This window comes from Stegostoma tigrinum, chromosome 31, assembly GCF_030684315.1.
Source record: "Stegostoma tigrinum isolate sSteTig4 chromosome 31, sSteTig4.hap1, whole genome shotgun sequence".
Classification (NCBI taxonomy): domain Eukaryota; kingdom Metazoa; phylum Chordata; class Chondrichthyes; order Orectolobiformes; family Stegostomatidae; genus Stegostoma; species Stegostoma tigrinum.
Window position 1 is genome coordinate 40,265,029 of NC_081384.1, and position 459,869 is coordinate 40,724,897.

General features: G+C 43.3%; 2 protein-coding genes across 8 annotated transcripts; one reads left to right on the forward strand and one right to left on the reverse strand.

Annotated features, from left to right (window-relative positions):
- Nucleotides 1-110,026: 110,026 nt before the first annotated feature.
- On the forward strand, nt 110,027-175,898 carry maptb (microtubule-associated protein tau b). 5 transcript variants are annotated; one of them, XM_048560455.2, is made up of 15 exons: nt 110,027-110,045; nt 110,304-110,385; nt 118,023-118,267; nt 122,054-122,122; nt 134,781-134,819; nt 148,198-148,947; nt 154,199-154,266; nt 154,436-154,615; nt 156,358-156,496; nt 159,683-159,712; nt 160,509-160,783; nt 163,370-163,462; nt 164,593-164,674; nt 165,701-165,813; nt 169,097-175,898. In XM_048560455.2, the coding sequence occupies exons 3-15, from the start codon at nt 118,120-118,122 to the stop codon at nt 169,310-169,312; spliced, it is 2,202 nt and encodes a 733-aa protein (XP_048416412.1). In that variant the 5' UTR covers nt 110,027-110,045; nt 110,304-110,385; nt 118,023-118,119; the 3' UTR covers nt 169,313-175,898. The 5 variants fall into 5 exon arrangements, with proteins under 5 accessions (XP_048416412.1, XP_048416414.1, XP_048416411.1 ...); XM_048560457.2 differs by lacking the exon at nt 110,027-110,045 and adding an exon at nt 168,416-168,560 and having other exon boundaries at nt 110,259-110,385; nt 169,097-169,214; XM_048560454.2 differs by lacking the exon at nt 110,027-110,045 and having other exon boundaries at nt 110,259-110,385.
- A 30,798-nt stretch (nt 175,899-206,696) lies between these two features.
- On the reverse strand, nt 206,697-459,194 carry LOC125466244 (KAT8 regulatory NSL complex subunit 1-like). 3 transcript variants are annotated; one of them, XM_059638630.1, is made up of 15 exons: nt 458,760-459,194; nt 377,235-378,627; nt 301,433-301,574; nt 282,452-282,625; nt 276,440-276,552; nt 263,447-263,642; nt 252,513-252,678; nt 239,956-240,138; nt 239,588-239,737; nt 229,867-230,018; nt 226,635-226,756; nt 226,028-226,094; nt 225,814-225,932; nt 214,605-214,857; nt 206,697-211,578 (listed from the first exon to the last, which is right to left on the reverse strand). In XM_059638630.1, exons 2-15 carry the CDS (start codon nt 378,548-378,550, stop codon nt 211,357-211,359), a joined length of 3,375 nt encoding a protein of 1,124 aa, XP_059494613.1. In that variant the 5' UTR covers nt 378,551-378,627; nt 458,760-459,194; the 3' UTR covers nt 206,697-211,356. The 3 variants fall into 3 exon arrangements, with proteins under 3 accessions (XP_059494613.1, XP_059494611.1, XP_059494610.1); XM_059638628.1 differs by having other exon boundaries at nt 458,731-459,194; XM_059638627.1 differs by lacking the exon at nt 458,760-459,194 and adding an exon at nt 408,343-408,719.
- Between the last annotated feature and the right edge of the window lie 675 nt (nt 459,195-459,869).

Below are 459,869 nucleotides of genomic sequence, written 5' to 3' on the forward strand. Positions count from 1 at the left end.
TCCCTGAACTGCTGCTGCAGCACCTCGTCACTCAACCTACTAATGGCGTTAGTACCAATATGTACCACAACCTTTGGCTGTTCACCCTGTCCCTTCAGAATGCTTTCTTCCCGTTCAGACACATCCTGGACCCTGGCACCAGGGAGACAACATACCATCCTAGCGTCTTTTTTACATCCATAGAAGCACCTATCTGTACCCCTAACTATAGAGTCCTTAATAACTACTGTTCTAGTGCTCTTTGTCCTTCCCTTCTTAAGAACAGAGTCAGCCGTGGTGCCACCAGTCTGGCTGCTGCTGCTGTTACCACCGATGGGTCAACCCCCCCGCCCCCCACCCCCAGCAGTATCCAAAATGATATACTTGTTACACCTACAGGTGATTCCTGCCCCTTCTAGCCATCACCTATCTATCTGCCTGCACCTTGGGTGTCACCACATATCCAAAACTATTGTCTGTGATGCGTTCCATCATCCTCATGCTCCTGAGTGAATCCAGTTGCGGCTCCAACCTATCCATGCGGTCTGTGAGGATCTGCAATCGGGTCCACTTCCTGCAGATGTAGTCGCCCAAGACACTGGAAGCATTGCGGATCTCCCACATTTCACAAGTGTAGCACCTAACCCTACAGACTGTCATTTGTAACCCTAATTAAGCTGTTTGTGAAAATTTATTAAACACTTACCCTCACTTATTGCTATGAATTCCTGAGGTAGGTCTTCCCCCATTTACCTTCCCACTCTCTCTGGACCTTTCCCTTTCCTTTGCTTCTGGTCCTTTTGGTTAGAGGACAGAGACTGGGAAACACTGAGGAAGTGTTCAGGGTTCATCTTGCTTGTTTCATAAAATCAAAACCTCTGCTACCTATGATATTACTTGCACAAAAGGCTGATGTCCATTGGCTTCCAAATTTTAACATTCTCATCTTTGTTTACAAACCCTCCATGGCTTCAACCTCTAGATCTCTGGAATCACCTGTAACCTAAATCCCTCCAAAATATCTGTATCCCTCCAATCTCCTGGCACCCTGATTTCAATTGCTCTAATTTTGATGTGTGTACCTTGTGCTGACTAGCCCCATTGTTCTGGAAGCCCCACCATAAACCTCTGGGGTCATGTTAGTGCTTTAACAATGTAGTATGCTAATAAGTGAAGGATCAGGATGAGACAACGTGACCAGCAGCCATGATGAGTCTAAGCTGCAGACTACTGGACCTAGGACATGCACAAATTGTGCTCTCTTATTAGTTTGTGTGTTGAGGAAACCTGTTTAAATAGTCATAGAGTGATAAAGTCATACAGCGTGAAAGCAGACTCTTCAGTCCAACTCATCCACGCCAACCAGACATCCCAATCCGACCTAGTCCGTTTGCCAAAATTTGGTCCATACACCTCTAAATTTTTCCTATTCATATATACCCATCCAGATGTTTTTAGACATTGTAATTGTACCCACCTCCACCTCCCTCTGGCACCTCATTCCATACACACACCACCCTCTGAGTAAAAAAGTTACCCCTCAGGTCCTTTTCAAATATTTACTCTCTCACCTTAAACGTATGCCCTCTAGTTTTGGACTACCCACCTGAGGGAAAAGACCTTGGCTATTCACTCTATCCATGCCCTTCATGATTTTACAAACCTTCTTAAGATCATCCCTCAGCCTCCAACGTTCCAGGGAAAAAAGACCCAGGCTATTCAGCCTCCTCTTATAGCTCAAACCCTCCAATCCCGAAAACATCTTTGTAAATCTTTTCTGCACATTCTCAAGTTTGACAACATCTTTCCTTTGGAAATGTGACCGGAAATGTACACGGTATTCTGACAGTGGCCTCATCAATGTCGTATACTGTTGTAACATTATGTCCCACCTCCTATACTCAATGCTCTGATCAATGAAGGCAAGCATGCCAAATACCTTCTTCACCACCCTGTCTACCTGTGACTCCACTTTTAAGGGACTATGCACCTGCACTCCTAAGCATCTTTATTCAGCAACACTCCCCAAGTTCCTACCATTTACTGTACAATATCTGCCCTGGTTTGCCCTACCAGAATACAACACCTCACATTTATCTAAATTAAAATCCATCTGCCCCTCCTTGGCCCATTAGCCTATCTACTGAAGGTCCTGTTGTACCCTGAGGTAACCTTCTTCACTGAACATTTTCACCTCCTATTTTAGTGTCATCTGCAAACGTACTAACTATGCACTCTATGTTCACATCCAAATCATTTATCTAAATGATGAAAAGCAGTGAACCCAGCACCGATTCTTGTGGCACTGTTCACAGGCCTCCAATCAAAAAAGCAACCCTCTACCTCCATCTCTGCCTCCTAACTTCAAGGCAATTTTGAATTCAAATTGGCTAGCTCCCCCTGTTTGGAGTTTGTAAGTACATTAATCCTCATGGTAATACAGAACTTGACAGAAAGTATGAATATATACACTGTGTTTGTATCAACAAAAATGGTGAAAGCCATTTGCTTGACCAAACAGTGTCAGCCTGCCTAGTTTGAAATCTAATCAAACTCTGGCAATTAACTGTCAATCATCATTACTTCCAGCAATCTCCACGTCAACACGACCAACAGAGTCCATTTGCCAACCAATCAGCAGTGTCTTACCATACAGAATAAGTAATTTTTTAAAATTTAATGGTATTCTTGTATATTGTCTTGATGAATGAAAGACTAAAAAGACCTTCAAAAAATGTGCCTTTATTCAGCAATCATAAAATAAGTATGTAAAATGTGAGGCTGGATGAACACAGCAGGCCAAGCAGCATCTCAGGAGCACAAAAGCTGACGTTTCGGGCCTAGACCCTTCATCAGAGAGGGGGATGGGGAGAGGGAACTGGAATAAATAGGGAGAGAGGGGGAGGCGGACCGAAGATGGAGAGTAAAGAAGATAGGTGGAGAGAGTATAGGTGGGGAGGTAGGGAGGGGATAGGTCAGTCCAGGGAAGACGGACAGGTCAAGGAGGTGGGATGAGGTTAGTAGGTAGCTGGGGGTGCGGCTTGGGGTGGGAGGAAGGGATGGGTGAGAGGAAGAGCCGGTTAGGGAGGCAGAGACAGGTTGGACTGATTTTGGGATGCAGTGAGTGGGGGGGGAAGAGCTGGGCTGGTTGTGTGGTGCAGTGGGGGGAGGGGACGAACTAGGCTGGTTTAGGGATGCAGTAGGGGAAGGGGAGATTTTGAAACTGGTGAAGTCCACATTGATACCATATGGCTGCAGGGTTCCCAGGCGGAATATGAGTTGCTGTTCCTGCAACCTTCGGGTGGCATCATTGTGGCAGTGCAGGAGGCCCATGATGGACATGTCATCTAGAGAATGGGAGGGGGAGTGGAAATGGTTTGCAACTGGGAGGTGCAGTTGTTTGTTGCGAACTGAGCGGAGGTGTTCTGCAAAGCGGACCCCAAGCGGAGGCTTGGGGACCGCTTTGCCCAAGCGGAGGCTTGGGGACCACTTTGCAGAACACCTCCGCTCAGTTCGCAACAAACAACTGCACCTCCCAGTTGCAAACCATTTCCACTCCCCCTCCCATTCTCTAGATGACATGTCCATCATGGGCCTCCTGCACTGCCACAATGATGCCACCCGAAGGTTGCAGGAACAGCAACTCATATTCCGCCTGGGAACCCTGCAGCCATATGGTATCAATGTGGACTTCACCAGTTTCAAAATCTCCCCTTCCCCTACTGCATCCCTAAACCAGCCTAGTTCGTCCCCTCCCCCCACTGCACCACACAACCAGCCCAGCTCTTCCCCCCCACCCACTGCATCCCAAAATCAGTCCAACCTGTCTCTGCCTCCCTAACCGGCTCTTCCTCTCACCCATCCCTTCCTCCCACCCCAAGCCGCACCCCCAGCTACCTACTAACCTCATCCCACCTCCTTGACCTGTCCGTCTTCCCTGGACTGACCTATCCCCTCCCTACCTCCCCACCTATACTCTCTCCACCTATCTTCTTTACTCTCCATCTTCGGTCCGCCTCCCCCTCTCTCCCTATTTATTCCAGTTCCCTCTCCCCAACTCCCTCTCTGATGAAGGGTCTAGGCCCGAAACGTCAGCCTTTGTGCTCCTGAGATGCTGCTTGGCCTGCTGTGTTCATCCAGCCTCACATTTTATTATCTTGGAATTCTCCAGCATCTGCAGTTCCCGTTATCTCTGATAAAATAAGTATGTGTTATTTTCCAATCCAATGTGAGAGTGGGAATTCTCCGTTAAAGAACTCAACAGGTGGATACAAAATTTTTGTGCCTCAGTTTCATTTGAGAATCACTCCTACAAAGCGCCTTGGAATATTTTATAATACTAAAGATGCTGCGCAAATGCAGCTAGTTGTTGAGTAGGCTTTTAAGTTAAGGTATGTAACAAATACTGCATCTTAAACTTGAGTTCCTATGGATGCCTGAGATCTGAAATCACTGGTTATGATTTTCTCTTCCCTAACAATGGCTGGGACTCTCAGAGGCAGGGATTTGGATGGAGCTGAATTTGATAGGCACATCCAGGAGGGTTTCTTGATGTAGGTGGTCTGATTAGTAGGTTTGTAGATGTCTAAAAAAATTGGTGGAGTTGTGGATAGTGAGGAAGGCTATCAAAGGATACAGCAGGATCTAGAGCAGCTAGAAAGCTGGGCAGAGAAATCGTAGATGAAGTTTAATCCAGAAAGTGTGAGGTCATGCACTTTGGGAGCACAAATGCAAGAGGAAAGGTAAATAACAGGAGCTTAGGAGCATTTTTATATAGAGGGATCTTAGGATGCAAATCCATAACTTCCTGAAAGTGGCTAAGGTTGTAAAGAAGGCAATGGGCATGCTTTCCTTCATCAGTCAGAGTATAAAAGTTGACAAGTCACGTCACGGCTGTTTTATACTTTGCTGAGGCAACATTGGAGTATTGCATACAGTTCTTGGTGCTAAGCTGTAGGAAAGATATGGAGGCTTTGGTGAGGGTGCAGAAGAAATTTACTAGGATGTTGCCTGATTGGAGTGTATTAGCTAGAAGGAGAGGTTAGACAAACTTGGACTGTTTTCAGCAGAGGGTCGGAGGCTGAAGAGTGACCTGATTGAAATAAAATTATGAGACACATAGGGTGGAAAGTCGGAATCTTTTTTCTGGGGTGAAAATGTCAAATACTAAGGGGCATAATTTTAGGGTGATGGTGGAAAGTTTGAAGAAGATGTGTGAGAAAATCTTTTTTACAAAGATAGTGGATTTATGCCAGGAATGTGCTGCCAGGTGAAGTGGTAGAAGCAGATAACAATGCTTTAAAGATATTTAGACAACACACGAGCAGACAGGGAATTAAGGGATATGAACCATCTGCAAGCTGACAGGACTAGTTTAGAATGGCAACATGGTTGGCACAGTCATGATGGGCTGAGGGCCAGTTCCTGTGCCGCACTACTCGATGTTTTGTCTTATTCTTAAAAATAAGTCCACAATAACTTGCGCGAATCTTCCATCCTGTCTTGACCTGCACTAAAAATCCCAGAGTCAGTGTTTGCCACAGGCAACAGTCTTGCCCGATTTCATTCTTTCATTTAAGTGGGAGAGAGAAGACACATGACACCACAGTTCAAAGCTGGAGAGCCTTATTTATTCATGGGAAGGAAGTTTTGCCAGCCCAGTTCACATTTCTTCACGATTCCCTAAGAGAAAATGATGGTGAGCTGCCTTCTTGAATCGCTGCTGTCCATGTGATGTTGGTACATCCACAGCACTGTTAGGGAGGGAGTCCCAGCTGTGTTGTTGACAATCAGGATTCAGGGAATATTGGGCTTTGGAATTATGCAGATCGTGGAGTTGTCACCCAATACTCGCCCCTGACATTCCTCCTATCAACCTTGACAAAACAGTGAGAGCAGGAGGCTTCACTTTACTTCACTTTCAAACCATGCTAGTTCAGCACTTTACATGACAGTTTCCAAGAGCTAATTTTAAATCCGGCTACATTAACAGGAATAAACTGCCAAATTAGGGGCATCTTCAAGCTTCCAACTGATGCTCACTGGGCACCAGGCTTTGATACCCACCGGGCCCCAATAATAGCTGTGTCATGTGAGTCCCAAGTATTCAAGAGCAGGTCTCTTGGCACTCATTCACTGCAGATCTCTTTAATTGCTCACATTATCTGTCTCCACAAGCAGTTCCTAAAATAGGTAATGAACGTCCAGGCTGCTCAGAAGCCTTGTTACAACTGTAAGGAGAACAGGGTGGAGTGACTGAGCCTAGCAAATTCTGGCCTCTCACTGGGTCAATGTCACTTCTCCAAGAAAGCGTTGTTAAGGGGGACACAAGTATTTTTTAATAATTTTTTTCCTGTGCTGTTGCTGTTGCAGACAGGGCCAGCATTTATTGCCCATCCTTAACTGACCTTGAGAAGAAGGTGGTGGTAAGCCATCTTCTTGAACTGCTGCAGTCCATTGCTACAGGTGAAAATGTCAGTGATGGTGAAAGTTTCAGCAGAGCAAAAGTGCTCGGGAAGCTAATGGGGCTGAAGACCTATCATTTCCCTTGACCTGACATTGAAAGAAGATACAGATATAGTGGATGCATTGATAGTAATCTTACAAGATTTCTTTGATTCTGGGAAAGTCCTGAAAGATTGAAAAATTGCCAATGTAGAAAGGGGAGGAGACAAAAAGCAAGGTAACTATAGGCAAGTTAGCTTAACATCTGTTATTAGAAAATGTTAGAATCTATTGTAAAGGATGTAATAGCAGAGCATTTAGAAAAGCATAATATGCTAAAGCAGAGTCGACATGGCTTCATGAAGGGGAAACCATGCCTGATAAATTGAATAGGATCCTTTGAGGAAGTAACAGGTATGATAGATAAATGGGAAGAAGTGCATGTGATATATTTGGACTTTCTGAAGGCATTTGATAAGGTACAACATGTTAGGCTATTTAATAGGATAAGAACTCAAGTTGTTGGAAGCAGTTTATTAGCATAGATAGAGGATTGGATAACTAATAGAAAACAAAGACTTTAGATAATGGGGAGTAATTTCATAATGGCAATCTGTAACTAGTGGAATACCACAGAGATCAATACTGGGGCCATATTTATTTACCATATATTAATGACTTGGACAAGGAAAGTGAATGTACTATAACCAAGTTTATGGATGACAAGAAGATAGGTAGGTAAGCAAGTGATAAGGGTGCCTCAGAGAGTCTGCAGAGGAATATCGACAGATTAAGCTGTTGGAATAAAATGAGCAGATGGGATATAATGTGGGAAAATGTGAACTTATGTACTTTGGTTTGAAGAATAGAGGAGCTGAATATTATTTAAGTGGAGGAAGACTGCAGAAAGGTACAGTACAAATGGATTTAGACATCCTTATGCATAAATCACAAAAAGCGGGCATCCAAGCTCAGTAGGAAAGAAGGAAAACAAATGGAATATTGTCCTTTATGTCAAGGTGATTGGACTATATAAATAGGGAAGCCTTTCCAAAACAAACAAAGCTCTAATCAGACTACAGCTGGAATACTGTGAACAATCTTGGGTCCCTTATTCAAGGAAAGATTGGAGGCAGTCCAGAGAAGTTTCACTAAGTTGATCACAGGTATGTAGGGACTGTCTAATGAGGAGAGATTGAGGATTTTTGGCCTGGTCATTGGAGTTGAGTAAAATGAGAGGTGACCTTATTGAACGATCCAAAATTCTTTGGTCACTTGCCAGGATCAATGTGGAAAGGTCGCTTCCCCTTGTGGGAGACCATATGACCATGATTTAATTAAATGGAAAGGTACAATCCATTTGGATTTGGGAGTCCTTAAGACTTAATGGGCTGAATAGCCTTCTTCTGTTCTAACGTCTCATGGCCTGATGGTGAATGATGGTAATGCTGTTACTGTGAAATGCAGAAAGGTAGATTCTCTCTTGTTGAAGATGGTTATTATCTGGCACTTTTGTGGTGTGTTACTTGCTACTTCTCAGTCCAACCCTAGATATTGTCCAGTAGTCACTGCATATGGACAGAGACTGCTGTACTTGAGGAATTGTGAATGATGGCAAGACATACTGTGAAACCGTCAGTGAACATTATCACATTTGTCTGTGTGATTACAAACTCTCAGGCAGATACCAGTAACATATCTGTACTGGAAGAACTTGACTAGAGGAGCAGCAAGTTCTGGAGCACAGGTATTCAGTAGTATGACCAGAATATTGACAGAGTACATAGCCTTCACAATTTCCAGTGCCTACAGTCAATTGGGGGTGGCAGGGTGGCTCAGTGGTTTGTACTGCAGCCTCACAGCGCCAGGGGCCTGGGTTCGATTCCAGCCTCGGGCTGCTGTCTGTGTGGAGTTTGCACATTCTCCCCGTGTCTGCGTGGGTTTCCTCCAGGCGCTCCGGTTTCCTCCCACAGTCCAAAGATGTGCAGGCTAGGTGGATCGGCCATGCTAAATTGCCCATAGTGTTCAGGGGCGTGTGGGTAATAGGTGAATGGGTCTGGGTGGAATGCTTCAAGGGGCGGTGTGGATTTGTTGGGCCGAAGGGCCTGTTTCCACACTGTAAGGAATCTAATCTAATCTAATCTAAAAAAAATTCTTGATATCATGTGGATTGAATTGAATTAGCTGAAGAGTCATACAGCATGGAAACAGACCCTTCAGCCCAACAAGCCCACACTGACCGTGTTCCCAACTATACTAGTCCTACCTATCTGCATTTGACCCATATTACTCCAAACCTTTCCTATTCATGAATTTATCCAATTGTCTTTTAAACATTGTAACTATACCTGCATCCACCAATTAGTCTGGCACTTTACTCCTGACACTGACCACACTCTGTGTGAAAAAATTGCCCCTCGTATCCTTTTTAAATGTTTGTCCTCTCATCTTAAAAATACGCCCCTGAGTTTTGAACTCCCTAGCCAGAGGGAAAAGACCCCTGTCACTCACCTCATCTATGCTACTCACACTGTAAGGTCACACCTCAAATTCCTGCTCTTCAGGCTATTTTTACATCTCAGACGCTCCATTTCTGGCAACATCATGGCAAATCTTTTCTGACCCTCTCCAATTTAATAATATCTTTCCTATAAAAGGAATGCCAGAACCACACACTGTACCCCAGAAGAGGCCTCACTAATATCTTGTACAACCTCATTATGACATCTCAAATCCTTTTCTGAAACGGCTGAGCAATGAAGGCAAGCATGCTAAAACCTTCTTAACCACCCTGTCTACCTGTGATGCAAATTTCAAAGTATTATGTACCTAGGTTTCTCTGTTCTACAATGCTACCCTGAATGCTAACATTAATTGTATAAGTCCTGCCCTTGCTTGTATTACAAAAATACAATTTCTTACATTTATCCAAATTAAACTCCATCTGCCACTTTTCAGCCCATTGGCCCAATTGGTTAAAATCTCTTTGTAATTTTAGATAACCTTCTTCACTGGTATTATCATCTGCAATCTTACTAACCATGCCCCCCATATTTTCATCCAAATCATTTAAATAAATGACAAACAAAAGTATCCTGATCCCTGTGGCGCACCACTAGTGACAGACATCAAGAGGCAAAGATAGATCATTTATTCAGCACTTCCCCACCCATCAATGATGACAGAGATCTCTATGGAACCTCCTCCTCCAGTGAGCTATTTGATTGTCCACAACTATTTACAATTGGATGTGGCAGGATTGCAGAACTTAGAACTGATCTACTGGTTGTGGAATCATTTATCATTGTCGATCGCTATCTGCTTATGCTGTTTGGTATGCAAGTAGTCCTATTTTGTAGCTTCACCAGACTGGCATCTCATTTTTAGCTTTGCCTGCTGTAGCTCCTAGCATGCCCTCCTGCACTGTTCATTGAACCAGGGTTGATTCCTTGACGTTATGCTAATGGAAGAGTAGAGGATATAGCAGGTCACAACCTGCACTGCAGAAACTCATCAAGATTCTTAATTTCTAATCTTTGCCTTTAAGGAGCCATTGTCTGCTGCCTGATAATTTATTCTGAAGCTAACAAATGAAAAAGGAAATTAGATGGCAATTATGTAAAAATACATCTATTTTCAGGATGCAGTCTTACAAATATTTGTGTTCTCCCTAAGTAACCACACCATCCCAGGAGGTACTCTTTGAGCTATCACATTAATCAATATAATAATTGAAATGAATTAGCTTTATTGTCACATGTTCTCAAATGAGTATAGTGAAAAGTTCATACTTTGCCACTTACAGTACCGTCTTAGGTACAAAGTCTTCTAGATTCGGCTTCTTTGGTTGTCAGATCTTTAGACCACTTCGTCTCCAATGCAGGTACCAACTGGGCCATCAAGTGTGAGGCCTTCCCTTTGTTGTATGTAGCATAGGGCTGGCCCATCTCCCAAAACTACACTTTTCAGTCACCCAAGCCATTTTCTGTTTCATTGGGAAGCCTAAGATAGACCCTGCGTCTGCAAGGATGCCGTCTACAAAAAACTGGATAAGGGGGTGGAAGAACGTACCTGGCATCGACCACATCCTGATGGCCACCTTTGTTTGCGGCTGCATCAAGTTGTGTGTAGATCCTTGGCGCACAAACACCAAGTGGTGAGTTTCTACCTGTCCCCAGTATTGCAAAGCATGAGACTGGTTTTGCCGCTGCAAAATATCACTTGTCCTTCATTGAGAAATTTGCAAAAAAAAAATCTTTGACCACAAGTCCATCAGGAAATGGTCAGCACATGGCATCCTGGAGACCAAGAGGGTAAAGAAATGGATGGATCCTGTCACGTGGTTCCCTGAACAGGTTGTGAAATAGTCATGTGGCACAATGCATCATCACCAGAACTTTCTAACAAGCACTAAGACAATGCTTGGCTGGTGGTGAGAAGGACACTACCTGTGAGATCCTTTACTGTACACCCAATTGACCTGTGCCATCGCATGCTGCTGTTGAAGTAGCTGCAGGAGGTGTTGTCAAACATCTCCTGTTGGAAAGTATCTTTACAAAGGAAGTCTGGAGGAAAATGCAATGGTTTTTGTCCAGGTCATCCCAAGCAGCTCTGCGATGCAGGACTCTGTGCTGTACAGTCTGTTCCGTGGGACACACACCGAGACAAACATCAACTATACTTGGGGGCACCATCAACTTAGTGAAGGATGCTCTTTAGGCTGCTCGAACTTTGTTGGTCTTCCACAGCAAGGAGTTGACCCTGACTGGGTGTGCAGACTGGCACATTCTGAAGTCGGGGATTACATACTGAGGGACACACTAAAGCAGTGGCTGGTGTAATATGATAGAATTTTCCATTACATTTGAAAATTATGCGGTTGGATATGAAACGCAGTGTTCAATATAAACAATGAAAGTATGGGGTCCAGCTGAATGTTTTGGGTTGAACAAATTCATTAAATATTGATGGACGACAGGCAATGCCCAGTATTTAAAGAATTAACAAGTGGTTTGCAATTAACATACACTCCCTTAAGGCACAAAACTGATAGGAGAAGTGAGTTAACTGTGGCTGACAAAGTTAAAAATTGTATTAAATCAAAGGAGGAGGCTTGTGGAGTTGTCAAACATAGTAAGTTTTCGAAATCAGAGCATTTTTGAACTCAGCAAAAGGGGCCAAGAAACCTGTTAATAAGATATGAATCAGAACTAGAAGAAACAAAAAAAAACTTATTATAGTTTTGCTAAAAGTGAAAACTGGCGAAATCTGGGTCGACAACATGCAGAGACTGGAGAATCTATAATGAGAAGTAAAGAAATGACGGAGAGATAAAATCTCAGCTGAATCTTATGGTTTTTTCGGGTAAAGAGTGAGTTGCATCAAGTTTTTTGAGGCTATCTCATGCAAGGCCCAGTGGGGAAAGACCACTATGTGATGTTTTCCTGCTGAAGGTAAATAGGCCTTTGGATAGTTATAGGAGCCTCCCTCTGCCACAAATATGTGCAAATATTCATATTCTAAGTGTAAGAGACATCTTTGGTTTTTTTTGGATAGAGTCAAAGTGCAATGTTTGTTCATTTGATATGCAACTGGGCAGAACTGAACTGATTTTTGTGTCAATGTACATAAACAAAGAGATTTTCTGAAATTAAAAATTAACATCTCAGAAAGTTAGGATTTTATTTGTACGTATATAAAAAACACATACATCGATAGGTACATAGATGAGAAGAGTTTAGAGGGATATGGACCAAAAGTGGGCAATTGGAACTAGCTGAGGGGGCACCATGATCAGCATGGACCAGTTTGGGCCGAAGGGCCTGTTTCCATGCTGTATTACTCTATGACTCTATGAGAGGTCTTTGTTTTTTTGGATAGACTTAAAGTCCAATGTTTTGTTTATTTACTTGAGATGCAACTGTACAGAACCAAACTGCTTTTGTGACAATGTATATATACAAGGAGATTTTTTATGAATAAAGTATATATTTGAAATAAAAGAAAAATCTTAGAAAATAGCGAAATAAAATTCCCAGCATTGCAGAAATAAAAGTTCACAACAGCTGTTTTCCAACCCAGACCACACAGGCACCTAGTCTCCAGTTCACACCAGGCCTTGGCTCTAGACCATGCCAGGCCTCACCTTAAGGATTATGGGACTGGGAGATCTCTCTGGTATCGTCTCCAGACTGGGAGGCCGCCATGCTGGGCCAAGACACCACCACACCAGGCCAAGACACTGTCATGCTGGGCCGAGAGACTGCCACACCACTCCAGGAGGCTGCTACACCATGCCAGGTGGACCTTTGCTGTGCCTGTGTTGAGGTAAACAAATGACAAATCAACTTCTGGCAGATAATCATAATGAAGAAATAAAAGCATCAAATGATGAAATTAAAATAACATTCCTGGTGCTGATGATGTACTCCACTGGTGTCTCCCACCAGTCATGGAACTCATCAAACTTAATAACAGACTCCACTTGGCCTTTCTCCAGAGGCACCCAGCTGCAGAGATGCTCACAAGAGTGAGGTAGGCAGTTGACTCAAACAAGACCCTAACCACACAATTCCCGGCCTTGTTAACAAATATCATAACCAGACCAGGAACAAGCTAATTAAAAATCTCTTCAATATTTCCTTCTGAGTATTAGAATTAAGCAAATAAACAAATTCACTATTTAACCAGTCATTATGCATTAATTCACTGCCCATCTCTGTGTATACTCATTTCTGTTCAATCAAATTTAAAAATAAAATAAGACTGACAAACCCCAGTTTGCAGGACTGGGACTAGAATTGCTGCGAGGGAATTGCTGGGACTGAGAGGCAGGGTTTAACCTCACTTGTAAGGGAATGGGAACGAGCCTGAGAGGGGATCATAATAAGAAAGAAACAAAGCAGGTAATGAGAAATACAAAGGAATAAATGAAAGTGAAAGATAGTAGAACAAATTGCCAATATCAAAAAAGTCAACATGTTGGAAATAACAAGGTGTAGAGCTGGATGAACACAGTAGGCCAAGCAGCATCAGAGGAGCAGGAAGGCTGGCATTTCAGGCCTAGACACTTCTTCAGAAACGGAGGAGGGGAAGGGGTTTTGAAATAAGTAGAGAGAGGGGGGAGGTGGATAGAAGATGAATAGAGAAGATAGGTGGAGAGGTGACAGACAGGTCAAAGAGGTGGGGATAGAACCAGTAAAGGTGAGTGTAGGTGGAGAGTTGGGGTACACTCACCTAGGCCCAAAACGTCAGCCTTCCTGCTCTTCTAATGCTGCTTGGCCTGCTGTGTTCATCCAGCTCGACAACATGTTGGAAAGGTAGAATTAAAGGATTTCTATTTAAATGCAGCAATATTCACAACAAGATGGGTGAGTTAGTGATATAAATAGAAGTTGCCATTACAGAGTCTTAGCTACAATATTATCAAGGATAGGAACTGAATATTCAACGTTTAGGAAGGATAGACAAAAAGGAATGGGGGTGAGATGGCTCTGATAATAAGTGAGGGATTTGCGCATCAGTGAAAGAAGAACTCAGACCAGAAGAATAAGGTGAAGAATCAGTTTGCATGAAAAAGGAAAACGCAATGAGCTGTTCATAAACAATCAAACAACATTGGTGATGCAGGCCATGGTATAAATTAGAAAACTGGAATGCATGTAACAGGTGTAATGAAGTAATCGTGGGTGATTTCAATCTGTATATTGTTGGGGTAAATCTAACAAGCAATCATGCTAATTCCTGGAATGTGTATAAGATGGAATGTTAAAGCATTACATTGAGGAGCCAACAAGAAAACAGGCAATTTTAGATCTAGTTTTATACAATGAGAAAGCTAATTAGTAATTTTGTTATAAAAGAACCCTAAGGGAATAGTGACCATAATATGATAGAATTTTCCATTAAGTTTGAAAATTTTGTGGTTGGATATTAAACGGTGTTCAATATAAACTATAAAAGTATTGGGGCCAGTGAGCTGCTGTGGGTTGGACAAATTCATTAGAATGTGTGATGGCGACAGGCAATGCCCAGTATTTAAAAAATTAACAAATGGTTTGCAATAAGCATTCATTCCTTTAGGCACAAAACTGATAGGAGAAGTGAGTTAACTGTAGGTGACAAAGGAAGTTAAAGATTGTATTAAATCGAAGGAGGAGGCTTATAAAGTTGTCAAATGTAGTAAGTTTTAGAAATAAGGGCATTTTAGAACTCAGCAAAGGGGACCAAGAAATCTGTAAATAAGGTTTTGAAGTAGATTTGTAGGTTGGGTTGTGGCTGTTGAGGTTGTTGATGTTGGTTGGCTCGCTGAGCAGGTTTCTTGTTTCTCAGGCGTTTCGTTACCGTGCTGGGTAACATCCTCAGTGCAGCCTCCGATGAAGCATCGGGAAAACACACCGACACTTCATCAGAGGCTGCACTGAGGATGTTACCTACACGAACAGCATCAGAAAGATACTACACGCCCCGACACACTCATCACACTACCCTACATCAGAAATACATCAGAACTCACCACAAGACTCTTATGACCACTGGGCATCACAGAGGCACACAAGCCCATGTCAACCCTCTGACAATTGCTCGCCCGAACCAAGGACCCACTCTTCGCCAAGGACAAGACCAATGTCATCTACAAGATCCCCTGCAGAGAATGCAAGAAACACTACAAACAGGAAGGAAACTAACAAGAGTACATGAACGCCAACAGGCTACAAAGAGACATGACCAATACTCACTCATCTCGATCCACATGGACAAGAAGAACCACCACTTCGACAGGGACAACACCAAGATCCTGGGACAGGCTAGACAGAGACAGATATGAGAATTCCTGGCAGCATAGCACTCCACGAAGCATGCTATTAATAAATACATTGAACACAATCCCATATGCATTCCTCTACGAAGGAAAACCAGAAGTGAGGCAAATCATCTCAGCGGACCACAGAGTTTAAAAACCAGGTGGGAAAACACGCCGATGCTTCATTGGAGGCTGCACTGAGGATGTTACCCAGCATGGTAACGAAACGTCTGCAAAACAAGAAACCAGCTCAGCGAGCCAAACGACCTCAACAACTTCAAAATCTGTAAATAGAATATGAACCAAAACTAGAAGAAACAAAAGAAAAGCTTATTATAGTTTTGCCAAAAGGAAAAATTAGCGAAGAGAAAGCTGGCTCGACAACATGTAGAGACAGGAGAATCTATAATGAGAAGTAGGGAAATGACAGACATAAAATCTCAGCTGAATATTATGATTTGTTCAGGTGAAGAGTGAGTTGCATCGAGTTTTTTTGGAGGCTATCTCACGCAAGGCCCAGTGAGATTTCTCAAGGCATCTTATGAAATGTGTCTCATTAACTACCAAACTGATTCTTACCATGTTCCTTATGTTTGATTGTAACCCCATCTTACCACATACTGTTCTTAAAACAGCTCACCATTCAATACATCTCTGACCAGTATTCCTACTAACCCTGAATGTTCTCTGTGCTACCAACTGCCTGGGATACCTCACAATCTCTCCCTATCAGCACCGGCACTAACAGTCATATATCCACTTTCACCTCACTCAATCCTTCCTTCTCTTTCAGTCCATGTGTAGACAGCCCATACCAGGGCAGAGAGAGCCATATGGATGGGTGTGACCAACATTAGGCTCCTCAGCTCCAATAAGGACAAAGTCTCATGGGGGCCCTCAAACATCCATCTGTCATCAACTATGTAAGGGCCATCTTCAATCCATTACAACCCTCACAGTAATTCCACGGGTGTGTGATGGGGAGGGTGAGGATCATAGGGTGAAGAAAGAGAGTGAATGTGTGGGTGAGGGTTGAGGTGAAGTTCAGGGTCATGCTGATGCCCACAGGTTGCTGATGATCTCACCTCATGTGTTCAGAGATAGCAATCAATAGATGATCCAGGGTACAGCCCTGAGATACCCTGGGCTGATCATCCTTAGTGGGGAGGGGGCAGTGTGAATACCGGGCTTGACTTTGGATGTCCTCCAGCTCTTCGAACTCTGGAAATCCATTGGGAAAAGTTACAAATAGAATTGCTCAGGAAAATGGGGGGAGCTCAGGAGAGTTCGGGATGGATGATGGGTTTGGAAGTGTTAATTCTGGTTTGCCTGAGGACACTCCCTGGCCTAGGATTTTGATTGCACAGTGAAGCCTGCAGCGCACTTTGTACCCTGTGAATGTGTCACATGCTCTATCAGGTTGGCCACTCTCTACTTACCCAGCATACCATAGGAAACAGCTGCAGGGCTCACACACTGCCTGACTGAAAGGCTAATTTCAGGCCCAGTTCCCAAGCTGCTTCAGGTTGATTCAATTTCTGGAGCCTCTGAGGGCTCAGCACGGGCTGAATATCAGCAGCAGCCAGTTAGAAAAGACATTCCAGGAATGCCCAAGGTCAGAGGCAAGCAGTACAGTGCTATTTAAGTTAATGAACCATTTACTTAAGATCTCCAGCAAGACTTGGTGACCATTTATAGACCTGACAAGTTGTTGTTGGGGAGGCAGGGGAAGTTATTATACAAATATAATCGCCTTACACTCAGGAGGAGAGAGGCTTTACATTTGAATGTGACTTGGTCCCTCTAACTGGCTGCACTTACTGTAAAAGGTCTTTCACTGTTGCCAGGTATACTGCTCCTAGCCTCATTCACTTAATGTAATGTAGTGCAATGCTCAAGACCAGCCCTTGCCAAAGTGGGGGTTGAATATTGCTGCAGACATAAAAACCAAAAGAACTGTGGATACTGTAAATCAAGAACAAAAACAGAAGTTGCTGGAAAAAATCAGCAGCTCTGGCGGCAGCTGTGAAGAAAAAATTTAGAGTAAACGTTTCAGGTCTGGTGACCCCTCCTCAGAAGTCAGCAGACATGTCTGCTGAGACATTAATCTCTCACAGTCCAAAGACTGAGTAACATTGTCTACAGCTCTAAATCTAAAACCCTGGCCTGAACTATAGCAGCAGACCTCCCTGTTGCCACATTGGATCTGAACCTCTTTCTCACTGCATTGAGACTGTGGACCTCCCTGTCACCATTTGAGGACAGACCTCCCTACCGCAGATTCGACCGTGAGGACACCCTTCCCAAACGATATACATTCTGGGCCTATACAAAAGTGAATTATTATTAATTTAATCAAAATTTACAAAATACTTTTTCAACTGGATTTGATCTTGATATTTGTCTTTGGAGGCTATAGCACAGTCACATGGAGGGTGTTTGGGGAATGGACTCTCACTGAGCTACAGTCCCACACACACTGACCCTCACTGGGCTACAGCCCCACACACACTGACTCTCACTGGGGTACAGTCCCACACACACTGACTGACTGGGATACAGGGTCTCACACTAACTCTCACTGGGATACAGTCCCACACACACTGACTCTCACTGGGGTGTGATCCCATACACACTGACTCTCACTGGAGTACTGGGTCCCACACTGATTCTCACTCGGGTCCAGGGTCCCACACCGACTCTCATTGGGGTACAGTCCCACACACACTGACTCTCACTGGGGTGTGATCCCATACACACTGACTCTCACTGGAGTACTGGGTCCCACACTGATTCTCACTGGGGTACAGGGTCCCACACTGACTCTCATTGGGGTACAGTCCCACACACACTGACTCTCACTGGGGTGTGATCCCATACACACTGACTCTCACTGGAGTATTGGGTCCCACACTGATTCTCACTGGGGTACAGGGTCCCACACTGACTCTCTTTGGGGTACAGTCCCACACACACTGACTCTCACTGGGGTGTGATCCCATACACACTCGCACTGGAGTACTGGGTCCCACACTGATTCTCACTGGGGTACAGGGTCCCACACTGACTCTCACTGGGGTACAGTCCCACACACACTGACTCACCGGGATACAGGGTCCCACACTGACTCTCACTAGGGTAACATATCTCAGTCTTTGTGGCTCAATCCTGCTTGTGATGCAGTGATTTTGCTTTATGATCTGATGCCCCATTTATAATAAGCAACAGCAGGTGGCATGGATACTCACTGTTGAGTTCTGATTTGGAAGAAAGAGATTAGGAGCTGGGATATTGAGTGTAAAGAGTGAAGAGTACAAAGCTCTGCCCATATTTGCTGATTGCTCTAAGGTGGGTTTCATGGTGAACAGTGGAGATTGAAGATACTCTTAAATATACAGCTGACATCTCATAATGTCAATAGGAACAGATTTTCCTCTGAAAGCGATACTGAGTGAAGAGAGGTGGGTAGAATTTGAAGATCTCTTCAAATGATGACTGAAGATGACTGTCAGAGAATGCAGTAGAATATAGATAGATTGGAGAGTTGGGCAGAGAAATGGCAGATGGAGTTCAATCCAGGCAAATGTGAGGTGATGCATTTTGGAAGATTTGCTTCACAAGCGAACTATATGGTAAATGGAAAAGCCCTGGGGAAAATTGATGCACAGAGAGATCTGGGTGTTCAGGTCCATTGTACCCTGAAGGTGACAACACAGGTCGATCGAGTGGTCAAAAAAGCATGCGGCATGCTTTCATTTATTGGACGGTGTATTGAGTACAGAGTTGGCAGGTCATGTTACAGTTTTATAGGACTTTGGTTCGACCACATTTTGAATACTGCATACAGTTCTGGTCACCACATTACCAAAAGGATGTGGATACTTTGGAGAGGGTACAGAGAGGGTTCACCAGGATGTTGTCTGGTATGGAGGGCTATGAAGAGAGATTGAATAGATTAGGGTTATTTACATTAGAAAGACGGAGGTTGTGGGGGGGAACCTGATTGAGGTCTACAAAATCATGAGCGGTAATAGACAGGGTGGATAGCAAGAAGCTTTTTTCCCAGAGTGGGGGACTCAATTACTAGGGGGTCACGATTTCAAGGTGAGAGGGAAAAAGTCAAAGGGAGATATGCATGGAAAATTCTTTACGCAGAAGGTGGTGGGTGCCTGGAACACGTTGCCAGGGGAGAAGTGGGCACGATAGCATCATTTAAGATGTATTAAGACAGATACATGAATGGGCAGGGAGCAGATCCTTGGAAAATAGGTTTAGATAGAGGATCTGGATCAGTGCAGGCTTGGAGGGCCGAAGGGCCTGTTTCTGTGCTGTAATTTTCTTTGATCTTTGTTCTTCGTTCTTGGAAATTGCCAGTCACTCTGGGGTTTTGTATACTGTGGTGCCACCTGCTGACATTGCAAAGAACTGATGGGTTCAATCTATTCTTCAACCTAACCCATGCTTCCAGCTTCGTGTTAAATTTACTTCCTGATTCCTGTTTTGACCTCTAAATATTCTGGTGAAACAGAACATGGGATTCAGGAGCAGCATTTTCCAGAACATTACACATTTTAGCATTTCATGGTTTCCAGAATCAACATTGATTTCAACAATTTCAGACCATAATCTACAACCCAGTATTGTGTTTCCTTAATGTTTTATTTTAGGGAGGGCAGCTACTGTGGAGGATTCTATTTTTCCAATCACATTCCCCATCTTTTGTTACTTTTCATGTCCATTTAGCATCCTTCAGGACCTAAAGATTCCTTTAACCCTTTCTGCCTCCCACTGTGTCACAAACACTAGCTCTTTCCTCCCATTTCTCCTCTCTCAATTCCCCAGAATTCTTATCGCGACTCAAAAAAACTTCCCAGTTCTGGAGAAAGGTCAATGAGTTGTTAATTCTGTTTCTTTATCTACCAAGAGGTACATCTAGAACTTTAAAATAATTGTAGCATTTTGCATTTTTATTTTTAAATAATCTTACCTCAGGTCCGCAAGTGTCGTGCCTCCTTGAGGCATCATTGGGAGATACTCAGGCAGTGGATGAGGAGGGAAATACAGGCTCTGAATGCAATTAGCTCAGGAACACCAGATTAAAAAAAACAATGAAACTGAAAAAGAATGAATTCCAGACAGAGTGAGAGCCACATGGAAAGATTTGTGTTGATGTGGAATTTTTCATATTCTTTAAGATGTTTCAAATCACTTCACATCTAATGAAGTATTTTTGAAGGTCTGTCACTGTTATAATGTAGGCAATACAACAAACAACTGGAACACAGCGATGTGCTGACAATCAGATAATGTATATTCCTGATGCTGCTTGAGGAATAAATATTGGTCAGACAGGTTTACCCACTATCGCTCATTGTTTAAATCTTATACATTTTCACATAGTCCCTACTTTGATTTTTATTTTAGAAGAATGTGTATTAAATATGTATTGATTTTTTAAATGTATGTTATATTCTAGACTTTGAGTTGAAACTAAGTCTGAGCGTGGTTTGATTATGTCATGTAGTCAGTTATGAAATCAGTGTTAATGTCATTAACTGTAGATTTGTTTTATTCCCAAGAACTTTTCATGCCTGACCTTCTGTCTGATCTATTGCATTTTTGCCTCAAGATTTGCTGCTCCAGAAAATAAAGTTCTCTAATATTTAACAGGGAACAGTTCTCACTGTATTCAATGATCCTAGAATTTCCAGCTAGAACAATGGGAGTGGTACACTTGGGAGTGGGTATGGAGTCAGGAGATGGAGTTTGATTGTTGGACAGTAGACTTTGATGACAAGTGGGAAACACCATCTAAGTGAAGGTGTAAACAGCCTGACTTCTGCAGAATCTGTGAATCATGGGTCCATTATAGGCAAAGACAGGGGAGTTTATAAAAGGAACTGGTGGAGAAGAAGCTAAGTAAGTAAGTGTCTGTGTTCACTGAGAAAGACATGAGATATCTCTGTGGAATAATTAAGATCCTAAGGTCTTTTGGCAGTATGAGACAAAAAGGAATTAATTCTAATAGAAAAATAGCATTGGAGTAATTAATGGAATTGTAAGTTAACAGATCCCTGTCACTCAATGACCTTTATCTTACAGTACTGAAATAGTTGGCTACAGAGATTGTGGATGCACTAAGAACGTAAAAAATAGGAGCAGGGCTAGGCCCTTATGCCTACCCTGCCATTTAACAAGATCATTGTTAATCTGCCCCAGGCCTTAAGTCTTCTTTCCTCATGGCCTTCAATACTCTGATATTTCAAAAATCAATCTCCTTCCTCTTCAAATACTTTCAGCTAACTAACTTTGCAAGTTTTTGGGGGAGGGAATTCCAGACATTCACCACCCTGTGGGAGAAGCAGTTGCTTTGTATCTCAGCTTTAAATGAGCGTCCCCTTATTCTGTAACTTTGTCTCCTGTGTTTAAAATTCCTCCACTAGTGGAAACATCTTCTCAACATCATCTTTCAAGGTTTATTCATCCTGTAATGCTGCCCAGAGATTAAAGGGTTGCTGACATAACCCCATTGTTTAAGAAGGGAGTGGGAGAAAAAACAAGGAAATATAGACCTGTTAGTTTAATGTCATTAGTACGGAAAATGCTAAAATTTATTATAAAGGAAGTAATTAGTGGAAATTCAGAAAACAGTTATCTGATTGGGCAGAGGAAACATAGACTTATAACTGGAAGTCATGCTTGAGAAACCTGAGAGAGATTTTTGATGATGTTATGAACAGAGTTGTTAAGGGGAAACTGGTGAATGTGGTGTATTTGGATTTTTACACAGAAGTTAGGAAATAAAATTGGGGAGAGTGAGATTAAGGGTAATGCACTGGCATAAATTGAGAATAACCAGCAAAAAGCAGAGAGTTGATATAAAAGTGTCATTCTCAGGTTGGAAACTAGTGCCAGAGGGAGATGGTGCTTGGCCATGTTCTTCTCTAACTATATCAATAATTTGGATGTGGGGTCCAGTTGTAAAATTTCTAAGTTTACTGCCGACACAAATCTAGGTGGGAAGGTGAGTGGAGGAGGTTGCAAAGAGGGTTCAATGAGACAAAAATAGAAATTGCAGGCAAAACTCAGCAGGTCTGGTAACATCTGTGGAGAGAACTCAAAGTTACCAGATCAGATCGAGTGACGTTTCATCAGAGCCGAATGAGTGGGCAAGAGCCTGGAAGATAGAATGTAAGGTGAATAAATGCGAGGTTGTCTCATTCCTTATCCACTTTGGGAAGAGGAATGGCAGTGAGAGATTGAAAAATGTTGATGTCCAAAACGACCTGGATGTCTTATTCATAAGTCACTGAAAGCTAACATGCAGTTGCAACAAGCATTTCAGAAGGCAAGCATGATACTAGCCTTCATCACAAGGGGATTTGAGTACAGGAGCAAAGAAGTTTGCTGCAATCATGTTAAATGCTGATAAGACTGTACCTGAGGTATTATGTGCAGTTCTGGTTCCCTTGCCTAAGAAGGGATAGACTTGCAATAGAGGGAGTGTAGCAGAGGTTTTCCAGCCTGATTCCAGGCAAATTGCAACTGTTCCAGGAGAAGAGATTGAGGAGACTAGACTGGTAATCTTCTAAGTTTAGAAGAATGAGAGATCATCTCATATAGCATATGCTAAATTCTTAAACGGATAGGCAGAAAGAAAGGCAAGGCATTTGAGGAGGAATTTCTTCAATAGGAATATAATGAAATTTGGAATTCTCTACTTCAAAGAGTTATGGAAGCTTGGTCATTGAACAAGTTCCAGACGGGGACTTTATTTATTTATTTATTCATGGGATGTAGGCATCACTGGCTAGACCAGCATCTATTGTCCATCCCTAGTTGCCCAGGGAGCAGTTGAGAGTCAACTACATTGTTGTGGGTCCTGATTCACATGTAAGCCAGACCAGGGAAGGATGGCAGTTTCCTTCTCTAAAGGACATCAAGGAATAGAGGAATACTGCAGGAAAATTATGTTGACGTAAATCATTTGAAGGCTTTTGACACGGTCCCTTATGATAGGCTCATCCAGAAGAATAAGATACATTAAATCGACAGTGTCTTGCCATGTGGATTCGGAATTGGCTTGCTCATAAATACCAGAAGGTAGTGGTGTAAGGTTGTATTTCTGGCTGGAGGTTCGTGACTAGTGGTGTTCCACAGGGATCCGTACTGGGACCTCTGCTGTTTGCAATATATATAAATAATTTGGATGAAAAGTAGATGGGTGGTTTAGCAAGTTTACAGATGATACAAAGATTGATGGAGTTTTCGATAATGTTGTCAAAGGATACAACAGGATATAGATCAGTTGTAGATGTAGGCAGAGAAACGGCAGATGGAATTTAATCTGGTTATGTGTGAGGTACTGCACTTTGGGAGATCAAATATTGAGGAAAAATATATAGACAACGGCAGGACCCTGAACAGCATTGAGCTTGGGGTTTAAGTCTATAGCGACCTGAAAGCAGCCACACAAATAGATACGGTGGTAAAGAAAGTGTGTTACATGCTTTATTAACTAGGGAATTGAGGACAAGAGTCTGAATGTGATGTTACAGCTTTATTAGACTTTGGTCAGGCGATGCTTCGAGTATTACGTTCAATTCTGGTTGCCACTTTACAGAAAGAATTTGACAGCTTTGGAGATGGTGCAGAAGAGGTTTTTTCTTTCTTTTCATTTGTGGGATGTGGGCCTTGTTGGCTGGCCAGCATTTATTGCCCATCTCTAGCTGCCCTTGAGAAGGTGGTTGTGAGCTACCATCTTGAACTGCTGCAGTTCACCTGCTGTGGGTTGACTCACAATACCCTTAGGGAGGGGATTCCAGGATTTTGACCCAGTGACAGTGAAGAATCTGCAATATATTTCCAAATCAGGATGGTGAGTGGGGAATTTGAAGGTGATGGTGTTCCCAAATATCTGTTGCCCTTGTCTTTCTGTATGGAAGTGGTTGTGGGTTTGGGAGGTGCTGCCTGAGGATCTTTGGTGAATTTCTGCAGAGCATCTTATAGATGGTACACTCTACTTCTACTGAGCATTGGTGGTGGGGGAGTGGATGCTTGTGGACGTAGTGCCAATCAAGTGGGCTGCTTTGTCCTGGACGGTGTCAGAGCTTCTTGAGTGTTATTGGGGCTGCATTCATCCAGGCAAGTGGGGAGTATTCCATCACACTCCTGACTTGTGCCTTGTAGATGGTGATCAGGCTTTGAGGAGTCAGGAGGTGAGTTACTCACAGCAGTATTTCCAGCTTCCGGCCTGCTCTTGTTGCCACTGGTCAATGATAACCCTCCAGGATGTTGATAGTGGGGGATTCAGTGATCGTAACACAATTGAATGTCAACGGATGGTGGTCAGATTGTCTCTTATTGGTGATTGTCATAGTCTGGCATTTGTGTGGCAAGAATGTCACTTGCCACTAGTCAGCCCAAGCCTGGATATTGTCCAGATCTTGTTGCATGTGAACATGGGCCGCTTCAGTGTCTGTGGAGTCACAAATGGTGCTGGACATTGTGCAATCATTGGCGAACATCCCCACTTCTGACCTTATGATAGAAGGAAGATCATTGATGTAGCAGCTGAAGATAGGTGGACATAGGACACTACCCTGAGGAACTCCTGCAGAGATGTCCTGGAGCTGAGATGGTTGACCTCCCAGGACCACGGCCATCTTCCTATGTGTCAGGTATGACTCCAACCACCGGAGAGTTTTCCCCCTGATACTCATTGATTCCAGTTTTGCTGGGGCTCCTTGATGCCACACTCAGACAAATGGATCCTTGATGTCAAGGGCTGTGACTCTCACCTCATGTCTGGAAGTCAGCTCTTTTGTCCATGTTTGAGCCAAGGCTGGAATGAGATCAGGAGGTGAGTGGCCCTGGCGGAACGTAAGCTGGGCGTCACTGACCAGGTTATTGCTGAGCAGGTGCTGCTTAATAGCACTGTTAATAACACCTTCCATCACTTTACTGGTGATTGAGAGTAGACTGATGGGGCAGTAATTGGCCAGGTTGGATTTGTTCTGAATTTTATGTACAAGGTCTACTTGGGCAATTTTCCACATTGCTGGGTAGATACCAGTGTTGTAACTGTACTGGGACAGCTTGGCTAAGGGAGCAGCACATTCTGGAACATAAGTCTTCAGTACTATTGCAGGAATGTTGTCAGAGCCTGTCGGGTTTGCAGTATCCAGTGTTTCCGAACGTTTTTTGATACCATGTGATTTGAACTGAATTGCTGAAGACTTGCATCTGAAATGTTGGGGACCACTGCAGGAGGCCAAGATGAATCATCCACTCAGCACTTCTGGCTGAAGATTTTGCAAATTCTTCAGCCTTATCCTTTGCACTGACATGCTGGGTTCTTCCATCATTGAGAATGGGGATATTTGGGGAGCCTCCTCCTCCAGTGAGTTGTTCAATAATCCACCACCATTCACGACTGGAGGTGGCAGGACTTCAGAGCTTGGATCTCTGCTGCTTGGCATGCAATTAGTCCTGTTTGGTGGCTTCACAAGGTTGTCACCTCATCTTCAGGTATGCCTGCTGCTGATCCTGGCACACGCTTTCCATTGAGCCCGGGTTGATCCTTTGCTTAATGATATTTGTTGAATGGGGATATGCCAGGCCACGAGGTTACAGATTGTGCTGGAGTACAATTCTGCTGCTGTTGATGGCCCACAGCACTTCATGGATGCCAGTCTCGAGTTGCTAGATCTTTGCGAAGTCTCCCCATTTATCACGCTGATAGTGCCACACAACACGATGGAGGTTGTTCTCAATGTGAAGGCAGGACTTCATCTCCACAAGGACTGTGTGATGGTCACTCTTACCGATACTGTCATGGACAGATGCACCTGCAGCTGGCAGATTGGTATTGGTGACGGCAAGTACATTTACCAGGATGCTGCCTGGTAAGAGGTTAGAGGGTGTGAGTTATAAGGAAACACAAGAAAAACTTGGCTTTCTCTGGAGCGGCAGATACTGAGTTGAGACATGATAGAAGTCTATAAAATTATGAGATGCATAGGTAGGACTGAAAGTCAGAATCTTTTGCCCAGAATTGAAATGTCTAATACTGGGGGCATGCATTTATGTTGAGAGGATTTAAGTTCAAAGGAGTTGTGAGCAGCAATTTTTTTACAGAAAGTGGTAAGAATCTGGGACACGCTGTCAGTAGTGGTGGTGGAGGCAGATACAAAGCATTTATTTAACTCCTATGCCATTTCCTGGTTCCCATTATTATTCCAAGCCTTGTTCTTTAATGGGCCTATGCTCACTTCTCTTCCTTATACATATTTAAAGAAGCTCTCACTGTCCACCTTGATATTACTTACAAGTTTTCCCTCAAAGTTTATCTCCTTCCACTTTATTAATTTTTAGTCATCTTTAGCTAGTTTTGAAGCATTCCTAATACTCTGGCTTACAATGAATTTCGGATGCAAAATGCATGGATTGAATATTATATGCATTGCCTATCAATTTGATGCTGGCCTGAACTTCCCTGGTTAGCCAAGGTTAGCTTATTGCTGTCCCAGTATCCTTCTTCTTTACAGGGATATGTCTTTGATATGAGCTATGAACTATTTTCTTAAATGTCTGCCATTGTTCTTTACTTGTCTTTGCTTTCCCAGTCTGCACCAGCCAGGTGTGCCCTTATTCCCTTTTAATTACCCTTATATATGTTTAACATAGATGTTTCTGACCCAAGTTCCTGTCTCTCAAACTGAATGTTAAATTCTGTCATGTTAGGGTCATTGTTTCATGGAATCATAGAGTTATAGAGCTGTACAGCATTGCAACATACCCTTCGGCCCAACTCATCCATGCTGACCAGATATCCTAAATTAATCTATTTCCATATGCCAGCATTTGGCCCATATCCTTCTCAATCCTTCCTATTCATATATCCATCCAGATGCCTTTTAAATGCTGTAATTGTACCAGCCTCCACCATTTCCTCTGCAGTTCATTCCATATGAGCACCACCCTCTGCATGAAAAAGCCAAACCTGAGGTCCCTTTTAAATCTTTCCCCTCTGACCTTAAATCTATTCCTTCTAGTTTTGGACTCCCCTACCCTGGGGAAAAGGCATTGACTATTCATCCAATCTCCGTCCCTCATGATTTTATAAACCTCTATAAGATCAGCCCTCAGCCTTTGATACTCCAGAGAAAATATCCCCAGCCTATTCCTCAGGGATCTTTTACACTGACATTATTTTTTTTTTTTTTAGATTCCCTACAGTGTGGAAACAGGCCCTTCAGCCCAACAAGTCCACACCGCCCCTTGAAGCATCCCACCCAGACCCATTCCCCTACAAGCCACACACCCCTCTTTATTAAAGCTTCTTCATTATACATCCTTAGATGCAAAATAGCCTGATCCCTGGTTGAATGAACAAAGTATCTTAGCGAACTCTCCCAAATATACTCCATGAATTCTTCCTGGTGGCTTCCTTTGCCAAACTGACTATCCCAATCTACATGGAGTTTAAAGTCCCCCCTAAATAATGTACAACCTTTGTTACATAACCTCATTATCTCCTGATTTATTCCTTGACCCACTATGTAGCTACTGTAAGAGGGCTTATAGATTACACCTTTCCCTCACCCATGGCAATTCAACATCGAATGACTCAGGATAATTTCTTAGAATCCCTACAATGTGGAAGCAGGCTATTCGGACCATCAAATCCACACTGACCCTCTATAGAGTGCCCAGCCCCCTACCCTATCTCTGCAACCCCACATTTCCCCATGGCCAATCCACCTCGCCTGCACAATTTTGGATTGAGGAAACCAGAGCCCCAGAAGAAACCGATGCAGCCATGGGGAGAATGTGCAAACTCTGCACAGACAGTCACCTGAGGTTGAAATTGAACCCAGGTCCATGGCACTGTGAGGCAGCAGTGCTAACCACTGAGCCATCGTGCCACTCTGCTATTTCCTTACTGTTGTTTTTATTCTGTCTTGTACCATCAACTTTACCCATCACCATTCCTATCTGTTCTCTTGAAAAGTCACAACTCCCTGTTAATTTAGTTCCCAGCTCTGACCACCTTGTAACTTTTATCTGTAATGGCTACGAGATCAGACACATCAATCTGTATTTGTTCCGGTAATTCATTTATTTTGTTCTGAATACTACTGTATTAAAGTATAGAGCCATTAATTTTGCCTTTATTTCCATTTTATCACTATTTGACACTATTTACTGCTGTTATTCGGTTTATTCACACTGTTGTTTCCTGTCCCATGGGTAGACGGACAGCCGCTATTCTCTGCATGAGTCCTGATCGTTGTGTTGCTTGGCCAATGAGATGGCTCAGGAAATTAGGAGGTATTATTGATAGCGAGGAAGGTTATCAAAAATTACAGAGGGATCGTGATCAGATGGGGAAGTGGGCTGAGGATTGGCAAATGCATTTCAATACAGATAAGTGTGAGGTATTGCATTTTGGTAAGTCAAACCAGGGTTGGACTTATACAGTAAATGATAAGGTCCTGAGGACTATTCTGGAACAGCGGGATCTAGCAGTACAGGTACATAGTTCATTGAAAGCGGTGTCATGATGGTGAAGAAGGCATTTAGCATGCTGGTCTTCATCGGTCAAGGCATTAAGTGTAGGAGTTGGGATATTATGTTATCTCAGGCCTCAGCTTGTGCAAGTCATTGGTGAGGCATCACCCTGTTATAGGAAAGGCATAGTTAAAACTGGAAAGTGTGCCAAGAGGATTTACAGGACGTTGCCAGGACTAGTAGGCCTGAGTTGTTGGGAGAGGTTGGCCAGGATAGGACTTTCTTCCTTGGAACATGGAAGAATGAGGGGTGATCTTATTGAGGTGTCTAAAATCATGTGTGGCACAGATAGGATTAATGCCTGTAGTCTTTTTTCCCAGGGATAGGGAATTGAAAACTAGTGGGCTTAGGTTTAAGGTGAGAGGGGTTAGATTTACGAAGGACCTGAAGGGCAAATTCTTCATGCAACGAGTGGGTGCACATCTTGAATGGGTTGCCAGAGAAAGTAGTTGAGGCAGGTACAATAGCACCATTTAAAAAACATTTGGATAGATCCTTGAATGGGAGGGTTTAGAGGGATATGGACCAAATGCAGGCAATTGGAACGAGCTGAGTGGGAACAATGGTCTGCATGGACCAGTTTGGGCCGGAGGACGTGTTTCCATGCTGTATTACTCTATGACTATATGACTCTGTGACTCAACTCTATAAATCTGCTTAACCTCTGTGGGGGGACTCAAATGGGGATGGTCAGGATTCAGTTGCCATTGTGCTCCTGAATACTAATGACATAGGCCAGTACTCAGTAGGAGATTTTACTGAGACTGTATGACAGCTAGGTAAAGCAGAACTTCTAAAGGCAGTAATCTCTGAATTACTAGCCATAACCAAATATTTACTGTGTTAGAGAAGACATGGCATCAGAGCAGAGCTATGGTACTGGGAATTAGAGTGTGGCTGGAAGGAGACAGTGTATAAACAGCAGTGAACAAGTGAAAACCTTTTCCCTGAGCACAGCAATATTTGTAGCAAAATTGATGAACGGATAAGACAAACTGTAAAATATGAGTCTGATTTGATGAACATCACACTGGTATTTCTCAATCTGCAGGCTAAGAGGCCAGAGGGAGGGGGACATCCAAATAAAGGGAAAATACTGCAGACAGGTAAAAGTATTCACTGTGTGGTGGGTAAGATACTTGTTCAAAGGTGAAGGTGAGGGCTGTGGGGTTGATGGGGATGCAGAGGCAATGGATAAAGAACTCAAAAATCATTGGGATGGGTGTAAGGTGCAATATTTTCTCGAAAGCACACTCTTGTACATGGTATTTGCCACCTTCCCAGTACACAAGTGTTGTTCTACACAGCTAGCTGCCACCAATTCTTTTTTGTCTTAGTTTTGGCTTGGGTCTATCTGATAACAAGTAGTAGAGGATACACCTCCATAAAGTACAGAAGAGGCCCTATGCACTGATAACCATGAGGTTTTATGAAAGACAGGAGCAGATCCATCTACTCCCTCCAAAAGTGAGACTAGAACACCTTGTCTCTGTTCACAAGCTCTGTGTGACATCAGTAGAATGTGTAGAGCTGTAATAATTAACCCCTTCAGAACAATTCTCTTTTACAATATAAGAGGATGAAGCTGAGGCCTGAGATTACTTAGAGTCTGAGAGGCGGGCTCAGAGCGAATACCTGGTGAGAAGTGAGATTAGGTCAAAGGGTTGTGGTCATTGTGATGGAAGTTGAATGATTCAGTGGAGCGTGCAGTCACAAGTGGTTGGAGGCAATCTTTACAATAACAAATTATCAGTACAGGGTTGTACTGTAAGAGTGTCCCTGTGACTACAGGTTAATACAGTGAATCTTTCAGATCCAGATGGCCTGGAGTTGTGTTTTGAATTCCTCATGAAATGTTCCATCAATAAAAATCACATCCAGAATAAATGAGATTCCTGACATACACTGCCACCTAGTGAGAAGTGCACTGTGTGAACATAAACTCGAAACACACAGCCCCTTCCCTGAGAGGTCCTGATCTGACTGTGGTGCTGAGTTATAACTTCACAATCCAGGCTTGTTAGTCAGGGAGAGGTGATCTCCTGCTCCCCTGTCCATGTGTCTGACTGGCTGCTTCTCTCCAGCTAAAAAGCTTTTCTCGAAGTTTTTGAGAGGTTGGCATGGATTGAGTTTTTTTTATCCTTTGCAACAGAAATCTGATTTACAGCAGAGGCATGAAAGGAAACAGGAACTTTAGCCTGTAAATGGGAATTGTGGGTCAAGCCAAACAAATGTGGTCATCAGAATGGAAATGCACAGTTTTCAATCAGCATTTGAAAATGGGGAAAGTTCATTTTCAGTTCCCAGGTTTTGTTTTATGTGACAGACTGGAATAGGTGATGGTATGGTGAGCAGTGCTGGAACTAAGCATATGACATTGCTCTTGGTGCATGTAGAAGGCCTTAGTGTACAATTTCCTTCCTCAAGGCTGGTATCATAGACTAAAAGACTGACTGCTATGTGTGATATGCTGTGCCAGTGGCCCCATTCATAGAATCATAAGGCCAGAAGAAACAGGAACAGGAGCAGTTTGTTTGGCTCATTGAGCTCACCCCGCCATTTGACAGGATCATGGCTGATCCCACATTCCTCACATCCATTTTTCTGCCTTTCCCTGTAACCTTTAACCCCCTACTAATAAAAAACTATTTCAGCCTCAAATATACACAATGACTGTGTCCCCACAGCTTTCTGTGGCAAGGAGTTCCAAAGATTCTCAACCATCTGAGACATGGAATTCCTCAGTGTCAGATTGGTGCCTCTTTATTCTGAGACTATGCCCTCCGGATCTAGATTCTCCCATGAGGGGTAACATCCTCTCAGCAAGCATCCTCTCCCTTTCAAACGCGGTCTAGAATCCTACATGCATCAATGCGATCACTTCTCATTCTCCTGAACTCCAGTCAGTAGTCACAACCTTTTCTTTCTTCATTCATTCACAGGATGAAGGCATCGCTGGCCAGGCAGCATTTATTGCCCACCCCTAATTGCCCAGAGGCAGTTAAGAGTCAACCACATTGCTGTGGGTCTGGAATCACATGTAGGCCAGACCAGGTAAGGACAGCAGTTTCCTTCCCTAAAGGTCATTATTGAACCAGATGGGCTTTTCCAACAATTGACAATGGATTCATGGTCATCATTAGATTCTTAATTCCAGATATTTGTTGAATTCAAATTCCACCATCTGCCGTGACGGGATTTGAGCCCTATCTGGATCTTTGGATTATCAGCCCAGCAAAATACCACAAGGCCATTGTCTCCCCTGAACTGTTTGTATCCATCTCACAAATTGCTTTGCCACCTACTTTGTGTCATCTGCAAATCTGGTTATAGTGCGTCATCGAGTCATAGAGTTACACAGCACAAAAACAGACATTTTGCTCTAACTCTGCCATACCAACTAAATATCATAAATTAATCTAGATCTATTTGCCAGCATTTGGCCCATATTCCTCTAACCCTACCCTATTCATGTACCCATTCCCAGATGGCTTTTAAATGAAATTTTACCCACCTTCACCACCTCTTCTAGCAGCTCATTACATACATCTTCTAACCTCTGTGTAAAAACCCCTTAGATCCCTTTTAAATCTTTTCCTTCTCACCTTAAAATGATGCCCTTTAGTTTTGGACTCCCCTACACTAGGAAAAAGACCTTGGCTATTCATCCTATCCATGCCTCCATCCAATTTAATAAACCGCTATATGGTCACCCCTCAGCTTTCAAAGCTCCAGAAAAAAAGTCCCAGCCTATTCAGCATCTCCCTATAGCTCAAACACTCCAATCCTGGCACCATCCTTGTAAATCTTTCCTGTACCCTTTCAAGTTTAACAATACCTTAACTACAGCAGGGAGACTGGAATTGAACATGGTCTTCTGAAAATGACCTCACTAATGTCCTGTACAGCTGCAACATGACATCCTGACTCCTATAATCAATGCACTGACCACTGCCAAGCACCTCCTTCACCACCCTCTCTACCTGCAACTCCATTTTTATGGAACTATGCATCTGCACCCTCAGTCTCTTTGTTTGGTCAATACTCCCAAGGGCCAAACCGATAACTATATAACTCATGCCCTGATATGCCTTACCAAAGTGCAACACCTCACATTTATCAATATTAAACTCCATCTGCCACTCATCGGCACACTGGCCCATCTAATCGAATTCCTGTTGTATTCGTCTACTTCCTTCCTCTGGAATCAGCAAATTGTTCCAGCACAGAAGGAGGCCATTTGGCCAGTCTTGTTAGTGCCAGCTCTCTCTAACAGCAACTCAGCTATCCTCATTGCCTCTCCACTTCTGAATAAGAATACATGAGTTTTTGCTTCAGGTGCTTATCTACCCATTTTGAAAGACACAATTGAATCTGTCTCCACCACCCTGAATGCATTCCAGATCCCAATCACACATCTCTCCAGATTGTCAAGGTAGTGCCCACAGCTTAACCGCCTTCTGCTGCTTCATCAATTACCTCCCTCCATCATAATTTGATTTGATTTATTACTGTTACGTGTACTGAGGTACAGTGAAAACTGTTATTTTATGTGCTTTATGGGCAGATCATTATATACAAGCGCATCAGGATAAGAGAGGAGAGTGCAGGGATGCAATCTTACAGCTACTGAGAAGGTGCAGAGAGAGAGATCAACATTTACATTAAAGAGATCCATTCAAAAGTCTGATAACAGCCAAGAAGCAACTGTTCTTGAATTAGTGTCCAGGGGTGTGTTGGTTATAGGGCGGTGGGTCTGGGTGGGATACTTCAACGGGCAGTGTGGACTTGTTGGGCCAAAGGGCCTGTTTCCATACTGTAGGGAATCTAATCTAACCTTATATACTTCTGTGCTTTATATCTTTTATACATTCATATTTTTCATACTTTTATATCTTCTGCCTGACGCAAGAGGGTGGAAGATGCTATAACGAGGAGGCAGGGGACTTTGAGTATGTTGGTTGCTTTCCTGATGCAGTGGGAAGTATGGATGGAGTCAGTGGATGGGAAGCTGGTTTGTATGATGGACTGGGCTGTGTTCACAACTCTTTGTGAGGTTTCTTTTGGTCTTGGGAATGGCAGTTCCCATATCACGCCATGATGCATCTGCTTAAGATGTTTTCAATGGTGTATTGATAAAAATGTGCAAGTGTCTTTATGGGCATTCTGAATTTCCTTAGCCTCCTGAGGAAGCAGAGGCATTGCTGTGCTTTCTTGACTGTACAGTCAACATGGGTGGACCAGGACAGATCGTTGGTTATCGACCATCTCCGCCTCAGCACCATTGATGCAGACAGGGATGTGCCCTCCACTCTGCTTCCTGAAGTCAATGACCAGGTGCTTTGTTTCGCTGATATTGTTGGAGAGATTGTTATCTGTATATCATGCTGTGAAGCAGTCTATCTCCTTCCAGCACTCCACCTTGACGTTGCTTGAGATCTGACCTGCAATGGTGGTGTCGTCAGCAAACATATAGACATAGTTGGTGTGGAATTTGGCCATGCAGTCATAAGGAGTATAGTAAGGGGCTGAGTATACAGCCTTGCAGGGCACTGGCACTGAGGATCATCATGGAGACAGTGTTGTCGCCTATCGTTACTGATTGCAGTCTGTTTGGTCAGAAAGTCAAGAATCTAATTACAGAGAGAGGAGCAGAGACCAGGTTACCAGAGTTTGGATAATAAAATGTGAGGCTGGATGAACACAGCAGGCCAAGCAGCATCTCAGGAACACAAAAGCTGACGTTTCGGGCCTAGACCCTCTCTGATGAAGGGTCTAGGCCCGAAACGTCAGCTTTTGTGCTCCTGAGATGCTGCTTGGCCTGCTGTGTTCATCCAGCCTCACATTTTATTATCTTGGATTCTCCAGCATCTGCAGTTCCCATTATCACTGATACCAGAGCTTGGAGATGAGTTTGTTTCAAATAATGGTGTTGAAGGCGGGGCTGTAGCCAGTAGGTAGGAGCCTGATGTAGGTATCCATGTTGTCTAGATTTTCCAGGGATGAGTATTGGGCCAGGGAGATGGTATCTACCATGGACCTGTTGCGCCAGTAGGTGAATTGTAAGAGATCAAGAGGGAGGCTGGAGTTGATGTGAGCCATAACCAACCTCTCCAAGCAGCTTGTAATTATGGAGGTCAAAGGCACCAGGTGGCAGTCGCTGAGGCTCACTGCATGATTTTTCTTTGACATTGGGATGATGGTAATCTTCTTGAAGCAGGTGAGGGCTTCAGCCCGTAGTAAGGAGGGGTTGAAGATGTCTGTGAATAGAGCCACCAGGATGGTCCACGCAGGATCTGAAAGCACGGCCAGGGACTCCATCCCAGCCAATCACTTTCCATGGGTTCACTCTTAAGAAGGTTGGTCTAATGTCTGCATCTGAGGCTGATGGAACAGGTGATATTGTTTCACTGACCTTCTGTTCAAAGTGAGCATAGAGTGCATTGAGCTCATTGGTTAGGGATGTATTGTTGTCTTCGATTCTGTTTGACCTCACTTTTGTAGTCCCTTATATCATGTAAGTCTTGCTATAAATGACAAGTGTTCATGTCATTAGTCTGGGTCTCAAGCTTAGTTTGATAAAGGGTCACATAGGGGCGGCACGGTGGCTCAGTGATTAGCACTGCAGCCTCACAGCACCAGGGACCGGGGTTCAATTCCAGCCTCGGGCGACTGTCTGTGTGGAGTTTGCACATTCTCCCCGTGTTTGTGTGGGTTTCCTTCGGGTGCTCCGGTTTGCTCCCACAGTCCAAAGATGTGCAGGCTAGGTGGATTGGCCGTGCTAAATTGCCCATAGTGTTCAGGGGTATGTGGGTTATAGGGGGACGGGTCTGGATGGGATGCTTCAAGGGGCGATGTGGACTTGTTGGGGCCAAAGGGCCTGTTTCCGCACTGTAGGGAATAGCGAGTTTTGAGAAGTCTGTAGGGAATCTAATCTTAATCTAATTTGGGACTATACGCAGCGATTGTGCAATGCTCGGTATTATTCACACCTCAGGGCTCTGAAGCAATCCTTGCCTACATGCAGCAAGACCTGGGCAACATTCAGGTTGCATTGCTGCGTGGCAAGTGACATCAGAGTCACCATCTTCAACAAGGGAGAATATAACTAATTCGCTTCAACATTCAATGGCACTGCCATCCCTGAATCTCCCTACTATGAACTTCATAGGGGTGACTAAAAGCCAAAACAGAAATTGTTGGAAAAGCTCAACAGCCCTGGCAGCATCTGTGGAGAAAAATCAGAATCAACAGTTCGGGTCGAGTGACCTTCCTGGGGGTTACCAATACTGTATATGGGTCAGAGAAGGCTAACACTAAGGAGTTACATCAGCACCACCCACTCTGATGATTATTAATTGTGGATTGTGGATTGTGGAAAGAACAACTTTGGACACCAAAGAAGTGACAGCTAATGTCTAGTCCCCCTCTCAAGTCTTTCCAACAATGTCTATCATATCATTTTAACTTGCAACTAGTAGCTAATATGCAATAAAATAAATAGAGTATTGCTGAAAAAAGACACATTTTTGTCAAAACGTTTCATTTTCAGTTATCAGAACAATTTGCAAGAACTGCAAAATGAAGGGAAATTAGCATTTTATACCACATGAGAGGAGTAGACTCTGATTGGTAGACAAATTCCCATGGAGTCCACTTGGCAAAAAACCAGCATCCCCCTTCCATACAATACAAATGTTGTTCTCGTTTTTATTGGTATTCCTGCAAATTGTCCCGATGAAGAAAAGATGAGAAGCTTCAATGAAATGTTTTTCAGTAGTCAATAAGTTCTGCGTTAGACATCGCTGTCCATCCTGTTGACTGCATGAAACAATGCTCTCATAACAACATGGATAATCTCTGCCATGAGTCTGGGAAACCCAATTAAATCTTTGGCTGGTTGTCCTTGATCGTTCTTCAACAACTGTTTGTTAATAACTAACATTGCCTTGACTAATGGTTGCATAACTGGTTACTTCTTGACCAGTTTTGCCTGTCATCTCTCTGCACAGGCTTTTTCTAATTACCTGTCTTTTCACCTGTTTGCTGTCAATTGTAACAAGTTAATTCTTTCTGCCATTTTAATAAGACTGAGTCAAGACACACACTTATCTCAAGAGCGAGAAGTCTTAATTTTGATGTTCATATACATTTTTCACTCTCTCACAGCATGCGTGATTTTAAGTTGCCTGTAACAAACCTTAATCTTGAAAACTTTTATCTCTCAGACCATGTAGTTTCACTGTTGCAGACTGTAACCTCTGTCTCTTCATTCATGGCATGCAATCTGATAATATAAGGACATGTACCCCAGTATCAGGCTTAAACTGACCAAGATGCCCATTGAGATAAATTGTATCTTTCCAAAGGAAATTGGTTGGATCTCCAATACCCACTAGGAATACATCAGATATTACTTTTATCTCATTAACATCTTTGTGTGAATTATTTGAGTTCCTGCTGTTTTGTAATCGTGTCATACTTCTGCACATCTTCTGAAGTGACCTATTGATTGGTAATGTTTGCGGTTCTCTTTACCTTAATTGTAAAATGTAAGTCAATAATAAATATAGATTGAGTTTGGGAGAACATATCAAAAAGATCTTGAAAAGGGCATTGACAAGTTGGAGGAGGGTGTGGACAGTTGGCAGATGAAGTTCAGTAGGGAGAGATGTGAGATTATCCATTTTTGTAAAAAGAACATGGAGAGACTGGACAAAATAAAATAAAATACCACTCTGAAAGTGGTATAGAGACATGAATATATATATATATATATATATATATATATATGCACAAGGCATTACAAATAGAAGGACAGCTGGAGAGCAGCTAATAAATCATAAAATATCCTGGGTTTGTCAGTACAGCTTAAGAGCAGGAAGGTAATGCTGAGCTTGTATAAGATTAATTAGACCGCAGCTGGGGTACTGCATCCAGTTCTGGATAAGAACACATTGGAAAAAGTGTGGTAAAGTTTTGAACAAAGAAAAAAGAAAATTACAGCACAGGAACAAGCCTTTTGGCGCTCCAAGCCTGCGCTGATCAAGATCCTCTGTCTAAACCTGTCATCTATTTTCTAAGGGTCTGTATCCCTTTGCTCCCTGCCCATCCATGTACCTGTCCAGAAACATCTTAAAAGGCACTATCGTGTCTGTGTCTACCACCTCCTCTGGCAACGCATTCCAAGCACACACCACCCTCTGCGTAAAGAAGGTTCCACGCATATCTCCTGTAAACTTTCCTCTTCTCACTTTGAACTCATGATCCCTAGTAATTGAGTCCCTCACTCTAGGAAAAAGTTTCTTGCAATCCACCTTGTCTATACCCATCATGATTTTGTAGCCCTCAATCAGGTCACCCCTCAATCTATGTCTTCCTAATGAAAATATTCCTAATCTACTCAACCTTTCTTCATAGCTCGCGCCCTCCATACCAGGCAACATCCTGGTGAACCTCCTCCGCACCCTCTCCAAAGCATCCACATCCTTTTGGTAATGTGGTGACCACAACTGTACGCAGTGCTCTAAATGTGCCCGAACCAAAGTCCTGTACAACTGTAACATGACCTGCCAACTCTTGTACTCAATAACCGGTCCGATGAAGGAAAGCATGCTGTATGCCTTCTTGACCACCCTATTGACCTGCATTGCCACCTTCAGGGAACAATGGGCCTGAACACCCAGATCTCTCTGTACATCAATTTTCCCCAGGACTTTTCCATTTACTGTAGAGTTCACTCTTGAATTAGATCTTCCAAAATGCATCACCTCGCATTTGCCCGGATTGAACTCCATCTGTCATTTATCTGCCCAACTCTCCAATCTATCTATATTCTGCTGTAATCTCTGACAGTCCCCCTCACTATCTGCTGCTCCACCAATCTTCATGTCATCTGCAAACTTGCTGATCAGACCACCTACACCTTCCTCCAAATCATTTACATATATCACAAACAACACTGGTCCCAGCACAGATCCCTGTGGAACACCACTGGTCAAAGGTCTCCAATTTGAGAAACCCCCTTCTACTACTCCCTGTCCCTTGTTGCCCAGCCAGTTTTTTATCCATCTAGCTAGCACACCCTGGACCCCATGCAACTTCACTTTCCCCATCAGCCTCCCATGGAGAGCCTTGTCAAATGCCTTACTGAAATATATGACATCTACAGCCTTTCCCTCATCAATCAACTTTGTCACACCCTCAAAGAATTCTATTAAGTTGATAAGACATGACGTTCCCTGCACAAAACCATGTTGTCTATCACTGATAAGCCCATTTTCTTCCAAATGGGAATAGATCCTATCCCTTAGTATCTTCTCCATACCACTGACATCAGGCTCATTGGTCGATAATTACCTGGATTTTCCCTGCAACCCTTCTTAAACAAGGGGACAACATTAGCAATTCTCCAGTCCTCCGGGACCTCACCAGTGTTTAAGGATGCTGCAAAGATATCTGTTGAGGCCTCGGCTATTTCCTCTCTCGCTTCCCTCAATAACCTGGTATAGATTCCATCCACACCTGGGGATCTGTCCACCTTAATGCCTTTTAGGATACCCAACAATTCCTCCCTCCTTATGCTGACTTGACCTAGAGTAATCAAACATCTATCTCTAACCTCAACATCCTTCATGTCCTTCTCCTTGGTGAATACCGATGCAAAGTATTATTTCCAAAGTAGTCCCCTGTTGTAATTTCAACCACCTGGTCGGGCTCATTCCCCAACACCAGGTCCACTATGGCCCCTTCACAAGTTGGACTACATACATACTGCTCTAGAAAACCCTCCTGGATGCTCCTTACGAATTCTGCTCCATCTTGACCCCTAACACTAAGTGAATCCCAGCCAATGTTGGGAAAATTAAAATCTCCCATCACCACCACCCTGTTGCTCCTACATCTTTCCATAATCTGTTTACATATTTGTACCTCTATCTCACCCTCACTGTTGGGAGGCCTGTCAGACAGCCCCAACATTGTTACTGCATCCTTCCTATTTCTGAGTTCCTCCTCACTGCTCGAGTCCTCCATAGTGCCCTCCTTCAGTACAGCTGTGATATCGTCTTTGACCAGTAATGCCACTCCTCCAACCCTTTTACCTCCCTCTCTATCCCATCTGAAGCATCGATATCCTGGGACATCTCGTTGCCAATCATGCCTTTCCCTCAATCAAGTCTCAGTAATAGCAATAACATCATACGCCTAGGTACCGATCCAAGCCCTAAGTTCATCTGCCTTATCCACTACACTTCTTGCATTAAAACAAATGCACTCAGACCACCTGTCCCTTTGTGTTCATCATCTGCTCCCTGCCTACTCTTCCCTTTAGTCACGCTGACTTCATTACTTAGTTCCCTATAGGCTTTCATTACTACCTCCTTTCTGTCCAATAACCTGTCCAATATTTGGTTCCCATCTCCCTGCCACATTAGTTTAAACCGTCCCCCCAACAGCATTAGCAAAAGCACCTTCAAGGATATTGGTTCCATTCCGGCCCAGGTGTAGACCATCCAATTTGTAATATTCCCACATTCCCCAGGACTGGTCCCAATATCCCAAAAATCTGAACCCCTCCTTCCTGCACCATCTCTCAAGCCACGCAATCATCCTGGCTATTCTTTCATTTCTGTTTGGATGAATGGTTCCAGGGATGAGAAACTTCAATTCTCAGAATAGTTTGGAGAAGTTGGCACTGTTTTTGTTAGAGAGGAGAAGGCTAAGAGGAGATTTACCAGATGGTTTGGGAATTATCAAGTGTCTGGATAGAGAAAACAGAGGCAAACTATTTCCACTCATCATAAGTTTCAGTGTGAGAGGGCTGGTTTAAATGATTTTTTGAAAAGAAAACGTGAGGTGTCAAGAAACTTTTCCACACAGCAAGTGATTTGAGTATAGAATGTACTGCCTGGAAATGTGTTGGAGGCAGGTTCAGTTGAGGAATTTAGGTAGGCATTAGATGAAACAATGCATTGGGTTAGAGGAGAAAAGGTAGGAGAATGATATTCAATCATAATGATCATTTGAAGAGTCAGTACAGACATGATGGGCCAAACAACCTCTTTCTGTACTGTAGCAATTAGTCGACCCCGTGATTCTGTCTACTCAGGAAGGGCCACTCGACTTGAAATGTTGACTCTGATTTCTCTTCACAGATGCTGCCAGATCTGCTGAGTTTTTCCAGCAATTTCTATTTTTGATTCTGTCTACTAATCCTGATTAAGTGCAAGACTATTCTGGATATAAATGTGCCTTCAGTTGTTTCACCGAGTCTATTAATTTGCTACTATAAGTACAAAAGAATGATAATAAAGGCAATGTTTTTCACTCAGTACATTTCAAAACACTAGATTGTCTGCCTCTGGCTGATTGCACCAAGGTTTCTTGTTGAGTGCTGTTGACTGAAGTTGTATTTCTGTCTTCTATCTGCTCACTGTGTACTCGACTGTTAAGAGTTATGGCTTGCTAACTCTTTGTAGCCACTACCTGTGAAGATAATCAGAGACATCTTAAACTCTAATTGGCTTGGATGCACGTGATCAATCTCAGAATAGTTAGACAAGGTTTGTTAAGTTTATGATTGGTTTCTCAAGGTTGTCTTACTGATATCACTTCCGAGTATCTCCTAACGATTTTTCAGAGATGTCAGACATTTATGGGATCATCCCTTTCATTACAGCTGGTCACTGTTAGTCAATTAGTTTAATGAAGGAATACCAAGATAATCAGGTACCACCAGAGTAATCTTAGAGTGTAAGAAACAAGGTGCAGGAGTAGACCATTCAGCCCCTTAAGCCTGACTCATCATTGGCTAATTTGCCCCAAGCCTACTCTTTCACGCGAACTTACCATAGCCCTTAGCTCCCTGATATGAACAATGAGACCTAGGAGTGCAGGTGCATAGTTCCTTGAAAGTGGAGTCACAGGTAGATTGAGTAGTGAAGAAGGTGTTTGACATGCTTGTCTTCATTGGTCAAAAGATTTGAGTGTAGGAGTCATGTTGCGTCTATACAGGATATTGGTAAGGCCACTTTTCGAATATTGTATATAATTCTGGTTGCCCTTTTGTAGGAAGGATGTTGTTAAATTTAAGAAAGTGCAGAAAATATTGCCGAGACTGGAGGGTTTAAGTCACAGAGAGAGGTTGAATAGGTTGTGGTAGCTGTCTCTGGAATGTTAGAGGCTGAGGGTTACCTTTACAGAGGTTTATAAAATCATATGGGGCACGGATAGGGTCAATAGCCAAGGTCTTTTCCCAAAGGTAGAGGAGTCCAAAATTAGACGGTGTAAGTTTAAGGTGAGAGGGGAAAGATTTAAAAGGGGCCTGTGGGGCAACTTTCTCACATGAGGGTGCTGCATGTATGAAATGAGCTGCCAGAGTAAGTAGATGAAGTAGGCACAATTACAATTTAAAAGACACCCGGATGGGAGCATGAACATGTGCTTAGAGGGATGTGGGCCACATAATGGCAAACGGGACTTGGGTCAGATTGGAATGTCTGGTTGGTGCAGACAAGTTGGACAGGAGGTTCTTTGGGATCAGAGATTATGGGAACTGCAGATGCTGGAGAATCCAAGATAAAAAAGTGTGGGGCTGGATAACACAGCAGGCCAAGCAGCATCTCAGGAGCACAAAAGCTGGCGTTTCAGGCCTAGACCCTTCATCAGAAAGGGGGGATGGGGAGAGGATTCTGAAATAAATATGGACAGAGGGGGAGGCAGACTGAAGATAAATAGAGGAGAAGATAGGTGGAGAGGAGAGTATGGGTGGGGAGGTAGGGAGGGGGATAGGTCAGTCTGGGGAGGACGGAGAGGTCAAGGAGGCGGGATGAGTTTAGTAGGTAGGAAATGGAGGTGCGGCTTGAGGTGGGAAGAGGGGATAAGTGAGAGGAAGAACAGGTTAGGAAGGCGAGGACAAGCTGGGCTGGTTTGGGGTGTAGTGGGGGGAGGGGAGATTTTGAAGCTGGTGAAATCCACATTGATACCATTGGGCTGCAGGGTTCCCAAGTGGAATATGAATTGCTGTTCCTGCAACCTACGGGTGGCATCATTATGGCACTGCAGGAGGCCCAGAATGGACAGGGGAGGGGGAGGGGGAGTTGAAATAGTTCGCGACTGGGAGGTGTGGTTGTTTACTGTGAACCAAGCATAGGTGTTCTGCAAAGGGGTCCCCAAGCCTCCGCTTGGTTTCCCCAATGTAGAGGAAGCCACACCGTGTACAGCGGCTGCAGTATACCACATTGGCAGATGTGCAGGTGAACATCTGCTTGATGTGGAAAGTCATCTTGGGGCCTGGGATGGGGGGTGAGGGAGGAGGTGTGGGGCTAGGTGTAGCACTTCCTGCGGTTGCAGGGGAAAGTGCGGGTGTGGTGGGGTTGGAGGGCAGTGTGGAGTGGACAAGAGAGTTGCAGAGAGAGTGGTCTCTCCGGAAGGCAGACAAGGGTTGGGTGGGAAAAATGTCTTTGATGGTGGGGTCGGATTTTAGATGGCGGAAGGATCGGAGGATGATGCGTTGTATCCGGAGGTTAGTGGGGTGGTATGTGAGGACTGGGGGAGTCTCTTTGGACGGTTATTGCGAGGGTTGGGTGTGAGGGGTGAGGTGCGGGAAATGCGGGAGTCACGGTCGAGGGTGTTCTCAACCACTGCGAAGGGGATGTTGCGGCCCTTGAAGAACGAGGACATCTGGAATGAGCGGGAGTGAAATGCCTCATCCTGGGAGCAGATGCAGAGAAGGAGAAGGAATTGGGAATAGGGGATGGAATTTTTGCAGGAAGGTGGGTGGGAGGAGGTGTATTCCAGGTAGCTGTGAGAGTCGGTGGGCTTGAAATGGACATCAGTTTGTAGGTGGTTGCCTGAGATGGAGACAGAAAGGTCCAGGAAGGTGAGGGATGTGTTGGAGATGGCCCAGGTGAACTTGAGGTTGGGGTGGAAGGTGTTGGTGAAGTGGATGAACTGTTCGAGCTCCTCTTGGGAGCATGAGGTGGCACTGGTACAGTCATCAATGTAACGGAGGAAGAGATGAGGTTTTGGACCTGTGTGGGTGCGGAAGAGGGACTGTTCCACGTAACCTACAAAGAGGCAGGCATAACTTGGGCCCATGCGGGTACCCATGGCCACCCCCTTAGTCTGTAGGAAGTGGGAGGAATCGAAAGAGAAATTGTTGACAGTGAGGAAGAGTTCGGCTAGGCAGATGAGGGTGTCGGTGGAGGGGCCTGGTCTGGCCTGCGGGACAGGAAGAAGCAGAGGGCCTTAAGGCCATCTGCTTGGGGAATGCAGGTATATAGGGACTGGACGTCGATGGTGAAAATGAGGTGTTAGGGACCAGGGAATTGGAAGTTCTGGAAGAGGTGGAGGGTGTGGGTGGTGTCACGGATGTAGGTAGGGAGTTACTGGACCAAGGGGGAGAAAATGGAGTCCATATAGGTGGAGTTGAGTTCGGTGGGGCAGGAACAGGAACAGGCACAGACAATGGGTCGGCCAGGGCAGGCAGGTTTGTGGATTTTGGGAAGGAGATAGAAACGGGCCGTGCGGGGTTGGGGAACTATGAGGTTGGAGGCTGTGGGTGGGGAGTCACCTGAGTTGATGAGGTCATGGATGGTTTGGGAGATGATAGTTTGGTGCTCGGGGGTGGGGTCATGATCAAGGGAGCGGTAGGAGGTGGTGTCGGAAAATTGGCGTCTGGCCTCAGCAATGCAAAGGTCAGTGCGCCATTCTACAACTGTGTCTCCCTTGTCTGCGGGTTTGATGGTGAGGTTGGGGTTGGAGCGGAGGGCTGCACGTTCTGCGGGGGAGAGATTGGAGTGGGTGAGGGGGTGGAGAGGTTGAGGCAGTTGATGTCTCGACGGCAGTTGGAGATGAAGAGGTCGAGGGAGGGTAGGAGGCCCCGGGATGGTGCTCAGGAGGAGGACTTGTGTTGGAGGCGGGGGAAGGGTCAGTAGAGGGAGGGTTAGGCGCACAGTTAAAGAAATAAGCGTGGAGGTGGAGGCGGCGGAAAAACTGCTCAATGTCCAAATGTATTCATTGATGTGTGGGTGGAGGGGGACAAAGGTGAGCCCCTTGCTGAGGACTGACCATTCGTCTTCCGTCAGTGGGAGGTCTGGGGGGATAGTGAAGGTTCTTTTGGGATGTTTGGTCAATGCAGACAATTGTACTAATCTATTTTGCTTTGTATTGTCAGCTTATCTATATGATTATGTGCATTAAGACATACAGCTGATGATCCCTAATTACCTACTATCCATTTACTACTTATGTGCCTATTAAAGATTTTTGGATTGCAGTTAAATTCTTTCAGTCTTTTCTCATACCTTTTCTTTGCCTCACGAATTCCCTTTTCATTTCGCCTCCAAACTCCCTAAACTCAGCCTGGTTTTCATTTGAATAACCTAACATCTGTCAGTCACACTTTTTCTATGCTTTAACTATTTTCTTTCTCTCTCTGTCTCTGTCTCTCTGTCTCTCTTTAATCTTCCTGTGGACTCTGGATTGATTTGTCCTCTCTTTCCTAACCATGGGAACATATATTTACTGTACCCACACTAAAGGCCTTTTCAAGGGAGTCCGTTGTTCCATTACAGGTTTGCTACCAGTCTTCTATTCTGAGTTACCTGAGCTAACTCTTATACCAGCACTGAAATTGGCCCTCTTCCAAGTAGGAACTTTTACTTTACATTGTATATGATTCTTCTTCACAGCAAACCTGAAGCTTATGATCATTTTACTGAAATGGAGTGACATTTGATCCATTTGACACTTCATTCCCAGAATCAGACTCCACCTTCCTAATTGGATTGGAAATATACTGACGTAAAATACCCTCTCCTGGACATAGCTCAGAAACTAGTTCTGCTTTCTGCCCTTTGTTCAGTTACTAACTCAGTCTACATTATGGTCATTGTAGTCCCCTATTATCACTAGAAAACTTTTAGATCTTACTGCAATTCCCTGATTTTTAAAATTTTTTTCTACATCCTTCCAACTAGTTTGTAGTCTATAGGCTATACCCAGTGAGTACCCCATTGCTCCTTTACTACAAAGAGTAGATTTTTGTCATTCATTCCACTAGACCAACCTCTTTCTCCAGCTCTGTTTATTGTTCTGAATCAATACTATCAGCCCTCTTGCTTTTATTGTTTATCAATTTTAAACACCTTGTATCTGGGAATATTTAGTTTAGAATACTGATGTTATTTTAAATATCAGGTTCCTGATATCACTGCACAAACATACCCCACTGAAGCTATCTGCGTTTGCTGCTCACCAACCACATTAACCATACTGCCAATTTTACATATGTAGGCTGTAAAATTTATTTCAACTTTATTCCATTTCAGTCTGACTCCATTTAACAGCTCTCCACACTGACCCCATGAAACACTTTCAGAGCAAGAACGGCACACGGTTAGATACAGAATAAAGTTCCCTCTGCACTGCCCCTATCGCACATTCCCAACACAGGATTAGATACAGATTAAACTGGAAGCTAAATTTTCTCTACATTTAAAACAGAAAGTAAAGTTTGCCTACTCTTTTAATCTGAAAATAAAAACCCTCTCTATTTTTTAAAGTGAAACTAAAATTCTCCCTACTCCTTTAAACTGAAACTAAAGCTATCCCTACTCTTTTAAACTTAAAATGCATTGAAAATAAAGCTCCTTCAACACTGCCTCCAACAAACACTCCTAGGCCAGGCATAGCACATCTAAGCAAAGCTACCTCTACTGTCTTAAACTCTAATTCTGTACCATTTCAAAAGGAAAGTAAAGCTCCTTCTCTCTGATGAAGGGTCTAGGCCTGAAACGTCAGCTTTTGTGCTCCTGAGATGCTGCTTGGCCTGCTGTGTTCATCCAGCCTCACATTTTATTATCCTAAAGCTCCTTCTACTTTTTTTTAAAAAAATGCAAGTAAAGCTTCCATTACTCTTGTAACCTGAAAGACAAAATCCTCCACGCTGTCCTCATCAAACGCTTCTCACGCAAGTACAGCACAGTTAGATAGACTAAAGCTCCCTCTACTGTTTTAAACTGGAAATGAGTCTACCTCAAGTATTTTAAATTGGAAATAAAGTTCCTTTGACACTATCCCATCAAGCACTCCCAGGCCAGATACAGACAGATTTATATACAGATTAAAACTTCCTCTACTCTTTTAAATTGAAAGTAAACACCCCCAACACTGTCCCCATCAAGCACTCCCAGGCCAGATACAGGTTTACATACAGATTAAAACTTCCTCTACTCTTTTAAACTGAATGTAAACACTCTCAACACTGTCCCCATCAAGCACTCCCAGAGCAAGGGCAGAACTGGCTTAGATATAGAGTAAAGGTGCCTCTTTTAAACTGAAAGCAGAGTGTCTTCAACATTGTCCCCAACAAATACTCCCACAACCAAAACAGAAAGAGGTTAGATGAGGGTAAAGTTCCCTCTACTCTTTTAAACTGAAGGTAAATCTGCCTCAACACTGTCCCCATCAAACACTCCCAGGACAGGGGCATCATTGGGTTAGATACAGAGTAAAACTTATTCTAGTCTTTTTTTTAAATGGAATTAATGCTTCCTCTACTCTTTTAAACTAAAAATAAAGCCTATTTCAAACTGTCCAGAACAAATAATTGCAGGAGATCTATGTTGAGAATTGTCAGCCTCTAGTATGTTTATGGCAGATGACAGGATAAGTATACTGCATATTAATGAGGTGAGATCTGCAGTTTATAAAGTCACTTAACAAGCATTAATTCCCCTGAAGAGGCAACTCACTGTCACCTAGTGAAAATCTATTCTTGAGTCCTGGAATTTTGTTTAAAGATGCAGTGGGTCATTCCTGACATCAAGATGGGCCTAAATAAAAGCAAAACACTGTGGAGGGAGATAATGGGAACTGCAGATGCTGGAGAATCCACTACATCATAGGAGCAGGATGGAAATCTGAAATAGAAACAGAGAACGCTGGAGAAACTCAGCAGCTCTGGATTATTCTGTGTAGAGAAAAGTAAAGACAATGTTTTGATTCCAGAATGAAGCTTCTTCAGAACCTTCCTGGATTTCTCATATCGCTACCAGATTCCATTAGTCAAACTGGATAAATTCATAACTGGAATTCAATCTGGATAAATGGGAGGTGATGCACTCTGGCAGGACAAACAAGACAAGGAAATATATGATGTATAGTAGGATAGTGGGAAGAATCAAGGATCAGAGGGACATTGATGTTCATTGTATTCCAGTTACTTAAGGTATGCTGGAAATGTATAAAATGTTGGTTGGGCCACAGCTACAATGCTATGTGTTCAGTGCTAGTATCCACGCTACTGGAGGGAAGTGATTGCACTGAAGAGGGTGCAGAGGAGATTTACCAGGGTGTTACCTGAGTTGGAGAGTTTCAGTTACGAAGAGAAATTGGAAAGAGTGGGGTTGTTTTCCTTAGAGCAGAGGAGACTGAAAGGGGAATGTGATTGAGATGTATAAAATGACGAGGAGCATAAATAAGGTAGATGGGAAGAGACTTTCTCCTTTGATGGAGGGATCAATAACCAGGGGACATAGATTTAAGGTAAGTGTTAGGGGTTTAAGAGGAGATGGGAGCAATTTATTTTCACCAGAGGGCAGTGGGATTCTGGAACTCTGGCAAGTAGAGGCATAAACCCTCATAACATTTGAAAAGTATTTAGATGTGTACTTGTGATGCCAAGGCAATGGCCCAAACAATGGAAAATGGGATTAGAATAGACTGTTTTTGACCGACACATATGACTTCTCGCTTTAGTCCATCTCGTTCAGGCTCCTATAAATTTCCACCCTCTGAGTTGAATTGTGGAATGTGTTGCTCACACAGCTGTAGTGCTGCGTGATATACAGCTGAACAATCTACTCTGCTAGTTCTTTGAAACTTCCTTCACCTTCATAATCTCCTTAAATTTGTATTCCTCTCCTCTCATGATGACTGATAACATTCCATTAATTATCCTAATTACTTGCTGTCCCTGCAAAATGACCTTGTGCCATTCAGCCAGCAAGACATGTTTAGTCTTCCTAACAAAATGGAGAATATCACATTTTCCCACATTATACTTCATTTGCCACAATCTTGCCTATCTACATAACCTTTCTATATCTTACTGCCGCCTCCGAGCATCTTCATTACAGGTTACTTTCTCACTTGCTCAGTCATCATTTGGCAACCTCCTTTTAATCCATCATTTTGGATTACTGATATAAATTGTAAATCCATTTGAGGTCCCCAGCACTGAACTTTGTTACATGCCGCTCGCTGCATCTTGTCAACCTGAAAAAGACCCATTTAAACATGAGAAGTTGTTGGCGGATAGGATCAGGGTAAACCCTAAGGCTTTCTATAGGTATTTAAGGAATAAAAGAATGATGAAAGCAAGATTAGGGCCAATCAAGGATAGTAGTGGTAAGTTGTATGTGGAGTCAGAGGAGATAGGGGAAGTTCTAAATGAATATTTTTCGACAGTATTCACTCTAGAAAACGACAATGTTGTCGAGGGGAATACTGAGATACAGGCTACTAGGCTAGGTGGGATTGAGGTTCACAAGGAAGAGGTATTAGAAATCCTACAGAGTGTGAAGATAGATAAGTCCCCTGGGCCGGATGGGATTTAACCTAGGATCCTCTGAGAAGCCAGGGAGGAGATTGCCGAGCCTTTGGCATTGATCTTTAACTCGTCATTGTCTACAGGAATAGTGCCAGGTGACTGGAGGATAGCAAATGTGGTTCCCCTGTTCAAGAAGGGGAGTAGAGACAATCCTGGTAATTATAGACCAGTGAGCCTTACCTCAGTTGTTGGTAACATGTTGGAAAAGGTTATAAGACATAGGATTTATTATCATCTAGAAAAGAATAAATTGATTAGGGATAGTCAGAACGGTTTTGTGAAGGGAAGATCGTGCCTCACAAACCTTATTGAGTTCTTTGAGAAGGTGACCAAACAGGTAGATGAGAGTAAACCGATTGATGTGGTGTATATGGATTTCAGCAAGGCGTTCGATAAGGTTCCCCACAATAGGCTATTGTACAAAATGCGGAGGAATGGAATTGTGGGAGATATAGCAGTTTGGATAGGAAATTGGCTTGCTGCAAGAAGACAGAGGGTGGTAGTTGATGGGAAATGTTCATCCTGGAGACCAGTTACTAGTGGTGTACCACAAGGGTCAGTGTTGGGTCCACTGCTGTTTGTCATTTTTATAAATGACCTGGATGAGGGCGTAGAAGGATGGGTTAGTAAATTTGCAGACGACACTAAGGTTGGTGGAGTTGTGGATAGTGACGAAGGATGCTATAGGTTGCAGAGAGACATAGATAAGCTGCAGAGCTGGGCAGAGAGGTGGCAAATGGAGTTTAATGTGGACAAGTGTGAGGTGATGCACTTTGGTAGGAGTAACCAGAAGGCAAAGTACTGGGCTAATGGTAAGATTCTTGGTAGTGTAGATGAGCAGAGAGATCTTGGTGTCCATGTACACAGATCCTTGAAAGTTGCCACCCAGGTTGACAGGGCTGTTAAGAAGGCATACAGTGTTTTAGCTTTTAATAATAGAGGGATCGAGTTCTGGAACCAAGAGATTATGGTGAAGCTGTACAAAACTCTGGTGCGGCCGCACTCGGACTATTGTGTACAGTTCTGGTCACCGCATTATAAGAAGGATGTGGAAGCTTTGGAAAGGGTGCAGAGGAGATTTACTAGGATGTTGCCTGGTATGGAGGGAAGGTCTTACGAGGAAAGGCTGAGGGACTTGAGGCTGTTTTTATTAGTGAGAAGAAGGTTGAGAGGTGACTTAATTGAAACATAGAAAATAATCAGAGGGTTAGATAGGGTAGATAGGGAGAGCCTTTTTTCTAGGATGGTGACAGCGAGCACGAGGGGGCATAGCTTTAAATTGAGGGGTGAAAGATATAGGACAGATGTCAGAGGTAGTTTCTTTACTCAGAGAGTAGTAAGGGAATGAAACGCTTTGCCTGCAATGGTAGTAGATTCGCCAACTTTAGGTACATTTAAGTTGTCATTGGATAAGCATATGGACGTACATGGAATAGCGTAGGTTAGATGGGCTTGAGATCCGAATGACAGGTCGGCACAACATCGAGGGCCAAAGGGCCTGTACTGTGCTGTAATGTTCTATCTATCTATCTTCTATCTAAACTAACTGTCTGCGTCCTGTTATCCAGCTAATCTACTCACATGGCAATATGTCACCCCCTACACAATGAACTCCAATTTTCTGCAATAACTGATGTTACACCTTAACAAATGCCTTCTGGAAATCTATATATAGTGCATTCCTTTCTTCCAGGGCATGTATTACCTGCTTAGATTTGTACTCTTTGTCCCTTCTTGTCACAGTCTGGTCATCATTTCCCATAATAATAACTTGCCCTTTAGCTTTGACTCTAGTCTATGACTTGCCACGTCTTCCAAAATGTGATTCCTTGCACACCTCCCCCCCCCCAACTGTTTACCCTAAAATCCTTTCTGCTACCCTTGTTATGTGGTTGGCAGGAACACAGGCCCCAACAGGTTTCAGGTGGGGACTATCCCAGAAGTACAGACCCCACTTTCCCCAGGACTGACTCTTGTACCTGAGAAACCAAAATCCACTTCTCCCACTGAGACTTTGAGCTATGCATTCATCTCTCTCATTGGCTCTGTGCCAATTTACATGTGGCTCCGACAATAATGCAAAGACCTTTGAGGTTCTACATCTAAATGTGTTGCCTAGATTTGTTGCCACTGACTGTGCAGAACCTTCTTCTTCATGCTGCCTATGTCATTGGTCCATATAAAGCTCACACCTGTAATCGGTTTCCGAGTGAAGTCCCTCAAGTTATTGTAGTTCCAGATGGGTTCTCCAAACCATTAAGGTCTTGGAGGAGAAGGGATCAACCAGGTTTTTTTGTTTATTCACCCACCTCCTTCGTCAACCACAACAAGGTTAATTTGAAAAGGATCACTTCCCTAATGAGGTAGTAAGTTTTTTGATTGCAGGTCAAGGGTAGTGGAGTTTGGTCAGTGGGAAAGTTGGAATGGATAGGTCAGAGAGAAGATGGATAGGTTGTGTCAGGTCAAGAAGGTGGAGATGAGAGGGAGAGTTGGTCATGGGATGAGGCTAAGGGTGGAGAGATTTTGAAACTGGTAAAGTCCACTTTGAGACCATTGGGCTGTAGGCTCCCAAGGTGGAATATGAGGTGCTGCTCCTCCAGTTTGTGGGTGGTGTCATTGTGACACTGGAGGAGGCCCAGGATGGACATGTCACCCAGGGAGTGTGAGGGGGAGTTGAAGTGGCTCGCAACTGGAAGATGTTGTCATTTGTTGTGAACAGAGCACAGATGCTCTACGAGGTGGTGTCCAAGTGTCTGCTTGGTAATGCCTTTCTTCCAGATCAAATGAATTCATATTCTAAAAAGAACTAATTTAACTATGTTTTCTTGAGTTAACACAGAAGGGGATATTCATTATAAAATGCAAGAATAAATAATAACACAACACACTCATGGAAATTAAGAATCAGGGGTAAGTACAGAAAAAGATAAAAGTTAAAAGACATGCAGTTAAGACTTTCTGGGTGGCTTGTGAAGAGTAAATAGTGGAACTATCATTACTTATTATTATTATTAACTTAATATTATCAGTGAGACTACCAGGACAAAGCAATTGCCGCCATGTTTCTTCAGTAACAGAAAAAGATCATTTTATTTATTGTAACACCAAACATTAATTGATGCAAGTTAAACTATTCGCCTGCAAACTGTAAATATGCACTCAAACACACACATTCCCGATTAAGACAGATGAAACACAGCTTAACACATATAGACAAGGGGAACAAAATTTCAAAGATCAAAATCCAGACACAAGATGGACAGTAATTTTCGCCTTTTGCAGTCGACATGCTGTTGTCTGCAGGGTGATGGTCACTCAGTCAACTAGACCTAGGTCCTTTATTGTATAAATTCTTTTGTTTGAATGTTCTTGTGTTATCGGTTTTACTCACACGGAAAAAGCAAGATAGATGGTTTCTTTACTCAGGCTCTAGATGTTTCTTCTCCACGGCACTGCTTTTTAATACACTTTTTAATACATTACAGCTCAAGCAATCAGACGGCTGGTGCCAGGCAAAATTTCCCTAACTCAAAAAGATTCTCAGTGCCACTCAGTCTCGAATTCTCCTGCTACACCATTCCAAAAATCAAAGTTGCATTGTGCAATCCAACAACGTGTTGCACCTAATTTTCAAATTGCAGCCTGTTTTTCCAATAAGAGTAGGCCAACCTCCATTTCAATTTATAGTCCCAATTTCTTTTTTTAAAAGTGGTCTCTTACAGAACAAAGACGATTCAACAGATTCTTGATTTGTGTAGGTTAGTTGAAATTTTAAAAAATTCAAACTCAACTCTCAAACTCGATGGAGTTTTGCCGTGTTTCCATTTTGTGTTGTTATCAGGCAGAAAGATCAAGTTTTTTTTATCCGAATTCTTTCTGCCTTGCTGCTTAATTATCTTCTAGCTATTACAGTGAGAAAGTCCTTTTGCCTGCAATGCAGAGGTGATCAAAATGTGGCCCTTTGATTGAACTTCAAAGCATACAAACACTCAAACTCAAGTTAATACACATAGTAGCCCCACTTCATCAGCATACCTTCTCCCACCAGACCAGGATTGTGTTCGATTTTTATCCCTGTTGTTGTATATTCCTGGTAAGTGTGGGAATAGTCAAGTACTTATCCCCCTTGATATCTCATCCTGTTATATCTTACTCTCTCCGTTTGAAATTTCCCTAGCATACTACAGGTGCAACATTCCATGGGCTCCACAATGGACTTCACCAAACAGTCACTGAATTTACATCCACAGGCTCTTTGACTTTCTGAAAAATGCCCCCTTTATTTTTGGAAAAAGCATGTTTTGGAATGAAAAGTTGAAAATATCTATTATACTTCAATATTTGGATCCACCATCATGACTCCGGATCCCTGCCCCTCTCACTGCAGGTTCTCCTCCAGCCCTGAGCGTATGTTTCAAAGCCTGGCATCAGGCAGGCAACACAGATGACTGGAGTCATGCTCTTTGCTGTAAAAAACACTGCCACCTACTTCTACTACTACTCCCTTCTCTTGAACTGTTTCCTGTTCCATGGTCTGTCAGCTTATCCACTCTGCAATGCACATCTCATCCAGACAAGCTGGAAGAACCTCAAACTCGATAGACCATAAGAGTGTAAGAAATAGGAACAGGAGTAGGCCATTCAGCCCCTCGAACCTGCTCCACCATTCAGTTGGATCTTGACTGATCCACCACTCCTTACATCTACTTTCCTGTCCTTGCTTTAAGCCTTGATAATCCTGCTAATCTATCTATCTAAGCATCTACCTATACCTTAAACATACACAAATACTCTGCTTCCACAGTTGGTTGATGCAAGACTCACAACTCTAAGAGAAGAAATTCTCCTCCAATGCAGCTAGAAAAGGAGTGAGAGAGACAGAGTAGTTGCCACGGGGGACTTCAACTTTCCAAATATTGACTGGGAACACTATAGTTCGAGTACTACAGATGGGTCAATTTTTGCCCAGTGTGTGCAGGAGGGCTTCCTGACACAGTACGTAGATAGGCCAACAAGGGGCGAAGCAACATTAGATTTGGTACTGGGTAATGAGCCTCTCCAGGTGTTAGATTTGGAAGTAGGTGAGCACTTTGGTGATAGCAATCACAATTCTGTTATGTTTACTTCAGTGATGGAAAGGGATAGGTGATTATCACTGGGGAAGAGGTATAGCTGGGGGAAAGGCAATTACGATGAGATTAGGAAAGATTTAGGGAGCATAGGATGGGGAAGGACACTGCAGGGGATGGGCACATTAGAAATGTGGAGCCTATTCAAGGAAAAGCTCCTGTGTCCGCTAGATAAGTATGTACCTGTCAGGCAGGGAGGAAAGCGGTAAAGTGTGGGAGCCGTGGTTTATGAAGGAAGTAGAATCTCTGGTCAAGAGGAAGAAGAAGGCTTATGTTAGGATGAGATGTGAAGGCTCAGTTAAGACACTTGAGGGCTATGAGGTAGCCAGGAAAGACCTAAAGAGAGAACTCAGAAGAGCCAGAAGGAGACATGAGAAGTTGTTGGCGGATAGGATCAGGGTAAACCCTAAGGCTTTCTATAGGTATTTAAGGAATAAAAGAATGACGAGAGTAAGATTAGGGCCAATCAAGGATAGTAGTGGGAAGTTGTGTGTGGAGTCAGAAGAGATAGGGGAAGCACTAAATGAATATTTTTCGACAGTATTCACTCTAGAAAACGACAGTGTGGTCAAGGAGAATATTGAGATACAGGCTACTAGGCTAGGTGGGATTGAGGTTCACAAGGAAGAGGTATTAGAAATCCTACAGAGTGTGAAGATAGATAAGTCCCCTGGGCCGGATGAAACTTATCCTAGGATCCTCTGAGAAGCCAGGGAGGAGATTGCCGAGCCTTTGGCATTGATCTTTAACTCATCATTGTCTACAGGAATAGTGCCAGATGACTGGAGGATAGCAAATGTGGTTCCCCTGTTCAAGAAGGGGAGTAGAGACAACCCTGGTAATTATAGACCCGTGAGCCTTACCTCAGTTGTTGGTAACATGTTGGAAAAGGTTATAAGACATAGGATTTATTATCATCTAGAAAAGAATAAATTGATTAGGGATAGTCAGCACGGTTTTATGAAGGGTAGGTTGTGCCTCACAAACCATATTGAGTTCTTTGAGAAGGTGCCAAACAGGTAGATGAGAGTAAACCGGTTGATGTGGCATATATGGATTTCAGCAAGGTGTTCGATAAGGTTCCCCACAATAGGCTATTGTACAAAATGCGGAGGAATGGAATTGTGGGAGATATAGCAGTTTGGATCGGAAATTGGCTTGCTGAAAGAAGACAGAGGGTGGTAGTTGATGGGAAATGTTCATCCTGGAGACCAGTTACTAGTGGTGTACCACAAGGGTCAGTGTTAGGTCCACTGCTGTTTGTCATTTTTATAAATGACCTGGATGAGGGCGTAGAAGGATGGGTTAGTAAATTTGCAGACGACACTAAGGTTGGTGGAGTTGTGGATAGTGACGAAGGATGCTATAGGTTGCAGAGAGACATAGATAAGCTGCAGAGCTGGGCAGAGAGGTGGCAAATGGAGTTTAATGTGGACAAGTGTGAGGTGATGCACTTTGGTAGGAGTAACCAGAAGGCAAAGTACTGGGCTAATGGTAAGATTCTTGGTAGTGTAGATGAGCAGAGAGATCTTGGTGTCCATGTACACAGATCCTTGAAAGTTGCCACCCAGGTTGACAGGGCTGTTAAGAAGGCATACAGTGTTTTAGCTTTTAATAATAGAGGGATCGAGTTCCGGAACCAAGAGGTTATGCTGCAGCTGTACAAAACTCTGGTGCAGCCGCACTTGGAGTATTGTGTACAGTTCTGGTCACCGCATTATAAGAAGGATGTGGAAGCTTTGGAAAGGGTGCAGAGGAGATTTACTAGGATGTTGCCTGGTATGGAGGGAAGGTCTTACGAGGAAAGTCTGAGGGACTTGAGGCTGTTTTTATTAGTGAGAAGAAGGTTGAGAGGTGACTTAATTGAAACATATAAAATAATCAGAGGGTTAGATAGGGTGGATAGGGAGAGCCTTTTTCCTAGGATGGTGACGGAGAGCACGAGGGGGCATAGCTTTAAATTGAGGGGTGAAAGATATAGGACAGATGTCAGGTAGTTTCTTTACTCAGAGAGTAGTAAGGGAATGGAACGCTTTGCCTGCAACGGTAGTAGATTCGCCAACTTTAGGTACATTTAAGTCATTATTGGACAAGCATATAGACGTACACGGAATAGTGTAGGTTAGATGGGCTTGAGATCGGTATGACAGGTCGGCACAACATTGAGGGCCGAAGGGCCTGTACTGTGCTGTAATGTTCCATGTTCTATAAAAGATAGAATAGAATCAATATTTTAAAATCCATTCAATATGATCATAACTGATCAAGTTCAGTATGCCACTCCCACTTTCTCTCCATACCCTTTGATCCCTTTAGCCGCAAAGGTCACGTCCAGCTCCCTTTTGAATATATCTAATGGAAAAGGCATATGGCATGCTTGGTAGGTAATGTTGTAGCTTTACAGAACCTTGGTTAGGTCACATTTGGAATATCGTGTTCAAGTCTGGTCGCCACACTACCTGAAGGATGTGATGGCTTTGAAGAGGGTACAGAAAAGATTTACCAGGATGTTGCCTGGTATGGAGGGTATTACCTATGAAGAGAGGTTGGAGAAATGTGGGTTGTTCTCACTGGAACGATGGAGGTTGAGGGGCGACCTGATAGAGATCTACAAGATTATGAAGGGCACAAACAGATCAGACACTCAGAAGCTTTTTTCTGAGGGTAGAAGTGTCAGTTATCATGGGCCATCGGTTGAAGGTACGAGGGGCAAGGATTAAAAGTTATGTACGATGCAAGTTTTTTGCACAGATGGTGGTGGGTGCCTGGAACTCGCAGCTGGGGGAGGTATGATCGTGACTTTTAAAGGGTGTCTTGACAAATATGTGAATAGAATGGGAATAGAGGGAAATGCTCACCAGCAGGGTAAGGTGTTTTAGTTGTGAAGGGCAGCTGGTCAGTGCAGGCTTGGAGGGCCAAAGGCCCTGTTCCTGAGCTGTAATTTTCTTTGTTCTTTGTTCTTTGTTCAGATTGTTGCAAAGTAAGAAGCTCCTATGCTTCTGCCCCTGGCCTCCTTTCCTGCCGCACTTGTAATCACCCTCTCCTGCCCCTAACCACTGACCAAATCAGATGACCTAACCTAAAAAAAGTGTGAGCCCTTCCTAGTACAAAGAATCCAGTGAACCTAACCCCTCCCTGATGTTTTACAGTGTGTGTAGTTCAGTTACCAATTTATAAACTCTGGGCTGAAGCTGCTCAATCTTCAAACACCTTACACATATGTGTGTGGTCAAACCGGATCTCAATTTCTACAAAACTACGCCCCACATCGTCTCAGAGTCTTCACTATCATTCACACAGTTCATAACATTTTTAAGTTTTATTTTGTCATCTGTAATTTAATTAATTATTCCCTAGTGAACCTAAGTGTGGCTTGAGCCCATAAAAACATAGAAACTAGGTGCAGGAGTAGGCCATTTTGCCCTTACAGTCTGCACCACCATTCAATAGGATCATGACTGATCAAGTTCAGTATTACACTCCCACTTTCTCTCCGTGCCCCTGGATCCCATTAGCCACAAAGGTCACATACAGCTTCCTCTTGGATATATCTAATGAACTGGCCCTGACAGTTTTCTGTGAGACAGACTTCCACGGGTTCACAATTCTCTGAAAAATTTTTTCCTCATCTCAGTCCTGAATGGTTTACCACTTATTCTTAGATTGTGACCCCTAATTCTTCCCCAAATTCAGGAACATTCTTCCCAAATCTAGCCTATCCACTCCCACCAGGATTTTATATGTTTCTATGAGATCCTCCTTTATTACTTCTAAATTCCAATGAGTTCTAGCCCAGTCAATCCAGTCTTTCCTCATATATCAGTCCTTCCATCCTGGGAATCAATCTTCGCTGGACTCCCTCAATAGCAAGAATGTCCTTCCTCAGACTGGGAGACCAAAACTACACAATACACAAGGTGTGACCTCACCAAAGCCATGTATAACTGTAGCAAGACATCCCTAACCTATACTCAAACCCGCTCACTATGAAGGCTGGAATTGCCATTAGCTTTCCTCACCACCTGCTACACCTATACGCCAGCCTTCAGCAACTGTTCCACCATGATACCCAGGTCTTGTTGCACCTCACATTTTCCTAAACTGCCACCATTCAGATAATAATCTGCCTTCCTGTTTTTGCCACCAAAGTGGATAACCTCACATTTGTCCACATTATATTGGATCAGCCAGTCTGTCCAAGTTACTCCACAGCCTCCTAACAGCGTCCTCACAGCACATACTGTCATGCTTAAAACAGCACCTGATCAATTGGTTCTTGTGGCTATTATGTGTAAACCATCAAATCAAAACAATGTATTCTGAAAATAATGCCTCTTCTACACTGTCCCCTCAAACACTCCTAGGACAGAAAGAAAACAGGTTAGATATGGAGTAAAACCTACTCTGCTCTTTTAAAATGACATCGAAGCTCCCGAAACAGTTTAAACTGGAAGCAAAGCTCACCATCTCTTTTAAACTTAGAGTAAAGCTACCACTACACTGTGCCTATCAAACTCTCCCAAGACAGGGACGACAGTGGGCTAGGAACAGAGTAAAGCTATCTCTACTGTTTTAAACTGAAATCAAAGCTCTCTCTTTTAAAGTGAACATAAAACTCCCTTGAATGTGGAAGGCTGGAAATGAGTGTGGAAGGATAGGGGTGGGTGTGGAGGTGTGGAAGGAGAGGGTGGAAGATGGGACTAATGCAGCAGGATTTTGTGATGTACAATGTGCTGCCTGGAGCGAGATGGAAACAGATTAGACCAAATGAAAATATTCCACGAGCAATTGAATCAGTATTTAAAAAGGAAAACATTGCATAGCTCTGGGGTATCAGCTGAAGAATGGTTTTAATTGAATAAACCCTCGCTTCCCTCACTGCTAATTAATTCTGTTAATCTGCAATACCATTAACGTGTCATCTGGATTTCTCTCTTTCCTGTTAGAATGGTTACAGTGTACAGCAACGTGAACCAGTTACACTACACACAATGGCCTCTCTTACAGAGGATAAAACCTCTGAACAACCCTGACAGAGATAGCAGTAATTGCAGATGCTGGAGTCAGAGAACACAGTGTGGAGCTGGAGGAACACGACAGGCCAGGCAGCATCAGAGGAGTGGGAAAGTTTTTGGGTCAGGACCCCTCTTCAGAAATGGGGAGAAGGAAGTGAGCTGGGAAATAAATAGAGAGAGGAGGGGTGGACTAGGCAAGGTAGGTGGGGTGGTGATAGGTGAGTGCAGGTAGGCAGTGGTGGGGATTGGTCGGTGAGGTGGGAGGAGTAGATAGGTGGGAGAGAAGATGGACAGGTTGTGTCAGGTCAAGGAGGCAGGGATGAGAGGGAGGGTTGCTCACGGGATAAGGCCAGAGATAGGGAGATTTTGAAACTGGTAAAGTCCACATTGAGACCATTATGTTGTAGGCCCCCAAGGCAGGAAATGAGATGCTGCTCCTCCAGTTTGCGGTGGTGTCGTTGTGACACTAGAGGAGGCCCAGGATGGACTGTCACTCTGGGAGTGTGAGGAGGAATTGAAATGGCTCGCAACTGGAAGGTGTTGTCGTTTGTTGTGAACAGAGTGCAGGTGCTCTACAAAACAGCCTGTGAGCTTCCGCTTCGCCTCATCAATGTAGAGGAGGCCACATCAGGAGCAGTGGATGCAATAGACCACATTGATGGATGTGCAGGTGAACATCTGTCTGATGTGGAAGGTTTGTTTTGTGCATTGAAAAGGGGTGAGGGGGCGGAGGTGTAGGGGAAGGGGTTGCACTTCCTGTGGTTGCGTGAAAAGATACCAGGCTTGGTGGGTTAGTGGGCAGTGCAGAGTGGACAAGGGAGTCATGGAAAGAGTTGTACCTATGAACGATAGATGGGGTGAGGAGGGAAATCTCTTTTTAGTTGTTGTCAGATTGTAGGTGTTGGAAATGGCGGATAATGATACGTTGGATGCAGAGGTTAGTGGAGTAATATGTGAGGACAAGGGCAATTCAGTCTTTATGTTGGTTAGGAGGAGGTGATGTGAAGGCAGAAATGTGGGAAATGCAAGAGATACAGTTGAGGGCATTTTCGATCACCTGAAATGGGACATTACTGTCCTTGAAATAGGAGGACATCTGGAATGTGCGGGAGTAGAGTGCGCCAGATTGGGAGCATACGCTCTGGAGGCAGAGGAGTTGGGAGCAGGGGATCACATTCTTGCAGGAAGGTGGGTGAGGGGAGGTGTAGTCCAGGTTTTCGACCCTGGCCATCCTGTAGTGCATACACTGTTTGGGGCTGATTGTCAATAACCGTGCTGTTGCCCTTAGTCTATGCCAGCCACCAGCAGATCCTGATCCAGATGCGGAGCTTGATCCTGATTCAGATCTGGATCCGAATCCGTACGTTGTGTGTGGTTTTATTGACTGCTTTGAATCTCAGCAACAATGTTGAATGCATCCTGTTAAAGCCCATTTCCAAGGAGACCAAGATCTGTGAGAGCTTGTTTCCAAGGATACAAATCAGTATGTGAACCCGTTTCCAAGGAGATGAATTTGCAGTATTTTGCTGACTGTTTTAGAATCGTAGAATCCCTACAGTGTGGAAGCAGTCCATTTGGCCAAATGAGTCCACACCAACCCACCGAACAGCATCCTTTCCCCCAGCTTATCCCTGTATCCCTGCAATTCCCGTGGTTAATCCATATCCATAAACACTGTGGGCAATTTAGCATGGCCAAACCACCTAACCTGCACATCTTTGGACTGTGGGAGGAAACCGGAGCACCCGGAGGAAATCCGCACAGACACGGGGAGAATGTGCAAACTCTGCACAGAGGCTCGAATCAAACCTGGGTCCCTGGCACTGTGAGCCATCGAATGTGAGGAAAGCCTTCCTTAAACCTGAGAGCTGCTGCTTCTGGGACATTCTAGCCTCCTTCCATCATAGCTGAAGTGCCAGGCCCAGGAGGATATCACAGGAAATGGTAATCACACCTATATAATGGCTGCTGCTGCCTGATATATGCTGTCTCCTGGCAAAGCTCTGCATGTGGAGCAGAGGTTGAAAAAATTTACCTCCGCTAACTTTAATTTCTTCTGTGCGGACCTCCAAGGAATCTATGGCTTCTAGAACCGGGGGTCAATGGTTGTGAATGGCGTATGGTTCCCTGCCTCCTATATGGCTCTGAGACGTGAGCTGTCTACAGCAAACGCCTCAAGGGGCAGTACCACAATGCTGCTTGTGCAAGATCCTGTAAATTCACTGGGAAGACAGATGCACCAACACCAGCATCTTGCTACCATTGAGGCACTGACCACCCTTCAGCTGTGCTGGGCTGGACACGGCATCCGCATGACCAATGCGAGAATCCCCAAGCCTGTGCTCTGTTCCCCGATACAAAATGTCAGGCGTGCCCCCAGTAGACAAAGGAAGTGCTTCAATGATACTTTCAAGGCCTCACTGACAAAATGCAGCATCCCCATCAACGCCTGGTATCACTGGCCCAAGACAGTCCAAGTAGAATGAGAGCATCCAGGAAGGCATTAATCGCCTCGAGACCTGCCATCGGGAAGAATTGGACACCAGGTGAAAACAACATAAGGAGCATGTTGCCACACCAATGCCCCACCCACACCTTCCCATGACCACCCAGTGTAACAGAGCCTGCAGAAGCCTCATTGGTTTGTACAGCCATCTACAGACTCACTCTGAGAGTGGAAGAGAGTCATCTTCACCTGCAAGGGACTGCCAATGATGATGTGTGCCAATCCTCAAAGAGGTTGAACACATGCAGTCACAAAGAATCCCTACAGCATGGAAGCAGGCCATTTGGCCCATCGAATCCACACCGACCCTCCAAAGAACATCCCTCCCAGACCACCCTCCTACGCCATCCTTGTATTTGCAGTGGCTAATCCAACTAGCCTGCACATCCCTGCACTGTGGAGGAAACCATAGCACCCAGATTAGATTAGATTCCCTACAGTGTGGAAACAGGCCCTTCGGCCCAACAAGTCCACACTTCCCCTTGAAGCATCCCACCCAGACCCATACACCAACAACCCACACACCCCTGAATACTATGGGCAATTTAGCATGGCCGATCCATCTATCCTGCACATCTTTGGACTGTGGGAGGAAACCGGAACACCCAAAGGAAACCCACACGGATATGGGGAGAATGTGCAAACTCCATGCAGACAGTTACCCGAGGATGGAATCAAACCTGTGTCTCTGGCGTTGAGAGGCTGCTGTGCTAACCACTGAGCCACCGTGCCGCCCTATACCCTAAAAGTGCATGCAGACAGAATTGAACCTGGGACCTTGCGCTGTGACGCAACTGTGTAAACCATTGTGTCACCCACGTTTGGAATGAACATTGGATGTCTCCCAGGCTGTTGTGTGAGAGAAGAAAGGAGATTGCCGGGATCCTGTTTAAATCCTTTCTGGCCACAGGAGAGCTGCCAGAGGACTGGGGCGACAGCCAATATCATACCATTAGGAGGATGGTAAGGATAAATGGGGAACTACAGACCAGCAAACTGAACATCAGTGGTTGGGAAACTATTGGAAAATATTATGAGGGATAGAGTTAACCTCCCCTTGGGCAGACAAGGATTGTCAAGTAAAGTCAGGGAAGTATTGTCTGACAGGTTTCATTGAGTCACCTCCTCAAAAAATCCAATGTGTAAATGTGGGTAGCACAGAGAATGTGGTCTAAATGAATTTCAGAAAGGTTGTAAACACAGAGACTGTTCAAGAAGCTAAGAACACATGGGATCCAGAAGAATTTGGAAAAATTGAATCTAAAATTGGTCTTCAAGCAGGAAGCAGAAGATTGCTTGTGTCCCTTGCTGTTTGTAGTGTACGTTAATGATCTAGACGTGAATGTAGGAGAAATGATCAGTACCTTCACAGGTAACACAAATTCGGTCAGATAAATGAAGAGGAAAGCTTTAGATTTCAGGGTGATATAGTTGAGCTGGTCAGACGGACAGAATAGTAGCAAATGGAATTAAACTTTGAAAAATTGAACATATTGTACTTGGGGAAGACTAAAAGAGCCCCTGTGGTATGATGGTAGTGTCCCTACCTCTGAGCCGGAAGGACTTGGTTCAATAGCATGGGGCGGCACGGTGGCTCAGTGGTTAGCACTGCAGCCTCACAGCACCAGGGACCCAGGTTCGATGTCAGCCTCAGGCAACTGTCTGTGTGGAGTTTGCACGTTCTCCCCGTGTCTGCGTGAGTTTCCTCCGGGTGCTCCGGTTTCTTCCCACAGTCCAAAGATGTGCAGGATAGGTGGATCGGCCGTGCTAAATTGCCCGTAGTGTTCAGGGGTGTGTGGGTAATGGGTGGGATGCTTCAAGGGGCAGTGTGGACTTGTTGGGCCAAAGGGCCTGTTTCCACACTGTAGGGAATCTAATCTAAATCTAATCTAATCTAAGTCTCACATGTTCCAAATGTGTGTCATAACATCTCCAAACAAGTTGATTAAAAATACCCATAAAGAGTGACTAGAAATTGTCCTCAGATTTTTGTTTAGGGTGGCTGGATTCCCTGCCTATCATGATGGGTGACCAAGGTTCAATGCCCCCCATTGTAAATGGGAGAAATTGCCATTTATTGAGATGTGGTAGTGTAGTGATAACATAGTAATCTAGAACCCCAGATTAATATTCTGGGATGTGGATTAAAATCACACCATGATTGATAGTAAAATTTAAGCGCAACAAAAAACAGAATGGAAATCAAGAACTAGCTTAATGCTGACCAATAAACACTGTCAGTTGTCATTAAAGCCGATCTGAGTCACTAATGTCCTTGAGGGAAGGAAATCTGCCTCCTTCCCTGGTCTGTCGTACAGGTGTCTTCAGACCCCGCAGTAATGTAGTTGACTGTGCTGAAATTAGGGATGTACCAAATGCTGGCCTGGGTGGTAATGCCCAAATTCCACTTCAGCAGTCAGCCTCCAATCTTCAGGTAAGCATCCTCCAAGGTGGACTCTGAGATATACAATAATGTAGAATCGCTGAGCAGACGCTGATAGCCAAGTTTCATACCCACGATGATGGCCTCAACCGTCATCTAGGGTTCATGTCATGCCACATGTGACCCCACCTTGCTGTTCTGTATCTGTAAAATCTCCGTTTTGACAGCATCACCTTGATAAATTGTTATGATCTCTATACCTTAGTTTGTATAGTTTTGAATTACTTATTACACTCTCTGTCTCTGTCTCTCTCTCTCTCTCTCTCTCTCTCTCTCTCACACACACACACACACACACACACACACACACACACACACAGACCATCTCTCCCTCTCCCGCGCACACATTTATGAGTGAATCATTTCATCCAAGATGTTTGTTTATTTGCAGATACATTCTATTTTGTTCAGAAAACACACAATTTGTAGTCACAGTCAGTCAGTGTGACATCTTATAAATTCCAGCTTTTGGAATAAAACCAGTCTGATTCCAAATCAAACTCTGAGATAGATTCTGAACAAGGTCTCACACCTGCAATTCAGCATCTGACTTGAGATGTCACCTTTTGTATTTTTCCATCACACTACCTGATTGACATGATAGCACAGCACTGACATTGACTTTGCAATCACTTTCAGAAAGACATCAAAGGATCCCCACAGTATGGAAACAGTCTATTCAGCCCAACAAATCCACACAAACCTTCTGAAGAACATCCCACCCACACCCATTCCCTAACCTTATATTTCCCATGGCACACCTAACCTACACATCCCTGGATACTATGGGACAATTTAGCATGGCCAATCACCTAGTCTGCACATCTTTGGACTGAGGGAAGAATCTTGGCAGAAACCCATGCAAACTTGGGGAGAACAGGCAAACTCCACACAACAGTTTCCGGAGTCTGGAATCAAACTTGTGTCTCTGGTACTGTGAGGCAGCAATGCTAACTGGGTCACCCTTTGCACACCATCTAACAGTCTTGGTCACCTGCAGAGACTTAGTATCTGACACTCCATTCACACCAGTTGCGACTTTTGGCCTCTCTGCCCTTGATTTCTCTGCCATTCAACTCTTTGTCTGTGTGCTCTCTCTCTCACTGCACCTGATGAAGGGTCTGCACTCTGAAAGCTTGTGTGATTCCAAATAAACCTGTTGGGCCGAAGCCTGGTGTCATGTGATTTTTGACTTTATCCACCCTAGTCTAACACTGGCACCTCAAAATCATGGGTGCAGCTCCAGCAACACTCAAGAACCTTGACATCATCCAGGATAAATCAGCCCACTTGATTGGCACCATATCTCTCCCACAAATATCTACTTCTTCCACCACTGACACTCAGTAGCAGCAGTGTGTACTATCTGCAAAATGCACTGAAGAAACTCACCAAGACTCCCTTGACAGAACCTTCAACTTTTTACAAAACTGAAAGGATCCTTCAACACTATCCCCAACAAATATTCCCAGGACAGGGACAGCATGGGGTTAGATATGGAGTAAAGCTCCCTCTGCTCTTTTATCATCATAGAGTTATCATAGAATCCACAGTGAGGAAACAGGCCATTTGGCCCATCAAGTCCACACTGACCCTCTGAAAAGCATCTCATCCAGATCCACCCACCTACACTATCCCTGCATTTCCATGGTTAATCCAACTATCCTGCACATACCTGGATATTACGGACACTATAGCATGGCCAATCCACCCAATCTGCATGTCTTTGGACTGTGGGTGGAAACTGGAGTATGAAGAGGAAACTCACGCTATCGCAGGGAGAATGTACAAACTCCACACAGGCAGTTGCCTGAGACTGGAATTGAACCCCAGGCATTGGCGCTGTGAGCCGCTGTGCTGCTCCAATGTTGGATATTTTGGCTTTGAGCTGCACTCCTGGAAGCAATTATTTGACTCAGAAATGGATGTGGGATTCTATTAAGTACCAGTTGATTAGAATGCAGGGCAGGCAGGTTCCTGTGAAAATCAAGGACAGAAATGGCAGGATACAAGAATCTTGGACGATGGCAGGAGAGCTCGCAGAGGTCTCAGAGGATGCCAACATAGTACTATTAGAAGAATGGTTAGGATAAACAGGGAACTGGAGACTCGTGAATCAAACATAAGTGGTCGGGGGACACAGTTGGAAAACATGGTGAGGAATACAATCTCCACTTGGAGAGGCAAGGATTAATGAAGCATAGTTAGGGGAGATCATGTCTGACAGGTTTTATTGGATTTTTCGAGGAGGTGACTCAATGTGTAAATGAGGATAGTACAGTGGATGTAGTCCATCTGGACTTCAGAAAGGCTTTTAACATGGAATGAAGAAGCTAAGAACACATTGGATCCAGAACCATTTGGAAAAAATCGAATCTAAAATTTGGCAGGAAGCAGAGGACTGCTTTCATGAATGGATTGTGATTGTCCTTTGTTGGGAACAGGAAGTCAAGAATAATAATAACGAAACAGCCCTTGCTAAAGTATAGAAACCAAATACAGATTAACAGTCAAATGGAAACATAAAGAACAAAACTGAAACTTATTAAATTAATGCCTGGGGTGATGATGCACTCCAGCACTGATGGCATCTTCCAAAGTGACTATCACTTTATTCTTTATGCTTTATTCGCTCACAGGATGAGGGCATTGCTGGCTAGGCAGCATTTATTGCCCATCCCTAATTGTCCAGAGGACAGTTAAGAGTCAATCACATTGCTGTGGGTCCAGAGTCACATGTAGGTCAGACCAGGTAAGGATGGCAGTTTCCTTCCCTAAAGGGCATTAGTGAACTGGACAGGTTTTTCTGACAATAAACAATGTTTTCACAGTTACAGTGGACCTTTCATTCCAGATACTTTATTGAATTCAAAATCCACAATCTGCCTTGATAGGATTCGAAACCAGGTCCCCAGAATGTTAGATAATAAAATGTGAGGCTGGATGAACACAGCAGGCCCAGCAGCATCTCAGGAGCACAAAAGCTGACGTTTCGGGCCTAGACCCTTCATCTAGGCCAGAAACGTCAGATTTTGTGCTCCTGAGATGCTGCTGGGCCTGCTGTGTTCATCCAGCCTCACATTTTATTATCTTGGATTCTCCAGCATCTGCAGTCGCCATTATCACTGATACAATTACCCCAGAATGTTAGCTGAATTTTTGGATTAATAGTCTAACAATAATACCAGCAGGCCAATACCTCCCCTGGCAATTTGAGCTCCTAAGCCTGATCCATCGTTCAGTTAAATCATAACTCATCTGTACTGTATTTCTATTAACCCATAATAGTTTCACCACTTTGAACACTCACACAAAAATCAAACAAATTCAGTTTTAAAATGTGAAAGGAAGCTAATTGGATTTAACATTGGCTCGATGATAGAGCAGCATGATAGTTGAAGGTTGTTTCTCAGTTTGGAGGCCTGTGATTATTGATGTGCCACAGGGGTTGATGCTGGAACCCTTGTTATTTGTTATTTACATAAAAATGAACTGGATGCGAATATATGAGGCATGATTAGTAAGTTTGTAGATGATACAAAATTAAGAGGTATCATTGATAGTGAAGAAGGTTATCAAAGATTACAAAGGAATCTTGATCAGATGGGGAAGTAGGCTGAGGATTGGGAATTTTTTTTTCTTCATTCATTCATGGGATGAGAGTGTTGCTGGCTATGTATCATTTATTGCCCATCCCTAACTGCCCAGAGGGCGGTTAAGAGTCAACCACATTGCTGTGGGTCTGGAGTCACATGGAGGCCCGATCAGGTATGGATGGCAGTTTCCTTCCCTAAAGGACATTAGTGGACCCGATGGGCTCACCTGACAATTGGCAATGGATTCATGGTCATCTTTAGAGTCCTAATTCCATTTATTTATTCCATCTAGAAGGACAAGGGCAGCAGATACATGGGACCACCACCCCCTGCAAGTTCCCCTCCAAACCGCTCACCATCCTGACTTGGAATATATCAGTCCTCCATCAGTGTTGCTGGGTAAAAATTGTGGAAATCTGTCCTTAATCATAAAAGAAGGCAGCTCACCACCACCTTCAATAGCAACTGGAGGTGAGCAATAAATCCTGGCCAACCAGTGACATCACACAGCATGCAAATGAATTGAAAAAAAATAAACATTCTTGTTTTTTGTCCCACTTCTCTTTGTGCTTGGTCTTGTTTTGTTCTGATTGGATGATTGCAGACCTTCATCTGTGGATTTTTTCAGTTCTTGACTGCAATTGTATGCATTGGAGGTGGCTTGGCCTAGTCTACCCTTAGACTTTTGCTTGCTTTGTCTAGGTCCCCTTCATGTTGTATTAATTGGTTATCCTTAGTCTGCTCTTAGTCGATAATAATCTGCATGTAGGCATGGAATAATAGTTGCAAGTCTTCATTCACACCGTATGGTGATGAGTGTCATGTTCAGAGACCTCTCACAGTCTCAGACTCTTTTGAGTGCTCTGCTGTTGTCCGGAGTACAATGTCATTTACATTGTCATTGTCACTGCCTGATTTCCATCAACCCCTTATTCTATGGGGCTTTTTTAGAAGCCGAAACGTTTCAATGAGACCACCTTTCATTCTAAGAAATGTTCTAGTCTGCTCAATCTCTCATCATTTCCATTATTTCAGAAGTTATTTCTGTAATGTTGGATTTTTTCGACTTTGATCTGCGTTTCTGGAAGCAATTATTCCTGAACAGGCATGTTCCTGTGAAAATGAAGGACGGGAGTGGCAGGGTTCAGGAACCTTGGATGACAGGGGAAATGAACAGCTTAGCCAGACAGTTATTGCTGGCATCTGCAGTCTCCTGCAACTAGGCCTCTAACAGAAAGAACCAAGTGACCATGCATTGTCAGAGATAGTCAAGGTGTCACAGTCTTGAATTTTTTTGATTCCTGTACCATTTAAGGTCATGAATCAATCATGTTTCTCCATCTGCTGCCCACAAGTACATTTTACAGGTGACCAATGCCAGCTTTGAGGGCAGCTAGCTGCACTCACTTTACTACTGAGGAGCTCAGTCAGAATGAGATGGTCCTCAATGTGGAGTTCACATCAATGTAGGGAGCCTTAGAATTCAGTCATCGTCAACCAACTAACAGCATCCAATAAGTCAGCTGATGAGTAACCAAGAGGGATTATCATACAGCTGCCACAAAGCTGTGAGTTCTTCATCTTATTCCAGTTCCATCCACCACAGATCATCACAAGTCCAGCGTAACTCAAGATATGTCTGATGTCTCCTGTATGAAACCTTAGCAAATAGCAACTGATATTTATTGCATCTTATTTATAAAAGGCACAAACTAGCATCAAGAGATATTAGGATCAATAAATGTCCAAAGAGTTGCCTTTAAACAGGGTAAGTCAGAGAGGTTTAGTTATGGAATTCCAGAGGCTTGTTTTTTCCTCTATTCATTTGCAGGAATTGACTGTCACTGCCTGGGCCAGCATTTCTTTCCCATCCCTAGTTGCCTTTGAGAAGCTGAGGGTGATCTGCCTTCTTGAACCATTGCAGTCCACTAGCTGTGGGTTGACCCACAATGCTAATAGGGAGGGAATTCCAGTTGCAATGCAGGCAGCTACCAATGGTGGATTGAATATCACTCAGGACATTCATGGGGCAGATTGTATTAGATGACCGCAGAGAATTGTTTGGGGGTTGTGGGACTGGAGAGAATCACAGAGAGGAGCTAGGCCATGGAGATATTTGAAAACAAGGACTAAAATTTTAAAATCAATACACCTCAGGATTGGGAGCCAGTGTAATTCAGCAAGAAAGTAGGTGAGGGATAATTGAGACTCACCTTGAATTAAGACAGAAGAGTTTTGGATGTCCTAAGACTAATGGACATGGTACAACAGAAATCATGAGCATGAGGGATCATTAAGCAAACTATCAGAATGCTGAGAAGGCAATTGTAGTACCTTAATACATCTTTAGTCTGCCTCAGCAAGGGCTTCCAAATGATAGTGTTCTGCTGAATAAAGCATATCAGAGAAGATTGGTGCTGTGGAGGATTCAAAGAAAGGCTACATCATATCAAGTGATCATTCAGCCATCAGATCTGAACTGGCGCTTTCAAAGGAGAGTTGACCAGCCCCATCTTTGAAGTAGGAGGAAGAGGTGGGATTCGGAAGAGAGTAGGAGTCAAGAAAGCATGTGGCTAAGCGGCATGTGGTCAAGGAATAGCAGCCAACTGATGGAATTTGAGGTTACTTATCAGCAGCACCAACTGCAACATGGAGCTGAATGCATGACCAAAAGGTCTTGCTATAACATAGTATAGGGTTACACCTGGAACATTATGTACAATTTTATGCCCAGGCTTTCATGGAATCAGGCTGATTCCTCTGTAGATAATGGTAGAGTGGCCAACATGGACATGGCAGTCTGGTCCTTGCTGACTCCATTCTGATGCTAAGCATTTCAAATCCCCTGCACAATATTAATGGGGTGGGGCTGGTTTTGACCGGAGATGTGGTTCACAGTATCTTGAGAGAAGTTGAGAACTATGAGGCAGGTTTAGTCCAGAATTAAAGTAGAACAGCCATTCAACATTCCCTTCTAACTTTTTCATACAGCTATCAAGATCGCATAGGTATTCATTGTATCAAAGTATCAGCTAATCTTATGTAAAACAAAACACAGGTATTGAAAACTCCTTAAAGAAAAGGATGTTATTATACAAGATAATAAAGATATGAATACGAGTAAAATAACCACTTCCTTGTGTGCTATTTCAACGTTACCTACGTTATTAAGACCATCTTGGACCTCAGCCAGGAATTCATAATAAGGCCATCTGGTAAAAACCATGCCTAACCATCTTTTCAGATTGCTTCTGTAGGCATGGTTACCAAATGGTCTCATTATGAATCCTTGGCTTAACTCTATGAAAAATTAATGGACTCAGCCTGTGGATAATGTTGGCAACTCTCGAGCAAAGGTCCAGCACAGGACTTTGTATGAATTTCATTGCAATAAGCTATTCTTTCTTTTATTTTTAGTGTCATGAAAGTCATAGAGACCGACAGCCCAGAAAAAGGCCCATTGCATCTCTGGCAGCCAAAACACCTGCCTGGGTTCAATTCGCAGAAAACCTACATTCTGTCCACAAGAAGACCCTGAGCTTCCGGTTGCCTGACATTTCAACACAGCGCCATGTTATCTGGCCAACATCTCTGTCTCCAGCTTGCTACAGTGTTCCAGTGAAGTTCAACGTAAACTGGGAGAACAGCAACGAATTTTCTGCTTGGTAATTCTACAGCCTTCTGGATCCAATATTGAGTTTGACAACTTGGGGGCTTGCACACATTTTCCATGTTTTCCCTCACCCCGCACACCAGGCTTTATTATTACATGGTCTGTTATTACAGTCAACCCATTGTTAGGCAATAACAGCCCCCAATAGCAGCTATTCATTCTCCTATGCTGACTGTTATCCACTCATTTTTTTGTTTACCTATGTTTTCTATCTCTTTGGGCTCCATCTCCACCTACCATTTACTCATTCTCCCCTCTCCCCACCCTTTTTATTACATATAAAACAATCTTTTCCTAGTTACCATCAGTCCTGAAGAAGGGTCTCTGTGCCTGAAGCATTAACTCTACTTTCTCTCCACAGATGCTGCCAGACCTGCAGAGTCTTTCCAGCAATTTCTGATTTTGTTTCTGATTTCCAGCATCCGCAGTTCTTTTGGTTTTTCACCTGATGTTTTTCTAATTCAAAGATCCAACATTCTGCTGATAGCCTCTTCTGCCTTGTCATCACCAAGTGCACATCTAAACACTTTTTAAATGCTGTGAGGTTTACTGCCTCTACGACCCTTACAGGCAGCGAGTTCCCAACTCCCAACGTCCTCTGGGTGGAAAACATTTTCCTCATGTCCTGTCTAAACATTTTGCCTTTCCTTAAATCTATGCCCCCGATCACTCCATCAAGAGGAAGAGTTTCTTCCTGTCTAACTGCATATTTACATACATCTCAATCTTGCCCCCTCTCAATCTCCTCTGCTCTGAGGAAAACACGCCCAGTCTGTCCAATCTCTCTTCGCAACTGAAAGTCTCTAGTCCAGGCAACATCCTGATAAATCTAACATCCTGAAAAACTATGGATGCTGTAAATCAAGAACAAAAATAGAAGTTACTTCCATTCTGAGGAAGGCTCGCCAGACCTGAAACATTAACTCTGATTTACTTCATGGATGCTGCTGAGCTTCCAGCAACTTTTGTTTTTGATCCTGAAAAATCTCTTTTGCATCCTCTCCCATGCAATCACATCCTTCCTATGATGTGGATATCAACACTGAACACAATAACTCTAACTGTGGCCTTACCAATGTTTACCACTGTTCCAGCATCACCACCCTGCTCTTTATTGCCCATGGCTTAGTTTAAAGGCAAGTTAATAAGGCCATATGCCTTATTAACTACTTTATCCACCTACTCTGATACCTTAAGGGAATCAGTGGGCATGTGCGCCAACGCCCCTCTGATCCTTGGTGCTTCCCAGAGTCTTACCATTCATTATGTATTCTATCACATTGTTTGTCCTGCCCAAGTGCATCACCTCACACTTATCCAGATTGAATTCCATTTGCTGCTGATCAGCCCATCTGACCAGCTCATCCTTTGTAATCCAAAGCTAACCTCTTCACCATTTACCAACCCACCAATTTTTGTATAATCTGTGAACATATTGATCAACCTGCCTGCAATCAACTCTGAATCCTTTATATTTACCACAAACAGCAAGGGCTCTAACACCAAACCCTGTGGAACGCGACTAAATGCAGACTTCCAGTTTGAAGAACAGCCCTCAAACATCACCACCTGCCTCTTGCCAGTCTGCCAAATGTAGTTCTAATTGCCATTTTTGCTTATTCACTGGATCCCATGGGCTCTTACCTTTGCTATTGGTTTCCCATGCTGGACCTTATCTCAAGTGGATCCAAGTGGACCAGAACAAAAGTATTTCCCTCCATCTACACATGTGGTTACCTCTTTGAAAAATTCAACCCAGTTGGTTAGACAAAACCATGTTGACTGTTCTTGATTAATTCCTGATTCTCCAAATACAGATTAAGTCTGTTCCTCAGCATTGCTTCCATTAGTTTCCCTACAATCAAAGTTAGACTGTAGCCTCTCCAAAGTCTGCACGTCCTTCTGGTGGTGTGGCATGGATAGTCAGCATGGATTTGTGAGAGGTACATTGTGCCTCACAAATCTCACTGAATTCTTTGAAGAGGTGACCAAACACGTGGATGAAGGTAGAGCAGTGGATGTGATATACATGGATTTAAGTAAGGCATTTCATAAAGTTCCCCATAGTAGGCTCATGCAGAAGGTAAGGAGATGTGGGATGGGGGAAATATGGCAGATTGGATTCAGAATTGGCTGACCCTTAGAAGACAAAGGTTGGTAGTGGATGGAAAATATTCAACATGGTGCTCAGTTACGAGTGGTGTACCTCAAGGATCCATTCTGGGTCCTCTTCTATTTGTGATTTTTGTAAATGCTTTGGATGAAGTAGTAGAAGGATGGATTAGTAAAGATGGGTCATGTTGTGTAAAGTGCGGAGGGCTGTTCTAGGTTACAAAGGGACATTGATAGAATGCAGAGCAGGCCTGAGAAGTGGCAGATGGAGTTTAACCCTGAAAAGTGTGAGGTGATTCATTTTGGAAGGAAAAACTTGTAAGCAGAATACAGGGTTAATGAAAAGATCCTTGACAGTGTGGAGGAGCAGAGGGATCTTGGGGTTCATGACCACAGCTCCCTGAGAGCTGCCACCCAGGTGGATAGAGTTGTTAAGAAGGCATATGGTTTGTTAGCTTTCATTAACAGAGGGATTGAGCTCAAAAGTCGTGAAGTTATGCTGCAGCTTTACAAAATCCTGATTCAGCCACATCTGTATTGTGTCCAGTTCATTACAGGAAAGATGTGGATGAGTTGGAAAGGGTGCAGAGGAGATTTACCATGAAGTTGCGTGGAATGGAGGGAAGGTCTTATGAGGAAAGGTTGAGAGAGTTAGGGCTTTTCTCTTTCGAACGACGAAGGGTGAGAGGTGACTTGGTAATGGTGTACTAAGATAGTTTAGACAGCCAGAGACATTTTCCAAGGGTGGAGGAAGCTTTTACGAGGGGATATAGTTTTAAAGTGAGTGGAGGTAGATATCAGGAAGACATCAGAGGTAGGTTCTTTGCTCAGAGAGTGGTCGGCGCGTGGAATGCATTGCCGGAGAGGGTAGTGGAGATGGCCTCACCAGGGGCATTTAAGTGACTATTTCTTTCAAAAGGTTCCATTTCCTTGAGGAAGCTCCCTTCTAAACTAGATCCAGATTTGTAATTAATTTCATCCCACACCAGCTGAGACAGTCTTAAAGAAAGTCACTTCCACTGATCTCCCAATGTCTCCTTTCGGAAGGGAATTTGGGGTGGTACAGTGGCTCCATGATTAGCACTGCTGTCTCACAGCACCAGGGACCTGGGTTCAATTCCACCCTCGGGCAACTGTCTGTGTGGAGTTTGCACATTTTCCCCATGTCTGCATGGGTTTCCTCCAGGTGCTCCAGTTTCCTCCCACAGTCCAAAGATGTGCAGGGTAGATCGATTGGCCATGCTAAATTGCCCATAGTGTTCACGAATCTTTGGGTTAGGTGGGTAACAGGGGGAATGGGTCTGGGTGGGATACTCGAAGGTTTGGTGTGGACTTGTTGGGCCAAAGGGCCTGTTTCTATCACTGTAGGGATTCGATGATCTATGATCTATGAAAACCCTCAGAATCTGATGTTGTTGACAGAGATTAATAAGTATTTGATGGAATCTTGGGAACTGACTGGATGGCAAAGTGTATAGTTCAGTGTAACACCAACGGCACGATTTGACTGCAAATGAGGGAGACTTGGAGTCTGCCTTCTCTTCCTGCCCATTGAGGGAAGGAAAATGGGGAGGCATCACTGGCAAAAACTACCAAGAAAACAGCTCAAGATGAAAAATTAGCAGACGCTGAACCAGGAGACTGCCTCCAGGCAGGGTGCATGTGAATAAATGAATGGTTTTGAAGGATATAGGGCTATTGCAGGAAGGTAGAATTAAGGTAGTCTGTTGGCCAGGATCTAATTAGAGGCTGGGACAGAGTTGAGGAATGCCAAACCAGTCTCTATTCTTCATGTTCTGAGCCAGGAGCATAAAGAGGGTTTGGTTTCACTGCATGTGAGAGAGTGTGGAAACTGTTTATGTCTGAGAGATTGTGGACAGTGAAGAGGCAAAGAGCAGTGTGTTAGAGACAGGAGACAGTGTGAGTAGACCACATTCTACATGTAGGCAGACCCACTGTATTTACAGCTGGGATTAATCCACCCAGTTGCTAGATATAGCTGTCTGAATGTCTGCCATAAACATGTGATTTCATACCCTAAATAGAGCATGGCAAAATCTATTTGAGTGAACAAATTAATCAGATAAGAATAGTCCATGGTTCATACGACATTTCATTAATTTTCCTTATTATTAGTTATTAAAACCAAATATAAACTTTTAATCATGACACATAACATAGTTGAAACACTACACAATGAGACAAGAGTGGGATGTATAATCATGTTATAGTGAGGGGTTGTGGAGTATACTGGAATGTTATAGTGAGGGGTTGTGGAATATATCAGTGTTACAGTGAAGAGTATGGGATATATCAGCTGTAACAGTGAGGGTTGTGTGGTATATCATGATGATACAATGAGGGGTGTGAGATATATCACAGTGTTACAGTGAGGGCCGTGGATTTACCTGAGTGTTACAGTGGGGGGTGTGGGGTATATCAGAATGATACAATGTGGGTATAGGATATATCACAGTGTTACAGTGAGAGCTATGAGGTATATTCAGGTGTTACAGTGAGGGTTATGGGACACATCAGAGTGTTACAGTGAGAGCTGTGCGATATATTAGAGAGTTACATTGAGGGGGGTGGGGTATATCAGAGTGTTACAATGAGGGCTCTGGGATATATTCAGGTGTTATAGTGAAGGATGTGGTATATTTCAGAATGATACTATGTAGGCATGGATATATCACAGTGTTACAGTAAAAGCTATGGGAGATATTAGAGAGTTACATAGAACATAGAACATAGAACATAGAACAGTACAGCACAGAACAGGCCCTTCAGCCCACAATGTTGTGCCGACCATTGATCCTCATGGATGCACCCTCAAATTTCTGTGACCATATGCATGTCCAGCAGTCTCTTAAATGACCCCAATGACCTTGCTTCCACAACTGCTGCTGGCAACGCATTCCATGCTCTCACAACTCTCTGCGTAAAGAACCTGCCTCTGACATCCCCTCTATACTTTCCACCAACCAGCTTAAAACTATGACCCCTCGTGCTAGCCATTTCTGCCCTGGGAAATAGTCTCTGGCTATCGACCCTATCTATGCCTCTCATTATCTTGTATACCTCAATTAGGTCCCCTCTCCTCCTCCTTTTCTCCAATGAAAAGAGACCGAGCTCAGTCAACCTCTCTTCATAAGATAAGCCCTCCAGTCCAGGCAGCATCCTGGTAAACCTCCTCTGAACCCTCTCCAAAGCATCCACATCTTTCCTATAATAGGGCGCCCAGAACTGGACGCAGTATTCCAAGTGCGGTCTAACCAAAGTTTTATAGAGCTGCAACAAGATCTCACGACTCTTAAACTCAATCCCCCTGTTAATGAAAGCCAAAACACCATATGCTTTCTTAACAACCCTGTCCACTTGGGTGGCCATTTTAAGGGATCTATGTATCTGCACACCAAGATCCCTCTGTTCCTCCACGCTGCCAAGGATCCTATCCTTAATCCTGTACTCAGTTTTCAAATTCGACCTTCCAAAATGCATCACCTCGCATTTATCCAGGTTGAACTCCATCTGCCACCTCTCAGCCCATCTCTGCATCCTGTCAATGTCCCGCTGCAGCCTACAACAGCCCTCTACACTGTCAACGACACCTCCGACCTTTGTGTCGTCTGCAAACTTGCTGACCCATCCTTCAATTCCCTCGTCCAAGTCATTAATAAAAATTACAAACAGTAGAGGCCCAAGGACAGAGCCCTGTGGAACCCCACTCACCACTGACTTCCAGGCAGAATATTTTCCTTCTACTACCACTCGCTGTCTTCTGTTGGCCAGCCAATTCTGTATCCAAGCAGCTAAGTTCCCCTGTATCCCATTCCTCCTGACCTTCTGAATGAGCCTTCCATGGGGAACCTTATCAAATGCCTTACTGAAGTCCATATACACCACATCCACAGCTTGACCCTCATCAACCTTACTAGTCACATCCTCAAAAAACTCGATAAGGTTTGTAAGGCATGACCTACCCCTCACAAAGCCGTGTTGACTGTATTTGATCAAGCCATGCTCTTCCAGATGGTCATAAATCTTATCCCTCAGAATCCTTTCTAACACCTTGCAGACGACAGACATGAGACTTACTGGTCTATAATTGCCGGGGATTTCCCTATTTCCTTTCTTGAAGAGAGGAATTACATTTGCCTCTCTCCAGTCCTCAGGTACGACTCCAGTGGAGAGCGAGGATGCAAAGATCTTCGCAAGTGGCGAAGCAATTGCATTTCTCGCTTCCCAAAGCAGCCGAGGACAAATCTGATCCGGGCCTGGCGACTTGTCAATCTTAATGTTTGACAATGTCAATCTTAATGTTTACAGTGAGGGGTATGGGGTATATCAGAGTGCTACAGTGAAGGCTATGGGATATATTCAGGTGTTACAGTGAGGAATGTGGGATATATAAGTGCATCATAGTGAGAGGTGTGATATATATCAGAGAGTGTTTAGTGAGGACTGTGAGAGATTTATCAAAATGATACAATGTGGGGGTATGGGATATATCAGAATGTTACAGTGAGAGGTATGGGATATATCAGAGTGTTACAGTGAGAGCTGTGGGATATATCAGAGTGTTAATTGTGCCCGAGTGAATCCAAGTCAAGCTTGAGCCCAGGTTATAAAAAGTAATGGTCCTAACACCAAACCCTGGGAATCTACACCATAAAGCTTTCTCCATTCTGAAAGCAACCATTCACCATCGTTGTCTCTTCCGAGTCACTCAACCAATTCTGAATCTGCATTTCCACTGTGCCTTTTATTCCTTGGGCTTCAATTTTGCTGACAAGCAAGCCTGTTATGTGACACTTTGTCAAGGGCTTTCTGGAAGTCTATGTATGCCACATCCACTGCAATACCCTCATCAAACCTGTTATTTGATCAAGAGAATCAACCAAAATACTTACAAATGATTCCTCCATAACAACTACATTCCTGCTTACCTTAGCCCACATTTGTCTAAGTGACAGTTAATTGTATCCTATCATATTGTTTCTCCTAGTTCACCACAGAAGTTAATCCAACTGGTGTGTAATTGCTGGGTTTATCTTAAACTTTTTTTTCTGTACATGGACGTAACGTTTGCAACTTTTGCATTCTTTAGCACCATGTCCTCACCCAGAAGGTGCAGTGATGAGTTGGGTGAATAAGGAAGTTATGATGGTGGTGCTGGGCTGGAGGGGTGTGCTCAGGTGGGAGTAGAATATGGAAAGTTGTTTTTTTTCTACTTTTGTCAACATCTAAGAGAGCAGGAGTTGAAAAATAGCATGAGGGAGGAACTAAAAGCCAGCAGGAGGTTGACTCTGCAAGGCCATTCAATCACTTTCACAGAAAAAGTCACATTACTAGGAAGCAGGTAAGTGGCTGGTTTGTAAATTTTAAATTCGTTTAAAGCTGAGGAAATCTACTAGTAATTGTAAGGTTGCACGAGCACTTAAGTTTACTAATGGCAATAAAGCTTGTTGGAAGTAGTAGAGTTTATTAATTATAAGCTGATTGATAAAAACAAACTAATACAGGCATAAGAAAGACAGCAAGCTGTTGATGTGGTGGAACAGCAGGATGTGGGATTCCTCGCTGCCATTGTGATCCAGAGCCATTACACCTGCAGTAAATGTTTGAGACTGGAGACAGTAGTAAGGCAAACAAGGGCATAAACTAAAGACAGAATGGGAAATTAGAAAAGTGATAGGTAGAGAATTCAAGGGCAAAAATCAAACAGGGCCAGGATGCAAAACAATGCAAAGTTTATTCAGAATGTTAAAAAGACAAGGCTTAAGGCCTTGTGATAATAAAGTGAATGAATTAATTGTGCAAATAGATATAGATAGCTATGCTACTGTTGGGATTAGGGAGATGTGACTGCAGCATATACAGGGATGGGAACAGAATTTACAGGGTTATTCAGCTTATAGGAAAAATAAAGAGGAAAAGAACATGGAAAAGCATTGCTGGTTAAACAGGAAATTAATGCAATAATGAGGTAAGGTATTAGCTCGGATAAAGTGGAACCTGTATGGGTAGAGCTTAGGTATGCCAAAAGGCAGAAAACGATAGTGCGCGCTTTATATAGATGCCCAAACAGAAGTGGCTACATGAGGGATTAAACAGGAAATTACTGATGCTTGTAATGAAGGGTGACTTTAATTGCAAATAGATTGGGAAAATCAAATCAGTAAAATGCTGAAGAGGAAGAGTTTTTGGAGTTTGAATGAGATAATTTTATGAATCAGTACATTAAGGAACCAGCTGGAAGACAGCCCATTCTAGAACAGGTATTTTGTAATGTGTGAGGAATACTCTGCAATCTGGCTGTCAAAAGCCTCTTGGGGAAGAGCGACCATAAAATAATAGAATTCTTCAATAAAATGGAGAGCGATATGATTTTAAGACAAGGGACCTGAATCTAAATAAAGGAAACTACAATGATAGGAGGTGCAAGCTTGCTATGGTAAACTGGGGAGCATTACCTAATGGGATGACAATCAGTGGGCAATGGCAAACATATTCGGAGCGCATGAAAGAACTACAACAATTGTTCATTCTGTTTGATACAAGAATCAAAAAAGGAAATTGACCTGGCCCTGGCTAATAAGGGAAATAAGGATAGTATTCAATCAAGGAAAGGGCGTACAAATTGGCCAAGAAGTGCAGCAGATCTGAGGATTAGGAGCAGTTTACATTTCAGCAAAGAAGAACAAAGGGATTGATTAAGGATGGGGAAATAGACCATGAAAGTAAGTTTGTGAGGTACATAGAAACTGATTAGAAAAGTTTCTAAAAGTATGCAAAGTGAAAATAATTAATGAAGACAAATGTTGCTCCCTTACATTCTGAAACAGGATAAGAACAAAGAATGATGGAACAATGAAACACGTATTTTCATTTTGTCTTCAGAAAAAAGGAATCAAAAAATGTCCCAAAAATGGCAGGAAACAGATAGTCTAGTGAGAGAAGGAAACTGAGGGAAAACAGTATTATGGCGATGAGAATTGACATTGGGGAAATTGATGGGCTTGAAGGCCAATAAATGCCCATGTCCTGATAATCTACATCCCAAAGTGCTTAAGGACATTGCCCGAGGAGTGGTGGGTGTTGGTTATCTTCCAACCTTCAGTAGACTCTGTATCAGTTCCAATGTATTGGAGCGTAGCTAATATACCCACAATTTTTAAAAGGAGGTAGAGAGAAAACGCAATTATAGACCAAGATAATAAAGTGTGAATCTGGATGAACACAGCAGGCCAAACAGTATCTCAGGAGCACAAAAGCTGACGTTTCGGGCCTAGACCCTTCATCAGAGAGGGGGGTGGGGTGAGGGTTCTGGTATAAATAGGGAGAGAGGGGGAGGCGGACCGAAGATGGAGAGAAAAGAAGATAGGTGGAGAGGAGAGTATAGGTGGGGAGTTAGGGAGGGGATAGGTCAGTCCAGGGAAGACGGACAGGTCAAGGAGGTGGGATGAGGTTAGTAGGTAGGAAATGGAGGTGCGGCTTAGGGTGGGAGGAAGGGATGGGTGAGAGGAAGAACAGGTTAGGGAGGCAGAGACAGGCTGGGCTGGTTTTGGGATGCAGTGGGGGGACGGGAAGAGCTGAGCTGGTTGTGTGGTGCAGTGGGGGGAGGGGACGAACTGGGCTGGTTTTGGGATGCGGTGGGGGAAGGGGAGATTTTGAAGCTGGTGAAGTCCACATTGATTCCATTGGGCTGCAGGGTTCCCAAGCGGAATATGAGTTGCTGTTCCTGCAATCTTCGGGTGGCATCATTGTGGCACTTCAGGAGGCCCATGATGGACATGTCATCTAAAGAATGGGAGGGGAAGTGGAAATGGTTTGCGACTGGGAGGTGCAGTTGTTTATCGCGAACCGAGCGGAGGTGTTCTGCAAAGCGGTGTCCTGCAGGGTTCAGTGTTGGGGCCACAGCTGTTCACCTTATATATTAATGATCTGGATGAAGGGACTGGGGGCATTCTGGCAAAGTTTGCCAATGATACAAAGATAGGTGGACAGGCAGGTAGTACTGAGGAGGTGGGGAAGCTGCAGAAAGATTTAGACAGTTCAGGAGAGTGGTCCAGGAAATGGCTGATGAAATTCAATGTGAGTAAATGTGAGGTTTTGCACTTTGGAAAAAAGAATACCAGCATGAACTATTTTCTAAATGGTGAGAAAATTCGCAAATCAGAAGTGCAAAGGGATCTGGGAGTGTTGGTCCGGGATTCTCTAAAGGTTAACTTGCAGGTAGAGTCCGTAATTAAGAAAGCAAATGTAATGTTGTCACTTATCTCAAGAGGGTTGGAATATAAAAGCAGCGATGTGCTTCTGAGGCTTTATAAGGCTCTAGTTAGGCCCCGTTTAGAATACTGTGTCCAATTTTGGGCCCCACACCTCAGGAAGGACATACTAGCCCTGGAGCGTGTCCAGCGTAGATTCACACGGATGATCCCTGGAATGGTAGGTTTAACGTATGATGAACGGCTAAGGATCCTGGGATTGTACTCATTAGAGTTTAGAAGATTGAGGGGAGATCTAATAGAAACTTACAAGATAATGTATGGTTTAGAAGGGGTGGATGCTAGGAAGTTGTTTCCGTTAGGCGGGGAGACTAGGACCCGTGGGCACAGCCTTAAACTTAGAGGGGGTAAATTTAAAACTGAAATGAGATGACATTTCTTCAGCCAGAGAGTGGTGGGCTTGTGGAATTTATTGCCGCAGAGAGCAGTGGAGGCCGGGATGTTGGATGCCTTCAAGGCAGAGATCGACAGATTCTTGATCTCAAAAGGAATCAAGGGCTATGGGGAGAGTGTAGGGAAGTTCTGTTGAAATGCCCATCAGCCATGATTTAAATGGCGGAGTGGACTTGATGGGCCAAATGGCCTTACTTCCACTCCTATGTCTTATGGTCTTATGGACTGACCAACAGGGTACTGCAGGGATGGGTGTTTGGACCCCAACAATTCATAATATGTATTAATGATTTATATAAGGGAAGTAAATGTTAGCTGGGTGGGAGGGTGAGCTGTGAGCAAGATGCAAAGATACTTCAGTTTGATTGGGATAAACTGAGTGAGTGGGCAAGTGCATGATAGATAAAGTATAATGTGGATTAATTTGAGGTTATTCACTTTGGTAGCAAAAGCAGGAAGGCAGGTTATTATCTGAATGGTGATAGATTGGGAAAGGAGGTGCAATGAGATCTGGATGTCTTTGTACACCATGGGCAGTGAAGCTACACATGTTATGTTGGCCTCCAGAGTGAGATGATTAGATGATTAGAGTTCAGGAGTGAGGATGTCTTGCTGCAATTGTATGGGATCCTGGTGAAACCATACCTGGAAAATGATGCACGGTTTTGGTCTACATATCTGAGGAAGAATGTTCTGTCTATGAAAGAGTGCAACAAAGATTTGCAACACTGAGATGGCAGGTTTGGGGTATGACTGATCAGTTAAGATTATATTCACTGGAGTTTAGAATAATGAAACAACATCTCATACAAACCTGTAAAATTCTAACAGAACTATACACATTGAACACAGGAAGGACATTCCTGCTGAAAGGCAAGTCCAGAGCCAGGATTCACATTCTAAGGATATGGGGTGGACATTTTGGGACAGAGAGAATGAGAAATGTCTTCACCCAGAGAGTCGTGAGTCCATGGAATTCTCCACTACAAAAGGCAGTTGAGGCCAAAATATTGAATGTTTTCAACAAGGAAATGTACGTAATCCTTAGGGACAAAGGGATTAAACACTATGGGATGAAAGTGGGAATAGGGAATTGAATTAGATAATCAGGCACGATCGTATTGAATGGTTGAGCAGGTTTCAAGGCCTGCTCTGATTTTCTATGCCTCTATATTTATTCTAAGAGGCATTCACACCCCCTACTATTCGGTCCTCTGATTTGGTCAGCGGTCAGGGAAGGGAGGGTACGACCATGAGTAATACAGCTATTAGAACCCAGAAGACAGAAGTGCAGGAACAATTGCCCAATAGGTTCAGGGATCTCATAGGCCATAACAAAGAAAACGGTAACCACAGGTTTAATGAGCAAACTGATCTGGGATCATGGTGCACAAAGTCATTCAAGTGGGTGATGTACTAAGAATATTGTGGTGGCCAGGGAATGCATAGGGTACAGGTATGGTTCTATGCATCCAAGAGCAAGAATCCAAGTGGCAGTTGCCTGCCCAGTGCGAGGGCCCAGACTACCTGCACAGAGCTGGAGAGGAGATTGTAGTGGGAGTGGATGGATCCATTTGTCGTGCTCCACCAGGATACCAATGACAAAGGTAGAAAGGGTCTCTGCTGAGGGAGTCTGAGCAGCTACTGTTCTGAGGAAGGGTCACTGGACCCAAAATGTTAACTCTGATCTTGTTTTCACTGACACTGCTAGATCAGGTGAGCTTTTCCATCAACTTCTGTTTTTATTCATGAGCCGTTGCTGGCTGGTTCAAGAGATACCTTCTGGCTTAATACTTCAGCCATGAGCATGTAGACATAGATTAAACACTATGGGATGAAAGTGGGAATAGGGAATTGAATTAGATAATCAGCCACGATCGTATTGAATGGTTGAGCAGGTTTCAAGGCCTGCTCTGATTTTCTATGCCTCTATATTTATTCTAAGAGGCATTCACACCCCCTACTAAATAAGATCAGAGAGATAAATACATGACTCAAAGACAGATGTGGGAGAAATGGATTTCAGTCTCTGAGGCACTGACTCCAGAGCTGTTGAAAGAGGGAGCTGGACCATTGGGACAACCTTCATCTGAAACATGCTGGGACCTGTGTCTTGGCAAATCACGTAACTATGACATAGAGAGGACATTAAACTAAATAATAGAGAGAAGAGGTGAAGTGAAGGGAAATATGGTAATTTAAATGGAAACAAATGTGATGGAGCAGGGCAGAAAGTGACAGGAATACACAGAACACACAAATGTGGGAATGCACCAACAGCTAAGACCAGAGATTGTAAAAATTACAAAGAAACTCAGAAATTAAGGCCCTGTATTGGAATGCAGTCAGCATTTGTAACAAAAGGGATGTATTGTTAGCTCAAATAGAGATAATCTAATTGGTATTACAGAAACATGGTTAAAAGGTGACCAATGCTGGCAACTGAATATATTTTGACATATTGGAATGACAAAAAGCTAGAAGTATTGAGGGGTAGCCCTATTAGTTAGAGACAACATTCATTCAGTGGAGAGATTACCTTAGCTTGAAAGATCAAGGTGTGGAATCAGTTTTGATGAAGATAAGAGATAATAAAAGAATAAAATAATAAAAAGGGTAGGCGATGGCCTCGTGGTATTATCGCTAGCTCTGGAATTAGGAATCTACTGATCATCATTGCTGATTGTTAGAAAAAACCATTTGGCTCTCTAATGTCCTTCAGGGAAAGAAATTTGCCACTCTCACCCTGGTCTGGCCTACATGTGACTCCAGACCCACTGCAATGGGATTGACTCACAATTACCCTCTGAAATGGTTTAGCAAGCTACTCAGTCATACCTATCGCAACAAAGTCTGAAAGAAATGAAACTGGACGCATCACCTGACTTCGACCTAGGCACTGAAAAAGACAACAGCAGAACCAGCCCTGTCAACCAAACAAAGCTGGGTGTTAGTGCCAAAATTGGGAGAGCTGTCTCACAGGCTAGTTAGGCAACAGCCTGACATAGTCATACTAACAGAATCATACCTTATAGATAATGTCCCAGACACCACCATCACTATCCCTGGATATGTCCTGTCCCACTGGCAGGACAAACCCAGCAGTGGGGACAACATTGTCGCATACAGTCGGGAGGGTGTTGCTGTAGGAGACCTCAACATTGACTCTGGACCCCATGAAGTCCTGTGATTTCAAGTTAGATATGGGCCAGGAAGCGTCCTGCTGATGAATCAGTATTCCTCAAAGTTGAACACTTAGAAGAAGCACTAAGGAAGGCAAGGGCACAAAATCTACTCTGGGTGGGGGATTTCAATTTCTGCCACCAACAGTGGCTCAGCAGCAGTGCTACTGATCAAGCTGGTCGGGCCTTAAAGGTCATAGCTGCTAGAGTGGGTCTGCAGCAGGTGGTGAGGGAACCAACAAGAGCGAAAAACATACCTGACCTCATCCTTACTAATTTGCCATCTGCAGTTGCATCTGTCCATGACAGTATTGGTAAGAGTGACCATCACACAATCCTTGTGGAGACAAAGTCCTGCCTTCACATTGAGAATAACTTCCATCATGTCATGAGGCATTATCACTGTGCGAAATGGTATAGACTTGGCACAGACCTCGCAACTCAAAACTGGCTGTGGGCCAACAACAGCAGCAAAATTGTACTCCAGCACAATCTGTAGCCTCATGGCCCGGCATATCCCCCACTCAACCATTACCATCAAGCCAGGGGATCAACCCTAGTTCAATGAAGAGTGCAGGAGGGCATGCCAGGAGCAGCACCAGGCATACCTGAAAATGAGGTTTCAACCTGGTGAAGCTATCAAGTAGGATTACTTCCACGCCAACCAGTGAAAGCAGCAAGTGATAGACAGAGCTAAGCAATCCCACAACCAACAGATCAGATCTAAGCTCTGCAGTCCTGCCACATACAGTCGTGAATGGTGGTGGATAATTAGACAACTCACAGGAGGAGGAGGATCCACAAATATCCCCATCCTCAATGATGGAAGAGCCCAGCACATCAGTGCAAAAGATAAGGCTGAAGCATTTGCAGCAATCTTCAGCCAGAAGTACTGAGTGGATAACCCATCTCAGCCTTTTCCAGTGGTCCCCATCGTCACAGTTACCAGTCTTCAGCCAATTTGATTCACTCTACGTGAGAGCAAAAAACGTTTGGAGACCCAGGATACTGCAAAGACTGCGGGCCCTGACAATGTTCCAGAATAGTACTGAAGATTTGTGCTCCAGAACTTGCTCTTCCCGAGCAAAGCTGTTCTAATACGATTACAACACTGGTATCTACCCAGCAATGTAGAAAATTGCCCAGGTATGTCCTGTACATAAAAAGAGGGACAAATCCAACCCAACCAATTACTGCCCAATCAGTCTACTCTCAATTAACAGTAATGTGATGGAAGGTGTCATCAACAGAGCTATCAAACAGCAACTGCTCAGTAATGACCTGCTCAGTGTGCCCAGTTTGGGTTCCACCAGGGCCACTCAGCTCCTGACCTCATTATAGTCTTCATTCAAACATGGACAAACGAGCTGAATTCCAGGGGTGAGGTGAGAGTGATGGCACTTGAAATCAAGGATGAATTCAACCGAGTGTGGCATCAAAGAGCCCTAGCAAAACTGGAATCAATGGGTATCGAGGCAAAATCTCTGTTGGTTGGAGTCAGACCTGAAGGTAGATGGTCAAGCTTGTTGGAGGTCAATCATCTCAGCTCCTCTGCAGGAGTTCCTCAGGGTAGTGTTCTAGGCCCAACCATCTTCAGCTGCTTCATCAATGACCTTCCCTCCATCATAAAGTCGGAAGTGTGGATGTTCACCAATGATTGCATAATGTTCAGCATCATTTTCGACTCCTCAGATACTGAAGCAGTCCGTGTTCACATGCAACAAGTTCTGGACAATATCCAGGCTTGGGCTGATAGGTGGCAAGTGACATTCACGCCACACAAATGCCAGGCTATCACCATCACCAATAAGAGACAATCTAACCAATGTCCCTTGACATCCAATGGTGTTACCATCTCTGAATTCGCCACTATCAACATCCTGGGGGTTACCATTGGCCAGAAACTCAACTGGACTCACCACATTAACACAGTGGCTACAAGAGCAGGCCAGAAGCTAGGAATACTGTGGTGAGTAACTCACCTATTCTTCCTCAAAGCCTTGCCACCATCTACATGGCACAAGTCAGGAGTGGGATGCAATACTCCCAACTGCCTGGATGGGTGCAGCTCCAACAACGTTCAAGAAGCTTTACATCATCCAGGACAAAGCAGCCCACTTGATTTGCACCACATCTACAAACATTCAATCACTCCATCACCGAAGCTCAGTAGCAGTAGTGTGTACTGTCTACAAGATGCTTTGCAGAAATTCACCATAGATCCTCAGACAGCATCTTCCAAACCCACAAACACTTCCATCTTGTAGGACAAGGGCAGCAGATATATGGGAACACTGCCGCCTCCAAGTGCCTTTCCAAGTCACTCACCATCCGCTTACTGTGGGTTGACCCACAATGCTATTAGGGAGGGAATTCCAGGATTTTGACCCAGCGACAATGAAGGAGCAGCGATATATTTCCAAGTCACTCACCATCCTGACTTGGAAATATATCGCTGCTCCTTCACTGTCGCTGGGTCAAAATCCTGGAATTCCCTCCCTAATAGCATTGTGGGTCAACCCACAGTAGGCGGAATGCAGCAGTTCTAGAAGGCATCTCACCGCCACCTTCTCAACGGCAACTCGGGATGGGTAAGAAATGCTGGCCAGCCAGTGACACCCACATACCAGCTAAACTAACATTGCTGTGTCAGCGATGCTGAGGTTAGCAGCAATGACCTAAAAGGAGGTGCATGATTGGCTGAATGTCCTGTGACTTGTAAAACTTCCATGAGAGCTGAAGGATGAGGGAAGCATTGTTGCATTGTTTTCACAGGACCATGATGACGGATTTGAATGAGTGTAATGGAAAGTGGAATGGTTGAAGTGAACTTGAAATGGGAAAAGATTGGAGCACAGCAGGCATTCGCTTTCCATGCTGTCGTGAGTCACTTTGTTGGCATAGTACCTCCACCAAGTTGTTGCCCATGCTTTGACAAAGGCTGTGGTGAACTAGATGATGGGGCAGCTAAAGATTGGGGCGGCACAGTGGCTCAATGGTTAGCACTACTGCCTCATAGCACCAGAGACCTGGGTTCAATTCCACCCTTGGGTGACTGTTTAAGTGAAGTTTGCACATTCTCCTTGAGTCTGTGTGGGTTTCTTCCGGGTGCACTGGTTTCCTCCCACAGCCCAAAGATGTGTAGGTTAGGTGGATTGGCCATGCTAAATTGCCCATGGTGTTCAGGGATGTGTAGATTAGATGGGTAATGAGGGATGGATCTGAGTGGGATGCTCTAAGAGGTGGTGTGGACTTGTTGGGCTGAGGGCCTGTTTCCACACTGCAGGGATTCTAGGATAAAGATCCAGTTTTGCAGCTTGGAGTGATCTCCAGTATAGTCTGGACAGAGCACGCTGTGTCATCCCGTGCTGTGTCTGCACAACTGGAGCACGTAACAAAGCAAAGTTGTGATGAACGCTGAGGAGCCAGGGGAACAGGAGCAGTTGTCTAAAGAGAAGGAGGAGGACACTGAACCGGAGGGAGCTTTCCTTGTGAAAGGTAGAGCTCAGCTACAGGAACTGACTGTACTTAGTTCCAGTGGATAAAATCTCAGTGCAGAAGATGATCGTGGACTTTCAGGATCCAGATATCTGACCCTGGATCCTGGTGTGGATTTTCAGGTTGAGCAGCAACCTTTCTTCATTCCCTTTTGTTCAATTCTGTCATGAGATACTGGTGTAACTGGATGGGCCAGCATTTATTACCTGCTCCTCGTTGCCCTTGGGAAGGTGGTGGTGAGTTGCCTTCTTGAACTGCTATAGTCCATGCACTGTAGATTGACCCAGAATGCCCTTAGGGAAGGAATTCCTGGAATTTGAGCCAGCAGCAGTGAAGGAACAGTGAGACATTTCTAAGTCAGAATGTTGGGTAGCTTGGAGGGGCACTTGTAGCTGGTGGTTCCCATTACTTGCTGCCCTTGTCCTTCTAAATGACAATGGTCATAGATTTAGGAGTTGCTGTCTAAAGATCTTTAGTCAATTTCTCACAGTAGCTCACACACAGTGTTGATACTGATTGTCAGCAATGGAGGGAGTGGATGTTTATGGATGTAATGCTAATTACGTGGGCTGCTTTGTCTTGGATGGCATCAAGATCTTGAGTGTTGTTGCAACTTCAACCATCCAAGCAAGTGGGACATATTCCATTTTACTCCTGACTTGTGCCTTGTAGATGATAGACAGGCTTTGAGGAGTCACGAAGTGAGTTACTCGCTGCAGTATTCCTAGCCTCTGAACTTTTTTTTAGCCACAGTGTTTATAAAGGCAAGTCTGTCAAGTTTCTGGACAACAGTAGCCCCCAAGATGCTGTCACTCAGGGATACAGTGGTGGAAATTTCATTGAATGTCAAGTGGAGGTAATTAGATTCTCTCTTTTTGGATATGGTCATTGCCTGGCATTTGTGTGGTATGAATTGATTGGGGGTCGGCACTAGCAGGTAAAGAGACAGCTGGAAAATAGGGACTCTTCAAAAATATAATAACAAGAGTTCAGAGACAGCATATTTCTGTTAGCGTGAGGGGCAAGGCTGGTCAGTTTAGGGACTGCTGGATTAATAGAGAAATAATGGTTTTGGCCAAGAAAAACAAGGAAGCATATGTCAGGTATCGAGATATATGAGGAATCCCTGGAGGAGTATAAAGGCAGTACAACTAAACTTAATAGGGAAGTCAAGAGGGCAAAAAGGGGTCATGAAATAACTTAGGCAAATAAGGTTAAGGAGAGTCCAAAGGGATTCTGCAAATACAGTAAGATCAGAAGAGTAACACAGGAGAGAGTAGACCCCCTTCAAGATCAGCAAGGCCGCCCTTATGTGGAACCACAGGAGATGGGGGAGATACAAAACAAGTGTTTTGCATCAGTGTTTACTGTGGAGAAGTGTATAGAAGATAGAGAACATAAGGAAATAAATACCAGCATATTGAAAAGTATCGATTTTATAGAGGAGGAGGTGTTGGATATCTTAAAAGACATAAGGATGGATAAATCCCCAGGACCTGATCAGCTGTGCCCTAGAACTCTGTGGGAAGCTCAGGAAGTGATTGTTGGGACCCTTGCTGAGATATTTGTATCATCGATAGCCACAGATGAGCTGCCAGAAGGCTGGAGGTCGGCTAAAATGTTGCCACTATTTAAGAAGGGTGGTAAGGAAAAGCCAGGGAACTATAGACTGGTGAGCCTGACATTGGTGGTGGGCAAGATGTTGCAGAGAATCCTGAGGGACAGGATTTACAGATGGAGTTCAACCTGGATAAATGCGAGGTGATGCATTTTGGAAGGTCGAATTTGAAAGCTGAGTACAGGATTAAGGATAGGATTCTTGGCAGCGTGGAGGAACAGAGGGATCTTGGTGCAGATACATAGATCCCTTAAAATGGCCACCCAAGTGGACAGGGTTGTTAAGAAAGCATATGGTGTTTTGGCTTTCATTAACAGGGGGATTGAGTTTAAGAGTCGTGAGATCTTGTTGCAGCTCTATAAAACTTTGGTTAGACTGCACTTGGAATACTGCGTCCAGTTCTGGGCGCCCTATTATAGGAAAGATGTGGATGCTTTGGAGAGGGTTCAGAGGAGGTTTACCAGGATGCTGCCTGGACTGGAGGGCTTATCTTATGAAGAGAGGTTGACTGAGCTCGGTCTCTTTTCATTGGAGAAAAGGAGGAGGAGAGGGAACCTAATTGAGGTATACAAGATAATGAGAGGCATAGATAGAGTTGATAGCCAGAGACTATTTCCCAGGGCAGAAATGGCTAGCACGAGGGGTCATAGTTTTAAGCTGGTTGGTGGAAAGTATAGAGGGGATGTCAGAGGCAGGTTCTTTACGCAGAGAGTTGTGAGAGCATGGAATGTGTTGCCAGCAGCAGTTGTGGAAGCAAGGTCATTGGGGTCATTTAAGAGACTGCTGGACATGTATATGGTCACAGAAATTTGAGAGTGCATACATGAGGATCAATGGTCAGCACAACATTGTGGGCTGAAGGGCCTGTTCTGTGCTGTACTGTTCTATGTTCTATGTTCTACATGTATTTGAAAAGGCAAAGACTGATTAAAGATAGTCAACATGGCTTTGTGCATGGGAAATTGTGTTTCAAAACTTGATTGAATTTTTTGAAGAAGTAACAGAGAATTGATGACGGCACAGCAGTGGACATGATCTATATGGACTTCAGTAAGGCGTTTGACAAGGTTCTGCATGGTAGACTGATTAGCAAGATTAGATCACGTGGAATACAGGGAGAACTAACCATGTGGATACAGAGCTGGCTTGAAGGTAGAAGATAGAGGGTGGTGGTGGAGGGTTGCTTTTCAGACTGGAGGCCTGTGACCAGTGGTGTGCCATAAGGATCGGGGCTAGGTCTACTGCTTTTCATCATTTATATAAATAATTTAGATGTTAACGTAGAAGGCACAGTTAGTAAGTTTGCAGATGACACCAAAATTGGAGGAGTAGTGGTGAAGAAGGTTACTTCAGAATACAATGGAATCTTGATCAGATGGGATAATAGGCCGAGGATTGGTAGATGGAGTTTAATTTAGATAAATGTGAGTTACTACATTTTTGGAAAGGCATATCAGTGCAGACCTTGGAATGCAGATTCATAGTTCCTTGAAAGTGAAGTTCCATGTCGGCAGGAGAGTGAAGCAAGTGTTTGGTATGTGAACATTTATTGGTTTGTGCATTGAGTGTAGGAGTTGGGAGGTCATATTGCAGCCTTACAGGATATTAGTCTGGCCACTTTTGGAACACGGCGTGCAATTCTGGTCTCCCTGCTATACGAAGGATGTTGTGAAACTTGAAAGGGTTCAGAAAAGATTTACAAATATTTTGGCAGGGTTGAAGGGTTTGAGCTATAGGGAGAGGCTGAATAGCCTGGGGCTGTTTTCCCTGGAGCATCGGAGGCTGAGGGGTGAACTTATAGAGGTTTATAAAATCATGTGGGGCATGGATAGGGTAAATAGACAAGGTCTTTTCGCTGGGGTGGGGGAGTCCAAAACTAGAGGGCATTGGTTTAGGTGAGGGGGAAAGATTTAAAAGGGACCTAAGGGGCAACATTTTCACACAGGGGGTGGTGTTTGTATGGAATGAGCTGACAGAGAAAGTGGTGGAGGCTGGTACAATTACAACATTTAAAAGGCATCTGGGTGGGTATAGGAATATGAAGGGTTTAGAGGGATTTGGGCCAAATGCTGGCACACGGGACTAGATTAATTTAGGATCTGGTCAGCATGTACAAGTTGCCTAAAGTGTCTGTTTCCATGCTGCACTGCGCTATGACCCTGAGAATGTTTCTTGCCATTTGTCAGCCCAAGCCCGGATAACGTCCAGGCCTTACTGCTTTTGAACACGGACCATTTCAGTGTCTTCACAGCCGCAAATGGTGCTGAACTTTATGCAATCATCGGCGAACATCCATATGTCTGACCTTATGATGGAGGGAAGGTCATTGATGAAGCAGCTGAAGATGGTTGTGCCTAAGACGCTACCCTGAGGAACTCCTGCACAGATGTCATTGAAAAGAGATGACTGGCCTCCAACAACCATGACCATCTTCCTATGTGTCAGGTATGACTCCAACTATGAGAGAGTTGGTACCCTCGACCGCCACCCAACCACCAACCCCCTCCCCCGCCCCCCAATACCCATTGATTCCTGTTTTTCTTGGAGTCAATTTGGGCATCGGTGAGCAGGTTACTGCTAAGCAGGTGTTGCTTGATAGCACTATTGATGACACCTTCCATCTTTACTGATGATCGAGAGTAGATTGATGGTGCGGTAATTGGCTGGGTTGGATTGGTCCTGCTTTTTGTGTGCTGGGCAATTTTCCACATGGTCGGGTGGATACCAGTGTTGTAACTGTACTGTTAGAGCTTGGCTAAGTTCTGGAGCACAAGTCTGCAGTACTATTGCTAGAATGTTGTCTGGATGCATATCTTTGCAGTATCCAGTGCCTCCAAGTGTTTCCTGACATTGCCCAGAGTGAATCAAATTGACTGGAGACTACTAAAGGAAACAAGATGGATTATCCACTCAGCACTTCTGGCTGAAGGTTGCTACAAATGCTTCAGCCTTATCTTTTTCACTTCTTTCTGTGTATCACTTTTGCTAGTTCTTAATAAAAATACCTGTTTGGACTTGTCAGATTGCTTGCTTGTGTGTGATGCCCCCTACGGGACAATGATGATGATGTTGTTCAATGGGCTTTGGAGCAATGGTTGCATGGACTCCAGGAGGGTGCTAATTGGGATGCAGCTAAGGACAGGTGAACAGATTGGGTTTGTACATGTGGAGGGGGTGCCAGCAATGTTGCCTACTTGTCATGGCCCACATGGCTTTGTGGGTGCTGTGCCATGATGTTGTTGATGGGGGGTTTTTCCAGGTAGACAATGGCCTTTCATAAATGGTGCAGGAATGCCAGTCTTTCAGTGGACATCCTCGTGGGCAGCGCTATTCTGGAAATAGCAAATGATAATAAAATTGGATATGAGAGGTGTGGATGTGGTTAATGAGGCACATTTGGCATGGTATGACATAATATCTCACCTAGATTTGCAGCAGGAATCCCTCCAGAAATCTCAACACAACTCACACTCAGCCAAAAAACATTAGCTTCAGCCCACAATTTTAATTACTGCCAATTGAAAGAGTAGCCATGCCCTCCAGCTCTACCTTTGAGTAAACCTTCACCAACCTCACCTTATGATAAAAATCAGTCTGCCTCATTTTCTATTTTTCTGATTTATTACACTATTTCTGTACTTGGGAAAGCAAAATGTTTCTGGCTAGAACCTTGTGCCATTCTCTGAGAACATCTTTCCTGTACTGCCCATTCCAATAACATCCAAGAAGGTTGACACTATTTGGAACAAAGCAGACCATTTGATTGGCACCATATCTACAAGCATCCACTCCACTCTACCACTCAGTAGCAGAAGTGTGTATTATCTATAAGACGCACTGCATAAATTCATCAAAGATGCTTAGACAGCACCTTCCTAACTCACAACCACTATCATAGAACGTAGAACATAGATATCATCTCGGACTACAATTACAATTACAGATAAATGGGAACACCACCATCTCCAATTCCCTTCTAAACTGCCCATCATCTCGATTTGGAAGTATATCATCATTCCCCCACTGTCGCTAGGTCAAAATCATTGAATTCCCTCCCTAATGGAATTGTGTGTCAGCTATGCCAAAAAGACTGCAGCAGCTCAAAAAGGCAGCTCACCATCACCTTCTCATGGGCAAGATAGGGATGGGCAATAAATGCTGGCCAGACAATGAGGTGCACATCCCACAAGAAAATAAAGAAAACTCCTTCTGAAACAGTCATTGCCTTGATGACAAAGTTGACAGGCACACAGAATCTGTCACAGTGCCAGATAACAATGTGGCAAAATGGGATATGCTGGTGGTCTGTGCACAGCTGGCATATGACAGAAGTGAAAGGAATGATAATTGGCTCTGTTTCCTGTTTATTTGGATTTGTGAGTGAGGAAGCTTCTTGACCCTTTTTAAGCTTTTATCTGCTGCACATTAAGTCTGAGTTAACAGAATTTGTGAAGAGTTGATAGCATGAATATTAATGGTTGCTGTCACAAAGTTGGAACAACCTTGTTAAATAAATGAGTTCTATTACATTCTAATACAAAGCAATGGATGGATTTTAACTTTGTAATTTGTTTGTTCAAATGTGACATTTAATGTGCTGTGCTCATAAATGTTTGTCATATTTAAATTCTCTATTTTTAAAGAATATATGGAAAGCTGCTGTAAGCCTTCAGCTCCATTACAGCCATCCAGAGAATCCAAACTTAACTAAATGAATCCTGAATAAAAGAAATTTCAATAGCAATAAAGTTGCCAAATTGTTATAATCTGATTCACAAATGGCAGTCAGCAATGGTTTGCCAGCCTCACCCAGAAAAAATTGGAGCCAATTTTCACCTGTTTTTATTTACAGAGATAGACATTAAATAACATGCACCTCTTGACCCAGTAACCCTCCCTTTCAGAACATTCCACTTCAGGTCGCTGAATGGTCAATTAACCGTTAATCTTTCGTAAAATAATTTATTGTTACCATCCTTTATGGTGACATTGGTTACATTTAACACAGTACAAGTGAAACTTGAGACAAACTGAAGGTTCACCAGTAATATTAAAGCACAACATTATCACCATTATGCTCAGGGCAGACGTATGGTCTCTATATAATTATTCCCTGGTTGTACCAGTCAATGCAGCAGGAACAAGTGTAATGCCCTGCCAGCCTTATCTTTGAGATATCTCTGTCTGCAGAATGGTCGTGTAATGAGGATTTGTGCTGTGTTTTCATTCTGCAGATGAAGCCACAAGAATTAAAGTGCGTAAATATTCAATTTCAATTCAGTTTAAGAAAAAAAACAGCAAAAGATTTGAGGCTTTAATATAGAACAGAGATGTCCATATTCAATGTCAGCACATTCCTAGCAGAAATAGGGGAAATTACTTTTGAGGATATACATGTTCTGTCCCTTGAACAGTTAAAAGGGCGGAATGTTTTAAAAGTGGTTATCAATGTTTTTTTAAGGTAGAAACTGGGAACGATGAATTGGGGATCATGGGGGAACAGAGATTAAAATTTGAGCAGTGGAAATTAGAATCTCACAAAAAAGGAATGGCAAAGAGGCAGACAGTAGGGAAAGTGTCAAAAGAATAATAAGGGGAATAGAGGATTTCAGGAAAATGGCAGGAAAAGAGTTTGAATTCAGACTCCTCAAGCTAAAGAGAAGAAACTTTACTGCATCCCGTAAATACAGTATTTGCTCAGAATTAAGGGCAGAGGAAATTTGACTAGCTCATTTGATTCTTTAGTTTGAGGATTCAAAGGTAAAAATGGCCAGATGTAGCTGGAATTTGAAAAGCTCAAATGTATGACCACTGGGCACAATCACATGAATCAGAGGCAATTTACAAAAATTGCCTTGAACTAATTCTCCTCCCACCCCCTTCCCAATAAGAATGCACCTCAAAGAACGGAAAGGGGCTGAGTCCAGGAAGGCAGCGTCATTGGCTGATGATTGTGAGCTGAACCACAAACCTCTCTTCCTAAAGAAATCCTTCCCTTAGCGCCCTACAACCAGTTGGAAAGGGTCGAGTTGGGACAGTGACAGGAAACTGAGCACCCATGATTGAGAGGGAAATATTGGGAGCCATCCTCAGGACAGAAAGGGTGGTGCGGAGATTAAAAGTGTGGCTAAGAAGTTCTGTTTAACATCTGAAAGTCCGGTTAACAGCTGGAAGCTATGGGAAAAACCAGTGGGATTTACCAGATTTTTTTTTTAACTTTAGACCATGTACACCCATGCAATGAAAGTAAGTCAGACAGAGAGCATAACTGACTCAGAGATAGTAAGAACTGCTGATGCTGGAGTCAGAGTTAAGACAGTGTAGAGCTGGAGGAACACAGCAGGCCAGGCAGCACCAAAGGAGCAGGAAAGTTGACTTTGCGTGTCGGGACCCTCCTTTCCTGCTTCTCTGATGCTGCCTGGCCTGCTGTGTTCCTCCAGCACCACACTGTGTTACCTCTAGAGAGCTTAACTGTTCAGGCTATAGTTCTAAGTGTGGCTTAGAATCCCTGTAAAGACACTCCAGAGAGTGCAGATGAGGTTAAACAAATCCCTGAATGTTAACAGGACTTTGTACCTAAAAGAAATATGGCTACATTTCCCCAGCATGAGGTAGAAGCCCACAGTGATACTGAACCAGCCAAACTCTACTGCCTGCCCTTTCCGTTAGGGAGAGCAGTGAGTGCCAAGGTGCTGGTGAAATGGATTGAAGGCTGATAGTTACCCCTGCCCCTTCACCAGTTACATCCTGAGTGTGACTTTAGGTTAGGATCATTGACCATACGAGTTGTTCTCAATCTACCTGAGGTTGGGATTGGCTCGCACCTCAAGAATGACCAGGTGGGATCAAAGCATCCCCAGTGATCTCTGAGAGACCTATTAAGATCAGGGAGACTGGGCAGCTGCAGGAGAAAGTGGTCACGCAGTCCAAAACCCAGGAATGCTCAGCCAGTGAAGGCTGAAGTGACACTTTAGGCAGAAGACCCTCTGGTCTAATTATCCAAAAACATTTGTCAGGAGTCTAGATGGCCCCAATGGAGTAATGTAGAGAATGTCCATGTGGAAGACGAACTAGCTGTCCCATTGCTAAAAACTCAAGCTCAGATTGTTCAGACTGAACTAAGGCAAAAGCAGACACTGAATGTTACAATATTGAAAAAGAGGGTCTGATGAGGAAATGGAGACCCGTCTCACAGCACTTGTAGTAAGGAGCGGATAGTGGTCCACCAGGCAACGGTGCCACCGAGGGACCAGATGGAAATGTTACAGTTGGCTCATCAGATTCCAAAGGCTGGGAATGTTGGTAAAGGCCAAACACACACGCCCATCAGCCAGCATTGTTACTGGTTACAGCCTCACAAGGATGTATTAAGTGTTTTACAGACTGTGTCTCACCAGTAGCATGTGGGAAAATCCCAAACTGCAATAAGACCAATGGTAATTACTCTTGGCTTTTGGAGGGCCATTGGGCAAGATGTTAGTGAACAATGTTGAACTCAAAACAAAGGGTGGGTAGGTGGGGGCTCGCAGTATCTCCTTATCATCAGTGTATTTAGCTGCCTGTTTCTCAGACACTGTTCCCTGAGAATCATATCCACCAAGTCAGTGGTGAGAGGACAGACCCAATTAGTCACCCGGAATGGTCTGACCATTGAGACCTAGTTGAACCAGGGCTCAAATTTCATGTCCAAAATCTTCTAGGAAGTTGTAGGTAACCTGGATGTCACCTAGTGATGTCTGCAGTGTATCTCCAACAGTCACAGGGGCACTAGAGCAGGATCTCAAACACAATGATAAGGGCACACTGCCATGACCACCCCCGTTATTGAGAGAAAGGATTCCATCTTCTTCTGTTCACCACCTAAGATTCACTCAGTTGGCTTCACCAGGTTTACTCCATTTGAATTAGTTTATGGTACCAAGTACAAGGGCCTTTGAAGGAGAGGATTTTCGAAAATAAGCTGCAAGTGTCCATGTTACACCGAGCTGGCAGACAAGCAAAGAAGCTTGGGAAAGTGAATTATCTGACTGAAACCACAGATTGCAGTTAAAAACAACAGTCTTGTCCTGTTACAATGATAAATCAATAACACTGCCAAGGGAACGAGCAGGCAACTGTGGAGAGAAATTAGAAGGAGACATGAATAAGGCCCACATTGAATCCCCTACTACCTAACTAACCATCACAGAAAAGCTAACAAACATAGACACCATACTTACCACCTAGGGTCAGAACAGCAAACAAACTAACAAGGCTGATCACTGCATTCAGGGACTTATGCAGAAACGAGCTCAACTGCAACACCCCAGCTCTAACATGATGTAGCTATAAGAGAGGCCCCTCCCATCAGACAACATCCCTATCAGTTCAGTCCAGAAAAGCTGGCCCAGGGCCACACAGAGATTAACTACAGGCTGCACAACCAATAAATACAGCATAACAGCAAAAATTAGAGCTTCCCATTGTACTTGTGTCCAAGCAGGACAGCACCACAAGGGTCTGCATTGACTACTGAAAAGTAATGCAATGACCAGAGCCAACTCCTACCCGATACCAGGTTGGAAGATTGTGAAAGTAGGGTTGGTAAAGCAGCTTGTGTTAAACCAATATAGATGTGCTCCAGGAATTCAGGCTGACTCCTTTTATTTCCTACGTGATGGGAATCTCTGTCTTTGTAATGATATTAGGGGTGTGCCAGTGTCATAAAGTCACACAGCACTGAAACAGGCCCTTTGGTCCAACAAGTCCATGCCAAACATAGTCTCGAACTAAATTAGTTACACCTGCCGGCTCGTGGCTCATATCATAGAGTCAGAGTTGTACAGCACAGAAGCAGACCCTTTGGTCCAACTCATCCAAGCTGTCCAGATACCCTAAATAAATATAGTCCCATTTTCCAGCATTCGGCCCATATCCCTCTTAACCCTTCCTATTCACATACCTATCCAAATGCTTTTTAAATGTTGTAATTGTACTAGCCTTCACCACTTCCTCTGGCAGCTCATTCCATACACGCACCACCCTCTGCATGAAAATATTGCCCCTCAGGTTCCTTTTAAATCTTTCCCATCTCACCTTAAACCTCTGCCTTTTAGTTTTGGACTCCCCCACCCTGGGGAAAAAACCTTGTCTATTTACCCTATCCGTGTCCCTCAGGATTCCCTCCAATGACAGGCCCACTGCTAATGTCAGGCTTACTAGTCTATAGTTCCCTGGCTTTTTCTTACCACTACCCTAAACAGTGGCACCACACTAGCTGACCTCCAGTCTTCCGGCACCTCACCTGCTGCTATCGATGATACAAGTGTTTCAGTAAGGGGCCCAACAATCACTTCCTAAAGAGTTCTAGGTTACACCTCATCAAGTCTGGGGATTGATCCACCTTTATATGTTTTAGGTTGTCCAGCACCTCCTCCTCTGTAATATGGAGATTTTTCAAGATGTTACTGTTTATTTTCCCACATTGTCTACCTTTCACAACCTTCTCCACAGTAAAAACTGATGCAAATTACTCATTTAGTATCTCCCCCATCTCATGCAGTGCCACACAATAGCCGCCTTGCTGATCTACAAGGGGCCTTATTCTCTGCTGAGTTACTCTTTTGTCCTTAATGTATTTGCAGAATCCCTCCAGATTCTCCTTAACCTTATTTGTCCCCTTTATGCCCTCCTGATTTACTTCTTAAGTATACACCTATTGCCTTTATTCTCTTCTCAGGATTTACTCCATCTTTGGGAAGATATTCTTGACACATATTTCCTTCTTATTATTAACAAAATTTCAATTTCTCTAGTCATCAAGCATTCCCTACACCTACCAGCCTTGCCCTTCAACCTAACAGGAACATCCTGTCTCTTGGCTCTCGTTATCTCATTTTTTTGGCTTCCCATTTTCCAGCCGTCCCTTTACCTACAAATATCCGCCACTAATCAACTTTTGAATGTTCTTGCCTGTTACTGTCAAAATTAGCCCTCCTCCAATTTACAACTCTAACTTTTACAGCCAGTCTATCCTTTTCCATAATTATTTTAAAACTAATAGAATTATGGTCATAGCCCCAAATTGCTCCCCAACTGACATTTCAGTCACCTGCCCTCCCTTATTTCCCAAGAGTAGGTAAAGTTTTGCACCTTCTCTAGTAAATTCATCCATCCAAGCCCTTAACACTATGGCAGTCCAAGTCTACGCTTGGAAAGTCAAAATTCCCTACCATTACCACCCTATTATTTTCACAGATAACGGAGATCTCCTTATGAATTTGTTTCTCAATTTCCTGCTGACTATTGGGGGTCTATAGTACAATCCCAATAAGGTGATCGTCCCTTCTTACTTCTCAGGTCCACTCAAATAATTTCCCTGGACAGCAGTAATTTTGTCCCGAATCAAAAATGCCACTTCCCCTCCTCTATGGGCCCCCCAACTTTCTATCTTTCCCGTAGCATCTATACCCTGGAATAATAAGCTACCAGTCCTAAGTCGTGTGTCTTAATAGCTATGATATCCCAGTACCATGTTTCCAACCATGCCCTGCATTCATCTGCCTTACCTGCTAGGCTTCTTGCATTGAAGTAAATGCAGTTTAATTTATTAGTCCTACCTCCTTCTCTGCTTTGTTCCTGCCTGCCCTGACTGTTTGACTTTTTCCTTTTCCCAACTGTATCAGTCTTAGATTGCTCCCTTTCCTCATTATCTCCCTGGGTCCCACCCACCCTCCCCATTAGTAGTTTAAATTCTCCTGAACAGCTCTAGCAAATCTCCCCATCAGTATATTCGTCCCCTTCCAATTCAGTTGAAATCCATCCTTCTTATACAGGTCACTTCTACCCTAGAAGAGATCCTAATGCTCCAAAAATGTGAAACCATCTCCCCTGCACCTGCTCCTCAGATACACATTCATCTGCTCTATCCTCCTATTCATACCCCTACTAGCTCATGGCACTGGGAGTAGTCCAGATATTACTACCCTTGACAACCTACTTTTTAAATTCCTGCCTGAATTCTTATATTACCTCCTCAGAATCTTTTCCTTTTCTCTTCCTGTGTTGTTAGTTCCAATGTGTACAATGGCCTCCTGCTGGTCCCACTCCCCTTTAAGAAGGAGCTGTACCCTCCCTACCATTGTACTGTCTCCAAGGGGCACACACCATTCTGATGTCTCGCTGTCAGCCACAGAAATGTCTGTCTGTGCCTTTGAGTAGCCAGTCCCTGATCACAATCAACCAAATGGAACCTGGCATACCTCTCATTACATTAGAGCCAATGTTGGTAGCAAAAACCTGGCTGTCCATGCTACATGCCCCTGAAAGTCAATCATCCCCCACATTTTTTCAAAACAGCACCCTTGTTTGAGATGGGGATAGCACTACCTGCCTCCCTCTCCTACCTTTTCTGGGGGTAAACTATCTACCTGATTATATTTTCAGTTTATCTTCCTCCCTGTAACGGTCATCTGCCACACCCCCTAGATCCTGTAAATTCCCCATTATCTGTAACTGCTGCTCCAATCGATCAATGGATTTGCAATCAAACACACTTCCTGTAGAAATAATCATCAGTAACAATGGAAACACTCCCTAATCTCCCACATCCAACAGGAAGAGCACCTCACTTTACTAAAGGCAATCTTTGCACCTTAATGATCCACAGACCCAGAAAATAGCACAGTCTTAGTGCTCCAAAAAACACTGCTCCAGGCTTACTTAGTATCTATGTTTTTACATTTTTAAAGTTTAATCAAGAGTCAGGTCTCAATAAAAACATATAATTATAAAATAAACCACTCTACTCACTATTGTAGATTTACAAAAATAACAGTAAGGTCATGCTTTAAAACTAGCTACTTAACTGCTCCCTTGCTGTGAGCACTCCCACACAGGTTTCTCCAGGTCAGCTGTGACTTTAGCTGTTTGTTTATTTTTCTTAGAACAAATCTGATGTCCTGAGATACTTGAAACCATACAGCAAAGCAGTAACTGTGCAGGTCACTGCTGGGTCAGACAACAGTGTGGGTTTCTTTCTCCACTTGAATCACTTCCTATATGGTCTCCACCTTTGTCTGTCTTCCTCCTTTTTAAAAGTGCCACTGTTTTGATCTTTCTTTTTCCCAAACGGTAATGTAAAATCAGACCCTGAATTGCCCCAGACACCTGCCAAAGGATGATTAACCAGGTTTATCTAATAGCATAATGTACCAAACCTCCCTGTGTACTGTGGTGCCAGGGAAACATACTGAGAGCAACTAGAGGCCGTCTTCCAGAAGATATAGTCAGCTGACCTTGGAGTCAATCTCACAAACAGCAAGTTTGCTAAGACCTAAGGGACCTGCCCAAGATACACATTGGGTCAAAAATCTAGGACTAATGTCCTTGGAGTTTTGAAGGACGGGGTGGGGGAGGGGTATCTAATAGAAGCCTATAAAATTCCAACAAGACTAGACAGGGTAAATGCAGGAAGGGTGCTCCTGATCACGAGAGGGTACAGAACCAGGAGTCACAGTGCGAGGATGAGCCATGTAGGACTGAGATAGCAGAAATTTCTTCACCTAGACAGTAAGGCTGTGGAATTCTCTGCCACAGAAAGTAGTTGAGGCCAAAATATTGAATGTTTTCACGATGGCATTAGATATAGTTTGTAGGAGTAAAGGGATAAAAAGGTTTGAGGATGAAGTGGGAGCGGGGTACCTGAGTTGGATGATCAATCATAAACATATTAATGGTGCAGCAAGCTCAAAGTTCCAAATAGCTTACACCTGCTTCTATTTACTATGTTTCTATGTACTGCCCAGTGCTGCAATCTGAAGCACAGCTCCCATTCCCACCACAAAACCAGAAATCATGAATGTATGGATTCTATCAAAAGATCATTCTAAACTTCAAGACACCACTGACAGTAATACTGCAGAAGAAAAGGCATATAAGCATTGATTGAGAAATGCCAAACAATTTTGAAAAGGCGAAGACCATATTAGATTATATTAGATTAGATTAGATTCCCTACAGTGTGGAAACAGGTCCTTCGGCCCAACAAGTCACACCGCCCCTTGGACCATCCCACCCAGAACCATCCCTCTATAACCTACATACCCCTGAACATTACGGGCAATTTAGCATGGCCAATCCACCTAGCCTGCACATCTTTGGACTGTGGGAGGAAACCAGAGCACCCGGAGGAAACCCACGCAGATACAGGGAGAACGTGCAAACTCCGCACAGGCAGTTACCCGAGGCTGGAATCGAACCTGGGTCCCTGGTGCTGTGAGGCTGCAGTGCTAACCACTGAGCCACCCTTATTAGTAAGGGAGTCTCTGTCTACAGCTCCAAACTTTAACCAAACATTGGAAGTAGTTACAAATGAGTGACATTGGGATAGGGGCTATCCTCCATTTGGGTAAATAAATCCTGAATAGATAGACCAATCGGGTATTTCTCCAAAAAGCTAGAGGAGCATCATACATGGTGCTCTACAGGAGAGAAGGAAACCACTGGTGTATTACTGGCTTTCAAACAGTTGGAGATAAGACTGAAATGGGCACAGAGGAACCAGGATCGATACTTAACTATTACTTTTGTGGATAAATTTAAGATTTGCAGAAGAAAGGGACCGCGGTGCACTGGTTCATAGTTCATTGAAAGTGGAGTCGCAGGTAGATAGGATAGTGAAGAAGGAAATTGGTATGCTTGCCTTTATTGGTCAGTGCATTGAGTATCGGAGTTGGGAGGACATTGGTGAGACCACTATTGCAATATTGCATTCGATCCTGGTCTCCCTGCTACAGGAAGGATTTTGTGAAACTTGTAAGGGTTCAGAACAGATTTACAAGGATGTTGCCAGCATTGGAGGGTTTGAAGGGAGAGGCTGAATAGGCTGGGGCTATTTTCTCTGGAGTGTTGGAAGCTGAGGGGTGACCTTATAGAGGTTTATAAAATCATGGGAAGGCATGGATAGGGTAAATAGACAAGGTCTTTTCCCTGGGGTGGGGGACTCCAAAACAAAGGGGCATATATTTAAGGTGAGAGGGTCAAGATTTAAAAAGGGACCTAACAGGCAACCTTTTCATGCAGAGGGTGGTGTGTGTTCGGAATGAGCTGCCAGAGGAAGTGGTGGAGGCTGGTACAATTACAACTTTAAAAGGCATCTAGATGGGTACATGGATAGGAAGGCATTTGAGGGATATGGGCCAAATGCTGGAAAATGGAACCAGATTAATTTAGAATATCTGGTCGGCATGGACGAGTTAGACTGGAGGGTCTGTTTCTGTGCTGTACATCTGTATGACTCGATATACAATCTCAGGTTATTCTGTTTGTTCTTTAAACAGTGGCACCTAAAAATCATTCACATTGCAGGGAAATTGAACAAATTGCAAACACATTGTCCAGAACCTAAAACATCCAATTAGGGTAATATTGACCAAGGCAAAGTGAATGAATACGTGTGTGGACATGTTGGATGTTCTATGTCACTAATTCTTCTTAATGCTGTTTAACAAAATCAGAATGGATCATCCTGCTGGGGAAGAGTCACAGCAATAGATTGAAGCAGAGATTTTTTTTGTTTTAAAGAGAATTTCTACAGACAAAAGAATGCAGATGTAATTGCAGTGACTGTCAGACAAAGTCCTGTGTGGGACCCATGAAATGTTACACCTATGGGGGAGAGACGGGGAAAGAGAGGGAGATGTAACAGGAAGAGATAACAATAGGCCTATCTCTCCCCTCTCAGCATAAAGCTACCTCTTGCAGCCATCTTATTGTGCTTTGCCCCTCCAGGATTACTACGAAAAAAGTAAAATATAAGTTAAAAACTGACTGGGAACTTGGTCTGTGTGCGCCAGTGGGTGAAGTTGTGGTAGTGAACTCAGACTCATGTGCGAGCATGAGAATGCTAGTCCACTGAGAAGGCCACTGTGAAAGAAACAATCATTAGTCTGCACCGAGAGCTACAGGCCAACCAGCCCGCAAACCAATTACAGGTAGCAGGACTATCTCACTGACTGTTCCCAGCCAATCACCACCAAAGGAAGCAGGACTAAAGAATTTCAACTAATTGCAAAACCAAAAATCCTAGGGTTCAACTAGCAATGTTTGACAATCTACTCTTCATGGAAAACCCTAATGAATCAGATTCATTTCTCTTTTAACTTTAGTCTTTGTTTGGGCTCAGTTCTTATTGTTAACCTATGTTTGAGAATTACATCATTCTTTCTTTTCATGTTTAATAATTAATAAACTTGCTCTCCAGTGAACTGAAAAATAGCCTGGTTAAATCTGTTCCTTTCAAAGCATCAATTCATTTGGTCCAGTAGAAAAGTATCTGCAAGGGAGAAATCCTTTATAAATTGATGCAACCAACCAATGGGGGGGATGAAAAACGAAATTCATCCCTCCTCACTGAGGAACTTCATGATTTTAGCTCTTTATCTAGAACCATAATAATTTGAGGAACCTCACCTTGGGATCTGGTCATAACATCACACAAAGGAACAAAGAACAAAGAAAATTACAGCTCAGGAACAGGGCCTTCGGCCCTCCAAGCCTGCGCCGATCCAGATCCTCTATCTAAACCTGTCGCCTATTTTCCAAGGATCTGTATCCCTCTGCTCCCTGCCCAATCATGTATCTGCCTAGATGCATCTTAAAAGATGCTATCGTGTCCACCTCTACCACCTCCGCTGGCAACGTGTTCCAGGCACCCACTACCCTCTGCGTAAAGAACTTTACACGCATATCTCCCTTAAATGTTTTCCTTCTCACCCTGAAATCATGACCCCTAGTGATTGAGTCCCCCACTCTAGGAAAAAGCTTCTTGCTATCCTGTCCACACTTCTCATGATTTTGTAGACCTCAATCAGGTTCCCCCCACAACCTCTGTCTTTCTAATGTAAATAATCCTAATCTACTCAACCTCTCTTCATAGCTAGCACCCTCCGTACCAGGCAACATCCTGGTGAACCTCCTCTGCACCCTCTCCAAAGCATCCACATCCTTTTGGTAATGTGGTGACCTGAAATGTACGCAGTATTCTAAATGTGGTCGAACCAAAGTTCTATACATCTGTAACATGACCTGCCAGGTGTTGTACTCAATACCCTGTCTGATGATTGAAAGTATGCCATATGTCTTTTGACCGCCTGCATTGCCACCTTCAATGTATAATGGACCTGAACACCCAGATCTCCCTGTGCATCAATTTTCCCAGGGCTTTTCCATTTACCGTACATTTGCTCTTGAATTGGATCTTCCAAAATGCATCACCTCGCATTTGCCTGGATTGACTCCATCTGCCATTTCTCTGCCCAACTCTCCAATCTATCTATATTCTGCAGCATTCTCCGACAGTCCCCTTCACTATCTGCTACTCCACCAATCTTACTGTCATCTGCGAACTTGCTAATTAGACTATCTATACCTTCCTCCAGATCATTTATGTATATCACAAACAAACGTGGTCCCAACACAGATCCCTGTGGAACACCACTGGTCACAGTTCTCCATTTTGAGAAACTCCCTTCCACCACAACACACTGTCTCCTGTTGCCCAGTCAGTTCTCTATCCATCTAGCTAGCACACTCTGGACCCCATGCGACTTCACTTTCTCCTCAGTCTACCATGGGGAAACTTATTAAATACTTTATTGACGTCCATGTATATGACATCTACAGCCCTTCCCTCGTCTACTAACTTTGTCACTTCCCCAAAGAATTCTATTAAGTTGGTAAGACATGATCTTCCCTGCACAAAACCATGTTGTCTATCACTAATAAGCTCATTTTCTTCCAAATGTAAATAGATCCTATTCCTCAGTGTCTTCTCCAGCAACTTCTCCACCACTGATGTCAGGCTCACCAGTCTATAATTAACTGGATTATCCTTACTATCCTTCTTAAATAAAGGGACAACATTAGTAAATCTCCAGTCCTCTGGGACCTCACTCATGCTCAAGGATGCTGCAAAGATAGCTGTTAAGGCCACAACTATTTCCTCCCTCACTTCCCTCAGTAAGCTGGGATAGATCCCATCCAGACCTGGGGACTTGTCCACCCTAATGCCTTTTAGAATACCCAACACTTCCCCCCTCCTTATGCCGATTTGGCTGAGAGTAATCAAACATCTATCCCTAACCTCAACATCCTTCACGTCCCTCTCCTCAGTGAATACCAATGCAAAGTACTCATTAAGAATCTCACTCATTTTCTTTGCCTCCTCACATAACTTCCCTCCTTTGTCCTTGAGTGGGCCAACCCTTTCTCTAGTTACTTTCTTGATGCTTGTGTATGAATAAAAGGCTTTGGGATTTTCCTTAACCCTGTTTGCTCGAGATTTTCATGACCCATTTTAGCCCTCTTAATTCCACGTTTGGTCCTGCTTTCCCAATATTCTTACAAAGCTTCATCTGTTTGCAATCGCCTAGACCTTATGTATGCTTCCTTTTTCCCCTTTGCTAGTCTCACAATTTCACCTGTCATCCATGGTTCCCTGATCTTGCCATCTCTGTCCCTCATTTTCAAGGGACATGTCTGCCCTGCATTCTAATCAACCTCTCTTTAAAAGCCTCCCACAGCTGCTCCCAATCTACATTCCCCAGCTCCTGATGAATTTTGCTACAGTTGGCGTTCCCCCAATTTAGCATCTTCCTTTAGGACCACTCTCAACTTTGTCGGTGAGTCTTCTAAAACTTATGAAATTGTGATCAATATTCCCAAAGTAATCCCCTACTGCAATTTCAACCACCTGGCTGGGCTCATTCCCCAACACCAGGTCCAGTATGGCGCCTTCCCAAGTTGGACTATTTACATACTGCTCTAGAAAACCCTCCTGGATGCTGCTTACAAATTCTGCTCCATCTAAACCCCTCAAACTAAGTGAATCCCAGTCAATGTTGGGAAAGTTAAAATCTCCCATCACCACCACCCTGTTGCTCCTACATCTTTCCATAATCTGTTGACATATTTGTACCTCTATCTCAAGCTCGCTGTTGGGAGGCCTGTTGTACAGTCCCAACATTGTTACTGCACCCTTCCTATTTCTGAATTCTGCCCATATTGCCTCACTGCTCGAGTCCTCCACAGCGCCCTCCTTCAGCACAGCTGTCATGTCTTCTTTGACCAGCAATGCAACTCCTCCACCCCTTTTACCTCCCACTCTATCTCGCCCAAAGCCTCTATATCCTGGGATATTTAGTTGTAAATCTTGTCCTTCCCTCAGCCAAGTCTCAGTGATAGCATACTCCCAGGTACTAATCCAAGCCCTAAGTTCATCTGCCTTACCCACTACACTTCTCACATTAAAACAAATGCTCCTCAGACCACCTGTCCCTTTGTGTCCATCATCTGCTCTCTGCTTACTCTTCCCCTTAGTCACATTGACTTCATTATCTAATTCCTTACAGGTTTTAGTTACTACCTCCTTACTGTCCACCATCCTCCCTATTTGGTTCCCATCACACTTCCACAAAAGGAGATAAGAAAACTATTGCACTCTGAATAAAATTGGAGATTTCAAAACTATGATAGAATTTAGTGGTAAAGGAATTAGGATCTGGAGCAAAGGCAGAGAAATTGAATTACGGTAAAGATTGGTTCAAGATCCTGTTCATATTTCCATCCCTTTGTAATTGAGTTTCTGTTGATGTTTTGAAAGGTTGTGAGAACATGGGTGGTCTAGCTGCCAACAGGCAATTAGGGTAGGGCTGGTGAGGAGTGACAGGCAAACTGCCACAATTTGAAGCCTGCACCCCTATACAACAGCTGGTCTGTTTCTACAAAGTTTTCAGAACCAGTGGCCATACCCAGGAGTGCAGGGGGCACTAGATTGGTCATGCATGGTTTGGGTACCATAAACTGCCACAATATATAATGATCTGTAGGCCCCAAAGGACTCCCACATTGATCTGACAACCTATAGATGGGCACTGCTGGGCACACATGCCCACATTGTATAGTCTTTGGTCACTGGGCACACATCTTGGATTGGTAATATCCTGATGAGGGTGTCCCTGCCGAAAGGAACGCTATTTGAGGTAGGATCAAGCTAGCGTGTTTGACCCTCCACTTGCACTGAACTCAGCATTTCCAACAAACCAGAAGCAGCATCCTGGTGTTGGAGATGGTCCAGGAGCTTCTAGAACCATCCAGCCTGCCTGTTTTCACTGCATGGATCTGTTTATATGTTGTGAGTAGCCTTTTGTAAAAGAAAAAAACTCTTGCTTTTGTTTGGGCGCTTGGCCCTTCGCTTCCCATCTGTTTGCTACATTCATGGGAGCAGCGTATAAGAACCCCGTTAGATCCGAGCCTGCAGTCTAACCAAGGGCAGTTCCTGCTTTTCTCGGTGTAATCGAGCCCAGCCCGTAATAGACACTTATCTAATACTTGGCACAGCTCAGTACTGAACACACCCACTTTCGCTGCTGTCTCTCTCTCTCTCTGACAGACAAGGCCTGCCTGCACTGCCCAAGTGATCCGCTCCCACAGAGAAGCCGCTTCATGTCTCAAACTGAACCGGAGCTTACACAGTGAGTACTGCCATCGCCAGCTTCCCCCAGGCTGTTTGTAGCTGGCATGTAGGATTGGGAAATTCAGTGCCTAGACTGCTGCAACACGCTGCTCTAGCTCAGTCCTCGCAGAGGTGACTCAGACACGCCGAGCGTGTGCCAGCCCAAGATAGAAAAGCTGCTCGATCCTGCAGCTGGACATTGATGCCTGGGGGGTTTTGGAAGCGTCATGGTGTCCTGAGAAACACAGCCTGTTGACACAGAGAGACATGTCTAACAGTCTGTACCCAAAGAATGTCAGCAGCTAACCTCGCCGCTCAGTCATGTGGCCCTGACGGGGCCCCCGACATTGCTCTCAAACGTCAGGCAGACAAGAGCTTCACACAGGGAGCAAACCGGCCAGGTACAGGTAGCAAGCAGAGGGGAAAGTAGGATTCATGGACTCGTATCCCAGTGAGGGTCAGTGTGTGTGGGACTGTACCCCAGTGAGAATCAGGGCATGTGGGGACTATACCCCAGTGAGGGTCAGTGTGTGTGGGACTGTACTTAAGAAGGGTAACTACGATGGTATAAGGCATGAGTTGGCTATGATGGAGTGGGGAATGATATTGAAAGGAATAACGTTGGATCGACAATGGCAAACATACAAAGAGTGAATGGATAAACTACGAAAATTGCTTATTCCTGTCTGACATAAAAATGAAAGAGAACAATGGCCAAACCATGTCTTATGAGGGAAGTTAGATGTGATATTAGATGCAAAAGAGGTACACAAAATGAGCAATAAAAAGAGACCTGAGTATTGGGAACATTTTAGAAATCAGCAACAAAGCAGCAAGGGATTGATTAAGAGAAGACTGGTACAGCATGGGAAGGATGTTCCCGATAGTGCATTAGCCCAGAACCGAGAATCATAGTTTAAGGCTATGGGCTAAATCTTAGGGAACTGAAATGAAGAAAATATTCCTCACCAGAGAGTTGTGAGTCTGTCAAATGCAGTACTACTAAAAAGTGGTTGAGGCCAAAATGTTGTTTATTGAAAAGGAACATAGACATAGCTATTGTGGTTAAATGGATAAAGGGATTTGGGGGATGGGGGTGAAGGCAGGATTAGGGTATTGAGCATGATGATCAGCAATGATCATATTGAGTTGCAGATTAGGCCGGAGTAGTTGAATAACTTAGTCCTGCTACTGCCTTCTGTGTTGCTGTGTTTCTTTCTATGTGAGAATTGCATATGTGTGTGGGACCCTGACCACAGTGAGAATCAGTGTGTGTGTGTGGGACCCTTACCCTAGTGAGAATCAGTGTGTGTGTGTGGGACCCTGACCCAAGTGAGAGTCAGTGTGTGTGGGACATTTACTCTGGTGAGAATCAGTGTGTGTGTGTGTGGAACCTATATCCCAGTGAGAGTCAAGCTTTTGTGCTCCTGAGATGCTGCTTGGCCTGCTGTGTTCATCCAGCTTCACACTTTGTTATCTTGGATTCTGCAGCATCTGCAGTTCTCATTATCTCCCAGTGAGAATCAGTTTGTATGGAATCCTACAGTAAGAAGAGTCAGTTTGTGCAGGGCCTTTGCCTAAATGAGAGTCAGTATAGGAGACCTGTATCGCAGTGAAAGTCAGTATGTAAGGGACCATTGCCGGAGTTAGAGTTACAGAACAGTACAGCACTAGAACAGGCCCTTCAGCCAAACACCTCAATGCCAACATGATGCCTTTTTAAACTAATCCTGTCTGCCTGCATGTGGTCTGTATCTCTATTCCCTGCCTGTTCATGTGTCAGTCTAAATGTTTCTGAAATGTTGCTATTGTCTCTGCTTCTACCAGCTCTCCTGGCAGCACACCCCAGGCACCTACCACCCTCTGTGAAAAACTTGCCTCACACATTTCCTTTAACTTTTTCCCCCGCTTACCTTAAACCTATGCAGCCTAGTATTGATATTTCCACCCTGGGAAAAGGCTCCAATTAACCATTCTATCCATGCCCCCCATAATTTTAAAAACTCTATCATGTCCCCGATAGTGAGAGGTGGCAAATGGAGTTTAATGCGGACAAGTGTGAGGTAATGCACTTTGGTAGGAGTAACCGGAAGGCAAAGTACTGGGCTAATGGTAAGATTCTAAGTAGTGTAGATGAGCAGAGAGATCTCGGTGTCCATGTACACAAATCCTTGAAAGTTGCCACCCAGGGTGACAGGGCTGTTAAGAAGGCATACAGTGTTTTAGCTTTTATTAATAGAGGGATCGAGTTCTGGAACCAAGAGGCTATGGTGAAGCTGTACAAAACTCTGGTGCGTCCGCACTTGGAGTATTGTGTACAGTTCTGGTCACCGCCTTATAAGAAGGATGTGGAAGCTTTGGAAAGGGTGCAGAGGAGATTTACTAGGATGTTGCCTGGTATGGAGGGAAGGTCTTATGTGGAAAGGCTGAGGGACTTGAGGCTGTTTTCATTGGAGAGAAGAAGGTCGAGAGGTGACTTAATTGAAACATATAAAATAATCAGAGGGTTAGATAGGTTGGATAGGGAGAGCCTTTTTCCTAGGATGGTGACAGTGAGCACGAGGGGGCATAGCTTTAAATTGAGGGGTGAAAGATATAGGACAGATGTCAGAGGTAGTTTCTTTACTCAGAGAGTAGTAAGGGAATGGAACGCTTTGCCTGCAACGGTAGTAGATTCGCCAACTTTAGGCACATTTAAGTCGTCATTGGATAAGCATATGGACGTACATGGAATAGTGTAGGTTAGATGGGCTTGAGATTGGTATGACAGGTCGGCACAACATCGAGGGCCGAAGGGCCTGTACTGTGCTGTAATGTTCAATGTTCTATGTTCTATGTCACCCCTCAGCCTCCGATGCTGTAATGAAAACAATCCAAGTTTATCTAAACTCTCCTAATAGCTTAACACTCTCTAATCCAGGCAATGTCCTGGTTCCTAAAATGCTGCTTGGTCTGCTGTGTTCATCCAGCTCCACACTTTGTTATCTCAGATTCTCCAGCATCTGCAGTTCCCGTTTTCTCTGATCACAATGTCCTGGTAAACCTGTTTTACCTTCCTCTTCAACGACCCTATTGCCTTCTTATTATTCTGATGACCAGAACTGCACGCAATACTGAAAATGTGGCCTAACTAAAGTCTTATACATCTGCAACATTACTTGCCAACGTTTATACTCAATGCTACAAACAATGAAAGCAAGCATGCCACTTTATCTATTTGTGTTGCCATTACAAGCCCATACGGGGCAGCACGGTAGCTCAGTGGTTAGCATTGCTGCCACACAGCACCAGGGAGCCGGCTTCAATTATGAAGTTTACACATTCTCCCCGTGTCTGCGTGAGTTTCCGCTGGGTGCTCTGACTTCCTCCCAGAGTCCAAAGATGTGCAGATTAGGTAGATTGGCCATGCTAAATTGCCCGTAATGTCCAGGGATGTGTAGGTTAGGTGGTTTAGCTATGATGGACGTATATAAAATGCTATTAGGGGATTGATAAGGTAGATGTTGAATAGATGCTTCCCCTTGTGACACTGTCTCAAATAAGAGGTCATAGATATAGAGTGAGAGGAGGTCAGTTCAGAACTGAGATGGAGAGAAACAACTTCTCTTGGAGTGTTGTTAATTCATGGGGCTCACTACCAATCAACAGATTCAAGAAAGAACTAGTTTGAGTGGGGGTGAGTTGGTGTGAACTTGTTGGGCTGAATAGCCTGTTTCCGCACCATATGGATTCTGAGATTTTATTCTATGATCCCTTTGTACGTAAACCTAAGAGTTCTGCTATTTATTTCCTCTTGCTTTCCTCTTGCATTGACCCCCCAAAATGAATCACCTCATACTTGACGGAATTAAACTCCATCTGCTGTCCAACTTTCCAACTGATCTATATCCTGTTACATACTTTGATAACCTCCCTCCCTATCCATAACTCTACCTACTTTTATGTCATCTTTTCCAACTTACTAATCAGATCACCTACATTTTCATCCATATAGTTTATATAAATTATAAGCAGAGGTCCCAGGACTGATGCTTGTGGAATACCATGGTCACAGACCTCCAGTCAGAAAATCATCTCTCCACAGCTACCCTGTCTTCTGTGACCAAGGCAATTTTGTATTCAACTTACCAACCCACCGTAAATCCCACATTACTTAATCTTCTGGACCAGCCTACCATGTGGGACTTTGTCGAATGTTTTAATAAAGGCCATTGTAGACAACATGAATTGTCCGACCCTCATCAATCACCTTTGTGACATCCTCAAAAGACTCAGTCAAATTTGTGAGACAAGACCTCCCCACTCAAAGCCATGCTGACTATCCCTAATAAATCCATTTCCAAGAGAGGAATATAGGAATTAGGAGCGGGAGTAGGCAGTTCAGCCCTTCAAGCCTGCTCTGCCACATAACATGATAATAACTGATCTTATCCTGGTCTCAACTCTACACTCATGCCTGCTCCCTTTTGCTTTTTATCCCACATTTCATCCAAACATATCTATTTCTTTCTTGAATCTGTTGATTGGTAGTGAACTCCATGGAGTAACAATACTCCAAGAGAAGTAGTTTCTCCCCATCTCAGTTTTGAACCTACCTCCTCTCACTCTATATCTCTGACCTCTTGTTTGAGACAGTCCCACAAGGGGATGCATCTATTCAACATCTACCTTATCGATCCCCTAATAGCATTTTATTTACGTCCATCATACCCTCCCTCATTCTTCTGAACTCCAGCAAGTACAAGCCCAAACTATTCAACTGTTCCTCATACGACAGCCCTTTCATCCCAAGAATCAACCTTGTGAATCTCCTCTGAACTGACTCCTGTGCCATCACATTCTTTCTAGGTAAGGAGACCAAAATTTGACATAATACTCCAGGTGTGCTATCACCAATGCCTTATATAATTGTAACACTTTTATTACTGTTGTAATCCAGTCCTTTTGCAATAAATGCCAGGGTTCCCTTTGCCTTTCTTATTATATGTCTGCATATCCACTTTCTATGACTCTTGCACAAAGACACCCAGATCCTTCTGCACTGCTGTGCTGTGAATCTGCTTCTCATTTAAATAATAATTTTCCCCTTTGCTTCTCCTGCCAAAATGAACAACCTCGCACTTATCCACGTTAAATTCCATCTGCCAGGATCCGTCCCATTCTCCTATCCTATCAATATTCATCTGCAAACTGTTTATCTCCTCATCACTGCATGCTTTCCCACCTGTTTTACTATCATCTGCCAACTTTGTTATGTTTACACTTAGTCCCTCCTTGCACATCATTTACATGGGTTATAAAATACATGTAAACCCTGCCACTAAGAATGTTCTCCAATAGTTGATCTAATGCTCACTGGCCTGTGATTTCCTGGATTATCCCTGTTGTCTTTCTGAAAGAAAGGAATAACATTGGCTATTCTCTAGTCTTCTGCGACCTTGCCTATTGCTAAAGAGGATAGAAAGATCTCTGTTAAGGCCTGGGCAATGTTGACCCTTCCTTCCCTCAGTATTCTGGGATAGATCCTATCAGGCCTGGGGGACTCACCTGCCTGAAAGTTCTTCAAGACAGCCAACACCACCTCCTTTTCAATATCGACGTGGCCTAGAATATCCACATACCCTCCCTAATCTTCTGCTTGGTGAATACCGATGCGCAGCATTTATGAAGGAGTATCCACTTCCTCTGTCTCTAAATATAAATTTCCTCCTTTGTCCTTAAGTGTGCCTACCTTTTCCCTAGCTACTTTCTTGCTACTATACATGTGTAAAATATCTTAGGATTCTCCTTAATCTACTTGGCCAGGACAGGGGGCACCATGCCTCAGTGGTTGCCTCACAACACTGGGGACCTGGGTTCAATCCCACCCTTAGGCAACAGTCTGTGTGGAGTTTGCATGTTCTCCCTCAGACTGTGTGGATTTTCTGTGGGTGTACAAGTTTCTTCCCACAGTCCAAAGATGTGCAGCTTAGGTAGTTTAGTGTGGCTAAGTTGTCTAGCGATGTGCAGGCTAGATGGATTAGCCATGCGGTTACAGGGAAATGGAGTGGGATGTACTTTGGATGATTGGCATGGACTCAATGGGCCAAATGGCCTGCTCCCACACTGTACAGATTCAATGATTTTGTGACCCTTCTTTCCTGTTTCCTTTATGTTCATCAGAGACCTTGTCTGATTTCAGAGTCCTAAACTGCATATATGCTTCCTTTTTAAAAATCAACAAAACTTCCAATATCTCATGTCATCCAGGGTTCTAAGGTCTTTCCATCCTTAACTTTCATCCTTACCGGAATATACTGATCCTGAACTCTGATCGATTGGCCTTTAAAAGTCGCCCATGTCAAATATGCTTTTACCCTCAAACTGTGTTCATTAATCTGGCCCTGCCAGTTCTTTCTAATAGACGGACATGACTTAACCTCTTGCTTCTCCTTAATCACAACATGGTGTGTGTGGGGCTACCCCAGTCAAAGTCAGTGTATGTGTGGGACCCTATAGCCCAGTGAGAATCAGTGTGTGTGGAACTGAACCCCAGTGAGAGTCAGTATGTATGAGTCAGTCTCAGGATGCATCAGAGTTTGTGCAAAGTATGCCGTTTGTAATTTGGCTGTTCTGAAGTTTCTTCTTTGATTCGTCTGGCCAACCTTACCCAACATGCTGGAAAATGAAGTTTCTCTGGACATCCCAACTTCACCACATATCAACATCTCCATCTGTGTCCCTTTGCTTAGTCTGTTCAGTGCTGTGCTTTGAATATAGTCAGAGTATAGCTCAACTTCTGCGCTCTCCTGTTGAGATCTTCCAACAGAGAGCTGGGAGCTTTGGGCACCTGTTGCTGAGTCACACTTTGATTCTGTACTAGCCCATAGGGCTCAACGTCAGACTGGGTGATCCTCCCCAGGTCTGTTGGTCTCGGTATTGGACCGGGTAGCTCTCTCCTGACCTTAGGGCTTATTATCAGACTGGGCAATTTGGTACTGATCTGTGGGGCTCAGTACTAGACTGGGAGGTCCTCCTCTGATCTATAGGGCTCAGTATCATACTGGGAGGTTCTCTCACAGTCTTAGGAGCGGAATGATCTGCTCAGCAGTAGAAATAATGAAACAGAATAGTGTATGTTTATAAAGCTAAGTCTGGAAGGAAGGTTGAAACCCGACTCAGGGACTTGAACTGTCTGCTGTCTCGCTGCTGAATCAGAACAGTTCTTGGTTTCATGGCTGATCTTGAAAAGGGAATGTTGAGACCAAGAAAGAATGCCCCTATAAAGTAGCACAGAGTGAGTGAGCCCTGGAGATCGTCCATGGATCTATATACTGTCAATATGAAATATTCCTTTAAGACTGAGCCAGAGATGATACGGATTTCTGGCACTTCACAGAAGTCAGTATTTAGATGTTTCTGGAAAGGGCAGAAGGCTTTGTCTCTTTCTACAGCTTTGTGAATATTGCAGGGTTGAAATTTTTTGGCAAGCTGATAATGTGGCAGATGGAGACAGGGTTAGAGAGCTGTGTATAATGGGGAATGTCATGTAATGGAATCCTGTGCTGCAGTGAATTTAAAGGAGATCCGTCTTTAGCAAAGAAATCCTGTGCCGTTCTGCACTAATCATGAACATGGAGGTGTAGCTGATCCCTCTCCCCTCCCCCTCTCTTTCAGGCTGAATCTGTGTGGGAATAGCTGAGCATCAGTACCAGTGCAGTGTAACAAGCCCCTGCACAACTCATCAGGAGAACCCGATCAAGCTGCAGCAGAGATGGAGACGGTGGTTAGCGGAGAGCACAGTCTGTGTGTCGATCAGGATAGGGACAATAAACCAGCACCGGGCCTCCCTGAGGTGAACGAGAATGGAGTCGGGGTAACCGCAGCAACACAGTTTGGTGCAGGAGACCAAATGACTAAAGGTCAGTGAAGAAAAAGGGGCTTTGTTATAAAATGGGTTTTCTTCAAATGGGTGGAAGCAGCAGGGTTAAGCACAAATGGCTCAGGGCGTTGCTGCAGCCAGTGCTGGAATATTCTAGCAAATACTAACATATATGCCAAGGCTGCAGTTTGCTGCAGTTTTTCAGAATGAGCTTTTATGTACAATTACTCGCAGCTTTGAAATGCTTTCGCTGCAGATTAATGCTGCTAAAGCATCCTCAAACACACGGAACCAATTTACACAGAGCTAATGTCTGTAACCCTTGGTGACCCGATCTCTGGTTTGAAAAGCTTCAATTGCATCGGGAGAATCCATTCCAGAAAAAACCTTTTGGGTTTCTTGCTCCTTTGCAAGACATCCCCACAATCGACAATACCGAAGGTGATTCTGCCATGGCTTTGTGCAGCCATTGTGCCCCACCCCAGCTCGTACACTGTGGAGAGAGGAACAGAGAAAAGGTTCTCCATTGCTGTGTGTTACAAACAGTGACAGGCACCTGTCCACCAGTTCAGAATTTAGCTTTTTATCATAAATTAATTATCTCTATTAAAAGGGCGTCCTATGTCATCTCTCAGACATTGTTTGCCTCTTACATCCAGAAGACGACAAGACATCACATCTGAGAGCGTAGAAATAGAGTTGGATTCTGTGTGATTGTGTCATATGTGATAGCACATTAGAAGTATGTTTTACATCTGTCCCCCACTGGAACTAATGATGAGCCCTAAAGGGGCTGTCATCTCGCTAACCTAACTAACAAGATTGTGCACAGAGCACAAGCACTGGCTTAGAACAGATAGGCAAAATGGCTCGGTTCTGTGCTGTAGTTTCTATATTTGATTTATTTACTGTCGCCTTAGAATCCCTACAGTGTGGAAGCAGGCCATTTGGCCCAACAAGGCCACATCAACCCTCTGCAGCGCATACCACCCAGACTCACCCCCTACCCTAATGGCCGCCGTGTCACCTGTACTGATACCCTTGCCACTATAAGTCCTCAATGGACCTCACCAATGCAGGTACCACCAATGCAACTGGCTACCACACTGGCCCAAACTCAACTCCATCACCGCCATGAGTCTGTTTCAGGCCTAACTTGTCGACACAGCCACTGATGATGCTGCTGGGTCTCATACTGGGCCCAAACTCGCCTCTGCCAACACCTCTTTGAATCTTCGCTGGACGCTGACACCATTGGGAACCCAAACAGGCCTCTGCCGCAGCTGTCATCAGTCAGCACTAAAACGGCCTTGACAATGCAGAAATCAGTGAAAACCTAAATGCTGTGGCCGCCCCCACCCCATGCCACCAGGCCCGCTCACTGCGACCGTGCACCCAGGCCTGCTCACTGCGGCCGTGGCCCCACCGCACACAGGCAGGGCACACTCACTGCTGCTAGTGCTGTAGACATGACTGAGCTCTTTACCAAGTGGTAAGTAAATTAAAACAGAAGAGAAAAAAGAAACAAGGAGGGAAAAAAAGGAAAAGCAGACAAAGGGACAAGGCCCATGCTCAGAAGCCCTACTTCACCACCATCTTACCGGATATTACCTGTAACGTATTCACCCATCCGGCCTGTATGCACTTGGTGTTTGACTGCACTATCAACACTGTCTATTTGCCCATTGGAAGCATACAATTGAATGTCATGGAGTTTGCAGTCGCTAATCAAGATGTGCTCATGTATCTTGTCAGTTTATTCATCCATGGGAACTCCCCATTTATCAGGGGTTTACTTAAAATTTCACAGAAGCCCAGGAACATACCATTCAACCCAACAGCTCCATGCTTCACCTGAACCTCCTCCCATCCTTTGTCATCAAACTCCCTTCGCTATTCAGTATCTAATTCGATCGATGTATCATTTTATGCAGTTTCCCCTTATAACTGAGTATGCCTTTTGCTTCACTCTCTTCCTAAGACAGCAAGCTCAATATTCTTGCCATTTGCTGTGTAAAAATATTTCTCCTGAGTTTCTCATTAGATTTATTAGCATCTTATATTTATAGCCCCTGGTTTTGGTTTTTCCCACAAGAGGATAATCGGTTCTACATCTAACCTATCGAACTCTTCAAAACTTTTTAAGTCTCTGGTTACTTAACAGCTCTAGTGACACTCAAGAGTATGTGACATCCTTGTTTTCCCTGTCAAAATGCACCAGCTCACACTCTTTTGTACTGACGTTTATCTGCCAATTGCATGTCCATTCTGGAAGTTTGTCAATCTTGTCTTGGAAGCTTTTGCACTTCTCCTTAGCATAAATTATTGCCTTAAATTTCGTGTTGATTGCAAATTTTGAAATTGTGGTTCCATCTGGCCAGTGAACTCACCTGAAGTTTACTGCAAAATTTCTTCAAGTGTTCTGTTACTTCTTAATTCACTCATGGGATGAGAGTCTCAAAACTGCATTTATTGTCCACCCTTAATTAACGTGGTGCTAGCGAACTGCCTCCATGGATTGCTGCAGTCCTTTTGTTGCAAACATGCCACAGTGCTGTTAGAAAGAGAGTTTCAGAATTTTGATTCAGAGGGAAAAATGGCATAGTTCCAAGCCAGGATGGTGTGTGGCTTGTAGGTGGTGGTTTTTCTCTGTGTCAGTTGCCCTTGTCCTTCATGGAGGCATTAGAAACTGCTATCTAGCAGCTTTAGTTAGTTACTACAATGCATCTTGTAATTTGTCCACACTGCTTACTACTGTGTATTGATTGTGGAGAAAGTGAATGTTTAAGGTGATGTATGGGAAACTTATCAAGTGAGCTGATTTCTCCTGGATGATATCAAGCTTCTCAAATGTGGAATATCCCATCACACTTCTGACTTGTGCCTTTTAGCTGATAGATAAGCTTTGGGAAGTCAGGAGGCAAATTACTCGTGCACGATTCCTAGCCTCTGACCTGTTCTTGTACCGAAACTACTGATTATGGCCAGTCCAGTTCAGTTTTTGCTCAATCATAACCTCCAGCATGATAATAGCAAAACATTCAGCAAAGGTAATGTCATTGAATGTCAAGGACAGATAGTTAAATTCCCTCTTGTGGGATATGGTCTTTGACTGGCACTTGTATGGTAGAAATGTCATGTTGTGCAATTTTCAGTGAACATCCCCAATTTTCACCTTATGAGTGAGGCAAAGTCAGGATTAAGTAACTGAAGGTGGTTGGGTCTAGGCCCCTAACCTGAGGAACTCCTGAAGAGATGTCCTGGAGCTGAAATGATAGACTTACAATAACCACAGCCATGTTCCTTTGTGCTAGGTATGATTCCAACCAGTGGAGAGTTTTCCCACTAATATCTGTTATCATGACTTCTGCTCAGGCTCTTTGATGTTGCACTGATCAAAAGCTTCTTAATACCAAACATTCCTGTGTTTGTGTTGTAGCAATAATTGTTCTGATCTGATTACTCGTTGAGTTAATGTTACAGAACTGAATGAATGTCGCAATGATCATTCTATTGAATTGGGTTAGTGCTATAATTTTACAGTAATTATACTGATCTGGATTAGTGCTCTAGATTTCATTGTACAGCTGGATTAGTGCTTTAGAATTAATTGTACTGATATGGATTAGCGCTCTAGACTCAGTTGTATTCATCTGAATTAGCAATCAAGTTTCCTTCATCTGAAAGACCTATTATGACTTTAAAATCTGAGCCAGACAAGTGACACATTTCTCTGGTATTTTTGATGATATTTAGTTTGTGTGAGCACTTAGAAGGCACTGATGCTTCCAGCATAATGTAACATTGTACACATATCCACTTTCAGATTCTTCCCCTGTCTCAGATGAGCCTGTTTCAGATGCTTCTGATGTAAAGAGTACGCCATCTTCAGAAGGTGAGTGTCTCCCTTTCTCTGCATAACAGCAACAACTACCTCCTAAAATATGGTTTAAAACTACTGCAAAGTCTAGAAAATCATGGGATGAAAACAGAAAATGCTGGAGATTGGGCAGCATCTGTGAAGAGAGAAATAAAGTTAAGGCTTCAGTTGTTGAATTTTATTAGGAACTTCTGATTTCTTTTCCCAAAATCAGCACAGCTACACTTGCAGTACACCCCAAGTTTACATTCATACGATTCAACCTCAGCATTTATATCAGTGCATTAATCACCATGTTCAGTATTGGTTTCATCTGACGCTAAAATATACCAGATTGTTTGAACTATCAAGTCCAATATTGTTTCAATGTTAACAAGATCCGTTCCAATGTGTAACCCATATACCTATGACTTACCACAATTAAGTGGCAGTCTAATCACCTTAAACTCAGCAAAATAATTTGCATATACTAATAAGTAAATTAGCATGTGTAGGGAGGTCTTGTGGTACGAGGGTAGTCTCCCTACTTCCAGGCCTGAACCTCTAAGCTAGAGCCTGATGTCATGACGTGTTGGTCATGGTGCGGTATGCTTATTACATGACCAAGCAGTTTGATTGCCAGCCTGTTGTTAATCTTTCCAATACAGGCAGGCAGACAGGCAATAACAGTAGGAGAGTCTCTTAGTCAGCTGTCCCACAGAAGACCACTGCAACACTTGGCCCATAAATGTGAACCACCCGATGGGAGACCATGGTCCAAACCTCAGAACATGAAGATGGAAGAAAAGACAGATGGAGCCTAAATAGATATTCACTGTACCCCAGAGTCAGTAAGGGAAATGTCTAATAAACTTTGATCCCTTTACATCTCAATGTTCTTCCTCCGATATAAACCAGTGTGTTATTTTATATTTCATTGTACCACAAGATTGCATGGATAGTATTATAAAGTATTACCGTAGGAGTGGACTAGACAGATTGTGCATTCAGAGACAGGCTTACAATGCCATTATGTAAAGGTACACTGTGCGAATAAGGTTGGCAAACTACTAGCAAAAATGTGCATGCGATGTTCATGTGGTGACAATAACAGAAAAATATCCAAAATGATAAGGACTAAATCTTTCATATTCAGGGATACAACATGTTCAGAAAAGAGAGGTAAGGAGAAAGACAATGAGGCAAAAGCACTAATTAGGGCAGACACTAGCATTGGAAAGAGAAAATACCATTGAGAGAGGGCAAAGACAGAAACAAAAACAGGAATTGCTGGAGAAACTCAGCAGGTCTGACAGTATCTGTGGAGAGAAAGCAGAATTAACACTGAGCCCAGTAACCCTTCCTCAGAACTAAGCAGAATCCATCTGGTGAGCGTGGAGAATCAAAAATGATCAAATCACACCATGAGAAGGTAGACCTCCAACGACAGATAAGTAAACCATCAGGGAAATGACCAAGATATGGAAGGATTATAAAGTGATAAAATTATTATTTAATTACCCAAATAATATTAAGATATTGATAGAATAAAGCGTAATTGGGTCGGGGATAGAGGCAGTAATATATTCAGTATTTGCTTGATGATATGTGCTGAGGAAGGAGTATCTGGCTTGGGAGAATGAAGTGCTTGAAAGGAAGCAAGTTTCTTTGGGAGGACATTTAGGAGAGAGTATTTATTAGATGATGTAGTTTTGATTTGTAATGGAGAAGTGCAAGGAACAGATGAAAATAGAGCTTCTAATTTGGAAGATTAATTTTAATAGGATGATGGGTCAGATGGATCCTAGCCAGGGAAAGATTAAATCAAAAGCATGAAAAGCAAAATAATAGATCAATGATTAATTTTTGAGGAGGTAGTGTTCCAGGCACAGGCTGTGTAAATGCCAACAAAGGTCGGGGGACCAAAGGCAGAGCTCTATGAATGATGAGGGAGATTGACAACATGATGTAACAAAGCAAAAGGGTGTATGATGGATATCGGGTGAATTCTCCAATCAATAATAACCAGGCCAGAGAGTGTGAGAATAGAATGGCAGTCAACATTAAAAGGAACCCAAAATCTTCCAGCGTGCAGGAAGTCAGCAGATGGTAAGAGGCGAACATAGGGTCTCTGCGATATATATTGTGCCAGGGCATGGTTAGAATACGAAGGCATTGTACTTGGGGGTGTTCCCTCTGTATGTTACTGTGGTTCAGTGCATCCATTATAACCTTTGGGTTTTGATTGTGTTTCTTGTTTATCCCACTGTTCTTCAGTGAGTCTTTTCCATAAGCTACTGAACTAACATTGTCTCTGTTATTACAGTTTGTCCAGATTCCATTCATCCTGGTATGTCTTTCTGTTTATTCCATTGCTCCTTACTGTATTCCTTATGTACACCATTCTCAATAATGTGCCTTGTCTATACTCCACTGTTTTCCAGCTACATACCCGTCTATATACCCTGATGTTCCCCAGTATGTTCCTCCCAATATTTTAAAGTTCCCAACTAGTTGGCATGCAACCTTGCACTGCTACCCAATGAAACTCCTTAAAATTACATTTTCAAAATTCCAGAGGTCTAACCTTTGATCCTTCACTTGCCATAACATTTTTACAGGTCCTGATTTGCTTAGTTAAGCCCTCACCTCCACCTCTGGTGCTCCAAGAACATGATCAAACTATGAACCTCTCCAAATCTAGCTGTTCCCCTAAGTTTGGGCCATAGTTCTACTCTTTAAGGAAACTTGAAGGAACGTGACAGAGAAATTGTTGACCATCCACTTCTGCATCTGACTGAACCACTTATATGGCACCGTCAGGTCCTCCTCTCATTTTCTACAACTGTTCATTGAATTTGGAGCAACTGAAGATAATTCAGTTGTTTCTCTTCTGCAGCAAATCAACTTCCATTTTTATTCATTTATGAGACATGGGAATAAATGACTGGCCAATGGTTGTCCTTAAGAGGCTGGTGGCATGCTGACTTCTTGATTGGCGCAGTCCAGATGCTGTAGGTAGTTTCACAATGCCCTTAGGGAGGGAATTCCAGGATTTTGACCCAGTGACACCCAGCGAAGGAACGGCGATATATTTCCAAGTCAGGATGGTGAGTGCCTTGAGGGAAAACTTGAAGGTAGTGTTTTCATGTATTTGCTGCCCTTGTCCCTTGAGATGGTAGTGGTTGAGAGTTTGGAAGGTGATGTCCAAAGGAGTTTTGGTGAACTTCTGCAATGCATCTAGTAGATAGTAGCAGCAGCAGATGCAGAGTGTTGCTGGTGGAGAGAGTGGAGGTTTGTGGATGTGTTGCTATTTAAGCTGCTGCCTTATCTGAATGGTTCATTCAGGCAAGGAGGTGGGGGGGAGGGGTTTGGTATTCCATCACACTCCTGCCTTGTGCCTTGTAGACAGTGGACAGACTTTGAGGAGTCAGGTGGTGAGTTACTTGCTGTAGTATTCCTCACCTGTGACTTGCTCTTAAAGCCCATTTGTTTTTGTGGGTAGTCCACATCAGTTTCAAGTCATTGATAACTCTCAGGATGTTGACAGTAGGGGATTCATTTAAATGTAAAGGGGCAAAAGCTAATTCTTTCTTATTGGAGATGGTTATTGCCTGGCATTTGTGTGGCGCAAATGTTACTTGCCCCTTGTTCAGGGAATGTCATTGATGAAGGAGCTGAAGATGGTTGTATCTAGGACATTACCCTGAGGAATTCCTGCAATGTTGTCCCCACATGAAGGTGAGACCTCCCAGAACAATAACCACCTACCTATGTACTAGATACGACTCCAACCAGCAGAGAGTTTTCCCGTTGATTCCATTTGATTCTAGTTTTACTAGAGCTCCTTGATGTCACACTTGGCAAATGTGGCTTTGATGTGAAGGGCAGTTGTACTCACTTCTGTTCTGGAAATCAGCATTTTTGTTAATGAGATTGTAGGAACTGCAGATGCTAGAGAATCTGCGATAACAAGGTGTAGAGCTGGATGAACACAGCAGGCCAAGCAGCATCAAGGGAGCAGGAAGGCTGGCATTTCAGGCCTAGACCCTTCTTCAGAAGACGCTTCTGAAGAAGGGTCTAAGCCCGAAATGTCAGCCTTCCTGCTCCCTTGATGCTGCTTGGCCTGCTGTGTTCATCCAGCTCTACACTTTGTTATCTCACTTTTGTTAATGTTGAACCAATGCTGTAGTGAGGTCAGGAACCCAAACAGAGAGTCAGTGTGCAGCTTATAGCTGAGGCACCTTTCGATAGCATTGTCAATGCCCCTTTCCAGAGCTTCACTGATGATGGAGACAAGACTGATTGGGCAGTAATTGGCTGTTTTGGATTTGTCCAGTTTTTTATATACAGGACATACCTGGGCTATTTTCCACATTGTCAGGAAAAGCCCAACTGGGGAGCAGCAAGTCCTGGAGCACAAGTTTTCAGTAATATGGCTGGAATATTGTCAGGGCCCATAGCCTTTGCAGTATCCAGCGCTTCTATCCATTTCTTGATATCACATGGATTGAATCAAATTGGCTGAAGACTGGTATATTTGATGCTGGGGACCACTGGAGCAGGCCAAGATGGATCATCCCCTCAGTATTTCTGGCTGAAGATGGTTGCAAATGCTTCCGCCATACCTTTGCACTGATATGCTGGGTTAAGGATAGGAATATTTGTGGGACCTCCTCTAGTGTGTTTATTGTCAATCATCACTCACAATTGGGTGTGGAAGGATTGCAGAGTGTAGATTTGATCTGTTGGCTGTGGGATCATTTAGATCTATGTTAAGCTGTTAAGTACACAAGCAATCCTATTTGATAGCTTCACCAGGTTGGCACCTCACTTTTAGATATGCCTGGTGCTGCTGCTAGCAAGCCGCTCTGCATTCTCCATTGAACGAGGATTGATTCCCTGGCTTGATAATGGTAGAATAAAGGGTCAGGCCATGAAGTTACATATTGTGTTGAATAAAATTCTGCTGCAGCTGATGACCCACAGTAGCTCATGGATGCCCAGTCATGAGTCGTTAGATGGTGCAATATCTATCCCATTCAGCATAGTGCTCATACTACTGAACATGTTGGAGGCAGAATTATGTCTCCACAGGCCTGTGCGGTTGTTGCACTTACCGAAACGGTCATAGATAGATGCATCTGCAGCCAGCACATCGGCAAGAATGTGATCAAGTTAGCTTGTCCCTTTTCTTGGTTCCCTTACTTCCTGTAGAACTTCCTGGCAGACCCAGACTGGTAGCAAAAACAGAAATTGCTGGAAAAGCTCAGCAGATCTGGCAGCATCTGTGGAGAGAAATCAGAGTTAACATTTCAGGTCGAGTGACCGTCCCTCAGAACTCTAAGAACCAGGCTATTAGTTACATCCTATGGGACCCAACCAACTCGATTAGTATTGATGCTGCCAATCCACACCTGATGATGTCCTCCAGCTCTGCTCAGGCTGTCCTGTCATTGTTATACCCAAGGATGGTGATAGCGTTGCCTGAGATGTGGTCATTCTCAAGAAACCATTCCTCACAGACAATGCCAGGTCATTGCTCCATTGCCAATGGGACAGCTCTCACAATCTTGGTACAAGCCCCCATTTGTTAGTTAGAATGACTTTGCAGGACTAATAGAATTCGATTTGATGTTCTTGTTTCTCATGCTGTGGTTGATGCCAGGTGATTTGTCTGGATTTGTTTTGTTTAATCAGTCTTTGTAGTGGTTTCATCCAACTGAATGTCTTGCTGGGCCACTTCAGAAAGCAGTTAAGAGTCAACTACATTGCTGTGGGTCTGGAGACATGCATAGACTAGACCAGGTAAGGATAGTAGATTTCCTTTCCCTAAACCCAATGGATTTATGGCAGTTGACAAAGATTTTGTGGTCATCATCAGACTAGCCTTTCATTCCAGATTTATTAATTGAATTTCACCATCTGCTGTGGTGAGATTTGAACCTTTAACCTTAGATTCTTATCCCAGATCACTGGTCCACTATGTCACTGTCTTCTCTTGCTCATTTACACTGGATGCCCTCCCCACTTCTGGACTGTGACAAGCTCTGGTGACTTTAACAGTCTATCCTTGGTTTCCTTCTATTTTTAAATCTACATAAAGCCCATTGGCAACATTATCTGAGAACAGAGTGTTATATGTTGACAGCACCCAGCTCAACCACATCCTCTGCTGATACCAAATTCTCATGCTACTTATCCAAGCATCCGGAGCAGGATGAGTTGAAATTTCTCGTATTTAGAGACTGAAAGCAATTTTTCCATTCCTGCTCCAAAATCTGTTTGTTATATATAGGTACAAGATCTGATTTAGATATATCCATCCGTCACATGTACTATGTATAGATATACATCGATACAGCGAAAAGTGCACAGTCGCCATTCACTGGTGCCTACTTGGCTACAAAAACCAAAATTGAAAGATTTTAACAGAGCCAAAAGGTAAGCAAGAAAAAAAAGAACAAATCTCAGAGTCCCAAGTCCCATCTCCACAACACCGCTCTCACTGCCTCACCAGCCCCGCTCTCACCACAGCTACTGCCTCACCGGCCCCACTCTCGCCACTGTCACTGCTGTCACTGGGCCTGCTCTTGCCACTGTCACCACCCTCAATGGCCCCACTCTCACCGCCTCACCGCCCCCACTCTCACCACCTCACCGGCCCCCCTCGCCACTGTCACTGCTGTCACTGGCCCTGCTCTCACTGCCGTAACTGGCCCCGCTGTCGCTACCGTCACCGGCATGCTCTCACCACCGTCACCGGCTCACTGGCCCCGCTATCGCCACCATCACACCGTCTGCTCTCACCGCCTCACTGGTCACGCTGTCACCGGACCCACGCTTACTGTCTCCCCAGCCCGCTCCCACCACCATCTCCGGCCAGCTCTCACTGCCACTGCTGAACTGGCCCACTCTTGATACCCCGAGGGGTTAATGTTCATGTTGTGTTTTATGTAACATCAGCAGAATGGGTGGAACCAATCTGTGGAGCCATTGGGTTCTACTGCAGCTTTTAGAGGGAGTGGATATACAAGCTCTTTGACATTCTCATAATTCTGCCAGACTTATTGCTGTCATGCAATAAACCATAGTGCTATCTAAGAATAGCACCTGTTCTGCAGATATTCTCTGTTGGTGTCTGTCTACCACAAAGCACTAGATAGACATAAAACAAAGCACTGACCGAAAGAAAGGATTGTTGGCAACGAGGTACCTCCAACAAACCCTTACTCAGCACCAATATGCTGATAGAGGTGGCAAATATTACGTGTTATGAGGAGTAGTGTCTGTGAGGGTGCCACACTCTTCCCCAGCCACTGACTTCAAAAGAACAAAGAACAATACCGCACAGGAACAGGTCCTTCGGCCCTCCAAACCTGCACCGATACATTTTGCCCTTACCTGCTAAAACTGTCTTCACTTACAGCCTCCATAACCCTCTATTCCCTTCCTATTCATGTATTTGTCCAGGTGCTCCTTGAATGCTGCTATAGTGTCTGCTTCCACCATCTCCTCTGGCAGCTTGTTCCAGGAACTCAACACCCTTTTTGTGTGAAAACCTTACCTCACACATCTGTTTTAAACTTCTACCCTCCCCCATATCTTTAACCTGTGTCCCCTAGTAATTAACACCTCCACCCTGGGAAAAATCCTCATAATTTCATCTCTATCCACGCCATTCACAATCTTATAATCTTATATTACGTTGTCCTTCAACCCCCCGTGTCCCAGTGAAAACAAACCCAGTCTATCCAACCTTCCTTCATAGCTAAAATTCCCCATACCAGGCAACATTCTGGTAGACATTTTCTGTACCTTCTCCAAAGCATCCACATCCTTCTGGTAGTGTGGTGACCAGAACTGTGCGCAATTTTCCATCTAAAGTTCTATAACGTTTCAGCGTTACTTGCCTGTCCTTATACTCCTTCAGTCCTGCCTCTGGAAAGACACTAAGACTAATCCAGTCTGTTTGTAATCTTGGTGTCATATTTGATGATACTTTGTACCATTGCTAAGGCCACCAACTTCCACCTCCGTAAGATCATCCAACTTTGCTTCTGTTTTGGTTTATGTGTTGCTGAAATCTTCAGATTGGACTATCCCAATCAATCCTGGCCTTCCTCCCCCATTCAACCCTAACTAAATTTCAGTTCATCTAAATCTTGCTGCCCATTCCTGCAGCTGCACTGAGCCCTGTTGCCCCATCACCCCTGTGCTTACTGGTCTGTATTGGCTGCTAGTCAAGCAATATCTTGATTTAAAAGCCCAGGTGCCTGTTTCCAAACTGCTGCATGGTCTCATTCCACCCCTGCATCCCCATAGAAGCCCGACAGTGTGGAAGTAGACTGTTTGGCCCATCGAGTTCACATCAACTCACCAAAGAGCATCTTGCCCACATCCAACCCCTTCTCCTCTTCTGGTAACCCTGCATTTCCCATGGCTAATTCACCTAGTCCACATATCCCTGGATGCTATGAGCAATTTAGCATGGTCAGTTCACCTACCCTGCATATCCTTTGAACTGTGGAAGCAAACTGGAGCACCTGGAAGAAATCCGTACAGACACGGGGAGAAAATGTAAACTCCACACGGACAGTTGCCCGTGGGTGGAATCGAACCTGGGTCCCTGGCGCTGTGAGGCAATAGGGCTGACCACTGCTGCCCCGAACCTCCACCAAGCTATAACCCCACCACCAAGACATCATCAAATTCTACATTCATAAATATCCATCTCTGCCTTTCTGTCTCAATTCATTTTAAGATTCTTCTTAAGACATACCTCTTTGACCAAAAATGTGGTCATTTCCTCATGTTTCCCCAAGGGTTTTGGTGTTATACTCTGTCTTGTAATGTTCCTATGAAGTCCCAGCTGACCAGAGGACTGTTCCAAATCCTAGTGTTCCCACCTCATTCCCTCAATCTCTCACTGTTGCCCTCAACCTTTCCATATGGCACATTGCTCAGCAATGCACCTTCTTTCTCAGTTCCCCAGTGTGTCCTCTGTAAATGACAATGTTCCTAAATGTATCTCCAAATATCCCATTGCTCAGAATTGTGTCCTGTCTGTATGTGCTCCTATTGTGTCCCACTTTTCCCCCCACCGTGTACCTGTTCCTACTGTGACTCCTTGATACCCAGTTTGTCCTCTATATTTCTCGCTCTTCTCCAGATTATCTCTTCCCTGTATTTTAAAGTTCCAAGTTTGACAATTCTCTATGCTTCACTGTCTCCTCTGTACCCCGCTGTTCTGACTCCATCCCCTATATATGTAACTCTGTCCCTCTATGTTCTACTTCTCCACACTTTGTCTTTTCCATATTCCCCACTGATCCACACTGTACCCCCTCATACCCACAGTGAGCAGCGCGACGGTCCTCTAGAACCATGAGGTCTTAATCTTTACCCTCCTTATTGTGTTCCCTCGATAACATTCTGATCCTCACTTAATCTTACCTTTTAGAATCCCTACACTGTGGAAACAGTCCATTCAGCCCAACAAGTCCACACAGTCTCTCCAAAAAGCATCCCACCCAAACCCATTCCCCATGTCTAACCCACCATCCCTGCACACTTTGGGAAATTTAGCACGGCCAATCAACCTACCCTACACATCTTTGGATTGTGGGAGGAAACCAGAGCACCCGGGGGAAACCCACGGGGAGAATACGCAAACTCCACACAGACAGTCACCCAAGGATGGAATTGAACCCAGGTCCCTGGCGCTGTGAGGCAGCAGTGCTAATTACTGAGCCACCGATATATCCAATTGTCTTCTCTATGTCCTGTCTATATAGCTGTCTTCCCAGGCATTTTTCCCAGAATGTTTCAACAGCACCCACCATTCCCCAACATACCCATTCATATTCCAATGTTGCTCACTATAACCCTCCAATGCTGGCCACATCCCCAGTGTTTCCCTCCTTTTCCCACTGTTTCCCTGTGTGTACTCTCTAAATCCCATCATTCTAAAAGTATTTGGATTCTTCCCCCAGGTTGGCCGCAGTGAGTTTCCACTGTATACCCCATTGTTTTCTCAGTATGTTCCCTCTATATCCCACCTCCTCCTCAATGCTTTACAATTTACACTCACTGTGTCCTGGTGCAGTAATGCATCACACATTTCCCAGAATACCTTTCCCTGCAACAAACCCCAGTAGGTTGCCATCTCTATCGTCCCATTATTCCCCAATGCATCTATGCCACATTCCACTGTTTCTTACTGTAACCACTGGATACTGTGCTACCCATTGATGTCAGTATTCCCCAGTGTGTCCCATCTAGATTCCACCATTCCTTACAGCATCCCTTCTACATCTTACTGTAGCCAATGATATGTATCCTGTTGTTCCTTCATAGCTCAGTATGTCTTGTGTATATCTATTTGTTCAGTAGTGCAACTCCTGTAGGTACCACTTTCCCATCGTGACTCTCAACATCATACTGTTCACCAGTGTGTTCACTGTAAATCCCACTGCTGTTTCCCCTTCCAGTTTGCATCCACCCTTCACTAGGATGGTCCTTCTTGATCACAATGTTCCCTGTTTTACTAATTTTTCCTAATTGCTCCCTCGATATCCTTTGATGCGTATTCTCACTATACCTGTCTTTCCTCGAATGTGACTCTTCATGAGCTCTTGTCCCTAATTGTGACTCCTGTAATTTCTGTTCCCATGCTTTGGCTGTGTACCCTACTTGGTACCAGAGCAATGCCTAAAATATACAGAGGCAGTGCCAAAAATACGAAAATAATCCAGGAAACATCACTCACAGGAGTGACCAGTCACCTTTGTGAATAGAATAACCTCCTCTTGCTCCTAGTTTCTATGTTTCAGTGAAATGGTAAGAAGCTGTTCTTCCAATCAAAGGCCAGGTCTCCCCTTTGCTTGTTGCTGACAGGGGAGAAGTAAGCTGTGATTGGAGTGCAGGAAACCGCTAGGAAATTCATTGTGGCTAGTGAGGAAGTCACCAGAAGATCAAAACACCAAGGTCTGGGGTCAGGGGCATCTGCAGGGAAGTATGAGAGTCAGGTAGACTAGGCTGGGAGCTGGGAAGATGGGAGGCAAGGAGCAGAGAGCCTGGGGTCTAGGACCATGGGCCCAAGGTCCAGGCCCTTTTTGCTTCAGCCAGGAGAGGAGTGAGGTGCTATATCTTTTTACCAGGGCATCCTGCGTTGTGTCTGTGTGTGTCAGCGTGTGTAGTAGGATTGGGGGGTGGGTGGAATGTTGGTGACAGAGAGCTTGGTTGGCAGAAGACAAAGAGTTAGTGGAGGTCAGAGAGCTAGGGTGAGACAGAGGGTCTGCAAGTCAGCTGAGAAAGAGGCGGTTGTCTGAAGAGATAGAAGAAACACCCTGGGGACAGTGCAGTGGAATGCAGAGGGGGGGGGGCACATTGGGGATAGCATTGGGATGCAGAGGGAACATACCTGTGCTTGGATATAGTTGATACAGGTGTAGAATTGTATGAAATAAAGGGTAAGAAACACAAGAGCCACAGAACTGAAAACAGAGAACCGCTTCAAATCTCCCAATAAAAGTCTCCAGAAACTGTGTTTAAGGTGATGGCTTTTTGTGTATAGACACATTTGTCAGTCATCAAAGAAGTTTACTAACCTCTGCTTGTAGTTTAGTACCAACTATGTAATCAGTGTTTTCTTTTTGTGTTGGCTTTAAGGCAGTTGATAATTATTGAGGATACAATAAATTCTTCCAGTTCTGCTTTTAAGTAAGTCTAAGTACCCCAGGCAACACAAGTAACGAATGCAATGTAACTACATGACTGTAATGCCTAACAAAGAAGTTAATGAGAATAAAAAAAGCAGCTCCTGACAATCAAAAATGCAGCCATCAACAAAGGTGTCATTGAAAAAAGAAAATAATTTTTGACCTGCTCCCAAAAGGGTACCTTTTCCCAATTTTCTCAATATTCCAGTGCCACCATTTGTTTGCACGCAGTAATTAATGTTGATCAACATGTCTGCTCAGTTTCTCTCACTGTTCCGTATTGTGGCCCCTCATTTTCCCACTTTTTGATTAGTTCCATCATTATCTACCACTCTTCCCTGTTGCATCCCTCAGCCCCTCAGTATGCCCCCTCAATATGTCTTGCTGATTCCTGGTGCATCCCCATTATGTCCCTCTGGACCGCAGGATTCTTCAGTGTGACCCCTCTGTATAACTCAGTGTTTCTCAGGGTGTCCCGTCTTTTATCAATGTGATTCCACATTGTGTCTCCTCTAAATCCCAGTGTACAACATTTTCCCAGTTTTCCATGCATCTCATTCTGTCCTGTACCTCACTGTTCCCCAGTCTGACCTTCTGGATTCTGTGGTTCCCCAGTGTGTCTCCTCCATATCACATTTCAGTTCTGTGGCTCTTGTGTTTCTTACCCTTTATTTCATACAATTCTGCACCTGTATCAACTATATCCAAGCACAGGTATGTTCCCTCTGCATCCCAATGCTATCCCCAATGTGCCCCCCCTCTGCATTCCACTGCACCGTCCCCAGGGTGTTTCTTCTATGTCCCTTCACTCTCCATGTGCTTGATCTGTGTGTTTTTCTCTCAATGAATGTTAATTGCTAATGTCATTGTTCATTCCCTGATTGATGTTTCATTCTTTGAATTATTTCCCAATGTGCCTGTTCGGAATTGTTCTTCCCTTTGAAAAACAATGTATGTGACTGGTCTCACAGGAGGACCCTTGGACCTGTCTTCACAAGAGGTCACAACAGGTAAGACCGCACTTTTGCTCTGCCCCAAATACAGGATGCTTTTGATCGCCTGTTCTCATTGCCCAAACATCTAATAAAGGCTGAAATGGACTGAGAGATAGAAACAGCTGCTGACACTATCTGGCAATCAAAGAATGAGCATGAAATTTGTACATGAAGTGGATATGAGTAACTTGGAGGCTCCCTGCATGTACCTCCTTTGGGTTCAAAATGGATCCTCCACTGGGGCCCTTCCACAAGCTGAGTATGCAGACCTACAAAAATTGTTCTTCTAAAAAAAAATTGTCATGGGTTGGGGTGGGAATGGCGTTCAGGTCTGGCTTGGAGTCTCAAATAAAGCAAAGTTCATCTTCTGGACACTGCTCCTGGCAAACCCAGGGAATAACTGTGAGGATATCGAAAGAAAACTGTGTATTTCTTTTCGCCTTCTTTGAACCCTCCTCTTCATTCATATGAAAATATTTGAGAAAAGGAAAAAGAGGTTTGACCACAGCCACAAACCATCCAATCATTTCAGAAAAGGGATTGTTTTCTGTCCAACTCACAGTGAAAAGATAGTATACTGTGAGGCTGGATGGTGGGATTGTGGAGGGAGGAGAGGCAGTTGAAGGCAGTCTGCAAGATCCATAATTTACAATTAGAACTGAAATGGCCACCTGTAGCTGACCAGGATCATCCCTAAATATCATTGTAAACCTTCCCTTCCTGGCTAGAGTGAATGTTGGCATTTGGAAGTTCAGCTTCAGTCAACATGGCCATCCTAATATGTAATACCATGGTAAACATATCCCTGAGATTTTAAGTCGTGTTCAGAGTAAATCCTGCTGCTGAAAGTTGGAATGTCACTCCAGTGCACAAATCCATAATTCTAAAAAAAAATGCCCCTTGTCTATAAATAAATTTTGCAGGCATCTCTGAACACAGGATTAGTCCCTGGGGACTGGAGGATTGCAAGTGTGACTCTGTTGTTTAAAAAGGGGACAAAGGATAACCACAAATCTACAGACTTGTCAGCTTGACATTAGTTGTGGGAAAACTGATGGAGGCCATAACATGGAATAAGATAAATACATAATTAGAGAAAAGTAAAGTCAATACTGGAAGGTCAACGTGGCTTTGTCAGGGACAGGTCATGTGTGACAAATTTGATTGAGTTCTTTGATGAGGTGACACAGTTTTGATGGTGGGTGAGGAAAGTGCTGTGGATATTTGGAGTTCTAGAAAGTATTTGAGACAGTGCCACATGTCAGATTGGTTAGCAAATTTGAAATTTTTGGGATTGACGGGTGCTTGGCAACCAGCATTAGAAGTTGGCTTAAAAAAAAGGAAATAGAGGGTGGATATAGATGGGCATTTCACAGATTGGTGACAAGTTGAAATCAGTGTTCTGCAGGGATTGGTGTTGGGACCCTTGCTTTTTCTGATTTATACAAAATGAGCTGGAGAATGGTGTAGAGTCTCTGACTTTGCAGATGATAATAAACTAGGGAGAATTGTGAATTGTGATGATAATGCTGAGAGACTTCAAAGAGACATTGACAAGAAGGCCAAATGAGCAGACATCTGGTGAATGAATTTCAATGCAGTCAAACGTGAGGTCACATATTTTTGGTAGAAGAAACATGGAGACACAATACCAGGCTCAAATGGTACAATTTTGAGGGGAGTATTGGCACAGAGGGACCTCAGGATTCACATGCTTTACTCTCTGAAGGTGGTCAGGAAAGTTGAAACAGTTGCTAAGAAAGCTTATTGGATCCTTGGGTTTATAAATAGAGGCATACAGTGTAGAAGCAAGGACGTGACACTACATCTGTGCAAATCATTGGTTAGACCACATTTGGAGTATCATGTCCAGTTCTGGGCACCTTATTGAAAGAAGGATGTAAGGCCCTGGAGAGAGATTTACTAGAATGATACCAGGAACGAGGGACTTTAGATACAAGGAAAAAGAGAATTTGAGCTGATTCTCCTTGGAGCAAAGAAGATTGAGATGACCTTATTGAGGTGTTCAAATTGTGAACAATTTTGACAGAGTAAAGAAGGATATCCTGTTTCCATAAGCTGGTATGCCATAACTTGGGGTCAAAGTATCAAGACTTTCAGCAAGAGAGCAAGCATTGAGATGAGGAGAAAATTCCTTACTCAAAGGTTTGTTAGAATTTGGAATGCGCTGCCTGGGAGAGGCATCAAAAAGTTCTGTATAAATATATATAGAAGTATTTGAAAGGGATGAATTCAGAGAGCGATGGAGATTGGACTGGAGGATGGGACCGACTGGGTAGCTCTTTTGAGAGCTCCTGCAAACATGATAGGTTGAATGGCCTTCTCCCATAATGTAAAATTTTATGATTGTAGTACTGCTTCAGATTATTTATGACAAGAGACATTTATGCTGATGGTCCTGCTGAAAGTAAACACTTTGTACAATGGTGACCAGTTTTCAGGTTTTCCTGTTTGAGAGGACCTCCCCTGCCCTAATTTGGGCATACATAATGTCATACCGACCTGCCCGAACTTTAACCGGTCGGCATGGATGAATTAGACCGAACATAAGAACGAGGAGCAGGAGTAGGCCATCCGGCCCCTCGGGCCTGCCCCGCCATTTATTAAGATCATGGCTGATCTTTCTGAGACTCAGCTCCACTTTCCTGCCCACTCACCATAACCCTTAATTCCTTTACTGTTCAAAAATTTATCTAGCTTTGTCTTAAAAGCATTCAGTGAGGTACCTTCAACCACTTCACTGGGCAGGGAATTCCACAGATTCACAACCTTTTTGGTGAAGAAGTTCCTCCTGACCTCAGTCCTACATCTGCTTCCCTTTATTGTGAGACGATGCCCTCTAGTCCTTGTTTCACCTGCTAGTGGAAACAACCTCCCTGCCCCACTTTATCTATTTCCTTCATGATCTTATATATTTCTATAAGATCTCCCCTCATTCTTCTGAATTCCAATGAGTACAATCCCAGTCTACACAGTCTCTCCTCATAATCCAACCCTCTCAACTCTGGAATCAACTGAGTGAATCTCCTCTGCACCCCCTCCAGGGAGAGTATATCTCTCCTCAAGTAAGGAGACCAAAACTGCACACAGTACTCCAGGTGTAGCCTCACCAGGACCTTATTCAGCTGCAGCATAACCTCCCTGTTTTTAAACTCCACCCATCTAGCAATGTCAGACAAAATTCCATTTGCCTTTTTGATCACCTGCTGCACTTGCAATCCTACTTTTAGCGATTCATGCACAAGGACACCCAAGTCCGTCTGCACAGCAGCGTGCTGCAATTTTTTACCATTTAAAACATAGTCCATTTTCCTGCTATTCCTAACAAAATGGATGACCTCACACTTATCAACATTGTACTCCATCTGCTAGATGTTCATCCCTCTAAGCCTGCGGCGATCAAGATCCTCTGTCTAACCTGTCATCTATTTTCTAAGGGTCTGTGTCCATTTGCTCCCTGCTCATCCATGTACCTGTCCAAATATATCTTAAAAGACACTAACGTGTCTGCGTCTACCACCTCCGCTGGCAACGCGTTCCAGGCACCCACCACCCTCTGTGTAAAGAACTTTCCACGCATATCTCCCTTAAACTTTCCTCCTCTCACTTTGAACTCATGACCCCTAGTAATTGAGTCCCCCACTCTGGGAAAAAGCTTTTTGCTATCCACCCTGACTATACCCCTCATGATTTTGTAGACCTCAATCAGGTCCCCCCTCAATCTCTGTCTTTCTAATAAAAATAATCCTAATCTACTCAACCTCTCTTCATAGCTAGCACCCTCCATACTAGGCAACATCCCGGTGAACCTCCTCTGCACCGTCTCCAAAGCGTCTACATCCTTTTGGTAATGTGGCGACCAGAACTGTACACAGTACTCCAAATGTGGCCGAACCAAAGTCCTATACAACTGCAACATGACCTGCCAACACTTGTACTCAATACCCCGTCCAATGAAGGAAAGCATGCCATATGCCTTCTTGACCACCCTATTGACCTGCGTTGTCACCTTCAGGGAACATTGGACCTGAACACTCAGATCTCTCTGTTCATCACATTTTCCCCAGGACCTTTCCATTTACTTACAGTTCGCCCTTGAATTTGATCTTCCAAAATGCATCACCTCTCACTTGTCCGGATTGAACTCCATCTGCCATTTATCTGCCGCACTCTCCAATCTATCTATATTCTGCTGTAATCTCTGACAGTCCCCCTCACTATCTGCTGCTCCACCAATCTTCATGTCATCTGCAAACTTGCTGATCAGACCACCTACACCTTCCTCCAAATCATTTACATATATCACAAACAACAGTGGCCCCAGCACAGATCCCTGTGGAACACCACTGGTCACAGGTCACCCATGCTCGGTATTCCCAATGGGACAGTTTAGATCCAGATGTCTTGCTATTTCTTCCTTAATGATAGATTCAAACATTTTCCTCACTACTGAAGTTAAGCTAACTGGCCTATAGTTACATGCTTTTTGTCTACTTCCTTTTTAAAACAGTGGCGTCACATTGGCCGTTTTCCAATCTGCGGGAACCACCCCAGAGTCCAGTGAATTTTGGTAAATAATTACCAGTGCATTTGCTATTTCCCCCATCACCTCTTTTAGTACCCTGGGATGCATTTCATCAGGGCCAGGAGACTTGTCTACCTTTAGCCCCTTTAGCTTGCCCAGCACTGCCTCTCTAGGAAGGATCTGTTTCTATGCTGTACAGCTCTATGACTCCATAACCTGCCTGTGATGATCATTGAGTTTGTCGTGCTCAATCCAGTCACCCACCCCCATGTCAATATGTCCCTTAAAGTGAAAGAAGAACGTCAACCAATACTCAGTAACTAGCAAGCCTAAACCATACTTCAAGCCTACTAAAGGCTGACTAGAACCACAGTTTAACCAGTACTCCAGGCCTAACTAGTGCAAATTGAACTATAGGCTTCACTAGTAATCCAAGCCTAACCATAATGCTACAGTCCAACAACTACCAGATGTCCAATTATAACCAATACTTCAGATCTTTGGTGCCAGTGACAAAATGGATTTAACTGATGCTATAGGCCAGAAGGCACCAATCTCTGAGGCTCATGTCAACAAAATGGATTGTACAAATGTCCAAGCATCCATACCGGGCACATCATTTAAAGCTTATTTACCCTGGATCTCAGCTATGCTGTACTGTACTGGATATTTCAGAGTTTTATCTTCTTACAGCTGGAGGAAAGATCTTAGGGACACAATGAAATAAAAGGTTATTTTTATTTTCCTTGAACACGAGGATATATCAGAAATAGATATATTGGAAAAGAGGAAGAAATGGCTATTTGATTCTCAGGTTTGTTGGGAGATACAACAGAAGTTACGTATAAACATACAAATCAAGAACAGGGAAGGCCATTCGGGCCTTCAAACCAGCTCCATCATTCAATAAATTCATGGCTAATCTGACTGTGTTTTCACTTCCTTGTCTGCCCTGATACTTTTTGAATTCCTTCTCAGTCGCAGATCCAGGACACTGAGAAGTTCAGAGGAATGGAGAGATCTTGGGATATTTGTCCACAGATCTCTGAAGGTTATAGGGCAGGTTAATAAGGTGGTGAAATGTACACCGATGATTGTCTTTCAATCGGTGAAGGCATGGTTGAGTGCAGGAAGGTTATGTTGCTGCTGTACAGGACTTTGTTTATACCACAGCTGGAGTACTGAGTACAGTTCTAGTCTCTACACTATAGGAAAGATGTCATTGTATTTGGAGGGGATGAGAGGAGATTCACCAGGTTGTTGCTTGGGTTGGAACATTTCAGCAATGGAGAGTGGTTGTTCCCTTTAAAGCAGAGCAGTTTAAGAAGAGTTGTGGACCTGACAGAGATGTAGAAAATTGAGGGAAATATTTTTGAATCAACTTGTTTGGATATTTTATTACCCAGGCCTCCTGGCTCAGAGGTAGAGAGATTCCCACTGCACCACAAGAGCCCTTAAGATGACAATGGAGATATTTTTAATCAACCTGTTCAGGAGATATTACTTAAACACCACTGATGCAGGTGGAACTTGAACCTGGGCCTTTTGGCTCAGAGGAAGGGAGACTACCACTGTGCCACAAGAGCCGTCACAGATTATGAGGCACATGGACCGAGTGAATAGAAAACAGCTGTTCCCTGTGGTTGAATGGGAATAACAAGGGGGCACTCTTTTAAAATGAAAGACAGGAGGTTTCGATGGGATTTGAGGTAGCATTTTTTTCACCTCGAGGGTAGAGGCTTCTGCATTGCCTGAGAGGGCAGTTGAGCTGGGTAATATCACAACTTTTAAAAAAATACTTGGATAAGCACTTGAATGGTCAGAATGTTGAAGGCTATAGGTCTGATTCTGGAAAGTGGAACTTGTGTATTGTATTTTTGGTAGGAGAAACTCGATGGGCTAAAGGATCTCTTTTGTACTATATGATTCAATGATCCTAAACCAATCATCAATAAATTCAATTCCCAGCTTATACAGTCTCTGGGGAAGAGAATTCCCCAGACTGTTGACTCCTGGAGAAATCAATTTTCATCTCTGTCTCTAATTGTAAACTGTGTCTCCTGGTTCTAACGTCTTCCATTAGCTTGGATTTCATCCCAAGGGCAGCAGGAATCAAAAATATTCCCTTCTTAGCCTATCCCCACCCTTGGGAGAAATTGTCAGGAAGGACAACTGAATTGGAAAGACATCTAGAGGCAGACCTCATGCTGTGGAATCTCATCACAGTTAAAATAAAAACAGAAAGGCCCTCCAGCCCTCACCGGTCACACCCCTTCATCCCCCGACGCATCCCACATGCCTCATCTCTTCTGTTATGTGTGCCCTAAACAACCACCAGAATGTTCATTCCTCCATGCCAAGCTATGGCACTTTGATGCCCATTCAAACACCATTCGCTGCATTGACAAGCCTTATTATGTATTCTCGACTGATCTCCTGGACATCCATTATACTCAAGCACCTGCTTGAATAGCAGCTCTGGCTGTCAGATCTCTGCTTTCAAATTTCACAAAGTTCATTTATAAAGATTAACCAGTTTGCAGTGTCTGCAGCTCTCCAGTCCAAAGTTGTGCAGGCTAGGTGGATCGGCCATACTAAATTGCCCGTAGTGTTCAGGGGTGTCTGGGTGGGATGCTTCAAGGGGCGGTATGGACTTGTTGGGCCAAAGGGCCAGTTTCCACACTGTAGGGAATCTAATCCATTCCAGAAATCAGTTGCGTGAACCTTCTCTGAATTGCTTCAATTTCAGCTATATCATCCTTTCTTAAATCAGGAGACCAAAGCTGTACTCCAAATGTGGCCACCAAGGCCCTGTACAATTGCAGCAAAATATCCCAACTTTTATATCCCATTCCCCATACAATGAATGGCAACATTCCACCTTATTAAATCACTTGTGTGCCTGGAGACTAACCTTTTTTGTAATTCATACTTCAGGACACCCAAAGCCCTCTGTATTACAGATGTCTGCAGTTTCTGTCCTTATGAATTATATACCGCTTTTCTATCCTTCCTGCCAAGGTGGATAAGGTCATATTTTCCGTCATTTTACCCCTTTGGCAGAATACCCGCTGCTCTCTGAACTATTAATATCCCTTAATAAAAACCAAAAGAACTGCGGATGCTGTAAATCAGGAACAAAAGCAAAGTTGCTGGAAAGCGCAACAAGTCTGGCAGCATCTGCGAAGGGAAAAACAGAGTTAATGTTTCAGGTCCGGTGACCCTTCCCCAGAACATGTTCTGAACTCTGAAATGTTAATTCTGTTTTTCCCTTCACAGATGCTGCCAGACCTGTTGAGCTTTTCCAGCAACTTTGTTTGTATTAATATTCCTTTGCAGACTCCTTGTGGCCTCTTCACAGGGTTGGTCACAGCCTTCTCCTGATATTTGGGTCTGTACCACCTGAAGGCCAGGGAAATGAGAGATAACGAAGTGTGGAGCTGCATGAACACAGCAGGCCAAGCAGCATCTAAGGAGCACAAAAGCTGACGTTTCGGGCCTGTATGAAGGGTCTAGGCTCGAAACGTCAGCTTTTGTGCTCCTAAGATGCTGCTTGGCCTGCTGTGTTCATCCAGCTCCACACCTTGTTATCTCAGATTCTCCAGCATCTGCAGTTCCCATTATCTCTGGCCAGGGAAATGAGATGGGACTTGGGGTGACAGTATAACAACCTTTCATCCTATATGATACCATCGCTACAGCAACAAAATTTCCTTAAGCCTAGCAGATCCTGGCATTTCCCAACCATTTTTTTTAAAGCTACTTTTCTTTAGATTTCCTTCAATGAGACATGCTGTTCCCAGGTCCACAGTGAAGGAACAATAATAGAACTTGCTGGAAAGCCTCTGCGGGTTTGGCAGCATCTGTAGAGAGAATTAAGAGTTAGCATTTCGGGTCGAGTGACTCAACCCGAAACATTAACTCAGATTTCTCTCCACAGATACTTCCAGACCTGCTGAGCTTTTCCAGCAATTTGCTTTTGTTTCTGATTGACAACATTCATAGTTCTTTCGGTTTGTATTTCCACTGTGAAGGGACACCGGGCATGGTGAGCAAACTGTGTGTAAAGCCTGGGGTATTGTTTAATGGTTATTTGACCTCCCTTTGTGCACACACTTTGTCACCGCATCCAGCAATGTTGGGGATCTTTTAGGAGCCAGACACATGATTGGAGAATGAGACTGATCACAAATTCTGTCTACGTGCACAGTATATATGTTCAGAGGCAATGATGGAGAGAAAGAGAAACAGATACAAATAGAGACATAAAGAAGAAAAAAGAAAGGAGTGAAGGGGTAACAGAAAGAGAGGGGGAAAAGACAGAAAGTGAAAGAGACATGAGAGAGAGAGAGAGAGCAATTAAATAAAATGAACAGTTTCAAGGCAATTTCCCGCTGACATCCCAACATGCGCTCTATCATTCATCAGTGGAGGGATGCAGGTGGCCCAGTTATTATCATGTCCCTGTTGTTATCATGTCCCACAGGCTGAACACACAGCTTCCAAAATACACACAACACCATTTTAATTCTTGTAAACACTGTATAATAATTAGCTGCCATCTCGCTAACATTGCTGTGATCTGGTGATTCAGTGAGCGGGGCTGAATCACATTGGTTTCCTATTTCAGTGTATCTCAGAAAGATGATAGCATATTCTTGAGTGAGCGCCACAGACAAGGGAGGGGCAATTGAATGGGGAGATCAAAACAAAATGCTTGTTATTCTTCTGGTGTAAATAGAGAAATGTGGAAAATGTCTGTCAGTACATAGCAGAGGTTCTGAAATGGGTCTGGATTGCAATCCACTGCATACTCCTGGAGGATAGGGACCTCATATTGACCAAGAGAGGAGAGTTCGAACAAACTGCATTTTCCAGGAGATGTCTGCTGTCGTCAATGATGGAGTGTTAGTGGCTGTGCCACCCTGAAGTCAGTGGGCAGACAGCTCCCTCACCAATTCACATATTGTACAGATCCATAGCCAGGTTTAATCATCATCTGATATGTGGATGGACATTCCGCAGAAACTTAAAATAATCAGCTCAACATTAGGGAAATAACAGGCCAACTGCTACTGCAGATGAAGGTAGAGTTTTACTGCACATTACTCACTCTGGCCTGCTCACTGTCCATTTGGACTAAGCCAGTTTACTGTAGGAATAAAGCCATTCAGAAATGAGCAGTGATTTCTGTGGCTCACAGCCTACAGCAAGTGGATATAGTTCAGATGGACCTCCTCCTCAACGAAGGGTAATTCCCAAGTGAACCAAAAGTGATTGAAATTCAGGCCATGTCTAGGCATTTTCACTCAATGTCAGGACTGTGCATAACTTGTCTTTTGTGTTTTTGGGTAACTTTCCAGCAGCTTTTCTTGCCCACAGACTACATTTTCTTCATTCAAACCAACATTTGCCCGAGAGCATTGAAAGAGCTGGCTGCATTTGTCATCATCTTTCAAAAACTGTACTCTTTCTGCAATGGTACTTGCAAATTGGAAGGCTGCAAAAAGCAACCCCATTGTTTAAGAAATGAAGAAAAGGGAAAAAGAGAAATTAGGTTAGCTTGACCTCAGAAGGAAGAAAAATATTTGCATCCATTAAAAACAATATACTGACTAGAACAGTCAGAGATGATTGTCTGATTGGACAGAGCCAGCACAGATTTATGAAGTAATCATGTTTGACAGACCTGATCAGTTGTTTTGGGGATAGTTTTTGAGGATGTTGGCCTTTCATAAATCCGCATTGGACAGAGTCAGAGTCAGATAATTAGTTTCTAACTTAGAAAGTTGATAATGGGCAACCATTGGATGTGGAAGATTTGGATTTACAGAGGTTTCCAATAAAGCACGAATGGAGGGAGTTGATTAACAGGCAGAAAGCAAAAATTGGAATAAAAGGTGTCATTCCCAGTTTGGTAACTAGTGTCAGTGGGAGATTGCAAGGATCAGTGCTTGGCCCCAGCTGTTCACAAACTATAGCAATGATTTGGATGTGGGGACCAATTGTAATATTTCCACATTTACTGATGGTACAAAATTAGGTGGGAAGGTATGAGCTGTAAGGATGATGTAAAGAGGCATCAAGAGGATTTAGAGAATCTGAATGATTAGGAAAAAGCATGGCAGATGTAACATAATGTGTATTAAGTGACAGGTTATCCACTTCAGTAGGAAGAATGAAGGAGCAGAGTATTTCTTAAGTGGTGAGAGATTGGGAAGTGTTGATGTTCGTGTCCAAACTTGGTGTCATATCATAGAATCCCTACAAATGTGGAAACAGGCCCTTCGGCCCAACAAGTCCACAGCATCCCACCCAGACCCCTCCCTATCACTCACCTTATCTACACATCCCTGAACACTATGCGCAAATTTAGTGTGACCAATCCACCTAACCTGCACATCTTTGGACTGTGGGAGGAAACTGGAGCAAACATGTACAGACACAGGGAGAACATGCAATCTCCACACAGACAGTCACCCAAGGGTAGAATCGAACCCAGGTCCCTCGTGCTGCAAGGCAACAGTGCTAACCATTGAGCCACTGTGTGTTGTATGACTTCTGACAATATCCAGAGTGATCTAGATGTCATGATGCAAAAGTCACTGAAAGCTGTCAGATGAAGCCAGCAATTTGGAAGGGAAACTGCATGTTAGTCTTTCTCACAAAAGGATTTGAGTATAGGAGCTAAGAAGCCTTGTGTCAATTTTATAGAACACTGGTGAGGTCATGCCTGGAGTATTGTATATAGATGTGGTCCTCTTGTCTGAAGGAAGGATAGACTAACTACACAGGGAATGCAGTGAAAGTTCACCAGACTGACTCCTGGGATGATGGGATTGTCCTGTGAGGAGAGATTGAGGAGACTAAACCTGTATTCTCAGGAGTTCAGAAGATGAGAGGTGATCTCCTAGAAAACTTACAAAATTCTGATGAGGATAGACAGAGTAGGTGCAGAAGAGATGTTTCCCCTTGCTTTGGGATCTAGAACCAGGAGATACACACTCTCAGAATAAAAGGCAAACTAATCTAATAGGAGGAGGAAATTCCTCTCTCACATGAAGGTGAATCTTTAGAATTCTCCAGAAGGCACGGCAAGTCTCAAAAAGGACTTTAGTGAACCAGATGTGTTGTTCCAAGGATTGATGGTAGTTTTATCGTCACTATCACTTGAGTCTGGCTTTTAGAATTCATTATTTATTCATTGAATTCCAATTCTACCATTTGCCGTGGTGGGATTTGATGCCATGTTGCCAGAGTATCAGGATTATTGGCCATTGGTATTACCACTACACCAGCATCTCCCCTCAAAAATGACAGCAAAGCATAACTGGGATAGCATAGAAATATGGCATTGAGGTAAATGATCAGCCATAATCTAGAATGGGGGAACACACTCAAAAAAAGGGTTGAATGGCTTCCTCATACTCCTATATTCACACTGTTAAGTTCCTCAACTGATGTTCTGTCTGCCATTTTTCAGATCTTCAGATCATATCATCATCTTCATGCGAGACCTGTGTTGAGGGGAACAGTGTCAAGTGGATGGGTTTCAAGCAGAGAGGTTTCAGAGGAGGGTGTTTTGGGGGATTGGTGCCTAGGGAAGGGGAGATTGACAGGTGGGGTTTCTGGGGAGAGGATATCAGATTGGATGTTTGAGAGATGGAAGTATGGGCAGGAGGATGCCTGAGGACAGCATTCCTGAGAGATGGATATTTGCAGGGAAGGTGGAGGGAAGTGATGAGGCAAAGGTATTGGTGGGAGGTAATGAGTAGACCTGTGAGGGGAGAATGTCTTGGGATAGGTGTTCTGGGCTGGACAGCAGTTTAGATTAGATCAGATTCCCTACAGTGTGGAAACAGGCCTTTCGGTCCAACAAGCCCACACCGCCCCTTGCAGCATCCCGCCCAGACCCACATACCCCTGAACACTATGGGCAATTTAGCACGGCCAATCCACCTAGCCTGCACATGTTTGGACTGTGGGAGGAAACCGGAGCTCCCGGAGGAAACCCACGCAGACACGGGGAGAATGTGCAAACTCCACACAGACAGCCACCCGAGGCTGGAATCGAACCCAGGTCCCTGGCGCTGTGATGCTGCAGTGCTCCCTAGTTGCAGGGAAGAGTGTTGAGTGTTATGGTAGGGATTTCAGTAGGAGTATCTGGATGGATGTCTGAAGTGAGAGTGTCTGGGAGCCCGATTGTAGTGTATCTGGGGAGGGGGTGCAGGAAGGGTGTCAGGGGAAAGGTTATTGAGTAGTGTCTGGGTTGGGATTTTTGCAAGGCTAGATAGGATTGTTTGCCAAGTTCTAAAATCACTGAATGTATTGTTTATGTCATGACTCAAAGTGTTCATTGTGTGTGTTTCTTTGTTTATCCATTGACTCCATTCTATTATGTACACTTGACCCCACTGTCATTTGATGACAAAGGCTGATGGGTAAGGGCCCTGGCAGCAGCCTCCAGCCTTTGGCCTAGCCTCGAGGTGGAAAATGAGGAACCCGTAGGGAGTATCCATCAGTTTCCCTTCTTCTTTCTGGGACAGTGCAATTGTTTCCCAGAGCTGCTGCCAGGAAGAGAATGTACAGCTGGGAAGAGAGTGGACGGAGCTGGATGGAGTGACAAAGAGGCAGCTCTGTGCACAGCTGTTTATTTTTAATTTGGGGAGGAGGCTGTACTTCATTAATTCAGCAGCTTTGTTTCTCAGCAGAAGTTGGCAACATGTGAAGTCTTTACGGCCATTCTGATCTGCTGGGATTACCATGTTGCTACTTTGCCTCCCCTGTATCAGAATTTCAACAGGTGTGTTTTTGCGCTAAATTGCGGCCTTACTTCTCTAATGACAGAAGGAGAGGAGCAAATTATGGCCTTTGTTGGAGTTCAGCAGAGTTACAGGCAACAGAGCATTATTGAGAGGATTGGAACTGAGATAGGCCCAAGTGAGCAAACCAGTCTAATTCTTCAGGAACCGCTTGTACCCCTGAGCACGATGTGGACTGAGGAGGCAGTGACCATGACCCCATCAGTCACCGAAGAGGCATTGCTCATTCCGGACAATTCACAGATACCAGACATTACTCAAGATAAGTCTAGGTTGGAAGCAGTAAGCTTTGGATTAGAAGAGAGGCAAATTTGTGAGGAAACAAGCCCTCCAGATACTGGTCACACTGTTCCAGCAACTTCAGAACAGCCCAGAGAACAGGAGCTGCCTAAGAGTATGGAAAAGGATTTGGGAGAGCTCTCGCCTGAGGCTATTGGAGCTCTGAGCCTGATGACTAAAGATGGTGCAGGAGAATCAGCTGACATGACCTTGATAAATGGAAGAGTTCATGAAGCTGAGTTTGAGACTGCAGATATGAAGCTAACTGAAGACAGTGAATGTGTGGAGGGTCTGAGCGATGCCAAATTCAGAGAGCTGGGGGAGGATATCCAGCTTACAGATAATCATTTTAAAGCAGTGAATCAGATGGAAGAGATTGAAGATCAACAGCCACCTCCAGCCATTCGGGAAGGAGACATGGGGCCTGCCCAATCACAAACCCTGGCATCTCAGAGGAGTAAGAGTGAAGAAGATCTGCCTGTGGCAGCAGCGAAAGGTTTGTCACTTGCTTTCTGTTCTCTCAGCACACTTTTTTTCTCCCCACTCTCTCAACACGTACCTCTTGCTTCTTCTTCCAGCCGTCTAGAGCATCCCAGCTCCGAGCTGCAGCCTTGCACTCTGACTCCGGCAACAACTGGCCTTGCTGCTGCATGATGTCTTTCTGCATGTGTGACTTTCATATCCTGTGTCCTTCACCTGTTTCATCTTTGTTTCTTTCTCAAAGCAAAGTCTAGAAAGGCATCTTGTATTTCAGGTTATATTGTGATGCAGCATTTTACATCCACAAGTTTGGGAAAGAACTGTCATTCCCTGCATAGATGGCTAGAGCAAGCCAAGTCTGGCATCAGAAAGAGCAGAAACAGAGAGTTTGGGTGCGTGGGTGCCAGTGCCAGTTCTAAGAGGCAGGGCTTCAAAAAGGGTCCCTGCCATATCAAGAGAATTAATTCTCAATTGTTTTAGACTTCACTGAACCAGAGGGTCTGAGGTACAAAAGGACAGAGCCTGTGAGATACTGTGATTGACCAGCTTCCAGTATCAACTGGTTTCACAGAAATAAAATCATGTCTCTCCCTTTCTTCATGGAGGGATTATGTCGGGATCAGGGTCAGGTTGGAGGGAATAGAAGATGCAGCAGGATGAGGGGAGGACTGGGAATGATGGGCACCTTATCAAGAGGAGATTATGGGCAAAGATAGGATGGGACAGAGGTTTAAGTTCTGCTGTTTACTGGTGATAAAGACTGGTTGAAATCTTGCCTGAGTAACAAACGTCTTCACAAAGAGGCATAAAATGACTGATCTTTTAAATTGAATGGCATCTGGCTTAAGCTGTAGAGCAGCACACTCGAAACAACTCCAGTCACATGCTGCAGCCCATAGAATATAGCAGTGCAGGACCCTGTCACCCCGGCCATAGTGATTCACTGATTGATTGGCCATGGCCTGAATTAAATGCCAACTGCTAATATGATTACTATATTAACATTTGCCCTAACTCTCAGAAGAGAGATGCCAGAGATTGTTCCAGCGACCTGCCTAAAACAAATTCACCCTTTCTGCACCAACTACTGCACTTTCTATGGATCCCAGTAAACCTGTTCAACTCTCCTTATTACTACAACCCTACATAACTGTCAATTAGTCAGGTTTCATTTCTACTGTCCTGATCATCTTACACTAGGTGTTAATCCTTTGTTGGGGTGAAGAATGTTCCCTTTGCAAAATCGTCATTCATTTTTTGTACACATTTCTATCCTTCAGAGGCCATACCTGTCAATATAAAAAGTAGACACAGGGTTTACAACATAGACACTACAAAGATATGCAGCAGTTAAAATGTGCAGAGCAGCTACAATATCCATTGGGCCTACTAGAAAACATAGGAATTACGAATATAGCGGCTACAGTGTATACAAGGCCACACAATGCTCATGGGTGACAATATAGCCCACAGATGTAACAGAGACAGGGGTTGCAATGAACACAGGGCTACAATTTACACAAAGACTACAAATATACATGGACAACAACATGCAAAGGGGTTATAACATACATGATGCTGCAATACAGCATTCTGATAAACTGTAAAGCTACAGTATACACTGCTGAATATGCATTGGGGTTGCAATATACATGAAGTCTGTATGTATATACACCGAGGATACGAAGTGCAACAATATACTCAGGGATCAAAAATACTTACAAATCTACAACATTACAAACCAAGTATGATATAATCAGGACCTACAATATAAATACAGGCCATCCCCATATTGTGGATAGGTTCCATTCTTGAGACTGTTTATAAGTCTATTTGTACACAAGTCAAAACACAACGCAGGCAATATTTGTAAGTACAGGAAATGTTTGCATGTCAGATCTTTTAAATTATACTCCTTTGTGGGATTGAATTAATTAATATGGGCCTTCGTAAATCAGACATTCGTAAATCAGGGTCCAGTATATTATATTGTACACAGTAACTGCAAATATGTACAGGATTTACAAATATAGAGGCTATAACGTTTAGAGGGCTATACTATGCACAGGGGCGACAATATATACCGCAGCTACAACATAGACAGGGGTTACATTAAACACAGGGTTACAAAGTGCACAGGGACACACATATACTCAGATTTGCAATATACATGGGGACTACATATATGCGCAGGGGCTAAAGATGTACATGGGGTTACAGAGGAGCTACAAATATACATAAGGGACGCAATATATACAGCATAGACAGGGGTTACATTATACACAGGGTTACAAAGTGCACAGAGATACACATATACTCAGATTTGCAATATACATGGGGACTACATATATGCACAGGGGCTAAATATACATAAGGGACACAATATATACAGAGTGACTACAAATATACACAGTGGATACAGCACACACAGGAACTGTATATACTCACAGCAGCTACAATGTACACCATCCCCTTGTATACATGGGAGAGGCTGAATTATACAGTGACTACAACCTACGCAGGAGCTCTGATATACAAAAGAGCTAAAATATACACTGTGCTATAACACACGTGTACACCCTGTACATGGAGTGCAACATATTCAGTGACTACAGTGTACCTAGGACCTACTATAAACATTTATTGCAGATTCTAGGTGCTACAATATCCACAAGAGCAAAAATACAGCTACAGTATACACTTGGAGTACATTTTTAAAACAGTCCTAACTGCCCATTCTAATTGCTGTTGAATTCAATGCCCTACTAGGCCACATTGCTATTGGTGTGGAGTCACATGTAGACAGACCAGGTAAGGACAGCAGATTCTGTTTTCCTAAAGGATATTGATGAACTAATTTATTTTAAACAATGTAACAATGGTTGCTAAATTTAAATTCTAGGAATCTTTATTAAATTGAGACTTTACCAAGCGCCATGATGGGATTTGAATACGTACCTCCAGAACATTAGCCTGGAATTCTGGATTAAAGACTTTGCCCTTACCACCACTCCCAATAGGGAGTTACTATACACACTACAGACAATATGGGCTACAGTACACACAGTGATGCAATAATCACTGTATCTACAATGTACACATTGTTACAGTATACAGAGGCTACACTGTACACAGGGACTGCAGATTTAAGTGGGGCTACACTGTACACAGGAGCTACATGGTGTGTAAGTGACTACAAGATTCACAGTAGTTGCTATTTACTCAGCATTCACAAATGTAAAAGTGCTAAAACATACAGTAGTGCCACAATTACAGAGGGATGCAAATATAATTTGGGCCTTCAAGTCTAAACAGGGTCTACAGTATACACAGAGCTACAGCACACACAGGGGCCATAATATAGATAAGCACTACAAATACATAAAAAGGGCCATAAAATGTACATAGGGTCCAAAATATATACAGTAGCCACAATATACACAGCACTATAATATACACAGGGGCTAGAATATAGAAATAAGCTGCAAATTTACATAGGGCCTATAATATACACAGTGGATTCAACATAGACAGTACTACACCATTTTACAAATGCAGACAAAGGCAAAAAATAATTATATGGGTATAACATCCATAAGGGTTACAAAATATACAGGAAAATGTAGACGAGGCTCTACAGAGGCTACAATAAAAACAGCATTTATAATATACACAGAGACAACAAATATAGCTACTTTGCATAGTCTAGCCCCTGTGTTTAACATAAAGATGATACAATATACACAAGGGCTGCAATATATGCGGTGCTACAAAGGTACAAGTTACAATATAGACAGGGGCAACAAAATATACTAGGGCTATAATATAGACAACGGCTACGGTATGAACAGAGATACTCAGGGATAAATATACACAGCACTCCTATGTACTCCTGGGCTACAAATATGCACAATACTACAAGACATAGGAGTGGCAAAAATTCAAATGGGTCCAAAATATATGCAATGCAGCACTATTCACAGGGCTACAATTATCATAAGGCCACAAATGTACCCAGAGACTGCCATATACATAGCAAATACAAATTACACTTAGACTACAGGATACATGGTGTCTACAATACACAGTGCTCCACCATACACAGAGGTTCCAGTATAAACAGTGCTGCATATACATATGGCCAACCTTAACTTTTCAATCCTAAGCCCTCAACTTCCCAAACAGCTGGAATAGTTTCTTGCTATCTACCCCGCCTGTTTCTCATTGCGTATTAAAAGCCTACATCAAATCACCCAACGACCTTCTAACCTGCAGGAATTAAAAAGCCTCATAACTTAACTCATACAATCCTGGTAAATCAACACTGTGCGCATGCACAGACCACAGACTATGTTTCATCTGCCCCCAATGGATGTGTTTTCAAAACAGAGAGATAGGTGGGTAACAAATCCATTGCTGTCCTTCCCACTCTAATCTCACCAGCAACAGATGATTCAAGTGTCAAGCATAATCATCTTTACAAATGTACAATCTCAATGACTACAAACTTTCAAACGTGCTCAGTCATCCTATCCTTGTTGAGACTCACATAATTACTTGACCTACACATGTTAAGCTATTGGTTTATAATGTAGGCTTCCCTCTCTCTGATGCTTAAAAAAAGGAGGTGCATTTCCTATCGAAAGGAATAGCTCATAAATTGAGAGAACTTGGGAAGATACACAAGAACTGTAGCTTACAGCTAAATGAAATAGTCAAAGAAGCCAGTACAATATACTGCTGGGACTCTGCCCTGTTAAAAATATCTCTCTTGTGAAATCATGAATATGCAAAAGTTGATTTCCTCACATTTCTCCCATTCTCCATCTCAGTTGAGTTTGACCTCCATTTGACCCACTTCAGGGATTAGAAACTAACTTTGAGGGTCACCATGTGCAAACAGGGAAGCTAATACATTCACCTCAGTAAATTCGACTTCTTCAGGTAATTTGTTGCATTTTGTGGCAAGGTGAAATCTTGAAATCGTCAGGTTGAATAATTTGTGAAGTATCCATTGTAATAAATACTGTGTTAGACTTTCCAACCTAATTGAGTTTCTGCTTCCTGGCAGTCTCAGCCAGGGTTATGGGTTGTTGGAGTCAGTGGGACCAGACTCAGTGTGTGGGGCCTATGTACAAGGTTTTCTTAATGTGGGTCCCTACTGCTTTCTGCCTCTTCCGCACAGCACCCACCTTCAACAACATCTTTTTAATGGTTCATTTAAAATTGGAGAGAACCCATTTTGCTCTGTTTCCTTTTTTTTGAAGCTCAATTGCCTGTTGCAGGAGAAGAAGGAAGCAAACCGCAGGCACCCTGCCCTGAGAACAAGACCAAGGTGAGAGTGACAGTAGTAAGCAAACTGTTCAGCATCCAGACCACTCCATTAATCCATTGGTGTCCAAATATTTCATCTTGTTTTGCTATATTCATTTTTATCCATAATTTTATTTGGTTTGTGGATTCATATGTTGTGTTGTCATTTTGAATTTTATTTTCATGTAAAGAGCTCCACACCTACATCTGCAAAAACCTCAAAAGCTAGGCCTCAGGCCTCTGCTACTCCTAAAAGGCCTACTACAGCTGCCCGTAGCAACAAATCTTCCAGTCTTGTCTCCACCCCCAAAAGACCTCAGTCCACTACAAGCCAAGATGGTACAGGAGTTAAAGAGCATAGAGCAATTAAGGTAAGGATTACATTATGGTTAGAGGAGTGTTCTCAGCTACGGTTTTTGACAATCCAAATTCGAATGTCAGCAGCTCAAATTAATCAATTCATTTTTCTTTTCATGGGATGTTGGTGTTGCTGCCTAGGCCAGCATTTATTGCCCATCCCTGATAATCTGGTCAATTCATTTGTGCTTTTTTGCTCTGATTCAGGTAAATGTGTTTTGCTTCCACTTTCAAATCAGCTTTTCACTCAGTGATGCACCATTCTGTTCAGGTCATTCTTTAATGCTTTCCTTGTTTCAGTCTTCTAGGTTTCCTGTCTCCAGTTCTGTCCGCTTGGAGACATATCCACTATCACACCGTCAAACTCATCAGCAATGCATCAACTCTCACAACACCAAATTCTCATCATTCCTGATCCCTTGTTTTCCTGTGCCCACCAGTCTCCAACCCATCATTGACCACAATATCTCATTAACCCACCCTCCCATCACATACCGACATTACTTCCTATCAGAGCCCATCATCATTCCATCCCCTCATTTCCCTGATCATCAAATAGCCCTCTATCATCCTTCTAACCCTATCTGCAACTTCCTTCACCTGCTATCACTACAACACCTCCCCATCAAAACCACCTTTGTTAAACCACCCCCAACCCTCCATCCATACCCTGTTTCACATTGATCAAACCCCATCAACTCTAACCAATCACCAACCCCAATCTCCCAGTACTTCCAGAACCCACCTTTTCCCCAGACCCGCCCAATCCCTCAATACCCCATTCTGTGTTCATTACACCTCCAGAGATTTAATCACCTATCATAACCCCTTTCATTCTCCACAAAGCTTTCCCTATCCAAACCAGAAGGGGTCACATCCTTTCAAACCCATCAAACATCCATCAACTCCTTTAGCCCCTTGCAAAACCCCCTGCCCCTTTTCAAACACCCCCCCCACACAGCCCCATAAAATCCTGCAGCATCTCCTCAGCAAACCCCCTCTCATCCCCCATGAATATCATCTCTTTACCTACACCCCCACCACAGGAACCTATTCCCATGCTGCCTCCCGCCCTCATCTCTAACTTCCAAGGAGTCAGGTCCCTCATTTTCTATCAAGATCGCTGTATCAGACCTCCAGCAGAATGCCACAAGCCCACACTCCATTAGCATAGTCTCTATGAACCTGCTACCTCAGCACGGTGACTGAGGCCCATGCCATGCCCTGTAGGATTCTCCACATCAGCCATTTCTATCCAAATAATCCTCCATTGCTATTCCCGTATAGTCTCCTGCTCACTGTTGAGAGTCATTTGTGAGCAGTAGCTAGAGTTAACTGACATCGTAAAAAATATTATGATAAACAATGTGATAAGCTAGAAGGCCAGTCAGCCCATCTAACTCAGAACGTAGAACAATACAGCACAGCAATAGGCCCTTCAGCCCACCATGTATGTGCAAATCACAATGTCATTCAAAACTAATCCCATCTGCCTGCACACAGTCTGTGTCCCTCTATTCCCTACCAGTTTGTCTGTCTAAGTTCTTATTAAATATTACTATCATATCTGTTTCTACCACTTCTCCTGAATCCCCAGGCAGACAGAGCCATCAAGAAACATGGCCTCTGCCATTGTGACAGCAAGAATATTTATTCCCAGAAGCAGACTATAATGAATGGATTCTGTCTAAACAGCCAGATAATATCAGAGTTGAGTATTTATCATTTGGTCTAACAGCCTAATAATTCACTGCAGGTAACAGAGACAAGGAAGACTCCAGGATCACAACCATCTGGTCTCAGAATGCCAGGAAGTGTTGGTGCAAAGACCCCCCCGAAGCCTGCAGCTGCCACAAAGGGAACACCTCATTCTCCTGATATAAAAAGGACAACAGGTAAGTGTGGGATACTGGGTGAAAGAGGAATGGGAATGGGAATGGGTGAACACACACCAGGAGTTGGCACAGCTAATGAGTTTCATAGAAAAATATAGTAGAACTGCAATGAAATCAGAAAGAACTGGATAAATTCAGAAGGTTCTGGTACACATCTGAGAAATGTTATGGCACAAACCAGAGTAGCTAACACTGGATTTGCAATATCGTAAAATCAAAACATTCAATGGCCCTCAAAATTACTAAACTGTTCCTAGCTAAATTTTACAAATAATTCATGTTTGATTCCAAGTTTCTAACTAAAACCAAAATTAATAATTTATTATTAATAATGTAATTTTAACAGAACACAAAGGAACTAAAAAGGAATCTAATTAATATCTGCAATCTAAGCATAATCTTGTTCATTTATAAGCACCCAGTTACACACCAATAGTTAGACACAGTTAAGGGATAATTTTTTTAAGTAAAAGAATCACAAGTTGCCAATTTGATAGCCATTTCAATGATGAATACCATGAATTCATGAAATCCCACAGGTTGTATTACTGGCACTTAGGATTGGATCAAATTCCAAAGTCACCAGTCAATACAAACAGCTTCTGCATACATCGAGAGACATTTGCTGATTTCTCTAGACTGGGTTCTTTTCTCAGAACTCTCAACAAGTCTAATAACTGAGAACTAACTAGACCCAGTGCTGCAGCTTCCAAAACAACACACTGCATCCTGCCCAAAATCCCAGTAAAAGCCAGTTCACCCATTCATTCAGAGATAGCAAAAACTGCTGAGGCTGGAGCCAGAGATAACAGTGTGGAGCTGGAGGAACACAGCAAGCCAGGCAGCATCAGAGGAGCAGGGAAAAATTGACATTTCAGGTTGGGACCCTTCTTCAGAAATGGGGAGGAGGAAGGGAGCTGGGAAATATATAGAGAGGAGGGATGGGGCTGGGGTGGGGAAGGTGGGTGGGGTGGTGACTGGGGAGTCCAGACAGGGAGGGGTGGCTAGGTGGGAGAGAACATAGGCAGATTGTGTAAGGCCAAAGAGGTGGGGATGAGAGGGGAGAGTTGGTCATGGGACAAGGCCAGAGGTGGGAAGATTTTAAAACTGGTGAATTCCATGTTTAGGCCATTGGGCTGTAGGCTCCCAAGGCCGAATATGAAGTGCTGCTCCTCCAGTTTGTGTGTGGTGTCATTGAGACACTGGAGGAGGCCCAGGATGGACACGTCACCCAGGGAGTGAAAGGAGGACTTGAAATGGTTCGCGACTGGAAGGTGTTGTCATTTGTCACATATTTGTTTCTCATTTTCAATATACCCTGTGATTGGCAAGTCCTGTCTTGATTGGTCAATTCAACGTCCAACCAGCTGCCAGTTTCTGAGCATAACATCCTGCTGGTTCACCTTGAGTGTACTTAGAGCAGTATTTAATCCTTCCAGGCCAGTTCCTAACAGTAAACATCTTTTGTTCTCTCTTTACTTTTCAAATAAGCTGCTATTCAGAGTTCAATGTTCAACTGCATTGTACAGTTACAAACAAAAAAATGAGAAAAATAAAAAAGATACTGCTGATCTCAACAGGAGAGAGAGAAAAAAACAGAAAGAGAAACAGATTTAACGTTTCATGTCCAATATGACTTTTCCTCAAACCTGAAGAGAGAGGTATTGGATTTATACATAGAAAAAGCAGGAGGAGCAGATAGAACATAAGGAAAGGTCTGTGAAAAGTTGAAGGGTAAGAGTCATTAAAGATTAAAGTTTCATCGGACAAGAGGCAAAGAAAATGGTAATGGTTATAGAGAAGATTCAAAACAGATTGAGAACTGGTGTTAATAGAAGAATAAAATTCAGCTCTGAAAACAAAACCATGAAAAAAAGGTAAAGACAACAATATTAAAATGGAGGACAAAATTCACGGTCTGAAGTTGTTGATCTCAATATACAGTCCTAAAGGCTGTAACATACCAGAGCAGACCCTCCAACTTGCACTGGGCTTCACTGGAATGCTATAGCAGGCCCACAGAAGTGTGAGCTCAAGAGCAAGATGACATACTGAAATCGCAAATGAACAGAAATTTGAGGTCAAGCTTGAGAACTGTGTAGCGGTTTCTCACAAAGCAGTCACCTAATCTACATTTTCTCAATGAGAAGGAGACCATCTTGCGAACAACAAATATGATTGACTAGATTGAAAAGGTATATCACTGCTTGATTTGGAAGGAGTGTTTAGGGCCTTAGAAATTGAAGGCAAGTGCTTTGCCTACTGTGATTTAAAGGGCCATTGGAGGGGCATGTGGTGTTGGGGATGAGGGAGGAGTGGACTATGGAGGGAAGAGTTTCCTTTAGAATGCTGCTGGGAAAAGGTGATGTATTTCCTGGGAGTATTGTTCTGCAGCTGACAGGAATGGCAGAGATTGACAATTAAGTATAAAGGTTTTTGAGGTGGCATATGAGGACGAGGGAAACCTTATTGAGTTTCTGGGAAGGAGGGGAAATGTGAAGGCAGAAATATGGGAAATGGGTCAGGCACAGTTGGAAGCCTTTCAGTGTCTTTTATTGCCAAAGTTACCATTTTGAAACTAGGATTCTGGCCCATTCAGTCTCCCCCCACTTCCAGTCTGCCCTTCTCAGTCACTCACTCTCTCAGCTCCTTGGTATTTCACTGTCTCTCCCCTCGACCCCATCTCTCTCTCCTTCTTCAGTCTCCTCCTCAGTCACCACCCTCGCTTAGTCTGCTCCCCTCTGAGCCTTTCCTGTGCTCTCTCCTCCCTTAATTGTCTCCTCTCTCTTCCCTTCAGTCTTGCCCTCAAAATCTCCTCCTTTCAGTCCTTCCCTCTCTGTTTCCATCAGTCTCTTCTTTCTCCCCCACCTCAGCCTCTCCCCTCAGTCTTTGCCCTTATACCTCAGTCTCTCACTTTCTTGCTGTCCCCCCTCAATTTCTTCCCCTCAGATTTACCCCCTCATTCTCTCTTTCTCAGTCTCTCTTCTTTTCTCTATGCCCTGCACCCCAGTCTGTCCCACTCAGTCTTCCTCTTTCAGGCTCTCCCCCCTCAGTTTCCCACTCAGTCTCGCCCTCTTAGTTCTCTCCCCCTTGGTCTCTCCTCCTCAGGCTCTCTCCCTCAATCTGCTCCCTGGTCTAATTCTGTAGATCCCTTTCTCTAACATTTTGATTTCTTTTCCTGAACAGCAAAGGTGGAGCAGAAGAAATCAGGAAAAGGTGAGTGGGGCTGAAGTGTGTGTTGCCTCCTTCATTCAGTTTAATGCAGCTATTTTCAATATCAGCACCTTCTTAATGGCTCCAGTACTGCAGAATATTTTAACTTACTCGCTAAATGCTCAAGGATAACTACCATGTTTTTGCAAGTGTTTGTGACCAGAATGTGTTCTCCTGTCAGTAAAGGTCAGTGTGTGTGTGGGACTGTAACCCCGGTGAGAGTCAGTGTGTGTGTGGGAATGTGACCTCGGTGAGAGTCAATGTGTGTGGGACTGTAATCCTGGTGAGAGTCAGTGTGTGTGGGACTGTAATCCCGGTGAGAGTCAGTGTGTGTGTGGGACTGTAATCCTGGTGAGAGTCAGTGTGTGTGGGACTGTAATCCCGGTGAGAGTCAGTGTGTGTGTGGGACAGTAACCCAGTGAGAGCCAACGTGTGTGGGACTGTAACCCCAGTGAGAGTCAGTGTGTGTGTGCGACCCGTACCCCAGTGAGAGTCAGTGCTTGTGGGACTGTACCTCAGTGAGACTCAATGCGTGTGGGACTGTAGCCCCAGTGAGAGTCAGTGCGTGTGAGACTGTAACGCCAGTGAGTCAGCGTGTGTGGGACTGTAACGCCAGTGAGAGTCAGCACGTGTGGGACTGTACCCCAGTGACAGTCAGTGTGTGTGTGGGACCCGTACCCTAGTGAGAGTCAGTGTGGGGTGTGCTGCAGATATTGCTTCAATATCTATTGATGTTTTGGAAAACTCCCCTGAAAACAATGGGATTTGGTCTGATGATTGTCTTTCATGTTGTTCTCAGGTGATTCAGCAGCCAAAGCAGGTGGCAGTGGCAGTGGATGCAGTAGTCCTGGTACTCCTGGCACTCCCAGCAGTCGCTCTCGTACACCTTCCCAGCCAGCTACAGGAGCGACCAAGGAAGTGAAGAAAGTGGCGATTGTTCGTACGCCTCCTAAATCCCCAGCAGCTTCCAAAACACGGACAGCCCCTGTTGCTGTGCCTATGCCTGATCTGAAGAATGTCAGGTCCAAAATTGGATCAACAGACAACATTAAGCACTCCCCTGGCGGGGGCAAGGTAACTCCCCATTTGTACTGCCTCTAGCCCGATCGCTGCAGCTGTTCCATGGATGGGACACAGAGAGAAACTCATCAATACTATCACCAATCTGAGACAGACAAAACATTCTTGATGAGTCATGACTCATTCTTTAAGGAATAGTATTACAAAGCAGTAAAGTTCTACACAAAGTCAGTCTTGCATCACATGGAGGACCATGCAAAACTCTGCTTTCCAGATTATAGTAAGGGTAAGAAAGATGATTGGATTAGATGTTTCCCATTGTGGGAAAATCTAGAGCAAGAGGTCATAGTTTTAGGCTGAGGGGGTAACAGATTTAATATTGAGATGAGGAGAAGTTGCTTCTTTCAAAGGGTCATGATTTTATGGAATTCACTGCCCAGAGTGTGGTCGATGCTGGGACATTGAGTAAATTTAAGGAGCAGGTAGACAGATTTCTAATTAGTAAGGGGTTGAAGGGTTGAAGGCAGGGATTGAAGCCAAGATGAGATCAGCCATGATCGTATTGAATGGTGGATCTGGCTCAAGGATGGTAATTGCCTGACATTGCTCCTGGTTCCTATGTTCTCACATCAAGGAATTTGAGAAGATACAGTATTCCAAAATGACAGCAAGTGGCTAAGACAGCAGGAATGTTTCAGTTGAATTGCGTTGTCTGTCCAGAGTTGGAGAAGACTGAACAGAGTAACATTGCACTGAGGTGCAGGAATGGACCATATCATCCCAAAAATCTGCTTCAACAGGCAATAAAATCATGGCTGTGGTCTCTACTCCTGTGTGAATCCCAGAATCCTCAGCTCTGTTGTCTATCAAAAACCCATCAAATTAGAAGCCTGAGCCTCCACTGTTCTCTGGGAAAGACAATTCTGAGGACCCTGTGGTAGAAAAATAACCCCTTCATCTCCATCTTAAAATGGAAACCCCATATTTTTAGTATTTCACTTCATTCAAATTCATCTCCTGATCCCTGAAAAGAACATTCTCATTTTACACTCCCTGTCAAATCCCCTCAAGATCTTGTATGTTTCAATAAGATCACCTCTCACTGCTCTAAACTCCAATAGCCCCAACTGGTTCAGCCTCTCTTCATAACACAAGCCCTTCGTCCCTGTAATGAGTCAAGTGAACCATCTCCCAAATTGTAAATTTGGACGTCCACCCTGCACGCAGTATTCTAGATGTGGACTCACCAAAACTCTGTACAGCTGCAGTAAACCTTCCCTTATATATCCCAATGCCACTGCAATAAACAACATTCCATTTGACTTCCTAATCACTTGTTGGGGCTGCAAAATAACTTTCTTTGCTTATTTGAGGCGAATTGAGTAGGAATATCAATGAGAGATTTGAATGAGACTCTTAAAGTTCATTTTTACATTGAAGAATCTATGATCTAGTACATTCAGTCTCTGTTTCGCTGGTTTTCACTGCTAGCAGTATCTGGTCCAGGAGGACTAGGGGACCTGCAACAGTGAGCTGATGCTCAGATGTTACGCCATGCTAAGAGGACGGGACAGAGGGCAACAGGACAGAGTGGGATTGCCAGTGAGATATCCAGGAAATAAACAATCCTACTTGGAAATGAACATACTAGTCTTACTGGTGTGCCAATTTTGAATATTTTTAATGCTTTATTATTCACGGGATAAAGGTATCGCTGGCCAGGCCAACAGTTATTGCCCATCCCTAATTGCCCAGATGGATATTTTCAACAATCGACAATGGATTCATAGTCATTATTAGACTCTTAATTCCAGACTTTTATTTTTATTGAATTCAAATTCCACCATCTGCTGTGGTGAGATTCAAACAAGGGTCCCCAGAACATTATCTGGATTAACAATCCAGCAAAAATACTACTAGGCCATCACCTCCCACAATGAGACAGAATGTCTCAATCACCAGATTTTGCGCCTGTTCAAGGCAGACAATCCGTACACAGCCCATCAAGTAATCACTCAAGGCTATTTCCAGGCATAATATTTGACAGTGCATGAAACCTGTACCACAGATCAGACACAGGGCATGGATGGCTGTAGGGTCACCAACTTTCCAGGATGCCCTGGAGTCTACAGGAATCAGCCTCATGGAACATAAGAACATAAGAAGTAAAAGCAGAAGACGGCGATCTGGTCCATTGAGCCTGCTCCACCATTCAATAAGATCATGGCTGATTTTTTTACGGACTCAGCTCCATTTACCGGCCCACTCACCATACGCTTAATTCCTTTACTGTTCAAAAATCTACCTATGTTTGGCTTAAAAACATTCAATGAGGTGGCCTCCTATCGACTAAAAGCTGGCAGAAAACCCATGGTGGACCCTATAAACCATAAAATTACTCCCTTTAAAATAGACACTTTTTGTATAACAGCATGAAAGATGGGAGATGGAACAGTTGGCATAGGAATGAAACCTCTAGGAAGGTGTGAAATGAACATTGGTGACCTGAGCTGTGTGTGAAAGGAAAACACACATCATGCTTCCCAAATCAAACCAGTTGCTCACACATCGCAGAGATTCCTCGGGATTAGTCTCTTCTGTGTGATTTATGTAACCCTTTCTCTAAACAAATTATTGCAGGTACAAATTGTACACAAGAAAGAAGATTACAGCAGTGTGCAGTCAAAGTGTGGGTCCAAGGAAAAGATCAAACATGTTCCAGGCGGAGGCAATGTAAGGACAGAAACCGATAACAAGAACCATTCCAGTGTTGGTAATTGATCAGGGTGCCCCAGTGTCTGAGATTCAGGTTTCCCCTGTGTTCAAGTGGGAGATTCATTCCCTTGACACCCATCTGTGACACTTCCCACAAGCCCCAACCTTGTCCCAGTGATTTGCCCCCGTGTCGTAGTGTGATTGTCCACCCCTGCCATGTCCCAGTGTGACACTCCATTCCCCTCCCCCCACCCCGTGGCCCAGAGTGATACACACCCCAATGTCCCAGTGTGACACTCTATTCCCCTCACCCCACCCCGTGGCCCAGAGTGATACACAGCCCAATGTTCCAGTGTGACACTCTGCTCCCCCCCCCCCCCGCATCCCTGTGTCCTGGTGTGACACAGCCCACCCCCCCACTATGTCCTGCTGTGACACTCCCATCCACTCCCTGTTTCCCAGTGTGACACATGACACTCCCCACCCTCCCCGTGTCCCGGTATAACTCTCCACTCCCCCCCCGCCTCCACCTCCAGTGTGCTGATGTGACACTCCCCTCCCCCCTGACCCCGTGTCCCGGTGTGGCACTGCCCTCCCCCACCCCATCCCGTTGTGACACTCCTTTCCCCCCGTGTCCCGGTGTGGCACTGCCCTCCCTTCGTGTTCTGGTGTGACACTCCCCTCCCACCATGTCCCAGTGTGACACTCCAATCCCCTGCCAACCCCATGTCCTGGTGTGACACAGCCCTCCTCTCCCCCCCCCCCACTATGTTCCGGTGTGACACTACTGTCCCCGTACCCACCGTGACCCGGTGTGACACTCCCCTCCCACCGTGTCCCGGTGTGACACACCCCTTGCATACCCACCCCCTCCCCCCCATGTCCCAGTGTGACACTCCCCTCCACCCCCCACCATGTCTTGGTGTGACACCCCCCTCCCCCACCCCGTGTCCCGATGTGACACACCCTGCCATTTCCCAGTGTGACACCCACCTCCGACCAACCCCAAACACCCCTCATGTCCCAGTGTGTTTCTCCCCCTAATTCTCTTAGGCTAACATTGTATTCACAGACTTATTATGAGGCATGAAGAAATTGAATGACATCCTCTTATTACCAGCTCTTCACTTTCTCTGAAATAAATTCAGGTGCAAATTTTGAACAAGAAGATCGACCTGAGTCATGTTTCCTCAAAATGTGGTTCTAAGGATAACATCCATCACAGGCCAGGTAAATCTGTGTCACATCTTGGAGAGAGTGGGAATAGGGGTGCAAGTCACGAGAGAAACAGGACACAGTCCCATCTCGGCATGAGAGCTTTTCACTTCTTAGACAGAGAGTGAGATACCATTTAGAGAGCAATTCAACTTTAAAGAAATTTTAGAGAGGGGTGGAGTTTGTGAGGGGGTGGGCGAGTCAGGGAGGGGGTAGCAGGATAATCAGTGACTGGGGGGTGTGGAGTCAAGGAAGGGCGAGTCGGGGGGGAGGCAGAGTTTCAGTTCAGGGGGAGGAGTGCCAGGAAGGGGAGAGCCTGTGAGGGGGGGATTAAGGAGAGTCAGTGAGGGGCTGGGGGAGAGGGAGAGTCAGTGAGGGGGTAGGGGGAGAGGGAGAGTCAGTGAGGGGGGAGCGAGTGTCAGTCAGGGGGAGATGGTGAGTCATGGGGGGGGGGGGGCGGTCGTGGCAAGAATCAGGGTGGCATGGCACCGCAGTGGTTAGCACTGCTGCCTCACACCTCACAGCCCAGTGACCGGGGTTCAATCCCACCTTTGGGAGACTGTGGAGTTTGTACATTCTCCCCATGTCAGTGTGCGTTTCCTCCAGGTACTCTAGTTTCCTCCCACAGTCCGAAGATGTGCAGGTTTGTTGGATTGGCCATGGGAAATGCAGAGATAGGGGTAGGTCTGTGTGGGATGATCCTTGGAGGATAGGCGTTGACTCGATGGACCGACTAGCCTGCTTCCACACTGTAGGGACTCTATGATTGTATGATGATAGAAAGGGGGAGTGAGGCTTATGGAGATTGTTGCAGTGAGCAGGAGTGATGGAGGGATGTGGTGTGAGGAGGAGGAGGGGAATGTGGAGGAGCAGTGACTGCAGACCAGGTTTGGTCTGTTTGCTTATAGTTACAGTTGGAGAATGGGAATGGAGCAGCTAAACCTGTAATGAGGCAGTAATAAATCAATAAATATTGAAACTTGATGAAGTTGCTCACAACCTAAAACTGACAGAGAGTAATTCTCTCAATGTTCCCTTTAGGTGGTGGGAATGTGGAGATAAAATCGCAGAAGGTCGACTTTAGGGATAAAGCTCAGTCTAAAATTGGTTCAATGGACAACATCAGCCACACCCCAGGAGGGGGTACAAAAAAGGTGAGAGGTTCAACTACCCATCCTGGAGAGTCAGTGACACTGCACTAAGTAGAGATGAAAACAGAAAGAAAGAACTCCACTTGTACAGTACCATTCTCAGAACAGCATAAAATGCGTTACTGTCAGTTAATGACATGCCAATAAAGTGTAGCAATTGTTATAACAGAACAAACAGTAGAGCAGCATAATTCCTCTGATTTTTCTGAAGTTGGTTGATGGTTAAATATTGACCAAGAAAGTGGGAAGATATCCTCTGCATTTTCTTGAACTATGGTGTGAAATCACTGGGTTGTCACCGTGGATTAGCACCCATCATGCACCTTCAATTTATTGTGCAAGTACAAATCTTAGAAGAAATACAGGGACAGGATACAAAGACAGATGCAGATAGGGGCAGGTGTTATGAGACAGGTGCAAGATACAGGAACAAATGCATTTTACAGGGACTGCAGAAGATACAGTGATAGGTGCACATACAGATATATATAGGTATGGGGACAGATACAGATACAGAAAAAAGGACATGACATAGGCACATGTGCCAATCCAGGGATAGATTTGACATCAGGACAGATGCAGGGATGGGTGTCAGATGCAGATGAAATACTAGGTGGACATATAGATGGCGGTTACAGGGACAAATGCAGATATAGTGATAGGTAAAGTGTTAGACTCAGGTGCAAGATTCAGAGCCAGGTTCAGGATTAGAGATGAAATCAGAATAGAGACCACACAGGATACAGGTTTAATGTAGAATACAGCAACAGGTGCAGGACTGACACTGGTGCCAGACACAGAGAAAGGTTCTGTGTACAGAGTCAGATGGGGAGTGCAGATACAAGTGCAGTTACAGAGATTAGTGTGATGCAGATGTAAGGGAGAAGTGGAACTATAGAGACAGATGCAAGACAGAGGGATGGGTGTAAAAGATAAGTGCTGATACAGGATTGGTGCAAACACAGACACAGGTGTAGAATAACAGATAAGGACAGATACAGAATAAGATGTAAATGGAGGGCCAGTTGAAGACAGAGAGCCAGGGCCAGGTGTATGATACAGAGACCAGTGAGGATAATAAATAAGTGCAGATCAGAAACATGATGCAGTGTCAGGTGCAGATATAGTGACAGGCACAGCTACAAGGACAAACACATAATACAAGGATAGGCTGAGGATATGATGCAGAATTTTTAAAAAATATTTTGTTAAAGGGATTGCATTGTTGGGGATCTCCACATTGCTACTGAGTCTTATTCTGCTGCACTTTTCCTTCTCTGTTTCATTCACTACATCATCTGCTTCTTCCATCTGTTTCCTTTACTCTGGCATCACTCTCAATCTCTGCAGCAGAGGAGAGGTTCTGGGACTTCCTGGTAACTACTTGAAATGGACGCTGCAAAAAATGTCAGCCTCAATTTCCAGTCACCCTCTGGTAAACAGATTTCCCCTTGCTGTTAATTCTCATGCAAGATAGAGTTCTGTGCATCTTGAAATCCCTACCATGTGGAAGCAGGCCATTTGGCCCACGTTACCCACACAGCCCCTCCTAACACCATCCCACCAAGACCCGTCACATAACCCTGCATTTCCCTTGGCAAGCCTGCACATCTCTGGATACTGTGGGCAATTTAGCATGCCAATCTATCTAACCTGCACATCTTTGGACTGTGTGAGGAAACTGGAGCACGCACAGAAAACCCACGCAGATGCAGGGAGAATGTGCAAACTCCACACAGACAGTCACATAAGGCTAGAATCGAACCCTGGTGCTGTGAAGCAACAATGCTAACCACTGAACCACCATGCTGCCCTATCTTGGAGACAGCCAATTGCTAGTTGCTCAAATCGTGGTCTCTCGTCTCCACATAAAGACATCCTCACCACAGTAAATTCTTACCAGTGATTCAGGTCTGTCTGTTTTGCCCTATCTTGCACAAGCTGTTGAACTTTCTTGAAAGCTGTAATCAGGAGGTTTTTCCAAAAAGTTAGGCTTTTACTCAGGACCATGTAGAGATGTCAAGAATTAGGGACAATGACTTGCATGGTGCATTTGCCCACTGAGAGGTGGCCACTTTGTTAAGGGGCACTGCATTATTACCAGATCGCCCCCTCTCCCCAAGCACCTTTGACCTTTGCAGTAGCAATGTTTTCTTTTCCCTGGTGCAGGGGTAAGACCAACAGTGCTGCCAGCTAGTGATATTCCCTGAGGCTGCAAGCATCTGAGACAGCATGCTATCCATTCCAAGGAAATCAAGTAAATTCTAGAAATTGATGATGAGTGACCCTCCATCATACCCAGGCTGCTTTACCTAGACATTAACCATCTGTTTCCACATCAGACAGTATTTCTGAACCAGAGGAGCTATTTGTGAGATGCCTGGACAGCTGCAACCAGATGTGATTCAGTTGTGGACCTCTCTTCCCATTGGAAAGGGCAGGTTTGTGAAGACTAACCGTATTCCCAGGAAACCTCAAAACCCTCATCCCAGAGTTTCCCTCTTCTTTGCTTGTACTTTAGAGTCTAACTGAGCAAGTTAATATTTTTTTAAAACTGAGTTTAAGGATGATGATGTATTGTGTACCACCCTGATTTCATTTATAGAAAGAGAACAGGAAGGAAGAAGCAGTGAATGAAACAGTTGAGAACTGTGTCAGTGATACACCTGCACAAGTGCCTGTTTCAGGTGTGACTGATTCCTGTGAGTTACACACAACCCCGAACCGGGACACACAGGCAGACAAGACGTGTGAGTGAAACCATCGCAGCCTCTCATCTAGAAGTGTCTCTGTTACTCTATCACAAAGTTATTCTAAAAGCTGGATTCAGTTTTGGGAGTGTTCTGTCAGTTATTCACAGCCAGCAGTGTTCCGAGTGGAATTTGGTCAGCTTTGATTCCATATCCAGGCAGTATCCACAGTGAACATCAGCTCTGACCCAAATGCTGAATTTGAAGAGAAACAATCACAACACAGAGAGCTCAAACACCCAGTAGGCCTGGCCAGCAGTGTCCAGAAGGTGCACACAGAGCCATGGGGAGGCAATGAGATCCCTGGATGACAGAGAGAATCAAACCTGGCAGAGGAGGCCTGGGAGGGTGCGGAATCTGTGGGTGTTGTGTCAGCATTGGCGAGTTGTGGGACTTTTGTTGGGTTGGGGGTGGGAAGGGGCTGTTTGTGCTTGTTACTTCTCAGCGTGGTGATCGGGTGACTGTTGTTGGTTTGTGTACAAAATGTTTGTCCTGCTTGATACGTGACACTGACACAATCATCCTCCTCTCTCCAGATTGAATCTCACAAGCTGACTTTCCGTGAGACAGCCAAATCTCGCACAGATCATGGTGCAGAAATTGTCTACAAATCCCCGACTGTTTCCAATGAAGGCTCCCCACGCCGCCTCAGTAATGTGTCCTCCACCAGCAGCATCAACATGGTGGAGTCGCCACAGCTTGCTACTCTCGCTGACCAGGTCTCAGCCTCTCTGGCTAAACAGGGTTTGTGACTGTTGCTTGAAAAGCCCTCCTTCCTTCACAGCAGTTTGCAGGTGTCTAACATGAACTGGTGTCGGACCATCCTGAGCCCTCTCTATCTCGCTCCTTGCACTGTCCTCTGAAGCATTTGGTCCAGCTATGTCAAAATATCTGGCCATTCACAGACAGTGATGCTTTGTTGTATTTTGTATGCCCTTGCACGCCCAATGTGTTAACTCCTGATCTGCGACCCTTTAGGCTTTGTGAGAAGACTAGCACTTGAGGTGTGGTTAGTCCCTTTATTTAGAGGTTTGGGGGCCTAAGTACAGAAAGCACTAAAAGCAAGTGGGCAGGTACAAAAATAAATTTAATATATGAATAGAATTTTGATTTTTGTTTCAAGCAGCTGGAATATGGAGGGGTGGGAATTATGTTGCAGATATGTGAAGTATTGGTTAAACCACATGTAGAGTAACTGCTCAGTTTTGGAAACTGTACCACAGGAAGGAGATAGTGTCCTCAGAGAGAGTGCATTTGCACTTCCACCAAATTGATAGTCCAGTTAAAATGGCTGTGTAAAGTGAGAATGTGTTACACAGATAAGGATGCTATTCCCTTGAATGTAGAAGTTAAGATGGTGTTTAATTGATGTTTCATTATTGATGATGATTATAGGAATTGAGAGAAAAAGTATTTGTGCTGGTGGGAGCGGGGGAATGAAGGGGCTAAAGCTCAAAGTGGTCGGGAATCCTGTCTCTCAAAGTGAAGTAGAAATAGGGACTCTCTTCAACCACAAGCTTTTGGAATTGGTGTCAACGGATAATTTCAAATCTCTGACTGTTATGGTTTTGTTAAGACAGTGTTAAGCATGATGTGACCAATGTGGGTAAATGAAGTTAAGATATAGATCAGCAATGAGCTGGTTGGATGGTGGAGCCAGTGGAAGACTCTCCTCCTCTTTGTGTTCCCTGTTGTGTGTCTCCTGGTAGTGATCGCCACTCTGCTTTATCCAATGGGACACACAATGCAGTTTACCCCGGGTTTGTGAGCATTGCTGCCAAGACCCAAGCTCCCTCCTGAATTGTTGGAGTAAGAGTTGTGAAATCACCATGCCTTGGGTGTGACCTACAGTCTGTCTTCTCAACATCAATAACCCTAAGAGCTTTACTTAAAGGGTGTTTTTTTTTCTGAACGGCGTTTAGTATTTTGTGTTTTGTGTGAGGAACATCTTTTTGAAATCGCCCCTGTAAGACCCTAGCTCAGATTTAAGATTCTGTCCCTTGTTCCTACCAGAGAAAACTGTCTGTCAGTCCACCCTGTCAAATCCTTTGATTATATTAAATGTTCTGTTATGTGGCCTTTAATCTTCTCTACTCAAAGGACTACAAGTCTGGTGAATGCAGCCTGTTCTCATAGTTTTCCACTTTCAGCCCTGGTCCAGTTTTGATGACACTGATCAATTTAAGCAGCACACGGGGAATGACAGACTATCCTGTTCACCGGCACCTTGCAGTTCTTCCTGTTCAAATTTAGTGCAGTGTAAAACTGACAGAACAGCCAGACAGGCCCAGACACCCTCCAAACCGGCCCAGACACCCCTCCCCACACTGTCCAACCTGGCCCAGACACCCCTCCCCACGCTGCCCAAACCAGCACAGACACCCCTCCCCACACTGCCCAAACCGGCCCACACAGCCACCCCCCACTGTCCAACCTGGCCCAGACACCCCTCCCCACACTGTCCAAACCAGCCCAGACACCCCTCCCCACACTGTCCAAACCAGCCCAGACACCCCTCCCCATGCTGCCCAAACCAGCCCAGACACCCCTCCCCACACTGCCCAAACCAGCCCAGACACCCCTCCCCACGCTGCCCAAACCAGCCCAGACAGCCCACCCAACACTGTCCAACCTGGCCCAGACACCCCTTCCCACACTGCCCAAATCGGCCCAGACTCCCCTCTCCACACTGCCCAAACCGGCCCAGACACCCCTGTCCACACTGACCAAACCGGCCCAGACACCCCTGTCCACACTGTCCAAACCAGCCCAAACACTCCTCCCCTACACTCTCCACACTGGCCCGGATACCCTTACCCCACCATTCAATACTGGCCCAGACACCCATCCCCACAGTCTCCAAACCAGAGCAAACACCCCACTGCCAGAGTGGCCCAGACAGCCCTCCCCCCACTCTATAGACAGGCCCATCCACCCCTCCCCAACAGTTTGTCTGGCAGTCACTGAATGCCGGCCTCTTCATTGTGATCAGTTTTATCTGGCGTGTGTTTTTCAGCCTATGTTTCAGATGCAATCTGAGTTGGTTTGATTGAGTTCAGTTGGTGCTATGATACGTGAGGTTGACACTGGAGTGTGATCCAAGTTGTGCCTCATTGAACTTAACTGGTCAAGGGGTCAACGGTCAAACAAGTATGGGTCTGAACGCCTTGGACCATGGATTAGAATTTAGTGTCCTCATCACAATATGGGTCAGGGGAGGGCAGTGAGCACAACATTGCTTTCCCCACAACGATCAGTGTATGATTGATAGCCTGGCATAGCCACAACAAAAAGACTTATCTCAACCTGAAGCTTCTCGGACTGAAAAGAGATAAAATGTCATGCTTTGGTTTAATTTACACTTTATAAAATCCTCATCGACAACCCCTTAACTCTGGCTACATTAACCCATTCAACCCAAGGTGGGAGGTGGTCATCATCGAAAAGTCCAACATTCATTGATTAAACAGAATGTCTAACTTGGCCATTTCAAAGGGTGGCCAAGGAGGGCCTGTAGTCACATGTAGGCCACACCAGGTAAGGACAGCAGATTTCCCTCCTTAAAGGATATGAGTGAACCAGTTCAGGGTTTTTGACAATCAGTGATTATTTCATGGTCACCATCGCTCAACCTGGCTATATATTCCACCTATATTAAATTAAAATTTCAATGCTGCCATGATGAGATTTGAATCCATTGCCCTCAGAGATTTGTTATCACTACATCACCGTCTACTCAACTCTGATGTCAGGATATCGAAAGATTCAGCGGACGTTATGGACAGTTTGAATTTTCATTATGCTTTCATTATAACACCTAAACTCCTTGATTAGATTCCAGTCTGTGCCCCACTGAAACCTCTTACTAATATTCTGATGTGTAACTCACATCAGGGTATCAGTTATTCTATACAACCCACCTATAAAGTCTGTGCCCTCAATCATTTGCACTCATATTGTGCATATGCTAGTCTTTCGTTTGCTATGTGTTATGGAAGATTGTTTTATACCTGGATAATATTTTCTCCAGCTTTGTCCTTTATGGTAAGGGTTGTGACCGCAGCAGGTTCAGGTTGCACTATCTATTTAAGGAGGGCAGATTAGTGAACTCTCTCTCTACAGTGATCCCTCACTCACCAGTGATTTCACTCCCTGTAGTGATTTTTATTTTCACTGATCTCACTGCCCAGTGATCTTTCTGTCCAGTGAATTCTCTCTTCAGTGATTATTTGCTGAGACATAAAGTTTAAGAGCAGGAAAGTAATGCTCAAACTGAGTGTAACATTGGGTTAGGCCCCAACTTGAATATTATGTGCATTACTGAAATTCACATTACCAGAGGGATGTGATTGTAATGGAGACCTGCAGAGGAGATTTACCAGGATGTTGCCTGGACTGTAGAGTTTCAGTTATGAAGAGAGATTGGACAGACTGGGTTGTTTTCCTTAGAGCGGATGAGACTGAGAGGGTGACATGATTGAGAGGTATAAGATTATAGGGGGCATAGATAGGGTAGAAGGGAAGAAATCTTCTCCTTGATGGAGGGATCAGTGACCATGGAGTAGCGATTTAAGGTAGAAAGTTTAGAGAAGATATGAGAAAATCTTACTTTAACCGCATGGGTGGTGGGGAATCTGAAACTCACTGCCTGTAAGGGTGGTAGAAGCAGAAGACTTTATAATATTGAAAAAGTATTTAGATGTTTCTTGCAATTCCAAGGCATACAAGGCATTGGGCCAAGTGCTGGAAATGAGATTAGTTAGGTATTGTTTCTACGATGGGCATTGTCTTGATGGGCTGAAGGGCCTTTTTCTGTGCAATCGACCTTGATGACTTTTTGTCTAGTGATCACTCTCTCCAGTGATCTCTCCCTGCAGTGAACTCTCCCTTTCTAGTGAACTCTCTGCTTTTTCTCTCTCTCTGATGCTCTCCCTGTCTCCAGTGCTAAGTGCTTCCTGTCTCCCTCCAGTGCTGTCTGTCTCCAGTGATCTCTTTCTCTTCAGTGCTTGCTTTTTCTCTCTCTCTCTCTGTCCCTCTCTCTCCAGTACTCTCTCTTGCGTTCTCCATTGCTCTTGCTCTCTCTCTCTCTCTCTCTCTCTCTCTCTCTCTCTCTCTCCGGTCCTCTGTCATAAGTGTTCATTCTCTCCAGTTCTCGCTCTCTTTCACTCCAGTGCTTTCTCTCTCTCTCTCTCTCTCTCTCCCTCTCTTCCAGTACACACACTCTCTCATGTGAGGTCTCTCTGCAGTTGTCACGGTCCAGTATTGTCCAATGACCTCAATGCCATTGATGACAATTGTATCGATTTTCAGGATGTTTCTGGTGGCTGTGAATGAGGATTTAGATGAGAAATGCCCTGAGAGCAGACTAAATAGTTGCTAGTGCCCAGGAGGCTGGATCACTGCCTGTCCCACAGTAAGCAAGCAACCCCAAGAGTGCCCAGGAGAGAGCAGGTTGTGTTTTTACTGTACTGAAAATGGACCTCTATTGGAACAGTTAACTGGATATAACTGACTCCTCGTGCCTCTGTCACTGATCCCATGAAAGGGTTTTGAGAAGATCTCTCATTGACTGAGAGTGAAGTCTGAGGAAATGACCAGTTTTTACAGAGCAGACTAAGGAGTCATTATAAAGACAAGAGACCTGACCTAGATGGTAATGGGATGTTTAATAAACTGACAGCACAGCCAGCCATTCAGACCAATGATTTCAAATCCACAATTGCCAGCTTCCATCATAATGACTGCTTCATGTTATTTCTTTCCCCTCCATTCCCTTCTCCCTAAGGTATATATCGAGCCCACTCTTCTGTGAGTACCAGTTAATTAATTCAACCACAGCATGTAAAACCTGCCCCCCCCCCCCCCCCCCCACCCACAACCACCAATTGGAGTGACTCCTAATGTTGGTGTCAGGCAATGGGCTATGATATTGATCCCACTGTAACTGTTTAAGGGCTTCAGTTGTCACTGCTGGAAACTATTACTCTGCTCAAGTTCAGTACATTGTATTTGATTGTCTTAATATTTGTGGAAAAACTTTCTTCATGTAGAACCCAAATTCAGAAATGTGATGAGTATATTGTAATTAGCTGGTATTGAATGTACAGAAATAGCTGTGGAATGAGGCAGACTGAGAACTGATAGAAGCCTGCACAGCACGGACTTTGCTGGACCTCTTGCTTTAGAAAGATCAACCCTTACTCATGGTCAGTAACCAGTTGCATCCAAACCAATTGCATCCAAACCACTTCTTGTCAAATGATTAAATCAACTTCTTTAAATCTGAAATTGCTCATCCCTGCAGAGACTCACAGGAGCTCAAGATATGCTGCAGTTAGCTGAACGTTTTCTGATTGGGGCACTCCCATCAAGCAGGATGAGGCTCTGTGCTGGGAGCTGAAAGATGCTGTTTCAGAAATCTGAAAGAAGCTGGAATCACTGGGCAGGTGTTCATTTTAGCCACTCCTGTTTTGGCTGTTCAACAGGATTGTGGCAGAAACACTGTTCAAAGGCTAAATGGAGTTTCCTCTGCACTCTGATGAGATTACACAAGCGAAGTGAGAGTAACTGTGGGGAATATCTGGCCAATCTTTTCTCCAATTTGATCACCAATTCTACGACTTGCAGATTGCATCAATTTACTTTGAGTCGATTGCTACAACTGACAAATTTATTGTTTCACTTTTAAACAATCAGTGATTATTCAGTACATTATGAGCTGCTCTTGTCTCAGTGTTGGGGAGGTACCTGTTACAGTGAAGGAACCCCTTGTTCAGTTCTGAGCTGCACTGTTAACACCAACCTGGCTCTAACTGCTACAGGAAGCATTGGACAGGGTGATTCAACAGGTGGATCACTTACCAATCCTGGAGATTCTTGGTGCTGAGAGACAGACTGAAAGCAGGATAAAGGTGTCCGAAGTGACTTCTTGTGCTCACTGTCAACACTGAGTCTTGTAGCAACTTTCAGGAGCCACATTTCTCTAAAAGTGCTGAGGAATGGGAGTAGCAGGGTTTGGGAGAGGCTATTAGACCATCCAAACTGATCTCTTTGAACAGACCTTTCTTCTCATCCTACTCTAGGTTTTTTCTGGGCTCAGGCAGGTTAGTGCCAAAATGAAGGTATGTTTAGTGGCAGCTGCACATTGTTTCTTAAAGCTTGCTCTTTGAGGTGTGAGACATGGTATTTTAATCCCGATGGTAACATCTTTGCTAATGTTCAGTGGCTTTGCTTCGTGTCTGTGATGTTCATTGCTGTAACTGTTTTAATCACTGGTTTACATTGATAATCGTTGCTGTAAAAGTAAAAGTTTGGAAATAAAGTCTGTGTAACAACTTGTACGGCTTCCTGTCTGTTAATTGTCTCTTTGTGAATGTAGCACGATGTCATAAAATCCTAAACCGAGTTTTAAGTGATCCTCAGTTTTAGGAGAGTGCTGTAGTAAGCAATGGTGAGATATCAAAGACAGATGAGGATTTCATCAGCAGGTAAGCTGAGGTAGGGTGACAGTAGGTGTCCAGAGGTTTGGAGTCAGAAGCAGGTATTGTTTGAACAGTTCTGTAGAGACACAAAGTCACACACCCAACACTCTGGATTTGTCGGCCTCTACTGATTCCTGGTCCCGCAAAACTTTGATTTTAAAATTTTCTTCCTTGTTTTCAAATTTTTCTCAATCTCTGTAACCTCCTTTAGCATCACATCCCCCAAGGCTCCTGTGCTACTACAGTTCTAGACTCTTGAATATTCTCAATGTTAATCACTCCATCATGAATGGTGGGTCATGCCTGCCATTGCCTAGGATACCAAGCTCTGGCATTCCCTCCTTACACCTATCTTTGCCTTTAAGACGCTCTTTAAAAATGACATCATTGAGCAAGCTTTTGATAATATGTCCTAATATTCTCTTTCTGTGGGTTCAGTGGTCAGCCAATGTTTACATATGCACCTGTGGGGCACTTTGCAACATTAAAGGTAGTGCATGAATTGAGGTTATTATTGTTGATCAGAAAGCAAGAGTTGGACTCAGAGTTGAGATCAGCAGAATGATTCATGCTGAATAAATCAGGGATACATTCAGAACACAGCTCATTCTGCATCACTATCCATACTCTGCACTAAATACACAAAAAAAAACAACCTAACTGTAGGAAACATGGGGCCAATTATGATCCAGTGAGATGTCACAAACTTTACCACATGCAATAGTAGAATTTATTTCACCTGTCCATTTATTCCCTCCCTCCCCAGTATCAAAGGCCCTGATCACACCTTCCAGGTTCAGCAGGTTCCTGCTTCACAGGACAACTATGGTCTGTATGCAAAAAGGCCCCAAATTTCCAGCTGCCTGGCATTTCAACACACCACCCTGCTTCCTGGCCAATAGCGATGTCTCAGGCTTGTTGCAATGCTTCCCAGCAACTTCTGTTTTCGTTTTACTGCTGTTGTTTAACTTTCCATTGTATCATCAAATCATTCTATGGGATCTTGTACATTCATCCATGAGGTACTCATCAGAAAGGTGGTACCACTAACAATGCAGAACTTTTCAGAACTACCAGGAGGTATCAATCTATGCTGTACACAGAGATTCCTGAAATGGAAATTAATCCACATGCTGTTCATACTAGGACACAATGACGTCACTTAGGATGGAGTCTTCTGATCTGGTCAGTGGTCAGGAAGGCGTCAGTGTGATTGAGGTAGGTATGGGGCCCCAGAGTACAGGGGTGTCAGCCTCTACCATTGTCCAATATGTTTGAGGTTTTCTCAGGCTGTTTTGGATCAAACTGGAGCCGCACAGTGAATGACAAAATGACCATGACACTGGGGACAATAACGGGGAATGTAGGAATAATAGGGGATAGTGTGGTGATAGGGACCGACACTATTCTCTACAGCAAAGAGCGAGAGCCAGATGCATGATTTGCCTGTCCAGTGTCAGAGACATCTGTTCATGGCTGGAGAGGAACTTGCAGTGGGAAGGGGAGGATCCAATTGTCACGATCCATGTAACTACTAACAACATAGGTAGAACTAGAAAGACGGCTCTATGTTGACAGTATGAGGAGTAAGAAATTTCAAATGTTATAATCTCTGGATGTTTGACAACTGGCACAGACACAAGAGGCTAAAGGGCCTCTTTCCTGGATGTAATAACTCTATGACTAGCTGAGCCCTGTGAAAATCGAAACAGCTGCATAAAATTAGGAGAATAATTGGCTCCAGGACTAGACTGGGAGACGTGGGTTCAGGTTAGTGGGTCATTGACACCAGGACTAGGAACAATAGGGCTTTACCATTGGGCCAGCCTACACTAGAACTGTGCTAGGGCCAGTGTTACAAACTGCATAAGTAGCGAAGTAGACAGGGTTATGGACTAAAACAAAGTTGCTGGAAAAGCTTTGCAGGTCTGGTAGCATCTGTGAGGGAAAAAATAGAGTTAACATTTTAGAACATAGAACATAGAACAATACAGCGCAGAACAGGCCCTTCGGTCCTCAATGTTGCGCCAACCTGTGAACTAATCTAAGGCCCTCCCCCTACACTATCCCATCATTATCCATATGCTTTGGGTCCAGCGACTCTTCCTCAGAACTGATGGTGGTGAGGAAAACATCAATTTATACACAGACAAAAGGGGAGGGGGATGGAGTAGGGAGTAAACAATAGGATAGAGCCTAAAGAGAGAGAAAAGCAATTGGACAGACAAAGAGTTGATAATGCTCAGTCTGGGCGGGTGAATAGTTGTTAATTGGGACTATTAGTGACTAATAACAAGTAGTGTGTAATGGCAGGCTATGTGGTAACAAAGCCTGGTGTGGGGGGTAGGGAAATAGGAGAGTTTAGGACCTAAAGTTATTGAACTTGATATTGAGTTCAGAGGGTTGCAGGGTCCCCAAGCGGAAAATGAGGTGTGGTTCTTCTAGCTTGCACTGAGCTTTGCCGGAACACTGCCAGGGAACAGAGTGGTATGTTAAAGTGGCAGGCAACAGGTAATTCAGGGCATTTTTTGTGAGCAGAATGTAGATGTTCTGCGAGGCAGCCACCCAGACTACGCTTCATTTCCCCAGTGACTATGACTCTCTGAGGAGATCGCATAGTTGCCCATTATGACGTTTTGACGTATTTTTGGCGCATTGTGCGTGTCGTGCCTCCCCGTTGGCCTCACCGGTAAGCCCAGCAGTCCCGGTTGCTGGGTGACCAAACGACCAGAAAAAGTACGAGACGGCCCTGGTCTGCGTAGACCAAACCTCAAAAAACCAGTATGATTTTTCCAGAGTTTCTGGAGCAGTCCGGCTGGGGAGCGTCCCGGATAAACAACCCCCCCGCAGCCTCGTCCACAACCGCGAGCTGTGATAAGTCACTAGGTTGTACATGCTTAAAACCCGCAACAAGGTCCATCTCGGTCCAGACTGAGACAGCGACCTTGAGACGTTACCTCCTGCCTTACATGGAGCTGAGACCGGTTACCCCTCCCAGAGGGCCGGCTCACCCTGTAATGGATGACATAGATAACGTTGTAGAAGGCACCGGAAGGGCTGCCCACCCTCCGGTCGAGATAAGCATAACCACCCAAACCTTCTCCAACAAAAGTTATCGAGAAACGAAGCAGGGCGCAGAAGGAAATACCATAAATGAGACTGGCGAGGAAATAACCGATGCAACTGCCTTCATGGAAGGAGTTGTAATCGAGCCAGTATGTGACAGAACGTCCGTGTCGGAGGTAACCATCCACTATCCCGTCGATGGGCTGTTTTGCCAGGACTGCGACACCCTCTTCCCCATGGTTAGCCTATTCAAGATCCATATAACTAAAGTGCACGGTGTAAAGAACATCCGAACAAGATGTTCACGCTGCGATAAGGCAGGGGAATACCACTCAATAGCCTGCCATTATCCTAAATGCAAAGGAATGATACAACCCCCAACCGGAGACTTTGCATGCGGCGCATGTGACCAACGGTTTTCAACACAGTCAGGCCTTGGTCGACACGAGAGGCACAGGCACCTGGTTCTACGGAACGAGAAACGCCTCAAACTGGCACCCAAAGTCAAGGGCAAACCTGGGAGAAGCGACCGTGTATGGTCACAGGAGGAGGTTGCACTCCTGAGGGAACTGGAGGCGAGATCTGCAGGATGCAAATTTATAAACAAATCCATCGCAGGCATCCTTAAAACGAAAATACCGAAGCAAATCTCAGACAAGCGCAGGCTCCTGGCAAACACCCTGACGGAGGTCCAGACCATCTGCGAGCCAACGGTAGACTCGCACGATTCTGAGGCAGAGAGTGTCCAGGAGAATTCCGATGACCAAGCCCAACGCCAAAGAGCCAGCCGGAAAACACCGGCTTCGATCCCTAAACATCGGGACATAGACGATCAGCTTACACAAGCTGAGGAGCTCTTGGGCGCAAGGAAGGACCCAGACATGCTTGCCCTTGGAATTGGACTAATGGAAAGCATTACCGACCTACTAATGAACAGTAGGAAAAGACAGGACAAAAACAAGAGGCCTCGAAAAGATCGGGCCAGGAAAGACAAAAAGCCCGGTAGCAATACCGGAGCCAAAAAACGGTGGGCAGCAGGCAAGGCGCTGTTCAGAACAACACAGCTGCTTTACAAAACCAATCGGCGCCAACTAGCTCGCGAGATCATGGGGGCGCCGACCTCATCCGCTTGTCCTCTTGCAAAAGAGGAATTGGAGACATATTTCCGTGAGAAACTGTCTACACCAAACAAGAAATCCAACATCAATAAGTATGCCCAATACATAGGCAAAGCCGCTGACGGGTCCTTGATGAAACCCTTAGAGGTGGAGGAGGTCGAAGCGGCCATCAAGGGGATAGACGAGAACAGTGCCGCTGGGCCAGATGGCCTGAAACTGCAGGACATAAGATCACTCCATGAGGAGGAGGAAACCCGTCTACCCGCCTCTTCTCCCTATGGCTAAAGTCAAGCACGATCCCCGATTCACTAAAAAAGAGTTGAATGGTCCTGATTCCTAAGTGCGAGGATAAGGAACGCTTGAAAAACATTGATAACTGGCGACCAATAACCATCGGACCAATGCTGCTCCGGCTGTTCACGAAAATAATGGCAAAACGCCTGAGTAAAACAGTCGAAATAAACCCCAGGCAAAAACGGTTTCTAGCAGCCACTCCCGGATGCAATGAGAACATTGTTATCCTCGAAAATATCATCAAGGGAGCAAAACACAATCGTAAGGACCTCGCAGTTGTCTTTGTTGATCTAGCGAAAGCGTTCGACTTGGTTGGGCACAAATTATTAATCAAATCTCTGCAAAGAATGCAATTACCGAAAGCCTTTGTAAGTCTCATTAAAGACCTATACACTGGCAACACAACAGTGGTGGAAGGGAACGGTAACTCTACCACCCCAATAACCATTGAGAGGGGCGTAAAGCAGGGTGACCCACTCTCACCAATTCTATTTAACATTGCTCTGGATCCATTGGTGTGCTCTCTGGAGAGGGCCAACTCAGGGGTCTCCTTGCCCCTGGGCGGCAGAAGAGTCAACTGCTCGACCTTGGCCTTCGCGGATGACATCGCCCTTCTCAGCGACTCACACACTGGTATGGCTAGGAACCTGAAGCTGCTCCAGGCATACTATGACCATACAGGCCTCAGTATTAACACAGCGAAGACGAAGGGATTCCATTTCACTTTTAAAAGGAAAACCTTCATGTACAACCATTTCGCAAACTGGAAGCTACGGGACGAATCCATAGCCTACATACCCCCAGGCGACACAGAGAAGTACCTGGGTACCCGCATCGATCCATGGGCAGGTGTGGCAGAAGGGGAGTGGGAGGAGAAGCTTAAGTCCTGGGTTAAAGGAATACAGGCAGCACCTCTGCGACCATGGCAACGGTTGAAAATCCTAAAGGTACATGTCATTCCCAGATTGTACTACCATCTGATCCTGACAGAAGCATCACAACCTACTCTTGTAAAGCTGGACCAAATCATCCGTAACGTCACCAAAGAATTCCTACACCTACCACCTCATACTGCAGACGGAATGCTATATGCTAGCAACAGGTGGTCTAGACGTCCCAAAACTCGAAGTGCAAATACCATCCGTGATTATCCGCAAACGCGAAGCACTGGACATGTCCAGTGATGTGGTCATTCGGGCCTCCTTTCAACATAAAGGAGAGAGCAACACAGAGACCGTTGCGGGACTGCGTGAACTCAAGGTCCTAAAGGAAATTGAAAATTTCCAACCCAACAGCAGTGGCAACGGTGAGGGGGAAATAGACCTGATGACTGACATCCAGGACATGATGCCGGCACTCCAGAAGGCAAACGCAGGGCGACCAAAACTACCCAATAGATATGCAGGCTGGAGGGAGTGGGAATTCGAAAAATGGAAAAAGCTGGAATGTCAGGGAACAAGCATCCAGTACTTTAGAGATGACAAGATCTCTAACTCTTGGACCAAGGCTGGAATACAACAAAAATCCTCTAGATTCATTAACAGCGTGCTCTTGCGGTGTAATCTATACCCGACGAGAACCACATTATCTAGAGGTAGGCCGAACTGAAACAAACTATGCCGTAGGTGTGAGATGGCAAATGAGACCCTACCACACATCTCAGGATACTGCCCATTCGTTAAAAACGCTCGAATCAAACGCCATAACAAGATCGCTGACCAGTTGCAGAAACACGTCAGTAGGTACGGCTGGACATCGTACGTGGAGCCCAGACTATTCGACAAACACGGCTCCCTATGGAAACCCGATCTCATATTTAAAAAAGACCAGAAGATCGCAGTCGTAGATGTTACAGTGCGGTACGAAAATGACAGTAAAGCACTGGAAACAGCATGGCGTGAGAAAGTGGAAAAGTATAAACACTTGAATGCCGAGATCACGGAATTGATGGGAGGCATGGTGCCCAGCTACTTTGGCTTCGTGATGGGCGCACGAGGCAAGTGGCTGGAAATGGATAACCGCCTCATGACATTCCTCGGCATCGAGAGATATGACACATTCGCCCAAAAGACCTCAAGACTCACTCTGTCACTGACACTCGAACTCTTACAACTCTTCAGTGACAAGTGAGCAAAAACCGCAAACGGTGAGATAAGATCTTCCACCGAGACAAAACACCAACAAAGTGGCCAGTAACATCAGTCGGGCTCCGATAATGACGACAACAACCTGCCTCATATAACACCGGTATCACCTGGCCCTTGGTCTGTGGTGATGCTAGAGAGTACATAAACATCGACAAGCGATGTAAAGACTCGGAAAAGGCACTTCCCGGAGTGTTCCAAAATAGAGGAGACAACACTGTGAACAGCGAATGCAATAGACTAAATTGTGGGAAGTGCAGGTGAAGTGTTGCTTCATCTGGAAGGTATGTTTTGGCCCATGGATACTGGAGACGGAGGAGGTAAATGGGCAGGTGTTGCACCTTCGTTGGTTACAAGGGAAGGTGCTGGGAGGAGTGTTTTGGGGTGAAGGAAGTGTGCACCAGGATGTCCTGGAGGGAATGGTCTCTATGGAAGGCGGACAAGGGAGGGGAGGGGAATATGTGTCTGGTGGTGAGATGCTGGAGGTGGTGGAAATGGCACCTGATAATCTTCTGGATATGGATGCTGGTGGGGTGGGAGGTAAAGACAAGGGGAACCATATCACTGTTGCGGGAGGGAACAGAAGGGGTTGAGGGCGGACATGCGGGAGATGGACCTGACCTCATCAGATGAAGACAACTTCAACAAGGGAGGCTCCAAAATGTCCCCTTCTTCCTCAAACAAGGATTCCAAAGCTCCATTGTTGACAAGGTCCTCAACCAGGTCTGACCCGCTTCCTGCACTTCCACCCTCACCCCTTCTCTTCCCTCCCTCAGTGATAGGATTGCCCAACACACTCCCAAAACCCCACAGATCCTTCCCCTGTAATCGGTGAAGGAGCAACAACTGCCCATTTAGCTCATCCCTCCCCCAGCATCCATGGAGCCAAACACACCTTCCAGATGAAGTGACACTTCACCTTCACTTCCCACAATCTAGTCACTGCATTCACTACTCACAGTGTGGTCTCCTCTACATTGGGAAAACAAGGTGTAGCCTGGGTGACCACTTCGCAGAACATCTACATTCTGCTCACAAAAAAGACTCTAAACTACCTGTTGCCTGCCACTTTAACATAGCACCCAGTTCCCTAGACAATGTATCTGTCTCTGGCTGGCTGCAGTGTTCTCGTGAAGCTCAACACTAGCTGGAAGAACCACACCACATTTTCTGTTTGGGGACCGTGTAGCCCTCCAGGCTCAATATTGAGTTCAATAATTTTAAGGCCTAAACTCTCCCAAGCCCCAGCCCCCTACTCCACAGACCAGGCCTAGTTACCACATAGCTTGCCATTCTATACTACCTGTTATTAGTCACTAATAGTCCCCATTAACAATTATTCACCCTCCCAGCCTGAGCGTTATCAACTCTTTGTCTGTCCAACTGCTCTTCTCTCTCTTTAGGCTCTATCCTATCGTTTACTCCCTACTCCATCCCCCTCCCCTTTTTTCTGCATATAAATTGACGACTTTCTAGCCACCATCTGTTCTGAGGAAGACTCACCGGACCCGAAATGTTAACTTTATTTTTTCCTTTACTAATTTTGCCAGACCTGCTGAGTTTTTCCAGGAACTTTGTTTTTGTTCTTGATTTACAGCATCCGCAGTTCTTTTTGTTTTTCTTTTTCATACGGTTATGAACTAAATTGTGGGGCCAGTGGATGAACTATAGAAGGATATTAAAGAGTGGAGGTATGTTAGGAGAGGATGATAATAATGTGAGAAATGAGGGTCAGGGAATGACTGGAAAAGATAAGAAAAAAGCTTAGGAATACACCAGCAATCAAGACAATGCATTACAAAGGTATTAAAAAGACAAAACTAAAGTCCCTGTATCTGAATGTGTGCAGCATTCATTAAAAATTATAACACACTTTGAAGTAAGTAGATATAATTGGATAGCTGTGGTAGAAATGTGGCTGTATGGTGACAAGGATTGGGGTCCTAAATATTGAGAGGCTCATGACATTCAAGAAGAATTAAAAGCTACATAAAGGTGGCAAGATAGCTTTGTTAATCAAGGATGACATTGTGCAATTGTTATAAATGACCTTGTTTCAGGGGACCAGAATTAGAATCCGTTTGGTTGGAAATGAGGAATTATAGGTTAAAGATGTTACTAGTCAGAATAGCGCCACGGCCCCTTACTACAATGGAGGACACACTATACAAGAAGAAATATTTAGCACTTGTGATAAAAAGGACTGTATCTGCATTTCAACTAGAAAGATCATTTTGGCAGTCACAGCCTGGATGAGGAGTTCAGATAATCATTTCGAGATTGTTTCTTTGAACCACACATTCTGGAAACAACAAGAAAACTTGGAGTTGTGTAATGTGACAGAAATGATAACCTCAGAGTAAAGGTAGCTCGAGGGAGCAGTAACCAGAGCCTGATTGAATTTTACAATCTAGTTTGAAAGGGAGAAGTTTGGGACTGAAGCTTGTATTTTAAACTTAAATATGGGCAATTATGTGGGCATGAAAGCTGAGTGAGCTGAAGTGAACAGCACATAATCAAATAGTTTCATTGGATGCTTCCTTTTATTATGTGTGGCATTGAACATAAAAGCAAGAAGTTAACCTTCAATTAGACAGGGCAATGATGAGACTACATCTCGAATGTAGTGTACCGTGGAACATAGAACATAGAACATAGAACAGTACAGCACAGAACAGGCCCTTCAGCCCACAATGTTGTGCCGACCATTGATCCTCATGTAAGCACCCTCAAATTTCCGTGACCATATGCATGTCCAGCAGTCTCTTAAATGTCCCCAATGACCTTGCTTCCACAACTGCTGCTGGCAACGCATTCCATGCTCTCACAACTCTCTGTGTACCATTTGGCTTCTTTATGTAAAGAAGGTATAAGTCCATTGGAGGTGCTTCAGAAGAGATTTACTAAACTGATGACAGCAAAAATAAAGTTGCTGGAAAAGCTCAGCAGGTCTGGCAGCATCTGTGAAGGAGAAAAGAGTTTTGGGTCCAGTGACGCTTCCTCAGGTACCTGGAGTGGGTGGGTTGTCTTATGAGGAAGGGTAAAACAGGCTGGGCTTATTCTTACTGGAGTTTAGAAGAGTAAAGGGTGACTTGATTGAAATATTTATGTACCTGAATGGTCTTAATAATGTCATATGGTAATAGAGACATGCAGTCTTACAGCACAGAAAGGAATCATTCAGTCCAACTTGTCCGTCCCAACCAGATTTCCCAAACTAAACTAGCACCATTTGTCTATGTTTGGCCCATACCCCTCTAAACCTTTCCTATTCATGTACCTGTCCAAATGTTTTCTAAATATTATAACTGTGCCAGTATCTACCACTTCCTCTGGCAGTTCATTCAACATACGAACCATCGTCAGTGTGAAAAGGTTGCCCCTCAGGTTCCTTTTAAATCTTTCTCCCCTCACCTTAATATTCTGTCCTTTTCAATTCCCCTACACTAGTGAAAAGATATTTGCTATTCCCTTATCTATGCCCCTCATGATTTTTTAAATCGCAATAAGGTCACCTCTGAACCTGCTATGCTACAAGGAATAAAAGTCCAAGCCACTCCATGTAATGGAAAGAATATTTCCCCTAGTGGGTCAGTCCAGAATCAGGGGTGCTGCTTTAAATTCAGGGATCACTATCACAGGATGAAGACAATGATGTTGATAGTGGAGCTTTCAGTGATGGTGATACCATTGAATGCATGGTCATTGCCTGGCATTTGGGTGGAGTGAATGTTATTATCCCCTTTGCAATCCAAGTCTGGATATTGACCAGATCTTGTTACATTTGAGCATCGACTGCTATAGTATCTGAGGAGTTGCAAATGGAGCTGACCATTGTGCAATCATGGTTGAACATGTAACTCATAGTAACTACACTTTAATCAAATACACACACACACACACACACACACACACACACACACACACACACACACACACACACCATACATACATATATATACACATATGTACATATATTGAGAAATAATTGGGGCTTGCAATAATCGTACACAATTAATTTTCATATAGGTAGACAAATCAAATTGGTATGTGTAGTCTTCAAGATGAGATCACACAGCAAATTCAGAATAGTTTCTCAGACCGATATGTTCTGAAATAAATCAGGAAACAGTTTGTTTAAGATGTAGTAATATGTAATCACAAAGATTAAATAAGTCTTACTGTAAGGGCCCATTAGACAAGAATAATCGTGAGATGAGAAACTTTCATATTCAACTTGACAATGAGCAACTTGAGTCTAAAACTATTATTCTCACACTCAAATGTTATTACTGCAATTATCTTCTACTTTTAAAATTCTGGACTGAAATGTAAAAGAACTGTTTTGAAACCATGGATTCTTGCAAGTTTTAGAAAAGCAGGTTAACTGATATCATGGCAAGCATCATTTATGTAATTGTGTGAACAAGCAATAATTGACGTTCTGGTCACGAAGGATTTGCAATGAGAGGTTCTGTGTTCAGATGGAGCTCTGGTTGGCAACAAAAAATTGAATGGTCTACAGGCTACTGACCGGTTAATGTTGAAAAAGGCCTTTCCCTGCCAACAATCATGTGATTGGTTCTCAGCTAATCGAGCAGCTTAGGCTGGGAACAAGATAGTGAGAACTGTTTTCAGCGTCAGCAGCGCAAGCCAGAGAACCAAAGGGAAGGAAAGGTTGTTTTTTAATCCTGTATAAAAACTTAACTCGCGCAGCAACGACCCTCTTGTTTTCAGCAGCAGGTATGTGGAGAGAATGCGAGTCAAGAAGGGACTAATATATTCGGGCATTGACTCGTGTCTCTCACCCATCCTCCTCCTCTATTTAAAAAAAAGACTGCAAGGAGGGTCGGTAAGGTAAGGTTTTTTAAAATTCCTCTGGAAATCTAGAGTAGAGGGAATGGAAGCTAGGGCAGTTGCATGCTCCTCTTGCAGGATGTGGGAGGTAAGGGTCACTGCTCCAGCTCCTCAAAAACTGCGTTAGGGAATTGGAGCTGGAGCTGGAGCTGGATGAACTCCGGTTCATTCGGGAGGCTGAGGGGGTGATAGAGAAGAGTTACAGAGAGGTGGTCACACCCAAGGTACAGGAGAAAGGTAGCTAGGTGACTGTCAGAAAGGGGACAGAATAGGCAGACAGTGCAGGGATCCCCTGTAGGCGCTCCCCTCAATAGTAAGTATACCATTTTGTACACTGTTGCAGGGGACGACTTACCAGGGGAAGGCAATAGCGGACAGATCTCTGGCACTGAGCCTGACCCTGACCCTGTGGCAAAGAAGGGAAGGGGAGAGAAAAGAAGTGCAATTGTAGTGGGGGATTCAATGTTAAGAGGCACAGACAGGCGGTTCTGTGGGCATGAACAAGGTGAAAGGTTGGAATGTTCCCTCCCGGGTGCTAGGGTCCGAGATGTCTTGGATCGTGTCTTCAAGATCCTGAAGGGGGAGGGTGAGCAACCAGCAGTCATGGTACACATCGGTATCAATGACATGGGTAGACAAAGGACTGAGAATGTGAAAAACGAGTACAGGGAGTTAGGTTGGAAGCTGAAGTTTAGGACAAACAGAGTAGTTATCTCTGGATTATTACAGTGCCACACGATAATGAGGTAAGAAATAGGGAGAAAGTGTAGCTAAATTAGTGGCTACAGGGCCGGTGTAGGAGGGAGGGCTTCCATTATGTGGATAATTGGAGCACATTCTGGGGAAGGTGTGACCTGTACAGTAAGGACGGGTTGCACCTGAACCAGAAGGGCACAACTATCAATAGACAGTAGACAATAGACAATAGGTGCTGGAGTAGGCCATTTGGCCCTTCGGGCCAGCACCACCATTCATTATGATCATGGCTGATCATCCACAATCCGTATCCTGTTCCTGCCTTATCCCCATAACCCTCGATTCCTGGGAGGGAGGTTTGCTTGAGCTGTACGGGATGGTTTCAACTAGATTGTCAGGGGGTGGGGAACCGGGTTTGTAATTCAGAGGATGAGGTATTCTGCCTTCCAACAGACTCAACAGGAAGTAAGGTCATTCATAAAGAAATGTGATCGATGGAGCGTAACTTGGGACACCGAGATGGTTTGAGGTGTGCATATTTCGATGCTAGAAGTATCGGAAATAAACCTGATGAACCTAGAGCATGGGTCAATACTTGGGACTATGATGTTGTGGCCATTACAGAAACTTGGATAACAGGAATGGTTGTTGGAAGAAATAGGGAGGGTGGAAAAAAGAATGGGGGAGTGGCATTGCTAGTCAGGGCGAGTATGGCAGCCACTGAAAGGCAGTTTGAGAATGATATGTCTAGGGTTGAGGTCCAGAACTAGAAAGGAGCAGTCACTTTGTTGGGTCTTATTTTACAGACCCCTTAATAGTTGCAGAGAATAGGAGGAGCAGATTGGGAGGCAGATACTGGAAAGGTGCAGAAGTCACAGGGTTGTAGTCATGGGTGACTTCAACTTCCCAAAATATTGATTGGAACCATTTTAGTTGTAATAGTTTAGATGGAGAGGCTTTGCCCAGTGCATTCAGGAAGGATTCCTGACACAGTACGTAGACAGACCAACACGGGGAGAGGCCACTTTAGATTAGGTGCCTGGCAATGAACCAGGCCAAGTGTTAGACCTGTTGGTAGGACAGCGTTTTGGCGGTATGATCATAACTCTGTTTCTTTCACAATAGTCATGGATAAGGATAGCTACATATGGCAGGATAGGGTTTATAATTTTGGGATGCAGTGGGGGGAGGGGAGAATTTGAAGCTGGTGAAATCCACATTGATACCATTGGGCTTCAGGGTTCCCAAGCGGAATATGAGTTGCTGTTCCTGCAACCTACGGGTGGCATCATTTTGTAGGTTATGTGGAACAGCCCCTCTTCCGCACCTACACTGGCCCCAAACCGCACCTCTTCCTCCGTTACATTGATGACTGTATCGGTACCGCCTCGTGCTCCCAAGAGGAGCTCGAACAGTTCATCCACTTCACCAACACCTTCCACCCCAACCTCAAGTTCACCTGGGCCATCTCCAACATATCCCTCATCTTCCTGGACCTCTCTGTCTCCATCTCAGTCAAACACCTAGAAATCAATGTCCATTTCCAGCCCACCAACTCCCATAGCTACTTGGAATACACCTCCTCCCACCCACGTTCCTGCAAAAATTCCATCCCCTATTCCCAATTCCTCCACCTCCGCCACATCTGCTCCCAGAATGAGGCATTCCACTCCCGTACGACCCAGATGTCCTCGTTCTTGAAGGGCTGCAACCTCACTCCACCCCCCCACCCCGAGGTGGTCAAGAACGCCCTCGAACGTGTCTCCTGCATTTCCCGCAACTCATCCCTCACACCCCGCCCCCGCAATACACCCTAAGAGAACCCCCCTTGTCCTCACATACCACCCCACCAATCTCCGGATACAACGTATCATCCTCCGATACTTCCGCCATCTACAATCCGACCCCACCACTAAAGACATTTTTCCATCCCCACCCTTGTCTGCCTTCCGGAGAGACCACTCTCTCCATGAACTCCCTTGTTCGCTCCACATTCCCCTCCAATCCCACCACACCTGGCACTTTCCACTGCAACCGCACAGGAAGTGCTACACTTGCCCCCACACCTCCTCCCTCACCCCCATCCCAGGCCCCAAGATGACTTTCTACATCAAGCAGATGTTCACCTGCACATCCGCCAATGTAGTATACAGCATCCGCTGTATGCGGTGTGGCTTCCTCTACATTGGGGAAACCAAGTGGAGGCTTGGGGACCGCTTTGCAGAACACCTACACTCGGTTCGCAATAAACAACTGCACCTCCCAGTCACAAACCATTTCAACTCCTCCTCCCATTCCTTAGACGACATGTCCATCCTGGGCCTCCTGCAGTGCCATAATGATGCTACCTGTGGGTTACAGGAACAGCAACTCATATTCCGCTTGGGAACCCTGCAGCCCAATGGTATCAATGTGGATTTCACAAGCTTCAAAATCTCCCCTCCCCCCACGGCATCCCAAAACCAGCCCAGCTCGTCCCCGCTTCACTAACCTGTTCTTCCTCTCATCTATCCCCTCGTCCCACCTCAAGCCACACTTCCATTTCCTACCTACTAACTTCATCCCACCCCCTTGACCTGTCCGTCCTCCGCGGACTGACCTATCCCCTCCGTACCTCCCCATCAATACTCTCCTCTCCACCTATCTTCTCCTTCATCCATCTTCAGTCCGCTTCCCCCTCTCTCCCTATTTATTTCAGAATCCTTTCCCCATCCCCCTTTACTGATGAAGGGTCTAGACCCGAAATGTCAGCTTTTGTGCTCCTCAGATGCTGCTTGGCCTGTGTTCATCCAGCTTCACACTTTGTTATCTCGGATTCTCCAGCATCTGCCGTTCCCATTATCTCTGGAGTATTGTGTCTCGTTCTGGTCACCTCACTACAGGAAAGATGTGGACGTGTTGGAAAAGGTGCAGAGGAGATTTACCAAGATGTTGCCTGGAATGGAGGGAAGGTCTTACGAGGAAAGATTGAGAGAGCTAGAGCTTTTCTCTTTAGAACGATAAAGGATGAGAGGTGACTTGATAGAGGTGTACAAAATGATCAGAGGTATGGATAGAGTAGACAGGCAGAGGCTTTTTCCTCAGGTGGAGGTAGTTAATATGAGGGGGCATAGTTTTAAAGCTGCTGGAGGTAGATAAAGGGGAGACATCAGAGGTAGATTCTTTATTCAGAGAGTGGTTGGGGTATGGAGTGCATTGTCAGAGGGGGTAGTGGAGTCGGCCTCATTAGGTGCATTTTAAGCAGCTTTATTAGATAGGCATACGGATGGTAGTATAAGGTAGGGTTGGAGATTAGATAGACCTTAGGATTAGGGTAAAGGTTCAGCACAACATCGTGGGCTGAATGGCCTGTACTGTGCTGTACTATTCTATGTTCTATGATCAGATTTTTACCAGCCCAGGAGCTGTCTTTCTGATCTCTGCAGTCAAAATCTATGTTAAACTTGAAAACACCAGTTTATCTTTCTTTAAGAGGTTGCTTAGAGAATTTTACTTGCTAAGACAGAGACCTTTTATAAGTGAATGAACCATATTGCACCTCTTTCAAACCTGTGGAGGCATTCAGAAAAAGGAAGCTGAGAAGAAACCTTCCGATCTCCAAGAACCAACTTGATGGATCCTGTGAACAATGATGAACAAACTGCTTTTCCAGTTTTCACTCCATCCATATTTTTTTTTCCTTATCTGTCTGTGTGGCAGGAGGTATGCATAAGACATTTGGAGTTTTATCTAGCACTGTTATATGCTGACAGTTCATAAATACCTGTAGTTAGAGTCTGAAAGCTTGTAACAAACCATGTTCGGTATGGAAGCCTAATCTGTACTTTATCTTATCCTGGGCCAGAAATTCAACAAAAATCTTTGGACAGCACCTTCTAAACTCATGGCCACTTTCATTTAAAGGATAAGAGCAGATACATTAGAACACAACTACCTGTGGGTTCTCCTCCAAGCTATATATTCCTTCGCTGTTGCATAGTCAAAATCCTGGAATTCCCTCCCTTAGGCATTGTGGGTCCACCTACAGCACGTGGACTACAGTGGTTCAAGAAGACAGTTCTCCACCACCTTCTCAAGGGACAGCTGGATTGGCAAGAAATCCTATAAATGAATTCTTAAAAATTATAAAGTTACTGGGATAGAGTTGGCCACTTTGGATTTAGAAAATAGATTACAAGGTGAACTGGTAGATTAGCAGCAGACATTGAAGGAGGTAATTTGTAATGCTTGACAAAGACACATTTTATCATATTTTATTAACAAGAAAGATGGATCATCTGAGATAACACGGTGTGAAGCTGGATGAACACAATGGGCCAAGCAGCATCAGAGGAGCAGGAAAGTTTGACGTTTCGGTTTGTGACCCTTCTTCAGAAATGCGGGAGGGGAAGAGGATTCTGAAATAAATAGGGAGACGGGGGAGGCGGATAAAAGATAGATAAAGGAGAAGGTAGGGTGAGAGGAGACAGACAGGTCAAAGAGGCGGGCTTAGAGCCAGTGAAGTTAAATGTAGGTGGGGAGTTAGGATGGATCATCTGTTGTGAACTATGGAAGTTAAGGGATGGTATAATTTTTAAAAATGGCATGTTATGAGCATGTACTATCCAAAGAATTAATTTATAATGTAACCATCTGGACATGAGTATTTTGGGCCTTTTCTCACTGAATACTCACAAAAGGATAAGACAGATGTTACAGCAGGAACAACATTGCATGATTGCAGAACACAAGAATGTACTCACCGAGTAATGCTTTTAGGAAGGGGTCATATATTCCAGTTTGTGGGAATAAAATCTATTGATTTTCAACAAAGTCAGAGAGAATTGCATATGAGCAACAATTTACCTACCCCCACCCACACCGCTCCCCCCCACCCCACACACACACACACACACACACACACACACACACACACACACACAAAATCTGAAATTGAGACTTGGAAGGAAGACTGTGTTATTACTAAGTGAGGAAGGAAGAATATTATTATTTACTAATCCACCCAAAAAACCTCATAAAAGTAAACTTCAATCAAACGCACTCACACGGGTAATAATTTTAAAAAGGTGAAGGTGCTTGGTACAGAGAGGGGACAAAGATTAATCAGTTTTTAAAGTCCTAAGAGTTCTGTTAGTTTAGTGACATAGGACAACATTGTTAATTGTTGATTGATATCTTCAGAAACAACAGTTTCTAGATACCTTGCGTTTTCAGTGAACAGCTGTTTCTCCAATTTGATTCTTCACCATGTCTTTAAAGATGATGAGGCAGAACTGGGAGATAAAGAGAGAGAGAGGGAAAGCCTTCCAAGTCCTGCTGTGAATCGCATTTCCCTTCTCTGTTCTGCTGCTCAAAAACCTGAAATATGATTCTATCGTCTATCTCCAAGTTTGGTTTCACTATCTTTCCAATCTGGCTAAATGGCAGTGAGCTTATGTTCGCTCAATATGAAATGATCATACGAATATGAATTAAGACTGAATATCTAAGTTTAGTAATGCCAACCTGGTTTCAATTTCAGCTGTTTATTGAGTCTGTGTCGGTCTCCTGATCTTGCCTCACTCTGGTACAGCGAATGCTCTGCCCAGTTCCTCATAGCCCAGACCTTCACAGAAACCAACCTCCCATCCATGGTCTTCAATTACCTCATTGCCACGGAAAGGTGGCCAACATCATCAATGACCCATCCCACCCGGGTAATGCTCTCCTCCCGCCTCTTACGTCAGGCAGAAGAACCAACAGGTTCAAGAACAGCTTCTTCCCTGCTATTATTAGACTGCTGAAGGGACACTCTAACTTCAAATAATGGTGATCTTGTTAATGAGTATCTAGATTTGTGCGCCTCCTGTGCACCCTATGATCTGCCTGTACTGATCGCAAACAAAGTTTTTCACTGTACTCAGCTACATGAGACAATAAATCAAATCAAATCACTGTAGTCAAATAATAATGGTAGCCATTTAAAATCAGCATTTGTATTTATTTTAATAAAAGAAACATTTTAGTGTCAGATGTAACAATCAGATAATCAAAGTTAATATTTCCACCGATTGTAACAATTGCAATTATACGGCTCTTAAAGGAGACATCGGAACATCTGCTCTTGTCCCAAGGAAAAGTGCGTGTGTGTGTGTATGTCTTTGAAACCTTCACTAATGGGATATGAGTGTTGCTGGCCAGCCATTATGTCTTACCTGTCACTAGTTGCCCTTAAGATCGTGGTGAGCTTCCTTCTTCAACTGCTGCACGCCATGTGCTGTAGTAGACACACAATCCAACAGAGGACACTGCTGAGAAGGATTCTGGGAGGAATGAGTTCAGTCACAAATGATTGCACAGGAGCGAATGAAAGGGAGGCAAGCTATAACACAGTGGCCATTTATGGAGCAGCCATTTTGAGAAGGGCTGCTTTGCAGTTGAAGTTCTGCTGGAGGTTTAAGTTAATAAAGTGTGAAGCTGGATGAACACAGCAGGCCAAGCAGCATCTCAGGAGCACAAAAGCTGACGTTTTGGGCCTAGACCCTTCATCAGAGAGGGGGATGGGGTGAGGATTCTGGAATAAATAAGGAGAGAGGGGGAGGCGGACCGAAGATGGGAGAAAAGAAGATAGGTGGAGAGGAGAGTATTGGTGGGGAGGTAGGGAGGGGATAGGTCAGTCCAGGGAAGACGGACAGGTCAAGGAGGTGGGATGAGGTTAGTAGGTAGGAAATGGAGTTGCAGCTTGGGGTAGGAGGAAGGGATGGGTGAGAGGAAGAACAGGTTAGGGAGGCAGAGACAGGCTGGGCTGGTTTTGGGATGCAGTGGGGGGAAGGGAAGAGCTGGGCTGGTTGTGTGGTGCAGTGGGGGGGAGGGGACGAACTGGGCTGGTTTTGGGATGCGTTGGGGGAAGGGGAGATTTTGAAGCTGGAGAAGTCCACATTGATACCATTGGGCTGCAGGGTTCCCAAGCGGAATATGAGTTGCTGTTCCTGCAACCTTTGGGTGGCATCATTGTGGCACTGCAGGAGGCCCATGATGGACATGTCATCTAAAGAATGGGAGGGGGATGGAAATGGTTTGTGACTGGGAGGTGTAGTTGTTTATTGCGAACCGAGCAGAAGTGTTCTGCAAAGTGGTCCCCAAGCCTCCACTTGGTTTCCCCAATGTAGAGGAAGCCACACCGGGTACAATGGATACAGTATACAGGTTTAAGTGGTTTAAGTGTCGGGTTTAGTGAATACCAGGCTTCAGTGAGAATGACGATCAGCAATGAGGAAAGGGCAATGAAAAATTCTATCATTTGTCTCACTGTGAAGGGTCAGAGATTGCAGTTAGGGCAGTGATGTGCTTCTCTTACCAGGTATGGGAGATCAGGGAGCAGTCTGGTGTCCTTGATGACTATGTCTGCAGGGAGTGTGACTGGCTGCAGCTCCTTACAGACAGTATTGTTTGGTGGAAGCAGCAGCTGGACACATAGAGGAGCATACAAGGGGCAGAGTGTGTGATAGACACTTGTTACAGGGAGGTGGTCACACCACAACATCAGTTGGGTACATAGATGGGTGACCACCAGGAGAGGCAGGTAAGTAGTGCAGTAGTCTCCTGTGGCTATTCCTGTCTCTAATAGGTATACCGTTTTGCATACTGTTTGGGGTGGGTGGGAAGCCTCTCGGGGGAGTATCGCAGCAGCAGCCAGGCCTGTGGCACCACAATTGGCTCTACTGTAGAGCATGGTCAGGCAAGATCCAAGCGAGTGATAGTAGTATGGAACTCGCTAGTTAGGGACACAGACAAGCTTTGCTGCTCCAGGATGCACGAGAAATTCTTCCTAAGCACACTTAAAAAATGTGTCTCCGACCAAGCCCTTAACTCTATGGCAGTTCGAGTCAATGTTAGGAAAGTTAAAATGCTCTACTATTACAATCTTCTGGGGAGGCACAGTGGCTCAGTGGTTAGCTTTGCTGCCTCACAGCACAATGGCAGGCTGTGTGATAACAAGGCCTGGTGTGTGGGGTAAGGATCTGGGACATGGGAGAGTTTAGGCCGTAAAGGTATTGAACTCGATATTGAATCCAGAGGGCTGCGGGTCCCCAAGTGGAAAATGAGGTGTTGTTCTGCTTCACCTGGCAGGTATGTTTGGGCCCATGGATACTGGGGAGGGAGGGGGGTAAATGGGCAGGTTTTGCACTTCACCAGTTGCAGGGGGTCAGTGTTGGCAGAGGGAATGGTCCCTGCGGAAGGTGGACAATGGAGAGGAGGGGAATATGCGTCTGGTGGTGGCATCTCACTGGAGGTGGTTTCAGCCCACGTACATCTTTGATTCCTCTGAATCTTTACACCCATTTCAGAATTTCCTGTGTGCAGGCTCGAGGCACCTCTTTACGATGAACATGCAATTCCTTCATACATCCATTCTCCACCAGGAGGGTCTTAGGGCTCTCTGCTTCTCCCTGAAGCAAAGACCTGAACCGTTCCCACCCATGACCATCCTCCTTCACTTGGCTGAGCTCATCCTCACCCTCAACACTTCTTTTTTGACTCCTTTCATTTTCTTCAGGTCAGAGGGCCCCCGTTACGCTGGTCTCTTTGTGGGGTGCATGGAACATTCCTTGTTCCAGTCCTATTCCAGACCCCACCCACAACTCTTTCTCTGATATATCAATGATATCATCAGTGCTGCTTCCCTCTCTCACCCGGAATTGGAAAAGTTCATCACTTGAGCTTCCAATTTCCACCCTGCCCTCACTTTCAACTGGTCTATCTCTGACTCCTCCCTTCCCTTCCTTGACATCTCTGTTTCCATTACTGGGAATGGACTGGCCATTAATATCCATTACAAATCCACTGACTCCCACAGTTACCTGGACTATACATTTTCACACCCTTCTTCCTGTAAAGACTCCATCCCATTCTCTCAATTCCTCAGTCTCCATCGTACATGATCAGATGAGGTGAAATTTGACAAGCAAACCTCCGAAATGTCCACCTTCTTCCTCAACAGAAGATACCCTAGTACCATTGTGGACAGGGCCCTTAATCAGGTCTAAGCCATTTCCCGCACTTCTGCCCTCAACCACTCTCTTTCCTCCACAACAGCGACAGCATTCCCCTTGTCCTTACCTACCATCCCACCAGCATCCACATCCAGAAGATCATCAGACGCCATTTCTGCCACCACCAGAAACATATTCCCCTCCACTCCCTTGTCCACCTTCCGCAGGGACCGTTCCCTCCAGGACACCCTGGTCCACACTTCCTTCATCCCCAGCACACCCACCACTACCCCACCACAGCCCTACGGCACCTTCCCCTGTAACTGGCAAAGGTGCAACATCTGTCCATTTACCTCCTGCCTCCCCAGTAACAACAGGCCAAAACGTACCTTCTAGGAGAAGCACTTCCCAGAATCTAGTCTGCTGCATTCGCTGCTCACAATGTGGTCTCCTCTACACTGGGGAAACGAAGCGTAGACTAAGTGACCGCTTTGCAGGACATCTACATTCTGCTCACAAAAAAGACCCTGAGCTACCTGTTGCCTGCCACTTTAATGTACTACCCTGATCCCTGGCCAAGATCTCTATCTCAGGTTTGCTGCAGTGTTCCAGCAAAGCTCAACGTAAAGCTGGAAGAACAACACCACATTTTCCACTTGGGAACTCAGTAGCCCTCTGGATTCAATAATTTTAGGGTCTAAACTCTCCCATGTCCCAGCCCCCAACCCCACACACCAGACCTTGCTATCACAGAGCCTGTCACGACACTCCCCCTGTTGTTAGTCACTAACAGTCCCCATTAACAATTATTCACCCTGCCGACCTGATCATTAGCAACTCCTTTGTCCGTCCAACCGTCCTCACTCTCTTCAGGCTCTGTCCTATCATTTATTCCCTCCCCCTCCCTATCTTCTACATATGCATCAGTGTTTTCCCAGTTACCATCAGTTCTGAGGAAGGGTCACTGGACCTGAAATGTTAATTCTGATTTTTTCCTTCACAGATGCTGCCAGACCAGCTGAACCTTTCCAGCAACTTCTGTTTTTGTTCCTGAATTACAGCATTACAGTTCTTTCGGTTTTTAAATCAACCTTGGCACCTGGGAGGCAATGCACCATCCTGGAGTCTCAGCTGGAAACTATCTGTGCTCCTAACTAGCAAGTTCCCTACTACTAACCAGTAAATATTTCCCCTATATACACTTTGCCCTCCATCTGAAAGTAATTTACCCTAAATAGTCAAATTAGTAGCTACTACTAACCAATGAATTGCGATGTCCTGTGATGTCACTTTCTTTTGTGCTAGGCCCCTGATTTATTGGCTTTGATTTATTCTATCAAAAAACCTTACATTCTACGAAACGCAGATCTTCCCCTCTGCGCTGAGTTCCTATGCTGCCTCCAAATTTCTCAGGCCTGCTAGACTACTGAGAACCTCCTCTTTGTCTACGCTAGTTTCTTTAATTGTATCACACAACTTTTCTCTGATTTCGATACTCACATTGTTACTCTGGCTAGCAAATACCAGGACGAAATATTCATTTAGAATCTGACCTATATCCTCTGCCTCTACCCATGAATTACTGTTTTTATCTTGAATGGACCCTACTTTTACCTTTGTTATTCTTTTATCCTTAATGTGCCTTAAAACAAGAGATCTTCCTTTCTTTTATCTGCCAGTATATTTTTTATATCCCATTTATTTGCCCTTTCGGCTCTCCTTTTAGGTTCCCACTTGCTCATTCTGTTCTCCTCTAAGGCTTCAGTAACTGCCATTAACCTCCTTATTTCTCTTCATCCAATGCTATATATTCCTTGATATCCAGTCTACACAGGATTTGATGGTCCCACCTTTGTTCTGTATTTGAAAATGCGGGCCCTGTACTTTTCTTCATTCCTTCTTGAATAAATCTGCCACAGAACAGTGGGATGTATATGCTCCCAGGCCGCTCTGGCAAAATCATATCTGATCTTATTAAAATTAACATTCACCCCTTAGTTGAAACTTTGATTTCAGGCCCATCCTTGTCTTTTTCCATATCAATCTTGAATCCAATGGAGTTATGCTTGGTGTCTGCAAAACAGTCTCCCACTGATACTTCAACCATTTGAGTCCAGGACTGTCTCCTCTCTTGTAGGGCCTTCTATGAACTGGCTTAAAAGCTGTCCTTGATGTATTATAAGAATTCTGCTCCCTCTCAAGCTTTCACACTATGACTACTCCAGTTAAAGTTGGGGAAGTTGAAATCCCCTATGATCATTAGCCTATTACATCAGTACTTCCCTGAAACTTGCCTTTATAACTGCTCTTCTGTTTCTCACAGACTGTTTGAGGATCTATAGTTCACTCCCAGCCACGTGACTGCTCCTTTTTGGTTTTAGGTTCTAACCATATGGCTTTGTTTGAGGAATCTTCTAAGATGTCATCCTCTCTTACTGCCAAAATAGATTCCCTGAACAAAGACCCTGTTTCCTGGAATATTGAGCTGTCAATTCTGTCCCCCTTTCAACCATGTCTGTTCTCATTGGAGAGAAGGCGGCTAAGAGGGGATTTAATAGAGAGATACAAGATGATCTGAGGATTAGATAGGGTGGACAGTGAGAGTCTTTTTCTGAGGATGATGACATCAGCTTGTATGAGGGGGCATAGCTACAAATTGCGGGGTGATAAATTTAAGACAGATGTCAGAGGCAGGTTCTTTACTCAGAGAATGGTAAGGGTGTGGAACGCCCTGCCTGCCAATGTAGTTAACTCAGCCACATTAGGGGCATTTAAACAGTTCTTGGATAAGCATATGGATGACGATGGGATTGTGTAGGGGAGGGGCTTAGATTAGTTCACAGGTCGGCACAACATCGAGGGCTGAAGGGTGTGTTCTGCGCTGTATTGTTCTATGTTGTATTGAAAAGAAATCTCATCGCGAAGGATCCTCTATGGCACAACGATATCAATGTGGCAGAATTTCAAATTCAGGTTGAGGCAGAGCACCTTGGGTTTCAAACCAGTGTCCTCAACATAAATGAAGGTAATTGTGGAGGTAGGAAGAAAGAATTGTCTAAATTGAGGTGGGAGTATTGACTAAGGGAAGGTCAATAAATGACATTAAAGCAGGTATTTCATAATGTTCAGTGAAAATTTATTTGGTTAAAAGGACTCAATGAAATGGAAACACTTCTGAATATCAATTCCAAAACTAAGGCTTATATCAGTGAAAAGAGGCATACCAAATAATTAGGAATTTCTTTTTAGGAAACTGATGGGTTAAAAAAACTAATAAAGAGGAGAAAGTTGATTATGAAAGTAAATTAGCCAGAAACAGCAACCAAACAGCAAGACATTCTGCACATACATAAAAGGAAACAAGTAGCTAAAGGGATTATGGGACCATTGGAACATGTGACTACAGAACAGGGAAATGACAGATTCAAATCAATATTGTGTATCAGTCTTCCTGGAGGAGAGCACTATAACACCCTGAAGATATGATAAGCAAAGCTAACAAGGGTGGAAAAATCCTGCAGCAGTCTTGAATGTGAGGGACAACATATTCGACAAAATAATGGGGCTGAAGGCATAAAAGTCACCAGGGCCTGATGGACTGGATCCAAGGGTCTTAAAGGAAATAGCTATAGAAACAGTGATGACATTGGTCAAAATATTCTAGAACTCACCAAGTTCCAAGGTGGTTACTGCAGATTGAAAAACTACTGATGTGACTCCCTTGTTCAAGAAAGGAAGGAGACATAACGCAAGAAATTTTGGCTAGTTAGCTTAACACCTGTCATTGGGGAAATGCAAGAGTCCATTGTTAAATAAGAAGTGGGATATCTAGAAAAGATCGACATAACTAGATTTAACATGGTTTTGTGAAAGGGAAATGACGTTTGACCAATTTGTTAGACTTATCAAGGGCAGAGTTGATAAAGTGGAGCTGGGAGGTATAGTTGAGAGAAATAATGGGAACTGCAGATTCTGGAGAATCCAAGATAATGAAGTGTGAAGCTGGATGAACACAGCTGGCCAAGCAGCATCTTAGGAGCACAAAAGCCGACGTTTTGGGCCTAGGCCGGATGAAGGGTCTAGGCCCGAAACGTCAGCCCTTTTTGTGCTCCTGAGATGCTGCTTCGCCAGCTGTGTTCATCCAGCTTCACACTTTATTATCCTGGTAGGTATAGTTATTTGGATTAAATAAGGCATTCGATAAAGTAACACATAAAAGATTATCGCCCAAATAGAAGCTGAGAGTACTGGAAGTAATGTATTAGCATAGACTGAGGATTGGTTAATATAAAGATGAATTTTTAAAATTATGATTCATTCATAGGCCACAGACATTGCCCATCCCTAATTGCCCAGAGGGCAGTTGAGAGTCAACAACATTGCTGTGAATCCGGAGTTCACATGCAGTCCACTCAAGCTAAGGATGGAAATCTCCTTCCTGAAGGACGTTAGTGAACCAGCTCTGACAATTGACAATGGTTTCATAGTCACCACTACATTTTTATTTTTATTGACTTCAAGTTCCAATATCTGCCACATAGGATTTGAACCCAGGTCCCCAGAACATGACCTAGGTCTTGATATTAATAGCTTAGTGATATTATTGTTATACTATTGCCTCCCCTATTTTTCAGGTAAGAAAAATGTAACTTGAGGACAGCCCCAAGGATCAAGCCTGGGACCCCAATTATTTGCTATCTATATTAATGACTTGGAGGAGAGGCAGTGCATAATGCATTCAAGTTTGATGATATAAAAATAGATGGGAAGACATGTTACGACAAAGACATAACCTATCTTTATGCACAGATTTTTTGTAAAAAGGGAAAAACATAACTTTGCAGATAAAAGTTTAATATAGGAACTCTTGAGGTCATCAAATGGAGCAACTCCAAAGAATTGCAGGAGAAAATTACTGCAGATGTTACAGAGGTACCGACAATTTTAAAAAATGCTGGAATTCACAGTGGTTCACGCAGCATCCATAGAGACCAAGCTAACATTTTGGGTCTAGATGACTCTTCATCAGAGCTGACCTGAAGTGTGGAAGTGGCTGCACTTATGCAGTAGTGAGGCAGTGGAGTGCCAGCAGGGAAAAGGTATTGATAGTGCAGATTAAGCGATCAGAATGTGAGAATGGCAGAATAATGATGTGTCATTGCACATGACAGAGGAACTCGATCAGCGCAGGCTTGGAGGGCCAAAGGGCCTGTTCCTGTGCTGTAATTATCCTTGTTCTTTATTGCGGGAAGTTGAAGACAGACAAGCAAGCACGTGAGCATGATGATGTGTTAAAATGACTAGCTATGGGAAGGTCAGGGTCATGCTTGTGCAAAGCAATCACCCAATCTGTGTCTGGTTTCTCCAAGGTAGAGTAGACCATATGGGATACAACAAATGCAATAGAGCAGATTGGAGGAGGTACAGGTGAAATGCTGCTTCACCTGTAAAGACTATTTAGGTCCTCGGATGGGGAGCAGGGAGGTGGTGAAAGGGACGGGTGTTGCACCTTTATCATGGGAAGGTGCAGTTGGTCATCAAGGAATGGACTAGAGTGTTCTGGAGGGGGTCAGGGTAGTGAGATGATGTGTTTAGTGGTGGCATTCTGCTAGAGTTGTCTGAAATGGCAGACAATGATCCTTTGAATGCAGAGGCTGGTGGATGAAAAGTCAGGATAAGGGGGACTCGATCATGCTGTTGTGAGTGATGGGAAGGGGCAAGGACAAGGGTAATAGGTCGGATGTGGCTGAGAGCCCTATCATACACAGTAGGTGGGAAACCATGGTTATGGAAGAAGGAAGCCATGTCCACAGCACAATTTTGGAAGGTGGCATTGTCCAAACAATGTATGCAAAGGAACTGGAAGAATGGGATGGAATCCTTGCAGGACATGGTGGATAGGTGTGAAGAGCTATAATGAACGTAGCAATGGGAGTTAGTGGCTTTGTAGTGGATGGCAGTGGACAGACGGGAGCATGAAGCAGTACTGAAACAGTGAATGTATCGATAAGAGAGTTGTAGGAGGGGGCCAGTATAAAATTGTGGGTTATGGGGATAAAGCAGCAAAATGGAATTAACGATTATTAGATCAGCCATGGCATCAAAGAATGACAGTGTTTATCTGATTCACTGAATGGCCTATTTCTGCTCATGTCTTATGGTCTCCTCTTAGCTTTCTTCTCTCTAAAGAGAACTGTCCCAACATCTTCAACCTATCCTCATAACTGAAACTTCTCAGCCTAGGAACCGAATTTAAGAACTCCAAACAGTACAGGACAGGAACAAGCCGTTTGGCCTACCATAACTGTGCCGACCATAATGCCATTCATAATGCCATTCTAAACTAATCCCAACCGCCTGCATGTGGCCTACATCCCTGCCTGTATATAGATCTATCTAAAAGCCTCTGAAAACATTGCTATCGTCTCTGCTTCTATCACCTCCCCTGACAGTGTGTTGCAGGCACCTATCACCCTCTGCGTAAGATACTTGCCTTCCACATCCATCTTAAACACTGCCCTCTTACCCTTAAGCCAAATCCCCCCCCACCAAATTAGACATTTCCACCCTAGGAATGATTCTGAAAAGCCATCCCAATTTTATACACTTTTATCAGGCTGCCTTTCAACCTCTGAAGCTCTCATGAAAACAATCCAAATTTGCTCAACCTCACTTTATAGCCAACATACGTCTTCTGTGCCCTCTCCAAATTCTTCCTATAGTGTGGGAACCAGTACTACACACAATACTTCAAATGTGGCCTAACTAAAGTTTAGCTCAGCTGCAACATGACTGCCAACTTCCATGGTTCAATTCCTTGACCAACGATGGCAAACATGCCTTTTACCATCTTATCCACCTGTGTTGCCACTTTCATAAGAGCATAAAAAGTAGGAGCAAGAGTAGGTCATCTGGCCCATCGAGCCTGCTCCACCATTCAATAAGATCATGGCTGATCTTTTCGTGGACTCAGCTCCACTTACTTGCCCAGTCACCCTAGCCTTTAATTCCCTTATTGATCAAAAATCTCTGCCTTAAGAACATTCAACAAGGCAGCCTCAACTGCTTCACTGGACAGGGAATTCCACAGATTCATAACTTTCTGGGTAAAGAAGTTCCTCCTCGACTCAGTCCTAAATCTGTTCCCCCTTATTTTGAGGCTATACCCGCTACTGCCAGTTTCACATGCAAGTGGGAACAACCTCCTGCTTCTATCTTAGCCACTCACTTCAAAATTTTATATTTTTCAGGGAACTACAGACTTGTACCCCCAAATCCCGCTATATATCAATGCTAAGGGGTCTTACCATTTACTGATACGTTTGGGTTTGACCTCACTTGTCCAGATTAAAATCCAGCTGCTATTTCTCCACCGTTTTCCAACTGATCTCTTTTTCAATAACCTTTCTCACTATTCATAACTGTACCAATTTACAATCAGAGACAGGGTCGCAGCAATTTCCACCTCTGCCTCCTTGAATATCCTGGGATAGACCCCAGCAGATCCTAGGGATTTATCTACCTTAATGTTTAGGGCACCCAATATTACTTCCTCCTTTATATTGATGTATCCTGGAATATCAACATACCATTCCCTAATCTTACTATTATCCATGTCCTTCTTGGTGAATGACGATGCAAAGTTCTCATTAACGACTTTATCCACTTCCCCTAGCTCCATGCATACATTCCTTCTGTCATCTTTGTTTGGACCAGATAGGACCAGTTTCCCTAGCTACCGGTTTGCTCCTAACATATATATAAAATAGCATGAGATTCTTGTTAATCCTAGCTGCAAAAATATTTCATAGCCACTTTTAGCACTCCTAATTTCTTGTTTAAGTTCTTTCTGTTTATAATAATCCTCATGGGTCTAGTCTGATTTCAGTTTCCCAAACCTTACATATGCTTCCTTTTCCTTTGGCTAAACTTTCAATATCTCATGATCCAGGGTTCCTGAATCTTGCCATCCTCATCTTTCATCCCTGCAGGTACATGCTAATCCTGAACTCTGGGCCAGTTGATCAATCTAATTTCTTCAGTTCCTGCCTAATACTGTTGTAATTAGCCATTTACCCAATATAGCACTTCCCCACCACCAATCCATGGGATAATCTCATTATCCATAGTTTAATTCAAAGCTTACATGGAATTATGATCACTGTTCCCAAAATGCTTCCCCACTGATTCCCAGTCAATAATTGGGGAATTTAAAATCAACTACAACAAGCCTGTTTTTATATCTTTCCATGATCTGCTTCTATATCTGTTACTCTGTCTCTCACTAGCTGCTGGGAGGTCTATTGAAAACTTTGTCATAGGTACTGCAACTTTCTTATTTCCACGTTCCAGCCACATGACCTCACTGCATGTGCCCTCCAAGATGTCTTCTTATTGTCATAGCTGACAATCTCCTTAATCAGTAATGAAACTCCCTCACCCCTTTCACATCCCCATCGATCATGCCTGATACATTTGAACTCTGGAATGTTGAGCTGCCAGTCCTGCCTATCTCTCAGCCGAGTTTTGTAACAGCCACAACATTGCAATTCTGTGTACTAATTCAGACTCTAGGCTTTTCAATAATTAGTTCTGCACTCTATTAAATTCACATCCTTCTTATAATGTGGCAGCCAGAACTGCACATCATAGAGGTTTAACAGGTTTCTTTAAGAGTTCAACATCACTTCCTTGCTTGTCCTCATGTCAAAGATATTGTAGACTTCACTAATTGCTTTCTGAACATTCCGTAGGGGGTGTGTGTGTGTGTGCGCGCGCGCGCGCATTTATACACACACATACGGTTCCTTAGCTCCTGTACTCTTATTTAGAATGTTGTCTTTCAATATTATTCCTGCTAAAATGCGTCACCTCACACTTCTCCACACTGAACCTCATCTGCCAACTCCAAACGAGCTCAGTCATTTTGGAGTTCTGCACTGTCCACATAGTTTACAATTCTTTCAAGTCTTGTGTCATCTGCAAACTGTGGAATTGTCTTCTGCAGTCAGAGATCCAAATTGTTAATAATTTCAAGAGAAACAAGGACCCCCCCCCCCACTCTCAACTTTTGTGGAACTCCACTACATACCTTCATGCCCAAAAGTACCCATTGACCATTACTGTTTTCCATGACTGTCAATTTTGCATCCATATTGGTAGTGACCCCTTTATTCCATGACCTATAACTTTCCTCACAAGTCTGATGTGTGCCACTGTACCAAAAAAACTTCAGATGTGTTGTTGACACCTGCTTCTCTCCGTCTGTTTTAAGAATTTCAGTAAACACGAAAGATCCCAAAACTTTTTTGGATAAAGAAGAGTCTTCTTGGTCAAAATTCCTCCCTCAATAAACAAAAACAAAATCAACTATGCACTGCTGCTACATGGAAGTAAGACTAACTCACGTCCTAAATAACCGAAGAACACTGAAGAAATATGCTAAGTATTACATTAATGTAAGTCAGCTTTTACCCATGAAGAAGGAATCCACCAAATCCAGAAAGTCTTCAACTTTTTTTTAATATTTTTAAAATTTTTAAACTTTTTATAAGCACAGATTGTGCTTAACATTAGGGTTGATTAAGTCATAAAGTCACTGCTTCTCTGCATGAAGAAAAGCCTCTATACAGCAAGGACAAGAGCCCATACCTCCATACACAGCTTTCAAAAAGAGAAAATATATACAAAATAGAACATTTTTACAAGGCTAAAGGGTGCTACAATCGAAGCAGTCAGCTACAATTTTTATTTATGTATATAAAAGATCAAAAAAATTGATTTTTTTACACTTTTCAATGACTGAGATGGAAATATACAGACAGGCACAAAGCTAACAGTGAACTAGCTTTCGACGTCACAAGGGAAGAAACAGGTACAAATGAAGGATAGTTCAAACAATTTTCAGAATGATAGGGCATGTCATGTGTGGAGAAAGCTGCATTGTACTTGCAGCACAAATATCAAGTATCACTTCCTTATGAAACATGAATTTAACCCAAGGGTTACCACAACCGACTCTGCCATCCCTTAACACACGGGTGAGAGAGCATTAGGCAACCAGGCCTCAACATGGCAGGGTGATCAATAGACAAATTCAAATCAACGTATTCTAATACTGTAAATTTAAAAACATGTTTGGGTGGGAATGGAGATTCAGGTGGGTCCTTGCACACAAACATTTCCTCTTCACTACTTTGCCAGTATGGATTCAATGGCTGAATGGCCTCCATCTGTGCCATAATGCTACTTCAACAGCAGGCTGCTTCTAATGTATTTCCAACATTCTAGAAACAGGCTATATACAAAACCTGTTGAGGTATTAATCTACCCACTGCTCTTTAAATTACCTGAAAACAGATTGCTTAGAATAAAAGACAACTCCACATGATCAGAAAGCAATACTATTCCAAGACTGGGAAACGAATAGTGACTCTGACTGAACAAATTCAAGCACAAGACGACTCATGAATGCACATATTTCAACAAAATGTGAAATTACTTTGGATTACCAGCTGGACTAACTGATTGGAAGTACAAAAGGGGATAACCATCACTGGGTGAATGGACATCCAATGTGATGTAGCCAGAGCAGAAGTATGCACAGGTTAATCAATTGTTTCAATTAAAACTAACTATTATAGCCATTGAACAAGCTGGTTTTGGAGTGCAACTGCTGGATGCATTAAGCATTACTGTCATGAGGCCAAAAAGGACTAAGGCCTAGGATTGTGGCTATATTAATTCACTGAGTCTGAATGCACCGTTTTGGTTACAAATACCAGTTTTTTTTTTAAGTCACAGGATTTCAGTTTGAAGCCAAGGATACCAAATGCGAACTGCATGGTTTACGCTTACAGGCTGTTTCATATCAGGGCGATATTGTTAACAGTTAAGATACATTTAGCTTTTGAGTGAATGAGAAAATCTGCTGTGCTTTTCATCGAACTATTTTGATGTTCTGCAATGCCAAGTATTGAGAAAATAGGAACATTAGTTGAAGCCTAAATATAGGTTAATACTGATCTAGATTCATTCTGTTCAAACCTACACTTAGCAGTGCTATAGAACAGAGGTAAAGCATCTGGGATTATTGATCATTCACTTGCACGTGATACTTATATCTAAGGGTTATGTATGATACAGTCACTCTCAGGAAACTGTATAAAACTAAGGAACTTCAACACTCTCCAGCAAACAAAGCAGTAGTTGGTTGCTGAATGTCACTATTCAACCCTAACAAGATCCACGTCTGATTGAGGTTCAACAAAAGTCATTTCTTTGGCAAACCATAGACCACATCAGATTTTATTTTCTAATTTGGCTTTGCTATTTTGAAAACCCTTAATTATCTAATATAAATCCTCCACCATTTGCTAATTTCAAAAACTATGAGCGTTTTGGTTAAATGCACATTTAAAATATCACCACAGTTGTGGAATTGGTCAGAAGGTCGGCTCAAATCAATTGATATGCTGAGTATAGGTAGCTCACAGAGGCAATTCAGACTGGACTAGAATGAAATGCACCAAAGTGTACACATACCATGCTCTTCATTACCATGTTGCACGAGTTCTCTTTCTCTTCCCTCCACCCACTGGACTAAACCAGCAGGTTGTGGGCCAACTAGTTTCAGACAGCTAATACCTTTGCTTGTCTCCATCTCAATGGGAGGCAATGAATCTAGTCCTCTATCCTTGTCTCCCAGTTTAATGAAATAGGAATACATTATACAGAACTAGTTCAAATAAAGCAGCGCAACAGGCTGCCAAATCATATTGCAGTTATCTCTAAGTAAATGATCAGATATTGGACACCTGCTCTTCATAATCTATTTCGGGAGCATGGCTTTTATTGCTGCTTGCCTCTAGCAGCCTCAGGAATAGAATGCAGCCACATTGATACGAGATGAGCAAGGGATTCATCTGCAGCATTCAGATTTATTTTCCCAATTACCTATTTTTAAAGAATGATCTAATCCTGCAGATTAACACTTCATATGCTCTAAGCAGTGGGTGGTGGTGTGGAGATTCTTCTCTCAAATGACTGGTTAGTGGTAATAAGTCCCACTTCCAGTGCAATTCAATGCTCACCTTTCTTTTTGATTTTATGTCCTTAGTTCACAACATCACACGTCAAGGTGCAGTACAGTTAATAGAGATCTATATTGCCACAACATGAAAAACATGGATGCTTCAGGTAGCAATTAAGATCGGGACTTCTCTAACAACCAAAATCTTATCTAGGAGTAAGGGTACTTCTGTTGTTGAAAAGGAGGTGATCAGAGACAGCAATCCCATATGACTGGAGTGTCCTCCATTCACACTGGCTTCCAGTAAATATCACAACAATCTGATCACAGAATTGGCAGTGCTGGTGGAGTTTCAAATGCTGTCTCAGTGATCATCAGGTCAGGCGGATGGTTGAAGAATGAGGTAGAGAATTGATACTGGAGACTTTGAAAATGATTGTTTTGAGGGAGCTATTAGGACAGATCTCCAGCTAAAACAACCAGCCTCTTCTCATTTGGCGCAGTCTGGCCTGCTGTGCATTTCCAATGCTTTTTCACTCTTTTTGTTTTAGAGTATTACTTTATGGCATAGGCTCGATGCAGTAATACTCTCCGCACTCTTAAATTGGGCCTAGTTTTGTATAGAAGTACAATCAAACTATTGTTCATAACTTTCTGGAACCCTACATTCCTGCGCTGTATTTGACTCAGCTTAGCTTAATATCCTGAACAAGTGCTGAAGTAACTGCCTGACAACTGAAGCAGACTGCAACCACAGAAAATTAAATTTTTGAATTTCAGCAAGAAATCCACAGTCAGTCTATCTAACTGTAACTTAGATTGGAATAAATGCTAATTTGAATGCTTGACTATCGATGGCTTTGCTTGTGTTCTGTTTGTATATAATCTGCATTTAGAATGTAAGCACAAGCAGCAAATCTGCCCTCCTCATCACATAAAGGCAGAGTTGTCACCACCTTTATCATAACGGATGTGAAGCAGCCACAAAGGTTCTGAGGTGTGTAAGGAGAAGACCTACTGTGAAGCTACAAATGGAATGATATTTGTACTTTTATTGCCGTTTCAGCCTTGCTCCCAGATGCACCCAAGATGGACATAAAATGCTAACCCCACTGGGATCTGATCACAAATTCAACAACTCTCCAAGATTGCCAATTCTTAATCGAACATGTGATCCCAGCTGCCACTCTGCAGTTGTTTCAAAGCAAAGTGCAGAAACCAGTAAAGGACAGTAAGCAGAAGGGATCCAATTCTCCATTATTTTCGCAACCACAGAGCAATCTGCTTCCTCCTTTGAACCCAGTTAGCTCAGGATGTGCTTACGACCACAACACTCAGCAACTCACCAAGTTCACAATAAACTCAATTCAAATTGACAGGATTTGATTGGATTAAATCTGCAGGATGCAGACGCTGTCTACTCCCCACTTTGGTAACTGCTCGTGCCAAAACTCAAATAGGGGGTGATGTATTTAAATAAAAGCAAAATACTGCAAATGTTGGAAATGTGAAATAAAAACAGATCATGCTGGATGAAACTTAGCAAGTCTCACATTCTTTGTTGAGACAGAACCAGAATTAACATTTCAAGTCCAACATTATTCGAATTCAGGTTCTGAAGAAGTCGCATATTGGACTTGAAACATCAACTCTCTTTCTGTCTCCACAGATGCTGTCAGATGTGCTGAGTTTCACCAAATTTTTCTGCTGTTATTTTAGAAAGGAACGCAGTTTTCTTAAGACCAAAACACTTAGTCGTCTCAGTCTGACAGGAAAATGGCAAAACCAGAACAAAAAATGAACACAAAACAGGACTGCTTTTGAACATTAAATGTGTGCATGCTCCACTGTTGATTTAAGAGATCAATAATCACTACACGCAACCAAATGAAGTTAGCAACTTCGTTTACAAGTCTACTGATACAGTCCAATACCTGAAATATCAGTCAATCCAGCTTTTGCTCTAGAATCTAACCGAACTAACCTCTTCATTGTGATAACTGTGGCCGGTGACAAAAAATTTAATCTAAGGAAGCTACTTAAATGGAGTCTAAATTCACTAAAAACTGTGAATTTTGTTTGGGCGATGTTTGAATATCAAACGTTGAGACAAAGTGTAATTGTCACTAAAGTTTGTTTATCTGTGCGTGAGCCGCAGAGGTACAGAATGTCTCTGTTTATCATCGTGGTGAACTGAGGATAGTGCACTACTTTCTGCCTCTCTGCTTCCTCTACTCGTACTCCCAGACGATCGGCGGCTGTTTCTGGTCTGTCTGTGGCTGGTTTCAGCTCGACTCTCACGTTCAGTCCCAGGAATACATGCCAGTGGAAATGTTCGCTTCTCCCATGGTTGAACTGTCTGGAATAAAGGAAGTTGCTGGGTTACAGACAGAATAGTACTTTACCATTATGCATACTCATTTTGACAGACCAACTGCCTTTCACCTCTGCCCAGCTTGGAAAAATAGGACAGAACTTAACTTCTCCATCAAGCACTATGTAAAATATGTCATTTACAAAGATTTCAGATATACATGTGCTGAAGCCAATGATTTTAGTCAGCACTGCAAAATTCATCCAAAAGACCAGAGAATGGCTCGTCTTTAAAATACTACAACTAGCTTGCAGGAGAAGGTGCTCCGGAAAATAGTAACATACAAGGATCTTTCCTTTGGGTAGAACTGTGCTGAATTTGCCTCTTACACTGTCAATGAAACAGCATTTGGCTACTTTACATTAAGTAATACTGAACTTGCTGTGGGACTTTCAGATGTTGATGCTGAGTCTCTGAAATGAAAAGCTGAGGGGAACTGAGGTGAATCACTGAATGACATCACAGAGTCTTCAACTGCAAGACGTAGCTCAACAGAAAACTGAGCTTGATGCCATCTAAACTAATCAATAGGTGGTCTCAAATTAAGCTTAGTCTTACCTATTGACTAAGTGCGATAGGATGGACTATTGGATTCTTTCTCTCCCAGTGATTAGTCTTAGTTAATCTAACAGATGAAAGGAATAGATCATACTCAGGATCTCAATTTTTATGTATTGCCACAGCATGGTGCTAAGCCAAACTTAGTGGCTGGGTGGATTATACAACTCTATCTCAATAGAACAGAATAGAAAAATACATACAGCTGCAGCATAATCCTACCACAGCATTCAGGCATTTGCCTGATTTACTTCATCAAAACCTTTGAATATTCTTTTAACTCCTCAATTTTCTAATATTCTTTTATCTGGTGAAAAAAGTTCCAGTTTCTCTAGTCTGAAATATAACCTCAAATCTAACAGTAATTCTTTTATAGCTTCTGTGACCTTGACATCCTTGCACTTCACACAGCCTGTACTTCCATCCATCCATTGATAATCCTCAGTCAGTTTTCTCTTACTACCCATTCATCACCCAGATGAAACAGCTTTTCACTGTTGATTTAACATCTTTCATTATTTTGACAATGCCCATCTCTTTGCCCACTTGATCTTATATTTTTATGTAGCTTTTGAGATTCTTCAATCTATAAAGTCTCATCCAAAACAATTTCCAATAACCCTTGATCTGGCTCTGGTGTCCTTGCAATTACAGGTTATTCAAGACTGAAGATAGTACTTCAGGCAAAAAACAAAAGTTTTCACAATTTAATTGTTACTCGTTTCTCTTGATTCTGGCTTGTTGGTTGCACACTTGCCGGGTCGCCCCACGTCAGAAAATTGAGGGCTCACATTACAGTCCAGAGAATTCAGCACATATTTTGGCTGGTATTGCAGTGCAGGACTGAGGGAATGCTACAATTCTTAAAAGTGCCACCAGTTGGCCAAGTATTAAACTGAAGGCCCCCAAAGTTGGATTAAGAGATCCTATTGCGCTATTCAAAATTGCAGCAGGGATGCTTTCCTTGTACCTTGACCAACAATGAAATAGCCAAAACTCAGATGTCATTCAACCCATTACGTCTCTTTGTAGGACTAATTGGACGCAGCTCTTTCAATCAACATCTCAATGTATCTGGTTGTTTACCTCATCGCTGTTTGTAGAACTTAGTTTTGAAGTAGGCCAAGTGATAACACTACATTAAACTGAAACTCTGTATCTGTGTTTTATGTTCAATAACAATGTATACAAAACTCAGGATCCCAATTATCTTCAGTGATAATAGGAACTGCAGATGCTGGAGAATCCAAGATAACGTGAGGCTGAATGAACACAGCAGGCCCAGCGGCATCTCAGGAGCACAAAAGTTGACGTTTCGGGCCTAGACCCTTCATCAGAGAGGGGGATGGGGTGAGCGTTCTGGAATAAATAGGGAGAGTGGGAGGCGGACCGAAGATGGAGAGAAAAGAAGATAGGTGGAGAGGAGTACAGGTGGGGAGGTAGGGAGGGGATAGGTCAGTCCAGGGAAGACGGACAGGTCAAGGAGGTGGGACGAGGTTAGTAGGTAGGAGATGGAGGTGCGGCTTGCCCACCCCAAGCCGCACCTCCATCTCCTACCTACTAACCTCATCCCACCTCCTTGACCTGTCCGTCTTCCCTGGACTGACCTATCCCCTCCCTACCTCCCCACCTGTACTCTCCTCTCCACCTATCTTCTTTTCTCTCCAACTTTGGTCCGCCTCCCCCTCTCTCCCTATTTATTCCAGAACCCTCACCCCATCCCACTCTCTGATGAAGGGTCTAGCCCGAAACGTCAGCTTTTGTGCTCCTGAGATGCTGCTGGGCCAGCTGTGTTCATCCAGCCTCACATTTTATTATCCCAATTATCTTCACTGCATTCCTACCCCTGCTACCACATTAAAGAACTGCAGCTTTCTGACATTCTCCGCTTTTAGAACCTGACAACATTACTTTGATGTCCTATTTTCAAAATGCCTCAGGTTTCTGCAACAATATGCCTACTCTGCTAATTTATATCCTAAAATGCTCATGACACTCAGATTGCCTTCTCTCTAATTTAGAACCAGAAATGAATTTCTCCAGGGCACCAATTGAAATATAAGTCACCAATCCAAAGAATGCTTGGTGTTTTCATGCCAAGTTCTGCATAAATGCGAATTAGACGAGGATAAGTTCTTTTCAATCATGCTGATAGCCTTTGAATAATCTACATTATTAATTCTACGTCATATCAAGAATGAACTCTAACTGAACTCAACCAAAGAAAGACCAACTGCCCGTAATCTTTTGCTTAACTGTTCGCCTGCCTTAAACTAACATTAACGTCCACCACCCTGTCACTTGCCTCAAAGTCTGTTCCAACTGGGCCTCATGATCTTGGAACCATGAGAAATGTGCCATGAAATGAGTGTACGGTTGACTTCATGGCAGCCATTAAGTAAGTTAGATTTTTAATGTGCCATATTTTACTTGGTTCAATTGCTTATTCTCACCTGTTCTTCTTGACCAATATCTGGGGTTGAACAGCGTGTATCTTCATTTGAAACCCGTCCAGCGCTCTCTCGAGAAAGAGAAGAACAAAATGTATCCGGACTGACAGGAGGTGCCGAGGGGCTGCAAGGTGAAGGTGTGAGGGGCAAGTCTCCAATACTGTGGAAGCTCACATCGGGGGAAGCAGGTTGAGGGGTCGAAGGATTCGTATTACCGGGCTGAGAGGTGGAATGTTCATCTGTTGATTTGAGAGATCTGTGGTTTAGGAAATAAAAATGTTTTATCAATCATAATCACTTGGTCCAGATTCAGACAGCATAGGGTCAAGTGCAATGTCAAGGTTTGCAATGAATATGAGTATTTTTGGTTTGGCGGTGAAGGAAGGGATAATAAAAAGTAACAAAAATTGTTGTACATTAATTAAGCACCATGATAAATGAGGCAGAGCAACATGGAGGGGACACAGTCTATTTATCAAGTGAATGTTTGATACGCTAATGGTTAGAGCACAAGCAAAAATAGAAACACAAATTCAGCTGGGAGACTGTGACAGACTGGCAGTCTCAGAGAATACAGAAAAGTACAGCACAGCATAGGAACGGGCCCTCGGCCCAAAATGGTACACTGCACGTGACCCCAAATTAAACTAATTCCTTCTGCCTGTCCTCGGTCCAAATCCCTTTATTCCTTGCATATTCATGTGCTCGTCTAAAAGTTCCTTAAATGCCCAATTGTATCTGCCTCCACCATTATATCTGACAGCATGTTTCAGACTCCTACCAATCTGTAAAAATCTTGCTCCACATATCTCCTTTGAACCTTCCCCCCCCACTAACCTTAAATGCATGCTCCCAAGGATTAGACTTTTCAGTTCTGGGAAAAAGATTCTGGTTGTCAACCCAATCTATGCATTTCATAATTTTATAGACTTCTATCAAGTTTCTCTTCAGCCTCCACTGTTCAAGAGAGAACATAGTTTTTATAGCCTCCCCTTACAGTTCATACCCTCTAATCCAGGCAGTATCCAGGTAAACCTCTGTTGCACCCTCTCAAAAGCATCCACATCTTTCCTATAATAGGGCGACCAGAACTGGACGCAGTATTCCAAGTGCAGTCTAACCAAAGTTTTATAGAGCTGCAACAAGATCTCACAACTCTTTGAGTTTAAGAGTCGTGAGATCTTGTTGCAGCTCTATAAAACTTTGGTTAGACTGCACTTGGAATACTGCATCCAGTTCTGGTCACCCTATTATAGGAAAGATGTGGATGCTTTGGAGAGGGTTCAGAGGAGGTTTACCAGGATGCTGCCTGGACTGGAGGGCTTATCTTATGAAGAGAGGTTGACTGAGCTCGGACTCTTTTCATTGGAGAAAAGGAGGCGGAGAGGGGACCAAATTGAGGTATACAAGATAATGAGAGGCATAGATAGAGTTGATAGCCAGAGACTATTTCCCAGGGCAGAAAAGGCTAACACCAAGGGTCATAGTTTTAAGCTGGTTGGAGGACAGTATAGAGGGAATGTCAGAGGCAGGTTCTTTACACAGAGAATTGTGAGAGCATGGAATGCGTTGCCAGCAGCAGTTGTGGAAGCAAGGTCATTGGGGACATTTAAGAGACTGCTGGACATGCATATGGTCACAGAAATTTGAGGGTGCATACATGAGTATCAATGGTCGGCACAACATCGTGGGCTGAAGGGCCTGTTCTGTGCTGTACTGTTCTATGTTCTATCCTTCATGTAATGTGGCTGAACGCAACACTCTTAAGTGTGGGCTAAAGCTGCAACATGACACTTGCACTCAATTCCCTCACCAATAAAGGCAGGCATGCTGTATACTTTCTTTACCACCCTATCCACGTGTGCGCGCACTTTCAGGGAACTATGGCTTTGAACGCCAAGATCTTTCGGCACATCAATAGTGTTCAGGGTCCTGCCGTTAACTATACACTTTTCCTTAACATTTGATCACCCAAAGTGCAGCATCTCACATTTACCAAGATTAAACTCCATCCGTCATTTCTCTGCACATTTCTGTAAGTGATCTATATCCCACCATATCCTTTGACAACTTTCTCCACTGATCTTTGTGTCGTCTGCAAACTTATCAATCAACCATCTACATTTTTATCCAAGTCATAGATAACTATGTCACCAGAGATCCCAATACAGATCCCTGTCACCAGGGATAGGACCTCCAGTCACGGACCTCCATCCAGAAAAACACCCTTCCACAACTACCCTCTGTCTTCTATGGGCAAGCCAATTCTGAATTCAAGTGACCAATTCACCGTGGATCCCAAGAATCTTAATGTTTGGGATGAGTCTACCAAGACAGACTTTGTCAAAAGCCTTAGTAAAATCCATGTAGACAACAGCCATTGTGGTACCTTCATCAATCACCTTCGTCACCTCCTTGAAAAGATTCAATCAAGTTAGCAAGATATCACCTTCTCCACACAAAGCCATGCTGACTGTCCCTAATTAGGCTCTGCTTTTCCAAATGTGTGAAAATTCTACCCCTAAGAATTCTCTCTAATAGGTTCCCAACCACCAACGTGAGGCTCACCAGTCTATAGTTTCCTGGATTTTGGTACAAGCAGAGCATTGCTAAATATTCTTGGTTATAAAGTTCCAAGGGAAATTGAAAATGAGTAGTAGCACTGACACTTACAAAATTACACAGTACAGCAGCATGGATGGGCAGACAGTGGATAGGCTGTGGACAGAACTGAGGAATAGTAAAGGGTACTGGGCTTCTTCTAAGAGTTGATTGGAAATCTTCAGGTACAAGAAAACAGTAAGATGTATAAATACTAAGACCAGATAAATTTGTTGCAACAACATAAACTATACTGGGAGGTTTCTCAGCTATCACATAGGTTGTTTTACCTTGCCTAGACTGAGAGCCAAAGTTAACATTCTACCAAGGGAACAGAAAATATCTGTGACATCACAAACTTGAAACAGTCAATAATCTAACAGCAAGGAAGCAACTAAGTAACAGTGACCAAATTTGACATGAGGTTTGAGAAAGAGGTAAATCAAGAACCAACCTTTAAAATTTAGCTAAGTGTGACTCTGGAGGGATGAATCAGAAAAAGGCCACAATAGAGTGAACAGAACTGTAAATCAATAAAACTGCAGATGGGCAGGAAAGTAATGAATGAAAAGACATTTTGTGTATCAGACTACTGCGCACCTTAGAGGACTTTACCTTGATTAACAAAGGGAAGTGAGAGGCAGTGTGAAACTAAAAGGACTTCCACAAAAAAGCAGAGAACAGTTGAGATCCTACAGCCTGGGCAACTTAAAAAAGCAAAAATAAAATTGGTATCAGACAGAACTGTACAGATAGCGACGAGTTACCAAATCCAACCCTTTCAATGAGCTGATAAAGTGTGAAGCTGGATGAACACAGCAGGCCAAGCAGCATCTCAGGAGCACAAAAGCTGACGTTTTGGGCCTAGACCCTTCATCAGAGAGCAGTACCATTTCATTCCGCACATTTAATTCCCATTTAAATGCTGCTATTGAATCTGTACTTATCATCTACCACTGCAAAGTGTGATAAAGTTTCCCACTCACATTACCTCTGGTCCCTTTGTCAATTACCTTAGACCAGTGCCTGCTGATTCAAACCTTTCAACCACTAGAAGCTGTTTCTTTCTATTGAATATATCCAAACCTATCCTCTTAACCACCTCTATTAAGGAAATGAATCCACCTTTCTCCAGTTTATCCACATGACTAATTCTAGGTGCTTGAAACCATTCTCAAAGTTTGTTTGACACTCTCTTAAGAATTCACATGCTTCCGCTTTATATATTTTATGCTATTTATAAAGCCAAGGATTCCTTGTGTTTTTATCATCAGCTGTTTTTGTAAACTTGCCCCGCCACCTTCAAAGACTGCACCAACAGCGATGAGATTCCTTACTTCTCATATCCCCTTTAAACTGAAACTGTAAGCACTTATTGTTTCCTATTCTTATTCCAGCAAAATTGCCTCAAATTTCTGAATTTCATGTACTATGTTTGACCATTCTACCAACCTACTCGCATTTTCTTGAAGTTTATGATCTTTTTCATTGTTTATTACACTTGCATTTCTCTGTCAACTGCAAATTTCAGATTGTACCCTGTACTCACTTTTGACAACTCAATTGTACTTAACTCCCCCTTGTCCAAATAAAACAGCCATTCCCCATTGTTCCTTGTATCCATGCTGGTCCATGGGAGTGCTAATTTATTCCTGAAACATTGTTCCTGAATGATACTCCTCCAACAAAAGTAAATGGAATGGTCTGTAAATACCAAGTTTATCCATCTCCCCTTTTCTTTGGGAAAAATATACACAAGTGAAATATATTTTTCATTCCTCTCAAGTTTACAAAAACAGCTGATGATAAAACATAAGGGATCCTTGAGCTTTATAAATAGAAGCATAAAATACACAAAGCAGGAAGCTATCTTAAACTTACATAAAAGTCCAGCTGGACTATTGTCTCAATGTCTCTTCAGGAAGCATGTGAAGGCTTTAGAGGACTGGAGAATGGCTGGTGGAGTCCCACTTTTGAAGTGGAGATGAACCAGGAAATTACAGACCGGTGAGTCTCACATCAGTGGTAGGGAAAATGTTGGAGAAAATCTGAAGAAGCAAACTACTACCCACTTGGAAAGTCATGGGGTGATTTGGGATAATCTGCATGGCTTTGCCTAACAAATTTGTTGGAATTTTTTGAAAATGTGATGAAGCGCGTGGATGAAGCAAGTTCAATTGATGTTGTCTATTAGGATTTTAGCAAAGCTTTTGGCAAGATCCCACATGGGAGACTGATTGAGAAGGCTAAAGCACATGGAATTGAGGGACACTTGGTGAGGTGGATCAGAAACTGGCTTAGTCATAGGACACAAAGGGTAGTGGTAGAAGGTTGTTTAAGTGACTGCAGTCTGGCGTCTAGTGGTGTACCACAAGGACTAATACTGGGATCCTTATTTTTTTGTTATACATGTAAATGATATATATGAAAATGCGGGGGGAATGTTAGGCAAATTTGCAGATGATACGGAGATTGGTAGAGTGATTAATAGCGAAAATGATGGTTGTAGGTTAAAGGAAGATATGGATGGGTTGGGGAGATAGGCAGAACAGTGGCAGACGGTACTTAACCCTGAAAAGTGAGCGGTGATGTACTCTGGGAGAAGAAACAAGATGAGGGAGTATTTAATGAATTGCAGGATACTGGGTGGTTTTGAGGAACACAGGGATCTTGGGGTAATTATTCACAGATCCCTGAAGTTGGCAGAACATGTGAATAGGATTTTTACAAAGCTATATGGGACACCAGCTTTCATCAGTCGTGGCAAAGGCTTTAAAGGGCAAGAAGCTATTGTTGGAGTTGTACTGAGTGTTAGGCCACAGCTGCAGCACTGTGTGCAGGTCTGGTCATCTCACTATAGGAAGACTGTGATAGCACTAGAAGGAGGTAGAAAGGAGATTCATCAGGATGTTGGCTGGGATGGAGAAATTGAACTAAGTGGAAATACTGGATAGGCTTGGATTGTTTTCTCTAGAGCAGAGAAGACAGAGGGGGTACATGACTGCGGTGTACAGGATTATGAGTGGTAGGGACAGGGTGAATATAGAGCAGCTGTTCCCCTTGGTTGAAGGGTCAGTCAAGAGAGGGCAAGTTTTACGGTAAGGAGCAGGAGATTCAAAGGAGATTGGAAGAAACATTTTCCACTTAGCTGGTGGTGGCTATGTGGAACGCACTGCCTGGGAAGGCAGTGGAAACCAGAAACCTTACAACCATTAAAAAATATTTGGATGAGTGCTTCAAATAGCATAACATTCAAGGATATAGGACAAGTGCAGGAAATTGGGATGAGCGCGCCTTTAGTGGTAGTTACGTTGGTGCACACTCAATGGGCCAAAAGGCCATTTCTGCACACTGTGTGAATCTATATCTTCATTCAGCAGCATCCAGTATTCACAATCATGAAGTTGTCAAGCCTTTTGTATCTAGACGGTACCTGAATCATCAGGTCTTTAAAAGTTGCCTGTTCCTTTATAATATAAAAAAAGTCAAAAGAACTGTGGATGCTGTAATTCAGGAACAAAATCAGAAGTTCCTGGAAAAGCTCAGCAGGTCTGACAGCATCTGTGAAGAAAAAAATCAGAGTAAATGTTTTGGGTCCAGTGGCCCTGAAATGTTAATTCTGATACTTTCTTCACAGATGCCGCCAGACCTGCTGAACCGTTCCAGGAACTTCTGTTTTTGCCTGTTCCTTTGTTCAATTCTGCCTGCCAACCTTTTTGACCTAGCTGATCAATTTTGTTTAATTATTTCGACCCAAGATTAGACTACGCTCATCTCTATAGCTGAACTAAACCTTCTGAGATGATGACACCTATTCAAATGATGCTTCGTGCTGTGATGACTGCTGTCAACCATGTTTCAGATGGTAAAACTCTTGTCACTGTGTTAAAAGGTTGCAAGTTTAACCTCAACCCTTCTCATTCTACTGTTGACACTAGTTCAGTGCAAATCACGATAGCTGCAAAATTGACAAAATTAAGTATCTCACAGGACATCACTGCAGGAGTTCCTCAAGGTAGGTGACCTTGGCCCAACCATCTTCAGTGGCTTCACCAGTGACCTTCCTTCTGATAGAACGTCATTTGGCCCATTCTGTCGACAGTGGCTCACTGAGCATTTCAATTTATTGTCACTCCCTTTCCCCATAACCATAAACATTAGATAATCATTTAAACAGAAACAATGATCCTTTGAACATCTCAACTGAATCTGCCTTTCCAGACTTCAGGAAAGTATGCCCAAGAACCTAACAACTTGGGTTGAAAAAGATTCCTCACATCTTGTATTTGCTTACTTTGCAAAAAATTTCATCATTATGCTTTCTGATTTTTGATTGGTTATGAATGGGAACAGTTTTTCTTCATCTACTCTGTTCAGATCCCTCATGATCTTGAAAACTTCAATCAAATCTTAGCTCTCCTCGGAAAACAGTCTCGACTTTCCACTCTTGCCACATAAACAAAACATCATTGCAGGAATCCTCTTCAACACTCTCTCACATCCTTCCTACACCCAGAACTGTACTCTACACTCTGGCTGATGTCTAACTAGTATTTTAAGTTCATCACAATCTCCCTGCTCTTTACTTCATGTCCCTATGAATAAAGCATAAGATATCATATGCATGAAACCTACCCCCTCCATCTGTCCTGACTACTTAAATGGGTTATGCCCATATCAACAGGTATTTCTGTCCCTTACAAGCTTTACAACAGTATCCTTTATTTTACATTGTCTCTCCATGCTTTGTACCGAATATCTGACACTTTCTTGCACTGCACTTCATTTGCCAACTATCTTCATGGTGTCAATAATTTTTTGAAGTTCTATATTATCCTGGTTATAGTTTATGATGCTTCCAGGTTGTGTCATCCAGTGTTGAATTTATCCCCTTCACACAGATCTAGATTATTCTATATACAACAACATGAAATGCAAGGGTTTCAAGTACTGCCCTGAGGAAACTCCAGTACAAATCATCTTCTAGTTTTAAAAAATACCATTAATCACGGCCATTTCTCAGCCCTCAGCAAATTTTCTATCCACATTGCTACTGTCTCTTTTATTCCGTGTCCTAATGCTTTCCTCACAGAAGTATTTTTGGAAATCCGTTATATAGCATCCAATGCCGTGCCCTTAGAACCTTCCAGGACATAGAACATAGAACAGTACAGGCCTTTGGCCCACGATGTTGTGCAGACCTATTCTCCTACTCTAAGATCAAGCTATGTTGTATACCCTACATTTTACTATCATCCATGTGCCTATCCAAGAGTCGCTTAAAAATCTCGAAAGTATCTGACTCCACTATCACTGCCAGCAGCACATTCCACATGCCCACCACTATCTGTGTGAAGAAGCTACCCCTGACATCTCCCCTATACCTTCCTTCAATCACCTTAAAATTATGCCCCCCGCCTCATAATAGTCATTTCCACACTTGGAAAAAGTCGCTGGCTGTTCACTCTATCTACGCCTCTCGTCATCCTGTACACCTCTATCAGATCACCTCTCATCCTTCTTCGCTCCAATGAGAAAAGCCCTAGCTCCCACAACCTTTCCACCATTCCAGGCAGCATTCTGGTAAGTCTCCTTTGCATCCTCTCAAGTTTCCACATCCTTCCTTTAATGAGGCGTCCAGAACTAAACACACTATTCCAAGTGTGGACTGACCAGCCTTTTACAGAGCTGCAGCATAACCTTGCAGCTCTTAAACTCAACTCCACTGCCAATGAGAGCCATCACACCATATGCCTTCTCAACTTGGTAGCAACTTTCAGGGATCTATGGACGTGGACCCCAAGATCCCTCTATTCCTCCACACTGTCAAGAATGTTGCCATTTACTCTGTATTCTGCATTCAAATTTGACTTTCCAAAATGAATCACTTCACACTTTTCTGGGTTGAATTCCATCTGCCCGTTTTTTGCCCAGCTCTGCATCCTATCAATGTCCCGTTATACCCTACAACAGCCATCCATGCTAAACACAACTCAACAAACCTTCATGTCTTTGGAAAACTTACTAATCACCTTTCCACTTCTCCATCCAAATCATTTATAAAAATCACAAAGAGCAAGGGTCCCTGAACAGATCTCTTTGGAACACCACTAGTCACTGAGCTACAAGATGAATACTTTCCATCTATTACCACTCTCTGCCTTCTATTGCACAGCCAATTCTGTATCCAGACTGCCAAATTTCCCTGAATCCCATGCCTTCTTACTTTCTGAATGAGCCTACAATGGGGAACTTTATCAAATGCCTTGCTAAAAATCCATATACACCACATCCACTGCTCTACCTTCAACATGTTTTGTCACATTCACCAAGAATTCAATGAGGCTTGACAAGCATGACCTGCCCCTCACAAAACCATGGCTGACTATTTCTAATCATAAATACTATTCTGTCCAATAATTTGTCCACCACAGAAGACAGACTGACTGGTCTGTAAATCTCAGGATCATCCCTATTCCCCTTCTTGAACAAGGGAATAATATCAGCCAATCATTTGGTACTACTTCAGTGGACAGTGAGGACGCAAGTCCATCACCAAGGGCATAGCAAGCACTTCCCTTGCTTTCTGTAGCAACCTTGATTATATCCCGTCTGGCCCAGGAGACTTCTCTGTCCTCATGTTTTCAAAATTTCTAGCACATCCTCCTTCCAAACATCAACCTGTTTACCTCTTCAAAAAAAATACCAGCAGGTTCGACATTATCCTAACAAATTCACGTCAATTCTTTTGAATTCTATCGCAAATAATTATTTATAGTTAGACTAGAAATTAAACTGACTGAAAATATGAAGAATAACTGCAGTGCCTCTGCAATTTCCATTCCTACTACTTTCAACATGACTGGAAGACTCACAGAAATGTAGAAACTAGGACAGGCACTGTGATACACTGATACCACATGGACCCAGTGGTTCAAGGTGCCTGCTCACTGCTAACTTCCCCAGGGCAATTAGGGATAGACAATAGATGCTGACCTTGCCTGCAATGTGCACATTCCATAATGTCTTTAGATCTGATTAACAATAATTCTGTAAAACAATATCTTGAAATCACAAAAGTTAAAAATTAGCTAGCATGGAATGATAACTATTTACAAAGGCTGCAATTCCTAAGCAACACAAGAATTTCAAAGTTCAAAGAACTGAGCTTAGGGGAGCCAGAACGCATGGGTAGGTGAACTGCACCTGGATTCTAGGAGTCGATCAGCCCACTGTCATCTAACAGCACAAAACAGCACAGTCACAGTCACCTGGAATAGCAGAAAGTGGCAGGAATCATCCACGTTTGTCATCCTCAAATCCATTAACTATGGGCAATAAATGACAGTCTAGCCAGTAATGACCACAGTATTTCAAAAAAATAAAATCTTGACACAATTGAAAGCTATTATATCAACAAATATCTTGAAACTTAGCACTGAATGCTGGTGAATCTGAAAGAAGTGCATACCATAGTCTGGCACAATGAAGCAAATAACTGAATAGTAGGTATGGCTGATAGGTACTCTTCTCATTTTGTAGCAGATTGGTAGTGTCCCCACCTCTGGACAAGCAGGGCATGGACTGAAGCCCTGCCTGCACCAGAGGTGTATAATAATATTTGTGAACAGGTTAACCAGAAAAATAGTTAAAGTAAGTTAAATAGTTAAATAATTAAGTAAAAAAAAAAATTTGTCCTGGGAAGGGCTATTTTGGTGCAGTGATAACCTTCTCATCTCTGGACCAGAAGGCCTTGGTTCAAGACCCATTTGCTCCTGAAGTGCGTGAAGATATCTCTGAATAAGTTGTTTACCAAATATGCATTTGTCCTGGGGCGGTGGGTCTTAACATGTAGTGGGAGTGCGCCTACCTCTGAACAAAGAGGCCGAGGGTCAAATACCATCTATTCCAGAGGTATGTAAAAACATCTCAGATCTCTATCACTGTTTTAAATGTTTTTAAATTCTGTTCTTTGAACGCTTCAGTTTATTATCCTTAGCTCTTTTTTCATCCTGGTAAAACCCATTATTATTTTGATATTAGTCTTTACTGCAAACATCAAAATGTTACGATCATTATTGTTCAATGTTCTCCATGTCCTCTTACCTGCTCTGGTTTATTTCTAATTATTAGAAGGAGGGCTGCATGATCTATTAGGGCTTTTTATGTGGTAGATCAGAAATGAGACCAATGCTTTATGTGCAATATGCGACATTCCTTTTCATACTACTTTTCAGTTTATTTGAAGCCGGTTAAAATGTGTCATGAACGGCCTTTACTCATTCCATACTGCCAGTCACATGACTGCTTCCAAATTTGCACATAGTATCTACACTTTTGGCCTTAATCTAGAAAAGCACACAAAAGAATTCCCGATCTGAGTCAGGAGCCATATGCCAGGATCTTGCATTGAAAGACAGGATAGAAACAGTTTATATTACCTACTGACACTCTTTGCTTATCCACAGATAGACGTCAAGTAATGACTTACATATCAGCACTGGGGGAACCAAACTGTCAGCTCTTAGCTAATAGGTTAGGTGTGATAACTCCTGGGTTGTCAGAACAAGCAAAGAACAAAGTTGCAATTTTGCCTACTCTTTGGTAATACCTGCTTCCACGCCTCTGTGCACTGACTGGAGAGGCTGACCATGTTGTCCACCGCAAACGCTCAAACTCCTCATACTTTGCGTGTCGAGCTGCAAATACTGCATCTGAAAAATCCTCCATCTAAAATAGATGCAATATGTTAATATTATCAAAACTGTTCAAATTGACTGAACAATGCACAGGTTTAGTTTTGTAATGTGGTTACAAAGTGCTACCTCCTCGTGGTCTTCTTCACGGAGTCTGTGATTTTTAAAATCAGCTTTTACATCCACAACACGCCAACTAGAGAGGGGGAAAAGGAAAAATATTATGACAACGTGAATTTGGATGCTCCATTTTTTCTACCTTTTAATGAGGAAGTGCCCAGAATACCCAGTTAATATGAGAGATAGCAAACAGCATTCCTGCTCACAGCACCAACATTTATCTCACACTAACCACAAGAAAATGCTTACAACATCTGCAATAAATCTACCAACTACTCCCTAGAATACAGTATTTATGCAAAGCAGAGCATGTATGCAGGTGATAGGTTACAACATTTATAGAGACCAAAACAATGCATATCCATGTTTCTTTGGCATGGCAGCACATTTCTACAGACAGCCACATATTGCTCCAAGTACAAAGCTTAACCTTTGAAAATCAAAATTTTCTGGAAAATTGGAAATACTGTGCTCCCCAAAATACTACACATAAATGATTCGCTCCACTGTGCTATTTGCAGATTTAATTAACCAAGGTCTGCATCAACAACACTAAACTATCTGCTGAATCACTGTTACATGACCGAAGGATGTTGAACAGATCCTGAAAACATACCTTGGAGTCAGGATCTCCTTGTACTGAAGCTTCTCTACACGAGTTGTTGCAGCAACTGACATTGGGATCACAATATTATTTATGTCAAAGGAATTTTCTGTCCTTTTCCTCCTGGCTGCCTGCTGTTGTAAGAGAAAAAGTTAAAACAGAGCCTTATAATGTGCCTCAATCTATATGAACGTTCAACAGTACATGAGCTTCCAGAATAGGGTTTCTTCAAGAGTTTACATTTGAAATAAATTTTCCTGAAGGAAGGCTGAAGATGAAAGGGGAGATTAACTTCTACTTTACCAAAATGAGGATGTTTTGTGTTGGGACAACGGTAAGCAGTTTCTCAGTTTACTTCTCGGCTTTTTCTCATCAGCACAAGCACTGCCAAGTAATATGTACATGATAGACTTCCCTTCACTTCACTATGATAGTGTCAGAACAGCAAAACCCTGCTCCTTTGTCAAGTTTTGGGAGCGGGATAGTATCCCTGTAAGTGACAGCATCTTGAAGAAGAAAATATATTAGATTCATAATTTCCAAGAATAATTTCCTTGTGAACTTGCAGACCAATAATAATCTGACTGGCAAAACTCAAAATCCTCTTCATTTGGGACTATTTTCAGCCAACTGGCTGGGATGTGGAGGCACTCTTACCATTAATCCAGGCCGTGCTCTGAAGGAAGGCTTTTTATTCCAGTGTTGGGGTTTGGACGTTGTTGGCATTTATTGCAAATCCTACTTAATTACTGTTGATTTTGAGCTGTTTTCTTACAGTACAGCTGCCTGAGGTGAGAAACTTCCCTCAGTGCTGTTGGGTAAGGAGGTCCAGGATTCTGGACCAGGAACAATGAAGACATACATCTAACTCAAGAATACTGGAAGTATTACTGTCCACATGCACTTGCTATTCTTTAAAGTTATCAGGTTTGTCATTTTTCGAGGTGACACATATTGCAGCCACAGTGCTTGGTGGTATTGGGGGTGAAGATTTAAGGCTGTGGGCTAAGTGCTAATTAAGCAGATTACTTTGGCTTGAATGGCCGTGCGCCTTTTCAGCGTTTCTGAATCGCACACATCCAGTGCAGTATATGCCATAACTTTTACTCGTGCCCCATATATGGTGACATGGCTTTGAAACATCAGGAGGTGAATCAACTTGCTGCTAACATCCAGCCTGCTCATGTAACCACAGTATTTATGTGGCAGATATAGTTAAATTTCTGTTAATGAATGACTGATAGGGTGTTAATTATGGGGAAATTGTTAATGGCAATGCAGCTGAATGTCAAGAGATGGTGATTACAGACTCTGGTTTGTTGGAGATGGTCACTGCCTAGCATTTGAGTGATATCAACAATAGTTAGCACTTAACAGCCTAAGCCCGCATTTTGGCTGGGTCTTGATACATGCAAATAGAGACGGCATCATTATTTGCAAATTGAAGGAAACGCTGTGCAATTATCAGCAACCATCTCATTTTGAACTTTTACTTGGAAGAGGGGACCAGATGAAGTGTATGATAGCTTGTTCAGTAAGGCAACAGAGAAAATGGTGGGGTAATGGCAATAATTTTTAATTCCTTTTTGGCGACAGGGTAGGTGGTAGAGAACTGGAGGACAGCCAACACAGTATTGTTATTCAAAAAGGGAGCAAGGGTTAAAGCTGAAGCTATAGAATTGTCAGTGAATCTCGGTGGTGAGAAAACTATTGGAAGCAATTCTGAGGAATAGAATTACTCTGCATTTGGAGAGTCAGGAATTAATCAAGAATTTGAATTTGTCAAGGGGACAAGCTGGTGAAAAATTTCAGTCAAGTTGGTTAAAGAGGTGACAAGGTGTGTAGACAAGTCCATGCATTTGATGTAGTCTATTTGGACTTCAAGAAAGGATTTTTTTGGGAGATTGATAGTGAAGCTGAGAACTCATAAGATCCAAGGAAATTTGACAAATTGGATCCATAATTGGCCTCAAGTGGCAAGAAGCAAAGGGTGATGGTCACGGGCAGATTTTGTGACTGGAAGCCTGTGACCAATAGGGTTCTGCAGGGATCAGGGTCGGTGCCCTTGCTAATTGTGGTGAATATATGAGTGACTTACACTTGAATGTAGGAAGGTTGATCAATAAATTTGTGAATGATGAAAAATATCAGTGGGATAGTAAACAGACAGGAGGATAACCTTAGAAATAATTCAGAACACAGGCAGGCTGGTCAGATGGACTGATGACTGGTAAATGGAGTTCAATCTGAATAAGTGAGCGGTGACACACTTGGACATATAAACAAGACAAGGGAATAGAAAATGAACAACAGATCCTGGGAAGCACCGAGGATCAGAGGAGATTTAATGTGCATGTGCACCTGCATCAGTCCCTTAAGCGAGCGGGCAGGTGGATAAAATGGTCAAAAAGACACACGAGATACCGGCCTTTATTATCCAAGGCACAAGGATTTAAGAGCAGAGAGGACATGCAGGTACTGTTTTTTTTAAAAAAAAAACACTGATTAGGTCACAGCTGGACTATTGAAACCATCATGTTGGGAGGGATGTGATTACATTGGAGAGGATGCAGAGGAGATTTACTAGAATTTTGAGAAGATTTGTAGCTCAGGTTGAGGTTCTGGATGTGAGTTTGCTCGCTGAGCTGTAAGGTTAGTTTTCAGACGTTTCATCACCATTCTAGGTAACATCATCAGTGAGCCTCTGACAAAGCTTCATCGGAGGCTCACTGATGATGTTACCTAGAATGGTGACGAAACGTCTGAAAACTAACCTTCCAGCTCAGCGAGCAAACTCACATCCATTTACTAGAATGTTTCCTGGACTGGAGAGTTTTAGTTATGAAGAGAGGTTGGAAAGACTGAGGTTATTTTCCTGAGGCTGAGAGTTTGGTAATCATGCAATTGAACTGATGCAGGATTTTAAACTAAGAGATTTTAATAATTAAAAATAAATAGCATTTTGACTGGGAAGGACATTGACATTGCTTGCGCCTCTTATTGCATGCAACTCCAGCTGGAATAATGAGACGGTGAACACTTCTGAGATTTAAAATGATTATTGAAAATGGGAATTGTTCTGCTATGAGCGCTGAAACTCCACACTTGCAGCACAAAATTTCAAGAAAACAAACAAATACTTTACTTTGTTCCTTGCTATAACACGAACCATGTGGTCACAAATTTCCCTTACACTGTGTAAATCGTTGTACTGCAGTTTCTTTTAATTCTGTATTCTCCTTACCAATGCAGTTGCCACACTCTGTGTGTTGGTTGTGGTTGGTGCAGAGCTTTCAGATGAAGCGGACAACTGCCGCAGCAATGGGCTATGAGCTGTGTTGTGAGAGCCAACTGTAGAACTGTAAGAACTCCCCATGTCAGACAGGGCCTGTCTTGCTGAAAGAATCAAAAGCAAAAATTCCAAACAACTTAGCATTCAAGTGCAAATACTGTTATTTTAACACTTGACTAACACATGAAGCAATTTATTGACACCTTGTATACAAAAAGGTTCTAGGGCAGTATCACCTCAGACACAGCAACATAGTCAATGTGGTCACACACACCATCCATCACTGTGATCAACTTACTCAGCCGTTACAACAATGCAAAGAGGTACAGTGGTTAGAAACGGTGCTTCTCCCCCACTTCTGATCATGAAGCCTGCGTAGGCATGTCAACCTAAACCTATTTGCTCTGTTATTTTTTTTCCTCCCCATGTGCTTTTTGTAGCCTGGATGTTTGGCAACACCTATTCCATGTTGTTCCTCCCAGAATGATACAGCACAGAAGGATGTCATTGGGACCACTGTGTGTCTATCAACTCTTTGGCAAAGATTTCCAATAAAACATACTCTCCTGTTCTTTCCCAATGCCCTGAAAACGTTTTTTTCCTGTACTTGATAAATTCTTTTTCTGAAAGTCAACACTAAGACCATAAGACATAAGACCATACGACACAGGAGTGGAAGTAAGGCCATTCGGCCCATCAAGTCCACTCCGCCATTTAAATCATGGCTGATGGGCATTTCAACTCCACTTCCCTACACTCTCCCCGTAGCCCTTGATTCCTTCTGAGATCAAGAATTTGTCGATCTCTGCCTTGAAGGCATCCACCGTCCCAGCCTCCAATGCACTCCGTGGCAATGAATTCCACAAGCCCACCATTCTCTGGCTGAAGAAAAGTCGTCTCATTTCAGTTTTACCCCCTCTAATTTTAAGGCTGTGCTCACGGGTCCTAGTCTCCCTGCCTAACGGAAACAACTTCCTAGTGTCCAACCCTTCTAAACCATACACTAGATTTGTCTAAGAGATAGTAGGAACTGCCAACGCTTGAGAATCTGAGATAACAAGGCGTAGAGCTGGATGAACACAGCAGGCCAAGCAGCATCAGAGGAGCAGGAGAGCTGATGTTTCGGGTCTGGACACTTCTTCAGAATTGGGGGAGGGGAAGGAGATTCTGAAATAAATAGGGAGAGAGGGGGAGGCGGATAGAAGACGGATACAGGAGGACATAGATGGAGAGGAGATAGACAGGTCAAAGAGGCAGGGTTGGAGCCAGTAACGGTGAATATAGGTAGGAAGTTAGGGAGGGAACAGGTCGGTCAGGGAGGACAGACAGGTCAAGGAGGTGGGATGAGGTTAGTGGGTAGGAGATGGGGGTGGGAGGAATGGCTAGGGAGGCAGGGACGAGCTGGGCTGGTTTTGGGATGCGGTTGGGGCAGGGGGGATTCTGAAGCTTGAGAAGTCCACATTGATACCCTTGGGCTGCAGGGTTCCCAAGCAAAATATGAGATGCTGTTCCTGCAACCTTCGGGTGGTATCATTGTGGCAATGCAGGATGCCCAGGATAGACATGTCATCCAAGGAGTGGGAGGGGCAGACGAAATGGTTCGCGACTAGGTGGTGTAGTTATTTGTTGTTAACCAAGCATAGGTGTTCAGCAAAGTGGTCCCTAAGCCTCCACCTGGTTTCCCCGATGTAGAGGAGCCACAACGGGAACAGCAGATACTGTATACCATACTATCAGATGCGCAGGTGAACATCTGATTGATGTGGAAAGTCTTCTTAGAGCCTGGGATGGGGATGAAGGGGGTGGCGTACGGGCAGGTGTAGCACTTGCTTCGGTTGCAGGGAAAAGTGCCGGGGATGGTGGGGTTAGAGGGCAGTGTGGAGCAGACAAGGAGAGAGTGGTCCCTCCGGAAAGCAGGGAACAGTGGAGAGGGAAAGACGTCTTTGGTAGTGGGATCAGATTGCAGATGGCGGAAGTGTCGGAGGATGATGCCTTGGATTTGGAAGTTGGTGGGGTGGTACGTAATGATGAAGGGGATTCTGTTTTGGTTATTACAGGTAGGAGTGTGAGGGATGAGTTGCGGGAAATGCGAGAGATACGGTCGAGGGCATTTTCCACCACTGTGGAGGGAAAGTTGTGGTGCTTGAAAAACAAGGACATCTGGGATGTCTGGGAGTGGAATGCCTCATCTCGGGAGCAGATGCAGTGAAGGCAAAGGAATTTGGAATAGGGGATGGCTTTTTGTAGGAAGGTGGGAGAGAGGAGGTGTATTCTAGGTAGCTGTGGGAGTCAGTAGCCCTAAAATGGATATCGGTTTCCAGGTGGATGCCAGAGATGGAGACAGAGGTGTCCAGGAAGGAGAGAGAGGTATCAGTGATGGTCCAGGTGAACTTAAGGTTGGGGTGGAAGGTGTTAGTGAAGTGGATGAACTGTTTGAGCTCCTCGTGGGTGCACTGAGATGATACGGTGCCGATACAGTTATCGATGTAACAGAGGAACAGGTGGGGAATAGGGCCAGTGTAGCTTTGGAAGAGGGGCTGTCCCGATCAGTCCCCCTCCACTGACAGCCTTATCTGCAATAGCCGAACTTGTACTCACCCTCGACAACTTTGCTTCCAATTGCTCCCAATTCCTACAGACACGAGTCCAAGCTATGCCTGCCTCTTTGTAGGTTACGTGAACAATCCCACTTCCAAAGCTACACTGGCCCTATTCCACAACTCTTCCTCCGTTACATCGATGATTGTATCGGCACCGTGTCATCTCAGTGCTCCCACGAGGAGCTCGAACAGTTCATCCACTTCATGAATACCTTCTACACCAACCTTAAGTTCACCTGGACCATCTCCAATACTTCTCACTCTTTCCTGGACCTCTCTGTCTCCATCTCTGGCAACCACCTAGAAACCGATATCCATTTCAAGCCTACCGACTCCCACAGCTACCTAGAATACACCTCCTCTCATACACCTCTCATACCATAGGCCACCCCCTATTCCCAATTCCTTTGCCTCCATTGCATCTGCTCCCAGGATGAGTCATTCCACTCCTGGACATCCCAAGTGTCCTAGTTTTTCAAGCACCATAATTTCTCCTCCACAGTAGTCGAACATGTCTCTCGCATTTCCTATAACTCATCCCTCACACCCCCTCCCTGCAATAACAACCAAAACAGAATCCCCCTCGTTCTCACATAAAACCCCACCAACCTCTGAATCCAACGCATCACCCTCCGACACTTCCACCATCTGCAATCTGACCCCACTAGCAAAGACATTTCCCCCCCCCTCACCCTTATCTGCTTTCTGGAGAGTCCACTCTCTCCGTGACAACCTTGTCCACTCCACACTCCCCTCCAAAGCCACCACCTCCGGCACTTCACCATGCAACCAGAGCAAGTGCTACGCCCAAAGAAGACCTTCCACATCAATCAGATGTTCACCTGCACATCCAATAGTGTGTATCTGCTGCTCCTGTTGTGGTCTCCTCTACATCGGGGAAACCAAGTGGAGGCTTGGGGACCACTTCGCGGAACACCTATGCTCGGTTCACAACAAACAACTGCACCTCCCAGTCACGAACCATTTCAACTCCCCCTCCCACTTCTTGGACGACATGTCCATCCAGGGCCTCCTGCAGTGCTACAACGATGCCACTCAAAAGGTTGCAGGAACAGAAACTCACATTTCACTTGGGAACCCTGCATCCAAGGGTATCAACGTGGGCTTCACAAGCTTCAAAATCTCCTCTCCCCTGACCGCACTCCGAAACCAGCCCAGCTAGTCCCTGCCTCCCTAATCATTCCTCCCACCTTAAGCCCCACCCCCATCTTCTACCCTCTAACCTCATCCCACCTCCCGGACCGATCTATTCCCTCCCTAACACCTCACCTACATTTACCTTTACTGGCTCCAACCCCGCCTCTTTGACCTGTCTGTTCTCTTTCCACCTGTCTTCTCCTGTATCCATCTTCTTTCCGCCTCCACCTCTCTCCCTATTTATTTCAGAATCCCCTTCCCCTCCCCATTTCTGAAGAACGGTCTCGACCCGAAATATCAGCTTTCCTGCTCCTCTGATGCTGCTTGGCCTGCTGTGTTCATCCAGCTCTACACCTTGTCATTCTAAATTTGTTTACGTCACTTTCAGACAAATCTATTCCATACTACAACTTAGAGTACAAAAAATGTGTTTCCAATCACCACAACTCTAACTCCTTGGCTTAGGTAATTTTTGTGCCAAAAGAAACTTTATTTCATCAAAATCCATCACGGTTTTGCATATTGCTATTAAAGCAATTATTTTCTTACCATGGGTCAAAGGAAATCAACTGCAGCTTCTTTAGTTTCTATGAGCAAGTTAAGTTTGGTATCCACAGTACTATATCAGTAGATCCTCAAAGATTTCCTCCTCGATAAGGTGGCACAAGATAAGAGCTCGTGGTGTTGGGAGTAATTATCATTTAGATAAAGGATTGATGAGCTAACTGAAAATATACTGTGGGAATAAACTTTTTTTTAAGTTGGCAAATTGGAACTAATGGAATGCCACAGGGATTATTGCTGGGGTTTCAATTATTTACAGTCTACTTAATAATTTGAATGAAGGAATTAAGTATGTGATAGCTAAATTAGTTGAAGACGCCAAGACAAGCAAGTGATGAAGATGACAAACTCTGGAAAGGGAGACAGATAATTTGAGCCAATAGCCAAAGAATGGCAGATAGAACTCTAACTCGCGCAAATATGAGTTAGTCCACTTCAAGAAAAACAGAAAAGCAAAACATGATTTATTTGATTAAATACTTTACAAATCTGTGGTACAAGGAGATATTGTTACCTTGGAACATTAATCACAAATAGTCAGTAAGCAGATGCAGCAAGTAACTGGGAAGGCAAACAGAATATTGACCATTTAAGCAAGGGGAATTCATTTTGTAGTTCATCTACAGAATGCTGCTCTTACTGACGGTCAGTATTTATAAGGTAATAAGGAAGTAAAAGCAAGACTTAAAATAAAGTCACTACAGACTCAAAAGCAAGGACTTAACATTGCAGTGGGAGTACTTGGAATGAAATAAAGTCCCATGTACAGCATGGACATAGCCCCTTCAGTCCAACTCGTCCATGCCAACAAGATATCCTTAATTCTTCTAGTCCCATTTGCCAGCATTTGGCCCATCTCCCTCGCAAACCTTCCTATTTGTCTACCCATCCAGATACCTTTTAAATGACATCATTGTACACGCCTGCACGACTTCCTCTGGCAGTTCATTCCACATGCACACCACCCTCTGTGTGGAAAAAGTTGCCCCTCAGGACCCTTTTAAATATTTCACCTTTAACCGATGTCCTCTAGTTTTGGATTCCCCTACTCTGGGCAGAAGGCCTTAACTATTTATCCAATCCATGCCCTTCATGATTTTGTAAAATTCTATAAAGATCATCCCTCAGCCTCTGACAGTCTACAGAAAAAAGTCCAGCCTATTCAGCCTCCGCCTATAGCTCAAACCCTCCATCCTTGAAAATCTTTTCCCGATGCCCTTGTACACCAGTTAATGAATGGAGGCAGGCAGGTGCAATAAGCAATTAGGAAAGCAAACAGTATGTCACCCTTCATCACAAGGAGGATTTAAGTTCAGTAATCAGGAGGTCTGGCTGCAGTGGTACAGGGCCCTGGTGAGACCAAATCTGGAGTATTGCATGTAGTTTTGGTTTCCCAATGGCGACAGAGTGTAATAGAGGTTCACTGGGCTGATAGGGAATGGCAGGGCTATCCTACGGGGAGAGATTGGTTTGACTGGTTTTTATGCACTACGATTTCGAAGAATGAGAGGGAATATGGTTGAAATGTAATTGCAATGAATGTGACACGCAGATGGAATCTCTGCCAAAATACTGAAATATGGTGTATCATTGTGTTCTTTCCTTCAGGTGAAAGCAAGAAAGCATGCCAGGGGGCCTGCAAGACACTGTGATTATGCCAATCTCTTGAAAAGGAAGACGACAGATTGTGAAAAGTGCAGAGGGTATTCCTGCTGTCCACCAAAGTCATTACAAAAAACCTCCACAATCTTCTGTTTGTATCTGAAAAATTCCTCCTGGAGTCACAATGCAGATTATTTATATCTCAACTGCTTATACATATTTTCTTCTCTCAGCTAACCCATCGATTCCTTTTTTTAGACCTTTTATTTCCTATATTCAGTTTGGTTCTCGACTCTTATGATTTATATTACAATTATCAAAAGACTCCTATTACTTGCTCTATCTTTAGTCACACAGGTTTGTGTGTCCTTCCTTTTTTTCTTCATGGGAGCTGGTTTAATCTCTACTTAAATGATCTCCTTAAGGACTCCCATTGTTCAATTACTTATTTGGCTGTTAACGTTTAACTCCAAATTTAAGTAGGCTTTCTGCCAGCACTGTATATTTGTTTTGATTGTGTCTTGTCTTTACTAATGGCCAAATTCTAAAGTCATTCTAAGATGTGTATCAGAATTAACTACTGAATAAAAACAGCTAAACAATATTTAGCTCGTCAGCATGGACTTTTACAGTCCCAGAGTAACACAACATGGAAACAGGCCCTTCGGCCCAAATGTCCATGGTGACCATGGTGCCCACTTAACTAGTTCTAATTGCCTGTATTTGAGCCGCATCCCTCTGATTGGTTCCCATCCATGAATCTATGGAAATTTAAAAAAAAATCTTGCTACTGTACCTGCCTCAACCACTTTCTCTGGCAGCCCATTCATATGCACATCACTTTCTGCATAAAGGCTCTTCTTAAATCGATCCCCAGCCCCCCTCCCTTTAAATCTATGTCCTCTAGTTTTCAATTCCCTATCCCTGGGAAAAAAGACTATATGCATTCATCGTACTTATGCCCCTCATGATTTTGTACATCTCAATAAGCTCAGCCCTCATTCTCTTATGTTCCAAGGAATAAAGACCCATTCTGGCTAACCTCTCCCAAAAATTTAGGCCTACTAGTCCTGGCAAAATCCTTGTAAATCTTCCAGTTTAATCATATCTTTCTGACAACAGGGTAACCAAAATCATACACAATACTTCAAGTGCAGCCTCACCAATGACTTATACACCTGTAACATAACATCCCAACTCCTATACTCATTGCCTCGACCAATGAAGGCCAGCATGCTAAACACCTTCTTCACCACCCTGTCCACCTGTGACTATGTACTTGTACCCCTAGGTTCCTCTGTTCCACAACACACCGCGGGGCTTTACCATTTACAGTAAAAGTCCTACCTTAGTTTCACTTTCCAAAGTGCAATACCTCACACTTACCTGTATTGAATTGCATTTGCCAAGCCTCAGCCCCAAACTTCCCCAACTGATCAAGATCCCTCAGTAATTTTTGATAATCTTTCTCACTGTCAACGATACCTTCTGATTTTGTATCATCTGCAAACTTACTAACCATGCCTCGTACATTCACATCCACATTTATGTAAATAACAAATAACAAAGGTCCCAGCACCCATTCCTGTGGCACGCCACTTGTCACAGGCTTCTAGTCTGAGAAGCAACCTTCAATCATCACTCTCTGCTTCTTAATATCGAGCCAATTTTGAATCCAATTAGCTAGCTCTCCCTGGATCCTATGCGACCTAACCTTCATTATTAGCCTGCCATGTGGGACTGTGTCAAAGGCCTTACTGAAATCCATATAGACAACATCCCCTGCCATACTCTCATCACTCTCTTGGTTCGCTCTTTGAAAAACTCAAAGGTTTGTCAGACATGACTTCCCACACACAAATCCATGTTGATTATCTCTAATCAGACCTTGACTATCCAAATGTTGGTCAATCCGGTTCCTCAGTATCCCCTCCAATAACTTGCCTACCACTGATGTCAGGCTCAATGGCCTGTAGTTCCCTGGCTTATCTTTGCTACCTTCAGAACTTTAGTGGCTAAAGATAGAGCAAAAGTTTCTGCAAGAGCCTCTACAATTTCTTCCCTGGCCTCTCTCAACGTCCAAGGATGGGCATGACCAGGTCCAGGGGATTTACCTGCCTTAATGTGATCTGACTGCAAACACCTCTTCTCTTGCATTATGTAAGCGGCACAAACACCCCCACTTGTTTCCCTTATTTCCTTAGCATCCATGATTCTCTCCTCAGTAAACACAACAGCTATATTAATCTTTAAGGGGACCTACTCTTTCCCTAGCCACCCTTTTACTCTCATTATAGCTATAGAACATCTTGGGATTATATTTAACCATATCAGCCTCTGATTTCCTTCTTAAATGTGCTGCTACACTTTTTGTCGTCATCTCGGGACTGACTTGAGTCTGATAGCTTAAATCTTCTTTGTGCCTCCTTTTTCCTGACCACAGCCTTACTATCTTTCATCAGCCAGAGATCCTGGTTCCACAAGAAAGAGAGGTGAAATACATTTGACTTCAGATTTAAATGACTCAACAAACACCACTCAGGATCACAGCGTTGTTATCGTGCAGGTGGCCATTTGGCCCATCATGGCTGCAGTGGTTCTTTAAATGATCATTAGCTAATACACATCTCATACTTTTTCCTCGACCTGCTATACATTACTTCTATCCAAACAGTCATCTAATGTCCTCTGAATGCATCAATTCTACCTGATTCTAGCACATTTCCAGGTAGTGAAGTCTATATCTTAACTACTTGCTGTGTGATAAGGTTTCTTTCTCACATCACCCTTGCTTCTTTTACATATGACTTTAAATTTACGCCTTCTCATTCTTATTCCTTTTACAACTCTCCCTGTCTACTGCATCCATCGTGCTTGTGATTTTGAAAACCTCTAGCAAATAGATTTCAAATTTTTTTCATTCATGGGATGCGGGAGCCGCTGGCTGGACCAGCGATTATTACCCATCTTCTCCTATCTGCCTTTTCTGAAAGGAGAACAGTCCTGACTTCATCTATCCTCATAATTGAAGTTCCCCATTTCTGAAAACATTTTTGTAAATTGTTTCTGCACTCTCTGAAATGCATTCACACCTTGTCTATAATGCCCTCACACAGTTTCTCACTGTTGGGCAATGATAAGGGGTTAGTTGAGTGCTTAAATTCTAGCATCAATTCTGAGCACACCTCAGTGTCCCTAAATTTCAAGAGTAATATCCACTCAAGTGTACTTGAATTTTAGTCAAGACAATGTGACTATCAACTGTTTACTTCAAGCATCCATAATCTAAATAGATAGCTTAGTAAAATGCACAGAGATCTAATTACACAAGTGAGTTTTATGTTAAACACACGAGGAGAAAAGAATGCCAACATATTATAATGCACAACAGCTGCATCCCAAACTGCAGTTTTTCACTGTACCAGTTTTTACCCTGAAAGGGTCACGTGATTGGCAAGCATCCGACTAAATGATTCAAAACCCAGCTGAAAAGCAAGTACATTTCTTGGAGATGGTGGAATCCCTGTGACAGCAAGCTATTCAGGGTATTTTCTTTGTAAAAATACAGTGTTGTACATTGTGGTCCTTCCACAACCACCCAGTGGAGATCCCCAGCGACACCACTTCTACAAAAGGAAGTAGTGGCTGCAATCATGTTCAAAACCACATACTTAAATTAAACTACATCTTTGCACCTTTATGCAGTTTCTCTTCCCTTCCAAGAGAGTTACAACTGATGCACAATTTACCTTCAGTTAGTTCTGCCGAAAGCTCTCGCTGTCGTTTCTTGTTCAGGAATTTTTCCTGTACTGGCGCACTCTCCAATTTAGACACTGATAGTAAATCGTCGAAGTGCTGTTTAAATGGCTTCTCCGTACGATTCTTATTGTGAGCATATTCTGCAATAAATCATAGGTGCTTGATTCAATATACTGTCCTTAGCTACGTTAGCTGATGTCTAACTCCAGATTACTACAAAGTTGTTGATTCAACTCTCTAAATTCAGTTTTACGGAGATGAACAATAAATACTGACCTTGCTAGGGAGACCCACATCCCAGAAGCAAAACAGAAATGTCATAAGGGGGCACATACACAATGCTGGTCCTGATACTTACTGTCTGAGCTGATTACTGAGTTGGTCAGTTTTTGCCGTGCTCTGCGGGATGGATCTGGCAAATTGGCCGTCAATAAACCTTTGTGTTTCAGCGAAAGCTTCTTGGAGGTTTTGTTCTTGTCCAGTGATTTATTTTGCCAATGACCTTTTAGAACAGGTTGGAAGTGCATGCTCAGTGGAATGTCTGAGGGAAGGAACAAAGGCAACATTTACACTTTCCAATACTCACTATCAACAATTTATTGAAAATTCCACTACAAAGTTACGCTGTCCAATAGAGGGAAGAACAACCAGATAATTACTATTTGTCTCTAAAAAGCTACGATTCGAATTTCTAACCACTGAAAGTGTATCTGTCTTGTGTATGCATCATGTCCCCATTAGGAGGGCTAAAACAATGATTATTTATCGAACTGTGACTACCCATTTAAAATTTGATAACCATCATAAAAGGATATTCAAGTTTAGTAGTATCAACCAAAACAGCATGCCAGAAATGCAGGACATAATCTAGACTGTACATGCTTCTAAACCTAGCTGAAAATAAAACAAGAATCAACAGTTACAATAATAGCCAGAATTGATAACGTGGATAGAAACACATTGGTGAGACTTGGTGTTGTGAGCTGTCATGTAGGCTATGAAGATGAAAAAGAGCGAAAACAGGCAGTTTTAGGATAATTAGTCCAACATTAGTGGTCAGGAAAATGCTGGAAATGAATAGGGAAGTGATGCAAGCACTTAGAAAACTGTAATATGACCACGTGCAGTCAAAGTTTTGTGAAAGTTAAGTCATGTGTGATGAAATAGTAGGAAATGCAGATGCTGGAGAATCTGAAATAACAAGGTGTGGAGCTGGATGAACACAGCAGGCCAAGCAGCATCAGAGGAGGAGGAAGGCTGATGTTTCGGGCCTTCACCCTTCTTCAAAAAAGGGTCATGTTTGATGAATCTTGTTTGAATTTTTTTGAAGCAAAACAAGTGCAGTAAACAAAAGTGTGAAGAATTTGGATTTCTAAAAGAGGTATTTGATAAGGTGTCACACAAAATTATGCACAAAACTAGGGCTCATAGATTCAATATAATGCATCAGCATGGACAGACAATTGTCTCAAGTCCAGAAAACAGAGGCAGGAAAAAAGCCATTTTAGGTTGGCAGGCTGTTAGTGGTTGCGAGCTTAGAATATCAGCGGTCAGTCTCAGATTTTTACAACTGGTATTCACATTTTAGATGAAGAAAACTAGTTTAATGCATCCACATTTGCTGCTGATAAAAGAAAGCTTGAGGAGGAAATGAACTACGAGGAATGTACAAAGATGCTGCAAAGGGCCATAGCTTAAGTGAAAACCAGAAGTTTTACATCCATATCACAGATTAATTGGTTCCTTGCTGTATCGAAGTACTTTAGAGCCAATGAGGCTTCTTTTGCAGCACAGTCGCCATGGTAATGAAGGAATGGCTGCAGCAAATTTGCACATTGAAGTTTTAGCAGGTTTATACTAGCTCTCCCTATTTGAGAACAGCTAAGCTAATTAACAAAGCCAGCATCATTTTTGCTCAACTTTCAGCAGAGTGCTGGGAATTTGGTGAATAACGGAGTTAGGAGGAAGAGGAGGATAAACAAGTACTCTTTCGTCTTTGCTAACTTGTTCATCCTAGACGTATTGTTTCTTAATCTACTTCAGGAAAAGATGAGATTGTAAGAACCGCCGATGCTGGAGTCAGAGATAATAGTATGGAGCTGGAGGAACACAGTAGGTCAGGGTGCATCAGAGGAGCAGGAAAGTTGGCGTTTTGGGTCGGGACCCCACTTCTGTAGAAGAGCCCTGACCCGAAACATCAACTTTCCTATTTGTCCGATGCTGCCTGGCCTGCTGTATTCCTCCTCACCACACTGTATTATCTCAGGAAAAAGATGATAGCTGTTTAGTGAGTATCTGCTGAGTGGTTAACACCTGCAGACCTAATTCAGCAGCTATGTCCTTTAGGATTTGATCAGCTTGGTCAGTAGTTATGCTGTCAAGCCACTCCGTGACAGATTTTGAAGACCTAGCCCCAGAGTAATTTCCGCAAATACCTTCAGAGTTCCCTCCAAATAGTGTCAGCATAAAAGTGTATGGGTTCATGAGGTGAGGATGACAGTATTTGGTAATCAGTTGGAGGTTTGCTTGCCTATGATCTAGCTGATGCCATGAAATTTAATGGTGACTGGACTCAATGTTGAGGACTGTGAGAACAACTCCCTCTGGACTAGACACCACCATGCAGCCACCTTTGCCAAGTGTGTTTTGCTGGCGGGCCGACCCATCCCCAGGAGTGGTTACAGTCTCATCTGGAATACTGTGTGTAAGTGAAAATTCTGAGCATATGATTGGTCAAGCAACAGCCTGATGTAATCTGCGTGACAGCTCTTTCAATTTTGGCACTAGCCCCCAAATGGTGGGAGGAGGAATTTACAGGGTTGATGAGCTGAGTTTGTTGTTGTTGTGGGTGCCTTATTTGATGCCAGGTGATCTGTTCAGTTTTATTCCTTTCCTTAGGCTTTGCAGCTGCTGAATCAACTGAACGGTTCTCTAAATTATTTCACAGGCCAGTTCAGGGTCACCCACATTGCAGTAGGTCTGGAATCACGTGCAGACTCGACCAGGCAAGGATGGCAGTTTTCTTCTATGAAAGGACATTAGTGATCTGCATGCGGCTTTTATGACAAGCAATGGTATTTTTATGGCTGTCATAAGACTTTGATTCCAGATTTTATTGAATTCGAATTCTGCAATCTCCTGTGGTAGGATTCGATTCCCAACCATCAAAACATTACACTGGTCTCTGAATTATTTGTCCAGCAACAATACCACTACACCATTCACCCTTTCCACCTCAATAAAAAAAACAAATGATAGAAACCTTTTGATTTCTTGCTTTCAGAGATTTTTGGGTCTTTGTACAAGGAATATGGGAAACTAATACACGACTACGTAATTAGAATCGAAAATTAGCGTTGATCTTTATTCTAAAGGATTTGAAGCACAAAAGTAAGGAGGTGTTTGCAGCAAATTTACATTACTTTGGAAAGACCAAACCCACAATAATGTGTACAGTTATAGCTTCTGTACTTACCAAAGAATTCACTTGCCTAAGAGACAATGCAATTGAGATTTAGTGGATTGCTAGCTGGGATGGGAGGACAATTAAATATAATGTCCTAAACTCTGATATTTTTGAAGAATGAGGGCGATGTAATTGAAATCGAAGATTTTGAGAAACTATAGAACAAGGAGTCAAAAGCAAAACAGTTGAAAATCAAAAAAATACAAAAAATGCTGGAAACATTCAGTAGGTTAGGCAGGACTTCTTAAGAGAAAGAGACACATTTCAGATCCATCATGATGCCGGAATAAGGAATCATAGGCCCAGGACAAGGGCGTGACAATTCAGGATCGAGATGTGAAAAAAGTTTCTAGACTCAGAGGATTGCAAATCTTTAGAATCCTGTACCTCTCAGCGCTGCTCAGTCCTTTTGTATATTCAAGATTGAGACTGATAAAATGGGAGTGAAAATGGAGCTGACAGATGAAGTAATCGGTAATATTTTTCAATGATAAACAGGTTTCAGTTTCTAATGGCCTATTATTTCTTGCAATCTTAAATGAGCAGTACTACCAAAAAAATTATGAAAATGTCCAAGTTGGTATATGTCCAATACATTGATGTGTGAATGGTCAGCAAAGTCAAGGTCTTTTTGCAAATCTAAAAGAACCTTTTATGTAACCAGAACAAAACTCCTTAGAATAGGTCAAGGAGAAAGTCTACACCCTAACTTCCGTTCTGAGGAAGGGTCACCGGACCCGAAATGCTAACTCTTTTTACCTTCACAGATGCTGCCAGACCGGCTGACCTTTTCCGGCAACTTTGTTCTTGACCCTAACTTTACCTTGTTTAAAGGCAAGTGTAAGGTGCTGCGGTCTAGGTGTGACTCAACTGGTCAAACTACTAGACTTCAAGCAAGACACACTTTATTCTTACACCAAACGAGAATAAGAACTGACATAACTTTAACTCAAAATACTTACAAAATAGTATATTATTTATTATTTACAATAGTATATTATTTAAACACTGTTCCAATACAGTAGCATCCCATAAACACACCCTTCCCTTGCCTGCTATCTCCTGTTCAGGAAACGATACACTGACAGAATGAATCTAGTAGAGACAGAACTCAAGCTTTCTATAGCAATGCAGCGCAAGAGATGCATTTAGAATCTTCTCCAACCTCAGCAGCTGAAAGCAAAAATAAAACCCTGGGTCTTTGAAAGCCCAACATTCTTTTTGTCTAATTTTACAAAAACCAAAGTGATTGACTCTGCTTGACGGGGAGACATCTTGTCACCAAGCTAACAACAATCCTCAAGAGAAACAGGACAGAACACATCCCTCTTAAGGCACATTTCATCACACTTCAGACAACTTTCAAAAATGTATTTAAATACCGGCCAGATGGCTGACAAGTTTTCTCCCTTGCATCAGTGCCCTAAATTCAACAAAGAAAATCTTGAATGTGCTCGAAATGGCAGAAGCCCTTTCTTGATTGATGAATTTAGAACACTGGGCCATGGTATCAGAACATTAAGTTGTTTGTTTTTAAGAATGAGCTAAGGAGAAAATGGTAACTGGAATTCTGCAGTAAGAGTTTATGATCAACGGTTCTGTTTATTTAAAACAGATTGCAAGGCTTTCGGGTAATAAGTGACATGTGATAGCTCGGAGAGAAGAGTGGGATCCAGGTGGAAAATTAGCCATGACCTTGTTGAATGGAGAGCAGGCTCAAGGAACCAATGGCTGAATACAGGTCCTATTTTTTTTGCTCCCGGTGAAGAAGGGACACAGACTGCCCACTGCAATTCCATGTTGCAGTCACCAGATGGTGTGCTAGGATGATGCTGAAAAGGTCTACACCAAAGTGATTTCAGCAACATTGGTTGAAATAGAATTATACTTCTGCTGCAGTACAGGCTGAGAGAACAACCCTTACTGGCATAACATTCACAAAAGAGGAGGCAAACAACAACAAACTGCCATTCCTAGATGTCACAGTAGAGCGAACAGCCAATGGGGAACTTCAAACCAGCGTCTACCGGAAAACAACACATACGGACCAAATACTGAACTACAGGAGCAACCATCCCAACACCCACAAATGAAGCAGCATTAGAACATTATTCCAACGAGCCACCACACACTGCAGCACAGAGGAACTACGCAGAGCAGAGGAAAATCACCTATACAGCGTATTCAAAAAGAATGGGTACCCTATGAACACAGTCCACCGATTCCTCAGCAATAAACCCAAACAAACAGACAAAACAGGCTCAGAAACCATAACCACTCTCCCCTACATCAAAGACATTTCTGAAATGACTGCCAGACTACTCAGACCTCTTGGCATCAGGGTAGCCCACAAACCCACCAACACACTAAAACAGCAGCTAATGAGTAAAAGACCCTAGACAGACAACAAACAAAACGAACGTCATCTACAAAATACCTTGCAAGAACTGTGACAAACACTACATTGGACAAACTGGCAGAAAGCTAGCCACCAGGATACACGAACATCAACTAGCCACAAAACGACATGACCCACTAACACTCGTATCCTTACATACAGATGAGGAAGGACACCACTTTGATTGGGACAACACATCCATCCTAGGACAAGCCAAACAGAGACATGCACGAGAATTCCTAGAAGCATGGCATTCCAACCGGAACTCCATCAACAAACACATTGATTTGGAGCCAATCTACCATCCCCTGAGAAAAAGAACAGGAAATGACATCACCAATGCAGGAAATGACATCACCAACCCAAGGAAACCTAACCAGATAAATAGAAAGCAGGACATAACACCAGCGCTTTGTCGGAGGCTCACTGATGATGTTACCTCGAATGGTGACGAAACATCTGAAAACTAACCTTCCAGCTCAGCGAGCAAACTCACATCCAGAACCTCAACCTGAGCTACAAATCTTCTCAAAACTTGCTGAGAGAACAACCTTCAGCCACAGACTTTTGAAAGGCAGGCAGGAAGCAGCAAATGTTCCTTTCCAAGTTTTTGATGCAGTGAGCGGGAATGATCTGGAACTTGTCGTTTACATGGGTGGGGGCAGTGAAGGCAAATAAACTGCAGGGTGGCATGGAAAGAGTGAGCAGAGGCATTTCCTGGAGAACTGCACAGAGAACCGGCATGGGGTCGAAGGACAAACTGGCGCTCCCCTGTGGTGCAATGTCTATGCCAAATGAAAACACTATCAGTGTCTATCTTAATTCTGATATTTCCTTTGCACTACAGATTATTTTCCAGGTGGGGGGCCCAATAGATAAGAGACACATCGTAACGTCGCGATCCTCTCACTCTCCACCGACACCTTCAACTGCTTAACTGAACTCTTCCTTACCCTTAACAACTTCTCCTTTAACTCCTCCACTTCCTACAGACTAAGGTGGCGGCTATGGCACCTGCATGACTCCGAGCTATGCCTGTCTCTTTGCAGGATACATAGGACCAGTCCCTCTTCTGCTGATACACTGGCTATATATCCCACGTGTTCCTCCTCTACATTGATGATGGTATCGGCACTATCTCATGCTCTTATGAGGAGCTTGAACAGTTCATCAACTTTACGAATGCCTTTCACCTTAACCTCAAATTCACCTGGACCATCTCCAATACCTCTCCCTCCTTCATGGATCTCTGTTTCCATCTCTTGTGACTGCTATGAAACTGACATCTATTTGCCACCGCATCTGCGCCCAAGATGGCAAGTTCCACTCCCGCACATCTGAGATGTCCTCCTATTTCAAGGACCGTAACTGTGATCGAAAATGCCCTCAAGTGCATCTCTTGCACTTCACACACTTCTGCCCTCACATCCCGTTCCCCTCAAAGTAAAGAGAATTCCCCTTGTCCTCACATATTACCCCAACAACCTCTACATCCAATGTACCATTCTCTGTCACTTCCACTAGCTACAATCCGATCCCACAACGAAAGATATATTTCCTTCCCCACCCCTATCTGCCTTTTGTAGGGACGGTTCTCTCTGCGACTCCCTGTTTGCTCCACACTCCCCACTCACCCCACCGCGCCCGGCACCTTTCCCTGCAACCGCAGTAAGTTCTACACCTGTCCTCTCACTTCCATTCAAGGCATAAAAGAAACCTTCCATATTAGACGGGGTTCACCTGCGCATCCATCAATGTGGTCTACTGTTCCCAATGAGGCCTCTTCTACATCAGTGAGACCAAGCGTACACTCAAGGGACTGTTTTTGAGAGCATCTGTATTCTGTACATGACAAACACCACCACCTTCCGGTCACAAACCATTTTAATTTCCAGGGTAACATGTTCATCCTGGGTGTCCTCCAGTGTCACAATGACACCACTGCAAACTGGTGGAGCAGCACCTCATATTCTGCCTCGGGAGCAAACAGCCCGACGACCTAAACATGAAATTCACCAGTGTTAAAATCTCCCCAACCCCGGCTTCATTCCATGTCCAACCTTCCCTCTCATCCCTGCCTCCTTGACCTGATACAACCTGTCCATCTTCTCTCGCACTTATCCACCCCTCCCATCTCACTGTCCAATCCCCACCACTCCCTACCAGCACTCACCCATCACCATCCCACCTCTACTCTCTATTTATTTGAGCTCCCTTCCCCCACCTCATTTCTAAAGAATGGCCCTGACCCGAAACGTCATTTTTTCTGCTCTTCTGATGCTGCCTGGCCTGCTGAGTCATCCGTGATATGTCCCAAGTTCAGTTTGCTCCCCAACTGAAACTGCTTCTGCAGAAAAGCAGATGAGTTCCAAATAAATGCATGAAGTAGGGCCAATGGCTTTTATTTTTGTGGGAGAAGGAGAACATATGCAGGAGAGCAGTAAGGGATGGGGAAAAACAGCAGGAGACTTAGCCCACAGATATGCATGCAGTTTAACGTTTTGGAGGGATATCATGTTTAACAAACAACTCCTGTAGGGGCATCAATGTGCCTTTACTTTCTATTTTATTTTATTTCTGGTTCTGCTGTCATCCGCCAAGAAACTGAGGCATGACCTTCTCAGCCTGCAATAATTGCCTGCACGCAGTGGTGACGTAAGGCTGGAAATGACTCAGAGACAGTAAGGACTGCAGATGCTTTGATGTCTGATAGAGCAGAGAAAAAGTGTTTGCTGATGGTGTGGATCCTTCTGAGGACAAAGAAGGGCAGAGGTCCTCTGCAGGTTGAGGAGAAAGGGGCCCTGAGCTGGGGCGAGGGGATATCATCAACACACTTTTCTACTTAAATTTGACAATCCACAATCAGAGATAACAAATTGTTTTGTTATACAATGATGAGAACAATTCCTTAATTCTAATATCCAAACTCTCCTCTATTCATTTTCCATTTAACACTACCAGTTTTGAGTGACATGACTTTTCTTATGAATGCTTGATATAGCCTTTGGAAAGGAGAGTAAAATGAATTGTCTTCACTCATTTCTTTGACCTGGACAGGTCCCTGCTTATGAATACAAGCAGTTCCAGTCCCCAAAATAAAGCCATACTGACTGCACCTTAAATTGATCATTGGGGAATTCCAAGCACATTCAGAAATCTTCAGCAAGCACTGGTCAATTTCAGAGACTCAGCTGTGAACTTTGCAGAGATGGGCCAGCTGAACGTCATCACTACTCTGCCTATTGTGAGCAGCCGGTGGGACATCCTGTTTCATGCAGTTCACCAGTTGTAGTGATGTTTAGCCTACATACTTGGCATTGTACCGGAACTGAAATTTTCACACATTCCTCACTGACGCTGTAGGCAGAAAGTAGTTTTGATTTGATGGCAACATTCTATTAGTGAATAAAACAACTCTTATTGCAGCTGCCTAAAAACATGAAATGGCTGGTTTCATCTATCCAATTAATTCAAATCTGTATTCATTTAACTCGCATGCTTAGCAACTTGAATAGTTGAATTCAGCTTTAATGAAACCACAAATGCCCAAATGGCAATGGCACTATCATTGTTTTCAGCCAGCTCTCGCTAACATTTCCACTGGCTTACACGAGAAACATGTTTTGGATGCAGCGATCCCTAATCTTTGTATATTCTTATTACATACAAATATACTTTTGCTATATTTGAATCTGCAGCTGTGCGTGAAAATTTCCTTGTACACCTTAATCTGCTCGATCCCACGCAAATTTGCCTTTGAAATAGAACAGTCTATTGGGTTTGATTTCCTCAATGAGAAACCGCTATCGATTTTTTTACAACTGCCTACACATTCCATCTTCCCTGAGCCATTTGTCATAGGATTGGTCCATCAGCAATTGTGTAAATACGTCTTAAGCCATTTACTCACCATGCAAGCTTGACACTTAAAATAGAGAGCATCAAAGCTTTCCTGTGGGATAATAGTTAGCCTGATCAGATCACTGCTCACTACATCTTGCACAGTGACAAAACATGCCTATAGTTACCACTTGCAGACCTGAAAACACTGAATCTACCTCAGAGTGCTCTGAAAGGCAGGTTATCTCAAAGGTTTCAGACTCTGGCAAAGCTAATTGCTCCATGCTGCTGCCACGTAGTAGTCCATGAGTGGCTCACTTCATGCACTCTGCATGAAAAAGGAGCATGCAGTTACAATTTTTTCGAATTAAATGAATACGTAGAGGCCAATAGTTCACACCTACATTTTCTATGTTAACCGCCATTCCCTTGTAAATTTGGCAGTCTGTCCTGATGAGTGCAAAGTAGAACTTTTGGACACAAAGTATCTTTCCTCAGCATATTTACACAAGTTTCTTTGCATTGTCAAGGCATACCAGTCTATGGGCTGAGTGCTGGAAAATGGGATTAGACTGTTTGTGTGGTTGCTTCTGACTCAATGGGCCAAAGAGGATTTTTCTGTGCGGCAGACCTCTATGACCCTATGAAAAGACTGGCAGGGGAGTAAATGGATGGATTGTTCACTCGTGAAATTCTGCTCCAATTGAAAAACAGGAAAGTTTTGCAACTTGAGAAAACAAGTGTTCAGTCGAAAGTGGTAACTATGGGGTCATTTTGAGACAGTGCACAAGATGTAGTGAGCAGTGATCTGATCCAGGTAACGATTATCCCACAGCAAAACTTTGATGCTCCCTACTTAGGTGTCAAGCTTGCATGGTGAGTGGATGGCTCAAGTCTCATTTCTAAGATTGCAGGAGCCAAACTTAAAGCACATGGTCCAGTACAACTAAAAAAAGCCAATAATGGCTTTAATCAACCAGCACACTGATGAAAAGCAGCTTGTTTAATCATGTCATACGAGGTTTGGAAGTAAAGAGACAGAAAGGTTGATACTGAATAGCGCCAAGTATTGATGAGTTAAGAAAATTTTATCTGACAACTCTGATTGGTTGAGCTATAGTGTTAAAAGTGTCTACAGTGAGAAAACATGCAGCCTGCAGTCAGGCTGAAGAAGAAAGAGCACATGGGGGGGGAAAAAACACCCAAATACTTGATCAACCATTGATCATCATCCTTTCATTCATTCTACAGACAACAGCACCTTGTTGTTACAAAATTTAAGAACAGAGGCAACAAAATGACTTTCCACATAGTGGCCTGGGCTTTTGATTTCAAGTTTGGTTTACACAATCTACATTAATTTTCTACCCATGCTATATCTGTTAGATGATTCATGTTTAGTCTGTTTTAATTGTGACTGAGATTGCATGTTTGTGCACTGGGGAGTCAGGGAGTTTGAAGTTAACATGCAATTTAAAATTATAACTTCTTTCTTTTCAGTTCTTGTTAAAGTTCAGTGTGTGATTTGCTTTCTCTGGGTACCAGGCAGATGTCTCTGTAATTTCACTGGCATTCTTGTACATCTACACATTGTGTGGTGACCCCTACAGCAGTAGAGCATAATTACTCATTCACTGATCCTAGTTAAGTCATGTCATAACTTATTCTGTGCTGGGATGTCTCAATAATAATGCACATTTAAAAATCACCAAGCACTCACTTAAAAAAAATTCCAAATGAGTGTTATTGAGCAAATTACATAAAGAAATATTAACACAAACAATCAAAGTCTTGGACAGAGTTGTACTGAGGAGGAGCAGGAAGGCAACTGAAATAATTAGACAATGAACAGCAGAGCAAAAGACTCAGGAATCTATGCCAGAAGAGGAGCAAAGGAAATGAAGAATACACAAGAGGTCAAACTTCAAGAGACAATACAGTTCTCACAGGGGTATCTGGGTAATTACAGAGATGAGGAAGAAGTACATAAGAGGATATTAATACAAGCACGAGAATTTTTAAACGTTTACAGGAGGCAACCAGAGGTAACCTTAACAAGCACAACGGTCACAGGTGAAAGGGACTGAACCCAAGTAAGAAAACAGACAGCTATTTGAGATAACAGGAGTTTGATGGTGCAAGAGACAACAAGCTCTAAAAGCTCAAATACTCTAATCCCTGGGAGATCAAAAAAGGTGCAAATGGTCAGTCAAATTGTCAATAGCAAGATTAAGAGGCCAAATTAAATTTGATGCAATCCAAATTCAAGAATTCAGAACTCCTGTTATGAGGTGTATCAAAATTGAGAATCAAAATGTAAGGGTTGGCAAAATATCTTGTGTTCCTCAATGAATCAGAGAATCTCAAAAGGGTTAACGTGCAGAAAATCACTAGTTGGCTGATAAAATTCTATTTTGAAGCTTTCCTGTGACAATAATCCACGTGTAACTACCAAACAAGCAGCAGTAGCTGTTTCCAGGTCTGCAGGACTCCAGCATTGTGCAGAGGAGGAACATCAGCTGACATGCTCATTCAATGCACTGCAATAAATCCTAATTGCTTATGGAGTTGAACTCCTTTCAGACGAAGAGTAACATGTAACTTGAATCAAGATTGTACCAGATTTTAACAATAAGCCTGACTAGCAGCACAAGGGATAAGTGCATCTGACTATTACTGAGGATTGTCACAAAACTACTGTCAGGTACTGGTTCAAAAAGGCAGCTCACTGCTGTGTATGAAAATAAAGAGGATACGTACTTTTAGGTGACTGATGCAAAACAAAAAAGAATTAACAACCTACAAAGGTGCAGTTAAATTATTCATTAGGATCCAGGGTGTATAAACAGAACACGCAATGGGATACAAAGCATGCAACTGTAATATACATGGAATTAGATAGGAAGCCGAAACATATACTTTGTAACTAAAATGCCAACACCTGCAATTTACATGCAATTAACACATTGATGATGTGCAAGGTATTCTGTTTAAGAAAAGTAGCATTATGCTGTATAATTAGAACATAATCTGAAACACTTACTGTGCAATTAAATCAGAAGTTTAAACTCAATACATTCACAGAAGTGCATAATGCAATATACAAGTTAAGCCAAGAATCCCTTTGCTGTGAAGTCACATCTTAAAATGCCATAGAACCATGTTCATAATGCTGGAAATGTAACGAATCCACAGCTGTCACGAAACTTACCATCAGAAACTGAAAGGACCGGGTGGAGACAGGGGTCCAACAACGCGAGCCGCTCTGACATGGGCACGTCGTAGCAATTCTCAAATGACTCTGAATTCTTGGATCCACACATAATGCAAGAAGTTGTGACATCACAGTTACATCGCACTGCAAGAGGGCGCTGGGTCTGCAAACAGGCACAGGTAAAACAATCAAGGCCTGGCACAGATACTGGAAACAAATCTTCTCACGTGTCCCAATATCAAAGAATACATGGATATGGGTCACCATCAGAAACAAAAATATCCACAAGCCAAAAATATTTTTAACATGCTACCATAGATGTAGAAGAGATAATATTAAAACAACGCAACTTGACGCAGTGCTAAAGAGATTTGTGTAAAATGAATTAAGACAATTAACACTGCAAAATTTCCAGGAGTCACTTACAATCTTGTTTGTATCAATTATGAGGTTTAAAAAAACCTGTGTTAAGAAAATAAATAATTTATTTTAGCATTCATGCCTGCTATAATATTTTTCACTTCACATGTGAAATGAAGCATACCTTGACTTGGCACATGAAAGGAGATTTTTTCAATGGATACCTTTGCGTATCCAAAAATCCCTTTGGTATGGCAAAATAAAACATTCTTCTTTTAACACATGAAATAAGTTATTGTTATTTTAAAAAGAGTGGCTGTGTGAAGAAGTTTTTATTTTACACAGAGGGTGGCGGGTGCCTGGAATCCATTGCCAGGGGAGGTAGTAGAAGCAGATACAATAGTGACATTTAAAGGACGTCTTGACAAGTACATGATTAGGATGGGAATGGAGGGATACAATCCCCAGAAAGGTATGGGGCTTTAGTTGTGATGGGCAACATGTGGATGCAGGCTTGGAGGGCTGAAAGGCCTGTTCCTGTGCTGTAATTTTCTTTGTTCTTTGTAATCCAACTTCAAATGTACATCATGGATTTCAAAGATCTTTTACAACATCTTACGGCTGTAAGAGACTCTACAGGAATTTAATCCTTACTGTCTTTCACTATGTCAAAGCCTCTTACTATGCTTTTGCTCCTGAAAGATTCTCACTACTTTATGATCGCCCATTTGTCTAACCTCAAACTTCATAGCTGCTGCCATATTCATTGTTTATTATCTTCTCCAGAGCACACTCGTAACCGTTTGATTCAAACACTTTTTAAAAAAAGCCTTCCCTATGTATTTAAGTCTGAAAGGGTTAATCCTTGATTTGCGTACACTACTGGTTGATGACAAAAGGATTCAGACAGAATAAAACAGAAGTTGATTGGATAAGACCAGAAGCAAGTGCACTCCTGACAGTCTGAGTATTTATGTAGATCATATTCAGTCAACACAAACCGCATCTGAATATGTGGCTACCTTCAAGAAGAAATGGTTCAGATAGAGTCAAGGCATATTTCCTCAAAGAGGAAAAACAGGACAAGTAAATGCAGAGCTTCCTGGATGAAAAGAGGCAGAAATTAAGATAAAGAAGAAAATAAAATGTACATGACAGTTGTCAGGTAGAAACTACAATTGCAAACTAAGGGGACGCAGAAGGTTCACTCAATGACTTGGCCTCCGCAGCCTTACGTAGCAAGGTGTTCTACAGATTCACTGCCATTTGGCTGAAGAAATTCTTGCTGATTTCAGTTTTAAAAGGGTCATCCTTTCTCTTTATGGCTAAACCTTTGAGTCCTAGTCTCTCCTACTACCTCTGGGCAGCATAGTGGCTCAGTGGTTAGCTTTGCTGCCTCACAGTGCCAGGGACCCAGGTTCAATTTCAGCCTTGAGCAACTGTCTGTGTGGAGTTTTCACAATCTCCCTGTGTCTGCATTGGTTTCCTCTGGGTGCTGTTTTAATCAGATCCCTCATCAACCTTCTAAACTCCACTGAGTACACACTCAGAGTCTTCAACCGCTTCTTCCCACAGGACAAACTCAAAACCCCAGGATCATTCTTGTAAACCTACTGTAGACTCCCTTCAATACCAGCACATCGTTCCATAGATCTAAAAGTGCTCACATATATTCTAAACGTGATCTGGCCAGAGCCTTATACAGCCTCAGCAGTACAAGTCTGCTTTTGTATTGTAGCCCTCTTGAAGTGAATGCTAACATTGCATTTGCCTTCCTAACTGCCAACTGAACCTGCATATTAACTTTAAGAGAATCTTGAACTAGGAAGCTCAAGTTGGCTGATGCTTAACTGCCCTCTGGGTAATTAGGGATGGGCAATAAATTCTGGCATAGCCAGCGATGCCTTCATCCTGTGAATGAATTTTTAAAAAGAAATGCTTCAGATTCCTGAAGTCTTTTCCCATTTAGAAAATAATCTATGCCTTTATTCTTCCCACCAAGATGCATAAACAAGGATTTTCACACATGGCATTCCATCTACCACTTCTTTGTCTACTGTCCTAGCCTGTCCAAGTATGTCTGCAGCATTCCCATTTCCTCAACTCTATCTGTCCTGTTAGAATTTCATGAGTTTCTATGTGATCCCCCTTCATTGATTATAATCTTAACCAATCCAGGCTTTTTTCATACATCATAAGATAACAAAGTGTGAAGCTGGATGAACACAGCAGGCCAAGCAGCATCTCAGGAGCACAAAAGCTGACGTTTCGGGCCTAGGCCTTTCATCGGAGAGATTTCTGATACAAGTTTTTTTATACATCAGTTCTGTCAGCCCAAGAATCAGCCTGGCTAACTTTTGCTGTATCCTTTTCGTAGCTGGAACAACCTTCCTCAGGTAAGGAGACTAAACTGCACACTATACTCCAAGTATAGTGTCAGTCAGGGTCTGTACAATTGCTGCGAGACTTCCCTGCTCAAATCTTCTCACATTGAAGGCCAAAATATCATTTGCTTTCTTCACGTCTATGCTCACTTATAGTGGCTGGCGTACAAAGATACCCAGGTCTTGTTGTACTTCTCCCTTTCATAATCTGTCACCATTCAGGTAATTATCTTTCTTCCTGATTTTGCTCAGTGATTTGGAACCAGGTGGACCTCACTGACTATGAGATCCTTGATTGGTGCTGTTAATCTGGGCTAGTCAGGGATACCTGGTTGACAGATAATAAACAGGATATGGGGCCCTGGACAGGGTTGTTAAGAAAGCATATGGTGTTTTGGCTTTCATTAACAGGGGGATTGAGTTTAAGAGTCGTGAGATCTTGTTGCAGCTCTATAAAACTTTGGTTAGACCGCACTTGGAATACTGTGTCCAGTTCTGGTCGCCCTATTATGGGAAAGATGTGGATGCTTTGGAGAGGGTTCAGAGGAGGTTTACCAGGATGCTGCCTGGACTGGAGGGCTTATCTTATGTAGAGAGGTTGACTGAGCTCGGTCTCTTTTCATTGGAGAAAGGGAGGAGGAGAGGGGACCTCATTGAGGTATACAAGATAATGAGAGGCATAGATAGAGTTGATAGCCAGAGACTAATTCCCAGGGCAGAAATGGCTAGCACAAGGGGTCATAGTTTTAAGCTGGTTGTGGAAAGTATAGAGGGGATGTCAGAGGCAGGTTCTTTACACAGAGAGTTGTGAGAGCATGGAATGCGTTGCCAGCAGCAGTTGTGGAAGCAAGGTTATTGGGGTCATTTAAGAGACTGCTGGACATGCATATGGTCACAGAAATTTGAGGGTGCATACATGAGGATCAATGGTCGGCACAACATTGTGGGCTGAAGGGCCTGTTCTGTGCTGTACTGTTCTATGTTCTATGTACAGCTGTAGAATCTCTATCACAGACCGACACACCCGGGTTCAAGTTCTACCTGCTCCAGAAGTGTGTAATAATCAGTCTGTTCAGAGATGTTAAGAACAATAGGTGTAAACAGGAGATTCAGAGTCTCTCTACTTCTGAAATTGACTGAGCTAGTTGGCCACACACAACGTACTGTGCACGTGTAAATAAAGGGTGACTTGGTGACAGGATACTGACCTCTGTGCAGTTATTTCAGCTACCAAATACATTATATTTGATCTGCAATGTATTTACCCACTCACTCAATTTGTCCAAGTTGAAGCATCTCTGCACCCTCTTCAAAGTTTACCCTCAGACCCAGCTTTGTGTCTTTTGCAAACTGGATATTACACTTTGTTCCCTCACTTAAAACATTACCATGCACCGTGAAAAGCAGGGGTCCAAGAAAAGATCTACGTTTCCCACTTGTCACTGCCTGCCACCAGGAAAAAGACTCGGTCATTTCCTCCTGTGTTTCCTGTCTGTCAAACAGTTTGATATCCACGTCAGGAGACTATCCCCACTCCAATTAACATAATTGCTTTACAATTTCTTACATGGGACATTATGGAGACCCTTCTATAAGTCCATGTAAAACCAATCCACTGGTTCCCCCTATCAATCCTACTAGTTATATCCATGCTGATTCTGTCCAATCCTGACACTGTTTTCCAAGTCATAATTCTAGCACTTCTCTTGTACCAATGCCCAGCTAATCAGGTTTTTTGCTTTCTCTTTTCAGACAGTGTGATCACATTACCTACCGACTAATCCACAGGAACTGCTCCAGAGTCTTTATCATCCTGAAGGATGCCCAATGTTCTCAAGCTACTTCCTTAAGTATTAGAAAAAGATTAAACAAAAGTCTAAAAATAAGAAGTCCAAGTCAAAAGGCAAAAAGTCTTTGACCTCTCAGAATCGTTTTGACTTTTGTAACCCTGAGAAGCTAATGTCTATAAGCATGATGGGGTCTTTTGATTTGATGGTTAAGCAGTTGAACTTGTATCTTATGTGAATTCTTTTATGCTTTGTGGGTTTTCTGTCTTTACCCCACACAAAGATACACGTTATTCGCAGGCTAGATATTTTCATTCTCTTCTGCTCTCAGATGTTATGGTTTTATTACAACACACAAACTTAACCAGAGAGCTTAACCAGATTCTTGTGAGGCAGAATTTCCTTAATTTGAAAGATGTTTGGAACAGTTGTCTCACCTTCTCCCTTTTGTTGAACCCAAAACACAATGTTATATGGATACAACTTAACAAACGTGTTCCAAAGGTTCATGCCAGACTTGAACAGTAAACTCTGTTGTGTCCACAATGCTGCCAGTTTCTCCAGTACTTTGCAATTATTTCAGATATGCAGGATCTGAAGTACTGTGCTTTGAGAACATGCAACACTTGATCTTTCAAGTTGCAAGATTTTACGTAAAAACCAAAAGAACTGCGGATGCTGTAAATCAGGAACAAAAACAAAGTTGCTGGAAAAGCCCAGCAGGTCTGGCAGCATCTGTGGAGGAGTGAACAGAGTTGATGTTTTGGGTTCAGTGACCCTTCCTCAGAAATGTCAACCCTGTTTTCTCCTCCACAGTTGCTGCCAGACCTGATGAGCTTTTCCAGCAACTTTGTTTTTGCGCAAGATTTTACTGTTTTCAATTAGAACAGTTTAACTTCTCTTCAAATATTTTGTCATTGGTTTCAAACTAGGTCATGATTTCTGACCGATTGCTCAACCCTTTTAAAAGTTGTTTCATCCTTTTAATGGAAAGGTCGGCAAAATAATATTTTGCTTATGCAAAATGCTGCTCTCTCAGAAAACACATATGATGTTGCGCACAAAGAGTCATCTCTTTGCTAATTCTTTTGCCAAATATCCTCTTGTTGGTGGAATCAGTTTCTCCATATTTACTCCATCAAAATCTTTCTTTTCAATACTCCTTCAATATCTCCCGAACCCTCTGCTGCAGAAACAATTTCAGTTTCTCTAGTGTCCACACATTAATGCAAGTCAGTCATCTTATCCCAATCCTAATGAGCCACCAGAAAGTATGGAAATTTTGTGATGCAATGGATAGCTTTCCTGCTGCTTAGGCAGAAGGTCTAGGTTGAAGTTTCATTCAAGGACTTGATGGCCAAGATAGGCATATTCATAAATCTCTCCAATAGTCAATAATGGTGGGAGTAACAGCGGGAGACATTCCTAGTAAGGCACAACAGACAAAAAGGTGGAGTCTCTACAATCACTATACAGGCTACAAAATGCATGTAGAAGTGTATGTAGCCACAACAACTTTGTTACAATAATCAAAGTGTTACAAAAAGGGATTGGACATTTGTATAGAAGAATGCAGCAGAAATTACAAAAAGAGAAAGTTAACTTGGTAACAAGTCAAAGCTTAAGGCCTTTTTTTTAAATGAATGAATGCATGCAACATTTGTAAAAGGACAGATGACCTGACAACACACGTAGCTAACAAGTCATGATAATTTACACCTACTACAGACATGAGGTTGTCGTGTGGCCAAGACTGAGAACTCAATAATTGTTCCAGGCAAATAAAAAAAATCAGCAAAAAGGAAAAGGTGATCAGGCAGCTTTGTTAACTTTGCACAAACAACCCATAAACAGGCTGTTTTAAATCTATTAATGGGTAATGACGTAGGGTTATTAAGAGATCTCACGGCTAAGGATCCTCTCATGGGTAGCAATCGGAACATAGAAGAACTTCAATTTCTGCTTGAGAGAGAGCAGCCTGGGTCTCAAATTAGTGTCTCCAACATAAATAAGGGCAATTACAGGGGTGTGAAGAAAGAGCTGTCTAAACTGGGCAGCAAAATAGAATAAGAGGAAAGTCAGTGAATGAACAGACATTATGTAACACTCAGCAAAAATTTATTTGCGTCAAAAAGGAGGAATTAATGAGAAGGATGAACCATCCATCTTTAACAAAAGGTGGACAAGAACAGTATCCAAACAAAAGTTAAGGTGTACAAAATGGTGTAAACCAGTGGTCAGCCAGGGAATTTTTTTCTTCCAGGAACTAGCAGCAGATAGCTTTGTGCTCCGGAGATGCTGCTTGGCCTGCTGTGTTCATCCAGCTTCACACTTTGTTATCATCAAAAGGTGAAAACTGATTTAAGTAAATTAAGAAATATAAAAACAAAATTGCAAAAGAGAGTGAAGAGCCCTTGGAGGATGGAATGGTGAATTGATAAATACAATTTCAACAAGCATTTTTCATCCATCTTCATGGCAGAAGGTTCTATAAAATCCCAAAGAAAACAGCTAAGTAAGGTGTGAACTCAAGAAAAGATCTTGCAACAAACTCTATTGCAAAGGACGATAAGTACTTGACAAACTAATGGGACTGAAGGCAGACGCTTCGCCAGGACCTGAGAATCCACATCCAATTGTTTTAAAAGCAAATGCAGAGAAAGTGGAGGCATTGGTCGAAATATTCCAGGACTGACTGGATTCTGGAAAGCTTCTAGCTATTTGTTAAACTATTTATGTGGCCTGTTAGGACAGCACAGTGGCTCAGTGGTTAGCACTGCAGTCTCACAGTGCCAGGGACCCAGGAGCGATTCCAGCCTCGGGCGAGTGTCTGTGTGGAGTTTGCATATTCTCCCCGTGCCTGTGTGGGTTTCCTCCGGGTGCTCCGGTTTCCTCCCACAGTCCAAAGATGAGCAGAGTAGGTGGATCAGCCATGCTAAATTGCCCATAGTGTTCAGGGGTGTGTGGGTTATAGGGGGATGGCATTGGGGTTGGATCTGGGTGGGATGGTCCAAGGGGCGGTGTGGACTAGTTAGGCCGAAGGGCCTGTTTCCACACTGTAGGGAATCAAATCTAATCTGCAATCTGTTTATCCAAGATGGGTGGGAGACAGAAAGCAGGAAACCGTAGGCCAGTTTATGTCACATCTGTCACTGGGAAAATGTTAAGAGTTTACTATTAAGGAAGAAGCAGTGCATTTAGAAAACCTGAACACAAACATAAACACTCAGTACGATTTTATGAAAGGAAAATCACATTTGACATGTTTACAATGGCTGTTTGGGATAAAACAAGCAGAACTGATGAATAGGAACTGATAGCATATTTTGGGATGTTCAGAAAGCATTCAGTAAGGTGCCAGATAAATGTACCAACATAGGACCGCACACTATTGAGAGTAATGTCTTTGTACAGACTGAGGATTGGTTAAAACACTGAAGATGGAATCAAGATAAAAAGATCTTTTTCACTTTGGAAAAACATAACAATTGGAGTGCCACAAGAGTCCTATGGCCTCAACTATGTACTATCTAAATATTTTATTCACTTCTGGGGCATGTGTGCCGCAGGCTGGGTACTGCCTGTCCTTAGCTGCCCATGAGAAAATGGTGCTGAGCTACCTTCTTGAACCACTGCAGTCTATGTGCTATAGGTGGACCCACAATGGCATTAGGCAGGAAATTACAGCGTTTTGATCCAACAATAGTGAAGGAACTGCAATGGATTTCCGAGTCAGGATAGTGAGTGGCTTGGAGGGGAACTTGCAGATGGTGGTGTTCCCATTATCTGCTACCCCTGTCCTTCTAGATGCAGGGTTTATAAGTCTGGAAGGTGCTGTATAATGATCTTTGCCGAATCACTGCAGTACATTTTGTAAGACTGCTGCTACTGAGCATTAGTGAAGTGACTGAATGTTTGTGATTTTGCCAATTAAGTCGGCTGCTTGTCCTGTGTTCATGAATGTTGCTGCTTGTTAAAGGGTGAAGCTTCTTGAGTCCTGTTGGAACTGCAAGTGGGAAGTCTTCCCTCACACTCTTTATGTGTGTCACCTACATGGTGGTCAGGCTTGGGGGAGTCAGGAGGATAGAAAATTATTCAGAAACAAACCAAGATGCTCACTGCTTTCGGTCTGATAAATAAATGATAATGAATTTCTCTGCTTCAATCAGATAGGATTTGTCAAAAATCCAAGGGACAAAATGAGTAAAAAGCCACTGAACTTTCAATATAGGCATCATGTATGAAATATTTGTGATGTGCATCATTCATCAAGCACACAATTTTGAATTTAAGTAACCCAATAATCTACACACAAGGGCAAGACACTGGACGTGATCTATTTGGATTTCAGTAAGGTGATCGACAAGTCACTTCATGGGAGGCTGGTTACCAAGGTTAGATCACATGGAATACAGGGAGAATTAGCTATGTGGATACAGAACTGGCTCAAAGACAGAAGACAGAGAGTGGTGGTGGAGGGCTGCTTTTTAGATTGGAGGCCTGTGCCAAAGGTGTGCCACAAAGATCCACTGCTTTTCATCATTAACAAACGATTTTGATGTGGACATAGGAGGCATAGTTAGTAAGTTTGTGGATGACACCAAAATTGGAGTAGTAGTGGACAGCAAAAGTGGCCACAGAGTACAACAGAATCTTGATCAGACGGGCCAATGGGCCAAGGATAGGAAGAAGGAGTTTAACTTAGATAAACATGAGGTGCTGCATTTGGAAAGGCAAAATAAGACATAGAAGTAGGCCATTCAGCCCATCAAGCCCACTCCGCCATTTTATCATGGCTGATAGGCATTTCAACTCCACTTACCCGCACTCTCCCCGTAGCTCTTAATTCCTTGCGAGATCAAGAATTTATCTATCTAGGCACAAATTAGGCAGGGCTAATACACTTAACTTTAAGGTCCTGGGTGTCTTGTTGAACAAACAGACCTTGAAGTGCGGGTTCATTGTTTCTTGAAAGTGGAGTCGCAGGTAGATGGGATAGTGAAGCAGGCTTTTGGTATGCCTGCCTCTATTGGTCAGTGCAGTGAATACAGGAGTTGAGAGGTCATGCTGCAGCTCTACAGGATATTGTATATGCCACTATTGAAATACCGCACACAATTCTGGTCTCCCTGCTATAGGAAGGATGTTGTCAGAAAAGATTTACAAGAATGTTGCCAGGGTTGGAGGGTTTGGGCTGTAAGCAGAGGCTGCACAGGTTGGGACTATTTTCCCTGGTGTGTCGGGGCCTGAGGGAAGATCTGATAGAAGTTTATTAAATCATGAGGGGCACGGATAAGGTAAATAGACAAGATTGTTTCTCTGGGGTGGGCAAAAGTAAAGGGCATAAGTTTAAGGTGAGATAGGGAAGATACAAAAAGATCCAAAGGGGCAACTTTTTCACGCAGAGGGTGATGTGTGTATGGAATGAACTGCCAGAGGAAGTGGTGGAGGCTATTCAGCATCTAGATAGGTACATGAATGGGAAGGATTTAGAAAGATATGGACAGGAAAGATGCGCAAGTATTGGAAAAGGTGCAGAGGAGATTGACCATGATGTTGCCTGGAATGGAGGGAAGGTCTTGCAAGGAAAAGTTGACAGCACTCGGGCTTTTCTCTTTAGAACGACGAAGGATGAGAGATGACTTGGTAGAGGTGTACAAAATGATTAGAGGTGCGAATAGAGTGGACGGCCAGGGACTTTTTCCTACGGTGGAGGTCACTGTTATGAGGGGGCAAAGTTTTAAAGTGAGTGGAGGTAGATATAGGGGAGACGTCAGAGGTAGGTTCTTTACTCAAGAGTGGTCAGGGCATGGAATGCATTGCTGGAGAGGATAGGGGAGTCGACCTCATTAGGGGCATTTAAGTGGTTCTTAGATGGGCATATGGATGATAGTATTAAGTAGGGGGTGGAGGTTTGATAGACCTTAGGATTAGGGTAAAAGTTTGGCACAACATTGTGGGCCGAAGGGCCTGTACTATGCTGTGCTGTTCCATGTTACAAATTCTGGCAAATGGGACTAGATTTATAAAGTTTATCTAATCGGCATGGACGAGTTGAACCAAAGGGTCTGTTTCCACACTGTTTATCTCTATGATTCTATGACGAAATCCATAAAATACTTCCAATTTTTCTGGGTGATATTTTTGAGAAGGTTCACTTTGGTTTTTGCTGATACTTCACTAGTGCAGTTCAAACCTGACTCCACTGCCTTGCACCCTCTCAAACCTTAGATCTGCCTCGACTTCATCCAATTTTGTCTCAAAGAGTGCTCCATCAATCATATCATGTGGCAAAATAATACTGCTCCAAATCACCTGTTACTTTTAGCAGCCCTGCCATCTGAATGTTATGGAGTTAATGAATGTTACATTGTCAATCACAACAGCAGATAATACTCACCTTCCGGGTCAGTGGTTGAATGTTGTTGGGTCTGATAAGCCTCCGCTTTTTACAGGTTAACAATGGACGAACTCGAGCTGCAATGCAGGTGCTGTCAGGTGGGACAGTCAGCATATTCAACCTCTGCTTTTTATTCAGTAGCTCTTCAGCATCCGAGCTATCGGTGGAACTGTTGTCTGGGAGTAAACTGTGAACACTTCGGAGGAACAAAACGTGCATTAACAAAAGGCAGAGTCTGCACAAAGTCAGTTACAAAAAAGCCTTCCATTCCATGTACAGACAGAAACCTGATCAGAAATAACATTTTCACAACTGAAAGGCACAAAACATTTCTGCCTCAGCAACACATGTTGATTAAGAGCTCAACTGATGTCCTTCACACACTTGTCTGATGTGGGCAAGTGTTTCTGTAGAAAAAGCTTTGAAACATTAGCTATCTAGCCCTTTCTTGAAGAAGTCACAGATACCAGCAGACAACAAATACTACTAAACTGGTTTGAAATCCATCAGTTAAACATATTAATTACCCTCTCAATATTTGAAATCTGGAATTTTGTCAGCTCTCCACTTCAATTTCTTGAACAAAAAAAGCATCATTTAATGTTGTAACAAAGATCTGTAGCCCAGGTTGTGGTTAGAATTGTTGGTTGGTTTGCGCAAGCATTTGATCGCCCTTCTCTTCAGTACTGTCTGCCCACCATGACAGAACGGACTATATAAACTCAGAGTGGGACAGCGCTTCAAAGGAGGTTAGACAGCATTGAAGATGTCATCAAGAAGGGAGACGAAACATGTGCACGAAAACCAGTCAGCTCAGCGGACCAGTCAACAACCCCAAAAGGTATAATTATCAATTTTTAACTTCAGAGTAAACTGTCAAGAGAATCATCATTTTACAGAAAAACAGCTAATGATTTGTTAAAAAAAATTGTATAAAAAGATACAGAATACAGTATTATTCTTTTTGTGATTTACTTCGAATGAAAGAAACACAAGGTAAAAGATAGCAGATCATGACAATCCAAAATTTTAAATCTTGTTTTCTGTCAATGGATTGATGAATATGGTTACACAGAAAGAAACAAACAATTCGGATATCAGTCAGTACCTTCAGTCTGGTAACTTAAACAGTACATCAGAATGAAGAAAGATCTGCATCATGGACTGGACTGAAATCACACCTGTAATTCCAGCACTGTTACTGCCCTTGTGGTAGTTTACCAAAATTTGCTGGACTCTGGGGCAGTTGCAGCAGATTGGAAAACAATAAAAGTGATGCCACGGTTTAAAAACGGAGGGAGACAAGAGGTAGGTCACTATAAGTCCTAGCTTAACTTCTGTAGTGGGGCAAGTGCTTGCATCTATCACCAAGGAAGAAATAGTCCCATTGGACAGACACAGCATGAGTTCAGGGGACAAAGGGGAACCGGTGAATGAGATACATTTGGATTTCCAGAAAGCATTTGATAAGGTGCTGCACAAAAGGCTGCTGCGTAAGATAAAGGTGAACAGTGTTACAGCTAATGTGTTACTATCCACAGAGGACTGGTTAACTAACAGAAAGTAAATAGTGGGGATAAATAGTTATTTTTGTGGTTGGAGAACAGTGGCTAGTGGTGTGCCTGAGAGATCAGTCTTGGCACTACAATTGACATACAATAGATTATTTGGAACTGGGGATCAAGTGTAGTGTGTGAAAGTTTGCAGATGACACGAAGATGAGCGGTACAGCAAAACGTGCAGAGGACACAAAGTCTGCACAGGGATATAGATAAAAAGTGAGTGGGCAAGGGCTGGCAAACGGAACACAACGTTGTTAAATGCGAGGTCATCCATTTTGGTAGCTATAACAGCAACACAGACCATCATTTAAATGGCAAAAAATTGTAGCATGCTGCTATGCAAGGTGACCTAGGTATTCTTGCACATGAATCACAAGAAGTTGGTTTGCATGTGCAGCAAGCAGTTAAGAAGGCAAATCAAATATTGCCCTTCATTGCTAGAGGAATGGAGTTTAAAAATAGGGAGGTTATGCTGCAGCTGTATCGGGTGCTGGTGAGGTCACACCTGGAGTAGAGTGTACAGTCTTGGTCTCCTTATTTGACAAAGTACGCACTGACCCTGGAGGGGCTGCAAAGGAGGGTCACCAGGTTGATTCTGGGGGTGAGAGGGATAGCTTATGAGGAAACATTAAGTAGACTGGGCCTATGCTTGCTGGAATTTAGAAGAATGAGGGGGAGTCCGATAGAAACACAAAATTATAAAAGGGAATAGATAAGATAGGACCTGGGAGGTTGTTTCCACTGGTTAGAGCAATGGGGAATATACTCAAAATTAGGGGCAGCAGAATTAGGACTGAGTTGAGAAGGAACTTCTTCACCCAAAGGATTGTAAATCTGTGGAACTCCTTGCCCAGTGAAGCAGTTCAGGCTACCTCAGTCAACGTTTTTAAGGCAAAGTTGGATTTTTGAACACTAAAGGAATTAAAGATTATAGTGAGTGGGCCTGTAAACAGAGCAGAGTCTACAAAAGGATCAGCCATGATCTTATTGAATGGCAGAACAGGCTGGATGGGTCAGATGGCCTACACTTGCTCCTATTTCTTATGTTCTTCTTGTGAACTCGAAGTAGCATAGCTACAGAATTCACTTTAGCATTAACATGAGACAACAAATAAAAGTATGCAGCACATTGGAACTTGTGCAAATTTGGGTTGCATGTTCAGCCAACTTGGCAAGATGTGCTACAACATCCGGAATATATTGCAGAACAGCATACAGAGTTCAATAGACGCAACACACTTCCTCTGACCTATATGCAGGGGACCTGTGGTCCAGAAGCAGGTGAGCCAGCTGTGGATTACATTAATTAGTAATTCTAGATGGAATTCCCATTTATTACTGATTGAAGTACATGGATCATTAGTCTTTGGCAAAAAAGTTGATAAAGGCATAATTTTTAAAAAAGTGTGTTCACTCACTCAATTACCTGCATTTAAAAATACAGGTGTCTGGGTTGCCAATTTTTTTTTCCTCATTCATTCAGTGGATATCGATTTTGTTGGTTGGATTAGCATTAATTACCTACCACTGATTAAATTCAGAAAGTGGTGAAGTGTTGTCTGCAAGAATCCACCCAGCCAACCTTCGCATCATTCCCAAACTTATCACCCTCTCACATTCTCATCCACTTTTATGATTATCACAAACAATAAAGGGACCCAGCACTGACCTCTGTGCTACATCACTGCATACTAAATTGAGAGACACAAAACTGTCTTCTACAACCAGCCTCTATCTTCTACCACCAAGGCAATTTTGGACCCATTTTACCAAGTTGCCTTGCATAACACGAGCTTTTCCCACAAGAGACCCTGTCAAAGGCCTTGGTGAAATCCATGTAAACCATATCACAATTTCATTCTCAGCCAAACATTTCATCACCACCTCAAAAAATTCCACCAGATTTGTCAGGCATGACCTCTCTCAAAGAAAGACAGGCTGACCCTCCCTGATCAAACCTTTCCTCTGTAGATGGAGGTAATGTTTTTTTCCTTCACTATTTCCTCCAATTGTTTCATTGCCACTGATATTAGACTTACTAGTCTACAGTTCTCTGGAAAGTTAGCTGTCTTTCAGTTCTCTGGTACCTCCGCTTGGCCAGAGGTTCTTTAAAAATTTGGGCCAGGGCCTCTACTATTTCCTCGTTCACCTCCCACAACAAACTGGGATACAACTTATTCAGACCCAGGGATTTGTCTACTTTTAGATATACCAAGCCTCAAATGTCTCCTTCCTTCTGACATCAACCTGATCAAGAACTTCACAATCCATGTTCTCGAATTCTGTACTTGTAAAACTTGGTTCAGTAAATCTGCTCTACCATTTAATCATGTCTGATACGTTTCGCAATCCCATTCCCCAGCCTTCACCATGTAACACTATCTCCTCATTAATCAAGAGCTTTTCAATCTGATGATAGGAGGTGCCAATGTTGGACTGGGGTGGACAAGGTCAGAAATCACATGGCACTAGGCTATAATCCAACAAGTTTATTTGAAAGCACAAGCTTTCAGAGTCTGAGATAATGGGAACTGCAGATGCTGGAGATTCCAAGATAATAAAATGTGAGGCTGGATGAACACAGCAGGCCAAGCAGCATCTCAGGAGCACAAAAGCTGACGTTTCGGGCCTAGACCCTTCATCAGAGAGGGGGATGGGGGGAGGGAACTGGAATAAATAGGGAGAGAGGGGGAGGCGGACCGAAGATGGAGAGCAAAGAAGATAGGTGGAGAGGGTGTAGGTGGGGAGGTAGGGAGGGGATAGGTCAGTCCAGGGAAGACGGACAGGTCAAGGAGGTGGGATGAGGTTAGTAGGTAGCTGGGGGTGCGGCTGGGGGTGGGAGGAAGGGATGGGTGAGAGGAAGAACCGGTTAGGGAGGCAGAGACAGGTTGGACTGGTTTTGGGATGCAGTGGGTGGGGGGGAAGAGCTGGGCTGGTTGTGTGGTGCAGTGGGGGGAGGGGATGAACTGGGCTGGTTTAGGGATGCAGTGGGGGAAGGGGAGATTTTGAAACTGGTGAAGTCCACATTGATACCATATGGCTGCAGGGTTCCCAGGCGGAATATGAGTTGCTGTTCCTGCAACCTTCGGGTGGCATCATTGTGGCAGTGCAGGAGGCCCATGATGGACATGTCATCAAGAGAATGGGAGGGGGAGTGGAAATGGTTTGCGACTGGGAGGTGCAGATGTTTGTTGCGAACTGAGCGGAGGTGTTCTGCAAAGCGGTCCCCAAGCCTCCGCTTGGTTTCCCCAATGTAGAGAAAGCCGCACCGGGTACAGTGGATGCAGTATACCACATTGGCAGATGTGCAGGTGAACCTCTGCTTAATGTGGAATGTCATCTTGGGGCCTGGGATGGGGGTGAGGGAGGAGGTGTGGGGACAAGTGTAGCATTTCCTGCGGTTGCAGGGGAAGGTGCCGGGTGTGGTGGGGTTGGAGGGCAGTGTGGAGCGAACAAGGGAGTCACGGAGAGAGTGGTCTCTCCGGAAAGCAGACAGGGGTGGGGATGGAAAAATGTCTTGGGTGGTGGGGTCGGATTGTAAATGGCGGAAGTGTCGGAGGATAATGCGTTGTATCCGGAGGTTGGTAGGGTGGTGTGTGAGAACGAGGGGGATCCTCTTGGGGCGGTTGTGGCGGGGGCGGGGTGTGAGGGATGTGTCGCGGGAAATGCGGGAGACGCGGTCAAGGGCGTTCTCAATCACCGTGGGGGGGAAGTTGCGGTCCTTAAAGAACTTGGACATCTGGGATGTGCGGGAGTGGAATGTCTTATCGTGGGAGCAGATGCGGCGGAGGCGGAGGAATTGGGAATAGGGGATGGAGTTTTTGCAGGAGGGTGGGTGGGAGGAGGTGTATTCTAGGTAGCTGTGGGAGTCGGTGGGCTTGAAATGGACATCAGTTACAAGCTGGTTGCCTGAGATGGAGACTGAGAGGTCCAGGAAGGTGAGGGATGTGCTGGAGATGGCCCAGGTGAACTGAAGGTTGGGGTGGAAGGTGTTGGTGAAGTGGATGAACTGTTCGAGCTCCTCTGGGGAGCAAGAGGCGGCGCCGATACAGTCATCAATGTACCGGAGGAAGAGGTGGGGTTTGGGGCCTGTGTAGGTGCGGAAGATGGACTGTTCCACGTAACCTACAAAGAGGCAGGCATAGCTGGGGCCCATGCGGGTGCCCATGGCCACCCCCTTAGTCTGTAGGAAGTGGGAGGAGTCAAAAGAGAAGTTGTTGAGTGTGAGGACGAGTTCCGCTAGGCGGATGAGAGTGTCGGTGGAGGGGGCCTGGTCGGGCCTGCGGGACAGGAAGAAGCGGAGGGCCTTGAGGCCATCTCCATGCGGAATGCAGGTGTACAGGGACTGGACGTCCATGGTGAATATGAGGTGTTGGGGGCCAGGGAATTGGAAGTCCTGGAGGAGGTGGAGGGCGTGGGTGGTGTCACGGACATAGGTGGGGAGTTCCTGGACCAAAGGGGAGAAAATGGAGTCCAGATAGGTGGAGATGAGTTCGGTGGGGCAGGAGCAGGCTGAGACGATGGGTCGACCAGGGCAGGCAGGTTTGTGGATTTTGGGAAGGAGATAGAAACGGGCCGTGCGGGGTTGGGGAACAATGAGGTTGGAGGCTGTGGGTGGGAGGTCCCCTGAGGTGATGAGGTCATGAATGGTGTTGGAGATGATGGTTTGGTGCTCGGGTGTGGGGTCATGATCGAGGAGGCGGTAGGAGGTGGTGTCGGAGAGTTGGCGTCTGGCCTCGGCGATGTAGAGGTCAGTGCTCCATACTACCACTGCGCCACCCTTGTCTGCGGGTTTGATGGTGAGGTTGGGGTTGGAGCGGAGGGAGCGGAGGGCTGCCCGTTCTGCGGGGGAGAGGTTGGAGTGGGTGAGAGGGGTGGAGAGGTTGAGGCGGTTAATGTCTCGACGGCAGTTGGAGATGAAGAGGTCGAGGGAGGGTAGGAGGCCTGGGGGTGGTGTCCAGGAGGAGGACTTGTGTTGGAAGCGGGTGAAGGGGTCAGTGGAAGGAGGGTTGGGTTCCCGGTTGAAGAAGTAGGCATGGAGGCGAAGACGGCGGAAAAACTGCTCTATGTCCGACCGTGACTGGTATTCGTTGATGTGTGGTTGTAGGGGGACAAAGGTGAGCCCCTTGCTCAGGACTAACCGTTCGTCCTCAGTCAGTGGGAGGTCTGGGGGGATGGTGAAGATTCGGCAGGGCTCAGGGTGGCTGTCTCCTCTGGGGTTGCAGGCTGTGGAGGTTGTGGGCGGAGCGATGATGTCGTCGGCCGTGGGCGGGGTTCCGTCGGCCGTGGGCGGGGTTCCGTCGGCGTCGGCCGTGGGCGGGGTTCCGTCGGCGTCGGCCGTGGGCGGGGTTCCGTCGGCGTCGGCCGTGGGCGGGGTTCCGTCGGCGGTGGGAGGATCGGGGTGGGCGGCAGCAGCTGAGGTGAGGGTGGTTTGTGGGCTGTAGTACCTGGACGTGGAGGTGGTGACTGCAGCAGCGGTTCCGGAAGTTCTGTGGCCGGCGGAGGCCGATGTGACGTCATCGGTGGGGTCTCCGGCCGTGTCCTCATGGTCAATGGCGGCGGGTGCATGGTGGGGGAGGGGCAGGGACAGAGTCGGGATTTGGGAGGCGCAGGAATCCTCTTGTGGGTGGCAGGGGCCTGTGAGTTGGTTGTACTTACGATTTTTGGTGTCCAGTAAAGCTGAGTGGAACTGGGTGTTCAGTCTGTGGATCCTGCGGAGGATAAAAAACAGCAGGGGTCCCTTGCAGGTCTGGGAGAGGGAGGCTCTGAGCTGGGGCAGGCTGGATTGCAGTGCCTGGAGGTGCCGGCGCATGGCTGCAAGTGTCTGTTTCAGGACTCGCAGGGAGAACCGCTTCTGAAGGGTCTGAATATTCTGGGTGTAGAGGTGGTCACGGTTGGGGCCAAATTGGGAAGGCTGAAATGTGGACTGTAGTCCCTTGGGGATGATCTGGTTCCGTAGGCAGGTGCTGAGAAAGGTGATGTGGCTGTGGTACCTGGTTTGCTTCAGGACATGGTCGAGCAGTTTCAAGGCCGAAGAGATTACAAGAGAGTTGCAATGGGAGAGAGATTCCCTGAGGTTGGTCCGGAGGGAGGAGGGTAACTTCTTCAGGTTAGGCATCCCTGGCAGAGGCTTCGCAGTGAGGTTAAAATAGTATCAGAGATAATGGGAACTGCAGATGCTGGAGATTCCAAGATAATAAAATGTGAGGCTGGATGAACACAGCAGGCCAAGCAGCATCTCAAGCTTTCAGAGTCTGACTGCTTCTTCAGGTGTTAGTGAAAGAGGTAGTATCAGACGCAGAATTTATAAGTAAAAGATCAAAGGGTCACACCACTAATGAGGATACATTAAACAAAGATGCTGTTCAATCTTTAACCAGTCAGGAGTTTTTAATTCATTGTATGATGTAAATCCCTAAGTTCCTTTCAAGTCACTGTCCTCAGAGAACTAAAGGTTTTATTAGTTGAAGAAGAGGTGACAATGGTAGTGAAACTACTGGAGGAAATAGTGATGGGAAAGAAGTGCCTCCATCTACGGACGAAAGGTTTGATCAGGGAAAGTCAGCAGGTCTTTGTTTGAGGGAGGTCATGGCCAACAAATCTGTTGGAATTTTTTGAGGTAGTGATCAATGAATGTTAGGTGTGAGGCCTTGTCTAGAATCTGTTTGCGCTTTGGTTTGGTGTCAGACTGGTTTTATTTCTAAAGAAAGAAGTTATAAAATGCCACATTGACTGACTATCTATAAATAATGTGCTTTTTGAACAAAATAAAGCATATGTGCAAATACAAATTCAGCCCATAAATTTGGGAGTGAGAGAGCCTGCATGTGAGAGAGGTGAAGATGTTGTGGTTAAGGATGAAGCAGAAGAGTAGTAGGATGGCATCTGGGAATAGGCAGCTGGTGGTACTGAATACTGACGCTGTTGCAGCGATGCTGTCGTCATGGGAGATGCTGGTGTAGAGTGCCAAAACATCCATTGCGATGAGGAATGTTCCTGGTTCAGCTGAGTGCTGAACTTCTGTGAGAAATAGGTTGTGTCGCAACAGAAGCTGGTGGGTCACCTATATAATAGGTTTCAAGATGGCCTCAAAATAGTCAGAGGTTCTCAGATAAGATGCCATTGGCTGATAAAATAGGGCGTCCACGTGTGTTCGCTTTGCATATCATTGGAAGGCGGAAGAAGTTACCCCCACGGGAAGTACATGGGATGAAAGTAACTTGAGTACTGTGAAGGACTTGGTCAAAAGTCCTGACCAGTCAGTTCAGTTGACAGGTATGTTCTTTGGTTGATCAGCAGGTAGTTGTCTGTAGTCTTCCAGATTATTCAGCTGTCGTGGTTATTCAACTTCCCTGCAATAATCCGTTGTATTCCGTATGATGATGGTTCCTCCTTTGCTAGTTTGATGACAATGCTGTGATTGGTCAAGAGCATGGATGGCAATATGTTATGCCTAAGTGACGTTTTGCACTACCATGTGAGTGTGGTTGATGAATCTGGCATCCACACACTCTGATCGCTTGAGCATTCCTGTCAAGCCCCGGGGCAGTGGCCCTCAGAAGGGTCCAATTCGACGACTTCTTTGCCCACTCCCCCGTGGATCTCTCTGTCGACCGATCCGGTTTGTTGGTTGGCTCATTGGGCTCGCTGCTGACATCTTGGAAGAATTTCCAGAGTCCCATTTTTCTGATGAATTCCTGTGTCTGCCCTGAAACCAACGGGGTCCATTTTGGTGGTGGCGCAGAAATTGAGTCCTCAGCTATGAACTTCATTCCCGTCCATTTGAAGGATGTGGTCAGACAAGCTTAGAATAAATTTCCCATGGTGGTGCCGCTTTCAACTATGGTACCAGGGGAAGATTTGGTTATTGCTGGTCACGATACAAAGTTTCTCCAGCTTCTTGCTTTCAGCGTGCATGTAGGTGGTGTAGTTCCATGCCTCATCTGTCTGGCAGTGTCTTGTAACTATACTGCTGTAGCACGTTTGGGAGCTGAGAGTATGGATTCTACCTTGATTTCAAGGTTACGGTGCTTTCTGTAGAGTTGTTGTAAGAGATGATTCAGGAATTTGCGAGAGGTGCAAAGGCAAAAGCTCTCAACGTAATCAGGGTTGTAGTTCGACTCGAGTGGGTTTGAGACAACCGCTCCTCGCATGACAAGTCCTTCATCCCTGGGATCATTGCGAACCTCCTTTGGATCCCCTCCAACACGAGCACATCCTTCCTTTGAGACGGCATCCTAAGCTGTTCACAGTATTCCAAATGTGGTCTGACTTTACAAATCCTCAGCAGCAGTTCCCTCCTTGTGTTCTCTCCCTCTCAAAATGAGTGCTGACATTGCATTTTTCTTCCTGTTTGCGAATTCAATCTGCACATTAACCTTAAGAGAATCTTGAACCAGGATCCCTCAAGTTCCTGTGCTTCAAATTTCCAAAGGCTTTCCCTGTTTAGAAATTAGTCTACACCTCTATTCTTCCAACCAGAGAACATAACCTTTTCCTTTCCCACAGGATATTGCACCTGCCACTTGTTTGCGCACTCTCCTAGCTTGGTCAAATCCTCCTGCACCATCCTAACTTCCTCAACACTACTCGCCCCTCCACTCATCCTGTGTCAACTGCAGGCTTAGCAACAATGCCCTCAGTTCCTTCCTCCAGATCGTTAACGTATAATGCAAATCACTGTGGGTTGGATAGACCCCTGCAGAACTTGAGTCCGGCTGCCATTCTGTGAAGGAATTGTTCATGCACACTTTCTATCTTCTGCCAGTCGGCCAATCCTCCATCCATGCAGTACTTTGTCCGTAGCACCAGGAGCTCTTGTTTTATTTAGCAGCCCCTTGTCAAAGGCCTTCTGGAAACCCAAATAGGCCGTGCCCATTGGATCTCCTTTGCCTAACTTGCTCATTACATCTTTAAAGAATTCCAACAGAATTATAAAGCATGACCTCCCCTTGATGAAGCTGTACTGACTCAGCTCTATTTTACAACTACCTTTCAAGAATTCCGCAATCTCATCCTTAACAATGGACTCAAACTTGCCATCGAACAACATTACGTTAACTAGCCTATAATTTCCTGTCTTCCTCTCTTCTTAAACAGAGGTGCTACATTCGCCATTTACTGCCTCTGGGACCCTCCCCAACTCCAGTGAAAGAACACCTCCACAATCTCCTAAGGTATCTCACAGAAACAGACAAAGACAGGAGCAGAAGCTGGCCATTCAGCCCTTTCAGCCTGCTCCTCCATTCTTCACAATCATGGCTGATCATCCAACTCAATAGCCTAACCCTACGTTCACCCCATAATCTTGGATCCCATTGGCCCCAAGTGCTATATCTAGTCGCCTCTTCAACATTTTCAATGTTATGGCATCAACTACTTCTGGCGGTAATTAATGCCATAGGCTCACCACTCTGGGTGAAAAAATGTCTCATCTCCATCCTAAATAGTCTACCCTGAATCCTCATCCCCTGGTTCTGGTCACAGCCACCATCCGGAACATCCTCCCTGCATTTACCCTGTCTAGTCCTGTTATAATTTTATAAGTCAGCCTGAGATTTGGGGTTCATGTTCACAGTTCCCGGAAAGCTGCCACCCAGGTGGATAGAGTTGTTAAGAAGGCATATGGTGTGTTAGGTTTCATTAATAGAGGGATCGTGTTCAAGACCCGTGAAGTTATGCTCCAGCTAGATAAAAGCCTGTTTCAGCCACAACTGGAGTACTGTGTCCAGTTCTGGTGGACTCATTACAGGAAAGATGTAGAAGCACTGGAAAAGGTGCAGAGGAGATTTACCATGATGTTGCCTGGAATGGAGGGAGAAGATCTTTTGAGGAAAAGTTGAGAGTGCTAGGTCTTTTAGGGCTTCTCTTTTTAGAACAATGAAGGATGAGAGGTGACTTGGTAGAGATGTACAAAATGATCAGAGGTATAAATAAAGCAGACAACCAGGGAGACTTTTTCCGAGGGTGGAGGTAGCGATTACAAGGGGGTATAGTTTTGAAGTGAGTGGAGATACACGTAGGGGAGACGTCACAGGTAGGTGCTGTACTCAGAGAGTGGTCGGGGTGTGGAATGCATTGCCGGAGAGGGTAGTGGAGTCGGCCTCATTAGGAGCATTTAAGCGCCTACTAGATAAGCATATGGACGTAGTATAAAGTAGGGGTGGAGGTTAGACAGGCCTTAGGACTAGGGTAACAGTTCGGCACAACATCGTGGGCCAAAGCGCCTGTACTGTGCTGTACTGTTCTATGTTCTACGAGATCCCCCCTCATTCACCTATACCCCAGCAAAGACAATCCCAAACTCGTCAATCTCTCCTCACATAATCAGACCTGCCATCCCTAGAATCAGCCTGGTAAATGTTTGCTGCACTCCCTCGAGAACAAGAGCATCCTTCCTCAGAAAAGAAAACCAAAACAGCACACAGTATTCCAGGTATGGTCTCACCCTGCTGTGTTCATCCAGCTCTATACCTTGTTATTTATGGTCTCACCAAGGCCCTGTACAACTGCATCAACACATCTCTGCTCCTACACTCGAAACCTCTTGGAATGAAGGCCATACCATCTGCCTTCTTTACCGCCTGCTGCACCTGCATGCTTACCTTCAGTGACTGATGCATAAGGATGCCCAGGTGCTGCTGCACACACCCCTCTCCAAATTTACAGCCATTCAGGTAGTAATCTGCCTTGTTTCTGCTTCCAAAGTGAACCCTGGAAGGTAGTCCATTCTTCTTCTCCAGAATAAGGCAGATGCAAAGTACCTTTTTAATACTCTTCTCATGATCTCTGGCATCATCATCATGTTGACGGGCTCTACTCTTATTCTGGTTATTTTATTCCACTTGATACTTGTAGGATATCTTGGGATTCTCCATCATCTTGCCTGCCAGTCTTTTCTCATACCTCCTTCTGAGCCCCCAAATTGGTTTCCCAAGGCTCTCCCTGTACTTCCTATACTCCTCTAAGGTGTCACTTGTTTCACTCCAATGTACCTGTTATTTTATAAGAGTCTCATTTTATACAGTCCTGAATATTCCTTACATATGCAAGGCTCTCTACATTCCCTTTGGGAAGCAATGTACTGGGGCTGTACCCACTGAGTACCCTTTTGAACATCTCCCACTGTTCTGCTGTAGATTTACCCTCAAGAAGCTGATTCCAGTCTTCTTCAAGCAGATCCTGACATTTTATTAAAATGTGTCTTACCCCAATCCATATCTTTCTTGCCACCTTTCTATTGCTGCTTCAGATTTGGCAAGCTCTCTCATCCTACAATCAAATTTAGAATAAATAATTCATTCACATTAAGCCTAACCATTCCTTTACGATCATACCACTATTTTGTTTAACGTGACAAGTTCAAGATCTACATCGTTTATAGTGCAATGGCATCCTGGAACCCAAGTTCCAATATTAAACAATATCTTACCTGTTGACCACTCCATTGACAGGCTTAAGGTTACTGCAGGGCTTTGTTGGTACAGATTCAGTTGATGTGGAACAAGATGTCACACTTTCTAGCAGGTCAATAGGGGGAATAACCTGGAAGTTAAACATAAAAGAAGTGGTGTAGCAGAGACTAACCATGCTTTTGATAATTCAACATGTTCATTCCGTTGTTGTACAACAAAATACCATCTTCTGCACAAGCAACTTTTTCTCCCAAAGATTCTTCTTTGCAGCATCACAACACCATTCCAGGATATGGCCTAGCCACGTATTGATGAATCTCAGTATTCCAGCATCCAGACTGCGGATCGGTGCATTTTCTTAGATTTTTAAAGTAATGCTCACTACATTACCTAGACATTGCCAGAAAAATTCCAAAGTTACTTCCAGACTTAATCTCGATGTTTATTTCACAGTACAGTTTTAGAAAACTCATTATTTTGACTAGTGAGTTTTAGTAATGTTCCCCATACCTGATTTCTCAAAAGTTCGAACATGATAGCAATGGTCAGATGCAGTTACGATCTTGTGCAACTAAATGCAAGGGATTTATTATAAACTTTTAGAACATGTGCTGTCAACTGTTCCATTTTTGAGGGTAAGTCAGGTCAAGAAAGTTAGAGATTTTTTCAACTACCTTTTCTGCTTGTTGCAGAAAGCATCAGCCTAAAAAACGAGCACCAAGTATTTCCAGTCTACCCAGAGTGCGAATAAACTGTCTCTTCAACCAGGTGCTGGAGCCATGCCTTCTGAAGATATGAGGAAGGCAAGATAATGATAGGAGGCAGTCCACAATATAAGTAAAAAATCTAAATGCATAATTAGTCTACCTTGCTCACCCACAGGAAAACAGTAACAACTGTGCAGATATTCGTAAGCTTTTAGTATCAACTACTGACAGACAATAATTTGAGAAACTCCTGTTTTGTTAACATCATCTGTTTATCAGTTAAAGGTCTGCATCGAAATATGGAAACAGTTGATCTATCCAATATACTAGTGTAAATTCATTGTCAATGTTGCAAGATATTACATATAGCAGCAATTTAAAAAGGTTGAGCATGAACAAGGGGACGAAAGAAAATCATCACCTGTGGAAATTTATTAAAATGAAGTTGAAAGAAGGATATAGTTAATGTCAAAATTTATATAGATGGACACAATAGAAGTCAAAAAAATAAACAAAAACAAGAACAAGAGACTGCTGTTAAAAAGTTCAAAAAGAGAAAGTTTGGCAAATGGACTTGAAGAACGGAACAATAACAAAACCATCTTCAGGTGTGGAAGTGTATTGATTACATCAGAAGATAGAAATAATAAGCAGGGATTAAAGCATCAGTGCTGAGGAACAGGGTATGGTGTTTGCCCCAAAGTTGAGTTCTATACATGAATACAGAGTACAGCAATAAATTACTTGAGTGGCAGGCACAAATTGAAATTGCAGATCATCATAGAGTAGCTATTACTGAGACATAGATGCAAGACAACTAAAGCTAGGAACTAAACATACCAGGTTATAAGATTTCAAGGATGGACAGGAAAAATAGCAGAGTTGAAACAGCCTTACTGATTAGAAACAAAACTACTTCAACGATGCAGATATAATGAGGCAAAAATCAGTCAGTAGAGACATACGGGTGAAACTGAGGAACAGTAAAGGATCTAAACGTGTGATAGGTGTTGTGCACAAATCTTTGTGTACACAAAGTGTTGTAGTCAGTGTGGATGACAGCACAAATGAATGGGCAAAATTGGAGCAGTTGGATTCAATGTGAGCCAGTTTAAAAGCAGAAAGGATAGATTGGGGTGCTTTCCTGATGGTATGAAGATAAATACAGTGGGCACCCGGAGTCTGGGAATTTGGGTGCATAGATCAATAGATTATAAAGATGAAATCTACAGATTGTATAGATTCCACAGATTTAAAACAGTTGCAGAAAATAATCAACAAAACTAACGGAATGCTGGCCTTGATAACTAGAGGACAGAAGTGTATGGATGCAGATGTTATGCTGTAGTTACACGAAATCCTAGTTAGATCCCACTTGAAGTACTGACAGCAGATCTGGGCACCATAACTTAGGATGGACACACTGGCCGGGGAGGGAGTCCAGGGTAAATTTACAACAATGACACTTCGGCTTCAGGAGTTAAGTTATGGGGCAAAACTGTACAAATCTGGCCTGTTTTCTCTAGAATTTAGGAAGTTAGGGAGTGACCCGATTGAAGTCTTCAAGATATTAACAGAAAAGACAGTGCAGCTAATGATAAACTATCTTCCCTGGTTGGGATTCTAAACTAGGGGATATAGTCTGAGATTTATGGCTAGACTATTCTGGAGAGATGTGAGGGAGTACTTCCAAACAGGATGGTAGTTGCTTGGAGCTGTCTTACATAAATGGCAATGGATGCTGGATCAATTGTTGCTTTTAAATCTAAGATAAAACTTTTGCGAAACAAACATATTAATGGATATGGGCCAAAGGTAGGTAAGGAGTGTTAGGCTACAGATCCCAGTGAGTGGTGGAGCAGGCTCATGGGGCTGAATGGCCCACTCCTGTTCCTATGGGCACACTATAAGCATGTTTACCAGGGTTTCCCACGTCCAGTTGCAAATGAGAAGAAAAATTCCACATTTGGAGAGCGAACGAAGGTATTTTGGTTTCAGAATTTAGACTAATCACTACATATGCATCATAATTACCCTGTTCATTTACTGAGCATTGAAATTAAACATTTTGGTCTAGTAACATGTGCTGTGTATGATATGTAACATATGCTGTGTCCAGTAGACAATGGACAAAGCAACAGCTCTCTGCTGCAAACACCAAATCTCAACATAAATTACAGAGATTTTGTGCGGGGCTAAGCATGCCCCCTATCAAAGTTCAATGATAGTAGTGTGGTATAATTCACAGAAAAATTAAAAAATATAGTTATGTTCATATTTTCAATGTGTTAGTTCTTTCTAAAACTTCTGGTGGTATGCTGGCTAAGTGTTGGGCACAGGACACTCGTTTGTATCAGGGACAAATTTTGCCTTTTCACAGACAAAGAATTAGGTTTCTGTTTTACGTTTGGTTTTTAAACATTTAGATCATCTGCTCTGGTGCTGCCACATAAGGCATTGACAGATTACCAAAAAATTGTTTGTTGTGTTAAGCAACATAGAAAGGAGTATACATGAAGAAGTTGGAGGTGGGCATGATTAGGAGTAGTCCACCATGCACATATAGCTCATATTCCCAACAGTCTCTGGTCTGCTATTAAGACTGCCACATCAATGCCGGCAAAAACTCGTTCGCCACTCAAACAGGAAACACTTGATGAAAATGATAATGAGATCTGGGAAGTATTCAGCCACAAGTGCATTGTATTTTTGAGTGTGAAACAACTCAAGAGAACCGGAAGACTTACAGATGGCTGAAGGCAGAGGCACAAAATCAAAACCAATGTCATAAAAAAAAGGTGAGATAACAAGGTGTAGAGTTGGATGAACACAGCAGGCCAAGCAGCATCATTGGAGCACGAAAGTTGACGTTTCAGGCCTAGACCCTTCTTCAAAGGGTCAGCTTTCGTGCTCCGATGATGCTGCTCGGCCTGCTGTGCTCATCCAGCTCTACACCTTGTTATCGCAGATTCTCCAGCATCTGCAGTTTCCACTATCTCAAAGAACACGTGGTGGGCAGAGAAAGCACTGGTGACCCAACAAATGGCCAACAACCAAGACATGCATGTTCTCTTCTGTGCTATCAAGACCACGTATGGACCAAACACCCAAGGCTCCACACCATTGCTGGCCAAGGACCGGTGGCTCACAAAGATAAAGAAGTCATTAAAAAAAAACACTGGTGGAACACTTTGGAGACCTCAACCAGGGCTCAATTGTTGATCCGGGCGTTCTTGAACGTACAATGCAGCACACTTCATGCCATGAGCTCAACAATTCCCCAACCTTGTACAAAGTAAAAAAGATTGCCTCTGCTGGCTTAATAACAAGGCTGCTGGACAAGATGGTATCCTTGCTGATACAATGAAGTGTGGATGCAACGAGCTCCTGCTGTGGGCACACACCCTTGTCTGCCTTATCTCGGGGGAGGAGAGCATTCTAGGAGAGCTCTGAAATAACACAGTTGAGAGTATTTTCAAAAAAGGGAACAAAATCAGACTGTGGTAACTTAAGGAGAATCTCCCTGCTGTCAACTGTTGCTAAAGTTATCGCCAATGTCCTTCTCAAACGTCTCTTCCCTGGGGGCTGTGCATGGCCTTCAGCAACCTTATAAAGGCCTTTGACACTGAATCGGAAGCATTATGGAATGTCTTTCTCCGCTTTGGTTGCACCATGGAGTTTGTCACCATCCTTCACCCACTCCATGACAACATGGAAATCATGGTTAAAGGAAATAGTTCCATCACTGGCCCATTTCCTGTTTGGACTAGTATCAAGTAGGGCTGTGTCACCATCCCACACTATTCTTGTATTACCGTATGGAAGAACTTCACCTCACCATTGACAAGCTCCCCACTGGAGTAGAGTAACTTACAGAACCTGTGGGAAATTATTCAGTTCTGCTGCCTTCAAGCCAAAACCACTCACCCAACGAGCGTCATGCAGCTCCATTACACAGATGATGCTTGTGTATGAGCAATCTCTGGAGAACATGCTCCAGGCCACTGTCAGCACTTTTATGGAGGCATATGAAAGCACGGATCTCATCCTGAACATCTGCAAGACGAAGCTCTTTCATCAACCTGGCCTAACATTGTGGAAAAAACCCCTGATCTTCAAAATGCATGGAAGAGTGGGGCAGGGGTGAAGAGCACTTGGGGAACATTGACCACTTCCAAGATCTCAGAATTGTCTTGTCAACCAAAGTAGCTGTTGAAGAGGAGATCCAGCATCAACTCTAGCATGCTAGCGCAGACCTCGCCTGCCTGAGGAAAAGGGTGTTCGAGAGCAACATCAGATCTAACATCAAGATCTCAAGAGCTGTGATGATTCCCACTTTCCTATACGGCTCTGAAATGTGGACTGTCTACAGCAGACACCACAAGGCACTGGAGCATTACCACCAATGCACGATTCCTCAAATCTGCTGGGAAGAAAGATGCATCAGCACCAGTGTCTTCTACCAGGTCAATATCGAGGCACTGGCCACTCTTGATCAGCTGTGATGGGCTGGCTCATTGTCCACCAACTTACACAATACTCTCCAAGGACGTGTTCTACTCCCAGCTTCGAAACAGATAAGCCCCAAGTGGAGAGAGAAAATGCTTCAGTGATACCCTCAAGGCCTCGCTAGCAGAATGCAGCATTCCCACGGACACCTGGGAAACACTGGCCCAAGACAGGCCCCAAGTGGAGGAGCTGCATCCAGGAAGCATCAAGCACCTTGAGACTTGTCATCGGGAAGCAAAAGGAAACCAGGTGAAAACAGCATAAGGATCACGCTGCCACACCAATGCCCTACCCCCCCCTTCCTGTGACCACTACCTGCCCCAAGTATACAGAGCCTGCGGTAGCCATATCGGTCTGTACAGTCACGTATGGATCCACCATGAGAGTGGATGAGACTTATCCTCATCAGTGAAGGACCAACGATGATGATAGTTCATATTATTTCAAATGTAACGATGGAACACGAAAGTAAACACGCTAAAAAGCAAAAAACCAGACAGTACTATAAAAGTGGAAAAAACAAATTTCAGTAAATCTCGTTTGCTCAATAATTACTTTTGGAAGCAATCACTGTGATGACATTCTTTAATGTTTCACCAATCCCACTGTATAACAACTATTGTGTTGGCTGCTGACAGATTAAACAGCAAACACTACAGGTATCTCAGCATTAATCTCAGAAGAAAATTAGCCTTATGAGTTAAGTTCAAAAAGAAGGGTCTAGGCCCGAAACGTCAGCTTTTGTGCTCCTGAGATGCTGCTGGGCCTGCTGAGTTCATCCAGCTTCACATTTTATTATCTAAAGAATCATACCTGTTTACCCAGAATCTTTGGCAGTGAATAACTGCAGACTGGCATCTCAAGCTTGACACCAGCGCCACTGGCTTTCACTTCAGTTTGAGGTGGAGAAGCACCACTCTCTGGGGAGCTTACTTGCAGCCGACTTAAATCTTCTGAGGCTGGAGAATCTCCAAGAACAACTGAACCCTGTTGGTAAATGGTACAAGTCAGTAAAATACTTGGTCAATCACATTTATTTACAAAAATTTAAAGTCATTCTTTTACGTTGCAAAATATATTGCAAGGATAACAACGCCACCATAAACATTTTCTGATGTACTGAAGAAAAGCAAACATAGTTCCTCGCACCAAATCTACAACTAGTGGCAGTTATCTTCCATTTTAGTTGGTTAGTTCACATCAGCTCAAAATGCTCTTTTCAGACTGTCAAACTTGGAACCATAAAACATTGAACACATTTTTTTGAACAGACAGCACTTGTTATCCAACCATTTCACAATGATGAACTCATTGATGAAAAGCTACTTTAAACCATAAACATGCATTTCAGTACAACGTAACATTAAGGCTGAAATACCAAATACAAACATTGGTATTCAGTTTAACCATATATATTTCCATCAAATGCATCATTCAGCTGGTTGTTCCTGCATCAGGTATCAGAGGGTTGACTTTTCGGAAACAACATATAAACAATAGATGAGAGATTGTATCAACAAGAATATGATAACAAGCAAGAGGACAGGCCCAGCAACATTTCAGCAATTAGTTCAAGATCACAGCAAAATGAAGATGTTTAACATTAGCCACTGAAATTAAAACAAGTTTTACTGTCTTTATGGTAGTGATCTTTCACTGTGCAGTGCAGAACCAAGTGTATTGTGTGCAGGCCCTTTTATATCTAGTGTAGGTAATACATCATCCATCAACAAAACTAAAACTAAGAAAACTTCATATGGTCTGTTCAAGCTATTGTCCATAAAGAGCTCTACTCCACATAATAGGCAAACTGGAAATTCATGCAAGTTTTCCTTTTCTCTGAATGCATGGTGAGACAGTGTTTAGTGATATCAATACTAAGGAGTTTTATCTCTAATTATTTCAAAGTTAATCGAGAATGTTTGATATTCTACTCCTCCTTCCTCTTCCTGATGGCCATCAATTTATGGTCCTGAACTCTGCGTTTGAAACCTCCTGAAATGTACACTCTAGTCAACTTTTCCAGTTCCTAATGGGCTCATTATTCTAGCTACCCCTCAAGCTTAGGAATTCTGAATGAATTCAGCAAACTGTAGACAATTCAAACACATAACCCCATAACATACGATGAAATTCCCACATGACAGTAACTGCAAGCATAGTTTGCAGATGTCATTCTCCTTTGTTTTGTTTCATAATGACTTTTATCATTTAAATAGGCTAAGCCTTTGTTTTGACCACAGAATTGTCATTTTGTTTCTTGCCCAGTGTCTGTACTGAATTATGTCCGGTTTTCACTTTCACTTTCTCTCTCCCCACACATGGGTTACTTCATCTATTGGATTATTCCATTATTTTCTAGTTTACAGACTAGTTAGGCCAAATGGCCTACCTCTGTGCTATATATTCAATGCTTGCATGTCAATTATGGGGATGGGCAAATGGAAGCTGATGCAGACTGAGATATCACTTTTGGTTTTGGAAGAGGACAGGGAGGAGAACCTTGAAATTGGTCAGCCCAAGAAGTTTAACGAAAAAAGAATGATGGTTTTGGAAGCAGAGCTAGGGTCAAGGCAGATGATGCTTTCGAAGGAGAGTAATACTGCACACAAACAGGCCCTCTGGCCCACTAGTAACTGACATGTCTAGTCCGGGAGAAAGACTGACTATCTAGGCCTCTCATAATTTTGTACACTTCCATCAGATTACCCTTCAACCTTTAAGTGAGAACAAGTCAAGTTTGTCCAATCTCTCCTCATAGCTAATAGCCTTCAAACCGGCAACAAGGTAAACTGTTTCTGCACCCTCTCCAAAGCTTGCACATCCTTCTTGTTGTGTGGCAACCAGAACTGTACACAATATTCCAAATGTGGTGTATCTAAGGCTCTACACCTTTGCAACATGACTTGTCAATTTTTATACTCTAACCCTCCATTTGAAGGCAAATGTGTTATACGCCTTCTTGACCACCTTATCCACATGCCATTTTCAGGGAACTGTGGACCCGTGTGCGTGGATCTCTCTGTATGTTGATACAACTAAGGGTTCTGCCACTTATTATATACTTTCCTCCTATATTAGATCTTGCAAATTGTATCAACCTCGCAGCTGTCTGGGTTAAACTCCATCTACCATTTCTCTGTCCAAGTTTCCAGTCTATCGTTATCCTATTGTATCCCCTAGCAATTCTCCTCACTTTCCCAGCTCCTCCAATGTTTGTATCATCCGTAAACTTACTAACCAGGGCACCTATATTTGCCTCCAAAATTATATCTATGCATTACAAACAAATGGGGGTCCCAGCACTGATCCTTGTGGATCACCACCAATCACAGACCTCTAGTCAGAAAAATATCCGTCCACCACTACTCTCTCTCTTGTCTAATTCAGTTCTGTATTCATCTTAGCAGCTCAGAGCAGATCTCACATGACCACTTTTTGTATCAGCCTGCTGTGAAGATCAAAGGCTTTGCTAAAATCCATCTAAACAACATCTGCTGCCCATCCCACATCCTCAAAAAACTCAACCAAGTTTGTGAGATATGCTGCATGTTGCTAATAAGTCCAGATTTTTCAAAACATGAGTAAATCCTATCCTAAAGGACCTTCTCCAATAATTCTCTACCACTGTCATAAGACTCACCAGTCTGTAATTTCCTGGATTATCCCATTTCCCTTCTTAAACAGAGGCACAATGTTGGCCATTCTCCAGTCCTCTGGGACCATTCTAGTGACTAAGGAAGATACTAAGATTCTGTACAAGATCTCAGCAATTCCCCTACTTGCCAACTCAGCATTCTAGGACAGATGCCATCAGGTCCCCAGACTTGTCAACCTCAAGGCTTTTCAAAACACCCAACACCACCTCCTTTCTTTAATATTGACATGATACAGAATATCAACATATCATAATCCTTCATTACACTCACCAAACCCCAAGTCCTTCTCCTTTGCAAACACTAATGCAAAACATTCATTAAAGGGTCTCATCCCACTTATTTCAGCTCCACAGATAAACCTCCTCCTTGGTCCTTAAGTGGATCTCCACTTCCCACAGCTAAACTCTTGCTCCTTATAGACGTAAAATGCCTCAGGGTTTTCCTTAATTCTATTTGACAAAGCTATTTCATGACCTTTTTTAGCCCTGCTAGTTGTTTTTTTGGGTTCTTTCTTACGATCTTTGTATTCTTCAAGGGTTCTATCTGTCTTCAGTTTCCTAATCCTTTCATATGTCTCCTTTTTCTTTTTGAAAACTTTAAAATTGTCCAAGGTCCCAGATCTTGCCATTCTTTTCTGTCATTTTCACAGGAACATGGTGGAATAATCTCGAATCGACTTGTCTTTAAAAGATTCCCATGTGTCAGACATGGATTTACTGTCAAAAAGTTGCCCTAACCTACAGTCTCCAGTTCCTGCCTTTTATTGTGGTAGCTAGGCTTCTCTCAATTTAGTACTTTCACCCCTACTGCAATTTTGATCATCTGGCTGGATTCATTCCTTCCAATACTAGATCCAGTATCCCTTTCCCCAGTCAGATTCTTATTTATTATTTTGAAAAAAACTGTCCTGGACACAAACAAATTCTCCCCCATCCAAGCACCTGGCATTAAGCAAGTCCCAATCAATATACAGGAAGTTAAAAATCACATACCATAACAACCCTGTTATTTTCACATTTTTCCATAATCTATCCACATATTTGTTCCTCTATAACCCACTGGTTGTTAAAAGGTCTGTCGTACTGTTGCAAAGCAACTGCATCCTTCCTATTCCTGAGCTCTACCCATAGGGCCATTCCGGATGAGGCTCTAAGATGTCATGCCTTGGTACGGCTGTGATATTCGCCCTCATCAATAATGCAGCACGCCTACCTTTTTTTTTAAAACATTCCCCTCTCACTCTTGAAACATCTAAATCCCGGAACGTTAAGATACAGTGTTGTCCATCTCTCAACCAAGTCTGAACACTAGCTACAACATCAGTTTTATGCATTAATCCAAGCTCTAAGTTCATCTTTCTTACCTGTCATACTCCTTGCATTAAAACGGATACCTTTCAGACCACCAGTCCTGCCACGTTCAGCAACTTGTCCACTTGTTCTTCACCTTAGTCTTACTAGGCTTTGTCTTAGACTCTTCCCTGGTTATTTCACCTGCTGACCCATTGCTCTGGTTCCCGCTCACCGCCATACTAGTTTGAACATCCCCAAGTGACATGAGCAAACGTCTCTGCAAGGATGTTGGTGGTCCTCCAGTCTAAGTGCCACCCATTCTGCTTGCACAGGTCCCACGTGCCCCAGAAAACATTCCAACAAACCACGTATCTGAAGTCCTCCCTCTTAGACTAACTCATTAGCCATGTAACTACCTGTACTAAACTCTTATTCCTCACCTCAATGGAACATTGCACAGGAAGCAATCCTGAGATTACAGTCCAAAATGTCCCACTTTTAAACTTCCCACTGAACTCCTTTTGAAGACCTTATACCTCTTTCTGCCTATTGTCGTTGGTACCGATACAAACCACAGCCTCTGGCTGTTCACTCTCCCCCATGAAAGTGCACATTCCGACATAGAACATAGAACAATACAGCGCAGAACATGCCCTTCGGCCCTCGATGTTGCGCCAGCCTGTGAACTAATCTAAGCCCATCCCCCGACACTATCCCATCATCATCCATATGCTTATCCAAGGACTGTTTAAATGCCCCTAATGTGGCTGATTTCACCACATTGGCAGGGAGTTCCATGCCCTTACCACTCTGAATAAAGAAACTGCCTCTGACATCTGTCTTAAATCTATCATCCCTCAATTTGTAGCTATGCCTCCTTGTACAAGCTGACGTCATCATCCTCGGAAAAAGACTCTCACTGTCCACCCTATCTAATCCTCTGATCATCATGTAATGTCTCTATTAAATCCCTTCTTAGCCTTCTTCTTTCCAATGAGAACAGACCCAAGTCCCACAGCCTTTCTTCATAATACCTTCGCTCCAGACCAGGCAGCATCCTGGTAAATCTCCTCTGCACCTTTTCCAATGCTTCCGCATCTTTCCTGTAATGGGGTGACCAGAACTGCACGCAATATTCCAAGTGAGGCCGCATTAGCGTTTTGTATAGTTGCAGCATGACATGACGGCTCCGGAACTCAATCCCTCTACCAATAAAGCCTAACACACCGTAAGACGTTTTAACAACACAATCAACCTGGGTGGCAACTTTCAGGGATCTATGTACGTGGACACTAAGATCCCTCTGCACATCCACACTACCAAGAATCTTTCCACTGACCCAGTATTATGGCTTTCTATTCTTCCCAAAGTGAATCACCTCATATTTATCCGCATTGAACTCCATTTGGCACCTTTTGGCCCAATTCTGCAGTTTATCCAAGTCTCCCTGTAACCTGCAACATTCTTCCACACTGTCTACCACTCCACCGACTTTAGTGTCATCTGCAAACTTACCAACCCATCCACCTAGGCTTGCATCCAAGTCATTTATAAAAACGACAAACAGCAGTGGTCCCAAAACAGATCCTTGAGGCACACCACTAGTAACCGGACTCCAGGCTGAATATTTTCCATCAACCACCACTCGCTGCCTTTTTACAGAAAGCCAGTTTCTAATCCAAACTGCTAAATCTCCCTCAATCGCATGCCTCTATATTTTCTCCAATAGCCTACCATGTGGAACCTTATCAAAAGCTTTACTGAAGTCCATGTACACCACGTCAGCTGCCCTACCTTCATCCACATGCTTGGTCACCTTCTCAAAAAACTCTAAGGTTTGTGAAACACAACCTGCCCTTGAAAAATCCATGTTGACTATCTCCAATCAAATTGTTGCTTCTGAGATGATTATAAATCCTATGTCTTGTAATCCTCTCCAAAACCTTTCCTGCAAAAGACGTAAGGCTCACTGGTCTATAATTACCTGGGTCATCTCTACTACCCTTCTTGAACAAGGGAACAACATTTGCAATCCTCCAGTCCTCTGGTACTAAACCTGTAGACAATGACAGCTCAAAGATCAAGGCCAAAGGCTCCGCCACCTCCTCCCTAGCTTCCCAGAGAATCCTCGGAAAAATCCCATCCGGCCCAGGGGATTTATATACCTTCACACCTTCTAGAATTGATAACACTGCCTCCTTACTAACCTCAATTCTTTCAATTCGAGTAGCCCGTAACTCAGTCTTCTCCTCTACAATATTCTCCTTTTCCTGAGTGAAAACGGATGAGAAATATTCGTTCAGCACCTCTCCGATCTCCACAGGGTCCACACACAACTTCCCACTTGTCTTTGACTGACCCTATTCTTACCTTAGTCATCCTCTTATTCCTCACATACCTACAGAAAACTTTAGGGTTCTCCTTTATTCTATCTGCTAATGTCTGCTCACATCCCCTCCTTGCTCTCTTAACTCTCTCGTTAAATCCTTCCGAGCTAATATGTAATTTTCCATTGCCTCATCTGAACCATCTCGTCTCATCATCACATAAGCCTCCCTCTTCCGCTTAACAAGAGATACAATTTCTTTAGTAAGCCACGGTTCCCTTACCTTATCACTTCCTCCCTGCCTGACAGGGACATACCTGTCAAGGACACGCAATATCTGTTCCTTAAACCAGCTCCACATTTCGATTGCCCCCATCCCCTGCATTTTGCTACCCCATTCTATGCTTCCTAAGTCTTGCCTAATCACATTATAATTGCCCTTCCCCCATCTATAACTCTTGCCCTGTTCCTATCCCTTTCCATTGCTGAACTAACCGTAACCAAATTATGGTCACTCTCTCCAAAGTGCTCATCTACCACTAAATCAAACACCTGGCCTGGTTCATTATCAAGTACCAGATCCATTGTGGCCTCCCCTTATCAGCCCTTCGACATACTGTGTCAGGAAACCCTCCTGCACACATTGGACAAAAACTGATCCATCCAACGTACTAGAGTTATAGCAATTCCAGAACTCTGCGGGGGCCTATTAAAAAAACTCCCAGCAGTGTGACCTCTCCTCTCCAGTTTCTGACCTCAGCCCATACCACCTCAGTAGACGAGTCCTCATCAAAAGTTCTTTCAGCCACCTTTATACTGTCCTTGACTAACAAAGCCACACCTCCCCCTCTTTTACCACCTTCCTTGATCTTATTGAAAGATGTAAATCCTGGAACCTGCAACATCCATTCCTGACCCTGCTCTATCCATGTCTCCAAAATGGCCACAACATCGAAGTTCCAGGTACCTATCCAAACTGCAAGCTCACTAACCTTATTCCGGATACTCCTGGCATTGAAGTAGAACACTTCAAACCAGCTTGTTGTCTGCTAGCACATTCCTGTGATCTCCGGCCCATGTCCTCCCTACTCTCTTCCTCCTGTATACTGGAACTACACCTCAGTTTCCCATTCCCCCTGCTGAGCTAGTTTAAATCCACCTGAATAGCACTCGCAAATTTCCCACCCAGGATATTCGTGCCCCTCTGGTTCAAGTGGAGACCGTCCTGTTTGTACAGGTCCCACCTTCCCTAGAATGAGCCCCAATTGTCCATGTACCTGCAGCCCTCCCTCCTGCGCCATCCCTGCAGCCACGTGTTCTGCTGAAATCTCTCCCTATTCTTCGCCTCGCTATCACGTGGCACGGGTAACAAGCCAGAGATAACCACTCTGTTTGTTCTAGCTCTCAGCTTCCACCCTAGCTCCCTGAAATCCTGCCTGACATCCCTATCCCTCTTTCTACCTATGTTGTTGGTGCCTATGTGGACCACGACTTGGGGCTGGCCACCCTCTCCCTTCAGGACCCCAAAGACACTATCCGAGACATCATGGGCCCTGGCACCTGGGAGGCAACCCACCAGCCTGCAGTCTCAATGGCAGCCAAAAAAAACCACTTCTGTGCCTCTAACTAGACAGTCTCCAATCGCTACTGCTCATCTACACCTCAACCCTCCCTGTTACAGAACAGTGCCAGTTGTGTTGTTATTGATTGGACTGCAGCACCACTGACGATAATCACCACCCACCCACAACCACGACCCCACGTGTAGTCACCACGGACACTGGTAGTGTCCCTAATTTTCCAATTACTGCATGAGGAAAATTCCATGGGATAAATTCTCCTGTTTCATTGAAAAGGTTCATAGTATCAAACTTATCAACTATAGTCAATAATCCACAAACTGACAACGCAACCTAATCCGTTAGTTATCCAACTCAGATTTCTCATTCCCACTCTCTTTTCCCAGCAGACTACAACCACAAATCATAAGTGCTTTATCTCTCTCCAGACACCACACACTTAGTCTCCAAACCAGGTTCCTGAGCAGCCACAACTTGGTCACTTTTTGAGTTATGATGTCACATTTGGAGCTCTGCCCCTGGATTCAGCTCCAGGCTGCTCCGGTTCAACCACATTCGTAGGAACGCAAGAGTTAGGAGTGGCAGTAGGCAATTCAGGCCTTCGAGCCTGCTCCTCAAAGCTCTCTATCCCAATTTTCATCAGAAACATACAGGTTCGACATTTTTCGCTCTGTTGCTGCATGCTGTCACTGCTCGGAATGACCTCGGCCTCTTGTAATGGAAGGAGCCAGTATCTAATAGATTTGAGAGATATTTGACAGCTGCATATTAAAAAAGAAGCCAGTGGTGTGCAATGAATGATGGTCTGAAGAAGTGATTATGGCAAATGACTGGAAGACCTGTAGATTACATCAGTGCCATGAAGTTTAAGTGACATGGTGTTGGCAAGTACAATCAAGCAGTGAAATGTTATTCAGTAGCAAGAAAATCAATGGCAATATATTATCATAATCAGCCACAATAAACTGACTGAAAGGTAGAGTGACTGAGTGACACAAGAGGCAAGGAAGATGAATCAAAGATCCAATAAAAAAAGGAGACTGAAGTTATGTCCTGATGTTAGAGTAGCTAGTGATGTGTACAAATACAGATAAAGGAGAAACAAAGAAGCAAATCAAGATGGCAGGTCAGCAAGGTGAAAAAGAAGAATATGAAATAGAGAGTTAGAGAACTAATTTTTGGAAAATATCCATAAATGAAAAGAAAAATCAAAATTAGTTGGAAACATCTGTCAAAATTGGATCAACTGGAAGCAATCAAGTTGAGCTTGACACAAATGTGACAGATCATTGAAAAAAATCACTCCTGGGCAGGTCAAACAATTCAACATTATTCTCCCCTCAAATCCTTGAAGATTTTTCAGTTCAAGTTATAGCCCCTACTATTTAATTCTCATGGGATCAACTCTGACATTTGGCATTCAGCAAGTTGTTAACTGATCCTCATGCATCCCATTCTCCAGCACTTGTTTCTTAGCACCAATTCAATAGATAAATTTTAGAAAATACTGGTCCCCATGAACAGTTTTTTTCATCTTCGCAAAACTGTCCTAGTTCTCAGCAATTACATTATTCAAACAGCTTCCTCATGTCAGAATAGCCAGAGAAGCCAGAAGAAATTCCTGATTTGGGCTACAGCAAGTCTAGAAAGTGCAACTTTTCTAAGCTTCCCTCTGTTAGGAAAGGTGAAAGGGGAAAAAAAAAGTTTGTTAAAAAATCAGCTATATTTCCTGGTGCTGGACACACTGTTTCGATAATCCTTGTACAGCAATACATGGTTGGGTCCAAAGCCCAATTTAAACTCTGATAACTCCCTGACAGACAGACTGACTATCTCCTCCACAAGGTCCCATGTCATTCAAAATATCCTGTTTGAGCATAAAGTCATTTCCAGACTAGCTGGAACCAATTCCCAGGTACTGACCTTACTAATAAGCAACTGTTATTGTCTTTTTAAAAGGCAAAGCTCTGTCCTAGTGGCAGAAAACTGGCCTGATCTCATGAATTTAAAAAAAAAGTTTGTTTGGCCTGTTTTCCTTTCAACACAAGCTGCTACCCACAGACAAAGGATCATCTTTAGTCCATAGTTCCCAGTTCATAGGTCCAAAGCAAAAGTGATCTAAGAACAAAATAACTTCATTTTTAAAATTCACAGGATGTGGGTGTCACTAGCTAGGTCAGCATTAATTGCCAAACTCTAATTGCACTGAGGGCAGTTGACAGTCAATCACACTGTTGTTGGTCTGGAGTCACATGGTGGCCAAAAATAATGAAAAATCAATCAAGGCTCTGACAGCTGTTTGATTCACACAGGTCAATGCTATTATGAAAAATGGTTATTTGTCCTCTGGGGCTGGACTGCAGAAACAAGTCATTACTTACAACAGAGGATTACATGTAAAGAAGGCGGCAAGAATTCTTGTTTGCTCATGGTCTATAATAATAGTCATTGATGAGCTTATTTGGTTCACATAACCATAATAACAGAATCACTGACAGAGATTGAAATGAACATGAGTGTACCATTTTGGTTTCAGGACTGCAATTTGTCTTTTACGTATTCCAGTTTAGTGTTAGTATGCATGCATTACATAAATTAAAAGCTAGAACTGGCATGACTGATTTGAGTAAACCACTGTTTGCTGTAGTCAGGATGCATCCGTAACATGTGGTAACGGAGTTCCGAAAATGAATTATGCACTTTATAGGAATGGGAAATTATACTGTATGATTTAAGAGTGTATGGAAGCTGAGCTCATTGAAGGGGAGGACTGGATTCTGCCGATGTCATACCTGATATTTGTTTTCACAGTGGTTAGAGCAGCTATAGCAGGAAAGCTGCCCAGCATATCAGTGAACCAGAAAGTAGAACCGCAGATGCTGGAGAATCTGAGATAACAAGGTGTAGAGACGGATGAACACAGCAGGCCAAGCAGCATCAGAGGAGCAGGACGGCAGACGTTTCGGGCCTACACCCTTCTTTAGAAACCTTTCTGAAGAAGGGTCTAGGCCTGAAACGTCAGCCTTCCTGCTCGGCCTGCTGTGTTCATCCAGCTTTAAATCTTGTTATATCAGTGAACCATATGAATGCTATTCACCTTTCGAACAGTGTGAAACATCAAGAGTTGCAAAATCAGTTTTAACATTGTTGACTGTTGTACACGGCCACAACATATCCCTCTTCAGGTTACTTACAATGCCCAGCGTTCCAACTTGTGGCTGATCACTGTCTAAAACTAGTGGAGCAATGTAGGAAGAGTTGTTATCCGCAACTAGAGATAGAAATAGATGGAGAGAGAGATATTATATAAAAAAAAGCTAGACAAGGAGCGTGCGTGTGCGCACGCGCAAGAGAGAAGCAAGTGAGAGAGAGACACAACCGCAAACCAAGCAATGATCAACACCACATCTGGTAAGAGAAAGTTGGGGAAAGAAGCAAAAGCTCAATAACCAGCCAAGAAGTAGATCCCCATCAAATGATGGCCCAAGCAGCTGGCAGTGGTTAGGAAAGATGTCATGATCCCCTATCCCGAAGATGCCACTGGCCTACAGACATGACGTACCCAGGAACAAGCAAGGGCCCAGCTGGCAGCTTGGAGCCTGATGAACTACGGTTTAAGAAATTAAAGTTTCATTCATGTTTATGTTCCATAGGTCCCCATTTGCATACAACTGTCTGAGGATCTCATCAATTTCAACTAATCTATCACAAAACCCACTGTGACAATCCAGAACTCAAGTCCAGCAGTGAGACGAGTATATCATAACAGTTGGTGGGGACAGGAAGTTCAAGAATGTACTGCCTGCTCCATACAAAATAGATTAAGCACACAAAGAATGGAATTAACTAATGACATGTATCACATATGCTAGATGTCTGTTTCTAATGAAGTATCACATGCAATTGGGAGTAATTGTAATGCAGTGATGCAAACTGGGGTTTCAGATGTAAACAGCAACAGATTATTGTAACAGCTTGAGCAGTGTCCTGAAATCACTTTAGAATTCTTTATAGTTTTTACTGCACAATTTCTGAAAGATTCACAAGAGGATTAGTTTTTGACTGTCAGCGGTTAATGAATTCGGTCCTGAAAGACCAACATCTTCACGCTACCAAGGCTTACAAATAATTCAACAATTCTTGGAAAACAGAACATAAACATAATACTGAATGTCCCTTAAAATGATGGAATGCAAGTTCAACCACTGGTGTTAGTGTATCAGTACAAAAATACGATCAACAGGACCTGGTGCAGCATGCTCTAATCCTGTACACACTCTTGTATTGTGTACTTTTTTCAAACATAGTAGCTACAGCAATTTGGAGTTCCATTAAGTCCCATTGTAACTGGAACTACTTCATGGCTCCTTGCACATTATTAAAAGCTGAGTGGAAAAATGCAGAGATATTGCCAGTTCCAATGCATCAAGATGATACAAAACAAGAGGGTGCTCTCGCTCTACTCAATTGAACCGATCTCGCTGCTCTTTCTCCAGTTCCCAAATGAACCTTGGAACTGAATCTTCTCCAACCACTCTTGGAAGAACTTGCTTGATGAACTTTACATCTCATTATCGTGACTGTGATTCTTTAGTGAATTACAAAATCTGTGCCCTCTGAATCCTGATCCTTTCATCATAGCTCACCTCATTTACTGTATCAAACTACACTTGACCTTTCAGTCTTCATACCAAAAGCCATTACTCTCTCCTTTTCTGCAATAAAACACAGCTGTAATTTGTCTACCCATTTGGTTTGATTTGATCTGATTTACTGTCACATGTACCTAATTACAATGAAAAGCTTTGTTTACAAGCACTACAGGACAGGTCATAGGATAAAAAAACAACTTTGACAGAGTAAGACATACAAGTTACACTGCACAGGACTGTACTAGGCAAATCAACATTAATAAGATCAGCATTATCTGAAGTTAGGGAGTCCATTGATACGTCTTTACTGATGTTGGCAGCTTTTCTGCTGCAATGGGACATATAAATGGAGTTCATGGATGGGAGGTTGACCTCCGTGATGGTCTGGACTGTGCATACAACGTTCTGGAGTTTCTTGTGGTTCTGGGCAGATCAATTGCCACACCAGGCAGTTATGCATCTGGACAGCATGCTTCCTATGGTGCACCTGGTGAGGGTTCTTATGGACATGCTAAGTTTCCTGAGCTGCCTGAGAAAGAGGAGGTGTTGTTGTGCCTTCTTGATTAGCACATCTACATGTGAAGTCCAGGATAGACTGTCAGTTATTATCACTCCTAGGAACTTGGTGCTCTCAACCTCCATTCCATTGATGCAAATGAGGGCATATTTTTCTCTTTTCTTTCTGAAGTCAATGATCAGTTCTTTCCTTTTGCCGACAATTAAAGAAAGGTTGTTATCAATGCAGCATGTCACCAAGCCTTCTATCTCCTTTCTGTATTCTGACTCATCGTTGTTTATTATCCACCCTACCAGTGGTGTCAACTTGTAGATACTACTCATTTGGAATTTGGCAACACATTTGTGGGTGTACAGAAAGTACAAGAAGGGGTCGAGAATGCATCACTAGGGGATTCCAGTGTGCAGCGTTATTGTGGTGGAGGCGCAGTTGTCCATTTTCACTGATTGCAGTCTGAGTCACAGGAAGCTGAGGATCCAGTTGCGGAGGGCACAGCCCAGACTTGGGTCTCAGAGTTTTGACGCAGGTCTGGAGGGGTTAATGGTGTTTAAAGTGGAGCTGCAGTCAATCAGCAGAAGTCTAACATAGGTGTTGTTGTTATCTAGCTGTTCCAGGGATGAGCGCAGGGCTAGGGAAATGGCATCTGCTGACAGACCTGTCGCGTCAGTAGGCAAATTGCAGGGGCTCAAGGCAGGCTGGGAGACTAGAGTTGATGTGGGCCATGACCTGTCTCTGGAAGCACTTCATGATTATGAATGTCAGAGGCACAGGGCGATAAGTCAATCAGGCACAATGCATGTGCTTTCTTAGGTACTGGGATGATGGTGGTGGTCTTGGAACAGCATTTGGACTAAGTAGTCCTGGAGGACATTAAATGCTAACATTTTCAAATTTTCATTTTGTAACACAGGGCTCGGTTTTGCTAAGAAAGACAGTTACATGACTTCTTAGAGGTTTTTTTTTATCTTGCACTCTTCAGGGCCATTTGCAAGAATAGTAATAAGGTGGAAAATATACATTTGTATTCAGTCTACTGATTGATATTGAATGCCATGGAGAATGCACCAATATAGGACAGCTACTCCTGCATTGTAGCAGTATAGAACAGCTCACTTCTCTGTTACTCAAGCTTTTGAGTTACTTTTCTCCTGCCAGATTAATCAGAGGTTGGATCTGTACCCCTCAGGACCAATGGTGACAGCTAATCATGAATTTGTGCAACAAACAACAAGAAACAGTCTGATCAGAGTAGTAACATGAGTGGTGCTTGCTGTTAACAGGCTGCTGCCGTCCAACCAAAAAAAAACAGACACTGCTTAACACACAACTAAGTAATAATGTGTACAGTTTCAGCGTCAGTGTGATGTTAAGGATATAGGCCTACGTTCCAAAGATGAGTGGATAATATCAAACAGCATATTCTTTCAGCCCTATACCTAAGCAGTCTGCATGTCTTAAAACTCAAAACTGGATATGATTCTGCAATTGGACAAAAGGCTACAGGATAATCTTGAGTGTGCTAAGAATTTTGCCGACAACTAACCTAGGGTTGTGAGTTGAGCTTGCAATGTAATGCACCTTGAGTCACTGGAAGCTATGTGGATTAATGTATAGATTGTAGTTCTTTGCAGGCAGAAAGAAGACATACACATATCTCTTACAGTTCAGCAAAATAGGTGGCTGTCATTTGCTAGTTCCTTTATCACAGTAATGCACTGATCAGAGTCAACTTGCATGATTTGAAATTTAAATAAAACCTGACACTTAACTGCTAATCATTAACTGGCACATTACTTATGGCAACCCCTCTACTCAAAGTCCACTGGTCAAACAATCCGTAGCCTCCTCTCATTTTGTAAAAAATGTGCCTTTGCCCAGACAACTGTTTTCATAATTTCTTTGATGTTAAACTGAAAGAGTGATTAACCTGAAGAACGAAAGCCAACATTTGTAATCCTCCACTCCTCTTGCACATCATACCTGGCCAATAATTTGAAGTTCACATCCAGAGCCATAGACATTTCACACTCACTTCCCTCAGCAACTCATGATGTATTCAATCAAGGGTGTCTCAGTAAGAGAGATCCACCTGGTTCCAATCACTGCATCCCTCCAACACCACATCTACAACCCCTACCCCCAGTCCAGGGCTGTAGGAGTAGTCTTTCGGTCGTAGCTTATCCTGCAACGTTTTCACCTCAGGCCCAGTTCTCTGATTCACACACTGACACAGGGAGGCACATATTGGACCGTAACCCATCTCTTCTGGTGGTTAACAGGATTTAGCCAGAATCCAAATCAAGATGTAAGGTTTCTTCGACACGAGATGGAGGGGCAGAACCCACGGTTTCTGACTGATCTTCTGGCTGTTCTGAAGAACTAGGTATGTTTTGTTCCTACCTGGCTTCTGAGGTAACAGCTTTTAAATGATCATTCAGGACCACCTCAACCATCTGAGCTTTCTAAGTCACAGAATTGGCCTTGTATCAACTTCACCGAGCACTGATTGAGGGGCACTTCTGTGGCTCCGGCATCAAACTTCATCCTCTGAAATAATCTCTCTCACTCTCACTTGAAGGAAGTGCTTGGCTGGTACTGGTGTTCTTGTCGCCATCTTACTCACCAGCAACCCTTCCCAACCCAACAGCCCCTTCCACCTAAGTCCAGGAATCAGATTTAACCTGGTACAGTCTTCCATCAGCAGCTCTGCTGGAGCTATCCCTGTAGTTGCTTGAGGGGTGGTCTTATCATTGAACAGGAATCTAGACAGTTTGGTATCAAGTGACACTGCTGGCTGCTTCTTTAAGCTTGCCTTCCATGTTTAGGCTGCTCTTTCCACCAGATAACTGGTCACTTGGATGGTGTAGAGCTATCCTTATGTGTCAAATGTCAATGAATTTTAGAAAATACTCCAATTTCCTGCTGGTTGCCACTGAAATAACTGCAGAGACCAGTATCCCAGTACCAAGTCAACCTCTTATTTACACATGCAGAGTACACTGGCTATGGCCAGTCAGCTCAGAGTCAGCCCCAGAAGTGAGGAGATTCTGAATCCCCTGTTTATAACGATCACAAAGGGCTCCCTGATTGTTAACCTGAGCCAATCTGAATCAACGATCAATGTGATCTGCCTGGTTCCAATCACTACACATACTACGATGCACTTTGTGGCCTTGGAAGACTGCCAAGCATTCAAGTATCAAACACTGTCTCTCCAATACCACCAGCCCTTTTACTGTGACACAACTGCCTTATCACGAGATGGCACGAGAAAGGCTTGGCAGAAGGAATCCGGGAAAACACAAAGGCATTTTACACTTACGTGAGGAATAAGAGAATGATCAAAGAAAGAGTAGGGCCGATCAGGGATAGCATAGGGAACTTGTGTGTGGAGCCTGAGGAGGTAGGGGAAGCCCTAAATGAGTTTTTTGCTTCTGTCTTTACGAAAGAAACCAACTTTGTAGTGAATGAAACCTTTGAAGAGCAGGTGTGCATGCTGGAATGGATAGAGATAGACGAAGCTGATGTGCTGAAAATTTTGTCAAACATTAAGATTGACAAGTCGCCAGGCCCGGATCAGATTTGTCCTCGGCTGCTTTGGGAAGCGAGAAATGCAATTGCGTCGCCACTTGCGAAGATCTTTGCATCCTCGCTCTCCACTGGAGTCGTACCTGAGGACTGGAGAGAGGCAAATGTAATTCCTCTCTTCAAGAAAGGAAATAGGGAAATCCCCGGCAATTATAGACCGGTAAGTCTCACGTCTGTCGTCTGCAAGGTGTTAGAAAGGATTCTGAGGGATAAGATTTATGACCATCTGGAAGAGCATGGCTTGATCAAATACAGTCAACACGGCTTTGTGAGGGGTAGGTCATGCCTTACAAACCTTTAGAGTTTTTTGAGGATGTGACTAGAAAGGTTGATGAAGGTCGAGCTGTGGATGTGGTGTATATGGACTTCAGTAAGGCATTTGATAAGGTTCCCCATGGTAGGCTCATTCAGAAGGTCAGAAGGAATGGGATACAGGGGAACTTAGCTGCTTGGATACAGAATTGGCTGGCCAACAGAAGACAGCGAGTGGTAGTAGAAGGAAAATATTCTGCCTGGAAGTCAGTGGTGAGTGAAGTTCCACAGGGCTCTGTCCTTGGGCCTCTACTGTTTGTAATTTTTATTAATGACTTGGATGAGGGGATTGAAGGATGGGTCAGCAAGTTTGCAGACGACACAAAGGTCGGAGGTGTCGTTGACAGTGTAGAGGGCTGTTGTAGGCTGCAGCGGGACATTGGCAGGATGCAGAGATGGGTTGAGAGGTGGCAGATGGAGTTCAACCTGGATAAATGCGAGGTGATGCATTTTGGAAGGTCGAATTTGAAAGCTGAGTACAGGATTAAGGATAGGATTCTTCGCAGCGTGGAGGAACAGAGGGATCTTGGTGTGCAGATACATAGATCCCTTAAAATGGCCACCCAAGTGGACAGGGTTGTTAAGAAAGCATATGGTGTTTTGGCTTTCATTAACAGGGGGATTGAGTTTAAGAGTCGTGAGATCTTGTTGCAGCTCTATAAAACTTTGGTTAGACCGCACTTGGAATACTGCGTCCAGTTCTGGGTGCCCAATTATAGGAAAGATGTGGATGCTTTGGAGAGGGTTCAGAGGAGGTTTACCAGGATGCTGCCTGGACTGGAGGGCTTATCTTATGAAGAGAGGTTGACTGAGCTCGGTCTCTTTTCATTGGAGAAAAGGAGGAGGAGAGGGGACCTAATTGAGGTATACAAGATAATGAGAGGCATAGATAGAGTTGATAGCCAGAGACTATTTCCCAGGGCAGAAATGGCTAGCACGAGGGGTCATAGTTTTAAGCTGGTTGGTGGAAAGTATAGAGGGGATGTCAGAGGCAGGTTCTTTACGCAGAGAGTTGAGAGAGCATGGAATGCGTTGCCAGCAGCAGTTGTGGAAGCAAGGTCATTGGGGTCATTTAAGAGACTGCTGGACATGTATATGGTCACAGAAATTTAAGGGTGCATACATGAGGATCAATGGTCGGCACAACATTGTGGGCTGAAGGGCCTGTTCTGTGCTGTACTGTTCTATGTTCTATGTTCTAAGACAGACAAAATATTAATTTTTTAGTTCATCCATTATCTCTGCTTCAATTTTTCCTTTCAGTCCATAACTGTTTTCACCACTTTGGTTCATCTTTCAGTTTTTGCACATTCATAAATAAATGCTTCCAGGTTCTCATTTATTTTCTATTCTCAAAATTAGATTGCCCAACCACATTTTTAATTTTCTTTTAGGATTCTAAATTGATTCTTAATTGCATTGAGACCTGTCATTCATCATACAAATATTGTCTGCATCATTTTAATCTCTACCTATTTAGTCATTTGGGAAACCCAAATTAGTATAGTAACATGCTAATTTTATACCCAGTGCCACAATTTTGAAAGTTGTCACCATGTTGCATACCAATCTTGGACTCTAGTTCATCTGGGTCAGATAGTTCAATGAAATTAGTACGATTCAGTTAAAGTACATAAAAATGTTGGTGGTTTTTCATAATTACTTGACAATTGTGCACATAATAATCACTGTTCCTCAAGTATTACTAGGCCTTTTTCCTTGTTAGTCTGGAAACATATTGATCAATTTTAATAAATCTGAAAGGTTCTACATTCGGAGCTGTACACGTTTGCAGAGCATCTCAGAACGACAGGGAACTTGAACAACTCCTTATACACCCAACAATTAGTTCTTTGCTATGCACTGACCTTATTGGCACGGATTTGTCGATAAATGTCTGTCTGTTGGCGTATGCGATACTCTAAATCGGATACATGAGCCTGCAGCCAGTTCCAACGACTCACAATAGCAGCCCGTTCAATTGCCCATCGCCACTCTGAATGTGGCCAACTGAAATAGGAAAATAAAAGAGAAATAAATACAATAGATAGCATAGATCAGGAAGGTGCAAAAGATTAGGAAATACTCGATATTTAAGTGGTATATAGTACCAAAATTTCTCAGCATCAAATATCCATAATCCAAGAAGCACAACTAAACAATTGAACCAGAGGTGAATGTTTGGCCTGTTGGTTCTGCACTGGTTGTCTTTTCCCTCTAGCCCAACTTCATCAAAGTATGTTGCTCCTCTTTCCTGGAATACAATGCTCCAATGTCACCAAAAGATATACCAGATTACCAATCCAAAGCGGTCTTGACCAAGATACAGGGAAAATTTCAGATGACAGAAATTGAGAGATAACACTCAGCTAGGAATAGGAGTTGAATGAAATTTAGTGCTAAAGGGAATATTCTGGCATGAATGGACAGTATGTCCACAAGCCAGCAAAATTTGAAAAAGCAGGAAGACCAAGACATAAGATTTGAAAAGTGACAGAATTAGTTGATAAAACTACAAAAGAATACCCTATTGGGATCACACTTTGAAGCAAGCTGCATAAGAGTAGAGGCAAATGTTATCACATATCACTGGCTAAGTCACTGATAAAACACAGTGACCAGTTTGAGTCTCAACCTTAGAAAGCCTCAATCTGGACCAAAGAAACACGCACCATACATCTTTTAATTATGATACAAGTCCAAAAAAGGTTATCAGAAGTTCTACTGGTTATTGAAGATTGAGAGGTAGTGATACATTAAATAGGAGAAAAACAATTTCCAACAGTTGGTGAATCAATAATGATAAAGCATCAATTTAAGATTTCACCAACAAGGACGAAGACAGTGATGGGAGCAGCACTCGATTAGATATATTTGCAAGTGGAACGTCATACCAAAACTTTTGACCTGGATAGTAAAAACATAGTGCAAATCAACTCTCATTATTCCACATGGGCTGTTACAAATATAAACATAACCAATTTAAAGATTAATATAGCAAAACTACCTGACTATAACCACTATGATGTAAACAAACTCTCACCTAGTTTCATTGATCATCACAAGGTTATCTTCTCCATGTAGCAAAACAGATTATTAATTATTAATATGTAAACTGTAATTATATGCCTTTAAAATGCAAACCAGAACACATTTATTTCCAGATACAACACACAAGACAGATAGTTCTGCCGAAATTTCAGGGATGTACTGCCAAAAGAATTGATGTTGTGAATCAAGAGTTCCAACATGAGGGTGGAATGAGGTGACTTTTACACATTTTGCTGGCAATAGTGTGCTTGCCAACTGCAATGGCCGTTAATTTGTCGGCTGGTCAGTGGGATCTGGACCTTTTGTTTGAAAAGAACAACTTCTAACTCAAAAGACTTTTAGTGCTGATTTCTTCCATTCCCAGGGAAACAGGGAGTAAGATCTGGCTTCCTTGCAGGCTTTGGAAGTCTAAATCCAACTGCACTCTTGGCCATTCTTTCGGAATACTGTTACTCAAAACCAATTCAAAAACTGAAGCACTTTTTTTTCTTCTCAAATCCATAGGTACTTGATGTCAGCTAGTTTCTCAAGAATTTCAAATCAAGCTTCTCCAACAGTTACATGCTCTTGTGTAAATACCATACAAGTCCACTTTTGCTTGGAGTCATTAAAAATTTAATTTATTCTCTGCAAAATAGCAGTCCAAACTCTGATATTCCAGTTTATGTTTCAAATAAAATACATGGAGGGCTTTGCATTTACCGTGGAAGCAGAATCCATAACAACATTTAAAAAGCACATGGAAGAGTGTGAAAACAGTTATACTTTAAAAGGAAAGGACAAGGAAATTGGATGAGGTCGCCTGCTCTGTCAGACAGCTCCAATAAAGATGGCACCCTTTTGGGGTATTAGCTATGTCAGCTATTTATAAACTAAGTTCTAACTCTGTTCACTTTGTCTTTTAATTTGCTTATATGAGATGCAAGGTCTCTGGTTCAGCCAGCATTTTTACTTCTAACTGATCATCATTCAGAAGGGCATTTTATGTAATAAGGAGGTAGCAGGAAAATTCAAGCACAAAGAACTTACTTGTTAGTGAGCGATATTCATTTATGTTGATAGATTATAAAGCAAACTATTGGATCTCAGCCACACCTCTGAGAGGTGTAAATCATTTTCAGGCATGAAAAGATGTCAAATACTAGTATCTAATGGACATTATGTTGCGAGCCACTATGTATTCCTAAAATGTGTGATGCTGAGACATAGAAAAATCAGAACAGGAAGGTATTACAGCTCATTCAAGACAAAACTTCACACCCCTTTCAGTTTTGCAAATTAGACACAGAATCCTTACAGTGTGGAAATAGGTCCTTCGGCCTAACAAGTCCCCACACCAATTCTCAGAGCACTCCACCCAGACCCATCCCCTTGTAATCCACCTAGCCCACACTTCTCTAAACACCATGGGCGATTTAGCATAGCATACGTTTATATATAATGAAGCCAACGTAAATGAGTATCGCTCACTAAACAATTTGTTAGTTGTGCTTGAATTTTCCTGCTGCTTCCTTCTTACATAAAATGCCCTAGCCTGCACATCTTTGGACAGTGGGAGGAAACTGGACTACCAGGAGGAATCCCACACAGACGCAGGGAGAATGCGCAAATTCTACACAGTCGGTGGCCCAAGGGTAGAACTGAACCTAGGTCCCTGACGCTGTGAACCAGCAGTGCTAACCACTGAGCCAACATGCCACCCCGTACCTCACATCATTTCCTGCTTTATCAGAGAGTGATCAAATTCCAGTTGCATTTGGTGACAGTCAATTCCATAGGTGAAGACCCTAAATTTCAGAAGAGGTAAATCACAGACTCAGCATTTCAATTTGATCAAAATGCCTTTGAAATAAAAAGGAACATCAGCTAAAGTCCCAATTACAAACACTATTATTAACCTGAGGACAGAAAACAGCACTAACACTAGAAAATGTTCACAACTGAGGGATGTCTTTGTCACATTACTCATTTTAATAAAAGTAGTAACAACACAGAAACTCAGTTCCCTGTGCCACCAATCAGGATGTTAAAATGCTTCACACACAATTCACATCCTGTACACATAAATAACAATTTGATAGAAGAAAACAACTGAGATGACAGCACCTTTTCTTCAACATATGTCATTGATTTCCTACAGTCTGAAAACAGGTTATCTGTTCCCTATTTTGTTCAAAACATGAGAAGTAATGTGACAGTAGCCAGGCAAATTGTTCTCACATGTTTTTCCTCCAAAAGAACAGATTGCAGTAGACAAATACCACACAAGAATGGTTGAAGGTATCTATTCAGGAATATGACTCAGAACAAATCCAAGAATCTAATTAATCCAAAAGCACTGTAAAGTTTAGTGGTCAGGGTACTGGATACCAATCAAAGCTGGTCAACACACATCCTTGATGACAGTCTTCAAAAAGGCACCTAAAGTTTAAAAAAAAATAAGGGACAGGCAATTAAATCACTGAAGGAGTTAACTTTAAAGTATCCGAGTTAAAAGGTACAACAATCTTTAAAACTAATAGATCTTCTGATAACGTTTATGTGATTTACTGAAAATAGCCACAATTTTTTTGGACTTGTATCATAATTAAAAGATGTACGGTGCATGTCTGTTAGTCCAAATTGAGGCTTTCTAAGGTTGTAACTCAAATTGGTCAGTGTTCTATCAGTGACTTTGCCAGTTATATGAGATAACATTTGCCTCTGCTTTTATACTGCTTGCTTCAAAGTGTGATCCTAATAGTTTTATCAACAATGAATAAACAGTGACATAGTTCCAAGTCAAGGTGGTGTGGCTCAGAGGGTAGCATGCATGTGGTGGTGCTCCACTTTATCTGTTCCCTTGCTGGTGGGACTGGAGTATCCAATCATTCCTGATATCTGCTTCATGGATGGAGGACAGGAAATGAGTTTTTTTTTTGCTGCAGAGTTCTTGGTCTCCGGCCTGCTCTTCTGGCCACAGCAGGTGCACAACTGGTCCAGTTTGGTTTTTCATCACCGGCAGCTCCCATGATGTTAGTAGCTGGGGATTTCAGTAATGGAAATGTCACTGAAATTCAAGAGATAATGGTTAGATTCTCCTTTGCTAGACAATGTCAATGCCAGGCACTTGCATGGCATGAATATTTCTTGCTATGTCATCCCCTGCCTGTATGTTATCCAGCTCTTGCTGGATGCAGGAGGCTGCATCGAAATCCAAGTAGTTGCAAAAGGTGCTGAATTGTGCAATATCAGTATACATGCCCCATTGCAGACCATATGGTGGAGGGAAGGCAATTGATGAAGCAGGTGAAATGGTTGGACCCATCACAAGGTCTTCAGCAACTCCGAAAGAGATGTCATGAAGCTGGTTAGGCAAGACTCCAGGCAACAGAGTTCCCCGCCACTCTTCCTGATACCAAACAAATCCAGCTTTCTAAATTTTACTTTTATATCACTTTTATACTCTACTTGCCAAAAGCTACACACAAGATGATGGAACAATGTTGCCGGACTGGAGTGGAAGGCGATTCGAAATCCCTATTCTCTGGTGGCAACATGAGACAACTGTCATCAGTGACACTTCCAACTGTCCACCTTTCTGCTCGGTTAACAGACAGGCAAAGTTTTTAGCCCATCCACACAGCTGTTGCATTTTATATCTCCAGAAACTGAGCAGTAAACTTCTCCATCAGCAAAGGGTAGGCCACAGTCAACTTCGACCCAAAGTCTTTTTCTCCTGCTGTATAAAAGCGTTGTTATTGTTTGTAACTTGGCATTCTGGCATTTGTTGTTCGGCAAGTGACAGACGAAATGCTTTAGCAACTGTCATGCAAATACAGCTTTGTGGCATGTAAACTTTGCACAGTAGAATAAATTAATTCTACTCTGTGAACATAGTGAACATAGCACAATGAAGCAGTGCCTTTTGATGTGGAGCAATGAAGTGCATGGCAAAGGGATGGAGTTCTGGAAATGAGACTACATAGAAACAACCGGTCACTTTCTCATGAGTTATATGATTATCTACAAGTGATATATTTTACAATAAAGAGGGAAGGTGGAAAGAATTTCATACTGATGGTCATGACAACATGCACTGTTTCATCCTGTACAAAGCAAGCATATAACAAGGGAACTAAAGAAATATTCAAATAGGGGAAAGGGATCAAGGGCGTAAAAATCCAGAGTTCAAGTTAGTGACTAATTCTTCTAAATACACATGTAACAACCTGCTTGGATGTGTTAGTGACACTTCTGTTGTCATCACATTCTGAAGTGGGACATAATCCAGACCTTCAGATCCAGAGGCAGGCTACTGCATCACAAGACCTTAAACAATTATTTATTTGCAAGTAATTTTTCTGGCAAGTTATTTTTCTGATTATATAAACAAGCTGCACTATAAGGTGATTGGAAAACTACCAATTTTATTTGGAGGCCAAATCATATGGTACAGGAACAGCAAAGCACCATTAAAAGGTAAAGGAATCCATTTGATTGGCACTGATTTACAACCTTCAATGTTCACTCCCTCCACCACCATTGTTGCAGCAGCGCACACCAAGATACACTGGAATCAACAATGCACCTTCAACACACCTTCTAAACCCACAAACTCTACCGCCTGAGACAACGGAAACGTTTCCCTCCAAGCCACAAACCATACTAACTTGGAACTATATTGTTTGTTGCAAACCGAGCGAAGGTGTTCTGCACAGCGGTCCCCAAGCCTCCGCTTGGTTTCCCCAATGTAGAGGCAGCCACACCGGGTACAGTGGATACAGTATACCACATTGGCAGATGTGCAGGTGAACCTCTGCTTAATATGGAAAGTCATCTTGGGGCCTGGGATGGAGGTGAGGGAGGAGTGTGTGGCGGCAAGTGTAGCACTTCCTGCGGTTGCAGAGGAAGGTGCTGGGTGTGGTGGGGTTGGAGGGTAGTGTGGAGCGAACAAGGGAGTCACGGAGAGAGTGGTCTCTCCGGAAAGCAGACAAGGGTGGGGATGGAAAAATGTCTCAGGTGGTGGGGTCGGACTGTAGATGGCGGAAGTGTCAGAGGATGATGCGTTGCATCCGGAGGTTGGTGGGGTGGTGTGTGAGAACAAGGGGGATCCTCTTTGGGTGGCTGTGGCGGGGGCAGGGTGTGAGGGATGCGTTGCGGGAAATGCGGGAGACGCGGTCAAGGGCGTTCTCGACCACTGTGGAGGGCAAGTTGCGGTCCTTGAAGAACTTGGACATCTGGGATGTGCGGGAGTGGAATGCCTCATCCTGGGAGCAGATGCGGTGGAGGCGGAGGAATTGGGAATAGGGGATGGAATTTTTGCAGGAGGGTGGGTGGGAGGAGGTGTATTCTAGGTAGCTGTGGGAGTCGGTGGGCTTGAAATGGACATCAGTTACAAGCTGGTTGCCTGAGATGGAGACTGGGAGGTCCAGGAAGGTGAGGGATGTGTTGGAGATGGCCCAGGTGAACTTGAGGCTGGGGTAGAAGGTGTTGGTGAAGTGGATGAACTGTTCGAGCTCCTCTGGGGAGCAAGAGGTGGCGCCGATACAGTCATCAACGTAACGGAGGAAGAGGTGGGGTTTGGGGCCTGTGTAGGTGCGGAAGAGGGACTGTTCCACGTAACCTACAAAGTGGCAGGCATAGCTGAGGCCCATGCGGGTGCCTATGGCCACCCACTTTGTCTGTAGGAAGTGAGAGGAATCGAAAGAGACGTTGTTGAGGGTGAGGACGAGTTCAGCTAGGCGGATGAGGGTGTCGGTGGAGGGGGACTGGTCGGGCCTGCGGGACAGGAAGAAGAGGAGGGCCTTGAGGCCACCTGCATGCGGAATATAGGTGTATTAGGGACTGGACGTCCATGGTGAAAATGAGGTGTTGAGGGCCAGGGAATTGGAAGTTCTGGAGGAGGTGGAGGGCGTGGGTGGTGTCACTGACGTAGGTAGGGAGTTCCTGGATCAAAGGGGAGAAAATGGAGTCCAGATAGGTGGAGATGAGTTCGGTGGGGCAGGAACAGGCTGAGACAATGGGTCGACCAGGGCAGGCAGATTTGTGGATTTTGGGAGGGATAGAAACGGGCCATGCGGGGCTGGGGAATAATGAGGTTGGTGGCTGTGGGTGGGAGGTCCCCTGAGGTGATGAAGTCATGAATGGTGTTGGTGATGATGGTTTGGTGCTCAGGGGTGGGGTCATGATCGAGGGGGCGGTAGGTGGTGGTGTCGGAGAGTTGGCGTTTGGCCTCAACGATGCAGAGGTCAGTGTGCCATACTATCACTGCACCACCCTTGTCTGCAGGTTTGATGGTGAGGTTGGGGTTGGAGCGGAGGGTTGCCCGTTCTGTGGGGGAGAGGTTGGAGTGGGAGAGAGGGGTGGAGAGGTTGAGGCGGTTGTGCATTTTACTTCACCATAAGGACTGCAGTAATTCATGGCAGTGGCTCATCAGCCCATCTCAACAATGGTAACAGCCAACAAATAGCTACCTAGCTAGCACCACCCACACACCACCCCACACTGACTTTAGCACCAAGCAACATGTTGCTGGTTACTGTGGAACTTAGATATGCAAAACCAACAACCTACATCATCACACTGTCAATACACGGCAACACGGGAACGGATTGAAATATTAGCGTCTGCTTGATACTGGTGGTCAAACCAAACTTCACATTCCTAAGAGTATGTCCATTTGATGCTGCATGTATACTTGGATATGGAATACCAGTATGTCATTTTCAAAATCAAACAACTCTATAACTTGGTGCACTGTTGTCTTTTGACCCAAGACAGCAAGAGTGAACTAACAGCTCTAACATATGGTCACTGTGGTCGTAACATTAATTGTATAATTCTCTTCACAAATGCTTCCATACCTCATGAGTTTCCACTTTCTACTTTTGTTTCAGATTTCCAACACCTCTTGGGAAATAAGGCAGGGCAAGTGACTGGAGGTGTTAGTGGGGGAGCACTTTGGGACCGATGACCTTATTTCTGTGAGTTTTAAAATAGTTAAGGAAAAAGATAGGTCTGGTGAACAAATTAAAAGTCCTAAATTGGGGTAAGGCCAATTTCGAATGTATTAGACAGGAATGTTTAGAAGTTGACTGGGGGAAGCTGTCCACAAGTAAAAGGACTACTAGGTAAGTGGGAAACTTTTTTAGACAAGATAACAAGAGCTCAAGGACAGCATGTTCCAGCTGATGTGAAGGGCAAGACTGATAGGAGTAGGGAACACTGGATGACTAGAAAAAGGAGACAGCACATGTCACATACAGGCAGCTAGGGTTAAGTGCATACCATGAGGAGTATAGGCAGTGTAGGAGTACAATTAAGACGGAAATAAGGAGAGCGCAAAGAGGATATGACATAGCTTTGGCAGATACAGTAACGGAAAATCAAAAGAGATTCTATTCTTCTTGTCTATTTATCAAGACCTTCAACCTGGTTCTGTATCACAGACAGGTCAGTAAGGCAAGATCACATGGAATCCAGACACAGTTAGTGTAGGAGGTTAAGGGGTGATTTTACAGACGTTCATAAAATCATGAGGAGCACACAGAGGGGAGAAGATTTAAAAGGGAATGGAGGGGCAACATTTTTACACAGAGGATGGTGTGTATATAGAACGAGCTCCAGTGGAAGTGGTACAGGTGAATACAATTACAATATTTAAAAGACATTTGGACAAGTACTTGGACAGGAACGGTGAAGAGGGTTATGGGCCAAACACAAGCAAATGGGGCTAGTTCTGTTTAGGAAATCTGGTCAGCATGGGTGAGTTGGGCCAAAGGTCTCTGACTCTATCTACAGCATCATTATGTTACTTAACATCTATGCTGACCAACAGACACCAAATTGTTGTAATCCTGTTTGCCTGCACTTGGTCCATCGCCTACTATGGCCTGACATTTTAAGTACTCATCCAGACGCTTCTTAAATGTTGATAGAATATTTGCAATAACTATTCTCTCAGGCAGCATCTTCCATACAGCTAACCACTCTCTGGGTGAAAATATTAACCTTCAGAATGCCTCTGGGTCTTGGGCACATTTGCCATGGGGAGAAGATCCTCACAATGTCCCCTCTTTGTCTCATCATTTTGTACACCTCATTCAGATCTTTTGCTCCAAGGAGGACAAACACTGTGTACTCATAACTGAGTTTTTCCATCTCAGGCAAAATCCTTGTGAAGTTCCTCTGCACCTTCCAGTGCAATCACATCCTTCTGATGGTGTGATTAGCACTGCACACAGTATTCCATCTGTGGCCTAACCAATATTTTATCAAATTGCAACAAGGCTTGCTTGCTCCTACGTTCTATGCCCTGCAAACATCCCACATGTTTCCTTCACCACCCTGTCTACCCATGCTGACTCTTTCAAGACCTTTTTGTTCAACAGTACTCCTGAGGGACATTTAATTCAATGTGCATTTTTTAAAAGATTAGATTCCCTACAGTGTGGAAACAGGCCCTTCGACCCAACAAGTCCACACCGCCCTTGAAGCTTCCCACTCAGACCCATCCCCCTATAACTGACACACCCCTGAACACTACAGGCAATTTAGCATAGCCAATCCACCTAACCTGCACATCTTTGGACTGTGGGAGGAAACTGGAGCACCCGGAGGAAACCGGTGCAGACACAGGGAGAATGTGCAAACTCCACACATACGGTTGCCCGAGGCTGGAATCGAACCCAGGTCACTGGCGCTGTGAGGGTGCGGTGCTAACCACTGAGCTACCATTAGTATGCCTCCCAAAATGCATCACTTAACACCTATCAGGATTAAATTCCTAGCACTGTTCTGCCTAACTTACCAAACAATCAATGAGACTGCTGAGACTATCCACTTCACAATCAATGCCACTATCAATTTTCTGTCAGTTCAGTTTTGTACATTGATACTCTATGCAGATGCCCTGAAAGCACAGTAGAGCAAACAGAATACCAAAAACGGTCACTACCAGAACAGTGGGCTGCAACCAGCATGTTTTTGGCATCACTAAATCACAAATGAAAGCATTCCCAGTTACAAGCACATCTTCTCAAATTCTTTTCTCAAGCCCACAAGAAAATGCTTTGTCCCCAAATCAGTGAAAACAAACTTTTCATTCATAATCCCTGCTCCCACACTGCATCCATCCATCTGTTGTACATTGTCATAATCCCTTCTATGCCGACTTCACTTTCCGTCACTGCATGCATTCCTGAGGCATTCTCACAGTCCATTTGCAGGACCATCCAAAGCACTCTTTTTTAATTCATCTTGTGGGATGTAGGCATCACAGGGTGCCAGCACTTCTTACCCATCTCTAGTTGCCCTTGAGAAGGTGGTGGTGAGATGCCTTCTTGAACCACTGCATTCCTCCTGATGTGCGTTGATCCACAATGTTATTAGGGAAGGAATTCCAGGATTTTGATCCAATGACAGTGAAGGAACGGCAATATATTTCCAAGTCAGGATGGTGAGTGACTTGGAAAGGCACTTGGAGGTGGCAGTGTTCCCATAAATCTGGTGCCCTTGTCCTACAAGATGGAAGTGTTTGTGGGTTTGGAAGGTGCTGTCTGAGGATCTTTGGTGAATTTCTGCAGTGCACCTTGTAGACAGTACTGAGTGGTGGAGGGAGTGAATACTTGTGGATTCAGCGCCAATCAAGCAGGCTGCTTTGTCTCAGATGATGCCAAGCTTCTTGAATGTTTGTGGGGCTGCACTCATCCAGGAAAGTGGGGAGTATTCCATCCCACTCCTGACTTGTGCCTTGTAGATGGTGGACAGGCTTTGGAGTCAGGAGATGAGTTACTCACCACAGTATTATAAGCTTCTGGCCTGCTCTTCTAGCTACTCTGTTAATGTGGTGAGTCCAGTTGAGTTTTAATGGTAACTCCCAGGATGTTGATAGTGGGGGATTCAGTGATGGTAACACCATTAAATGTCAAGGGTGGTGGTCAGATTGTCATAGCCTGGCATTTTTGTGGTGCGAATGTCATTTGCCACTTGTCAGCCCAAGCCTGGATATTGTCCAAATCTTGCTGCACGTGAACATGGACTGCTTCAGTATCTGAGGAATCATGAATGGTCCCAAACATTGTGCAATCATCAGCGAACATCCCCACTTCTGACTTTATGACGGAGGGAAGGTCATTGACGAAACAGCTGAAGATGGTTGGGCCAAGAACACTACCTTGAGGAACTCCTGCAGAGATAGCCTGGAACTGAGATGATTGACCTCCCACAACCACGACCATCTTCCTATGTGTCAGGTATGACTCCAACCACTGGAGCATTTCCCCCTGATACCCATTGATTCCAGTTTTGCTGGGGATCCTTGACGCCACACTTGGTCGAGTATAGCCTTGAGATTAAAGGGTGTCACTCTCACCTCACCTCTGGAATTCAGCTCTTTTGTCCATATTTAAACCAAGGTTGTAATGAGATCAGGAGATGAGTGGCCCTGGCGGAACCCAAACTGGGCATCAATGAACAGGTTATTTCTGAGCAGGTGCTGCTTGATAGCACTGTTAATGACACCTTCCATCACTTTGCTGATGATAGCGGTGGCATGATGGCTCAGTGGTCAGCACCGCATCCTCACAGCAGCAGGGACCTGGGTTCGATTCCAGCCTCAGGCGACTGTCTGTGTGGAGTCTGCATATTTTCCCCGTGTCTGCGTAGGTTTCTTCTGGGTGCTCCAGTTTCCTCCCACAGTCCAAAGATGTGCAGGTGAGGTGGATCGGCCACGCTAAATTGCCTGTAGTGTTCAGGAGTATGAGAGTTATAGGGGGATGGGTCTGGGTGGGATGCTTCAAGGGGCAGTGTGGACTTGTTGGGCCGAAGGGCCTGTTTCCACACTGTAGGTGATCTAATCTAATCTAATCTATTAGAGAGAAAACTGTTGGGACAGTAATTGGCCAGGTTAGATTTGTCCTGTTTTTTACGTATAGGACACATTTGGGCAATTTTCCACATTGTCGGGTAGATACTAGTACTGTAATGTACTCGAACGGCTTCATCCTTTTGGATATCCATCTTCTCTTCTACCTCTTCCGTCCTACTCCCCTTACTCCACACATTCCTAGTTCTCCCTACTTCCTAATCCCCACTGTTTATCCATTGCCCCCGCCCAAGCACCCCCTCCAATCTCTGCTGTATTTTTCTCAGAACTTGTAATCCCACTATCTGTGTTTTGAACCACTGGAGATGGAGAAGATACCGAACAAGTAATTTGCATCAGTTTACTGTGGAGAAGGACACAGAAGGTAGAGAATGTGGGGGAAATAAATAGCAACACTTTGAAAAAAAACGTCCATATTGCAGAGATGGCGGTACTGGACGTCTTAAAATGCACGAAGGTGGATAAATCCCCAGAACCTGATCGGTGTACCCTGGAACTCTGTGGAAAGCTAGGGGCGTGATTGCTGGACCCCTTGTTGAGATATTTGTATCAATGATAGCCACATGTCTGGTGCTACAAGACTCGAGGTTGGTTAACGTGGTGTCACTATTTAAGAAAGGTGGTAAGGAAAAGCCAGGGAATTATAGACCGGTCAGCCTGACATCAATGGTGGGCAAGTTGTTAAAGGGAACCCTAAAGGGCAAGAATGTACATGTACTCGGAATGATGTGGACTATTTAGGGAGAGTCAATATGGCTTTATGCCTGGCAGATCATGGCTCACTAATTTGACTGAGATTTTTGAACAAGTGACAAAGTATTGATGAAAGCACAGTGGTGTGCGTTGTCCAAATGGACTCCAGTAAGATGTTTGACAAAGTTTGCATGCTGGTTAACAAGGTTAGGTCACATGGAATTATAGGGAGAGCTAGCCATGTGGATACAGAACTGACTTGAAGGTAGAAGATAGAGGGTGGTGGTGGATGTTTGCTTTTTAGACTGGAGGTCTGTGACCAGCAGTGTGCCACAACGATGGGTGCTGGATGCACTGTTTTTCATCATTTATTTAAATAATTTGGATGTGAACATAGGAGGTACAGCTAGTCAGTTCGCAGATGACACCTAACTTGGAGGTGTAGTGGACAGCAAAGAAGGTTACTTCACAGTACCACGGGATGTTGATCAGACGGGCCAATGGGCTGACAAGTAGCAGATGGACTTTAACTTAAGGTAAATATAAGGTGCTGCATTTTGGAAAGGTAAATCAGGGCAGGACTCGTACATTCAAATGGCGAGGTTTAAGATTCCGAGTAGATTTGTACCTCGGGTTATGATGCTGTGGTTGGTTTGCTCGCCAAGTTAGTTTGTGCGTTCGCAGACATTTCATTACCCTGCTCAGTGCAGCCTCCGATGAAGCGCTTTTGCATTTCCCACCTGGTATTTAAAAACTCTGGAATCTGTTGGTGTTGATTACCTCATTTCTGGTATTCCTTCGGAATGGTGTATATAAAAGGTCTAATTCTGTGTTTATTGATGGCCTTCTTGGTGGAGAACCAGGCCTCGAGAAATTCCCATGCTTGTCTGAGTTTGGCTTGTCCTGACGTTGTCCCAATCGAACTGGTGGTTTTCCTTATCTGTGTGAATGGAGACGAGGGAGTATTGGTCGTGTCCTTTTGTTGATCGTGGGTGTTCATGTATTCTTGTGGCCAGTTTCCTTCCTGTCTGTACAACGTAATGTCTGTTGCAATCCTTGCATGAAATCTTGTATATCTGGTTGGTTCTGCCCATAGTGAGTATGGGATCTTTGGTTCGACTTAGCAGTTGGCATAGGTTTTTTCTGCCACTCTGATGCCCAGTGGTTATAGGAATCTTGTGATCAGTTCAGATATGTTCTTGACGTACTGTAATGTGATGTGTGTGTCAAGGTGTACTGTACCTTCCTGTTGTTATTTGTGCGGTAGGCATCATCGAACCCAGCTGTTTGGGTATCCGTTGGCCTTAAACACTCGGTAGGGCATTCTTCTTCATTTTGGCGTAATTCCGGGTTGCGGCAGTGAGTTGTCATTCATTTAAATAGTATTTTCATGCAACTTAGTTTGAGTGTGTTGGGGTGGTTACTGTTGAAATTCAGGACTTGATCCACGTGTGTGGCCTTTCTGTGTATCTTCGCCAGAAATTCCCCATTGGCCCTGCATTACACCATGACGCCCAGGAATGGGAGCTGTTTGTTCTTTTCTTCTTCCCTGGTGAATTTGATGCCGTTGAGTGTGTTGTTTATGAGTTGATGCGTCTCCTCTAGTTTAATCCGTTTGATGATGCGAGTGTCGCCCACGTACCGGATCCATAGTTTAGGGTGGATCTTCGGAAAGGCCATGCTTTCAAGTCTCTACATCACTGCTTCTGCCATCAGTCCGGAAACAGGTGACCCCATGGGTGTCCCGTTGATTTGTTGACAGATTTTGGCCATTAAAGGTAAAGTGGATCGTGAGGCATGGGTCCAGCAATTTCAGCATGTTGTCTATGGAGATGGTGTAACTCGGATCTCGTTCTTTTAGTAGTGCAGCTCATATTTCTCTTGCCAGTGGTATGTCAATCGATTTGAATATGGCAGTGACGTCAAAGGACACCCTGGTCTTGTCCTCATCTATTCTTATGTCATTGAGGGATTTGAGGAACTCTTGGGTTGAGTGAATTGAGTGTGATGACTTGCTGATGGAGGTGCTTTTGTGTTTGTAGTAATTCCTTGGCTAACCTATATGTTGGTGCGCCTGGGAGGGAGACTATGGGTCTGAAGAGTACTCCACGTTATAAATATTGCAGTTCTGTTTTCTACCACTGGAGGCCATTAATAAACCAATGGCACAATTACTTTCAATTTAAATCCAAAATCTCTTCAAAGTCCCCATTTTATCTTCTGCTAGTCCCTTCCCACAAACTGGACATCCTTCAGGAACATCTAAGTTCCTCAGCATTTAAAAATGATTGGGCTCTGATTTGATCATTTTAGCTCTGCATATTTAACCATACACTCGAGCTAAAGCAAGTGTTTCTGTTTACCTTGCAGGTTTCCTTCCTTCTCAAGTTCTTGGCCTCCACCTTGACAGTGGTTGTTTGATAATATCCTATGCAAACATATTTGCTGCAATTCCACAACATGCTCCATTATTATGTCAAACATAAATTGTCTGTTCTCAGACAAATTCAACTCCGAGCTCTCGCTGCTATGGAATAAATGAACAACCAACGTGGTATTGAGCTTCATGGACGAAATCTGATCCCAGATCTTTCTTGAGTTAGCACCGATTTAAAACATAAATGCAAATGCAAGAATTGGTCTCAATATCAAGACTGTAGTCCGGATTTGATCTCACCATTCCCTATTCAACTGAAGCAGAACATCTCTACTTGTAGATTCAAATCACCTTGCAATAAAAGGACAACTTTGCATTTGACTTCTTAATTAATTGTTGCACCTATATATTAATTTACGTTGATTCACATCCCAGGACATGTACATCCCTCTATTTTTCAGAGTTCTACAACTGAAATCACATGCTGTTTTTCTCTTGCTGTCAAAGTGGACAAGTGCACATTTTTCTAAATTACTTCCTAACTGCCACATTTTTGTCCACTCATACAATGTCTATTTCCTTGGCGATTTATTTCCACTTTAATAACCTATATGACGTTCTGAAGGGTCACTGGATATGAAACTCTTATCAAACCTCCAGAATTGTTCCATCAATTTCAGTTTTTATTTCTTATTTCCAGCATCCATAGTTCTGTGCTTTGGTTTTTTTTCTATCAATATTTGTCATTTTCTCCATCCAATGCATACTGTTGCCACAAATATTCCCATTAACAGTCAGATACCGACCAGAATCAAAACTGCCAAGACTGGTTTTTCTACACAATTCTGTCTACCCACATGCAACTAGCAAGATAAGGAACTAATCTATTCACCTGAATAGTGTAAAGATTGCTGAAACTGTTCCGTTTGCACTAATCACCATTCTTGAGTTGAGTTGTGGACCTTACAAAGACAGAGGGCATATGCCTGCCATAATCTCAGAATCATAGAATCATGCAGTACAAAATAGGCCTTCAGCTCATCACATCTGTCTGCAGTCACCACTGATGTAACAAGATGATACAGAAACATAGAAAATAGGAGCAGGAACAGGCCTTTCTTCCGTTCGAGCCTGGTCTGCCATTCATCAGCAAACGGATGGTGGTGGGGATAGAATGGGAATAAAAATCCGGACAACATCCAGGCTTGAGCTGACAAGGGGCAAGTAACATTCACATAGCACAAATATCAGGCAATGACTGTTTCCAATAGGAGACACAGACAATCTAACCATTACTTCACAACATTCATGTGTGTAAGACCACTGAAAGCCTCCACTATCAACATCCTGGGGGTTAAAACTGAGCAGAAACTTAACTGGACTCACTCCATAATCAGTTGGTGGCAAGACGAAGTCAGAAGTAAAGAATACTATGGGCATTAACTCATCTCTTGACTCCTCAAAGCCTGCCCACCATCTACAAGGCACAAGTCAGGAATGTGATGGAATATTCTTCATCTGCCTCCAACAAATCTCAAGAAGCTTGACACAGTCCAGGGCAAAGCAGCCTGCTTGACTGGCACCGCATCCACAAGCACCCACTCCCTCCACCACCAATGCTTGGTAGCAATGCGTACTATGTACAAGATGCACTGCCAAGACTTTCCAAAGATGCATGGACAGCAACTTCCAAACCGTAGATACTTTCATTGACAAGGACAAGGGCAGCAAATACATGGGAGCACCATCACCTGCAAGCTTTTCTTTAAGCCACTAACTATCCTGGCTTATAGAGTGTATCGCTGTTCTTGCACTATCACTGGCTCAAAATTCTGGAATTCCCTTCTCCAGAGCGCTCAGAGTCAACCTCCAGCACATGAACTGCAGCATTAAAAAGGAAGAATGATCCACTACCTTCTCAAGGGCAAACAGCGACAGCAATAAATGGTGGCAGGCCAGCCAGCGACACCCATGTCCCATGACAGAATTGAAAAAAAAAAGAAGGGGAAGGAGGCATGTTACAATATCACCAAAGTAGGTGATGGCTGATCTGATACCTTTTAATGAGTTTGAAGGATAACCTGCAATTCAACAAGATTAGTGTAGGATCCCTAGAGTCAAAGAGAGTTTACAGCATGGAAAAAACGCCAACTTGTCCATGCCACCTCGTTTTCACAATCCTGCTGCATTTTCCTATGTTTGGTCCATATCTCTCCATATTTCGTTCATATATCTATCCAAATGTTTCATAAATGACAAAATTGTACTCGCCTCCTCTGTCAGCGCATTCCAGAGGCTCACCACCTTGTGTATAAAAAAAACTGCCCCTCCAGACCCTTACATATCTCTCCCCTCAAACCTATGCCCTCTAGTTTTAGTCTCATCTCAACCCTTATACACAATCCTCTGACCAATGAAAGCAAACACACCTGAAGCTTTGTTCACCACTCCGACTGTGATTCCACTTTCAAGGAACTATGAATTTGTATTCCGAGATCACTTTGTTCTATAACACTCCCTAAGGACCAACCATTGACAGTCTAAGTGCTGCCCTAGACCGACCTACCAAAATGCAACACCTCACATTTATTGAAATTAAACTCCAACTGCCATTCCTCAACCCTGTGGCTCAGTTTCTCAAAATCTTGCTGCATTCCCAAATAACCACCTTCACTGTCCATTATACAACCAATCTAGGTGTCATCCGCAAACTTACTAATCATGCCCTTAAGTTCTCATCCAAACCGTTTTATGTCCATGGCACCTCTATTCTCAGGATAAAACAAGCATTGACATTAACACATGATCAAAATATGAAGATTGCAAATTGACAGGCAAGAACAGGATGCGGTTTCAAAGCTGCAAGTTTGAAATGATTGAAGTCTAATGCAATGGAATCAGTCAAGTACGATAATGTCTCTAGCCCACTCTACGTTTGGTTAGAATCATCCAATTTGCAAAATTCAAACCATGATTCAAGTTTAATTATGTTGAACTAAAAATCTGTGCTATGTCAAAATGCTCATGAAGTATATAAATTCAGATGTAAGTTAGCATCAAGTGTCAAGATTAGTTTAGCACTAAGAGGTGCTGGTACCAAATACATAGCAGGTACAACTCTTCTTTTTCAGTGTATTACATCAACCAGCAAAACAGATACCTTACTTAACCAACAAGTTACAACACTGGAGCCAAGTAGGTGTGTGGATGCAACTGTTTGCAGACAAGTTGACTGGTCTATGGACTAGTGCCAAGTTATGAATGACATAGCTTTCTGCCTGCCAACAACTGATTGGCTGTTGAGGTTACCCGAGAACCAGAGGTGGGAACACGATACATAGAGAAATGTGTTCAGTTCTACCCCAGCTCACAAGACTCTCTGTTCTGTGCAATAAAAATTGCTATGAACCTGAAGAAAACCTTGTTATCTTTATAGCAACAGTTACAACAAGCTGAGATTTTTAAACTGATAAGTCAGAGACTTATTACTAAGTGAACCAGCCACCCTGGCTCTCTTATCAACCAGTGCAAACACCCAGAAAAAAGCAAACTGAAGCAACATGCAAGCCAGCATTAAGATCATTGCAACAACGCAACCGGAGAAGACAGACTACCAAACTGCTCTTTCCCACTTCCCCCTGCTCAATAACCTATTTTACCCTGCGTTCGTGTGTGCATGTTCATGGCGGAGTTTGACTGTATTACTGTTATGTCGCATGTTTACTTACAGCTGGAGTCTAATTACTTATAATAAATAGTCATTCTTGTTCAGTATAAAAGCCTAGGCCATTCTTCCTATCAACCTTGGTCTGCAAGTCAGGAAAATTGGATAAATTTACAAACTTTACAATATCTTTAACTGTTGTTACAGCCCTGGGAATAGCAGGGCTCGATTTGCAGTGCTCAACCTGAGGGAGCTGTAATAACACGAACGAAGTCTGAAACTTGAGAATACCACAAAGGTCTGGGAAGATGTGTCAGTTTGTTCCTTTTGTTCAGTAACACTTGCTGGACCTTTCTACTAATTGCACAAGTCCTGCCCTGATTTCCCCTACCAATATGTAGCACTTCACATGTATCTGATTAAACTCCATTTGCCACTTGTCAGCCCATTGGTTCATCTGATTAAGGTCCTGTTGTCCACTACACCACCAATTTTAGTGATACCTACATATTTACTAACCACATCTCCTTTATTCACATCCAAATCATTTGTGTAAATGATAAAAAGCAGCGGACCCAACACCATTCCCTGCAACACATCTTTGGTCACAGGCTTCCAGTCCGAAAAGCAACACTCCACAACCACCCTGTCTCCTACCTTCAAGCCGATTGTGCCCCCGAATGGCTTGTTCTCCTTGCATTCCATATGATGTCACCTTGTCAACCAGTCTACCATGCGGAATCTTGTCGAATGCCTTACTGAAGTCCATAAAGACAATATACAATTTTCATAGATCTACATTATGTGGAGAAATGGTGATTGGCTCAAGGTGTGGCAGTAGCTGACTCTTTATTTGAAACTGAACCGTAACTGATCATTTGTAGAGAGACTGAGTGCGCTTGACGGTGTGCGCGCGCATGCATGCGCATTAAGGGAGACAGTCACAAATTGAGGGAGGAGAAGGAAAACTGTGCACAGGCATAATTGCTGTCCACCACTTGTTCATCATATGAGTTATGCACACTTTCAACCAAGGACAATAATGGACAATACCTATTACACTGGTAAACAGAACAGAGATGGAGAACACTTAAATAATTGAGAAATAATCATATACATATTCAAATATACCTGCAGCTAAGTTAAATCAAACTAAAAACATAGAGAAGACAAGAATAGTGTGAAGGAATGCAAAGTTTGCCTTGCTTTCCATCCTCTTCTCTCTCTTGCCCCTTTGTCAGCATAGGCAAAGGTTAGAGTGAATGTTTATAACACTCATAGTATGGCTGAGAAATGTCACAAAGATGGGGCTCTGCTAGATTCCTGCTAAACATAGCCAGTGCACTCACATTCTAGATTTTGGGAGAGTATGACGTTTGCAATTGCATTTCTTTAGTTGGGGCAGCATCAAGGAGAAACACATTTTTAACAACCTGTTCAGTGTTGCTATCAGACACCACTGGAGCAGGGTGGACCTGAACTTGGTCCTCTTGGTCCGCAGGTAGGGACATTACTACTATCACCTCAACAGGAAGCACTTTATTGTGAAGCGAGTAAAGCATCACTGTCACAACACGAAACACCTAGGCTGTCAACCTCATATAAAAGCAGAGTTAAAAGAAATACAATCTCGACTTATGTCTTGTTCATACTCCTTCAAAATGACTCAGCTCCGAAAGCACATCTACAAAACAAGAGGTTTGAGGCAGACTGCACTTGGCTATAAACATCAAGCTGCCATAGCCCTACTGAATCACACGACTGTTGTCTCATTCAAGAGGCAATTGGAGATGGTTTAACCTGAACATCACCATGCCTCAGGCAAGGGGAGAGTTTGATAAAGACCATCCTTCATGGTAACCTCAGCTCCTGCAGGAATTGAAACCATGCAATTTGCATCACTCTACATCACAAATCAACCATCGGCTCAACAGTGATAACTGACACCTACTTGGACATAAAGGCTATAAAGTGATATTGGTATGCCAGTATATATTTATCACTTATTAACAGATCACTTGAAAGTACAAATTATAAGATTCTTTAACCATTATTTTTCAATGAAAGGATTAGGATTACAAAGTTTTATTTTTAAAATGCAGTAGAGATGGGGAGAAATGATATTTCTCCATAGATCTTAGTATATAGGTGATAGTGCTTGTATATCACTACAACTGCAGACATAACACTGTACATTCATTGTGCTTATTAGAAACAAGGAGTGAATACCCTTTATTGTCATGGGCATAATATGCAGTGAAAAGTGCATACCATCACTTGTACATTAGCGCCATTCACAGAATAAAACAAAAAATAAAACTTTAAAGTGAGTGCAACTTTTCCTTTTCTGCTGCTACAGCAGACTGCCACCTGAGCGCCACTCTGGACTTCCTAGCCCACAAGCCATGTGGCTTAGTGTCCCCCACTTTGGGTTACTGGCCTATGCCATGCCGCCAAGTAAAATTATCTTGTGTCACTGACTTGCACACACTCTGTTCCTCCAGTTGCATACAGGACAACAGGCACCAATAGCCCAAAACAAGCTTTTCTGCTTCAGTCCATATGGTGACTCAGTTTGAAGGCTCTCTTTAAAATATAAGTCATCAGTCTTCTAGGACTGATCCTGAACTACTACTTCCATCTGACAAGTGTCCATTCTATTGCCAGTCTAACAGGAGGGAGTTTAAACATGTGTCTTGTACATCGATCACAATATCCTGCATGGGTGTCTGAACAGTCCTATCCACGTAGCTCTTCTTCAATGATGTCACTGCATCTCCACGTGATGTCCAGGATGTTACATAGGCAGTAGTGGTGAAAGTCAGGCAACTCATCTGACAGTTCTGGCATTCTCTTGCATGTCTCAAGCAGAGAGATTGTAGCTGGTTGTATAACTGACTGTGGAGTTTGAGTTCCGTGACTGCTTTATAGGTTTTTCTTTTGCTATTCATCTCTGCATCACACTCGTGAAATTTAGCTGCCTGGGTAGGGGAACTGAGTGACACCTGCCATATTCTGATAAAGGATCACTGGACCCAAAACACTGAACTCTGCTTCCTCTCCACAAATGCTGCCAGGCCTGCAGAGCCTTTCCAGCAATTCCTGTTTCTGTTCTCCGCTATGGTAGGGATGTGGTTGCTGACTGGCATGTGGAATGAAACTGGGACTATTTTTAAGACTTGTAGCCATTCTTATCCTTCAGTTGATCTAGTTGTCAGAATGGTGACATTGAATGAAGGATCTACTTCAGAAGGATGAAATAGCATTAGAGAATGTGCGAAACGATTTTGGTGCTGGGAATAAGAAACTTTACCTGCAGGCCAGATTGGAAACACTAAGTCTCCTCCATGGAAATGTTAAGACAGAGGAGATCTGATGAAAGTACTTAAAATTAAGAAGGGCTTGGGGAGAGGGTAAACCTGTTCCCACTTGTAAAAGCAGAGAGAACAAGGCGGCATGGATTTAAAAGGTATGACAAAAGAAGCAATGTGACATAAGGAAATCACTTTTCACGCTAAGCATTTAGGATCTAGAATGCATGACCTAGAAGAGTACATGAGGCAGGTTGAGTCATGGCACTGAAAACCAGTTAATATCGTGAAAAAGTTAAAATTAGAGGTCTACATAGAAACGGTCAGCAAGTGGCAGTAGTTTAATAGATGAATTGCTCTTGCAACAATTCAAAAGGTCTTGTGTCTTACATGCAATCCATGATTCTATAATAATTACAAAAGCTAAGTGATATTGCCCAAAACCACAGGTGATGTATCATAGAGCAGTGATTGTTGGACTTCTTCCCACTGTGATTCTACTTTGGTCCTTAAAAATAGCTTGAGAAGCGGTTTTGGTGTCGGTGTGGGAGTGAGGAGGAGGAAAGAAAGAGAGATGTGGGGAAATGAGCACGAGCAAGACGGAACGATCTTGCACAGCAATCTGGTTAAGAAAATCCAACACAAATTTGGTAAACTGCTTCCAAAATTCGCTTAGTAGCAGGAAGCAGAGGGTGATGGTCAAAGTATATTTATGCATCTGGAGGTAATTGCCCCATCGTGTACCACAAGGCTCAGTGCCTTGTCCATCACTATTTGTTATGTGCATTAATGACGTGAATATGGGAGGTACAATCACCAAGCTTGCAGATGCTGTGAACATTGGTGGCGTGACAAATGATGAGGAGGGAGGGCTTAGATCACCACATGACGTAGATGGGATGGTCAGGTGAGCTGAAGAGTGGCAAATGGAATTCGCCCCTGAAAAATGTGAAAAGATCCACCTTGGGACAATTAACAAGGCAGGGAGTGTATGTTGAATGGTAGGTCCCTCAGAAGTAAAGAGGATGAGAGGGACCTTGGTGGGCACACCTACAAATCTCAGCAAGACTGGTAAATAAGATGGTTAAGGGCACATATGGGGGACTTGGCCTTCAATATTCAAGACAATGAATACAACGGAAAGAAAGTGATGATGGAGCTACATTTAATGCGAGTTCGGCCACACTTGTGTATGCATTCTGGTCACCGTATTACAGCAAGGACAGTCACTGCCTCCAAGTATGGTAGAGGTAGGAACTCTTGAAACATTTAAAAACAATTTAGATGAACGCTCGAAACAGAAGAGCATAAAAAAAGCCGTAGAGGTTTTAAAAAAAAAATCAGGAAGGGCTTGGATAGGGTGAATAGCCAAGTTCTTTTACCCAGTGTAGGGGACACCGAACTAGACAGTATAGGTTTAAGATCAGATGGGAAAGATTTTACTAGCCACCAGAGAAATTGGTGGAGGATGATACAATTATGACATTAGAAGGCATCAGGATGGGTACATGAATAGGAAGGGTTTAGAAGGATACTGTCCACATGCTGGCAAAAGGGACTAGATTAATTAAGGATATCTGGTTGGTACAGATGAATTGGAACGAAGAGTTGGTTTCTGTGCTGGACAACTCTATGGCAGTAGGCAAAGTACGGGTAAATCGCATTAGGACACGTAGATGAACAAACTGATGGACATTGATGACCAGGGAAACCATAGGCCTTTTCTCGGCTGTAAAAACTTTGACTAATATAAGAGGGTGAGAGAACAGGCAAGGGGTTTGTAGAGAGGCTGAGGTATTTGAGTCAGAGACAGTGAGGCCAAGGTGTATAACTAATAATCAACTTGGCACATGATTCAAAATTTGATGGGGTGATAAATAATGAGGAGGATAATCTTAGATTAGAGAAAGATATAGAAAACTAGTCAGATGGGCTGATCAGTGGCAAATAGAATTCAACCTGGTCAAATGTGAGGTGATGCATTTAGGCAAGACAAACAAGAGCAAGGAAATACGTGCCAAAAGGTAGGATCCTGGGAAACACTGAGCATGAATGGCCTGTTTGCACACTGTAGGGATTCTATGGATTCCATGGATCAGAGGGACCTTGGTGCAAAGCTGGATAAAACAGTTAATAAGGCATATGGCGCACCTGCCTTTATTCGCAGAGGTAGAGAATTTAACAGCAGGGGGGTTATGCTGAAATTGTTTAAAACACTGGTTCAGCCACAGCTACAACACTGCGTGCAGTTTGGAATTCACATCATAAAAAAAATGATAACAATGGGGAGGGTGCAGAGGAGATTTGTCAGGATGTTATGTGGACTGGAGAGTTTTAGCTATGAAGAGATTGGGCAGTTGAGATTGTTTCATTAGAGCACGGAAGATTGAGGGGGGATATTATTGCAATGTATGAAAGGAAGAGAGGCATGGGCAGAATAGACAGGAAGAAACTTTTCCCCTTGGCAGAGGGATCAGTGACTGAAGCATACAGTTTTAAGGTAAGAGGCAGAAGGTTTGGAGATGTGAGGCAATACTTTTTCGCTCAGATGGTTTTGGGAATCTGGAACTCATTGTCAGTAAGGGCGTCATAGATTCATAGAGACCTTAAGCACAGAAAAAACCCCTTATGGCTCGGTGAGTCTGTGCCAGCCAGAAACCAGCTAACTATTCTAATTCAATTTTCTAGCACTTGGCCCACATCATGCACAAATCTGGCAATGCAAGAAGTCCTCTAAATACTTATTTGAGTCAGACAGCATGGAATAAGACCCTTTGGTCCAACTCATCCACGCCAAATTTCCCAAACTAAACTAGACCCATTTGCCTGCATTTGGCCCATACCTCTCTAAATCTTTCCTATTCATTCTTAAATGTTGAGGTTTCTACCTCTCCCACCCTGACAGGCAGACTCCTAACACTGTCTGGGTGAAAAAATTTGGGTCACGTGATGGAAAATATGGTATCTGACCAGCAAGAACGCAATGAGCTGAAAGCCTTTTTCCATGCTGTAGATTTCTTTGACTATGACTTTTCCTTAGGGTTTTACAAGGCACACGTGGAAGCAGGGGGTCGGCTGGTTGACCCACAGCCTCTGCTCAAAACAAAGTGTCATAATTTAAAGAGTCTCTTTGAATTACTACCACAGGGCTCGCAACGCTTAAAAATCCGGTTGGTGACCCAATTGGAGGTTACAATTCTCAGTTTGGGAAGATAGGTCACATAGTTTTACTGAAGCAATAGTATGAATCAGCATTGTCTAATCAACAGTAGACTTGGTCACTTCCATTTATTTCACCTTCATCTTTATAGCTTTTATATCAATGTAGTAGATTACCACCAGACAGCCCATAAATTACACCTGTAAATTCCCTTTGGAGATGGGGTGTTTGGCCAGATCCCCTGGCAGCTAAGGCAGACAGCACTCTGTGTTTCCCTGTCTGACACCTCGACTGAATCAGATGCGAAGCCTCGGAAGTGATACACTCAAAAATGGTGATGATAAAGAAGTTCACTGCATCTTGTATGAAATTCTGTGGACAGGTCTGGGTTAGCAACTGGTACAGGTAGGTTGAATTGCCTATCCTTCCTCCGCTTCTTGGGTGGGTTTTTGGTACGTTTCGATGCCTTCCGGGACACAGCGTTCTTTGCCACAGCTGCCAACTCAGCTATGACTTGTAATCATAGCAACTCAAATAATATTCATACAGAATGAGCTGCATGTCTCTTTCATGACCATCCAAGTTCTTAAAATTCTGGGACCATCAGGTGCAACACGATTCTGTAGGTGGAAGTCCATGAAACCTGTGCCTAACGAATCAGCTAGACTGCCAGTGCAGGACTAGTCCAGCAGTAAATACAAAACTCCACCTCTCAACTGTTAAGTTTCAAGGTTTGGCAAGTGTTGGCCAATTTCTTCTCCGCTCCCTGTGTTTATGGCCAAATTGTTTTAACCAATGTAATTTTAGTAGAAACAGCATACAGGCTAAAATATAGCAAATGCACTTCATATGCAAATCTACTTATTCTCTAGTAACATCCAACAATCAAGTGAAACAATGATCAAAAACTATTTGCACTGTTTCTTATTTTACCAACAAACGTTAAGCTAAAATACATACACAGCAGCTGCTATTTGAATATAACTGAGATCACATGTTTCATGTCTACATTTACCTGCCATTAAGAAACAACCACATGAGCATTCCCAATTAGCAGTATGCGGTGAGTGACTAATATACTGGGCAACACTAGCATATGCAAAACAAGAACAAGAACAGGGGGCCACAAAACGTGAATAACGATGGAATTTTTCTCCATCTGGTAACACTACAACATAGCTTACAATAAAGAATGCAATTCCCACTACATGTTAATGAAACCACAGCAGTTCAGCGACACAATAAATTCCCTTCATTTCTGTGGTTGTGATATTTTTTACCTTGGAATTTGAGAGATAGGTCCTGATACATTCATATAATTAGGAACTCCATTAAATCATAAACAATTCTCCGAGGGACACCTCCAATTTGCAAAATAAAAATATATCTATGAGGTACTAACTGACTTAGTTAGAACTCATGTCCGAAGTCTCTTTTTAAAAGATGAATGGAATGCCATTAACGTGCTCTTATCACTTTTTTGGTTTTGTTCTGCCTATTTTAAGCTTCTTTTCTCTCAAGATTTCAGTGTAAAACACATAACCAAACAAAGGCCTAACTGTGCAATAGGGAGAATACCAGAGCTATTTTTTATCTAGAAAAGCAACATACAAGTTGAAATATTGCAAAACACAGTTGAAGACCAGGAGCTGCTTGCACAGACCTATGCTGCATGGAACCCATGACTTCAATGCAAGTTCAGATTGGGAACCAGGAGCAGACAAGCAGCTGAAGGGCAGAAACAGAGCCTGGTATGAAAGACAGAAGTGCATGTGTTCTTGCTGAAGAGTAGGTCTGTAACCAACAACGCTAAACTGAAATTGGCAATGTTAAAACAGACATATTGTCATTCTTATTAACGCTGTTAAAAGTACAAATATGCTCAAGGATCAATGTTAAGCAGGGACTTGCTGTGATACAGATTACTGCTGCAACACCAACCTAACTAAGGATGCACTAATTCATTACATTGTACATTTCAGGGTTTTTCTCCATGCTAATGCACCATTTTGCATGATCATACATATCTCAATGAGCCACAAGGCCACATGGATTTACTGGTCTTTGTAACCATGTCTTCAATAAAAATTATTTCATTAAGTGGTCCTCGTTCAGGAGAATTAATCGTTCAAAAAAAATGAAAATAACTCAAATATAACAATATGATGTGAGGTTTATAATGCATTTAAGTTATATTTTGGGATTTGAATTTTATACTGAAGGCAGGTGAATGTGGGTCGGTTCTGTGAAGAAATTTTTTTTGTGAAATAGGTCAGAAAGTTATTTTGAACAAGTGGCCTAATTGCATCAATTTCAAGAAAGCATATGACTGTAATTATGCACCAGGGAATCCCTGTGGTGAATATCAGAACATAAAAGATGAATATTCAGATTGCTCAGTTTACAACAAACCAAAAAAGCAGTTAGTTTTAGACTTCAGAACATAAAGTTTGAGGTCTCAAACAACAGAATCAAGTTTTTGTTCGGGGTCACCCCAGATAGTGTTGTTATCGGTGAAGTATCTCAGCCAACCAAGTTGGATTGAAAGTTATTACAAACTTAAAAAGAATAGACCACCAGAATCATCCAAGGTTAATGCCAGTGGATTCAAAAAGGAACTGTACAAATATCTCAATAGACCAAGGAAAATAAATTGAGAAGGGTCAGTTTAGCGAAAATTTAAGACTGCAGGTAGGAGTGAACGCCGAAGAAACTGTATCAGTAAACACTGTGTGTTCAGGAACAGGCTGAAACTTGGTTTTGCTGTTTGTGTTAAAATCTAGCTGATCTATACAGTTTAGCTTTACTTTATTGCACGAAAGGAAGAACATAAGCAATGTTTTGTTGTTAAAGAATGCCTGCATGCACATGTGAGCATGTGACTAGCCACTGTGGTAACCAACTGCAACAACTGAACACAATCCATTGATGATAAAATGTGAGGCTGGATGAACACAGCAGGCCAAGCAGCATCTCAGGAGCACAAAAGCTGACGTTTCGGGCCTAGACCCTTCATCAGAGAGGGGGATGAGGAGAGGGAACTGGAATAAATAGGGAGAGAGGGGGAGGCGGACCGGAGATGGAGAGAAAAGAAGATAGGTGGAGAGAGTATAGGTGGGGAGGTAGGGAGGGGATAGGTCAGTCCAGGAAAGACGGACAGGTCAAGGAGGTGGGATGAGGTGAGGAGGTAGATGGGGGTCCGGCTTGGGGTGGGAGGAAGGGATGGGTGAGAGGAAGAACCGGTTAGGGAGGCAGAGACAGGTTGGACTGGTTTTGGGATGCAGTGGGTAGGGGGGGGAAGAGCTGGGCTGGTTGTGTGGTGCAGTGGGGGGAGGGGATGAACTGGGCTGGTTAGGGGTGCTGTAGGGGAAGGGGAGATTTTGAAACTGGTGAAGTCCACATTGATACCATTAGGCTGCAGGGTTCCCAGGCAGAATATGAGTTGCTGTTCCTGCAACCTTCGGGTGCCATCATTGTGGCACTGCAGGAGGCCCATAATGGACATGTCATCCAGAGAATGGGAGGGGGAGTGGAAGTGGTTTGCGACTGGGAGGTGCAGTTGTTTGTTGCGAACTGAGCGGAGGTGTTCTGCAAAGCGGTCTCCAAGCCTCCGCTTGGTTTCCCCAATGTAGAGGCAGCCACACCGGGTACAGTGGATGCAGTATACCACTTTGCAGATGTGCAGGTGAACCTCTGCTTAATGTGGAATGTCATCTTGGGGCCTGGGATAGGGGTGAGGGAGGTGGTGTGGGGGCAAGTGTAGCATTTCCTGCGGTTGCAGGGGAAGGTGCCGGGTGTGGTGGGGTTGGAGGGCAGTGTGGAGCGAACAAGGGGGTCACGGAGAGAGTGGTCTCTCCGGAAAGCAGACAGGGGTGGGGATGGAAAAATGTCTTGGGTGGTGGGGTCGGATTGTAAATGGCGGAAGTGTTGGAGGATGATGCGTTGTATCCGGAGGTTGGTAGGGTGGTGTGTGAGAACGAGGGGGATCCTCTTTGGGCGGTTGTGGCGGGGGCGGGGTGTGAGGGATGTGTTGCGGGAAATACAGGAGACGCAGTCAAGGGCGTTCTCGATCACTGTGGGGGGAAAGTTGCGGTCCTTGAAGAACTTGGACATCTGGGATGTGCGGGAGTGGAATGTCTTATCGTGGGAGCAGATGCGGCGGAAGCGGAGGAATTGGGAATAGGGGATGGAATTTTTGCAGGAGGGTGGGTGGGAGGAGGTGTATTCTAGGTTACCAGGTACCACAATCTATTGAGTCAGGTTTTATTCTGGGTTACCAGCTCCAAGTAATCACAAAGCTATTACTTGGACATCAACAAATCAATACCAATTGTTTCAACTTTTGATGAAAGCTTTACTACTCATATTTGGAAAAGCTTTTTTTGTGGAATCAGCTTTAGGAAATATAAGCAAGTCTCTAATTAATCATCAGCAGAACATTCATGTGTCATGTGGAACTCCAAGCCAAATGCAAAACATTCTAAATACCTGTAGGAAAGTCGTAAGGTCAATGGGCATCAAATAATGTTGAAATTTATTCTAGTTTCATTCAGCTTTTAGGTGACAAATGGAAGTCAAAATTGGCAATTTCAGTACATAAATCTGGCCCAGAGGCACCAACCTACTACATTTAATATAAATAAATCATCATAAAAGCACCTTTAAAGCAATCTCATGTCAACTCCCTCAAACAATGCCATTGTAAGTTTAGAACTTGAAACTTACAAGATTTAACTTTTCCCAGTTCTGCTAGAAGATCAACCAAAGATGCAAACACTGTCTCTTTCCAGAGATGCTGCCAGAACTGCTAAATATATAAACCATTTGTGTCCTTATTTCAGATTTACAACAGCCACTGTATCTGGATTTTCTAAGGTGTCAGGTCATAATCTTCAATCAATGTACAGCATAGCTCCGGTTTCTCAGGTCAATGATGTGCCCATTCTACCCCTATTGAAATGTAACAGTCTCTTGCTCTCCATCCTTTCATGAGAAGTGGTATTTCTATCCTCGTTACACTGAGCAGACTTCTCATGATGGATTACTACATTAAGATGCCCTCTCTCCAATCTAGTTTCAAAGCTCAAATTCCTCAGCCATAGAACCATTCTCAAACTTTTTGTATACTCTCTCTGATGCCGATACATATTTGCATATATACAATCCGCAAGCTGAGGGCAAACTAGTGACTTGAATAAGTTCAGGATAACCTCTTTGTTCTTGTATACCTCTGTCAGATTACTGCATTCCCCTATCAACATTCTGGGGGGTTACGACTGACAAGAAACTCAACTCGATTTGCCACAAACTCAGGAGCAACAAAAGCGAGTCAGTGGCTATGAATACTCACCTCCTGACTACCCAAATTCTCTCTACAGTCTACAAAGCACAAGTGAGGGGTGAGGTGGAATATTTGCCACTTGCCTGGATGGATGCAGGTCCAACAAAACTCAAGAAGCACCACATCCTCAAGTATCTCCTCCTTCAACCAATGCCCAGTAGCAGCAGTGTGTATCATCTACAAGATGCACTGCAGAAATTAAAATGATCCAGAGAGCACCTTCCAAACACATGGCCACTTCACCTAGAAGAACAAGGGTGGCTGATACATAGGAGCACCAGTGCCCACATGTTTCTCTCCAAGCCACTCATCATTCTGACCTGTTCTTTTACTGTTCCTGGGCCAAAATCCTGGAATTTTCTCCCTGAGGGCAGTGTCAAACTAGAGCACATGGGCTGCAGCCATTCAAGAAAGCAGCACACCACCACCTTTTAATGGAGTAACTTGGGACAGGCAATAAATGCTGGGCAGTTAACCATGTTCACTTTGTACAAGTGAATTTGAAAAACTGTTATAATTCTGGCCTCTTGAGCACTGACAATTTTAATCACTTCTCCCATGAAGGTTCGCATCTCAGGTAACTGGAGCAAAAGCTGAAATTCTCTTAACAATCTGTCTTCAATCCGTCCACCTTTCACATGCTCCTAGAGATCTCCCTCTTTCATCATGCTCTCAGTTAGATGCCCAATCTCGATAGCGCTTCTGCATGAAGTTGAGTTTGGAAATGCTCATGTGGAACACACTGTATTTTTAGAGCAATGATGGTACGGGTACAAATGAAAGATGTTGTTTGCAAGCTTTTCTTTTAAAAAAGGTTTGTGGCACTTAAATTTTCTACATGAAAACTGTTTTCTGACATTTGTCCATTGCCTGACATTTAAAATCTACATTTCTTTGAAATCAAAACTTGATAAATCCACTCTTCAAGAGATCAGACTAATCACATTCCACGGTTGGTACATTATAATTGTTTACATTAATGATGCAACAGCAAATGTATAGTTCACCAATAATTGTTTTAGAGCCTGAAAGTAGGTGAGAAAGAACAAGCCACATAATTGAGACAAGAAAAAAAAAGACACACCCATTGACACTCCACTTTTAGAGACAAGGCTGACTCAGTCCACAAAACTGACAAACGCCTTTCGTAACATGGGCGTTCTCCATTCTATCCAGACTAGTTTTAAAAGCAGAAACCATACAAATACATGCAAAACCAGAAGACAGCATTCATAAACACATCTTCGTACAAGAACATTTCCTCATTCAATGGCCTACTTGTGTACATCTGGTCAGATAAAATGGTAAGACTTCTTCATTATGAAGAGAAACACAGATGGAGGGCAGTCGGGGAAGAACGGAAGGGAGGAAAATAACTGAGCCGGAAAGCAGAAGAAAAGGCCAACACAATTCTTGTACTCCCTCATGTTACTTTTGTTGAAAAAATATTTCTTTGTGGATCAGTGGCACCACTGGCTGGCTAGCTGACTCATGTCTGCTTGCAAATGCAAACATCCAGTTTAAGCCACATAACTGTGATATCATTACTTGAAAATAAAGGAAATCAAAACTCAACACAGAAAAAAATCTGCCCATCTGATTAGCCCAACTATATACATCCTCCTGTAATCCCAACTCCTAAACTGAAAAGGTCTGAGTAATGAAGGCAAGCATGCTAAACACTTGAATTACCTTGTCTGCCTCTGATGCAATTTTCAAGGAATTACATACCTGAACTCCTACAAGACTATCCAGAGCCCTATCGTTAATTGTGCAAGTCCTGCCCTTGTTTGTTTTACCAAAAGGAAATACTTGCATTTATCCAAACTAAACTCCATCTGCCACTCTTCAGCCCAATGAGCAAAGTGATCAAGATCACTTGGTAATCTTTGATGACCTTCTTCACTGACTACTATACCACTAATTTTGGTGTTATCTACCAACTTACGAGCCATGCTTTCTATATTCTCACCAAATCATTTATATAAAATGACAAACAAAAGCAGACAGTACCGGTCCTTGTGGCACACCACTGGTCACAGGCCTCCAAGTCCGAAAAACATCACTCCACTGCCACACCCTGTCTCTGCCGTCAAGCCAATTTTGTATCCAATTGGCAAGCTCACCCCAAATCCTACGTGATCTAACTTTAATTAGTCTACCATGCAGAACCCTACAACAGACTTTAGCAAAGTCCAAGTAAACCACATCTACCATTCTGCCCTCAATCATTTCCTCAAAAAAAATCAACCAAGTTTGAGAGACATGATTTCCCTCACAAAACCAGATTGAATATCCCTAATCATTGCTTGCCTGTCTATAAGCATGTAAATCCTAGCTTTCAAAATTACGTCCAACCACTTAGCCACCACTGATATCAGACTCTCAGACCTATAATTCCTAAGCTTCTACTTACAACCTCTCTTAAATAAAGGCATGTGTGTCTTGGAAAATCACTAAAATCTATTCAAAATGTTAAAGAAAGATGCTTAAATCAGAATGGAACAGACTAGGGTCAATGTAGTTTTGTGAAAAGAAAATCTTGTTCAACTAATTTGAAACTTCTACGCGGAAGTATTGAGCAATGAGGATAAAGTAAAAAGTGCATGTGGTAGTTTCGGATTTCCTAAACGTGAGCAGTAACGTGAACCTCACTTGGATCAGTGCAGAGATCTCTGCTATTTATAATTTCTATCAATTTGACCAAGTGGACCAATTTTATGATTAATCTTGCTAATGACACTAAAATAGGTAGGAGAGCTAGTCATCAAAAGAAATCGGAACGTTGACAAAATTAGGAAATGGTTGGCAGTTAGGAGTAAAAGATAAATGTTGAAACATATTTGCTACAACTTTTTGTGGAAAAAAACGCCAAAAAAACCTGAAACTTACGACTTCACGTAGCAATTTGTCAACAAGGTGAAAATACATGCTAACATCTCGGGCGTAACTACTAGATAGTGGGGCATTAACAAAATATAACCAGCCTAGGTCAACTTTTGTTGTGTATGTTCACAAAAGACTCAGCCATTTTCAAGGATTGTGAAGGTGATTCAACATACAAGTCTGAAATGTAACAGAATACTCTCCACCTGTCTGAAAGAATACAGTTCCAACAACACTCAAAAAGCTCATCAGTATCCAGGATAAATCAGCTGTCCTCCGATTTGGACACAAACCATTGCCTTAGTATTCACTGCCTCCACCACAGGGGCTACAGATGCACCACAAACAAGATATAATGCAGTACACTACTGAGATTCCTTGAACATCACATTCTAAGCCAGTACCTTCTACCACCTGGAACGGCAAACATAGCCAACTCATAGGCAAATCACTACCTGCAACTTCCTCTCCAAGTCATACATGATTCTGACTTGGAACCACAATGCTGTTCTTTGGCTCACTGTTAGGTCAAACTCCTGGCATTTCCTTTTTATAACAGCACATGTACCCACCACATGGAGGTCAGTGGTTCATCATCACCTTCTCAAGGGTGACTACAGTGGGGAATAGATGATGGTCTTGCCAGCAACAGCCACATCTCAAAATCACAAGGACTGCTGCACAAGCAGCAAATATTCTAATAATGAACTGTCTCAATGAGCAAAACAGATTACAAAAAAAGACAGAAAACATTTGCAACTGTTAGGACGCAAAACTGAAAAGGCTATACACACTTAGAACCACCCACATTAGTTTTGCACTGAAGACATGCACTGTTGGGCCATGATAGCTGTGCAAGTGTGCACTAACGCCCTACAGATATGCATTCATTACTTCAAACATAAACAGCCACTAGTCTACAAGTAAATGTTTTGGACTGATTGTGGATGTCTAGCTTGTTCATGAATGTCAACATCATCTTGAATAAGGAACTGCAGCGACTTCAGTCCACAATGCTGCTTTAACCTCTACCACCAGCGCAGCAATATCAAAAGACAAGTCAGAAATAAAAATAGTTCCTGGACAACAGGGAGCCCAGTCAAAAAACTGATGAAAATTCCCAAAAGATCCACAGAATAATGTAACAGGGTTATTTATCATTAGAAATAAATCAACCATAACAGTTTGGAACACCCGTTAGTAAGCTAGCTTTTAGCAATTATGCAGTCTTGTGTAAAGCTTTGCAGCAAGAAATGCTTACACCATCTCCTCCCATTTGTTTCCAGCTACATTGAGACAGGCAGTTTTATTAAAAGCTGGTTAAATCTCTATTGGCGACCTGCCTCTTTGCTAGCTTGTTTTAGCAAGATAAATATGAAACAGTGAGAGCACAGTGTGGAGCTGGAGGAACACAGCAGGGCAGGCAACATCAGAGGAGCAGGAAAGCTGACATTTGGGGTCAGGGCACTTGTTAAGAAGCAGTGTATTTGTCCAACTCCCCCTGTCCTTTTCCCATATCCATGCAAGTGCTGATCTTGCATGTCATTGTGCAATTCCTTTGTGCAAGCTGTTCATCAGGCAGTGACCACAACTCCAACAAGATGTGCGTTGCAAATCCTAAGTACTAAGAAATAAAATCCCCCATGATCTTTTGCACATCATTCTCAACCTTTTGCCCTTGAAAATTGACCTTCTCAAGCAAATTTCATCTTAGTCTTCTCTGGTCTTCGGAAGGCATCACCACTATCTCCAGTTTTATCAAGTTACTTTAATCTTTTGACCTTAAAAAGCCCTGTCAAACTGTCTGGTACTCTCTCCAAAGTTCACTCAGGCTTCCTAAAAGATGTGGAGCACAAAATTAGACAGAATACACCAGCTGCAGCTAAACTTGGGATTTTTCTAAATATAGCCTTACAGTCATACAAGTCTACAACATGGAAATAGGCCCTTTGGCACAACTTGGCCATGCTGCCCAGTTTACAAATTTTAAACTGATCCTATTTACCTGCGATTGGTCCATATCCCTCCATACCTATCCCATCCATGCACCAGTCTAAGTCTGTGAAATGACAAAACTGTATTCGCTTCCACCGTCACCTCTGGCAATCTGTTCCAGACTGTCACCACTCTGTGCGAAAAAGATGTCCCTCTCTACTCTTTTCTATCTCTCTCTTCTCACCCTAACCCTACCCCCTCTAGTCTCCTCGACAATGGGGAAAAACTACTGGCTATCTACTTTATTTATGCCTCTCATGATTTTATATATCTCGATAAAGGTCAGCTCTCAGTATCCCATGCTCCTGGCAAAGAAGCCCCAGTCGATCCAACTTTTCCTCTTAACTCAAACCTTCCTGTTCAGATAGCATCCAAATAAATCTTTTCTACACTCTTCCTAGATTAATAGTACCCTTTCTATTGAATAGCAACCTAAACTGCATGTGGTACTCCAAACTTGGCCTCACTAATGTCTTGTACAGCTGCAGTGATGCCCCAATTCCGACACTCAGTGCTCTGACTGATGAAAGCTAGCATGCCGAAAACATTCTTCACCACCATGTCTACCTGTGACTCAATTTCCAAGGAACCATAAATCTGTACCCCCGATCTCTTCATTCCATAACATTTCCCAAGGCCCTGCCATTGATTGTCTAAGTCCTGCCTTGGTTTAACTTACTGAAATGCAACAGCTTGCATTTATTCCACAGCTGACTGATCCTGTTCATCAAGGGTGACTGATCGATTTATTGTCACATGTATCGAGATACAGTGAAAAGCTTCGCTTACGAGTAGTACAGGCACATCACAGTAAGCAAGGATATACAGATCAAAAAAGACTTAGACAGAGGCAATATAGGGTACATTGCACTGGGTGTGTGCCAGGTGAAATCAAGGTCAGTATTATTTTAGGCTCACTGCATTTCCAGGTAGCCTTCTTCACTGTCCACTATACCACCAATCTTGGTATCATCTGCAAACTTACTAACCATACCTCCAAAATTCTCATTCAAAATCATTCATACATGTGAAGAATAAGAGTGGGCCCAGCACCGATGCCTGCGGTACACCACTGGTCACAGGCTACCAGTCTGAAAAGCAACTCTGAAAAGCCTCCGGCTTCTACTGTCAAGCCAATTTTGTATCCAATTGGCTATCTCTCCTTTGATCCCATGAGATTTACTCAACAATCTACTATGCAATACCTTGTCAAAAGCCTTGCTAAGCCCAGTGTAAACAACATTAACCACACAGTCCTCGGATAGTTTCTTGGTCACTCCTTCAAAAAACTCAAATTCGTGAGATACAATTTCCCACACACAAAACCATGCTAGCTATCCCAAATGAGCCCTTGTCTCTCCAAATGCATGTGGATGCTGTCTTTCAGAATCCCTTCTAACAAATTACCCATCATGAACATTAGGCTTACTGGTCTGTAGTTCCCAGGCAGTTTCCCTGCAGCCTTTCTTAAATAATGGCACAACACCCACCACCCTCCAATCTTCAGGCACTTCACCCATGGCAGATTCCATATTTGTACTAATACAAGTCACAGCTCCAAACATTCTGGTGTTTCTGTGGCCATGTTTGAGATTCCAGGGTGGCTATTACCTCAACAGGGGCAACATCAAGGATGTCTCTGAATGGTTGCATGAAATTTTTAAAGGGTGGGTTGACTGGCCAATTTGTGCACGTCGGTACCAACAACATAGGCAGAAAGAGAAAGGAGGTCCTGAGGAGCGAGTACAGGGAGTAAGGAAAGAGGCTGAAAAGCGGGGACTCAAAAGGTAATAATCTCTGGGTTACTACTGGCGCCACATCCTAATGAGGCAAGGAATAGAAAGATAGGAGAGGTGAATGCATGGCTGAGGAGGTAATGCAGGGGGTAGGGTTTCAGGTTCTTAGATCACTGGGACCTCGACTAGGGCAGGGGTGACCTGTACAAGAGTAACGGGTTGCACCTACACCAGAAGGGAACTAATATCCTCACAGGAAGGTTCTCTAGCGTTACTCAGGAGGATTTAAACTAGAATGGCAGGGGGCTTGGAGCCAGAGCAACACGTCAGCACATAGAGGGATTGAGGAGAAAGTAGGTGTTGAGACCAGTAAATCAGAAAGGAAGGACACAGCTCAACATAATGGTTCTAATGGGATGACTTGTGTATATTTCAATGCAAGTACTATTATAGGTATGACTGGTGAGCTTAGTGCCTGGATCAGTACATGGGACAATGACTGTGTGGTCATCACAGAGATTTGGTTGTGAGTGGGGCAGGACTGACTGCTGGACGTTCCAGGGCTACATTGTTTTAGATGAGATAGACAGAAAGGAGGGAAAAATAAGGCCCACGAGCTGCATTACTAATCAGCAAGAAGGTCACACCTGCACTCAGACAGGGCATACTGGGGGTCTCATCCACTTGAGGTAATATGGGTAGGCCTCAAAAATATGATGGGTACAATCACTCTGATAGGACTATACGATAGGTCCCCCAACAGTCACTGAGGAATAAATATGTAGACAGATTATGGAAAGATGCAATAAAAACAGGGGTGTCATAACAGGGAACTTTAACTTCCCAAATATTGACTGTGCTTCCCTTAGAGTACAAGATTTAGACGGAGCAGAATTTGTTAAGTGCATCGAAGAGGGTTTCATGAAACAGCATGTGGATAGTTTAACGAGAGTAGCAGCATACTGGATTTTGTATAGGCTAATGAGCCTGTCCAATTGACTGAACTTTCAGTGGGAGAGCATTTTGGAAACTGTGCTCACAACTCCTTAAAATTTTAAAATTGCTATGAACGAAGATAAGTCAGGAACTTGCGGGAAAGTACTAAATTGGGGAAGGGTAAATTATGTCAGCATTAGCAGGAACTGTTACCAGGCAAGTCTACAGCTGATATGTGACAATTCTTTAAAGACCTGTTGATGAGAGTTCAGGACCAGCACATTCCAATAAGAAGGAAGAATAAGGGATGGCAAGATGACAGACCCTGGAAGTAACAAGGGAGGTTGTGAATTTAGTCAAACGGGGGAAAAAAGCACATCTAAGGTTTAGGAAGCTAAAATTGGACCGGGCATGTGAGGGAAGAGAAAGAAAAACAGGGAAGAACTCAAGCAGGGAATGAGAAGAACAAGAAGGGGCCATGAACTGACCTCAGCAAATAGGGTGAAAGAGAAGACCAAGGCATTCAAAACATGCACTGAAAACAAGAGGATAACGACGGAGAAGGGAGGGCCACTCAAGGATAAAGGAAGGAGCCTGTGCTTGCAGGCAGAGGATGTTGGTATTCACCCAGGATATGGAGGATAGTGGGATTTGTGTGGAGCAAGTTAATATGATAGGGCATTTTGAGATCAAGATGTTGGGTCTCTTCAAGAGCATTAGGGTAGTGAAGTCCCCACGGCTAAATGGTACCTATCCCAAGGGTCTTGTGAGGAGCAAGACAGGAGATTGCTGGGGTCTTTTCCAACATCTTTGCATTCTTGCTAGCCACTGGAGAGATCCCACAGAACTAACAAGTAGCCATGTTGTTCCTCTGTTCAAGCAGGGAAATATGGATAACACAGGAAACTGTGGACCAGCGAGTCTCACAATGGCGGTGGGGAAACTGTTTGAGAGAATTCTTAGGGATAGGATTTATGCACATTTGGAAAAGCATGGCCTAATTAGGGACAATCAGCATGGCTTTGTGCAGGGCAGGTCATGTCTTACGAACTTAATTGAATTTCCTGAAGAGGTGACAAAAGTGATCAATGAGGGTAGAGCAGTGGATGTTGTCTCCATAGATTTCATTAAGGTTTTTGACAAGGTTCCTCATGGCAGGAACATCCACAGCATCAAGATCCATGGGATCCACACAGTGATTTGGCTGCATGGATTCAGAATTGGCTTGCCCTTAGAAGGCAGAGGGTAGTGGTGGAAGGGTGTTTCTCAGGCTGGAGGTCTGTAACTAGTGGTGTTCTGCAGGGATCCATACTTAGGACCTCTGCTGTTTGTGATATATATAAATGACTTGGATAAAATTGTAGATGGGTGGATTAGTAAGCAGGAAGTAAATGATACAAAGATCAGTCGAGTTGTGGGTTGTGTAGAAAGTTGTCAAAGGATACAGATGAGATGCAGATATGGGCAGAGAAATGGCAGTTGGAGTTTAAACTGGGCAAGTGTGGAGTGCAGCACTTTAGGAGGTCAGATGTTCAAGTAAAGTATATGATTTAACAGCAGGACCCTGAACAGCACTGATACGCAGAGGGATCTTGTTGTTCTCTGAAAGTGGCCAAATGAGTAGATAGGGTGGTAAAGGAGGCGTATGATATGGTTGTCTTCACTGGTTGGGGAATTGAGCACAAGAATCAGGAGGTCATGTTTCGGCTTTATAAGGGTTAGGTTAGGCCACACTTAAGGGTATTGTGTTCAATTCTGGTTGTCAAATTACACGAAGGATACGGAGGCTTTGGAGTGGGAGTAGATGGGGTTTACCAGGATGCTGCCTGGATTAGAGAGTATGAGCTAAAAGGAGAGGCTAGAAAAAGCTGGGCTGTTTCTTTTGGAACAGCAGAGGCTGAGGGGAGACTTGAAAAAAATCCATAAAATCTTGAGATGCATAGATAGGATTGACAATCAGAATCTTTTTTCCACCAGAGTTGAAATGTCTAACACTACAGGGCATGCAAACCAGGTGGGGGAGAGGGGGAGGAGGAGAGTGTGTGAAGATGATGTGAGGAGCACTTGTTTTGTCCCCCACAGAGAGTGATAGGAGTCTGGAACATGCTGCCCAGGGTGGTGGTGGAGGCAGATACAATAGGGGCATTTAAGGGACTGCACTGTTAAGTTAGCACTGCAGCCTCACAGCGCCAGGGACCTGGGTTTGATTCCAGCCTCGGGTGTCTGTCTGTGCGGAGTTTGCACATTCTCCCCATGTCTGCGTGGGTTTCCTCCGGGAGCTCCGGTTTCCTCCCACAGTCCAAAGGTATGCAGGCTAGGCGGATTAGCCATGCTAAATTGCCCACAGTGTTCAGGGGTGTGTGGGTTATAGGGGGGTGGGTCTGGGTGGGATGCTCCAAGGGTCGCTGTGGACTTGTTGGGCCAAAGGGCCTGTTTCCACACTAGGGATTCTACGATCCTACGGATATGCAACATATGGATGGATATGGAAAAGAGCCAGGCAGAAGGGATGAGTTTAATTTGACACCATGTTTGGCATAACATAATAGGCTGAAGGGTCTGTTCTTGAGCTGTACAATTCTATGTTCTGTTTGTGTACTTGTTTTTAAAATCTATCACCCTCGAAACATTTGAAGATTTGTGTACAAACATGCCTGGGCATCCTTTCTTGCACACCTTCAAAACTGGAGCACTGAACAGACATCAAATTTCCTCATTCTTACGAATGAAATACATCAAGTGTTTTTCTCCATTGAATGTCATTTGCCATATTTGCCCATTTCACCAGCCTACAGCTTAAATCTATTGTAATTTTTCCCTCTGATCACTCTTACAAGTTTGAGTCAACTGCAAATTTTGAAATTAGTCCTTGCACACCCAAGTCCAAATCATTACTCCATTAAATCTATTCCTGACAAAAGACACTGTGCAGCTCCCTCCAACCCTTAAACAGTCTGCTATTTACTGCAACTCTTTACAACCCCCAGTTAATTATGTGTTCAAGTTGCCACTTCCCACTAATGAATTAAAGGGTTATGGAGAATGGTCAGGAGGCTGAGATGAGATCAGCTCTGATTATATCAAATGACAGCAGTCTCGGGGCTGAATTGCCTCTTACACCATGTTTTAATGTTTTTGTGTTCTTAAGTTCTTGTGTAGCATAACCAACTCTTTCCTCTCACCTATCCCTTCCTCCCTCCTCAAGCCACACCTCCATTTCCTACCTACTAACCTCATCCCACCCCCTTGACCTGTCCGTCCACTGACCTATCCCCTCCCTGCCTCCCCACCTATACTCTCCTCTCCACCTATCTTCTTTTCTCTCCATCTTCGGTCCGCCTCCCCCTCTCTCCCTATTTATTTCAGAATCCTCTCCCTATCCCCCTTTTCTGATGAAGGGTCTAGGCCCAAAGCGTAAGCTTTTGTGCTCCTAAGATGCTGCTTGGCCTGCTGTGTTCATCTAGCTCCACACTTTGTTATCTTTGTTTAGAATTTGCTTGTGTTTTGGTGTGGGGTCAGGCTAGTTTTATTTCACAAGTAGGAATTTATAAAATGCCACATTGTACATAAATTGTGTGCTTTTTGAGCAAAATAACAAAACAACAACCTGCAAGTATAGATTTGCCCATGGATTCACATGAATCTCAGAAGAGCACGTTCCCCCCAAATTAAGCTTAGAATGCATGCCAGTATTTGGTTTTTATTTTCTTTTTCCTACAAGGTGGAAACAGGCCATTCGGCCTGACAAGCCACCCCTCTGAAGAGCATCCCACCCAGGCCCATTCTCCTATCCCTACATTTTCCCATATCTAACCCAACTAACCTCAACAGCACTGGACACTATGGACAATTTAGTATAGCCAGTCCACCTACCCTGCACATGTTTGGTCTGTGGGAGGAAACCCACGCAGCCACGGGGAGAATGTGAAAACTCCACAAAGACAGTTGCCCATGGCTGGAATTGAACCCAGGTCGCTGGCTGAGAGGCAGCAGTCTAACCACTGAGCCACCATGCCTCCCAAGTTTCTCTCCAAGCAATTTCAGTTTCTCTCTGAGAAAAAGGATTCAAGAGCAGTTTTAAGAAACGAGTTGCTACAACAGGAGGGTTTAGTTTGTGAAACGTTTCAAGCCAGGAGAGTTTGGCAGGGAAATTAGTTGTCACTCCTATCTACCTTTCCTCAAATTTACTCAATGGCCCAACATCCACTACACTCTGGAGTACTGAATTTCACATATTCACAATCCTTCGAAAGAAGTAATTCCTCCTCGTCTCCTGTTTTACATCTGCTATCCTGCATCCTAAAGGTAAAGTGAATGCTTTAGATAGCTGTTAGCTGAAAGAGAGAGCTGTTGAGTCCAACTTCATTAAGTGACCTTCGGGGAATATTCTATTACTTGAAATAGGGATCGAATTCCACAACACTATGGAAATTTTAAGTGAACAACCATTTTTTAAAAATCTAAGATATCGCTGCAAAGAGTTAATTCTTTTTGGGTGATTGATTCCTGGGACAATACTTCTGTCTTTTACCTGTATTCCAGGGTTGATCAGTCAGTCGTAAAATAGTTTAAAAGAATCCAGAAGGGCACTTGGCTGGTACAAGGGTTGAGCACTGAGCTGTTTCAAATCTAATAAGGGGGTGAAGGGTGGAAGAAACACTTGACAAGTATTTAAAAACAGCAAATTTACCCAAATCCTGGTACTTCAAATTTGCAGCAATTTTAGGGTGGAGTGTGTTTGCAGGATCACCTGGATGCCTTTTGATATAGTCTTCCAAATTAGTTTTATCAATGTTATAAACGTCATGACATCAATCGCCTCAACATCTCCAACCCTCTCACCTACTTCAACCTCTCCCCTGCAGAACGTGCAGCCCTCTGCACCCCACCGCTCCAATCGCAACCTCACCATAAAACCTGTGGACAAGGGAGGCGCAGTCGTAGCATGGCCGCAGGAAGTGCTACACCAGCCCCGACACCTCCCTCCTCCTCCCCTCCCATCCCAGGCCCCACGACGACTTTTCACATCAAGCAGATGTTCACCTGCACATCTGCTAATGTGGTGTACTGCATCCGCTGTTCCCCTCGTGGCCTCCTCTACATCGGGGAAACCAAGCAGAGGTTTGGGGACTGCTTTGCAGAACACCTATGCTCGGTTCACACTGAACAACTGTACCTCCCATTCACAAACCATTTTAACTCCCCCTCCCACTCCGCGGACGACATGCCCATCCTAGACTTCCTGCAGTGCCACAACGATGCTACCGGAAGGCTGCAGGAACAGCAAAACATATTCTGCTTGGGTACCCTGCAGCCCAATGTGGATTTCACAAGTTTCCAAATCTCCCCTCCCATTCCCGCATCCCAAAACCAGCCCAGTTCGTCCCTGCCTCCCTAAGCTGTCCTTCCACCCACCTATCCCTTCCTCCCACCTCAAGTCCCACCCCCATCTACTATCTACTAACCTCATCCCAGTCCCTTGACCTGTCCATCCTCCCTAGACCGACCTACCTCCCCACCTACCCCCACCTTTACCGGCTCCATGCCCGCCACTTTGACCTGTCTGTCCTCTCTCCACCTATCTTCTCCCTGTATCCATCTTCTATCTGCCTCCCCCCCTCTCCTTATTTATTTCAGAACCCCCTTCCCCTCCCCCATTTCTGAAGGAGGGTCTAGGCCCGAAACGTCAGCCTTCCTGCTCCTCTGATGCTGTTTGGCTTGCTGTGTTCATCTCGATCTACACCTTGTTATCTTATAAACGTGTGTGCTGCCTTGATATTTGCTGACATAGTTCGAGAATCTGTGTCTACCAGCAGGCTATGACTGATAATGGTCCAGCACTCCAAGAAGCAGCCCAGTACCGCTTTCAGGGAAATGGTTCCACTGTGGAATTCCCATGAACGAGTTTGTAGAATTGTACGGAATTGATCATAAAGCAATTCTATTTATTCCAGGTGGCATGAAACAGGAGGGACATCTAACATACAGTAGTACTATTCGTGACCAAATTGGATAGAGCTCTTAAAGATAGTGGAATCAAGGGTTATGGGGATAAGGCAGGAACAGGATACTGATTGTGCTTGATCAGCCATGATCATAATGAATGGTGGTGCCGGCTCGAAGGGCCGAATGGCCTACTCCTGCACCTAGTGTCTATGACTTGGAAGGATGCACCTCCCTGCTTTCCACAAATGAGTCTTATCAAAACAAAAAGGGCACAACAGTACAAAAAAACTCTATTACGAAGCAGGAACATAGGAACAGGAACCAAACTTGTTAGTCCTTCAAGTCTGCTCTGCCATTAAATATGACTGTAATTGATCAAAACCTTTTCTTTTATCCAAAATCTGGTAATTAGAAATCTACCAATTCTACTCCAAACATACTCTTAAGTCAGCTTCTACAGCTTCTTGGGCTAGAAAACCACAAGGGTTCACCAACCTGAGTCAGAAATGTCCTCATCTTGTTCTGAAGTGGCAATCTTTCATCAAGTTGTGCTTCCTGGTTCTAGATGCCCTAACGAGGTGAAACATCTTCCCGGCATTTGCCTTGTCAAGCAATAACTGGTCTTAGACACATCTGTCATGTGAAATGATTCTCACAATTTACCCTATCTGTGCTTCTCAATCAGATTCCCCCTCAGCCTCCTCTGTTCTTGGGGGAACAAACCCAGCCCTTTCTGATTGACAAGAATGTTGCCTGGGATGGAAAGCCTCAATCTTGACTGCACCCTCTCTCGTGCAATCACGTCCTTCCAACAGCGTAGCAACCAGAACTGCACACAAGTATTAGACCTGTGGCCTAAACAATGCTCTATAAAGCTGCAACAAGACTTCTCTGGTCCCTTTTATGCTCCAAACTACCTGACTGGCTTCATTCCCAAGGATTAGGTTAAGCACTGACCCACTGCTAGTACTTTACATTCGTCAGTAGCTACACATAGATCCCGTACCCAAAACCAGCAAAACTAGGGTCATGTACAAAATACCATGCAAGGACTGTGAGAAACATTACATGGACCAAACCAGAAGAAAATTGGCTATGTGGATACATGAACACCAACTAGCCACCAAGAGACACGACCAATTCTCACTTGTCTCACTACACGCAGACGAGGCACAGGAAATCGACCGGGAGAAAACATTGATAAATGCACAAGCCAAAGAGAGATGCACCAGGGAATTCCTGCAGGCCTGGCATTCCAACCAGAACTCCACCAGCAAACACACTCAATTAGACCTTGTATACAAACAACTGAGAATCAACGCTGGAAGTAATGCCAGCCACCTCAGCAAACCGAGGCTTATAAATAACAAGCGGGACAGAAAACCAACACTTGACCGGAGGTGCAATGACGATATTCCCTGCAGGGTGACGAAACATTTGCAACCAAACCCACCAGCTCAGCGAGCATGTCTATAACCTCATCCACAACCCATGCTACAAATCTTCTTAAAATTATCAGAGATGTTATTACACACCCCAGGAACATATGGGACTTTAACCTGGGTCTCGTTGCCACAGTATTTATACACTGGTCCAGTTAAGGTTCTGGTCAATGGTAACCCTCAAGATGTTGGCAGTGTCAGATTCTAGCTTATAGTTCAAAACCAACCAGTTTAGTGGTGAAAAGACAATATCTATACTCTAGGTCATAGTGACAACAAGACCAGAATGACTCATGGAGAAACTGGGGATAAAAATTTCCCGTTAAGAGTGAATCGACCATACAAAATAAGTTCATCATCTACTATGGCAATATTGGGAGCTGAGCATTCCAGGTAGAAGTATTTTCAGAAAAGGAAGTGGAATTGGGAAAGAAAAAGGATTAACTATATTGATTAACAAATCCTAACAGCAGAATGGAGTGATTTCAATTAAAGTGACGCAACAAATTTAAACAGGAAAGGACACAAGCTCTCATAAGTGTGGTCTACTGACATCCAGATTGCAATATGATATTTTGATATTTAATAGGTCCGTGACAGCAGATTCAGAAGCTTGTGTCAAACCCTCGGATTTCCCAACTGTATTTAAGTTAAGCACTGTACTGAGGCTGTGGGATATGTTCAAAGATTTCTCTTGGATGATATGGAAAACTTGCTTTTTTAAAATAATTTATCTTGAAAGGTTGCCATATTGTCTTCCTAACACTAACCGCACCAAAGATTTTTCAACTACAGTACATTCAAACATCTTAAGTACATATTGACAACTTTAACTAACCAGGTGAGAAAATGCAGTGAACAAAGTACAAAGAAAATTACACTACGGGAACGGGGCCTTCAGTCCTCCAAGCCTGCGCCGATTGAGATCCTCTGTCTAAACCTGTCATCTATTTTCTAAGGGTCTGTATCCCTTTGCTCCCTGCCCATCCATGTACCTGCCCAGATACATCTGAAAAGACATTATCATGACTGCGTCTACCACCTCCACTGGCAACACGTTCCAGGCACCCACCACCCTCTGCGTAAAGAACTTTCCATGCATATCTTCCATAAACTTTCCTCCTCTCACTGTGAACTCATGGCCCCTAGCAATGACAACGTTTCCCCCACTCTGGGGGAAAAGCTTCTTGCTGTCCACCTTATCTATACCCCTCATGATTTTGTAGACCTCAATCAGGTCTCGCCTCAATCTCCGTCTTTCTAATGAAAATAATCCTAATCTACTCAATCTCTCTTCATAGCTAGCACCCTCCATACCAGGCAACATCCTGATGAACCTCCTCTGCACCATCTCCAAAGCATCCACATCCTTTTGGTAAAGACACAACCAGAACTGTACGCAGTACTCTAAATGTGGCCCAACCCAAGTCTTATACAACTGTAACATGCCCTGCCAACTCTTCTACTCAATACCCCGTCTGATGAAGGAAGCATGCCGTGTGGCCTTCTTGACCACTCTATTGACCTGCATTGCCACCTTCAGGGAACAATGTTTTGTGCTTCCAGTTCAACCAAGTTGTAGCATCATTAACCATTATTCTTAAAACCATTTGCCAGATTTCATAAGGCAGATTTTTTTTTAAAATCCCCACTTGTCACAGCTTCATTTGCAGACAGGGGAGAAACGTATTCCAGTGTCAGACTGCCACTCTTCACAGCACCAAACCCAGCCCATTATCTCATGAAGGAAATTTATAAGCTAACCTTTCATATGATTCTGTTAAAGCTGTGTATTTATCTCAGTAGCAAAGTCTTCACGAAATAATTTCCAAGAATTCCAAAAAGATCAAAACAGTAGTTTACTCAATATGACCTGATAATTGTTTGATAATTTTCTCTGAATGAAGAGCATGTGCAATCTACAGTTTGTAAATCTCTTACTTTGAAAACAAATTAAATCAGCGCAGGGAATGCTGGAGTCCACCAAGTCCACCTCACTCTTCAAATAGTGTTCACTTCTGAACACTGTAGCATAGAACATAGAACATTATAGTACAGTACAGGCCCTTCGATGTTGTGCCGACCTGTCATACCAATCTGAAGCCCATCTAACCTACACTATTCCATGTACATCCAGGAGCGACAGCCAAGTCCACAGCATCACAGTTGACTTAGCGACACGGATGAAGATGGTAAAGGAGATGGAGGAACATTGGAAAAGCAATAATAATAGGAGATTCTGCAGTTAAGGCAAAAGCCAAATGCTGCTTTCCCAAAGCCCACGACAACATGCTGAACAGCTACAGAGCACACAAAGGAGGGTGTGTCAACAGCCAGTGGTCATGATCAAAATGGATGTGAATGTCACAGGCAGAAAGGGTGATACGATCAAAAGAACACATACAGGGGACAGAAGCAGGGCATTTCAGTCTTTTCTGTCAAACAGACCAAACCTCAGTCAGGTAGATCCCGGAGACAGGACTGAAAAAGTTTAAAAAAAATGTCATCCCCAGATTACTTCCAGGGCCATGCGTTGTCAAGAGTTTAGAAGGTTGAGGGGAGACCTAATAGAAACTTACAAGATAATGTATGGTTTAGAAGGGGTGGACGCTAGGAAGTTGTTTCCGTTAGGCGGGGAGACTAGGACCCGTGGGCACAGCCTAAAAATTCGAGGGGGTAAATTTAAAACTGAAAGGAGACAACATTTCTTCAGCCAGAGTGTGGTGGGCGTGTGGAATTCATTGCTGCAGAGTGCAGTGGAGGCCGGGACGTTGGATGCCTTCAAGGCAGAGATCGACAAATTCTTGATTTCAAAAGGAATCAAGGGCTATGGGGGGAGTGCAGGGAAGTGGTGTTGAAATGTCCATCAGCCATGATTTAAATGGCGGAGTGGACTTGATGGGCCGAATGGCCTTACTTCCTCTCCTATGTCTCATGGTCTTAAGTATCGAAATTGGAGAATAAAGCAAGTGAATGTACAGCTGGAAACAGTGGTTGATGAAAGAGTTTGGATATTTGGGTCACCTAATTAGAACTGGGACCAATGCCCTTTCCAAGTCATCAATTAGTGCTCTGGGAGACTGTTTAAGCCAAACCTGGCAGGGAAAATCCAAAGATAAGTTTTAGCAAGGGGCTACATAAGGTGCACAAAAAATTGAAATACAAGGAAAGCATTCGAGTGATAAACAGCAAAGCAATGGGGCTACGCTAAGACGGAATACATCAATAAATTAGACACACAGTAACATGCATGAACACACAGTATTGTAACTGAGGGAGATTAACTACAGGCAAAAAGCCAATTATCAATGTGACACTATAGCAATGCCTCAAACAGAGGCAGATTGAAATGTTAAAGATTCCTGGAGCCAAGTATTTTGCTAGTCAAGGAAGAAATTATTACATTGGAATCCTGACAGTTTTGAAAAGAGTCCACTCAGCCCATCAAGCCCATACCAACTCTGCCAAAGGCATCACACCCTGGCCAATCCCCATAACCCCACATTTACCTTGGCTAATCCATCTAACCTGCACATCCTTGGGCACTACAGGGCAATTTAGCATGGCCAATCCTGCCTTTGCACTGTGGAAGGAAACTGGAGCACCTGCCAGAAACCAACCCAGGCACAAGGAGGACGCAAATACTCCATACAAACAATTATCCAATGCTGAAATCCAACCTGGGTGCCTGATGCTGTGAGGTAGCAGTGCTAATCAATGAGCCACCATGTCGCCCAATTCAAGGAAACTCTCAGAATCCCTACAATGCGGAAAAGGACTATTTGGTCCAATAAGGTCACAACGCCCCTCCAAACAGCATCTCACCCAGACCCATTCCCCTATCCATGCATATCCTATGTCTAACCCACCTAAACTAAAAATCCCTGTGCACTTTGGGCAATTTAGAATGACCAATGCACCTAACCTGCACATCTTTAGACTGTGGGAGGAAACCGGAGAACCCGGTGGAAACCCCCACAGGCACGGGGAGAACGTGCAAACTCCACATACATGGTTGCCAGAGGCTGGAATCGAGCCCAGGTCCCTGGCACAGTGAGACAGCAGTGCTAACCACTGAGCCACCGTGCTGCCCCTGCTACAGTGCTAGATACTACTGAAGTGCTTTGATACTACTGAAGTATTCAGTAGATCTTCATTGACAAAAAATGATACAAATATGCAAGTAATTCACAAAAGGGACTGAACAACTGTAGTGGTTATAATTTTGTGATGATAGGTGCCTTTAAAAGGGATTGTTCTCTCCTGTTTCTCTTGACGAGGATTGTGGTCAATCTGGTAGCAAGTTGTCTGCTCCATGGAAAGCACAGTAAATAGCTTTGGGCATTTTTTAATTAGACAAAAAGGAGTGCATGGAGTCAGGTTCACATAGACCCGTGATTTTAGTTTTGCTTTCAGTTGTTGAAATTGAGGGTTTTTGGGGTTAAAAGTTGCTATATACAGCTCTCTCTCTGCGTCTCGATTCAGTCTTTCCTTAATATCTCCTCTAGTCCAAGAGAAAGTAACAAGTGAGGGAAATCGGTTTTGCTGAACTTGCCTTTACGAAGTGTTTGTTTATGCGATGCTACAATAACCGAACAGTTGATGAGTATTAGTTAAATAATACAATTTTGTTAAGTACTTCCATATGGTTAGTTACGCCAATTCTTTTTTGGAACGCAGCACCTTACACGTACCTGTAAACAAAGCAAAAACGAGGATCTCAGCTATCTCCTTGCTACATTATAGCTTTGGCCAGGTCCATAACAATTTCCATTCATTTATGCTTGCTACAAGCAACGTGCATACATTCAAACACAGGGCCCAATTCTGTATAAACAAAATGCATACGTTCCAGACTTGCATCCTTGCTTTTAAAAAAGAAGAAATTGTATAAGAGCAGAGGTAGATCATCCAACCCTTCCAAATCTGTGCCTCCATTCAATAAGATTATGGTTGATCCATATTTCCATCTACTCTGATAACCCTCAATTCCTCTGTTCACGACAGTCTGGCTGCCGTGGAGTTTAAAAATATTCAATGACCTCACATCCACTGCCTTTTGATGCAGAGCGTTCCAAAGTCATTCGCTCCTGAGAGAAAACATTTTGCCTTAAATGTCATGAAAGGATGAGCCTCATTTTTAAAACACTATCTCTTAGTCCTGGCCTGACCCACAACAGGAAACACTTTTTCCATGTCCATTTTATTAAGACCATTCAGGAGCCTATACATTTCAATCAACTCATCCTTTCGTCTTCCAAACTCCCTGGAAGCATGCCAGATCTGTTTCACCAGAGTCTATAGCACAGAGACTGTTCAGCCTACGCGCTGGTCAAAGACAACCATTTAATCATTCCAATACCATTTACCAACACCGCCCATATGTGCACATCAAACACTTGAATGTTATGAGGGTTTCCTGCCGCTACCACATTTATCAGCAGTTAGTTCCAAATTCCCAATATCATTAATGAAAAAAAGCCACACACCCCTTTAAACCTTTTGCCCCTTACCCTAAATTTATGTCCCTGGTCATTTCTCTCTCCATTAAGGTCAAAGGTTCCTTGCTGCCTGCTCAGTCTATGTCCCTCAATTTGATACATTTCAATTATCTCCCCGTCAGCTTCTGACGCTCCAAGGAAAACACAGCCCATCTCTCCAATCTCTCACTGTAACTAAAATTCTGCAGCCAAGGAAAAAACCTGGTAAATCTCTGTACTCTCTGAAGCATTATTACGTCCCTCTTATAATGCAAAAACCGAATGACACACAGAATATTCTATAGCTGTGGCCTAGCCAATGTTTCACACAGTTCCAGCCTTACATCCTCGCTCTTAAACTCTGTGTGTTGGCTAATAAAGGCAAACATTACATGTGCCTTCTTAATGACTTTATCCAGCTGTCCTGATAGCTTAAGGGATATGCAGATCAAGGTCCTCCTGATCCTTTGTGCTTCTCAGGGTTCCAACATTCATCATGCATTCCACTGTGTTGTTTGTCTTGTTGAAGTGCATCACCTCACAGTTACCAGGACTGAATTCAATTTACCACTGATCAGCCCACCTGACCAGCCCTTCTATTCTCCTGTTATCTAAGGCTATCCATTTTTCTAGGTACTATATCATTATTTGTATTATTAACGAATCCTCCTACATTCAAATCTAAATCATTTATACACAACAGCTACAGTAAGGGCCCCCATACTTGATCCCTGAGGAATTCCAGTGGACACTGGACACCCATGCAGACACCTTTTGGCCATCATTCTGCTGCTGTTGCCACTCAGCCAATTCTAGATCCAATTAACCAGGATTTCCTTGGCTTCCACAGGCATTTACCTTCACTATCAGTCTCCCATGCAGGATATCAAAAGGAAACCCACTCAATCCAGATATCAAATTGAGTAAACCCCCTCTAAACCAATTCCAATGCATTTACATCCATCTTTAAATAAGGACACCAAAACTGCACACAGTGTTGAGTATGCAGTTTCACCAATGCCCATGTCTAATTGAAACATAACATTCTCACATAACAGAAGTTGCATCCCATTGGCCTTCTCGATTACTTGCTGTACCCATACACAAACATTTTGTAACTCGCACCAAAAACCTAAATTCCTCTGTACCTCAAATGTCTGCAATCATTCTCAGTTTTATTAATATTGTTCTTTTCATGTTTCCTGCCTTAAGTGAACAATGTAACTTTTTCCCCACATGATTCTCCATCTGCCCATTTTTGCCCACTCATTGGACCTGTCTGCAACTTCATGTTTTCTTTGCAACATGTATTCGAAGTTAGCTACCATGCCTTAGCTCTCCTCATCCAAGTCACCAAGGTAAATCCTCGAAGGGTGAAGGGCCCAGCTCACCCCTCCATCCATCACATCCTGTCAATTAGGTGGGAACCCATTTTATGCATAAATGTTTTCTGTCATCAGACAATTTTCTATTCATGTTGATGGTGTACAGCTTTAATTCTGCAATAACCTTTGATGGTACCCTTATAAAATGACTTATGGAAATTCAAACATTGTACACCTCAAAAGTCCTCCTCATCCACAGCACACTATTAAAAAGAACTATCTTTGGGCTTCTTGGGAACAGGAGAAGGGGGCGGGAGCATATAAGTAACTCTGTTACTTCCGTAAATGGCAATTCCTTGAAAAGAGCCATCCGACAAGCTAAACATATTTTTCTCCAGTAGTTAAACAGTTGAGAAATGGTTTTGAATTTCTAATTCTTGAATTTGTCCTGTAATTTTGCACGAGTTTCAACTGAACTTTTTTTTCAGCAAGTCACTTCAATTCTTCTAGTACATACTCAGAATTTCTGACCTACGTCCAGAAACATTTTCTAGATCAGTTGTGTTTCCAATCCAACAATGAAAGAGGGACTGTTGGTTGTAGGGGAATTAGATGGGTCAAGTGGGTCAAATGTCATGGGATGAACATTTACAAATGTGGTCATTTAGAGGCTACCTAAGGAAAATAACTAGGAGCAACCTTCACTTATTACAACCAATTAGTGGAACCTAAATTTGATAGGCTGAAATGCAAAACTGGAACTGAACAAAAGAGTGCATGGGGAGACAGTTCAGGTACAGTTAAAGCACATTCCATGAAGGGGAAAGATTGTACAAATAAAGTCAATAAATGCCTTGGTTCATGAAACAAAATGATCGATGTCAAGTGTTAACACAATTTGCAGTCTGAACTAAGCAAGTTCAGAGGGGAAGCAGAAGAGAGAAGCGTGAGGAAATGGTCACTAACACCGAAGTGAATCAAATAGTTTTCAGTAGCTATAAAATAGCAACAGGGCACGGTGGAGCACGGTGGCTCAGTGGTTATCACTGCAGCCTCACAGCGCCAGGGATCCGGGTTCAATTCCAGCCTCAGGTAACTGTGTGAAGTTTGCACATTCTCCCCGCATCTGTGTGGGTTTCGTCCGGGTGCTCCGGTTTCCTCCCACAGTTCAAAGATGTGCAGGCTAGGTGGATTGGCCATGCTAAATTGCCCGTGGTGTTCAGGACATGTGGGTTATCGGGGAATGGGTCTGGGTGGAATGCTCAAAGGGGCAGTGTGGACTTGTTGGGCCAAAGGGCCTGCTTCCAAACTGTAGGGAATCTAATCTAATCTAAAAGAGGGAAAATAGGTTAATGAAGACCCAAATGGAGTCAGAGCCAAAGGTATTAAAATGTGTACTGTATATCCATCACGGCCAAGCAAGATGATGCTGCCAACTTCACACTCAAAGAAGAACTAGTTGACACACAGGACAAAATAAATGCTGACCTAAATGAGATGTTATAACTTATCAACTGCTCAGGACCAGATCAGATGAATCCAAGGATGGTGAATCAAGGATGGACGCTGTGGAGACGAGCCAACAATACTCAAAAAGCGCCCAAGACACACTGTCAGTGAGAGAGGGCTGGAAAACTAAGTAATACATCTTTGTTCAAAAGACAGGGCAAGGCTAGGCTCAGCAGCTATAAGCCAGTCACATTACCTACAGATAAGCAAAGCTTTTGGAAACAATAATGTGAGGCAAAATTTGCTGATTCCTGGGATAAATGTGATTTAATTAAAGACAGCAAACAGATTTGTTAGAAGCAAACTTTGTTTAACCTACTTCATTTTTAAATAAAGTAACAAGTAGAGTTGCCATCATGTACATGAAAACTTCCAGAAGACATGTGAAGTGTTGCTGGATAACAAGCTTGTCAGCAAAAATGAGTATAGATACTACTTTGGTCAAACAGCAGTAAAGACAGTTGTGGTGAATGTTTTTTTTTGGACTGGAAGAAAGCGAACATTTGGAGCACCCCATTGGGAGTGTTACTTTTTGAACATTCATGACCAGGTTATGGATGTAAAAGCACAATTAGTAAATCTGAAGATAACAAAACATGCTAGTATTGTGAACCACCCAGTGATGGTTAAAATACAGACACTGCATTTAACTTAAAGCAATGTGGAGCAATACACTTTGGGATAAAGCACAAGTAACATGCAAAGTAACTCAAATAGGGTACACGTGCACAAATCATTAAGAGTAAAAGGCAGTTTGAGAAAGTGGTGAATAGGTCACAATACTCAGGATTTTAATCAAATTGAGGCACACAACAAAGCAGGTTTATAGCAATTGCCCCAAATGCATTAGGTCAGCCACACTGAAGCCATATGTCCAATTCTGGAAACTGCACATTATGCAGAAATGAAAGCAACAGAGGATATAGAAAAGAGTTTTGAGGGGGCCTTAGGATGAGGAATTTCGGTTACATGGATAGAGAACAAGTTAAGCAGAAATGTGATTATTCAAAATCATGAGAGGTGGGGCAGATGGGTGAAACTGGTCCCAATGGTGGGAGTGCCAAAAGTCAGAAAACACCAATTTAAGTGACATTAGGAAGCCAGCTGACACAGTGTGGTTTCACTCTAAGTCTAAATTGTTTATTCCCATCCCCTACTCTGGAGAAAAAAGCTTCTTGCTATCCACCCTGTCTATACTGCTCATGATTCTGTGGACCTCAATCAGGTTCCCCCTCAACCTCCATCTTTCTAAAATAAATAATCCTAACCTAATCAACGTCTCTTCAGGGCTCTCTCCCTCCATACCAGGCAACATCCTGGTGAACCTCCTCTGTACCCCCTCCAAAGCATCTACATCCTTTTGTTAACATGGCGACCAGAACTGTACGTAGTATTCCAAATGTGGTCAAACCAAAGTCCTAAACAACTGTAGCACAACCTGCCAACTCTTGTAGTCAATGCTCAGGCAATGAATGAAAACGTGCCGTATGCCTTCTGGACCACTCTGCTGACCTGCGTTGCCAACTTCAGATCTATCTGTGCATCAATTTCTCCAGGGCTTTTCCATTTACTGTGCAGTTCACTCTTGAATTGGATCTTCCAAAATGCATCACCTCGCATTTTCCCGGATTGAACTCCATCTGCCATTTTTCCGCCCAACTCTCCAATCTATCTATATTCTGCAGCATTCTCCGCCAGTCCGCTTCACTATCTGCTACTCCACCAATCTTAGTGCCATTTGCAAACTTGCTAATCAGGCCGTCCATAACTTCCTCCAGATCATTTATGTATATCACAACCAACAGTGGTCCCAACACGGATCCCATTGGAACACCACTGGTCACAGGTCTCCACCTTGAGAAACTCCCTTCCACTACTAATGTCTCCTGTTGTCCAACCAGTTCTCTATCCATTTGGGTTGTACATCCTCAACCTTCCAGCGACTTCACTTTCTCCATCAGTCTACCATGGGGAACCTTATCAAACGTCTTAGTGAAGTCCATGTAAATGACATCTACAGCCCTTCCCTTATTTATCAACTTTATCACTTCTTCAAAGAATTCTGTCAAGATTGTCAGACATGACCTTCCCTGCACAAAACCATGCTGCCAATCACTAATAAGCCCATTTTCTTCCAAACAAGAATAGATCCAATCCCTCAGTATCTTCTCCAGCAGCTTCCCCACCATTGACATCTGGCTCACCGGTCTGTAATTACCTGGATTATCCTTGCTCTACAGGTGGGTGCTCTAAGGATCAGTGTGGACTTATTGGGCTCGAGGGCCTGTTTCCACACTGTAGGGATTCTATGATCTATGAATTCTCCATAAATTTCAGCTCTGCTACTTCTATTTTCTGCTTCGAAATCTCCATACTTGAAGCACAGGGAGATAATGTGTGCGTGTTTTGGAACTTCTATCCAAGTACCTTAACCTCTCCACCTTATTTAAAACCATTTTTTGAACATGTATTTTGTTTCCCCCACTGATATTAATTTTGGCTGGTGTTTATTAAACTTCTGAGAATCAGTTTGGTCTGGTCTTCTAATTGAAGACATTATACAAATGCAGGTCTTAAAGCAACTGAAGAGTAAAAAACAAGCAGGTTCCAAGGTTTGATTCCCAGTTTCTGTTGAGTTAATATATCTCAAATGAGTCAGCAGCTCAGCTATCATTTGCTTCAATCCTTGCAATAAATTATGGAGACACAAAGAGGTCTGCAAACCAGTGTCCCAGCACTCTTGATCATTGCACAATTCCTGCTCATGGTTTGATGGACAGACTTGGTGAACACAGGATCAAAATTAACAGTTGTACCTCTGTCAGTGGAACAATCAACTAAACTTCTCAATTATGCTAGCAAACTGAGGATTCGACTTTCATGCAATAAAGGTCTATTAGCCTGCAGGCCTGCAAAAGACAAGAAGGGAAACTTAAAAGTAATATATGTCAAATAATATTTTTCTCAGGAGGAACAAACCATCATCATGGCAGGTTCAAAGAATGACAGAAAGACTAGACATAAAAAGCAAATAAAATCCTTTGTACACATGAGAACTGAAGATCAAAGCAGCCACAGCCACAGTAACATAAGCAAGACTAAGTGCAGCAAAAATTTGCTGTTATCATAGCAGGTGTACTGTTAAGGTGGAAGAAAAACGCGAAAAACTGCCACTTTTTTTTTTCCAATGAAACACAACAGCAAAGGGGTCAAGTCAAAACTTTTACTGTTCATGCGGTTTTGAGAGTAAATGGAATGGTGAAAAGGTGTAGAAAAGACTGGCAAAACATAAACTGGCTAAATTACACAAGGAAATTATGCTGTCCCTCTGAAGGCACAATTCATCTGCTTTCATTCCTCTGTTGCCCTGCATTTGTCTCCTTTCCAGAATGCCCCTGCCTCCACCTCACTCTTGGGCAATACTTTCCAGATCCTGAACTTTTACTGCATGATAACATTTTTCCTAGTCATCATTGATAACTCCTTCCTGTCAATCGTTCCCCCATAAGTAAACAAGTTTCACTTTACTCTGTCTAGCATTGTCATGATTTTAAATTTCTGTCAAATTTCTCTCAACAATCTCTTCTTCAAGGAGAACAGTTGCAACTGCAATTTTTTTTTCAATGTAATGGAAACTCCTCATCATTGGAATCAATTTTGTGCATCTCTTCTGCACCCCCTCCAACATCCTCATATCCTTCCGGAAATGCAGTGCGCAAAACTGGATACAATACTCCAGCTAAGGCCAAACCAATTTTAAACTAAATTATTAACATAAACTTCCTTGATTTTTGTGCTAAATGCCGATTTTAAAAGAGTTCAGGATGTCTTGTGCTTTACAAAGCATTCTCAACCTGTCCAACTGTTTTCAATGATTTATGTACATCAGCACGCGGATCTCCTTTGCTTACCCCTTGCAAACTGTGCTCAAAGTTCAGTCAAATTTATCCCAGTAGTGTGCAGAATGAATTTTATTACATGCACCATTGTCAAGGTAATGTAGCCCATACTAGAAGCCAAAAAAAATCCATTTTTATGTTACCAGATGTTTAGAAGAATACAGCCACTGACACAAGCTAGTCCACATACTACCAGATTTATAGAATTCAATGTTAGGTTTACTAAGGTAGCCTCTGAACTCATGGTCTCTAGGTTTTCATTTCAGTATGACATTAAAACCACATAAGGAGACAGGCATCTTTGTTTATGAATTCCTGTTTGACAGTTGACAGACCTACTAATGAATTGGGAGCAATGGTTGAAGACAATGCTCATTTGTTTCATTGTGAAAAGCCCAAAAATGCGAAGAACTGAGGTGGAGTCTAGGCCTGAAACGTTAGCTTTCCTACTTGGCCTGCTGTGTTTATCTCGCTGTACACCTTGTTAACCAAGAACTGAGGTGGTTTGCCTTTTCCAGAGATATAAAAATATTTGGAAAACGTAAACAGCCCGATGTTTCCTCCAGACAAGACTGCTTTGAACAGTGAGATGACCTCTGTAATTTCTTTATAATCACAACCAGGCAATGTTGAAATATATCTGAGAATTTGAAGTGAGATTGGGTATTGACAGCTGCAGGATGAAGGACAGGGAGAATTTTGTCCTTTTAAATGAAAATAATTAAGCATAAAATGACATCTTGCAACTAGGGAAGCATCATGATGAGGCAGTAAAATCTAAGGAGGGAGAATGAGTCTTGAGGTAGCTTTTTGTGGAAACAGCTACATGTCTGTGATTTGAGATTTTTCATCTATAAATAGTGAAATAAAGCAGTTCACCATTTTTAAATTGTCTTTCTCAATGCACACAATGACAGCCCTTGACACTCCAGTACTATCACACAATCCCCCATCAACAACATCCAGGAAATTAGCATTGACCAGATACTGAACTGGACCACATAAATACAATACTGTCACTCCAAAAGCAGGTTAGAAGCTAGGTATACCAAAATTAATCACCTCGTGACTGCACTAAGCCTATCCATTGCCTACCTGCAATGTAGAGGACAGGAATATGAGGAAAGGCTAGAAAGGCAAGGCTAGTATTCTCTAGAGTTTAATACAGCCAGAGGAGACTTAATTGAAACACAGAAGATCCAGCAAAATTTGACCAAGTCAATGTTGAAACGATGTTTCCTGTTGTGGGAGAATCCAGAACTAGAGATTATAGTTTACAAATAAGGAGTCACTCATTAAGAAACAGCTTGAGGAAAAAAGAATTCTGAGGGTTGAGCAACTTCGGAACTCCCTTCCTTAAAATGCAGTGACTGTTCAATCTTTACAAAATTTTTAAGGCAGAGGTAGATAGACTCCAGATAACCATGGGAATGCAGGATTAATTGAGAGGGGCTGTAAATTTAAATTAGATCAGTTCAGCTAAAATCTTATTGAATTGTGTAACCAGCTGGAAGGGCCAAGGGCCTGCTTTTGTTCATACGTGATATTGCCTTCTTGACTGGATAGTCAGTTCCAACAATACATACTAGTACAAGACAATATCTCATCTACACTTCAGGAAGACAGTTCAATGAACAATAGATGCTGGCCTTACCAGTCACACATACATTTCATGAACAATCTAAATAGACAGTGAATAGTTAGGCTGTGAAATACACTGTTTTGAAGTGTGGTGGTGGCAGGTTCAATTGAAGGTACTTCAAAAGATATTGGATGATTATTTGCATAGAAATAATGTTCTAAGCTGGGGATTAATAAGAAATTGGGAACATCTGAAGAGCCTGTGCAATCACAATGGGCCAAATGGTCTCCTTCAGTAGTGGAACACTTGTGATTCTGGTGACTGACCAAATTTTTTTTTACAAAAAAGACTGAACAAATAACAGTTTTCTTTAAGAGGTTAACTTATCCAAAAATCCCCAAATTCTATCAACTCTGATCCTAAGTCATGTAAATACTCTACTCACCATTTCAAACTGCACTGTATATTGAACAAGGCTAGCTCACTTCACCTATATTATTTTTCACACCCAATGCACCACAACTTATGAACTGCACGTCATTAAATTGAAGGTTGATTTGTAAATAGCAACAAAAGCTTCATGCACCTTGAGACTGCTTCCCACTCCTCTTGCTGCACAATTAGGCTGTCCCTGGCCTTCCTTCTGCTGCCACTTTCTTGCAGCTCAGCAAAAATTATTTTGTTAACATTTAGCTTCAATTGAAGCATGTTAGAAATCCATAAAGGCTGCTGCAGCCTGCTCCACTGACTACAACTATATAGATCTAAGAACAGCCAATCTCAGCTGGGATAGTTGCCGAAGTCTGATATCAAACGTCAAAACACAACCAGAAACTGTATGGGTTTCTAATGTTTCAAACTGTTGTGAATCTAGCCTATCTGCTATTTCCCAGAGCAGCTCCAAAACAAAATGCAGTGTTGAAATAGTGGTCACCACTCCACAAAAGTTCTGAAAAATCATTACAATAGTCAAGCAATCAGGCAATGTTGCATTAGAACATGAGCTTTATGCCTTTCTCATGGCTCAGTCATCACCTTGCTGCTGATGATTCAATCATTAGAACTGGATCCTGAACGGATTATCAAATCAACAGCTAACAGAAATTCCACCACCACTACAAAAAAAAGTGATTTATTTATTTCACATCTGTATAATACTTAGGGTCTTTTGAAAAATATATATGCAGATAAAGTTACAAAAATAGTCAGGAAACTTGCATTTTAATAGTCCAGGTGAAAATCAATAGCATTCATTTCCAAAGTTCAAAACAAAGGTAAAACTAAAATCAGTCATATTCTAATATGAAACACACAAAGAGAATGCTCGAGTAATTCAGCAGGTCTGAAACATCTATGGAGAAACAGAGTTGATGTTTCAAATCTGATATCACTCTTCAAAACCTTAGACTTCAAACAGCTAAACAGTCAAAACTTCAAAACAAGCAAACCTGCTGACTCTCCAGATTTCTAACATCCACAGTATTTTGATTTAAGTGATCCACGCAGGCCAATTTCCTGCCTTTTCACCAAATCCACACATACCATTTCTATTCAAACGTTCATTCAAAGCCCTCGTGACTGTTTTGATTGTATTAAAACCTTTCTTCTTTCATTCTTAAAATTCACTCATGGTTACATGGGTTTTGCTGGCTGGCCAACATTTCTTGTCCATGTCCAGCTGCCCTTGAACTGAGCGGCTTGCTAGACCATTTCAGAGGGCAGTTGAAATTCAACCACATTGCTATGTCATTTCTGCAGAAAGGTCTAGACCTGAAACGTCAGCTTTCCTGTTCAGCCTGCTATGTTCATCCAACTCTACACCCTGTTATCTCACGTTGCTAAGGGGCTGGAATCATATGTAGGCCAGACCAGACGAGGTGAAGATGCAGATTTCCTTCCCTGAAAGACATTAGTGAGCCAGATTTTTTTTTGTTCCCCCAACAATTGACAATGATTTCATGGTTATCAGTAGATTCTTAATTCCAGATTTTTGTTTTATATAATTCAAATTCCACCATCTGCCGTGGTGTGCTTCAAACCCGTGCTCTCACACATTTAGCTGGCTTTCTGGATTAACAGTCTAACAATAATAACTGTCTTCCCCATCAGCTTTGCTTTGTTTACATCAGACTTAAAATTTATGCCCTCTGGTTTTGTTGCTTTTTCATGAGCAGGAACAGCTTCTCCCAGTTTACTCCATCTAGCCTGCTCATGTTTGTAAACCTCGACCAAGCCTCCTCTTAGTAACAGCATCCTGAGTAAACACATCGAACTCTGCTACAGATGGTGGACATTTATTGTTGTTCTACGTTTCACCCTACATTAGCTGCTTATAGCAGTCAGTCCCTGTAATCTTGCCTGAATTCTCGAGCATCACAACCTAGTAGGGTAGCACGCCGGAAATCAAGCCTCATTTTCCAAGTCATAACAAAAGATTTTTAAAAAATACACAAAGGTTCCTAATTTTCTGACTTGTTAACAGAAAGCACGGACCAGTGCTACCTCACGCAAATCACTGCAAATTAAAAGTAATTTGCCTGTACCCACAGGTAAACAGTTAAAAACCGTCAGCAAATGACTAATTAAAACTCAAATTGTTTAAAACTTATCCTTTCCTTTCTCACATGGAAAAAATACATAGATTACAGATGGAAGGAAAAAGCTTACAAAATAGTTCAGTAGTTCCTATTCAAAGCTGAGATGATTCTGACACCGATCTGAATGCTTCCTGTCAGCCATCCTTCTGCAGGTGCTTGAATTGGTTTGCCAGGTGCTGGTTGATTCACTTATTATCATCTAAGTGCACTTATTTTAAAAGACATAGCCTATTGCAACTGCTGAATCAAAGATACACTGCTTTACTCCAGGTTTAAGTTGACTTACTACAGGGAATGGAGAGTGCATGCTCCTTGCTGGAGGAGACCTGATGATCTCTCTGCACTTTGTACCCAGCGCCAAGCTGTTCAGTATCCAGAAAAACTTGTTGGCAGACAGAAGGCCTTGATCATTGCTAACTAGTCTGAAGTCCACAAATGAAAACAATTCTTTGTTTTCAACCAAAGCTCCATTTGTACTCAAGTCCTCACTTCCAGTTCATCCGTAAACAGTGACGTAACCAACAGCTGCAGTATCCACAATTAGGATCAAATTATTTGCTTTCGAACCATGCAGCTTGATAACTGGATGGTGACTGGTTGATAAAGGAAGTGGTGTAGGTGCAGAGAGACCTGGATGTTCTTGTATGCCAGTTGCTGAAAGTCAGCATACAGGTGCAGCAGGTGGTGACAGGATTCAAGTATTGGAGCAGGGATGTGTTGCTGCAATTACAACATGCCTTAGTGAGGCGACACCTGGAGTTGCATATGTAATGTTGGTTTATCTGAGAAAGGATGTCCTGGCTACGGAGGGAGTGCAACAGAAGTTCACTAGACTGATTCCTGGGATGGCAGCACCACCTTATGAAGTAAGACTGCTTTGGTTAGGACTATATTCACTGGAGTTCAGAAGAATAAGTGGGCATCTGACAGATATCTATAAAAGTTTAGCAGTATTATCACAGGAAGGATTTTCTTGTTGACCTGGGAGCCGAGAATCAGGAGTCACAATTTAAGGGTATGAGTAGGCGATTTAGGACTAAAATGAGAAGAAATATTTTCGTGCAGTGGTGAGACAGCTGAACTCTGCTGAGAAAGCAATTGAGGCCTATAAATTCAATATTTTCAAGGAAGAGTTAATATAGTTCTGAAGGCTAAAGGAATCATATTTCCCAAGGGCAACTAGATATGGGCAAAAAATACTGGCCAGCCAGCGACTCCGACATCCCACAAATGAATAGAGGTAAAAACCGGGTATGGCGAGAAAACAGGAACCGGTTGGATGATTATCCACGGTTGCACTGAACGGCTCAGCAGGCTCAAAACGCCAAACTCCTGCTCCTTTTCTTTGCTTAAGCTGTTCTTTTCATGTACACTTTGTGCCTCCTGTGAGTGACTGAAAGAACCTGTAGAAAATTATCAGAGAACTGGACGGCTTGAGAAGCACTAAGGAACATCACTCTGAATACTGAAGCCTGGTGCTACTGAACTGTTTCCTAGCATTATCTTTTCCCTTCGCTCACAATACCAATTCTTTTATCAGTGTATATCTGAAAGGGGATTGAGAACGTGTTACAGCTTTACCTATGTTGACAGTTCATAGATTCTAACTACAAGTCAGTGACTATTTATCTATAGTAAACAGTAGCTCGTGAAGTGCACAAATTGGGTTTGTGTTTTTGGTTAATCCAAATCTATCAAACGGACAAATGGGGCAAACTGCATTCTTGAATAAAATTTTAGCATTTGTAATCCTTGGTTTGCAAAAAGAAGCTGGAGGAAGACTAATAATATCAAGGACCAACTCTGAAATGATCAAAGTTATGCATTTTACAAAATCAAGGAGTTTTTTTTGTACAGAAGAAAAAAGAACTGTAACAACAGCAAGAAATCAAAATATCAGGTATCACAACATCTGCAGATCAAAACCTGTAACACAGAAATAAAACCAAGCACAGTAATAGGAAATGTTCTGGTTGGTAAGGGATAGTTGCTCACCAGAAAACAGTTAAAACAACAAGAGTCAAGTGGTAAGGAGCCTGATTTGGAGTAGTTTATATGGATGAAAGGCCTTCGATCTTATGGAAAGGGGAGATTAACTTGCTAAATGCTACTGAAAAGAAGGTATGGATGAGAGCACAAAGAATCAGATAGACTAAAACAGTAAATAAGTGCCAAGAAGATTGAACACGAAATTTACTCAATGCAATTAACAGCAGAAAAGCTGAGAATAGGGCACATGTTAATAAGTTGGCAAATTCTAAGAGAAGTTATGGAGAGAAGCTTTCAGGGATCAATAAAGAAAATTGAGTGATAGGAAAAGGAGAGGGTACATTCTTGGAAAGGCTGGAATACAATAGCACACTTTCCATATGTCTGAGTTAAGGATCCGTGTTAAATTTGTGAAGAAATCAAACAAACTCCTTATGTCAATGCCCAGTAAACCACAATGCACATCACTGAAAAGATAGTGAATACCAGCCAAAACAAATAGTTGGTTTGTTGACTCATTTTGAAAATCATGGGTGCCAAGAAAATATGCAAACAATTTCAATTATATCACAACAGTTGGAAGGAAGTTAGAGGCATGTATGTAGCAGGCTCAGTGTCATTAGCAACTCCCAGTCACCTTTTATGGTTCTAAAACAGAGTCCTTAAAAAGCAATAAATAGTGCAGTATAAAAGATGGTCTGTTTTAAAGTGTTCCACCTGCACACATATATTTTAAAAATTACAGAAGTGTCACAGAGTGACATTACTGTACATTGTTGAGACAAGATGGTGGCAATACTTTTGTCTCAGTCAACATACAACTGCTGACAAGTTTTCTGAAACATGGAACATACTTTTACAATTAAGAAATGAGAAAATCACAAAAGATAAAGTTTGTGAATACTCATTAGATGTACAGAACTCATATTTCTGAAAAAATAAAAGACATTTTGGCAAAGCTTTTCATCTTGCAGTGATCAGGACAATGCACAATATCACTAACTTAAGGGAAAAGCACAATTTATATTGCAGGAGAGAAGACTGATCACTGGTTGGCATACAGACTTGGACCAGCAGAGACAGTGCCCTGAGAAACGAAACCAGAGAATGGTTGTCACCTATTTTCTTGATTTGATAGAATCCCCAGGGTGTGGATGCAGGTCATTCAGCCCATTAAATCCACATGATGTTCTCAAGAACGTGCCACCCAGACCCACCTGGCTAACCCCGCACTAACCATGGCTAATCCACCTAACTTACATATTCCTGGACATATTCATGGGGCAATTTAACATAGCCAATGCACCTAACCTGCACATGTTTGATCTATGGGAAGAAACTGGAGCACACTGAAGAAACCCATGCATGCAGAGGAAGGATATGCAAACTCCACACAGACAGTTGGCAAAGGCTGGAATTGAACCTGGGTCTTTGGTTGCAAGGCAGCAGTGTTAACCATTAAGCCACCATTCTTGCACTGTACAAGCACAATTGATGTTCATTCTGTCTGCTAAAAAACAGGGCCTTACACATTAATACACGTAGCTTCCAATACAATCAAATGCACCACACCAGAGTACAAGTGAATCCTAAATTGGTCATCAGCACAATTCTTGACACACTCAGGATTATCCAGCAAACACTGTCTAATTGCAGGACCATACTGCTGGACGTTGTTGCCATTTTGCAAACATGGGCTAGTTAAGATCATCAATACCCTGCTTGCAGTTAACAACCAAAAGGGATAATGCAGTGTTATGAGCCATCAGTTTTTGGGACAGACAGAAAACTGAAGCAACTCACTCAGGGTAGTGTGCTGGAAATGAAATCCTACTATTCATAACATTACCATAAATGAGAGAAGATTCAATTGAAATTATCCAAAGACCCTAAACTACCTGACTGCTGTTAAAAAAAACACTAGATCTCTTCATTTAACAAAAAAAACTGTTCATTGCAAGCAGAACATTTTTATGTAAATGGTAGAAATAAAACAACCTTGACTGACGAACGCTGCAAATACTACTCATTTTAAAAAAAACCCACATACAAACACAAATAAGTAAAATGGCACAAATGTAGAAAAAAAGAGACAAAGTCAGTGGATCACAGTTCTGGCATCAATCTGGATTATGGGTGATGAGAAGTTTTTCTTAGTTCACTTCCAGTTCCTTTTGACTTTGAAGACACCACAAGACTGTAGATATCAATTTTCACGCTTTCACTCACTGGTTGAGGATTTCCTCTTTCAGTACCTCAGAATGTTTTAATTTCAATAAGGGAATTTTAAAAGGGAGTAGACAGCTACCTGGAATTTTCTTTCATTTCTCCATTCAAAACGAGAGGAATAGGGACAGAAAGGGGGGTTTCTGCTTTGCAAGGTGGTTGTCACTGCCATATTGTCCAAACAGAGCTTTTGGCAGCTTGTCTAATAACTAATTGCGAAGTTGTTACTAAGCTGAACACTTGACGCTACACATATACACGTAACTGGTCTTGGTTGAAAACCAATACATAACTGCCCTGGACACATCCAGCAGGGGTGTTCAGCAGCATCCCCAACTGTTTGAGTAAAGCTACAACATAGATACAACACACGAGTCCAACATTTTTATCCATGGTCCCTTGGTGGAAAGGAGTATTTTTTCTCCCAATTTTTACATCTACAGTCCAACAACAAAAGTGGTTCTTATGTTACACACCTGGTATCAAATTGGCACTGAAATTCATATACTACTTTATCCAATTGTGCAAAAATTACAACATCTTTTAATTCGATAATAGTATTCTGTTAATGACAAATATAATTCAACTTGTGACTGTATAGTCATAGAATGAAGCGGCTAATGTCATCTGTTGCGCAAGGCTTGGCAGTAGAGAGATACACTGGGACACTTTTCAGGACTAAGAGTGACAGTCTGTACAGAGTCTGTACAATATACAGCAAAACATAGTTTGACCAACTGGTAGGAGGAGAATCAACAGGAGCAAATCATGGGTGGATTTTTAAAAAAAATTAATTCATGGAAAGTGAGCAGTTTACAAGAACAGGAGTAGGCAGAATAAACGGAGAATGACCCAATCGCTGGAGATTCCGGAACCGGGGTCACAGTCTAAGAGATAATGGGAACTGCAGATGCTGGAGAATCCAAGATAACAAAGTGTGAAGCTGGATGAACATAGCAGGCCAAGCAGCATCTCAGGAGCACAAAAGCTGACATTTCGGGCCTAGACCCTTCATCAGAAAAGGGGGAGGGGGAGACGGATTGAAGACGGATAGAGGAGAAGATAGGTGGAGAGGAGACAGACAAGTTACACAGGCGGGGATGGAGCCAATAGAGGTGAGTGTTAGTGGGGAGATAGGGAGGGGATAGGTCAGTCCGGGGAAGACGGACAGGTCAAAGGGACAGGATGAGGTTAGTAGGTAGGAATTGGGGGTACGGCTTGGGGTGGGAGGAAAAAAGCACAGGTTAGGGAGGCGGGGACAAGCTGGGGTGGTTTTTGGATGCAGTAGGAGGGGGGGAGATTTTGAAGCTGGTGAAATCCACATGGATACCATTGGGCTGCAGGGATCCCAAATGACATATGAGTTGCTGTTCCTGCAACCTTTGGGTGGCATCATTATGACACTGCAGGAGGCCCAACATGGACATGTCGTCTAAGGAATGGGAGGGGGAGTTGAAATGGCTCGCGACTGGGAGGTGCAGTTGTTTATCGTGAACCGAGTGTAGGTATTCTGCAAAGTGGTCTCCAAGCCTGCGCCTGGTTTCCCCAATGTAGAGGAGGCCACAACGGGTACAGCAGATGCAGCATACCACGTTGGCAGATGTGCAGGTGAACATCTGCTTGATGTGGAAAGTCTTCTTGGGGCCTGGGATGGGGGCGAGGGGAGAGGTGTAGCACTTCCTGCCATTGCAGGGGCAAGTGCCGCGTGTGGTGGGGCTGGAGGGGAGTGTGGAGTGGACAAGGGAATCGCAGTCTAAGAATATGGTGTAGACAATTTAGGACTGAGGTGAGAAGAAATTTCTTCACCCAGAGATGAGTCAACCTATGGAATTCTCTGCCACAGAAAAGCGAAGGCCAAAACATTGAATGTTTTCATGGCAATGGTTATAGTTCTTGGGGGTAAGAGGACTGAAGAGTATGGGGAATAAGCGTGAAAGGGTACTGAGTTGAACAATCAGCTGTGACCGTCCTGAACAGTGCAGCAGGTTTGAAGGACTGAACGGCCTTCTCCTGTTTCTCTTTTCTGTGTTTCTATTTCCTGCTCATCAGCTCTGTAGGCCAGCATCTACTGTCCTTCCCTAATTGCCCAAAGCACATTCACAGTCAACCATAATGCTGTAGGTCATATGATATAGGAACAAGTGCAGACCATTTGCCTTCTCAAGAAAACTGAAGAACTGCAGACGCTGTAAATCAGAAACAAAGAGAAATTTCTGTAAAAGCTCAGCAGGTCTGGCAGCATTTGTGGAGAGAAATCAGTTAATGTTTCGGGTCCAGTGACTCGTCTTCAGAAGTCTGGAATTAAGAAACAATTATTGGAAAATCTTCTGATTCACTAATGTCCTTCTGGAAGGAGATCTGCTATCCTCACCTCGACTAACCTATATGTGACTCCAGACCCACAGCAATGTGGTTGACTCTCAATTGCCTTCTGAAATAGCAAAGTACGAATTGCTACAAAGTCTCAAAGAAATGAAATCTGACAGATCACCTGATATCAGCCCAGGCACCAGAAAAAACAATGGCAGCAACAGCCCTGTCGATCCTGCAAAATCCTCTTACTAACATCTGGGGGCTAGTGCCAAATTTGGAAGAGCTGTCTCGCAAATAAGTCAATGAATAGCCTGACATAGTCATGGAATCATAACGTAAACACTACTGTCACCATCACCATCCCTGGTTATGTCCTGTCCCACCAACAGGACAGATCCAGCAGAGGTGACAACACACTAGCATCGAGTCAGGAGGGAGTTGTCCTGGGGTGTCTTCAAACTTGACTCGGGACCTCATGGTGTCTTGCAGCTTCAGGATAAACATGGGCAAGGAAACCTCCTGATGATCAGAATACGTCTTCCCTTGGCTGATCAATCAGTATCCTCCATGTTGAGCACCACCTGGAAGAAGCACCGAGGATGGCGAGGGTCCAAAATATACACCAGGTGAGGAATTTCAATGGCAACAACGAAGAGAGTGGCTAGGCAGCTGGACAAGCTTATTGGGGCCCAAAGGAGGCAGCTGCTAGACCGGGTCTGCATAAGAGGTGAGGGAACCAACAAGGAGGAAAAACAAATTTGACCTTATCCTTACCAATCTGCCGGCTGATCCATGACAATATCACTAAGAGTGACTACATACAGTCCTTGTGCAGACAAAGCTCCACCTTCACTTTGAGAATAACCTCCATCATACTGTGTGCCACTATCACCATGCTAAATGGGACAGGCTTCGAACAGATCTAGCAAATCAAAACTGAGCATTCCTAAGGCTCTGTCGGGCCATCAACATCAACTTCAGTCCAATCTGTAATTTCATGGCCCAGCATATCCCCCACTCAACCATTACCATCAGCAAGGGGATCAATCCAGATTCAACGGAGAATGTAGGAGGCATGCCAACACCAGCATCAGGCATACCTGAAAACGAGGTGTCAGCCTGGTGAAGCTACCAAACAGGACTGCTTGCATGTCAAACAGCATAAACTGCAAACAACAGATAAATCTCACAATCAACACATCAAACCGAAGCTCTGTAGTCCTTCGACATACAGTTGTCAGTGGCGGTGGACAATTAAGCAACTCAATCGAGGCAGCAGCTCCACAAAATATCCCCATCCTCAATGATCAAAGAGCCCAACACATCAATGCAAAAGATAAGGCTGAAGCTTTCACAGCAATCTTCAGCAAGAAGTGTTGTGTGGATGATCCACCATGGCCTCTTCCAGTAGTCCCCAACATTACAGATATCAGATTTCAGCAATATCAAGTCGCTCCACATTATATCCAGGAAAGGTTGGAGACAGTGGATACTACAAAGGTTATAGGGCCTAATAACATTCTGGCAGTAGTAGTGAAGAGCACGTGCTCCGGAACTTGCTGCTCCCCTAGCCAAGATCTTTCAGATCCGAGTCACACTGGCATCTACTCAACAATGTGGAAAATTGAGGTTGGTTGGCTCGCCGAGCTGGTTTCTTGTACTGCAGAGGTTTCATTACCATGCTTGGTAACATCCTCAGTGCAGCCTCCAATAAAGCATCAACCAACCTCAACAACCACAGCCCAAGCATGTCCTATGCATAAAAAAGCAGGACAAATTCAACCCGCCCAATTACTGCCCTTTTAGTCCACTCATGGTCATCAGTGAAATGAAGGAAGGTGTCATCAACAGTGCTATCAAGCAGCACCTGCTCAGCAATAACCTGCTCAGTGACACCCAATCAGCTCTTGATTTAATTACAGCCTTGGTCCGATCATCGACAAAATAACTGAATCTCAGAGGTGAGAGTGACAGCACCTGAGTCCACAGCTACATTTAACTGAGTGTGGCATCAAGGAGCCCGAGCAAATCTAGGATCAATGGCTATCAGGGGCAACTTCACCAGATGTCGGCAGTCATACCTTGCACACAGGAAGAAGGTCACAGTTGTTAGAGGTCAGACACCTCTATTCCAGGACATCTCTGCAGGGGTTCCTCAGGGCAGTGTCCCAGGCCCAACCATCTTCCACTGTTCCAGCAATGATGCTCCTTGCATCCTTAGATCACAAGTGAGGACTTTTGCCAGTGAGCGAATCATGTTCAGCACCATTCACGACTCCTCAGATACTGAAAGCAGTCCACGTTCAAATGCAACAAGATCAGGACAATATCTGGGCTGACAAATAGCAAGTGATATTTGCTCCACATAAATGCAGGCTATGACTTTCTCCTATAAGTCACAATCTAACCACCGCGCTTTGACATTCAATAGTGTTACCATCACTGACTCCTGCACTATCAGCATCCTGGGGGTTATCACTGACCAGAAACTCAACTGGACTTATCACATAAACATTGGCTACAACAGCAGGTCAGAGGCTAGGGATGCTGCAGTGAGTAACTCATCTCCTGACTCCCTCAAGCCTATCCATCATCTACAAGACACAAGTCAGGAGTGAGATGGAATACTCCCCACATACGCCAACAACATTCAAACAGCTTGACACCATCCACAGCAAAGCAACACGCTTGACTGAAACTACATCCATAAGCATTTACTTCCTCCACTACCAACATTCAGTTCACACTGCTACTACCATCTACAAGATGCACCGCAGAAATTTTCCGAAGATCCTCAGACAGCACCTCCAAACCCATGACTACTTTATTCTACAAAGACAAGGGCAGCAAATACGTGGGAACACCATCACCTTCCTGTTCCCCTCCAGCCCACTCACCATCCTAACTTGGAGATACATCATTTCTACACTATCGCTGGGTCAAAATTGTGAAATTTCCTCCCTAATGGTACTGTGGGACAACCTACAACATGTGGACTGCAGCAGTTCAAGGCGGCAGCTCACCACCACTTTCTCAAGAACAACTAGGAACAGGCAAGAAATGCTGGCCCACCAGCGACACCCACAACCCACAACCCACAAATTAATTTTGAAAAAAAAATCATAATTCTCAGAAGAAATTCTCTCTCACTTGCTTCAAGTGACTGTATCCTTATGTTATAACTATGACCCCTCATGCGAGATTCCCAGCTTTCTTTTGAATTACTCCAATGCTAGTAGATTATTTCTTCAATACAGGGACCAAAATTGTACACATTATTCAGGTTTTGCCTCAACAACACCTTACACATTTGTACCTTCCAAATTTTTGAAATCCAATTCCAAGCAATGAAAACCAAAATTCTATTTGTCTTCATTACTTGCCGTATCTACATACATATGTTTTGAGCATTGTGCACAAGAACACACAGAATCCCCCGTGTAACGTGTTTTTAGAATCTCTCCTACTTGCAATATTACTCTACCCTTTGATCCTTCCTAGTGAAGGGCATGAATGGCACACACCGCTACTTTAAACTCTATTTGCCAAGTTTTTGCCCACTCACTGATTTTTCGAATTTTATCATTTTTGGAACTGTGAGCTAAAGGTGACCTTCAGACTGTGAGCAGCAGCTTATTTTAAAGCAAAAAACCCCACAAAACTCGCATTTGTTTGCAAGGCCACTCCTGGCAATTAACTGCAGGTTGATTTCTATTAACGTGCTCCACAGACAGTTTAACTTGGAGAGGCATTATGCTTCAACAGATGGAATATGCTGAATAACAGGGTTCTCCATATGGAGATAACCAGTCTAACCAAGAGAAGCTGAAGCCTGAACTGCTTTTTAAACCATATGCATGTCAGAATGATTTTGGATACCATAGCTGCAAGATGGGCGAAATGATTGCTCCCTGGTTGTCATCCCATTATCAACCTTTTGAAAGGTTGGGGAATAAAATCTCAACTATAAAAATTAACTAAATGTTCCTTGGAGCCCTTTATAAACTATATGCATGCATCAGTGTCTTCGGAAACCAAGCAAGATACAATCCCTGCACATGTTTACAGATGTTATGGGTCACAAAGTATGCTCAGAAGAACTGGCCAGTTACATTTGCAGTGTCTTATTGTATAAAGATGACCATCAGTTATAAGTCTGTTTGCAGTTACATCTCATTTATCTTTTGAGTCAGCCCTTAAATACATCTGACTTTGAGAGAGTGGGGAGCTAGAGTCAAAAAAGATTGCATTTAAATCATTGAATTAAATTAGATTATATGCAACTTAACTCTACTAAAGCTCCAGTATACCTTTTGTTTAAGTTATCAACTGCATGCCTGCTATTGGTAATTCACAAAGTCTGGTTAGAAAGCATTTTGGGTGAATTCAGAGTCACTGAATATTTTAATTTTGCTGTGTTGTGAAAGCAGAGATTTGGCTACTGATTTGATGCGGCTGTCTGTCTCTTGTTGTAACAATCCCCTTGTAGATTCCTTATAATGTGCACTCTCAGCTATGCTTTTCAACAGCTTTTCAATTTGGATACATTATAATTCTGCCACCCCACCAAAGTCAATACTATAGATAGTAAATAACTGAGGCCCTAGAACTGATCCTCACAGCACCCCACTACTTAAGCCTTCCCAACATGAAAGACTGCCATTAACCCCAATTGCCTCCTGAGTGTTAACTAAACTTTAATCCACACTAACAGTGGTAGTGACAGTCCTAGCTTGCGCAAAGATTTTTTTCGTGGCACCTTACAAGATACCTCCTGAAAATACCTCCAAGTCTGACCAGCTAAGGATGGTAGATTTTGCTCCCTGAAGAAAAAATCCTCTCTTTTCTAAAGGGCGTTGCAAACCAGATGGGTTTTACAAACATCCAGTGGTCGCCATGAGCTTAGTATTTTCTTAATTCCAGATATCTGTTGAATTGAAAAAGTTCATTACCTGTCATGGCGGGAGACAACCAGGTGCTCCCTCAGTGACTTTTTATTTCTCAAACTATGTACAGTGATTGCGAGAAAGCTTGCCCTTGTTAAGAACTTTTGATTTAAGGGCCCTCTTGTGGCACAGTAGCAGCATCACCACCCTGCCAAGACACCAGAGTTCAAGTCCCACCTGCACCTGAGGAGTATAATAACATGTTTGAACAAGATGCTTAGAAAAATAGGCTAAATAATAAAGAAAGAAACAAATTAACCAGTCTCCTCAGACCACTGCATAGTCTGCTCTAATATTTCTCAGGCAAGTGAATAAAACTTATCAAGGGATATAGGTAGTTCAGGTTCTGGATTATGAGTTCAGTAACATTACCACTACATAACTGCTTACCCTACGCTTTACTGAAAGAAAGAAGACTGGCATTATAGCAAGACTCTTCAATGCTGCCAACCAGCTGTAAGCATGGCAGTCACATTGTTGTAAACGTTTACATAATTTGGCATGATTTAAAGGGACCGAATTGATGATGTATATGGCCAAACCCGATTCAAATTGGCTTGGTCTTGTGTCACTGCTTTCACAAATACACCAGAAACAGCAACAATCTCTAATTAAAGCCAAAGCCAACTGAAATTACTAAATATCTCTAAGTAGCAAAGTTAGAAGAATGAGGATTAAAAGACAGTACAAACTGAACAACTTTACCCAAGGGTAAAATGGACAGCCAGGGTGACTGTGATGGCTGTTTGCTTCAAAAAATTTGAGTTGGCTACGATTCATGAAAAGCATCTAACTGGACTATGAAAAATACCTTGGAATGCAACACAGACTTGCATTAAAAAAAATTTCATGGACTTTTTCATTCTACTTTCATGTATGTAAATATTCCAGACATTGGCAAGACATGGATTATATCTCAACAGATCTAAGATGAAACTTCGAAGCACAGAAAAATCATAAGGAATCAAGTTCACCTGTAGTAATGGGTAGCTGGACAAACTAAAGTCAAGAAATAGCACTGCTTTCTGAGTGTTAAGTGCTAAGGGTGCAGCAATTATAGCAGCAATAACAGATGTGTGGTCGCAAACTGATCTTACCCATATGAATGAGTATGCACCAAAACACATTTTCCATACAGTTCAAACCAGAATGTTTTACCATCTTTAACTAGATGGCTCTTTAAATGTTTAAAGGTAAAATGTGTAATGGTGGAAAGCAAAGCAAAGAACGTGTCACTGCGTAATGTGCACTAACATGTCTCAGGAAAGTGAATATAACTTATCAACAGATACAGACAACTGGTTCATGAATCCTGAAAATTCCAGCCTAAAGAGCATAAATCTGCCATTGCCTCCCAACTTCTTGGCCAAGCTCTAACCATTGGATCGGGGCAACTAAGAACTTAAAAAAAGACCTATGGCAGCTGAGTTTCAAGTTAGAGACCATTGACAAGAAGCAGGAGAACAACCCAACTATTCTAACGGCCACGTTCATGATGTGGGAGGCCTGGAGGATGGTAACAGATACCATAGTTGACATCTGCTTCTACCATGTTAGATTCAATGCTGATCGTAAGGATGACAAGGCTCATTTTTCTTGCATGTGGGAAGCTAGCACAGTGAAGTCAATGGCACCATATATTCCACAACCAAACTGACAAATAGGTGCAGTACATTCTTCAACTCCAGAGGCCAATGACTCTGATATGCCTAATGAAAGCCTGCTGCTCATCGGACTACTTCCCCAGTTGAAGCTGCAAAGGGGAAAGAGATGTTCTAGGATTTCACACCGCAGCACAAAAGCACTGAAAACATGCCTGACTATTGGCAACATGGCAAACTGCAGCACACTGATTAAAGACAGCAACCAAGCACAAACACAAACACATGAGTTCTTCCACAGTAACTCCCATTTTTAAACACCTCTTAGTGTAAAGAGTCGGGTGTGAACAAATGAAATGTAATGTCACATTTTTCGTATCATTGTTTGTGCAGTGCAAACCAGTCTGTAGTTGTTCGCTGGCAAGTGTAAAGACAGTGCATTTTTTCAAACCCACAACAGGCTGAAAATCCACTAATATCAAAATCTGCAAGGTTCTAATGACAAATATACATAATGAAAACCCTGTGTTTAACTAACCAAGCTGCTTAAGTGATTAAACTGGTTACTATCCTTTCCATACCCAAAGATTCTTTCTTGCCCATGAAAGTAAGCTATCCCCAACTCCCAGTTCTAACTTATATCTTTAAAAACAGCACCAGTGGCAAAAAAAAATCACAGTGGAAGATACTACCAGGTTCTGAAAAATGAAAGAGATTTTCAAAGTACTTTCCATCATGACATCCACAAGGCACCTAAAATGATATTGCACATGTCAAAGTGCTTTATGCTATACTTACACAGGTGGCTGATACTGCTCCATTACCACTTTGGTAAATAATTCCTCTTCAGTGTCAGATTCTCCACCAGAACTGCTCTCTGTAATATCCGAATCAAAGGCATTCTCACTGAACCGTAGCTTTGAGTCAGAGCTTGAAACAAATTTTTCAATTCCTTTAGACACTGAACTGCTCTTAAAGAAGTTTGCCAACGTTTCCGAAACATTTTCACCACCCTTGCGTGAGGCAGAATCTGTTTTACAAGTGAAAGCCAACTGCTGATTTCGCAGTGAACCATCCTGACGTTTCAGACAGTCAAAACTGGGAAGTCTGTGTACAGTTTTCTCCACAAATCCTCCAAGCTGCTGTTGGACGTGACGCTCCACCTGCTTTGCCTGAACAACTTCGAGTCTTTTCCGAAGCCTACAAGCCCTTCTTTCAATTTCACCTTGCCTACTCTGAGCCAGCAGTGTCCTACTATGAACCTCAGTATCCAGAATGTTCATGGGACTTGGTTTTGAGGCAAAAGACTTGCACTCATCAGAATTTGCAGAAACTGCACTTCGTGAGCCTCCTGTTGAAAAAAAAGGCTCAGGATTAACAACACCATTTTCTCCAAATTTTGGGTGTTTGATGGCCCCAGATTTGGATAAATCCTCTGTTATAGGGTTTAATTCTTCTGAAGTGTTTTGTTCTCCCGCCACTTGCCCTGTTGTTGTATTGCTATTCAAAGCCAATTTGCTCAAATCTTCTACTTGGTTGGACCCAATGTGTGGCAGCCCTGGGGAAACTGCCTTTCCCACAATTTCGGCACTATTCAGGTCAGAATCTGAGCGTATATTAACAGCAGGCTTCTTGGCCAAGCCATTGACTGGTGGTTGTGGGGGTGAGGGCAGTGAAGGCTGGTTACTACTTGCACTCATTGTTTTCAAAAGGCTAGGAGAAAATTCCAAGGCAGGTTGCCCGTCAATCAGTTCTGCCCTAATCACACCTGTGTCCAATAATGAATGCGACAGTATGGTATGAGACTTGATGACTGCGTGCTTGCTGAAAGATCCTTGTAGTTTTACTGATTCCGGGGGAGGAGGTGGACGAGGTGCTGCATCAAGACAGCGGTATGGGGATACCAATTTGCAATGATCTTCACTCCGTGAGTTATTCCGAAAATCGCGACTGTGGTCGTCTGCAAAGGCTTTCCTTTTAGAATTGTTAAGGGAATTGCTGTTGTCACGGTCCGTTGTGCCTGATGGAGAGAGGGAGGAAGATGGCGTCGCCAGCTTGAATCTATGGTGAGCTTCAGTTGCCGCTTCTGTGAGAGCGGGCGCCATCGCAGCCATGCAGCGCTGAGACCCAGACACACTGGCCTCTCCAACCACAGAGACCAGCTCCACTCCCTCCTCCTGCTGCTGCTAGCCTATAATGAAACAAAACAAAAGTTAGACCCCCATCCCAAGCACTTATTGACACATGCTTCAATACCAACTATTCATTGTTATTCATCATATCATGAATGCAGTATTATTTTAGAAAACTCCTCAGTTTCCACATAGCTTTTTGTATTATTGATTCCAAATTACAGGATAATTCAAACAATTACTGCAAAACAAAACTGAATTCTGGATTAAGTGATACTCTCCTTCAAAATACTATGAAATGGTCACTGAATATCAAGAGGTTAACAATCAGAAATTATTGTGTCAAAATATCAAATTCATTTTGCACTAAAATTACTGTAGCAAACTGTGCAGCAGGGTCTTGTTGGTCAATAGGGACAGAAAGTGTGCAGGGGAGCATTTTCAAAAGTAAGTGTTGGGAACATATTATTACAACAATTCCAGTATTACCTGGAATTTTGCGCACAGGCTGAAGTCAACAGAGGCCATGAACTCCAAGCTACTAAGCCAAATAAAATTTAGCACTAGACTTTTCATACTAAAACAAACACTGTTTACTCAAGACAATTTTTAATTTCCTCTGCTTCAAAAATCACAATTGCATTCCCGAATTAATATTATTTAAAAAGATGTCGGGGAAAAGAAAATATCTTACAATACATTACTAACATTATTAACGCTGAGATCACATAATGGTGCCAAGAGTGGAATCACACACAAGCCACGGCTCAATGTTCTCCTCTCCTGACAGTGCTAACCGATCTTTGGTTCTGATTATGCTTTCTGGAGCACCTTGTCGTGCACAAGTAAAATTATGTTTAAACTTGCATGTCTTTACCTCTCACAAGGTTCTCATGATAACGTGGTAACATTTTTTAAAAATTGCATTCACTTTCTCGAATATAAATAATTCGACGTTCAATGCCTTCCCACATCTCATCCACGTTAATTATTCCTGAGAAAATTTTGATTATTGACTACTTGTCAGATAGAAGAGGGAACAAAAGTGAAAATGCTGACTGATTTCCCAAGTCCTTCCAAATCACGAGCGACTTGAGCAAGTTCAGCACAGCACTCTTTCAGACAAAACCAATCCCTATCAGGAACAAGAACAAAGTTGCTGGAAAAGCTCAGCAGGTCTGGCAGCATCTGTGAAGAAAAATCAGAATTAAATGTTTCAGGTCCACTGACTCTTCCTTAGAACTTGCGATCAGGAGGTGGGACCAAGAAAAAAGAAACATTCAAAGGTTTAACTCTTGTGTCATCTAATATTCTACGAAGTTTTCATCACCAATTAAAAATTTCATTTCTTTTCTCTGAATACATCACAAACTCTGGACAAGCTGTTTACAAATGCCAATACTTTTCCAGGTATTCTGTGACTCATGGTAACCCTGATCCAAATGGCAACCTATTTGACAGTGCACACAGGCGTGGAAGGACATTCTGACCTGCATAAAGTGACACTGGCTTGATCCACAACCCCAGTCAGGAGGCAAGGAAGGACAAAATTTGAAAGCTGAAATTGCTGGTTAAAAACAGCCACGTCATTTTGATCCCACAGGATTCCAAGTGACCTGCATGAATTGATCCAGCCTGGTTTGCCCCAAATGCTTATTCGAATGTAGAACGTACAACATTACAGCACAGTACAGGCCCTTCGGCCCTCGATGTTGTGCTGACCTGTCATACCAATCTCAAGCCCATCTAACCTACACTATTCCATGTATGTCCATATGCTTGTCCAATGACGACTTAAATGTACCTAAAGTTGGCGAATCTACTACCGTTGCAGGCAAAGCGTTCCATTCCCTTACTACTCTCTGAGTAAAGAAACTACCTCTGACATCTGTCCTATATCTTTCACCCCTCAATTTAAAGCTATGCCCCCTCGTGCTCGCCGTCACCATCCTGGGAAAAAGGTTCTCCCTATCTACCCCTCTAATTATTTGATATGTCTCAATTAAGTCACCTCTCAACGTTCTTCTCTCTAACAAAAACAGCCTCAAGTCCCTCAGCCTTTCCTCCTAAGATCTTCGCTCCATACCAGGCAACATCTTATTGATAGGCTTCACCAGGCATGGTCTCAAATTCTGGCTCCTCCAACTCAATCATACAGCTAATAACTTTATGGATCTTGAGCCAGGAATCCCAGGTTCAAATTCCACCTGCTCCATTGACATATAATAACATTTCTGAACAGATCAACTAGAAAATACCTGCAGCTGGTACCCTCCTTCTAATGTTTCTTCAGGACCTACTATACACCACTTATCATTTCTGAAATTATGTTCTCTGGCACTTTTTTTAACTGGAGAGCAGAAAAGCTCAGAAAAATGCAAGAACAATGAAAAGGAGGAGGGATGGTCAGCGAACATGTCAGCACAAAACCGGTAAGGAAAATGCACTGCATTTTCAGTAACTGCAAGGAATCCAAAAAAACCAAAGCAGCTTTTGTTCCTAACTGCATGCAGTTAGAGGCCCACCCCAAGCAGGTGGGTATTTGCTTGCCTGCTTTGAGAGATTGAACCCCACATTCCAAAACATCAAATGATCTGTAACCCAAACTTCCACTGTATTAATAACTTGGGGCACACATTGATGACCTAGATTAAGTGTAAAGAGTCAAAAAAGTCAAGAAAGATTGGATGAGAATTATGGAAGAAGCTGTTCTGACTTAAATGGACTTTCCAATCAGAAATGTAAATAAGGTGATCTGAAAAAAAAATTGCAGCTTAAAATTCAAGCAAGTAAAATACCAAGCTGTCAATTTTAAAGAAATTTGCTGTGTTCAAGTCTAGACAGCATTCAGGATCTGTACTTTCAATTTTACAGACTGTTCTACAGAAACTTTGCCCACCATGGCTTTGGACATGGAATGAAGGCAGAAAACATTTATTATTAAGACCTCAACTGACACTTTAACAAAGCTACAACAAACTACAACAAAACCACAACACAGCAGATGCTAAGAACCTGAGATCAGTAAAGAAAATGCTGGAAATATTCCAGTCATACAGCATCCAAAGAAGGGAGCAGCGTCAAGAGTGAGAAAAGCAGTGAACATTTTAAAATGAGGATACTTCATCACTGAAGCAGGCTCAAAAGGGCCAAATGGCTTACGTGTGTTTCTATTTTCCATGTTTCTGCCAGAACGGAGGAAAGACAGAAATGCAACAGATTTTGAGCAAAGAGGAAAGGGAAGATTAGGAAGAGCAACAGGGAAGGCCTGTGAAGCAGTTTACAAAAAAACTAAATGACGAAAGGTTTCACAGCACAGAAATCAAAGACAGTTTTAATCAGCAGTGCCAGGGACCTGGCTTTGATTCTGGTCTTGGGCAACTGTGTGGAGACTGCATGTTCTCTCCATGCCTGCCTGGGTTTCTGCCAGATGCTCCAATTTCTCCCAAAGAAAGTCCAAAGACTTACAGGTTAGGTGAATTAGGGTTGTGGGGCACGTGTTTCTTTTTGGGTGGGGGGGGGGTGCAGGATGGGGCCTGAAATTGGGAGCAATGTTCTTTAGAGGATCATTGTAGGCTCTAAGGGTTGAATGGCCTCTTCTGCACTGTAAGGATTCTCTGATTCGACTGCACACAGGTCTCTGTTTCAAGAAAGGATTTGATTGTATTAAATGCAGTTCAGAGAAGGTTCACCGAACTCATTTGTGGAAAGGTGATCCCACTGAAAGATAGACAGAGGTGGTGGCAGGGTGACCAGCAGCATTCAGTTTTTGCAAAAGGACAGGCAAAAAGGAGCCTGAAATCAGTTGCATTATTGTTTAAAGAGGAAATTAATGCAAAGGCGAGGAAGGATATTAGCTCCAACAAAGTAGTAGCTCTACTGAGCAGAAAACCATAGGGGAGTCAGGTATTGACCCAAAACTGTATTGGTAATGTTGGGAAAGACATTAAACAGGAAATTAGAGATGCGAGCAACAAAGGTACAACAATCATTACTTATAACTTGATTCTTATAACTTGATTCAGGCTAATCGAATCAGCAGCAACAGCTTGAAAGAGGACTGAAGGAGAGAGCTAGGTTTTCTGGATCATTTTAAGAATCAAACAGAGAACAGACCAGCCCAGCCGGGTATTGTGTAAAATGAAAGGAATAATTGTCAATCTAGTTGTGAGGCCCCCGCTTTGGGAAGAGTTACTATAATATTACTGAATGGTGATTCTGAGACTAGGATCCTGAATCTAAATAAAGAAAACTACAGTGGCATAATGCACAAGCTGATTGTGATAAATTTGGGACCATTACTTAAAAGGGATGACAGTGGATAAGCAATGGCAAATAATTAGAGTGCACGGAGGCACTGTAACCATTGTTCATTCTTCTTTGTCACAAAAATCAAATGGGAAAGGTTGCCTGACAACTGAAACTAGAAATAGTATTAGATTCAAGGAAGGGATATGCAAAGTAGCCAAACGAGTAGCAGACGAGGACTGGGAGCAGTTCAGATTTCAGAAGAGGAGGATAAAGTGATTCATTAAGAGAGGGGAAATACACAATATAAAAGTAAGTTTGCAAAAAACATACAAAGCTATTACATGAGCTTCTGTTGGTATGTGAAGAAACTGAAGGAAAACAGTATTGGTAACGATATGGTTCTGTGGAAACAGATGGGATCAAAGGCTGGTAAATCCCCAGGGGCCAATAACCTACATCAGAGCACTTATGAAGTGGCCCTCAAGTACTGGACGCATTGGTGGTAATCTTTCAAGAAAGTATAGACTCTAACTTTCTTCAAAAACAGGAGGTAGAGGGAAAATAAGTAATTATAGACTGATTAGCCTGACATCAATAGTGGGAAAATTGCTAGAGTCCATAATATATTAAATAGCAGAGCACTTGGAAAACAATAAAAAGGGAAATCATGCCAGACAAATCCAAAGATTTTTTTTTGATGTAACTAATCAAGCTGTTAAAGGGCAGGTCAATGTAGTTATCTTGGCCTTTCAAAATGTTTTCGACGAGATCTCACAAGATCTCAGGTTAGCATGTAAAATTCAGGCACACGGGATAGGGATGGTATACTGACATGGATATACAAATGGTGGCAAATAGGAAACAAAGGGCAGGAATAAGTTTCAGAGATAGTAGGAACTGCAGATGCTGGAGATTCTGAAATAACATGGTGTAGAGCTGGATGAACACAGCAGGCCAAGCAGCATCAGAGGAGCAGGAAGGCCGATATTTCGGGTCTAGACCCTTCTTCAGAAAGGGACCCATTTTCTGAAGAAGGATCTAGGCCCGAAACATTGGTCTTCCTGCTCCTCTGATGCTGCTTGGCCTGTTGTGTTCATCCAGCTCTACACCTTGTTATGACAAGAATAAGTGTCTTTTTCCAAGTGGCAGGCAGTGACCAGGAGGGGATTGCAGGGATCAGTCCTTGGACCCCAGCTATTCACAATACGCATCACTGATTTAGATGAGGGAACAAAGTGTAATAATACCAATTTTGCAACCAACACAAAACTCTGTAGAGGGGCGAGCTATGAGGAAAATGCAGAGGAGCCTGGAGTGATCTCGACAAATTGAGTCAGTGGGCAGATAAAGGAACACATGGCAAGACTCATCAGTTTTGGTAGCCAGAACAGGAAGACACAAGGTATGTCATATGTACAGTCTAAACAACGGTGGTCCACACAGCAGGTACAATTGGCCTTTGCTCTCCCCAATGCAGAGAAAACTAACTATAAAGTGACAAGCGAATTCAGCAGACCAAATTGAAACATACAAAAGTAAATCGGTTTCATTTTGAACTAATTTAGATGGAAACAAGGGAGGTGGTAAAAAAGCAGCTGTTACTCCCCTCTGTGCGTGTTGACAGACAGAAGGGGTGTCAGTGATGACTGAGGATGTACTAGGATGTCATAGAAGAATGATCTCTTCAGAACGTCGAAAGAGGAGGGGGAAGAGGAGTTTGGTGGTATCATCATGATGCAGGTGGTGGAAACGGCAGAGGCTCAAAGAAGGTTGAGTAGAAATAAGGCGGAGGTAATGGGATTCTGGAAGGGAAGGAATGGGTGTGGGCAAGCTTTCTTTTCTATGCCTCCTTACCATTCTACGTTTCTAGATATGCACTGTAGATCAGATGCTGTAGAAGGCTCTGTGAACTACTTTGAGGGGGGATCCTCAGGGCAGGGGAAAAAATACCCAGCAAGCACTAACGTTTGCGTATTATTTCAACATATTTGAGAGAGATAGGAAAAGTGGGGGGGGAATGCAACCGATTCCTGATAGGAATGTAGTCAAAGTAGCTGTCTATCTTCCTTCTTTGTTACTTCACTTGGACAACTACTATGCAGCCATTCAAACCTGATCTGGAAGCAAGTTTTTTTTTGTTCTCCACACATTACACTTCCTCTCCCTTTGCTGTTTATATCCCGAAAGCTTTCATATTTCATCTCTCCAGTGCCCACCCCTTCAGAGCTCCTGGCCTCCTCCCTAACCGACTTATATTTGTAAATTACACTTCACCTTTCCTCAATTCTGAAAGCATCATTGACTCAATACACCATCTGTTTCTCGCCACAGATGTGGTCAGATCTATTTGCCTTTATTAGCTAAGGCAGAGGGAGTTTAAGAGCAGAGAGGTTATGCTGGAACTGTATAAAATATCAGGTCACAGTTGGAGTACTGTGTGCAGTTTCTTTCTGTTTCATTCATGCGACGAGGGTATCGTTGGCAAGGCAAGCATTTAACGTCCATTCCTCATCACTGTCATTATTGGATCTGAATTCAAATTCTACCATTTGCCATAGCAGGATTTGAATACAGGTCCCTGGATTAACAATCCTACAATAATACCACGAGGCTGTCACCTCCTCATATTTAGCAATCTAATAGCAGAGGTATGTGGTTGAAACAGAAGGGTCGCAGAAGAGACTTACCAGAATTCAGCCAGGACTGGAGATTTTCAGTTATAAAAAGAGACTAGAACTTTCCTTGGGGCAAACGAGACTGAAGGGAGACATAATTGACAGGTATATAAAATTATGAGGGACACAGACAGAAAGGAATCTTTCACCTTGCTAAGAGGGATAGATGACCAAAGGATAGATTTAAGGGGCAGGAGTTTACAGAAGATACGAGGAAACAACTTTTTTTTACACAGAGGGTGGTGGGAATCTGGAACTCACATCAAGGGTGGTAGAGGCAGAAACCCTCATAATATTTAAGTATTTAGACATGCATCTGCGATGCCAGGGCATACAGGACTATATGCCAAGTGCTAGAAAATTAAATGAGAATACTTGGGCAGTTGTTTGTAACTATTACAGACATGTGAGCTGCAGGGCCTTTTTCCATGCTATAAACCTGTGACTTTATGAGTGGAAATAACTGTTGTACAGAACACTTTGAAAACTAATGCTTCACTTCAAATTACTTCCACCCACATCAGCAGCAAATTTATAACCACTCACTCAGCTGACTGTTACATTACCCATGATGCTTGCTTACAAATGCAGGTTAAGATGTGTCATTGTACAGCTGGATTACTTCTCAATTCAAGTATTTTCACTTGTATTTGACTAAGAGTGCTGTAATATACTCTCAAAATATTAGTAACAATCAGTCAATGAAGCATATAATGTATCTCAGCATCAGATGCATGATTCAGTGTGGAGCTTAGTAAGTGACCTCAAGTTAGGGAGGCAAGCCACCATCAACCATCTCAGCCAGCGTATGGATTCAACCTGCACTACTGACATAATTCTGCACCACAGACTAGCCATTTAGAAGTAAGGAAAACCCAACGACGCTTTTGTCAATACATTAAGAAGTCTGAACCACCTTCTCAAAGTCCTCAAAGTCCCCAAAGTCATAGATGCCTGTTTTCAACCAATTCAGGTCAGAGCACGAAGTAATTGTGAAAAGGGCTGGATATTGGTTAAGGGCAGCATGATGGCTCAGTGGTTAACACCGCTGTCTCGAAGTACCAGAGATCCAGGTTCAATCTCAGCTTTGGGCAACTGCCCGTGTGGAGTTTGCACTTTGTGCTTACATGGTTTCTGCTGGGAGCTCTGGTTTTCTCCCATAGTCCAAAGGCGTACAAGGGTAGGGGATTGGCGGTGCTAAAATTGCCCTATAGTGTCCAAGGATGTGCAGACTAGATGGATTAGCCACGGCAAATGTGTGGTTCTGGGGGCTTGCTGAGAGTAGAATGCTCTTCAAAGGGTCTGTGCAGACCTGATGGGCTGAATGGTCCCTTTCTGCACTGCAGGGATCGTTTGATTCTACAATTATGGGGACTGGCAAAATTCTGGCAACATTACTGAAGGCATGCACTCCAGAACTAGTCATATTCCAAGTCAAGCTGTTCTGCTATGGCTACAACTCTGGCATCGACCTGACAGTTTGGAAAACTACTTGCCTGCAAAAAGGGACAAATCCTCTCTGGTCAATGCCAGCTTATTACTCGACAATTAGCCAAGTGACAGGAGGGTCACCAACATACTATCATCTGAAAAGGAATAAATGGTTAGTTTGAGTTCCCCAAGCCAACTCAGCTCATTACAGCCTTGGCCCAAACTGAATAGAAGAGCTGAATTCCAGAGGCAAGGTGGTAATGATTGATCTTGACATCATTTGACTTGCTGTGGCAACCTGGGGCCCTAACAACACTGGAGACAATAGCATTTCAGGGAAAACTCTCCACTGCTTAAATTAATCCCTTAAAGAAAGGAATATGGTTGTTTTTGTTGGTCAGTCATTTCAGTCCCATGACATCTCTGCAAGGGTACTAACTGTAGATGTGTTCTGATCAGCCCGTTCATAAATTTGTTACACACCTCTGGAGCAGGTGGGACTATCCAGGCCTCCTGGCTCATAGGTAGGGAATCTACCATTGTGCCACAAGAATCCCCTAAATCCCTAAGGCTAGTGTCCTGGGCCTAAAGGCCTTCAGCTGCATATCTTCCTTCCATTTTACAGTCAGAAATGGAGATGTACACTGATGACCATAAAATGTCCAGAACCATTTGTGACTCCTCAGATACTGAAACAGCCCATATTGTTGTGCAACAAGATCTGGACAGCATCACGCTTGAATTGACAAGGGCCAGGCAATGACGATCCCAAAAGCTGTGGCTACAGGGAGCAAGCAACAAGCTCCAAATTCTGCAGCAAGAAATTCATCTAAAGTCTGCCCACCACTGAAAGAGCACAACTCAGGAGTGCAATCAAAGAGTGTGCATAAGTGTGGACAGTGCAGCTCCAATAATATTGGAAGACACATCATAAAAACAGAACAGCTCTTTTGGCTGACACCCTCTCACTCGTCTTTCAACCCTGACTTCCTGCATCACCAAAACACAATGACAACAGCGTGCAGCAGAATCTACAAGTTGTACTTCGCTAACTCAAAGCTGCTTCAACAAAAACGTCTAAACTCTCAATTTCTCCCACCTCTAAGTACAAGGGCCGCAGATGCATAGGATTACCAGCTACAAGTTCCTCTCAAAGCCACAAACTATCCTAACCCAGAACTATTTCACCTTCCCTTCGTTGTTGCCGTTCCAAAAATTCTGAAATGAACGATACTAGGATTGCAGCAGTTCAACAAGACCAGTCATCACCATCTTAGAACACAGAATATTACAGCGCAGTACAGGCCCTTCGGCCCTCAATGCTGCGCCTTCTCCAGGCTATTACAGATGAGCAAAAAGCTCTGGTCTTGCCAGTGATATCACATATACAAATAAATTGAAAGTATCGTTTTACATGCAAGTGAATTACAAAGGAAAGATAATCCTCTGTTATGGGCAATTTTTGGAATCCGTCCTGAGACAAACTCTGATACTTTAAAAAGCACTGAATTATCAAGAAGTTAGGATGGAGCGGTTATGGGAAGATCATGCCTAACAAACTTAATTTGATTTCTTTTCAGGCAGTAAAAACATGATGTTTCATGAGGGGAGTGCAGTTAATGCTGTCTGCATGGATATTAGCAAGACTTTTGATTAAACCACACATGACAGACTATTCCATGAAAAAGAATGCCCAATTTATCCAGGGGAACGCTGCAAGTTGGGTCCAACAGGTCTTATTGGAACGAAACATAAGCTAATTGTGACAAGCGTTTTTATGATTAGAAAAACATTTCCAAGGAGGGTCCACAAAACTTGGCATTAAGTTCTTCGCTTTCACTAGTGTTTTGAATTAACTGGAGCCAAATGCAGGGGCATAATCAAGAAGTTTACAAATGACGAAAACATGGTTGCGTAGTTGATAGCGAGGAGAGCAGCTGTAGGCTGCAGGAAGATATCTTCACACGGATCTGATAAACACAAATGGGGAAAATGAAATTCAGTCCAGAAAAATGAAAAGTTTGGGAAGGCAAACAGATACATAAATAAACAAGAGAATGCTGAGAGTTGTTGAGGAAATGAAGGACCCAAGAGCCAATCTCCACAGATCCCTGAAAGTAACAGGGCAGGTGCGCAAACTGATTGAGGCAGCACATGCCCTTTGCCTCAGTGACCAAAATGACACAAAAGCCAGGAGGTCACGATAGAATTGTACGAGTCATTAGTTGGGTCACAACTTCAATACTGTTTGCAGATCTGGTCACTTAATTTACAGAAAAGATTAATAATGATTAGAGTGGGATGGAGGTGGTTTAGGATAAAAGGAAAATCCTGCAGACATGAAATTAAAACAAAGTACTGGACAAACTTGGCATCACTCGTTAAGAGGGAAACAGCTAATGTTTTCAGTCCAACTTAACACTATTATGGGTGTGGTGGCAGACAAATGGCTGATAGCTAATGTTGTACTTTGGTTTAAAAATGAAGCAAAGAAGAGTCATATTGGACTCAAAGCATGAACTCTGTTTCTGACACCACAGATGTTGCTAGGGTTACAATGCTGCTGCCAGAAGTGGAAAATTATCGCTGAGGAAAGATCTAACAGACTGGGCTGCTTTTACTGGAATAAAAAGAAGACAAGGCAAAATTTGATTGAGGTACACAAAGTTTAGAGGGGCCTGGAGACGGTGGATGGAAATGATGCATTTCCATACCAACTGGACAGGCTTAATAGCTAATGATTAGGAATGAGCTGCAAATGGCTTGAATTAATCCACTTTAACAGAACAACTGATTCTGAATTCTTGACTTGGGAATGTGTCTGAAATCAATGGGCTGAGGGCACAGCACAGGTAGAAATGATCCATTTCCCTTAATGATTTGGTCCGGAACTAGGAAACCTAAGATTTAAAGTGATAAATACAAGGGTGACACAGGAAATGGAGAAATCTACTTTCACTCAGAGAATGACAGGGGTCTGGAACTCTCTGCCTTAAAAGAGACTAGAGTCAGAAATTCTCACCTAAATTTTGCTGAATGGATGTGCACCTGAAATCTTATAACCATCTGAGATACAGGCCAAGAGTTGGGACAGATGATCAGCTAGTTTACTTGTTTTTCAGCTAGCAGATACACAATGGGCAAGGTGGCATCTGTGTTGCAAACTGTCTAAATCTGCTAAATCTGAACGTGCAACACTGTGGTACGGAGGTAGGGGAGGGGTGCTACATGAAATGCTCCTTCAATAAGTCAACATGGAAATGATGAATGACCTTGTCTTTGTAGTCAACTGAGTTAACCAATCCCTGATAAATCAAGGCAACAAGCAAAACCATTAGCTTTGTTCCCACCACAAACAGCAAACTCTTACCATTATCTCTGATATCTATTTTCAGTGTGACAAGATATACTAAATGTTTTGTACAAGGAAACCATCCACTTCGGAGGAAAATAATGTCCCCGGGATTTATCAATAACTTGCATTTACGCAACACCTGCAGCATATCAGGAAATGCTTTCCTTATCACACTCCTGACATTCTCCTTTGGGGGTGGAATGGTGGTTCAGTGGTTAGCACTGCTGCCTCACAGCGCCAGGGACCCAGGTTCGATTCCACTGCTGGGCGACCATCTGCATGGAGTTTGCACATTCTTCCCGTGGCTGCGTGGGCTTCCTCCCACAGTCCAAAGACGTGCAGGCTAGGTGGATTGGTCATGCTAAATTGCCCAGAGTGCTCAGGAATGTGGAGATTAGGTGGGTTATCGGGGGATGGGTCAGTGTGGACTTGTTGGACTGAAAGGCCTGTTTCTACACCGTAGGGATTGTATGATCAGGGACCTTTAATAGAGATGCTTGTGGCATTTCATTAAGTCACCGACAAAAAAATAAGTGAAAGGACTTCATTTCGGCAGAGTGTAGTTAAACAGGTAGGTTTTAGGGACGATCTTCAGGAAGTTAGAAAAGCAAAGATGTTTGGAATTCATGAAGTTTGTGTCTCAGAGGCTGAAGCCAAGGAAGTTAATGGGTGGGTCATAGGAGAGATGCACATAAATACAAGGTCATAAAATTGGAGCATTCAAGGTTATTCTATTTTGTTTTGTGGATGCGTTCACCGCTCTCAAAACCTTGATTTAATTTTAATTGACTTCAGATACGTTGGTGAAATGTTAGCTTGAATACTGCAGTTTATGTGCCATTATGTTCAGTGACAATATTTTTGTGGGGGTAGCAGGATGACTTCCAGGCTTTTGACCCAGCAAGAATTAAGCAGCAACGATGATGGGGAATTTTCAGGAGTTGTTGTTCCCAGAGTTTTTGGCATGTAGAAATGGAGCACAAAACGTGGCAAAACTGTGCAAGGATAATTTTAACTTGATGTAAGACAGGAGATGAGTAGCAAAGACATAACTTGGTTCGAGTTGACAGAGCGTGGAGTTTGACTGGTTGGATAAGACAGACAAAAGACAACCACAGCGGTAACGGAACAATGGATTTGTCCTACATTTTACATAAAGAACATACCTTGGCAATTTTCCACATTGTCAGGTAGACACCAATGTTGTCACTCTACTGGAAGAGCTTGGCGAAGTGCAAAAGTCTTCAGTATTATTGCTGGAGTGTTGTCAGGGTCACAGCCTTGGCAGTATTCATTGTCTCCAACAGTTTCTTGATATCACAGGGAGTGAATCAAACTAGCTGAAGAGTGGTGTCTGCAATGCTGGATACCACTGGAAGAGGGCAAGATGGACTACACATTTGGCACTTCTGGCTGAAGATTCTTGTGATTGTTTCAGCCTTATCTTTTGCAGTGATGTGCTGGGCTCTTCCGTCATTGAGGATGGGGATATTTGTGGGGCCTCCTCCTCCAGTGAGTTGTTTAATTGTCCACCACCATTTGGGGCAGCACGGTGGCTCAGTGGTTAGCATTGCAGCCTCACAGCACCAGGGACCCGGGTTCAATTCCAAACTTGGGCGACTGCCTGTGTGGAGTCTGCACATTCTCCTCGTGTCTGTGTGTTTCCCCTCTGGTTTCCTCCCACAGTCCAAAGATGTGCAGGTTAGGTGCATCAGCCATGCTAAATTGCCCGTAGTGTTCAAGGGTGTGTGGGTTATAGAGGGATGGGTGTGGCAGGGATGCTCCAAGGGGTGATGTGGACTTGTTGGGCTGAAAGGCCTGTTTCCACACTGTAGGGAATCTAATCTAATCTAACCATTTAGAACTGTATGTAGCAGAACAGCAGAGCTTAGATCTGATCTGATGGTTGCGGGATTGCTTAGCACTATCCCTTGCCGCTCATGCTGTTTGGCATGCAAATAAACCTGTTTGGTAGCTCCAGCAGGTTGTCACCTCATTTTTTCATATGCTTGGTGCTGCTCCTGGCATGTCCTCATGCACCCTTCACTGAACGAGGGTTGATCCCCTTGCTTGATGGCAATGGTCGAGTGGGGGGTATGCCAAGCCAAAAAGTTGCAGATTGTGGAGTACAATTCTGTTGTTGATGGTCCTCAGTGCTTCATGGATGGCCCATCTTGAGTTGCTAGATCTATTTGAAGCCTATCCCATAGAGCAGTGATGATGTCATTACAACGCTAGAAACAGAACGTTGTTACATCATGTTCATGCTGACTTATTAATGGAGCATTTCACAAAGTGCCCCTCCCCTGCCTCCATACCACAATGCTGCACATTTGGAAAGAAAAGATTGGGACAATTTACAACAAAGAGTGGTGTTAATCTGTTCGTTGTATCTGTGCTGGCTGAAAAATGAGTCATTCGGTTAATCCCATTTCCCAGCTCTTGTCCATACCTCCAAACACATTCAACCAGCGAAATTAGATGACAATTTCTGCCTCTAGACTCCTTTCAGGTAGGGAGTTCCAGACCCCTATTGAGATGTTAATGGAATAACATTCCATTAATATTTATGCTCCTTCTCTTCCTACACAGGGTTATGTGGAAACTGTTTTAAACGTCCTGCCTGAATAGGATTGGGTGGGAAATGTTTGTTGAGGAGTCATCTGTAATTCTGTAAGGGATGAAACTTCCGTTTATACTGAAGTGGCCAGGTCAGTGACCTTTTGTTCAAGCCAGACATTACGGTGGCTTTAAATCGCATTCTGTCACTTCGGCGACTTGAAACGCATCCTGCTGTTATCAGTCACCTCACAAACGATCAATGCTGTTTCCTGTTCTCTTTATCTTCCGAATGTAGTAATTTTTTTGTATTAGCCAAATCATACATAAGAGTAACCAGTGGACAGTTTGTTCCCTGATTCCCATTTTGTTGGGGCTCCTTGGTGCCACACTCGGTCAAGGGCTATCATTCAATCACTTCTGGAATTCAGCTCTTTCCTTTATGATTAAACCAAGGTTGTAATGAGGTCCCGCTGTTTGGGGACAATTGCTTATGAAACTCAGTGCTCTGTGCTGGGTTGAGTACAGTGATCCTCCACAGCTTGTACTTGCTTTATAATAAAAGCTTCTGTTTTTGTATCCAGCCAGGTCTGTGTCTTGCTATTGCCTCAAGTCCACGAGCGTCTACAAAAACAAACCTGACACTATCAGCCTCTGAGTGAAAACAGATTTCTTCATTTCCCAACTAATGCTTGTACCAATCACTTCCAATCTCTGATATAACAAGGTGTAGAACACAGCAGGCCAAACAGCAGAGGAGCAGGAAGGCTGACGTTTCAGACCTCAACCCTTCTTCAGAAATTCAAGCCCATTTCTGAAGAAGGGTCTCGGCCCAAAACATTAGCATTCCAGCTCGGCCTGCTGTGTTCATCCAGCTCTACACCTTGTTATCTCAGATTCTCCAGCATCTGCAGTTCCTACTATCACTCCCAATCTGTTCCATAGATCCTGACCAAATTACTAACAGAAATGGTTCATTTCCATCTATGCTGTGCTTTTAGCCCATCGATAGCAGACACATTGCCAAGTCAAAAATTCAAAAGCAGCTGTTAAAGTGGCTTAATTTCAAGCCCATTTGCAGCTCCTTCCGTATCAAGAGCAAAACGCTTGCTACGCAGGATCTTTCCACCACAGAGAACCAATTTAATAAATCTGAACCTTCAACTGTGCATTACTCTGTCATTCTCACTAACTTCAAAAACAGAGGAGAATGCCATTATTTCACAGCATGCTTTTTATTAACACCGAGGGGACGAGGCGTGTGCCGTAGATCAAATATTCCGTGTAGTCAAGAGATCCACATAATCAATGGGAAAACACATGCTAAATAATAGAAATACAATTCAGGGAGTATACATACTGTAAATAAAGTATAACAGTGTAAGTCACAAATAACACAACTTTGCCTTCAACAAAACTTAATGTCAGACATGTCTAAGAGACAGTGATAATACTGTAAACTTCGCAATATTTGAAGTATACATTTTTTGCCAGTTTATCAAGTGCTGGTTTAAAAAGTTCCGTTTAAAACAAAGTTTTCTGTTCTATCAATAGCAAAGTTAAATGGTTCACGTCAACAAAAATCACAACTCAAAAGCCACAAATCTTTTGCAACAATTAAAAAACTATAGGGGACCCAAAAACCACAGTCCACCGATTTTTGGTTTTGCCCAGATGTCAACTTAAATGGAGGACACTTGTACTCAATGTTTCAAGTTTCTTTGCATTAAATCCGTTACTAGTGATGTTGAGTAACCTTTCTATCGCTGGGTATAAGTATACCTGTCAGCAGCATGCACATTCAATTTCCATTTTGTATACATGCGTATTTTTATACAGCACTCGTTTTAAATTGATTCACTCCATCATTTTTCATAAAACCCAACCTTGAACACAAGATTAAATGAGTGAATGAAACTTGCTAAACTGCTGAATCCTGTGCTCAGATTCTGACCAATCAAAACATAATTTTCTGATTCCATCCAGAGGCACTGAGATGTTCTCACTAAGCATCAACAAGCCAGCGAGCTCTGCAAAGGGAACAGCTGTGAGGTCTTACTCTGTTTGTGAGCCCATGATCTCTAAAATCTAAATCTACAGCGTTGTATCTAGATCAACAGAGCAGTTCACACATTGGCACAGTGATATCAACGGTTGTTTGTACTCTTACAACCCAGTACAAATCACTGTTTCAACGTAGAGAGCTCTGTCTGGTTTATGCTACATTTCCTAAAATCTATTTCTACTTTGCTGAAGACAGAGAATTTTACTTCACTAGCAACACTGACCACAAGATTCAGCCAGGTTATTAATTTTTGTAAAGGGCACCAGAGCTGATCCTAATTTAGCCTCATTTGGAATTAACAGATAAAGGACTCTAGCAGCACAGTGGAAGTTCGATACCTTTTGGACGGCCAATTCAAGTCCACCTGCTCCAGAGGCCTGTTCTAACATCGCTGAACAGATTGATTAGATAATATCTACAACAGTTACACGTGACAGAGAGAATTCACAACAGACGAAGGTCTCTTCTGGCACAGCGGCAGTGTCCCTATCTCTTAGTCAGGAGGGCAGAATTCAAATTCCTCTGCCCAAGACTAGTGCCTCAGAAGGTTGATTAAAATATGAACAGATGAAGGACTCACCTGGTGCGGTGGTAGTGTTTATGCCACTGGGCCAGGAGAACCACATTCAAATCCAACCTGCCCTAGAGGTGTGTCATAACATGTCTGAACAAAAGGACTATTGTGATTGACTGGTAGTGCCCCTACTTATGAGGCAGAAGGCCCAATTTCAATGCTCACCTGCACCAGTGGCACATCATAACATTGCTGAACAAGCTGACAAAAAATACCAATGTAAACAGATGAAATGGGTCACTGACCAGATTTCAATGTTAGGAACTCTTGTATTTTCCCTTCAAAGCAGGGATGGAGACCAAATACGGCAAGTTAACTAACAAGTATGTAATCCAAAAGCTTCCTAATTTAGATTGTTTCAACACTAAAACAGGGTCTCATGCCTCATTTAAGTGCCTGCTAAATACTACCCCAGAGTCCAGTGAACTTTGGTAAATAATGACTAGTGCATTTGCTATTTCCCTCCTCATCTCTTTTAGTACCCTGCGATGCATTTCATCAGGGCCAGGAGACTTGTCTACCTTTAGCCCCATTAGCTTGCCCAGCACTACCTCCTTAGTGATAATGGTTTGGTTTGCATGTACAATAATTTTCAGATTGAGAGACCACTTCGGACAGGCAGCAGTCTTCGAGATGACATGATCAGACAAACTCTTGATGAACTAGCACACACAGGAAGCCTGTAACTGGGTTGTCATCATCTGCTGATTGCCATTGTCAGCAATCACTTCCTTGTGACTGTGATTGCCTGCTGAGGAAGTTTCATGTCACTGGTCAAGGGTTTTGTAGGTCTAGAGCCCCATCTTTGACCATACATTTTAGCAGGTGGAATTGGCCCCTGGCCTTGAGATCATTGGCATTCCTTTGTCCAATTCCTTTTCCATACTTGCTCTTGATCACCATGTGTTCTGAAAAATTGTGTCCCTTTATAATGGAGTTGCCTCCAAATCAGTTTCTTCTGACTGAAGATCTCCCGTATATTGAGTTGATAGCCAGAGACTATTTCCCAGGGCAGAAATGGCTAGCACGAGGGGTCATAGTTTTAAGCTGGTTGGTGGAAAGTATAGAGGGGATGTCAGAGGCGGGTTCTTTACACAGAGAGTTGTGAGAGCATGGAATGCGTTGCCAGCAGCAGTTGTGGAAGCAAGGTCATTGGGGACATTTAAGAGACTACTGGACATGCGTATGGTCACAGAAATTTGAGGGTGCATACATGAGGATCAATGGTCGGCACAACATCGTGGGCTGAAGTGTCTGTTCTGTGCTGTACTGTTCTATGTTCTATGTTCTAAATCTAAATTGTGCAAATTACTGGTCTGTGATTTGTCATGAACTATGTTCTGGTATTTCAATGTTCTACTCCAGATTTTCGAACATTAGAAAAGCTGCAACACCCTATCACTAAAAGTACCAACATTACCAACTCTAAAAATACCTTCAGTTTCAAATACTTTGAATGGTTCCCTTGTAGGTCTCTCTTGTCCAAATCCCACTGCAAATATTACAACAAAATAATTATAAACATGGAGTCTCATACATTCAAAACAACTCATGTGGAAATTCTCAAGCTACTCTCTGAAGACAACCAGTAAAATGGATATGGGAAGAACAAAGACACAAATGGAAACAAGCTCCATGCAGTAAGCCTCATGCCACAGAACCCATCACTGGGTCATCACTGCTAAGAGATCCAAAGCGCCTTACTTTCTTGAGAAGCATAGGGACAAAAAAAATCAAAGAAGGAACGCAACCAACCCACTCAGTGAATTTAACATAGATAACATATTGCGACAAGATATCAGTCCAAGTTAAAGCACCTTTCTCGTAATAAACAAATTTTTCACTCTACAATAGCAGCCACGTCACTGTGCACAAACAAGCGCTGTACTAACTGTCCCACAGCACCATCACAACACTGTTTGTAACACCCTCAGCAGCCCTCTGCTTTCTTTCATCCCCAAGCAACTGGATGGAAAAAAAACCAAATGGTTTCTAAAGTTCATCAATGGAAATATTTTCTCCAGAGCACTTCTGATCCAGTAATCCAGATAGGCATTGGAATATAGTAGTCAACAGCATGCTGTGACAACGTGTTAGTTCCTTATCTTTGGGTCAAAGGATTTGGGTTCACATTATGCATGACCTAGAGGGGTGTCTGAACTGAATCATTAAAATACCTTTGAGCAAACCATGCATTAAAAAGGACTGTTACGGCATAGTAGTGGTATCCTGTCTGCAGAACCAGGAGGCTCACTCTGACCTGCTCTTTCTCTCCTCCTCCAGGCATCCCTCAACACATTTGAGCGGGTGAATTAAAAACATCTACAGCAGTCAACACAGAGGCAAAAGTGGTCAGTCTATATTTTTTTGTGAATTAATAACAGGAATTTAAGGAGAAGATAACTCATTTAGCTTAGAATGTGCATCTGGCTTGCCTATGTCTAAAAGGGAGAAATAAGATTCAGATCAGAGTCCCTGTTTGGCATTCACACTGAGCATTCTACTGGAAGGGGCATAGGGTAATTGAAGATGTGACTTGTCTTAGCTGTGACACCTGCACAGCTAAGTAACCTGCCAACACACTGCCTAGTCTCAAACACAAAGTGGTCAAGCACTGCAGCAGTGGAACATTTCAGAGGACAGCAAGCTCCATTGACCTCCATCTACTTTGCACAGCTGACCAAAAGATAGTCCTGTCCCAAAAGAGACCAACACAAGTGATTAACAGAGACTGGCACATGGCACATACAACATAAAACATTACAGCACAGTACAGGCCCTTTGGCCCTTGATGTTGCGCCAAACTGTGAATCCAATCCGAAGTCCATCTCACCTACACTATTCCGTTATCATCCATATGTTTATCCAATGACCATTTAAATGCCCTTAAACTTGGCGAGTCTACTACTGTTGCAGGCAGGGCAATCTACGCCCTTACTCTCTGAGTAAAGAACCTACCTCTGACATCTGTCCTATATCTATCACCCCTCAATTTAAAGCTATGACCCCTCGTGCTAGCTATCACCATCTGAGGGAAAAGGCTGTCACTATCCACCCTATCTCATCCCCTGATCATCTTGTATGTCTCTATTAAGTCACCTCTTAACCTTCTTCTCTCTAATGAAAACAGTCTCAAGTCCCTCAACCTTTCCTCATAAGACCGTCCCTCCATAGTAGGCAACATCCTGGTAAATCTCCTCTACATACTTTCCAATGCTTCCACATCCTTCCTATGATGCGGCGACTGGAACTGTACGCAATACTCCAAGTGCGGTCGCACCAGAGTTTTGTTCAGCTGCAACATGACCTCATGGCTCCGAAACTCAATCCCTCTACCAATAAAACCTAACACATCGCTTGCCGCCTTAACAATCCTATCAACCTGGGTGGCAACTTTCAGGGATCTATGCACATGGCCATAAAGATCCCTCTGCTCATCCACACTACATCCACATTAACAACCCTATCAACCTTCAGGGATGTACACAAATGGACACCCAGATCTCTCTGCTCGTCCATATTACCGAGAATCTTACCATTCACTCAGTACACTGTATTCCTGTTACTCCTTCCAAAGCGAATCACCTCGCACTTTTCCGCAATAAACTCCACTGGCCACCTCTCAGCCCAGCTCTGCAGCTTATCTATGTCCTGTTAACCTGCAACATCCTTCCGCATTATCCACAACTCCACTGACTTTAGCGTCATCAGCAAATTTACTAGCCCATCCTTCTACGCCCTCATCCAGGTCATTTATAAAAATGACAAAGCGCAGTGGCCCCAAGACAGACCCTTTCGGTACACCACTAGTAACTGAACTCCAGGATGAACATTTCCCATCAACCACCAACCTCTGTCTTCTTACAGCTAGCCAATTTCTGATCCAAACCGCTAAATCACCCTCAATCCCATGCCTCCGTATTTTCTGCAATAGTCTACCTTGGGGAATCTCATCAAACATTTTACTGAAATCCATATATATCACATCAACTACTTTACCCTCATCCACCTGTTCGGTCACCTTTTCAAAGAACTCAATAAGGTTTGGGAGGCATGACCTAACCTTGGCTCCAGAGGAAGGCATCAGGACCACTAAATAATGGTTTCAGTTACTTAGTGGATGCTAGTCCTAGAGACTAATGTTTGATAGACCCCAACATTACAGAATTGACATTGTCACTCAAAAACCAAAAGGAACCTAATCTTGAAATTGTTGTTTGAAATTACCCTTATTCAAACTTCTCTGTTCTTCATCCAACTCACCCATTACAGCATCCAACGAAACTATCAAAATTTCTGCAGCAACTTTCTATCCAGTACTGTCTCTCCCAAACATAACTTCAGCAATTTCAGTCAAGGACCAGAATTCCATCAAAGCCTTATCCAGTAGATGTGCCTCTTTTGGGAGATTTGATGACAAGCTTTGCTCAAACTATTTGAGCAAGAACAGGCCTTACAATATATTAAGATTTAGACGGTTAGCAAAAACTCCAACTCTGCTCAATACTCTCATCAATCCAAAAGATTGTGGCCAAAAGTAATTTCTTAAAACGTATTTGCTCACAGGTTGTGGGTGTCCCTGGCCAGATTAGCTTTCCTTGCAAATCCCCAGCTACTTGTGAAAACAGAGTCATGTGTACTTGATTGAACTTCCATGAGGTGCTGGGACATACAGTGCCATTTGGGAATCTGTAAATTTTAACCCACCGTTGATGAAACAACACCAATATAGTTGCAGTAAGATTAGTACAGCAAATCATCTGTGAGAAATCATAAATTGCAAGCCTGCCCAGCTCTGCCAAAATTAAGTAACAGCAAAAATCAAGACCCATAATTTTTATCTTATTTTTAAATGAACTCCACACTTGCAAATTTCATCGTTCATTGGGGTTCTCAGGAAGAACCCCTGCAGAAATGGAGGAATGACCGTACATGGCAGAATTTGCCAAATGGTGGTGGTTCCATGCATCTGCCAACCTTGTCCTCCTAGGTATAAAGGTAACATGTTGGGAAGGTGCCATCATACCCATCTAGATGAGTCAATTTGAGATGGCACACACTGTTGCCATTACGCGTCAATGGTGGAAGCAATTGTAGGTGGTAGATGGAAAACAAAACAAACACTGCTTTACCCTGCGTGGTAACAAGCTTCATGAATATTGTCAGAGCTGCAATGATGCACAAAAATGAAGTATAATCCACCACATTCCTCCACTGTGTTTGAAGATACTGGACAGGTTTTGGGAGTCAGAGACAGTAAGGAATCAGGTGGTGAGTTACTGCAGGATTCCTTGCCTCTTATCGGTTCTTGTCGAGTACATAGATGGCTGGTCTATTTGACTTTTGGGTCAAGAGTAACCCATATGATGCTGACAAAAGGGGATTTTGCGATCATAGTACTACTGAATATCAGGCACAGATGTTTAGATTCTCTCGTTGGAAGTGGTCACTTGTGTGGTGTGAATGATTACTCAGAGATCAAGTTATACTGCATCTGCCAATTTGCAACGTGATGTGTTCAATAAAACTAACCAAAAGTAAAACATTCCTGAGAAAACAAGGAGAATCAAATGGCAGAATGTAGCATTCAGGTTGAGAATGGGAAACTTGGGTTGGAAACATCTGTGTTGAACTTAAAACATATATTGTAGCAAAGATTAGTGGTAAACCACAGGATTAGAAAAATTTTAAAAGCCAAAATTAAAATAAAAATGAGGGAGAAAATAAACATTGTGGGAAAAGTAGGAAGTATATTCAAAGGGATAGTAAGAGATTCTTCAAATAAAAGTGAAGGCATGATTTTTGGTAATGTAACAAAAAAAGGTTAGAAGGCAAGTCAAGAGGATAACACAAAGTTGAATGGTTGAACAAATGGGCAAAACTTAGATGGGATATAATGCAGGAAAACGTGAGGTTATACAGTTGGGTAGGACAAAGAGGAACTGGGTATTACTTAATTTGACAAAGTCTTCAGAATATTGAAGTACAAAGATTTGGGAGCCCTCACAGGTATCACAAAAAGTTGATATCCAAGTACTGCAGACAGTAGAGAGGGTAAATGGACTGCTAGCTTTTTTGTTTTGAAGGGAACAGAGTTCAAAAAAATAGGGAGCTTCTAAAACTGTGTAAAGCACTCATCAGGCCTCTGCTGGAAAACTGCAAATAGTTTTGGTTCCCTTACCTGAGGAAATATCTACTAGCACTGGAGGCTGCCCAGCGAAGGTTCACTCGGTTGATCATGGGTATGGAGGGAGTTTCTTATGAGGAGAGGTTGAATGGGTTGGGCCTGTACTAATTGGAACCTTGATGAATGAGGATCAACGTTACTGAAAGATAGAAAACTCTCAGGGCTTGACTGGGTAGATGCAAAAAGGTTGTTTATCCTTGTGGGATAATTCAGGACCACAGGGCATAATCTCAGAAAAAAGGAGTTGTCCAGCTTGGACAGAAATGAGAACATTTCTTTTCTCAGATGGTCATGAAACTGTAGCAACTTTTTTTAAGCAGAGAGGCTGTATTGTTAAGTGTATTCAAGGCTCTTGTATATAAGACCTCTAGTCTTACAGTCGAATAGCCTGACTACAACCACTTGACGTCACCAAACAGAAACAGAAGCTGTGCCATACTATATAAATGACCAGACTCCCATCTTCAAGACTATTATGATAGCTCGCATAAAAAAGACAAAGCTTTCCACAAGACAAAAATTCATGCATTTGCTAATTCATTGTTCATTCCTTCGCAAGTAAATTCTTGACTCCAAGACCCACCGATTCAAATTTTATATTTTGACACCAGCTCCTTCTCAAGTACTTTTTTTAGAAATCTGGGCAAACTAAAACTTGGTTCAGCAACTATTTGCCAGCATTGTAGTATGTAAACATTCCTGCTCTTAGACTTAAACATTCTCAACATTTTATTACTTTTATCCAAATTAAATGTTTCAAGTACAATAATGGGACTACAGACGTACAATATTCACTGAAGTCAAATAAAACACCATTATACAAACAGATTCCATTACCAAGCTAAACCAAAAACATGTTTGCAGTTATATACTGTAATGGTGAAATATTCATGGTTAAGAGCTCTTGTCACTGGCAACGGGAACGATTTCCACAAGATTATACAAGTGTATTCTAAATACTACAGCCTACTGCAACATACTATTTTACAAGACAGAAAAAAAATGATGTAACAATCTGTTCATAAATTAAACAATAAATTTTAAAGAATCAAACCAAATGATAATAATATATACAGGCCAATTAGTTATGCTGTAGACCTGTATTCTATAATTTCCTAGTTAGAACATCTTTGAGAACCTGGACCTACCACTGATGAGGAAACAAAAAAGATAATATTCTTCCCTAATTACACCAACAAGAGTGACCTTTCAAACTGAGAGGTCCACTTTGAGATAACACAACATAAACAGGCCTAACCAAGGAAGTCAAGCCACAAATATAGTGCTCCGAAAATTTCAGACATTTCAACCTGATCATATTCCACATAATGAAAACTGCTTGAATGTAAAGTCAGTGACTCAGTTCTCCCATGCAACAGTCTGAGGTCACCCACAAACAGCAAGACAACACAAAATTACTCAGCCCAGAGGACACCACAGCCATGGGCTTTCTAGTTCCAGATTATGGTTAAATCCTGAGCTGTCTTGTGCAGTATACTCTTCTAAAAACATCTACCACAAACACACACAGAATTCTGATTAAATCAGCAGGCATGGCGGCATCTGTGGAGACTGAAACAGAGCTAACAGAGTGAGTTCAGTATGACTATTCTGAAGAAGTCACACTAGATTTAACATGTTCACTGTTTTTCTCCCAACAGATGCTGAGTTTCTCCAGCATTGTGCTTGTTCCGTACTTCATGTGTCCCCAATATTTTGTTTTTAGTTGCAAAAGCATCCAATTACTAATGGTATGGGGACAAATTATTGAGGGATTCCTCTTGTGGGTATACAGCAACAAAGGAAATAGGAAAAAGGTTTACAAAGTCATAACAAACTTACATCAGATCACAGAGAACTTGTTTTCATAGCTCGAGGATGTGTCATTCAAGAAAGGTATAGGAAAATACATCAGACAGACAGGACTCAAACTGGGCAGGAAGGCATAGTGAAATATAAAAAATAGGAAGAGGGCCTTCTAGCCTACTTCACTATTTAATATCATGGATCATTCAACTCTATACCTCCTTCCCACTTTCTCCCCATATCCTTTAGCCTCAAGAGCATGTGACTCCTTGAAAACGTTTTAACCTCAATCACTTTTTGCGCAGAGAATTCCACAGGCTCATTTGTTTAAATGATCTGGATGTGTCGATAGGAAGAACGGTTGGTTAAGTTTGCAGATGACACCAAACTTGGTTGTGTAGTGAAGAGCGAAGGTTACCTCAGTGGCAGATGGAATTTAATTTTGATAAATGTGAAGTGCTGCACTTTGCTAAGGTAAATCAGGGCAGGACTTATACACATAATGGTAAAGCGCTGGGTTGTATTGCTGATCAGAGAGACCTAGTGGTGCAGGTGCATAGTTCATTTAAAGAGGAGTCCCAGGTAGACAGGGTGGTAAAGGCGGCATTTAGTACCCTTGTTTTTATTGATCAGAGCACTGAAAATAGGAGTGGGAGATGAAGTTGTGGTTATACAGGACACTGGTTAGGCCACTTTTAGAGTACTGCATGCAATTCTGGTTTCCCTATTCAATGGCCTGGCCTCTACAGCCTTCTGTGTAAGTGAATTCCATAGATTCACCACTCTCTGGCAGCAGTCATTTCTCCTTATCTCCCTTCTAAAAAAGGTCTTCCCTTTACTCTAAGGCTGTGCCCTCGGGTCCTAGACTCTTCTACCAACGGAAGCATTTTCCCAACATTCACTTTGTCCAGGTCATTCAGTATCCTGAAAGTTTCAATTAGACCCCCATCATCAGTCTAAACTCCAACGAGTGTCATCCCAGAGTCCTCAAATGTTTCTCATGTTAAGCTTTCAATTCCTGGGACCATTCTCGTGAACCTCCTCTGAACTTGCTCCAGGGCCAGTTCAACCGTCCCTAGATATGGGGCCCAAAATGCACACAATACTCCAAATGTGGCCTGACCAGAGTCTTATAAAGTCCCTGCTTTTATATTCAAGTCCGCTCAAAATAAATGCTAACATTGCATTTGCCTTCCTGACTACTGACTTAACCTGCAAGTTTACCTTGAGAGAATCGCGGACTAGAATTCCCAAGTCTCTTTGCACTTCAGATTTCTAAATTTTCTCCTCAGTTAGAAAATAGTCCATGCTTTGCTTCTTCTTACCAAGTGCACGACCTCACATTTTCCCAAGTTGTACTCCATCTGTCACTTGTTTGCCCACTCTCCGAACCTGTCCAAGCCCTTCCACATCCTCACCACCTCCTCAAAACTACCTGTCCCTCCACCTATCTTTGTATCATCTGCAAACTTAGCCAGAATGCCCACAGTTCCTTCATTTAGATCATTAAAGTACAAAGTTAAAAGTTGCAGTCCCAGCACTGACCCTTGCAGAACTCTACTTGTCACCAGCTGCCACCCTGAGAAAGATCCCTTTATCCCTACTCTCTGCTTTCTGTCTGACAGCCAATCTTCTTTGCATGCTAGCAGCTTGCCTCTAACATCAGGGGCCCTTATCTTACTCAGCAGCCTCCTGTGTGGCAGCTTATCAAACGCCTTCTTGAAGTCCAAGTAAATAACACCTATTGGCACTCCTTGGTCTGCCCTGCTCGTGACTTCTTCAAAGAATTCCAGCAGATTTGTCAGGCATGACCTCTCCTTGATGAAACCATACTGACTTTGCCCTAAATTACTATATACTTCCAAATATTCAGCAATGCCATCCTCTACATTGGACTCCAAAATCTTACCCATGACTGAGATTAGGCTAATGGACCTGTAATTTTCCGTCTCCTTACTCCCTTCTTAAACAGGGGTGCCATGTTAGTGATTTTCCAGTCCTCTCGGACTCTCCCTGATTCTAGTAATTCCTGAAAGGTCACCACTGAGGCTTCCACTATCTCTTCAGCTATCTCCTTTAGAAATCTGTGGTGTAGTCCATCTAGTCCAGGTTACTTGTCCACCTTCAGGCCAATCAGGTTTACGAGCACCTTTTCCTTGGTGATGGCCACCACACTCAGCTCTGTCCCTGACTCTTGAATTTTTGGGAGATTACTCATGTCTTCCACCGTGAAGACTTACGATAAGTAATTATTCTGTTCCTCAGCCATTTCCTTGTTCCCCATGACCATCTCTCCACCATAATTTTCCAGTAGTTCAATGTCCACTTTTGCCCTTTATATATCAAAAGAAATGCTTACAGTCTTCATTACTGCCTAGCTTACCCTCATATTTAATCTTCTCCCTCCTTTTTTTTGTTGCCCTCTGGTCTTTGTAAGCTTTCCAGCCCTCTGGTTTCCCACTGCTCTTTGCTACATTATGCGTTTTCACACTATCCCTGACTTCCTTAGTCAGCTATGGTTGCCTCATCCTCGCTGAGCCATGCTTCTTTTTCCTCGGGATGAACTTCTGCTGTGTCTCTTGAATTACTCCCAGAAACTCCTACCATTCTGTTCCGCTGTCTTTCCTGCTAGGCTCCTTTTCCAGTCAATTCGGCCCAGCTCTACCCTCATACCTCTGCAGTCACTTTTATTCAGCTGTAATACCATTATCTCTGATTGTATCTTCTCCCTCTCAAATTAGAGTAAATGCTATCATATTATGATCACTGCCTCCTAAGGGTTCCTTTACCTTAAGCTCTCTTAACAAGTCTGCTTCATTGCACAACACCAAATCCAGTATTGCCTGTTCCCCTGTGGGCTCCACCACGAGGTGCTCCAAAAAGCCAGCTCACAGACATTCTACAAACTCCTTTTCTTGTAATCCACTACCAACATGATTTTCCCAGTTCACCTGCATACTGAAATCCCCCATGATCACTGTGACTTTGCCTCTCTTACATAGCTTTTCTATCTCCTGGTGCATCTTGCACCCCAGCTGCTGACTACTGTTTGAAGGCCTGTTCACAACCCCAACTATTTTTTAAAATTTACAGTTCATCAATTCTACCCACAGATTCTACACCATCTGACCCTACTTTGTTTCTTCCTATTGATTTAATTTCATTTCTCACTAATAAAGCAACACCACCCCCTCGGCACACCTGCCAATCTTTTTGATAAGAAGTATACCCTTGGATATTCAGTTCCTAATCCTGATCCCCTTACAGCCACGTCTCAGTGATAGCTACCACATCATACCCGCCAGTTTTGATCACAGCCATAAGCTCATTTACCTTATTCCTTACACTACATGCATTCAGTTCTAACACCCTCAGCCCTGTATTAACCCTTCCTCTTCTCATTTTCTTTTTTTTCCCCCCCAGTGTTTGCTTGCTAGCCTTTTCCAAACACACTATCGTATGTGTGTCTGTGGAGACTTTAATAACCTCTCCTGAACTTTCATTCCGTCATTTCTTTCACATTCTTCCATTTAGTTGCATCCACCACTACAGGTTTAAGGACAGAGGGGAAAGATTTAAGACGCAATTTTTCACACAGGGAGTGGTGCATGCATGGACCAAGCTGCCAGAGGGAGTGGTGGAGGCTGAAACAATTACAACATTTAAAAGCCATCTGGATGGGTGGGCCAAATGCTAGCAAGTAGAACTAGACTAATTCAGGATGTCTGATCAGCATGGATGAGTTGGACCATACTGTACATCTCTATGAATCTGGGCGAAGGCATTTCTTCTAATCTCGGTCCTAAATGGCTGGCCTTGTATCCTTAAATGGGAACACTTCGTGACTTTTCCCAGTCTAATCCTGTTAGAATTTTGTCTGTTTTTAATAGATTCCCTCACTCAGTTTTCTAAATTCCAATGAAGACAGTCCTAACTAATCAAGGCTTGTCAGTGCTGCCATCCCAGCAACAATTAATCTGGTAAATCTTTGTTGCTTCCCTTTCTCTATAACATTCTTCCTCACACAGGGACATTCAAACTGGACACTATACTCCAGGTGCAGTCCCACTAAGGCTGTGTACAATTGCAGCTAACCATCCCTGCTACTTGAATCCTCTTCTTAAAACAGCCAACATGCTACTTGCCTTCTTACATACCACATGCAGGCTTAACTTTCAGAAAATGGTACACAAATGATATCGAAGTCTCACTGCACTGCCTGTAGATTGGGAAAAGGGCATTCAGGCAATAATCCTCCTTCCTGTTTTTGTTACCGAAGTGGATAACCTCAAATTCATCCACATTATATTTCATCCGCCATGCATTTGACCACTTACACAACACTTGGATTATGGGATTGGGGCGGACAAATAGATGAGACACCTGCCTTCAAGGAGATAAAGGGTAGACCCTAAGTTGCTGGATATGGTTTGTGGGTGCTTGTATGGGTGGGGGGGGAACGGCAAAACAGAGAAAGAGATTGGGGACTTCAGACTGAAGGTGGATGCGAGGTTGTCAGTTTTGGAGGAAATCGGGGGTGGGGGGAGTCAGGTTTGGACGCGGGGGGTCGTTGGTGGACACGGGGGGGGGGGGGGGGCTCGACCATCACGTGCCCGGGAACCTGGATGATGTAACCGGCTGCAACAATAAGCTGATGGCCGCGGGCTGGGCTCGGCTTCTAGAAGCTTCAGAGCCTGCCGGGCCCCGGCTCCCAGGCACCGCCACGCCAACTGCGCCACGGAGGGAGGGAGAGCGGGGGAGGGGAGCTGCCCCGGCGCCACGGCATCCGCGCACAAAGCAGCCGCCACGTGAGGCCAGGCCCTTGTTCCCCGATCGCCCGCCTTCAGCCCCTGATTAAACAAAGCACTCACCGCACGTGAGGGAGCCCGAGCCGGGCCCCGGCCTCGGCCAAAGCAGCCACCACTTCAGACACAGTCTGTCGGTCGGTCGGTCGGTCCGCCCGCCCGCCAACACGCACACGGGCAAAGGCGGAGCCCCGCTCGAGCTAGTCCTTAGATCGACTCTACCAGAGGTCACTTCGACTTATCCGTCCGCAAAAACAGCAGAGGAAAAGCAAAAGCTGGAGGATTCGAGCCGCTAGTCGGTCAGTCGTTTCTTTTTCGAAGCAACGAGAGCGCAGTAAGATGGCGGCGGGGCCTGGCACTGGTGGCTTACAGGGTGCAGCCTTTCCCCCGATAACAATGCAGCGAGAACCGCGGCGGAGATGCATGAACTCTGCCCGGCCGCTGTGGGGCAGTAGAGCGCGCAGGCGCTCAGCCGCCCACAGCCCTATGGCCGTTGGGGCTTGTAGTTCGACGAACAACAGCGCGTCCTTTCTCCTTCACTACGCAGTCGCAATTCCAGTCCCGCCTCACCTCCAGACTACAGTTCCCAGGAGCCTCGGCGCCACCCCGTTCACTCAGCTGCATCCCCCGCCCCCACAGCTGAATAGCCTGGCTATTGGTTGAGGAGCAGGATGGCGCCATTCTGGTCAGACACACTTTGCAGGAAATAACATTGCAACAAACTCAGAACACGGAAATGCAGCAGCCGCATGTGACCGACAACCTCAGTGCAACAAAGCTGTAGACTGTCACATACGCCGCCTTCCTGATTATTTCAAGCTGCAATCTAATTTATAAATAAAGTTATACACCGAGGGCCTGCATTTGGAATCCTTGTTGCACAAGTGATAAAACTTCATAAGAAACAGGGATAGGAGTAAGCCATTCGGTCAGTCAACAGCATAGAAACAGACCCTTCGGTCCAACACGTCCAGATCGAATGTGTTCCCAAATTTAACAGTAGTAGATTCGCCAACTTTGGGTACATTTAAGGCATCACTGTATAAGCATATGGACGTACATGGAATAGTGTAGGTTAGATGGGCTTCAGATCGGTATGACAGGTCGGCACAACATCGAGGGCCGAAGGGCTGTGCTGTTATGTTCTATGTTCTAAACTAGTCCCACTTGCCTGCGTTTGGTCCATATTGTCCCCGCCCCCACATACCTTTTCTGTTCATGTACTTATTTGAACTGATTTCTCATTCACTTAAAATCGGGCTGATTGTGGTCATAACTACTTTTGTGGCTGCCCTCCACATTAGTTGAACCTTCTGACTCAACAATTTGTCTCATTCACCACAGGACATATTCAATTACAGTTTCTTAACACTTACATTCCCCCGTTCTTCTGATGCAGTTTGCAGGCTCCGGCCACCTCTTTTTTGCCATTGATATGCAATCCATTTAAATGTACTCTACCTATCAGGATAATCTTGGGGTCCACTTCTTCCCAAAAAAAAGGTCCCAAACTTCCTTATTCACCACCACCCTCCTCTGCCTGGCCAAGTTCCTCCGCACTTAAACAATTTCTTTAATGCCTCTCACATTTTTCAGATCAAAGGTGTTGCCATGGGTACCATCACAGGCCCCAGACATGCGTATCACTTGGTGGGATATGGAGAACATTGTTGGTTTCAGTCTTACTTGAGTCCATCCCCACAACTGCTACATCGCTGACATAACCCATGTTGCTTCCTGCTCTCATTCTGAATTGGAGACATTTATCAATTTCACTTCCCACTTCCACTCTGTTTTACCTTCACCTGTTCCATCTCTGACTTCTCGCTCCCCTGCCTTGACATCTCTATCCAATTCTGGGAGGAGGTTGGCACCAATATCTAGTACAAACCTACTGACTCAAAGTTACCTGGACTATGTGTACTCATACCCCACTTCCTGTAAAGACTCCATTCCACTGTCCCAGATTCTGTCTCTGTCACATCTGTTCTGACTATGCCAGCTTCCACAAAAAGCCTCCAAAATATCCACCTTCTTTCTCAGTTGAGGATTCCCATCACTGCAGTTGACTGGGTCCTATGGTCTGTCTAACACATTCCACACTTCTGCCCTCACCTCCACTCTTCCCTCCCAAAGCAGTGACAAGGTCCTCCTGATCTCTCACTTCCCTCCCAACAGCATCAACATCTAAAGAATCATCAGCTGCCTCTTTCACTACCTCTAGGGGCCTGCCACCATAAGCCATATATTCCTCTCCTCCCTGGTGAGCTTTCTTCAGGGACCATTTTTTTCTCATACACCTTGAACTAATCATTCTCCTGTCCCAATGCCTCCCCACAACTGCACAGCATTTTCTCATGAAATTGCAAATTTAACACTTACCCATTTACTTGCTCCCTTCTTATTATCTAATGCTCCAGACAGACCTTCCAGGAGAAGCAGTGATTTATCTGCATTTCTCTCAATCTAAACTACTATATTCACTGTTCACAATATGGTTTCCTCTGTGCTGGGGAGATGAAGCACAGACTGACTGAGTGTTTTGCAGAACACTCTGTAAAAGTGACCTGAGCTTCCGGTTGCCTGCCACTTCAACACTCCACGGTGCTCACTGGCCACCATCTCTGTTTCAGGCTTGCTGCAGTGCTCCAGTGAAGCTCAGTGTAAGCTGAAAGACCAGAATCTCTTTTTCTGTTTGGGGACCTTGCAGCCCTCAGCACTCAATATTGAGTTCAATAATTTTAGGGCCTGAGTACCTTCTTCCACATCTTTCCTTCAACCCCCACTACAGCAGGACCTGTCATTACATGGATTGCTGTAACAACCAATCCATCATCAGCCACAAAATATCCCCATGAGCAACTAGTGGTTTTCCCAGGCTGATTGTTACCCACTCCTTTGTCTACCTTGCTGCTGTTTTCTCTCTCTGTCTCTATAAGATCATAAGCTGTAGGAGAAAAATTAGACCATTCAGCCCATCAGGTCTGATTCACCATTCGATCATGGCTGATATGTTTCTGTTATGTATCCAGCAATTTCTGTTTTGCTTTCAATAACAGTTTCCTCTGCTCAGTGTCAAAGAGCATTTATAAATGAACAATTCTCAGAGAGGAAATGCACCCTCATTTCCATCTTAAATTTATCTTGAAACTCTGCCCACAAGTTTCTAGATTCAAATAATTTCTTGTTAGTGCAGAACACCAACATGGCTAAAAACAGATTCAACATTTAATTTTTTTGTCAAGCACTCATCAGGACTGTGATGCAAGAAACCAAAATTCAGAAGAGAAACATCAAATGATAAAGTGTAGGAAAAGGATGCTGATTGGTTAAACCATGGTTGATCCAGAAATGCAGCAGGAAATGTTAACTAAACCAATTTAGTTGATTTAAACCCGACCAAAAAATGATTGGTCAGGGTGTTGCCAAGGGGAAGGCAGCATTTATTTCTGTCTCCTTTTCTACTTCCTTGTTGAAAAAAAATGCAACATATGGACAAAATCCTTTTGTCTCAAAGAATGGGGACATGTGTGGAAACAAATGTTGCAGCAAGCATGAGGCAAGACTGAGCCTGATAGCTAATCTTAAATAGTTAAAATTACTTATTAAATGCACTGTATAGCAGAATTAGTTAAAATTACTTATTAAATGCACTGTATAGCAGAATTACATCTAATGTTGGACACTTTGTTCTGGGAATTTTCAAGCATGGACTAGTTGATTATGGTTAGCACAATGCCCATCATGGACAGTGAAAAGAAGTTTAATTGTGCAGCATATGCACCGTATGAATTCCAATACATATATTAAATGGAAAGTTACAGTTGAGTAGTGGAGAAACAATTGTCAGATTTTTCAACAATCACATCCAGAAAAGGAATTTTTTTGATTTTTTCATTTTAGGGACAGACAGCCAACAAACCTGCATCATATGAGTATTAATTCACATTATTCATTTGTGCACTGACAAAATGGTCTTTCAGCTTGAAGGCAGCACCTTTTCAGCGCACAACACCTTTCATGTTTACTGCGAGGTAGCAGTGTGAAACAGATACTTTGTTACTCAAACTTTCACCTTCCAGGCAAATTGAAATTGATTTGTCACCTTTCAGGACCAAAATTGCAACTTTAGGCCATTTCATACAATTCCATGAAATTCATGCAGCAATTATCATTCAGGTTAATCCTGGTACATACCATCTCAATTTCAAACTCATGTTGAGCAGGTGGCTACAATCCTATTGACAAGGATGCTAAGAAATTTGATCATGTAGCACATGTACTCTATGAATTGCAAGACTTATTAAATGTAAGATTGCAGTTGACAGTAGTAGAGAAACAATTGGCAGATACCTGAACAATTACATCGAGAAAAGGAACTTGTTTCATTTTTCCATTTCAATAGTAAAATTGAGCACAGGCTGATGTTTATTAAGTTGTGTGTAGAAATTCATTGATGCAGTGTTGCATTCAAATGTTGTCCTTGTGCCAACTTTGTAACTGACCTTTGCTTTGAATAAGGTGATGGTGATCCCATCCAAATCATGCTTTTCACAGTGACAAAGATGTTAGCAAGGGAAACAAATCAGCACTGACTTCTCATTGTGTTCCAATTGTTGTTCCCTTTCTTAGCTGGGTTCTTGCATCCCTGTCCTGATGAGTGAAAGCTTTGCTCTTCTGAGTTTCTTTCAGCAATATTTAAATTCTAGATTCCCCCACAAAAGAAACATGCTCTTAGCAAATAACGTGCCAAATTCCCCTAGATTTTTACATGATTCAATAAAACCACTTGTCATTCTTCTACAATTCACCAAGTACAGGCTCAACGCGCTCAACCTTCTCTTGACACAACTGCTTCAACTCAGGAATTAGCTAAACAGATATGTTTGCAACTGTTTCCGCTACCGAGAGTACAAGTAACATTCCAGAAGTAGTGATACATCAGGAAATGAAAGACGGGAAGAAACTCACAAGAGTCAGTCATCAGAAAAGTGATACTGGGTAAACGGTTGGACCTGTGGCTGACAAGTGGCCAGTATTGATGGTCCTCATCCCAAGTTCGTAAAAGAAGTGGCTCATGTGATAGTTACGCAATGGTTTTAATTTTCCAAACTTCCTTGATACATATATGGTTCCATTCATGTAGATGTTAGAGAATGTAACTTCTTTATTCAAAACAGCAGGGAGACTGAAGCAGGAAATTGCAGGCCAGTTAGCTTAACATCTGTCCTAGGGAAAATACATAAAATACGGAACAGTACAGCACAGGAACAGACCCTTTGGTTCACCATGTCTATACTGAACATGATGCAATTCTAAATTCATCCCATCTGCCTGCATATGGTCTGTGACCCTGTATCCTCCGTCTGTTCATATGCAGATCAAAATGCCTCTTAAACTTTGCTATCATACCTGCTTCTACCACCGTCTCTGGCAGTGCTTAGCAGACACCTCTGAATAAAAGCTTTTCTTGCACATCTCCTTAAAACTTTGCCCCTCTCACCTTAAACCTATGTCCCTGAGTATTTGACATTACCACCCTGGGAAAGAGATGCGAATATCCACCCTATCCATGCCTCTCATAATTTTATATACATCTATCAGGTTACCCTTCAGCCTCCGATGCTCGAGAGAAAACAATCCAATCTCCTTGTGGATAATACAATAGAATCCTCTTGTGAGCCCTCTCCAAAGCCTCATCATATATCCTATACTGTGGCAACCAGAGCTATGCACAGTAATCCAAATGTGGCCTGACCCAAGATCTTATTACAGTTGCAACATGACTCACCAAATTTTATACTCAATGGCCTGACTGATGAAAGCAAATACACCAATTTTTTTTTAATCACCTTATCCACTTATGTTGCTACTTTCACAGCTACAGATGTGGTCCTTAAGATCCCTCTTTGTGTCAATGCTCCTAAGGATTTGATTGTTTCCAGTACAGTTTCCTCCTGCATTTGATCTCCAAAGATACATCACCTCACAATTATCCGAATTGAACTCTGTATGCCACTTCCCAGTTCAACCTTCCAGCTGTTCTATACCCTGCTGCATCTTTTGATATCCTTCCTCTCTATCCACAACCCCAACAAATTTCATGACATTTACAAACTTACAAATCTGACCACCAATATTTTCATCCAAATCATTGATATATATTACAAACATCAGTGGTTCCAGCACTGATCCTTACAGAATACCATTGGTCACATAACTTGCAGTCAGAAAAACATACACCATAACTACTCTCTGTCTCCGAGGGCCAAGCCAGTTTTGTATCCAACTTGCCAGCTCACCATGAATTCCATGCGATTTCAAACTTCTGGACCAGTCTACGACAAGGGACTTTGTCAAAAGCCTTGATAAAAAGTCCATGTAGAGAACATCAATTGCCTTACCCTCAGCAATCATCTTTGTCACTTCATCAAAAAACTCAAGTTTGTGGGACAAGACCTCCCTGCATAAAGTCATAATAAGTCCATTCTTCTCCAAATGCAAGTAAATCATTTCTCTAAGAATATTCTCCAATAATTTCCCAATTACTAACTTAAGGATCACTGGCCTATAATTTCCTAAAGTATCCCTGTTTCTGTTTTTGAACAAAGGAACAACATTAGCTATTCTTCATTTTCTGAGATCTCACATATGGCTAAAGAACTTACAAAGATCTCTGTCAAATCTTCAGCAATTTCCTCTTTTGCCTCCTTCAGTATCCTGGGATCAACCCCTGGGATCTTATCTACCTTAAGGTTTTTCAAGACACTCAGCACCACCTCTTTCTTCATATTGACATTCCTTAGAGTATCAACCAAACCCTGCCTGAACTTACTATGATCCATGTCTTTCTCCTTGGTGAATATCAATACAAAATGCGCATTAAGAACTTCATCCGATTCCTCTGGCTCCACATCTAAATTCCATATTTTGTCTTTGAGTGGATGGACCCTTTCCTTAATTACCCTGTGGCTACTAGTATATATATAAAATGCCTTGGGATTCTCCTTAATCCTACTTGCCAAGAACATTTCTAGGCCCCTTCAAGACCTCTTAATTTCTATTTTAAGTTCTTTTCTGCTTCCGTTTTACTCCTCAAGGGCTTTGTTTGATTTTTGTTTGCCAAATCTTATAATTGTTCCTTTTTCTTTCAAGGAAACATACAACATCTCTCGTCACCCAAAGTTCCCGAATCTTTCCATCCTTATTTTTCATCCACACAGGAACATGCCGATCCTGAAATTCGGTCGACTGGCTTTTAAAAAGCTCCTACATGTCAGATGTGGATTTACCTTCAAACAGCTTTGCCCATTTCCTGCCGAATACTGTTGTAATGAGCCTTGCCCCAGTTTAGCACTTTCACCTGAGGACCAGTCTTATCCTTTTGCATAACCATCTTAAAACTTATGGAATTATGATCACAGCTTCCAAAATATTCCCCACTGAAACTCTGATCATCTGGCCAGACTCATTCCTCAGCAAAAGACCTAATATGGCCCCTTCCCCAGTTGGACAATCTACATTTGATTTAAGAAACCTCTGGGAAGGATCAAACAAATTCTGCCTCATCTAAGTGCCCAGCACAAAAGAAGTCCCAGTGAATATTGGGGAAATTAAAATCACTCACGACCACAACCCTATTGTTTTTACATCCTTCTATGATCTGTTTACATACCTGGTCCTCTAATTGCCGCAGGTTATTGTGAGACCTATAGTACAACCCCATCAGAGTGTCTGCACCTTTCTTATTCCTAAGTTCTATTCTGGATGAACCCTTCAAGATATCTTCTCTTAGTACAGCTGTGACGTTCTCCTTAATCAGTAGTGCAACTCCTCCACTTTTTACATCCCTCTCTATCATGCCTTAAGCATCCAAACCCTGGAATGTTCAGCTGCGAGTCCTGCCCTTATCACAACCAGGTTTCTATAACAACTACCTCATCATAGTGCCAGTGAACTAATACAGGCTTTAGGCTGATCTGTCTTATCTGTTATACTCCTGGTGTTAAATTAAATACACTTCGGATAGCTAGTCCCGCTGTGTTCATTAATGTGGCCCTTCCTGTTCTTCCCACGAGACTTATTTGATTTAGCCCCTCTCTTCTCTTCAAAAACTCTCAATGTTGACTTACTGCTCTGGTTCTTTCCCACACCCCCACACCCGCCACACTGGTTTAAACATTCACCGAGAGGTACAAGCAAGCCTCCCCGCCAGGATATTGGTATCACTCCAGTTTAGATGCAACCTGTACTGGATGAGATCCGAATGATCCAGATAGCTGAATCTCATTCTCTTACACCAGGTCTTTAACCAGGCATGCAACTGTATTATTTTCCATTTCTGGTCTCACTAGTACATGGCACAGGGAGTAATCCCAAGAATAAAACCTGAGAGGTCCTGCTTTTCAATTTCCTACCTAATTCCCTAAATTTCCTTTGGAGGATCTCATCTCTCTTTCTGTGTATTATGTCGTTAGTATGGACCATGACTTCTCGCTGTTCACTCTCCCCCGTCACAATATTCTGTGCATGCTTGGGGACATCTTTGACATCCTGAAGTATCATTCGCAGCCACATAAATGCCTATCTGTGCCCGTGACTGTAGAGTCCCTACCAGCACTGCTCACCTACATTTTGACAACAGAGCTGGTCTTAGTGCCACTGATCTGGCTGTTGCTGTTGCTTTGCCTGAGAGGCCAAACTCCCCTGACTGTATCTGCTGGAGAAGGAAATCGCCATAGTGGACTCCTGCCATGCCTACCTACCACTTAAGAGTCTTCCTGGTGGTCATTCAACTCTTTCCCATCTGTGTAGCCCTTACTAGTGTCGTGACCACTTGGCTGAATGTACTATCCATGACATTCTCAGCCTCATGGATGATCCATAACGAGCCTATCCAGAGCTCCTGGCACACCATGTGGCAGATCAACATGTTAGCAGCCGTTATTACAACTGTTATAGCAGGGTACTTGGATAAGTTCACAGTTAACAGGCAGAGTCAATATTGTTTTGCAAAAGATAAATCATGTCTGACCAACTTATTGGAGTTTTTGTGAGGATGTGATTTGATAAAGGAGAACCGGTGGATTTACTGTACTTCAGATTTCCAGAAGACATTTGATCAGGTGCCACATCAAAGGTTATTGTTGAAAATAAAAGCTCATTGTGTACAGGTTAGCATACTGGCATAAATACAAGACTAGCTGGCTAACAGGCAGCAAAGAATAGGTGTAAAGCCGTTTTTTTTTCAAATTGGCAAGACTAATCAGTCGTGCACCTCAACGTTCATTGCTGGGACCTGAACTGTTTAAGACTGATATAAGTGACTTAGATGAAGGCATAGTTGCCAAATTTGGTAAAGATAAAAGAGGCTCCAAGGAGGCTACAAAAGGATGTTGATCGTTTAAGTGAGTGGGCAAAGATGTGGCAGATTGAACATTGTCCAAGAAAATGTGAAACTGTCCACTTTGGAAAGAAGAAATATCTAAATGATGTGAGATTACAAAGAAATATCAGTGTTCTCAAGCATGAACGATGAAAGATTAGACAACAGGTAGGCAGTTATGAAAGCTAACAGAATGTCAACATTTATCACAAGAGGAATTGAATATGAAAGTAGGGCTATTATATTTCACTTATATATGGCACAGGTGATACCGCATTTGGCGTGCTGTGCACAATTTGGCTGCTTTATTTAAGAAAGTTTGTAAATGCATTGGGCGTGGTTCAGAGAAAGTGTACTGAAATGTTACCTGGAATGGGTGAGATGTCTCGTGAGGAAAGGCTAGTCTTCATCCATTGGAATTTCGGCAAGTGTGGGGTGGCTTGATTGAAACATATACAATCGTGACAGATCTTGACAGGTTAGATGTGGAAAAAGTGCTTACTCCTTTGGGAGAACCTGGAACTCATGGTCCTTGTTTGGGTCGCCCATTTAAAACAGGGAATCAGGCAAAAAAAATTCTCTCACAGGTTGAGAGAGTTTGGAACTCTCCTTCCTGAGAAGTCAGTGAAAGCATAATCCTTGAATATTTATAAAGAAGAGGTAAATAGATTCTTATTAAGCAAGAGACTTAAAGGTTATCAGGCTAGGTGAGAATGTGGTTGAGGCTCTGGTTCAATGGTGGTCCAGGCTCAAGGGGTTGAGTGACCTAGGTCTGTACATTTGTCCCTGCCAAAGTGGAAATGTCACCTTACCGTACATTATACTTCATTTGCCACACTTTGCCCATTCACTTAACCTGCCCTCAGACCATTTCTAACCTCACCACAAATTGCTTTCATATTATTTTCAACAAATCTGACATAATATAGTCAGTTTCAGGCCATTAGGTCACAAATAGTTGAGATTCCAAAGCCACCTCTTGCAGCATTCCACTCATTAAATTTAGTGTGAAAATCAGATTGATATCACTCCGTGTTTCCTGTTAATTAGATAATCTGCAAAGCATAGCAATTTATCATGTTTTGTGTGGTATCTTTTGGATGTCTTTTGGAAATTGAATTACACAATATCACTTTATCTACCGGCTGGTAGCATTTTCAAAGGATCTAATAAATTTAACAAGCATGATTTCTTTTTTATATTATCGTACTGATAGTATCTGCTTGTAATGATTTTTGAAATGTCTACTCCTATTTCCTTCATAACTGATTCTAGAATTTTCCCAAGGATAGATGTTAGATTAACTCACTTCCCATTTCTGACTTCTGTTTCCCATCTTCCTTGAGTTTGGGTTTTTTCAATCAAATGGGACTGTTTCAGAGATCAATGAGTTTTTGGAATCAAACATCTCGGTAGCCATTTCTTTGAAGATCTCAGGCCAAACACCAGACAGTGTGCCACATCAAGGAAGGGGAACATTATCTGGACACTTTGTCTACACCCTTGTTTAACTGGAAGCCACAAGACTTCATGGGATCCGGAGTCATTGCTGAGGACTCACAGGGCAACTCCCTCTGTATACCACTGTGTCGCCACTTCTGCTGACTTTGTCCTGACAGTGGGGCAGAACTATTCAGGGATGCTAATGGTATCAGAGATAATGGGAACTGCAGATGCTGGAGATTCCAAGATAATAAAATGTGAGGCTGGATGAACACAGCAGGCCAAGCAGCATCTCAGGAGCACAAAAGCTGACGTTTCGGGCCTAGACCCTTCATCAGAGAGGGGGATGGGGGGAGGGAACTGGAATAAATAGGGAGAGAGGGGGAGGCGGACCGAAGATGGAGAGTAAAGAAGATAGGTGGAGAAGGTGTGGGTGGGGAGGTAGGGAGGGGATAGGTCAGTCCAGGGAAGACGGACAGGTCAAGGAGGTGGGATGAGGTTAGTAGGTAGCTGGGGGTGCGGCTTGGGGTGGGAGGAAGGGATGGGTGAGAGGAAGAACCGGTTAGGGAGGCAGAGACAGGTTGGACTGGTTTTGGGATGCAGTGGGTGGGGGGGAACCGCCTGGGAACCCTGCAGCCATATGGTATCAATGTGGACTTCACCAGTTTCAAAATCTCCCCTTCCCCCACTGCATCCCTAAACCAGCCCAGTTCATCCCCTCCCCCCACTGCACTACACAACCAGCCCAGCTCTTCCCCCCCACCCACTGCATCCCAAAACCAGTCCAACCTGTCTCTGCCTCCCTAACCGGTTCTTCCTCTCACCCATCCCTTCCTCCCACCCCAAGCCGCACCCCCAGCTACCTACTAACCTCATCCCACCTCCTTGACCTGTCCGTCTTCCCTGGACTGACCTATCCCCTCCCTACCTCCCCACCCACACCTTCTCCACCTATCTTCTTTACTCTCCATCTTCGGTCCGCCTCCCCCTCTCTCCCTATTTATTCCAGTTCCCTCCCCCCATCCCGCTCTCTGATGAAGGGTCTAGGCCCGAAACGTCAGCTTTTGTGCTCCTGAGATGCTGCTTGGCCTGCTGTGTTCATCCAGCCTCACATTTTATTATCTAGGGATGCTAATGGTGGTGTCTGTGACACTATCTGTAAGTTATGAGTATGACTATGTCAGGCTGTTGCTTGACTAGTCTGTGAAACAGCTCTCCCAATTTTGGCACTAGCCCCCAGGTGTCAAAAAGGAGGATGTTACAGGGTCTACGGGGCTGTTTTTGGCATTGTCTTTTCTGGTGCCGATGTCAATGCCAGGCAATCATTTCTTTGTTGAAACTTTGTGTCAATTGTTACAAGTGAATGGCTTCCTAGGCTGTTTCAAAGGGCAATTGAGAGTCAACCATAGAACATAGAACATTACAGCACAGTACAGGCCCTTCGGCCCACAATGTTGTGCCGACCTGTCATACCGATCTGAAGCCCATCTAACCTACACTATGCCATGTACATCCATATGCTTATCCAATGACGACTTAAATGTACCTAAAGTTGGCGATTCTACTACCATTGCAGGGAAAGCGTTCCATCCCCTTACTACTCTCTGAGTAAAGAAACTACCTCTGACATCTGTCCTATATCTTTCACCCCTCAATTTAAAGCTATGCCCCTTCGTGCCCGCCGTCACCATCCTAGGAAAAAGGCTCTCCCTATCCACCCTATCTAACCCTCTGATTATTTTATATGTTTCAATTAAGTCACCTCTCAACTTTCTTCTCTCTAATGAAAACAGCCTCAAGTCCCTCAGCCTTTCCTCGTAAGACCGTCCCTCCATACCAGGCAACATCCTAGTAAATCTCCTCTGCACCCTTTCCAAAGCTTCCACATCCTTCTTATAATGCGGTGACCAGAACTGTACACAATACTCCAAGTGCGGCCGCACCAGAGTTTTGTACAGCTTCACCATAACCTCTCGGTTCCGGAACTCGATCCCTCTATTAATCAAAGCTAAAACACTGTATGCCTTCTTAACAGCCCTGTCAACCTGGGTGGCAACTTTCAAGGATCCGTGTACATGGACACCGAGATCTCTCTGCTCATCTACACTACTAAGAATCTTACCATTAGCCCTGTACTTTGCCTTCTGGTTACTCCTACCAAAGTGCTTCACCTCACACTTGTCTGTATTAAACTCCATTTGCCACCTCTCAACCCAGCTCTGCAGCTTATCTGTGTCTCTCTGCAACCTACAGCATCCTTCGTCACTATCCACAACTCCACCGACCTGAGTGTCATCTGCAAATTTACTAACCCATCCTTCTACACCCTCATCCCGGTCATTTATAAAAATGACAAACAGCAGTGGACCCAACACCGACCCTTGCGGTACACCACTAGTAACTGGTCTCCAGGATGAACATTTCCCTTCAACTACCACCCTCTGTCTTCTTTCAGCAAGCCAATTTCCGATCCAAACTGCTATATCTCCCACAATTCCATTCCTCCGCATTTTGTACACCACATTGTTGTGGGTCTGGAGTCACATGTAGGCCAGACCCGGTGAGGATTTCCTTCCCTAAAGGACATTAGTAAGCCAGATGGGTTTTTCTGACAATCAACTATGATTCAGTAGATCCTTAATTCCACAATTTTTTAAAGTGAATTCAAATTCCACTATCTACTGTGGTGGGATTTGAAACTAGGTCCCCTGAACTAGTTGAGTTTCTGGATTAATAATAACACCACAAGACTATCGCACAGAGAGTGGTTCATATGTAGAATGAACCGCCAGTGGAAGTGATATATGCAGGTACAGTTAAAACATTTAAAAGACGTTTGGATAGGTACACGAATAGGAAAGGTTTAGACGGATATGGGCCAAATGCAGGCAGGTGGGACCAGTTTAGTTTAGGGAAACCTGGTTGGCAAGGACAAGATGGACTGAAGGGTCTGTTTCTGTGCTGTGTGGCTCTATGCATGAGCTATCCTCTGGTTACCAGTCTCTGAGGTTGAGAAGCATGGGGTGTGGGGGGGTTATTGGTCAGGAACTCTGTATCTCCTAAAGGTATACATTACACAAACCAAGAAAGCAATTCTGATGTATTTTCATCGCAACCTAGATTTGTCACTGAGCTAAGGGAGCACATCCCTTGCTTAAACCTTCTTTGCCAGGCTCACATTACACTATCTCTCCATGTACAGTCTTATCTCAACTGAACAAATAACTATACTTCTAAAGCATCTATCAGCAACATAAAATACTGCAATGAGCAGCAACAATAAAACAGTCCTGTTCAGTCATGTAAGAAGACAATGGGACATGAGACAAAAATAGAAATTGCTGGAAAAGCTCAGCAGGTCTGGTAGCATCTGTCAAGAGAAATCATAGTTAATGTTTCTGCTGAGTGACCCTTCCTCAGAACCCTTCCTTAAGACGTGAGATTTTTTTTTATGAGGAATGCCTTAAAGGAGGAACGTGAGTTCAAAACGCAGATGTTTAAAGAGAGAATTGCAGATCTATAGTACAGGGCCAGACAATTGAAGGCACAGTCACCAATCAGAGTATGATAAACCTGGAGAATAAACCAGGAGATAGACTTGCAGATACAGTTCAATCAGATAAATGTGTCAAATTTTCTCAAGCCAACAGCTCAAAATTGATCCAGTGATAAATTATGATATTAACCTAGATCTCTCACATAGGACAAAGAAAGGATCAAGGTGCAGGTTCTGCCTGGGTTCATATGCACTGATTGTTCAACAACAGGAGTTCTGCAGTTTTTGTTTACTGTCAATACTCGCCAACATGGAAGTCAGAGGCTGGTTTACAGAATGAGATAACAGCGTTGAGTCAAAGGCTATTGCATTTTAGAAACGTTGTCTGACTCTCTGCTACTAAAAACACTGATAAGAAACAGTCTGAGTCATTTCCTCTCAACTCAGGCAGGCAAACCGACACTGAGGCTGATTCTTCATAAGTAACTACATTGCTAAACCAATTTGTTCCTGAAGTTCAGAAAGAGCTGCTGTCCAACAGTGAGCCTCAGAGTCAAAACAGACCTTCTGTCCCAATACTGCAGGTAACAAAATAAAATAGGCAAGGTACTGAAACATGGACACTATCCAAGGAAGACCATCCTAGAGAGAGTTTGTGCCCTTTTAGCTGTAGGGAGTTTAATTTAGGTTATAAGTCTTAAAGGAGGGAGAAACTTCAGAGTGGAGTGCAACTCCACAATCGCCAGATTTGTCCCCTAAACTTATCAATGCTGCATTCTCCATGTCTGGTAGAATGGTGGACCAATGCCCAAAGGAGATGCGTGCAGAGTGAGTGGGGAGGAAATCCTTTTAAACCCAGGAGTGCAGTTGCTTACGAGTAAACTCAAAAGAAACAAAGAATTGTCTCACAAGGCATTGGGAAATTCCTTTCAGAGTTTTAATGTCAGACAAATTTGCATTGCTACTCAAATCACTGAGCCTGAGAACAGAATAGGAGAGACAGTCCACTGATTGAAATCACTGATAATCAAAAAATAGACAAAGGCTGAACAGTCCTGAAAGTACAGAACTGTACATAGATATTTCTGTAAATACAGTTGTGGTTATCTCACACAATAACACATACTGGAACAATTCCTACTTTCCTATTTTGTGTTGTGTTTTAAAGGATAAAATCTGAAAAGTGGAAAATAGCACAAAACAAGCGCTAAGTAAAATCTTCAACCTCACCCACTATTGCACCATGGGTTTCGAGGCCACGAGGCTGTGCCCGACCTTCAGGTGGACTAGTCTACGACTGACTCAGTGACTAGCAAGGTTGACCAAGATCAGTGATAGTAAGAGCTGCAGATGCTGGAGAATCTGAGATAATAAGGTGTAGAGCTGGATGAACACAACAGGCTAAGCAGCAGAGGGGCAGGAAAGCTGATGTTTCGGGCCTAGGCCCTTCTCTGCTGCTTGGCCTGCTGTGTTCATCCAGCTCTACACCTTGTTATCTCATTGACCAAGATTAGATTAGACTCCCGACAGCGCGGAAACAGGCCCTTCGGCCCAACAAGTCCACACCGACCCTTAGGGTTCCCTCAAAAGCAAAAGAGCTCCTGCCAGTGATTTACAATATCATGATTAACTTTATTTGTCAACATGTAAAATGACAAGTATGGTTCTTCATCAGAAGTAGAATAAGACAATTTAAAATGCTGACATAATGTAAAATCCAGCGCAAATCTTTGGTATCCACAATGTTTGCTCACAGTGACATCAAGTGGTAAGAATCAGAACTGCATAATAAACATGGTAATAGCTGAAATGCCAAGACAAAGTGCTGGAGAAACTCAACAGGTCTGGCAGCATCTCTGGAAGAGAAACAGTCAATATTGCAAGTTCAACGAACGAAGTTTCCGCAGAAGAATCTTTGGACTTTAAAGTTTAACTCTGTTTTTCTCCCCGATACTGCCAGGTCTGCTGACTTTCTCCAGCATTTTCCATTCTTAATTCAGGTGTCTGGAATTTGCAATATTTTGCTTTTATTAAATTCAGAGATGAGGCAGGATTTAACTCACTGAATCTCAGAAAAATAATTTCCTTCACTGTCCTCCTGACCATCACAGGCTCACTGTTGCCTGTTTATCACACTTCCCATCGGACCCCTGCTATGACCCTTGTGTCTCCCAATCACATCCACCATTACTCAACCACCTTAACAGTGTTTCACAGTATCAGCAAGTCATACAGTAGCCCTTTGGTCCATCGAGACTACATCAAAAAATCTACTCTCAATCTATACCAATCCTACTTTCCAGCCCTTGGTCCATAGCCTTGAATATTAGGACATTTCAAGTGCTCATCGAAGTACTTTTTAGAAGTTGTGAGGTTTCCTGCTCAATTGCAAGAATACAAATATCAGTGGAGGGGTAGGAGGAGGATGAAGGTGCAATCAAATTTTATTACTTTGATTGCTAGGATAAAACAATTGTCCCATGAGGAAAGATCAAGTTATATGGGCTTACATCCTATGATCTACAAGATTGAGATGTTGTTAAAATTCAAACACGTTTCAAAGGGATTGTTGCTCTGTGCAGTACCTCCTTGTTTGTTGCATTCCTGACTTTCTTTAATTTCTTTATTGACTTGTGAGCATCACCGGCTTGGCATCATTTTATTGCCTATCCCCATCCCCACTTGCTCTTGCAAAGGCAGTAGTGAGTTGCCTTCCTGAACTGCTGTAGATCCTAGTCTATTTTAGATCTAAGTATTATTTAGAGGTGGATGCTGTTGGTTCAGCCAGCATTTATGGCCAATCCTAAACGCCCTTTCGAAATCTGCCTTCTTGAACTGCTGCAGCGACGGAAGTGCAATATAGTTTCAGGGTAGGATGGCACATAGGTTGGAGGCAAAGTAGCAAGTGATGTTAGATCATAAAACCCTTACAGTGTGGAAACAGGCCATTTGGCCCAAAAAGCCCATAATGACTCTGGGAGCATCCCACTCAGACCCATCTCCCTGTACCCGAACTAACCTACACATCCCTGAACACTATGGGCAATTTAGCATGGCCAAATCACTGAGCCTGCACATCTTTGAACTCTGGGAGGAAACTGGAGCACCCAGAGGAAACCCATGCAGACACGGGGAGAATGTGCTAACTCCACACAGACAGGCACCCAAGGGTGGAATTGAACCCGGGTCACTGGCACTGTGACGCAGCAATGATAACCACATTTTGTTCCCTTGCATCTTTTGCTCTTGCCCTTCCAGAATGGACCTGGCAAACTTCCAATCCAGCTTGAGGATGGAAATGCTAAATGTGCATTGCACAATTGCTCCTACCACCTGGCCAACTCTATCAGTTGGACAGCTGGCTTGCAATGCAGTCACCTCATTCCACCTTTCTTCACTGAATTTGTTTCTTTTTGACTATGTTTTCCATTATCATATTATTCGATTCTATATTTTTCACAGAAAGTTCTGTTTTGTCAATGTCTAAATGAATATGTTTGGAGTTAAAAAGGGTACAATTAAAGTCTGCACCAAACATTCAAAATTCAAAAATGTTTTGCCACTTTAAAAGATAAATTTGTTAAAAAGCAAGCTTTGTTTGTTTGTTTATTCATAAAACCAAGTGAATTTAATTTTTTTTTAGATAGTGCTCACAATCAGGCAAATTAACCATCCTAGCGTTTAAACTGGTTATTGTTATAACTTTTGGAATAGCAGGGTTGATTGCCAATGCTTGTTCCCATCAGTGTCATGACATGGTGGATACGGAATTGAAATATCAATGCACAAATGCTTTCGTGATTATAATAAGTTCAACCAGGTGAATCCATAGAATATGAGTTCCCTCATTGGGGCTGTTAATCTGGTCCTATCAGGGAACCCTGGCTGACAGATATAAATTGGAGTGTCAGAAGTTCTGTTCGTTCTGAGAGCTGGCTCTGAGGAAGCTGAATCAGTGTCAAGGACTTGCCACATGCAAACAAAGGATGTCTTGATGATGGAATACTGGCTGCTGAAGTTGTTTCAGTGACCATGAGAGAAAAAGCAGAGAATTTCCTGAAGAAATTCACTCGCAATGGTTGCCTTTGAGTTGCAGTAAGCATTTTAACATAATGCCATTAATAGGAAAACTTGACTTGTTTGGTCCTGCCATCACAGACTAGGCCCAGTATGGGGAAAGAATATGTCTTTTTTCAGGACAAATGATATCAAGGCAGATGAAAAGCAACAAGTTATTTTCACAACACCTTATGGAATTGCAGCATTTTTTTAACTACAGGAGCCGAACGTTCCCTGAGGCACCAGAAACTAAAACCTTGCAAGAATTAACAGATTTAGTTAAGGAATATTATGATCCCCAAGTCTCCTCTATTTCTGAGACACTATTGGTTTAACTCAGCAATTCAAGAACAACAGGAATCTGTATTGGGATTTTTGTTGAGATTAAGATGACAGGCAGAGGCATGTGACTTTAGTTAAACCCTTAATGAGATGCTGAGAGACTATTTGATATGTGGGATTAAAGATGTAACCATGCAAAAGTGCCTACTAATTGAAGACCAACTGGACTTCAAACAGGCACAGCAACGGGGTTTAACATTGGAAAATGCAGCAAGTGGAGCATATGAGTTGAGGGGTAGCTTGATGGAAGTGGGTACCCATGCCAGTCTGGCTGAGCTTGGGGAACACCACTTGAGTGAAGGCAACTGCACAACTTCACTCAGGATATATGTGAACAGCGGGGCTCGAGGTCAGCTCACAGCAAAACCCCAAAACAAAGCCAAGCCTCAGCCAAACGGTTAAAATTTTCTTCATGATCCTCATAGGCAAGCCATTGTAGTTAGTGCCTGCATGCGGACTCACGACAGCAAAAGAGTCCCATTCAACCTAAATCGAGTAAGAAAATTCATGGTTAGTATCCAGGAGAGGACTCACCTGGAAAGTCCAGCTCCGTCTGGTTTGGAACAGTTAAATTGCTTAACAACTCCAAATGAGAACCAATCAAAATAAATGTCTGGTTAAGCGGTCACCCGATTCTCATTGAGATCGATACCGCAGCAGCTGTTTTAGTGATTGCAGAACCAATCTTTAATAAAGCTCACTCTGGACTTAAACTCTTAATTTTATACAAGACCTTGGCGAGACAGAGAACCTATCTCAGGGAACCCTTCAGAGCCTCATTCCTTCATCAGGTGTTAGCGAGAAAGGTAGTATCAGACACAGAACTTATAAGTAAAAGATCAAAGGTTCAGGAAATTGATGAGAATGTATTAAACGAACCGAAGATGCTGTTAAATCTTTAATCAGTTAGTAGGTTTTAATTGATTAATATGTATATGTAAATCCCCAAATTCCTTTCAAGTCACAGACGTGAGAGAACTAGTGAGCTTATCACTGTAAAGAAGAGGTGGTATTTTAGGTCAGTCAACGCATGTTAGGTGTGAGACCTTGTTTAGAATGTGTTTGTGTTTGAGGTTGGAGTCGGACTGGTTTTAGTTTTAAAGTAGGAATTTATAAAATGCCACATTGACTGACTGTGTATAAACTGTGTGCTTCTTCAGCACTTGGACATAGTCCTTAGATGTTTCTCCAATGCGGGTATTCACCTTAGAAGGGAAAGATGTATGTAACAGCCGCCCCAAGTGACCTACCTGGGCTACAGAATTGACAAGGCTAGATTATACCCATTGGAAGATAAAGTGAGGGCAATCAAACATGCCTCAGTTCCCACATCTGTACCAGAGCTTAGGTCTTTCTTTAGGCTAGTAAATTATTGTGGAAGGTTCATACATAACCTGGTCTCCATTCTTTCCACCAACTCTTAAAAATAGGAAATGGTCACATAGACAAGCCATAGCTTTCAGGGAAGAGAAGAAACAGTTATCATTCTTTAAGAATGTCGCACGATGATCCCCAGTGAAATCCGGTAACGACATGCAATGCCTCCTGGGTTAGCATTAACTCATAAGTAGTCCAATGAAGAGGAACATTCAATAGAGTATACATCCAGGACTTGGACTAATGCAGAAGCTAAGTACACCCAAAGAGAGAAGGAAAGTTTGGCAGTCATATTTGGAGTCAGGAAGTTCCACTACTACCTTTACAGATGTAAATTTATAACAATAAAGGATTACAAACCCCTGTATGTCTACTTCAAGAGGACAAGGTATGCTGCCCACTGCTTCAGGCTGAATTCAGCGTTATGGTCTAATAACAATTGTGTATAATTACAAGTTGGAATACCGTCCGGGAGGTCATGTAGCAAATGCAGATCCATTTAGCCACCTCTTGCTGGCAGATACACCACCGATGATACAGCCACTAGAAGAGTCTATAATGGTTTTTAATTTTCTGGATGTACATCCAATCACAGCTGACAATCATACTTAAACGCAGGAAGATCCGGTCCTGGCAAAACTGAAACAGTCCATGATGATGAGGGAAACCAAAGGGACATCACAAACAGAACTGAAACCTTTTCGGACGCAGAGACCAGATCACAGTAGAGGATGGCATATTAGTATGGGGAGCAAGAGTGATTATCCCAAGCAAAGGTCACCACCAGATACTAGCTAGATTCCATCAGGGTCATCTAGGCATTTCCAAATTGAAGATGTTGGCGAAAAGTTATGTCTAGTAGCCAGAAGTGGATGCGGGCATAGCCGCAATGGTGGGGAAGTGCCCAAAGGGTCAACAAGAATAAAACTTACCGGCAGCAGCCTGGACTTGGTTACACGTCAACAATGCAGAGGTCCTTTCTTGGGCTGAATGTTCTTGTTCAGCCTTAACTGGTGTCCATAATGACTAAGTATAAATTTTATTTGTTAAATACAGGGACAATAATAGAAAAACCGTGTGCATCTTGTGCAATACATGGACTCCTGGAAGTGTTGGTCACAGATTACAGGTCATCACTTACCAGCAGGGAATTTGAGTATTTCCTGAAGTTGAACAGTATTCTTCACATAAGGACAGTTCCATACCATCTATCATCCAATACACTGGCAGAAAGGGCTCTCCAAATTTTGAAGGCAGGCTTAAAGAAACAGGATACAGCTTTGCTTGATATCAAACTGTCCCAGTTCCTATTCGATTGTCGGACGATCCCTCATGCAACCACAGAGATAGCTCCAGCATAGTTGCTACTGTGGAGAAAATTCGGCACTAGATTAAATCCAACTTGGCCAGGAGAGGTGAAAAGGCATTAGGAGCACTACTGCTGGACACAGAGTCTGCTAAATGAGAGGGCCAGTTTACTTCAGGGGACAAAGTTTGATGTAGGAGCAATGGAATGGCTCTGCATGTGTAAGAGGCATGGTTGAGGGAGGTCAGGTTCCATGACAACGGTCAGATAGGTACAATGAAAGCTGCAAACTCGTGCAGGATTGAAACGTGCCCAGCTCCTCGACTGCCTTTCCAACTGATTTGGAACCCATCCCTTGCTCACATCGAAGGTACCTTGGAATCTGAGATAGATGCGTCTGATGCAGTGATTGTAACAAAGTCAGCCACAACGACTTCATAAAATATAAGTTCGCTGATTGTGGCCATTAATCTGGTCCAATCAGGGAGCCCTGGCTGCCAGATATAAACAGGACTGTCAGGAGTTTTGGACAAGCTGAGAGCTGGCTCTGAGAAAGCTGGATCAGTGTCAAGGTCTCTCCATGTGTAAATAAATGGTGACTTGGTTATGCGATATCAGCCTCTGTGGTGTTATTTCAAATGCTATTATCTGCAATGAGGCCCAAGAGACATAAAGCTTATGGTCTGCGCAAGCAATCTCAGTTTAATGTTTTGAGATGAATATCTTTGTGGTAAGTTGTTCAAACATTTTCAAAACTATAGGTTAAAAAGGATTTTCTGTTCATGTTTCAGTTTTTAAAAGAACGATGAAGAATGCAATACCAAGAGGACAGTGCATACTCTCTCTCCACAGAAGTTGCCTGACCTGTGGACTATTTCCAGTGTTTTCTGCTCCCGTTGTAGATCCAAGTATGATGCTTTCATAAAATTAGAACTGAAACTTTCCTTACGGGTGTAGAACTGTATCAAGTCCATAAGAGTTGAAAGTGATCAAAAAGAATTTGAAAAGCTGTACTACCTTATTTATTTTCAAGTGAACTTTAATGGAAGGCATATTAAGAATGAGTACACTGTGAGTGTGTTCCATTACTGCAAATTTACCGCACTATGGGAATTCAGTGCAGACAGGAACAGCCGCAGTTTTGTCCAGGTCTTTTTTCAGGATTTAGAGTTTGTAAGACTATATCCTTCAGCTTCAACTGAGCAGAGAGAAAGGAGTCCTCGTCTAGCATCCGCAGGAGACTGCCAATTGAGAAAACAAATCAAAACATGACACCACAGAAAAGTAGTGTGTTGATTTGTTTCTGATTTTAATAAAACACGTTTTTTTTTGGAAGGATGAATTGAGAAACAACAGGAATGAGTGAAAGTCAGGCCAATATAACAAAGGAATATCAGTCAGCGACATTGGTAAGTTTGTATAAATAAACATATTCTTACATCAGCATAATGCGTAATCATTGTTTTTGAGAAAACTGTTCCTCAGGGGCTTATGAGAAGTCTTGGCATCAGAGCTTGCCCTTGTGTAATATAGTTCTTATGCTGCATGGTAAACGGCAGAAACTTAGTTGTCCCTCTTGTGCACGTGTGCAGGAAGTGTGTCCACCTGCAGCTACTGGCAAGCCACATTTCGGAACTGGAGTTGCAGGTGAATTCACTGTGCAGCATCCAGGAAGCTTAGCAAGTCATGGATAGCACATTCAGTGAGGTTGTCCCATCACAGGTGCAGCTTGAACAGGCAGAAAGGGCATGGCTGACAACCTGAGTCTTTACAGGGCACTTGGCTTGGCGCAGCAGTCAGGAAGCAGGTGGCAGGCAGGGACATAGTAACTGGTAAGCTTATAAATCTAGCATGATGCTCAAGACATAGGACAAGCACACCAAAAGGCACATTGAGTCTGCCGTGACTTCAATGAGATCACGGTTGATCTGATCATCCTTAATTCCAGTTTCCTGCCTTGTCTTCATAACCTTTGAGACCGCTTGCTCATTAGAAATCCATCTCAGCCCTGAATATGTTGAACAAACCAGCCTTGACTGTTGTGATAGTAATGAAGTCAGCCAGCTGGACATCAGATTGAGTTGCCTGATTAGGGCTGTTAATCTGGTCCATTCAAGGAGCCCTGGCTTACACAAAAAGAAAAATGGCAGACATGCTGACATTCTGGTACCTGATTGTGCAATATAGTCAAGGATTGTTCATTGTGGACGGGATATCAACTCTGTGGAGTTATTTCATTGACAACACTCTGTATAAAAGAATTTCACAGGCTCATGACCACTGCAAAGAAATTTTACCTTATCTAAGGCCTAACTAGATTACTGTTTACTCAGATTATGCTCTCTGGTCCTAGACTCTTCGACAAAGAGAATCAACATCCGGACATCAACTCCTGAGAATCTTGGATTTTTCAATGCAGCCGCCTCTCATTCTTCAAAACCCCAATGAGTGCAGGCCCAACCCACTCAACCTCTCAGAGTCATATAGCACAGAAACAGACCCTTCGGTCTAACTCATCACCAACTAGGCATCCCAATCTGATCTAGTCCAATTTGCCAACATTTGGCCCATATCCCTTTAAATCCTTCCTATTAATGTACCAATCTAGATGCTGTTTAAATGTTGTAATTGTAGTCATCACCACTTCCTCTGGCAGTTCTTTCCAGACATGCACCACCCTCTGCATGAAAATGTCACAGCTCAGGTCCTTCTTCGATCTTTCCCCTTTCACTTTAAACCTATTTCTTCTAGTTTTAGATTTTCCCACCCTAGGAAAAAGGCCTCACCCATTCACCCTATCCATGGCCTCAAGATTTTATAAACATCTACAAGATCACCCCTCAGTCTCAAACCCTCCAGAGTGAAAAGCCCCAGCCTACTCAGCCTCTCCCTTTAGCTCAAATGCTCCAGTCCCAGCAACATCCTTATAAATCTTTTCTGCACCCTCTTAAGTTTCACATCATTCCCATAGAAGGGTGACCAGAATTGTATGTAGTATTCCAAAAGAAACCTCACCGATGTCCCGTACAACTGCAACATGACATCGCAACTCCTACATTCAATGTTATGATCAATGAAGGCAAGCTTGCCAAATGCTTTCTTTACCGCCCTGTCTACCTGTGACTCCACTTAAGAAATTATGCAACTGCACCACTCAGTCTCTTTGTTCAGCAACACTCTCCAGGGCCCCACCATTTACTATATAAATTCCTGCCCTGGTTTGCCTTACTAGAATGCAAACATCTCACATTTATCTAAATTAAACTTCATCTGCCACTCCTTGGCCCATCTGATCAAGGACCCGTTGTACTCTGAGATAATCTTCTTCACTGTGCATTACATAACTTCTTTTGATGTCATCTGCAAGCTTACTAACCATAACTATATTCATATCAAAATCATTTTATATAAATGATGAAAAACAGTGGACCCAGCACTGATTCTTGTGGCACACCACAGATCACAGGCTGCCAGTCAGAAAAACATTGCTCCACCACCATGGTCTTCTACCTCCAAGCCAATTTTGTATCCAATGGACTAACTCCACCGGATCCCAAATGTTCTAACCTTAACAACCAGATTACCATGCTGAACCTGGTGAAATGTATTAGTGAAGTCCATATATACCTTCATCAATCTTCTTTGTCACCTCTTCAAATTCAATCAAGTAGCATGAGACACAATTTCCAACGCAAAAAGCCATGCTGACTATGTCTAATCAGTCCCTGCTTTTCTAAGTGCACACAAATCCTGTCTCTCAAAATCCCCTCCAACAATTTACCCACCACTGACGTCAGACTCACTGGTCAATAGTTCCCTGGCTTTTCCTTACAGCCTTTCTTAAATAATGGCACCACATTAGCCAATCTCCAGTCTTTTGACTCCTCACTCATGGCTATCAATGATACAAATACCTCAGCAAGCAGCCCGGCAATCTCTTCCCGGGTTTCCCATAAAGTTCTGGCCATCACCAGATCAGGTCCCAAGGATTTATCTATCTTTGTGTTTTAAGACATCCCAGCATCTCCTTTTCTGTAATACAAACACTTTTCAAGATATCACCATATATTTCACCATGTTCTCTCGCTTCCGTGTCCTTCTCCACACCAAATACTGACACAAAATACTCACTGAGTATCTCAGCCATCTCCACACATCAACGATCTTGTTGATCTTTAAGGGGCATGATTCTCTTGCTAGTTACCCTTTTCCCGTATGTATTTATAGAATCTCTTTGGGCTTTCCTTAGCTCTATTTGACGAAGCTATTTCATGGTCCCTTTTTGCCCTCCTGATTTCCTTCAAGGGATTCACTTGATCCTAATTGTCCATACCTGATAAATGCTTCCTCCTTTTTCTTGGCCAGAGCCTCATCTTCTCTAGTCATCCAGCATTCCCTACACCTACCAGCCTTGCCCTTCAAGTTAACATGAACAAAGTATCTGAACTCTCATTGTCTCATTCTTCGAGGTATCTCTCTTCCCAGCTGCCCTTTACCTACCAAGAGCCTCCCAAAACAACTTTTGAAAATTCCTGTTTAATACCATCAAAATTGACCTTCTTCCAATTTAGAACTTAAAACGTTTTGATCAGATCCATCCTTTTCCATAACAATTTTAAAACCAAAAGAATTATTATCACTTGCCACAAAGTGTTCCCCCACTGAGACCTCAGTCAATTGACCTGCCTTATTCCCAGAGGTCAAATATTACTCCTTCGCTAGTAAGTAGGTCCATATATTGAATGAGGAAGTTTTCTTGACCACTCTTAAATTCCTCCCAATCCGAATCCTCAACACTAGTCCGAGTCTATGTTCAGAAAGTTAAAATCCCCTATCATTACAACCCTAATTTTCTTACAGACATTTGAGATCTCCTTAAGTATTTGCTTCTCAATTTCCTGTTGACTAATGGGGAGGGGGGGACCCTATAGTACAATCCCAACAGGTCATCTATTTCTTATTGCTCAGTTTCACCCACACAACTTCATGGATGATCTCCCAGGAATATCGTCCCTAAGTACAGTTGTAATGTTCTCCCTGATCGAAAACACAACTCCTCCTCCTCTCTTGCCTCCGTTTCTATCCTTGCTGTAGCATCTATATCCCGGAATATTTAGCTGCCAGTCCTGTCCATCCCTGAGCCATGTTTCTGTAATAGATACGATGTGTTTTAAAGAAGATCTGTAGCTCCGGTTGCAGTTGGAATTATTGGTTGGTTTGCCAAGCTGACCGGTTTTCATGCAAACATTTCATCTACCTTCTAGATGATATTGTCAATACTGCGTAGCCTCCGTTGAAGTGCTGGTGTTCTGTCCCAGGACAATGATATTGGTCCCCTTCCAACTGAGGTGGAGCCTATTCCTCCGAGAGAGGTCATTTCTACCCCTTAAGAGATCCTAATGGTCAAAAAATATAAATTCTCATCTCCTGCACCAGGTCCTCAGCTCCCATTCATCAGCTTTTTCCTCCTATTCCTTCCCTCATTAGTACGTGGTATCAATAATCATCAGATAGTACCATCCTAGATAATTGACTGTTTAACCTCCTGCCTAGTTTCCTTCTATTGTCTCTGCAGAGCCTCAACACTTTCTTTACCTATGTCATTGGTACCAATGTGCACAGTGATCTCCTGCCTTCTCCCACTCTTCCTTTTCAGAATACTCTATACCCTCTCTGAAACATCCTTGACCATGGCACTAAAGAGGCAACACACCATCCAGATGTCTCATTGACAACTGCAGAAATGTCTGTCTGTGCCTCAGAGCAGACAGCCTCTTATTATAATAGATTGCTTGGAACCTTGCATACCCTTCATTATAGTACAACCAGTCACAGTATCAGAAACCTGACTGTCAGTCCTATGCTCTCCTGATAGGCCATCCCGACTGCCGCCACACCCCGCTCCCCCAACCAAGAGTAGTTACGCTCTTGCAAACTCCTCATTACCCGTGACTGCTACTCCAACTGATCCATGCATTTTTACTATAGAACATACTTTATGTGGACAGCGTCTTCAGGAACAGTCAAAATCTCTGATTTCCCTCATCTGAAAGGAAGTGCACATTACCCTATTAAACTTCATAAGACAGTCCCTCCATACCTGGCACCAGCCTCTTGAACGTTCACTTGACTGCCTCCAAAGCCAGTATATTTTCCCTTAGATAAGGAGAGCAAAACTGTTCACATGATGCCAGTTGTGGTTTAACGGATGCCTGTACAGTTTTAGCAGCACTCCTCCACTTCAAAATTTCTTTTTCAAATATAGATCAACATTCCACTTGCTTTCCCTGTTGTCTGTTGCACTTGTGTGGGTTTTTTTTGTAATTTGTTCATGAGGACTCCCATGTCTCTGTATATCACAGATTTCTGCTTTCTTTCCTCATTCAAATAATATTCAGTTCCTCTCTTCCTATCACAGTGCTGAACACCACATTGTCCCACATTATATTCCAAGTGCCAAATTTTTGCTCACTCGCTAAGCTTGGAAATATCTCTCTGGAGATTCTTTTCCATTCCCTTTAATGACCATGGCATAGAATACAAGTGCTGCAAAGTCATACAGAACTGCATACAATACTGCGTTGGTCACTCAAGGAGTACAGTGCGCGATTATGGCAAAGAGTGCACAGAAAGGGTGCAAAGGATAATTCTGAGGGCAATATCGGGACTGAAGAATTTTAGTCAGGGGGAAATATTGGATATGTTTGCATTCTTTTCTGGCACATATCAGACTGAGAGAATCTTAATCTCAAGTTTATAAGAGAGAGATAGCAAGAACTGCAAATGCTGGAGTCAGAGATAGCGAAGTGTGGAACTGCAGGAAGGCCAGGCAGCATCAGAGAAACAAGAAAGTTGATGTTTTGGGTTGGAGCCTTTCCTCAGAAAATTTCAGCTCCACACTTTGTTATCTCAAGTTTATGAGAGTATGTTTTGGCCCAGTCTTAAATTTAGGAGAAAATTAAGAGCAATGATGTGTGGGGGAAGATCTATTGTACTTGATTGTAGTTGTAGGGGATTCTATCACTGGGGGATAGACAGTTTCCATTGCAACCAGGATAAAGAATTCCACATGGTGTGTTGCCTGCCCAGTACCAGGGTGCAAGACATCTCTGACTGGCTGGAGAGGATACCAGAGAGGGAGGGGGAGGATCCAGTTGTTGTGGTCCACGTAGGTACCAACAACACAGGCAGCACTGGGAGAAAAGGCCTGTTTCGGGGTTATGAAAAGCTAGGAACAAAATTAAAAAAACAGGTCTTCAAGGGTCATAATCTCTGGACTGCTGCCCTAGTCACGTGCAAATTGGCATGGGAGGCAAGGATCAGGGAAGTAAACACGTGGCTAAAAGAGTGGTATGGGATAGAGAGTTTCCTTTTCATGGGGCACTGGCTTCAGTTCTGGGACAGGAGGGATCGATGCCGCTGGGATGGACTCCACCTGAACAGGGCGGGTCTGTGTTCTGGCAAAAATGGTAAATTGGGTGGTTAGGAGGACTTTAAACTAGTAAGTAGGGGGAAGGAAGAAGTGAGCGTAGATGGAGAATTACAATTAATGCAAGGCAAAGCAGCAAGTTAGCAGGTGACGAGGAAGCTTCAACTCCATTGAAAATCAGGCAAAAAGTTAAAGGGAAGGAGAATTCAAGAGCTGTTAATAATTGAGGTAACAGCACCCAAAAAGAAGGCGCAAAAACTGGCAATAAGGTCACTTTATCTGAATGCTTAGGGCATTCAAAACAAGGTGGATGAGTTGACGGTGCAAATCATGGCAAATGGGGATGATTTAGTGGCCATTACAAAGACATGGTTACAGGATGGTCATGGCTGGGAGTTAAGTATCCAGGGGTATCAAACTGTTCGGAAAGACAGGCAGGAAGGTAAGGGAGGTGGTGTTGCTCTGATTTTTAAGGTTGATATCAGGGTGGTAGTGAGAGATGATATAGGTTCTATTGAACAAAACATTGAATCCATTTGGGCAGAAATTAGAAATAGCAGGGAGAAGAAGTCACTGATAGTTGTGGCCTATAGGCCACCAAATAATGACATCCTGGTGGGGCGGGCAATAAACCTAGAAATAGCTGATGCATGTAAAACTGGTACAGCAATTATCATGGGGGATTTTAATCTACATATCGATTGGTCAAACCAGGTTAGTCATGGCAGCCTTGAGGAGGGGTTCACAGAATGCATCCGCAATAATTTCCTTGAACAATATGAAATGGAACCTACGAGGGAGCAAGCTATCTGAGGTCCAGTCCTGTGTAATGAGACAGGAATAATTAATGATCTCACAGTTAGGGAGCCTCTCGGAAGAAGTGATCACAGTACGATCGAATTTAAGATACAGATGGAGCGTGAGAAGTTTAAATCCAGCACCTATGTCCTGTGCTTAAACAAAAAAGACTATGAAGGAATGAGGAAGGAGTTAGCTAAGGTAGAATAGGAGCAAAAACTTTATGGTGGATCAATTGAGGAACAGTGGAGGGCTTTTAAAACAATTTTCCACAGTGCTCAGCAGAAGTATTTTCCAGTGATAAGGAAGAACTGTAGGAAAAGAGAGAGCTGGCCATGATGTCTAAGGAAATAAAGGAAAGTATCAGATTGAATAAAAAACGCATACAAAAAAGCAAAGAGTAGTGGGAAATTAGTCGACTGGGATCTTTAAAGGCCAACAGAAAGCCACAAAAAAAACTTATAAAGAAAAGAATGATAGATTATGAGAGTAAACTAGCTCAGAATATAAAAGCAGACAGCAAAAGTTTCTATAAATATGTAAATCGTAAAAGAGTGGTGAAGGTAAATGTTGGTCCTTTAGAGGATGAGAAGGCCAATTTAATAACTGGGAATGAGGAAATAGCCGAGACATTAAACAGTTATTACGTGTTGGTCTTCACAGTGGAAGACACAAATAACATGCCAAAAACTAATAGCAAGAAGGTTATAGCAGGTGAAGACCTAGAAAATATCATTATCACAAAGGTGGCAGTGCTGGGCAAGCTAATGGGGATAAAGGTAGACAAGTCTCCTGGCCATGACAAAATGCATCCCAGGGTACTGAAAGAGGTGATGGGGGAAATAGCAAATGCACTAGCAATTATTTACCAAAATTCACTGGACTCTGGGGTGGTTCCCGTAGATTGGAAAACAGCCAATGTGCCGCCACTGTTGAAAAAAGGAAGTAGACAAAAAGCAGGTAACTATAGGCCAAGTTAGCTTAACTTCAGTAGTGAGGAAAATGCTTGAATCTGTCATTAAGGAAGAAACTGCAAGACATCTGGATATATATGGTCCCAATGGGAACACCCAGCATGGGTTCAAAAAGGGTAGGTCATGTTTACCTAATTTGGTGGAATTCTTTGAAGACATTACTTGCATCGTGGATAATGGGGACCCTGTGAATGCGGTGTATCTGGATTTCCAGAAGGCATTCGACAAGGTGCCACACCCAAGGCTGCTACATAAGATAAAGTTGCACGGTACTACAGGTAAAGTAGTGGCATGGAGAGAGGATTGGTTGACCAATAGAAAGCAAAGAGTAGGGGTAAATGGGTGTTTTTCTGGTTGACGGTCAGTGGCTACTGGTGTGCCTCAGGGATCAGTGTTGAGACCTCAATTGTTTACAATTTACACAGATGATTTGGAGTTGGGGACTAAGTGTGGTGTGCCAAAATTTGCAGATGACACTAAGGTGAGTGGTAGAACAAAGTGTACAGAAGACACTGAAGGTCTGGAGAGGGATATAGATAGTTTAAGTGAATGGGCAAAGGTCTGCCAGATGGAGTACCATGTTGATAAGTGTGATGTCATCCATTTCGGACGGAATAACAGCAAAACGGACTGTTTTAAACGGTAAAAAACTGCAGCACGCTTCTGTGCAGAGGGACTTGGGTGTCCTTGTGCTTGAATTGCTGAAGGTGGGATTGCAGGTGCAGCAGGTGATTAAAAAGGCAAATAGAATTTTGACTGCTATTGTTTGAGGGTTAAAAACCACTGAGCCACAGTGCCATCCCTTCTTATGAGGAGAGGCTGAGTAGACTGGGCTTATACTCATTGGAATTCAGAAGAATGAGGGGAGATCTTATAGAAACATGTAAAATTATGAAGGGAATAGATAAAGTGGAGGCAGGGAGGTTGTTTCTGCTAGCAGGTGAAACTAGGATTAGGGGGCACAGCCTCAAAATAAAGGGAAGCAGATGTAGGGTGGAGGTCAGGAGGAACTTCTTCACCCAAAGGGTTTGAATCTGTGGAATTCCCTGCCCAGTGAAGAATTTGAAGCTACCTCGCTGAATGTTTTTAAGGCAAGGCCAGATAAATTGTTGAACAGTAAAGGAATTAAGGGTTATGGTGAGTGGGCGGGTAAGTGGAGTTGAGTCTCAAAGATCTAGCCATGATCTTACTAAATGGGGAGGCAGGCTTAAGGGGCCAGATGGCCTACTCCTGCTCCTAGTTCTTATGTTCTTATTGTTACTAGTTATTAAAAAGTAAGGGGAGGTACAGGCTGTTTGGATGAAAGGAAGGTGGAAGGTTTTCACACCTGGAAACAACTGTGGTTATTTTTAAAGTGATTAGGCAATATTGAAATGGTCATTGCATAAATAATTTAAAGCATAACTGTTTACACACCATGTTTCTAAAATACAAAGATGTGGGTTCTCAATTATGGCTAATCAGCATTCCTACCTGGATATAAAGGTGCATGGGATTCATGATATCATGCAGATAGGCCTTGAGATATCCCAAAAAAATCAGAGGAAGAGAAACCTGCCAGGTTCCTACAGATGTGGGCACTGAGAAGCTGAGTGTCTCTGTGGTTCACCATACAGCAATGTGAAGACAACTTGTGATTGAATTGAAAAAAGAGCAAATTGGAAGGACTTGAAGCAAGGCTGGAAGATTTGCCTAACTTGTGTGACAGGGAGACTTGCCAAGCACAGCCCTCACCGTGAAAGACAATTCTGAGGTCAAAATTTACCAGGCTGCGAAAATACTGAAGTTAATCTTTAGGAGCTAAGAATAATTTGGGACTTGTTCCAAGAAGTTTGAACAACTTCTTAAAAGACCATTTAACTTTTTCCGGTCAATTGTGCTTTCAGTATTGCTTTAAATTAATGGGAAAATTTTGTTATTCACTCAAGGACAGATTACCTGCAAAAAGTCTATCTATTCCTATGTGCTTTTTAGTTTGGTTGCCACAGTAAGAGCCTTCAAATGGAACCACAATGCGTCAACCTTTTACTTATCCATTGCAAGTTCAAATGTCTCTTTTCAAGTTTCCAGTCATAATTGGGATCCTGAAAATATTGTACATATACGATACAAACTGTACAAATATCATCTTCTTCCCCTCAGTTGAGGGAACTGTAATCTGGGGTCTTGGACTGATGGCAAAAGAGAAGAGGTTTAGAAGGGAAAATTTCAGCACCTGGAGTGAAGAGGATGTGAAACCTGCTCCCTGAGTAGAAGAGACCCATTGTTAATCTTTAAAATATACTTGAATGTGCTTTAAAAGTAACATAACCGACAGAGCAATGAATCATATACTAGGAAGTGGATTAGTTTGGACAGCTACCTGTTGGTTAGTGCTGGCCATAATGGGTCAAATGGCCTTTTTCCCGAATACAAATTTGTACGATTCTATGAATGATGTACGTGGTCTCCTGATGGTCATGTGAGAATTTCCTTGCGTCTGGGTGCTGGGGCATGTGATAACATGATAGCAGCAAAATATGGATGAGCAATTTTCATATTCCATTATCTGATTTTAACACTTGAGACCTTATGACTGCGAACAAGACAATGAGAAGCCCTTGGACCTTGGGAATGTGAGGTGGTCTCTCCCTCTCTCTCTTTTTTTCTCTAACAAAATACTTGAAGCTAAAGTTTGCCAATGAAATTGCTGGAGAAACTCAACAGGTCTGGCAGCATCTGTGGAGAGAAAACAGCTTGCAATTTGAGTCCAGTGACCCTTCTTCAGAGTCCATCAGTCGTGGAAAAAAAACCAGTTGCTGTCACCAGTTATTTCTAAAACAATACCTTACAACAAGTCAAAGAGTTCATAATTTGTGTATCAGTCACTCTATGTCTCCTGCAAAGAAATGGAAGAACCTGAAGGAAAATATTAAATAACTGAAAGATGTAGGAAACAAATCCCATTGAATCTTGAGGACTGGTGCTATCAAACTGTTTTCTCCTTCACCCGTAACATTTTTATTTTTGTCAGTCTGTGGCAGAGAGGTTTATGTAGATATTCATATTATTTACCTGTGGCTAGAATCTATTCATTTGTAACACACAGTAGCTCTTGTTAAGTACAGAAACCTGGTCTGTTTTCTGTTAGCCTGAGTCTCAAAGACAGGTACACTGGGGACTGCGTATTTTGATAATTTTATATTTTTAAAACTTGTGATAACTCTGGAAATAGCAGGGCTTGATTTCCACAGGATATCCCAGTGAAGCATAACAGTATTTAAAATTGAGGCCATGGTAAATTCCTCAAGGAACTCAAAAATTCAATACTCTTTCCAATCCAAATGCATGCAGAAGAAGTGAGGATATCAGGGATAGACTGGGCCTGTGCAACCATACTGGCTGGTTTCTATCTGTTTACACAGACTTATAAATTCTGGAAAGTTGGGGTATAGAATTATCACCGAAGAGAGAGAATTAAGGCCAAGGTCAATAACCCTCAGACAACCTTGATAGAAAAGGGAGGCCAGGTAGAGAAAATAGAAACAGTTCCCAGTTGTTAAAAGAATGGAGCCAAATAAGAAACTGTTGGCATTCTCCATGCACAGAACAAAAGACTTAGTTCACAAATTGCCACAGTCTAGCGCTGATTCCACAACATTCTCACCCTCTTCCAATGGTCTTCAAGCACCAAACAGAATAACCTCCACAGTACACAACTGCCTATCTATCCAAAAGAAGTTACCATCACACAACCACTTGCTCACATGGTCTATTTCAGACACAGATTTGAGCTTTTACTCCACAATTCTCCTTCCACCCAAATCACCCCTGCTCCCACCTTCACATTGATAGGAGGGGTATGTGCAGCAGTGTGAAGAGGATTAGGAGAAGTGTGCAGTGAATCAACATCACTGTAAAGTGGAGCGGGGGAATTAGTATAAAGCACTGTGCAAGGAAAGTGGTGAACTCACTATAAAGTGTGGTAATAAGTACTCCAGTATAACCTGTCGAGTGCTGAACTCTGAAACAGTGCTGGCAGGTTGTGAGGTAATGCTGTGGGGCAAATCTTTAAATAGCTCTAAATTATTAAGTAAGTGTGGTCAGGTGGTCTGCTCATTATTGAAACAGGTGGAATTAGACTCAAATCCATAAACAGGATCTGGAACTGAAAGCTTGTTTCAGGAATAGGGACCATGACAGCTAATACTGAGTGCATAGAACATAGAACATAGAACAATACAGCGCAGAGCAGGCCCTTCGGCCCTCAATGTTGTGCCTGTGAACTAATCTAAGCCCATCCCCCTACACTATCCCATCATCATCCATATGCTTATCCAAGGACTGTTTAAATGCCCCTAATGTGGCTGATTTCACCACATTGGCAGGCAGGGCATTCCACGCCCTTACCACTCTCTGAGTAAAGAACCTGCTTCTGACATCTGTCTTGAATCTATCACCCTTTAATTTGTAGCTATGCCCCTTCGTACAAGCCGACGTCATCATCCTCGGAAAAAGACTCTCACTGTCCACCGTATCTAATCCTCTGATCATCTTGTATCTCTCTACTAAATCCCCTCTTAGCCTTCTTCTCTCCAATGAGAACAAACCCAAGTCCCTCAGTCTCCTCATAAGACCTGCGCTCCAGACCATGCAACATCCTGGTAAATCTCCTCTTCACCTTTTCCAATGCTTCCACATCCTTCCTGTAATGGCATGGCCAGAACTGAACACGATATTCCAAGTAAGGCCGCACTAGTGTTTTGTACAGTTGCAGCATGACATCACGGCTCTGGAACTCAACCCCTCTACCAATAAAACCAAACACACCGCAAGCCTTCTTAACAGCACTATCAACCTGGGTGGCAACTTTCAGGGGTCTATGTACATGGACACTAAGATCCCTCTGCACATCTACACTGCCAAGAATCTTTCCATTGACCTGGTATTCTGCCTTCCTATTATTCTTTCCAAAGTGAATCGCCACCCATTTATCTGCATTGAACTCCATTTGCCACCTTTCAGACCAATTCTGCAGTTTATCCAAGTCTCCCTGCAACCCGCAACATTCTTCCACACTGTCCACCACTCCACCGACTTTAGTGTCATCTGCAAACTTACTAACCCATCCACCTATGCCTGCGTCCAAGTCATTTATAAAAATGGCAAATAGCAGTGGTCCAAAACAGATCCTTGAGGCACACCACCAGAACCCAGACTCCAGGATGAATATTTTCCATCAACTACGGGGCGGCACAGTGGCTCCGTGGTTAGCACTGCAGCCTCACAGCACCAGGGACCCGGGTTCAATTCCAGCCTCGGGTGACTGTCTGTGTGCAGTTTGCATATTCTCCCTGTGTCTGCGTGGGTTTCCTCCGGGTGCTCCGGTTTCCTCCCACAGTACAAGATGTGTGGGTTAGGTGGATTGGCCATGCTAAATCGACCGTACTGTTCAGAGGTGTGAGGGCCATCGGGGGATGGGTTTCGGTGGGATGCTTCAAGGGGTGGTGTGGACTTGTTGGGCTGAAGGGCCTTTTTCCACACCGTAGGGAATATAATCTAATCGAATCACCACTTGTAGCCTTCTTACACAAAGCCAGTTTCTAATCCAAACTGATAAAACTCCCTCAATCCCATGCCTCTATATTTTCTCCAACAGCCTACCATGTGGAACCTTATCAAAAGCTTTACTGAAGTCCATGTACACCACGTCAGCTGTCCTACCCTCATCCACATGCTTGGTTACCTTCTCAAAAAACCTCAATAAGGTTTGTGAGATATGACCTGCTCTTGAAAAATCCATGTTGACTATCTCCAATCAAATTGTTGCTTCTGAGATGATTATAAATCCTATCTCTTATAATCCTTTCCAAAACCTTTCCTACAACAGACGTAAGGCTCACTGGTCTATAACTACCTGGGTCATCTCTACTGCCCTTCTTGAACAAGGGCACAACATTTGCAATCCTCCAGTCTTCTGGTACTAAACCTGTAGACAATGACGGCTCAAAGATCAGGGCCAAAGGCTCCACCATCTCCTCCCTAGCTTCCCACAGAATCCTTGTAAAAATCCCATCCGGCCCAGGGGATTTATCTACCTTCACACCTTCTAGAATTGATAACACCTCCTGCTTACTAACCTCAATCCTTTCAATTCTAATAACCCGTAACTCAGTCTTCTCCTCTACAATACTCTCCTTTTCCTGAGTGAAGGCAGAAGAGACACATTCGTTTAGCACCTCTCCAATCTCCACAGGGGCCACACACAACTTCCCACTTCTGTCTTTGACTGGCCCTATTCTTACCCTAGTCATCCTCTTATTCCTCACATACCTATAGAAAGCTTTAGGGTTCTCCTTTATTCTACCTGCTAATGTCTGCTCATGTCCCCTCCATGCTCTTCTTAACTCTCTCTTTAAATCCTTCCTAGGTAATCTGTAACTCTCCATCACCTCATCTGGACCATCTCATCTCATTGTCACATAAGCCTCGCCCTTCCCCTTAAAAAGAGATACAATTTTTTTAGTAAACCACAGTTCCCTTACCTTATCACTCTCTCCCTGCCTGACAGGGACATACCTATCAAAGACACGCAATATCTGTTCCTTAAACCAGCTCCAAATTTTGACTGACACCTTATAGATACCTTCCCTTCAATCATCAGTTGAATATCACAACAAGTAGATAAATTCAAGCAAAAACCACACACACACAGATAGCTCAGTTTCGTAGAGTCACTCATCACAGTTGCTCAGCTGGCATGAAGCAGATTGAGTGACTGGGTGTCAAAAGAGGCAAATATCCACTTCCTGAACCTATACATCTAATTACATCTCAAACATTATCATATGAACATTCATACAATCATATAAATTAGGAATAACATAGGAACATAGATGACAGGAGCAGGAGGCCATTCTGCCCTTTGAGTCTGCACTGCCATTCATTACCTGCAGTCAGAAACAATCTTTGTTGACACACATCCTTCAGGAATGAAGTCTCCATTGTTCTTCTCAAGGCCTACATAGGAAACCAGACCCACAACTATATTTTGAAATTGCCTCTCAAGCCACTCTGTTCAAGGGCAATTAGTAATGGATAACAAATGCTGCCCATATTTCATGAAATAATAAATGATTTCTAAGGAGCTTCATGAAAGTTCCAGCCATAACTGGGAAAGATAGAAAGACCTTCGTGCAGCTGACATCAAATTTGGCTGTTCAGCTGTTGGTCTATGATAACAGGGGTCCTCTCAGGCTAGGAGCTAACACAATGAGTTAGACTCCGTGGAAATATATGTTTATTGTTAACGGTGTAGGATAAAAGACCTAGGTTCATACCAACTAAAGCTGCCACAGATACTTTTTATGGGTTTGCTGTCCAGTGGATTGAAATTTCAACACTATAATCTTGAAACCATGACTAAACAATCTGAGGCAATAAACAAAGATGGACCTCATGATGGCCCTGTCACACACAATTTCCAACAGAATGGTGTCTCCGACAAATCACACTGCAGGGATACACATGCAAGCCTGCAAATTATTGCTGACTCTCAGGTACTCTAAACTGATCAGCTGTTGCCTTCTTCGCAGTGCCATAAACTCTAGATTACGCCACTGAGTCAACGTATAGTACGGCAAAAGATGCTATTCCAAATCAGCACCAGACTGAAAACAAAAGGCAGAAGACTAAATCCAAGGGCTGTTTGCAACAACTTCATACTCTTCAAGATTTCATGACTTTTATACTAATCATTTTCCTTTCCTACTCACAGGTCTTGATGTGGCACGGTGTGGAAAAGACTTCCAGTGGGGTCCAGGAATCAGTCTCTGTCACTGTCCAGCCACATAAGGAGCAAGTGAGTATCTAGCTGGCTTGTATCGCCCCAGTTCAAATTCATGTTGATATATTCAAGGTGTCGAGAATATGGGACTTTTTCTCCTTTCCTGATAAATTACAGACTCATGCTGGAAATGACTCACATTCTTGGACCTCATTTGACCTGAGTGCACCATCAAGCTGTTGGTCCACATTTGATCTTCTGGCCTTGTCCAAAATGTGTGATTTCCAGCAGCATTGATTGAGTCAAGTGTTCTGAGACATTCTGCCTTTCAATGCAGCAATGTCACTGGAACAAACCAAAAACAGGCAGCTGAGCACACATCAAAAGTCCAAGCACAATAGCCTATTCAGTCCCTTTAATCTACTGTATGATTTAATAAGGTTATAGCTAATCTTCACACTCAAATACACTTTGCTGTCCAATCTCCATTCGCACTGATCAAGCATGAACAAAGCACTCAGGTACACTGAGGCAGAGAATTTTCAAGATTCAGAACCCTCAGCACATGTATTTTTCATACCAGTCCTAAATGGCTTTATCCTGAGATTATAAACAGTTCTGAGGAAGGGTCACTGGACCTGAAATGTTAACTCTGATTTGTCTCCACAAAGGCTGCCAAACGTGCTGGATATTTCCAGCAATTTCTGTTTTTGTTTGCGACCCTAAGTTCATAGTACAGATGACACAAACTGTTCTCACAGGAAAGTCCTGTCATCCAAGGAAACAACCTACTGAGGTTCTCTTTTACTGCCTTGAAGACAAATATATCATTCCTGAGGTATGGGGAACAAAACTATAGACTGGTCTCAACAGGTGGCTCAGTGGTTGATACTGCTGCGTCACTGTGCTACGGATCTGGGTTTGATTCCCCCTCGGGCAATTGTCTGCGTGGCATTTGCACACTCTCGCCCTGTCTGCATGGGTTTTGTCCGGGTGCTCTGGTTTCCTCCCACAGTCCAAAGATGTGCAGACTAGGTGGATTGGCCATAGTGTTCAGGTATGTGTAGATTAAGTGGGTTTGGGAATGGATCTAGTTGGGATGCTCTGAGGGTCAGTGTGGACTTTTTGGGCCAAAGGGCCTGTTTCCACACTGTAGATATTCTATGGAACAAAGCTCTGTACAATTCTAATTACTTTTCCTTACTCTTGTGTTCTAAACTTGTTCCAATAAATAACACATAGATAGCAAGAGCTACAGATGCTGGAGTCAGAGACAACGCAGTGTGGAGCTGGAGGAACGCAGTATTGGAGGAGCAGGAAATTTTGACATTTGGTTCGACCTGAAATGTCAATTTTCCTGCTCCTCTGCTGCTGCCCAGCCTGCTGTGTTCCTACAGCTCCACACTGTTTTGTCTCCAATAAATAACATACCAAATGCCTTCCAAATAATTTACCATACCAGTATGCTAACTTTACGTTTTGTGTGCAAGTTTAACCAGATCCCTCGGAAAACTACATTTAAGTTTCATGGCCGATTTTTTTCTTTGACCTTCCTCACAAAATTACCCTAATTTTCCCATCCACGACTTTTATGTCATTCACATCTATCTACGTCCTTTTGCAAACCCTTAAAAACTCTGATAAAGTTTTGTATCATCAGAAAACTTCAATGTAAAGGTCCCTGCATCTAATCATTCATAGATTCTAACAGTTGAGACCCCAGATCACAAGTCACAATCTGCCAACTGAAAAATGACCCAGTTATTCCAAATTTCCAGTTTATACTGTTTGCTCAATCAGATTTCCAAGCCCCTTGAATCTTTATCAACTTTGCACTACCTTATCAACTTTATCAAATGGATTCTGAAAATCCAAGTATTTTATCACTATGATCCACTGTACTAGTTACATGTTCTGCTCAAATAACCCAAATCGATCTGTCAAACATGATTTTCCTTTCATCAAACAATTGTTACTCGGCTCAATCAGTGATTCTTTAACTGTCTGTCACCAGTCCCTTAACAACAGATTCCAAAATTTTCCCAGAGTGCAGAGTGCACTGTTATAGAGTGGCATAGCAGGACCATGCCGGACCCATAACCTAGAGGTTGATGGATCAAAACAGTCTTCTGCTATTTGCATATTCACACAGCTGCTGCAATGCCAGCAACTGTCAATCTGTTCTATACCCGGCAGAAACCAGGACCACCTAGGACACACAATCAGGCCTGACTGCCAATTATGGAATCGCGACCACAACAACAGACAGCTCAGAGATAGTAGGAACTGCAAATGCTGGAAAATCTGAGACATCAAGGTGTATCAAGGCTCGAAACGTCAGTTTTCCGGCTCCCCTGATGCTGCTTGGCCTGCTGTGTTCCTCCAGCTTTACACAGTGTTATAACAGACAGATCAGACTTTAAAAAGTCCCAACCCAAACGCTGACTGGAGACACGACTCTGTGGCCATACCTAATGACGTGGAGACCCTACTTCATGGTCCAACTAGACCCAGAACAAGACACTCTGGAGTGCCTGAGGCCTCGACCAGTGTCCAGGATCCCACCAGATGCACCCACATATCTCCTAGAACAGGAGACTACCTACACCGACTCACAGGCCTGAACAGAAGCCGTCACTTACCCAGGAAATGTGGGAGACGCGCTGGCCTACAGGTGAGACTAAAACAACGCTGTTTCAAATACCCACATCTCCAGCATATGGATAAGCTATTGAAAACAAGCTGGACAAACTTAAAGCTACACTCACCTATCAAAGAGAGGCTACTGTATGCTGTTTTACAGAGATATTGCTCACTCCTGCTACACCTGACTGTGCCTTACAACCTGGGGTTTTCGCAGTTCACCAAATGGACCATGCAGCATCCTCAGGCAATGCAAGGGATAGAGTGGTCTGCCTCCAAATTGACACCTCTTGGTGCTCGGATGTGATGACCCTGGCGAGCTACTGCTCCCTAGACCTAGAATATTTAATGTTGAAGTGCCATTCCTACTACCTGCTGTGGAAGTTGGTTTCTGGTATCTTGACAACAGTTTGCATCCCACCCCATGCTGCAGTAAATAGTGCGCTTGATGAAACATACACCACAACAAATAGCCTTGAGAAAGAGTATTTTGAAGGCTTGTTTAGCCAGTGACTTCAACTCGCATACTACCAAGATACCATCAACACATCTCCTGTCTCACCTGAGGCCCAAATACCCATGAGTATTGCTACACAACCATGAAAGACATCTACCGCTACATCCCTCATCCACATTTTGGAAAATCTGACTGTAAGGCTGCACTCCTTCTCCCAGCTTACAAGTAGAAATTGAAGCATGAGGGTACACACAGTCATAAAGTGCTGGTCGGAGAACACAGATGATCTCTCACATGACTGCTTGGAGTCAGGGGACTGGTCAAGAACTCAGCAGCCAACCTAAATGAGTACGCCACTACCATCACAGATTTCATCAGTAAGTGTGTAAAAGACTGCATGCCAAAGAAGTTATTCTAAGTGTTCCCAACCAGAAACCAAGGATGAATTGGGAGATTTACTCCCTATCGAAGTCCAGGTTTGAGGTGTTCAAGTCAATACAGGACCAATACAGGAAATCTAGGAATGACCTTTGCAAAGCCATAAGGGATGCCAAGAGAAAATATCAGAGTCGAGTCTCAGAATTTCCACATGAACACACATCAATTGCGGCAAGGCTTACACAATAGAATGGGCTACAAAGCAAATTCAAGTGGAATCGCTGACAATGCATTCCACCCCAATGAGCTCAATGTATGCTATGCTCATTTTGAACAGAAAGTCAGTGAAATGGTGTCACCTGCCCCATAAGCCTCGGGTTGCACATGTATCCACAGTCACCACCACAGACGTCTGAGCGGCCTTTTTTAGGGTGAACCCATGAAAAGCAATTGTCCTAGATGGTACCTCCGGCCATGTACTCAGATCCTGCACAGACCAGCTGGTGGTAGGATTCACAGACGTCTTCAACCTCTCCTTACTCTCAGCTGAAGTTCTCACCTGCCTCAAAAGGGCCACTACCATCCTGATAACAAAGAAAAATCAGGCAGTGTGCCTTAACAACTACCACCCATTGCTCCAGAATCCATCTTGATGAAGTGCTTCGAGAGGTTAATAATAGCACACATCAACTCCAGCTCCTGGACTGCCTTGATCCGCTACACCTACCGTTGCAACAGGTCCTTGGCAGACGCCATCCTGCTGGTTCCACACTCATTCATAGACCATCTGAATAACAAGGATACATACATCAGGCTCCCATTTATTGAATTTAGCTCCACCTTCAACACTATTAATCCCAGCAAACTCATCTCCAAACTCCGAGAGGTAGGACTCTGCTTCCTCCTCTACAACTGGATCCTCAACTTCCTGACCAACAGACCATAATCAGTCAGGAGGCGATAACACCTCCTCCATGCTAATCTTCAACACTAGCGACCCGCAAGGCTACATACTCAATATCCCATTATTTTACTCCCTATACACTCATGACTATGTGGCCAAAATCAGCTGTAACTCCATTTACAAGTTTATTGATGACACCACCATAATGAGTCAGATTTTAAACAATGATGAGACAGAGTACAGCAAAGAAATAGAGAGCTTAGTGGCATCATGTAAAGACAATAAGCTCTCCCTCAATGTCAGAAAAATGAAGAAATGTCATTGGCTTCAGTGAGCATCACTGGTGTTGTGGTGGAGATGGTCAAGAGCTTCAGGGTCCTTGGAGTAAATTTTACCAATAATCTGTCCTGGTTCATCCACATCAATGCTACAGTCAAGAAGACATACCAACACCTCCACTTCCTCAGAAGGCTAAAGAAATTCGGCATGTCCACAATGACTCTTACCAGGTTTTGTAGATGAATCATGGAAAGCATCCAATCTGGATGCATCAAGCTTTGTATGGCAATTGCTCTGATCAAGCCAACAAGAAATTACAGAGTGATGTGAGCCTAGCCCAGTCCATCATGAAAACTAGCCTTCCATCCATTGACTCCATGTATGCGGCCTCAGGAAGGCAGCCAACATAATCAAAAATCCATCCCAACAGAGTTATACTCTCTTCCACCCTTTTCCATTGGGCAGAAGATACAAAGGTTTGAAAATACGTAAAAACAGATTCAAGAACAGCTTCTACCTTGCTATTGTCAGAGATTTGAATGAACCTTCATAGAATCCTGACAGTTTGGAAACAGGCCCTTCAGCTGAACAAGTCCATACCAATCCTCAGAGCATCCCACCCAGACCCATCGCCCCACCTAACTTACAGATCCCTGAATATTGCAGGCAATTTAGCATGGCCAATCCACCGAGAGTGCGCATCTTTGGACTGTGGGAGGAAACCCACACAGACACAGGGAGAATGTGCAAACTCTACTTCGATCATCGCCCGAGGCTGGAATTGAATCCAGGTCCCTGCAGCTGTAAGGCAACAGCGCTAACTATTGAGCCACTGTGCTGCCATTTTTCATCAAGAACAGAATATATCAGAGTTGATCTTTTTCTGTACCTTCTCTGTAGCTGTATCTCCATATTCTGCATCCTGTTCTGTTACCGTGATGTACTTATGTAAGCTTTGATTTGCCTCAATAGCAGATAAAACAGCACTTCTCACTGTATCTTGGTACATGTGACAATGATAAATCAAATAAAATCAATGGTACCAAATTAACTTTCCCATGTACACAAATATATGAATTCAAAGGAGCAGGCCCACATTCACCCTCTTGCTTGGCAATAATCTATCTACTTCTGCTTTTAAAAATTTCAAAGATTTTTTCCACCTCCTTTGAGAAACAGAGTTCTAAAATTTCACATCTGTCTGAGAGAATATTTCTCCTCGTTTGTCTTAAAAGGATGACCTTTTCTTTAAAATAGTGGCTAGATTCTCCCGCGTTAAACTTTCTTTTCACAGGCACCCTGTCAAGCTACCTCAAAATCTTTTGTGTTTCATTCCAGCAGTTTCTTCCTCTTCTAAAGTCCAGATAAATCATGCCTACCCTGTCCAATCTTTCTCAAAGAACAACCTGCCCATTTCCATTCTCTTGACTGTTTCTAATGTACTGAAATCCTTCCTTCATCAGGGCAGCACGGATGCTCTGTGGTTAGCACTGCTGCCTCACAACACCAGAGACTTGGGTTTGATTCCACCCTCAGGTGATGTTATTGCACACCTCTGGAGCTAGTGGGACTGGAACCTGGGGTTCAGCATGGAATCCATACAGTGCAGCTGGAGGTCATTCAGCCCATCAGGTCTAAACCAATCATCTGAAGAACATCCTACACCTGCCTCCATACCCTGATAACCCTGCATTAACTACAGCTAATCTACTTAACCCGTATATCCCTTGGGCACTTCAGGGCAATTCAGCAGTCAATTCATCTCACCTGCAAACTTTCGACTGTGGGAGGAAACAAGAGCAACTGGCAGAAACACACACAGTCATGGAGAAAACACGCAAACTCCACACAAACAGACACCCAAGCTGAAATTGAACATCCAGCTGATTTCCTAATTACTTGCCGCACCTACATACTAACTTACTGTAATTTGTGCAGTAGGATGCCCAGGTCTCTGAACATTTCAGAGCTCTGCAATCCCTCATCATTAAGATAATATGCTTTTTCACTCTTCTTGTCGAAGTGGGCAATTTTACAGTTTCCCACAATACAGTCTACTTGCCAGACTGTATTACTTCCAGGAAAGCAGAAATTGATTCATTTATATCAGAGATAATAGGAACTGCAGATGCTGGAGAATCTGAGATAACAAGGTGTAGAGCTGGAAGAACACAGCAGGCCAAGCAGCTAAGATGCTGCTTGGTCTGCTGTGTGCATCCAGCTCTACACTTTGTTATCATTGACTCGTTTATGCCTACTTTTTTTGGCTAAACTAGTGAATCTTCCACCCATGCCAATATTTTATCTGCCCAAAACATTAATTTTATTTTCAACAAAAACCTTTGTTGTAGCAGCTTATCTAACACTTTTTGGACATCTAAGTAAAGTACAACTTTCCTTTTATATTGGTTAATCATGATTTTCCTTTCACAAAAACCATATTGACTCTTCCTAGTAATGATGAACCTAAGCTTCGCTTGTATGTCATTGTTTCTAAATTTTACAGATGGAAATATTGAGTGAACTGGCCTATTCTTTCCAGCTTCCTGTATCCCTTTCTAAGAAAAAAAGTTACATTTACTACCATCCAATCTAAAACTATATTGCCAAATCTAGGGAACGTAGAAAAATTAAAAAACACTCTTCAACTATTTCACCGACCACTACTTTTAAGACTCTTGGATGAAGCCCATCAGGATCTGGAGACTTGGTAGTGAAAAGATATATTTCCTGTTTTTTCTTGCCCTCCTTTCAAACAAGGTGGTGCCAGTTTTGGCACCTTCCAATGCAATGGGGTCATGCAACATTTGAAGGAATTTAGGAAAAAAAGCTAGGAAATTTTGGAACATCACAATGTTTATTATCCGTTATCACATTTGTTATCTCTGCTGCCAACTTTTTTCAGAGCTCTAGAATGTAAGACCATCAGCTTTTCATTCAGAATTTTGTCCTTGGTAATGTTGATTACTATAATGTTCATTATACTGATAACTTCATCAGGCCCATCAACATTTCGAGTATAGATGCTGAAGATAGATACAAAATAGCAGTTCAAGAGACCTGCCATTTCCGTATTCTACAGCATTATTTTTGTTTGAATCGTTCAGAGATCCATGCTTTCTTTTGTTTCTCTATTCCTTTTTACATTTTTGTAGAAGCTGTTCCCGTCCCTATTTCATGCAATCTATCTCTCCATTTCATCATCTTCAGGTTTCCTCCCAAGTCAAAAGACATGCAAGTTAGGTGGATTGGCCATGCAAAATTGCCCATTGTGTTCAGGGATGTGTAGATTAGGTGCATTAGCCATGGGAGATGCAGTATAATATGGATGGGTCTAGGTGGGATGGTCTTTGGAGGATTGGTTTGGGTTTAATGGCCTGTTCTCACACTGTAGGGATTCTATGGTAATTTGACGTTTCAGGCCTAGACCCTTTTGATGAATGGCCTAGGCCTGAAACATCAGCTTTCCTGCTCCTAAGATGTTGCTTGGATAACAATCTCTGCAACTTGTTATCTCGGATTTTTCAGCATCTGCAGTTCCTATTATCTCTCTACAGTAATTTGTTTTTGTTTCACTGTGCAAAACCTCTCAGTTAACTATGGATCTACATTTCCTATAGAGTTCTAACTTTCTAAATTGAACATATATTCAACAACATTTAAGTAACATTTAAATTAACCACCCCCCACCACTATCAATATCCTTGGGTTACCATCGAGTAAAAACTGCCTGAACTAGCTATATTGTGGCTATATGAGAAGGTCAGAGGCTAGGAATCAGTGTGTAGCTCATCTGTTGATTCTCCAAAGCCTCTCCATCATGCCAATGTCGCTCTGCCCACTGCCAACGCCGATGTCACTCCGCCCACCACCGACAACAACGTCGCTCTACCCACCACTGTCACCATGCCACCCACCGCCGACGCTGCTCTGGCCACATGCTCCACAGCCAGAAGCTCCAGAGTAGACAGGAGCATCCAGCCCTGCCGGGTCTTCACCGTCTCCACAGACCACCTCCTTACTGAGAGCAAATGGTCAATCCTCAGTAAAGTCTCACCTGTGTCCCACTCCACCTTAACATCAACGGATACCTCACGCTTGGACCTTGAACAGTTTTTCTGCCACCTCCACCTCCGCACATACTTCTTTAATCATGAGCCTAACCCTCCCTCTACTGACCCCTTCTCCACCTCCAACGCACCCCCTCCTCCTGGACACCACCCTAAGGCCTCTGACCCTCCCTTGACTTCTTCATCTCCAACTGCTGTCGAGGCATCAATCGCCTCAACCTCTCCACTGTTCTCACCCAATCCAACCTCTTCCCTACAGAACATGCAGACCTCCGCTCCAATCCCAACCCCACCATCAAACCTGCAGACAGGGGAGGCGCAGTTGTAGTACGGCACACCTCTACATTACCGAGGTCAGACGGCAGCTCTCTGACACCTCTTCCTACTGCCCCCTTGATCATGACCCCACCCCTGACCACCAAAACATCATCTCCCAAACCATCTATAATCTCATCACTTCAGGTGACCTCCCACCCACAGTCTCCAACCTCATCATTCCCCAACCTTGTATAGCGTGCTTCTATCTCCTTCTCAAAATCCACAAACCTGACTGCCCTGGTCAACCCATTGTCTCCACCTGCTCCTGACCCACCGAACTTATCTCTACGTATCTCAACTCCATTTTCTCCTCCTTGGTCCAGCAACTCCCCACCTACGTCAGTGACACCACCCACGCCCTCCACCTCCTCCAAAACTTCCAACTGCTTGGTACCCAACACCTCATCTTTACCATGGACATCCAGTCCCTATACACCTGCATTCCCTATCCAGATGGCCTAAAGGCCCTCCTCTTCTTCCTGTCCTGCAGGCCCGACCAGTCCCACTCTACTGACAGCCTCATCTGCTTAGGTGAACTCATCCTCACCCTTAACAACTTCTCTTTCAATTCCTCCCACTTCCTACAGACTAAGGGGGTGGCCATGGATTCCCACATGGGCCCAAGCTATGCCTGCCTCTTTGTAGGTTATGAGGAACAACCCCTCTTCCGTAGCTATACTGGCCCTAAACCCCATCTCTTCCTCCATTACATCAATGACTATATCGGCGCCGCCTCGTGCTCCCACGAGGAGTTCGAACAGTTCATCCATTTCACCAAAACCTTCCACCCCAACCTTACATTCATCTGGACCATCTCTGATACCTCTCTCTCCTTTCTGGGCCTTTTTGTTTCCATCTCTGGCAATCACCTGGAAACTGATACCCATTTCAAGCCCACTGACTCGCACAGCTACCTAAAATACACCTCCTCCCACCCATCTCCCTGCAAAAATGCCATCCCCTATTCCCAATTCCTTCGCCTCTGCTGCATCTGCTCCCAGGAATGAGACATTCCACTCTCGAATATCTCAGATGTCCTCGTTTTATAAGGACCACAACTTCACCTCCTCAGTGGTCAAGAACGCCCTTGACCGTGTCTCCCACATTTCCCACAACTCATCCCTCACACCCCATCCTCGCAATAACAACTAAAAAAAGAATTCCCCTCGTCCTCACGTACCACCCAACCCACGCATCATCCTCCAACGCTTCCGCCATCTGTAATCCGACCCCACCACCAAAGACATTTTCCCTCCCCACGCTTATCTGCTTTCTGGAGGGACCACTCTCTCCGTGACTCCTTATCCACTCCACACTCCCCTCCAGCCCCATCACACCCGGCACTTTTCCCTGCAACTGCAGGAAGTGCTGCACCTGCCCCTACACGTCGCCCCTCAGCCCCATCCCAGGCCCGAGAAGACCTTCCACATCAAGCAGATGTTCACCTGCACATCTGCTAATGTGGTATGCTGTATCTGCTGTGCCTGATGTGGCCTCCTCTACATTGGGAAAACCAAACGGAGGCTTGGGAACTGCTTTGCGGGACATCTACACTCAGTTTGCACTCACCAACTGCACCTCCCAGTCATGATCCAATTCAACTCACCCTCCCAATCTTTTGACGACATGTCCTTCCTGGACCTCCTGCAGTGCCACAATGATGCCACCCGAAGTTTGCAGGAACAGCACCTCATATTTTGCTTGGGAACCCTGTAGCCCAGAGATATCAATGTGGACTTCATAAGCTTCAAAATCTCCACTCTCCCTACTGCATCCCAAAACCAGCCCAGCTTGTCCCTGCCTTCCTATCCTGTCCTTCCACCCACCTATGCCCTCTTCCCACCTCAAGACCCATACCCATCTCCTACCTACTAACCTCATCCACCCCTTGACCTGTCCGTCCTCCCTGGGCTGACCTATCCCCTCTCTAACTCCCCACCGACACTCACCTTTACTGGCTCCAACCCTGCCTCTTTGACTTGTCTGTCTCCTCTCCACCTATTTTCTCCTCTATCCATCTTCTATCTGCCTCTCCCTCTCTCCCTATTTATTTCAGAACCCCCTTTCCTGCCCCATTTCTGAAGAAGTGTTTAGGCCCGAAATGTCAGCCTTCCTGCTCCTCTGATGCTGCTTGGCCTGCTGTATTCATCCAGCTCCACAGCTTGTTATCTCTCTCTCCATCATCTACTAGGCATCTACAAGGCACAAATCGGGAATGTAATGGATTATCCCCACTTGCTTGGATGAGTGGAGCTCCAACAACAGCCATGAAGGTAACACCATCCAGGACAAAATAACCCACTTGAATGACACCGCATTCACAAACATCCATTCCCCACACCACCAACTGTGCATATTATCTACAACATTTACTACAGAAATTCACCAAATATCCTCCAATAGCACCTTCCAAACCCAATAACACTATCATCTAGAAGGGCAAAGGCAGCATAGTTGGGATCACCACCACTTGCATATTCCCCTCCAAGCCATTCACTATCCTGACTTGGAACTATATTGTCATTCCTTCAATGTCACTGGATTAAAATCCCTAAAGTTCCATCCCTTATGGCATTATATGAGTACATAAAGCAAATAGTTTGTGATAGTGCAAGAAGGCAACTCAACACCAACTTTCAAGGGCAGGTATAGCTGGGTAATAAGTGCTGGTTGGTGACAGCCAAATTCTATTAATTAAAAAGAATGAAAAATCTCCTATCTACTATAAAACACGTTAATCTAATTTCTTATCGACAAATGTTCATTCATCCCTGATATCAATGCAATTAGTTTCAGATCTGAAGATTCCAGTTTGAGACCCAAGCATGTCTGAATTTTACGTCAACTTTGAGACTCTCATTTTATGGTCCTCATCCCCACAAGAATGTTTACTGAGAGGGTCACAGATTTGCACCCACCCTGCTCCACACATACCCAAACTCAACATCTGATATTCAACAACAGTGATCCCAAACACCAGTGCCATTCGGTCACCATCACACGCTTTCAGCCATCCCGATCTTCCACTCACCTCTCCCTATCCTTGATCCTCAACCCTACCTCATTCATCATCGTGGAAGGACACATTTCTCCATCACCACATCTTCGTTTGGTCGTCTCTCTCCTCTCTATAACGTCCACACCCGTTTTCCCAAGCCTCATCCACACACATTGATTCCCCTCAGCCCCCGCCGCCGGATCGGTGAAGATCGAATGGGTGAGGAGAGGGCGAGCGCCGGCCTCACAAACTCTTGAGCTCCGAGGATGCTCCAGCACCGACAACCTCCTAAGCCGGTCCCCTGTCCCAGCTCTCATCCTGTCCCCAGTGACAGCACCAGCCGAGAGCTGGGGGAGGAACCCGATCACAGAAATGCAGCCGAGGAAAGAAAGGGTGAAGGTCTGCGGTAGGAGTCGGGGCCCAAAGTGAGGCCAAGACAAGGCCAAACTGCCTCTACGGCCCGGGGCGCGCTTCCGAAGATCGAGGGCTTTCCGGAGGAGAAGGGCCTCTCCAAGGGGGCGGGGCTACATGTCCAGGAGGCGGGGCTACACAGCTAGGGTCGGACCCACAAGCCCAGGGGCGGGGCTACATGCCCGGGGCGAGACAGGATGACGTTGTTTGGGGCGGGGCTACACTGCCAGGGGCGTAGTCACAAGATCAGGGGCGGGGCTACAAGTATAATGGGGTGCTGCATGCTCAGAGGCGAGGCTACGTGGTCAAGGGCATTCGCAACGACACCGGGGCGGAACAACTTGCCCAAGGGCGAGGCCAAAAGCTCTAGGGCGGAGCTACATGTGCAGGGGCGGACCTATGGTGATATGGGTAGGGTTGCGGGCCCAGGGACTTTCTCCAGCCTCTGCTGTTCCCATTATTTTTTATCACTGAGCACTAAGAGACTGTTTCCGAAGAAGGGTCCCGACCAGAAAGGTCAACTTTCCTGCTCCTGTGATGCTGCCTGGCCCGCTGTGATTCACCAGCTCTACACCTTGTTACCACCGTCTCCAGAATCTGCAATTCTTGCTATCTCAACCAAGAGAATGTTCTTGTCTCTATCCAAGAGTGATGATGACCTTTTGTGAGTGTTTTTGGAAAAGCGAGGCAAATTTCTCCTTTACACAAAAGATCTCGACAAACGTGATATTCGAGCAGGCACACAACTCTCATGATCACAA

Excerpts from the sequence above, each read along its gene's own strand:
- maptb (XM_048560455.2), top strand. The coding sequence starts at position 118,120 with ATGGAGACGGTGGTTAGCGGAGAGCACAGTCTGTGTGTCGATCAGGAT. Across the intron at positions 154,267-154,435 it reads GCCCTGAGAACAAGACCAAG|AGCTCCACACCTACATCTGC; the intron begins GTGAGAGTGACA and ends TTTCATGTAAAG. Across the intron at positions 159,713-160,508 it reads GCAGAAGAAATCAGGAAAAG|GTGATTCAGCAGCCAAAGCA; the intron begins GTGAGTGGGGCT and ends TGTTGTTCTCAG.
- LOC125466244 (XM_059638630.1), bottom strand. The coding sequence starts at position 378,550 with ATGGCTGCGATGGCGCCCGCTCTCACAGAAGCGGCAACTGAAGCTCAC. Across the intron at positions 276,553-282,451 it reads CAAAGATTCTGGGTAAACAG|GTTATTCCCCCTATTGACCT; the intron begins GTATGATTCTTT and ends TTTAACTTCCAG. Across the intron at positions 226,757-229,866 it reads AGAGTGTGGCAACTGCATTG|CAGGCAGCCAGGAGGAAAAG; the intron begins GTAAGGAGAATA and ends CTCTTACAACAG.